Here is a 576,716-nt window from a genome sequence, read left to right as displayed (position 1 = left end):
CCTATCCATCACTACTAATCAATTCATCTCACCTTCATGACTGTGCACATTCCTAATTGCTTTACCTGTCTCTGATTTTGTTCCTCTCAAAACTATCTTCCACATAGTTGCTAGAGAAAACTGAAATCTATGCATAAATAATCTTTACCTCTATAATTATTACTATCTGTATACATTTGTGTCCATAATTATTACTATCTGTATACATTTGTATTTGTATAGCTAGAAAGGGAATGTTCAAGCTGTAAAATTTTGTTTTATTCACGTGAGTGTTATAAGCAGAGAACCATGCACATAACTGAAGAAACTGATAAAAATATGTTGAATGGAACAGAAAGCAATGTCATTTACCCATTGTTTTTCTCTGATTTGAGAGGAAGATTATAGTTGCAATAAATTCAACTTATTGCATTCATTCAGTAAATATTTATTAAATATTTTCTTAGCTTGTTCATGCTGCTAAAGCAAAATACCTTAGGCTGGGTCATTTATAAACAACAGAAATATATTGCTCACAGTTCTAGAGGCTGGGAAGTCCAAGATCAAGCCACCAGCAGGTTCAGTGTCTAATGAGGGCTTGTTCTGTGCTTCAAATACGGTGCCTTATTGCTGTATCCTCACATGATGGAAGAGGCAATGTAGCTCCATTCAACCTCTCTTATAAGAGCATTAATTCCATTCATGAGAGCTTCTGCCCATGACCTACTCACTACCCAAAGGCCCCACCTCTTAATACTGTCACATTGGGTATTATGTTCCAATATATGACTTGGGAAAGGTCACCATAGTAAGTACCTAGTTTGCAGCAGACCCTGGTTATACAACAGTGAAGAACATGATCCATGTATCTGAAGCTTAAATTCTTGATAGAAGATGCAGACAAAAACTATTGCCATTAGGAAAAAATGAGAAACCTGGAGTAGAAGAAATACAGTAAAGAGTGATGACAATTTTATATATTGTAGTCAGGGTAGCTTTCTTTGAAATTTGATTTAAAAATTAAGTTGATAGAGCAGGTCAAGCTAGGCAAATGTTCAAAAGCATGTTATCAAGGGAGAGAATAGAAAGTCCTAAGGCCCTGAGAATTGTGTGTTCCGGTGAGTTTGAAGAAATCTGATGAGACCATTGGGGTTGGAGAAAATTCATTGAGTGATCAATGTGTGGACAAACTGGTAATGACATTTTAATCAATGTTATAGACACTTAAGACCACGGAGAGATTACAGAATGAAACTGGCAGTGAGGAACAAAGAGGACACTTATGAAAAGGTGGGCCCAGTGTAAAACAAAACAGCTTCCAACCGAGTGCCTGCAGAGGCAATAGCATCATTAAAGGAGATTTAAGTTTCATTTAGAGTGAGTTGAAGGTAATTTTTAGAGAAGAGAGCATGAAGGTTTTATGTATGATGGACCATAAATTCCAGAGGGTTCACTAGAGAGGTTGTAGGGATTAAAGAGAATGGAAGAAAGGGACATAATAAAGGATATGCAATAATGTAGAGTGATTAACGTGTGTGCAGTGAGGGAACCTAGAATCCTGGGACTCCTTGTGGTGATTGACATAAACAGATAATGAGCTTAATGAGATTAGTTCTGGCTGGTCTCAAAGTTGACAGTGGAAGCTAGGCTGTGATTGTTTGAGAGTAGGTCCCATTTTGCCCTTGCTGAAATAGTTACGGAGACATCAAATAGAGGGTCTATCCTTCCTCAATGTGTTGGTCTTATCCCTTTGGACTCCTGATGATGATCTGTTTTTGTTTGATGATGACTTTCATACAGGAAATTATATTTATTCTAAGTATAAAGAGGGATAAAATATCCTTGTGCTCAGAATAAATTTTTTGAACAGAAAATTTTATATTTTAAAATGTGTAATTTTTTTAGAAATATGAAATACTCTTTTTAAATTTGTTATTCTTGTATTAAGTTTTGCATTATTTCAATGGGATTTAGCTTTTCTAAAATACATATTCTCAATTGTCAGCTAGAATGTCCACCTTTGATTTTTTTTTTTTTTTTTTTTAGTTTAAGTTATAGTCTCTAAAGAGAGAAGACCTCCATATTTACACATGTACAAGCAATATGACCAGGTCTCTCCAAGAAGAAGAGGTCAAAATGATTAGATGTGCAGCGTATTTTTGGGAAAAAATGCCTGCAAGGGTAAATGAGGGAGCCAGAGAAGGATGGGAAACTATCAGCCTAATGTGTATATCTGACCCCTGTGAAGGAGAAGGAAAGGAAGGAAGGTCTTAGACTGCAGTGTGATTCTACTAAGAGTTTGACAAGACTAATGGGGGGTCCCCATGCCAAAGTCTCCACCAGAGGAATCCTATTTCCTATAGGAAATAGTCTGCCTTAGTCCCTGTGCTGCACTCAGTCACTGGCTGGGAGCACTTAAGAGAATTTTCACTGTGGTGCAGATGCAGTGAAGGGTTTAGAGCACTGTGGCTGAAGCTGTTGGTCACTCGTGCTCCCTGAAATAGGAAATCTCAGAGCCATATTATCTCATCTGCCATAGTAAATTACCATGCTTTTTCACATAAGATCAGTTAAGTCTTATGTAACGTGGCCAAGGGCATGAGATAATACTGCAAAGAAAAGTGTTGAGATAGAGGAGGGTGGTAAGCTGTGGGAATCCGGAAAGCAGCAAGAAGCCTTTAGGCAAAGATAGGAGTTATGTACTAAACTGTGTAACCCAAAAGACAGATGTTGAAGTTCCAGAATGTGACTGCATTTGGAGATAGGTTTAAGAAACCTTTTCCCATTTTCCCTGAGAATACTCACCAGCGATGCTTCAGCAGCAATGTTTACCTCAAGATAACTTTGCCACGAAATACCTTGATGTTGTTATTATTTTCACATCACTCTAGTATATCGACTTTGGAAACAGAAGACATTATTCTGTTTATAGCACTCTGTTTTTAGTAGTGGTATTCCCATTTACAAAATATAGTAATTCTTGACCACTGAAAATGTCAAATCCTAGAAAACATGGCATTCCTATGTGTAATATTAACATCATTCTAGAACAGTTGTTGGCCGAAGATTCATTTGATGAATCTGATTTTTCTGAAATAGATGATTCTGATGATTCAGACAATTCTGATGTTAGTTCTGTTTAGAAACAACTCAGTTAACAGTTTTTATATCGTGTTTTCACGTTGAAAATCAGTCAGATTTTCTTCAGCCTCAAAGAGAGTGTTTGTAAAATTAATAAGCGCTGGCAGTGAGCTGCATTTTCTTTATCTTTTTTCCAAATGAGAAAGGGTTGAAGAGGTGATTAGGCTAAAATAAATCCCTCAAGGTGGGCCCTAAACGAATATGACATCCTCATAAGAAGAGGGGATTGGGTGGCCAGGCATGGTGGCTCATGCCTGTAATTCCAGCACTTTGGGAGGCCGAGGCAGGTGGATCATGAGGCCAAGAGATCGAGACCATCCTGGCAAACATGGTGAAACCCCATCTCTACTAAAAATACATACAATAGCTGGGTGTGGTGGTGCATGTCTGCAGTCCCAGCTACTCGGGAGGCTGAGGCAGGAGAACCTCTTGAACCCAGGAGGCAGAGGTTGCAATGAGTCGATATCATGCCATTGCACTCTGGCCTGGTGACAGAGAAAGATTCTGTCTCAAAAAGAAGAAGAAGAAGGAGGAGGAGGAGGAGAAGGAGAAGAAGAGATCGGGACACCCAGAGTGACATCAGGATGGGCACACATAGAGGAAAGACCTGTGAGAAAGCAGTGAGAAGGTGTCCGTCTGCAAGCCAAGGAGAGAGGTCTTAGGAGAAACCAAAGCTGCTGACACCTTGATGTAGAACTTCCAGCTTCCAAAACTATGAGAAAGTAAATTTTACTTTTTTTCAGCTTCATAGTCTGTAACATATTGTTATGGCAGTGCTAGCAAACATATAAATGGTCTTCTCTATAGTGAGTGTTTCAACAATTACAGCTGCCCAACAATGAGATGATGAACCCACGGGATAACATGCCATTGTCACTAGAGCTGCTTGAATTTTCTTTTACTCGTTCACTTATTAGGAAATTTCTCTGAGAAAATGATATTTGAGTGAAGACCTAAAGACAGATGAGACTCTACCCATACAAAGATCTAAGGTCATGATTGTTCTAAGAAAAGGGAAACAAGAAGAGACGCTCTGGGTGGCCAAAAAAGGCTGAATAAGCACCTGTCAGGGAGGTTGCAGGTGGAATTCTTACAGTACACAAGGTATTCACAAGACCTCTTAGTTCACAACCACAGGAGACACCATGAACAGCGTGATATTTGTGCCCCAGGGAACACCATTTTCTTAGACACTTCCACAATGGGTGCACCCTGGAGTTGTAAAACATGGCTGTTCATTATATGTGACTAGATGATCATCACAGACCTTTCCTGATTGTATTTTGTAGAGTTCAGTTAAAACGCAATGTAGCAGGATTACAATGGATTTTCAATTTAGATCACCCTCTTATTTGAAAATAAGATGTGAAAGATGTAATTTGTGACATACCTGGAAGCTATGGGACGTACTATAACATATTCTGGAAAAGAATCTGATTCTTTCTAAATTTGCTCAAGAAGTAATGTCATTAATCTTCTAAATTTATTAAAGCTGGTATACAAGATAATATACTTAAAAGGGTTTTTACACTTAATTTAATACAAGCAAAAGACATTTAGATTTTTTTTCTTTTTATAATATAAGCTCTGTATGAGTCTAATTAAGGACAAAGTTTTTTTTTCCTGTAACAAGCTGAGAATTATCAAAAGTAACACCGGTTTTGTTAAGTACAAAAGGTCAGAATAGCCAAAATAATAACTACAAATTTAGAAGTTAATTGAGTATGTTTATGTAAAATGAGTTGTGTAATTTCTCATTACATAGACCCTGAGAATAACCTCAATCTTATGTATGAATTAATGTATAATAACCATTCAGTCTAGATACGTATAACAGAAAACAAACAGACACACTTGGTCATCAGTGTCAGTCTGTCACTTACATTGGTCAATTCTATTTTAAAGCCAAAACTATGTGGCACAGATTATATCTCAATGAGTAACTGACTAATCACATGAGTTATCATGCGGTTTTAACTTGAGAAAAAAGCATATAGTCTTACTGAAATTGGAAATTAAAGACATTTGGAAGTCAGTGATTCTGAAGATAGAGCAAAATAAACTGTTTAAAATGTTTAAAAGCACTATACTAAGATGTTCCCACTTTTAAATTCCACTTGGATAATCCACTTCTTATCATGTTGGCATCAACACAATTTAAGAAAAAATGTTCTTTAGAAACATTAAAAAATATATCTTTGCGTAGCTTAGCTATACTTTTAGATTACGTTGTTTACACTTACTTCTCTTGAGCTACTTACGGTAGATTTAATTTAGCTAAGCACACTTCCTCGCTCGGGTATCTATGCAGCTTCCCTGAAGGTGGCATAATGCAATGGTGATATATCCTCAAGCTATGGGATGCTCTGTAAAATATTCTTGATCTAAGATGAAGTCTCTTGCTTAACTACCTGAGCTTCAGTCTCAACTCTATCTTCATTATCTGTGTGACTGTGGACCACTTAACTATTCTGTTTTGTTTATCACATCTGCAAAAGTTGAGTAGTAATAGAACTTTCTTTAAAGGGCTGTTATAAGGAATAAAGCAGTTGATGCATAGAAAGCATGTATAGCAGGGCTTGACTCTAATAAGGATTGGATACCTATTACCTATTCTTATTGCCTGAGCTACAGAAGACATCCCCAACAGAATTCAATGACAGGTGTGCTTGGAGGTTTGGAGTGTACTATAGCCCAGTCCAGGGAACCAGTCTCTGGTATCTGAAGCTAGCTCAGAGGATAATTTAGACCTAAGAATACCACAAATCTTGCAGAGACTCAGAGCTTCATTAGGAGTTTGGCCTCTTGGGAGTTGCAGGCAGCTAGACAGGTGAGTTCTGTTGAGCCTTTTGAATCTTTTTACATCACCTTCTAACACGTGACACCTGGAGAACCCTGACTGATCCATTATCTTGCTACAATATTTTTTTCATAAAATAACCCACACTTTTATGATTATATTTTGCCAAAAAGCTTTGAAACTTGCAGTTAACCTTATAACAGAAAAAAAATAATTTTTTTATGATTGTTGTTATTCCTGAAGAAAAATACGTGTGAGAAATTTGGAAACATGAATAGGCATTTAACAGCTGAAAATGAAATGGAAGAGAACCTAAACAAATCCAATCCAGTTAACAATATGGCTGGGTGATTTATTCCAGTGGTTTCAGACTATGTCGGAAGATCCCTAGGGTTTTCATGGAGCCTTCCTTGGGTCATTGAGGAGGAATGGGCAAAAGCAAAGCAAAGTCAGATCTTCCCCCATTCCCAACTTTATGTTCAACACACCAGCTGACTTTCCACTTGCGTTACATATCAGATCTCTATACACAATTTCATTTAAACATAGGCTCCCACTGCTAAAGTTAGAAAAACATTGCTTTGCCAAATAAGTTGCAGTCAGCTTAGGTAGAAGACATATGGATAATAGGCGAGAGGAAATGGATATTATATAAACACCTTTTCCTCTTTTAGAAGAAAATATCACAGGATTGGTAAAGCTGAATTTTTTCTGGGAAAAAAAAAACCTCTATTTTAAATGAAAAAGTTTTGCAAAGTCAGAATATTTCTTTAAAGTTGTTTTGTAATATAAAATATCTCAGGGAGAATTATCAAAATTAATTTTATAAAAAGAAAATATTATCCTTTTAGTAAGAGATCAACATGAATGAACATAAAATTATCCTTAATTAATTTTTTCTTCTCTTTGTTGTACTAATTACATAAGAACTGTATAGACCTGGTATTCATCATAGCCTTTGTAGCATTTGGCTTTTGTGGTTAAGATTCTGTAAGGTTTTTCACTATAATAAAATCTCTGCTTGCAGATTTATAATTTCAAGTCTTCCCTACAGAATGAATGTTGGTAGACAAACTTTGCCTGAGAAATAGTTTCTTCATTCTAAATTCAAAGGAACGTGGCAAGTTCCTTTGCATGTATAGTTCCTCTCCTCATTTAATAGAATATTATGTTTAGTTTTCATAATTCTTTACCTGATTTCATATTAAGGACTCTTTAGAGAATTTTATCTCAATAATGTAGCAAATCTAATTTGCAGTAATACTCAACCATCATCAAAACAATGCAGAAAAGCTGAGTTTTTTGATACACTCAAGCCTTAAGTTTGTAAGTAATTTACTGTAACCTTACATTCGTAGGCAATGAAGGAATTTCCTGAGACTAAGCCAGTTAAAGTTGCTTGGCATTTGTGCTATTTTTGGAGGTAATAAGGTGTTCCCTACTTGTTCAGTGTCACAGACCCCATGTTTACACTATATTGTCAAACCTGATGACAGACAGCATAGCACCAGCTGGCAATGTGACCTGTCTTTCCTTTAGTGATTCCATATAAAGCAGGCATTTTTTTTTTTCACTCCATATTCCTGCGTGTTCCTTTCTTTTAGTCCTGGTCTTTGCTCTTGCACAGTTAGTGAATTAAATGAGATTTTACAGATGAGACACTGTGAAGAGCAAATGAAAGGTATTTATATTACTAGATGTCTGCCTAAATAATTGCATTCCTCTCCTGATGCCTGAATTTTATTTATTTAATTTAACAGCAACAAAGTATAGTGAGAAGAATATAGGCTACGACAATAGGCATACTGAGATTCGAATTTGTGCCAAAACATTATCAGCAATGATTTGACCTCTGAGCTTCAGTTCTCTCATCTGTAAAACTGGGGATTATAAAACTCACTTCTGATTGTATTTTTATGAATTTATAAAGTGTTTGGCACCCAATAGGCACTCAATGAACTGTAGTAGTAGTAATTATAAGGTTTAATTTTTAAGAAAAATAAAATTGGTAAAGGCTAATATTTGAGCAACTCTATTGACACTTGATGAAGATTTTAATTTTGATAACTGCAATACTTGCTAAGAAAGTTAATGGTCTAAACTACATCATTAAACATATGCCACTGCTGTGGGATGGAGAGTAAGCAGTAACCAGAGATACCTGGAATACGGCCAAATGAAAGCTCTGGAGAGTTCACTCACTGGCAGGTACTCAGGGCTTTGTGTTACCTATACACTTTTCTGTCTGTTTGTGGATAATAACGCTGATGCCTGCATTCACCAGATACTAGTCAGAGGCAGAAAAAAATAAAATATATGTTTTTTAGCAATCCCAGGTTTTAAAAAATTCTAATAAAAATGAAAACTCCTGGAAGAAAAAAAGCTGTTTATATTTATAAATAAAGTTTTTAGTTTCTCTATTATAGTATCAAGCAGTAGAAGGATCCTATTTAGCATCAAAGATGCCTAAATTTAAATTTCAGCTCTACAATTCTTACTTTCCTTCCTTTATTTGCACAATTTCGTTGCAAGGAACTAACCTGACAAATATAAAAGGTGCCATGGTTTATGAAGATAATTGACAACAGGATAATATTTCCTCAAATGTTGAATCTTAAAATCTAATCCTAGTTGTATATACTTCTTGGATAAAGTATCTTCATATTTTACAACATCACTGTAGACATTACTTTTACCCACAGTTGCCAATACTCATCAACACTTGTGGAAGAGCAGGGCAAGCTATTTAAGGACAGGCTTAGAGTCCATTAAAAACAATCTTAGCTGGAAAAAAACTTGAAATAAAACTTTAAATGTTGATTGATTCTTTCCCATAGCTTATAAACTTCAGAGTAATGTAGCACAAATGTCTGCCTGCATCCTGCTTTTAAAACCCTTAGTGCTCAGCGGCTTGTCTGCTCTCTCACCTGCCTAGACTAAGGTAAGTGGGTCTTACCTTACAGACCTATATACCTATAGTGCCTAATAGACAATAAGCCACCTTAGCTTTACATCTCAGAATGAATCAATGTAGGGGCAGAAATTTCTCAGGATATTTTGTTCTCTGACACAAATACACCAGTCATTCAAAAAACTGTGTTTATCATATACCAAACATTTTCAAGTTACTAAAAGACGGTGAACTGAACAGTAATTAACATTACCTCCATAAATATTTCGGCCTAAAGTATTTCTTTATTTTTTATTGGTTATTTGCATTAAGGGCACCAGAAACTTATAGAAAACCAAAAAGATAAGCCGAAAGGTGATTAAAAATAGTTTCTTGCCCCTAGAATTCATCAGTTTTTAGCAAAATGAAGAGAAATAAGTCAATAATTATAAATTGAGTTTTTTAAATAGAAAGCATTATTCTATGTATGATTTTTTAAAAAGACATTATACTCTCTTAAGTCTTTACCAGCAAAAGATTTACAATCTAGCGATTACTTTTTTATTTGAAATGCCATTTTGAAAACTATTCCTTTATCTGGAATGAATGTAAACCATAATCTTAAAAGTGACACTAGTCACATTCCACACGGTTAAAATTATGTAAGGACAACTTTATTATATGCTTGAAGAAATTGTTTTTTCTTACCATTAAGTCTTCCAAATGATAATTTATTATAAATATTTAAAAAATAAAAAAAATCAAAACATGGAATAACATAAAGAATAACTTTTAACCCCAAACACCTAGAGATTTCATTATGTACTTTGTTCATATGCCTAACTTAATAAATTCTTCATACAGAAAAGTTTATTAAGAGCAAAAAAAAGCCTATTTCGTTAGCCAGTCACGGTCGTTCAGCATCTTTAGGAAATATCCAGAGACTGCATTGTTTTCTCCTATGCTGCACCAGAAAGGGTTTTGTGGGTTATCAAACATAACTCCATGCTCTCAAACCAATCACTCCTTCATTCATATTTAACATCAGTGTCAACTGCAGTGTTGTTTCTGAGTAATAAACCGTTCTACCGTGACTAGTATGGAATTGTGGGAACCAGAAATTGCTGATAATGGAAGTGCAGTGGGTTAGCTTTGTTTCCATTTGGTAGCAGTGATTGCTGTATATTTGTGAAAAGGAGGCAAGGGGAGAGAAATAAAGTAGTTGCTCTATTTGTAAATTGAAAAGTCAAAGTGCAGTAACACCCTTGATCAGAGTTGATGACTTAAAAAAATAAGAGGAAAGCAAAGAAAAAAATTGTTAGGAGAGGCTAAATAACTATTCTTGATTTTTAAAATACTATAAAGCTAAATGTATAGGAATAATTTTAACATGATGAAGAAAACTTATTTTAAAGTAACAGTTACTGTTAAACTCCCTGTAAAACATAAAGCAAGCTCATTAAAAAAAAAACAATTAAAGGGATGCCTTCTTCTATTACTTAACAATATTATGTAAATATAGTTTAATGCAATAAGATAAAGATACAGAAATCAAAGTTGCATGCTAGAAATGAGTAGATAAAATTATTTGTATATTCTGTGAGTATACATGAAATATCCCACAGACTCAAGTAAAACACTATTCAGATTCATTAAAAGTTACAGGAAATGAACAATGTAAATTAACATGAGTAAATGGATATAAGGAAATCCTAAACAGAACAAAGAGGGTTACTGGTTATTGATACCAGGTACTAGTCCTAGAGAAGGCACAGTATGTCAGTAATATATTTTTGTGTAACATCCAATATAATATCAATGTATATATGCCTAAATTATTAAAAAAATGAAAAGAGACTGATGAATCTTAATCATAATGGGAAATTTAAATACCTTTTCATTTCTGGATTTGGCTGCTTAAACAGATATCATAATATAATATATAGGGGAGATGTTTTTAACAGTGGCCAATGGACATAGGAATAAAGGAATTCATTATTTTCTTTCAGAGGGGCTTTCTGGGGAACTCTTTGAATTTATATGCAATATTTTGTGTGAATATTTTATATTCTTCTACAGAAGATAATTTACCACCTAATGTAGTATGAGATTCAAAAAGTGTGAATGGCATAAAACATCTAAATATTGTAATTAAAGTATTTAAGATACACACACATACTATATATATACCTATACACACATGTATACACACACATAAGTATGTTTGTATATATGTACATATATGTATATATTATATATGTATATGTACATATGTATATATTATATATGTATATATGTATATTATATATGTATATATGTCTATATAATATATACAACCTCTTTCACATGAAGAGAAGGTGAGGATGTGAAATGCTGTGTGTTATTTATAAAAATTAATAATACTTTACCATACACATACAAACACACATATTGAACTCGACGAAAATTGATTTTTAACATAAAAATTTTTAAGGCCGAACTCTCTGACCACAAGTCAACAATAGTAAAAATTACAAACAAAAGCACGACTTCTAAATCTAAACATATGAGAAATTTAGTATTTTCTTTTGAAAATTCCATTGCCAAAAATACACCATAGACTAAGAAATTATGAAAGGAAGGTTAATAAAATATATCTCAAAACTTATGCCACTGTCCTCAACTTAAAATTTAAGTATTTAAAGGCTTCTGTTGCTGAAGATAAATGAAAATAATGCATTTAAATCAAGAATTAAGAAATTTAAAAGAATAAAAGATGTGGATAATGATAAGCTGAGACTAGAAAACAAAATAAAGAAATTACATTGATAGAATAAAGGAATAACTGTTACTCAAATTGTTATTAACATAGTCGAAGCCCTAAAAATGTCTAAACAAGGATGTATACAAGAGAAATTACTAAATATAACAAAGTCAAGAAATGCAATATATTCAAGGATTTGGAGGAAACTTTTTAAAAAATAAAGGGAACCCTGTTGTAAAACATTATACTAGTAAATATCCACAAGCTAAAAAACTTTTTAAAATATATGAAAATATAAATTACCATTATTTTCAAAGAAAGTAAGAAAACAAAAGAGAGCTATAACTGATCAATTATCAAACAATTGCTTTCAAAGAACTCTAACCAAGAATTTTACTTGATGAAAGTCCTGCCCTAAAGAAAAGTGATTCTGGTGCTGTTTATATTGTTACAGAACGAAGAAAAATATTGCCATAGATGCAACATTTTTATATCAAATAAAATATTAGCATATGCAACCCATATGACTAATACAGCATGGCACCAAAGAGTTTATTAAAATTGCAGAGATTGCTTGAAATCAGCAAAGTGTTATCATCATTATGTTTTAAGATAACAAAATGAAAGGTAGATGATCTATTTCAATAGATGCTAAAAAGTAACAATAAAATTAATCATCCTTTAATAAGATGTATTAATATACTAGAAAAATATACCCCTTTTCTTAACATGACAAAGAGTATTTCTGTAAAACAGAAAGAAAACATGCTTTCTTAAGAAAAGAATAAGACAAGGCTATCTGCAGTCACAGCAGTTAGTCAACATTCTTCTCTAAGCCTAACTGGTACATTGAATAAATAAATATTACAGAGTAAAAATGATGATTATTTGCCAATTATATTTAATAAGGTAGTAGGTTATACACCAAAAATAAAATTAAAAATAAAAAGAAAGCCTTTTTCAAATGAAAGTAGTTACCATTTAAAAACAAAATGAAAAGTAAAATACACACTTGTAAATGCATGTACGTATGCTACTTTAAGAAAATGTAAAGCAAAATATGAGAAATAGATGACTAGAGAATACAACATCTCCCTGTAGAACATAAAAGACTATAATTAACAATAACATACCGTTTCAAATAGCTAGAACCAGAAAGAAATGATGTTTGTGAGGATGAATTTGCCAATTACCCCGATCTGAATACTATACATTTTATGTATCACAACATCACTATGTACTACAAAAATATGCACTATAATTATATGTTAATTTTAAAACTTTTAAAAACAAAAAAAGTTTCAGTAAATAAAGACATATATCATGATTCTGGGAAGGAAGATTCAGTTGACCCCAAATTATAAAAATCAATGAAATCTTCTTTCAACATAGTGGGTTTTTAAAAATCAAAATAATAAAGCAACATTTTAAAAATCAAAATAATAAAACAAAGTAATAATTCCTAAGATAATCAAGAAGAGGGCCAGGCTCTCTTACGGTGGCCCCCACTTGTAATCTCAGAACTTTGAGAGGCTGAGGCAAGTGGATCACTTGAGGTCAGGAGTTCGAGACCAGCCTGGCCAACATGGCAAAACCCAGTCTCTACTAAAAATACAAAAATTACCCGGGCATGGTGGCATGCGCCTGTAGTTCCAGCTACTCAGGAGGCTGAGGCACAAGACTTGCTTGAGTGTGGGAGGCCTCCAGAGGTTGCAGTGAGTCAAGATGGTGCCACTGTACTCCAGCCTGGGCAAAAAAGCGACACTCCATCTCAAAAAAAAAAAAAAAAAAAGGAAGAAGAAGAAGAGAAAAGCAGTGGAGCCTGTGCTTGCCCCACATATTAGGATATAAAACCAGCACAAAAATGGCAAATGTGTCTAAAGTAGCTTCAATCAGATATGTAAAGTATTTCTAATTGTTCTGCAGCAATAGCAACAATTTATTTGGTAACAAAATCGAATTATATGAACTCTCCTCACAAATGATCTGATGGTCTAATTATGACCATTATGAACAAAGTAATACTCACACTACCAGTTGGCTACTCCAGTCATGAACACGCGGTCCCAGTGGTAAAATGGTTAAAATAAATTAAAATTGAAAAAGGAAAAGATGCTGGTGAGGTTGTGGAGAAAAGGGAATCATTACACACTCTTGGTGGGATTATAACTCGGTTCAGCCATTATAAAAATAGCTTGGAGCTTTGTAAAACTGAAAATAGGACAATCATAGGTTTCAGGAATTCTACTTCCTGATATATATCCAAAAGAAATAAAATCAGGATCTTGAAAAAATATCTGCACTCTCACATTTATTGTAACACTATTCAAATAGCCAAGACATGGAAGCAACATAAATGTGTGCCAAAGGATGAATGGATTTTTAATATGTGGTGCATACATATGACAGAATATTACTCAGCCTTAAAAAGTAGGGACTCCTGCCATTTGAAGCAATATGAATGTACCTGGAGCACATTTTGCTAAGTGAAATAAACCAGACACAGAAGGACAAATCCTACATAATACCAATTATATGGTAAATATAGCCAAACTCATAAAATTATGGAGGTGATAGATAGGCTTATGGCATAAATTGAAGTAAGGACTTCACAAGTATATTTTTCTCCAAACTTGCCAAATTATATAGATATAACATATACAAGTTTTTGTATCTCAAAAAATTATATAAAAATTTTAAATTTGATAAATTATTTTAAGATTAGAAGCAATATCTGTCAAAAAGATTATGTATTAATATCTTCATGGTCATCATTTTGTAGTTGTATGATTTTGAGTGATTTTTGTCTGCAATGCTCTGCTTCTGAATTATAAAGACATCTATTTATTATATGAAGATTAAAAGCAATTCCTTTTGTAAAAATATTTAAAAAGTGCATAGTTAAATCATACTGAAACAAATATATTAGAAGTAATAAAAATGGAAAAATTTATAGACTTGAATTTGCACAAAATAAAAAATGATAAGGCAAATATAAAAATGGAAAAAATTGTAAGTACAGTGGAAATAATGTCTTTAAGATGCAGAAATGCAGAAACACAATATACATATGAAAAATTCTCCATTGCCACTAAAATGAAAGAAATGCAATTCAGACCATGTCATTTCTCTCCTTGAAATCTGCGTCATTCTTTTTTTTCAATAAAAATTGAAGTCCTTATGTATTAGTCCATTCTTGCACTGCTATGAAGAAATGCCTGAGACTGAGTACTTTCCGAAGAAAAGAGGTGTAGTTGGCTCATGGTTCCACAAACTGTACAGAAAGCATAGCTGGGAGGCCCCAAGAGACTTACAATCATGTCAGAAGGCAAAGGGGAAGCAGGCACATCTTACATGGCTGGAGCAGGGATGGGGGGCAGGGAGTGCACACAATTTTAAATACCCAGATCTCATGAGAGCTCTATCATGGAAACAACACTTGAGGATGGTGCTAAACCATTAGAAAATGCCCCTATGATCCAATTACCTCCCATCAGACCCCACTTCCAACATTGGGGATTACAATTTAACATGAGTTATGCGTGGGAACACAGATAGACAGATCCTATGAGCCTGTAAAATCAAAAACAAGTTAGTGAATTTCAAAATATGATGGAGGTATAGGCATTGAATAAATACTCCTCTTCTAAAACGGAGTAATTGGCCAAAAGAAAGGGGCTATAGGCCCCATGCAATCCCAAAATGTAGTAGGGCAGTGGTTAAATCTTAAAGCTCCAAAATAATCTCCTTTGACTTCATGTCTCACATCCAGGGCACACTGATGCAAGGGATAAGCTCCCAAAGCCTTGGGAAGCTCCACCCTGTGGCCTTGCAGGGGTCAGCCCCCATAGCTGCTCTCATGCACTGGCATTGAGTGCCTATGGCTCTTCCAGGTGCAGTGTCCAGGTTGCTGGTGGATCTACCCTTCTTGAAATTGTAGCACGGTAGCCCTCTTCTCACAGCAGCACTAACAAGTGCCCCAGTGGGGACTCTGTGTGGGGACTCCTACCTCACATTTCCCCTCTGCACTGCCCTAGTACAGGTTCTCATGAGAGTTCCTGCCCTGCAGCAGGCTTCTGCCTGGATATCCAGGCTTTTCCATAAATCTAAAATCTAGGCAGAGGCTCCGAAGCCTCAGCTCTTACACTCTGCACACACACAGGCTTAAAAGCATGTCAAAATCACCAAGGTTTATGGCGTTCACCCTCTGAAGTAGCTACCAGTGCTATACCTGGGGCCCTTTCAGCCATGAGGGCAAGCTGGAATGGCTGGAACATGGAAAGCAGTGACCTGAGGCTGCACAAGGCAACAAGGCCATGGTCCTTGCCCACAAAACCATTCTTCCCTATTAGGCCTCTGGGCCTGTGATGGGAGGGTCTGCCATAGAGATCTCTGAAATGCCTTTGAGGCCTCCCCATTGTCTTGGTTATCAGCATTTGTCTTTCTTTTAGTTATGCTAATTCCTGCAGACTTCTTTAATCCTTCCCCTGAAAATGTGCTTTTTTTTTTCCTATCACACGGCCAGGCTGCAAATTTTTCAAACTTTTACACTCTGCTTCCCTTTTAAATATAAGTTCCAATGTCAGGTAATTCTTTGCTCATGTGTATGAGAATAGCATTTTAGAAGCAGCCAGCCTACTTCTATAACGTTTTGCTGCTTAGAAATTTTTTCTACCAGATACCCTAAAACATCACTCACAAGTTCAAATTTCCAAGGATCCCTAAAGCAGTGGCACAATGCAGCCTACCACTTTGATAATGCATAACAAAAATGACCATTGCTTCAGTTCCTAATAAGTTTCTCATTTCCATCTAAGACCTCTTCAGCCTAGACTTCACTGCCCATATAACGGTCAGCATTTTGTTCATAACCATTCAACAAGGCTCTAGTAAGTTCCAACTTTTCCCTCATTTTCCTGTATGCTTCTGAGCCCTTCACATTCTTCCAACTTCTCCCAATACCCAGTTCCAAAGGCACTTTCACATTTTCAGGTATCTTTGTAGCAATGTCCCACTTCTCAATACCAATTTTCTGTATTAGTCTATATTCTTGCACTTACATAAAGAAAAGAGGTTTAGTTGGCTCATGGTTCTGCAGGCTATACAGGCTTCCGCTTCTGGGGACATCTAAGAAAACTTACAATTATAGTAGAAAAAGAAGGAAAAGCAGGCAGGTCTTACATGACCAGAGCAGGAGGAAGAGAGAAAGTGGGGAGGTGCTGCACACTTTTAAACCACCAGATCTCCTGAGAATCATATCGCAAGAACAACTGTACAGAGATGGTGCTAAACAATTACAAATCACCCTCATGATCCAATCACGTCCCATCAGGCCCAACCTCCAACACTGACGATTACAATTTAACATGAAATTTGTGTGGGGACACAGATCCAAACCATATCACCTTGTCAGAGCATATAGAGCCTTAAGTAATTTTCAGGGGCTCCCATCCAACCACACCACCTCCCTTGCCCAATGTGATGCCATCCCCTTACTAATACTGCTCTAATTGTCAATGCCTTCTCTTCCACTCAATTTTCAAGCATTTCACGTCTCTATTTGCACTTGTTGTTTATTCTGCCTGGAGAGATCAAACCCCAAATACCTGCATTCATACCTTCTTTACCTCATTCTCATTTTGGTCATTTTTCATATGTTACCTTATCAAAGAGTCTTTCTCTGATCAATCTACACAAAATAGCATGCCCCTTCTTCACTTTTCTCTGAACTTGGTGGATCGTATAATATTCTTAACCCATTGATTACATGTACTGTATTATTATACATAGGTGTGTATATGTATTTATGTATACATATACTATATGTATAGCTATATAGAGAGATAGCTACATTTAGTATTTTTGTTTGTTTGTTGTCATCACAACTAAACTGTGAGCTCATTAAAGCAAACAATTCATTTATTTCTATATCTTCAGTGACTAAAAGAGCGTCTGGCAATTAGTAAACCTCAGTAAACATGAGTTGAAGGAGATTAAATTAATGAGTCAACATTTTCTACCGACCAAATCTGCAAAGACATTTAACCTCTTATTATTAACGTTGACAAGATTGCACTGAATAGGTATTCTCACATAGTGCTGAATAACCATTCTGGAAGACTATTTATATTATTTCATCCAGATTCCTTATTGTCACATAAATTTGACCCAGAAATTACATATCTAGAAATTCAAGGAAAGTGCAAGGGTATTTCTGAAAATTTTCATCATGAGTTGTTTAAAATGGAAACAGTTGAAAGCAAATTATATGTCTAATAATATTACAGGATCTAAATATATTCTGTGATACCCATATCATAAAATTTGATTAAAATCACATTTCCATTTGCATTTAATGACATGGGCAATTAAAACCCATAAATTGTTAAATTAAAAATGGATATAAATTTTTTGTTTATAATGTGTGATCTTAATTTCAACCATACATATATGTAAGAAATGTATGTAGATATACATAAAGGAGAAAAGAAGTTGAAAGGGTTGCACCAAATCATATCATTAGAGATATTTACCAAATATTTCTGATTTTTTTAACACCTTATGGACTTGCACATCCTTATTCCATTGAAATTAGGTATCCCACATGACTCAGTTTAGCAAATCAAAGGCAAGCAGCCAACCTTCAAAGACATTCAACCTGATGGGTAATAAACCTCATTGTATTAAGTCGCTGATATTTGGGGATTGATTTATAAAGCATTCCAACCTATTTTGACAAAGATAGCCTAATTGTATTGCTTTCTACTCATTAAGAAATATGCTTTAAGAAGGATAAGGAGTAAAAGAAAAGATGGCAACCTTATGCTAAGAAATTACTATGTGTGTGAAGCCCCTCTTGAAGACAGTATTTTCAGCTCTCCATCCATTGTGGTTGGTTTTGTTGTTGTTGTTGTTGTTTACCTTGAGTTGGTAAATCATTTATTTTGAACTCAACTTTGTGTTTTCATCAATAATATTTTCAGTAATTCCCCTGATCAACAAAAAGAAATATCAGTGTTCGACAGTTATTGAGAACGTACTGCATATGAGGTGCTTTTTATCTATTATAAAATTTAATGCTCCCAAAGAAGTATAAGTTAGGTACTGTGATTACGTACACTTTACTGATATGTAAACACAGCTGCAGGTAAGACAAAATGACTTGTCAAAATAGAGTTACAATGAGGAAAATCTGGAATAACTACTACATGGGACAAGTTAGAGGGGTCTTATTTCTGCTTAGTGTTGTCCTTTTGTCCTATTTGATATGAGAATCAGCTATCTGGCTATTGATATGTATATTATAAGAGACAAAATGTAAGGAACCAATAAGTGTGCCATAGATCTGGAATGGCTTGATTTCCCAGGGTTATGAAATTATGTAAAATATACAATCAAGGATCAGGCCACTATTAATTATTTCCTTATTACTTATAAAATCCAGCTGATAGGAGTCAGATTCCTTTTCATCTTTTCATATGCCCATTAAAATAAAACGATGACTTCTTTAGAAAAGACTTACTAAAGGAATTGCCAGTAAATGTTTAAAAAAAAAAAAGTAATATGATCTTAATTAATGTGATTGTTTCCATTCTGCTACTGTGTAAGGAATTTTTGAGACATCAAGTTCCAAGACCCAGCTGGGGTTCAATAGAAATCTGGGAATCTCATTTCAATGGCTTAAAGAATAGTTGTAAAATCATTGGTTTTCTTTTTTAAAAAAAAATAATAATTTTTAATCATCTCTACTAATACATTATTGAAGGGCACTATTTAAACAAATAAAGTAGTTAGAGCCAGAAGTGACATGGATAATTGCATTCTCATACATAATATATACTCTTTCTAGATAATTATGTTTTCTTAAATAACATTTTTTATTTACAGTATTCACACACATTCATTTTTGAAGATATAGCCTCTACTAAAATACAATTTTCCTTAAGTGTTTTGTAAATAATGCTAACAAATAATATTTTAGAATTGCTTTAGATTTAGAGAAAATTGTAAAAATTAGACTTCCTTATACTCCATGCTCTGTTTTCCCTATTACCAAAAGCTTATATTAAAACAGCACATTTTCCACAATTAATGAACAAGCATTGACACCTTATTATCGACTAAAGTTCATACTTTATTTTGACCTTAGTTTTCACCAGGGCTTATCTAAGACAGCACATTACATTTGGTGATGATGTCCAGGCTCCTCTTCTGGTGTCATAGTTTCTCAGAAATTTCTTGCTTTTGATAAACTTGACAATTTTAAGGTATACTATAGAATCTCTCTCAGTTAGGGTCAGATGGTGTTTTTCTTATGATCAACCTGGGGTCATGGGTTTTTAGGAGGAAACCACAGTTATGTCATTTTCCTTGTATCATATCAAAGGAAGATAATATCAACATACCACTGTTACTAATACTCTTGATCTGAGATCGAATTTGTCCAGTTTCTTCACTTTAAAGCTATGCTTTTTATTCACCTTTTTGTATTGTACTATTTGGAAGAAATTATTTCTTCCTCAATATATTTCAGAAGTGAAACTACCTGAGATTGATGGTTTCTTTGAAGTTTATGATATAGTTTTAATTTCTTTAAGAGACATAAGACCCTACAGATGATCTCTTTCTCTTTATGTGAGATATGGTACTGTATGTTTTTCAGAACTGATTCAGCTCACCTGTTACCAAATTTGTGGGCATAATGTACGTGGGATTAGTAGAAATGACCCTTCCTATTCTGTATTTTTAAATTATGATTAATCTCATTTTTTTCTGTGTTACTCAGACTATAGATTCACTAATTTAGTTGATTTTTCTCAAAGAAACAGCTCTTGCTTGCTTACGTGCTCTCTCTATTGTTTTCCTGATTTCAGTTTTACTGATTTCTTTACTCTCTTTATATGGCTTATTTTCTTCTACTTGATTTATGCTTAAATTGTTCTTCCTTCTCTAGTTCCTGAAGATTGTTGCTTGCTTAGTTACTAATTTTATTATTTAATTTACTTTTCTAATATATACATTTAAGGCTATAGATTTTCCTCTAGACACTGCTTTCACTGCATTCCTCAAGTTTTTGTTTTATTTTTCACTTTTACTTAGCTCAAAATATTTTTCATTTCTCTTGATACTTCCTCATTTGGTCATCTGCCACTTAAAAGTGGATGGCTTAATTTCCCAATATCTGAAGACTTCCCAACTATCTTTCTGTTAATTTTTTGGTATAGTTTCATTGTGCTTTCAGAACAATCATGATGTAACTTTGACTCTTTTAAATTTATTAAGGTGTGTTTGATGGTTGAAAATTTGGTCAGTCTTCGTGAATGTTCCATGTGAGCTTCAAAAAAATGTGTATCTTATTTTTGTAGGATGAAAGTGTTTTAAATATCAATTAAATCAATTGGATCCATAGTGCTATTCACATCATTTATACCTTACTGATTTTCTGCCCTTGTTCTTTATATATTCCTAAGAAAGATGTGCTGAATTTCAACTATAACAGTGGTTTTTCTATTTGTCCTTTCAGTTCTGAGTTTTACCTCATATTTTATTTATTTATTTATTTATTTTCATTTTTGAGATGGAGTTTCGCTCAGTTGCCCAGGCTGAAGTGCAATTATAAAGATTAGAAGAATTGACAAGGTAACAAACACCAGAACAGTGTTGGGTTACAATAAGAACTACATAGGTTAGAGTTAATATTACTTAAAACTGATTGTAATTTATTATCCCAAGATCAATTTCTTTCATCTTTCTCATCTTCTTTGTAAGGGTTTAATTGCGGGAATGAAAGGTTTACAGTGAACGAAGAACAATATAGCCTTCAATATTTTTATTACACTTTGCATAAAAAAATCAGAGAATCCAAATGAGATTTTTAAAATAAAATATTCAGTCTCATTATTTCTACCACCAAAAGTCCTCTTTTTGAGAATTTAAACTCCTTAATGATAATGTGTTTAAGTAAAACAATAAATGTATTCCCAAAATATCACAGAGGTACAAATTATGGTATCTCTTCTGTTCTTTTGCTCTATTTAAGAGATTGAAACACACTCTGCAATTCTTATGTTCACATATATTGAAGGTGGCCCAGAGGAAGCAAGAAAAACAAGGTGTGAATAAGAAAGACCCATCGTATAGACTATAAATACTCCTTTAGCTTTTGAAGGCTCTTTTTGGGGTTTAGTCTCTTTTTGGTTTCACATGATTGCTTCCGTACCATTAGCAGTGAGTCTATTCGAATAAAAATAAAAAGTAGCACTTAAAAATGCTCTTTGGCACTTCAAAAGGCCATATATTAGAGAGCTAATTGGTATAGCTTTTACAACTTTCACATTGATTTTTTCTATTGATTTTTTTCTCCCTCCTTTGAGCTATCTTTTCATCCTGCTACTACTATGAATTCCGCTTCTCAGTTCTTGGGGAGTAGATTACATGAAAGAGAAGAGGGTCAGTTAAAGTGACAAGCGCCCCAAACAATTTTGTCCTCCTGTTCTGCCATATTTTAATTTCAGGCAAGTAGAACTAGTGGACAGTATACTGACACTAGACATTTTGAGTATGTCAGAAATCTCTTTTTCCCTTGTAGACTTGGATATTCTCCGTGAAAATAAGGTATTCTCACAATTCAGCGTGGGAGCACTAATTTCTGTATCGCAACAACGGTCTCCTATTTTTTTAAAAAAAATTGTTTGGGGAATGACATTTGCTTTTGAAAGTGAATTTTCATCTACATATAGAGTCGTGAGCTAAATAAGAAATATATTTTAATATTCAGAACTTGTTATTATATATTCTATTATCATTATAATCGGCAGAAAACAAAACAAATTGGATGTCTAATTATATGACTCATCTTATTGCAGTTAGTTCCAGTAAGTTAGAAACAATTTTAATAACATTGAATATTGCTTTGAGGACACACATTGAAGAAGGTACTGAAAACAACTTGAAGAATATTTGTAAGAATCTGTAAGAATCTGGAACACATAAAAACTTCAGACTTAATATGCAATTTGGTGTATTCTCCTCAATGGTGATTTCTATTTTTTTTTTTTTTTTCTGGAGATGGAGTCTTGCTCTGTCGCCCAGGCTGGAGTGCAGTGGCATGATCTCGGCTCACTGCAACCTCCGCCTCCCCGGTTCCAGCAATTCTCCTGCCTCAGTCTCCTGAGTAGCTGGGACTACAGGTGCACGCCACCACACCTGGCTAATTTTTAAATATTTTTAGTAGAGACAGGGTTTCACCGTGTTGCCCAGACTGGTTTTGAACTCCTCAGCTCAGGTAATCTGCACACTTCAGCCTCCCAAAGTGCTAGGATTACAGGCGTGAGCCAATGCGCCAGGCCTCAATGGTGATTTCAAGGCCTGCCCACTTTCCTTTAACTCCTAAATCACCTTCCTGTTCCACTGTTCTTATTCTAGTCAGTTTTGATTTCAAGTGAAACACTTAGCTTTTGTATTTATCTACACTTGAAATAAGGCAAGGCAAGTAGATATAGGGAAAAGATATCTATTTTTGATATCTATCTGGTATGATTTGGCTGTGTCCCCACCCAAATCTCATCTTGAATTGTAGCTCACATAATTCCCATGTGTTGTGGGAGGGACCTAGTAGGGGATAATTGAATTATGGGGACGGTTTCCGCCATACTGTTCTTGGGTAGTGAATAAGTCTCACAAGATATGATGGTTTCATAAGGGGTTTCTGCTTTCACTTCTCTCTCATTCTCTCTTGCCACCACCATGTAAGACGTGCCTTTCACCTTTCACCATAATTGTGAGGCCTCCCCAGCCACATGGAACTGTGAGTCTATTAAACCTCTTTTTCTTTATAAATTACCCAGCCTCGGGTATGTCTTTATCAGCAGCATGAAATAGACTAATACATCCACTGAAGAGATATTTCAAACGGAAAATCAACAGTGACAGATTCATTACAGAAAGAAAGGGAAAATTATTTCTCAAAGAAAATTCCCACTTTTTTGCTCGAAGTACGATGTGGTAGAGGCGGCATTCACCAAGAACTGAAACCTCTGAAGAAAACTTGGTGGTGGGCTAAATAGCATGAGTTCAGTTTTGGACATGACAGTAGTGAGGTACCTTAGATACATTCACATAAAGATGTCAAATAAACCTAGAAGAGAGGTCCGAACTGGAGATATCACTGGTCAGTTCACAGCATAGCTATTCCTTAATGTTCTAAGTGTCAATGTAGTGAGTTCAAAAAAGGGCTTGGAATGAAAAGAGAAAAGTTTTTAGGACCTAGCAGTCTTATTACTGGGTATCTACCCCCAAAAATAAATTGTTCTACCAAACAGACACCTTCACTTGCGTGATATGTTTATCACAGCACTGTTCACAATGGCCAAAACATGAAACCAACTTTTGTGCCCATCAGTAGTGGCTTAAAGAAAATGTGGTACATATACACCATACAATATTACGCAGCCATTAAAAAATGAAATCAAGTCCTTTGAAGCAACATGGATGCAGCTGGGGGCCATTATCCTAAGCAAATTAATGCAGAAACAGAAAAACAAATGCAGAAACAGAAAAACAAATATGTAGGAACTAAATATTGGCTACGGACAGACATAAAGATGGGAACGATAGAAACTAAAGACTTCCAAAGGGGGAAGGGAAATAGGGGATAAAGGGCTGAAAAACTTTTTCTTGGGAACTATGTTCACTATCCGGGTGAGAGGATTAATAGAAGCTCAAATCTCAGCATCATGTAATATACCTTTGTAACCAACTTGCCCACGAATCCCCTGAATGTAAAATTTAAAAAAAATAAAAATTTAAAAGTAAAAAAAGCATTTAGTACTAAAATGTGAGAGACTTTAGTATTAAAGTTCAGATGGAGAATAGCATAAAGAGCTGGAAAAGCACTTGAGAAAAGTGATACCATGAGAATGACATATCGTAGAAGTCAAAGCAGTGAGTGCTTCCACAGTAAAAGACTACAGAAGCTAAAATATAAATTGTGTACTGTCACCATCTTTTTTCAATGCTTTCAATAATGTCTCCTCTGCTACTGTAGGGGTTTCCAGATACTAAGCACACCCTTCTGTTTAGCTTTTTTTTTTAGTGTATATCCCTGCAATTCTTGAATCATGTAATTTATACTGAAAACATACATACATACATGAAAATAAAATTTGCTTATTTTATTGAAAGTTAACTTTGTTAGCTCTGGAGGTATATATTTTTAAAGCACTGAATGTATCATATAAAAAACAGTAGTTTTCTTTTCCATCCTCCTTAATCCCCAAGTCTGATACCCAGAGGCAGCAAATTCTTTTGTTTTTTTTTCTAAATAATATGCATATGCTGACATTTCTTTGTTTATGAAACTCAGATAGTATCTCCTAAGTTTCTTGTAGTTGAGAATTTATCTGTGTTAAATATAACCCCATACACTTCCTTGATTCTTTTTCTAATATTTTTATATCATAAATCTTTACTAAACTAAGTATGTTTTTATAATTTATGACTATGCAAATGGTGCCCATGCTGAATGAAGTTATTTATTTATTTATTAGTGTCTTAAGAGAAAGGGTCTCACTCTGTCACCCAGGCTGGAGTGCAGTGGTGTAATCTGATTATAGCTCACTGCAGCTTTAAACTGGGCTTAAGGGATCCTCCTGCCTCAGCCTCCTGATTAGCTGGGACTTTAGGCCTGCATCACCGTACCAGGTTAGTTTTTGGTGTTTGTTTGTTTTTTTGTAGAGACAAGTTCTCAGTGTGTTACCCAAGCTGGTCTCAAACTACTGGCCTCAAGCAATTGTTACCTGGGTGCTAGGATTACAGGCATGAGCCATTGTGCCCAGTCAAAATGAAGTAATTTTCCATGATCATATTCTTGCTATCCATATACAACTTCTGTTATTTTACCTGTAGTTAATAATAATTTTATCTGCTTTGCTTACTATCTATTCTTCTTCCAAAAAGTCCCACCCCTCTTTCAGAAAACAAACTATTTTTTCATGTTCCTTCTCTCACATAACTTTTTGTTTTTCAAGTTCATACCAATTATTTTATTATGTTTTGTTATGTTTAAATTGACAGATAAAAACGTATGCATTTATTGTGTACAACATGATGTTTTGAAATATATGTACGTGAACATACACACATTGTGGAATGGCTATATCTAGCTAATTAAGTTACGCATTCTCTCACAAGGTTATCATTTTGTGGTGCAAACACTTACAATCTACTCTTATACCAGTTATTTTTATTATGTTGTTTGTTTGTGTAGGTTGTTTCTTTTTTCTTAAAACCACCAACAGATGTGTCAGTCTTCAACAATGATTTTTTTCTGAAGATTGTTATTCACAAAATACCCCGTCTTCCTCTCTCACAGGAGACCACCCTGAGCTCCCTCCCTTAGCTCTCTGTCCACCTGGTTCCAACTAGCCTGTTTTCTATAAAAGCCTGTGGACAGCTTTCACTATGGGAATTTCTGCTCCCTCTCTTCCTTATTGAACTCTGTTTTTGCATCCTCTATTTTCCCCCCAACAGTAACACTCAATAATAGAAGATTGTGGGAACAAGCATTTAAAATTCTGAGGGAAATTATCTATGACCTAGACATCTAAACCTAAAATTTCATCAATCAACTGTGAGTATAGAAGAAAGACACTTTCTAACAAAAACAAGGACTTAACAATTACCTTTTATGTACCATTGAAGGATATGGTTCACAGAAGAGGGGATTAAACCAAGGCAAAACTTGTTTGTGGTTTTTTTAATTTATAATTCTTTCCCTTCTGCTTCTGCTGTATCAGTTTTTTCTAATTCCCATTAAGTAAACCGTAGATTTAGAAGACTTAAAGATTAAATAAGCCTTATATTTTTCATGCCTTCCCTCTGCTATTTTTCTTTTTTAAAAACATTATTTCTTTGTTTTAAAATATTGACTTCATTTTGTCTGTTAAACCTCTTGAGTCCTTGTCATTTAACATTTCTGATTTTTCCCATCTTGTTCTTTAATCGCTCTTTTTAATCCTTATTTTCAGGATATAATATCTTTGCCTATCTGAAGTTACCAATTATATTTTTAAATGTTCTTTCGTCTGCTCCCTGAAATAACTTTTTCTCGTCACAAACCTTGTTTCTGTTTGTGTTTGTTTGTACTTTACTATTCTCTTCCATTATAGAAGTTTTTTCCGAAAGTCTGATGATAGTTTTGCTGTTTATACATATATAGGAACAAGACCCCTAAAAACATGATTAGAAATTCTGTAGAAGGACCCGCCATGCAGACTTGTCATTCTCACCTTAAAGAAGTCTTTATATCACAGACTCAGAGAATAATATTTTAATCTCTGTGGGGGACTTGGCTAGCTGGAAGTATCAGAATTCAGTATGTGAAGTTTCTCTTAATCTTCCTATTTTATTCTTGGAGTTCAGCCCTGTCTTCAACTGTGCCTGGAGTCCTCAACGTGAAACTTTGCTGATTCTGGTTAACGTGCCCCTCTGCCGTGCTGTCTTCTGTTCTGCAGTTAATTCTCCTCTGACTCCTATCTGTCAAACATGTTCAGACGTTCTATCCACTATTGCCTTCAACCCCATTTTCTGTGTCCATTTCATTGATGTTCTGGTAGACAGAAGAGATAAATGCACATAGTCGATGCACCTTGTGTGTTCCTCTTTATTTGATAGTGAACTAACTCTTGTGTCTTCCAAACCAACATATTGTGTGGTATATAAAAGTCAACCAATAAGCATAACTTGAAATGAACAGAACTCATGGCAGTTTTGATAAAATAGGATCATTTTCTCTGACAAGAAAATATTATTCCCCATTGGAATGTATATTATAATTATGTCAACTTCGTATTTTAATTGTTCATGAATTTCCTGGCCTTTGAAATTATGGCACAAAAGCATACTTTTTTCATTAAGCAATATGACAACACATCAATCTTGTAGAAAAGATTTTGGCTCACTACGAGGTCCTTCCCAAACCCACATAGCACTGAGTGAGAAATAGTTTTATCCTGTGATAGTAAATCGAACTGAAGATCCATTTTGCCTCATGCTGCATGTTACAATGAATCTTTAAGGAAAGACAATCTAAAATGTATCCAGTATACAATTTTCAACACAGGGCGAATTTACTCCTGAGTTACATGTAGCAAAACAAAAGACAATGATTATTTTATGCAATTATATCATTACAAATGGAAAATAGCTCTAACCACTATTTCATAAGCAAGAAAAAATTAGTTCCAAAGGCAGCATTGCAGATATATATCATTAGTCCATCTCCCAATTTCTGCTCCAGCATTTTTTTTCCACAATATTATATCTAAAATTCATCTGAAGCTCTTTTAGATATTTGTCCTACAGTTTTGCACAACTGTTTTCTCCGCGACTCTGTCCTTCTCTCATCATTTCGATGAATAAATCTGACTCTGTGTAAAATTTTCTTTCTTATCACAATTTCATGTGATCCAGGATTAAAATAGTGATGTGAAAAAAATTCAAATTTCAGTTACATATTTTTCTTCACTTGGCATTATTAGAATTACTTGAAATATTTATTGTCCTACCTTTCTTTTTAATCTTATTTAATTCCTTTGAGATATGAATCTATCCTCTCAATCCTCAATGTTTCTTTTTTCTTAAGCTAGATTTGCTACTGGCTAGTAGCCGCTGCAAACATAATTTTCTATTTTCATTTATGCATGTTTCAAATATATATTTAAGAAATTATTGGAAGAGTATAACATTTCATAATTTAAATAAGCAAATTTTCTAGCCAACCCAAAGTCAAAAAAATCTCCTAACAATTATTGTTATGCCTAGTCTAGTATCATATTCTCAGAATAGACTTGCAAAGATAATAAAGATATGTACCTTAAGTCTTTGAAAAAGATTTCATCAAGCTTTCTGACAGAAGCTATTATGTTGATATTGTAGTTTCACTAATCAGCTTAAAACATCTCCCAAAGGGAAGAAAAACAAGATATCCTTGCAAGCTAAACTCACCATCTAATCTTAGGAAGAAATCAATTAATCTCTGTCCTTCCATTTGGACTGCTTAATAAATAGGTGAGCAGCATGGCTTACTTCAAAGAGTTTTCAAAGGAAGGTTATATTTATATATCTCAAAACATTTGGAGACTTATATCTAATATTATATAATGCAATTATGTTACCTAATATTAACTGGAAACTTTTAAATTCAAAAGCAAAGCAGTAATATTGCAACTTTATTTGAAGGTTGATTAATTGAAACATGATCATTTGGATGAGAATTACAATATATAAAAACTAACTTTCTTCTATACTTGATAAAATTATACCAGTAAAATTATATTTGTGGCTGGGTGCGGTGGCTCACGCCTCTAATCCCAGCACTTTGGGAGGCTGAGGCAGGCAGATCACAAGGTCAGGAGTTTGAGACCAGCCTCACCAACATGGTGAAACCCCATCTCTACTAAAAATACAAAAATTACCTGGGTGTGGTGGCACGTGCCTGTAATGCCAGCTACTCAGGAGGCTGAGACAGGAGAATCGCTTGAACCTGGGAGGTGGAGGTTGCAGTGAGCCGAGATCATGCCACTGCACTCCAGCCTGGGTGACAGAGCAAGACTCCATCTCAAAAAAAAAAAATACACACACACATATATATATATAATTTTATAATATATATAATATATATGGTATATATTATTATATATTATATATACATATATTATATTTGTAAGTAATATTTCAGTCTGTACTTTGCCTGCACTAGATTATTTTAAGGCACTCTTTTATATGATTGATTACAGTAGTAGTAGTAGCTACTAATTGTATGATGTTTATATACTACAAAAAAGCATGAAAACAAAATAGAAATTACCTGTAATCCCACCATGCCACAACAGGAACTTTTAACAGTTTGTTGTATTTTAAGTTGTCCCCCTTTATAAGTCTCTCTATAGTCCCAATGACAGAAATAATTATATAAATATGTGTACTGATGTTACATATTTAAGGCTCTATTTTATACATTAACTTGTACTCTCCTTCAATTAAGGGTATAAATCTTTTCCCAAGATATTAAATATTCTTTTACAACATTATTTTTTAGTATTTCGTTGCTTAAATATGCCACAATTTAATTTGCCAATATTTGGGGATACTTTAAAAGCTTTGTTTTACTTACAGGCAAATTACATGTTTATTACAAATAATTTTAATCTATTCAAAAATGGTTCCCTAAAGGATCCCAAGATAGAACGTTGTTTTAGTGTCATTTTTATATTTGAAGATTATTCAAATAGTAGTAAATAATTAAAATGAATCAAGCTGTTTTATTTTAATATTTGCTTGAATTGGAGACTAAGTCAACTTGGATATGGCTTTTTCTAAATTATTGATGTTTTATTGCTTTTACCATAGAAAATACCATGAGTGAAAATTTGATTTTATGAAAATTACATCAAGGAGGACATCTAGAAACTCACATTTTTTATCCTAATGCCTGTGATCTTACATCCTCATCTGAATATGGGGAAAGTAATTAGTCTTTTATTTCCATCAGAAAACAAATGCAGGAAAAGAGGAAATGGTTTTCTTGGATGTAAAGATAATGCTGCATCCATATCTCCGTTTTATATATATTTAATAGAAGATTTTGGAGTCTTCACCAAGCACATTATTTGAAAAAAATTCTGCACAAATCATTTATTTCTTCAAAAGGAAATTTTACTTCAAATCGCAAAAAGCCTGAAAGGAATCAGATCCTCTTTAGTCGACAACAGTACACGGGAGATATTCGGAAGGGCAGGGAGTCTTTGGTTATGCTCTATGGAGTAGAAATTGCTTTTCATTTAAAAAATAGATCTTTCTCAGGAAGCTCTGTTCTTTCTGCTAAATAAAACAGCTTGAATTTCTGATGAGCATCCTTTAGAGTACATTTCTCTTCTGTTGACACTGAGATTCATGGGAATGCTTGCCATTAACACAAATGGGAGCTAAACACATCAATCGCTTCATGTGAAGATTAAAATGCTCCTCTTCATTTGAACCCAATACATTATTGGTAACTACATTATGTGTCAATAATAATTACTCTTATTCTGTTTAACACTGCTGCTTAGAAACAAGCATCTTACTGCACCACAAGGGTCATAAAAAACAGCATGAAAAACATGGAGATGTTTTCTTTCAGAGCTTAGTACAGCTTAACCTAATGACAGAAAGTTTTATTAACGTCTTCTTTTGTTAATATTACTTGTATCTATTGCCAACAGATATGAAACAGATTAAAATATTTAGTGCATCTTTATAAAATGACATATTTACAAGTTTTATATTTTTCTCCAGATATAAATTTCTCCTAATATGCACAAAAATGATTTAAAGGAGATAAAAGGATATTTTTAGAGTATATTCAAATGCTGACTTTTGAAATAAGACCATTCAAATGTTTTTCTCTTGTTCTTATCTTTTCAATGAGTCATAAAATATACTTAATAATAAATGACTCTATAATATATTTTTCTAAAAATTATAAATTATTACTTTACATGTATATATGTACATTTATATAAATATTTTTATAATATCCCTCATCTTATCCATATCTTCTCTCTATATTGCATTTTAGGGTTGTGTGTTTTTTATGCCATACTTCATTGAAGACACAAATGCATCAGTTTTAAGATACATCACTGTATTTTGTACCATTAAGAAAACGTCACTACCTGTTAAACTGTTACAAAATGCTTTCATCGCTTATTTTAATGAAACATAATTTTAGACTTACTTAAACATTTTATTATGTAACATACCAGAATTTATGTAATATAAAAATGTATGTAAATAAATTTATTAAAGGTTTTCTAAAATACTTTTCATTCTAAATAAATGTATTCAGAATCTGTTTTTGACAGTCATTAAAGTTTGTTTTTGACCTTGAGAACATTGGTGATGTAGCATTTCTTAAAAGAATGTTCCACAGTTATCTCTGATATTTTCTTCCAAGCCATTGACACACGTTTTGAAGATTCTGATGCTGGCACTTTCTTGCTTTTATGTGAAGATCAATGGGAAGGGTGCAAAACAACTTCTAGCATACGTATTACTTCCTCACTTGCTCTAAAGTCATTTGTTATTTAAAATATCAAGTGGTTGCAATTATCTATAGACACCACCAAGAACAAATCTCTAGTTTCACCCATTTTAGACAATGTAAATTACGCCACTGAAAAAACACCGATTTTAAGATGCCACTTATTGTAAATCTCATTTTAATTGAGAAATCATAAAATATGAACAAGCATGATTTTAGAATCAATTATATATGGTATCATAATCAATGACTTGAGATTTTAGTACTTCTTTCTTCCTATTTGTTTTGAAAGCATTAACTTTTATATCAATAATGAATGTTCTCTGATGTTTCAAATTAGGTGATGTTGGTAATATAGCATATCATCTAATATTTTTCTCCATGGCTAAAAGTTGAATTATAAGCATTAAAATCATGTCCTCAAATAGAAAAAGAAATAACTGAGTCAGCTATTTATTCTGGGTCATTTTTTTCAATTTTAAAAATTGTGATGAAATACATATATTATAAACTTACTATCTTAACCATTTTTAAGTGCATCATCCAGTGATACTACATATACGCATATTGTTGTGCAACCGTCACCACCGTCTGTCTCCAGATCTCTATTCATCCCACAAAACCATTATTTCTTCAAATCATCTCTAAATTGAAATTGACTTATGCTACAATTTACCAGCCAAGCCATCCCAGGGGATTTGCAAGCTTTCAATGAACTCCAGAATTCCAAAATAGTTACACGGGAGAGAGTCTGTCAGTGAAATTGTTGTTTGGGTGAGGAGACTGATTTCTAGTGCTTCCCACTCTGCCATGTACCCAGAATCACCTGCCTAAAAGTCTGTGGAGTATTTTCCCCCTTATCTTACCAGAGAAGACAAAAAGCTGAAAGTTTCATCTAAAATGTCCACATTAAAAGATACACTGCATAGTGACCGTGTTTGCATTGTGTCTTTTTGAGTCTCTAACACCCCACACCATTTCTGATAAGTGGTGCACACTCAGAAAATGTAAATAAAAGGTTACAGTTTTTAGTTAAGAATGCTTGTTGTTGTTTTTCTAAGTACTTAGATTTAATTACAAGTGAATTATAAATTATAGTTCATATTCAATATTGATTTATTCTCCTTATTTCAGAATAGTAAAAGCAACATTCTCAATTCATAATCATGCAATTTCATTAGGTGCTTCATTCAAGTAAGAGTCTGTGATAATATGTATCATCTCACAGGACAGTAGTTCACCTTCCCTAGGCTCCCATTTTGCACAAATGGCCCTAAGCACATTGTTAGATGTAAATATAGTGATAAAAATAGAACATTTTAAAGTACTGATGTTTAACACAAAATTACATACAATTTCAAAACTAAAGACTCATTACAGACCTGTTATTATAAAAATCAGAGGACATTATTAACCACTCTGCTTATAAATTTGAACTTTAAATGAAATAAGCTAATTCCTATAAAAATACATATTTAAAAACACTTGAAAAAGAAAAAATGTTAAACCCAAGATATATTAAAAACATTTAATCTGTAATAAAATATTCCCCATGGAGAAATTATTAGCTCTGTATTGCTTCACCAGTAAATCCTTTTAAGTATTTAAAAAGGAATAATAATAATCGTACATAAATTCCTTCAGAAAAGAAACACAAAAACAATTTTCTTCTGTTATGAATTAAGCACAAACTTGGAAGCAAAATTGCCATGATATTACAAGAAAGATAAATTATAGGACAATCTGTCTCATGAGTACTCGCAAACTAAATGAAATATTTGGAAATAAAAAAATTGATATAGAAAAATATACATTACTATAAATTTGGACTTATATGAGGAATGCAAAGATGGCTTTATATTTCAATATTCTTAATTATAATTCACCACATTGTCAAAAATAGAGAGGAAAATCATATAATGAATTCTATAATGAAGAAAAGGCATTAAAAAAAATTCAGCATAAGTAAATGATGAGAACTCCTATCAAATTAGAAATGGAAGAAAATGTCCTTATTTATTGAAAAGCATCTATAAAACAATTACATAAAACAAACTGATGATAAAATACTTAAATAATTTGTCTCTGTGAGCAGTAAAAGCCTTTTTGTCACTTTTATTCAGCATTATTTTGGACACCTTAGTCTGTAAAATAAGGTAAAAACAAAAGTAGAATTTATAAGGATAGTGAAGCAAATAAAGCACTCCTTATCTACAGATTACATGTTTGTGTACCAAAAAATCCAAGATAACTTACTGATGTATTACCTGACAAGTGAATTTAGCACGGTGGTTAAATATAGGACAATATTTACAATCAAATGTATTCCTAATAAAATTAAAACAATCATATCAAAAGTAAAATTAAACATGGAAGTATCATTTGCATTGCAGCAATAACCATGAAATGTTTAGGAGTAAGTCTAGCAAGCGATCTGTAAGAAATCCATAATGAAACAAAGTTTTAAAATATTAAGAGAAATGAAAGAAGATATAAATCAAGGGAAAGACATTTTATGTGTATGAACATGATGACTCAAAATTTTCAAGATGTCAATTCTCCCCAATTAATATGCAGATTCAATTCAGTGACACTCAGAATTGTAGCAGTTTTTTTCTTATTGTAAATGTTGACAATTTAAATTGTAATGAAAGTTCTAATGACTAAGATTAGAAAAGCCAAGCATGAATAAAAAGAGGAGAACATACAATACCACATGTCCAAAATTATAATAAAACCACTGTAATTAAGACCATGTGATACTATTGAAAGTGTTGACAAATCGAATAATGGAAGAGTAGACAGGAAAAGGAAAACCTACATATATCTGAATAGTTTTTCAATGACAAAGGTGACCTTTTCACGTGGCTAGGAAAGGATGGTCTTTTTAATCATTGGTGCTAGGGTAACTGAATATCATATTGTTACCTACCTCACACTAAACCAAAGATCACTGGAATTTTAAAAGTATGAAAATGAAAAAGTCAAAAGATATTGGAAAAGAGTACTAAAAAGTGCCTGTGCTTAGAGAATGATTTATTAAACTAGATACAAAAAGCACTAATCATTAATTTAAAGAGATATAAGGTATAATGTATTAATACTAACAGACTCTCTCCATCAATGACACCACTGAAAGAATTTTAAAAGCAAGCCCCGAGGTGGAATAAGAGATTTACTGTAATTACAGACAACAAAGAATGTATATTCAGTATATATTAAAAACTCCAAATCAAAACCAAAAAATCAGACAACACAATTAATAGATTGCACTTCACAGAAACAGATATCCAAATGGTCAATAAATATATGAAAATGTGCTCAATTTCATTAGTAACCAGAAAAGTACAAATTAAAATCAAGTTAATTGCTACTGTGTTCCCACCAGAATAACTTAAATGACAAAGACAACCAATAGTAAATTTTGGCAAGAAAGTGGAATTAGAACTATTATACACTATTACACTATGGGGATATGGAAATTGGTCAATGATTTTGGATCAGACTTTGGTATTCACTACTCAAGCTGAACCTACGTAATATACCTGATAACACAGATTTTACTTCTGCACACATTTCCACACTCATTGTGTGTATCTATTAGCCATAAGATATAAAGAAGAATGTTTATAGATGCACTAACATAATATTGTGGTACATTTATACAGGGTCAATTGATGAAGATGTGTAAAATAACCTGGTTCCATAAACATTGTATTTTTTTCATAAATATAAATATGGTCTCACAAACACATTGTTGAGTGAAAGAAAGCAGACAAGCATGAATATATACCCTGTGATTCTATTTCTGTAAGGTTCAAAGACAGGAAAAACTATTTTATGATGTTACAAGTCAATGAAACTTTTTGCTTTAGGGAGGATGTAACAACTGGGAGAGAGCAGGTAGAAGCCTCTGTTTCTTGGTACAGGTGTTAGTTACAAGGATATGTTTGGTTTTGAAAAATCATTGATCTATACAATGATCATTTGTGTACTTTTCTATTAGTATATCACACTAATTGAATTTCTATTTATATATACACACTATTGAATTTTAGAAATGTAAAATACTCTTACCCTTTTTTTCCTATTGTACCCTCTTGTTCCAACACACATTAGTGATTATGACAAGAAAATATATACAATACATGTTCAATGGACTACAGAAAGATGCTGTGTAAGTCTAAGTCAAAAGCAAAGTCTAAATATGAAGGGTTTTTGTTTAATTATTTTTATTATTGTTATTATGATTTTGCTTCTCAGCAAATTACATTCAATCAATAGTAGAATTTGGAGGAAGGTTGTTTTACAAACCCACCTATAACAGCCAGGAAGGGAGCAATGGGGAGGCCAACTGGTAAGGTACTAGAAAATGATTGATTCAGTGTTGTTATGTCAAAATGGGTCTTGCTTTATCATTGCCAGTAAGGATTCTCTAATGATCTGAAGACAACTTCTGTACTAATCAGATCTCTTAAATTTTTGAAGTTGAAAGAAGAAAGTAAAACATAGTTGAGAAAGTAAAACATACTCATAATAACTGAGCCAAATAGACTTTCAATAAAATGAGAGAGAGAACCCAGTATTTGACACATTTAAATAATAGCTAACTCTTCTCTAGTGAACCAAGTATTCACATGTAACAATTTAAAGGAGAAGCTATTGCAATTAGCTATTATGCATATATAAGTACAATTTGTATCTTGGCCCTCTATTTATACTGAATCTTCTCTTCTAGGGCAGTCTTTTTTAACATTTTACTTCGTTTTAAAATGACAAGTAAAATTGTATATATTTATAATTCCCAATGTAATGTTTTGAGATATATAGATGCTATTAAATGATTAAATTGAGCTAATTAACATATGAGTTACCAAGTAGATATCATTTTTTCTGGTGAGATCACCTAAAATCTACTCTTATAGTATTTTTCAAAAGTAGAATATATTGTTATTAAAACAAGGATGCCTACTTACACCACTTCTATTCAACATAGTACAGAAAGTCCTCGCCAGAACAATCAGGCAAGAGAAAGAAATAAAGGGCATCCAAATTGGAAAATAGCAAGTCAATTGTCTCCACCAATGATATTATCTTATACTAGAAAGCTCTAAAGACTCTTCCAAAAATGAATTCAGTAAAGTCTCAGATTACAAACTCAATGTACACAATTTAGTAGCACTGCTATACACCAGCAACAAACAAGTTGAGAATCAAATTAAGAACTCAGTCATTCTTATTAGAAGAGCTACAAAAAAAAAAAAATCAAATACCTAGTAATCTACTTAACCAAGGAGGTGAAAGGTCTATAAAGAACTTCAAAACATTGCTGAAAGAAATCATAGATGACACAAACAAATGGAAATACATCCCATGCTCATGGATTGGAAGAATCAATATCGGGAAAATGACCATAGTGCCCAAAGCAATCTACAGATCCAATGAAATTCCTATCAACATCCCATAATTTTTATAGAATTAGCGAAAGCAAACCTAAAATTCATATAGAACCAAAAAAGAGCCTGAATGCCCAACACAATCCTAAGCAAAAGGAACAAATCCAGAGACATCACATTACCTGATTTCAAATTGTGCTGCAAGGCTGTAGTAACCAAACCATCATGGTACTGGTATAAAAATAGACACATAAGCCAATATTACAGAATAGAGAACCCAGAAATAAAGCCAAATGCTTATAACCAACTGATCTTCAACAAAGCATGCCAAAACCTAAACTGAGGAAAGGGCACCCTACTCAATAAATAGTGCTGGCAAAATTGGATAACCACATGTACCAGAAGGAAACTGGATCCCTATCTCTCACCATACACAAAAATTAACTCAAGATGAATTAAATACTTAAGTCCAAGACCTGAAACCATAAAAATTCTAGAAGGAAACATAGGAAAACCTCTTCTGGACATTTGCCTAGACAATGAATTTATTAATAAGACCCCAAGAGCAACTGCAACAAAAACAAAATGAAATAAATAGGACCTAATTAAACTAAAAGCTTCTGCACAACAAAATAAGTAATTATCACAGTAAACAGATAACCTACAGAATGGGTGACAATATTTGCAAGCTATGCATCTGACAAAGGACTATTATCCAGAATTTAAAAGGAACTCAAATTAGCAAGGAAAAACAAACAAATAATCTCCTTAAAGAGTCGGCAAAAGACATAAATAGACATTTCTCAAAAGAAGATATACAAATGGCCACCAAACATATGAAAACATGCTCAGCATCACTAATCATCACACAATGCACATTAAAACTATAATGAGATGCTATCTTACCCCAACCAAAATGGCCATTTTTAAAAAGTCAAAAAACAATACATGTTGTCATGGATGTGGTGAACAGGGATCACTTATACACTGCTAATGGGAATGTAAATTAGTACAGCCTCTATGAAAAACTGTACGGCAATTCCTCAGAGAAGTAAAATAGATCTACTTTTTGATCCAGCAACCTCACTACTGGGTATCCACCCAAAGGAAAAAAAATCATTATATCAAAAAGACACCTGCACCCATATGTTTATCGCAGGACTATTCACAGTTGCAAAGATACGGAGTCAACCTAAGTGTCCACCAACTGATAACTGATGAATGGATAAAGTAAATGCAACACACACACACACACACACACACACACACACACACACATCATGGAATACTACTCAGCCATAAAAAAGAATGAAATAATGTCTTTTGCAGCAACTTGGATGGAACTGAAGGCCAATTATTCTAAATGAAGTAACTCAGGAATCAAAAACCACACACTGCATGTTCTCACTTGTAAGTGGGAGCTAAGCTATGGGTATGCAAAGGCATACAGAGTAGTGTATGGACATTGGAGACTCAGAAAGGGGGACAGTGGAAGGGAATGAGGAATGAAAAAAAACTACCTATTTGGTACAATGTACACTGCTCGGGTGACAGGTGCACTGAAATCCCTGACTTTACTACTATGCAATTCATCTATATAACGAAAAAACACTTGTACCAGCACTAAAGCTATTGAAAAATAAAATAAATAAAGTATCTGTTACATACATCAAAGGATTTAAAGTTTAAGGGACAGAAGTAGGAATTAGCTGGGAGGAAGATGTTTTAGTGAGAGTAGCTGTCATGAATAATAAGATAGAGCAGAGATGAGTGATCTGAAAAATAAAACCAGAGGAAAAAAAGAAAGAGGTGACGCCCTTGAATACTTGGATTCCAGAAGGAGGGGGAGGGGTGAGATGCTTTAAAGGAGAAGGAAAAGAACAATGACAAATTTTAAAAATGAATAAGGACTCCTATTGACTGCACAATTCTTCCCAGGATTATCTCTGACTAATTGACCAGCAAAATTACCAAGTTAAAAAGCCCAATGACATCTAATTCCCTATTTGACTAAATTTTTCCCACCTTGGACTACTTTTCTGATGGAACTGACAAGTCGTCCTGGTGTTAAAATGTATGATGCCTTTCACTGTAGGCTGAGACCATTGCAGGGAGATCCCTGTACTGCTCACATATTATTGTATGATAGTGGGAATGTTTTGGCCATTTTGTTTTTTATTCAAGTAACACACACACATATTTTGAAACTACTAAATTAAACACAGTACAGAAGAATTCAAAACGGAAAGTGTCGGCTTCTGCTCTAACCTTCCTCACTCACAGTCCCACTGCCTGGAGTCTTCCCTATGTAGCTAGCTGCTCCTCTAGTTCCTGCTTGCGTCTCTCCATGTCAGGTCATCAACTGGAAATGACTCCATCACAGAAGATAATTAAGTATACTTCTATCCCCTTCTTTCCATTTTTTGTTATGTTTAATGTAGTAAACCTGACAGTGTCTGGTATTTTCAGACGATTAAGGAAACTACCTATGCCTGTGATATTTTTCCCTTTTTAAATTGAAGTAATTTCAAACTTACAGAAGTGTTGCAAGAATAGCAAAAAATATCTCCAGGTTATCCTTCAAACCAATTTACCAATTAATAACATTTTTACACATTTGCTTTCTCACTCTTACACACTACCATATAAGTGTATGTGTATATATGTACATATGCATTTGTCTGTATATATGAAGGACTTTTTTTTTTTTTTTTTGGAGACGGAGTCTCCCTCTGTCACCCAGGCTGCAATGCAGTGGCCCAATCTTGGCTCACTGCAACCTCCGCCTCTCGGGTTCACGCTATTCTCTTGCCTCAGCCTCCCGAGTAGCTGGGACTACAGGCGCCCACCACCATGCCTGGCTCAATTTTTTGTATTTTTAGTAGAGACAGGGTTTCACCGTGTTAGCCAGGATAGTCTCGCTCTCCTGACTTCGTGATCCACCCGTTTCGGCCTCCCAAAGTGCTGGGATTACAGGTGTGAGCCACAGCGCCCGGCCAGTTGCTTCTTCTTTAAAGGTTCAATAGAATGCAGTGGTAAAGGCATCTGGTACTGGATTTTTTGGGGGGAAGACTGAGTCAATCTTATTACTTGTTATTGCTCTGTTTAGGCTTTCTATTTCTTCTTGGTTCAATCTTAATAGGGTGTATGTGTCTAGGAATTTATCAATTTCCTCTAGGTTTTTTATTTTATTGGCATATAAATTGTTCATAGTAATCTCTAATTATACTTTTATTTTCTGTGGTACTCATTGTGATAACTCCTTTTTCATTTGTGATTTTGTTTTTGGGAAATTTTAAACAAGTGGGATCAAGATCCTCAAGAATTTCTTTGAAGAATTGTAACAGGAGATGGAATATGGTTCCATCTTGAAGTATAATCTTGAAGACAGCACACAGTCAATCCAATAGCTACCAAGAGGAGGAAGTGGCCCAGTCAAAGCAAAATGGACCATCAAGAGCAAAGGTCATGGCAACACTTTCTTGAGGGTCAAAGAAAAATGACATTTGCTTATTATGGGAGTGTCTTGAGAAAGTTTGCTGAAGCTTTAGCAGAGAAACACCCAGGAAAGTTTCATCAGACAGTTCAGCTCCTCCCACTGAGGCTGTTTCTGTTTATTCTGAGTCATTGCCTGTACTCCCTTTTATGCTTTTACAGGTATCCATCCACTTTCTGTGTTCTAGGTACCTGTTGAAATCTTCTGCGGGCTGGTGTCTTTTACACCACAGCCCCATTATTTTTGTTCTTATGAAGGCTTAGGAAAGAATGAAGAAAAATTTCACAAATTCACACTATTTTAAATTAGAAATTCAAAAAGCTTTGGAAGGTTGTACTTCTTATCAATATATACATACATATATACACATAGAACATAAAGAGTGATTCAATAAAATGTTGCCCTTAGAAATGATAGATTTTGGTAAATTGGAAAGATATGAATTGTTTTTAAGCAGATTAGTGTTCTGTATTTTTCATTATTATAAATTTGAGATCATGATGTGTTCAAATGGTTCACAGTAGCATAACAAAGCTAAGTTTGGGATCTATAGTTGCAATGTAGAAATTAAAGCTGATATTATAAAAATCGAATCTGATTCTTTGATTCCAAAGCAGGTAATGAACAGACGAAAATGTGAATCAAAGGAGTCACATATTGACATTGATTGTCTTATTGAAAATTAATGAATAAAAGTTGAGCTAATTTTACATGAAACTACCATTTTGTAAGATGAAAATTCATTATGTAAAAATATTACATAATGACAACATTTATATTTGCCAGTGAGTTGATTCATTTATACATTTTTCCAAAACACTCTTTGTGCATCTTTTTATTTTAGCAACTCAGTTCATCTGTTATGTAAAGTAAATCATATCTTTGGATCTAGATTAATATATAATTGAGTTTGTCAGAGAAAATCAGAGACAATATGACCATTCCTAATTACCATCGTATTAAGATAAAGACTTTGTCTAATTACAGAAAATACTGAGATCTGGAATATTAAGATTCAATCTCCCAAATGAAATTACTGTCATTTTAAATCTATAGTAGTTAAGTTAGCAAAATTTCGACTTCAGTGATGTAGTTTAAAGAGCAAAATCAGAAGGGAAAAATGTAATATTTGTGTGCAGGAGATGTAGCAATTATTATAAATATAACTTAGAATAACGTAACTGATTATTTCCAGTTTGACTATCTGACACAATATTGCTAAAGAAAATTACTGGAGGTTTCTTCTAGTCTGCAATTAGATACAATCATGTTTATTAGTGTTTGAAAATGAAAACTGTAATTTACCAGAAGCTCTTCTGAGAATTCCTTTGTACAAAAGGGTTTTTAACAGGCCCCTATGTATGAAACTTGTCATGTTATACTGGGGGGAATAGAGTTGCATCGTTTTTCTTTCTACCTTATAAAAACTTCCCAGTTCTGCAAAGTCTGCAACCTTTGTGATGTACCACTGAAAAATAAGGGCTGGCCAGGCATGGTGGCTCACGCCTGTAATCCCAGCACTTTGGGAGGCTGAGGTAGGTGGAGGTCAGGAGTTCCGAGACCAGCCTGGCCAACATAGTGAAACCCTGTCTCCACTAAGAAGACAAGAAATTAGCCAAGCATGGTGGCAGGCACCTGTAATCCCAGCTACTTGGAAGGCTGAGCCAGGAGAATCAGTTGAACCAGAGAGGCAAATGTTGGAGTGAGCCAAGATCGTGGCATTGCACTCCAGCCTGGGCAATAATGTGAGACTCCATCTCAAATAAATACATGAATAAGTAAATAAATAAAAGGGCTTAATCTTTTGCACAAGGCATGAAAGTAACAGGAATTGTTGCTATTTTTCTACCTTTGTCTTTTCCCTATAGCACTCAGGACCCACCAACTACTCTGTTAATCCAGTCAAGAATTAATCACAACTCAATGCTCCTGCCATCTACTAGCAATATCCTATACACAGATATGTGGTGCTTTTTACAGTCTTCACTTTTGTTTTATTCAGCAAGCTCATGAAAAGTATTTATTTTCTAAAAAGGAATTTAATGAATAAAGAAAAAAATAATTGTGTTGAATACCTGCTTTATGGCAATATTTCCACCTGCAGCAAACAATCCTGTGGAGAATTAGCTTGGTAATAAGAAAGGGCTTCAGAGCCAATTGCCTGGGTTTGAATCTACTTCCACTACTTATGAGCTGGGTATACATTGATATTATTTGAACTTTGGGTTATTCATTTGTAAATTGGGCATAATAGTCTAACACCTAACAGAATTGTTATGAGGATTTAATCAGTTAATATTCATAAAGTCCTTGGAACAATACCTGGTACATAATACAGCAAATGCTAAAAATTGTGCCACCTCAATATAGAAAATAGTGGTTAAAAACATGGGCTCTGGAGCCTGGCTGTCTGAAATCAAATCCCCATCCATGAGTTTCCAACTGTGCCTTTGTGTCCTAATTTATACAGTGGAAATGCAGCTGTGCTTACCTAATAGGCTGGCACAGCCACACTACTTCCTGATGAAATGAGACAGGGATGGCTTCCTTGACATGGCACCCGAGCAGTTGCTCACGGCCCCATTCTCGAAGGACTGCAAATATGGCTCAATACTTCTCTCTTGCCGTATTAAAATTCTTATAAATTTTACTTTTGAACTTGTTTTGTAAGCAAAGTGCAATGGGGTGATGATGGATACATGTGAGCAGAGGGACATACACATAACATGCATGGAGACTGTTCTGTGACACCTCATTCTCATATAGCGTTTGCAATGCCCCATGAGCACACACTTCTGGTGGACCTATGGTTCATGGGAGGCCAGGAAGACTCAAGGTGAGTACAGAGTAAGCATGTTACATCCATGACTAGGTGGGGAAAACGACAATCCAAAAAGCCACACCTTCCATTAGAAACAGAACTTATTTAAAACACAGAAATAAGTCAATGTGTTCCAAAAAGCCCCAACTGACCAAGGAACCTTATTATATCTCTCTGACTGGTGTTACTTAGGCTGAAAAAGAGAACATAAGGCGAAAGGGAAGAGCCACATACAGTTCTTATTACTTTCAGTACTTACTCACCAGTAACCAAAGACAGAGTATTGGCAGACTGTGCGCTTACTTTACCAAGGAGATGAAATAGAACAGGTGAGTTAGTTTCGTGTAGCATTTCTACTGTTATGATAAGAACAAAGGGCATATGCCTGCACAAGCTAAAAAAAAGTACATGTTGTGTAATTGCAGTAATTTTATAGATGAGTTAAATGGACATCACACAATACGAATATGAAAAGCAAAATTCACCAATAATTTAAAAGCTTAGTTTTTCTTTAGCTTACAATGACATTAAATAGCAAATTTTTGAAAACATCACTAAAAACCTAGACAGAGTCCAGAAGTTAGGAAAACCTTTTTTATTTTAGTATCTTTAATAGTGATCTTTCACTATTTTTTGACAAAGTGCTCCTCATTTTTATTTTGCATGGGGTCCCACAAATTATGCAGCTAGCTCTGAAATGAGATAAAAGATCTGTAAAATTTAGTATAGCAACTAAGTAGTATGCTCAAAATAATAAGCTATTGCAATTTTCATTTTCTATTGCAAATTTTACATTAATTTTGCAATTGAAGAAGACGCTATTCTCCTGCTAAACAGCCTTGAAATAGAGAAGAACACACACACACACACACACACACACACACACATACGCACAAATTTATCTTTCTTTTAAAACTGTGTGTATCCATCTTTACGGGTGTGCAACATGAGGGGCCTTAAACCCAGCACTATTTTTGTATTTGCTACCCATCTGAACACATTCAATCACATTATCTATAACTCTCAGACATATTGAATCTGTTGTACTACCTCATTTTTTTTTCTTGATATCTATTCTAATTCCTTCTTCTTAAGGCCAACTACAACATCCTGTCTCAGAAATGTATCTTACATAGCTTCCCTATTCAAGGCAACTGGTAGGTAGGTTTATGTCCTGAAATATTGAGCAAAGAAGCTGAAACTAGAAAATAAGATCCTCTTCTTCAACAGAGAATTCAAGATTCTCAGAGGAACCAGAACTCTGTGACTAACAATATATACTACTGGGATTTTATTCATACATTTTTCCATCTTATGTTCATGGATATCCTGTGATTTATCTGTTATGATTGGTGTTTTACAGGTAAGAAAATCAAGACTCAAAAAGGGTGGTTAATTTTCTCTGGCTAAAGTACTAGAATCAGAGTCTGATTGCTAATTAACTCAACAACTGTCTAATAAACCATGGTGCCTCACACTCCATTAGGTGTTAATGATTGCTAATGGGTTGTACTCCTTCTACCTCAATAATATGTCTCCTTGGTACATGTGTATATCAGTTGAGGTTTCTGGAGGAAAAGAATACTAATCTAAAAGAATAAAGCCTTATAATGAGTTTTTAATTGATTTTTCAACAAATTACTGTATTCAGTACTTCAGTTTTTCAAGGTGAAAAGACATTATCCCTGCATTCAAGTTTTTTACAATTTAGTGGAAAGACAGACACAGAAATTTGAAATTGCAATACATGAAAGTAGTATTTTTTTCAGGTTCTATTTTGCATCAGAATCACCATAGGGTTTGTAAAAATGTAGATTGCTGGACCCAAGCCCCAGTGTCTGATTTAGCAGGCCTAGGAAGCAGCCCAATAATTCACATCAAACCAGTTCCCACAAGATGCTGATGCTGCTGGTCTAAGGACTGCTCTCTGAAAACCACTGCCCTAAAGTAATTGTTATAATGGACATTTGCACATTGAAGTAGATAGAAAACAAGAGCTACCAAGTTTTAGGATGAAATCAGGAAAAGATTCACAGAGCAGGGAATATTTGTATACAAATTAAAGGGTCTGGAGAAGTCGACCAAGTGAAGAAACAGGAGAAATCTGTGAGCTGAGATGAAGTCATTCCAAGTAAAAGTTCCTTAAGAAAAGGAAAGAGGTTTATTGCATTTTTGCCAAACCTCCAATGTATGGCTCACAGAACACATTAACAAATGTATTATTTATTGAATAATTGAATAAATGAATGAATGAATGAGCTAATCTAAAATGCAGAATCAACAACTTATAAAACTTACCTGAGGATGAGATGAACTATGAACCTTTCCCTGTGGGCACAGGAATTCTTGAGAGAAGATTCTCTTCTCTCTATCCTTAACAATTGTTAAGAAATAATGAAGATATAAATCAATTTAATAATTCAAAATGTACTTTGGCACTCTAACAGCCTCTCTACTGTTAATGCAATCTAAGATACGAAAATATTTGGTGGAATTAGTAAAAAGGAACACAAACAGCTTGAGACTGAATTCAAGACAGCATGCTGGGTAATTACCAATCTACATCAAAAATGATGGCCTTGATGGAAGCGCCCTCAGAGTCAGACTGTTGCAATCTGTCTGCAGCAAACACAGCCACGTGCTTTAGAGTACACACATGGCCCCACTGTCTGCACGGCATGAAAGCACTCTTGGGCTTCTTCAAGTGCTTGAATTTTTTTTTAAGAACAATCTCGACTTTGGAATATTCGGATAGATTTATTCACAACTGCATTGATGGTAGAGAGGATAATCCACTCAATAACGATTCTAGAAATATATAATGATATTATTTTAGGACATGTGTTTTTTTACTTTGAAGCAATATTCCTGTTTCTTACATAAAATTTTGTGTCTTGCAGTGAGAATGACTAGAGGATTTTAAAATAACTTTAACTTGTCAAAATGAGGAAGTGAGGTGTTACGTATTGTTGTTTGTTTCTTTTTTTTTTATTTTAAGTGTTTTCTACTTTCTAGATCAGAGATCTGCTTTCAATTTAGAGGAAAAGCCAGGCTTTTCCCAGATAGTCAGCAGATAGCAGAGAGTAAGCAGAAAGTGTCGGTAACTCAGAGCAAAATAGAGTGAAGGCAGATTGCCAAGAGCCTCCTCTTAAAAGATCAGTAGCTTCGTTTTCCAGGCAAGTATCTCCCAGCCTGTGTAATTCATAAAATAAGCCATTCTTGCAAATGTAGCCATTTTAATCCCTGTAATCTCAATATCTGTGTTTTAAAAGTTAGAAAACCTTGAAATATGTTCTCTTTCATTCTTACCCCATTGGTTGAAAATGATGAGACTATTTCTGGATGATGAATCAAGACTGAAGAAGGAACGAGCATTAGGAAAGGAGCTAACAATTTGCTATCCATCTCTTCCACCAGACAGGTCGTATTACAGAAATGTATGTTACTATTCTAACTGTCCCACTTAGATATTGGATATTTTGTCTTCCACTCTCCTCAGGACATAGCACCATTTCACTAAAAATTATAGTATCCACTGTAGCTGTTATTGAGTTAAATTAGGATTCCATGGCTAAAGTTGATGCAGCAAAGTCCATTTCCTGGAGAGCTTGCTAGTATAAATAAACAGAAATGACTCAAAATAGAACACTTATAAGATCATCAAAAAGGAAAAGAAAAAAATAAACAAATATAAAGCCCCAATCAATTCTCATGGGAGGAATATTAATCTAATAAATAATAATAATGCTAGCGTTGCATTTTGGTTAACATCCAAGCACTCTGCTAATCACTAAACATGCTTTAGTTTAATACTTATACAAATATCCTAAAGTAGGCACTCATATACTCATTAAAACAACTTTTAATAACTGAGGCTTGGAGTTTTAAGCTTCAGTTAAAAACCTATTACAAAGCTAGTGAATACTTCATTCTCTATCCCTTATTTATCTGACCCTTACTTACATGCACGTAACCATAATTTTATGCACATTTTTAAACATGCAGATAATGTCAATATCAAAAAAAGTAAGCACCATGGACTAAAACCTCAGTGATTTCAGGTGTCTGCTTTGGTCTGAAACTGAGTACTGGAATTCTTAGATGTCCTGCTATTAAGAACAAAAACAAACAAACAAAAAAAAAACGGCACCGTGGCTCACGCTTATAATCCCAGCAACTTGGGAGGCTGAGGGAAGTCGATCATTTGAGGTCAGGAATTAGAGACTAGCCTGGCCATCATGATGAAACCCCACCTCTACTAAACAAAAAAAAAAAGAATTAGTTTCCATTTTAAAATTAAAAAAAAAGAAATACAAAAACTAGCCAAATGTAGTGGCACATGCCTATAGTCCTAGCTACTCGGGAGGCTGAGGCAGGAGAATTGCTTGAATCTGGGAGAGGGAGCTTGCAATGAATCAAGATCACAAGATCACACCACCACACTCCAGCCTGGGCAACAGAGAGAGCCTCCATCTCAAAACAAAAACAAATAACAACAACAACAACAACAACAACAACAAAAAACCCAAAACCTCTTTTCTAATTCTATAAGACTTGAAGAGAGCATTACTTTTTTATTACATAAGAAAAAGAATTCCTCAGTCCACTGTTCACACATTTCCAACACAAACAATGGTGGTAAAATTAAAACAACTTGAAAGAATTTGGGGGAGGGAGTTTCCACTGCCGGTGAAGAACAAAGGTTCAGAGCAAGAAGGCCTGAGTTCAACCTCCAGTTCTGCTTATTCTTCTTTAAACTTGAATAATTTACCTGAAGTTTCCCTCTCTGTGTTTCCTTAACGACAAAGTAAGGTTCACCATTGTGTCTGTCTCTTGACTGTATTTGAAGGATTTCATGAGTTAATACATACAAAGCACGTGAAGCCGTGCTGGGTACACAGCAAGTACTCAGTATCAATTAGAACACTTTGTAGTGTTCTTTGTTCTTTGTTACCATTTAATACCAAATGTAGTAAATGAAATCCATTGATTCAGAACAAAATATGAATTCTTATGTTCAGTCAAGAAAAATGACAGCAGCCTAGTTGCTATTAGGCCTCTCAGGTCATTGTCAATTGGCTAATAGTTAAGTATTGAATCTGATGTTTTGTCCTTAAGGATACATTCTTATAGAGGCTGTATTCTGTTTTTCTAACTGAGCAAGAGGGGAACATCACACACCTAAAGTGACTCCAGGTCATAGTTTTTTTTGAAAAAAAAAAAAAGCCTATAATGCTGTGATGATGGAATCCCTGTCCAAGTGGTTGGGACCTGTGGGCTGTTTTCTATGGGAGCTACGCTGTTTATGTTTCAGTAAAATTCATGATTTGTGGACAATGTTTATAATATTATTTACAGAACAGCAATATTACCTTCTCTCAATGAGCTATTTTTCTCATAAATGATTATAGCTCAAATCCCTGAAAACCAAGCCAAAACAAAATTTAAAAATATCACTAGTGATGGGAGATTACTCTAAGAAAGCTCCTTTTTGTGAAAAAATGAATTTTTCTCTTGGACTTATGTATAAATAATACATTCTATGCAACTAAGCAAGAACTGGAAAGTTACCGGGTTAAGACTGAGAGAATAAAAGGAAACCAAAGCAGAAAACCAAAGCCAAGTGACAGGTCAACCATCTGAGGGAAAGCAATGTGGATGGGAAGCAGTTAATGAAGCAGGATGGAGAATCATTGCCTAAATTCAGAGCTCATCATCTGGAAAACGTATGGCGATGTCTAGGACTGCCAGGCACCTGAAATCTACCATGAATTTAAATGTTGCAAGTGTTGGAATAAAGGATGCTTTAGAAGTAGCATTCATTGAGGTGGAGGGGAGTGTTGGATACATGAAAAGATGATGGCTAGAAAGTACTTGGTGGGCACTACAGATGCTTCCTGGTTTACAATGATTTAAATTACAAATTTTTGATGTTAGGATGGTGCAAAAATAATATGCATTTATTAGAAACTTATACTTGGATTTTTGAATTTTGAACTTTGGTCTTTTCCTAGGCCTGTGATGCTGGGCAGAGGCAGTGAGCTGCAGCTTCCAGTCAGCTGCATGATCATGAGGGTAAACATGCGTAAGACATTCAACTTAAAATAGGTTGGTGTTGGATGGTTTTGCCCAAGTGTAGGCTAATGTAAGTGTTCTGATCACATTTAAGGTAGGCTAGGCTAAGCTATGATGTTTGCTACACTGGATACATTAAACGCATTTTTGATTTCCGATGTTTTCAACTTCAGTGGGTTTACTGGAATATAATCCAATCATAAATTGAAGAGCATCTATGCTTTTGTTATTTTTCCTGTCTAACCAGTTTTAGGAGTTTTTTGTTTGTTTGTTTTCTTTAATGCCTAAATACCTATTCTCCTCCAAATTTCCCAAAAGGCAGAATGTCATTCTAATATTCTAATGTGGTGTGAATGTGTATATTCTTTCAAAATGTGCATTGTCTTTAGGTGGGCATATGCCTTTAATCATCATTAATATATTATCTTGAATATCTCCTTATTTTCTTTACTTTTTCTAATAAACACTATTTTTAAGGTCTATGCATGTTATTTTGTGTTTAGCCAATCCTCTGCCTCTTTGAATTTTTGCATATGGCTCCATGGTATACATACAATATATTTTTCCTTTCTCTTACCTTAACAAGGGTGAAATCCCCAATTGCTCCTAACTCCTGGCCATCAAAAGTGATACTGCAATGACATCCTTGCACATGCAAAGATTCTAAGCTTTACCCACAAACTTGGCATCTGATATTTTGCATCTGAAATGAGGATGCTGGTAAGCACACCTCTCTTAGTCTCAAATCTGTTCACAATTATTACGAGGCAAGTGCATACTGGTTGGAGCCAAGGTGAATCTACTGAGTTCAACATGTATTCTGACCTGCTCACATTCACAAATGCTCTGTCTCCTCTCGTGGATCTGAAGCAATTGCTTCTCTCAGTTGTGTAACATTTTTCTTGACTGCTGGTGCCTTGACACAATGAGTGTAAAGTGTCTTGTTGGCAACCATAACTTGATGTTCAATAAGACTTTTGATGTACCCTTTCTGAGTGGGGCTGCTTCTGTTCACATCTCTTGGTCCCTGAACCCTATTGAGAACATCACACTATATGGAAATGTTGGATTTAATATACAAATTGCTTCCTAAAAAAAAAATGAAACTTATTCTTTTGGAGTGCTGCCTCTGAGCTGGCAGTTCAGCTGAGTTGTTAGAAGATCATTTCAGCATTCTATGAGGCTGGGTACATCCAGATGGCATAATATGTGAAATGACCAGTGTATCCTGTGACCACTGGCCATGGTGCAGTGTTCCATATCTACTATGAGCCTACTCACACAGTTATTAGGCTGTGAAGTGGGTCCCCTTGTCAGATGCTATGCTATGTAGGATTTCATAACTGTGTATCGAATATTCTGAAAATTTCTGGACAGTGTGCTTCCTGAGGATCATTGGGCAGGAAAGGCAAACCTCTACCTGGAATAGTATCTATCTTGTAAGGACTAATGACTATTTTTTTTCTAAGATGAAAAATACTCTGTATAGGAACCTAAATAGCCATTGTTTTCTCTTTAGGGAGTCCTGCCCTGTTAGAGGATTAGTGTTGGTATCCATTGCGGAAAAATTGGAGTTGGGTCCATATGTAGCCTCTGTCTCTGCCAACACGATCATTTCACTTGCATGTTCATCACACCAATTCTGTAGGGGCCAGTGACAAAGGCCAGCTAATGACGACTGGGTTACTTTTGTCTGTTTAGTTTTTCAGGGCCTTTTCTGTGGTAGGTGTTTTCTGCTGAATGTTAGTGTGTAATATAAAAGGCTTCACACACTTCATATCATTCCCAAACACCTGTCCATGTGTCTCTATGCCAGACATTCTTTCTCTGCTCTTCTACTCATTTTTGTTCTCCTGAGCCCTTGAACAGACAGCTGAGCCAATGTCTAGGGATCTGTATATATCATCACCTCAGTCCTCTTCTCTTCCCACACACAGGGATGACCAGGTGCACTGCTCATAGCTCTACCTATAAGGACATTTTTTTTCTCTCCAATGTCTTTTTAGGGTCACCCCTGAGTGGTTGTAACTCAGACACTATTTGTTTTTGGTTCACACGCATGCACCAAGCTAACCCACTCACAATCCAAACTCGGATTTTTCCCTTCTTTTTCAGCTGGTTGTACAGGGCCCTCCTGCCATGGATGTGAGCCAGGGAAGGGGCACGAGGGCAACTATTAGGGTGATATGGAGCCTCTGGTCTACGTGCTCCAGCATTATGCTCTAACTTTCTGACATGCTCATGCTCAATCCCAGATCTAACATTTCAAATTATAATGAACTTCTACTAGTCCAGTCCAACTCTATGATTTTCAGGCCTAATAGAACTCAGATCCTAAGAGGTAGTTCTGAATAATACTTGCTGTCCCAAGGAAAATAATACTTGCTGCCCATCTCCACCTGGGCCCAGTAACATTCCAAAATGCATTTCCCAAGGATATATAATCTCTGTTATGAAAGTCATGGTCTTGCTCTAGAATATGAAGCAGTTGTGTTGTGGCTCTCTCACAGGCGCTTGACATAAACTTCACACAGCACCTTTTCACACCGATGACATCTTCAACAATATAGGGTCAGCTTGATTATATTGTCTATTTCAGGCCTGATGACACCATGACTGTCTTAGTCTATTTGGGTTTCTATAACATATTACCATAACCTGGGTGGTTTATAAAGAACACAGATTTATCTCTTACAGTTCTAGAGACCAGGAACTCCAAAATGAAATCACCAGTAGATCTGGTATCTGGTGAGGACGTGCTTTCTCACAGATGGCAACTTCGCCCTTCATCCTCACAAGATGAAAGGGTCAAACAAGCTCCCTCAGGCTTCTTTTATAAGGGCATTCATTCCATTCATGAGGTCTCCTGCCTGAAGACCAAAACGCCTTCCAAAGACTTCACCTCTTAATATCACCACATTGGGGATTAGGTTGCAACATTTGACATTTGGGGGCACAACATTCAGATCGTAGCAATGACCTACAAACACCTGATACAGAGTCTATGTCTGCTGGGTATCTTACAGAGTTGGTAGCCTTCTATATCACTGGGAAGATGGGCTGGAGTAGTGTATGGAATATGCTGTCTTAAGAGCCCAAAGATGCTGCATGCTTCTCTTCTTCCCTCTTTGCGGTGAGGATGGAATCTGCAGCGTTTTTTTCTTTTATTTGGATAGTATTTTTGGCATGGTCCTAATGACTGAATATCTTAACACTTCACTGTGCTGGTTCCTTAAACTTCATTTATCTTGCACCCTCTGTAGAGAAACTGTCTTAGCAATGCCTCCAGCATGCTTATCACCTCTTGCTTACCCTGTACAATCAGCATGATATTGTCAATGTAATGAATCTGTGTGATGTCCCGTGGGATGTACAAGTGCTACAGAGCTCTTTGGAAGGGGTGGAAAGTTAACATAGCCATGAGACAAAACTTTAAGTGAATATAGTTGGATGTCCCATTTAAATGCAAACTGTTTCTGATATTCTTTTTTGAAATCGGAATGCAAAAGAACATGTTCACCAAATGAGTGGCAACAAACTGTGTACCTGAGGCCTTATTACTCTCCCCTGGCAATGATACTCCATCTGGTAAAGCAGCTGTGATCAGGGCTTCTCCTTGGTTAAGTCTGTAGCAGTCTACAATTAAATGGAGATATGACAGGAACTAACACCCCTGCGCCATTTATGTTTTTAATGGATACAGTGTTGATTTTTGCTTACTGTCTTGGCTTGGCGGAGGATGGGAGGTGAAGGGAATTACGCAGTTTTAGAAATTTACACTTGATCTTTCAACTCCAATAACTTATCTGTCAAGTTAGGGAACCAACATGATGGGTACATCAAATGCCAAGTATATCACCTCCAGGGACTGGGGAGATGACCTCTAGTTGGGTTTGCAGATGTACTGGACCCACTGTCAGTGGACTTTAACCCACAGGCCTCCAATCTAACAGAAAGGGGTTCATGATGATGCTATGGAACTCCAGGTCCCCACCTTTCTAAACAAGTTTTATAATCAATAATCAATTTGTTAATGCCAAATGCCCCAAATGTCTGGTTAATCCTTTTTCTCTAGGATATAATTGCCAACATAAAAGTCTTAGGGCCCTTGAGGGATAACTGAGAGGAAAACATCACTCTTGAAGGTTTTTCCTCCTAGGGACCCAGTTGCCTCTTTTGGCAATGAATTCTAGATCTGAAAATTGATTCTGGTCTGAGGATAAAGAAGGAGTCATAAATTTTTAATTTTTTTCATTGGGATGACAAAGCTCAGCCTCATGCTTCTCTACTCTTGCTCTTCTTGAAAAATAAATAAATAAATATTAAGCAGTACCCTTGATGATTTTCTACTTATTTTATACCCGAGAACATCATGATCTATTAACCATCCCACAATACCATGCAGGTCTAATTCCCTGGCTACCCCTCTTGGTATTCCAGGTAACTAAGGCCTCTTGAATTCTGGTGGTTAAGAGCTTCCATCTTGTTTCAATCACTTTCTGGGGGAGGGCATCAAGCCCAACTCTATGATTGCCTCTTCAACTGCTGGCCCTGGCCTGCTGAAGGAAGCCACCACTGAACTTACAGAGGCTGCAATCCTCTGTGAACTATGCTCACTGAAATAAAAAATCCAAACGGCTCATTCTCAGGGCCACCACACTCCACAACTCTGAGCAGTAAGGACAGGATGAATCCTTCTCCTTATGTTCTTGGAATTAATAACTCCATATGCAGATGAAACATGAATGTGAAATCAGTAATGCATGTACTAAGGGAGAAGAGAAGGTTGACAAATGTATAGGTATTCTATCCATCTTCATCTTATATTATTTGTAAGATGACATCAGTAGATTCTAAAAATTGAGGAATTTGATGAATTAAACTGGATAAAACTACATATTTGGAAGACTAAACATTTGAGGAACAAAAAGGAACTTATAAAAAATTACTGGAAATGTAGACACGTATATTTAAGGGAGTGAGAAACAAACACAAAAGATAAATGGAAAGCAGAATAAATGGGAATAGAGTGAAAGAAAAATGGGTAGACAGACGACAGAGGCCTCCAAAGGTTATTAATAATTTTTAAAAGGCAGTTAGAAAGTGCAGTCGAATTTGAAGAGTAAGGTCAAAGTAATATAAAACTGAAGTCTATGCTGATGAAAAGGTAATGTTAGGTTAATTATGCCAGTTTGAGTTGGAAAGCAAAGATTCCAAAACCAAAATTTTAAACTAAAATGAATTCATACGTATTTCACACATGTGACATGTTCTAAAATAAAATTGATTAAAGTCACCAGTGGTTCAAAGCAGTGAGGCTTATCCAGTGCCTTAATAAATGCATGGTTTTTAGCCAGAGATTTTGGAGAACACTCATTAGTAAATTATTTTTCACAAAATGCCTTTCAAACTTCAAATCAAGCCCTTTTAATTTAAGAGTCATGCGTATTCAACCCGTAATGATTTATTCAACCCTGTTCTCCTATTAGTAATTTTCATTAATTTATTTAACCAATTTGTTTAAAGCTCACCATGTTCTGGGAACTATCCTAAGGTTTGGGACTGCAATGAACACAGCAGACATATTTCCAATCCTCATGGAGTTAAATAACAACACGTTAGGACCTGCGATCTTCCATGTATTGATCACTGCTGTGTTAGAGATGAAATGTTCAGATGGACTGCCATGTATAAAGATGTCTGTATATTGTATCTTTCAATGCATACGTAAAATCCTTGAGTCATCCTTACTCCTCTTTTTTTTCCACATTCCACATCAGATCCATTAGCTAAGCACTGTCATCTCTACATTCAAAGTAAATCCTGACATAACCACTTTCTATTTTCTACAACACTAATATTGTAATCCAATTAGCCCTTATCTTTCTCTTCCAATTTTCAGTAACTTTCAAATGAATTTTCCTCCTTTCAATCTTGCTAGTTTCCCTGCCACAGTCTGCTCTCCACAAAACAGCCAGGGTAGTGAATGAGATCATGTCACTTAGCTGATCACATTCCCTGTGGTTTCCTATCTCAATAAGAATGAACTCAAAATATCTATGATGAGATTTGTCAATTGTTAACAAATGTACCACTCTGGTAGAGGATGTTGATAATAGGAGAAGCTATGCATGTATGGAGGCAGGGAGTATATAGGAAATCTCTGTAGCTTCAGCTCAATTTTGCTGTGAACCTAAAACTGCTGTAAAAATAAAGCCTATTTTTTTAAAAGCCCTACTATGATTTTGAAGATGCATATATGTGATCGTGTTCCTGGGAATTTCTTTTATTGCATTTTGTACAAGTCTGCCCTCCCTCACTCCACTCCAGTCTTGCTGATCTTCTTGCTCTTCCCAAGACACAACGAGCTTGCCCTTATAAAGGGCCTTTGTACTTTTACTGGCTATCTGAAATACTCCTTCCTAGGTGTGGCTACTCCCCTTCCCTTCCCAAAACACCTTTCTGACAGTACTATTTTAAAAAGTCTCTCCCTCTGCACCATTATTTTGTGACTCCATCATCCTGCTTATTTTTTAAAGCACTATTTGATTATATACCTACACATGTTACTGTCTCTTCTCCTGGTTAAATGTAAGCTCTGCATAAGCTTTATCCACTTAGTCCGCAGCTCTGTCTCCAGAGCTTAGAACACGACCTGATACTTAGTAGGTGCTTAATCAATAACTGAAGGAATGAAATAGATGCTTTTGTTAGACATTCAGGCATAATTTAATTTTCTCAATAACTACATTTCAAGAAAGCAGTTCTACACTTAGGTCACTCTTACTCCTTTACCCAAACAATGAAGAACAAAGAGGAGCATAAAGCTTAGCAATTTGGAGAAAGAAAATTTAGTGCTATATCATGTCTCATCCAATCCAGGTAATTGTCACCTTCTTAATTCTTTATCATCTCAGGTTTATGGTGATTTTTTAGCTTTACTGTGCCTGTTTATGTCTTATTTATTACAACACTCCTACTAAAATTATTTTTCACATGATTATACTAGAAAGATCAAAACTATATCAATTAAAACAATGGTAAAAAAAATCATAAAGAATGCCTACTATTTTGCTGGAATGCTACACCACTAATATCTATACAACTTCCAACATGTGTAATATATAAGGAAAGGAGTATTAACCCATTTAACAGATGGGGTTAATAACACAATATATAACTATATATGGCTAGCAAGTAAAAAATATTGGCTTCTAGAGAGATGAAAAGCTGTCAGCCTATAAAGCCCAACACTTCAAACTCTTTATCTTTTTGTTGGGGAAATGGTTGCTTGGTGAAAATTAATTTCAAAACTCACTATACAATACCATAATATCTGACACCTCTTTATTTGTTCTCAAATATTGACAATTAGTCAATTAGTATATTGACTGGATACCATGAATAACAGCCAGTGAGCTTCATTCATGATGTTTATATATGTTTCATTCTACCCATTTTGATCTAGATCCAGTAATTTTGAGAATGGCTAAACTTTTAGAGGTCTCCAATATTTTAGCACTGTTTTCATGCACGTTAATTGAGAAAATATGTGATGATTGAGAGACCTAGTGTATATGCAGTGGCATTTATAAATGAGTTAATTAAATTAATTCATTCAATTTACTTCAGCCACTTTTACACATGGAAAAAAACACATAGTTCTGTGAAGTATTTTGCTGAGTCTACACAATGCTCATTCATGGTCTGCATAAAGATTTTAGGAGCCTCATTTCCCCAGGGTCTGCAATAACAGATAAAAGACTACTGTCTCAACCCTGGAAAAGAGGACTCAGTCTTTCACTTCCTTGACTCAGTCTCAGGGACCCCCAGCTCTTCATATCCGGTGTACAGGCCTCCCCAGGACTTATTGACTCACTCCGTTCACACCTCCAGCACAGTCACCATGGATGAAATTTACAGGTGAGCTGGGATAGACACTAGTAGGTTTCTGCAGTCAGACAGAGGAACTCAGTCATTCCACATTAGACTGGCAGGCTCACTCTTACTGTGCACCGTCACCCCTCCTGAGGTCACGCCCTATTCCAACTCCTCAAGCTTAATGGTGGAATCTGACTAAACTGGAATGGTATCCTGGTTGTGGCTCTTAAATCACAAAATCTAACCAACAGTCAGCATTTAACCAAGTACATCTGAAGATCCAGTTATGCAGGCATTAACAAAAATGAACAATTAAAGCTGGAAATGCTGAGTAATATCGAGTGTCACTGATTATGTGGGACTTCTTGGGGACCTTTTATGCTAACATATGCTGTGAATCTTCAAAAGGAAGATTCAAAATACAGAAGAAGGCAATTCCTCCTTAGCGAAACATGGAACCAGGGAGCTGCCGAACACATCAGGACATGCAGCTGATCTCGTCTACAGTCTCTCCTGTTTTCTACTGTCCTGTTTAAAGTGTTTAGACTATTAATGTTTTCAGTTTCTTTTAACAAACTTTTTATTTTAGTATAGTTTTAGACAGACAAAATATTATGAAGATAATACAGTTCCCACATACTCCATACCTAGTTTCTTATATAAATAAATAACTTACATTAACATGGTAAATTTGCCACAATTAATGGACCAATATCAACACATTACTATCAAATAACATTTATATTTCATTTCAATTTCCATTGCTTTACTTAATGTATTTTTTTCTGTTCCTGAATCCTATCCAGAATACAACATTACATTTCGTTGTTACAAATCCTCACGGACTGCTCTTGGTTTTGACAGTGTCTAAGATCTTCACTGCCTTTGGTGACCTTGCTAGTTTTTAGTAACACTATTCAAACATTTTGTAGAATGTCCCTCAGTTGGGTTTGTCTAATGTTTATCACACTATTACACTGCATTTGTGGGTTTGGAGGAGTATAATAATTCCTAGGACTGCTATAACAAAGTGCCACAAACTAGATGGCTTAAAACAACAGAAATGTACTGACATTCAATTCTAGAGTCTAGCAGTCCAAAATCAAGGTATCAGTGGGGCCATACTCCCTCTGAAACCAGTAGGAGAATCCTTCTTTGACTCTTCTAAGCTCTGACGGTTTGTTGGTAAGCTTTGGTAAACTTTGACTTATAAACGCGTTCTTACAATCCTCATCTCCACATGGCATTTCCCCTCCATCTATCTTTACAGGGCCATCTTCTTAGAAGGACACTAATTACACTGGATTACACACCCTACTTCAGCATGATGTAACATTTGCTAATTGCACCTGCAATTATCTGAATAATATCCCTTTCTGCGTTAGTGGGGTTAGGACTTCAACATTTCTTTTTGGGGAGGATATAATTCAATCTTTCACCCCACCTCCTTCAGTGAAGTCATTTTAAATGTTTCTTATACAATTAGATTGTTTCATTTTATCACACTCTGCATTTCATCCTGTGATCTTATTGTTTTTTAATTTTGCATACATTAAGGCGCACTCCTTATGCTGTAAAATTCTATAGCTACTGAGAAATGTATAGTAGCACACATCAACATAACAGTATCATACTGAATAGGTCCATCACCCTCAAAAATTCCCTGAGCTATATATATAGTCTTCCCCCAACCCCCACACTACTTGAAGCCTTGTCAACCTCTAATTCTTTAATCATTTTTATAGTGTTACTGTTTCCAGAAAGTATGATCATTGAAATCATAGAGTCTGTGGCTTTCTCAGGCACCTCCTTGAACTGACCAGCCAGTTTGTTTATCCGTTCATCTGTTGATGGATACCTTGGTTACAGCCAGTTTGGAGCAATTATGAATAAAGCTGCTATAACAATCCTGTGTAGTATTTTGTGTGAACATAAGTTTTTTAGTCAGTTGGGCAAATACCTAGGAGAGTGATTGCTGGATTGTTTAGTAAGATAAGCCTAGGTTTATTTGTTGTAAGGTACTGTTGAACTGTCCTCCCAGTGGCTGTACCACTTTGCATTCCCACCAGCAATAAAGGAGAGCTCCTTTATTCCACATCCTTGCCAGCAACTGCCATTGTCAGTTATTGAATTTTTACCCTTCTAATAAATGTGTATTTTGTTGCTGCTTTCATTTGCAATTATCTCATGATGTATGCTCATAAGCATGTTTTTGCGTGTTTATTGTCTTCTATATATCTTCTCTGGTACAGTGTCTGTTCAGATCTTAGGCTCATTTCGTAACTGGGTTTTTGTTTATAATATTGAGTTTAAAGTGGTCTTTGTACATTTTGGATAAAAGTTCTTTATCAGATATGTCTTTTGCAAACATTTTCTCCCAATGTGTCCCTTCTCTTTTCATTCTCTTTCAGTGAATTTTTCAGGCCAAAAATTTTTAATTTTAATAAAGTTCAACTTATACATATATTAAAATTAAAAATATATGTATTTTTTAATTTTATGGATTTTGGTTTTGTTATTATATATGAAAATATATCACCAAACTCAAGGTCACATATTTTCCTGTGTTTTATTCTAGAAGTTTATAATTTCTTTGTTTTAATTGAAGGCTATGATCAATTTTGAGTCAATTTTATGAAGTATGTAAGGTGTATGTTATTGATTCAAGTCATTCAATAATTATCGACCTATTTAGATAATCAATTTCTCCTTGTATGAGTTTCATGTTTTTCAGAGAATCTGTTCTGTTATCAAATTTGTGAACTTAGAGCTGTTAGTAACATGCTTTTTTATTATCTTTTAATGTCCATCGAATCAATAGCTATTACTCTGTTTTCATTTCTGTTATTAGTAATTGGTATCTTATCTCTTTATTTCATTAGCCTGACTAGAGATTTAGAATTATTTATCTGTTCAAACAGGCAACTTGATTTTATTGATTTTCTCTGTTTTCCTGTTTTCAATTTCACTAATTTTTGCTCGAAATAGTATTTGTTCTCTTCTGCTCATTTTATACTTAAATGTCTCATCTTTCTCCAGTTTCCCAAGGTAGAAGCTTAGATTATTATTTAGATCTTTATGCTTCTCCAATACATTCATATAATGCTATACATTTCTCTAAAAACTCTATTTTAACATCTCAAAAATTAAAAGTTGTATATTGATTTTTATTTGGTTTAAATTATTATTATTTTTAACTTGTATTTTAGATTCTAGGGGTACATGTGCAGGTGTGTTACAATGGTATATTGCATGATGCTGGTGTTTGGAGTACAATTAAATATATCACCAAGGAAGTGAGCATAGTATCCAATAGTTTTTCAACACTTGCCCCACTCTGTACCTTCCCACTCTTGTATTCCTCAGTGTCAATTATTCCCATCCCACTATCCATGTGTGTCCAAGGTTTAGCTCCTACTGATAAGTGAAAACATGAAATATTTGGTTGTTTCTGTGTTAGTTCACTTAGGATAATGGCCTCCAGTTGCACCCATGTTGTAGCAAAGAACATGATTTCATTCTTTTTTACGGGTGTGTAGTAACTCATGGTGTACATGTACATTTTCTTTATCCAATACGCCATTGATGGGTACCTAAGTTGGTTCAACGTCTTTGCTATTGTGCAATGCTGCATTGCACATACAGGTGTATGTGTCTTTTGGGTAGAATGATTTCTTTTCCTTTGAGTATATACCCAATAACAGGATTGCTGGGTCAAATGGTAGTTCAACTGTTAGTTCTTTGAGAAATCTCCAAACTTATCTCCACTACTGAAACTTCCCCTTTGATCTATGTGTTAGAAATTAAAAATGCATTGTATAATTTTCTGATATTTGGGGATTTTCTAATTAACTTTCTGTTATTGATTTCTAGTTTAGTTACATTGTGGTTTGAGGACATAAATTTTATAATTTTTATTCATAAATTTGCTATAATATGTTTTTATGGCTGAGAATGAAGCCTATCTTGGTGAATGTTTTGAGAAGAATGTATATTCTTCTACACATTAGTATTTTAAAAATGGTAATTCGATCAAAATGATTTTTAGTGCTGTTCAAATCAACTATATTCTTTCTAATTTTCTGCCTGCTTAATCTGTTCATTACTGAGAGAGGTAAGTTTCCAACTATAAGGGTGGATTTGTATATTCCTCCTTTCAGTTGTACTATTTTTTCACATATTTTGACACTGTTCCTTGTTCTACACACATTTAGTCAATTTGTCTGCTCATAAAATTGACACTTTATCATTATATGTGATACTTCTTTATCCTTTATAATTTTTCTTGTTCTGAAGTCTACTTTGTCTTAAATTAATATAGCTACTCTATCTTTCTTTTGATTTGTGTAAGCCCATTGTATATCTCTCTCCATATATTTACTTGTACCTATTTGAGCTTATGTTTAAAGTGGGTTTGGGCAGACAACATATTATCTACAACATATACTCGGGTCCTGTTTTTTTGTTTGTTTAATCCATTCTGATAATCTCTCATCTTTAAACTGGAGAATTTATTCCAATCACATTTAAAGTGATTATGGATGTAGTTGGATTAATATCAACTATATTCATAGCAGGTTTCTATTTGTTGCATTTGTTCTTTCTTTCCTCTTTTTCTGCTTACTCTGGTTTTAATTGAGTACTTTGTATGACTCCACTTTATTTCCTCTTTTGTCATACCATTTACACTTTTAAAAATATTTTTAGTTGTCACTGTAGAGTTCTCAGCGTACTTTTTTTTTACTTTAACAAATACTTGTGGGATACATGTTCTGGGATACATGTGCAGAACATGCAGGTTTGTTACATAGGTATACATGTGCTATGGTGTTTTGCAGCACCTATCAACCCATTATCTAAGCTTTAAGCCCTGCATGCATTAGATATTTGTCCTAATACTCTCCCTACCCTTTCCCCCCACCCCCGACAGGCCCCAGTGTGTGATGTTCCCCTCCCTGTGTCCAGGTGTTCTCATTGCTCAACTCCTACTTAAGAGTGAGAATATGCAGTGTTTGGTTTTCTGTTCCTGTGTTAGTTTGCTGAGAATGATGGCATCCAGCTTCATCCATGTCCCTGCAAAGGACATGAACTCATTCTTTTTTATGGCTGCCTAGTATGCCATGGTGTATATGTACCACATTTTCTTTATCCAGTCTATCATTGACAGACATTTGTGCTGGTTCCAAGTCTTTGCTATTGTAAATAGTGCTGTAATAAACATACATGTACATTAGTCTTTTTTCTTTTCGTTTATTCTAAGTTCTGGGATACATGTGCAGAACATGCAGGTTTGTTACATAGGTATACATGTGCCATGGTGGTTTGCTGTAACCAACCAACCTATCATTTAGGTTTTAGGCCCCACATACATTAGGTATTTGTCCTAATGCTCTCCCTCCCCTTTCCCCCCACCCCCAACAGGCCCCTATGTGTGATGTTCCCCTCTCTATATCCATGTGTTCTTATTGTTCAAGTGCACCTGTCAACCTGTCATCTAGGTTTTAGGCCCCTCATGCATTAGATATTTGTCCTGATACTCCCCCTCCCCTTTCCCCACACCACCTGACAGGCCCTGGTGTGTGATGTTCCCCTCCCTGTGTCCATGTGTTCTCATTGTTCAACTCCCACTTATGAGTGAGAACATGTGGTGTTTGGTTTTCTGTTCTTGTATTAGTTTGCTGAGGATGATGGTTTCCAGCTTCATCTATGTCCCTGAAAAGGACATGAACTCATTGTTTTTTTATGACTATGTGGTAATCCATGGTGTATATATGCCACATTTTCTTTATCCAGTCTATCATTGATGGTAATTTGGGTTGGTTCCAAGTCTTTGCTATTGTAAATAGTGCTGCAATAAGCATACATGTGCATGTGTCTTTACAGCAGCATGATTTATATGCCTTTGGGTATATACCCAGTAATGGGATTGCTGGGTCAAATCGTATTTCCAGTTGCTATTTTTTTTTTTTTTTTTTGAGATGGAGTCTCGCTCTTGTCGCCGAGGCTGGAGTGCAGTGGCGCGATCTCGGCTCACTGCAACCTCCGCCTCCTGGGTTCAAGCTATTCTCCTGCCTCAGCCTACTGAGTAGCTGGGATTACAGGTGCCCGCCACCAGGCCCAGCTAATTTTTCTACTTTTAGTAGAGATGGAGTTTCATGTTGTCCAGGCTGGTCTGGAACTCCTGACCTCAGGTGATCCGCCCACCTCAGCCTCCCAAAGTGCTGGGATTACAGGTGTGAGCCACTGCGCCTGCTGGTATTTCTGGTTCTAGATCCTCAAGGAATTGCCACACTGTCTTCCACAATGGTTGAACTAATTTCTACTCCCACCAACAGTGTAAAAGCATTCCTATTTCTCCACATCCTCGCCAGTATCTGTTGTTTCCAGACTTTTTAATGATCGCCATTCTAACTGGTGTGAGATGGTATCTCATTGTGGTTTTGATTTGCATTTCTCTAATGACCAGTGATGATAAGCTTTTTCTTTCATATGTTTGTTGGCCACATAAATGTCTTCTTTTGAGAAATGTCTGTTCATATCCTTTGCCCACTTTTTGATGGGGTTGTTTTTTTCTTGTAAATTTGTTTAAGTTCCTTGTAGATTCTGGATATTAGCCCTTTGTCAGATGGATAGATTGCAAAAATTTTCTCCCATTCTCTAGGTTGCCTGTTCACTCTGATGATATATTTTTTTTTTTTTTGCTGTGCAGAAGCTCTTTAATTTGATTATATATCATTTATCAATTTTGGCTTCTGTTGAAATTGCTTTTGGCATTTTAGTCATGAAGTCTTTGCCCATGCCTAGGTCCTGAATGGTATTGCCTAGGTTTTCTTCTAGGGTTTTTATAGCTTTATGTTTTATGTTTAAGTCTTTAATCCATCTTGAGTTAATTTTTGTATAAGGTGTAAGGAAGGGTTCCAGTTTCTATTTTCTGCATATGACTAGTCAGTTTTCCCAGCACCATTTATTAAATAGGAAATCCTTTCCCCATTGTTGTTTCTGTCAGGTTTTTCAAAGATCAGATGGTTGTAGATATGCAGTGTTATTTCTGATGCCATGGTTCTATTCCATTGGTCTATATATCTGTTTTGGAACCAGTACCATGCTGTTTTGGTTATGGTAGCCTTGTAGTATAGTTTGAAGTTAGGTAGCATGATGCTTCCTGCTTTGTTCTTTTTGCTTAGGATTGTCTTGGCTTTACAGACTTTTTTGGTTCCATATGAAATTTAAAGTAAATTTTTCTAGTTCTGTGAAGAAAGTCAATGGTAGCTTGATGGGAATAGCATTGATTCTATAACTTACTTTGGGCAGTATGATCATTTTTACAATACTGATTCTTCCTATCAATGAGCATCCATGGGACGCAAGGCTGGTTCAACATACACAAATTAATAAACGTAATCCATAACATAAACAGAACCAAAGACAAAAAACACATGATTATCTCAATAGATCCAGAAAACGCCTTCAACAAAATTCAACAGTGCTTCATGCTAAAAACTGTCAATAAACTAGTTGTTGATGGAATATATCTCAAAATAATAAGAGCTATTTATGACAAACCAATAGCCAATATCATACTGAATGGGCAAAAGCTGGAAGCATTCCCTTTGAAAACCAGCACAAGACAAGGATGCCCTCTGTCATCACTCCTATTCAACATAATATTGGAAGTTCTGGCCAGGGTAATCAGGCAAGAGAAAAAAATAAAGCGTATTCAAATAGGAAGAGAGGAATTCAAATTGTCTCTGTTTGCAGATGACATGATTGTATATTTAGAAAACCCCATCATCTCAGCCCAAAAACTCCTTTAGCTGATAAACAATTTCAGCAAAATCTCAGGATACAAAATCAATGTGCAAAAATCACAAGCATTTCTATACACCAATAATAGACAATCAGCCAAATCACGAGTGAACTCCCATTCACAATTTCTACAAAGAGAATAAAGTACCTAGGAATACAACTTATAAGGGATGTGAAGGACCTCTTCAAGGAGAACTGCAAACCACTGCTGAAGGAAGTAAGAGAGGATATGAACAAATGGAAAAATATTGCATGTGTCTTTATACTAGAATGATTTATAATTTTTGGTATTTCTGGTTCTAGATCCTTAAGGAATCACCACACTGTCTTCTGTTTTCTGAATATGGCTAGCTAGTTTTCACAGCACCATTTATTGAATAGAAGATCCTTTCCCCATTGCTTGTTTTTGTCAGGTTTGTCAAAGATTAGATGGTTGCAGATGTGTGGTGTTATTTCAGAGGTCTCTGTTCTGCTCCATTGATCTACACATCTGTTTGGTTACCAGTACCATGCTGTTTTGGTTACTGTAGCCTTGTAGTATAATTTGAAGTCAGGTAGCATGAGGCCTCCAGCTTTATTTGTTTTCCTTAGGATCGTCTTGACTATATGGTATCTTTTTTGGTTCCATATGAAACTTAAAGTAGATTTTTCTAATTCTGCAAGGAAAGTCAATGGCAGCTTGATGGGAATAGCATTGAATCTATACATTACTTTTGGTAGTATGGCCATTTTCACGATATTGATACCTCCTATCCATGAGCATGGAATTTTTTTTTTCCATTTGTTTATGTCCTCTCTGATTTCCTTGAACAGTGGTTTGTAGTTCTCCTCGAAGAGGTTTTTCACATCCATTGTAAGTTGTATTCCTTCAACATACATTTTTAACAAATCTATCTCTACTTTGAAATCATAGTATACTAATTCAAGAGTAGTATAGGAACCCCAAAGTAGAGTATTCCTGATTTTTCCTTCCTATTCCTTGAGACATTGCTCTCATTCATTTCACTTATCCATATGGTTTCATTGTCCAATATATTGTTGCTATTCTTATTGCAAGCAATTATTCTTTACATCAATTAAAAATACAAAATGAAATATTTTATTTTATTTATGCCTCATTTATCTCTTGTATGACACTTCATTTTGTTGATCTGAGTTTCTGTACTATATCTGTTTCCTTCTCTGAAAATTTTCTTTTAACATTTCTTACAAGGCGGACCTGCTAGTGATGAATTTTCTCAGATTTTGTTTTTCTGAGAGAGTATTTCTCAACTTTTGACAGACCATCTTGCTGTATATATAATTCTAGGTTGCTGTTTACTTTTTTTTCCCTTTATATCCTTTAAATATTTCACTCAACTGTCTTTGCTTGCATGATGGTAGAATGGTCTGAAAGTTGTTTCCCCCACCATTCACATGTTAATACCCAATGTTGTGGATTAAGAGATGGGGCCTTTGGGAAGTGTCTAGATATTAGGAAAAAGCCCTCGTGAGAAATTTATAGCACTAAATGCCCACAAGAGAAAGCAAGAAAGATCCAAAATTGACACCGTAACGTCACAATTAAAAGAACTAGAAAAGCATGAGCAAACACATTCAAAAGCTAACAAAAGGCAAGAAATAACTAAAATCAGAGCAAAACCGAAGGAAATAGAGACACAAAAAACCCTTCAAAAAATTAATGAATCCAGGAGCTGCTTTTTTGAAAAGATCAACAAAATTGATAGACCGCTAGCAAGACTGATAAAGAAGAAAAGAGAGAAGAATCAAATAGACGCAATAAAAAATGATAAAGGGGATATCACCACCGATCCCACAGAAATACAAACTACCGCCAGAGAATATTATAAACACCTCTATGCAAATAAACTAGAAAATCTAGAAGAAATGGATAAATTCCTCGACACATACACCCTCCCAAGACTAAACAAGGAAGAAGTTGAATCTCTGAATAGACCAATAACAGGCTCTGAAATTGTGGCAATAATCAACAGCTTACCAACTGAAAAAAGCCCAGGACCAGATGGATTCACAGCCGAATTCTACTAGAGGTACAAGGAGGAGTTGGTACCATTCCTTCTGAAACTATTCCAATCAATAGAAAAAGAGGGAATCTTCCCTAACTCATTTTATGGGGCCAGCATCATCCTGATACCAAAGCCTGGCAGAGACACAACCAAAAAAGAGAATTTTAGACCAATACCCTTGATGAACATTGATGCAAAAATCCTCAATAAAATACTGGCAAACTGAATCCAGCAGCACATTAAAAAGCTTATCCACCATGATCAAGTGGACTTCATCCCTGGGATGCAAGGCTGGTTCAACATATGCAAATCAATAAATGTAATCCAGCATATAAACAGAACCAAAGACAAAAACCACGATTATCTCAATAGATGCAGAAAAGTCCTTTGACAAAATTCAACAGCCCTTCATGCTAAAAACTCTCAATAAATTAGGTATTGATGGGATGTATCTCAAAATAATAAGAGCTACCTATGACAAACCCACAGCCAATATCATACTGAATGGGCAAAAACTGGAAGCATTCCCTTTGAAAACTGGCACAAGACAGGGATGCCCTCTCTCACCACTCCTATTCAACATAGTGTTGGAAGTTCTGGCCAGGGCAATTAGGCAGGAGAAGGAAATAAAAGGTATTCAATTAGGAAAAGAGGAAGTCAAATTGTCCCTGTTTGCAGATGACAGGATTGTATATCTAGAAAACCGCATCGTCTCAGCTCAAAATCTCCTTAAGCTGATAAGCAACTTCAGCAAAGTCTCAGGATACAAAATCAACGTGCAAAAATCACAAGCATTCTTATACACCAATAACAGACAAACAGAGAGCCAAATCATGAGTGAACTCCCATTCACAATTGCTTCAAAGAGAATAAAACACCTAGGAATCCAACTTACAAGGGATGTGAAGGATCTCTTCAAGGAGAACTACAAACAACTGCTCAATGAAATAAAAGAGGATACAAACAAATGGAAGAACATGCCATGCTCATGGGTAGGAAGAATCAATATCGTGAAAATGGCCATACTGCCCAAGGTAATTGATAGATTCAATGCCATCCCCATCAAGCTACCAATGACTTGCTTCACAGAATTGGAAAAAACTACTTTAAAGTTCATACAGAACCAAAAAAGAGCCTGCATCACCAAGTCAATCCTAAGCCAAAAGAACAAAGCCAGAGGCATCATGCTACCTGACTTCAAATTATACCACAAGGCTACAGTAACCAAAACAGCATGGTACTGGTACCAAAACAGAGATATAGATCAATGGAACAGAACAGAGCCCTCAGAAAGAATGCCACATATCTACAACCATCTGATCTTTGACAAACCTGACAAAAACAAGCAATGGGGAAAGGATTCCCTATTTAATAAATGGTGCTGGGAAAACTGGCTAGCCATATGTAGAAAGCTGAAACTGGATCCCTTCCTTACACCTTATACAAAAAATTAATTCAAGATGGATTAAAGACTGAAATGTTAGACCTAAAACCATAAAAACCCTAGAAGAAAACCTAGGCAATACCATTCAGGACATAGGCATGGGCAAGGACTTCATGTCTAAAACACCAAAAGCAATGGCAACAAAAGCCAAAATTGACAAATGGGATCTAATTAAACTAAAGAGCTTCTGCACAGCAAAAGAAACTACCATCACAGTGAACAGGCAACCTACAAAATGGGAGAAAATTTTTGCAACTTACTCATCTGACAAAGGGCTAATATCCAGAATCTACAATGAACTCAAACAAATTTACAAGAAAAAAACAAACAACCCCATCAAAAAGTGGGCAAAGGATATGAACAGACACTTCTCAAAAGACGACATTTATGCAGCCAAAAGACACATGAAAAAATGCTCATCATCACTGGCCATCAGAGGAATGCAAATCAAAACTACAATGAGATACCATCTCACACCAGTCAGAATGGCAATCATTAAAAAGTCAGGAAACAACAGGTGCTGGAGAGGATGTGGAGAAATAGGAACACTTTTACACTGTTGGTGTAATGGTAAACTATTTCAACCATTGTGGAAGTCAGTGTGGCGATTCCTCAGGGATCTAGAACTAGAAATACCATTTGACCCAGCCATCCCATTACTGGGTATATACCGAAAGGATTATAAATCATGCTGCTATAAAGACACATGCACATGTATGTTTCTTGAGGCACTATTCACAATAGCAAAGACTTGGAACCAACCCAAATGTCCGTCAATGATAGACTGGATTAAGAAAATGTGGCACATATACATCATGGAATACTATGCAGCCATAAAAAATGAAGAGTTCATGTCCTTTGTAGGGACATGGATGAAACTGGAAACCATCATTCTCAGCAAACTATCGCAAGGACAAAAAACCTAACACCGCATGTTCTCATTCAGGTGGGAATTGAACAATGAGAACACATGGACACAGGAAGGGGAACATCACACTCTGGGGACTGTTGTGGGGTGGGGGGAGGGGGGAAGGGGGAGGGATAGCATTAGGAGATATACCTAATGCTAAATGACGAGTTAATGGGTGCAGCACACCAACATGGCACATGTATTCATATGTAACAAACCTGCACATTGTGCACATGTACCCTAAAACTTAAAGTATAATAATAATAAAAAAGAAAAGAAAAGAAAAAGAAAAAGAAAAGAAAAAGGGTCACGAATAGGATTAGTGCCCTTATAAAGAAGGCCCAAGGGAGCTTATTTGTCCTTTTCCACCCTGTGAGGACACAATGAGAAGCCAAAATCTATGAGGAACAGGTCTCACTAGACACCAGATTTGTCTGCATCTTGATCTTGCACTTTCCAGACTCTAGAACTATGAGAAATAAGTAGTTGTTGCTTATAAGCCACTGTTTATGGTATTTGTGTTACAGCAGTGTGAACAGACACACACACATGGGTTTTGACAAGAAGTCCCTTGTAATTCTCATAATTGTTTCTCTACAATTTTATTCTAATGTTAACCAATTATCAAGAGGGAAAGATGATATTTTCATTGCATTTTTAAGTATTTGAACCAATTTTGATTAAAATCTATAATTTGGGGGGAATGGTATGATCTGTCCAATTTGTTTACCATCTGTTAAGAAGATTGCATATGACTTTGATTTATCAAAGCTTAAGGCAGTCACCTTTAATGAAATATTAAATATGATTTATCATTATAGGAAATAGTGTTTAAAAGTGTCAAAACAGATAAATTCAAATAATATGGCTCATAAAAAATCTTTTGAAATATTATATGGTAAATTTTGATCTATGGGAATTAATTTTTCTATTAGAGGGGTATATAAATATAAATATATATTTTCTATTAGAGGGATATATTTATATATTTATATTGCCCGCTAATGGAAAACTTAATGCCTGTAGATAAAAATTTACTATATAATATTTTAATATATAATACCTTCCCATGCATATGCCAGCTTCTTTCAAAATTTTCTCTTTTTGATTTTCTGTAGTTTGAATATGACATGCCTATGTGTAATGTGTGGAATTTAGCCTTCTTGATGTTTTTTGAGCTTCCTGGCTCTGTTGTTCAGTTTCATCCTTAATTTTAGAGTGTTCTCAGCTATTATTAAATAACTTTTATTCTCTCTTCTATTTTTCCTTTCCTTCTATAATAGAATCCTAATTAAACATATTTACAAATTTTGAAATTGTCACAATGTTTTTGAATATTTGATTCTTTTTTTTCCTTTTATTAATCTCTTATTTCTTTTTGTATTTTAATTGGGGAGTTTCTATTTCCGTATCTGTAATCTCTCCTTGGCCATGTTGTGTCTGACAGTGTACCCATTGAAGGCATTCTTCATTTCTATTGCAGTATGTTTTATTTCTAGAATTTTCCTTTGCTTATATTACACATGTATTCATGTTGTATACTTTTTCCAGTACAGCCCTTAACACATTAATCATAGTTATTTTTAAATCTCAACCTAATACTTCCAAAATGTATGTTATAGCTGAGTCTGTTTCTGATGCTTGTTTTATCTTTGCAGACTATTTTTTTTTCTTGTCTGTTGACATTCTTTCTAAATTTTTTGTTGAAATCTGGTCATTGTATTGAGTGTTGAGAACTGAAGTAAATAGGCCTTGAGTGTGAGGATTTATACCAACCTGACTAGGAGTTGGGCTGTCTTTAATGTTTGATGTAGCTGTGTCAGCAATTTCAACTTTCTGTATTATAAATATTTTGGTTTTTGTTTTACCTCTTGACTTTAGTCTTCCTTCATTACTTCTCCTCAAACAGAGTCTGTGTCTTTCTTTAATCCACACTTACCATACTTGAACCCTGTTTGGCGATACTGTGTGAGAGAGGGGAACTTTTCTGTAACCTTCTAATTAAATTTCACTTTTTAGTGAGCCTGTGTCTCAGACCTGCAACTTTCACAAGTGTTTGTCCAATGGGGTAGCTCGTTCTCTCTTTGGTGGGCAGGAAAGCTGGTGGGACCTAGAGTGAGTATGATACTCATTCCCAGTGGGGATGAAGCTTTAGCAAAGTGTTTCTCCCCTGCACATAGGCTTTGTTACAGAAAACACTTTGGGAATATTTTTCAATGATTTCTATTCTATGTCTCCCACAAGGTCCATGAGAGAATATTACTGCGATCTTTACTACTAGACCCTGGTGGTGTTCACATAAAAAGTCATAGAAGTGTGCGGTTTCCCTAAAACTTCAGCTCCCTGGGGTTTCTTATCCTCAAGCTTGTCTATATACAGCTACTAGTACTTTGTACAAATTATCATTTCAGTTTTCCTAAAAGTGTGCAGTTCCAGCAGAATCTGCTTCAGGAAAGAAGATCTTGGCTTTAATTTTCTGAATTCACCTGTTTCTTCAGATTTGGGAGCAGTGTCTTGTCTTAAAATCTCAGTTTTCTGATGGAATATAAAAGTCACCGATTTTTCAGTTTATTTAGCTTTTACTTGTTTTAAACATAGGAGTAGTGACTGTTAAGGTTTTTACATGTCAAAACTAAAGGTGGAGATCTGCAAGATTTTTGTATGTATTATTTCATTTTCCCTGTCAAACTTCCTGTGAACTATTGGGCAATTTACTTCATCTCAGAGGCAGGGCACTCTTTCTTGCAGATGTTAATCATTTAATTTCAAAGAACTTTGTGGCATATGATAACTTTACAACAAAGAAAATACCACAATATTGTTTCCCATATTCCATCCATGATATAATTTTATTACCTTCCTCTCTTTAGAGATAAAAGTAAATAGGTTTCCACAGCTTAATTTCAAGAAATTATTTATTCATTTATTTATAAGTATTTATGAAGGATCTAATTTGGGCTGGACATTGTGTAAGATTCTGCAAATACCATAATGAATAAGACATGATTGGTGTCCTGAAAGCCCCCAGATTTGAGTAGGAGGGGCAGGAACTTACATGAATAATTTAACTACTTTGAGATAAGTGGTAAAAGAGAGGTTTGTACAGGTTGCAATACAGTTTAAAGAGGGAAGAGGAAGTTTGGAAAAATTAAAGTTGCTTTCCCAGAAGAATTAATGTTTGTTTCTCCATCCCCCAAACATTGCCTTAGATTGTGTTCTTGGTATTTTCCTGTTTAGTAAACATTTTATCTGGCCCTGAAAACTCAAAAATAAAATTTTACATGATGTGGTGTTAGTGAAAGTTCCATTTTCACTGGAAATTTGTTGCCTAAACAGTAACAATTTTACTTCCTCGAACTCTAAGACCTATCTCATTTTAAAAACAGATTATTGTGTTATAAAGGGATTTTGGGAGGTATAGGTGCACTGACACAGATATTTTTAACAACTCTGCCAAAACATACATGCTCAAGTGACTTTTGCCTCTTTAGCACAAAGGTCACCTTCAGAAGCTATTCCGTCATTTTAGTAATGTCATCATTGACCAAAAAGTTACTGGGCTGCCTCTCCTGGAATTGCTTTCAGACTCTGTAGCATATTATCTTGAGTATGTACTTCTACCTAAATGGTAGAAAATCTTCTTCCTCTGAGATTGAATACAATTTATGAACATAACCAAAAGTCAAATTTAAGCTAGGGAATAGAGAATATAAATAAATACAGTAAAATTTAGGTCAAACCAAGTTTCACTTAAAAGTTATAATAAATTTAGGCCAGGTGCAGGGGCTCACGCCTGTAATCCCAGCACTTTGGGAGGATCACAAGGTCAGGAGATTGAGACCATGCTGGCTAACATGGTGAAACCCCATCTCTACTAAAAAATACAAAAAATTAGCCGGGCATGGTGGCGGGCACCTGTAGTCCCAGCTACCGGGGAGACTGAGGCAGGAGAATGGTGTGAACCCGGGAGGTGGAGCTTGCAGTGAGCTGAGATCATGCCACTGCACTCCAGCCTGGGTGACAGAGAGAGACTCTGTCTCAAAAAAAAAAAAAATTATAATAAATTTAACGTGGCTATAATACCACTAAAAATGTCCCTGTAATATAAAACTTAATGCCCATAGATCAAAATTTACCACAGAATATTTCAAAAAGATGTTTTATAGGCCATATTGTTTGAACGTATCTATTTTGAGACTTTTAAACACTATTTCCTAAAATCAAATTTAATATTGCATTAAATATGACTGCCTTAAGCTTTGATAAATCAAAGTCATATGCAACCTGTTTAACAGACTGTGAACAAATTGGACAAATCATACCATTCTCCCCAAATTATAGATTTTAATCAAAATTGGTTCAAATACTTTAAATGCAATGAAAATATCATCTTTCCCTCTTAATAAATGGTTAACACCAGAATAAAAAATCCTTCCTTTTTCTTCAAATACTTGCCACACTGCTTATGAATCTTGTCAGTGTTTATTGTGTTGGCAAAGCCACTTAAAGAGAAAAGAGAGAAGCAAAACATACATTAACATATTAGCAGATAAAAAGTATGTAACAGCCAAGGCAAGCGTGAAAATGAAGGTGAGAAGGATTAAAATATGTCCTGGTTCTCACAGCCATTTCTTTCCCCATGGAAAAAAATTGCACTGTGAAATACCTGACATCGTGCACATTGCTTCGAAATTGTATCTTGTGGGTGTCTCCATAGTCAAGGTAATAAAATGTGATGGATTTCTAGTCTCTATTGCTCCAGGTAAGATAAACTTAGGAAACAATCAGGATGTAATTGAGATCAATACGAGGTGCTGAAAAACTTTACGGTGGTTCTCACTGACAGATGGGCAATAAGGACAAGCCCACAAGTAACCTGCTTCTATACCAAAACTTATCTGTTTTCTTTCTTTCTTTCTTTCTTTCTTTCTTTTCTCACCTCTTCGTATTAGAAGGAACAGTGAAGGGAGGAACTGGTTTTCTCTTAGTTAACAAGAGTCATTGTGGTGTGTCAAGCAAACCTTGGTAACCAGAATGTCTATTAGATATAAAGCACTACTTGTATGTGATTTAGTGTGGAATTATAGTTGAAATTGTTTGTTCAGCTGAGTATCTTTGACGTAAATGTTGAACAGCCTTATGGGCACACTATTGAAAAATGAAAGTCAATCAAAAAAGAAAATCATCTTCCTATAGAGTGTAATGAATAATAACATCTAATATTTATTGAAAATTTGCAATAAGGCAGACACTTATATCACTTAGTCTTCACAGCAACCTCTCAAAATCAGCCCTAATTCTACTTACGTTATTTTATTAGCCATTGTTTTTGAAGTAAGTCAGCACAGAGAAGTTAAAGAATTTCCCAGGCTGGGTGCGGTGGCTCATGCCTGTAATTCCAGCATTTTGGGAGGCCGAGGCGGGAGGATCACTTGAGGTCAGGAGTTCCAGACCAGCCTGGCTAACGTGGTGAAACCCCGTCTCTACTAAAAATACAAAAATTAGCTGGGCATGGCGGCGGACACCTGTAATCCCAGCCACTCAGGAGGCTGAGGTAGGAGAATCACTTGAATCTGGCAGGCGGAGGTTGCAATGAGCTGAGATTGTGCCACTGCACTCCAGCCTGGGCGACAGAGCAAGACTCTGTCTCCAAAAAACAAAAGAATTTCCCTCAACTTTCACAGCCAGTATAGATATTAGAAGTGAGACACAGGCAAGTAGACTGCAGGGTTGAGCGTTTAATGATAATACTATGCCATTAAGACAGTATAAAGGCTAGAAGAACTCCTAGATGCTCCTCCAAAAGCTATCATTTTGACTCCATGAACACCAGAAAGTGTTTTAAGGGTGATTCAATGTATTTGCAAGTATAAACATAGGTGTCTGTATTAATCACGTTAAGAAATGTAGCCTGCCTTCTTGTTCATAAGGTTGGTACATATTGCTCAAGCTGTCTGGTTATTAGCTTCACAAATGCACGGAATTCAGTTCGTCCTCATGAAATAATTTGCTGAGTTCAAAGATCAGAAATGTAATGGCAGTGCCTTCAAAGAACATAGTGCCGTATATTCTGTTCTATCCTCTACTTCCCCTCCTTTCCCAAGTTTCTCTTTGATCAAACTAAACATCAGAATCCGGCTTTTAAAAAGACTCCAAGTGCCTTTCATTTTCTCTCAGTAGCCTGAGGAGTAACAACTTCGGCATCTTACATGAAAAAAATTATTTCTCCCTAAAAATAACTTCAGCTTCAGATGCCCCCTGCAAAGAGGTTCAAATAATTTATCTTGAACTCAGAGAAGACAAAAGAAGGTAATTGCATGGGTGAGCCATTACCTGCAGCAGGGGAGGCAGACACGGGAGTCATTATGGGTCTCGGGAAAGCAGCACAGAACATTTCCTGCTTATGGCTTTGTGGGGGAAGAGGTCAGGGAGCAGGCAGTCTCCTTTGGGCCATTCACATCCTTGTTTGGATTATGAACACTCACCACATCACCTGTATGCCTGGATGTGCTCTGGTGGTTTCGTTTTCCTGTGGTTCTCTCCTTCCTCCCATTAATGCTGTAAGTGTTAAGAGTAGCAAGAGCCTAAACAATTAATTTCTGTGTTCCTTAGCTAAAGATAAACTTGTTCAAGTGAAAATGAGTATGAAATTATAAATAATGGCTTAAATTAATAGAGCAAGACCTAAAAACTTAAAAATCAAGAAAAACTGAGTCTATGGTATAATCTACAACTCTAGGAGATTAGAATATGCCATCCTAAAATATGTCTCTTTCGAGACATAGACAAAGAAAAAGCTCTGAAAAGAAAAAGTCAAACTTTTACAAGGGAAGTTTACATCTATTAAAAAATATCTATTCATGAGAGTGTCTACTTTTCTGTACCAGAAAGAGAAGGATGACTCCCATTCACTAAAAACTCAATCAAGAGAGAATAGGTGCTGTATGAAATCTGCATGACAAACTTGACCCTTGTTTGCTTTTCCTGGTCACTTCCCCATTTCCAGCCCCACATCCTTCTTTCCTATTTCAACAAATGTATCAAAGAATCATATTTAACCCTGAGTTCAAAGCCACCTCTTTGAGATGTACTCATTTCTCCAGGTATCTCTCATATATAATGACGTATACATGCTACTAACATTCTTTGTTTTTCTCTCATTAATCTTTTGTCTCATATTTTGCAACAAGAGGTCCCAGCTAAGACTCACTAAGCAAGAGTAGAGAGAAAAACATTTTTCCTTCCTACACATCCAAATGCATTAGTACCTTATATATGGTAAAGCACTCACTATAAATCAAATTGTAAAATGAGTCAGTAAATTCATTTGGACTAATATTCTTTTTTGCTCCAAAAAGCCTAGAATATTCACAGGAATTTCATTTCTTTAAAAAAAATGTATGTTATATAGTTATCTATTTTTCTCCCAAGAGCAATGTCAAGTCCAGGCCATTTTTTTTTAATTCACATATTCAGTAATTGGAAAAAAAAACAAAAAACAAAAAAACAGTGTGCTTCACACTAGCTTTAGCACATAAGTTATTCTTGGTAATCATACATTTCCTTTCTCTCTCCAGGGGAGGCCCTCTTGAAGAATGAATCACATTCCTGAACTTCCCTGTTTATTTTCTATATACCACTACTCTATTCTTGCCTCATCTCCTCGGTTCTTATTTCATTCCTTTGGATGAGGTTGTAGTGGGTTTTTGTACTTACCATATACTTTCTTGCAAAAGCAATGATATAAACAGCAGTTGTATTCTCAAGCAAGCCCACAAAAACCTATAATAAACCTGAAATACTACATATTTGCAATAGCAATTCTTCTTGCTATTGTTCATTGCAAGTCATTTAGCAAGTCATTTAACCTCTGTGGGCCTCAATTTACTCTTCTATAAAATTAGGGGGCTGAACTACATGATATCCATGGCCCTTTCAGCCCTAACCATCTGTGATGACATTTCAACTCTATTATAATTTAGATGGTGGAATAAACTGAGAGCCCAAGCATCATCTCTAACATTATTTCAAGTTTCATTATTTGAAACTGTGATTCGCTTCATTTTGATAAATGAGGCATGAGCCAAATTAAAAATTTGGCACCTAACAGTCTGGTTTTTTCTTTGTTTGTTTGTTTTTAGTTGCCTCTGTCTATATAAAGCTTAGGTGAGTGAAGTATAGGTAGATCAAAAGGCTACTAATACTAAGTACCTTGGGCAGATTCAAATTTAAGTCCATAGTACGAAAAGCACAATGCTCATGTAAGCACAGACTTTGAGGCAAACCTGAGTTCAAGGTTCTGTGTCACCACTTATAAGCTCTGTGACCTTGGGCAAGTTTTTAATCTCATGCCTTGTCTATAAAAGGAGGATAATGACAGCACTTACTGAAGAGGGTTTTTATTAGAATTAAACAGGGAAGTAAATTTAAAGTAACTGATGAACGCTCAGTAAACTATAGCTATCATTATTATGAAAGATAATACTTAAGAATTTACCTTCTGGTTAAGTTAAAACACACAGATACACGCACACACACACACTAAGTCCACCATATTTTAACCTATTGACTTTTCCTTCAAACTTATGCACTACAACATGTTTAATACAAATGACTTATTTTGACATCTGTCTTAGATTCAAATTTTCTTAATAAGAGTGTTGCAGGTAGGTAGACAGGCACGAGCACACAGGAGAGAGCTCTCCCTGCACCCACTATGAGTGTCAGGTGATAGTTCGGCAATTAGCATTGCCGCTCTAAAAATAATAATTGGGCAGTCAGGGAGAGACAAATCTCCTGATGGTCCACACCTGTTAACATTCGTGTTAATTGAATGCAGACCCCAGGGAGGAGCAGCTTCTTGGGCATGCACGTTAAGAGGCAAAATGGGGAAGTATGAGGTTCTGGGGGCACACAGAAAAAGGAAAAAAGCCTCAGATGGGCAGGCATGTAACACTCCCTAAACACACTGCGCTGCTCATTTCCAAAGGGTAAGGAAAGCACTGCACAGCAGAAAGCACATCCTAGGGGAAGAATCATGGGAAAAGAGGCGAGCCTATGAAGTCCCAGGATCAAGATTGAATAAAAGGGCTTTTGGCCGTCTTTCCTTTTTCTCTCTTTGACCTTCAGGCACCCACTTGGATCTCTTCCAAGCAAATTTTCCTTTCTTTCCTATTCTAAAATCTTTTAAAATAAATCTCCTTTCCTGCTTGGGAACTTGCCTAGGTCTCGTTTCCTGCTTTATGCCCCTCTGTCGAATTCTTTCTTTTGGGGAGGCAAGGGCTGAAGTTGCTGTGGACTCATATGGATATGCTGCCAGTAACTTGGAGTAACTGAAATATATTCCACCACTAACAAGAGTAAAAGAATAAACAAAAATTACTTATCACTATTAGATTGCATGTGCATTTATTTTCATTCAGTACACTTGATGTGTACAAACCTATTTTTCTGTTTGAATTTAGGGTTGAAATAAATATTTCAGTGAAATAAATAGATACCTTGCCAAAAAAAAAATTAAGGAATAAAATCTCTTTTTTTTTTTTTTTTTTTGGAGATGTAGTCTCACTCCATTGCCCTGGCTGGAGTACAGGGGCATGATCTTGGCTCACTGCAACTTCTGCCTCCTGGGTTCAAGTGATTCTTCTGCCTCAGCCTCCCAAGTAACTGGGGCTTTAGGCATGCACCACCACGCCTGGCTAATTTTTGTATTTTTATTAGAGATGGGTTTTCACCATGTTGGCCAGGCTAGCCTTGAACTCCTGACCTCAGGTGATCCACCTGCCTCAGTCTCCCAAAGTGCTGGAATTACAGGCATAAGCCACTGCACCTGGCCTAGGAGTAAAATCTCAACCATTTTCAATACATTTTCTAAAAAACAAAAAATAAATAAGTGCCCAAACATGTTGCTAACAGGTTAATATTTTAAAATAAAAGTAATTTTCCTTAGTCTATTGCCTCATTCTCTTTCTTTCAAACCGAGTTCCAGGCTAGGAGTATAAACTCTGAGGTTAGGGTAGTGTAGGTGCTGGAGAGAGAACAAAGACACTGCCTCATGTACTCTTAATTGCTTCTGATCTGCCCAGGGAAAGTCAGCACATGATGTCATCTTCCAGGAGTGCTAATCAATCCTGAAAATGTTATTGATTTCTGGTGTATATGGAGTGCTAGTAAAATTTCTACAAAAATTTTAGAGTAATTCATGGAATATGCCTTTTATGGGACTAGAATCAAATTTTAAATGATCAAATATGAAGCATTGGAAAATAAAGACAGAAAATCTGAATTTCTGACTGAGAATAGTAGGGAAACTTCAAAAGGGAGAATCATAGAATAGTGATGTGGAATTGGACTTTGAATGAATGAGTCAGTGAAAGAAGAAAGTTAAGATCACAAAGCATCACATATCAGTCAGGTTCTGTAAAACAGGTCACTTTTGCCATCACATTTAATTCTCAGCACAACCAGATTTCTAGATATCAAGTAATGAAATCATCCCTCGAAGATGTCAAATAATGAAGGTGGAATTAAAATACACTTAAGCTCCATGTGGTTGCATGCACCTGTAGTCCCACCTACTCAGGAGGCTGAGCCAGGAGGATCAATTGAGTCTAGGAGTTGAGTCCAGTCTAGAAAACATAGTGAGATCCCAGCTCTTAAAATAATAATAATAAAGCCTATAATATCTCCCATTTGTGCTTCAAAGTGAGAAGCTAGGAAATGCAAAAAGTACTTATCACTATAAAAATGCTTTTATAGTTTAAAAAATTGTAAAAGATGACTGATTCCCAGGGTCAGGACTTCTAGATAAGTTAATGGTAAATACTGAGTATCAAGTATGTAATTTGACTCATGCTTATGTTCTTGGGAAACAAAATAAGAAAATTTTCATTCTTTTTAGACTTTGTAGAGCTTTAATTCTAAGTTTCGTAATAAAATGACAACAAAACATTGCTATAACTATGAAGAGTCTATGTGCAAATTTCTATAGAATCATGGTGGAGAAAAATTTGAATTCTACCTGGCAGATCAGGAAATGATTTAGTAAGAAGGTGATATTCGACATAAATTGGAGAATGATTGACAATTTCAACAAATGTAGAAAGAAAATGAACATCACAACAGAAAAGAAAATATGAGGCAAGTTATGCATTCATGGAAGGGCAAGATATTTTCTGGGAAAAGGCAAAGTTTGGTGTAGAAAGAGTAAGGTAGGTGGGGAATCCAGAGAAGGTCAAGAGAGAAAATGAGATCAAGAAGTTAGAGCTAGAGGTAAGCAGCAGAATGAGATCACATTTGTGAAATGTAGAAAATGGGCCAGAGGAATGAGTTTGGTGGTTCCTAAAATGATTTTCTAAATTATAATAAAACCCTTAGTTAATTAAATTATCGCCTGGGTGAGGTGGCTCACACCTGTAGGCCCAGCACTTTGGGAGGCCAGGGCAGATGGATCGCTTGAGCCTGGGAGTTCAAGACCAGCCTGGGCAACATGGCAAAACCCCATCTCTACTAAAAATACAAAAATTAGCCAGGTGTGGTGGTGCGTGCCTGTGGTCCCAGCGACTCAGGAGGCTGAGGTGGGAGGATGGCTTGAGCCTCAGAGGCAGAGTTTGCAGTAAGCCAAGGTTGTGCTACTGCACTTCAGCCTGGGAGACAGAGCCAGACCTTGCCTCAAAAAAGAAAATAATCATGGAAACTGAGAGACAAAGAGACATTTCAGAATTAAAATTATTTGGTGGAAAATAAAATAGTGCATCTATGAAGAAAAAAAGAACAAGATGACTCAAAGGTTTCTGATCACTGGGAAAAGTGATTTTAGCCATTTTAGGCCATAGGAGAAAAAATAAGCATGAATTGAATTTAAGACACTTAGCTGGAGATGATTGCAGAAAGTCTGAAATGAGGTGTGGATCAAATGAGGTGAGGATTTTCAATCTGTAAAATTCAGTACAGGTTTGAATTTTTCAAACTATAAAAGTCAATACTATTGAATTTTAAAAGAGTAATCAAACCAAGGTTATAATTGAGGACAGCACTCAAGTGTTGTCTTTCACATCCTCTTACTCAGCATGGAAGAATTAGATATGTCCGTTGTTAACATAACAGAAATGTATATTCATGTAGGAAACTAGAATGGCTTTTATTCTTAGAAAATAAGGTCCAAAAGCTGGCAAGGTGGTATAGGCAAAAGCAGAGGCAGAAGACTTAGTTTGAGAAATGAGGGGTATTTATTTTTGTAAGACAACATAAAGAAATTATAGATAGATGATAGATTAGATAGGTAGATACATACATACATACATACATAGAGGAAAGGAAAAAAGATTACAACTTATTCTTCTGAATTTCAAGATAAAGTGAAGTTTAAGTCAATCGCCGAGTGTGTGATTAGGAATGCAACTGAGGTTATAAAATTAAAGACATAAAAAGGTACAAAAGTATTAAATAACAACCTAAAATAAATGTGTAGCATAGCAGAGTGGAAAAAAATAAACTTTGAAATTCATACTTCTTGTGCTATAAATCTCAACTTTGCCTTTTAAGTAGCCAGCCATATGACTTTGGGAATGTGATTTAACCTTTCTGAATTGAATTTCAACATCTGTAAGATGGACATAATAGTATAATAATATCCATCTTACAAGGAGTAATTATGACAATGAACTAGACAATATGCATCTCAAAATGCCTGGGAAATGTTAATAATTAATAGACATTGTTATCACCATTATTGCAATGCCCTCACTATACAACATTCATATGGTCCAAATTAGTACTCTTGCAATACCTGTCTCCTACTCTGTTATGGCCTAGTGCTTTCCTAGACTCTGAAGGACAAGAACTCATGGAGAAGAAATCCTTTCTGCCATTTTGCTGTTATTACAGTTGCTGAGTTGCAATGAAGCTCTATTTAATTTAGAAAGTGTGACTATCACTCTAGAAATGTATCCTAGCCTCAGAAGAGGAGCATAGAAAGCAAGGTTCTGTAATACGGCATTGGGGCTGGAGACTCTGTCAAGCACATAAGGTGAAGCTGGAAAGAGGATCCAGGATGTTACAAAATAACCACAGAAATGGCTTAATCCTTGCTTTTTTACTCTAACCAATGGATCACATTGGCAAAACAAGAGAGGAAACCACTGTACAGCCTGGGACTCCCTAATGAAGCTTAGGCTTTCTTTTAAACACACGATAGCCAAATCTAATATTTTATGAATGTCTGATGATCTAAATTAAATTGAACACTTTCAATGTGCTCAGCATTGTTCTAGGTACCAGATAAAATACAAAACAGAGGGCTCTGCCTTAAAGTAGCCTGAAATGAAATGTAGCTCATTCTAAATAAAGAGAAAAAGGTTAAAACTCGAAGCATAAAATATTAACACAGAATATACTAGTAGTAATAGTAGCAATAATAACAATGAGTGATATTTGTTAGCAACTTCTGTGTTCAAGCACTGCTAGACGCTTTATATATGTGAAAATACTTAATGTTCACAACTACAAACAAGTTAGAAATCATCTTCTGGATTTTAATGGTGAATAATATGCATTAAAAACAGTATGCTTGGATCTTAGCTACACAGTATTCTTACCAAAACAACTGGCCATGGAAGAGTTTATAATCAAATCCAATGAAAAAAAAGAAATATTACCCTGAATAAACACATACAATTGTTTTCCAATGCAGTTCAAAACTATATAAGGATAGAATAATACTAGTTTTCATAAAGCCTGGTACAAGGAATTTACTTTTTTATGTGCCCATAAAAATGTGTTTATACCACCAGTAATTTAAAATAACTATGCAACATGCAACAGCTATTATAGTGATACATAATATCAGTCTACCAATAATTAAATAACACTTCAGTTATTTTAGCACTTCTGTCGTGTATTTCTAAAATGAATTGCCTTATATCATAAAAGCCTCAATTTTCTTCATTATTTGAAACATTTTCGGAGATGAGGATTTTCAACAAGCATGTTATAGTCAAAGCGCAGTGTATATTTCTCTAATTCTGTTTTTTATGTCCTGGGTATTAGGCAAACAATGGTCATATATAAAAGCAAGACTGTCTTCCCACAGTGCAATCAACTCAAGATCATGTTCCAGCATGATTAGGAAAGGCCTTTGTTCATCATGCTCAGTTGAAGAGGGAGTGAATATGGGTAATGTTTTTTACAGGGATCAAGTTTGTATATGGAAATGAATACAGTGTCAAGTCTGCCCACAGCATTATCATTCAAATTAAAGTTAATGCTTTAATGATCACCTTATAAATATTAATATATTCATTAGTTCACTTTGGCAATGGTTACTTTTCATACCTGTGTCATATCTTACCCCAATTAAAAAAAAAAAAAGTGTCAGTAGAGGAGTCTATGTTTGACAGTCTACTGCTCACTGAGAGGTCTTTCTTAACTAATTTTCCCTAAGTTTAGAGAATTTTTTTGGAATAAATAAATATAAAGGAAGCTGTTCAGCTACTAAATACAGGCTTCTCAAACCAATACAGCAGAGTGTGGTCATTTTGGTCTTTTTTTTTTTTTTTTTTTTTTTTTTTTTTCTGAGACGGAGTTTTGCTCTGTCCCCCAGGCTGGAGTGCAGTGGCGCGATTTCGGCTCACTGTAAGCTCCGCCTCCCGGGTTCACGCCATTCTCCTGCCTCAGCCTCCCAAGTAGCAGGGACTACAGGCGCCCGCCACCACGCCCAGCTAATTTTTTGTATTTTTAGTAGAGACGGGGTTTCACCATGTTGGCCAGGATGGTCTCAATCTCTTGACCTCGTGATCCACCCGCCTCGGCCTCCCAAAGTGCTGGGATTACAGGCGTGAGCCACCGCGCCTGGCCTCATTTGGTCTTTTGAATGTAGGTCCTGAGCAATTGGAAAAATGTAAAATTGTGTGATTTAGGTAATTTCTGTCGTTATAAAAGTTCAAGTAATATACTAAAAGATGACCTACAGGCAGAGTAAATGAAAAGTAAATAGAGGTAATAGGAAGGTAGGAGAGTGGAATGAAGGGAAAACAGAACAAGGAAATAGAATGAAGGAGTCAACCGAGACTAGATAGGCAATTAACTTCCTCAATTGTGTTCTGTGAGTAAATGGTGAAACTGTGCTCCCGTATCCTATCTGGTGTTACCTCCCTTAGATTAGGCCTCTAATGTTTTTCTTTGTAGATCCCAAGATAAGTGATCTCAATACAGAAGTCTGTATTTCTTCCTGCTTTTTCCTCCTGGCCCACAGTATAAGTGCCGCAACAGGAAGCACCTTTGGTCAAGATAGGAACAGTGATAGGTTCTGGAGTATGTTTTTTGAATAAAACACAGCATCAGCTGAGGATGAATGTAGGGTGTGAGAAAAAGACAGGGATGAAGGATTGATTTTATTTTTGAGAAACTAAGTGAATAGAATGGGAAAGGAAATGTTGGGAAATAAGAGAAATCATGATGTCTGTTTTGGAGACGTCAAGCAGACAGAACTGGCGATAAAGATCAGTGATGTATCTACATACAGATTTTTTAAAAAATAACAGATACACAGTTTAATCCATTACAAATATTCCAGATACTACGTAAAAACTAATATAGATTACTAAAATATAAATAATCCTTCAATCAAGAGCAAGAAATATTTAACTAAGGTGAATATGGTACTAAAAACATAAACCATTTGTTATTTATAACTATTAAGTACTTTACATTTATTATTGTATCTTTGAATTATCACTTGAAACACATGAGATAAGTAATATTATTGCAATTTTATAAATGAAGAAGTTAAGGCTAATTGAAATGAACTTTTTTCATCTTCAAAATTTATAACAGGTGTCCGAGCCAGAACTTAAAAGTCTTTCAGATTTCTAAGTTTGATTCTTAAGTATTATAATATGCTATACTAAATGCTCTGTATGAATAATTATATGCCTATAAAAATAATATAAGTCCATGTTTACGGAAAAAGAAAGACAAACAGATATAAAATAATTATGGAGTACAGAAAGGAGATGTGCAAAAAGGATGACTTTTTAAATAATGGTTCTCATTAGATTTTCTATATAATATTGAGGAAACTGAGGCTTAGTTTTCTTTAATGAAATAACCAAAGTAATCTTCAAACCTTTTTTCTTCCTATATGTAAGAGAAATTTTATCTAATGTTTGAAAAAATTAAAGAAGGAGGTAAGACTTTATCTGGATACCCAAAAATGGGTAAAATTTACATAGAGAGGAACACTTTTTACAATAAAATTAATATACCTACTGATAAAGAAGGACTTACTTATTTCTGCCATTTTGGTGTTTTCTATATGTCTTAGATCTTTGCTCCTCATTTCCTGACTTCTTTTGCATTATGTAAATATTTTCTACATAATACGTACATGTACTAGTTGTATTCACTTCTCATATATTAATTAATTATTTCCTTAGTGGCTACCCTGGGGATTACAATCAATCACATACATTTGTAAAAACTGAATTTGAATTGAAACTAATTTAGCTTCAATAACATAAGAAAAGCTCTGTCCCTATGCAGCTACACTTTCACATTTTATGTTGCTGTTATTGTCATAAATTGCATCTTTAAAGATTGCAAGTTCATTTACATAAATTTACAATTATTGTTTTATGCATTTTTCTTTTATATCACTTTCTAAACACAAAGAAGAGTTAAAAGTCAAAAATTTAGTAATGCTGGCTTTTTTACTGGCTTATGTTTTTCTTTGTAGAGCTTTGATTTACTGTCTTGTAGTTTGAGAACTACAAGCTTGAAGAACTTCTTTGAACATTTCTGATAAGACAAGTCTTCTTGCAACAAACCCCTTCAACTTTGTTTATCTAGGAATGTCTTAATTTCTCCTTCAGTTTTTAAGTATGGTTTTTCCTGATACAAGTCTTAGCAGTGTTATTCTTTCAGCCCTTTAAATATGACACTATCCCCCAATGTACCACGTTCTGGCCCCCATATTTCCTGTTACAAAATTAGCTGTTAATCTTGTGAAGGATCCATTGTATAAGGTGATTACCTTCTTTCTTGTTGCTTTTTCAGATTCTCTCCTTTTCTTTTCATTTTGAAATTTTGAGTATAATGAGTACTGGTTTGGGTCTCTTTGGGTTTATCCTACAAGCATTTCGTGAACTTCTTAGATGTGTAGACACATGTGTTTCTTCAAATTAGGGAAGTTTGGGGACATTCTTCCTTCAAGTCTTCCTGATCTTTTCTCTGTCTTCTCCTTATGGGACTCTGTTAGTGTGTATGTTGGTGTACCTGTTGGTATCCTTGGATCCCTTAAGCTCTTTTCATTATTTGCATTAATTTTTTCTTTCTGCTCAGCTGACTGGATTGTCCCTTCTTTGAGTCTCTTAATTCTTTCTTTTGCCTGCTCTACACCATTGCTGAAGCCCTCTAGTGTATTTGTTTTCTTTTTAGGTGTGGCACTTTTTAGCTCCAGAATTTCTATATGGTTCCTTTATACAACTTTACCTGTGTATTGATAGTCCCTATTTGTTTGTACACCATTCTTCTTATTTCCCTTAGTTCCTTGTCCATGGTTCTCATCATTCTTTGAGCATTTTAAGATAATGGATTTAGTCTTTGTCTAGTCAGTCCAATGTCTGGGCTTCTTCAGAGACAACTTCTGTCATTTTATTTCCTGTTAACAGGCCATATTTTCCTGTTTCTTTGAATATCTTACGTTTTTATTGAAGACTGGTCATTTTTAATATTATATCTGGAAAGCAGATCCTTCTTCCTCCCCATGGTTTGCTGCTGCTGTTTGTTGAGAGCTGCAGTGGCACTTCATAAAGTGACTTTCCCAAATTATTTTTGCAAATACTGTATTTCTTATCATGTGTGGTCACTAAAATCTGTCTTCTGTCATATCAGCAGCCAGCCAGTGACTTGACAGAGACTTTCTTAAATATCGGGTGCCAAAAAGAAAAGGAATAGTGAACTACCCTATTCTCTGAAAGTTGCCATTGAACTGGGACATGCCTTCAGTACTTACCTAGGTTGCCTGAAAGCTCCCATAGCCTTCATCTGCTTGTGTGTGGTCCAAAGAGTAGCTACACATGTTAATCTAAGGCTTCTCGGGCCTTTTCTGTGCCTGCATTAGACCTTAAGCATACACACTGCACTTGGTAGCCCTTCAAAGCTATTACTGCCCCGAGAATACTCCTCAGCAGCCTTTCTTTTTTTCCCTTTTCTTGTTGTTCTGCAATTCCTTGCCCACAGATAGTATGTTTTTAACTGCTGCTGACATACGCCCCCTAGAAAGCTGCTCAGGCTTGTGGGAGTGAAGGTTGGGCTGAAAGAAAGGGAAGCCTCTGTGCTGGCCCCTCAGGGAAGCAAGAAACAGATCAAAATTCACATCATTTTTTTACAAAAAGGTTTGTATTGCGTTACCCTAGCACCAGAAAGCTGCGTTACAAATACGGACTGATAACCCTGTAGTCAATGACAAACTGGAGGAAAATGGGCAATGGTAGGCAGGTGAGTGACAGTGCTACAACATTCTTTTATTATAGTTTTTGTTTGTTTGTTTTTGTTTTTTGGGGATGGAGTCGTGCCCTGTCACCCAGGCTGGAGTGCAATGGTGAGATGTTGGCTCACTGCAGCCTCTGCCTCCCATGTTCAAGCTATTCTTCTGCCTCAGCCTCCTTAGTAGCTGGGACTACAGGCACCCACCACCACACCTGACTAATTTTTGTATTTTTAATAGAGATGGCCTTGGCCTCCCAAAGTGCTAGGATTGCAGGCATGAGCCACTGCGCCTGGCCTATTATAGTTTTGCAGCCTCTTTATTAAGTGCTTTCCTGGTTACTATAAGTATTTGATTAGAATACAGAGTTTTAAAAAAAAAAAACTCGATTCTGTCATTTATGCTACCTTACTGATTGCTTCAGTGGAAGGGCCAATTCTTAGAGTGGAAGGGCCAATTCTTAGAGTATTGTATGTCACCATTTTCCATGAAATCCCAAAAACATTGACTTTAGTGAGAGACTTTAAAGTAGTATTTAGAGAAATCGTTTCATAAGCCAACCACTACCCTTTCAATACAAACTATTTAACACAAACATATGTGACAACCCCTAAAAGTTTTCCCAAATTGCAGCATCAAAGCATATTATGTTGAATAGAATAAGGAAGAAGGTAGTGTATATAGAAGTGAGATATGAGATATTGAATCTCATGTTTCTAAACATTCTTCCTAAAATAAAACAGAATAATTAGATGAAGGAGTAATCAAAGCCATAACTGGAAACCACCTGAATTTAAAAATGGACTAATTCAGCAAAAGATAAAATTGTATTTGAGACAAAATTAATAAAACAAAATCCCTCTCAAGACTTGGTCTTGACAATTTTTAAATTAAAAGTGTAACAACAAAAACCTACAAGCATTAAGTATAAAAATGAAACAAAAAGCAAGCTTGTTTTGGAGGACATAGATCTAACTGTTCTCATATTTGATGCCTCTTCAACAATAAATTTCAGAAATAAATTAACTTTACAAAATCTTAAGGAAATTAAAAAACATACAATCAGATACATTAGATTTTACACATGATATGTTTTATTTACTTATTTAGCCAGTAAATTTTACTGTAGCTTTTTTGATCCTGTTATTGGAAGTAGTCACAGAGATACTGTCTTAAATGGCAATTATAGCTGAGTGGGAAAGAGAAAAATCAAGTTAAAAAATAAAATAAATGCAAAATAATGTAACCACTGTGGAAGACAATATGGTGAAACACCATTTGTATGTCAATGTTCAAAGAAGCACTATTCATAATAAGCAAAGGTAGAAATAGCCCAGATGTCCATTGATGGATGAATGAATAAACAAAATGTGGCCTATATATACACAATGGAATAGTACTCAGCCTTAAAAAGAAAAGAAATTTTGGCACATGCTACACTATGGATGAAACTTGAAGACATTACATAAAGTGAAATAAGCCAGTCACAAAAGAACAAATACTGTATGGTCCAACTTCTAGCAGGTGGCTAGTATAATCAAACTCATAAAATCAGAAAGTAGAATGGTGGTTGCCAGGGAGAAGAAATGATGAGTTGTTTAATAGATTTAGAGTTTCGGTTTAAGAAGATGAAAACATTCTGGGCATGAATGATGATGATGGTTAGACAACAATGTGAATCTACTTAATGCCACTGTACTGTACAGTAATAAGAATATTGACATGAGATGTTTCTGTGAAAAATCTCAATGCCCAACCCCCTGTTGGAATGGGAAAAGCAGAAGCTCTGAAATATAACTTTAAATGGAGAGCAAAAATTAAATGTAGCAAAATTTATAGAAATGCTGAAAACATAATAAAAAATCTATTAGTAATACATTTGGTTAATAAGGTAAAAAACAATATTTTACTTTAATGGAAGCATCTGAGCTTGTGAACTGTTTTTGTAACCAAAGTACGGATGATTTCCTACTCTAGGGTGGCTCATTTAAAATTATATGTAATAAAAGTTCGCAAGCATTTTGATGGCTTTCAGCAGTACTATTCATTTATTATCTGCTTGTTGAACACCAACTATGGGACCAGCATAAATAAGAGAGATTTTACCCTGCATGTGATGGAGCATATGTTGTAAAGCAGTGATTTTCCCAGTGTAGTCTCTCAACAGCAGCATCAGCATCACCAGTGTATTAGTCCATTCTTACACTGCTAATAAAGACATACCTGAGACTGGCTAATTTATAAAGGAAAGAGCTTTAATTGACTCACAGTTTGGCTTGGCTGGGGAGGCCTCAGGAAACACATAATCATGGCAAAAAGGGAAGCAAACAAGTCCTTCTTCACATGGTATCAGGAAGGAGAAGAATGAGAGCCAGAGAAGGGAGAAGCCACTTATTTAACCATCAGATCTTTTGAGAACTTACTCTCATGAGAACAGCATGGGGAAATTCGCCCCCATGATTCAATTACCTCCCACCAGGTCCCTCCCATGACACACTAGCATTATAGGAACTATAATTCAAGATGAGACTTGGGTGGGGACACAGCCAAACCATTTCAATAAGTAACCTAATTAAAATTGAAATTCTCTTTTTTCTTTTTTCTTTTTAATTACACTTTAAGTTCTAGGGTACATGTGCACAATGTGCAGGTTTGTTACATATGTATATATGTGACATGTTGGTGTGCTGCACCCATTAATTCGTCATTTACATTAGGTATATCTCCTAACGCTATCCCTCCCCTGTCCCCCCACCCCACAACAGGCCCTGGTGTGTGGTGTACCTCACTCTCTGTCCAAGTGTTCTCACTGTTCAATTCCCACCTATGAGTGAGAACATGCGGTGTTTGGTTTTCTGTCCTTGTGATAGTTTGCTCAGAATGATGGTTTCCAGCTTCATCCATGTCCCTACAAAGGACATAAACTCATCCTTTTTTATGGCTGCGTAGTATTCCATGGTGCCACATTTTCTTAATCCAGTCTATCATTGTTGGGCATTTGGGTTAGTTCCAAGTCTTTGCTATTGTGAACAGTGCTGCAATAAACATACGTGTGCATGTGTCTTTATAGCAGCGTGATTTATAATCCTTTGGGTATACACCCAGTAATGGGATGACTGGGTCAAATAGTATTTCTAGTTCTAGATCCCTGAGCAATCGCCACACTGTCTTTCACAATGGTTGAACTAGTTTACACTCCCACCAACAGTGCAAAAGTGTTCCTATTTCTCCACATCCTCTCCAGGACCTGTTGTTTACTGACTTTTTAATGATTGCCATTCTAGCTGGTGTGAGATGGTATCTCATTGTGGTTTTGATTTGCATTTCTCTGATGGCCAGTGATGATGAGCATTTTTCCATGTGTCTGTTGGCTGCATAAATGTCCTCTTTAGAGAAGTGCCTGTTCATATCCTTTGTCCACTTTTTGATGGAGTTGTTTGATTTTTTCTTGCAAATTTGTTTAAGTTCTTTGTAGATTCTGGATATTAGTCCTTTGTCAGATGGGTAGATTGCAAAAATTTTCTCCCATTCTCTAGGTTGCCTGTTCACTATGATGGTAGTTTCTCTTTCTGTGCAGAAGTTCTTTAGTTTAATTACATCCCATTTGCCAATTTTGGCTTTTGTTGCCATTGCTTTTGGTGTTTTAGACATGAAGTCCTTGCCCATGCCTATGTCCTGAATGGTATTGCCTAGGTTTTCTTCTAGGGTTTTTATGGTTTTAGGTCTGACATTTAAGTCTTTAATCCATCTTGAATTATTTTTTGTATAAGGTGTAAGGAACAGATCCAGTTTCAGCTTTCTACATATGGCTAGCCAGTTTTCCCAGCACCATTTATTAAATAGGGAATCCTTTCCCCGTTTCTTGTTTTTGTCAGTTTTGTCAAAGATCAGATGGTTATAGATGTGTGGTATTATTTCTGAGGGCTCTGTTCTGTTCTATTGGTCTATATCTCTGTTTTGGTACAAGTACCACGCTGTTTTGGTACAAGTACCACGCTGTTTTGGTTACTGTAGCCTTGTAGTGTAGTTTGAAGTCAGGTAGCGTGATGCCTCCAGCTTTGTTCTTTTGGCTTAGGATTGTCTTAGCAATGCAGGCTCTTTTTGGTTCCATATGAACTTTAAAGTAGATTTTTCCAATTCTGTGAAGAAAGTCATTGGTAGCTTGATGGGGATGGCATTGAATCTATAAATTACTTTGGGCAGTATGGCCATTTTCACAATGTTGTTTCTTCCTATCCATGAGCATGGAAAGTTCTTCCATTTGTTTGTGTCCTCTTTTATTTCTTTGGCAGTGGTTTGTAGTTCTCCTTGAAGAGGTCCTTCACATCCCTTGTAAGTTGGATTCCTAGGTATTTTATCCTCTTTGAAGCAATTGTGAATGGAAGTTCTCTCATGATTTGGCTCTCTGTTTGTCTGTTATTGGTGTATAGGAATGCTTGTGATTTTTGCACATTGATTTTGTATCCCGAGACTTTGCTGAAGTTGCTTATCAGCTTAAGGAGATTTTGGGCTGAGACGATGGGGTTTTCTAAATATACAATCATGTCATCTGCAAACAGGGACAATTTGAATTCCTCTTTTCCTATGTGAATACCATTTATTCTTTCTCCTGCCTGATTGCCCTGGCCAGAACTTCCAATGTTATGTTGAATAGGAGTGGTGAGAGAGGGCATCCCTATCTTGTGCCAGTTTTCAAAGGGAATACTTCCAGTTTTGCCCATTCAGTATGATATTGGCTGTGGGTTTGTCATAAATAGCCTTCGTTATTTTGAGATACGTCCCATCAATACCTAGTTTATTGAGAGTTTTTAGCATGAAGGGCTGTTGAATTTTGTTGAAGGCCTTTTCTGCATCTATTGAGATAATCATGTGGTTTTTGTCTTCGGTTCTGTTTATATGCTGGATTACATTTATTGATTTGCATATGTTGAACCAGCCTTGCATCCCAGGGATGAAGCCCACTTGATCATGGTGGATAAGCTTTTTGATATGCTGCTGGATTCGGTTTGCCAGTATTTTATTGAGGATTTTTGCATCAATGTTCATCAAGGGTATTGGTCTAAAATTCTCTTTTTTTGTTGTGTCTCTGCCAGGCTTTGGTAACAGGATGATGCTGGCCTCATGAAATGAGTTAGGGAGGATTCCTCTTTTTCTATTGATTGGAATAGTTTCAGAAGGAATGGTACCAGCTCCTCTTTGTACCTCTGGTAGAATTTGACTATGAATCCGTCTGTTCCTGGACTTTTTTTGGTAGGCTCTTAATTATTGCCTAAATTTCAGTGCCTGTTATTGGTCTATTCAGGGATTCAACTTCTTCCTGGTTTAGTCTTGGGAAGGTGTATGTGTCGAGGTATTTATCCATTTCTTCTAGATTTTCTAGTTTATTTGCGTAGAGGTGTTTATAATATTCTCTGATGGTAGTTTGTATTTCTGTGGGATCGGTGGTGATATCCCCTTTATCATTTTTTATTGCATCTATTTGATTCTTCTCTCTTTTCTTCTTTATTAGTCTTGCTAGCGGTCTATCAATTTTGTTGATCTTTTCAAAAAAACAGCTCTGGATTTATTGATTTTTTGAAGAGTTTTTGAAGAGTCTCTATCTCCTTCAGTTCTGCTCTGATCTTATTTATTTCTTGCCTTCTGCTAGCTTTTGAATGTGTTTGCTCTTGCTTCTCTAGTTCTTTTAATTGTGATGTTAGAGTGTCAATTTCAGATCTTTCCTGTTTTCTCTTCTGGGCATTTAGTGCTCTAAATTTCCCTCTACACACTTCTTTAAATGTGTGCCAGAGATTCTGGTATGTTGAGTCTTTGTTCTCATTGGTTTGAAAGAACATCTTTATTTCTGCCTTCATTTCGTTATGTACCCAGTAGTCATTCAGGAGCAGGTTGTTCAGTTTCCATGTAGTTGAGTGGTTTTGAGTGAGTTTCTTAATCCTGAGTTCTAGTATGATTGCACTGTGGTCTGAGAGACAGTTTGTTATAATTTCTGTTTTTTACATCTGCTGAGGAGAGCTTTACTTCCAGCTATGTGGTGAATTTTGGAATAAGTGTGATGTGGTGCTGAGAAGAATATATATTCTGTTGATTTGGGGTGGAGAGTTTTGTAGATGTCTATTAGGTCCACTTGGTGCAGAGCTGAGTTCAATTCCTGGATATCCTTGTTAACTCTGTCTCATGGATCTGTGTAATGTTGACAGTGGGGTGTTAAATATTATTGTGTGGGAGTCTAAGTCTCTTTGTAGGTCTCTAAGGACTTGCTTTATGAATCTGGGTGCTCCTGTATTGGGTGCATATATATTTAGGATAGTTAGTTCTTCTTGTTGAATTGATCCCTTTACCATTATGTAACGGCCTTCTTTGTCTCTTTTGATATTTGTTGGTTTAAAGTCTGTTTCATCAGAGACTCGGATTGCAACCCCTGCTTTTTTTTGTTTTCCATTTGCTTGGTAGGTCTTCCTCCATCCCTTTATTTTGAACCTATGTGTGTCTCTGCATGGGAGATGGGTCTCCTGAATACAGTACACTAATGGGTCTTGACTCTTTATCCAATTTGCCACTCTGTGTCTTTTAATAGGAGCATTTAGCCCATTTACATCTAAGGTTAATATTGTTACGTGTGAATTTGATCCTGTCATTATGATGTTAGCTGGTTATTTTGCTCATTAGTTGATGCAGTTTCTTCCTAGCATCAATGGTCTTTACAATTTGGCATGTTTTTGCAGCGGCTGGTATCAGTTGTTCCTTTCCACGTTTAGTGCTTCCTTCAGGAGCTCTTTTGAGACAGGCCTGGTGGTGACAAAATCTCTCAGCATTTGCTTGTCTGTAAAGGATTTTATGTCTCCTTCACTTATGAAGCTTAGTTTGGCTGGATATGAAATTCTGGGTTGAAAATTCTTTTCTTTAAGAATGTTGAATATTGGCCCCCACTCTCTTCTGACTTGTAGAGTTTCTGCCAAGAGATCTGCTGTTAGTCTGATGGTCTTCCCTTTGTGGGTAACCCGACCTTTCTCTCTGGCTACCCTTAACATTTTTTCCTTCATTTCAACTTTGGTGAATCTGACAATTATGTGTCTTGGAGTTTCTCTTCTCGAGGAGTATCTTTGTGGTGTTCTCTGTATTTCCTAAATTTGAATGCTGGCCTGCCTTGCTAGGTTGGGGAAGTTCTCCCGGATACTATCCTGCAGAGTGTTTTCCAACTTGATTCCATTCTCCCCATCACTTTCAGGTACACCAGTCAGACGTAGATTTGGTCTTTTCACATAGTCCCATATTTCTTGAAGGCTTTGTTTATTTCTTTTTACTCTTTTTTCTCTAAACTTCTCTTCTCGCTGCATTTCATTCACTTGATCTTCAATCACTGATTCCCTTTCTTCCAGTTGATCGAATCGGCTAACTGAAGCTTCTGCATGCGTCACGTAGTTCTCATGCCATGGTTTTCAGCTCCATCAGGTCATTTAATGTCTTCTCTACGCTGTTCATTCTAGTTAGCCATTCATCCAATCTTTTTTTAAGGTTTTTAGCTTCTTTGCGATGGGTTTAAACATCCTCCTTTAGCTCGGAGAAGTCTGTTATTGCCAATCTTCTGAAGCCTTCTTCTCTCAACTCGTCAAAGTCATGCTCCGTCCAGCTTTATTCTGTTGCTGGCAAGAAGCTGTGTTCCTTTGGAGAAGAAGAGGTGCTCTGATTTTTAGAATTTTCAGCTTTTCTGCTCTGGTTTCTCCCCATCTTTGTGGTTTTATCTACCTTTGGCCTTTGATGATGGTGACGTACAGATGGGGTTTTGGTGTGGATGTCTTTTCTGTTTGTTAGTTTTCCTTCTAATAGTCAGGACCCTCACCTGCACGTCTGTTGGAGTTTGCTGGAGGTCCACTCCAGACCCTGTTTGCCTGTGTATCACCTGCAGAGGCTGCAGAACCGCAAATATTGCAGAATGGCAAATGTTGCTTCCTGGTCGTTCCTCTGGAAACTTCGTCTCAGAGGGGTACCCGGCCGTATGATGTATCAGTCAGCCCCTACTGGGAGGTGCCTCCCAGTCAGGCTACTCAGCGGTCAGGGACCCACTTGAGGAGGCAGTCTGTCCATTCTCAGATCTCAAACTCCATGCTGGGAGAACCAGTACTCTCTTCAAAGCTGTCAGACAGGGATGTTTAAGTCTGCAAAAGTTTCTGCTGCCTTTTGTTCAGCTATGCCCTGCCCCCAGAGGTGGAGTCTACAGAGGCAGGCAGGCCTCCTTGAGCTGCGGTGGGCTGCACCCAGTTCGAGCTTCCCAGCCACTTTGTTTACCTACTCAAGCCTCAGCAATGGCAGGTGCCCCTCCCCCAGCCCCACTGCCACCTTGCAGTTCGATCTCAGACTGCTGTGCTAGCAGTGAGCAAGGCTCTGTGGGCATGGGACCCTCTGAGCCAGGTGCGGGATATAACCTCCTGGTGTGCCCTTTGCTAAGACTCTTGGAAAAGTGCAGTATTAGGGTTGGAGTGACCCAATTTTCCAGGTGCCATCTGTCACAGCTTCCCTTAGCTAGGAAAGGGAATTCCCGGACCCCTTGCACTTCCCAGGTGAGGCGATGCCTCGCCCTGCTTCGGCTTATAGTCTGTGGGCTGCACCCACTGTCCTGCACCCACTGTCTGACAAGACCCAGTGAGATGAACCTGTTACCTCAGTTGGAAATGCAGAAATCACCCATCTTCCACATCACTCACCCTGGGAGCTGTAGACTGGAGCTGTTCCTATTTGGCCATCTTGGAACCTCCCCCCTAAAATTGAAATTCTCTATGCCACCCCAGACCTATTGAATCAGAAATTGTGGAGGTAGAACCCAAAGATTAGTGGTGCTTAAATAAGGGTTTCAGATTATTCTGATGCACACTACAGTTTGAGAGCCACTGAGGTGGAATATCAGTAAACACTGAGTTTCACTTTTTTGTATTTACCTATAAAGATGTTTTGTACATGTGAAATCTGTTGCAATGAATACCTAACAATAATTATGTAGAAGCTTTAGGTCAGATGACAAGTATCCAAGAGCCATTCAAAACCTCAAATATTCTTGTCTTTTTAAATTATATGTAGTATTTTCTATTTCCATTTCTGCTGTTATATATTTCCTAGATCCTAAAATATTAGTTTTCTTTGAGGACACTCAATCCAGTTATGCCAAACACAATCATTTATTAAATATTTATTATTTAGTTCACTGTGAAACAGCCCTGAAAGTTTAGATAGAGGCCAGGAAGGTGTATCCATTTTAGGTTGAGATCCCAGATTCAGGATCCTTTCTTCAGCAATGGAGATGTACTTCAAACATCTATCAATTCACTAATAAATGTTTCAGATTGTCAGTGTCACTCATTCTTCTAGCACCTGGAACAAACAGTGCCAAAGCATCTGATAATAAAAAATGTAGGACTGGAAGAATCATAAAAGGTTTTTTTTTCCTTTCTAATTTTAATTACATTTCTTTCTTTCCAGTAGTCTGACTTATATCAGACACTGAAATTACAAGATCTGGATTTACAGAATGAATAGTCCCTTATGTTCCATGATAAAAACACTTATAAATGAAAGTACATAAAGTTATATATTCCTGGGCAATGTGGCTACTCTGAATGACTGGAGCCCAAGCCTTTTGCTGCAATAGTATGTTTACAAATGTGGGTGAATGTGCATAAGTAAATGGTTCTGAGGAAAGATCCTATCTGGGTATCTTTGACTTTCTTGTAATCACTTTCACAGCCTTCATGATATGGCATATACTTAATAATCCAGGCATATAGGGAATGTGTAGAGATGCATGCATAATTAACTGATAAATGAAGTTCTGAAAATAAATTGTTAAAGCTCATGGTAGGAAATGCAGCCTTGTGGCATGATGATATTTGTGCTGCTTGTCTGATAATTGTGTACAATTCAGAAGAGCACAGTGATTTTGTAATTAACGCTTGATACACATTACCTTTAATTACTTAAGGCATCCTCACTGGAAGGCATCTGTGTGTGTGTGTATGTGCATATGTGCTTCTGTGCAGAATGATTTTCAGTCTCTAAAGAGAGTTTTCTTCCTACTGATAAAGGACTCAGCTGATCCAGTTCAAATTCCCAGCTTGAAGTGAGGGTAGCCAGAGTTAGAGAGAAAAGCAAGATACAAGAGAGACAAATTAAACCAAAAGGTATCTCTGGATACTCTTTAAAGAAAAATAGTTTTATCAACAATGGGCAGCAGAACTTACATCATATTGAACTCGTGCTAGAGAAGCATTCTCTTCACAAGAACACATAGAGGAGAACAGCAGACACAGGGGCTACTGGAGAGTGGAGGGTGGGAGGAAGGAGAGGATCAGGAAAAATAACTAGTGGGTACTAGGCTTAACACCTGGGTGACAAAACAATCTATACAACATAACCCATGACACAACTTTACATATACAACAACCCTACATATGCACCCCTAAACTTAAAAAAAAAGGAAAAGCATTCTCTTTATTGCTAGACAAATGCTCTGATAAAAGGAATGAAGGTGTTCATACCCAGTAAGTGATCACTCACCTTTACTCCCAGCTCAAAATTTGTTTTCTCCTTGAGCATTTAAGTGGCAGTGTAGATGCTTGGAAATGATTGACTTTCATGGTTTATTTAGTTTATTAATATAGTAATCTATAGCCATCTGGGCTAGATCTAAAGAAAATTATATAGGGGCAATGTTCAATTCCAATGCCTATTTATTCTCCTTCAAATACCCAGCCACATCTTGCCACTCTTTGGCTCTCTAGTTCTTCTCACTCAGCCTTACCTGGGCCTGGAGGATGCACGTGTGCTCGCTCTGATCGAGAGGGCAACCTGGATCCCCGGAAGCCAAGTGCAAATGACCGAAGAGTTATATGCTCTTCCCATGGGGCATATTTTTCATAGCTTTTTTTTTTTAACTGTTTTTTTTAATTTTCTCTCTCTTTTTTTAAAATTAAATCAGTTGACAACAACTAATAATTATTGATAAATCACATAAAAATCTGGATTTTTGGCTCAACTGAAAAGTTTAAATGGCTAGCCATGACAGGTTTTCTTTCCCGCAAGGGACCACTCTGTTGGAGAAGCTGCCCCTTTAGAAGGAGGAGGAGGGCTGTGCACTCCAGGGGGTCCTCAATACTAGCTACTACCACCTTCCTACTGAGGGTGAGGCCAGCATCCATTTATTATCAAGCTTCTGCTGTTGCTTTTTATAGACCTGATTCAGTTTATACACTTATATGGCCTGCTGGCCACTGCAGGCATTTGAGTTTTTTTTAACATCTGCTATAGGTATGTTTTTTACTTTTCTTGCCAAGTCACTGGCCCTATAATCTTTAGATAAAGCCAATGAGTGTCCAGCATCTTATTCCAGCCACGTCACCTCATAAACCAAATATCTATGACAACGGTTACAGGTTTCTGGCTTTATCCTTTTTAAATATGCAAATAATATTATTCACACCACCTTCTATGCTTACAGCAATAAATTCAGTCCTAACTGTAAAGTTTCTGGGAGTTAGCAAAGGCAATTTGGGTGCAAGGCTTACTGAGTGAATACTCTCATTTTTCTCTATCAAATTTGCTCAGAAGCTTCACCCCTTCTGATCACCTGGGGCTGGCTTGTCATGGACTCTTTTAGTTACTCCAGCTCCAGCTGATACCTGCTTTCTCAATAAATGATCTCAGTCCTTCCTTTATTGCTCTAGGTAGTTGACAGCATGAGGCTAACACTTTGTTATGGTGGTAGACATTTGCTGATTACCTTGGCGATAAATCAGGGAAATTAGAAGGTATAACTTACAACTGGACATCAGGCAGGCTAAGCCAAGTGAATCCTTACTCTTTGGCTCCTTAAGTGTTAACTTGTCACTTAAGTTATATGTACAAATTGTTTGCTATATACGAAGTGTTTGTCAAAGAAAGAGTAAGATATTTATATCAGAGAATCCTAAGGATGGTGTAAAATTGTGAATATATTGTATAAGACCCAGAACTCATAAAGAATCCCAGTTGGCATCAGTAATATGGTACTATTATTTTTAAACAAATATGAGGCCTGGCTGCAACAACAGAAGTACTGCTTTGAAAGAAAGTATTGGTCATTGGTCAGACAACTGATAAAGCACTGAGTTCAGTTTGGGTCTCTATAATGGTCAAGCTGAAGAATAATATGTATACAACCATTTTAAATAATATATAAATATACAAAATCATTATATATGTTATATATAATTATATAATTTAGCTCAACTACATATTATGTTTTTGACTAAATCATGTATATACATACATATGTATGTGTGTGTGTTTTGTGTGTGTATCTATCCAGCTACTTATCTATGATGTAGTTAAATAAACCACAGAGGATAAACCCCTATAAGGAACGACTATGTGTTCTTGATTTCCTGGTGTTGCCTACAAATGGCACTAAACGCTGGACAGTGATTCCTGGTGACCAACCCCAGCCCAGCAGTGCACGTGGCTCTCATAGCTCTTTTCAGAGCAACCATTCTCTACTGTCCAAACAGAGGACCCACTGGGCATTCGTACAGCCTCCACCAGCAGGGAAGGGAAGAAATAACTCATGAGTTCCTGAAGCACAGTCTTAAAGCAGCATTGCTGCTGGCTTTTTAGAAATGACCACCTGGGAGTGCAGCGGATCTTCACAGCAGTTCTTTTTTTGAAATGACTTCATATTAACTTTGAATTTGAGGCTAAAATCTTAAACAGCAGCAGCCCCTCTGGATGCAACTACAGCTATAAATATTCTGTTTTCCAGATTGAAGAGTTTTATTTTTGTATGTCCGGATACTAATGCAAGAAGACCAGAGTGACCATCAATTCTAGAGCACGTCTATATATATATTAAATTCAGTTGGACTATACTCCCACCTAGCATTTGTTCCTAACTTTGAAAACAACACACCAGCCAGGCACAGTGAGTGGTTCAGGCCTGTAATCCCAGCATTCTGAGAGGCCGAGGCAGGTAGATCACTTGAGGTCAGGAGTTCACCAGCCTAGCCAAGATAGTGAAACCCCCATCTCTACTAAAAATACAAAAATTAGCCAGGTGTGGGGGCGGGTGCCTGTAATCCCAGCTACTCGGGAGGCTGAGGCAGGAGAATCACTTGAACCTGGGAGGCGGAAGTGCAGTGAGCTGAGGAGCTGAGATTGTGCCACTATGCTCCAGCCTGGGTAACAGAGTGAGACGCCATCTCAAAAAACAAACAAAAAACACCTAAATGCCACACACACACACACACACACACACACACACACACACACACACACCAAATCTAAGTCCTAATTCTTGGCTTTTAGAAGAGAAATAAGTGTTCCTCTCACCAATATTTCTCAACAATTATAGTGAAATCACATTCATCTGTGAAGAATTCAGAAAATGTTGTTTTAAAATTGTTCAATTGCCAATGTTTTGAATGATATAATTTTTTAAAAATAATGTTAGTCCTGCTAATTTTTATTTTAAGTATCTTCTGAGACACAGAGGGGGTATATATAATCAATGTGCACCCACAAGCCTGCTATCAACATGTAATATATGGTATTTATGAAAATAATCTTTTATATGTGTTGGAGATAAGTGGTTCACCACATTTGACCCAAGATCTCTTGTCCCTTCTATCCATGTACAAGGCCACCATTGGAAACAGTTAACTATGGTGAAAGACCCCGTGGCAATATCCCCAAGCAGTCTTGCAACATCACCAACACCTCTAAGGAAAGATTCACACAATTACAGGTAGGCAAGGACGACATCTGCAATGCGACATGTTAGTCTCTCTGATATTAGAGACCTGATATGGGTTGGATCTGTGTCCCCACCCCAATCTCATGTTGAAATGTAATCCCCAATGCTGGAAGTGGGGCCTGGTGGGAGATGATTGGATCATGGGCGAGGCTTCTAATGGTTTAGTACCATCTCCCTAGTGCTGTTCTAGTGATAGAGTTCTTACAAGATCTCTTTGCTTAAAAGTATGCAGCATCTGCCTCCTCTTTCTTGGTCCTGCCCCTGTCATGCAAGGTACCTTCTCCCACTTTGCCTTCTGCCATGAGTGAAAGTTACCTGAGGCCTCTCCAGAAGCAGATGCCGCCATGCTCCCTGCACACCCTAAGGAACCGTAAGCCAATTAAACCTCTTTTCATTATAAATTACCCAGTCTCAGGTATTTCTTTGTAGCAATGAGAGAACAGACTAATACAAGACCTTTTACATATTTTGTCGCCTTAATGCCGCATCATGAGTGTTTCTCTTCTCCATCTAAGAAACTCTCTTAGAGGTGTAAAGACATTGCCCCTAATTTTAGTGGATTTAGAAGGCTTTCACTACAGGCCCTTACACCACCAGACAGCTACACAAAGAGTGCCTGTATTCCCCATATAATGTATGCGCCAGACAAGATAGGTCAATGTGTGTTGCAAGAAGAGATTCTTCACAGCAGCCTCAGAGGAACTTTCAAGAAAGCTTTTAAAGAACATTGCCCTTGGTCTGATGACCTCAAAGTTGTAGTTAAATAAGTCCTCAGTGATTGGTGCAAAGGCAAAAGCCAGATGCAGTTCTGAGACAAGGAAAAGGCCTAGTAGGAGATGCAACTGTTTAGGCCCAGTTTATTGAGAATTGAAAGTTATTTGGGTACCAACCACATGCCCCACTTTGGAAAGGAGAAGTCTAAAAGGAGTTTCAAGAGAGATGGGAGTCATTACAGCCTTCCTGCAGCAGGTCCAATTTGGAGTGCCTTTCCTTTTCCAAGATCATCTTCCTAAAGAGTGTGGGACTCCATGGTTGCAAAGGCCAACCAGCACAAATGGGTCCCGGGCATGGGAACCAGGCTAAGGTAGCCCAGGAATTCCTCTCATGATGAATTATTATATCTGGAAAGATTAGCCTATGTATATGTAGCCTATGCATATAGGGAGTTTCAAGAGAGATGGGAGTCATTATAGCCTTCCTGCAGCAGGTCCAACTTGGAATGCCCTTCCTTTTCCGAGATCATCTTCCTAAAAAAGTGTGGGACTCCACGTTTGCAAAGGCCAAAAAGCACGATTGGGTCCCAGGCATAGGAACTAGGCTAAGACAGCCCAGGAATCACATCTGCAAGAGAATTTCTCGGGACCCTAATCCAGATTGGGGTTCCCTTTTTCACAAGGGAGGACATTTTCTGATTTAGAGTTCTGTATAGCAGAGCTCTCCCTCCAGACTTCAGTAGAAAAGAGAGATGAAGCTGTTAACTTCCTCATTTTACCTTACCAGGCATGTCCCCACCAAGTTCCCATCACCAAATTTGCTACATTAGTGTTCTATGCACTTGAGCTTCCACAGCTTCAACTACACACAGAACATCTTCAAGTACTTATGTCCTTGAAGACTCATTAACCTCAGATTCTGTAAGGTGAAAAAAGCAGCAGCAGCCTTTACATCATTGCAGATAAATCAAACAAACTGATGTAAATCAGCAGAGCTAGGAAGCAAATATCCAGCTTTTCGGAATTAAATTGAGAATCTTCCTTGACATCTGAGGTTTGATATCTTTCAGCAAAGATGACAGTCCTGAAACTGCCTTTCCAGTGCCAAGTGGAATATAAAAAACAATTCAGGGCATCATTTACATATCACACAGGCACCTCAAGCTGGCAAGCTCCTTGCTTAGTAAAGAAAATACAAATAAAGTGAGGCTTTGGGGATTTGCCCTGGGAACTTAAGTTAGTAGGGTAGGTGCTAGTTGGTGAATTAAGCAGCGTTGGGCATTGAAGGGTTAGGGAAGAGCAAAGTTTAGAAAAGAGTTGTTTTTCTTCTCACTGTTCTCTATTTATCACCTCTCACCATGAGACAAAGCTCTGAGCAACCAGAAGCAATGATTGTGCAAATTATTTTCTTTCAAACATTGAAGTAGTGTTGAGTTGAGGGGAGGAGGTGGTAAGAATGGAAACAAGATCAAAATACACAGATGTGTTTTTGTGATGCAGGGAAAATCAGCTTTTATAACAATTACCTAAAACTTAGTAAGACTTTCCCTATAATAAGGGGCTTTTAACACTTTTAAATCTCATATATTTCTGGAATTCTTCTTACTTGATTTATTTTTCTTTCTTACACCCTATTGTTTAAGATATTCGCTTGCTTTTTCCTAGTCTACAAAGGCATTCCCTCTACTTAACATAGTGACTGGCACACAGTAGATACTCAACAAACATTTACTAAATAACATACCAATTAATTAACTCCACACGCAATAATTTGGATTTCAAAGTGAGCTTTATTATTTGTTAACCAGGAGAAGGAGCAATGAAATTCCAGAAAGAGCTTTCTCATTAGACTCATAAAAGCTTAATTCAAATCCTGGTTTTGTCAATCAATAACTACATGATCTTCACCAAACCATGTCATTTAGGCTTCAAGTTCTTCACTTGTACAAGAAAAAAAGCAAAAGAGAAAGGGAGAGAATTAGTGAGGGAAAGAGGAAGGAAGACAAGAAGGAAGGAAATCTCATAATAATAATGAATATCAATGAGTGCTTAGTATAGATACTGTTTTGAAATATTTACATGCATAAGCTGATTTAATACTCTAAACAGTTATCATTCCCATGAGAAAACTGAGACACAGAAGTTAAGTAATTTTCCTAAGTTCACACAGATGGTAAGTAGTGGAGATGAAATGGAAATCCAGGCAATGTGACTCAAGATACTATTTATCACTCCCCCAAAAAACACACGTGTGCACACACATACACAAACACACACACAAACTGCTTCCTCTCATAAGACTAACACACTACCTCTTAAAGTTTAGGTGGGGATTGAGTGAAATAAGACATCTTATGAAAAGTCCCATCAGTGGTGTTTCATGAAAGTTCTTTTCATGTTCTTTTTATGAAAATGCAAAATAAGCTTTTCTTTCCACGTGTGTCTAAGACTAACCTTGTTATTTGCACATCCATGTCCACAGCAGGGTTATCACAGTTGCCAAAAGGAAGAAGCAGTCTACGTGTCCATCAACAGACAAATGAATAGACCAAATGTGGTATATACATACAACGGAGTACTATTCAGCCTAAAGACGGAAAGAAATTCTGACACATGCAGCAACATGGATGAACCCTGAGGACATGACACCAAGGGAAACTAGTCAAAAAGGCAAATACTGTATGATTCCATGCATACGAAGTACTTAGAGTAGACAAATTCATAAAGACAAAAAATAGAGTGGTGCTTGCTAGGGCCTGGTCGGGGGTAGGAAATTAGGAGTTACTGTTTAATGCTTATAGAATATTCATTTTTCAAGATGGAAAAGAGTTCCGGAAATTGGTTACACAACTACGCAAATGTACTTAACAATATTGAGCTGTACACTTAAAAAATTTAAAGATGGTAAATTTTATGTTATGTTATGTAATACCACTACTAACAATCAAATAAAATTTTAATAAGGAAACTTTCACACCAAAGTGTCTTTTTGAACTAGCACATAATATCATAATAGGTGCTCAATAAATATGCCCAGTACTCCCTTTCAAATGTGAGTAGACTCACCTTAAAGTTAGTCCACAGCTAACTGTCCACCAACTTTCATCTATGGACAAATAATAGATTGCCTAAGAGTCCCAATGGACTTAGCTGGCTTTTATTGAACGAGGTCTACTCAGAATTCCACAGAGGGCCCTGGTGGCTGCTTCAAAACCAGTCTTCATTTTGCAATCACCATAAAGTGAACTGACCCTAAATGTGAGAAAACTCAACTGCCTGTTCTCCTTGCACTTTCTCAATCTAAATTACAGATTCCTGAACTTCCATAACCTTCTGAAATTTGAAAATCTCATCAAATTGCTGAAATAGCAGATTCTCTTTCAGCAAAGAGAAAAAAATAAAGGGCTACTAGGAGATAGGAAATAGCGTATAGAGACAACATTTACCAACGATTATATTTCAAAAGCTGAGATTTCTCAAGCACCATGACTAATTTAGATATTCTAATTAAATGTAACTGGGACAAAACAAAGGCTCACCTAAGCAAATTAGGCAAAGTTAGTTTTCAGCAACTTTTACCACCCCTCTCTAAGGAACGAAGGGCCTCCTTCTGATGGATACCTTCATCTTGGTTACTCTGTGTAGTAATCCCCCAGCTCCACTGAGCTCTCCCCAACTCTGGTTAAATCTGTTCTCCATTAAGACTCTGAGAGGATGTTACATTCAATCACACGCTGACACCAATCACTAAGAGACTTAACTGTTACCCCAGGTAGTGAGGATCTCAGCTTTAAAATCAAATAATATTGGGCTTGAAAGGAATCTCAAAATGTCATCTTACTAATCTATCCACCTAATTAAAAGAATTTTCTCTGTAGTTCCACTTCCCACAATCATAATAATGTCCCTACCTAAACCCTTCCAGCTATTGGCTACCCACTGTACTATAAAAACCATTTCCATGTATGATGGCTTTGCTTATTGAAAAGTTAGCCCCAAGGTTTAGCCATATTTATTCAATGTCTTTATTTCTGTCATTTTAGTTCATCAGTTTCTGAGCTCTTCACATTCTTATCAGTCTCCTACGAATACAGTAATTACAAATGAAAAATAAAATCCTAGGCTCTACAGCTGACTGACCAGATCTACTCCCAGCCAAGGGGACCCCAGAAAAACCTAAACAACTTAATTCTCAGCCATGACAGACAGGCAGGTCAGACACGCCTCATTATACTCTGTCTTTTGGAGTTTGAGCATAACTGACCAGCATTAATATTAAAACAGAGATTTTAAGACTCACAAAATAGACTCTTTGTGGCAGTCTTGATACTCCTACTAATAAATGTAAACACTGATGTTGAACACGCCTTAATGATCTGGGATACTTCTGGAAACTAAACTTATGTTCTAGTTTATGTCCATAAAATGATAGGTTATTAAAAAAAAAAAAAAGACTGATCAAAAAAATGCCTGAGGATTTTAGGGGCTCGATATGAGATACAAAATTGTAATCAAGACCCAAGACTATGCAAGGCAAGGGTTAAGCCAAACACTACAAACCATAAAAGCTTGTTAAACAAGGTTTTTAATATTACATGGTTTACTTTCCAACCTTACTCTGGCACAGCATCACATGACAGATAGCAGATCCTGAAGGAAAATCGGAATATTTTGCCTCAAATTGTATTTCTTCAACACATTTTGAAAAGGCCCTGCAAAGTCATTTTTATGGCGGAAATTTGCATCTGAAAACTCTCTCCATTAATGTAGAAGGCCAAGCCTTCCCTTTCTAGGCCTTTCCCAGACCTAGGAGAAATGAACTGAGAATCTGACATTTTTTTTTTTTTTTTTTTTTTCTGACGCAGAGCCTTGCTCTGTCGCCAGGCTGGTGTGCGGGTGGCGTGGGATGTCGGCTCACTGCAAGCTCCGCCTCTCGGGTTCAAGTGATTCTCCTGCCCCAGTCTCTCGAGCAGCTGGGATTACAGGTGCGCGCCCAGCTAATTTTTGCATTTTTAGTAGAGACTGAGGGGTTTCACAATGTTGGCCAGGATGGTCTCCATCTCTTGACCTCGTGATCCGCCCACCTAGGCCTCCCAAAGTGCTAGGATTACAGGCGTGAGCCACCGCGCCCGGCTGAGAATCTGGCATCTTTAAAGAGACATTTTACCATCTATTCTCTCTGAGGGCTGCCGCCTCTGAGGCTTCATCTGCATAGCGAGTCTTTTTCTCCATAACCCCCTTATCTTGATCCTTGCTACTGACTTTTAAGTCTTTAGTCAAAGCTTAACGCTTCCGACCTACTGCCAGTCAGAAAATCTTTGAATCCACCTATGATCTATAAGCTTCCTCTTCAAGATATACCACCTCTTTAGACTGGACCAATGTATACCTTCTACGGATTGATTTATAATTTTACCCACCGTTTTTGTCTTGCTAAAATGTATAAAACCAAACTCTAACCAGAACTCCTTAGGGGCACTCCCTCAGGACTGTTCCAGACTATCTTTGCTGGGCCGTGGTCACTCATATTGGCTCAGAATAAACCTCTTTAAAATGTTTTACAGAACTTGCTTTTTTTTCCCATTAACATAATTATTATTATGCATATACCAGGAACTAAGGTAGGGGCTTTAAATTAATTATTATATCAGTCCTCACCACAGCTCTATAATACTTTCTAATGATAAAAAGTAGTCCGTCACTAAAAAGATGGTTATTTCTAATGACAAAGGAAAACAGGCATACAGAGTTAACCAAATTGTCCAAAGTCATGTGTTCTTTAATTGACAGAATCATAATCTACTCTAAATCCTACCTTTTACATTAAATTACTTCTTACTCATTCTGATAGGAAAATGCTATCATGTATTTCTATTTTCTGTATTTCTTATTTGATATACTTAACATGTATATTATTATGAAATATATTTATATGCATATAATTTATTTCAACATATATAAATTTATATACATATATAAATTTATCCGTTTATATTTATACATATTTATATGTATATTTTATAATATACAAAATATTTATATTTATAAAATACATAAATATACACAAATATATTAAAATATGTTTGTGTACATTTTATTTATATTATATATAAACAAATGCATAAGAATGTCATACAATATATTTGACATTATATTATTTAATATTTAATAAAGCTCATCTTGAAAATGGCTTTTACCTATATCTCAACTCTGCTATCAGGAATCAAGTAAGTTTGCAGTCCATAAATGGGATGGGCACAGAATAATCTTGCAGGCCTAGAATAGAATTAGCAGGAGGAATCAAAGAGCAAAATGCCAATAGAGAGTTGAAACAGAAAAACCAACATCATAACCTAAATTTCTTGTGACTGAGTTCTTTCTCAGCCATGTGAAATGAATATGCAATTCCATTCTTAATACCCCTACTAATAAATGTAAGCATTGATGTTGAACACGCCTTAATGATCTGGGATACTTCCGGAAACTAAACTTATGTTCTAGTTTATGTCCATAAAATTATAGTAAAAAAAAAAAGACTCTAATCAAAAAATACCTGAGGACTTTAGGGGCTTGATATGAGTAGTTGGTGACCCAGAAACCTCCAAGGTGACACCTAATTACAGATACATATTAATACCGGTAGCATTACACAGTGGCTTTTATTAATAAACTCTGACAAATCAGAGAATGGGTTATTTGTAGGGGTGTAGGGCAGAAATAGATCTGGGGTTTTTTTCTGACAGAGATTTAAGAGAATCTAATTATGAATCAGAAAAATCTGGGCTTAATTCTATTTCTGCAATTCACTTCATATCTGGGAAAACCTCTTATCCTTATCTATAAAATAAAGATGGGTTTGTATTCCTACTCCAAAATTTATTGTGAAAATGACATCTTTTTAAATAATATGTTGAAGAGCCTTATAAATTGACAAAGAAAATGGGAATTCACGTATTTAATCAACAAATATTAATTAAACATCAGATATTCTGTGGGAGGCACAAAACACAGCAGACCTAGCTGCTTTGAACTAGGTAAGAGCTGCGCCACCTAAAACAGCTCTTCCGATAGCGCTTTCCATGGCAGGCCACCTAAGTCAGGGAAGGTCACTCAAAGTGAAACAACAGGAACAGAAAGACTAGTCCAAAGACTGTTGCAAAGATCAGACAGCAGCTTTTCAGGGAGCTCAAACAATAGCAAGGGAAACAGATTGAAGCATTATTATGGAGGCAATAGGTATAAAGCTTAGTAACTATCATTTGTGGTGAAGTAGAGAAGGGGAAATAACTGAACTGATCCCAGCTTGCACGATTCTTCAATGGGACTATTTCAGTCAAAATTGAGAATAAAAAAATTAGGTGTGGAGAAGTGTAGGGTGTGAATAGATGTGTGTTTTTGAGCAGCGAGCAGCCTAAGCTATTCAACTGTTAGCCCTAACAGTGAATTACATCTGAGGCTCAGAGAAGAATTCTGGGTGGAGATTTGAGAGTCAACAGTTTATAAGTGATAATTGAAACCGCAGGATGAGTGCATAAAGTTAAAAAAAAAAAAAGGTGAGAAGAGATAAGGTTAAATAAGAAAAGGGTCAAAAACAAAACCTTTAGAAAGAACACTTAAAAATTAGGCAGAGACTTATAAGAGTCAGCAAAACAAAGGAAGGCGACCTGAGGTCAAAGGAGAACAGAGTGTAGTCTCACAGACGTCAGGAAAGAAAAACAGTGTTCAGGAAGAGAATGCTCAATCGTGTCAAAAGCTAGAGAGTGTTATATCATAGCCATCAAGAGTTTCATAGTGAAATGAAACAGCCTTTGAATTCCAGCTTTGCCCGGTACGGAGAGCAACTTATGCAACCTCTCCAAGCTTCAGTTCCATCTTCTTTTAATTGAGGAAAGGATGCCGTCTCTTTTCCAAGGGCTGAAATGCTTAGTCTTGTCCTGATTATATAAAAAGCACCCAGCAAATATTACCTGCTATTACTAGTTTTCACTATTTTTAATAAAAAGAGGGCTGAAAAGCAACTACTGCATTTTGTAAGTGGGACATGACCTGTCCACCTTTCAAGAGTACATTCAGAGTGATAAAAGTAGGAAGCTGACTGCATTGGGTTGAAAAGCATTTGACTGAACCAGATAAGACTGCCATTCTATACATCAAAATCAGTCCACTATCAGCAATGTCATATGATTCAACCTAGTCCACAGTTGAATAGTTGGGGAGATATTAACTGTTCGTTGTTTTTTAATATAGTCTTGATATAAGGTGACAACTAGTGAGAGATTTGGGGGCTGGGAGAGTTGGTTTTTATTTCGTTTTAAAGAGAAACATGTACGCATATTCATAAAAGAATGAGCAGGTGCAAAGGAGGAGAATAAAATTAGATAAGAGGAAATTTTTTAAGTCATTCAAGAAAGCATAGAGTAGCCACCATAAGCACAAGCTCTCTGTCTAGCTATTGACATTGAAAAATTTACTTAACCCCTCTATTAATCATTTTTCTCATCAATAAAAATAATAGCAACCATCTCATAAGATTATTGTGAGGTCTCAGAATAATACCCAGCATGTATGATGACCTCCCTACTTAATAATACATTATATTTATCATTATTACTACTGCCATTATCAATGTTACCAAGGCCCCATAATCCAACGAGTCGACAGAGGAGACTTTCCAAGTGGGTGAAAACATCAGTTACCTCCATGTTCTATTCAGGGACCACATCCCTGAATAGAACCAAGTATAAAATCCTGCCCTAGACACATGTATACATATGTAACTAACCTGCACATTGTGCACATGTACCCTAAAACTTAAAGTATAATAAAAAAAAAAAAAAAAATCCTGCCCTAGAGAATCTCTTAAATTTCACCACCAGAGGGCCCCATCTTTGAACTCTAAAGGCTTTCCTTCAGCTGACAGAAGGCCTCAATTAGTTTCAAAGTAAGAGAAGGGGTATGCTAGTTCCATAAAGATGCCATGACAAATAACACAAACAGTGGCTTCAAACAGCAGAAATGTACCCTCTCTGAGTTCTGGAAGCCAGAAGTTCTAAATCAAGGTGCAGGCAGAGCCCTATTTCTGCCAGAGTCTTTGAGGGAAAATCCTTCTTTGCCTCTTCCAGCTTCTGGTAGCTCCAGATGTTCCTTCACTTGTGCTCACGTAACCTCAATATCTGTCTCTATTTTCACATGGTCTCTCTGTATCTATGTCTCCTCTTCTTTTCCTTATGAGGACACTTGTTACTGGATTTAGAGCCCACTCAGAGCTCATCTCAAGACCCTTAAAGTAGTTACATCTGCAACGATGCGTTTTGCAAATCTTACATGTTCACAGGTTCTGGAATTATGGACACTACTTTTCATGGGTCATCATTCAAACTACAGAGGATATTTCTTACATCTTTTTCACCTTCTCCACACGAGGGGCACAGGTTTTACTTATCCCTAGAGGTCATGAACTAACCAAATTTATCTCTGATTCTCAGCATTTTCACAATATTAAACCTATTTAGTTTAGTATTAAACTAAACTAGGCATAATTTAAATGGTAAATAAGGATATTTAAATATGCAATAAATTGTTCTACTTTGTCTAGAATAAGCCTTGCTATGTGTAGCATTTAATAGTAATTGAATCTTTTACTTTTATTCAATTATACTACAGACACCACCACAGTTTTGGGGGAACAGAAGAAAAGTGATATGAAAATTTTTACAATTTGGAGACGTCTTCTTCGAAAAAATAAAGTTTGGTAGTATTTAATATGCATGTATTGCCTAAAATATATTTTGTTTTGTTTACTCTACATAATACTATGTTCAATGAAAATATGAAACTGCAAATGCTTTAATATGTGTTTTAACATTGACATTGCAAAAGATTTGTGTTATATTACTATTATGACACACAATAATCACAAGGATTATGTGACATTATGGCTTTCCAAAAATAGGTTTCTATTACTTTCATAGACCCATCAAAGCAAGAACAGACCTAGCAATATATTTGTTGTAATGCTTCCTCAAAAATAGGAAACTTGAGCTATGTCCCAAATATTCCCATAGTTAAGCCAACTTGAAGCGGTTACCCTCCCAGAAACATCAGTGTCTGCAGGGTGAGTAGCACATTAGACTTAAAGATATGAGATCTATTACGTATCTATTATAACATTGCATCTGTGCAGCTGCATATTATAAGTTTTTTGTTTGTTTTTCCTTTCTTTCCTGAGACAGAGTCACATTTTGTCACCCAGGCTGGAGTGCAGTGGTACAATCCCAGCTCACTGCAACCTCCGATTCCTGGGTTCAAGTGATTCTCCTGCCTCAGCCTCCTGAGTAGCTGGAACTACAGGCGCACGCCACCACACCCAGCTAATTTTTATATTTTTAGTAAAGACGGAGTTTCACCATGGTGGCCAGGCTGGTATCTAACTCCTGGCCTCAAGTGATCTGCCCGCCTTGGCTTCCCATAGTGCTGGGATTATAGGCATGAGCCACTGTGTTCAGCATATTATGAACTGGTCTTCATTTTCAAAGATGATATCTCTGAGTGGGCTGGAAGAAACTGTCTGTAATTTCACTTCTGGCTTTCACATGCTACGTCCTCCAACCTACTACCAGCAGAAATGTCCTTGAGTTGTTTTTCCTATCAAGAAATTGTGCTGACCCAGACTGCTTCTGTCTCCAGATTTGTCCTGTGACACATGACAAACATTTACAAGGTAGAGATCATGACCAGGGGTGCAATGTGTGGCTTTCGAGTGGAATGAAGCTAATTGCCCTACACAAAAATAGATCAATGATCTTGTTAGCACAGCACTCTAAGCAAATGTTTTTATGCAACAGGTTCAAATTCTGTGTGCACACAAAGAGAGGTGCACACTGTAAAATGCAAGACTGGTGACATCCAAATCAATCTAAAACAAATCCAGTCCACTTTTCATGTGCTAGAACCACTAATTCCTTTAATCAAGGTAAAGTATCTTAATTAATACAAATAAGCATTTCTATGGTAACAGATGCATATCAAACTCAATATTTGTATTTGTGACATTTCTTTACTTGGATGAAAACAGTAGTCCAGAGAGTTTATGTATGCGTATGAATGTGTGTGTGTGTGTGTGTTTAATTGAATGTGAATATTCAGCAGGTTTATTATTATCCATATAAATCATACCATTAAACAAGAAAGTCGTGTGAGAAATAATATTCTCTTAAAGGTGGATTTTTGAGCTTCTAGTTCAGTAGAAAACAAATAAATGAGAGATAACCACATGTTCACTAATTTTATAATGCCCACCTTAGAGATGCAGCATGTTCTTCGATAAAGTTCAAAAATAACATTCCAATTTTCAAAAAGGCTGGCAAACATATTGCCTACTAAATCTCAATGGTCCAGCGGCTTCTCTGGCTCAGTAATCCAAACAACATGTCATTCCTAGAGGGCCAGAAATATTGCTATTTGAACACAATCTGGAAAAAGATGGCTTTCTGTTATGATATATAATAAACCACTGGAACTTTTGTTGACAATCTAAGGTATAGAGGAACTTTCACAATCCAGAGTTAAATCTTACAGCATCTACAGACTCTTGTGAACCTGGGCTCTTTTTTTTTAAATTTGAGTCATAGACAGTTCTATGGACATAGTTACACAATCTTGCAGACATCTATTGTATTTATTTGTATGTATTTTATTTTATTGTATTGTATTTATATCTCCATGAATAAGTCAGACTTGCTCTATCCAAACTGATTTTCACAGTGCATTATGAGTTTTCCTTCATATTTAGGATATTATACATTCTAGTTGCACAGAATTCTGTGTTACTTAATATATTTGCAGGCTTTTGAAACTACCTTTTGTTTCACATCATTTCTGTTTTGATTTGAATTAATTCCTAACCTTGATGCTGTATTTCTGTTAGCTCATTTAAAAAAAAAAAAAAAAAGCTGTCATCTAAGTGAGGTGAATTAAAGTAGGTTAAAAAGAGAGAGAACTTTTGTTAACTGAAGGCCCCAAGACAAGAAGCATGATCTGTTCTGTTAAATAATCTCTTTTCATAATAATTTTACCCTATTATTTCAATACTGACCCATCAGCCTTGTATGGGGCAAAGGAGGGTATTATTTGGCATGACCAATTAAGGGACTATCTAAAAATATATTTAGCACTGTCAAACTTTTTTTCTTTGCTTTCACTGAAATGTTGCATGACCTGACCTGCTGTCAGGGTAGAAAGCAAAATGCTGGCTTTATAGTTGCACTAAGTTTAGGGATGCAGCATTGGCTGATATGTAATATGGTGCCACCCAGACAGGACCACGCTATTTCACAGCATTCTGAGTCAGCTGAGCCTCATGACAGCCACACTGTCACCTGGCCCAACTGAGAAAATTTTCTTTCTTCTATCCTACCTTCATGACATCCTAAATCTAGAAATAACAGGTCGCTTCATTTGTACTATATTATGAAATCTGTAGTATATTACTGAGAGTTCAGGGGGTGTGTGTGTGTGTGTATGTGTGTGTGTGTAGACATGGTCATACACGTGTACTAAATATCAAAACTATTCAATTACTCAGAATTTTCATTTGTAGTTTGACTGTCATAGTTAAAATGCAACCATATGTGAAGTTTCAAGAGATGTTAATACCAATTACCTCAGGTTTGATTGTTTCAACAAGGTAGAGCAAACACTTTGTCACACCTTACAATTTGATAAGCACCTTCCTATGCACTATCTCAAATCCTCACACCAATGCAGTGAGCCAAAAATCCTACTTTCTTTAATGGCACAAGCTCAGAAACAGATATGAGCTGAAGCCCAGGCACAGAGGACTAGTCTAGTCTACACCACAGTAACTTCCACAGGGCAGAAAAGTGTGTGCAGAAATGAGAAGTGGATAGGATTTATCTTTGTTTCTTTTTTTTTTTTCATTTTCTGCCCACGATTTCTTCACAGTGCACTACTCAGTGATCTCTTGCTGCTTTGTAGGGTTCTCTCAGAGAAAAAAACGTAGGCATGAGGAACACAAACGAATGAGATTTTTAACACCCATTCACAGAAAATAACTTTAATAAGAAATATTTGGTAATTTTGCCATCTACGTGGGAGCCCCATAGAAACAGTATGTTGTTGATATGTTTAGAATTCTCCATAGGAAATGAGCCAGCATGAAAGTATGCGACAGGATATATGTTCAAGCAACATCTGTTCATTCCAAAGATGGAATTTCAGCTAAGGTTTCACTTACTCATCCATTTACATCATGTTTTACTGCTCTCATTGGCTGAGAGCTCTTCCTTGTTAGACTGAATTCCACTTAATTTGTTACTTCCATTCGTACCTGAGAATAAGAGAAAATGTGCTCAAATTTCACAAGTATCTGTCAATTATGTTGTACTCTTACTTTTTCCATCCAGGTTCTAAGATCCTGCCAATAAATTTTACAAAATTGACAGTTCTCATTCTGGCAGAGCATCTTATTGAGGCTAATAAACAATTATATATCACAATAATACTAAAGAACAGAAGCTTAATTAGTACGAGTGCTATTGACTATGCCCCATTTATTAAGTTGAAACTTGACATGGAATCATATTTATACAGTCAGAAAATCACTTGCATACTTTCCTATGGAGGCACGAGATGAATTTCAATAGTATTTATAAAATCTTTTGTGGGCCTCTCTGGAAGAGCTGTTTTGAGGATTAATTGTTGACTCTAATGTGCTTATGATAACACATAAATGCTAACAAGTGACTCAAACAGGCAGCATAGCCATAAAAATAATGACGAGTTGACATCCTTTAGCTCCACAGTTTAAGGACAGGAGAGTGTGTAACTTCAAAATCAATGAAATAAGAGATATAGATACTTGAAAATTAGAAGCTTTGTTGTTAGTGAAGAGATAACTGGGAAAGTAGTAGCTTTACATATGGCTAGGCAAGTGGCAGTAAAATGTATAGAAACAAAATGTCAGAACAGGGAGAGACCTAGAGGATTCCTATATAAATAACAATATTTTATGGAGAGGCCAAGTGTCTTAGGCAGAACCCACAGCAACTAAAAAACTGTCAATTCTTTTGACTTTTAGTTTAGTTCTCCTTCCAATAAAACACTGTATCACATCTGCCCCTAGACAAAGTATAAAAGGCACATATTTTTCTTTGCTATTCTTTCTTGCTTAATTTCACCCTCAGCCCAAAACTCCCAGGCACCACATGTGCTCAAATGCTGACTTAGGGGCCTTTTGTTCATTTCCTCTTTCATCTCAGCTCTTCTCATTCTCAGATCTTCTTGTTCCCAGATCTCACTTTATACTGTACATGCATGTTTCCACCCCATCAAACTTTTTTCTGCCACCTTGAGTTGCCTTTTAGGTATTAACTAATTTATTATTTGTCATTAATGGAAAAATCTGCATACTGAAGACATTTTTACTGGATGTTTGCATTTTAATCGATTTACTAACCCCAATAAATTGATTTCTGAGATGACAATGTAGTCCTTGAGATAGGTCAATAACATAGATGTCTTTGGCAAAAGAGTCATTTGGTGAGTCACCAAAAATGAATCTTGCAGCTGAAGGCTACTTGACTACTTCCTATATCCCTCCTAAAGGTGAACAAGATGAGATGAATAAAAAGGTCAGTTTTTCAGAAGGATGAACTGGAAATAGAGTGCCCCTATCAAATACAACACGTCATTCATGTAGAACATTTCAGAAGCATTGCAAACAGAACAAAATTAGACAATTTTGCTCTGCTTGGAATTTTCTATTTTGTTTAAATTTTCAAACTTATTGTCATAAATGTTTTACAGTGTTTTCTTACTATCTTCTTACTCTTTGTATATCTGTGGTTATGTGTCCCCATTTTCATTTCTAATATTTTCCATTCAAGTTTTCCATTTTTTTAGTTTTAATAAATTTTATCAATGCTTATATTAATATTGGTTCAAATACCAAACTTTAACATAATAAGCTTTTTGAATTTTATTAATTTATTTTCTACCTTAATACTTAATGTCTTTTTATTTCCTTTGGATGTATTCCTTTATTTAGCCTTTGCCTCTGAAGGTAGATATTTATCTGCTTTATCTGACCTCTTTAGTTTTCTAATATCAGTATCCTTAGCTTTTTTTCCCTCTAGGTTCTTCTTTAGCTTCATGCCACAATTTTGATATAATTTTTTATTATAAAGATATAAGCATTTTTTTCCTGTTATTGCTTTTCCTTTGACCCTTAAGTTAAATATAATATTAAAATAGCAACTAAGCATGGCCAGTAGGGAAATTATATTACAGTAAATAGCATAACTCAATATATTACCCATTCTTTTCATCAGCATCATTGATGTTTTAAAATTGTTTGTTTATCCATCCCTTCATTCATTCATATTTCCCCTACGGAACTATTTTATAATGAGGTCAAGATGTCATTGGTTACCATTTGGAAGAACAACATAAACTGAAAGAAGTTGAAAAACTTTGAATCTTAAACAAACTGTTTAGGCCAAAGAAGAAATAAGGACAAATATGTAATGGCAGAGTCTCATGTTGGCACCATTTTGCATCAGACTTCTTGGATTACTGATATTTACTTCATCTCTTTGACATTGCAACAGTCTGGTAGTGTTCATGAGAAATTTAAAAGCCTTTCTAGGTTAGTAGATTTATAGAACCAATGTGGAAACTCCTGTTAAATGCCAGACTTTTGGAAACTTAATCAATCTTTGCTGCAAATAGGTCCAAGTCCCTGAGTGCTAGCTCTAGGAATGTAGAAAAATATCCAAATCGTGCTTTAACTATAAAATTGTTTTGCTTGAAGGAAATTGAAACTTGAAACTACCCTTTGATATTGCCTGCCATGGAATTTAAATGTAAAATTAAAGCATGAGCAAATTGAGAGACACACAGAAAGAGAGAGAGAAAGGAATAGAGACAGAGATCAACTTCCATTTGCTCTATTTTGTCCTTAGATTGAATCTCACTTATGCATTCACTGCTTCATTCAACAAGCAAAGAATAAGTGCCCATTATCACCAGGTACTGTCTCAGGTATAGCAATGAGACAAGCAGGGAACCTGATCTCACAGAGCTTACCTTCTAGTGAGGGGGTGAGAAACAGTAAACAAATATAAAATGTAGTTGTAATTGTTATTTAAAAAAAAATGTAGGGCAAGATAATTCAGTGTCCGGGAGCCTACTCTGGAATGGTGATCACAAAACCCCTCAAAGGTGAAAACATTTAAACTGAAGTGTGACTATTAAAAAGAATCAAACTAAGTAAACACTCTATGAAAAAATCACTTCAGAGGGGGAAACAGCATGGGCAAATTCCACAAGGGAGGAATGAGACTGATGTGTTAAGGACATTAAGAAGGCAAGCATACCTGGAATATAGTAAAAAGGAAGAATCATACAAGATAAAGTCTGAGAGAGAGTGTAGGCCAGGATCCCTTAGGGCCTCGTGGGCCATGGTGAAGAGTCTGAATTAAATCCAAGATGATGGGAAGCTGCAGAAAGATTTCAAGCAGGGGACTGCCATTTAATCACATCCTCCTCATTATTCCTGCAGGCCCAAGGGCGTTGAAGATGCTTGGTCTGTAAATTGCCAAAACACTATCAACCTATCTTTAGTTTGGTACTACATAAAGTTTGGCTCCCAAGGTATAATTTGTAAACTAAATGATATTATTCTTATACTGTGACCTGGGGAAAAGAAAATATTCAGTGTATCAATTTCAAGTGCCTGGATATAAGAAGAAAATCTAATGTACTCTAGCTAGAAAGATTACAGTGCATCTTGTAAATATTTCTCCAGTGTATAATTCCCTACTTGGATGAGTTTTTACCTTGAATCAAACTTTAGTCTATTCTAGCCAAAGGAAAATAGAATACAAATTATGAATCCTTTCAAAAATAAAGGAAAAATGATATTCTACAATAAATGCAGAAGCCTGTGCTCTATTATCGTTCTTGCATCCGGAGATCATTGTAGAATGACAGCTTTGCTAACAGGGCATTTCTGGGTAAGGCCATGGTCTGCTGAAATAGAGCTATTAGGAAAACAAATGATTCTCTTTAGCATCTTTGCACTAGCATAAGTTTTATGCAGCTATATCATGCTGTAGCCTCCCATTGATATACAGTGATTCTTCTGAAGTGTTTTAAAGACAAAGCAGTGGCAGAAGTTATCATTCACTTGCAATATTAAAAACCAACTAGAGTCATAAAATATCACAGAAAATATCACCCACCCTGAATTCTCATTTACCAAGGGTCAATAACTGATATTTTGATGCATTTCCCCTTATTCATTAGATTCCTTTACCTGATTAAATGTATTCTGTCACTGTATTAAAATGCTTACCTTTCCACATGTCTATGAATTCTAATGTTTTAGATTATTCTTCCTTTAAAAAGCAAATTAAGGTACCTGCATGCTCTTTAATAAAGGCAAAAATCATCTCTTAAACTCTATTAAGATTTACTCTAAAATGATTACATGAACATGCTATTTTTAAATAACAGAAATAATTTAAATACTTTCACAATTGGGGAATTTTGGAGAAAGCAAGAGAGGGATGTTAGTTATGATAAAGGTCAGGGTTTATGGAATGGAACAGAAAGGAAAACCTAAATTAAAGCACACTAATTAGCTGTGACCAGCATACATTCTCTCTATTCACACCTCTAACCAAGGCAATGTTCCAGGCAGGCATAGGGATGGGGCAAGATGCTTATAGTGTTTAAGCCAAGTATGGTTTGCCTACACCTGAGAAGCTTCTCATGGGATATTAGCAAACATTACCTGGGCGTGGCAGCTGTTTATATTGGAAAACACCTATAAAAAGAAGAACAGACAAAAGACAGACTTTCTGATTCAGAACTTTTCAAGATGGAGTCCAGGCATCTATCTTTAAGAACATACTAAAGCCATCTTTTTCTAGTCATATCTGAACTTATCCCTCCTTTTTCGAAACATGCTTGTCAAGCAGATTTTTGTTCTTTCTTCTACTCCAGATATTTTATTGTCATAAATGCTTTGCACTATGCCTAGAAGACTCAGTTTTGGATTTTCTAAAAATGTTCTCCAAACAAATCTTTCTTTCAATCACAATGTTTCAATGATAATTCCCTTAGAACAGGAAGGAAATTTAGAAATAAGAAATATAATTGGAAATAAAAGCATATAGATTCTCATCTGTGAAATCTATTTTGTTGTTTTGTCTTACTTGCTGTTGTTTTGTTTAATCTTACTTAGAGTTTGCATCCAGAAGACTAAAACGTTATTTCCCAATCTAATGTTACCTCTTAGGTTGGTGCCAAAGTAATTGTGGTTTTTACTATTACTTTCAATGACAAAAACCACAATTACTTTGGCACCAACCTAATAAACGTCAACATTTTGCTTTCTAAGGGATCCCAAAACAATGCTGGACGCTATGTTCAGGCTCCAAGTTGCAGTGATCTTTTATAGATGATCTTGAAACAGCACTCCAGTTAACCCGCTGATGAGCAGGGTGGTACCAAGCTCCCTTGGCCCTCAACCTTCTGCGTGCTAAGCACTCAGACAGCTTCTAGTTGGGTTCACTCAAACACAGCAGCAGGATCAACTCTACCAAACCATTTCCACTCGTCAGCCAGAAATACATACAATCTTGCACACTTAATTTTAGAACGTAATACATGGGGCTCTTTCCCAAATCCCTCAGCACAGCATCTGTTCAGAGTTGGCCCATATGACATAGTCTGACAGTTTTTATTCCTTTCCCAAGAGAATCTCTTAAGGATATCAACTTCTCAGTCGTCTTTGAACAGTAAGTGCTGTCTCTGATGTCAAGCTTTGGAATTGCTGCATCTAAATATTGTTACCCAGCTCTTGATTATGGCTTATATTTTGTAAGACATTCATTCTCAAATGTTTATTGAGGGCCTACCATTTGCCTGACACCATACTTATAACTAGGAATAAAAAAAAATGTAAAACAAGCATGATCTCTGTCCCAAGAAACTCCAGATGGGAGGGTTGGGGAGAACCAGAGTCAAAAAAGTTTAGGGTGGGAAAGGGAAGGGAGGTCTACTTCTTATCACGGCTTCACACCAGATGTTCTTCCAGTTCATGTAGTTCTACCACTCTTCTAAAGGGATACAACAATCCAGGCACAGAAAGGAGATTAGGGTCTGTAAGCCCTAATTTCCACATCAGCGTGCTTTCTCCTACATAACTGAAACTGAAATTCATTTGACTAGCATTTAAATAAAAGTTTTCCTACTTTTGTTCTTATTGCAATTATCTTTCAAGGCCCAGAGACACAACATGTGCAAATTTTAAAAAACAACTGTAGGATAGGATAGGAGACTGCAGGATAGGAGACACTTTTTGTTTATGAGTCAGAAAGCTCAGTTACACAGAAGAAAACTACAGAGCACCTGTCCTCTGAGGAGGGTCCCATATTTCACAGATAGTGTTCAATTATTCCTTACAATATTCCTATGATGCATCATGATGAGATTACTTGTATTATGCACAGCACTTTTCCTCCTTGGACCTTGAAGGTGCCTTTTACAGAATCAGACATAAAAGAAGGTAATTCTCATAGTGCTCCAGGGAGATGGGAAAATATATTAAAAACCGTGGAAAGACCAAATCACTATTGGTGGCCAGGGAAATAAGAGTCACTGAGAGTTAAGGGACTACACAACAGCTCTCGAAAAAAAAATTTTGTCCCTACTTTTTAAAGCAACAGACCCTCTTACAACATGTTTATGTATGGCTGTGTTCAGGGAGCATAACTGGAACTGGAAGAGCAGAAGCAGTAAAGAGAAAAGAAAAACCTATATTGATTCAAAGTCTTCAGGAGTCAGGACAAGTGAAGAAAGTGGGACAATGCTCTGTTGCTCTCACTTTTGTTCATTTATAAGTTCAAGCATTTCACACATGTGTTTTGTGTACTGTGCTAGAAAAAGAGGATGACAGAAATGAGTGCAACAGTTCCAGGTCTTCCTGTCTTCAAGTCCGTATCCTTCATAGCAAGGGAAACAAAGAGAAAGTATATGAAATCTACAAAGGCAGTGATGTTCACATCTATGTCCACCATGCCAGGCACATTGTGGGCCACTCAGTATTTATTGAATACATGGATGACTTCACAAACGGGTTTCAAAGCATAGAGAGGTGAAGCTAGGTTACTGTATGCCCTTGAACTTTTCCATTTCTACCATGAGTTCAAACAGGTTTCTGTCTATGGTGGTTTCCTGTAACCTGATTGAAACATACACACATACACACATACATGCACACACACACACACACACACACACACACACACACCATTTTATGAGTGGGGGAAACTGATGTTAACAGACTTCCCTAGATTCACACAAGAAGCAGAGGGGACTTCACAACATGTCATTGTCACTCCCAGTTTAGAGATTTCTATATTAAATAAGATGACTGCAAATTAAATGTTCTACTGTCCTAATTAAGCATACACTGCCCCTCTCCAAATCTTCAACAGCGTGATGTTCCTTAGTTATCAGAGACCACATGATACCGCAGCCTGCGGCTGTTGATCAGCGTAGCCCCACTCTTCCCTGAGACCTTTGGGTCTCCTATTCCTGCAGTGACAGAATGGACCGTCACATCCATCTTCTACTGAACCAACCTAATTAATGTGTGATGAATCTCAGCGACAGCTTATGCATTTAGACACCAAGAATTTTCATTGATCTCCAATTCTTCAATCTCTTTAATATATATTGGCAAGAAGCTATTTTCCTCTCATTGTGTTTTCTTTCAGATATTTTAATAACATGTACCTTCTTGCAGTTACCATTGGGATTTACATAGTAAATGTAAGGTGTTTTTTTGTTTACTTATATGAAGATGAATATTAACTTTTTTATTTCTGAAGAAACATCATGTGACCATTCTATCTGAATTCCAGGAAAAATACTATCAGTAGATATTACCATTCCTAAATATAAGGGAAAATATCCCTAGTCTCAAGAACAGAAACAAGTGTCCAAGGATTTGTCAAAAAAACTTGTTCAAAAAGGACTTCATGGCTTAAGAACGTCTCCAGAATTTATGGTTTGCATTACTGGGCCCATTCATTCTTTTAATTTTTAAGTGAAAATAAAAAGCAGAGGGAAAACAAATAGCAAACAGCCATGAAACCAGTCAAAACTGATGTATTACCAGGATCAACTTAAAGGCTAAGGCAGCAAATATACATGTTGGACTTCATTTTTTGAAAATTATAGTGATAAATTTTGTGGAGAGAACTTGGGGAGGCATTTTTATAATGATCTGTATATACAGGATAAATAATACGACTCAAGCTACAAGAATAAATGTTTATTATTTCTTTTAAAAAAAGTCTATTTGGGGAAAAACATAAGCTGCTATCTAACCTTGCAGTAATAACTCAAAATAAGAAAAAAATGCATATATATCAGAAATAAGAAATTAGAAATGGACAATGACATCCTTCAATTCCATATGTCAATAAAGAAGATACAGAATGCTGGGTATGATGGGATAACTGAAATATAAAGTGACTATGGCAGGGGAATTTTAAAATAAACTGTCCAACCAAAACCCCAGCATATTTGACAAAAGCAGCAGCACCCACTTGTAGCTTAGTTATCTCTACTTCACAAGAGTGTATATATGAAGCATATATGTACTCTGTGTTAGTCTGTTTTCATGCTGCTGACAAGTAAATACCTGAGACTGGGAAGAAAAAGAGGTTTAATTGTACTTACAGTTCCACATGACTGAAGAGGCCTCAGAATCATGGCGGGAGGCAAAAGGCATGTCTTACATGACAGTGTCAAGAGCAAATGAGAAAGAAGCAAAAGTGGAAACCCCTGATAAAACCATCAGATTTTTTGAGACTTGTTAACTATCTCGAGAGTAACATGGGAAAGACTGGTCCCCATGATTCAATTACCTACCCCCTGGGTCAACATGTGGGAATTCTGGGATATACAAGTCAAGTCGAGATTGGGTGGGGACACAGCCAAACCATATCGTGCTCAAAAGTATTTTTTAACCACAGAGATGATATTTTTCAGCAGGGGGTAAAATTAAAAAGGGACCATTTTTAGGCATCAATTCTGAAGAGAGTGCTGATATGAAAAAAAAATACACACATAAGACACACCTGGGTAATGACAAATTGATGTTTTCAAATATTATTTTTGAAAAAAGCTTTTTGAAGAGCTAACAATAAAAATAGAAAGCTATAGCCAAATTGAAATAAATAAGAGGGTATATAGGTATATTCTATAGAAAAAAAGGAAGTAGAAATTTAAGGCAGGGAAAGGGGCACAGAGAAGAAAAGAAGGGGTCAAGGGAGGAAGAGAATAAAACAGTGGAAACTAACAATAAATCCTCCTCCATAAGTAAAAGGCAAAGTAGTAGGACAAGGTAAAACAACTGTCTAGAAAACAAACTGGTAGAAACATTTCAGCCAAAATTAAAAGAAATGAAATTAATCTGATCAGTAAACCATTTTCACAGTTTGGGGAAAAGAAGTTTTCAGGTGAAGGGTGAATATAAAAGCCACCCTAAAGAGATCAGGACCTGAGCCTGCAGAAGTTCAACTCTTTGCCAGGGAGATTCTATAACAAAGAATGAATGTGGTAACAGAAGCTATACAGGACTGCCCATCATTTTCTGAAATCCAACTAAATCCTCTCTCCCGACTTAGAAAAGAAAATCAGGACTAAAAAGTCACATATTTCATATTATCAGGTATATTGAGGTGTCACTGGCATACATACAATAAAATCCACGTATATTTACGCCTATAGAACCATCATAGCAATAAGATCCATCATCACCCCACAAATGTCTTCTTGGACCATTGTGAGTCCTCCCTCCCTGCCCACTGCCTTGCATCCCTTTACCCGTGTTTGCTAACTATTGATTAGTCTGTATATTCTACTAGAATTTTATAGATGAAATTGTACAATCTGCACTCTTTTTGATCTTGCTTTATTTTCTTGAATTGATATAATGTGTTCATCCACCAATCTGTCAATGAACACTTGGTTAATTTCCAGTGGTTATTTCAAATAAACCTGCTGTAAGTATGCATGGACAGTCTTTGTGTGTACCTAGCACGTTCATTTCTCTAAGCTAAAGGCCATAGAGTAAAATGCCCAAATCACATAACCAGTGTCTCCTGATATTGGTAGTTTGTGTCTTTTATCTTTTTTTTCTGATCACCCTAGCTAGAGGTTTATTAATTTTATTGACTTTCTCACAGAACTGGCTTTGGTTTCACCATTTTTTCTCCATTTTCTACTTTTGTTGTTGTTGTTTATTGTTTCCTTTCTTTTGCTTACTTTGGGTGTCATTTGCTCTTCCATATTTAATATCGTAGGGTAGAATCTGAATTGACTGGCATATCTTTGTCCTAGTATAAGTGTTTAGTACTGGACATTTTTCTCTAAATAATGTTTTAGTTGCAATTGAAGCTTCAGAAGCCTGTGGTCATACATTTTTCTTTAGTTGCATTCAATGAGTTTTAAAATATTAAATATCCATTTTCATTTATTTCACAATACTTCTTAATTTATCTTGGAGTTCTTAATTGACTCATAAGTTATGGATAAGTATCCTATTTAGTTCTCAAATGTATGGATATAATCCAAATATTTTTCTATATTTGATCTTGAAGTTAATAACATTGTGATAAGACAATATATCTTATAGGAACTGAATTTTTAAAAATCACTTGAGACTGTGTTCAAGAATGTGGCCTACATTGGTAAATTATCAGCGCACATTTGAAAAAAAAAGTGTTTTATTGTGGTTAGTGGAGTAGTATATAAATATTGAGTTGGTAAGTTGGTAAATAGTATTGTTCAAGCCCTTTATATACTTGCTGAAGTCCTTTTTCCTGGAACTTTTTGAAAGAGAGCAGCTTAATCTACTCTTATTGTTGATATGTCTATTTGTCCTGAAAATTGTCAGTTTTTGCTTCACAATTTTTGACACTCTTACTAAATACATACATTTTATGATTTTTATCTTATTTTGAGGAACTGACCTGCTTATCAATAACTAATGACTCCCTTTTTCCTTTGAGATATCCTTCACCCCGAAATCTACTTTATCTACTATTAAAATAGCCACTCCAACTTTCTTCTCTTCAGTGTATATTTTGTGTGTAGTCGCTCATTTTTCATCGTTTTACTTTTAAACTTTTCTGTCTTTATATTTAAAGCGGGTTTCTTCGAAACAGTATATAGTTGGGTCTTACTTTTTTATGTAATCTGACCAATTCTGCAACTCAGTTGGGATATTTAGATCATTTACATTTGGTATAATTATTGATCCATTTGAACTTATATGTACTATCTCTAATATCTTATTTGTTTTTAATTTGTTCTATAGTTCCTTTTTCCCTTTTACTTTTTGTCCTTCTTTGGTTCAATCATATATTTCTTTATAATTTTATCTTTTTTGTTCATTTAGCATAATTCTTTATTGTATTATTTTAGTCATTACCTTTGGGCTTATAGTATACATCTTAATTGATCCCAGCTAACCTCCAAATTATATTATACTATTTTATTTATAGTATAAGAAATTTATAGTAGTATAGTTCCTTTTCTCATCTTTTGGCTTTTGTACTATTGTGGTTATACATTTTTCTTTTATATATGGCATAAACCACAAAATGCATTGTTATGATTTTTACTTTAAACAGACCATTGCTTTTTATTGAGTTTAAATAATTTTAAAAGTTTTAATATTTATCAGTATAGTTATAGATAATATAGACCTAGATCTATAAAAAAAATATTTATTCTTTTTTATAGATCTAGATTTGCATGCTGTATCATTTTATTTTTGTTAGAAGAAATTTCTTTAAAAACTCATATAGTGTGATGTTAAACAAAATATTTTCCAGTGACACTTGTGAAAGCATAGTAAGAAAGACTTTACTTGAGACCACTGTGATGGGTATAGAGACCACTGCAACAAGGTCTTGCAAGAAGAGAGAGACTGTGATCATCTCCAAATACAACATGGGAAAGCAGCAATTTACAGTCAAGGAGCAGGGTGAGGACCAATGGCTAGCAAATTACTAAGAGGAAACATCAGGCGTCAGGAGAATTCTGGCTAACAGGATTGACCTAACAGGATTCTTGCTAAAGACAGGCTAGGGTTATTTCATACATTCCTCGGGAGATGGTGGAGGATCAGAAACTTGATCAGATATTGACTGTGATCAGATATCAAAGGTGGGAGTTCTTGTCAAACTTAATTAGACAGGTTCTTTGCTAAAACTGTATTTTACAAGGAAGTTCACAGATGTGCCTAGGAGAAGGTTCAGAAGTCTGTCTAAAGTTTGGCCAAGCAGAGAATCTTTATCAGTGAAAACTTCTTTCAGATTTTGGATATCTGAAAAAAAAAAAGTTTTTATTTCACTTCGTGTTTCAAAGATATTTTCACAAAGATTTATTATAGAATTTCAATAATAAATTCTAGATTAAAAGAGAAGGTTTTTTTTTCCTTTCATTACTTTAAGGATGTTGCTACACTCTCTTCTCACTTGCATTGTTCCCAATGAGAAATTTGCTTGTCATTCTTATTTTTGCTGCTTGGTATTTAACGTGCTCTCTCTGCCCTGCAGCTGCTGTAAAGATTTTCTCTCTTTCACTGTTTTAAGCAATTTCATTATAACGGGCACTGATCTGTGGGTTTAGTTTTAATTATACATTGAACATTTTCAGACATTGTTTAGCTTTTTTTTTCTTTCCCTCCCACTTTGGAGAGTCCAATTACACATATATTGGCTTCTTCAGTTGTTTCTTTGTTCATTGATGCTTTGGTAGTTATTTTTAGTCTTCTTTTTTTTTTGCTATGTTTTCATTTTGAAAAGCATCTGCTGCTATTTCTTAAATTTCATTTATTTTTCTTCTGATGTTGATCCACTGTTAATGCTATCAATGTATTTTTTTATCCTTGACATTACAGCTTTCATCTCTGAAAATTGCATTTAGATCTTCTTAAAATTCCACATTTGCAGTTAACATGTTCAATCTTTCCTCTAGCTTCTGGAACATATGGAATACATTCATAATCACTGTTTAAATGTTGTTGTCTACTAATTTTATCGTGGGTCATTTCTGGGCCCATTGTGATTGATGGATTTTTCTCTTCATTATGAATAGTGTTTTTCTGCATCTTTGCATGTCCAACAGTTTGTGCTTGTTTACCAGACTTCGTGAATTTTATCTTGTTGGGAAGGTGCTGCATATTTTTGTATTACTAAAAATCTTGTGCTTTCTTTTGAGACATGATTAAGTTACTTAAAAACAAGTTGACCCTTTCAGGTCTCGCTCTTAAGTTTTGCTAGATGGGGTCTAAGCAGAATTTGTTCTGGGGTTAAATTACCCTTTACAAAGGCATGACACTCCTGAGTACCTTACCTAATGTCCCATGAATTATGAGGTTTCAGGTCTGGCTGCTGAGAACGGATCTAACCTGGGTGCCCCTCCCTACGGCACAGCCTAGAAACTCCCCAGGCAGTGAGCTGGGGCAGTACAGAAATTGCCTTTCTTGCCCCTCTCACCTGTTCTCTCAGGGATAATGGTGCCTTTTTGCCTGATGTCCAGTTTCTTGAAAGCCTTCATTTCACACATTTTGTCCTGCTTGTTAGTTGTTTCAGATAATAGAGTAAATCTGTTTTTTTTCTTATTCCACCTTGATCATAATGGAAGAGTCACACAAATTTGGTTTTATCTCACTGATTTTATTAAAAAAATATATATGTAATCCTTGGTATTTTTGCTGTTATTTATAACATGTCATTCATAATAAACTGTGTCCCATGACTGGTGTGTGTCATTGTGTACCTAGGAGACATAAAGCATATATTGAATTAAACACATCCTCCTAGAAGAAAACACCTAGGGAGGCAAAGGTTGTCTCAACATAAGTACATTTCCGCATGGGCATTAGCACTCTAAGACTGAAAACACAGTTCTGGAAGACTAGGATTGAATTTTTTTTTGCAGGACTAGGTATCTTAAAAGGAAGAAGCGGGTACCTTATTACCTAGGGAGGGGTTCATGTAGACATTACCGTGGATACATCTGGCATTTGCCAACATATGTCACATTCTACAGACTTTGATTCCTGTGGTCAAGTTCACAAGGTATTATTGGTAAACTCGTGGGGTTGAAGAGGACATAGACTAGAGACTGCGGAGAGAAGATGTTTAAATCAGTATTTCTAGAATTTATCCCACAAATCAAATATTCATGTAGAGTGAAGAACCACTAATACCTAGGGGGTCCTGGAATATTCTCAGCTTATCTTCAGCAGTAGAACCTGTCTCAGAGAAAAAAAGTGTTCTGGATGTCCTTCTTACTGGTTTGAGGACCAGGGGTTACTTAGTACAGAGCATTCCAAAAAAGCAAGAGGGCAGTGATGAGGATGAGGCTCAGAAGTTGCATATGTGTCATCTGCAAGCCTGCCAATTTCAGGACAGCAGTCTCCAAATCAAGGCAGGAAACAGTGAGCAGAGCCTTTCATATGCATGCATGACTCAATGAAGACTGCTCAGCTCCATTTACAAAATAGAACTTAACAGAGGAGTTCTTGACGATCAGATGGACATAGGCCTAAAACCTGTAGAGTTCATACCCCTCAGATTGGTCTAAAATTATATCATCCCTGTTAATATAAGATACTTAGGAGTTATTTTGTGAAGTTATTAAAATGAAATGGAACAAAATTGAGGGCTTTGGTCTTAAAAAGAAAAATGAGGACAGCGAAAAGTCTGCCACATAAACTAAAGACTTTTGAAGGAAACAAAACAATATTTCAGAAGGGATTAGTTGCTGAAGAAAGGCCTTTGTGACACTCACTTTAGTCTCAAGAGGGAAGTAAATTCATGTAGTCTGTTTCTCACATTGGCAGCGGAGGGTGGATGCAAGACAATTTCCACTGTGCAAGCCCAAGTTGGGTCTGCTCCTCTTCTCATTTCCTTTGTTAGTAAAAAAAATTTTAATCATTTCAGTCCTTCACTGAGCCCCATTCCTTTACTTCCCTGTGGCATAATCGGTCAGCCCTGAACTGAAAATGGGTTAGAGAATTCTTCTTGCCATCTATTATTTAATCTCCCCTTTCTCTCCTTAGGGAAGACCTACAACCACAAGACATCCCAACTTTCTAGAAGAAATGTATGTGGATGTGACAGAACTTCAGGCAGGCTGCTGAAAAAAGATTAACTCAGCTGCCAGGAGTACTTTTTGCCTCTCTACTGCTTTGTACCTGTTTCCTGGAATGGCTGATGAGATGACTGAACTTCAAGCAGCCCTCTTGGAATATGTGGCAACACTGTGGACATGCCGAGGATGGCAGAGCAGAAACTAAAATGAGTAGCTCTGAAAACTCCATAAGGTTCCCATACCAACCCTAGATTTCTTATTCTCAGATTTCATATAAGAAATAAGCCCTTCAGTGTTTATTTTTGTTTATTTGTTTTTTTTTTCTTTTTGGACAACTGAAGCTATTCATGAATAATCCAAAGTCCAGTCTAAGAAAATGCCAAGGATCAACCAGGTGTGGTGGCTCATGCCTGTAATTCCAGCACTTTGGGAGGCCAAGACGAGCAGATCATTTGAGGTCATGAGTTCGAAACCAGCCTGGCCAGCATAGTGAAACCCCATCTCTACTAAAGACACAAAAATGTGCTGGGCATGGTGGTGCTTGCCTGTGATCTCAGCTACCTTGGGAGGCTGAGGAAGGAGAATTGCTTGAACTCGGAAGGTGCAGGTTGCAGTGAGCCAAGACCTCCAGCCTGGGCCAATAGAGTGAGACTCTGTCTCAAAAGAAAAAAAAAAGAAAAGAAAAGAAAAGGAAAGAAAGAAAATGTCAAGGATCAAATGCTGGAAAAGTGCACACAAGATACCAGAACCCCATCGGTGACATCAAAGCGGAGCCAGGGTGTCGCTAGGGTTCCAGAGTTTGGTGAAGAGATGCCAAAATTTAGCCAGGTCGGGATCTGAGCCTCTGTCCATGGAATAGTCTAGAATCAAAGTGCAAAGCAAAGGATAAGGAAAAGGAAACAGAAAAAAATATTTTTGTGACTGGACATTAAAGAGAAATGTTCATGAACATTAGTCATGGCCCTGTACTCCATTTACATACTTGCATTTCTGCGTTTTTGGCACAATTTAGTGTGCTTTGAAAATCTTTACTTTCTAAATTTAATATCTGAAATTCTGCAATTTTTTTTTTTTTTTTTTTTGAGATGGAGTCTCACTCTATCACCCAGGCTGGAGTGCGCTGGTGCAATCTCTGCTCTGCTCACTGCAACCTCCCGGGTTCAAGTGATTCTCCTGCCTCAGCCTCCCAAGTAGCTGGGACTACAGGCACACGTCACCACACCCGGCTAATTTTTTGTATTCTTTTTAGTAGAGACAGGATTTCACCACATTGGCCAGGCTGGTCTCAAACTCCTGACCTCAAGTGATCCGTCCACCTAATCCTCCCAAAGTGCTGGGATTACAGGCGTGAGCCACCATGCCTGGCCCTGAAACTCTGCATTTTAAATAAAGGAAAAAAATGAAATATATATTCCTTAAAGCTGGAATCTTCACAGTGAATAGCAAATGAACGAGGGAAATGGAAAGTTATTTAAATAAAGTAAATCCATGATTATACTCCTAGACTGTAAATAAAAGTGTGTGTGTGCACACCCACATGTGTGTTCACATGTGCGTGCATTTCACAAAGTGAGGTCAAAGGCATTAAGGAAGGGTAAAAGTGGTCAGAAAATAGAAATGGAAAATCAGCAACACTCCTATAAATACAGCAGAGCAGTGAGTACTAAGAAGGTATCGCCTTAACTTATTTGAAGCAAAGGAGGAGAATTTTGATGTAGGAGGGAATAAAAACAACCGTCAGGGAGAATGGTAAGCAGAAAGCATAACCATGAAGACAGTCATGATGGGAATAATGCCCTCATTTATTGTGCTGTTATTTAGACGATTTCTTTCAAAGTATAGCACACTCTTATTTCAAGGTCACCTTTTCTCTCCGGTAGCAGGTGAGCAGCCGCTGGAGAAAGCAGCAGTGACTCTTCCTCCGCCCTCCCCGTGGGCCTGGCTAGAGGAGAGAGCACAGCACAAAGGGCACGAGATGCTGCTTTGACCTCAGAGGGCAGGTCTTGTACCCTCCAGAGCTCAGATCTTTCATAAAGACACACCTCATGATTTATGCTTTGCTCTTTTCTCGTGTCACTTAGAAAATGGATTCAAAGTAAATAAGTGGCAAGGACATGTTATTTAAAAAAAATAAAAGAAGGTACAGATCTTTGTGTTTCTTTAGCGAGAGTTCTTCAGCACCATCCCTCTAATTCAATCGCCACTTAGTATTTAACAGCTGAAGAAAAGACATGGAGGCAAAACTAACTGGGTTGAGAAAGGAAGCAAATGAAATATACTGACTACAGTGACCACGGTCCAATTTGAATATTTTCTGAAGCAAATGGAACATCTTTAACCTGAAAAATTGGCTACTAAATATGCTGGAGAAAGAGAAGGAAAATGAGAACATACAAGTGAGAATGAGAGAATGTAATGGAGCAAAAGGAACACACAGCCACCCCATCAGGAACGCACCCAGGAAATTCAATTCTTTTGAATGAAAAGAAAAAGGAAAAGACAGTCCAGGCATTCGATGTTCTTTGGCATATTCTTGACATAGTTGTACTTTTAGACAATCAAGAGGATGAGGAGGAATAAAGAAACCACAGAAATATTATAATTTAGAATGCAAGCTCCAAATTATTGTTGAAGAGTGAAAGTAGAAATAAATTTATAGACTCATATTCTGAAAAATGGAACATTTGCCTGATATGAAATGGCAGTAGCTCATGGTAAATAACTGTCTAAATTATAATCAGAATATACAGAAACTTTAAGAGTACAGTAAAGGAACATGAACTCCTGATGCTATAAACTTTCCTGGGTCTATGGAAGTTGAGAAAAAGGGAAAAAAAATCAATGTTAATCCACAGTTAGAGCTTCTATAGTAGATAAAAATTATTGCTCTGGGTCATAAAAGCTAGGTTTTGGATAACAGATGAGATTAGCTATGGAAACGCAAGAAACCATTATATTTTTTCCATATGATTAATTCTGCTTTTTATTGAAATGGTGGAAGACAGGATTCAGGAAACCAAAAACCATATAATTACAGTAAATTATTAACCATATGCTTTTCTCCTAAATTAATTAAAACCTCCATGTTTATCTTCTAAGAACCACTTTTTACTCCTAACATATATAAATTCTTTTTTTTAACCATCTACAGGAATAAAAGAGTTTAATTTAGAATTATATTTAAAGAATGTTCACCTTAATAAAATATATTGCTTTGTAGACTAAATGGTAAATTGGAGAAAAATTTGCCTAACATAAAAATACCATAAAATCACTTCTGCTAATGCTCTTTTTCTATATTTCTTAATAAAAACAGGGGCAGTATTCTATGGTCTTTCTGTACCAAGCTCTTCCTTTGGAGTTCTGATGAAGCATTAAGTTATTTTAACTTATTCTGAAGGATTTCTTTTATGTGAATTACCACTCTCTACCTCCCCAAGATTACACGTAAATAGTAAATGACAACCAGGTGCTGAGGAGGAGAAAAGAAAAAAAACAAAACTTCATGCTTGCAAATGCTCCTACATTAAAGTATTATTAACAGCAATCTATGGGATATAACCAGTGCAAGGAAAAATGGTGCTATATCATGTTTCTGTTTTTTTCTAATGAAAATGAGAATTTTATGAGTTCTGTGCTCGTCTACATATGATGTAGAGGTCTGTGTGATATCAGCAAGATCAGTATTGTTCTCTGCTGGAATAGAGAATTTCATAGCTGGATAAGAAACTAGAATCTGGGGCATGAGGGAAAGAGGCACTTGAAACGCCTGGAGGGTGCCATGTAGAGAGAAAATGTCGGTATAGGAAATAATCCCATGTTGCAAATTTTCTGTGCAGAACTGATTTTACAAGACTTGACATCTGCACCCATGTCACCATCTCCCCATTCCATTTCCCATGAGGCCTGGCTGTGCCTGAACTGGTCATCCTTCAAAGGATGAAGAACAACTTCCAACATACTTCCAGGGTGAGGTATCTCCCTCCTCTCACCTGGAACCAGAAAGCAGTCACATACATTCACACCACCATTGCTCTTTTCTCTGAACTTGCAGACAATAGAAGATGGAATTATATTTGTGTTTGTTACTAGAGGGTTTTGCTTGGAGAGCAGAGTTTTCAAGATGTAGTACTAAGTAACTGGAGTGTTTGGAGAGTCTGATCTCTGAGCACGTTTTTATTGTTTCCCAGTCTTTGCTCTTAGCCATTGTTTTTCTCTCCTTAATTTGACTGCATACCACACCCACTCTTTATGAAGGTAAGAGGTAAGTTAGACAGCAGGCTCTTGTTTTACACTCTTGCAAAGGACATCTGTAAATTCGAATGGCACCCTGTTTAGCCTAGCTCACTGAGTATTTCCTGACTTTCAGTGCCATAACCTTTGAGACAAAACTATCACGAGTAAGCAAAAGTAATTCCACTACGTCCTGTCTTCCTTTCACAGTTACCAGCTTCTCATTATCAAAAACCTATTCCCATCAACTAAAACCATCGTTTTTTAAACCATATAATTAGATTTCCATAAATTTTAATATGCATAATTGTTCCTTTGTGTGCCTAAATCATTGTATTTGCAAACATATCATGTCAGATACAAACAACAACTATCTGTGACCTGAATGACCTTATGGTCCAGCAAGAGAAAGATGACATGTGCATAAACAATTCTAATACAGTGTCATAGAAATACCACAGAAAAGATTTGTCTGCAAAATGTGATTATCACAGAGGGGAAGCTAAGTTATGTCAGCATGAAGTCTGAAGGAGTGAGCAAAAAAAGTGGGGGCAAAAAGAAGAAAATGTTATTTGAGCTACATCAATGGTTCTGAATCCTGGTTGATTAGCTGTCAGAGGATATTAATGTTCAGACCCCAACCCAGAGACTCTGATTGAATTGGGTTTAATATGCACAAAATCACTAATGGATAAGAGGTATGAATTATGGCTATTCTCCTTTTTTATTTTCAAATAACATGCAATAGTTCCTCTTCTCAAGATACAGAATGGCATTTCAGTATTTTTGGCTACTCCAAAGTAAAAGAATCTGTTCTATTCCTTGAACTCCTAGCTAAAACTAACCATACTACCATGTCCTATGTTTAAGAAGACATTAAATAATTTTATTTAACCAAATCATATGAATTTAATGTGCATTTACTATCAAACTAAATTTGAATATTTGGGTATTTTTGTTTGGCTGCAAGAAGATACTATTAGAATGTACAATCTACTGCTTTTCAATAATAGATGTCAATGCCACTGCAATATAAACTAATTCACCACTTTACCATGAAGCACCAGCATATATTCTTACAAATAAACAATAATACATGATAGAAGAAATACTTAAAGGCTCCTAAATTCAAGGAATTTGAAGTATGATGTGTTTTAAAAAGGATTAGTGTTGTGCGAATAAAAGGCATGGCTCTGACCACTTAAGCTGTTGATGAGTAGTTTTCTTACATTTTCTGTTATTCCTTCAGATATAGTTCTGCAGATATTTACTATCATATTGAGAAGCCTGTTAATCTTCTGACCTGTTCATTCTTTGTTGGAGAATAACAAGAGGGTCAAAATTATTTTCATATTTCCTCAAAAAGAAACATCTGTCCATGAGGATCGTGATACATCAAACCACATCATTTTCAGACCCGGGTCATATTTGAAGGGGTGTGTGGGCACAGTAGAGCATCAACAAAAATAGGCTGAAGTCCCCCTAAATCCCAGTCACTGTAACTCTCAGTGACAGATTCATGCTGCTCCTAATCAATTTCACACCAGGGAGACACACACAGTAGAAACATGCAGATTGGGAGCTGCACAGAAGTTGCTTGGAAAATGTCTGAAAGCCAGAGCTTTCCAGCATCACCTTTCTGTGCCAAAAATGCAAAAACATATGCTTACCCTCTCCCCTTTAAGTAGAGAAATTAGCTCATGTTAGTCTTACGTCTTCTCATAGATCTAGGTCACTAGGTAATGATACAGTGATGTAGACTTTGGCATTTCTAAGGATAGCTAGAGAAGAAACATCAGTCAATGATTCACACTTCTAAAACAAATTAGAAATAGTTTTCTTCCTAGTTTATTTTATTCTTTTTAAAAAATATAGTTTTCAGAATTAAAAATCAGCTTTCTAAATAATTGTCATTATTGGCCTAAGCTTATTTTTCTAATATTCAGCTTCTAGTAAAGAGATGCAGGGAAGAGGTAAAATCTGATACCTTACAGCCAGTTAGAAAACTGAATGTGCAGAATCAGAGGATTTATTTGGTAGAAATTTTATATAACATGGAAAAGTGAATTTCTTTGTTAGCTCCCTTTACATAGGCATTCACTAAGAATCTTCCAAATCTTTTAGTCATAATTAGAATATAGTATTTGGTATGAGTTTACTATTTTAGATAATTGCTAAAATGGGAAGTCTAGAGACATGAGACAATATTTTTCAGGTGATTTTTTAGTGGTATTGCTGAGAGTATTGGATCAGATTCGTTTCCATGCATAACATCTGTTTGAAGATTCATTTTGCAGGGTAAGGGAAAGGGAAATGATTGTCTAGCAGGTGAATCTGAAATTAATACCAAATGCAGTCTGTACAGCACAAGGAAAAAGACTGAAATAGCCAACATGATCCAATATTTATATCTGGATGTAAAACAGGAAATGTGTTCTCCAGTATAAATTATGATCAAAATCATCTGGCAAATTGTCTCCCTTTAAAAAATAATGAAATTAAAGCAAATTTCAATTGTTGGCTTCTTCTGGTTTGATTTTATTGGACTACTATCTCCATCAAATAACAACAAAAGTTAAATTATCCAATCTAGAAAAACATAACAAGTGTGCACAGAGTGCTGAAAGTAGTAGGGTTAAGAAGTAACTCCATATATTTGTGTAGGAAATTCCAGAGAGTTACTTCATTAACTGACAAAGGAGCAACAAATTTCTCTCCACTCTATGTCAAACTCTACATATGAGACATACCCTTGACCAAACACATACTACAACTAAGTGGTAAGTTTTGGTATAAGGTAGTAGGAGACAGTAGAAACACAACTGCCTTTCTTTTTTTCCATGCAACTTTACCTGAAGTTACAGTCTACATTTATGCCATAAAGATTACATCAACTGTTTGTAAAAGCAATCCAAAAAAAATTGGAAATATACCCTCTTTCCTAGTATCCCCAGAAACTAATCTTCCTTTTATTAGCATATAAAGTCATGTTTTTCTAATGCCTCCCTCTGCTTCTCTTTTTAGAATCCATCAGGTGCTCCAACTATGCAAATTCCTAATTTTTTTCAATATATTTTAAGACTTGTCAGTGGATTTTTACTCTTCATTCCATTGCCTTACTTTACCCATTTGGTGAGTGGAGTGATCTCCAGACCCATATCTCACAGCTTCTATAAATGAGTTCCTACTGCTGAAGGTGGGAACATGTTGGAAACTTCGAAAATGTTTTTTCTTGACATCAAAATATTCCATATATTTCATGGGAGTGTCTTAGGTTGGATATTCCTAGGTAGTCTTTCTATAATATTAGTAACCACTGGTCTTAATAATCCTTGAAGTTTGACTTAAAATTACTGTCAGTTACTTTGTTTTATATCAGCTAAAATAAAGAGAATCAGTGAAATCAAAATTTATCTTGGCATACATATTACTCAAGCAATTAAGCAAAAATTAAGGTATATCCTAAATTCTATAAAAACAAAACTTTGAGACAATTAATTCAAAAACCAGTATCACCCTATCACTAATTTCTTGTACTTACCACAAAACCAGTTGCATTTCATCCTAACAATTTCACAAGTAAATAAGGAATGTCCATTATATGCCAAAATCTGTCCCAGACTCATTTGAGGACTACTACTCATTTACAATCTATTCACAGAAATATTAATTTCAAAATTAAAGGAATTATTTTTATTCAGTGAATGAGAGTTATTGAAGAGCTATGTCAGAAGACAAAATTTTAAAACGAAGTCATAATTCTGGCTTAGTTTTTTTTTACTTGAAAGAGTGGTGAGTGAGAAGAGGGATTAGACTGGTAGACTAAGTGTCTGAGAATGGTTCAACTGAACAAGTTGAAGCAGCCCGTTGTCTGGGGTAAATACCCGGGTTTCGTTGTCTCTCACCAGGAAAATTTAGGACAAGGGCACACAGGAGGAGTTTAGGAGTGGAGGTTTAATAGGCAAAGAAAAGAGAAAGAAATAGAAAGGAAAACAACTTTCTCTCTAGTGAGAGAGATGGGACTTCCCAGAGGAAAACACTGGCGGGTGACTAACGCGCCAGATTTTATAGTCCAGCTTGAGGAGGCGGTGTCTGATTTATGTAGGGCTCACAGATTGGTTCCATCAGGTGTGACATTTACATAGTGCACAGGGAAGGCTGGTCAACCCACCCTAATCTTATTATCCAAATGAAATTTCCCTTAGCCAGGCCATCTTGTCTGTGCCTTACCGTACACATGGTGACAAAGAGAAGGGAAGATGGAGCCTCCATCTTGAACATGATTGGTACTACTGCCAGCACCTATGTCTGCAGCTCAATTTTACAGGCTGCCTTTGTTAGACAGAAAAATAATTTGGGGCTGCTTTTCATTAAAAAGAAAACCTTACCAAGGACTTCCATACCCTCACTATCTGCCTAAGTAATTTCTTCTTAACTCCTGTATCAAAGTCACTTCTTTAAGCCAAGAGTGGATTCCATAAACACCAGGTGGGAGCTAGGGTAGCTGCATAACTGCACAGAGCACCCTTTGCGTAGAGCACCCTTTAAAGACCTTTACTGTATTTATTTCATTTTATAATTTTATTCAGTGGAGGGTGAGGGCATCTTCCGCTATTTGCTGGAGGTTTACAATATATGATCTCAACATTATTTAAATAACTTTCATCCCAAATTGTATTACAGGCAGTTTGGGCAAGAAAACAGTTTGTGGCTCTAAAGCGTTAAAACACACAATAAACTCTTGATTTGGGAATGGTAGTTTAGGGACATTGATCTTAAGTACTGTTAATGGAAGTGTTATCTAAATCTCATTCACGTAATGAAAATTTCTCCAGCTGTTAAACCACTGAATCTTTTGTCACTTTGATATAGAGGTTAGACAACAAAATGGATTGCCTTGTCCATCAAAATGTGCTAGAAGAGAATATCCTAGTTGCATTTGAGAGAGGAATGACACTGAAATATGGGGTAAAGGTCACAAGGAATTTGATGAATGCAGGAAAACACTAATCGCTCCTGGCGGAGAGAGAATAAAGGGGATTTGATACTACAGGTGCTGTTAGAATTTTAATGGAAAAGTGAAGCAATGCTGAGCCTTAAAATTCTCCCTTTGGTAAATCTGGTGAACAAGAGATGGTAACTATGAATTTTGAGGGGTTCCCTTTATTCAACATTCAGTTAAAAATACCTGACGGTTGCCTAGATTAAAAAGCCGATCTGTTTGATTTCTGGGATGAGGGCCTGTGAGCTTTATTGTTTGTCCTTTGTTGTTGTTTTGAATTTCAACTTTGCCATTTAACTGTTGTTAGAGTTCTGTTCCTACGACAGCAAAATAATTGACAAAACAGATTTAAAGGATGGTCTTTTTTATACACATTTTATGTCAGTGTTTCAGGGAATTCAAGGCAGAATTGGGGAAGATTTATTTGTTTATTCCTAATTTTTACAGAAATAAAAAAATGTCCATTTTCTCACCCTACAGGAGACTAAAATCATATATGAATATTATTAGCAGAATTTTTAAAGAGCTACAGACATTAAAACATTGAAAAGAATTCAGGAGTTCTACTTCAACTACTTCTGTTTTTTTGTGGTTTGGTTTTATTTTGGCACAGAAACTGTAGTTCTGAAAAGATAAAGGGACTTACCCAAAGGTATACCAATATAAAGTAATCAAATGGAAACTGAAACACGGTATCTTCTCTGAAGAAGATGAAGAATCACCCTTTAACTATACTTTTCATCCTCCTTTAAATATGTAATTGCTGTGATCTACTTCACAGTCTATTGTATAAATATGGATACACTTCTTTAATTTATCCAATTTATAGTTTGAATACCAACTTCCCTTAGTAGCAAAAGTTATATTTCCTTCCCTGATGACCTCTTCACACACACACTTTAATTGCCCAGAAAATCTCAGGGGTTTGCTCAGTCCAAAAGGATCTATCCCTCTTTCCAATTCTAGGAACAGAAAGAGAAGTGTTGGCTGAGTTACCTTTTACTGCTTTTGCTATACTCAGACAAACCACACTGATGTTAAAGCCTTGTCCTCTCCCCTGGATACTCATTCACTGCAGGGCACTGGTCCAGGTCCTTGTACATGCAGTCATAGGCCACTACCATTGTTCTCCAAGGTCTTAAGTTCATTCATAAAATACAGAGCTACTGCTTCCAAAGTTGGAATATGTAGGGTTGACACTTGAACAATATAGGTTTGAACTGTATGGATCCACTTATATGCAGATTTTCATCTGCCTCTGCTATGCCTAAGACAGAAAGACCAAGACCTCCTCTTCCTACTCCTTCTCAGTCTATTCAACATGACCACCATGAAGATGAAGACCATTACAATGATCCACTTCTATGTATTGAGTAGTAAACATATTTTCTCTTATGACTTTCATAAAAACATTGTTTTCTTGTTTACTTTATTGTAAGAATACACGTAACTATAAAATATGTGTTAATCCCCTATTTTTATTCTTGGTAAAGCTTCTGGCCAACAGTAGGCTATTAGTTGTTAAGTTTGGGGGTAGTCAAAAGTTATGTACAGATATTCAACTGTTCAGGGGTCAGTGCCTCTAACCCTGCATTGTTCAAGGGTCAACTGTACTTTCATTTATTATGCTGTGAGTAATTCAATGACACCGATAGTGTCACTGCACTTTGTCACACAATGCCTGGCAGAATTTGCACTATTACAATAGGTTTAGCATAGAAAAGGAAAAGTAAATATGATTATTTAGTATGGATGCTAAATATGACTATTATAATATAAAAATTATATTATTATATTTCTAAATATTTCAATATTAGGAAAAGTTGATGCTAAAATGCATTTATTTTAAACATGAGACAAATTAAAATCAGGAAAACAATAGTATAAAGAATAGTTGGGAGTTGATTGTGTTTAAAAACTTTATGTGCCAATAAGTGTAACCAGAAACAGTTCTCCTTTACCAAAAACAAAACCCCAGCCTATCTGTAATAACCTTGGTCCCACAGCCCAGAGTCTCCCTTATTTCTTTGTGTTTTCCTCTGGGGTCCTGGCCATCCTTTCCATAACAAAACCCTAATTATTACAAGAATAATAATTTGGGGTCTGCTCAACAATGTCCACTAGGTCAGGATTTACAATTCACAAATTACAGGTGATACTATTTGATATTTTTGTGGCAAACATGGAAATGCAAAGACAGATCCCCTTTTGAGGAGGGACTTGCTTGCCCACTACAGGAGTGCAGTCAGAAGCCAGCCAGCAGCTTTGGCACCTTCAGAATCTTCCTTAGCTGCAGACAGCCACCTTGCCCAAAGTCACACTTTCCCGTCGCAGTCCATATTTGGTAATTGAATGAAGCAAAAGGTCAGGACATTTCTGATAACACAAATGTGAAATTTCAGGTTGGCATAGAAGTTCACATTCTTCCTCTTCCCATTCCTTTTCTTCCCTTTCCTGTTAGAAGTATTCATCCCTAGTAAATATCTTGGAACCTAACTCTACGTTCACGTGTGATTTTGTAGACTCTAACTCATGCTGGTTTTGCATTCTTCTGTTTCAAAAAAGAACATCTTATGCAAATCGGTCCATCTCTTCTCTAGAACTGTACATGGAAATAATTATTGTCTGAGAACTTCCTTATCACTTCACAAAGGTCGCATTTTAGTCTTCTCTCTGGAAACCTACAAGCCATACTTAATGTAGTGACCTTAGTTAATAATACTGTATTTCTTAGTTAAAATTTGCTAACAGAGCAAATCTTAAGTGTTCACAACACACACACACACAAGATAGTGGCTGTGTGCTAAAGGAAGTTTTAATTAATTTGATTGTGGTAATCATTACACAATGTATGTGTATAGCAAATCAACACCTTGTACATCTTGAATATAAGCAGTTTTAACCTGTCAATTTTACTTCAGTAAAGCTGGGAGGGAAAAGAGCCTGTATATAAGGAAAATAAAAACACTGCAAAAAATAATATTATGGGTAATGGAGAATTATTCATATTCTTTAAACACAAACACACTTTATGTCTCAGAGTAAAGGTTACTAGATATTTCCTTTTCAGATTCTTCTTTTGTCCTATCTAGATTTTTTTTTCTCAAATGTCCTAAAATACTCTCTTGAACTATGGAAGAACTCTGAAAAATGTTGTTAATCTAGTGTACTTCAGAGAAAGACTTCCTTAAAGACAAGTTGTTTGGCTTGAATTAGAGAGTGTCACGGTGGCCAGATGGAAAGCTCAATTTACATTTAATTTTGTTTTCACTGATTTATCAACTATTCCATTGACAAAGAGAGGTGTGACTTCACTGAGTGAGAAAATGCTATTTTCTGCTCATAGTTGCATTAAAAAAAAATCAAACCACAGCATGTTCAAAGTTAGTGTTTGACAAATCTTTTAAATCATGGCTGCCTATCTTCTGAGCATCTCCAACCCCCAGTTCTGGCAGTTCACAGAAGTTGAATTGTTTGTAATTCGTTATACGGCGATCTGCATAAGGAGAAAACAAAAAAAGAAAATCCATTTTCCGGGTTTGCCCTGGTCTGTACAAAGGGACAGTTCTGTGAAGCACACTTAAATTTACGCAATAGCTTTTCAAATTTTGCATTAATTTTCTTCCTTTCTTATATTTTCCTAAATTGAGAAAGTGGGGACAAATCAAAACTGATACCAGGGAAAAAAAGGAAAAATAACCCAACTAAAAAACAAAAAGTAAAGCAAATAATTCTTTAAAAACAAAATGTTCAATCTGCTAAAGCTTCAATCTTTACATAGCATTGGAGAGTAAAGGGTTTGGGGAAAGAAACAAAAATTTATTCAAAATGTGCTACGTGTAGGTGTCTGCATTTCACAAGTAAGAAAATTCATCCATTTAAAGCTTAAATATCTTGCCAGTAATTTTACAGGTATTAAATAACAGATTAAGAATTAAACTTCAGGCCGGGTGCAGTGGCTCACACCTGTAATCCCAGCGCTTTGGGAGGCCAACGTGGGTGGATCTCTTGAGGTCAGGAGTTCAAGACCAGCCTGGCCCACATGGTGAAACCCTGTCTCTACTAAAAATAAAATAAATTAGCCCAACATGGTGGTGTGTGCCTGTAATCCCAGCTACCTGGGAGGCTGAAGCAGGGAAATCTCTTGAACCCGAGAGGCAGAGGTTGCCGTGAGCCAAAATTGTACCACAGTACTCCAGCCTGGGTGATCAAGTGAGACTCCATCTCAAAATAATAATAACAAATAATAATCATAATAAATAATTAAACTTCAGTCTCTCTGGCTTCAAAATCATACACTTTCCACTGTACCACCTCACCCAGTGAAGAAGTTCTTTCCTTAGCTAGCAAAAATGGGTGTGGATCATCAGGGGCATCAAGGTGATTATAACTTACTTCGTTTTGTCATTTCCTAAATTTATTTTTCACATTCCAATTCAGTTACACATACAATAAATATCTGAGCTGTGATTTTTATTTCGTTTATATAAGAAGGTAACATTTTGACTGTAAAAGCGCAAGTTTTAGAAAATTGAATTCTAAGAATATGGAGGCAGCAGTAAAAATGCAGACTCTGGCTCCTCCTAAAACCCTATATATAAAATGAAAGAGGGACTAGGTACCAAAGTCACACCCAGGACCAACATTTTCATTGAAACTAAATGCGAAGATATCCACCGAAACCCCAAAATGCAAGTGGGTAGGGATAAACCATCAAAGCCCAGCATGTTAGCAGGATCTCAATGAAGGAAAACAGAGAAGTAGCAGGATCCCAGATAGACCATGGAAAAAGAGAATCCTTGAATGACCGATAAATATCATTGGGAAGCAAAAGCAGGCCAATCTGAGAACAGCAGCAAAAAAAGAAAAAGAAAAAAGAAAAAAAAAAAAAAGGTAGGGGGAGAGAGATTTCCTTTTCCAAGGACAGGTAAACGAAAGAGTCCTAGAGTAAAGTCTTAAGGGGCAGAGACCAAGTATATTCTTGAAAACATGCTGGCAGGGTTTCCCAGGACAGGACAGGAATCCATAGTGAAGAGAAACTGTAGGAAGTGAATTCAGATTGAAACAGAATAAGGAAAACAGAAGTTAATAAAAAGAAATGTCAGAAGTAAAGTTTGACAGGGTCTAGAAACATCAGAAGAAAAAATTGCATATTTTTAAACACTATCTTAAAAAAACTAAAGAAGAAGATCAGTGAAATTATAAAACTTATTTGAACTTTGACGTCAGCATCCCACTAAAAAAAAGTTAAGAAAAACTAAGTTCACATTAAAAAGTTAAATAAAAACATTTAGATAAAACTCCAAAAGAAGTTGCTTAGAAAAAGATGACTAAGAGCAGAATATTCTCCTTATAAACAATAAAAACAAACCAAGAAAAGTTACTCAAAAGCTAATCAAAACTGTAATGCATAATTAAAAATTAGATTAAAATAGTTAATAAAATGATACATGACATGGAAGAACGATATACATCAGAATTAGAAATAATACATATTAGAAAGACTAAAATTAGAAACATGAAATATATTTTAGAAGTGAGGACTAGGAGGAACACAAAAATTAAAATAAATATATCAGAAAATGTACTAAGAGGAGAAGATAAAGACAAAGGAAATTTTTTAAAAAAAGAGTCTAGATAGAGTGGCAAATATTGAAGACAGGTAAAGAAGATCCAACCTACAGATAATAAAAGTCTCTGGGAAAAAAGTAGAAAAGCTGTCTGAAATTAAAGATAAAATTTAAAAATTCTTTTGGAATCCAGACAAAAAGAGCAGTGATTTATAAGTGACAAATAATTATATCCTCATCAGCCTTTTCTTTTTTACAACAATATGTTATTCCAGAGAAAAGTGAGGTAAAATAATTCAGATACTCAAGAAAGGAAAACATGAACCACTTATTTTATATCCATAAGACATTGCCCTTTATTTTAAGTGGCACATACAACTTGTAGTAATTCAAAAGTATTTTTCCCCATGAGCAGTTTCTAAGAAATCTACTAGAAAACAAGTTTTAGGCAACCGCACTTGTAAAGAAAACACCAACACAAGGACTGGTGGTCTACATAATTACTTATATAATCAATACAGAATGAGGTTAAAACTGAAGGATTATAGATTACAGTGAAACTATGATATTATGATGTAGATATAGTATAACCATTAAATATGGTTGGGGGATAATGAAATAGCATATAAAATATATAAATCTATTTTGAGTAGTCATTATCAGTGATAATTTAATAATAGCATTGTTCTGAAACTTGTATGTATATAATGTGAGTAAATAAGCAGTCATAGCACATTATAATTTTGTCCTCTTATGACCTGAAAAATTAAGATTTTCAGTGTGAAAAATAAGGAATAGAGATGTAAAACAGAGGAAATTAAGCACCAGCCCTGTGCATTTGAATTAGATGTATCATTATTGAATCACAGGTTATTTTAACTATGTCCAATTTCTGTACACTAAAAACACTTAGAAACAATAATCTATCCAGCAGTAATTCATATCTCTAGGCCCAAGCTGCAGTCTTGAAATACCATGTCCCACTAAAAGAAATAGAACTTCTTTGAGAAATTGCAGATTCCAGATATTGAGAAACACACAGGAAGAGTGTGTAACATCTCGTCAAACCAGATACAACAAGATTGCAGAATAGGCAATTTGAGCTTCAATGGGAACAAGAATTACAACTGATTGAAACATTAAATATATTTTAAAACTAGATAAATGAAAGAAAAAGTCAAGCATTCATTGTTCCTTTTCTATATAAACTATAATACTGAATAACCACATACAAAGCAGGGGTCTCCTTTTAAAATTATTTTGGGGAATAAGTGAAAAAGAATGATAAAATATCACCGTGTGTAACCTCCAGTGAATTAATAACATAGGCATTGAGCATCAATAGATGTGGAAATAAAAGTAATACCCAGATACGACAAGCATCCTGATGAAAAAATACACTCTCCTAACGCCTTGCCCAAGGGATCCAATCCGAGTCTGATCAAGCCTCTGGATTCAGTGGCCAATTGACAGAAAAGAAAGGTCAGAGCAGCGGTCTGAAGGCACCGTAAGTATGCAAAAAGAAAATCCAGACTGATGGAAACACGACAGATAAACAGCCTAGGTGGATCAGCAGGTAAATGCTAAAGAAAGGAAAAGGGATTCTGCATATTAAATGAGACCTTAAAGACATGGAGCTTAAAAATTAAAAGAAAAAAACTGAACAATTCTTTAGGGATGTTCGTTTGGCTAATTAAGTCATACAGAAATCTACTCAGGAGGCTGAGGCACGAGAACCACTTGAACCAGGGAGGCAGAGTTTGCAGTGAGCCGAGATTGAATGGTACCACTGTACTCCAGCCTGGGTAACAGAGACAGACTCTGTCTCAGAAAAAAAAGAAAAAAAAAGGCAGGAAGGAAGGGTGGGAGGGATGGAGGGAGGAAGGGAGATGCAAAGAGTGATTACTATCAATGTCAGGATAGTGCTTACTTTTGAAGATGGAGGGCTTCTAGAGCACAGGGCAAACTTCTATTTCTTAACCTGAGTGGTGGGTGCAAAAGTATTCACCTTATAAAATTTTAAGCAGCGTTGAATTCTTTATGTATCATTTTCTCTGTGTTTTATCTTGTAATAATAAGGTTTATACAACACACAAAGAATAGATGTTTTAGAGTCAAATGAATCTGAATTCAAATCCCAACCTACCACTTATTATCTGTGAGACTGGCAAGTTTCCATCTGAGTATTAGTTTTCTCCTTGAAGAAATGTGAATAAAAATAACAGCACTCACTCCCTCACATTGTCCAAGGATGAAAGGCAGTGATCTCCAAAGTCCAGCCCCGACTGGCCATTCTGCTGACATGACATTCTTCCCCTCCTCTTCCCATGCAGTTCTTAGTTTGCTTTGACACTGTATTGTTTCTATCACTTATTAGTGATAGTTGTGTATAATCAGATACTAATTTCAGATATTTAAATAAATTGCATGTTTCTGAAGACCTATTCTAAATAACCTGAATGATTCCATTGAAACCACAGCTGAATCCTGATAGCAGCAAATAGTGTCCTTGCCCGAGGGGCTGACTTCTACCCACACCTCAAATCCCAGAGCACTTCATTACAGAACAGTGCCTCTTAGTTCTGGTTAAAAATAACAATGATGATTAATATTTTGTGGAGAAATAGGTAATAATTAAGTTTTTAATGATGGCACGTCATTTATCATAAAAAGCATATTCCTTTCATTGAGTAGGTACTCAATATATTTGTTTAAATGATTGATTACGTAGCGTTGACTTTAATAGCCTGTTTTAGCAGTGATGGAAACAATTTGATACACAGACTGATGTCAACATAAATGTCAAAATTGATGGAAGTCTTCTGGAATAGGTATTAGGTTGGTGCAAATGTAACTGCAGTTTTTGCCATTACTTTTAATACTTGAATACTTTAAAGTGGGAATATAAGAGGAGAGGGCATGGCTCTGTGGAGGGGGACTCAGTCCGCATTCAGGAGACCTGAATCACAGCATTCATCTTACTTCTAATAACAGCTGTTGTATGCTGAGTGTTTGCTATGTACTGGGCTAAGCACCTTGCAACCATTAATTTATTTAAGTATTGCCATGATTCTGTGAGCTGGGTGTGTCTCCATCTGTAACATGGAGAAACTTCTCACCAAAATGACTGCTAGTGAAATAAAGGCCACACATCTAGTACAAGAAGGAGCTGTGAATTGAAACCCACTTCGGCTCGACTCTAAAACTCATACACTTAACTAAGTGATCTTTAAACCTCTTCCAGTGCTAACAGTCTAATATTTATGAAATTTCTTCTCCAAATGAATTTCTAGTGATCTATTAACCTGGTGGTCCCCAACATGTCTTCATTGTTTAATTTATATCCTCCACTTGTGTCAGTATCTGAAAACCTCACTCATTCTAGGACCTGGGACAAGGTCTTCACTCACAATGACCGCATGCCACCATAGATGGAAAATGACAATTTGAAGATCAAATTTGCTTTATAGCTAGAAACATTTCTCAAGCCCTTTTTCTGTTTCTAGGAATCAGGCTCCTAATATTGAACTTGACTGTAATTGTTCATATTGTTTACTTAAAGGATCGAAACTCAAACTGTGTTGCAGAAAGACAGAACAACAATTATATTTTAAATTAGTCACAGGCTTATCAGCTACTGTAACTTCTTGTAATGGAAAATAACCCAGAGGACACTGTCATGTAATATTAGGATAACAGGCTTTGAGCGAATGACATGTTTACATCGCATGACAGAACAGTTTAAATTTCTTCATTATTTTCTGCATAGCATTTTTGAATTTACCTGGAATTATTCAATCCAGTTTACCAGGAAGTCTCATGTCCCTGCCTCCTTCTTTCTAACGAAACCCTTATTCTCTGAGGTCAGGTCCTCATTACCACTTGCATGAACTTTTGCAGTCTCCCAGCTGATGGCCCTATTTCCAACCTATTTTCTCCCTGTTCCATCCAACTCATTACTGCCAGATTTATCTTCCTGAGGATCTGCTCTAATTATGTCATCTAGCCAATGTAAAAATGTAGAATATATTTTCTGCTTATGAAACAAAAAATCAAAATTGTTAATAGGGACTTTATATTAACCTCATCTGGCTTTAAACTCTCTTTTTAGCCTTGTTTGCTACTTACTGATCATCCTCACACAACACAGCCCAAGTTGACCAAATCTCTTGTGAAACCTAACTCAGAGTTGCTGCCACCCTCCCTGGATGGCTATTTCTCCACATCTCCAAGAGCCCAAACTCTAAGCATCTCTCAAAACCTTGTTCAGTGGGTCCAACTTAGCTGCATGTAAGAAACCCCTGAAGACCTTCAAAAAAGTGTTGATTCCTTTGGGAGGCTGAGGTGGGCTGATGGCTTGAACCCAGGAGTTTGAGACCAGCCTGGGCAAGATGGTGAAACTCTCTTTCCACAAGAAATACAAAATTAGCTGGGGATAGGGGCACACGCCCATAGTCTCAGCTACTCAGGAAGCTAATGTGAGAGAATCAATTGAGCCTGGGAGGTTGAGGCTGCAGTGAGCCGTGATCGAGCCACTGCACTCCAGCCTGAGAAACAGGAGACCCTGTCTCAAAATATGTAAGTAAATGAATAAGTAAAAATAAATAAATAAAATGAAATTAAAATAACATACCTTTAATTTTGGACCCTAAAAAAAGAGAATATGGCTTTTTCAAGCGTGCCAGCAAAAGAGTCGCAGGATAATAGTAATAATATTCAACCTGTTAGGTCCAGAACATTGTATAAACTGATTCTTCTGAATATAATTTTAAGAAAAACAACTATTTTCTCAACTCCTGTGGTTCATTTTTTATAGTTTTCCCCAAACTTCCTAGAAAATATATAAGAACTTTATGAAAGAAAAATACCCACTTCCAAAGCATTAGGTAGGTCTGGTTGCTTACAAAGGAAGTTGTTGGGAATAATACAGAAGCACCTAATATGCCCTTGGAACTGTTTGATCATTTTTAGAAATAGAAGGTAAAATAACACTGCTGTGAAGCCAAGCTCACTGCATCTTGAGCGTGACATGGCTTTAATAATATATTACAAAACCATGGTGTCAGCCTTGGAAGAGCAATGGGGGGCATTTTATTAAGTGAGAAAAGAAGATTTATAGATAAATCACTAAAAAAGAGTTCTAGTGAATCATGTGTTTTCTAACAAAAGGTGTGGAGAACAATATTTTTTTCTCCGCTTTGTCAACATCAAATGCCCATTTATCTCTGTTACACTACTCATACATAGTCACAATCACTCTATAAATTCATCACTGTGGATTGTAAAGCTTAAGACAAGGTCAGAAAGCTTATGAAAAGAGTCAGTAATCTATCCAACGGAGGGTTGAGAAATGTTAATGGGGCTAAGCCAGTGCACAGGGGACCCAGTTTCCATTACAAAAGTGACTGGCCATCAGTCATCATCACAGTGGGCCATCCTGAAACTTTCCATGAGCTTAAAAATGGTTAGAAAAAAACACTGCACGGATCATATCTGCCAGGCCAGAAAATAGCCGCTTCTGAAATGTTGTGCTGGAACTTTGGCTAGAGTGAGTTCCTGTGAGAATCCTAAGACCCCAAGAGGACACAGACACCAGAGTGGCTTTATGTCAGCTGCCTGGCTGCTGTGTGTACCATGACAGTTAAGAGTGAGCAATATTTGCCTGGCAGGGGAGATACCATGGTTTTCCCAGGACGAGGATTAGCCCTCTGATTGTGCTGACCCCTGCCATTTTCCCAAATATAGGAAGCTCCACTGCAAATTTGTGGTGGTGGGAGAAAAGAAAGAAAGAAAGGATGGGGGGTAGGCCACGCATCATGGGGAAGTGGCTTAGGGGTTGCCAATGGCCAAGGGCCCCCAGGAGCAGCTGCACAGTTGGACATGAGCCCTAGTGGTCCCTGGCCCCAGGCCCTGGCAGGTCATGAGAACTTCTGGGCCTAAAACCCCATGTGGAGCCCTTCTCTTATCTGTCTGCACTCTTCCGGGGCCAGCCCATCTTGGTCCTTGGGTGAACCCACTTCTGTCCATTCTCTCCCCCAGGGCGAACCCATCTCTGTTCATACCTCTCCCACCCAGCCATTGCAATCAAGTTCTCTGAAAAGCAGCAGGTATCTCATCACCTGTGTGAGAGCACATAGAGTTCTAGAAGGCACCAAATCTACCTGGCCTCAGAAGCACACCCCTTTTGTAATCATGGTACCCCCATACTTTACAGTGAGCCAGGCCTAGGAAGGGACCTGTGGGCTCCAGGACGAGGGTTTCCATGGCCCCTTCCACATCCTTAGTGGTGAGATGGAAGCAGCTAATGGAGCCACAGAGGAAAGTGTCAAGAGGGCTGCCTCTCTCGTGGCAGGAAATTGTGACACATGTTCATATTAAAAAAATAAATAAATAAAAGAAGGAGCAGGATAAGTGTAAGGATGAGTAGCACCTGTCTCTGTTGCGTATATTTGGTATTATAACCTTGAGCCATAGTGCTATGATCTGTGTCTTCAATGTGTTGTCAAAAAGCGTAGTACAGATCTTCCTTATTAGACCCTTTTGCAACTTCAGGCAAACTACTGTAATGTAAGTCAGGAGATTTGGGTTCTGTTTTAGCTTTAATTTCCAAATAAAATAATGTCAAAACCCATTCTACATTGATTTTCAGAAACATTCTTTTCTGTGATTTTTCTTTGGATTTGGGTGTTTGGGAGTAGTGGATAATCACAGAAATAATCTGATCATCCCCAGTCAATCTTCAACTCCTGCTCCAGGTTTTTCCTCGGTAATTTATCAGTCTATCACACAAACTCCTCCTACTCTCTCTTGTCCTACTCTGCTTCAAACTATGATCATGTCCCTTCTGTCTTTATTCTTGGCAGAGTTAAGACAGGGCTTGCTCTAGTTTGTAATGGTTAAAAGAGCCTTACTAAAGACTGAGACTGAGAAGGTGGTGGGGAGGAAGGAAGAAGTCACAAAAGAGAATTCAATTCGATATCAGGATAGGACATCAACCGTCACTGTCTCCAAACTCATCATTCATCCATATTTCAAAGTCCCTTTGTCCCCTTCCTCTGTGCTCTGTAGCCTGTCTCCTTTTTACCATATGCAGTCACTCTCAGCAAAGCTAATTTCTTCATCTCCACTATCCCCATCTACTTCAAGGGCACCGAATACCAGTTCCCAAGCCTCACTCAATTAAAAAACAAATTAACACCAAAATACTTTTTACATTAATTTATAGAATAATTTTAGTACTGCCTTGTCCAGAACCTCATTTTTCTTTTTCTTACTTCTATCTAAGGCCCATTTTGTAACTTACCCCAAATCAAAATCTACTCAGAAAGGTGAATTCACATTTTCAAGTATCAGAAGAAAAAGAAACAGCAGTCTTTGGAACAGATTTCATTTACTTGCTTCATAGAGAAGTTCAAGAATTAGGCAGGAGTCTGACAAGGTCACTGTGCTGCTCTCATGATCAGCAGTTCTCCAAGTGGAAGGAGGATGATTTAAAAATAATGTAGAAAAATAATGTTCTCTTTTCCATAGCAAATCTTTCCAGGGTGGCTTATTTTTCTCTCCCATTATTTAAGTATGCTCCAGCTTTGAAAATAAGTCTTGCAGAAGACATTTATTTCTTCATTCATTCAGCATATTTATTGTACATCTATTATATGTCAAGCACTCTGCTTAGCAGGGGAAGATAGTAAAGTCATAGAGAAAGACAGGAGCAATATCATTAAGGGCTTTGTAGGACATGTTATAGATTTTTATCTTTATCCCTAAAGACATATAAATTCATTGAACGATTGTCATCGGAGAGTAGAGAGAACACAGGCCTCTGAATTGTGCACTTTTTTATGGCATGAGAATTGTATCTTAATAAAGCCATTATTAAAATAATTTGTAGGCAATATTTTAAAAACTACATGTGTATTAAATGAATTTCTAATCTACTATATTAAAGAAATAAAAGGGCTAGGCGCATTGGTGCACACCTGTAATCACAGCACTTTGGGAGGCCAAGGCGGGTGGATCACGTGAGGTCAGGAGATCCATAACAGCCTGAGCAATATGGTGAAACTCCGTTTCTACTAAAAGTACAAAAATTAGCCTGGCTTGGTGGCACCTGCCTGCAGTCTCAGCTACTAGGGAGGCTGAGACAGGAGAATTGCTTGAACCTAGGAGGCAGAGGTTGCAGTGAGCTGAGGTCACACCACTGCACTCCAGCCTGGGTGACAGAGCAAGACTCTGTCTCAAAAAAAAAAAAGAGAAAGAAAAGAAAAGAAAGGAACAGAAAAAAAAGAGAAAATGCTCTCACTATCTCTGCAAGCATAGCAAGAAAAACTCATCTCCATTGACATCATATTTCTTGTATTTCATTCTGTAAGACCAGACATGATACAGTGTGGTTGATGCAGACCGAAAGCAAAAGAGAAAATTAAAACACTCTGCTTAATAAATGTAAAGGATAGGTAAGAGGATAATACCAAAATCAACAAATTTGTGAACATCACGCTACTGGAAATTTGGCAAGAATCCATTAGTTATTTCAGAAGAAAAATTGTTAATGTGTGGAAGAGTATAACTGGGCCTGATTCCTCTTGAAAATGCATCATAATCCACACTTGTTCAGCAGGTGAGGCACCATCTGTACAGTGTTCATGGATCATTAACTGTCACGCTGTAATAAATTACACAATTAAACAGTTTTGCTCAATGTAATTTTGTTAAAAATGAATACCATTGATGACGCCTAAAAGTGCCACAGGATTGGTTTTGGCAACTGTCATAAAACTGCCTGCAATCCCCACACTATGGACATGTGGGTGTGAGGAAAATAAGAACAAAGGCCCAGCCATCCCTGTTAACATGAGAAGATGATCAGGAGGTTCCAGAGGTCCCTGTGGACACAAGCATGCAAACTCAGAGCTTCTTTATTTTCTTGTATCAGTGCAACCTAGCACACAGGACTGGATTCCAATATTGGCAAGTCAAAAGCAACAGCACCAAGAACTCCACATTGCCCACCCATTCAATCTCATTTTGTCATTATTGAACTTAAATGTGGTCAAGTGTGAATTTCAGCTCCATTGTACCACCATTCTTGCTTTACCTGCAATCTCTTCTTGCCCACAGTGCTAATTTCCATACTGGTGAATTAGAGGAGTACTTACTGAGTATTATGACATTGTGAGAGAGCGGGGTTTCTGGTCTCAGCGCCATTCTTATGTCCTCACAGCCTTCATGGAGGTGTCACTTTTCCCACCTAATCTGGAGTATCAGCCTCTGCCTCTACTGTGGATATTCCAAGTTGTCTATCTTGTGGTCTACCCTCTAAGCACAAGCAATTTGTTGTTGCTCTGTCATCCTTCTACCCTCCCCACCTCCACCTCCATACACACTGACTTGTTGGCTCTCCCTGGTAGTACCAGTCCTCTGAGAACCATCTATGCACTACCACTGGTTCCACACAGGTGCTCTCCTGTCTACAACCTCTGCCACAGGGCTCCCTTGTTCCTTCTCCCTCACAACAATGACACCCTAAAACAACATGCCATCACCCACTTTCTCATCCATACTCTTTGTTTCTGTTGTGCGTGGATCTGGAATGGCATGGGAAGGCAAAGAATCCAGAGAGCACGAGACAATTTTGTACATCTTCCCCTTTTTGCAGAAACCAAGAAACTCATGATGGGGAGTGGGCTGTTTGAAGCCCTCTCTGCCTACATATGGCCCAGGCCATTTCTGTTCTACTACAGCTGTCACAGACTGCATGGAAAAGAGTTTTCAGAAAGTTATCTCCTCCTAGAGAATCCTATTGAAATCACCTAATTGACTTAGTTTTAGAATTATTCTGCCCTGTCTGATAGAGTACAGCATGCAGGAGCTCACCATGCTGCCAGATGATGGGAAAAGAATCACAGATAAAAGGAATTAAAATATATCTGAGTTTAACGTAAAATCATGATATATAACATGCTGCTGTTATTACTGTCATCATTGTTGTTATTACTGATTATTCTAGCCACTTCCTTCCCAGCATGGTAGTTGTCAGGATGTTTCAGAGACTCACTAACGATGCCATCATTTCCTAGTATCACAAGAGGAGGAAGGACTGGGGTTCACTTTCTACCCTTTGCTCTGCGAGAACTCAGGTAGAAAGAACCATAACATTAAGTCCCACACAAACAGGAAAAAAAAAAAAAAAAAAAAAAACCTCCATTTAGGGGCAGGCCAAAATAGTAACAGTTGACTTAACCTAAAAGTCACATTTTGAACCTAGATATAATAGAAAAAATATCTACATATGAAAAAAGAGCTATAATGGAGCCTATAAATTTGCTCACAAGATCAACAGAAATTCACCCCAGATGAGGATTTTTAAAATTTTTTATTGGCACATTACAATTTTACATATTTATAAAGCACAATTTAATATACTAATACATATATATGTTGTATAATGATCAAATCAGGGTACTTAGCATATTCATCACTTCATGCATGTATCATTTCTTGGTGGTGAGAACATTCAAAGGCCTCCCCTTGGGCTATTCTGTAATGTACAATGCCTTACTGTTAACCACACTCACCCTACTTTACAATGGAGCCCCTCTCCCCATCATCGCTTCCTTCCCTACTCACTACTCGCTGCTTCTGTGGTCTCTTGTTTTTGTTTTTTGTTTGCTTGTTTAATTCCACATGTGAGTGAAATCATGTAGTATTTGGGTATTTGTCTTCTGTGTCTAGCTTTTCAAATTTAACATCATAAAGGGGATTTTAAGTTACAACATAATATATCTTGCCTCATAATTTGCTGAGGGTTACAGAGGATAGCGAAATATAGGATTTCTTATTTTTCCAGCAATCTCAGCCTTTAACCCAGCAACTAGGATATATAGGGTAATTATTAAATGTCTGTTGTTTTGGCTTTAGTTGAAATGAATTAAAATTTACTTGACAGAAACTAGCAGATTACAAGTAAACACAAAAAGAGATAGAAGTCCAATGACATTTTTCAAAACATTTTTTTAGAGATGGGGTCTCGCCCTGTTATCCAGGCTGGAGTGCAGTGGCATGATCATAGCTCACTGCAACCTCAAACCCCTAGATGTAAGCAATCCTCCAGCCTCAGCCTCTGGAGTAGCTAGAACTACAGGTGCATGCCACTATAACTGGCTAAGTTTTAAAAACATTTTGTACAGATGAGATCTCACTTTTTTACCCGGACTGGTCTGAAGCTCCTGGCCTCAAGCAATACTCCTGCCTTGGCCTCTCAAAGGGCTGGGATTACAGGCATGAGCCACTGCCTAATTCAGAGACTTTTAATCTGGGGGGAAACAGAACTTCATAGATGACAACGACTATATTTGAGGACTGCACAATAATTTATATCAATAATACTGAGTCACAAAGGAAAGGCAAAATTATGATCAAACTCTAAAAAGGCAACATACCATATGATATATTTTTGAAAAGTTGTTTTGTTGTTTTTTAAATATAGAATTGTTGAAAATAAAATCATTCAGTTTTCATAAGACATGCTTTGGCTTTCTGGAAACTTCATTGATGTGCAACAGTTCTTTCTCTGATTTTCTAGGTATGGAATCACGTCATCTTTGTAGATGACATGATACCTATTTTATTTATTTCCATGGTTCCTATTCTAGATTACATCATTCCTCTCTTCCTATTTGTGTGTGTTTGTGTGAATATATATATATAATACTATATATATACATAATACTATATATAAACTATATATACACACACACACACACACACACACACACACACACACATACATAGAGAGAGAGAGATAGACAGACAGAGACAGACAGACACAGGGCTTCACCATGTTGCCCAGTCTTGAACTCCTCAGCTCAAGCCATCTGCCTGCCTTGGACTCCCAAAGTGCTAGGATTACAGGCATGAGCCACTGCGCCCAGCCCCTCTCTTCCTATTTGGATACCTTTTAATTCTTTCACTTGCCTGATTGTTTCGGCTGAGATTTCCAGTACTATGTTGGATAGGAATTGTGATAGTGGGAATCCTTGTCTTGTTCTGGGTCTCAAGGTGAATTCTTCTAGTTTTTGCTCATTTAGTATGTTATCTGTGAGTTTGTCATAGATGGCTCTTATTTTTTTGAGTTATGCTCCTTTGCTGCCTAATTTGTTGAGAATTTTAAGATGAAGGGATGTTGAATTTTCTCAAAAGCTTTTTCTGCATCTATTGAGATGGGCGTGTAGTTTTGGTTTTAGTTCTGTTTATATGATAAATCCCATTTATTGATTTGTGAATGTTGAACTAAATTTGCATCCCAGCAATAAAGCTTACATGACCATGGTGGATTAGTTTTTTGATGTGATGCTGGATTCAAATTACTAGTACTTTGTTTAGGATTTTTGCAACTATGTTCATCAGGGACATTGGTCTGAAGTTTTCTTTTTTTCTTGTGTCCTTACCAAGTTTTGGTATCAGAATGATGCTGGCCTAATAGAATGAATTTGAGAGTAGTCCCTCGTCAATTTTTTGGAATAATTTCAGTAGGATTGGTACTAGCTCTTCTATGTCTGGTAGAATTCAGCTGTGAATCAGTATGATCCAGGGCTTTTTTTAGTTGGTAGGTGTTTTGTTTGTTTTGTTCATTTTGTTTTGTTTTTTACTAATTCAATTTTGGAACTAATTATTGGTCTTTTCAGGATTTAAATTTCTTCCTGGGTCAATCTTGGAAAGTTTTATGTTTCCTGGATTTTGTCCAGTCTCCTAATTATTCAAGTTTGCATGCATAGAGGTATGCATAATAGTCTCTGATATGGTTTGGCTGTGGCCCCACCCAAATCTCATCTTGAATTGTAGTTCCCATAATCCCCACGTCATGGGAGTGACCCAGTGGGAAGTAATTGAATCATGGGGGTAGTTATCCCCATGCTGTTCTTGTGATAGTGAGATCTCATGAGATCTGATGGTTTTATAAGGGGCTTTTCCCTCTTTGCTCAGCACTTCTCCTTCCTGCCACCATGTGAAGAAGGATCTGTTTGCTTCCCCTTCCACCATGATTGTAAGTTTCCTGACGCTTCCCAAGCCCTGTGGAACTGTGAGCCAATTAAATCTCTTTTCTTTATAAATTACAGTCTTGGACAGCTCTTCGTAGCAGCGTGAGAATGGACTAATGCAGTAAATTGATACTGAGGTAGTGGGGCACTGCTGTAAAGATACCTAAAAATGTGAAAGCAACTTTGGAAATGGGTAACAGGCAGAACAGTTTGGAGGGCTCAGAAGAAGACAAGAAGATGTGGGAAAGTTTGGAACTTCCTGGAGACTTGTTGAATGGCTTTGACCAAAATGCTGATAGTGATATGGACAATAAAGTCCAGGATGAGGTGGTCTCAGATGGAGATGAGGAACTTGTTGAGAACTGGAGTAAAGGTCACTCTTGCTATGCAGAGAGACTGGTGGCATTTTTCCCTGCCTCAGAGATCTGTGGAACTTTGAACTTGAGAGAGATGATTGGGGGTATCTGGCAGAAGAAATATCTAACTGGCAAAGCATTCCAGAAGCAGATCATAAAAGTTTGGAAAATTTGCAGCCTCATGATCCAATAGAAAAGGAAAAAAAAATATTTTCTGGGGATAAATTCAAGCTGCTGCTGCAGGAATTTGCATAAGTAATGAGGAGCCAAATGTTAATCACCAAGACAATGGGGAAAATGTCTCCAGGGCATGTCAGAGATTTGGGGGACAGCCCCTTTCATCACAGGCCTGGAGGCCTAGGAGAGAAAAATGGTTTCCTGGGCTGGGATCAGGGGCCCCCTGCTCTATGCAGCCTCAGGACAGGGTGCCTTGCATCCCAGCTGCTTCAGCTCCAGTCGTGGCTAAAAGGGGCCAAGGTACAGCTCAGGCCATTGCTCCAGAAGTTGCAAGCCCAAAGTCTTGACAGCTTCCACATGGTGTTGATCCTGTGGCAGCACAGAAGTCAAGAATTGAGGTTTGGGGACCTACATCTAGATTTCAGAGGATGTATGGAAAACACCTGGATGTCCAGGCAGAAGTTTGATTCATGGGTAGAACCCTCATGGAGAACCTCTGCTAGAGCAGCATGGAAGGGAAATGTGGGGTCAGAGCCCCCACACAGAGTCCCCACTGGGGCAATGCCTAGTAGAGTGGTGAGAAGAGGGCCACTGTCTTGCAGGCTCCAGAATGGTACAGCTTACACTGTGCACAGGCACATCTTACACTGTGCACCTGGAAAGCCAGAGACACTCAACACCAGCCTGTGAAAGCTGTCGGAAGGGGAGCTGTACCCTGCAAAGCCACAGGGGTGGAGCTGCCCAAGGCCATGGGTGCCCACCTCTTGCATCAGTGTGACCTGGATGTGAGACATGGAATCAAAGGAGATCATTTTGGAACTTTAAGATTTAATGACTTTCCTATTGGATTTCAGACTTGCTTGGAACCAGTGTCCCCTTTGTTTTGGCCAATTTCTCCCACTTAGAATGGGTGTATTTGCCCAATGCCTGTACCCCCATTGTATCTAAAAAGTAACTTGCTTTTGATTTTACAGGCTCATAGGAAGAAAGGACTTACCTTATCTCAGATGAGACCTTGGACTTGAACTTTTGAGTTAATGCTGGAATGAGCTAAGACTTTGGAGGACTGTTGGAAAGGTATAATTGCTTTTGAAATGTGAGGACCTGAGATTTGGGAGGTGCCATGGAGGAATGATACAGTTTGGCTATGTCCCCACCCAAATCTCATCTTGAATTGTAGTTTCCATAATCCCCATGCATCATGGGAAAGACTGGTGGGAGATAATTGAATCATGGTGTTTGGTTACCCCCATGTTGTTCTCATGATAGTGAGTTCTCACAAGATCTGATGGTTTTATATGAGGCTTTTTCTGCTTTGTTCAGCACTTTTCCTTCCCATCACCATGTGAAGAAAGATGTGTTTGCTTACCCTTCCTCCATGATTTTTAAATTTCTTAAGGCCTCCCCAGACCTGCACAACTGTGAGTCAATTAAATATCTTTTTTTATAAATTACCCAGCCTCAGGCAGTTCTTTACAGCTGATTGAGAATGGACTAATACAATGTCTGAGGGCTTTTTTGTATTTCTTTGGAGTTGGTGGATATGTTACCTTCGATATTTCAAATTGTGTTTACCTGGATCTTCTTTTTTTCTATATTAATCTAGCTAGTGGTCTGTCAATCTTATTTATTTTTTCAAATAACCAACTATTGGTTTCATTGATCTTTTATGTGGATTTTTGGTCTCCATTTGTTTCAGCTCAGCTCTGATTTTGGTTATTTCTTTTCTTCTGCTATCTTTGGGGTCGGTTTTCTCCTGTTTTTTTCCCTGGTTCCTCTAAGTGTGATGTTAGGTTGTTAATTTGAAGTCATTCTAACTTCTTGGTGTAGGAATTTGGCACTATAAATTTTTCCCTTAACACTGCTTTAGTTGTGTTCCAAAGATTCTGGCATGCTGTTTCTTTGTTTTCATTAGTTTCACATAATTCTTTTAAATTTCTGCCTTAATTTCATTGTTTACCCAAGAGTCATTCAGGAGCAGGTTAATTTCCATGTAATTGCACTGTTTTCATAGATCTTCTCAGGTTGATTTCTATTTTTATAGTCCTGTATTCTGAGGGTGTGGTTGGTATAATTTCAGGTTTTTTGAAGTTTGTTGAGAATTGCTTTTTGCCAAGTAAGTGGTCAGTTTTAGATGTGCTATGTGCATATGAAAGGATTGTGTATTTTGTTGTTTAGAGTATTCTGTAGATGTCTGTTAGGTTCATTTTGTCAAGCATCCAAGTTTACGTCTCAAATATCTTTGTTAGTTTTCTGCCTCAATAATCTATCTAACACTGCCAGTGGGTTGTTGATGTCTTCCACTATTATTGTGTGCCCAAAGGCTCCTAGAACTGATAAACAACTTCAGTAAAGTTCCACAATGCATAATAAATGTACAAAAATCAGCAGCATTTCTATACACCAATGACATCCAAGCTGAGAAACAGATGAAGAGTGCAATCCTATTTACAATAGCCACAAAAAGAATAAATCACCTAGGAATACAGCTAATCAGGGAGATGAAAGAGCTCCACAATGAGAATTATGAAACACTGCTGAAAAACATCAGAGGAAACACAAACAAATGGTAAAATATTCCATGCTCATGGATTAGAAGAATCAATATTGTTATAATTGCTATACTATCCAAAGCAATTTAAATATCCAATGCTATTCCTATCAAACTACCAATAATATTCTTCACAGAACTAGAAAAGACTATTTTAAAATTCATATTTAAAAAAGAGCCTAAATAGCCAAGGCAATCCTAAGCAAAAAGAATAAAGCTAGAGAGATTACATTACTTGACTTCAAACTATACTACAAGGCTACAGTAACCAAAACAGCATAGTACTGCTACAAAAACTGAGATTTACACCAACTGAATAGGTTAGAAAGCCCAGGAATAAAGCTGCATACCTATAGCCATCTGATTTTTGACAAAGCTGACAATAACAAACAATGGAGAAGGGACACTCTATTAAATAAATGGTGCTGGGATAACTGGCTAGCCATATGCAGAAGGTTAAAACAGGAACCCTTCTTTATATAATATACAAAAATCAACTCAATATGGATTAAATACTTAATGTAGGACATAAAACTACAAAAATCCTAGAAGAAACCTAGGGAATACCCTTCTCAACACAGGCCTTGGCAATGATTTCATGACAAAGTCCTCAAAAGCAATTGCATCAAAAACAGACACATGGGACCTAATTAAAGAGCTTCTGCATAGCGAAAGAAACTATCAACAGAGTAAACAGACAATCTACACAGTGGGGGAATATTTGCCAACTATGTGTCTGACAAAGGTCTAATATCCCGAATCTATCATTAATCTAAACAAATTAACAAGCAAAAAACAACCCCATTAAAAAATGGGCAAAGGACATTAACAGACACTTCTCAGAAGAAAAAAAATACACGCAGCCAACAAGCACATAAAAAAAATTCAGTATCACTACTCATTAGAGAAATGCAAGTCAAAACCACAATGAGATACCATCTCACACCAATCAAAATGGCTATTATAAAAAGTCCAAAAATAAGTGATGTTGGTGAGGTTGCAGAGAAAAGGGAATGCCTATACACTGCGAGTGGGAAGATAAATTAATTTAGACATTGTGGAAAGCAGTTTGGAAATTTCTAAAAGACCCTTATACAGAATCACCATTTGATCCAGCAATCCCATCACTGGGTATATATCCAAAGGGATATAAATAATTCTACCAAAGAAACACACATGCCCTTGGTTGTTCATTATAACACTATACACAGTAGCAAAAACATGGACACCTTAGATGTCCTTAGATGTCCATTAGCAGTGAATTGGATGAAGAAAGTGCTGTACATACATACCACAGAATACTACATAGCCATTAAAAAGGATGAAATCTTACCTTTTGCAACAACCTGGTTACAGCTGGAGGCCATTATCCCAAAGTTAATTAATGCAGAAACAGAAAATCAAATACCACATGTACTCAATTATAAGTGGGAGCTAAACATTGAGTATACATGAACACAAAGACAGACACAATAACTGAGGCTTACTTGAGGGGGAGGGGTGGGAGGAGGACGAGAGTCAAAAAGCTACCAATTGAGTACTATGCTCACTCCCTTGGTGGTCAAATCGTTTGTACTTAAAACCCCAGCAACACAAAATCTATACATGTAACTAACCTGCACATGTAGACCCTGAACCTACAATAAACTTTGAAATTTTTAAAAAAGTTCTTTCTCTGAATATTCTAGATATAATTAATACTATTCTGGTTAATTATCTGGAAAATAATGCTAAATGAAGTGAGACATATTTTTTAAAAAAACTTCCATTTATAAGAACTCTAATTACAATAGTTTCCATGGTATAAGAGTCCAAATGGGTGTGAACCCCCAAAATTCCTATGTTGAAATCCTATCTCCCAATGTGATGATATTATGAAATGATATCTTTGGGAAGTAATTAGGTCATGCATGAAGCACCCACATGAATGAAATTAGGACCCTTATAATAGGGACTCCAAAGAACTCTCTTGCCCTCTTTCTGCCATGGGAAGACACAATGAGAAGTTGGCAGTCTGCAGCCTGTGAGAGCACCCCGCTAGAAACCAACCAATGTTGTCATCTTGATCTTGGATTTCTAGCCTGCAGAACTGTGAGAAATAAATTTCTTTTGTTTATAAGCCATCCAGTCTATGCTACTTCATTTTAGCAGTCTGAACTGACTAAGACTCGGGGCATTTACAAATCAACTACTTTCAACAAGCAACGTGTCATCATTTGTTCCTAATGAAGTGCAATTCTGGAACAGGGAACAACATATATTCCTCCCACATGACCACATTTTGCAAATAATCCTGGACCTCTCTGATGCAAAGAAGGGAAGACATTGTAGGATTAAGTTGTGCTTTTAACAGACTGGAATATATGGATGGTCAGTTCCAATATGAAATACAAAGGATATATCACACACAAACTATCCAAAAATGTTTTAAAATTTGGGTATATTGATCAGTAGAATTAGAAACCAACAAGAATTTAACTGTGACCAACTGGAATATACAACAAATGATGGAAAAAGAAAATAGGAGTTTTTCACAAAGTTATTTGGGAATTTAGCTTTATTTGCATACTAATTATTTTAATAAATGTTCACTTTTCACTATTCTGTAACAGGAATTGGGTGGAGAGTACATATAAAATAGTTAATGACAGACATGGCTGTTGACTACACAAAAATATAGAAAGTCCAGCTGCTCCAAGGACTCTACTTCTACAAGTGACTTCAAGCCCAAAGTAAAAGGGATTCCCCAAGAGAGGTTTTGGATTTTTCTCAACCAGTCTGTAGTGACTTGAATTGTGATCCAAATCAAAGGAAATGAAGGATCCTGCAAACCAATCCATGCGCCAACCCTCTAATCATCCCATTAGGCCTCCTGAATTTGTCATTATTTCTTCTTACACAGCTCTGTCCCTTCTTTTCTACCTGGCCAAAGCAACTACTTCTTCAAAGAGTAAATCAATTGCCACTTTTTCTCTGAAGCCCTTCTTGAAATTCTATTAACTAGAATTAATCATATCATAATATGCCTCTTTATAGTGTTCCATATGTGCTTTTAGTAAAGCACTTAAGAGGTTGCAGTTATGGTTTATTATTTTGCACTCTATATGCATTCATAGAAGTTAGAGATACTGTCTTAATCATTCTCACATAATCAACTCCCAGAACTATTCCTGTTTATAAAAGGCTTTCAACAATATTGACTCAATTTATGAGAATGCACAATGAACCAGAGGAGCATAAGGATTTACTTACCTAAGGCAGTTCAAATTTCTTTCCCAAGGGTGCACTTTAAAAGAGTGGATTAGCACCAAGGTCTCACCAAAGGAATGAGCAGAGCTGCAACAGTTAAACGTCCTTTGACAGGCACTCAAGGGCTAAAGCAAGGCTGTTTCAGCCATGGTGTGCTCATAAAAGTAAGAACCACAGAAAACCTCAATGTATTATGGATGTGATTCTGAATACAGGGAGGATATTCTAGGTACTATCTGAGCTGAGTAAGAGAGAAGTCCTCAGCCTTTAGAATTGAGAAATGGCCAAGGACACTAAACAGGAAAGGAAATCTGGTTGAGATGAGGCTCTTTGGCCTAAGTTCCATTATGCCATATTTCAGTAAGTAGTATAGAGAAACAAACGCCACAATTGTAATCAATTTTTTAAAAACTTTCATGTTCTTAATTTGCCATTTATTTTGTAATTTTCTTCTCAAAGATTCATTTTCTGACTTAAAAGTGTTAATTTTCAGATGATTTTTGAATGATTACATTATGTAATATACATAAATGTTCTTGGCTCATGCACACAGTAGGAATGCAATAAATTTTGGTTGGATCTGAATAAATTGGCAAGCACAATTTTCTTAATGCCACTGTCTGGATACTTGTTGATGGGTGAGCCAGAAACCTAGATAAGAATTCAATATGGCTTCAGAAACTGAAACAGGCTCTTTTCATTCATAGACTGGGGCGATGAAGTCTTCCAAAATCAGGTAACAACACATGGAATGAAAAGACAGAGCTAGAAGCAATCTTGTGTCCCAAGATTACCTGTGTCCCAATTAACTCACACTAACCAATGTTTTATTTTAAATATGGCGTAACTAAAACATTTCCTGAGAGCTTTGCATTTCTCTGCAATGAACTGTGCTCACCACTTTACAACAAGGAGACCACCCAGCCATGTACCTTTTCTTTCTCTAATGCTGTTGGAAATATTCCTAAAACACATTATTCCCCCTTTATGCCTTAGCAGATGCTGTCCAGCAAACATAATTGAATCTCTATGATGAGTGAACATCTTGCTGTGCCTTGTAGGAATCATTTGGAATCTTCAGAATTGAGGTACACTGTTATAGTTGTAAATATAAAGAATAAAGAAGATTGGTCTCTATTTGACCCCAGGACATACCTTGAAAAGTTATTCTTTTGAAAAAAAAATCCTTTTTTACAGCTAATTGTATTGGAATTTTCTCTACTAAAATTAAGCACAGAAGAAACACAATCTCAGTTAATTGAGGCTTTATTGGATTCCCAATGATAGGGTTAAAATGTACCTTATTTTGGGATAGCAGCTTTGGAATCAGAATGTGGAAAATGGTCTTGCAAATATACCCCTGGATTCTTTATCACAGGGAGAGATTTTATATAATATCTTCTATTAACTGTTAAAGAATTGGAAATAAGGAATTACTGGAGAGTTTTGATAAGCCTCTTTCTCAAATGTATTGACAATTGTCTATATCTTTTATAAGGTGCAAGCATCTTTTTTCTTATTCTCTTGAAAATATTTGATTCAGAATATGAAACTGCCAAGTCATGCTTCATTTATCTCAGTCTATTGTCTACTAAGTGTGACTGGATAATTGGAAATCCCTTGATCTTTAATGATTACTCTAATGCCTCCATGTGCTTCACACAGCCCCTCTGAGCTACACAGCAGTCTAGAAAGCATTAAACACAAGCACCAGGACTATTTTTAATAGAAATGTCTTGCTACAGTGGTTTTGTAATGTGAACACATTTTTACTTTAAAAACTAGGCATTTCAAAATCATTGCATTCGCCTCTAAATAAATCCGGCATGTACAATGTCTATATAGTGGCAAGTGACCAGGGATACGGGCTACACTTAGTAAATGAAGTGTAGAGTCTCTGCCACAGTGCTAGGTGACCACATTTCTTTCTGTGTTTACTTACTTACTTTTCCTATTTATTGACTTCACAAAAAAAAGTATAGATAGGCAGGTTTAAAAATCACATTAATTTTAGGTGCTGTACCCTACGTCACTCCCCTCATGAATGATTTAGTTTTCTGATGGATACACACTTGACAAAATTATTCACTTAATTAAATGATGTTCTCTAAGTCTGAAAATTTTAATATGAAAGTGTCTAACTTGCTTGAACACAGCTTACCTAAACAAAAATAATGTTCTTATCTTAGCCATCGTTCCAGCTGTACATTTTATAATACATGTTATTTCTATGTCTTTTACTGACATTCAAATGGATACTTCTACAGAAAGATAAATATCATATATTCTCACTCATATGTCGGAGCTAGAAAATAATTGAGCACATAGAAATGGAGAGTAGAACTGTGGTTGTGAGAAGCTGGAAAGACAGGAGGGAAGGATAAGGAGAGATTGGTTAACAGTAAGTTACAGCCAAATGGGAGGAATGAGTTATAGTGTTCTGTAGCATTTTAGTTATATAAATATAATTTAGTTATGTAAATATAGTTAACAAAAATGTATATTTTCAAAAAGCTAGAAGAGAGAATTTTGAACGTTCATAACACAAAGAAATAAATATTTAAAGTTGTAGACATGTTAATTACAATCATTACACATTATAATCATTATACATTGTATACAATCATTACGCATTGTATACATGTATTGAAATATCACTTTGTGTCCCATATAGATGTACAATTATGGTCAACTAAAAATAAAATGAAAAAATTTCATTTTCCAAATTTTTAAAAGCACATTTGTTGTACAAAAAGAAAATATACCTTTATACTTAGAATTGTACTGGACATGATTGCACTCTCTCTACCTACACTTCACTCAAGCCTCATAAGAGGAATGCTTTTAACTCCCATTCCTGGCATAAGGGATATTCTAATGGAATCTTGATTTCCCCCAAGGTAGATGTGGCCTAAATTTCTTCCCCAGTAGGCTCAGAACGAACTTACACAGGAGGCAGATAATGTCCGCACTGATACACCTTCCTTCACAAGCGTTAGACAGTGGGATAACGTCCCAGTTAGAGAGGTGGAAATCTGTTCCACTTTTCAACCACTTCTTTATGACTCGATGCATTACCATACCCTAGTGAGCTGAAAAGATCTGTTATATCATACAGTGGCCCCAAATCCCCTTTCTACCCTGCTCGCTCACAAGAGGAATGTTATGGTGGGTGACTTCTCACGTTTCCAGAGCAATCAAAAGTAAATTAGTAGCTCTTTTGTGCTATTGAAATTCCTGATGTTTCTACTATTCCCCACCTCATAAAATAGGCACAGTAGGGAAAAGTGGCATTCTTTAGGGTTTTTAGGCCACAAACTATTTGAAGTGTACAGGATAGTCAACATTTATATGAGAAAACTTCTTGCCTCAGTTTGTAGTAGGTTACCCCAAAGGGAGCAGGCTTACCTTTCAGAATCAATGTTAAGGTTATCAGAACAGGAAAGGACACTGTTCTTTTGGTCAGGTTTTACTCACTATTCTAGATCCTGAGTTGGGAAAGGGCCCTGTGAGCTTTTTCTAAGGAATCCTAATTCACAAGGAAATGAAAAGGAAATTAATTTCTAGTCTAAAAGTTACAATGCAAACTTGGCCTTCAGGGTAGCCTAGGGCTGTGGTTCTCAAAGTAAGGCCATCAACCAGGAGCACACAGGGCATGACTTGGATCTATTGTCTACTCTATTCAGGCTGCTATAACAAAAATATCATAGGCTGGATGGCTTGTAAACAAAAAGTTTATTTCTCATACTTCTGGAGGCTGTGAAGTCCAATATCAAGGAGCCAGTAGATTCACTGGGTCGTTCATAGACAGCTTCTCCATGTGTCTTCACATGAGGGAAAGGGAAAGTGACCTTTCTCAGGTCTCTTTTCTAAGGGCACTAATCTCCTTCTGTCAGACACGGTGGCTCAGGCCTGTAATCCCAGCACTCTGGGAGGCCGAGGTGGGAGGATCACCTGAGGTGAGGAGTTTGAGACCAGCCTGGCCAATATGGTGAAACCTCGTCTCTACTAGAAATACAAAAAAAAAAAAAAATTAGCCAGGCACAGTGGGGGGTGCCTGTAATCCCAGCTACTCGGGAGGCTGAGACAGCAGGAGAATCGCTTGAACCTGGGAGACGGAGGTTGCAGTGAGCCGAGATAGTGCCACTGCACTCCAGCCTGGGTGACAGAGCCAGACTCCATCTCATGAAAAAAAAAAAATCCATAAACAAATAAACAAAAAACAAATAAGGGCACTAATCTCCTTCATGAAGCCTCTGCCCTCATGATCTAATCACCTCCCAAAGGCTGCACTGCCTAATATCTTCACCCTGGGAGCTAGAATTTTAACACACAGAGGACACAAACCTTTTAGATTTGAGAGGACACGAACCTTTTAGATTGTAGCACCTATAGAATTTAAAATTCTGCAGGTGGGGTCTGCCAATCTGTCCTTAGCAAGCCCTCCAGGTGATTCTGAAGAGTCTTTGAATGTACAGAACCAGTCTTTGTGAAAATGTTTTGTAACTTTGTAGCAAAGTTGTATATTTGGCTCCAGGTAGAGTTATCTGGGACCCTTAGCTTCCTTAAGTGTACCTGAGGGAGGAGTTAGACAGGCATCCTCTCACAGGTAAATTGCTTACAAGCTGTTGCCTTAAAAGGGATGAGGTGGGCAGGGGAAATTAAGTTCATTATTTGCAAGTAGGAGTAACTTAAATTTTAGAGATGTATTCTTTTTCTATAAAGTAAATAAAGATACCACGTGCTTAGAATGAAATTAAGTACATTGTTTGACATTCCTGTTAACTGTAAGTATACAGTATTTCTTCCAGTAGAGAAAGTTAGAAAAATAATGAGGAAAGTGAGAAAATAAGTATTTCTCTTTGAAATGCCCTTAAGAAGAATTTCACCCTTTAGAGTGATTCAGAAATGCCTTCAGTGTAGGAGCAATTTAATCTAGCTTAGGAGTCTGTTCACTGAGAATGCACTGGCTTTAGTCAAAACTCATAGAGCAACATTTCTAAGAAATTATTGTATCTTAGAACCTGTTATTAGTTGAATTCCTTTCATCTGGTGAAAAGCACGTTCTATAGCTATCATTTTAAAATGTCAGATAATAACCACACATCTAAATACTGTGAAACTTTGTGGAAAGAACCAATTACTATTAAATCAACAAACTGACTTAAAATTAAAATTTAAATTTTAGGGATTAGAACTTAAGTGGAAAGTTTGGAATCTTTGTTTACTGGAAGAAAAAATATACACAGCCTGAGTGTTCAAATTATTCATGCATCATTAAAGAGATATTAATTAAAGTTGCTTTTGTCCTGAAAGCACAGTAATAAAAAAATAATTTCCCTGACCTCATGGAAGCTAATTCTAATAAAGGAGACAGAGAAAACAAGTAAATACATAATATGGTGTCAGAAATATGAAATAGGGGCTGGGCACGGTGGCTCATGCCTGTAATCCCAGCACTTTGGGAGACCGAGGCAGGCAGATCACCTGAGGTCGGGAGTTTGAGACCAGCCTGACCAACATGGAGAAACCTCCTCTCTATTAAAAACACAAAATTAGACAGGCGTGGTGGCACATGCTTGTAATCCCAGCTACTAGGGAGGGTGAGGCAGAAGAATCGCTTGAACCTGGTAGGCGGAAGTTGCAGTGAGCTGAGATCGTGCCATTGCACTCCAGCCTGGGCAATAAGAGCGAAACTCTGTCTCAAAAAAAAAAAAAAAAAAAAAAAAGAAATAGGAAATAGGGTAAAGTGTTCAAGAGGGAAGAAGGCTGGGCACTCCATTAAGGAGGTCAGTGAGTATCTCTCTGACAAGATGGCAAAGGGGAGTGAGCCAGCTAAAGATCTAGAGAAGGAACATTCTAGCAAGTGCCAAGACCCTGGCATGCAAGTGAAATTGGCCTATTTCTGGAAGATCATAAGGCTGAATCAAATTGAGAAATGAGGATTGATGGGAAATGAGATTGAGAACCAAATGAGGTCTTACAAGTCATGATAAATAAACCAGGTTTATTCTGTTCGCGAAGGAAAGCCATGGAGAGTTTTATCGTGTTTTGTTGTTATGTTTTGCTTTGTGTTTTATAGGGAAGTGGTATGCTATGACTCACAGTTTTTATCAATCACTTTTGCTGCTTTAGGGAGAGTTGACCGTAAAGTGAGAAGAGTGAATCAATGATTCCAGCTAGGGGGCCACTTTCATGGAGAGACATGGTAGCCCATCGAGGATAGTGGCTGTGCTGGTGGTGATACATGGTCAGCTTCAGCATAGATGTTGATAAAAGATTAACACAGTTTGCCAATGGATTAGATGTGGAGTATGAGGGAAATGAAGGAGGAAAAAAATGACTCTTACCTTTTTACTTCAGGGAATTTTGGGAAAGATGAAAGAAGGAGCATGCTTGAGGACTATGTAGGAATCCAAAGCTTGACTGGACGTTGAGTTCAATATTCTATTATTTATTCTAGTGCAGATGTTGAGTAGATAGTTACATAGAGGAGTTTGGAACTCACAGAACAAATCAGGGCCAGAGATACCTATTCAAAAGGCAGCAGTGGGTAGAATGCTATTTAAATAGATTGGACAAAAAAAAAATGGCTAGGAGGAAAAATAAATAATACATAAATAGATAGGGCTAGATAAGCACTCAAAGACAAGATGCCAGCAAATAATACTAAAAAGAGTAGTCAGTGAGAAAGGAATCCGCAAGCACTTAGTGTTGCATAAAACATCTTGCTTTAGGCTGAAAGACCACCTTATAGATAAGCACAAACACACGAAGTGGCCCAGGATCTCAGGACTCAATCATGGGTTAAACTATTTTTTTGTTGTTCTTTTAACCTGGTAACAGTGAAGAAAATCAGCCTCCATAGTAGACAGAAGTACATGTCGCATAGATAGCCTGCGAAAGAAAATATTAGTCTCCACAAAATGATGATGTATTATATTTTAATCCTCTTGGCCAAATATCATGATTGCATTAAAAGGGAGTGATATGGTTTGGCTGTGTCCCCACCCAAATCCCCCTCTTGAATTATAATAATCCCCACGTGTCAAGGGTGGGGCCAGGTGGAGATAATTGAATCATGAAGGTGATTTCACCCATACTGTTTTCATGGTAGTGAATAAGTCTCACCAGAGCTGATGGTTTTTTAAATGAGTTCCCCTGCACAAGCTTTTTTTGCCTGCCGCCATGTAAGACATGACTTTGCTCCTCATTCACCTTCCGCCATGATTGTGAGACCTCCCCAGCCATGTGGAACTGAGTCAATTAAACTTCTTTCCTTTATAAATTATCCAGTCTCAGGTATGTCTTTATTAGCAGCATGAGGACAGACTAATACAGGGGGTTATCATCAGTCTAAAAATTGTTTAAAAATTGTTCTTATCAACAATTCAATGTTAACACCACAGATGATTCCATAATGTTTTAGCATTTTGCCATGATCAGCTTATCTCATGATTTAATGTATATAAGAAAATCTAATACTTCATTTCTCTGTTAGGGGACCTTAAGCTGTAGCTCTAGCAAGGCAAATCAAGGAAATGAAAGGTGGTAATTGCCCATCTTCCATTTATGTTCACCTGATTTCATTCTTTTTTGCATGCAATTTTGTTAAACAGTAATTCTTACTCTAAAACTTGAGTCTGTGATACAACCTCTGAAAAAAATCACTTTTCACATATTTCTAGGCATGAATACATCTAAGTCTACATCAATTTCTACCAATATGTAGACAGACAGTCCTATTCCTCTACATAGAAAAACTGGCCTCACTGAACCCTTAGTGTCATATTTGTTTTCCTTTTCTCCAAGTACCTGGTAAGGTACCAGGTAGCAGAAATCAGAGTACACAGCAGTTTCCTTACTTGAGTGGAAAGACCTAAATTAAGCCTCTACATAGCACTAGAAGGAATGGAGCCCATCCACTGACCTACTGGGTATTAGGAACTGAGTAAAGTGGCTATTAATATTATTGCAGAACACAGTGATTGTGGAGAAGGGTACTGCCCTTAGACCCAGACAACAGGTGTCCCTACACAAGCCCCAGGTCCTTCAAAGGGCCCTACTCTGGTTGCCCTCCTGTTGCGCCTATCTCTCTCTGTGGGCAAAGAGCCCACAGAATCCATCCCACTTATAACCATGCTGCAAACTCTGTGGGCCCTACAATTCTCTTCTCAAGCTGCCCCAGCTTAGCCCTAAGGCTGGTATAGACAAGTCTTCCCTCTTAGAGTGGGCTGTGTTGTTTATGAATGTGTTATATTTTTGTTTAATCAAAAACATTGACAAATAGTAGCCATTTGGATGGGTATTGGGCATGCAGGCTAGGGTGTCCACACATAAGAGCCTGAGGCACATCAATAGGTCAGAAAGGAGCTGAGGGCAGGAGGAGATGGTGGCAGCACCATCCATCTGGGGGGAGCAGAGGCCAGAGGCTGACGCTCCTTCACTACTGTTTCAGCAAAGAACTTCAAATACTTGAGGGATTTTCTATTTGAATCCTCCTTCAACGTATTATGATAGTTTGCTTGTCAATGTAAAGAGTGAAAAATATTTTATTGAACATTTTGTTGGCTTAATTTATAGTTTCTGAATATTTATACATACAGTATTTGAATTTCCATTTGTATTAGCTTGGTGCAAAAGTAATTGTGGCTTTTACCATTATTTTACACCAACTTAATACTTTTACCCTTGCCCCTGCTTCCCTCCTCAATGTTAGAAGCAAACCTAAGAATTTCTACTTCCTGTTTCTTGTTCTATGGATAAGGTTCACCAATTTTGTGTTATTTATTTTTCTAAACTGAGAATTAGGTGATAAGCAAGAGAGTGGCAAAGTTAAAGGAAATATAAAAGCTTTGGATTATCTAAAATTTTCTTTTTCCATATACAATATGCACATATACCATCTGCTATACTTTTATGTTAATTAGACATTTTACTACAACTTGATAATGAGACAATTTACCAGTAGCTTGAGTGGTTCTGGCTGAAAAGAACATATATATTTTATGTTATTTTTCTAAGATAACCTGTGAGTGAGCTAAAGTTATGTTTCTACTGGGTCTTAGTTTCTTGAAAGGTTGCATTATACACATTAATCCTGATACTGACAGCACGTCAAAAGAGCATAGATATTAAAAATATATACTCCTATACATTGAAAACTTTAAAAAGTCCCTCTCTTTGGGTGCACCAATGCACTATGCTGTAAACCAGACAGAGCCCTGCAAACATTGGTCTTTTGCCATCAGAAATAAGAGAAGAGCTCTGTACTTCCACTCTTGTAACAAAGATAATATTCGTCATGTCTGCTTTCCCCTTTGGAATTAAGCCACCCTGTTTGGAAATATATTATGAGCTTTTCCTTACTCAGGGATGGCCAGTAATTGGGTCAGGAATGGCCATCAGATCCAAAGATGATGTTCCATGGCTAATAGGCGGGAATAGTATCCTCTAGGATGAAAATCACCTAGGGCAATGAGATAACTTCTCATTCTGTGTTTCATATTAAAATTATGAAAAGAATTTGGCAAAATGGAGTTTAAGAGACAGGGAGAGGACAGGCACCAAAAAAAGAGGCCCATTCTATTCACTGCTATTCCTAGGAACCAGCAGAGCCTCAGAAAACATATAGAGGCCTTGAGACTAGTTCTGGCCAATCAGCACTTTCACGGAGTAAATCCTTCATGGGACAAAGCACCATGGGAAGTTCACTCACATACCCTCCCCTGGGCCAGGAAGTGTCTCTCAGACATGGAAGCAGGGTGAAAAGTCCTAGATCATTCCACTCAAGCACACAGAAGGGGATTCTTAACCCCATATCATCTTAGGCTAAAGGTGGACCATTGCAGATAGAGGAAAGAATTCTTCATACGATTCAGTTGGTTTCAAAACTGAATGGAAACAAACCACAAACTTGTATTCTTCTGTAAATATGTTGCCAAATATGTACTACTTAAGAGCACCGGGAAGCCAAGCTCCATCCCCTGGTGTATGAACACAACAGCAAATGAATCCATTCCCAGACCTGTGATGGTATCCCTTACCCCTTAGAATATAGGTTAAATTCCTCTCTTCTGTGTTCTCATAGCTCCTAACACTCTCTGCAATTTAACATGCATCACATCAGAATTGGTTGTTCCATCTGTATTCTCCCCCACACCAATGTAAGCTTCAGGCAGTCAGGTGCCTTGTTCTGTCTTGTCAATATTCATATTCCCTGTACCAGGGCAATACCTAGAAGACATTAGATGCTCAATAAATGTGAGTTGAAGTATATTAAAATAAATTGAATTAACTGTGAGGTTTATTGTTGTTATTTTGATAAAAAAAGGATCTTAACTTTTTTTTTTTTTACTTTTGTTCTCTCTCAAAATAGAAAATTGGAAGCACTGGATTTGAATGCAGTGGCATGTTTAAGGTAGGTACTCTAAATATGAAGTGTGGCTGGAATAAAAAAATTGTTTTGTGCTGCTGATTGCAAATTGCTCCTTAGCTTTTATAGTTCTATTTCTTCATTTCCTCTATCTTTTTTATTTACCTGCACATATTTTAAAGGCACTTGCATTTCTCAAAAGATGGGCTCAGGTATTTATGCAGTAGACGTGTTAAAATTAGATTTAGAGACATTTTTTCAACATGGGAGTAGAGTAGGTGCCAGTGTATAAAGAGCAGAAGTGAGAGCCCAAGCAAAAGATACTATCCAACGGCCATCCAATTTAGCGACCACAGAGTAGGGAACAGGGGTTTGGTGTTACGAGAAGATACTTTAACCTTTCTCAGAAGGGGAATAACCTCCTGGGTTCACACCTTTGTTTAAATTTCAGAACAAATGCAGAGTAGCCTTCCCTCATATTTTTCCAACAAATTATATATAGAGAAAAGCAATCTGGTTACAATATGACATTCCTTCTAAGAGTCAATGGGCTTTAGAAAATGTAAAATAACAGAGGTGAGTGTTTTTCGTGACTACCTCTAGATATTTAGGTTATAAGTTGTTGGCAATATTTAACATGCATCCCACACAATGCACATGTGTCAAGAGCAGGAAGCCAGAGTGCTGAGTCCCACAATTTCTGATATGAGCTGGTACAAGGACAGAAAGCTCACAGAATGGCAAATGCAAGACCTGCATTTAACCTGCTTGTGGGATTTGGGTTCATCCACAAGGCACAGGGATTTCAATAAGCTCTAGTAGGTGATGGTACATTAATATATTTTTCAACTGAATAAGAAATATAATTCACAATAGGGGATTTCACAGTATTACCATTTAAAAGTAACAGATTTACCCATGCCTCTCTAAAAATAGCCTGCAGATAGTTCACACTATTAGCCTTTCTTAAGGGTTATGTCTTGCAGACATGCAATTTAAGTACGTCAAATCTACCTTCCCATATGTGGCATTCCTTTTATGTGATGGAGATCCTAAGGATGTAGAAATCTGTCAGTCAGAAACTGGAGAGCTATTGATACAAAGATCTGATCATACTCTACATGACTACTTGATTAAGTTCTTGTTTAAGGTGAGTGATTTTAAAAGGCAAGAATAGAAAGATAGAGTCCATGTTGGGGTGAGTGGTAGCAATAAATGTTGAGATGCTTGTTTCCATCTGAACACCCCTTCGCCAATTTCTGCTCCAGAGGTACATCAGAGCAAGAACTGCATTAAAAAGTGAGTCCTACAAGAAAGCTGCCAAATTATGTTCCTGAGAAGTGAGAGTTACAGCTACAGTCACCAGTCAACCAGACCGTGCATGAACTCTTTGTATCCTTTATGGACTAAATTGTATCACCCAAAATGTATAGATTGAAGCCATGTGATAGTTAAGTGTCAACGTGATTGAATCAAAGAATACAAAGTGTTGGTCCTAGGTGTGTCTGTGAGGATGTTGGCAAAGGAGATTAACATTTGAGTCAGGGCTGAGAAAGGCAGCTGGGTGGGCACAACCTAATCAGCTTCCAGCAAATATAAAGCAGGCAGGAAAACATAAAAAAGAGAGACTTGTCTAGCCTCCCAGCCTACATCTTCCTCCCATGCTGGATGCTTCCTGCCCCTTGAACACCAGACTCCAAGTTCTTGAGTTCTGGGACTCTGGCTGGCTCTCCTTGCTCCTCAGCTTACAGACTACCTATTGTGGGACTTCGTGATCATGTAAGTTAATACTTAATAAACTCTCCAATATATGTGTGTGTGTGTGTGTGTGTGTGTGTGTGTGTGTGTGTGTGTGTGTGTGATAAGTTTTGTCCCTCTAGAGAACCCTAATACAGCCATCACCTCCAATACCTAACGGCAGGGCTTTTAAAGAGATAATTAAAGATAAATAAAGTCATAAATACGGGGCCCTATTCCAATAGGATTGGTGCACTTAGAAGAAGGTATCAGAGTACACATTCACAGAGAAAAGGGAATGTGAGGACACAGAGAGAAGACAGCCATATGCAAGCCAAGGAGAGGATCCTCAGGAGAAACCAAACCTGCCAACAGCTTGATTTGGACTCCAGGCTCCAGAACTGTGAACAATAAAGATGTGAACTTAGGAGGTTATTCCACTCCTGAGGAAAAAATTTCTATTGTTTAAGCCACCCAGTCTGTGGTATTTTCTTATGGCAGCTCCAGCAGACTAATGCATACTCATGTCTATGCCAAATTGGTGCTTTGGTTGCTCCAGAAACTACCCAAATTCCTGGCTCTTCTTTCCACTTCCACTTACTTGGCCCATTTTCTTCCCTTCTAATTGCCTGCCAACTCTTCCCACTGTCTCTCCTCCACCTAAGCAGCCCTCACTCCATGCCTACCTTCCCAACTCAGTGCTTATCTTGTCTCTAAGTTTGATCTGTAGATGAAGATCAGCAAGGCTTTGAGAGGAACTCAGAGACCCAGTGGTTATTTCCTAGTGCCCCAGCCTTCCTCAACTGGGGATGACTTTCATATTCAGTGACCACAAATCCTGGTGAAATGGATGAGTCCTCACCATATCTGTCCATGTAGGTCAGATCGTCTTCAAACAATAATAGCTAATATTTATTAAGTTATTTCGCTGTGTACCAAATTATTTTCAGAACTTTACATGTATTATCTTAGTAAATCGTTATAATCACTCCACAAGGTAAGTGTTCGATAAATGCGAAAAATAAGGCAAAAAGAAGATAAGTAACTTGCCCGAGGTCATACAGGTAGAAAACTATCTGACCTTCCAGCATATTGTTTCCAGAATATGAACCTAGTCTGGAAAGGTCTCACTCGAGTCAAAATCTAGATTGTAACCACCACTCTTTACTTGGTGTAGAAAGACGTCTGTGATAAACAGAAATGGAAATAAATTTTGGAGTTAAAAGGCTTAACTTAGAGTATCAGTCGTCTTTATTCTTTGTCAAACCTTTGGGAAACCCTTAACTGTTAGTTACGTCATTTTTATCATGGAAATTGCTATCTGAGAAGGCATGCATGAGTATTAAGTGAAATAACATGTGGGAAACACTTTGTAAAGACTAAAACACAAATCTGATCAGATTATTAGAAAGTATTGTGCTAAAGTTAAAGCAATATGCAATTTGGAATTCTAAGACCAGGTTTTGAGTTTGTTCTTTTTTCTAAATTTCATTGTTCATAAAATTTTCACTAATGTTCTTGTTATCTAATGCCGTGTACCAAACTATATAGTACGACTTAGTGTCTTAACCGTTTTAATTTACTAGTGATTTTTAGGGGTTGAGGTTTAGGAAAATTTCAGCTAGGAAATTGGTCTTGGATCCATGTGGTGTCATCTAGAGCATCTGGGGCTGAAGGACAGACTTCCAAAACAGGTTCTTTGTGATGGTTGATATTGAGTGTCAACTTGATTGGATTGAAGGATGCAAAGTATTGTTCCTGGGTGTGTCTGTGAGGGTGTTGCCAAAGGATATTAACACTTGGGTCAGTGGACTGAGAGAGGCAGACCCACCCTCAATCTGGGTGGAAACCATCTAATCAGCTGCCAGTGCAGGTAGAATAGAGCAGGCAGAAGAACATGGAAAGACTAGACTTGCTGAGTCTTCTGGCCTTCATCTTTCTCCTTTGCTGGATGCTTCCTGCCCTCAAACATCAGACTCCAAGTTCTTCAGCTTTTGGACTCTTGTACTTACACCACTGATTTGCCAGTTAGTCTCAGGCCTTCAGCCACAGACTGAATGCTGCCCTGTTGGCTTCCCTACTTTTGAGGTTTTGGGACTCGGACTGACTTCCTTGCTCCTCAGCTTGCAAACAGCCTATTGTGGGACTTCACCTTGTGATCTTGTGAGTCAATATTCCATAATAAACTCCCTTTTATATATATACATCTATCCTATTTGTCCTGTCCCTCTAAAGAACCCTAATACATTCTTTACTCATACTCTAATGTGTCAGTATCCCTTTGCCTGGCTCTCCATCTAATGCTTCCTTTTCTAGAGCTTCTTCATGCAGCTTAAACATCTCACAGTGAAGTAGTCTCTGGATACTACTTTGGATACTACTCTGGATAGTTTTACTATGGGTACAACAGCAAGCTTCCAAGAGGCAGAAGGCAGAAGCTCCCAGGCCAGGTAAGAGTTACTCCAGAATGGTCATAGTATCAATTCACTGTACATGGTGAAAGCTGTCATAAGGCCTGCCCAGATCCAGGGAGTGAAGAAGCAAACTCAACCATGTGCTGGGGGCATGGCAAGGTCACATTAGAGAAGAGTATGTGAGACAGGAGTTCTTGTTGAGGACATCTTTGGAAAATAGTCTGCCATGACTATGATAAAGAGTTTAATTGAAAGAAACAACTTAAATTGCATTATTCTACACAGATCACTCCTTTGAAGCATGTGATTATTGACTTGTTTACTATATAAATGGACTACTTTAGTTTAAAATTATGAATACTGATATGGTTTGGCTGTGTCCCCACCCAAAATCTCATCTTGAATTGCAATAATTCCTATGTGTCAAGGGCGGGACCAGATGGAGATAATTTAATCACAGGGCCAGTTACCCTCATGCTGCTCAAGCTGTTCCCAGGATAGTGAGTTGTCACAAGATTTGATGGTTTTATAAGTGGCTTCCCCCTCCAGTGCGCTCTCATTCCTTTTCTTTCTGCTGCCATGTGAAGAGGGATGTATTTGCTTCCCTTCTGCCATGATTGTTTCCTGAGGCTTCCCTATCCCTGTGGAACTGTGAGTCAATTAAACCTCTTTCCTATATAAATTACCCAATTTTGAATGTGCCTTTATTAGCAGCATGAGAATGGACTAATGCAAATATAAAATAAAAAGCAATGTATTTAATATTCACTCATGCATTTTTCATCAAATATTTATTATATTCTTACTGTGTGACCATCACTGAACCAGCACCTTGGGATAGAAATAAGACTGAATTTCTGCCTGAAGCAGCTCACAGTCCAGTGGTATCATTGACCTACTCAAATGATGGATAACGCATATGTATAAATAGATTTATGTAAAACTTCCCTGGTAGTTACTAAGAAATAAATAATAACAGAGTTCAAGAGTGAAAATAGGCCCTTCTCCCCCACAAAGTCTAATTTCTACCCATACTTTTCTTTCTTTTTAGGTTATTCTTGGAAATTAAAATCAGTGTGGTATAGTTAAATTTAACTGCTTTCTAATTATTTTATGTATTTTGGCTCTATCTAATAAATACAAATGCCTGGAAGTCAAACACTGAGGTCCTGAATAACCCTAGAATAATTACGGGCACACAAGTTATAACGAACAAATTCGATTCCTCAAAATCTGAACTGTTATTTAATACTCAGACATGTAGGCACCTGTTGACTCAAACCTTGGTGAAAAATCTGGTATCTATAAAATCTTTATTTATTTTTTTTTACTTCAACAAACTATAGTAAAGGTCACAGCAGTGACAGGCTAGCACAGGAAATTTTTACCAAATCACACACAAAAAAGAAAAAGTTTCAAGGCTATTTCTAGCACTAAAAATACCCTCAAGGGAAACAGAACCCTATTTGAGCAAATACTCAAAGACAAAACAAAATACACATAAAACGCTTTTAAATAATTACATATACAACTTAAAAGTATTCTAAAAGCAACTGAATAGCAACTTTTCCAGAAGAAAAATCATATTTTCAGGCAAATCCTATTTGTAGCTACTGGTGGTTAATATTCTGATCATGATTACAGTGAACAGTTGACAGAAACGAGGGTAAGTGAGCAAAGGTTGTGAGTTACAGCCATTCGTCATTTTCACATATACAAGCACTTCTCGTGTCAGCAAGATAACGGGTTTAATTGCATATTAGTATGTTTATCGTAAATGTATTCCCTTCTCTTTTGTAAACTCACAAAACAATGCACTTCTTGTCCAGATGGTAAGGTTACTATTATAGCATGGTTGTGAGTGGCGGTTTTCTCCATGGCTTTGGTTTTTAATTTTCTCTGGAACAACTTTATGTAAATTTACATTAAAATTATTTTATAAAATGTCATACGTGCACTTCTACCCAATAGAACTATGGACATCAACTTATTTCAAGCATGCCTGATAGTTTTATCACATGTCTACTGGTGTACATACCTTTTTCCTCTGGAACAGAGTGCTGGGAGGCTGAGATGTCCCATCCAAATCATCCCAAAGATTTATATTTTTATTTCTTTCTTTTGCAATAGAACATTAAAAAACACTATTGAAAATCATTTTCTTATTAAAAAGCATCAGAGTTTGGTGTTTAAAACTTATCTGCCTAACATTCAAGATTGCTTCCAACTTTGTCTTGTAGTTAATTTCACTAGTGATGACTGGTCCTAATGTCAAATCAGAATAAAAGGGGCCTCCTCAAATTATCTGTGTATAGTTATGGAGAGAATACCTCATATTTGTTATGGAGAGATTTGTTTCTGCTGATAACAAAAGGTGCCCTTCCTATTTGAAATTTAATCAATAATCATGCTCAGGGAATGAACCAGAATCTCTCTTCATTCCCAGCCAGCTTCTTCTCTGCTGGCATCCAACATCCTCCCAGGCAGATCCCTTAAACAATGCTGACTTCACAGCAATTCTAAATTCAACTCCCAACCCAAAATAGGACAAAGTGAAGAACTGTTTAGAATTGGTGCAATTTAAAATGGTTTATTTATCTCAAATATCGTGGTAATTAAATGTGACTATATTTTGAGAAACAATAGAGCTTAGGAAACTTTGTGCAGGGATAGAAGGACAGTGGAAATGTGAATGTAGATTTGTGAGTTGTACCTTGCCTATCTATGCGTAAATTTACCAGCATGTATATACATCTGTAAACAAATTGATACCCACTCACTGAATCTGTACGTTAGATTTAATCTAGCCTTTATGTCCACACCAGTGACTACCTCAGAATGTCTTTACAGCAGGGTTCCATGTGGTTGGAACAATGAGTTTGGAGACTTGACTTAGAGCTATATTTGCTTACCAAGCACAGTGTGTATTTATTCTGCATGTCTCTTTGGAGTAGCTACTGGGGATCCAACATAGACAGTGGTGGCAAGCACCTCTGGGCAGTTCTCATAATCCCTTGGTGATGCACCACTGATTAAGGTAAAGCAAACACCCTTTCAGCAGCTGGACTTTGGGAATTAGCTGCCCTCTCTTTCTTTCTCCTCCCCAAGCTTTTCTGGACTATTGATCAAATGCTTGTTCCTGTTACTCCTCTCACACAAATATTGGCAGCATTAACAAGGCAGAGAGGGTCATGTTCCCACACTCCCCCCCATAGGCTTCTGTATTTCCTTCGTAGCCTCATTTTCAGCACTTTGGCTTCAAGAAACCAGCTCTTTGGAAGCACTCACGTCACCCCAACAAAATTCCATAGGGCACCCACAGAGACTTCATTCCAAACCACCAGAGAAACTGAATGGGTGGGTCTGAGCAGGCCAGTAGATGAATGAAGCTTTAGCCTTACATAAAACAAGCCCACTTGTGGGTTGCTTTGTCTTTCTGGGCAGACAGTACTAATATCCTCACCTTCCAGTGCATGGCCCCAAGCGCTCACCTTCTGGTGCTCTGTGCCGAGATCAGTTGCACAGTTCCAAGGGTTGCTCAAGCTACTGGGGTCGGGGACAGGGAATTAGAAAACTGAGACTGGGTGTGCACTTGCCTCAGAAAATAGAGTCAATAATATAGCTGTTAGATTCTGTTCTTTCTTCATGGGCAAAATATAGAATGTCTATTAAGTAACAATAGGCGGTGCCTTAAAAAACATACGGATTGAGGGCTGGGCGTGGTAGCTCACGCCTGTAATCCAAGCACTTTTGGAGGCCAAGGAGGGCTGATCACAAGGTCAAGAGATCGAGACCATCCTGGCCAACATGGTGAAACCCCATCTCTACTAAAAATACAAAAATCAGCTGGGCATGGTGGCACACACCTGTAGTCCCAGCTACTCAGGAGGCTGAGGCAGGAGAATCGCTTGAACCCGAAGGCAGAGGTTGCAGTGAGCCAAGATCATGCCACTGCACTCCCGCCAGGGTGACAGAGCAAGACTTTGTCTCAGGAAAAAAAAAAAAAGGGAATGGGACAGAGCATTTCCTGTGACCCTCTGATAACAATGAAGGGGCTGACTAGGAGTTTAGGAAGGACCACAGAAAATATGCAGTTGATGGCAGGTCACCTCCTAACTTCCTCACTCTTGTCGTTCCTGTCCTGTTCTCCTCTTCTGGGACTTTTTGTTACCACTTCCTCTTCATTCTTATTTTTTTCTCAACAGCCACTGTCCAGTTGTGACAGCAACCCTTTTGGAGACCTAACCCTGCTAGATATGGGCACTCTGGTCAACACTGCATGAGAGCAAGGTCCTGATTCCATTTCGATGGCTAGAGCTGTTTTCTGTCTGGCTGAGATGAACCATTGACAAGTGGAAAGCACCGTGCAAATAATACTGACTTGGGGTTTAAGAGATTCCAGTTAAAAATCCTAGCTGCCACTTGCACACTGTTATCACTTTAACAATGTGCTTGAATTTTTTTGAAGGTTTTATTCATTTGCAAAATAAGGGCAATAATCCCAGTTTTAACTTGTTCTAAGAAGTATAATACTGCATATAACACTCCATGTATTACAAGGGCTCAGTCAATGACAGCTGCTATCATTATTTTAATATGATTCTAATCGCTCTCACATTACCTTCTGTTCTTTCTATTCTTCAACCCATCACTACTATTGTCTGAAGGAAATGAAAAAAAAAGTCAACAACAAAATTCTGTTATTTATGCTTTAGAATAGCAAAATACACTATTCAAGAAGATTGATCAGAAGGATTTTCACTTTTGCCAGGAAAGACAAAGATTAAGTTATTGGGGAATGAGATCTTTTCACTAACTTCCATAGTGAAAAAGAACTTCTCTGACCCCACCCCAGCCCCGACCCCTGAAAGCTGTTTTCTTCTCTCTTCTTTCAGGGAAAGAGACCACACTCCTTAATTTCCACAACGTGCCAGGTGCTTTACTAGGGGCCATTCACACGATCTTCTCTCGTTCTCACAAAGATTCTCTGTCCCCCCTCAATCTGCCCCTTCCAGGTTTCCTTTCTAGGTAGAGCATGTTCTCAAATATACTTGCAACCCCTTTATGGAACCAAGTGCTATCGATACGTTTTTTTCCTTTCCTGTGAGTAAGCTTCAAATGTAAAAAGGAAAAGCTAAATGTGAAATGATTTGCAAATTTCCATCTTCATCACTATAAAACCATTTCCTTTTCCATTCACCTCCACCTTCATGAAAATACATGATGCTCTGCTCTATTTTATTTAAAGTTAAATGATTGAAAAAAGAAATGTTAGAAAATATAGAGTTCTCTTTTGCTCTGGCACTATTTTTCTTGTCACTGTTTTATTTTTCATGTTGTTGATCAACAGAAATAAGAACCTCAAACATTAATAAAAATCCAAGCCCTGAATCTTTAATAGATACTCTAGCATTGCCCTAATTTTGAATAAGAGTCATGAAGGAAACATTAGACTCATAGACTCCTGTGTATGTGGAGTTAGTGCTTAGATAACCAAAAAGAGAGTTTTATATTCAAGACTCAATTTTTGGAATGAAATATCTGTCTCTAAAAGTCTTACTATGATGGTGTCTGGCCTAACTTCATCCTGTTTATTTTTAGCCTTCACAAGGACACTTGTTTGTATCAGAAGGTAATTAAATAATAATAAAAGGATAAAAATTATAAACACACCATTCTTTCCAGGAGTATCTGTTGCCCTGGAGAAGTGACATCAAGCCAGCCTCAATGCCCTCCAGGGGCTGATTCAGGAGGCTGAGGCGTGCCCAACACAGAGGGACAAAGGAAAGTCTACTGTGCTTGAGGCTGAGCTTTTTTTTTTTTTGGGGGGGGGGGGTGTTGGTGATTTTCTTACAGATGGGATAATTCTGAATTTCTTGACATGTTTCATCACTTAAGATAGACTCAAAACATATTCCTTTCCATAGAAATTAAAGCCCCTGACAGAGTAAAGGCAAATAAAATGTATACATTATTATTTATGCAGTTTTCACCAATGCAGGAAAGATTTTTTTCCTTATAACAAATTCCTAAGAGGGATGGCATTTGCCATTGTTAAATGTGGAGGTGTCTCCTTTCTTAACATTCTTATTTGGGAAGTCCTTGGTGGGCTGTCTGCCTACTCCTAACCATTAAATTTGCTAATAGGGGAGAGATGGGATGATTTGGAAACTAGGAGAGATGGCATAGTTTAAATCCACCCTAAGTTATTATAGAATGAAAAGTTTAATCATCTGACAACTGTTAAAAAGTCTAAAAAGAGCTAGTGGCTGCTTTCCAAGTAAAATATTAGTGAAAATATATCCAGAGAAATGTTGATCTAATGGAATTTCTTAATATAATATTGATACCAAATGGTTCCAGGCCAAGAATGAATGTCCCTGATGATGGAATAATGGGCGCCTGTACATCTGATCCCAGTGAGTGGTGCTAATCTCACAGCTAGCCCATGTCCGTCTTCTAACCACTTCAGATAAGAAAGAAGAGATGGGTGCTGGTGCTGGTGTGGTGACAGAATTCTCAGCTGGCCCCATATGGTACTGGGATGAACTTCCCATTGGAGAAAGAACACACAGACTTCAGAATCAGTGGATTCTCAGATGATTTCTAAATCCATGCTTGATTCTAAAGGCTTGGCCAGATGCCTCTAAAAACCTGGCTTCAGATGACCATGAACCCTGCAGTTCTCTTTGGTCGGTTTCCCATAGCTTTCTTGGGTTCCGAGCTGATGAAGAGCAGTGCACCTGCCACTGCAGCCTCCTCTATCCCTGGGGGAAAATGCCCAGTAGAGTATGTTGAAAGAGGTTTCCTCTCTGCAGATTGTTAGAATCTATGGTCTATGGAAAGTGATTTTCTGTTGCTTAAAAAGAATTCTCAAATTCTAGAAGATAGAGATGTTATGTTGTACAGTTTTGAACATTCTTAATTCCTGCCAGCTTTTAGTAGAATGTTCTGAAAAAGCAGATGTTGGACATGAATCCACACTATGCATACCTATTTAACCCAATATCCAAGTTTTGGCAAACTCCAGGGAAATTTACCAAAACCAACCTGAAGTGAAATTAAGTAATAATAATATGGAGAAGACAGATTGCTCTTCTAGATAATTTGAGAAAACAGATGAACTCTCTCAAGAAAAATTACCGGTCTTCTGAAAATGTAAGAGAGCTATTGTTTACAATGCAGACATGACTTGTACTTTCAGAACAATCACAGTATGGGATTTCATCACCTAAACATAAGTGAGGGGCCCCTTAAAGGGTTCATCATCAATGCCAAAATTATGAGCCAAACTTCATACATCCCTCCAAATTGTACAATTTTTACCCCAGCATTATTTGAGAGGAGTATTAATGTTTCTGTCCTCTATATTGTCTGATTAGCTCCCAAAGTGGCTCCAACCAAGCCATCAGTTTTAATCAAAGACTTTTGCTTTAAAACAAATAAGAGCTCCATCATTTTCACATTTGACACCAAGACAAGAGGAGACAAGAAGGGGTGGTGTGACTGCACAGCAAATTGTATGTCTTAAATGCTTTCTGTCCATGTAACAAGGAAAACAGAGCATAAAATAGTCATGAGTCACTGATGATATAAAACCCGGAAACACCCATTTCCTAGGAAAAAAGAAGCAATGAATTGCACATTATCTTGAATGTCTTTTTTGTTCATCCGCATAGGAAAATGCTTTTGAATGCGTCATTGTCAGTGATTGGCAGAGAATAATTATATTGTTCCTGTATAGTTTTGAAAGATTAAAAGGTAGATTAAAAAATAATTTAAAGGTAATAGTGTACATAGCTATTTCTCTTCAATTTGTGTAAATAATCAGTCACCAAAATGGAAAAAATAAAAAAGCTCTTTGATAATACACACTGTTAGGCAGAGTGTCTGTCATTTCAGCATAATCAGATGAACTTTTGTTTGCAAATTATAAATTATTCAGAAAGCTTCTTATTACAGTTATGTCGTTGTTTACTGTGGGAGGGAGGGGGAGCTCACTTCATTTTCCTGATGTAATCTCTAAAAATGGAGACAAAAATAAAGCATTTGGCACATTTAGTGGGAGTGCCTGTTCCAAGCTAAATACAAAAGGAAGACAAATGCAATAATTGGGCTGCATTTATGAAACCAAAATATAATTGCACTCAGGGATTTTGCGGCTATTTCTTCACGTGTGACTGTCTGTATAACAGACTCCTATATAGTATGCCCATAGACTCTGCACTAGGAGGCAGGGTCATCGTTCTTACTGAAGGTCACAATTCGGCTCTGACAAGAACAAGTCCAGTGTCCAAAAGCAAACTGCCACTTCGAGAAGCAATCAAGCAGCTTCCACAGGGCTGATTGCCTCCAACTCCACCTCCAGGCATTTAACAAAGTGGCAGCCAGGTCTTGATTAATCAGCAGAGGCACTAATGAACCAGCCTTGCCGGAGGTTTCCTGCTCTCTCTGATTCCTAACTGCCTCTTTAGTGAATGATTTGGGGCCTCAAGTGAGCCTTACACAGACAGCCCCATTTCTGCCTGGGCACAGACTTTTGATGACAGAGGAGAAAGTCCTGCTAACTGGTGCATTCATGTTGCTTGTTGTTGTTCAAAATACACCTCATATAAATATTTAATATTGGCAAGTGAAATGCAAGTAGATTGGCTAAGGATGTGTGCTGAGAACCTGACTCGTGAGTTTCATCGTAGAGTACTTCTGAGGGTCAGAAACACTCTACGTGCAGCTCCTAACACAGTCGAGGCACACAGCAGGCTCCCAGGACACACTACCGGGTGTTGCTTCCATTCGTAGTTAACTAGCTTTAGGAACCTGGCAAGGGAAAAGGGAAAATACGTCTGCGACTGGGCTCCCCAGAAGCACAGTCCGAGATGAGCATTTAAGTGCAAGTTGTTTACGTCAGGAGGTAATTTCACAGAGCTCTGAGAAAGGAGCAGGGAAGGGAGATGGGGGGAAGAAGAACAACAACAAAGTTTGTAATATCAGCTAAATAACCACTGTGGGCAAGGGAAGCTCAATCCCACTGGAGAGCTCAAAGAACCGGTAAGGACAAGCATCTGGAAGTTATCCCCAAGGCAGGATTACAGAGTGTTCATCTCCCAGCTCCTGTCATGTCACTGGTTGAGAGCTGCCAGGGTGAAGGTACTGGATCTACATCCTCGCTTGTTGACCTGCCATGTGCATGGGGCATGCAGGCATGAGAGCAAGGTCCCAGGCCAAGAGTCGTGAGTGCTGCGAGTTGGGTGGTTCCTGGGAATATGGCCAGGCACTCAAAGCATCTGCTTCAACCCCAAAACCAACGCATGCTTGGGGTTCAGAAAACATATATCATCCCAATTTTGCTCTACCCTTTGGATTAATCCATTGGATTGTAAACCCTAAACACTCTCTGAGCAGTTGCCGAATCTGCAGCTCAAAAGTCTGAGTAGCAGGAACATGTTGCTTGAGATTTTTTAAATTTTCCATACATAAGCTGTAAAGCAGAATCATAACCCTTCAGTATGTGAGGTGTTACATGCCAATTGCTGAAAGTACATGTTCCGTGTCTCTAATGATGTTGGTGCTATAGACAGATTTTCTGGTACCAAAACCCTGGTCAAGTCTACACAAACAAATAGGTTATGAGAGCTGGGCCAGGACCTCTTAGTTTCTGCTTAGACCCAAGAGGGTCTGAACACATAGACAAATGTTCATGGTGGAGAGTCCTGAACCACTGACAGCCCTCCATGTTTGGCTGAACACATGCAACTCTCAACATGACTTCACTATGCAAATGAACACTTCAGATTTCAGTGAAAAAGAGCTTTCACAAATTCTCTGCCAGCATCTTGTTGCTCACCAATTATGTTCTTTTTTATTCAAGTAAATTATTTCTACTTAATTCTGTCAATGTTTCATAGGAAACTACAACTTACTGATTATAAACTAGTCATCCATATTATTTTCTACCGCATAAAACTTTACAATCTTGATCCTACATATTTGGTGTATCAACACTATGCATTGACATAAATAATGAAATGCACAGTGAATATCCAATCTACGAATGTTAGTCATCAGAACCGAAAGAAATTACAATAATCAGCAGCGCCCCTTGCTTCTCATTAATTATTGCCTTTGGAGTTTGAATTGGACTCAGTGCCTTTCACTTCCTGTTCTTAATTGTTGTTTAGAGATACTGTAGGCGATTAAACAGCTCTTGCTTTTCATCCTAGAGGGGCTAGATGTGGTGGCAGTTAAAATGTTAGGATCCCTTAAACAAATAGCTTCCTGTTTTGTGTCCCATCAGGATGCAAGTGCAAGTCTGAATCTATAAAGATCTTGGTGGTCGGTATCCTAGCTGCCTAATTGACTCTCTCTCTCCATATGCCGCAAGCAAATAATTAGAACAAACAAAATATGTAACGTTTCTACCTCCAAACCACCTGCTTCCTGAGCTTCCCCAAGTCTTTCTTGAGCAGTTGCATAAAAGAAACACTGAGAAACTGAATGACTTCCAGGATGAAACATGTCAAAAAATTTCCTGCCACAAAGCTTAAAAGGAGAAATAAGGCTATTATCCAAACAATTCAGGCACCCCTTACCCCTGCCTAAAGTGTCCGTGTAAATTATTTGCCGAATGTGATCATTTTAAATTTCCCTTGCAGTTGTTTAGATAAAAGGTGGATTTACCCAAAACATTTATACCTTAAAGATTCTTCATTTCACATTCTAAATAGTTGAGGAGTATAAATATAGTCATATATTTTGCAACTCCCCTAATCTTGATAGTCTGAAATCTCATCTGCCTCCCTCACAAAAACTTCAGTCTTTTGCAACATTTTCTCTTCCCAAATGTCGCTGCAGATTCCCAGGGAGGGGACACAGCAAGGGTGGGGTCCAGAGAAGTAAGTGAATGTTCTGAAGACATACATGCTACATGTGATGGCAAAGAACGTAGGCCACTTACCTCTAAGAGAACCATTCCATGTGTAGACCGCCTAGATCTGTCCACTTTCCTGCAGATGGCAGTAGTATCATGATGGAGGGCATTCTCTCACCAAGAAGCCCTTTGGGCTAATAGTGGGTTGCTTATGCTGTGGGCTCTGGGTATATTGAAATGCCTGTTTGCCCAGTGTTTTAGCTGGATTCTAGGTCCCAGTTCTGGCCATAATACACTGAAGTGAGTTAAATAGTGTCTCCTCAAAATTCATGTCAACTCAGAAACTCAAATGTGACCTTATTTGGAAATAGGATCTTTGCACATGTAATTAATTAGGGATCAAGATGAGACACTGAATTAGGGTAAACCCTGAAACCAATAGCGTGTGTCCTTACATGAAACAGAAGGGACACACAGAGGGAAGAAGAGCATGTGAAGATGGAGGAAGAGATTCGAGTGAGACATCTACAAGCCAAGGAGTGCCAATGATTGCCAGGAGCACCACCACTAAAGGGGCAAGGAGGGATTTTTTTCTAGAGCTTTCAGAGGGAGCATAGTCTTGCCACATGTTGATTTTGAAATTCCAAAACTGTGACAGAAATGCATTTCTGTAGTTTTAAGACATGTATTTATGGTGATTTCTCGCAACAGTTGCAGGAAACTAATATAGACTCTATCAAGACCAACACATAGAGCTGCCCAGTGAAGACCAATACATCTCTGGATCAACACATCATGTTGCATAAACATAAGCCTATCACCATAGGGTGAGAGTGAGTCAGCATGTGCACTAGCAAAAGTAGTACGAGCACATTAGGGTCCATCAAGAATAAAAACCCTGAGTTTTTAATAGTTTGAAGACAGTTGTCTCAATTATAGGCCACATGCTGTACATCTACCTTTCCAACAAGAAAAAGTCAGCCCTCTGGCCAGGACCTGAACCTCACCTACACCAAAGCCCTCCTATGGGATCCAATCTCCAGTGAAAACCCAGGCAGTCTGCAGCAAGAGAAAGGATACATATCACATCTACTAAGCAAACATTCACTGGAGGTTAAGGTAGGGTCTTCTAGCCCCACCCCAAAGTATGTGCCTGTGATCATTGTATGCAGAAGAAGACTTGGTTGAGATAGATTGATAATATTTCATTGGATAAAGTTTTGCTCTGCTGAGTGATTCTCTGATAAATAAACTGAATTGTAGCAGTTAACCTCTTACAGTTTCCATGTTGGGGAGTGAGTGTAGTGTGGTTCTAGTTTTGACACAGTGCATCCCTATATCCCCTAATCTAATATTATCTTACATCTAACCTTCCCAGTCTTGTGTTTATAGAAGCCCCAATTAGAGGATGGGTGTCTTATGCTTAATAATAACCCACTCTGTGCTCTGGTGCTGGGCTACTGAAATCAGAATCATCATTCCCTTCCTCTGCTTGTCTTCAGGTTTCTGGCACTTTAATGCCACTGTTAAGCTCTGTCTTCTGGTCCTTCTCACAAATCCCTAGCCATGTTTTTTTGTTTGTTTGTTTTCTTTCACATCCTCAGGAGATGCAATAATAAAATAAAAAGAATTTGCCATAAACTATATTGTTATTTACTATTTTTATCAGTCATGTTGGAAAACAGTACAATAAATTCAAAATAGACAACTGCTAAATTTTAAAATTCCTTTGCAGTGGGAGTTAAATATCCATATTTATTATGGATTATTAGTAGAAAATGATTATCTGGTGAATGTGTTTTCACGTTCTTATTTTAGGGGTACTTATTTAGGTACTATTGCTTTGACCCCCTCATATGGTCTATCGAATGACCTTTCTGATTCCAAATTCCGTGCCTCTGTTGCCTTTTCATTAGAAGAAATTAGCAGGCCTTTCACATTTTTTGAAGGAAGCATCAGCTAGGGTCCATAGAAAAAGTAATGGCTTAGAAATCTTGATGAATGCCAGTTCTCGCAGGGGACATCAACTCTAAGTGTGCCTGTGTATGCATAGAGAAAACGGCAGATTTGAATAAACATCCTGAAACATTTTGATGTAGTTCCAGGATCTGCTGGCTATCTGAATTTGTTGTAGGCTTTATTTGTGCTCCTTCAACAATGAAGTTAACCCTATATTGGCTGCATGGGGAGAAAAGTTTCTATGTTACAAATGGCCCAATTATATTCATTCAAAAATGACTTATCTAGCCCCTAGTTTGAGCAACACATGACACAAAGAATGCTTGGTGGATGCCAAAACTATGCCCTGCTCTCAAAGACCTTTTGTAATAACAAGCAGAAAGACACATACACCATAAATCAGAATAGAATAATAAAATGGGTCATAAAGTAACCTCATACAGGTAGCACCCCAATATGCATGTATGTTTGGGTATAACAAAGACTAGAGAGGAAGTCTACTGGGAATCTAGCTGCATGTGTGACTGAAAATCATTAAGCAAAATAACTGAAATCTCAGGAAAAAAAAAGGGTTACAACATACCAGATTGATCTGAAAACAAAGCCTGAGGATCAAATTATTTTGAGCACAGATCAAGGATGATCATTCAGATGATCATACAACCCATTTCTTATGAATGTGTGCCCAATCGTAGGACCAGAGGAACTGTTACAAAAACTGAAAGAGCTAGAGTACCAAATTCTTGATGAGGTACCTGAATTTTCAAGAGTCAGAGGTGAGAAGTTTAGGTAGTATTGCTTTCAGAAAGAGTGTACAACAAAGGTGGACAGGCTTTGCCAATGAAGGATATTGAAAAATTTTATTACAGTAGCAAAAAAAAAAAAAAAAAAAAAAAAAAAAGGAGAGGATACCTAGAGGAGCATTGACAGGGGATTTGGTATATTGCTTTGGAATATCCATAGGTCCTTTGCACCATCTTCAGAAATCTCAATACAAGCGATCTGAAGAGCTAATGTGAGAAAGAAAATGGTAGATTCTACATGGATGGTAGACACTGTTTAAATGAACAGATATTAGACAGCCTTATAGGTTTTCCAGAAATACAGGGGAGAAGTTTTCAAAGGGCTTGCAGATGCTGAAATTGCAATAGGAAGAGAACCATATGAACAGTCTTGTGGCTGTCTTACTGAAAGGTAAAGGTAGGATTTTTTTCCCCAAGGCAATAGTGGCCCAGGAAACACATATTATGCCAAGGAGAATGAAATAAGTGTAGGAATAGAGTGGGAAAAGACTTGTGTCATGCTGAGGAGTGAGTGATTCTTTTCAGCTTGAGTCAACAGAAAAGGTTTCTTTAGAAAGGGAAATGTTGAGCCATATATGTTGGTGGGGCCAGGGGGAGAGGGATAAATTCTGGCCTCAGGAAACAATATCAGCAAGAGTTTGGTAGCTGGTGTTGAGAGAACAGCATGCAGGCTAATATAGGTAGAAGAAAAGCTGGAAATCGTGGGTGGGAAAATCAAGAGTTGAGTTAGGAAAGAATGGATAGACTGAATCACGGAAGGTCTCAAATATTATGCTAAAATGTTTTGAGGTTTATATGCAGATGCTACATAGCCATTTGTGTGTGTGTGTGTGTGTGTGTGTAATTTTGAAAATGGAAAAGGATGACATCTGACTTGAACTTTAGGAGGAAGAGAAAAGGAGAACTGTGGCTGGCCCCCAAAGTAGTTAGTCACACCCTAATTGCCAAAACCTGTGACTATGTTCCCGTACATGGCAAAAAGTAAAATACACACACACATATATATGTATATGGAGATTTTGTATATGCGATTAAATTAAGGATCTTGAGATGTAGGTTGAGTTATATGAGCGAACCAGTGTAATCACAAGGGTCCTTATAGGGAAAAAAGAGACACAAAGAGGCTGAGCAGGAGATGCTTTGATGAAAGCAGAACTTGAGTAATGTCATTGCAGAAAGAGCCCGCAAGCCCAGGAAAAATCAGGCTGGAAAAATCAAGGAACAGACAGCCCTCTACAGCCTCCAGAAGGAACAGAGCTTACCGATGAGACAGCCAGGTGGGAGGGGGTCCCCAGAAAAACTCTAACCAGCCTGCCCACTGGGGTAGAGCCCTGGGAAGTTCGTGCCCTTTGCAGAGGTGAGCCTGGCCCCTTCTCTTCCTGTGTGGAATCTGGGATTCAAGCTGCGGGTGGGAAGCACTCGAGCACGGGACTCTAGCCTTGCAGAGGATCCCTGTTTCTCCCCCTTTTTTTCCCTTTTCACCCAATAAAACCCGACTTTACTCACCCTTTAAACCATCTACGAGCCGAAATTTTCGTGTTTGTGGGACAGACAAGCACCCCGTCTTTAGCTGAGCTAAGGAAAAGTTCTGCAACACCAACATCTTGATTTTATCTCCTATGAAATCCACATTGGTCTTCCGACCTCCAGAAAGGTAAGGTTTTCATTTCTGTTGTTTTAAAGCACTAAGTTTGTGATAATTTGTTACAGCAACAGAAGGAAACTATGGCAGTACTCAACAAGTGTGTGTCAAGTCTGTGTGAGGTGCTTTATATGAGTCCTTTCTTATTTAGTCTTCAGAAATGTAAGCTATGAAAGTAGTAGAGTAGGAATTTGAGGGTGAAAATTATTAAGCAAGTACTACTAAATAGTGGAGCCTCACTTGATCTGTGTATCCCCAGAACAATGTTTATATGCTATATTATGATGTCTTAGCTGCATAAAAAGTTGAGATAATGGATGAAATATGGGAAAGAGGTAAAATAAGCATGAGCTAGATTCACCATCTATAGCACACTACATTGAGACACATGGCTTCCCCAAAAGATGACATAATAGCCAGAAAAAGCATTTCCAATAAGATGTTTTGGGAGTCAGTATAGAGAGCCTTGTGAAAAAGCCTGGGGCCATGTAGAACTAAAGACCTCAGTTTTAATTCCTCTGTCATTTACCATCTGACCTTTGGAAAGTCTATCCTATCCATTTTCTAATCAGCAAAATGGTACAGACAATACCCAGACCAGGTAATCATTGCACAGATTATGTCAGCTATTGTTGTAAAACCATTAGCCCAGTCCTTTGAATTTAATAAGTACCATACTAAATGGTGATTTATTAGTAGTAGTATTAGTATACTACTATTTGTTCACAGAACCTTATGATAGTCATAAGTGAATATATTATTCTCATCAGCAAAATTGTATAGATAACACCTAAATAACTATTGTAGAGATTATGTCAGGTGTTGTTGTAAAACCGTAAGTCCAGTATTTTGCATTTAGTAAATACCCTACTAAATGATTATTAGTATTAGTATTAGTATAGTATTATTTGTTTACAGAACTTTATGGTAGTCATAGGTAAGTGAAAATATTATAAAATAAAACAATACAGAGAAAAGACCTTAAGGAATCAATTGCAAAAGGGGAAACAAAAAAAATAATTTAATGACACTCATAATGAATTGAAAATAAATACACCTAGTCCTTGTTCTTTTAACTAGTGTAAATGTTGGCCCACTATAAGATATTTTTAATATGTTAAATATTGAAAGAGCCAACATTAAAATCAAAATATTGAACCATAAGCATTGATTTTTGATATTCATAATTTATGGTATTAAATAGAATATTAAACTGATCAAAATGATTAAATATTTTAGTCACTTAAAAAATATCTTGCTACCTTATTTTACTTTTTTTTAACTTAAATTGATTTTAACTATTGTGTTTTGTACTTTTTTAAGACGGAAAATTGTGAAACATCTAAACTTTCAACAAAATCTATTATTTGGAGAAAACTCAATATCCAAAAATCTGTGGATCACTCACACAAAAAATGAAATGCTACAAAACAATATTGTTGAAACCAGTATATTCTCATTCTGTCTATTCCTTTCTTCTGCCACTACATCAGCTTGTCTGTCTCTTAAATATCACACAAACAGAGAAAAGCGTGGGTTGAATTTGGGGCATTCTTTACGTTCTACTTTTACATGTCTGTGTTAATGTTTTTGGTAGATATTATGCATCTGATTAAAAACCAAAACTTAAAGAAGCCATTAAATATTTTTAAACAAAAATGTTAACGATTGTTCAATAGCTCATTATATGTATTTTTCATAATTTACGTAAATATTCCTCCATTGAAAGCATTTAGACTGTGCCTTGTTCTACAAGCCAACCCTATTTATCTTGATCAATTCTTTAATTTGGAGTCCTTCTGTATCACCTTCACTGTTATGATTTTAGCTCCCCCCATCATAAATTGCTAGGCCAAGTTCAACTTAAGCCAGGAACACTCAGATGGTCTGCTAGTAAAGAAATTAATAGCTAATGAATAAGAATTCTTAGTACAGACCCCGAGGGCACTATTAAGAGACAGGGCTTAAATAAGAACTTTGTAAGTATTTGTTACACAAATATCAAGTTGGACTGATATACATAAACAGAAAAGAGCATTAATTTGTGGCTCATTTGTACTTCCCACAAAAAACAACCACTTATCAGCTAAAGCATAGGATTCTTTGACTTGCCAACTACTTTCTCTGTGTGAACACATTAAATGGAACAGGTCCTTGAAAATAGCTACAAAAATGAGTTTAACATAAAATTGAAAATATTCATTTAGTATTTATTTACACTAAGCACTGAGCTTAAGGCTAAGGAGATAAGGGAACAAATAAACAAGACATAGTCTCCAGTTTAAAGAGGCTTCTTGTCAAGCAAGAGAGACAACTGAATAATGTGTTATTAGGTTGGTGCAAAATACATCACTGGATACTTAATACCTTTCAGGCATTGCTCTGCCTGCTAAGGAGATACAAATATGGTTAATTTAACATACGGACCTGTCCTCAATGAAAATAAAAAACATGCAGATGCATAGCAACAAATTAATGTGGTACCCCAGATATGATGTAATAAGACTCTTCACATCTGCAATATTCTTTTCAAGGAAAACAAACAAAGACAAAAGACAAGCACAAAGCACGGGCCAGTTTACAAAATACCTGACAATTCTTCCTCACAACCATCGAGGTCATGAAAAACAAGGAAAATCTTGAGAAACTATCATAGACTGGAGGAGATTAAGGAACATAATAACGAAATAAAATGTGAAATTCTGGCACAGGAAAAAAATACATTATTGGGTAAAACTGGTGAAATCAGGAATAAAACCTGGAGTTTAGTTAATAGTAAAGAATTAATGTTGGTTTCTTAGTTTTGATAAATGTACCACATTCATGCAAGATAATAATAGTAGGGGGAACTGAAACTGGGTGATAGGTATGTGGGAACTCTGTACTATCTTTGCAACTTTACTGTAAATCAAAAAGTATTCCAAAATAAAAAATCTATTGAAAAACAGACATGGAAGTCTTTTGGTTGCTGGTCTAGCATGTGAGGGGCTTGGAAGTCATCACTTTGTCCTAACAAGTAAAAAGCTGAACAAACATTACAAAATCAACAATTCTTAGATCTGTCAGAGAACTGAAATCACAGTGCAAATCACTGCCCTCAAATTTGGAAGACAGACACGTGAATATCAAAAATTATAACTTACTGAAACAGACACTCACAGGCAGAAGTCTCCTTGGGAGCCAGTACTGGTGTGGGAAATCTTGGGCTGCAATTGATGAACTGCTACAGGTTCGTTATAGACAAGACTGAGAGTTAAAAACTCCAGGAGGACAGTGCTGTGTTAACCTGGGTTCTCCAGAGAAACAGAACTGACAGGATGTACACATATAAATACATTTAATATAAGAATGGACACGCAAGATTATGGAGACTGAGAAGTCCCGAGATCTGCAGTCTGCAAACCGGAGACTCAGGAGAGCAAATGGTGTAGTTCTAGTCTGAGTCTGAAAGCTTGAGAACCAGGAAAGCCAATGGGGTAAGTTGCAGTTTGAGCCCACAGGTATGAGGGCCAAGAAGAGCCAAGCTTTCAGTTCAAGACTAAAGGCAGAAGAAGACTGATGTTCCAGCTCAAGGAGTCAGGAAGGAGAATTTCCCTCTTAATCAGTGTTTTTGTTCTATTCAGGTCTTCAGCTGATTAGGTGAGGGCCACTCACAGTAGGGAGTCGGGGAGGCAATTTGCTCTGCATAGTCTGCTCATTCAAATGTTAATTTTATCCAGAAACACTCTCACAGACACACCCCAAACAATATGCAACCAAATATTTGGGCACCCAATGGCCCAGTCAATTTGGCACATAAAATTAGCCATCACAGGGGCCCTCACACTTCTGTGAGTTTTACTTCCTGGAGCACTACCAGGTCCTCACAGTGAATATCAGAGAGAAATTCCTTCGTAGTTCTGACAGAGAAGAGAAAAAGTATACATTCAGCAACACACTAAAGCATTCTATTATTTTTAACAAGGCCTACCAAAAAAAAGAAAGAAAGAAATTATTTTATGAAAGTCCAGCTCATTGGGGTTTTATCAGAGCCTAATTGACCTAGGGGAAGGGACATAACCAATACTAGCCATCTCCAGCTATCCTGTCATACCAAAAGCACAGGGGCACAGGCTTACTACCAGACTGACACCTAGTCATTGGACTACAGAATATTCCCCTTCCCCCTTCACATTACTACCATATCACCAAAGACCTATTTACAGGAGTACATCATTTCCAACTTTCAAGAAAACATCACAAGAGATACTAAAAGCACAACACCTAGTTTGAAGGGATAGAGCAAACATCAGAACCAGACTCAGATATGTCAGGGATATTGAAATTATCAGACTGGAAATTTAAAACAACTGCCAGAGGCATTCTAAACAGAGAGACTCGATCTTGAATGGGGCTGGGTAAAATAAGGCTGAGACTTATGGGCTGCATTCCCAATGGGTTAGGCATTTTTAGTCACAGGATGAGACAGGAGGTCGGCACGAGATACAGGTCACAAAGACCTTGATGCTAAAACAGGTCGCGGTAAAGAAGCCGACCAAAACCCACCAAAATCAAGATGGTGATAAAAGTGACCTCTGGTCATCCTCACTGCTTATTATTTGCCAGTCATAATGCATTAGGATGCTAAAAGACTGTCCTGCCAGTTTCATGACAATTTACAAATGCCATGGCAACATCAGGAAGTTACTCTATATGGTCTAAATGGGGGTGAAACCCTCAGTTCCACAAATTGCCTACCCCTTTCCTGGAAAACTCATGAATAATCTACCCCTCATTTAGCATATAATCAAGAAATAAGTATAATTACTCAAACAGCCCACATTGCTGTTCTGCCTATGGAATAGCCATTATTTTATTCCTTTATTTTCTTATTAAACTTGCTTTCACTTTATGGACTCAGCCTGAATTCTTTCTTGTGTGAGGTCCAAGAGACCCCTCTTGGGTTCTGGATCAGGACCCTTTTCCGGTAACACAATTATGATTAATATGCTAAGGGCTTAAATGAAAAAAGCAGACAATGTGTAAAAACATATGGGTAATGTAAGAAGAAAGATTAAGTTCTAAGAAAGAATCAAAAAGAAAATGAGTAATTAAAAAAAGACATTGTAACATAAGTGAAGAATGCCTTTGATGAGCTTATTAGTAAATTGGACACAGCTGATAAAAGAATCTGAGCTTGAGAATGTGTCTATATGTAAAGAATATGTCTATATATACAGCATTTCTGAGCTTGAGAATATATCTATATGTAGATTTATAGATATATCAGTAGAAACTTCCAAAACTGAAAAGCAAAGATAAAAGAAAAGCTGAAAAAAATGGAACCCCAAAATAAGTGTTGGACAAAAAAAGGCATAACATAGGTATAATGTGTATAAAATCAAGGAAGGAAGGAGGAGAAGGAGAGAGAGAAAGAAAGGAAAAGAGAAATGAGAGGGAAAAAAAAGAAAGAAGGAAAGAGAGAATATTTGAAACAATAATGACTGAGAATTTCCTCAAATTAATGCCAGACACCAAACCACAGATCCAAGAAGTCTGGAGAACACCAAGCAGGATGAATGTGTATACATAGGCATATTATATACAAATTATAGAAAAATCAAAAATTAAAAGAAAATTCTTGAAAGAAACCAGAGGAAAAAATATCTTACCTATAGAGGAATAAAGATAAGAATTACATCTGACTTCTTAGAAATCATGCAAGTGAAAATAAAGTGGAGTGAAATATTTAAAGTACTGAGAGAAAAAAAAATACCAATCTAGAATTTTATGTCCTGTGAAAATATCTTTTAAAAATAAAGAAGATATAAAGACTTTCTCAGTCAAACAAAAACTAAGGGAATTTGTTGCCAGTAGACATACCAGCAAAAAGTGTTAAAAGAAGTTTTTCAGAGAGAAGGAAAATTATATATGTCATAAATAGGCATTTATGTTAAAAAAAAGTAATAGAAAAAGAATAAAGGAAAGAAAACCCTTTCTTAAAATTTTAAATTGATATAACAAATAATAGTTTGTTCAATATAATAAGAGTAACAATGTATTCAGTGATTATAGCATATGTATAAATTGAAATAAATTATAGCAATGATACAAAGAGTGGGAGGGAGGAATTAAAATATTTGGTTATTATAAGGTATTTGTACTATTATACTATTATAAGGTACCTGTGAAGTGGTATAGTGTTATTTGAAAGTGGACTTTAATTAGTTGTGAACGTACATTGCAAACTCCAGGGCAGCTATTAAGAAGGCCAAAAAGGGCCAGGCACGGTGGCTCACGCCTGTAATCCCAGCACTTTGGGAGGCCGAGGTGGGCAGATCACAAGGTCAGGAGTTTGAGATCAGCCTGGCCAATATGATGAAACCCCGTCTCTACTAAAAATACAAAAATTAGCTGGGCTTGGGGGCAGGTGCCTATAGTCCCAGCTACTTTGGAGGCTGAGGCAGGAGAATCACTTGAACCTGAGGGGCGGAGGTTGCAGTGAGCTAAGATCATGCTGCTGCACTCCAGCCTGGGTGACGGAGCAAGACTCCATTAAAAAAAAAAAAAAAAAAGCCAAAAAGACATGATTAATAATACACTAAGAAAGAAAAGAAAATGGAGTCATTTAAAATGCTCAATGAAAACAAAAAATGGCAAAAAAAAAAAAAAAAGAGTGGAAAACGAACAAAGGAACAAAGGAGCAAAGGACAAAGGAAATAAACAGAAAACAGTAAGAAATACAATGGATAATAATCCAATATCAATAACCTCTGTAAATGTTAAAAGTCTAAAAACACTAATTAAAAGACGTTGATTGTCAGAGTGGGTCAAGGAACAAGACCCAACTATATGTTGTCTATAAATATAAAGACATGTATAAATTAAAGGTGATGGATGGAGAAAAATAACACTATGCTAACACTAATCAAAAGAAAGCAGATTGGGCATAGTGGCACATGTAGTTCCAGCTACTCAGGAGGCTGAGGAGGGTGGCTTAAGCCTGGGAGTTCAAGGCTAACTTGGCAGCATAGCAACTCTGTCACCAAAGTATGACAGAAAGAGAGAGAGAAAGGGAGGAAAGAAAGAAAGAAAGAAAGAAAGAAAGAAAGAAAGAAAGAAAGAAAGAAAGAAAGAAAGAAAGAAAGAAAGAAAGGAGGGAGGGAGGGAGGGAGGCAGGGAGGCAGGGAGGGAGGAAGAAAAGAAAAGAAAGAGAGAGAGAGAAAGAAAGGAAGGAAGGAAGAAAGAAAAAGAAAAGAAAGAAAGGAAAGAGAAGGAAAGAAAAAGAGAGAGAAAGAAAGAAAAAAGAAAAGAAAGAAAGGGGGAGGGAGGGAGAGAGGGAGGGAAAGAGAAAGAGAAAGCAAAGAAAAAAGAGAATGAGAACGAAAGAAAAAGAGAGAAAGGAAAAAAGAAAGAGAAAGAAAGGAAAGGAAGAAAGAAAGAGTGAGAGAGAGGGAGGAGAAAGAGAGAGAGGGAGGAGAAAGAGGGAGGAGAAGGAGAGATAGGGAGGAGAAAGAAAAGATAGGGAGGGAAGGAGAGAGAGAGGAAGGGAGGGAGGAAGGGAGGGAGGAAGGGAGGGAGGGAGGGAGGAAGGAAGGAAGAAAAGAAAAGAGAGAGAAAGAGAAAGAAAGGAAGGAAGGAAAGAGAAAGAAAAAGAAAGAAAGAAAGGGGGAGGGAGAGAGAGAGAGAGGGAAAGAAAGAAAGAAAAAGAGAAAGAAAGAAAGAAAGAAAAGAAAAAAGAAAGAGAAAGAACGAAAGAAAGAGAGAGAGAAAGAAAAAGAGAAAGAAAAGGAAAGGAAGAAAGAAAGAGTGAGAGAGGGAGGAGAGAGAGAGGGAGAAAGAGGGAGGAGAAGGAGAGATAGGGAGGAGAAAGAAAAGAGGGAAGGAGGGAGAGAGGAAGGGAGGGAGGGAGGGAGGGGGGAAAGAAAAGGAAGATAGAGAAAGAGAAAGAGAGGAGAGGGGAACAAAAGAAGACTAGGTATATTAATTTCAGACAGAGTAGACTGAAGGGGAAGGAAAATTATCCGGGATAAACAGCAGCATCACATAATGATAAAGGGGTCAATTCTCCAAGAAGGCATAACAGTCTTCAACATGTATGTACCTAATAATGAAATGCCAAAATGCATAAGGTAAAAAGTGACAGAACTTCATGGAGAAATGGATAAATTCACATTATAGAAGGTTTAACACGCCCCTATGAAAAATGGAGAGATCCAACAGATAGAAAATCAGTATGGACATGGCTCAACAGAACACTACCATCAATCCACTATGTATAACTGACATTTGTAGACTACCCAATAACAGCAGAATACACATTCTTCTCAAAAACCCATGGAATATACACCAAAAGAGACCATATTTTTGGCCATGAAACACATCTTAAACATGTAAAAGACTGGAAATTTTACAATCTTTGATCACAGACCACAATGGAATTAAACTATAAGTCAATAACAGAAAAATAGCTGAAAAATATATAAAGTACTTGAAGATTAAACAATACAATTCTCAATAACACATGGACTCAGAGGAAATCTCAAAAGAAATAGAAACTATATTTTGAACTAACTGAAAATGAAAATGTAGCTTGTCAAAATTTGTGGAATGTAGTGAAAGCTGTGCTTAAAAAAATGTGTAGCATTGAATGCATGTATTACATCACTGATCATTAGAAAAATGCACATCAAAACCCATGATATACCATCTCATGCCAGTCAGTATGGCAATTACTAAAAATTCAAGCAACAACAGATCCTGATGAGGCTGTGGAGAAATATGAAGGTTTTCATACTGTTGGTGGAAATGTTAATTAGTTCAACCATGGTGGAAGACAGTGTGGCGACATCTCAAAGGTCTAGAATCAGAAATACCATTTGACCCAGCATTCCCATTACTCTTTTCATGGAGGAGTGTTACCTAAAGGAATATAAATCATTCTATTATAAACATAGATGCACATATATATATGTTCATTGCAGCACTATTCACAATAGCAAAGACATGAAATCAACCCAAATGCCATCAGTGACAGACTGGATAAAGAAAATGTGGTACATATTCACCAAGGAATACTATGCAGCCATAAAAAACAATGAGATCATGTTCTTTCCAGGGATATGGTTGAAGCTGGAAGCCATTATCCTCAGCAAACTAACACAGGAACAGAAAATCAAACACTGCATGTTCTCACTTGTAAGCAGGAGCTGAACAATGAGAACACATGGACACAGGGAGGGGAACAACACATACTGGGGCCTGTTGTCAGGGGAGGGGGAGGGAGAACATCAGGATAAATAGCTAATGCATGCAGGACTTACTATCTAGGTGATAGGTGCAGCAAAACACCATGGCACAAGTCCTGCACATGTATCCAGGAACTTAAAATGAAATAAAAAATAGAAAAGAACAAAGATCTAAAGTCAATCATGTAAGCATCCACTTCAGGAAACTAGAAAAAGAAGAGAAATTAAATCCAAAGTAAGCAGAATAAAAAAAAATCATAAAATTAGAGCAGAAATCAATGAAACTGAAAACAGAAAAGTAATGAAAAATTGAACAAAATCGAAAGCTAGTTCTTTGAAAAGATCAGTGAAATATATAAGCCCCTATCATGTAAGAAAACAAAGAGAGAAACACAAATTAATATCAGAAATGGAAGACGGGAAATCACTACAGATCCCATAGATAGTAAAAGCCTAATAAAATAATACTATAAACAACTCCAAGTACATAAATTGGATAACTGGGTAAAATAAGTCAATTATTTAAAGACACAAACTTCCAGAACTCACACAAGAAGATAGACAATTTCACTAAGACTACATCTATTAGAGTTAGTGAATGAATAATGAATAATGTTCCAAAGCAGAAAGTAGCAAACTCAGATGGGCTTACTGGTAAATTCCACCAAACGTTTAAAGAAAAAAATTATACCAATTCACTACAATATTTTTCAGAAGACAGAAGCAGAGGAAAACTCCCTAAGTCATTTTATGAAGCCAGCATTATCCTAATATGAAAACCAGATAAAGACACAAAAGAAAGAAAAACTACAGACCAATCTTTCTCATAAACATGCCAAAATACTCAAAATATTAGCAAATCAAATTCCACAATGTATAAAAAGGATTATTATGCAACATGAGTAAGAGACATTTATTCTACGTTTGCAAGGCTCGTTCAACATTCAAAAATCAATTAATGTAATCTGTCACATCAACAATAAATAAAATTGACATGATCATATCAATAGGTATAGAAAAAGCACTTGACAAAATATAACACACCTTATGACAAAAACTCTGTCAAACTATGAATAAAGGAAAATTTCCCTTACTCTCTAGAGAACTTTTACCAAATAACCTGGAGTTAGCATTATACTTAATGGTGAGAAACCAAAAGCTTTCCCTCCAAGATCAGGAACAAGGCAAGGACATCCCGTCTCATAAGTGCTTTTCAACATTATATTGGAAGTCCTAGCTAATGCAATAAGAAAATGAAATAAATATGTACAGGTTTGGAAGGAGGAACTAAAACTCTGTTTGTTCATAGACAACATGATTGTCTATGTAGAAAGTCTAAAAGAATCATCATCAACAACAACAGAACACTCCTGGAAAAAAACATTATAAGGTTTTCGGATATAAGACTAATAGGTTAATATGCAAAATTCAATTGCTTTCCTATATATCACCAAAGAATATTTGAAATTAGAAACAAAATGCCATTTATATTAGCACCCAAATAAACATTTAGGTATAAATCTAACAAAATATATACAAAATCTATATGCAAAAAGCTATAAAGTCTAATGAAATAAATTTAAAAAGGACTAAATAAATGGGTGACACTTCTGTCAGACTTAGAATATTTTGTGTTCATGGACAGGACTCAATATTATCAAGATGTCATCTTTTCCCAAATTTATCTATAACTACAGATTTAATGTAATCCCATCATTTTTGTTATAATGCCAAACTGATTCTAAAGTTTACATGTGGTTGAAAAAGATAAGCCAACACAACTTTAACAGAAAAGAAGAAAGTTGAGGATTCTTACCACTTGACTTTATTTTAAGACTTACCTTAAACTATAGTAATCAAGACAGTGTGCTATTGGCAAAAGAATAGACAAATAGATCAATGAAACAGAACAGAGAGCCAAGAAATAGACAAAGATTATATAAATATATTCTACTTATCATGGACAAAGAGGCAAAAGCAATACAATGAAGCAAAAATAATATTTTCAACAAAATGTGTTGGAAGAACTGGATATCTACATGCAAATAATAATAATAATCTAGACATGGACCTTACAACCTTTCCCAAAATTAAGTAAAAATGGATCATAGATCTAAATATAAAACTCATAACTGTAAAACCTCTAGAAGATAACATAGGAGAAAACCTAGATGTCCTTGGATATTGTGATAGCTTTTTAGATACAACATCAAAGGCATAATTCATTACAAAATTAATTGATAAGCTGGAGTTCATTAAAATGTAAAACTTTTGTACCCCTAAGGGCAATGTCAAAAGAAGAAAAAGACAAGTCACAGACTGGAAGAAAATATTTGCGAAAACAAATTCTGATAAAGAAATTGTAACCAAAATATGCAAAGAACACTTAAAATTCAACTATAAGAAAACAAACAACACAATTTAAAAGATAAGCCAAAGACCTAGCAGGAAACTCACCAAAGATGATATACAAATTGTAAACATGCATATGAAAAGATGTTCCATATCATTTGTCATTAGAGAAATGCAAATCAAAACAATAATGAGATACAACTACACAGCTATTAGAATGGCCAAAATCCTCAACACTGACAACACTAAATGCTGGTAGGATGTGCAACAACAGAAAGTCACTTATTGTGGAAATGCAAAATGCTATAGCTACTTTGGAAGACAGTCTGGTAGTTTCTTACAAAACTTACATACTCTTATCATATCATACAGCAATCACACTCCTTGGTATTTGCTTAAAGGGGTTGAAAATGTGTCCAAAGAAAAACCTGCACACAAATCTTCATAGCAGCTTTAGCTGCCAAAATTTGAAAGCAACCAAGAGTTCTTCTGTAGATAAAAGAATCCAGAGAATGAAATATCATTCAGCCCTAAAAAGAAATGAGCTATCAGGACATCAAAAGACATAGAACATTAAACACATATTACTAAGTGAAAGAAGTCCATCTGAAAGGGCCACATACTGTATCATTCCAACTATATGACATCCTTGAAAAGGTAAAACCATAAAGTCACTGAAAAGCTCAGTGATGCTTACGGGGTGAGGGAACAGCAGAGCACAGAGGATTTCTAGGGCAGTGAAACTGTTTACGATACTATAATGGTAGATATATGTCATTATACATTTGCCCAAACCCATAGAATATATAACATTAAGACTAGAACCTAATGTCTACTATGGACTTTGGGTAATAATGATGTTACTGTAGGTTCATCCATTGTAACAAATATACCACTCTGGTTCAAAATTGTGAGGTGGAGGAAGGCTGTGCTTGTGTGAGGCAAGGGTCTATATGGAAAATCTCTTTGCCTTTTGCTCAATTTTTCTGTAAATTTCTTTGAAAAATAAGACTATCTAACAAGGGGGAAATATGGTAAGCAATATTATAAGAGTGTTTACAATGATAAGATAATGTTTACCTTCAATTCTAGAAAGTTATGTACAAACTGCCAAGGAAACATCTTGGTGTGACTAATTCTGCTTCACCAAGAAGATACTTTTTGAGGCAAGTCTCCATAGCTGAGTGGAATCTGCCACCCATTGAGGAGGATAGAAGACATTAAAAGGCCCCAAAACTGATTATTGAAATACCATTCCATGTTTAAGAGATCTGAAAAAAAATCACAGTGGCTGTGCCGGATTGTTAAGAGTTTTCAGGGAAAACTGACCCATTAGGCCCAGAATCACAGTGCCAAGGGCCCACAATACTTTTAGGGACCCACAAAATGCCTGATTTTTCTTTAACATTTGAAGAAAAGAAAGAGCTCTTAGGTCTATCAAAAAATTTTAATATATAATAACAATTTTATTTATAACAATGTAGTAGGATATTTTTAAACTATTTCTCTAGTCTTCATTTCATTTATTCTATTTCTAATCCATCACTGCCTAAAAACAGTGAGGTGGTGAAGGATTTAAAGTGATATAAATGTGTGAGCAATTTTCCTGATTAAAACTAACTTGTATCTAATTTATTAATCAGTAAACACCAACATGCTAACTGTGCCTAAGAGTTAAGATAAAAATCTAAATCAGTTTACATAAATATTTCACTTTACTTAACATGCAGAAAGCTGATAAAAGCCCAAGTTTATGTAACTTTCTTCTCTAATGAAAGCAAAGATTATACATTTTTCTGTCAATCACACATGCCCTTAAGTTGTGGTTTGAAAATACTTACAGATTCAAAATGTAAGTGTGAAGTAAAGAATTTGCCATGTTGTTACAGGTTTCTGGGCTACCTTATGTATCTCAGTGTTCATTGTTTCTAAATAACTTTCCACACTTCCATCAGACATAGAATCTATAGTAGAATCTCTACTTATCCTTACCTTTCAATAGCAAAACCAACATACTACCTCAGAAACTTTCTTTCTCTCTCTCTCCTCTGAGCATTAGGGCTGCAGAGCTTCACTGCTTTTGGCTAAGATATTGTCTCTAAAGAAAATGAAAATACTACTCTAAGGGGAAAATACTTAGCCTCAAATTTTGTACTCCTTACAGTGAGGAAAGAATGTGGAGAGATTGAAGGCATTGGCTGGGGTGGTGGCTCATGCCTGTTAATACCAGCAGGCAGGCAGATCACCTGAGGTCAGGAGTTTGAGAGCAGCCTGCCCAACATGGTGAAACACCATCTCTATTAAAAATACAAAAATTAGTCGAGTTTGGTGGCACGCGTTTGTAATCCCTGTTACTTAAAAGGCTGAGGCAGGAGGATTGCTTGAACCCAGGAGGCAGAGGTTGCATTGAGCTGAGATTGCACCACTGCATTCCAGCCTGGGTGACAGAGTGAGACTCCATCTCAAACAAATAAACGAGAGAGAGAAATTGAAAGCATCAGATAATGGACGTATTTAATGTAAAAAACACTGAAAAATATAAAAGCAGAGTAAGAGGCTTTAATCTTGTTCAAAGTTTCTTTCATTGACCCTATGACAATGTTAAACAACGTCTTAATCCATTCAGACCGCTGGAAAAAAATACGATAAATGGAGTAGCTTATAAACAAAAGAAATGTATTTCTTTTATTTCTGGAGAGCGGGAAATTCAAGATCAAACTGCTGGCAGATTTGCTGGCTGGCGAGGACATGTCTCCTGGTTGATAGATAAAGCCTTCTTACTGTATCCTCCTCACACAGTGAGAGTGACAAACATGCTCCCTCAGGCTTATTTTAAAAGAGCCTCAGGCTTCTTTTGTTAGCCCTCATGACCTTCTCACCTCCCAAAGGCGCCATTTCTTAATACTATCAAACTGGGGATTAGGTTTCAACAGGCAAATTTTGGGTGGACTTAAAAATTCACACCATAGCATTTATAAACATGTATATACATACGTACATACATGTATGCCATGAACATATGTATATAAATATGCATATATTACATGCATTTTATCATGCATTATGTATATATACAACAGAACCAAGTCTAATCACACAAACAATTGCTGTCTGGAATGCGACTGCGCTTCCAATGCTCTGCCATATTATTAAGTAGAAAGCAGTAAGTAACACAAAAGAAAAGATCTTAGAGCCAGCAGAGGTTTGTGTTCTGCCCAGACCCCTCCTGATTCTCCACTTTGCATGGTGGTTGTTCTTTTTATTGTTCTTTTTACCACTCATGAACACTCCTATCTAAAGCAAGTACAGATCGTGTCCAAGGCTTGCATTAACCTCAACATCTCCCAATTTTTTGTGTCCTTTCCTATCTTGATAACAATTCAAAATCTCATTTGTCTCTGAAAATCTGTTGGGCAAATCATGCCTGTATCTCAGAGTCTCATTTTTAAAACTGGACCATCAGCATTACACCTTCCATTGCAGTGGAGGAGGGGAGATTTGATTTCTGGGGAAAGCCTCATGTAGACTAGCAGAAAAGAGACACTATTCAGGCTTTACACTTTCCCACATCAGAGACATCCTTCATATTCCCTAAACAACTGTGTGCATTATTAAGCATTGATCCTATGCAATGATTACTGTACTTTATTTATCTTCATTCATAGGATTTGAAGTCATTTATGCAAGTCTTAATATCTTTAATGAATAAGTAATGAATTCACATTTATCTAGGGTTGAAATTGAGTTTCTGCAATCTTTTACCATTTGACAATCATTTATTCTCTGGTGGCTCACTTTTAAAATTTTCTTGGCCCACTCAGCCTCCAGATAGAAAAAAGAAGTCTGAAAAAAGGATGACTTTTCCACTCTCCTGATAGTGTAAGTGTATGAGAACATTAGAGGAGCAAGCAAAATGACATCATTCCCATTTTCTTATCTAGAACATCTCAAATGTGGCTGATCATTTGAATCATCTATTGCTATTGCTATTAGGGCTGACCCCCAGAATCCCCAAAACAAGTACCACCAAAGCTAATGAATTATAACCTCTAGGGGATGAGCCCAGACTTCCTGCATTTTGTTCTGTTTTGATTTTTAACAAGTATTTCCGGTGATTATTTAATCAGGCAAAACTGGGAAACTGATCTAGTCCAAAGGAGGGAAGACTACTTAAACTTCTCACATGTCATAGACCTTGTGAATGTATTGTATACATGTTTTTAACTAATCCAGTGCTAACAAATTCAGTTCTAATTGCATTTCTAACTTTTTAGGGAGTTAGCTATATCTAGGACTATTGATGAAATTCAAGTACCTGAACCCCATGAGCAAACACATGGGGAAAAAGTGAGCTCTTCTCTTGAAGCCCAAGTTTAGACAGTGCCAGAAAGCAGTGATGGACTCCATATATCATGTTCTGTAAGGAGCTCCTTCAGAGAACAAGAGATCACCCTGCACCAAAATTGGACGGAAGACTCATAAGGAATGTGGCATGTGTTGTGCTCCTAGACTCATTGCTTAATCTATAGCACTTTGGGGAAATTAAAGAATTTTCGTGAAAGGCAAATATTTGAAAATAGCCTGTCTTTGAAAAAGCTGGAGCTGCCTTTGTGAGACACTGAACTGTGCTGATTTAATGTGGCCAGAAGCTTTATGAGGAGAGAAGCAATCCTGGATGGACACCAGGATCACCATACGTTTTTTACTAGGAATTTCTTGGAGCTGTCACCATTATCAGCACAGGATATTCCAAGAAACTACTACCAATAGAAGTGAGATAAACTGCTGAGAGGAGCCCCCTGGGATGCTGGGCAACCACCAACTGCCAAGGGGTGGTATCTAGAAGCTTCCAATGTGTTACACCTCTGAGCCGTTGGCGGTAACCTCTGTAGAACGGAGCAGCTATTGGAAGGTGTACAAAAAAATCAGACCATAAGCGTATTCACTTCGTCATATTATCTAGTCTCACCCGTATCATCCCAAGTAATTCTTTTTTTGTTTTGTTTTTTGAGACAAAGTCTCTCTCTGTCATCCAGGCTGGAGTGCAGTGGCACAGCCTCAGCTCACTGCAGCTTCTGTCGCCCAGGTTAAAGAGAATCTTCTGCCTCAGCCTCCCGAGCAGCTGGGACTACAGGCACGCACCACCACACCAAGCTAATTTTTGTATTTTTAGTAGAGACAGGGTTTCACCATGTTGGCCAGGCTGGTCTGGAACTCCTGACCTCAGGTAATCTGCCTGCCTCATTCTCCCAAAGTGCATTATAGATGTGAGCCACCATGCCCAGCCCCAAGTAGTTCTTGATATCCTGGAGAAAATTAGATTCAAGATAAACCTTACATACTACATACATTCAACCATACATCCATTTTCATTCATCAAATATGTATAGATCCCTTAGTAGATATTGCTAGATCATTTTCTGGGTGCTGGAAAGAGTGGCATGAAGTAAGTGGATGGCTGCCTTTATTTATTTATTTTTTTAACCAAAGTTGGGCTTCCTCCAGACAAGTGTAGCAGGTTGGAGGGTGATTGTAAGTATGGACTATGTACCCTGAGTGGACAAGGAAAAAAGGTATGAACCGTGGGTGTAAAACATGACTAGAGAAAAAAAAACAGTTTTAGGAGCAATAACTCGAAGGCCTTGCAGAACTAGATAGAGATGAATGGGGGAAGGTGGTGGTCAGTGAGTGCGATCCTTGAAATCAAGGTCTGGAAGTTATGAATTATTGTGATGACCACGGATATGACCACAGTTGAGGGAGGTGGAATGTAGAATGAAGAATTTACAGAAACTAAGGAAGTCAAGGAATAAAAACACCAAGTCCTGGATATATTGTTCATGTGGGTACTACATAGGCTTTAATTAAGCAACTTGAGTAGGTCTGAAGTTACTGGAACTCTTGTTTACAGTCCTGAACTGGGTCTCAAATACCTGAATTCCTAATAATGGATATGGAAACAAGCACACATCTAGAAACCATAAGCAACAATCTAGAAAGTCTTATAAGGTTAGTAAATATACCTGTTAGAAATGTACAAATCCCTGCCTATTTCAACGTCTTTCACCTATCTAAAGAAGCACCTGCAATTCTGACCATTGAGTTTCTTCTTCAGATAAAGACATTGTCTCCCACAGGCTTGCTTTTTAGATTGGTGCAAAAGTAACTGTGGTTTTCCCATTACCTTTAGTAGTAAAACCCCAATTACTTTTGCACCAACCTATGCAAAGTAAATATATCTAGCATAAGAAGCAAATGGTAGGATAACAACATTTACAGAACAGCAACCCATGGCAGTTTAAGTAACTAACTGGTTGTCACCACCTAGTCTGGAGCAAAACTCTAGAAAATGAGGCAACTGGAAAACAATGAGGAGAAGGCAAGGAAGGCTATCTAGGAATGACAGCTTAGCCAGGGAGTCCTCATTTCCCTAATACAGAATAGCAGAAAGCTCTGGGAAACAGCAAAGTGTAATTGGGAGTACATGGCTCAGGTGTAAAATGGAGATAATATTTCTTTTGGGGTATGAAGTTTAAATAAAATAGCACACGTTAAATATCTGGCACTCATTAGATGGTCCATATATATCAGCCTTCTTCCTCACCTGCTCTTCTTAAATAGAATATATATTTGTATTTCAAGATGATTTTACCTACAGCAATACACACACAAATATTACTCTGAAACCTACAGACAAAAGAAATCATATCTTCCTATTTCTGTGCACCTTTTCTCGAACCATTTATTTGACTGGGTATTTAGAGTTAAATTAATCAGTCTTTAGGCTTCCCTATGAAAGCTATCCTGTCTTCAAATAAGATGTTTTTCAACAGCATATTGAAGGAAAGAAGTCTTACCTGAATGAGAAAATAGTGCAGGATTCCGTTTATACAAAGTTCTAAAACAGGCTAAACTTATTTTTGATGAAAAATATCAGAACAGAGTCTACTTTTGGAATAGGAGTGGAGGATGTGTGGAAAAGAGCACAAGAGAACTATCCAGATGATGGTAAGGTGACAGCAACGTTCTATAGCTTGACAGAGGTTAGTGTTGCAAAACTCAGTCAATACACATTTCAGATTTGTCCATTTCACATATAAATCAAAAGAAAAACTATAAACAAATATTGACCTGTAATTAGTCATATACATACTAAAGTATTTGGGAGAAAACTGATGTAGGTAAATTACTTTTTTGTGCTTTCAAAAAACAAGATAAACTGATGAATGTGTAGAAGGATGTATAAGTATGTAATAAAACACTTAAAATAAAAATCCATTGTTAAAATCTAGGTGGTGGCTATACAGGTTTCTACTGGAAAATTCTTTCAATTTTCAATGTTTAACTGAAACATTTTCATAATAAAATACTAGAAAAAATGAGATATTTTCTCCCTCATCTTTTCCCGGTTCATATTCCAATTCTTGATGAAAATGTTGACATTCTTTATAGTTCTTACCAATGAACATTTAAAAAATGGCTACATCCAAGGGTGAAACAAATGCGTTTTCATCAATAGAGATACATATGTTCAGCCCTTAGGTAGTGCCTGTGGAAAACATTTAATATTGCGGGGCTTCTTGTCATTTCTCAATAGTTGTCAGATTGTCAACTGCACATCCCAGGTGCTCAGCAAACTGTAATTTCCAGAGCTCTCTGGCAGAGGGCATATAGATCTATCCAGCTGACCTCACATAAATATTGTAGAAACCTGTCTTCCATGAAAAGGGAGAAAAAACTAAAAGGATCTGAAATTGCCAATATTTTAGTTGCTCAGGTGTTCAGGTTTCATGGCTCCCTCAAATGCAATACATTTTTACAAATATAGAAACTCTTTCTCCCTGACCTAGCTTATGGACTAAGGAGCCTTGGGTTTCAAATATTCAAAATATTTCGGGTGATAATCTCAGTTCCCAAAAGATATTTTTAATAGAGCCACTCTAACTTGTAAAGATCAAAGAGGAAGGAAATGACATGTGACACCATCAAGGAATTTATCACTCCTTTCTCCTTGCAACAATATTCACGCTACCTTTCTTATTTCTCATCCTTATTCCTCCTTGTCTCTTATTTCTGGGGTGCTCCTAGTCTCAGTTTAGGGGCCTCTTCCTTTTCCTATTTGCATTCACACTTAAGCTGATCATAGTTACGTAGTTTCATAACATTTTAAATATCATCTATGTGCTCATGATCAACATATATCATTTAATCCCAAACCTCTTCTCTGATTTCCAGTCACGTATGCTCAACTGTCTACTCAGTATGTCCAATTGCATGTCTATTAGGCACTGCCAACTTAATATGTTGAAAACTAAGCTCTTGAGCTTCCCCCAAGATCTGATTCTCCTAAAGTTTCCTCCTTATTTACGTAACAGCAATTCCAACCTTGCATGTGCTCTGACAACAGCTTTTGGAGTCATCTTTAGCTCCTTTCACTCTTGCACAGACCACATCTAATCTGTCAACCCATCCTCACAACTTCGCCCTCTAAATATACATAGTGTCCAACCTTCTCTCACACCCTCCATTGCTCCTTGGTCTGGGCCACCATGATCATGATTTTCCAGGTGAACCACTACAGGCTCCTAGACTAATCTCCCTGCTTCTGCCCTTACCCCTCTTCCATCTGTTTATTCGTAATCTAACAACCAGAATGCCTTTGTTAAATATGAATGGAAATAGCTCACTCCTCTGCTCAAAATAATCTAGTAGGTTCCCTTTTCATGCAAAATAAAATCCAAAATCATCAAAAGCTTCTACAAGTTTCCACACAATTTGGTCCCCCATCTCCACCTAATCTCCTATGACCCTTCCCCTCTCACTCAGCTCCAGCTATACAGGACTTGCTACTGAGATTCCTCATCTGTGCCTTCACTGCACACAAGCTATTTCTTCTTGGAACGCCCCTCATTCACAAAGCTTGTTCTCTCACGTTCATCAGACCTCTGCTCAAATGTCAGTGTAGCAGTTAGCTCTTCCCTGACTATACTGCTTAAAACTACGTGCAGCTACCCCTTCCCACAACACTCCCTACCTTCTCTCTTTGCTTTATTTTTCTCTGTAACACCTATCACCATCTAACATATTAGGTATGCATGTACATAAGTATGTATGTATGTTTTGCCTTCATAGCCATATTAAAGTACATGGTCAATGAGGTCAGGGATTTTTGTCTGTTTTATTAATTTCTGATCCCTAGACCTTAGAAAAGTATACAACATATATTTTTAAATACATGAATGAATTGAGAACTTAACTTCACAAATATATCATTTAAATTAATCAAGAATAATTAAGACATTAAGAATAACATAGAAGGCCACAATATCTCTATTTCAGCCTGCTCAGATCTATTACAACAACCTCATTGGGTCCCACCCTACCCTGAATGAGTCAGGAAAAAGGATACTCACATTAATTCTTTAATGTATATCTTTCTTTATGTTCTTTTTATATCATTGACAGCGGCTTATCTTATTTATCTACCCAAGGAAAGATCTAGCTTCTATTTCCCTTGATTCTAATCTCAAGTGGTCATATGCGACTCTGAATTCTCCAGGTAATGTATTTGATTTTGTCACTGTCTTAAACTGACTTAACCCAATTTGATGGTCAGAACCTTCGGTAAATATTATTAGCCTTCAGTGGCTGTACTTCACAGCAATGTGCCTCACTCTCATATCATTGCTGTAAGATGGTGTTTGACAATGAAAGCAAGTCTTGTGCAAAATAATCACACTAAATTAGTAACAGCACTAATCTAAAGCCCTTTATTAGCAAATAGCCACAGTGCTGCAGCCTATTTGCAGTTCAGAAAAGGTCTTCTTCATTGTTCTCTGATGTAACTAACACCTTCTATGAAGGCTGGTTCAAAATGGGCACCACCAAGTTCTTTAGGCAAGCTGAGCAAGCCGTTTAGTTAAGTGGGAAAGGAAATAGGGTCCTTCCAGAAGCGGAAACGTACAGCACCACACACCACACCAAATGTACATCATGCCACCTGTCTTTAATGTTTAAAGAAAGTTGGCATGATCTTTTAGGAGTGAAACAACAAATCAACTGCTCTCAGATGAATACTGTGCAAAACAAGTTCTTGACCTCAAGGACTGAACTAACAGAATAGAGTAAGGACTGTTGAACTTGGTGGGTTTTGCACAGCATTCATTCGAGGGCGGTAGATCTGTTGTTTAACTCCTAAAAGATCATGCCACCTGTCTTTAAACATAATTCTATAAATCAACAAAATAGGCTACATTTTTAATACAGATTATGGCTAATTTTTCCATATATTTACACATCATATTACTTACCTAGAATATTTTAAATGAGTCAGCACAACACAAACACAAACTCAGAACAGATGTATTTCAGGGTTTAATCAAGCTTGATAAAATGTCACCATTTAAATTATTTCTTCTAAATTTTTAACTCTCACAACTTGGTTTATACCAAAGGCACCCAAAAGTGTACTTGTCACCATAAAGTGAATTTTGATTAAGGATGAAGATTAAGGTAAAAGCATGGACATAGAGACATTTTAGAATCAAAGAAAATCTAAAGACTATCCTCTTCAGACCATTTTAATTATAGCTGAGGAAATAGACCAAAGATGTTAAGAAATTTGTCTTAACTCACAAAATGACTCAAAGAAGAATAAGGTCCACAATCCAGTGCAGTGATTCTAAGTCTCCAATTAACTTTCTCTAAAATCCTATTAGAACTCTTGATATGTTTTCAGAGGTACTGGGAAAACCCCTCAGTCAGTCACTCCAAAAATAAATCTATTCATTCTGCTTCTCATTAATTTCTTTTTGAACAGTCACACATCCATTCCACCTTTGAAGACTTGAAAAATGCCTGCCTCTGTGTTATACAGTTGATCAAGCATATTAAAATAAAGAAGGAGCCCCTCATTACTAAAGAAGAGACAATAAGTACTCCCTGGAAAGTGAACGTTCCATATCACTTACTCAGTGCTAACATTTTCTTTCCTTTATTTTCCACACTTATGGAAAGTGTGGGCCTTAGGGGCCAAGAAATGGAGGAAAACCAACCATTCCATTAGTATGCAAACACCAGCCTAGCCAGGGTGTAAATTTACCTTCAGATACTTGGATGTGCAGGGACTGCAAATAAGCTGCAGACTAAATTTGGCCTCAGAAATTTCTTTGCCGGACCAGCACAATATCAAAAAATGTAAAAAGTGAATGCACCCATTTTCTATTGACTTGTACTGGCTGTTTCAGTTATTTGTCTTACCAACAGGCCCTTGCAGGCATTTGAGTATGTGGCTTCTGTGTGCCGCATAGTAATGATAAAGATGTACCTAGAATGATGGATTAGAATCTAAACCCCTCCAAGGGCTATTGTTGTTACCTTGAGCAAGTTCTTAACCTCTCGCTGGCCTGATTTCCTCACTGATAATATGGGGAGGATGACAATAGTACCTAACTCACTGTATTGCTGAGGATACATGAGATAAAGCACTTAGAGTGTTCTTGGCTACCCTAATATCTCTTGGGCTTTTACTTTGTGCCCAGCATGGTATGAAGCAATTTATATGCATTGTCTCATTTATGAGGTATATATTATTATCTCCATTATGCACATAAGGAAACTGAGTCTTAAAATTCATATTACAGTAGTTTCCCCCTTATCTGAGGGGAATATGCACCAAGATCCCCAGTGGATGCATGAAACAACAGATAGGACTAAACCCTATATATGTCTTTTCCTATACATACATATCTATGTTAAAGTTTAATTTATAAATTAGGCACAGCAAGAGGTTATTAACAATAAATAATATAATGGAACAATTATAACAATGTACTATAATAAAAGTTACATGAATGTGTTCTGCTTCTCTCTTACTCTCTCTTTCTCTCTTAAAATATCTTATTGTACTACCCCCATCCTTCTTCTTAGGATGATTTAAGGTGATATATTGCCTATGTGACGAGAGGAAGTGAAGTGAATGACAGGCATTGTGACATAGCATTAGGCTACTATTGACCTTCTGTATTCCTGAATCAGTGTAACCATCCTTTGCTTGCAGTAAATGGCTTGGCGTCACTTGTTTCAGGGGATCCTTTGCTAAAGTTTCCATAAAGGCTCGATGCTTTCTGGTGCAACACATTGCCATCAATTGAGATTTTTGTCTGTTCATGTCTTCTACCCACAAATAGAATCCCTTTTTCATCTTAACTACTTATTGCTTACTTTGGCCACAAGTTTTGCAGTTTGAGGTGTGACAGCAAAACTAGCACAAATTTCTTTTCGTTCTTCACAATATTATTGATAGACGATTTGTTCTTATTATAGATCTTAGCAACTTCAGCATATAACTTTTTTTTCTTTATTGAGAACTCACCTTTGTACTTAAAGGAACACTTTACGGCTTCTCCTTGGCATATCCGATTTGCCAGCATCACCACTCTTGCACTTTGGAACCATTATGAAGTAAAATAAGAGTTACTTTAACACAAGCACTGTGATACTCTACAAGTCAATCTGATAACCCAGAGGACTACCAAGTGACTGACAGGAGGGGTACATCTATGGTGTGGATATACTGGATGAAGGAGTGATTTGCGTCCTGGGTAAGACAGAGCAAGATAGTATGAGATTTCATCATAATACTCAGAATGGAATGGAATTTAAAACTTAGAAAATGTTTCTTTATAGAATTTTCTAGTTAATATTTTAGGACCACGCTGATTGCAGGTAACTGAAACCATGGAAAGCTAAACCTCAGATAAAAGGATGACTGCACTATTTTACCAAAGATTCTATAATTAATAAATAGTGGAATAAGGATTTGAGTGAACGCAATCTGACATCACAGCCCAATTCTTAGGCAGCACTGTGTGCGGAACACTCAGTTAATTTCACTTAGCAACACACTTCCATGCCACTATATCTCTTCTATATTTACCAAACATTTGGATTTGAGTTTGTAATATTTTCTCTCTGATATGCAATAGCTGCATTCTTATATGAGTCAAATGGCAAATCTATTATTTTTCTCTCACCCTTTGCTCCATTTACAACAGCTGATGACCAATAACCATTCATTTCACTCTCAAAAGTCATCTTTTTTTTTTTTCTGCACGATTTCTCTCTTCAAGAACTACTTGCGGCTGGGCACGGTGGCTCACACCTGTAATTCCAGCACTTTGGGAGGCCAAAGCATGAGGAACACCTGAGGTCAGGAGTTCCAGACCAGCCTGACCAACATGGTGAAAACTCGTCTCTACCAAAAATATAAAAATTAGCTGGGCGTGGTGGCATGTGCCTGTAATCCCAGCTACTCGAAAGGCTGAGGCAGGAGAATTGCTTCAACCTGGGAGGCAGAGGCTGCAGTGAACTGAGATAGTGCCACTGCACTCCAGCCTGGGCAACAGAGCAAGACTCTGTCTCAAAAAAAAGAAAACAAAACTGCTTGGATAATGGGAAAATATGTGGATTTTCTTGCATTCAGGTGTAAGGAACACATGAAGGCACACTATTTTCATTAATTTTCATTATGGTCTTCTGATTTATAAAGGTTTGGTCCACAGAACATATCAACTAGTTCTTTTGCAAGTCACCTAAATAAAGATACAAGGAACTAATCATACTGGATCATACAGAATTTGAGCCCAATGGCAGAACAAAAATCTTGCTAAGAAAAAATGTTATTAGGCAAAAGTCTGAAATTTTATTCAATAGCAGCAACACTGAGGGTGTGCAGGAAATTTTGAAATAAGATGAATATTACAACCTGAACAAGCTCTAAAATTTATCAATTTGTACTTCATAATGCTTTATGAAGTTTTTTCTAGCTCATAGATTCTATTATCTAATTATTAAAGGAATTTAAAGTTATCTTTGTCATCTTCAAATTTTTAAAAGAATCTTATATTAAATAAATTAAATGTTTACCAAGGCTTATAGCTGTGTAATAACTATTTGAAAGGACAAAAATTATATATTTTATTCATAAACTTGATCATTTATAAATCTGAGCTTCTCACATTGTAGTTCTAAGACTGGAGAAGAGTGGTTGCCATCTAATTTATAATTGTGGAACTTGCCTCATAATGTATCTTTTGCTTTCCAATGGCAACTTCAGAGTTTTCTTGGTAGAATCCATCTGTAAGGCTTATTTCATCATCTTCGCTGCTTGTAGATTATGGACTGGCATGTCATAAACCCAACTTGAAGTAGAAATTCTTACTGTATTGCAAAATAGCTTTTCATGTGATTTTTGTTTTTTCCAGCACCTGGGTTCCTAGGCATTTTCTGGGAACCAAAAAGATGGCATAGAGATCTCTCTTCCACATATAAAATACGTTGGACTTGGTTGCTCACAGACATGAAGGATAACCCAAAGACAAAACAAAGGAAGGTGTACAGCAGATGTTCCATGCTTTCTAAGTTAGGAAATGTCTAATCTTTCAGACTAGAAAAATGAGAGCAAAACGATAGAATCACAGAGCAAAACAGCAAAGGCACCTCAAGGGATTATCTGGGGGGTTGCCTTTCAGGTAACCAAAACAGTTCCCTTGAAATCTTAACCGTCCTGCTTAAGGTTATACGGGCAGTACGGCCAAGGAAAATTTGACCCTGCATCCCAGGCTATTAACATAGAATTCTTTTCACTCTCCACACTGTGCCCAGTTGACAGATTTAATGTAGCTTTAGCACATGGTCTTTTCAAAGTGATATAAATTAATCTCTTGTAGTAGTACCTATGTGAGTAACATCATCATATCCTTGACTCAGGCACTTTTTCTGTCTTTAATTGGCAATAAGTTCCAACTGTTTATGGACGCTTATAAGAAAAATCATCCAATTGCTGCTTCACAAAATAGCATATACTTAAAGTATATTTTGTTAATAAAACATTTGTGAAGTTGCCAACATTTAAAAAATAATTTTAGGCATTTGGGAGACAAAACACCATGATTCATGTGGAAAGGCTTTCAAAGCTCATGAAGTTCCTTAAATAGCTATGAGACCTCCTACTGTTTATGTTTTATTTGTGATCTTGTAGACAGATTTGTTGCTTCACTTCAGTCTTGTTGTTATTTGTGTTGACAACAATGCACAGGCTATATAAACTTAAATCTACCTCCCCAGCAAAATATATATTGGAGGTATGTACTTATAAAATTTTTCAATGTATACTTTAATTTTCATCAAGGGTTTTTATTATTGTTATTATCATTGTTTGGGGGGGACTTTGTAACTAGTAACAGATTACTCATAAAAACCCAAAGAAACCAAGAATTTAAAAAATGAGAGAGATTTTTATATTTTCTAAAATGAAGTCTTTTACTGTTAGACAAAGTACTTTGGGCCAGGTTTGTACATTTTTTGCTTTGTTCTTTTCTTTTATGTGTATTATTTATTTTTTAGATGTAACCTAAGTTGCTTCTTTATTTTTAAAATCTGTAGGCTATAAAAGATTTCCATTTAGGTTTACTTTTTTATTGAGCATGTAAAATTTATGCCATCTACTTTAATTTTCTATATAGAAGCATATTCATGAAAGAATTTCCTGTATATTATTTGTTGCTTTAAATATTTCTATTTATCTTAGCTTTTGATATATTGTTAATATTTGACTCAAAATATTTGGTATTCTGCTTTGACCTTGCTCTTTATGAGTTCAAATATGTGATTATTCTATTTTTATAAGTATGTTTTACACTATCCAGAATAAAATGCAATTATAATGATAAAAGTATTGAACTTTCACTTCAATTTGATAGTCAAAATCTCTCTTGTGACATCTGAACACATTTGAACAAATAAAGGTTAAAAATACCAGCCTATACCCAACAATAACCTCCCATACTTTATAGGAAAATGAAGCATTCGAGCCTTGGAGTCAAGAAACCTGTGCTCCAGTAATTGTTGGGGTTTTATATTATTATAACATTTTTTCTGAAATCTCAAAACCACTCGTGATTTCCATTTCTTTAAATCTATTAGATGTTGATGCTAATACCTCTGCTATCCCCTTACCGAATTTGTAAATGTAATTATTAAGTACCTCTTATATTCTTATATTCCTAATATATACCTGATGCTGCCTTTTTTTTTTCTTTTTTTTTTTTTTTGAGACAGAGTCTCACTTTGTCGCCCAGGCTGGAGTGCAGTGGTGCAATCTCGGCTCACTGCAAGCTCTGCCTCCCAGGTTCACGCCATTCTCCTGCCTCAGCCTCCCGAGTAGCTGGGACTACAGGTGCACGCCACCACGCCCGGCTAATTTTTTGTATTTTTAGTAGAGACGGGGTTTCATCGTGTTAGCCAGGATGGTCTCAATCTCCTGACCTCGTGATCTGCCCACCTTTTAATCTTCATCTGAATGTATATTAATCACAAGCAGGTTTTCTTATCTCTAGATCATAGAGGAAGAAACAAAGGTTCAGAGAAGTTAAATAGTCTTATTTTTAAGTGGCAGAATTGGAGTTTACCTCAACTACCTAATGACATGCCCTCATCTAGTGTATAAGTTGGAGGAATAGAAAACACAAGTGGTTTTCAGTTTTATTTCATTTTTTTAATTTAATCTATATGTTATCAAAAAATAAAGTCTCCTGAATATTGATAAGAATTTTCCAAAAGTATTCCTCATACGTTGAAATACATTGGCCCATATTTTGACATCAGTATGCATTTCTTATACAGTTTGATGTTCTTGCACTTCAAAGTACAAGATTATGATCTTTTGATTTCGAAAGATGAAATTCTGCCATGCATTCTGTTGATTATTTCCTTTGCCATGCAGAAACTTTCTAGTATGATGTAGTCCTGCTTGCTTACTTTGGTTGTGTTGTCTGTGCTTTTGGTGTCATATCTATGACATTATTGCCAAGACCAATGTCACAGAGCGTTCCTCTGGTTTTTCTTGTAGAGGTTTTACATTTAAGTCTTCAATCCATTTTCAGTTAGTTTTTGTGTATGGTGTAAGATAAGAATCAAATTTCATTCTTCTGCATGTGGATATCCAGTTTTCCTAACACCATTTGTTGAAGAGACTGTTCTTTCTCCATTGTGTATTCTTGGCATCCTTGTTGAAGATCAGTTCACCATATATATGTGGGTTTATTTCTGCACTCTTTATCCTGTTCCATTGGTCTATATGTCCATCTCTATGCCAGTATCACAATGTTTTGATTACTACAGATTTCTATTATAGTTTGAAATCAGGAAGTGTAATTCCTTCAGGTTTGTCCTTGCTTCTCAAGCTTGATTTAGCTATTTGCAAAATAATCAAGAGATTGAAAAAGCAACCTACAGAATGGGAGAAAATATTTGAAAACTATGTATCTGATAAGGGGTTAATCTTTGAAATATATAAGAAATTCCCATAATATCAATAATAAAGTTAATAACTCAATTAAAATGGGCTAAAGACATATATAGACATTTTTCTAAAGACATACTAATGGCCAAGAGACAAATGAAAAACACCATTAGTCATCATGGAAACGCAAATTGAAAACACAATGAGATATTACTTCACACATGTCAGAATAGCTATTATCAAAAAAAGAGAAAAAAAGTGTTGACAAGAATGTACAAAAATTAGAATCCTTGGACACCATTTGGTGGGAATACAAAATAGTGCAGCCACTGTGGAAAATAATATGGATGTTTCTCAAAAAAATTAAAAATAGAACTACCATATGATCCGGCAATCTTACTTATTTGCATCTATCTAAAAGTATTAAAACCAAGATCTTAATTGATCTTGCAGCAGTATTTATTGCAGCAGTATTTACCATAGCAAAGATATATAAACAACCATACATGGATAAATTGATAAAGAAAATGTTGTATATAAACATAAGGAAATACTATTTAGTCTTTCAAAAAGAGTTCTGAAATAATAACAGCATGATGAACCTTGAGGACATGCTAAGTGAAATAAGCTTGCTACAGAAGGACAAACACTGCATGATTCCACTTACGGGAATTATCATATATAGTCAAATTCATAGAATCAAAGTGTGGAATGGTAATTGCCAAGGGCTACAGGGGGAAATGAGGACTTATTAATTAATGGGCACAAAGTTTTAGTTAAGCAAGATAAATAAGCTCTAGAAATCTGCTGTAGATCATTGTACCTATTGTCAACAATAGTGTATCGTGAACTTAACTTCTTGGAGAGTAGATCTTATGTTAAATGTTCTTACCACAATGAAATAAAATTTTAAAAGAAAGAGAAAATACAATGTAATCTCTCTCTGCCCTAAAAGAAAATAATTCTATGCAACAATCTAGTGGGCAGAGCAAAACACAGGTCTTCCCAAAGAAGAACTTCTCCTCAATATCTATTCATTATTTACTAAACATCTACTTAATACCTACAATTTGCAATGCATTCTGGAGCTACATAAAATATGGTCATAAAATATAAATTTGGAAATTGAAATGTTCTGTAGGGATCATTTAGCACAATTGTTTCATTCAACAAATGAAAAATTTTATTTTATTTTATTTTTGAGATGGAGTTTTGCTCTTGTTGCCCAGGCTGGAGTGCAGTGGTGCATCTCGGCTCAAAGCAATCTCTGCCTCCCAGGTTCAAGTGATTCTCCTGTCTCAGCCTCCTGAGTAGCTGGGATTACAGGCACCTGCCACTATGCCCAACTAATTTTTTGGTATTTTTTGTAGAGACGGGGTTTCACCATGTTGGCCAGGCTGGTCTCGAACTCCTGACCTCAAGTGATTCACCCGCCTCGGCCTCCCAAAGTGCTGGGATTGCAGGCATGAGCCACCACGCCTGGCCAAAAAACTTATTTGAAAAAACAGGCATTCAAAATTACCTATGCTCTAAGTCTCTTACATCTAGATCCATAGTGCTGCCACAGCAGTTTTCAAAACATTTCTTGCTTAATACTTCTTTATAACATATAATGCCAGCAGGCCATCACACCACACATTCAATTTAGAGATAAAAAATCCTATCCCAGCCAGATGATTTTTCATGCATGAATGTAACAGAGAGGTATTTTCAGACACTCAAGAATAGAATGAACATTTTTATTCTTTTTTTTTTTTTTTTTTTTGAGACAGAGTCTTGCTCTGTTGCCCAGGCTCAAGTGCAGTGGCGCGATCTCGGCTCACTGCAAGCTCCATCTCCCAGGTTCACGCCATTCTCCTGCCTCAGCCTCCCGAGTAGCTGGGACTACAGGTGCCCGCCACCATGCCCGGCTAATTTTTTGTAATTTTAGTAGAGGCTAATTTTTTGTATTTTTAGTAGCGATGGGGTTTCACCGTGTTAGCCAGGATGGTCTCGATCTCCTGACCTCGTGGATCCACCCGCCTCGGCCTCCCAAAGTGCTGGGACTACAGGTGTGAGCCACCGCACCCGGCCTGAACATTTTTCTTGAAACATAACTTGCTTGACGCAAGTACGTTATAATACTAGTAAATATAAGAATATGCAAATGACCACTCTACTTTTATATTTTTTAAAAGACTAACGGTAATCAAATAATAAAAGCAGAAATAAAAATTTAAAAGTAGAGTGGTTTTATATATAAATCACTTGTGATTTATATCTTTAAAAGACTAATAGTAATAAAATAATAAAGGCAGAAATAAAAATTTAAATCATGGGTGCTTTCAATTCCCCGTGCTTCACAAGGAGACATGCTGTTTATTGAAACACACTAATCACACATTGCTGAGCTGATCTCATACACTAGCCCTGTGCATCAGGAATTCACCCCGTGGGCTATGCATCCGGATGGAAACTACCTTAAATGTTCACCAAGCCTAGTGTCATGTTCTTATCAAACGTCACAAAACACACGACATAATGTCCACAAATCATGAGGTGTCCTCTTATTGCCAAAGATACATAGGAAATAAAATTAATTTTCGGTCAAATAGAAAAGCTTCTTTCACAGACTTATTGCTGCAATATCAAACTTCTGTTAAAAAGATAAACTATTATCTGGGAAAAGTTTTCATGTTATTTGAAAGTTAAATTAAAATCTTTAAAAATGGAAGATAACTATCACAATTTACTTTTGTTTTCCCTTTGAGTTTGTTTTTGTATCTTAAGCATTTAAAGACGGCATCCAACAGATTAGAACTCACTTTGAAAAACACACTTTCATTCCTTTATTTTTAGCATTTTACTTACTGCCCATCAAGTTCCGCTTCCACTATGCTTTATATTTACATATATATTCCTCTATTTGAGCAAGGCAATTTCATTCCTTGAAATGCAGAACTCCATGTATTAGATAGCTTCCTTTTTAAAGAAATGAGAAATTCTGGAATAATTAAATTACTTCTTAAAACTTAAAAAAATTGCTACTGACAATGCTCAGATCAGACCAAATTCTCTTGCTTACATATTAATACTCTACCTGTTCATGGACTGATCTAAAATTTCCACTCAATTTTAAATCTTCTTTTTTGCAGAAAATTTTATTTGGATCATTATCTTTGTCTTATCTTTATTATCAAGGATTCTGACTGTCTTGGGGAATTGGAAAGTTTAATTTTCAGGAAAAAAAATCATATCTCTCACACAAATACAAAATGATCACATGTAAAAAAATTTATTTAACTCATCATTGATGGAGAGCAGTAAGATGTTATGACTGGTTCAAAGTGTGTTTTAGAAGCTTGAGTATTTATGGAGTGGTGAGATTCCTGGGTTAGATACAAAATTAGCACATACCCCACAAAGCCATAAATGTTTGGGCTGACTTTCTAGACAATCCTTCACTCCCACGTGACATTTAATTACATGCCACTCACCCTTTTGTTTAGGTTCATCTTTGACATAATTTTTCTGCCAGACGTAATTTAAAAACTATGCAACTATCGTCAAAATTCAAGAACAGATATTTTTTCATATGGTCAAAAATATGTAGTTTTCTCACTGAAATCAATGCTATGCATATGTAGCTCAGAGTCCCCATCCTTTTCAGCAATTCCTCTCAGAATCTATACAAATATGAAGAGCAAATGGAAAAAAGGTAGTTATTAGATTTCACAGGAATGTTATTGAAATTAACTTTGAAATACATGCAACTGATAAATCACATATTCCCTTTAAAATATTAAGAAGAACAGACAAGTAGTGAAAGGGTTTGTGTCTGTGAAGAGGGAGGAATAGTTCCTTCAGGAAGTCCACAGGAAGAGTAGCAGTCAGAACTAAATATGAATACTTCAGACGGGGATTAAGTTTCCTTAAAGGCCATGAGATAGTTGAAGCCTATATATAATCATCTGTACTTCTCTGATAAAACTCAATTCCAAGAAAACTTAGACATAATTGCTCCCACATTTGAAATTTGTGTAATGAATTGCTGATTGAAATTCAATGACTTTCAAAAGTCTGATTTTTTCCCATGTCAGTTTCTTTGAAGATGTATTGATGCTGAGAAAATGATTCAACGCTTTGAATGCAATTCAACATAGTATATGCAATTTTCAGTTCATTGAAGCAGAATTGAGCTCAAATATGTGGATTGGTATTTATATCTATAGGGAGGGGAATGTCTTTCCTTCTCTTTTAGGTTTTGATGTACAAAGCATTTTGATGACTTAGATACATTTCTTTTAATCAACTTTGAAGACAAATCAGAAATATTTGCTAAAATTATTGGAACCTTTTTTTTAACCTACTTCTGAAAAAGAACTTGACTTTTGAATGGACATTCCCATAGTAGTAAAGAATAGCAGTATTACTTGGCGAAAATGTGGAAACTAGATTTTCATACAACCACTCCTAATCATTTTAAATATATACAAAAATATGTATCTGGAAATATAAGAAAGAGTTGTATTACTAGGAACAGCAGTCTAGAAGAAAATTCTATTTTTTTTTTGTAATCTTACAAAAACATTCTAATGAGTAGTTGGACAGGGGAGACATGAATAATATACCATAAAACCTCATTGAAAATCCCAGCCCCATGGCTGCCCTTGCCACATGGAGGGCGGTTATTCCCCAGAACTCTAATTATCTCACAGCCACATCCCACCTCTGAAACTCTCGAAAGCCCTCATCTACACCAGCTGCTTTCCTGTTTGTTACTTCTCCAAGCTTCCTGGATCTTGATTTCACTCTCTTACCAGTTCTCACCACCTTGGTTACTGCCCTCTGTTACATAATGAGGGTAGAACCAGGAGAAAGGGGGAATTTCAAGTGGGGAATGTCAGGATACTCCTCAGAGAGAGGAGAAGGGGTAAGGCTGTTTTATTATTTTTATTGTCGTATATTATGATATATTTTTCTCCCTGTTACCCATGGAACCATTTCAGGTTGGGTGGTTTTGTGGATTTTTTTTGTTTTCTTTCTTCATGGCCATCAAGACGGAGGAAACAGAACATTGTAACCAATTTATTTTCTGATTCATGTTTTAGTGATCATGAATTATCTTTCATTCCTGCCATGCTGCAGATTATTCCATGGCCATCTTCTTTACTCACAGTTTCTTGTGCCTAGAAAATCTTTTCACTTTTTATTTTCACCTTGCTAGCTCAAACTCCTTAAAGTCTCTACAAAGTCGCTTCCCAAAGGCTGCTCTGTTCCCAACCCGTGCTGAGCGCCCATCTGGATGTTCCCATTGCACCCCACATGCTCTCTGATTATAACAGTGGCTGCATTATATTACCATGACCCGTCGAGGCATATTAGAGGGAAGCTTCTGAGTTTGTTTTTGTGTGTTGTATTCCCAGTGCTCCCTGCAGAGTGGGCTGGGGTGCATAGTAGGGGCTCAATGCAATTACGTTGATCAGAATTGAACTGAACTGAAATGAAAAGGAATAAAAGAATAGAAGGTAGAAAATGGTCTGGTCATCCAGGACTGAAGACAGAACAGGAACAGTCTCCCACATGAGCACTGAGACTCGGGTGGGGAACACTATAGACTGTTTCTGTGGCTTGCTTTGGCCAATAAAAAAAGGCAGAAGTGACAATATGTTATTGGGGCATTGATCGCAGTGGCCTTGTTTGGTTTCTTCTCTTCTATTTTGCTTCTGTTACTGCCATGAGTAGACCATGCCTTGGTGTATAGAGAGAAATAACAGTTTCCCCTCCTATATGTTCAACATTCGCTGCAGAATACTTCTGTGGCCATATGTGTGGGGATTTTTCTCCACATCAAATAATTTTGAGATACCAACTGGGTGTTCCAGTTTGATTCAATTCGAACACTAATCTGAGTTGTGCAGACACCCACAGGTTAAAGGCTCAATCTCATATGACTGCCTCTCTGCCACAATTTCAACTACAAATCACAAGAAGTAGGTTCCCCGCTTACCCACAACTCTGCCTCACTTGTATAACAAATCAGAGGTTTCCGTGACCCCATTCTTGGGTTCAGTTAATTTGTTAGAGCAGCTCACAGAACTCACTTGTTTTTTTTTGTTTTTGTTTTTGTTTTTGTTTTTACCAGTTTTTTATCTTAGTAAAGGACATGATAAAGGATACAATTTGCTATGGTTCGAATATTTGACACATCCATATCTCATGTTAAAATTTGATTCCTGGCCAGGCGCAGTGGCTCATCTCTCTGATCCCAGTGCTTTGGGAGGCAAAGGTGGACGGGTCACTTGAGGCCAGGAGTTTGAGACCAGCCTGGGAAACATGCAAAACCCCGTTTCTACAAAAAAACTATAAAACAGCAAGGTATGGTAGCATGCACCTGTAGTTCCAGCTAATTGGGGGGCTGAGGCAGGAAGATCACTCGAGCCCAGGAGGTCAGGGCTACAATGAGCTGTGTTCACACCAGTGCACTCCAGCCTGGGTGACAGTGTGAGACTCTGTCTCTAAGAAGAATAATAAAAATAAATAAATTAGCTGGGCATGGGGGTGTGCTTCTGTAGTCCTAGCTGCTCTGGAGGCTGAAGTGGGAGGATTGTTTGAGCCTAGCAGTTTGAGGTTACAGTGAGCTGTCATCCCACCACTGCACTCCAGCCTGAGAGACAAAGCAAGATGCTCTCTGTAAAAATAAATTTAAGGGAAAAAAAATCCTAATGTTAGAAATGGTGCCTAATAGGTAGGAAGAATCAATATGGTGAAAATGGTCATACTGCCCAAGGTAATTTATAGATTCAATGCCTTCCCCATCAAGCTACCAATGACTTTCTTCACAGAACTGGAAAAAACTACTTTAAAGTTCATATGGAACCAAAAAAGAGCCTGCACCGCCAAGTCGATCCTAAGCAAAAAGAACAAAGCTGGGGGCATCACACTACCTGACTTCAAACTATACTACAAGGCTACAGTAACCAAAACAGCATAGTACTGGTACCAAAACAGAGATATAGACCAATGGAACAGAACAGAGGCCTCAGAAATAATGCCGCATATCTACAACTATCTGATTTTTGACAAACCTGACAAAAACAAGAAATGGGGAAAGGATTCCCTATTTAATAAATGGTGCTGGGAAAACTGGTTAGCCATATGTAGAAAGCTGAAACTGGATCCCTTCCTTACACCTTACACAAAAATTAATTCAAGGTGGATTAAAGACTTAAATATTAGACCTAAAACCATAAAAACCCTAGAAGAAAACCTAGGCAATACCATTCAGGACATAGGCATGGGAAAGGACTTCATGTTTAAAACACCAAAAGCAATGGCAACAAAAGCCAAAATTGACAAATGGGATCTAATTAAAGAGCTTCTGCACAGCAAAAGAAACTACCATCAGAGTGAACAGGCAACCTACAAAATGGGAGAAAATTTTTGCAACCTACTCATCTGACAAAGGGCTAATATCCAGAATCTACAATGAACTCAAACAAATTTACAAGAAAAAAACAAACAACCCCATAAAAAAAGTGGGTGAAAGATATGAACAGACACTTCTCAAAAGAAGACATTTATGCAGCCAAAAAACACATGAAAAAATGCTCATCATCACTGGCCATCAGAGAAATGCAAATCAAAACCACAATGAGATACCATCTCACATCAGTTAGAATGGCCATCATTAAAACTCAGGAAACAACAGGTGCTGGAGAGGATGTGGAGAAATAGGAACACTTTTACACTGTTGGTAGGACTGTAAACTAGTTCAACCATTGTGGAAATCAGTGTGGTGATTCCTCAGGGATCTAGAACTAGAAATACCATTTGACCCAGCAATCCCATTACTGGGTATATACCCAAAGGAATATAAATCATGCTGCTATAAAGACACATGCACACATATGTTTATTGAGGCACTATTCACAATAGCAAAGACTTGGAACCAACCCAAATGTCCAACAATGATAGACTGGATTAAGAAAATGTGGCACATATACACCATGGAATACTATGCAGCCATAAAAAAGGATGAGTTCATGTCCTTTGTAGGGACATGGAGGAAGCTGGAAACCATCATTCTCAGCAAACTGTCACAAGGACAAAAAACCAAACACCACATGTTCTCACTCATAGGTGGGAATTGAACAATGAGAACACATGGACACAGGAAGGGGAAGGAACATCACACACCAGGGACTGTTTTGGGGTAGGGGGAGGGGGGAGGGATAGAATTAGGAGGTATACCTAATGCTAAATGACAAGTTGCTGGGTGCAGCACACCAACATGTCACATGTATACATATGTAACAAACCTACACGTTGTGCACATGTACCCTAAAACTTAAAGTATAATAATAATAAAATTTAAAAAAAGAGATATCTAGTTCTATTGATTAAAAAAAACAAAAAAAAAAAGAAAAAGAAATGGTGCCCAATAAGGTGTGTGAATGATGGTGGGGGGCCAGATCCCTCATGAACAGATTAATGCCCTCCCTTGGTGGGGTAGGGAGGCAGTGAGTGAGTTCTTGCTCTATAAGTTTCCCCAAAAGCTGGTTGTTAATAAGACTTTGGCACCACCCTCCTCTCTCTTTTGCTTTCTCTCTCTTCTGCCATGTGACCTCTGCACATGCTGGCTCTGCTTCGCCTTTCACCATGAGTGGAAGCTTCTTGAGGCCCTCATCAGAAGCAAATATTGGGGCTGTGTTTTTTGTACAGCCTACAGAACTGTAAGCCAAATAAACCTCTTTTCTTTATACATTATCCAGCTCATGTATTCCTTTACAGTACCATAAATGTTCTAAGACATGGATAAACATTCAGATAAAGAGATATGTTAGGGTGAGGTCTGGAAGGGTCCTGAGTGCAGGAGCTTCTGTCTCCATGGAATTGGGGTGCATCACCCTCCCAGCATAGGGATGTGTTTGCCACATGGATGTGCTCTGAACCTTGTACCTTTGAGATTTTTATGGCGTTTCATCACATAGATATGATTGATTATTAACTCAGTCGCCAGTCCTCTCCTGTCTCTAGAGAATGGGGGCTGGGGCTGAAAGTTCTAAGCCTCCAGTCTTGGCTTGGTCTTTCTGGCAACCAGCTCCCATCCAGGAGCCCACCAAGAGTCACCTCATTAGAACATAAGACACTCGCATCACCCAGGAAATACCAAGGGATTTAGTGGTTGTGTGTCAGGAATTGGGATCAAAGACCAAATATTAGAAGAAAAGATTCTCCTTCCATCTCTATAGCCCAGGAAATTACAAGGGCTTTAGAAGCTCTGTGCCAGGATCTGGGGGAAGAGACCAATATAAAAAATACTTCTTATTTCACACCTATCCAGTTCCCCAGGCTGAGGAGGATGAGACACATGAGACATATTTACCGGACCCAGTGCCACCAACCCACCGTCCTGCAGAGGGGAAGCAGGAGTGTTCCATGGCCATGGTCCAAAACAAAGCACACAACCAGGTCCAGCCTAGACACACTCAACCCCAGCCAACCCACAGATTCATGAGCAATAAGAAAAGCCTGTGGTTTTAAGCTGCTGAGATTTGGGGCCATTTTTTACACAGGAAAAAAAAGGATGCAGATATCAACAAGCAAGTTATTAAGGGGGAATGATAAATGGTCAACAGGGTTTTTTTTAAACATAAAAATATATTCCACTTTGTTAGTTACAAAAACTGTGAAAATCAATGCAATCTAAACAGGCTAAACTTACTCTGAGCACATGGAGACAGACGAACCCCAGCTCTGCCACCTGCTAATTTCAAGATCTTGAACATGTTACCTGCCAACACTGAGCCTCAATTTCCTTATCTGTAAAATGAGAAAATAAGAGCATTTACCTGAAAGGTTATTGCAAATAATACACAGAATACATGTAAAGAGCTTAAAACAATGCTTATCAAGCATTATCCAGGAAATACATATGAATCATTATTTATAAACATGTAAGATGACAAAGGTAGTTAATGCCATTGTTGGCTAAGAGTATGCTGAGTGGTTTTTTTAAATAATAGCCTTTTAAAAAATAATGACAATGAGAATACCACATACCTGTAATTAAAAGTTATGACCAAAGTTTTTTTAAAAGTACATACATTCTGAACATTATACAAAGTAAAAACCAAAAGAAATAAGATGGAGAAGAGAACAGGGACCATATAGGTGTGAGAACAGGGACTAAGTGTCAACTTGATTGGATTGAAGGATGCAAAGTGTTGTTCCTGGGTGTGTCTGTGAGGGTGTTGCCAAAGGAGATTAACACTGGAGTCAGTGGGCTGGGAAAGGCAAACCCACCCTTAATCTGGGTGGACTCCATCTAATCAGCTGCCAGCATGGCTAGAATTTAAAGCAGACAGGAAAATTGTGAAAAGACCAGACTGGCCTAGCCTCCCAGCCTACATCTATCTCCCGTGCTGGATGCTTCCTGCCCTCAAACATCGAACTCCAAGTTCTTCAATTCTGGGACTCGAACTGGCTCTCCTTGCTTCTCGTCTTGCAGACAGCCTATTGTGGGACCTTGTGATTGTGTAAGTTAACCCTATATATATATAGGGTTTCATCACATAGCTATGATTATTAACTCAGTTGCCAGTCCTCTCCTGTCTGTATATGTATCCTATTAGTTCTGTCCCTCTAGAGAACCTTGACTAATACAATGGGCTTTAGGTTTAGTCCTGACTTCCTTTCTCAGTTCCACAGCTCCATTACTTGCAAACTACATGATGTTAAACAGCATATTAGATATCACTCCAGTTTTTTCAACTTTTAAATAGGGAAAATAGCACACATCTTATATAGTTGCCATAAAGAGTAAATGTGATGCTGCCTATAAAGCAACTGGCTCATTTCCTCACACATGCTGGGTGTAAAATAAATGATTGCCTCCTCCCTGATACTCTGAGTGTAGGAGACCATTTTCCTTTTGGTCTTTTATTTCTTCTATGGTTGCATATATTGTACTAAAGTAATGGTTCCATTAGGCAAATAATTTCCCAATTAAGATTTTTAAAAACCACATCCGTGATTTGTCATTGTTTAGAGAAAAGCCTCGTTGTCATACAAAATGTTTTCCTTTTCCAGCCATGTGTACATTATTATGTGGCCATCTTTACTGTGAAACTAAGGTGGTTATTATTGACCACAGTTATACATATACGTCTTCTACAAGATGCTAAAATAACAAAAGCAAAAATAGTATTGTTTTCTGAGGGACTCATTTTCCATAAAAATATGGATTGGGTTTTCTATCTGCATCCTGTCATCTGCAATTGCCTTTATTGCTGCCCAGAGTGCCCTCAGCAGTCCCCATGGTGCCATACCATTTCCTCGCTGGCCCACACAAGGGAACTTTATTTCTGAATCACTCATTGAGGAGTTAACTAAATAAAAACCAATCTGCTTGTGACACTTCGAGGTAAATGTTTATTCTGTTATATGCCAGCTGTCCAAGCAGATATTTGACTCAAATTGATTTCAATGACAATGTTAGGTTTGGATTTATGTTATTTTTACTGCAATTTACTTATGTAATTCAATATTTATTAGCATGCAAAGTAAGTAGAGTGAACAAATTGTTTCTCTTTCTTACGGAACTTTGTCTCCTTCAAAAATAAAACATGTTCTCACTTATTTTTCTGTAAATATTTTAATTTAAATTTTTATTGGCAAGAATATTTTCCAAGCATTTTTTTTGGTTAATGCATTAATAAACATCCTTCTGACAGATGGAGCTTTTCTTGGAATTGATGTTATTTTTGCCTAAAAATAAGATCAAGTCTTCTCTATTTTCAAAACAACACTGTTATTGTTGCTGATTCAGGCTAAAATCCCTTGACTTTTATCCCCAGATTTCTTACATGAGTAGCCTCCAACCCCTGCTTTGGCCTTGGGTCTGATCTTAAGGCTGCAGATGTTTTACCTTTAATCGAGTTAGCTGTTTTGTGGCCCCAGAAGAATTTGAGCATTAAGAAAACAAAAACTTTTAATTGCTTTACAAATAAAACTCTACAACAATAATATATTTCAAGTAGAGATAAGTGTATGGCTCTACTGTCTACTATAGAAAATCCCTGCCCTGAGTTAGTACTTCACACCATACTTTGTACAAATGTAACACAGAAGGGCTTCTGGAAGGCTCTCACAGCAGCAGTAAGTACCAAATCAATGAGGATAAATGTACTCTTTTCTTACAGCATTCTATTTTTCATTATGAAGTATTCCAAGCATACAGAAAATATAGACAAAATAAGCACCCGAGTGCTTACAATCAAGATTTATTAAATCAACATTTTTTATACTTTTTTCCTCTTTTGTAAGGAAATAGTGCATGTCAGATATACATGAAGCTCAGTAATGTGTAAAGACAAAAAAATACAAATTTAATATTCCCATTCTCTTGTTGCTGGAGATTTTAATAACTTCAGATTTGTTATACTAACAATTCTTTACACATGTTTCCATGTATATAGTGTGTGAGAATTTCTCTGGGTTATATTCCTAGGAAAGAAAGTATTCCCATACATTACCAGATTTCACTCCACTTCCTTACCCTTCTAGAGGTGATCTGGTTCCTAAATTTGGCTAGTATCTTTGCTTTCCTGTTTTGTGTGTATATAAACATAAACATACATATTTAAGCCTTATATAAGGTTTAAAACCTAATATAAATTGTTTGATTTTATAGGTATTCTCTCGCAACTTGATGGATTTTTTTTCTTTTCTTAGCATTAGATATGTTTTTTTAAATTTTTCCACATAGCTCATATTAAACACTATAAGAGTTTGTAGCATGAATACACAAATTTAGTATTCCCATTCTCTTGTTGCTGGAGATTTTAGTAACTTCAGATTTCTGTCATATTAAAAATTCTGTATCCATGTTTCCATTGTACAGTATGTGAAAATTTCTCTGGGTTATAGTCCTAGAAAAAAAGGTGTTACCATAAATTATGCACAACTACAGGTTCCAACTACTAGAGAATTATTTAAAGCAGTTGTGTAAATCTCCCTGCTCCCAGCAGTGTTTGATTTCTTCTTCAATCACGTGTATGATTGTCAGATTTCTTCTAAGTTTTTCACTTTTACACTTATGATCTGGTAGTTAATTGTATTTGTAATGATCACTTCCCTGATTTGTAATGATGTTTGGCATTTTATAATTAACTGATTTGGATTTCTTTTCTTTTCTTTTTTTTTTTTTTTGAGACAGAGTTTCACTCTTGTTGCCCAGGCTGGAGTGCAATGGCCCGATCTCAGCTCACCACCACCACTGCCTCCCAGGTCAAGTGATTCTCTTGCCTCAGCCTCCTGAGTAGCTGGGATTACAGGCATGTGCCACCAGGCCCAGCTAATTTTGTATTTTTAGTAGAGACAGGGTTTCTCCATATTGGTCAGGCTGGTCTCGAACTCCTGACCTCAGGTGATGTGCCTGCCTCGGCCTCCCAAAGTGCTGGGATTACAGGCGTGAACCCCTGCACCCAGCCCTGGATTTCAATTCCTTATTACACCTTTATCTACTTTTCTGTAAGATTTTTAAAATTCGATTTCAGGAATTCTTGATATGTTCTGCATGCTGATTTTAGTCTAAGTCCTGACTCTTTTTTTTTTTTTTTTTCCTTTTACCTTTGGGGAAGCTACCACTATTGGGAATGTCAACAGAAATAGTACATTTTGTCCTATTTCCCCTGTTCCTCTTTACTTTTTCTGCTATGTGCTTTTTAAAGAGAAGTGGGCAGATATAGGACAGAAGATGATTAGAATTAAGTCATTGATATGTATTTGCTACCTTTCCTTCCTTTTGACTCATGAAAATTAAGAATACTTCCAAGGCCCATGTACCAGCCTTTTGGCTGAAGGTAATGATTAAAAATTACTGAGATATAAGCCTGGCAGAGAAAGCAAATACTTTATGGTCTCACTTATACGTGGGAAATCTAAAAGTCAAACTTAAAGAAGTAGAAAGTAGAATGGTGATTATCAGAGGCTGGAAGAAGGGGAGGCAGGGAATAGGAAGATGTTGATCAAAGGGTACAAAGTTTAGTTAGACAAGACGAATAAGTTTCAGAGATCTGTTACACAGCATGGTGACTACAGTTAATATTAATGTATTATATATTTCAGAATTGTTAAACACGTAGATTTTAAATGATTTCATGACAAAAAAATGATAAGCATGAAGTGATGGATAAGTTAAGTAAGCTGATATAATTATTCCACAATGTATACATATATTGAAACATCTCATTGTATCCCTTAAATATATACACTTATTATTTTTCACATAAAAATAAGGTAAGTTATCCTAGTTAAAAGAAAATGACTAAGAATCTTCCAGAAGCACAAATTCTATTTCCCCCACTACTTCACAGAATCAGGAAATAATATTGCAAGGAAGGACCTCTGAGTTCATTTAGGCTGAACATTCCATTTTATAAGTGACCTCCAAAGTTTTAGACGAGTTTGTTTCAATAAGACAGATTTTTTATCTGCCTCCATCCTTTACTCTTCACCACTTTTCTATGTTTTCTTTTGTAATACTTACAGCTGTAATTATCTAATATTTACTAATTATTTTAATATTTGTTAAATTACATATTGAGCTACTGTCTGCCTCCCATGACGTCAAGTAAGCTTCAGGAGGACAAGGACACTGTCTCCCTTTGTGCCGAATTCCCCATCACCAAGAATATTAGAAAGTGCTCATTACATAATTATATAATATCCTGAGTGCCTACTGTGTGACAGCTACTACGTTAGAATTTGAGAATAAATAAATTCATAAGAAAAAGTTCCCACCTGTATTAATCCATTTTCATGCTGCTGATAAAGACATGACTGAGACTGGGTAATTTATAAAGAAAAAGAGGTTTAATGGACTCACAGTTCCATGTGGCTGGGGAGTCCTCACAATCATGGCAGAAGACAAAAGGCACATCTTACATGGTGGCAGACAAGAGAATGACAGCCAAGCAAAAGGAGTTTCCCCTTATAAATCCATCAGATCTTGTGAGACTTATACACTACCACAAGAACCGTATGGGGGAAACCACCCCCATCATTCAATTATCTTCCACCAGTTCTCTCCCACAACAGATGGGAATTATGGGAGCTACAATTCAAGATGAGATTTGGGTGGGGACACAGCCAAACCATGTCATTCCACTACTGGCCCCTCCCAAATATCCTCACATTTGAAATATGTCCTCACATTTCAAAACCTATCATGCCATCCCAACAGTCCCCCAAAGTCTTAACTCATTTTGGCATTAACTCAAAAGTCCACATTCCAAAGTCTCATTTGAGACAAGGCAAGTCCCTTCTGTCAATAAACCTGTAAAACAAAAGCAAGTTAGTTACTTCCTAGATACGATGGGGTTACAGGCATTCGATACATACACCCATTCCAAATAGGAAAAATTGGCCAAAACAAAGGAGGTAAAGGCTCCATGCAAGTCCAGTGGGGCAGTTAAAGCTTTTCTAAGCACACAGTACAAGCTGTCGCTGGATCTACCATTCTGGAGTCTGGAGGACAGTGGCCCTCTTCTCCCAGCTCCACTAGGCAGTGCCCCAGTAGGGACTCTGTGTGAGAGTTCTAACCCAACACCCAACCATTTCCCTTCCACACTGCCCTAGCAGAGGTTCTCTGTGATGCCCGCCCCCGCCCCCCACCCACCTGCAGCAAACCTCTGCCTAGACATCCAGGCATTTCCATACATCCTCTGAAATCTAGGCAGAGGTTCTCAAAGCTCAGTTCTTGATTTCTGTGTACTGTTAGGCTCAACACCATGTGGGAGCTGCCAAGGCCTGGGGCTTGTACCTTCTGAAGTCATGGCGCAAGCCATACCTTGGCCACATTTTACCCATGGCTAGAGCAGCTGGGACATAGGGCACCAAGTCTTTAGGCTGCACAGAGCAGGGAGGCCCTGGGCCCAGCCCACAAAACCACTTTTTCCTCCTAGGCCTCTGGGCCTGTGATGGGAGGGGCTGCCTCAAAGGTCTCTGACATGCCCTGGAGACATTTTCCCCGTTGTCTTGGCAATTAACATTTGGCTCCTTGTTACTTATGCAAATTTCTATAGCCAGCTTGAATTTCTCCTCAGAAAATGGGGTTTTCTTTTCTATCACATTGTCAGGCTATGAATTTTCTGAACTTTTATGCTCTGTTTCCCTTTTAAAACTGAAGGCTTTTAACAGCACCCACATCACATCTTGAGTGCTTTGCTGCTCAGTAATTTCTTCTGCCAAATACCTGAAATTATCTCCTTCAAGTTCAAAGTTTCACAAATCTCTAGGGCAGGGGCAAAATGCCGCCAGTCTCTTTGCTAAAACATAGCAAGAGTCACCTTTACTCCAGTTCCCAACAAGTTTCTCATCTCCATCTGAGAACACCTCAGCCAGGATTTCATTGTCCGTATCATTATCAATATTTTGGTTAAAGCCGTTCAACAAGTCTCTGGGAAGTTCCAAGCTTTCTCACATTTTTCTGTCTTTTTCTGAGACCTCCGAATTGTTCCAACTTCTGCCTGTTACCCAGTTCCAGTTTTTGGGTTTCTTTACAGTAGCACCTCACTACCCAGTACCAATTTACTGTATTAGTCTGTTTTCACACTGCCAATAAAGACATACCTGAGACTGGGCAATTTATAAAGAAAAGTTTAATTGACTCAAAATTCCATGTGGCTGGGGAGGCCTCACCATCATGGTGGAAGAAAAAAGGCATGTCTTATATGGTGGCGGACAAGAGAATGAGAGCCAAGGGAAAGTGGTTTCCCCTTATAAAACCATCAAATCTCGTGAGACTTATTCACTATTGTGAGAACAGTATGGGGGAAACTGTCCCCCATGATTCAATTATCTCTCACCAGGTCCCTCCCACAACACATGGGAATTATGGGAGACACAATTCAAGATGAGATTTGGGTGGGGACACAGCCAAACTGATCACCAACTTAGAAACTGTTGGTAACTTGTCAAATTTCACACAGTTAACTAGTTTAGGGACAGTAGTTGTGTTTTCCTACCTCCAGGTCAGGTGCACATATCCAAATTTAAGAGAACTGCCAGAATAGAGAAGCAAAGCCAAGGATTTATAAACAGCTGGGATCTAGGGCAGTAGGTGATAGTTTGTAAGTTTATTTAGAAAATAAATTTGAGACATTCTAGATCAAAATTTATGGATTGGATTAGTCAAGATAATGTAGGAGGAGATTTACATGTAGCTCATGGAGCTTAAGCTCTGAAGCCCCTCACCTACATGTTTACCTACCAAAGCCCCCAGGGGAAAGCCCAAATGATGAATTTACATGGTCATTTGTTAATCTTCCAAAGTCATCAGTTTATACCAATGCCTCTTCCCACACTAATTTCATCTCTGTCACACATTTTGTCATGTTGAGTAAATTGGTAATAGCCACAGGAATTTTTGGAATCTACTATGAGATTATTGAGTTCTGGATTTTTTATTTTGGAATATATGCAATATTTTCATATGGTTTGCAGCCACTTTTGGTTATGTTTAGATGATTGCTAGTTGCTTCAGGATAATAGGAAAAACTTCCAAGAACACAGCTACCTGTGTAGACTCTGCTGGCATCATGACCTGATGTGCGGCACCCACAATGGAACTTGTCACATGCCCTACAATCAGAATGTCCTGGAGTCTCATCATTTCAACTTATTTAAAATTGGTCCTCGAACAAGAGAGCCTGAAATGCCTTGAAATCTTCCTGCTTATATCTGAAAAAACATGGTAGATATTTTCCTAAATGTAATATCAATTCTAAAAATTTATGTGTCAATACCAATGTGAAACTAAAACATTTTCATGCTATCAAAAATAAAGTGTTTTTAAAAAATCAATTATTCTACAAAAAAAAATCTTAAGGACCTTTCCATTCTCTCTATAGAAAATGATACCAGAACAGCACTGTCACATGAAGTCACAAATACCTCTAAGCCTAAAAAATATAGAAAAAAAATGCTTTGAGTGTTTAAGAGATATAAATAGAAATAATATATAATGCTGATTTTCTGGTTTTATGAAGTTTGTTACACTCAGGGTTTTTTTCTTAATATCTTGATATATGGACGTCTAATAGTTAGACAGAGGCAGAGGTAAGGAAAATAATGACTCTGAGTGGCTGTTTTATAAAAATTTTTCAACTACTGTCCCTAAAACACAAAGGATATTATGAAACTGTCTCCACATTCTGACTTCACCATGTTACCTGCTCTGGCATATACCGTCAATGCTCTATTTATATCTGCATGCATCCACAAGGAAAGAGAACTCCTGAACAGCACTGTGGACCACTTAGACCTAATGAATGCCTGTGACACACTCCATCCAACACACAATTTTTGTAAGTGGGCATGGGACATTCTCTAGGAAAAAACACATACTAGGCCATAACACAAGTCTCAATACATGTGTTAAAATCTTACAAAGGGGGTGTGGAGCAAGATGGCTAAATAGAAGCCCATACTACTGTTTGTCCCCCTGCACGTCCCATCACAGGGACACCACATTTTAACAACGAACTCTACACCAAAAGTACCATCCCAAGAACCAAAAACCAGGTAAGCAATCACAGTACATGGTTTTAAATTCCTGTCACTTAAAGAGACATTGAGGAGGGTAGGATGCTTCCCTGTCACAATGGAAAGCAGAACCTTGCTATACTCAGCTGACGTTCACCCACAGAGGGATCATTTGGACCAATTCTAGCCAGAGGGACTCTTTTGTCTAGGCCACAAGGACTGCAATTCTTAGTGAAGTCCTAGTGTGAGTTGGGCACAGAGCCAGTAGACTGTTGAGGGGTAGGGACACGACCTACTAAGACACCAGTCAGGGTGGCTAAGGGTGTGCTTATGCATCCCCTCACCTACTCACTGGCAGCAGCTACATAGCTTGGGAGAAATCTGTGTGCTTGGGAGAGGAAGACCACAGTGACTGGTGTACATTGTGCTGTACTCTGATAGGATGCCCTATCGCAGTGGATGCCTGGCAGGATTCATCACCTGCTGACTTAAGTGTCCCTGGGACATGAATAACCCAACAGTGATACCGAGGGAATATGCTGTGGACCTTGGACTCTGAGACATGCTAGCTTCAGGTGCTACCCAGTACATTCACAGCTGTGGTGGCTACAATGAAAGTCTCCTTCTGTTGTAGAAAAGCAGGGGGAAAAGTGAAAGAGATTCTATCTTGTACCTTAGGTACCATCTTGGCCATAGTGGGTAGAGCACCAAGCAGGGACTGAGGGGTGGGGATGGGGGGCATTCTTGAGTCCAGACCTGAGCTCTTGGTCAGCTCTTCTGGACCCACCCTGGGCCAGAGAAGAGACCACTGCCCTGTAGGGTAAGCCAGTCACAAAAAGACTAATATAATATAATTCCACTTATAAGAAGTATCCAGAGTAGTCAAATTCAGAGAGAAAGGAAGTAGAACGGTTGTTGCCATGAGCTGGGAATAGGTAGAAATGGGCAGTTGTTGTTTAATGGGTATGGAGGTTAAATTTTACAAGATGAAAAAGTACTGGAGATTGGTTACACAGTAGCATGAATGTACTTGACACTATTAACTGTACACATAAAAATGGTCAAGATGCTGACGCGGGCGGATCACGAGGTGAGGAGATCAAGACCATCCTGGCTAACACCATAAAACCCCGTCTCTACTAAAAATACAAAAAAAGTTAGCCGAGTGTGGTGGCGGGCACTTGTAGTCCCAGCTACTCGGGAGGCTGAGGCAGGAGAATGGCGTAAACCCGGGAGGCGGAGCTTGCAGTGAGCTGAGATCGCGCCACTGCACTCCAGCCTGGGCAACGAGCAAGACTCCATCTCAAAAATAAAAAAAAATAAAAAAAAAAGAAGGTCAAGATGGTAAATGTTATGTGTATTTTACCACAATTCAAAACAACATGTATTGAAGTTAAATAATATGTTAATAATAAAAGAGAAATGTGTTAGGCCCACAGGCAGCGAAGTCATAAGATGTCAGATTCCTTAGAGCACTTCTCAACCACTATGAATATGATCCAATTGATCACAGGGACAAACAGTTCAGCCAATCATTTATGAAGTAGATAAGGAACCCAAAGGGTTGTGTCTAGCCTTGTCATAGGTAAACAAAGGAGGTATCTTGATTCTATCTAAGTCCTATGGGAGTGTGGTTTCTTGCACTAAGTGGGTTCCTGAACAACAGGAATTGTTAAATAAATAACAGCTTCCTTTCCTTTGTGTGGACCAAATCAGAGGCATGTTCACGCTGTCCCCCAGCAACCTCCAGGACTGTGAATCCCTGGTTTCTTCTGTGTAAGTTGCTCACTAATGCAGCCTAGATTGGCTTCCTTCCCATAGCTTCCCCTCACACTCCCCCACTTCCTTCCTGGTGCTCCCTTGAATACCTCCCAAATAAATGAGTTGCACATAATCTTTGTCTCAGAGTCGGCTTCTGAGGGGACCTAACTAACCTAAGACATCTTTAGTACCACATTTCCTGTTTTCTCTTTTGTCAAGCTTGACTTTTCCTTTGTAACAACCACACCGCATTCAGTTTAGAGAGATAAAACTGTGGGAGTGAAGAAACCCTAAACTGGATTTGAGGCCACAAATTCAAATCTTTTAGCAAGTCAGTTTGAATGTGTACATGTCATTGTCATATTAAAAAAAAAAAAAAGCAAATCTAAATTTAAGTAAGGAGAGATTTTATCTTACAGGATGACTGAGAGAGGGAAGGGACTATTGCAATAGTGGGAGGGAAACTGTTGCAATGAGGAGGGTGCCTCAACCATGTGATCTGCATGTGTCTCAAAGGTTAGGCAGAAAAGAGCTTTTCTTTTATAAGGAGAAGGAACCAAAGCTAAAAAGAACCAGTGAGAGGAAATGGAATACACCAGATGAAAAGTGGATCAAGCTGACAGTAGAACAGAGAATGTTTTACCCCAGAGTCAGCCTCCTCCTTATATGGGCCCTGCAGGAGGGGCTGCCCATGCCCACTCGGGGAAAGCTCAGGAACCTGGGGGGAAGAAAGAAGATTTGCCAAAAATTAATTAGCAAACTTTTGCTCCAGTGGATCAGAAGAACAAAACAGTTCAGCCAATCATGTATAAAGTAAATAAGGAATCTAGAAGGTTTGTGTCTAGCCTTGTCATAGGTAAACAAGGAAGGCATCTTGAGTCTTATCTAAATCACATGGGGAGTGGTGGTTTCTTGCATGAAGTAGGTTCTTGAACACAAAAGGCTAAGATTTCTTAACCTTCAGTTTTCCATGATCACAGGGCTAAAGTTCAACATTGTCTTCATTTAATCTGCTCTCGGCTTTAGTTTAGTTGCTTGCAAAAAAAAAAAAAAAAAAAAAAAGGAGCTAACTGGCAGTTTCCAAACTTTTTTTTTTTCTGGAAGGAAAACTCCTTTTAAAAGAAAGCTTACAGGAAATTGAGTATGCAAAACAGTTACAATTGGAAACCTGTTCTGCTGGAAGAAGCTTACTGGCTGGCTAGCACTATGCTTCCTGGCCCCCAGTGTCAGGCTTCTGAGCCCAAGCTAAGCCATCATATCCCCTGTGACCTGCATGTATACATCCAGATGGCCTGAAGCAACTGAAGAACCACAGAAGAAGTGAAAATAGCCAATTCCTGCCTTAACTGATGACATTCCACCACTGTGATTTGTTCCTGCCCCACCCTAATTGATCAATTGACCTTGTGATATTCCTTCTCCTGGACAATGAGTCTCAGGAGCTCCCCACAGAGTACCTTGTGACCCCTGCCCCTGCCCGCAAGAGAACAACCCCCTTTAACTGTAATTTTCTATTACCTACCCACATCCTATAAAACTGCCCCACCCCTATCTCCCTTTGCTGACTCCTTTTTCAGACTCAGTCCACCTGCACCCAGGTGATTAAAAAGCTTTATGGCTCACACAAAGCCTGTTTTGTGGTCTCTTCACACGGACGTGCATTAACACCCAGCACCCGCATCCTTGTAAGGACCTGGAGCTCCTACAGCATATCTAGCAACTGATGAGGCAGACTTAAAGTTCCTTTCAGCTTCCCTGAACTTTAGAAAGGCTTCTTCCTGATTCTAGGCCTTGATTTCCCTTTCCTTAGAGCATTTACCTTAGAAAACTTGGAATTGCAAGTTCTTTCTCTGCCTCTTTAAAATATTCTCAAAGTCTCTTGGCAGTTTTGCAATCTGGAAATATCTTTCTCAAGGACCTGGGAGTTATCCCTTTGAAACGTAATCACTGAAGGAGATAGCTTCCCTGTCTCCCAGTCTCTGTGGCGGGATAAGACTCTAAATTTGTTGTCAATAAGCACCAACTAGCAAGTTCAGTTAGCCTAATCTTTTTGATCAACCAACCCCCTATTGTCCTCAAGTACTTTTCCAAAAGTTCCCTTCACCTCTTAAAACCCTTCTTGCGTTTTGTTTCGGCAGAGTTAAGGTCAGTCTCCCTCCCCTACTGCAATAGACTTGAATAAAGTCTTCCTTGCCTGCTTTAACTCTGTCCAGGGCAATTTTTCTTTGATACAACTTCTAGGCTAAATTATTTGCATGTTCCCTTGTTACTCCAACATTCTACAAAACTTAAGAAATCAGTGATGAGGTATAAGCTTTGAATTCAAACAAACTTGGCAATAAAGACTCTAAATTAGTCGTGCTCATTATTAAAAAAACAAAAACAAAAGATGACTAGAATTGAATGAAGAGGTGTTAACATAACCAGATATTCTCCTCCCTTGTTTTACTTCTGAAATTCCTAGAATCTTGTCAATTTATTGTGGTTTCTCTCACAATTTCTGCTTATGAAGTCTCTTGGTTCTGTTTGTGTCTTGCTACCCTAAATTGAAACTAGAAGGCTGAGGTGGTCACTGTTACGTTCTGTCCCCATGTTTAAGGTAAAGTTTAGAAAATTCTTCTTGGAAATTGCTTTTAAAATAGGAGCATTCACTAAGCAGGTACTCTTTTCATTTATCCTCAGAAAAGTATGTTCACTAGGATATTAACACCAAAAAAAAAAAAAAAAAAATTCCTCTTTTAACAGCCTAGTGTGGCAAATCTGGTCTCTGAAACCAAAAGTGAATGAAAAAATGAATAAATAAATAAAAAAAAGAAATAAACAGATCCAATCAACTAGCAGCTGCAGAAAAATGCCCACTGAATTTCCAGAAGAAAAAAAAAAGGCCTTTTAAAGTCTATCTAAAATAATGCTCTTTCTTTATTATTCATTCCTTTTTGCCCAGTGCCTCCCTAGTCCCCTTCATCACCTTTCAGCAGATTTGCATATAAATGGCATTCTTTTTATTTCTTCTGAGTTCATCAGCCCCTTGTTGCTTATTCCCCACCTGAAGTCTAATCCTTGCTTTGCAACTTCACAATTGGTTGCTGTGGAAATGATTATGTTGTCACAAACAGAGGATTAGAACTTCAGGTGGAGAATAAACAGCAGGAGCAGATGAACTCTTAATAATAAGGATGCCGGTATCATGCAAATGCACCTAAACAGAAGAAAGAGAATTGTCACGGGAGGGGAAGGGGAGAAAAACGAGAAAAGTCAAAACATGATTGCTACACAGGTCTGAAGTGGAAAATTACTAGAATTTAAAAGTGAAAAGCCATTCTGCCATGAAAGTACAACTCAGGGGTTAAAACAAAAACACTCTATGCATTAGTAGGATGAGAGGAAAGTTTTTTTGGATTCAAGGACTTTATAAATGGAAGAGGTAGCAAAAAAAAAAAGAAATCGAGACTAATACACAGGAATATTAGCAATCTTGATCCCCAAAATAATTTACAATAGCAAAGAAAATGGCATAAGCTTCAAATTTGTCACTGTCACTTAAAAATATTATCTGGAAAGGTCACTGCCAAGGTCAAGGAGCAACTCATCACAAAATAATTGCAGTGCATTTATACAGCTTTAGAGTTGCACTTCTACTAGTGAAAATATAGAAAGTGAGAGTTTATTAACCAGATCAACCAACCAGAGAAACTTGAGGGGAAGGCACTGCGGAGCTTGATTGGCTGGTGAATGGGATAAGGTCAACCAAAGGAGTCCGCTTGAGAATTGTCAACCTATACTTGCCCTCAATCTCTACAGGAGGTCACAGCGAAGTTCTTGAAGAGACTGAAGGCAGCATATAGCATTTGGAGTTTGCTTTTCTTTTCTCTATTACTTTCCTAAACAGTGATGCCTTCTCTTATTTTCCGCTAAGTTTATAAAGAGGATAAATACCTGCATTGTATAATTGCTTTTGTACCTTTATGTGGGAGTCCTTCTGAGGGAATGGTGCTATTTGCACTTGATTCCTCAGTGGGTACAATCATCCCTCCTGTGCACATTTCCCCATAACTGTTTGCCTGGAATATTCATGTCTTTCTATAAAGCCAGTGTAAAATGACTCTTGTTTTCTCCCATTTAAATAAAACTATAACACTGTCATCCATTCAAAGATAAATTGTCAATACTTATTAGAATGTTCAAAAGCATCAGTGAAGCTCTATCTAAAGCTATAAAATGATATTTGAAGCCATCTGAAGATATTGGCAATCAGAGATCCAAGGAATAGAAAATTACTGTAATTATTAGCCCTTGTGCTTGAAAACATCAATTTTTTTTCTTATCTAAAATTGTGTGATCTCTTTAGTTTTGAGATTTGTAGGATGCATTAAAGAGAAGATTCTTTGTTCATAATCAGATAATAGTATTTTTTTAAAGGGTGGGAGAGGGGATGAGAGAATGAAGAAACATACCTTTGCTCTTTGCAATGCCACTGGTGTACTTTGTGCCTTCCAAGCGGGCACCTTAGCAAAACTGGGAGCTGGACAGCGAGAAAGCTATGTGCTTTGACCTTTGATTCTGGCACCAGAAGCTAATGTTTTCAGGCTTGGGCTTCTGGCACCTTCTCCAGGGCCAGGTCTGAGCGTGAGGGAGAGAAAGCTGTCAGTCACACTGCTACATGCTGGGCTGGAACAAGAGAAGGACGGAGAGCTGAGGGTACAAAGGACCCTACCTAATATCCACTCCTGCCCCTGGAATGGTGATCTGCTTCAGAAGATGCCTTGCCTTCATAGAGGTGTTCCCATGTGGTTTCCCAACAATCCGAATATGTTATTGCCCTTTTCAACCAGATAACCTTTCCCAAGAACCCTGAGGGTAGTTATGTCCTGGGCAAATAGACAAAAGCAGTTGGAAAGCAGGCTCGGCCTTTCCATTTCTCAAAAAAAATTAAAGGGTTTTTAAAGAGAAGACAAGGACCTTGGCAATGAGCTAAAGGTAAAGTGAGGAAGAAGGACCTGGGTTTGGTTCCATCACTGTGGTGTGTTTCTAAGGAAACGGAGAAGTCTTTCCTGAAGTTGTATGAAATCAGGGGCAAAAAAACAATGGAGCTGCCTGACACAGAAGATGAAGAGCTACTCAAGGCAGCATAGATGACAGAAAACTGACAGTTTCCATCCATGTGAAAAAGCCAGTTCAACTCATTTACAAGGGTCAGTCTGCTCCTTTTCAAACCCATTTAGGAACTGTACCAAGGACTCAAGTTACTCAGCTGGCTGGTTAGCATTTTTAGCAGGGAACGTCAGTCAAATCAGGAGTGGGGCTTTTTGTCTTCATGCTTTTCTCTTTGTGTCCTTTCTGCCAAACATGAGCTTGAAACCTAGGGCCCTGTCAATAAGAAACTTCAAAAGCATCAGTTTAAAGTGTAGCTCCAAAATTAGTTTCTTCTTTAGATGTTTAGAATACAAAACACTTCACTGGGGAAGTTGAACAATCAGCAATAGGTACTGATGCCCTTCATTCCTTCAGCAAACACTGTGAGAGAGCTCACCGGCAGCTGGGCACTGTGCCGGGTGCTGGGGGAATAGAAGCGAAGAAAACAGAAAGCCTTCCTTTGTGGATCTTCATTTGTTCAGAACGCAGATGACAACAAGCAGACACATATGTAGTCAGTAAATGTTGAGCCATAGGAAAGCCTCATGCATTAACTGGGGACTAGCAATTGGCATCATTCAAGTCCCAGGTCCTCCTAAAGACTAGAGCACACCCAACTAGAATGCAGATCTGGAAATATCACCCACTGTCCTGAGCCCCATGGTCCTGATTGCTACAATCCATCAGCATAGCCTATGGGTAAGAGCTCAGACCTCAGATCCAGACTCCAGAATTCAAAGGCTGATTTTGCTACTTAGTATCTCTGTGATGTTGAACAAGATGTTTAGATCCCTAGGCCTCTTTTTTCATCTGTGAAATAGGTACAATAAACTCTCCTTCTCCCATACAAAATTGAAGGAGTTATGATAAGAACTTCACTCAGCACATGGTAGCTTCTACACATGTTCATTATTGTGACAATGGACCACTAAGTTCAAGGTGCAAATCCAGTGTCCCAAGGGATCAAGATACAATTCTTCTATTTCTTATGCTTTCTATCACCTCACCCTTCCACCCCACTTCTCCATAATCACCCCACTTCTTCAGGCCATTATTTGTCTCAAGAACTACCTCACTTCTCCTTTTCTTAGCTCTATGTAGTTTATTTAACACTTGGTGCTTTTCTGCAAGATAAAGAAAAATTTTTTAACTAAATTAATTTGACTTTACAATTCCACTGAAGCTCTGAAATAGTTTAGGATGCTTGCGTGATTAATGGGAACTGCTGTAGACTTCAATCCCATAAAGTCCTATGCACTCCAGAAAATGAAAGTGATCGCATATCACCCTGTGTTCCTGAAGGTCTCTCCAAATGAATTATAATCCAAGGACAGGTGTGATTGCATTCTTTGGGAACAGAAGGTGGGAGGAAACCTTCCAGAGAAAAATAAAGCATATCTCAAATGGTTTCATACTGTTTTGCTTCATTGAACGCTTGTCAGTGACGGTTAACTGTGTCTTCCTGTCACTTGTCACCCATATTATGATGAAGCTGTCCCCCAGATGTAATCATATGCCACCACTTGTGTTAAAGGAGATGAACATTTCTGGTGGTAGAGTACCCTATCCTGCACCCACAGATAAGCAGCTAGGAGCTTGGCAGCTTTTCCTGCAGAGCCCCAGGTGACTCTTGAGCTGAGACGTCCACCACCATCTGCACCATTCATACATTTCTGCAGATTAATCTGCTCATATTAGGCATGTATTTGTCAGTCCCTGTTTCCCTCTTCAGACCAAAAAGAAAGATTGTTTTTGGGACATGCCCTTTACTCTCCTGATTCAAAAAATTGATGATGCCCCATCATTTCTATGATGTTATTGTCCCTCCTTAAAACAAGGCGGGATGTTATTGTGCTGCAGGATAGTGTTGAAGGCACCAGTGTGTGTTTAAAATATGTGTTTGTTTGGTTGAGTAATCTCCTTACACATTCACACCAGGATAGATTTCATTTGTAATCATCTCTTTACAAAGAACTCAAGAAACGAGGACAAGAGATACCCAGAAAAAAAAAAAATCCACTTGGGAAAAAAAAATTTACAACACTATTTCTCTTCTTTTGTTCTTTATAATTGAAGGCATTAACATGAAAACTGGATCTTTCTTTCTCTGTTCATCTGCTCTAACTTTGTTCTGTACATGGACTAACTATTGTCTATTTGCCACTTTGCCTTCCCAACTGAAATCTGTGTGGACTGGCTCTTTGTCTTTGCATTTTGCAATGCTCCTTTCAGCATGATGACCCAAAGGGCACCAGCCCTTAAGGGTTCTGCAAATTTCAGGGACACGCCAAGTAGTCAGAAGAAGCTCAATGAGTAGGCTCGCTCACCCTGAGTTACCACAAAATTCTGCAAGTCTCCCAGCAAATCCACACTGGGAATAAATTTTCTTAGCTATTGCTCCATCTTGACAGGGCAGGTACCAGCTCACTTCTGAAATGCAAAGGAGTTGGCTTCAGTGACATCAGTCACTGCGTGACCCTGGGGTGCCATTCACATAGACTAGCATGTATACCACAGTCTGTGGGAGCTCTGCCAGCCCAGTCTCTCCTTTTCCACTCTGAGCTCCATAAAATGTGTCACATAGCCCACACTCCTGGCTGCTCTCTCTCCTTCCCTTTCGATGACATTTGTTTTTGAGAAAGGATCTGATATTAGCAATTTTACTACAGTGAAAATGTAAACTGATGTTAAATTATTCAGAGACATTTTTAAAGCCCTCTAATCATAGACTGTGAGCTGTCATTTGCTCAATAAACATTATTGCATTCCTCTTAAGTGTCAGGTACTATGCCCTATTCTAGAATTAGGAAAACTATATTTGTAGAGTGCTTTGCAATTTACCAAAACCTTTTCATGGTTGAGTTCAGAACTCTGAGTTGCAACCTAATAGAAATGAAGTCTTTGCTTTTTTTTTCTTTCATAATTTGAGCACAATGATTCCTCCATATTTCACAAGAGACTTTAAAATCACAATGTTGCCTCAACCAGATTTCCAGTGCAAGTAAACTTTAAATGGACAAAAATAAATATTACAACTTAACAGTAACTCTTTGAACTAAAAACCATAATCAAATCAACAGTCCTCTAATAAGTAAAGTGAGTAAGAAATTGGTGTTATCCAGCAGAATAAAAAGTGCTGAATTTTATGTGAAAGGTCCTTTGCAAATGGCAATCTTACATAAAATCTTATATTAAATGTGGTCCTTCAAGAAAAAATTTTTATCTACTATTTTCCAAGCACTGAGATTAGTATGAAGAATGACAACTTAAGAAAGTCATTATCCTAGGCCAGGCACAGTGGCTCATGCCTGTAATCCTAGCACTTTGAAAGACTAAGGCTGTGGCAGAGACACAACAAAAAGAAAGATAATTTAAGACCAATATCCCTGATGAACATCGATGCAAAAATCCTCAATAAAATACTGGCAAACCGAATCCAGCAGCACATCAAAAAGCTTATCCACCATGATCAAGTGGGCTTCATCCCTGGGATGCAAGGCTGGTTCAACATACGCAAGTCAATAAATGTAATCCAGCATATAAACAGAACCAACGACAAAAACCATATATTACCTCAATAGATGCAGAAAAGGCCTTTGACAAAATTCAACAACACTTTATGCTAAAAACTCTCAATAAATTAGGTATTGATGAGACGTATCTCAAAATAATAACAGCGATCTATGACAAACCCACAGCCAATATCATACTGAATGGGCAAAACATGGAAGCATTCCCTTTGAAAACTGGCACAAGACAGGGATGCCCTCTCTCACCACTCCTATTCACCATAGTGTTGGAAGTTCTGGCCAGGGCAATCAGGCAGGAGAAGGAAATAAAAGGTATTCAATTAGGAAAAGAAGTCAAATTGTCCCTGTTTGCAGATGACATGATTGTATATCAAGAAAACCCCATCGTCTCAGCCCAAAATCTCCTTAAGCTGATAGGCAAATTCAGCAAAGTCTCAGGATACAAAATCAACGTGCAAAAATCACAAGCATTCCTATACAGCAATAACAGACAAACAGAGAGCCAAATCATGAGTGAACTCCCATTCACAATTGCTTCAAAGAGAATAAAATACCTAGGAATCCAACTTACACGGGATGTGAAGGAACTCTTCAAGGAGAACTACAAACCACTACTCAATGAAATAAAAGAGGATACAAACAAATGGAAGAACATTCCATGCTCATGGGTAGGAAGAATCAATATCGCAAAAATGGCCATACTGCCCAAGGTAATTTACAGATTCAATGCCATCCCCATCAAGCTACCAATGACTTTCTTCACAGAATTGGAAAAAAACACTTTAAAGTTCATGTGGAACCAAAAAAGAGCCTGCATTGCCAAGTCAATCCTAAGGCAAAGAACAAAGCTGGAGGCATCACGCTACCTGACTTCAAAGTATGCTACAAGGCTACAGTAACCAAAACAGCATAGTACTGGTACCAAAACAGAGATATAGACCAATGGAACAGAACAGAGGCCTCAGAAATAATGCCGCATATCTACAACTATCTGATCTTTGACAAACCTGACAAAAACAAGAAATGGGGAAACGATTCCCTATTTAATAAACGGTGCTGGGAAAACTGGCTAGCCATATGTAGAAAGCTGAAACTGGATCCCTTCCTTACACCTTATACAAAAATTAATTCAAGATGGATTAAAGACTTAAATGTTAGACCTAAAACCATAAAAACCCTAGAAGAAAACCTAGGCAATACCATTCAGGACATAGGCATGGGCAAGGACTTCATGTCTAAAACACCAAAAGCAAGGGCAACAAAAGCCAAAATTGACAAATGGGATCTAATTAAACTAAAGAGCTTCTGCACAGCAAAAGAAACTACCATCAGAGTGAAAAGGCAACCTACAAAATGGGAGAAAATTTTTGCAACCTACTCATCTGACAAAGGGCTAATATCCAGAATCTACAATGAACTCAAACAAATTTACAAGAAAAAAACAAACAACCCCATAAAAAAGTGGGTGAAAGATATGAACAGACACTTCTCAAAAGAAGACATTTATGCAGCCAAAAGACATGAAAAAATGCTCATCATCACTGGCCGTCAGAGAAATGCAAATCAAAACCACGATGAGATACCATCTCACACCAGTTAGAATGGCAATCATTAAAAAGTCAGGAAACAGCAGGTGCTGGAGAGGATGTGGAGAAACAGGAACACTTTTACACTGTTGGTGGGACTGTAAACTAATTCAACCATTGTGAAAGTCAGTGGTGATTCCTCAGGGACCTTGAACTAGAAATACCATTTGACCCAGCCATCCCATTACTGGGTATATACCCAAAGGATTATAAATCATGCTGCTATAAAGACACATGCACACGTATGTTTATTGCGGCACTATTCACAATAGCAAAGACTTGGAACCAAGCCAAATGTCCAACAATGATAGACTGGATTAAGAAAATGTGGCACATATACACCATGGAATACTATGCAGCCATAAAAAATGATGAGTTCATGTCCTTTGTAGGGACATGGATGACGCTGGAAACCATCATTCTCAGCAAACTATCTCAAGGACAAAAAACCAAACACCACATGTTCTCATTCATAGGTGGGAATTGAACAATGAGAACACATGGACCCAGGAAGGGGAACATCACACACTGGGGCCTGTTGTGGGGGAGGGGGAGGGGGGAGGGATAGCATTAGGAGATATACCTAATATTAAATGACGAGTTAATGGGTGCAGCACACCAGCATGGCACATGTATACATATGTAACTAACCTGCACATTGTGCATATGTACCCTAGAACTTAAATTAAAAAAAAAAAAAAAGAAGACTAAGGCTAGAGGATCACTTGAGTCCAGAAGTTCAAGACCAGCCTGGGCAACATAGTGAGACCCCTGTTTCTGCAAAAAACACCAAAATTAGCTGGGCATGGTGGTGCATGCCTGTAGTCCCAGCTACTCGGGAGGCTGAGATGGGAGGATCGCTTAAGCCCAGGAGTTCAAGGTAGCAGTGAGTTGGGTCATTCCACTGCACTCCAGCCTGGGAGACAAAGCAAGACCTTGTGAAACAAAAGCAAAGCAAAGCAAGGAGAGGAGAGGAAAGGGAAAGGGAAAGGGAATAATAAAGAAAAGAAGAGAGAGAGAGAGAAATAAATTATCCTAGGTTTTGAGAGAAATGGCATGTGATTTTTATTTGGTTTTGCAATAACACACAATGTTAAGCCCCAAAATATCACCAGACAGCCTTAATTTAGGAGTGAGGAGGAACACCATTGACAGGGTCTCAGGGGTGTCTTACAAGGGAAAAGTCCAACTGGGATTGTTATGGGGCTTTGAAATCTGTGCTCGGGTCATTTCAAGGCTGGTTTTTCAAAGCAAGGAACTGTTTGGGTGGGCAAAATTTGTGATATAATAATTTAAGATAAGTGGATGCAACAAGAACAAGGAAGCCAGTGTTGACAAGTAAACTGTCGGATAAGCAAGCTGTTTGCCCAGGTGGAGAGTACTGTCTCCACTAAATTGATCTGTAGGAATTTCCCAAAGTGAATAATGAAGATATTTGCTGGTGTATTCTTATCTTTCCTAGGCAAAAGTTCCCTAGAGTAAAGAAGAAGTCATATTGATCAAGGTGTTTTACAATTTCATCTACTTTATGTTGACACAGGTGTTCTCAGTTCATAGGTGTCTTTTGCTTTCCAAGATAAAGCTGTTAAAGTAGCAGGCATTCTTTTTTGTAACATATTTACTAATACCTTCGAAAGTCATTATCTTCTCTCTGTGAAACTCACTGTGGTCTGTAATTTAGGGAATGCGAAGGTGAATAATAAAAAGGCCCTAGCAATGAGAAGCTTAAGAGAATAAATATCAATTAGATAAAATGTTCATAAAAATGTAGTACCACGAAAGGAAAGAAATGAATTCCTAAGGGCAGAAGTTTCTGAAGAGAGAGGATATTATTGAGAGATCGGGAGATAGTTTTGTAAAAGGGTTAATGACTTTTGAAAGGGTTAATGACTTTTGAAAGCTGTAAGATTGGATCATGTAGAGATGAAGAGATGGGCATCCCCAGTGAATCAATGAGACTGAGCAAAGAAATGGACATTTGTGAAAAATGCAAAAAAATTTGCTTAGTGCAAAAAATGAGTAGAAAATAAAGTCATAGACAGATATGGGAATTATAATGGAGGAATTAGAAAGCTAGGTAAATTTTAAAATACTTTTTGTTAGCAATTACAAAACAAATGATAGTTTAATACATGATTTTATACAGGCCTATGTTCCAGAAAGATTAATCTGGGAGCTGTATGAAAGATGAAACTGTCTTCAGTTTCTGGAAATATTGCATATTAATCTGCAAACTTTTCTACTGCAAAATACCTAACCATGTTGAATAAAATATAACAAACTTTCTCTCAAGTACCCAGCTTGCAGAAAAGTAAGGGAAATCTACAGAGGCCAAAAATTGATGAAGCTGAATCAGCACCTACTACCAAGGACGTCTGATCCACCACAGCTGTGCAGGGGCCCAGACGAAGCATTGCAATCCCTGAAAGATAACAAGTTAGATCTAAGACACCTTCTACACACATCTATGCAGAGAATGCTTGGAAATCTGTGGGCTAATCTTCCAGCGCAAGGGCAGAGCAGTAAAGAAAATCTAACAGCAAAGGAAGAAAATGACAAACAGAACTGAGAACTGATAAAGCATAACTGTACCTACATAAAACCTTGTCATTTAATTGAACTGGAATTGCATGTCTTAAGATCTTCACTTATATTTGTAAAATTTATATTTTAAACTAGATTTTTATATATACACAGCTATATATATGATCATTAAATTAGCATTTTTACCTGTTTGTATGTGTAAGTTTTAATTACAAAAAAGTAAACATATTAAAAGTAGAGGGCATAATACGAAAAACTCTCATAGAGCAGTCAACAAATTTTAACAATAATCAACAAGTGGTAAATCTTGCTTCTAAAATCACACTCACTGTCTCCTAACCCAGATTATTTTGAGACAAATCTCAGATACCTTTTAATTTTATTCCACAAACGATTCAGTGTGTATCTCTAAAGGGCAAAGACTTTAAAAATGTCCACATTGTCATTATAACACACACAAATAATGATTTTTTGATATTATCAAATATCCAATCAATGTTCAAAATTCAACTTTTTTTTTTTTTTTTTTTTTGCTTAGAGTTTGATCGACACAGAATGCATTTGGTTGAGATGCCTCTTAAATTTTAAATCTATGGTTTCTGCTACTCTTTTTTCTCTTTCTCTTTCCTTGAAATTTGCCTGCTGAGAAAAGCAGACGTTTTTCCTCTTAAGTTTCTCATTTTAAATTTTGCTGATCACATTGCTGTCATGTCATTTCAGGTGTGCTTGTTTGCTTTAGAAGGAATATTCCATAAGTAGTATTGTTTACTTCCTTGAATCACATCTGGAGGTACATACATAACCAAACACATGGCTGTCTTTTGTTAAGATTAATCAGTTGGTTGAGGAATTGTCAGCTTGATTTATGTACTAAGAAAATCCCCACTGGCTTTTTACTTTGTTAATCATTGCTTGGTCTCATTTTTCCATTAATATTCTAATAGCCAGCCTTTCTATCTTTAAAAAAATAACTTTTTCAGAAAAATTTTTTATTATTCTGAGATACAGTACATACAGGAGGATTGAATTATTGCTTGATTTTTTCCCTTTATTTACAAGTTTTCAGAATAAGGAGTTGGTTTTCTAGGACCTTCCAAAGATTACCAAAAAGATTTTTTGAAGTATCATGTGTCTCATTTGAGTATATGATTACAACAGTTTTTATTGTGCTTCAATCCATTCTCTTTGGAGTCCTTCTGATTTTGTCTTTGACAACATTCTTATTTGTTGGTACAGTAAAATATGCTAGGCTCATCTGGTACATTTCATGTCTAAGATCTGAAGTCAGTAACTTTTCTAGGGAGTCGAGAGACCACATTCTGGATAGTAGCAATGACTGTGGCTCCTGGACCTGTCATTGTTTTTTGGCTTGCTCAGTGGGCAGAGTTCGCAAATACAAACATTTTTAAAACAGAAAATATAAGTTCATACTGATATTTTCAATTCAAATTTACAGTTCCAGCGGTTTTACACCACTTCTTTCTTTTGCGTTGCATTTTTTCTGATGCTAAAACTCCTAGTTACTAATAAATGTTTGGAATTGTATATAAACAAGTACACACAAATATACAGAAAGGTGAATAAAGGAGAAAGTCCATAGACTGAAAAACCATTGAGAATACTGTTCCTTAAATGTTTCCCAGAGAATTGTATGGCCCATGCCTCAGTTTGACAAGGATAAACATTTCCTGTTTTTCTTTTACTATATTAAGATTTTTGAAATAAATTCTTTATTTTGGTCAAAAAATTCAAGATATTATTTAATAAACAATTATTTTAAATGTAACACAGTATATGTTTTAATTTAATTATGTGTACTAACCTAAGCAATGAATTTGCTTACCTGGGGAAGTTTTCCTGTCTCTGTTGGTGAAGGATCCTTGCCTCCAGACTTTTTTTTTTTTTATCATGCATACTTTCAGCAGAAAGTATAAAGTATGCCTTTAATATATTTACTTAATTTATACTATACTATTTAAGCATAGGATTTAAAGATGAAATTAAAATGAACAGTATTTCAAACATGTATTTATTACGTTTTTGATGGTACAATAAACTTTTCTGCTTTCAGTGTGCATACACACACACATAATTAATCCTGTAATTTAGACTCAGTTTTTATATGTTTTACTAATTATGACAGCTACATGCTATCTTTAGCTAATACCTCAAGGCACAATATACACTTAGGGCAAATTTCGTCTTCACTGAAAATGGAAACATAGCCATATTTCAAATAGTCTTCTCGTTAATTTAGATGTTTGAGGTTTATTCCTTGTCAGATCTGGTTAAATTATCATTATGTCCGGTTGCAACGTGAGTGACAAAAAACTTATACTAGAAATAGAAGTATCAGTTCTGCCATTTCTTTTGTTTCCTTGTGCTTATTTATATTGCCTTCTAATTTTACTAGAATGTGTTAACATTTTATTTTTTGATTTTTTTAAAGCTTGATAAATAATCTGTAAATTCATTTATGTGTTTCCCTAACCTGAAACATAACATACTACGTGGCTAACACGGGAGCAAGCAGTGGTGCTGCTGTCCATCCCCCGGGTTTGAGGAGCTCCACACTTCCTATTCATTGTCTGGGAACATAGGAGCAGGGCAGAGGGCTGGTGTCAAGACCTACATTAGATATTAATAAAGCTGATATTCTTTTTCTATTTTGTTTCTGAAAACAGGATAAGTATAAAGGAAAAACAAAATCTAAAATGTTCTTTCTCCGTGTGGATCATCTCCCTGGGTTGTGTGTATCCCTAGATTCTGTAGGAAAACAACGCATGAGTCATTTTCATGGCCAAGCCTCATAAAGCACCTTGTCTGCACATTACAAATACCTCCATTCCCTGCCAATATCTTGATAGGACTTCCTAATGGGACATGCTTTGCCCACCACACTCTCCCGCCTCACCTTCTGCTGAAGCTCACACTTGAAAATCACTGAATGGGAGGCTGGTGGCAAAAATCCAGGAGGCAAATAAAAAAAATGAAAGCATTGAAAAGAGAGTAGAATAAGAGGAATGTATATGGCAGACTAATGGACTTAGCCTGGCAACTGATCCCATATGTGGAATAAAGGGGGAAAATGTTGAAGTTTCACAACCAGGTGCCTAGAAAATTGGGGTGGGATGGTAACCTAGACAGAAATAGAGGAAATTAAGTAGGAGTGATTTAGGAGTGGAAAATCAATTCATTTTTTGGCACCAAGTCTTATATCTGGAGGTTCACCTGAGTATTTGTTTGGGGAAGTGAAACTGGAATTTGGTGGGTGGCTAGGCCTGCAGATAAATATTTTAGGATTGGTTGACAGATTTGCAATAATGGAGGCATATGATAACCAAAATAAATGATGTAGACATTGAAGAAAATAATGAAAACAAAGAAAAATAAGTCCTATAGGGAATTATATTTAAAGGTTGAAAGAAGGATGATAATACACAGAGTTATTATTATTTTTTTAATCAGGAAGATAGAACGTCATCAAGGCAAAACAAGGAGAGTTCCCATGACAGGGTACTCATTAACGTGCAATGTAGAAGGGAAGTTGCAAAAGGGTGAGAACTAATGATCCATTATATTTGGTAAGTTTAATATTATTGCTTTATTTATTTTTCTTCTTTGAGAGAAAAAGAAATTCCCAGATAGCTGTATGAGTTTCAAGGTAATAAGCAGGAACGGAAAGAGCGGATGCAGATTTCTCTTTAAAGCAGTTTGGTGGTGATAGGAAGAAAGGAAAGGCAGACAGGTTTGATTTTCACTTGATAACAGATGCAACAGGATGAGGCTTCAGTCAGATTTTAGACTTAAGAAAGACCTTGCAGGATACATAAATTAAAGACACAAAAAATGTAGAAAGTATTATTGATAGAGCACTGATATCCTCTACATACGTGTCAAATCTGCATTCATATTTTCACATGAGATTCCGTCTGAGAATGAAAAATACTGCTAATACTCAGAGTTTTAACACACCCTAAGGGCTTTACAATGACGACAGCTATATGTTTACATTCGACTTCATCTTTAAGTGCTAGAAATAGTAGACAAGCTGAGAAAGTGGTTTCTTCAAGTTCCAGGGAAAGCAAGCAGGTCTTTAGTTCCTTGTCACTTATGTACTCCTCCTCTGTCTGGTAATCAGCAGCATGCATCAAGGCAAGCATGTAGCCACCCTCTGGGGCCTTGAGACCTAGGTTAGGCAAGGGATGCCCTGCAGGCCTGGACTGATCCACCAGGAGAACTTCAGTGCATCATGGGTCCTGCTATTGCTCATCCTCTTCCCTGGAAATGTGCGGTTTCACAGGATGGCAAACATCTTTCCCTGGAACAGACCCTTGAGGAAGGTAAGCATCTTTCCCTGGAACAGAGCCTTGAGTGGCATGGTTTATTCCTCGCAAAATCGGTGCTTGAATGACTGCTGGTGTATTGTGTACCCTGCAGCTTATTTACATGGAATTGCTATAAGGCTTTTAAAATGATTAAAGAAAATAGACGTTCCAGGTATTTGTTAACAAAATTTACTATCTTTTCTTGTTTTTGCTTTCCGGTGTTTAAAAACTAAACATTTATATCAGCCCAGAAAAAGCACATAAAAAAAAAATCTTAAATGCAAGTCCTAACAAAAGAGGCCCCAAAGATAGAGGCTTGGAAATTTGAATAGCAAAAGAGAGACATTAATTAAACCATTGGCATTATGGACCCAAAGTTAGAATCAAATCTTAATCATAAAAGTTATTCCTGTACAGAAAATATTAATGGAATGTGGGCTGAAGAAAATGATGCAAAGAATTATGAATAGGAGTTGATATTTTTATATGAGATATAGAGAAACAAGCAAATACAGGTATTTAGAAAATGGAATATATAACAACCTGGTGATAAGACGACTTAATTGGGAATAAATTAAATCTAGATGTAATAAACCATACACAGGCATATTTTAAAAAGGTTAGTAATTTTGTGTGCTAGGAGTCTGCCTTTTCTCCCTAACTATAGTAATTTTAACTGTTTTCCCAGAGCTCCATACTCAGGCAGCATGCATCTGCAACAGGCCTTTCCAGGGTGCAAGCATCAAACCTTGCAAAAATAAAAATCCTGCAAGTACATGTTCTATTGATTGTAAGAGCTAGAAAGCCAGTCCACTTTAAATAAAAGGGTACTTTATTAAGGAATTTAGCATGATATGCTGAGAAGGTCTTCTTAGAAACTCACAGAGCATTATCAGTTCCCTCTTACTCCCTTCTCTCTCACTCTCTGTTGTTCTCTTCATCTCTCGCTTTCTCTCTGCTTTTGATTCTGTTCCCCTCCATATGTTGAACTCATTCAGTTCCCACTAAGAAGCATCTCTTTTCCTCCTTGTTGGAGGCAAGGTAAGAGACACAGATGTAGCCCACTCTATGTGTATATAAACCTGTCCTGTAGAAGCCAGATAAACTGTGATCATCCTGATGTATCATGACCACCTGTGGACCAATCAATCACTGAGATCAGGTGGATGGCATCTATATTGACCGGAAGATTAAAAAATAAAGATGTCCACTGAATATATTTTAATTTTTTTCTGATACTTTAAGCTCCAATTAGTTAGCAATTTAGGAAGAAGTAGCTCACTCATCACTTCTGAGTAGTGGCATTTGCTATTGTGTTTTGGTAGCCTGGTAAGGTTGAGAGTGCTGGTATATTTTAAGGAATTATCTACTGTACAAGTAGTAGAAATTTGCCTTCTTGTCCTCTTGCAGCTATGGTGCAGTATGATGACCACCATCCCAGTCTGCCAAGGAATGAGTAACTTCCTGCAATTTAGGACTTTCAGCCCTAAAACCAGTACAGTCCTGGACACACTAAGATGGTTGGTCACCCTAGGAGAATGGAGATCTGGCGGCTACCACTCACATATACTCGTAGAACATTGATTGCAAGGTCACTTACTGGCTGAAGCAGGTGATGCATTGCTTCCGTGGGGCTGATGTCGAAAACCTTCAGCTTCCCGAGACAACACTGATCAGGCCTCCAGGAGCCTTTCTCCTGCTCAGTGTCACAGGCATGAGACATGAGTCGTCTTCTCTGGAGTGGTTCTTCAATGTAATTTGGAAAATGTTCTGGCTACCTAGTTATAAAGCTTAAATCTACAGCCACCCCAGGTAGTTCATGAACTATAAAATGTCCTTACATTTATTTCCTTCCTAATAATGAAATGAGTTATGATTTTTGCAACAAAGAATCATGATTGATACACTGTGAAAGTTGGAAAATCAGTTTATCTGAGCCTCAATTTCATCATCTGCAAGATGAGAATAATCATGCCCTCCCCAGCTACCTTGGAAAGTTGCTATGAATCTCAAAAGGGATGATATATGTGAAAATACAATACCTATACAATTCTGTAAATATGTTAGATAATTATTAAATAATCCACTAGACATGATGGAAAGGTCTTTAGCCTGAAAAATAAACTTTCTAACTTTTCACAAAATTGATCTTGAAAATAGTCTCAGGTTGCCTAGGTAACACATTTTATCCTGATAAATAGGTTTTGGTATTTTTATTGCATCATCTCTTATAAACTTTTCCCCAAATAACATATACTGAGGGAACAAAAGGGAAAAGTATGTTGCCTTTTATCAAAGCATCTGAAATAATCCCTATCTATGATTAAAAAAAAAGCAGTGTGTGTCATCATTTTATTATGAGATGATGATGTAAGGACTGCCAATTATCATGGTATTAAAAAATTAACTGGTTTTTTATCTGTTGCTTATATAAGATAATGTTGTGAAGTAGCAAAATCAAAACAAGAATTTCATTGCAGTGCAGAAATCCATTTTAATTAATATCAGTACGACTTATACCGGCAAGCCCTTTTATAAAGCCAGACCCTTAAGAAATGTTTATGGCCATATCTGTGATTCAGACTCTATTGACCACTCTATCTGCCTTCTCCCTTCCATTTTTATGGGTAGTCCTGTGATTCGTCTGGAAGCTCTGTCCCAAAGGGTTTTTTAATGGAAGGACAATATATGTAGTGACTACCAATAGAATGGTTTGCCCCATGCACCCCCTCTTTTGGTAGAAACTAGCCTTGTTTCCATCTACATATTTATTTGAAGAAGACTCCTTATTAACTAGGGGTGACCAAAGTGTTCATCTCATATCGTAGCATACTCTCTTGCTTAGAGTTCATTGGTCTGGAGATGAATATTACATCTAGGTTATGTGATTATCATTCTTTCTACACAAGATTTCCTCTTCCCTAATACCAGAACAGTTTTAGTGACATAGAGTTTTTTTAAAAAAAAAAAAAAAGATTTTTTGAAAGATGTTATCTGTTAAATTTCTCTAATGGATGACAAAGTTAGATGTGAAAATTTTGGTGTTCCTGGTAGCTATGATTACTGACTATTTAAGAAAGTTGGTCTTCAATGCAAAAAAAAATGGCTCTGACATGTAGAAAGCAGTAAAAGCAACCTGGTAGTGCCCCAGGCATTGGTCCTTAATGTTCCAGAAGTCCCTAACACTCCACTCACACCTGGTTCTTCCTACGGATTGGCTGCAGCATCAGGCCACTGGCAATCAAGTCTTCCTTAACCCAGTGGTCTTTAGAGTCAGAGAGCCTGAGATTCCGGCATTGTGTTTGTTCCTCCTGACCGTCTGACCATTCAGTCTCCAAGACCTAGTCTCCTCATCTGTACAACTGAGTCAATATGTTGTCATTAGATTATTGCTAGGACTAAAAATGTGATGTGACTAAAATATCTAGTGTAGTGCTGTTCCCTAACAGGTACTTAACAAATGTTTGTTTTCTTTTCATCAGAATTATTTCAACTGCTTCTTAACTTGGCTTCTTACCATTGGCATTTCCTCTCTCCCTTCTACCTTTTACACCTCAACCAGATCAGTCCTCTTAAACCAGCTCTGAGCATGCCATTCACTGGATGAAATATACATAGCATTCCTCTGTATTCCAAATAAAATAAAAAAGATGGCACAATTTTCCTTTCCAGCCTGCTCACCAGGTACCCCCAACATCATACGCTGTGTTCCAACTAAAACCAATGACTGGATAATAAACATATATCATTCTTCATGCCATAATTTGCACTTCATTTCCCTAAAATCTTATCCCCCTGTCAAAATTTGCCATTTTCTCAAAGGAAGTCTAAAGACCAGCAAACATGCAAAGATCACTGGGCAGTCTACCAAGTAGGGGTCAACTCTCCTCTGCAGTCTCACAGACCTTAGTTTATTTTTCTTTTTATCTATAGTTACGTGTGCATGTGGCTTCATTCTCTAACTAGTGTGTGAGCACCATCCAATTAAACTTTAGGCCGTATAATGTATTGATCAATATTAGTAGCTTTGGAATCAGATGCTCCAAGGTATAAGTCATGATTTTGCTAATTTCTACCTAAGTCACCTTGGAAAAAATTTCAATTATTCTGAGACTCTCTTTTCTTAAGTTTACAATGGGGTAATTATTTTTATTTCATAAACTTCATATGAGAGGTACATTCGATAAAATGTTAGTGTAATTGCTGAAGGTAAACTGTTTCACGTTAAAAAGAATAACTTTATTTTTGGCAGGGGATGGTGGCTCATGCCTGTAATCCCAGCATACTGGGAGGCCGAGATGGGAGAATTACTTGAGCCCAGGAGCTCGAGGCCAGCCTGGGCAACATGGGGAGATCCTGTTTCTGTAAAAAAATAACAACAAAAAAAAATTAGCCAGGTATGGTGGCATGTGCCTGTAGTCCCAGCTACTCAGGAGGCTGAGGTGGGAGGATCATTTGAACCCAGGTCAAGGCTGCCGTGAACCATGTTCATACCACTGCACTCCAGCCTGGGCAACAAAGCTAAGACGCTGTCTCAAAAAAAAAAGAATAGATTTATTTTTAAAAAGGTGCTTTAATCAAATAATTAGGTCATATCCATCTTACTAGAGCATGGCAGCTTTTGGAAGGTTTTTCATAATGGCCAGCTACAGACAGAGCCAGATGCTGGAAGAACATTTGCATAGCTAGCATTTGTTCATTCATTCCTTTACTCCTGCATTCTTTAAACAGCCACTTGTTTGTGGAAACCAGCGGTCAGCCAGGCATAATATTAGAAGTTAATCAAAACTGCACTTTAAAAAATAGAAAATTTTCTGCCAGAAATGAGGAGTGCAACTCAGAATCTGGTTATTCCTCAGTGTGGACTGTCTCCCTGGGTTTAGAAAGAATGAGTAGACAGAGAAAGGAAATGTGGTAAAAGTTATCAACAGGTATAATAGAATTGCTTTGTATATATTATCTTCGTTTATTGCTACAACAAGTCTGAAGGTCAGTATAAATATCTTTATTTTACAAATGATGAAATTGGGGATTGGAATTTCAATAACCTGTGCAATGTTACTGAGTTAACCAGTAAGCTGAGATTTGATGATGAAACTCTTGGCTCTAAGGAAGGGCTCCTTCCTCTGTTCTGTGTGGGTTTTCAATGTGTGTCACAGTTTCACAAAAAAAGATCCCAGGAATTTAAAGATTTCACCTCATTTTATATAATGAGAAAAATAAGTTCCAATAAAACCAATAGAGTTGCCCGACATCTCTAGCTGGCCATTAAAATTCCATAATGACGCTGCCATTCTGTGTAGAATAATTGCGTTGGCATATGATATCTGAAGAATAGTTTTGATCTTTAGATTGGGTTATACTCTCTCTAATTAATAAGCTGATTGTTGACCTCATTGTTTATATGTGCACGTAAGCCATTGTCAGCAGTCTTCATGCACGAAGGAAGAAGCAAAGGAGCTTCCTCTTGTATAAAACCCATGAGCCTCTCAGCCTCAGTCTGCACTAAAGACATCACACCTGCAAGCCTTTCTGAAAGGCAAGGGCAGGATCTGTCTGCACCTGACAAAGCTTTAAGTGGCCTGACCTTTATAAAGTAGAGCTTAACTTTCTCTTTCAACCTTTCCCTAAGAGGCCTTTTCTCTGGACTGGGAAGAATTATTCATTTGAAGGCTTAAGACTCCTATGGCCTCAACAGTAGTTAGGTTTTGAAATGTTTAAATATGAGCAAGAGGGACAGAGTGCTACTGGAATAGTCAGTCATTTGATGTTTGAAAAGGATACTGGAAGTTGTTTCTGGTCATGCTCCCCAGCTGCTAGTGTAACACTAGGCCAGCTCATCAGAGTATCTCTCCACTTAACTGGGCAATGACAGGGAGCCACTTTATCCGTAGGGATCAAGTAGTGCTGTGTTCCTCCCTTCCGCCCCGACTGGAGAATTGCAACCCAGAAACTGGTTCTCCTGCAATGCAGACCATTTCGCTGGGTCTAAAGGGATGATTAGATAGCAAATATCCTATAATTTTGGAGTTACTGGCAAATTTCTTATTTGGAGAGTGTGATCAGAGTTAAGGACACCTAGCAAAGCAGCTGACACAGTTTCCCAAACTAGAATACTCATGAACAGATACTTCAACCAAAGACAGTGAACTCTACTGAAGCCTACCCACGCGTTTATTTCCTTTCAAAAAGGAAATTTAGCCACTCAGTTGCAAAAGGTTGTCTTAGGTATCTCGTTTTGACTTGTTAGATACTTGCAGTGGTTTTTCAAGAAAAAAAGAAATGGTCTTTCTCAGAGATGAACAGCTGCTCAGAGCTCTGAAATAGCCATTTTCTTAGTTTCTACCCATAAAGGTTTAAAAAAATAATTAGACATAAGGCACCCTATTAGAATTGAATGAAAGCTAACTGTCTGACTAGTGAGTAATTGGTAGAAACGGGTTGGGGCAGCAACCATAAACCTTACTGCAAGATTTTGATTCTGTTTCCATTGTTTTTAAAATGCAATTTAAAACAATATATTGAGAAGGAGTGATTTTACATATGCCCATGAACTGTAGAGCAATATTATACATCAAGGTACTAATTCACTTAACCAGCAAATGTTTTGCAGTATCCTACATAGCATGGCATCACGAGCATGGATTCTGGAGCCAAGCCCCCTATGATGGGTTCTTGGTCCTGCCACTGTAACCCTGGGCATGTTGCTTTGCATTGTTGCCACTTGGCCTCCTTCCCTGCTATATGGGAAAGGAACAGGACCATAATCACATGGGCTATAATAAGGATTAACTGGGTGTCCTAAGTCTCCTAGAGCTGCTGTAAAAAGGTGCCACAGACTGGGTGGCTTAGAACAACACAAATGTATTCTCTCACAGTTATGAGGGTAGAAATCAGAAATCAAGTGGTTGGCAAGGCCATGCTCCCTCCAAGCCCTCCGGGGGAGGATCATACCCTGCCTCTTCCAGCTTCAGTGGTCCCAGGCATTGCTTGGCTTAGGAACGCATCACTCCAGTCTCTGCCTCCATCTTCCCTCGGTGTTTGCCCCTGCGTCTGTGTCTTCTCTTGGTCATTCACTCTGAGTCTCTGTCTTATAAAGACACTAATCATTTTGAATTAAGGGCATAGCTTATTCCAATATGACCCCGTCTTAAGTGATTACATTCACAACAACCATGTTTTCAAATAAGATTGCATCCTGAAGTTTAGGGGTTAAAACTCTAACAGACCTAATAGATCTTTTTAGGGGATATAATTCAACTCCTAACTGTTTGTTAATATATGTACCTAATTACCAGCATGGTAAGCAGTCAATGACTGCTAGATACAACTGCTATGGTTATGCCTTGGGTCCTTAGTTTAGGCAGTGCAAGTGTAGAAAGAGATGGTATGCAACTCTCAACCTAAGAAGTTTACATCACAGGACACACAATTAGGCTTTGTCTGCTAATTTCACAAAGGAGAGGGAAAAATCTATAAAATGAAGAAAAAGAGTAAATTATCATCTCTTAGCTCTTATCAGTATCAGGCATTACAAAAACATACACTTGTATTTTTGGATACTAATTAGAAGTGTTCTGAATTCCTTTCTCTTTGATTTCAGCCCCAGCGCTTCTTGGACTGCTTTTGATCTGGGGCAGATCCTGTCTATATATGAGCCTGGTCCTCATTTCTGGGGCCCTCTTCAATTCCTTCCAATGTTCTATGCACTAGTATAACTTGTAGTGTGCATATATATGTGTGTGTGTGTGTGTGTGTGTGTGTGTGTGTGTGTGGTATATTTCCAAGCTTTCTACGACTTGTGAATGCTTTTGCCTGATCTTGTTTTCCTTACTATTTCTGTTCAAAACTTCCTTAAACTGCATTTGAGCAATTATAACCTACCCATATTTTCAATCTCGGTAAAAGTATGCCTGTACTAATGTTTGTTTCTTGATGACTTCTATGAAAACAAATACCCTTTGAAAATAATTGCTTTTCTCTATTTACTACATAAATCCTAGCAGAGCAATTACAAGGCTGTTTTCAGTAAAAAAAGAAAAAATAGGTATAAAACTGGAAACCTCTAGTGTGATTTTTTCCTACATTCTTATAAGACAGATGCTATCTAAAGAACTGTGATTTCTACTTATGTGAATAAAATAATGCATTTTCTTTGAGATATATGCTTGCATTTTATATCTCTTAGCTCAAAGAATACAATATTTCTATTTGAAAATCCTTAGGATGAAAACATAAATTGAGGAATCCAGCAAGATTGTTCTAAAGGCAAAATCAAAATGATGTGACTAAATTATTGCAGAAATAGGAAGTTTCTATAATTCTCTATGTGGCAATTTAAAATTTTTGTTACTTGGTTTTTCATCCAGGCACTTGCTTCTACCTTTTCCCCCCTTTTTATTTCCTTTTAAAAATATGCTAGAAAAAAGCAATATGTTTGGAATGTCATTCCCTTTCTAAGAACTTATCAAGTGTTATTTTGTATTATTTAAACAACTCTGGAAGTTCACCTTCTCCAAAAAAGTGTCCTTAATTGAGTTAAATTTAATTGGTATTATTAACTACTTGCTATATTCCAAGCAGCAAGCTGGGACACTGAAGATACAAAAAAGTGTAATATATGTCATAGTCTGTCCAGGCTGAAAGGAAAAAAAAAACAAAAAACAAAGAGAAATAACAATAACAGCTTTACTGACCTACTGCCCTGCTACCTTGTGTTATATGTAAAACTTCTCTGCATTGTCCAATGCCTTAGACTCTTACTTAGTGTCTTTTAAGTGTTAGGATCCAGAGAAACCAAGAAGTAAATGATACTTCCACAGTTATTAAGGATGAGCTATTTCTATACATAGACAATGAATGACAAAATAAGAGGCCACTTTTCAAGTCCCTGAGAGGCACTACACACAGAAAATATGGCAGAATTTCAGAGATGAGAGGTGTCAGAGTGAGAGCCATTAAGAGAGCAGAGCCTCGAAGGTCAAATTCTAGTTGGGGTACCATAGAAATTAGGAACTGGATACGTCTTGGAACAAGAGTATTTAGTAAGGGGAAAAGGGTAGCACAGGTGCAACGTGGGAGAAACCCACAGGGAGCAATGGAGATTCTAGTTTGGCTCAGGCTGGAAGTTCATAACCAGGAGACAAGGTTTGAACTCCTGTGGGAGAAAACATAGATTAGGTATTGAACAGAAAAGAAGATCTGGTGATTTCTCACAATTCGTGATCTCTTTATATCAGTAAGAATGAGTTCAATGACATCTATCTGTTAAATATTTACTAAGCACTACATATATATAATACATATATAATTATATATATTTGTGTATAAATACACAGCTAATGTAAAACTGCACTTTCTTAAAACATTTCTAAACAGAGAATATGGTCAGTGAAAATAAATGGACTTTTAGGATTGACAAGAATCGGTTCTAATCCTGGTTCAACCACTTTCTAGGTGTGTGATATTTGTGAAATTATCTAATGTTTCAAATACTACTTTCATTTTCTGTTAAACGGGGAAGAGTTACTTCTCAATGAGTTACTGCCATTTGTGTAACTACTGGATCAGAGGGATGAGACATTACCCAAATACCCCCCCAACAGTGAAACCCATGACTGCTATAAAAAATTCCATTGAGGAAAAAATATTTTAAAAGATTTGCAAGAAAAAAAAAAGTTATAATCACACACAATCACATTTAGAAGCCAACACTGTAATACTTTGTCCACATTTTTTCCTAACTCTATAATAAAATATGTTTTAAATGCTGCAGTGGAAGTTCATGGGTTGATGGAACATCCAGAGGTAAACTGTAAATTCCTGAGAGGGTAGGTGATAAAAGAGGTCTGTGTGTCTGCATCAGCAAAATAAGTGGCAGCCAGAGGCCAGATAATACAAGGAAGGCTGAAAGAAGAAACCAATAAGAAGAACACAAAGAAAGCAGAATCCACATGTAGAATAGAGTTTGTGTAAAACACCAGAGGAAGAATCGTGGCACAGAAATGAGGAAAACAGGCAATAGTTGGGGTGATAACAGAGGCGGCTTCATTAACCATATTCAGTTGTTGTTTGAATCAGAAACCTAGCTTGTATTACTGAGACCTAAGCAGAAGACAGCTTGATTTGGGGGCCTAGAAGGTAGAAAAATATGGAGTAGCAGGAAGAATAATCATTCAGAAAGAGCAGTTGTAGTGGTGTGTACCTGCAATCCCAGCGACTCAGAAGCTGAGGTGGGAAGATCACTTGAGCCCAGAAGATCAAGGCCAGTTTGGGCAACATAGTGAGACCCCTGTCTCTAAAAAATAAAAATAATAATAAAATAAAAAATACGCCAGAGAGAAGGGCCCATGAACAAAAGTAAGGGTGATGGAGTGAGTAGAAACAGTGTACAGTGTTTTCAGCCACACTGCATAATATAGATTAAGCATTTGGAACATCTCAACCCCTCATCATTAACCCTTTTTACTACTTAGGAAAAAAAAAAAGTGCAGCTCGATGCCAACATTTATTTTTACACAAACAACTCAAACTCTTTGGGGTTAAAGCACATCTGACTGATTTTCAACGTGAAAATAAGATATAAAAACTGTTCTTGGAGCTATTTCTAAACAGAATTAACATCAGAATCGTTTGAATCATCAGAATCATCTATTCTGGAAAAATTGGATTCATCAAGTGAATCTTCGGCCAACAACTCTTCCAGAACGATGTTAACATCATGCGTAGGAATGGTGTTTTCTAGAATACGACATTTTCAGCAATTGAGAATTACTATATTTTGTAAGTGGAAATACCACTACTAAAAACAGAATCGTATAAATAGAATGATGTCTTTTGTTTACAACGTTGATATACTACAGCAATGCGAAAATGATAATAAAAGTGAGATATTTCTGGCAAAGTTGTCTTGGGGTAAACGCTGCAGCCACAAGTGCCATCAGAGAGTATTCTTGGGGCAAATGAGAAAATGGTTAATATTCCCGAATTTCCTCACACTGTACAACTGCATAGTCACATACTTGCAGTGGACAGAGAGAGAGGGAGAGAGTGTTTCAGGCAGATAGTAATACTTATTGAGTAATTGTTATGTTCTAGGCACCTGACATAGTATACAGCAGTGCCTGGGTTGAATTATGTGCCTCCAAGAGATATGTTCAATTCCTAAACCCTTGATGAAGTTAAGATGAAGTCATGTTGGGTTGGGGTGAGTCCCAAATCCAATGACTGATGTTACTATAAGGAGCAAGAGATTTGGAGACCAACAGACAGGGAAGGCCATGGGAAGACAGAAGCAGAGACTGGGGTGGTGAAGCTGCAAGCCACGGGGTGCCAAGGATCCCCAGATGCTAGAAAGAGGCAAGAAAGCATTCTTCCTTGGAGCCTTCTGAGGGAGCATGGTTTGCTGACACCCGGATTTCTGACTTCAAGCCTCCAGAACTATGAAAGAATAAATTTCTGTTGTTTTAAGCCACCCAGTTTGTGGTCCTTTGTAATGGTAACTCTAGTAGAGCTTGGATTAAATTGGTGGAGAAAGGGGCTTATTATTCCTAATAAGCCTATAAATTCTAAATACGCTATATAACTTACTTCTAGCAGTGGTGAATGTTTTGAAGAATAGTGTCACAAAGGTCTACCTGTATGCTTTGATAGATCGTCCTGGGATAGCATGTCTGACAGGCAAGCAACTGTCAGATGAAAAAGTTTTCTAAAGGAAAGAATAAGTTCAAAGATGGAGAGCCTTGGAAAAGAAAGAGAAAGAATGAGGTTGGTGCATCTGTGGATCAAAAGATCAGTGTAGCTGGAGTGTGGTAAGGGAAGGTAGATGGAGATGGAGTTAGAAAGGAAATCTGGACCAGGCCACCGAGATCATGAAAAGGAGTTTGGAATCTGTATTAATTGCAATAGAATGGCATGGAAATGAGGAAGCAGAGAGATTTATGCCCTAGCAGATCATTTGGACTGTAATGTGGACAGTGTAATCAGGAGAACAAAAGAAAAACAGGAGGTCCGTGCAGAGCTATTGCAGTGGTGTAGGTGAGAAATTGTGGTGCTTGGTCTGGGACCGGTTTAGATGTGCCAATTGTGTTAGGCCATCCAGTGGGGATGTCTGTGGGTACTTACCTATATATGCCTAAGCTTGAGAAAGAAGGGGAAGAATTGGAGAAAAAAAAATTGAGAGTCAGTGATGTAGGGGTTATATTTAAGCCATGAGACCAGATGAGATTGTCAACTTCAGAACTTTCTTGTCTTTTAATTAGCAATTTACACATTCGTGCTAATAGCATGCAGGGAGAAGAGAAGAAGAGTATGAATAGAATCAGGGCTTTCCCACCATGGCCTAGTAAATCAAGAAGAGTTAGAAAATGTGGCTGAGAAAGAGCCGGTAAGAACACAAGGAAAACAAACAAGGAGAGTGTAGGGGCAGGAATGGAAAGGAGTACTCCATATAGGAGGCAGTGGTAATCACATAAAATGCTGCTGAAAAGTTGGGTGCTATTTCTGACCTTGGGAAGAGCAATTTACATAGTCTGGGGTTGTGAGTGCCTGACTGAAGGGACTGGAGAAAAGGAAGGGAGGTAAAGAAGGGGGAACCAGTGGAAAGGCCTAAACTCAGGGACCTCATTCTAAAAACAGACTTTGGGAAGCTTTTGGAGAGGATAAATAACTGGTCAGAATTGCAAGATCAATTCTGGTGTGTCACTGGTTACACAGCTAGGGCCTGAGATGGGAACTGCTCTGTTGACTAATTTTTCCCCTTGTCTCTCAGTATTTGAGTAGTAACATGACAAGTCTGCTTGTTCTTATTGACTAAGGAAAGCCACTCAAGAATAACCTAACCTTTTACTTTATATTTCCCTACTTGATATAAGATTTATGTAACTGTAGATTTTGTTGATTCTATTAATACTGGCTACAGGGACAAACCCCTTTATGCAATGAGTACCTGGATCAGTGGTCTTGGGCAAATGCCGTGATTCAAAAATGCCACCAGCTCATGAAAAAGATGAAGATTCTCACAAATACAAAATTATTTGAATTAGGAACAAAGTTTGCAGTGATGACAACCTCTCACACCTCTCCTTATCCTCCCCCTGCTATTGTCAAGGAGGTGGTATCCTCTCATGACTGTACGGAGCAAAGCAGGGGAGGATGATGAAATATTGCAGAAGAAGAGAAGATTTTCATAATTCACGTGACCCTCCATGACATGGACATCTTTGTGATGTTGTGTTGCTTCTTCCCAAGTTTCCCTTAGGTTTGCTAGGGATAAGAAGGCTCAAATCACTGCAAACTAGTTTGGCCATCAGAACTTCAGTAACCATGGCCGTGCAGAAAGGTCCAATCTGGACACCAACAACATTTACTTTCTGATTATAAAAGGATTAAATCTTCCTTACAGAATACCAATAGAAAACACAAAACATGTATTGCTATTTCCATGGACAAGTCACTGTTCTGACTGCTCTGTGTCTAATAATTTCAACAGCTCTGTGAGATGGGCGCTATGATAATCACCATTTACAGGTACAAGAAGGGAGACATAGGAGTTAAGTAATTTACCTGCAATGGTTAATTCTGTGGATCAACTTGGCTGGGCTAAGGTTCCCAGATATGAGGTCAAACTTTATTTCTCTGAGTGTGCTTTTAGATGAGATTAACATTTAAATGGGCGAAATTTAAGTAAAGCAAATTGTGCTCCATAATATGAGTGGGCCTCATCCAATCAGTTGAGGCTTGAAAAAAAAAAAAAAATCCCTGGAGGAGGAAAGAATTCTGCCAGCACATTGCTTTCAGACTCGAACTGCATCATTGGCTCCTACCTGTGTCTCCAGCCTACTGGTCCACCCTGCAAATTGTGGACTTGGCAGCCTCCATAATTGTATGAGCCAAGTTCCTAAAATAAATCTTTCTATATATATACACAGACATCCTATTGGCTCTGTTCCTCTGGAGAACAGTGACTCAAGGTCATTGCTCAAGGTCACACAGCTAGAAAGGTAGTCTCTCTCTCTCCTCCCCACCGTCCCCTCTCTGTCTCTATCTCTATCTCTCTGTCACACACACACGCACACACACTACCCCAATTTTCCTTTGGGGGTCTACCCTTCCTCTTGTGTGCAGCTTTAGAGATTCTTGCCCTACTCTAGCTGAGAGTTTTCTTAGGATGCAATTTAAGCAAAAAAAGCCTTCTTCCTGGAATGAATAAGGATGCAAATTGGTTGGAAGTGATTCATTCTGACAGTGCCAGACTTAAGACATCCATTGCCTCCTCCTCTTGAGACCTCTTCAGTGGTTCTGTTCCTGCTGTCCCTGAAGTTTTCCTTAAATTACATAAGCTGCTCTATATTTCACCAATAAATTTATTTTTGCTTAAGTTTTATCAGAATATTCTACTCTTTTGTTGTTGTTACAACTAGGGAGCCATACATGACACAGGAATATGTTAAGATTATTCTACATAATAAAGGATTCCCTGCAAACACGATTTGATAGCTTATTTAGCCAGTTTCCTAGCACTGGTTATTTATGTTTCCACATTTTCCAACCTTATACACCCCTCTCCAAACATCACTAAGCATACAAATGACACATGAGGAGGATTACATTAATTTCCAGCAGTTTTTTTTCTCCCGCCCATTTATGCTTATGCAAGTTAACCCACTCCCTGAAATCCACCTCCTTCTTAATCCTGTGTTGTTACATGTGTTTTCAAAGCAGTCTGTCCTGGTCACATGCAGCATCTCCTGTGTCCCTCTCTCTACACTCTGGCTCCACCATGAGGAGGATCTCCTCTTAGGAAGCCCTGCTATCCCCACTGTAGACGGTGCCTACTCTCAAAGCACCATTGTATACCACAAGTGTGTTAAATCTTCATGATCTCAAAGCCATCAGTTTGTGACCAATCTGTCAGAGCAATCATGGTGTCCAAGCTGGAGTGAACACGCGGCACAAGTCTTGAAATGAAGATGCCCCGTTTGCAATGCTTGGGTTCAGAGTCTCCTGAAGTTGAGCATGAACAGGATTCTTTTGTTTTTTGCCTGTGACTCAGTTATTCTCAAGCTGAGGAGGGCATAATCTTAATAGAAAAGCTGCTTAAAATCTGCAGTGGAAGTTTGAGCTATTTGCTTTATGAAAAGTTGGTGTTGCATCACTCCAAAGCCATCTCCATCCAACTCAACTCCAACTAAGGGAAATGCCAGCCAACATATGCCATGCCATGTCATCTGCTCCCCCAGAACCAATCCCTTTCTCTTCCTCAAAATAAAGTTTATATTCCTATCAACACATTCAAAGAGATGCCAAAAGGTCAGACTTACAAGACTAGGAAAGAGCTAAACTTTGAGAAAATAAGAAGAGCAGTAAATTTTAAAATTTGTTTTATTATATCCCAAAACTACCTGTACATAATTTAAATAGCCAAAGAGTGCAAATACAATTATAAAACAATAAGTGAAAATCACCTTTCACTTATTCATCACCTAGAAAGACAGCCAATTTTAACAGCTTTTTTGGTATTTTTCTAGAGTTTCTTCATGCAAATACAAGTAAAATTATGTCTTTTCTCCACTTTTTTAATACAAAAAAGAGGACATTCCACATGGCACTTACCTCTTTGATTTTTAACTTAATAATCTATCTTGAAGATCTTGCATATCAGTACGTATTTTTATAGCTACATATCATTCCACTAAATGTATTAACTTTGTCACTGTTTATATGTGTATTTCCTTTGTCATTTTTTTGTGGTTTCAAATCTTGTACCAGTATGCAAGTATATCTGAAACATACATTGCCATTGAATCAATAAGTAATAGGTTACAGTGTATTTTTAAATCTAACTTTGATACAATAGTCCATATATAATGGTTGTGCCGATTATAATTATATGCTAATCAAATTTATATGAGGATCTGTTTCCCAATGACTTTGCCAAATTGAGTTATCAATGTTTTATATTTTTGCCAATCTTTCTATACATATATCTAATTATATATGTATATGTCATAAATCTTACATATGTATATATATATACACAAACATATATACATATAATTTAAATCTTAATTTGCATCTCATGAATGAGGCTGAAACTTTTTTCATATTTTAAGTACTATTTATATTTCCTCTTCTGTAACCTAACTGCTGAGACACTTTGGTTTATTAGATGTGGGCTTCTGCTTTTGTATTTCTAAGAGTTCTTCACTTATTAAGAATGTAAGTTCTTTGTGATGGTAACTGCAAATAGTATTTTCCAGTTTGTCTTTACCTTTAACTTGGCCTATAGTATTTTTATTTTACTTAAATCCTTTTGTTTGTTTGTGTGTTTGCTTTTACTGTTATTGTTTTTAATGGCCATTGATTATTTTCACATATTTTGAAATTTTGTGATTATAAATATTGCTATGTATCCTTTAAAATTTATTTTACTAGCATTTGGAACGCCCCTTCTATCAGAAATAAACGTCCTTCAGTCTCAAACATTTTGCTTGTATAATGTGTTAAAAATTTTTCATTTCTCCTATTTTCTTTCTAGAACTACTGTAATTCAAAAGAATATTTGCTGGGGAGATGACAGAAGAGATCCCCTAAATGCAGTGAGGGTGGGCTCCCAGGAGACAAAATACTTAGACTAACATCTAAACCAACTCCTCGTTTTCAGCCCCTACCTGCCTCCCTGCATTTTATGGTGTGTGGCACCTCTAATTCCTGAGCCTTCTCAGGATTCTGCAGGTTAAAGAGACTTGCAGTCCACCAGTATCACCCTGTATAGTCATTTAGGTTTCATCTTCCTAACATCTCACTAAGTCATTTACTGTTTCATCATCATCAACTTTCTCTCTTCACATACTATGTGTATCTGTAACATACATGAATTGGGGTTGCAGGTATCTCTAGGATTCATAGAATATGGGGTCTTTGTTTCAATTTCTTGATTTCTTCATTGTTTCTCAGTGAGTTTTAGGAGGAGAAGGAAAAAGAAAGAGATCTCATTCCATGACGGTTGTTTTCTGCATGTCTGTTTAAGATATTCTTCCACTCTCAGAGAGAATTACATCAACTCTGGGGCAGTTTCCTTTTATGATGAACTGGTTTTAAACTTAGCTGTTAATATCCAAAGCTCTTAAGAAAGCTTGTGTTTAAAATGCTAGCAGTAGATTTTAGTCAAAAAACTAATTTCCTCAAAGGAAAGTAGTCTCAATCATGTTACATTCTTTTACAACTGAATGTGGAAATATAGCCAATGTTCCCAAACAGGCATAGTAAAATAAGTTCCATGTACACAACAGCACTGAGGTGAGAAATTAAGTTGCATATGCATGATGGAAACTTATCTCTCCTGTTGCCACTGAAGAAGAAATGAAAAAAGATTTTTGTCTTAGAGTTTAAAAATCTTGGTCATAATTTTCTTTTTGGAATCAAGTAGTTTATTCCCAAGGAAATTATGTCTACCTTGTAATAAGTATCATGCAAAGTAACTTATATGAATGTCTAATGTACTTCATTGGATAGCATATAAAAATTAAAACTAAGCCCCATAAACCACAAAATTAGCAGCAATAGTCACTAATGTGTGGCTCATTGTTGCTGCTTATACAAACTGCTTTCAGTTGTAAAATTAATACTGCAAATCTAAATTTGGCCTTTTTTCCAGTTTTATATTGTTCAGTTCTATTAATAAAGAGAATTTTATCAGTCCTATTTAGAATTGTTTTGAAGATGACAACAGAGACACTTTTGAGGTTGAACAGAATATTTTACGTCAATTCCCAAATACCACTAATAAGTAATTTGCTTGTCGAGGGTGCATACACTGAGACTGAATTATTCATTTGCACAAAGCGTAAAATAAGTAGCCCATTAAGGGGTTTGACTCAGGTAAATTCAGAGCCTAATACGTACATTAACCAATTCACTCTTCCCTAATAGACGTTACATTACTTAACAAACTGTAAGGTTTATTCACCCATTAACATTGATGGACCATACATGCGTAATTCCCTGTAGCATTTATAGAAGCTGTTCAGGATAATCCCCCACACCAGCAGTGAGAATAACAGACTTTGAAATATGCTAAACTAAAAGTTCACATGAGTATTTCATCTGTAATCCTCCTCCTAGCTCATCACATTTTCCTGCCCACTTTCAGGTAAGAGATCTTGTGACTGAAGTAGGTGGGTATAATAAAGTAAAGAGAAGTTAGAAAATGTACAAGAATGGGGTTTCAAAGCAACATTTCCCAGTTTAAATAAGGCAGGGATTAAGACGGCAACAACTTGTTTTGTGCAATTTGAATACTACTCGACCTCATACATCTACTTTGGGGGAAGATTTGAAGGTGACGGACTAAGGACAGACAATGTTTTTCTGTGTGAGTTTAAAGAATGCTTGATGGCTGCTAACTGCAGCTGTGTTTAAGCTCAGAATTGGTCTATTTGGGGGCTGGAATCAAACTGGAATGAAAAGCCAGGCAGCTTAGTGTAGTCATCAAAACTGACCAGACAGTTTCAGAATTGTGAACGATAGGGTCTTGATCTGATGACACAGATCACATGAGAAAGGAGTCAGATGGATGTCTAAGGGTTATTTTGTTGTTGTTGTTGTTTTTGTTTTGGAATAGGAAGGCAACGGTCGAGGACTATGAGCTAAATGGTATCCAGTGGAACGTCTGAATTCTAATTTATAATTTTTAGTCATTTTCTGGCAGTTCTTATAACAATGGTAATAATCACATTCTAAGGATTAAATTTGATTAGATTTTGGAGAGGACAGGTATTTTTCAATCTAGTACAACTTTTTGCTCTTAACAATGATAAAGCTCCCTGAGTGTAAGGCAGACAGGAAGGTAATAAGAAAGGTAGAAACTTTACTAGAAATAGTCTGATAAGAATGTAGACAGGCAGCAGCATCCAGTAATTGTCCTAGTGGTCAAGACCTTATCAAAACTTGTAACAGTGCGCAAGAGAAGGTTTAAAAATAACATTTATGGGCAGAGAAAGGGCTGTCAGCTCTGTGAGAAGAAAGGGCAGCTACATCTGGAAAGACGTCTGGATCTGGAAAGGACAGTGCTTGAGGGAAAATGAGAGAGGAAGAGAGAGGGGTGGGGGGGTTTCAAGTTTCAGTTCTCTCACGGAACATTGTCAGCCCACAGTGAAAGCCACTGCAAATAACATTAATTATTGTGAAGGGTTGCAAGCCTCCTCAAATATGGATATAAGATAGTCTAGAATGTAAACTAACTTTGTGAAAATAGTGTACATGCTACAGCATTCCACAGAACAGTCAAACAAACTTAAGAAAGTCACCTCAAGTCTAAACAAATATATTTGGAAATCAAATCATCTAATATACTCATAACACCTCCTCAATCTTCAGTAGCATAACCTTACTTATAAAATTTAGAATTCATATACATGTATGTTCATGTATTCTAGTTTATATCTATTATAAGATACAGATAGGTAGGTAGATTCTATCCTACATCTGACTATCTCTGTATTCTATTGTGTGTATGTGTATGTGTGTGCTCTTGTTCTAGCCTCAGAAAAAGAGATGACTTTTCCTCGTAAAATAACATTTAAGGCAGTTTGTTAATACAGTTATTAAAATATAATGTGTGTAGGACTTTTTTCAGGACAAATAAGTTTATTTTATCAAATTGCTTCTATGTTTTATTTGTTAAGTATCTTCCTAGTTTTCTATCTTCATACATTCTCTCAAATTTTCCTAAGGCCTGCCTATGCTACTCTATCACTGGAAAGTAATTACAAAATAATAAATAGATTAATTATTGTATGAATAATACATATAATAAATTATAAAAATAAACTGAAAGAATATTCTAAAATTTAAAATACCACTTTTTGCCTGGGAATACATACTTTAAAATACAGAAATAAATATAAATCCCTAATAAACAAGAGTTCTTCCACAGGGACAAGTAACTATTAATTAATGGGTCAGTATTTGAACTCCACATCAGACATAAGTAAGAACATTCCAGTCTCATGTCTAAATGTCTCTAATGAAATATGTATTTATAATATACATTTACATACCTCAATATATTTTTGAAAAGTTTTCAAATATTTCACCATCTTTAATCTTCAGAACAACCCCATTATGCAGGAAGGAAAATCATTACTGTCTCAAATTTTACGGGTGATAAATCAGAGGTCAGAGAGGTTAAATGATTTGCTAAAGGTTACAAAGTGAGTCTGTGGAAAGAACGGGTATAATAATTAGTGTCTCCTGAGTCCCTGCTTTCTAAATGTGAATGTCACTCTCTCATTAATAAAGAAAGCTTGTGTTCCAAAATTGCTATATTCACGCAGAATACATTTAATTTTCTGTGAGGCTAATTTACATTCATCTAGCCATTTTACTTGTGTATCCTACTTGATTTATAGTTGTGCAGAAGGCATTATTTTCATTTTATAATTTCAGAGACTGAGGTCCATGTTTCATGAAACATGAGGTCATGTTTCATGAATGTTTCATGAAAATCTTGCAAATAGAGCATATAGCACATAATATTTACTTTCTTTTTTGTTAGAAAGAAATAAAAACACCATATAGGCAGAGATATATAATTGCTAAAATTGAGCTATTGTTCCCAAAGTTAATAATAGATTCTTCGCATCCTCCTGTTCTATCATCTTTGGTATTTCCTTTATTCCTTACACTTGTTCCTCATGATCTGACAGTGGTGGCTGCTGCTCCAAGCATCATGGCAGAATTTGAAGGCAGGAAATGGAGAAGGGGGTTGGTGAAGAAGGCTGGCAGGGGCGTCGAAAATCAGAGCTCCCTCATGTTGCTCAGGAAGAAAGTAAATATTTTCTAGAAACTTCCATAAGACATCTACTAAGATCTGTTTGGCCAGAAAATCATCTCGAGACCACTTCCTACTGCAATGGAGGTGTGAAAGGTGAACATCTTAGTCTGTTTGTGCTACTATAACAGACTCTCCAAGATTAGGTATTTTTTTAGGTTGGTACAAAAATGATTGCAGTTTTTGCCATTAAAAGTAATGGCAAAAAAAAAACTTTTAATGGCAAAAACTGTGATTACTTTTGCACAAACCTAATATAAAAAAGAGAAATTTATTTTCTCACAGTTCTGGAAGGTAGGAAGTCAAAGAGCAAGGCATTAGCAGGTTCCATTGTCTGATGGGGTTGCAGTCTCTGTTTCCAAGATGCCACTTTGAAAGCTACATCCTCCAGAGGAGAGGAACACTATCCCTCACATGGCAGAAGGCAGAAGGACAAACATGAATGAACTCCCTTGTCAAGCCCTTTTATAAGGGAGTTAATTCATTCATGAGGTCATGACTTAAATATTTCTCATTAGAGTCCATCTCTCAACAATTTTGCATTGAAGATTAAGTTCCCAACACATGAATTTTTGGCACACATCAGACCCTAAAAGTGTCCCATTTTTGTCCCCAATTTCATATTAGCAGATAAGCAAGGAAAATGAGGTTGGGAATGGTGTCTGGGTTCGGCATTCACTCTCCCTTTTCTCATCCCTCACATTTGTCCTGAGTGATTTCCTAGCAAGACGTGCCTCGGTTCTTTAGAAAATATTTCCTTCCTTTACACAGTCTCAGACTTCATTGGCTAAAACTCTTCTCCATTTGACAGACGGCAGTACTCCCTGTCAGTGAGATACCACCAGGCCACCAAGGACAAGAGGCCCCCAAGTTTTCCTCCCAGACACTTTACAGAGGGCACAGAGATTCTCATCCAAATTAAATTCCCACAGTATGCAATATGGACCATTAATGGAGATGCCTAAAGGGATTATGAAAAAGGCCCTTGAGCTCCATAAGGATTCAAATGCTGCCACCATCTACTGTAGCTGTCATGGACCTAGTGCATTGAGGCACAAACATCACAGCAGTGCCAAAGAGCAAAGCTGAAGTCAGCAGGGTGCTCTAACACTCTAAAATAGAAAATACTAGTCAATAATGTCTTCCCAGTTGGGGACACCCTTTCTCCCTGAACTGAATTTATTCTGAGAGTTAGCTCTTTCAGTCTTATAGTAGACTATAAATGTCCCTTCACCACCCCACCACGGATCATTGCCTGTGCAAGAGAGACTGAGAAAGCGAGAGATTAGTGAGAGCTACAGCAGACCATATAAAAGAAGACATTTCCAGAATAATAAGCAGTGGATATTTGCCAAAGTACTTAGAAGTGAAATAGACCTCTTTGATCTCATTATTCAATTAACAATTATTTAGTGCTTTCTATCTGCCAGGGAGTGATTCATAATTGAATTATACATAATCTCTGCACTTAAAAAGGTTAGTCTGATAGGAAAGATACATACATACATAAAAAATACTCTTATTTGATCCTCACAATGATCTTCAACCCTGAGATCTGAGAAGGTGATGTTTGGGTAGACTGAGTAAAAGCTGAGAATACAAAACCAACCCTTGGGCTTCCCTTGCCAGTGGAGCAGGCTGAACTGGTAAGTCTTCCAAACACCAGCTTCCCCTTATTTGAAGACACTGTAATAACCTCTTTTGGGCCATCATCTTGCAGGTGGATGCTTAATCTTCTTAAGACACACATGTCCACCCCATTTTGGAACCATATTTGGGATTAAATTTCAGAATGCTTCAGCAGAGGAAGTTCAAATACTTATCTGGGAAAAATAGAATGGAAATAGCAAGAGAATTGCAAACTTTCATTAATTTACATTATTTTATTAATATTGGTATAAGCTCAGGATATATGGATGGAAATGAATCCCAGGGGCAATTAGAAACAGGAGGACAGAATATTTACTGGTCAAATTTGTTTGACTTATCAGACCACTTATCAGAGTTTCTGGATTTAACGTTTTGGCAGATGGAGCTGTTTGTGGCAGATCGATTAGTTGGTTGAATAAAACTTTGACTTATCAGTGGGTTAAATTTAATGGGGTTGAGATGCCAGATCATTCCTGGCATAGTACAGATAGAGGAGGAAATCTAAAGGTTTAGGGAGAGAGGAATGTAGGAGTAGATATATTATGCCAATTCACCCCTGCTTACATACACACATACAATTCCTAGAGGGCCCAGAGTACACTCCCTTCATCAATGAATTGGGAAACATATTAGTAAAGGAACACAAGCATTTCTGGGATGCCTGTTCTCTGCAGGCCAGGTGTGATGGTGACAGCTAAGCTAAGAGCAATTTTGCTAGTGAGATTGCTCTCTGAATAGCAGAGAACAAGAAACAGAGCTTATCCAAAGATAAGATGGATATACCGGGGACAAAATGGTGTTTATAATGATTTAACATGTAAGAATTGTTGATGCCAGCTAACTGATCAGAAGCCCTAGAAATAAAGTGGATGAAGAACCTACTAAATGTTGATATATAAATCAAGCCTGGTAGCCATAAAACTGAATGTGTAAATACTTACTGAATAACAAGCAGACCTGTTTTCATTTCAGCTCTGCCATCTGTTGTTGGTGGTAGTATCTCTGGTGGCAGAGCGAAAATGAAAACTCAGGTCTGATTGTCAGTGGTATTACCCTGGACAAGTCATTTAGCTTGAAAGTTGGGAGTTTAACTAGATACTACCCAGCTCGAAATTCTCTGCTTCATGTGTCTCTATGTGAAATAAAATGCCTTTCATTCCTGTGCTTTATGCCCACATATTCAGTTACTCCTTAGAAGGCACTTACCCATTAATGTTTGTTAGTTTAGTTGTTTTTACGCCAATCACTAGCAATCTTCCCTCCCACTCCAGTCCTGTGCTTGATAGGCATGTTTACAACCATGTTTTTTACTGTCTTAACCTCAGGTAGGTGATAGAGTTTGAATATTTGTCCCCTTCATATTTCATATTGAAATTTGATCCCCAGTGTTAGGCGTGCGGCCTGGTGGGAGGTGTTTGGGTCATGAGGGTGGGTTCCTCACAAACAGTTTTGTGCTGATCTTGTGGTAATGGATGAGTTCTCCCTCTATTAATTCCCAAGAGAGAGTGATAGTTAAAAACAGCCTTGGGTGGGGTGCGGTGGCTCATGCCTGTAATCCCAGAGCTTTGAGAAGCTGAGGCAGGTGGATCACGAGGTCAGGAGATCGAGACCATCCTGGCTAACACAGTGAAACCCTGTCTCTACTAAAAATACAAAAAAGTAGCCGGGCGTGGTGGCGGGCACCTGTAGTCCCAGCTACTCGGAAGGCTGAGGCAGGAGAATGGCGTGAACCCGGGAGGCAGAGCTTGCATTGAGCCGAGATTGGGCCACTGTACTCCAGCCTGGGTGACAGAGCGAGACTCCATCTCAAAAAAAAAAAAAAATAATAAACAAACAGCCTTGGCACCTCCTCCCTGGCCTTCCTCCCTCATCATATAATATACCAGCTCCTCTTTGAATTCCACCACGAATGGAAAACAGAAGCTTCCTGAGCCCCTCACAGAGCAGATGCTGAAACCATACTTCTTGTACAGCCTGCAGACCTGCAAGGCAAATAAACCTCTTTTCTTTGTAAATTACCCAGCCTCAGGTATTCCTTTATAGCAACAGATAACAGACTAAGACAGTAGTTATGCATGGTGGTTTGTTCTTTTTGTCAATCTCATCATGACCCCTGTGATCACATTCTTGGCTGACTTTTCCTGAGTGCAAATTTGCTTCGGGAATGACTCAGGGTCATGGTGGCTGCACCTCCTCAACCAGTTCTCCTTCCCAGTTCCCCTTGAAACTGCAATGACTTGTGGTTTCTCTGACTAGAATTTCCATTCAGTGTCTAAATCTTTGCTCCTAACACTATAAAAGTATGTTCTACTAGCGTTGCATGGGTTAGTATTATAATAATTCACAATTTTGCCCTGCTTTCAAATGATGTATGGAGGATTTCCTGAATGAACAGTGACTGTAATTGCTGAGGATATTGAGCTTTATCAGCCAATTACTGAGCACAGATGATTGCTTTCAAGTATTCCTCACAGCATACTTGAAATAAAAAGCAACTGGCCCAGTTATGTCAGTGAATTTCACTGCTTCCTCCCATGGGCTTGAGGGGAGAGGCGGCAAAAAGCCTTTGCACTGGAGAAGATAAATTCAGCACGAACAGCCTCTGCCTTCCAATTCCTATTCCCTATGACCAGCATTTTCACAGAACCTCCGGGGCTGGTGCTTTCTGCTCTGTTATAATCCATTTCTTTAATGGCAATGTCAGGCAAAGGTCTTAGTAAGGAAGCCTTTAGCTTGAGCTCTTTAAAAGGGCAAAAACAACAAAACAGTTTTCAGAAAAAGAAGAAAATAATCTCATTTTCGTTCTTTTTTGTTGTTGTTGTTCTCAGTTTTATTTCCTTCTCTTTATTTCTATAGTAAGAATAATTTGAAAGTGGCTTTTTCCCCCTTTAATACCAGGTCTTGACAGTTGAGTAATTCCTCATGTTTGCTGTAGAGCTTTCTCTTGTGCTGTTGATGTAGTTAATCATTCATCTATAGTCTGGTTGTAACTCCTATAAGCATAGCAACTGAAATCAGTAGATCTTGTATTTTATTACTGTCTAGACATGTATCATGCTCAGTCAGCTTATCCTTTGATCTTAGAACATCCTGGAAAATATGAAACTAGAGGAGGCAATAGGAGAGATGAATGAGGAAATATGTCCTTAAAAAGGAGTTCATTAATCAAAATCCAATCATCTAAAGGCTGGATATTGTAAGTAAACCTCATCTTTGGGGAGGAAACAGCAGATATCAACCCAAATTAGATGCTCAGATGTCTAGAAGGCCTGTCTATAAGCGGGGGCTAAAATTCACAGTAAGTGTAATTAGATGAGAATAATATATTTACCAGGGACTCTCAAGAAGATGACTCTGGGTTGTTGGAAAGAATGTTCTAGAGGCACTTGAGATGGAGGTAAGATCCTCAAGATACGTGCTGAAGTTATTTTCAAAACCTCAATTACTTTTGCACCAATCTAATAACAGTTGAGGTTTAGCAAACTGTTTTGAAGAGAGTATCATCAGCAATTCCCTCCCTCCAAGTGGGCATGCAAAATTTGGGGCCAGAGACAAACTGCTGATAAAATAGAAGAAAGCACTGTCACCAGAAGACTTCCTTTTCTCTAGCTTCCCTTCAACTCTGTCAGAGATCTTCATAAAACATATATTGAAAAATACAGAAAGATGGTACCTATTGGAAGGTGGAGGCTGGGAAGAGAGGATCAAGAAAAATAACTAATGGGTACTGGGCTTAATACCTGGGTGACAAAGTAATCTGTACAACAAACCCCCATGACACAAGTTTATCTATGTAACAAACCTGCACATGTACCCCTGAACTTAAAAGTTTAAACAAAATAAAAAACAATATAGAAAAATACAGAAAGAATATAAACTTGAAGAGAACCAAACTGCCAGCCTACCAGTAGCTCTGCTGGTTTAGCCTTCAATCATTTTCACTGATTGAAGGAAAATCTATATTTCAACACAGGGCCAATAAGAACGGTTCCATTTTAAAAGAATAGTTTAAAGGAAAATAAGAAGTCTATTTCTGATGTGTAAACCTTTTGATTATGTGTGTTTACATCATCACAGCCTTGCATGTTCCATCAATGCACAGATCTCCCATTTTCCCTTTGAAGTCAAGCTTTTTTAAAGAGCTGTGTCTGGTAGCTATTCCTGCATCCGCTCCTCCTATTTACTCCTTAGTTAATCCAGGTAAGAGGCTTTCATCCCATTAATCTTTTGAAACTCTCTGGAAAGAGTCATCAGTCATCTTCAGATTGCCAAATGCAAAGGATATTTTCCTAATCACGTGCAGCCCCCATAGCAGTAGCTTAATGTTTATCAGATTATTAAAGAACACATAGAAGATCACAAATTCCAGCAATGTAAGTTTATTCAAGAATCCACTATTGGCCGGGTGCGGTGGCTCACGCCTGTAATCCCAGCACTTTGGGAGGCCGAGGCGGGCGGATCACGAGGTCAGGAGATCGAGACCATCCTGGCTAACACGGTGAAACCCCGTCTCTACTAAAAATACAAAAAATTAGCCGGGCGTGGTAGTGGGCGCCTGTAGTCCCAGCTACTCGGGAGGCTGAGGCGGGAGAATGGCGTGAACCCGGGAGGTGGAGCTTGCGGTGAGCCGAGATCGCGCCACTGCACTCCAGCCTGGGCGACAAAGCAAGATTCCGTCTCAAAAAAAAAAAAAAAAAAAAAAAAAAAAAGAATCCACTATTGCCAATAAAATGAACTTTGTCCTGAATTGGACAACAGGGTTCATCTTTTCATCAAGACATGGCCTTTACTCAACTTCAGGATGTCAACAAGTACATAGCACCTCACCTTGAATATGACAGGGGGAGTCATTTCTCCTGCCAACAAGAAGAGAATCAATTTCAAATCTGGCATTAGAAATTCAAATAACAGGAATAGGAGCCAAGATGGCCAAATAGGAACAGCTCCAGTCTACAGCTCCCAGCGTGAGCAACGCAGAAGACGGGTGATTTCTGCATTTCCAACTGAGGTACCAGGTTCATCTCACTGGGGAGTGTCGGACAGTGGGTGCAGGACAGTGGGTGCAGCGCACCAAGCTTTAGCCGAAGCAGGGCGAGGCATTGCCTCACCTGGGTAGCACAAGGGGTCAGGGAATTCCCTTTCCTAGTCAAAGAAAGGGGTGACAGATGGCACCTGGAAAATCGGGTCACTCCCATCCTAATACCGTGCTTTTCCAACGGTCTTAGCACACGGCACACCAGGAGATTATATTCTGTGCCTGGTTTGGAGGATCCTATGCCCACAGAGCCTCACTCATTGCTAGCACAGCAGTCTGAGATCAAACTGCAAGGTGGCAGCAAGGCTGGGGGAGGGGTGCCCACCATTGCTGAGGCTTCAGTAGGTAAACAAAGCAGCCGGGAAGCTCGAACTGGGTGGAGCCCACCACAGCTCAAGGAGGCCTGCCTGCCTCTGTAGACTCCACCTCTGGGGGCAGGGCATTGCCAAACAAAAGGCAGCAGAATCCTCTGCAGACTTAAATGTCCCTGTCTGACAGCTTTGAAGAGAGTAGTGGTTCTCCCAGCATGCAGCTGAAGACCTGAGAATGGACAGACTGCCTCCTCAAGTGGGTACCTGAAGCCCGAGTAGCCTAACTGGGAGGCAACCCCCAGTAGGGGCAGACTGACACCTCGCACTGCTGGGTACTCCTCTTAGGCAAAACTTCCAGAGGAACGATAGGCAGCAACATTTGCTGTTCACCAATATCCACTGTTCTGCAGCCTCCGCTGCTGATACCCAGGTAAACAGGGTCTGGAGTGGACCCCCAGCAAACTCCAACAGACCTGCAGCTGAGGGTCCTGACTCTTAGAAGGAAACTAACAAACAGAAAGGACATCCACACCAAAACCCCATCTGTACATCACCATCATCAAAGACCAAAGGTAGATAAAACAACAAAGATGGGGGAAAAAAAGAGCAGAAAAACTGGAAACTCTAAAATTCAGAGTGCCTCTCCTCCTCCAAAGGAATGCAGCTCCTCACCAGCAATGGAACAAAGCTGGATGGAGAATGACTTTGACAAGTTGAGAGAAGAAGGCTTCAGATGATCAGATTACTCTGAGCTAAAGGAGGAAGTTCGAACCTATGGCAAAGAAGTTAAAAACCTTGAAAAAAAATTAAACAAATGGCTAACTAGAATAACCAATGCAGAGAAGTCCTTAAAGGACCTGATGGAGCTGAAAACCAAGGCACGAGACTACGTGACGAATACACAAGCCTCAGTAGCCGATTTGATCAACTGGAAGAAAGGTATCAGTGATAGAAGACAAATGAATGAAATGAAGTGAGAAGAGAAGTTTAGAGAAAAAAGAATAAAAAGAAATGAACAAAGCCTCCAAGAAATATGGGACAATGTGAAAAGACCAAATCTACGTCTGATTGGTATACCTGAAAGTGACAGGGAAAATGGAACCAAGTTAGTCCTGGATATTATCCAGGAGAACTTCCCCAATCTAGCAAGGCAGGCCAACATTCAGATTCAGGAAATACAGAGAACACCACAAAGATACTCCTCGAGAAGAGCAACTCCAAGACACATAATTGTCAGATTCACCAAAGTTGAAATGAAGGAAAAAATGTTAAGGGCAGCCAGAGAGAAAGGTCGGGTTACCCACAAAGGGAAGCCCATCAGACTAACAGCGGATCTCTTGGCAGAAACTCTACAAGCCAGAATAGAGTGGGGGCCAATATTCAACACTCTTAAAGAAAAGAATTTTCAACCCAGAATTTCATATCCAGCCAAACTAAGCTTCATAAGTGAGGGAGAAATAAAATACCTTACAGACAAGCAAATGCTGAGAGATTTTATCACCACCAGGTCTGCCCTAAAAGAGCTCCTGAAGGAAGCACTAAACATGGAAAGGTACACTGCAAAAACATGCCAAATCGTAAAGACCTTCGAGGCTAGGAAGAAATTGCATCAACTAATGAGCAAAATTACCAGCTAACATCATAATGACAGGATCAAATTCACACATAACAATATTAACCTTAAATGTAAATGGGCTAAATGTTCCAATTAAAAGACACAGACTGGCAAATTGGATAAGGAGTCAAGACCCATCAGTGTGCTGTATTCAGGAATCCCATCGCACATGCAGAGACACACATAGGCTCAAAATAAAGGGATGGAGGAAGATCTACCAAGCAAATGGAAAACAAGAAAAGGCAGGGGTTGCAATCCTAGTCTCTGATAAAACAGACTTTAAACCAACAAAGATCAAAAGAGACAAAAGAAGGTCATATATAACGGTAAAGGGATCAATTCAACAAGAAGAGCTAACTATCCTAAATATAAATGCACCCAATACAGGAGCACACAGATTCATACTGCAAGTCCTTAGAGACCTAGAAAGAGACTTACACTCCCACACAATAATAATGGGAGAATTTAACACTCCAGTGTCAACATTAGACAGATCAATGAGACAGAAAGTTAACAAGGATATCCAGGAATTAACTCAGCTCTGCACCAAGCAGACCTAATAGACATGTACAGAACTCTCCACCCCAAATCAACAGAATATACATTCTTCTCAGCACCACACCACACTTATCCAAAACTGACCACATAGTTGGAAGTAAAGCACTCCTCAGCAAATGTAAAAGAACAGAAATTATAACAAACTGTCTCTCAGACCACAGTGCAATCAAACTAGAACTCAGGATTAAGAATCTCACTCAAAACTGCCCAACTGCATGGAAACTGAACAACCTGCTCCTGAATGACTACTGGGTACATAACGAAATGAAGGCAGCAATAAAGATGTTCTTTCAAACCAATGAGAACAAAGACACAACATACCAGAATCTTTGGGACACATTCAAAGCAGTGTGTAGAGGGAAATTTATAGCACTAAATGCCCACAAGAGAAAGCAGGAAAGATCTAAAATTGACACCCTAACATCACAATTAAAAGAACTAGAGAAGCAAGAGCAAACACATTCAAAAGCTAGCAGAAGGCAAGAAATAACTAAGATCAGAGCAGAACTGAAGGAAATAGAGACACAAAAAACTCTTCAAAAAAATCAATGAATCCAGGAGCTGGTTTTTTGAAAGGATCAACAAAATTGATAGACCGCTAGCAAGACTAATAAAGAAGAAAAGAGAGAAGAATCAAATAGATGCAATAAAAAATGATAAAGGGGATATCACCACCGATCCCACAGAAATACAAACTACCATCAGAGAATACTATAAACACCTCTACACAAATAAACTAGAAAATCTAGAAGAAATGGATAAATTCCTCGACACATACACCCTCCCAAGACTAAACCAGGAAGAAGTTGAATCTCTGAATAGACCAATAACAGGCTCTGAAATTGAGGCAATAATTAATAGCTTACCAACCCAAAAAAGTCCAGGACCAGATGGATTCACAGCTGAATTCTACCAGAGGTACAAGGAAGAGCTGGTACCATTCCTTCTGAAACTATTCTAATCAATAGAAAAAGAGGGACTCCTCCCTAACTCATTTTATGAGGCCAGCATCATCCTGACACCAAAGCCTGGCAGAGACACAACAAAAAAAGAGAACTTTAGACCGATATCCCTGATGAACATCGATGCAAAAATCCTCAATAAAATACTGGCAAACTGAATCCAGCAGCACATTAAAAAGCTTATCCACCATGATCAAGTGGGCTTCATCCCTGGGATGCAAGGCTGGTTCAACATATGCAAATCAATAAACATAATCCAGCACATAAACAGAACCAATGACAAAAACCATATGATTATCTCAATAGATGCAGAAAAGGCCTTTGACAAAATTCAACAACTCTTCATGCTAAAACCTCTAAATAAATTAGGTATTGATGGGACGTATCTCAAAATAATAAGAGCTATCTATGACAAACCCACAGCCAATATCATACTGAATGGGCAAAAACTGGAAGCATTCCCTTTGAAAACTGGCACAAGACAGGGATGCCCTCTCTCACCACTCCTATTCCACATAGTGTTGGAAGTTCTGGCCAGGGCAATCAGGCAGGAGAAAGAAATAAAGGGCATTCAATTAGGAAAAGAGGAAGTCAAACTGTCCCTGTTTGCAGATGACATGATTGTATATCGAGAAAACCCCATCGTCTCAGCCCATAATCTCCTTAAGCTGATAGGCAACTTCAGCAAAGTCTCAGGATACAAAATCAATGTGCAAAAATCACAAGCATTCTTATACACCAATAACAGACAAACAGAGAGCCAAATTATGAGTGAACTCCCATTCACAATTGCTTCAAAGAGAATAAAGTACCTAGGAATCCAACTTACAAGGGACGGGAAGGACCTCTTCAAGAAGAACTACAAACCACTGCTCAATGAAATAAAAGAGGATACAAACAAATGGAAGAACATTCCATGCTCATGGGTAAGAAGAATCAATATCATGAAAATGGCCATACTGCCCAAGGTAATTTATAGATTCAATGCCATCCCCATCGAGCTACCAATGACTTTCTTCACAGAATTGGAAAAAATTAAAGTTCATATGGAACCAAAAAGGAGCTCGCATTGCCAAGTCCTTCCTAAGCAAAAAGAACAAAGCTGGAGCCATCACACTACCTGACTTCAAAGTATGCTACAAGGCTACAGTAACCAAAACAGCATGGTACTGGTACCAAAACAGAGATATAGACTAATGGAACAGAACAGAACCCTCAGAAATAATGCCGCATATCTACAACCATCTGATCTTTGACAGACCTGACAAAAACAAGAAATAGGGAGACGATTCCCTATTTAATAAATGGTGCTGGGAAAACTGGCTAGCCATATGTAGAAAGCTGAAACTGGATCCCTTCCTTACACCTTACACAAAAACTAATTCAAAAATGGATTAAAGACTTAAATGTTAGACCTAAAACCATAAAAACCCTAGAAGAAAACCTAGACAATACCATTCAGGACACAGGCATGGGCAAGGACTTCATGTCTAAAACACCAAAAGCAAGGGCAACAAAAGCTAGAACTGACAAATGGGATCTCATTAAACTAAAGAGCTTCTGCACAGCAAAAGAAACTACCATCACAGTGAACAGGCAACCTACAAAATGGGAGAACATTTTTGCAATCTACCCATCTGACAAAGGGCTAATATCCAGAATCTACAATGAACTCAAACAAATTTACAAGAAAAAAACAAACAACCTCATCAAAAAGTGGGTGAAGGATATGAACAGACACTTCTCAAAAGAAGACATTTATGCAGCCAAAAGACATGAAAAAATGCTCATCATCACTGGCCATCAGAGAAATGCACATCAAAACCACGATGAGATACCATCTCACACCAGTTAGAATGGCAATCATTAAAAAGTCAGGAAACAGCAGGTGCTGGAGAGGATGTGGAGAAACAGGAACACGTTTACACTGTTGGTGGGACTGTAAACTAATTCAACCATTGTGGAAGTCAGTGTGGCAATTCCTCAGGGATCTAGAACTAGAAATACCATTTGACCCAGCCATCCCATTACTGGGTATATACCCAAAGGATTATAAATCATGCTGCTATAAAGACACATGCACATGTATGTTTATTGCGGCACTATTCACAATAGCAAAGACTTGGAACCAAGCCAAATGTCCAATAATGATAGACTGGATTAAGAAAATGTGGCACATATACACCATGGAATACTATGCAGCCATAAAAAAGGATGAGTTCATGTCCTTTGTAGGGACATGGATGACGCTGGAAACCATCATTCTCAGCAAACTATCACAAGGACAAAAAACCAAACACCACATGTTCTCACTCATAGGTGGGAATTGAACAATGAGAACACATGGACACAGGAAGGGAAACATCACACACCGCGGACTGTTGTGGGGTGGGGGAGGGGGGAGGGATAGCATTTGGAAATATACCTAATGTTAAATGACGAGTTGCTGGGTGCAGCACACCAACATGGCACATGTATACATATGTAACTAACCTGCACGTTGTGCACAAGTACCCTAAAAGTATAATAAAAAAAATAAAAATTCAAAAAACATTTACATCCCCCTCTGCATATACAAATATCATCCTAAGACCAATTCACTTTCCACACTGCTTACATAGGTTTGTTCTTAAATATATAGTGCTTCATAGGATAGCACATCTCTCTTAAGGCCAGCAGCATGCATATATATTTGCTCCTTAGCAATACTGAGATTATATCAATTCCTGGCTTTCCTTGCAGTGTAGAATAACAGCTCAGCATGTTTGAGCTTCTGTAAAGTATTTTCTGCCCATCTCTGCAGCCCCATTTTTGTAACCACCGTTTTCTTTCTATTTCTACTTCTTCACTTCAGTGAACAATTTCTTTGCATTTGTCATGATACACCTTCCCCAGGAGGCAAGCCACACCTGGCTGAGGCCCCCAAATCTCTCTCTCAAGTTTGTTTTATTCCTTCCCTCACCCTCCCTTATTGAGCTAGGGATTCTTCCGAAAATCAATTTCTTTTCCATGAAATTTTTTTTACCAATGGCTTTCACATTTCCCTCTCTGGTAAATCTTCTCCATCTTGTTTGTCCATTCTATTTCAATTCCCTCCATGCCTCTCTCTTCCTCATCCCTTTCCTTAAGTCCTAACTTGCACAGAAGGCTGCCACACTCAAACCCAAATAACATTTGTTTTCAGTTATAGAATCAAAAATTGACATTTTTCCAATTACAAAAATAATTCATTATAACAAATGAATTATTAGTTCATTATAACAAATAGAAAATATAGAAAAAGACAAAGCATGAATTCAAACAGTTTTCTATTGTCTAAGGGTGATGCCCATAAATATAGAACCACACACCATCTTTCGTATAAATATAGCATCACCTATACTCTGATATAGCAGTATATCATGTGCTCATTGAATATCCATAATCCTCCCTCATTTTTCAACTTCCTTGCCGATATGTGAGACGATATGATTATTCATATAATGTATGTCACCTGTCGGCTGAAGCATAAGATGCAGGTCATGACTCTCCAGTTTTTTATTCATTTGCAGATAGTGCAGCTTCCATCAGCCTGGGTTTCTGAGTAACTATGTGAAGCAAAGGTGCTCCACTCCATCCCTTCCACCACTGACCTAGATGAGGTTGGAGTTCAGTAAGATGTTTTGCTGGGGCATAAACTTTGGAGACTTGTCAGAATATAGATGTTGTCTTGGATGAAATTAGGGATAGTAAGCATAAAGAGTGAAAAGAAGAGGACCAAGGACCCTGGAGGATACAAACATTAGAAGTCAGGAAAAGGCTACAGGAACCAGAAAAGATGAATTAGACACAGTGATGGTTGAGTAGGAAGAAAATCAAGAAATCACAGTGTCCTGAAATCCAAATGAGGAAGATGTATCAGGAAAGAAGGAATGAATGCTGGTGTGAAATGCAGCTGATGCATCAGGAAAGATGAAAGACAGGAAGAGTCCATTAGAGTCAGCAATGTGGAAGTCATTCATTCCTTTGTCAAGAGCAGTTTCTTGTGGGTTGGTGGTTCAAAAGCCTGACTGGAGGGCAGTCAAAAGAGAAAAAGGGGCAAGGCTTTAGAGAAAAAAAAAATACAAAATGGGCTCTTTTTGTTAAGTTTTACTGCAAAAAGAAGCAATAACTTTTTTTCTTTCAAGATGGAAGAAACAGTAACATGATTTCATGCTGGTATGAATCACCCATTAAAGAGTAAAAAATATATGATGGAGAAACACAGAAGAAAATTGTTAGAATGCCATCTATGAGTGGGCAAGAGAAGATGGGGACTATTGGATAAACAAGGAATTCACTGAAGATATGGCCAGATTGGGAATCTGGAGTAATTGGCAGTAAGACAGCAGATATGGGAACCCATAGGAGCTTATGGGTTCAAAAAGCAAGGGGAAAGAAGGAACATGTTAAATAGTGACATGGATAATACTAAAATAATCTAAATCAAACCTCTAGCGATGCAAACTATAATGTCTGAGATGAAAAATACACTGGGATTAAAGGCGCTGCAGAAAAAAAGATTAATGAATTTGAAGGCATAGCAATGGAAATGGTCTAAGATAAAACACAGAGAAAACTGGGAAAAAAAAGAACGACATGAGTAAGCTGTGGCACAACTTTAAGAGGCTTCATAAAAATGTATTTGAAATCAAACAGGATGGAGGAAGGGATGGGAGAAAAAATATTTGAAAATGTAATTGCTAAAATATTTCCAAATTTGCTGAAAACTATAAATTCACATATCTGTGAAGGCCAAGCATAAAAACATGAAGCAAAGTGCACCAAGGCACAGCATAATCAAAATACTGAAACAGGCCAGGTCTGGGCTGACACCTGTAATCCCAGCACTTTGGGAGGCCAAGACCTGGAGGAGTACTTGAGTCCAAGAGTTCCAGACCAGCCTAGGCAATATGGTGAAACCCCATCTCTAAAATAAAATAAAATAAAATAAAGCTGAAACATAAGGATAAAATCTCACAAGCAACCATTTAAAAAAACAAGTCTTTGGTACAGAAGAGCTGATATAAGAATGAGAGCAATTTTATCAGAAACAATGCAAATCCAGTAAAAACATCTCTCAAAAATAAAGGCAAATTAAAATTTTTAAAAATTTGCAGAAGCTGAAAGAATTCATCACTACCTTATACGCATTCTAAGAAAAGTTAAGAGGTCATTTGAAAAGGAAAATGAAACTCTATGGAAATTTGGATCTACAAAAAGAAATAAGGAACATTGACTACAAGAACAGATAAAGATTTCCTTTAAAAGATAATTGATTACTAAAGGCATAAATAATAATGCATATTATTTTATAATATGGTTTCTAATATGTAGAAATAAAACATATGGCACCAGTAACATCAAATCCATGAGCGAAGAGATGAACATACACTGCTGGAAGGGTCTTTTACTATGCATTATGTGGTATAATACCTTTCGAAGGCATACTTTATAAATACAAGATGCATACCATAAACTTTCTTTTAAACTCTAAAAAATGCAACAAAAATATGATTATTAAGCCAATAAAGAAAATAAATTGGAATTATGTTATATATTGAAATCATTCAAAAGAAAGCCAAAAAAAGAGAAAATAAAAATGGGTGAAAAAATAGCAAATAAAAAGATCGTAGACTTACAACCATGTAAAAATCACATTCAATATTAATCATTTATAAATCTCAATCAAAAGCAGAGGTTTTCAGATTAGATAAACAAGCAAGACCCACTTACACAATGCCTAAAAACTCAATTTAAATATAAAGGCCCAAAACGGTCTTTACATTCATATAGATATTTATGTTTATATAGGCACTTAACACATTTTTCCTCTAAGTACTCCTTTAGACTTCTTCACACATTTTGATATGTTTTCATTTTCATTAAGTTTAAAATACTTTCTAATTTCCCTTTGGATTTCGTCTTCTAGCCCAAAAAGTTTACAAGTCAAACACAGAAAAAAAAAATATATATATATAATGCTATCATTAATCAAAAAAGGCTACAATACATGTATTAAGATCAGAAAAGTCAATTGCATAGCAAAAGTTCATACCGGAGCTAAAGCTGGTCTTTTCAAATGGATAAAGGAGTCAAATCATCAAGAACATGTAAAAGTCATTAACTTTATATACCTAATAACAGAGCTTCAAAATACATGAAGCAAAAACTGATAGAACTGCAAGAATGAATAGAAAAATTAATTATAATCAAAGACTTCAGCACCTCTCTTTCAAACATTGATAGAACAAGTGAATAGCAAATCGGTAAAAATATGGAAGACTTAACGTCATGACCTAATTGACACTAACCGACCATTCCGCTAAGCAACAATAGAATATACATTCTTTTAAAGAGCTTAGAGAATATTTACCAAGATAAACCATGTTTTTTTTTTTTTTTTTTTTTTTTGAGAGGCCCAATCTCAATGCAGTGGCCCAATCTCAGCTCACTGCAAGCTCCGCCTCTTGGGTTCACACCATTCTCCTGCCTCAGCCTCCTGAGTAGCTGGGACTACAGGCGCCCACCACCATGACCAGCTGATTTTTTGTATTTTTAGTAGAGACGAGGTTTCACCGTGTTAGCCAGGATGATCTCGATCTCCTGACCTCGTGATCCACCTGCCTCAGCCTCCCAAAGTGCTGGGATTACAGGCATGAGCCACCGCGCCCGGCCTAAAATAACTTTTTTATTTATTTTTTGTTGTTGTTGAGACAGAGTTTCACTCTTGTTGCTCAGGCTGGAGTGCAGTGGCACCATCTCGGCTCACCACAACTTCCAGCTCCCTGGTTCACGCCATTCTCCTGCCTCAGCCTCCCAAGTAGCTAGGATTACAGGCATGCGCCACCACACCTGGCTAATTTTGTATTTTCAGTAGAGATGGGGTGTCTCCATGTTGGTCAGGCTGGTCTCGAACTCCCAACCTCAGGTGATCCACCCGCCTCAGCCTCCCAAAGTGCTGGGATTACAGGCATCAGCCATAGTGCCCAGCCCATAAAATAACTTTTAATAAATTTAGAAGGATTCAACTCATACAAAGTATGTTCTTTGACACTAATGGAATTAAATTAGAAATTCAATTGGATATGCATAATATAAAAACATCTGGTAAATTCCCAGATATTTTGAAACAAAATAACCTGTGGGTCAAAGTGAAAAGCTGAAAAGAAACTAGAAAGTGCTTCGAGCCTAATAAAAATGAAAACATAGCTTATCAAAATGTGTAGAACAACACTAAAGCAGGACTTAGAGGGAAATTCATTAGGTTCTTATATTAGAAGAAAAGAAAAGATCTCAAATCAAAGACCACCTTAAGAAACCAGAATAAGAAGAAGAAATAAAACCCAAAGCATACAACTGGATTTAGCCCAGGAATGCAATGCTGATTTAACATCCAAAAATCAATCAGTGTAACTCATCATATTTAACAAAACTAAAAAAGGAAATCTCATGATCTATATAGATGTAGCAAAAGAATTTAACAGAAATCCAACATCTGTACTTTACAAAACTCTCAGTAAACTAGGAATAGAAGGGAACTTTCTCAACTTGATAAAGAACATTTACAAAAGTTTGTCAGCTAACATAACACTTAATGGCAGAAGACTGAATGCTTTCCTCCTAAGATCAGTAACAAGGCAAGGATGCCCAGGTGGCCCTTCCATCCAACATTTTACAGAGCTAGGGAGAGAGGCTGAGGATTAAGTAAAGCACCTCTGTCTCATTTCAGAGCAATGTCTTTCCCACAGAGCAAAAGTAGAGTGTGTGGTTTGACGTAAAAAGTAGACATTCTTTTCTCAACCCAGTTCCTTATAAGAACAGAAAATTCCTTTCAGAATTTAGCACTTGGTTTGTATCTATCTCGGCTTTAGGCTGAGTTTGCATCCTTTTCTGTGTCCTTGCAGACCTTTTACTGAAAAGCTGGGGTTGGCTGCCTCTGGGCCAGCTGAACAGACAACATTTTGACTCACAGTTCACTCATCACTAATTCTAAATAATCTGATCAAATTTCTGTTTCATCCCAAAAAGATTGTAACAATGTCGAGACAGGAACTATGTGTTATTCGTCTATTGATGTCATTAGCACCCAGCACACTGCCTGGCACATAGTAGGTACTTAAGTTTTTGTGGGGTTTTTCATGTAGTTTTTGTTTTGTTTTGTTTTATGAGACGGAGTCTCGCTCTGTCGCCCAGGCTGGAGTGCAGCGGCCCAATCTCGGCTCCCTGCAAGCTCTGCCTCCCGGGTTCACGCCATTCTCCTGCCTCAGCCTCCCTAGTAGCTGGGACTACAGGTGCCCGCCACCACGCCCAGCTAATTTTTTGTACTTTTAGTAGAGACGGGGTTTCACCATTGTAGCCAGGATGATCTCGATTTCCTGACCTCGTGATCCACCTGCCTCAGCCTCCCAAAGTGCTGGGATTACAGGCGTGAGCCACCGTGCCTGGCCTGTGATTTTTTTTTTTTTTTAAAGGAACTGGATTATTTTGTCCATGTCAGGCAACAGTATAGTAAGGCATATAAACAAGTTGAAACACTAGAGCCAATTGAAGCTGAAAAGTCCAACCAAAAAACAAAATAAAAAGCATGACTTCTCTAAAGTTTGGCAGAAAGCAAAAAACTTATCTACTTCTCATAGCTTGAAATAAAACCAAGAACCTGCTTGCGATATTTGACCAGGAGCAAATGTGACCCTTTGGTAGGAGAAAACTAAGAGCCCCCAAGAGCCATTTTTGAACATATTTCTGTGGCCTTACTCACTAGATTGGTGACAGATTGACCACACAGCTCAGTAACTCGACCACGGATTGGCCATTTGAGCGATCATTTAGCCAATAATCGAAACGCATGGGGGAAGGAGCCCCATGACATTCTCTGTTGCATAAGAAGTGAGGCCACAGCTAATTAGAAGAGACAATACCCAGGCTGCCTGACTCTTGAGTACTAGCCTGGGGCAGACAAGAGAGAAATGAGTTTATTCCTTAATGCAGCTAAGTCTTACCTTTACGGGCATAAACCAAAGAGGAATAGAAAATAAATAGCACATAATTTTGCATTTTTATAATAAGTTTGAAACTAAACACTAGGAAACCTTGTCAGCCCCTGCTAAGCTGATTCCAATTAAGGCTCTGGCAGTGTTCCAGCTGTTTTACTCCTCAAATAGCACAGAGCATAACAAGGTTTATGAAGCATTCAAAAGTCAAATACCCTATTAACATAAACATGTAGCGAAATCAACTCTTCTACCAATTTTAAGCTTGCTTGCTTTCTTTCATTTAGGGTGGGCTGATAGAAGATGATATCTATTTCCTTGGTGAAGGCTTCCATATGTTTGCTACAATGCAAAGAAAACGTTCCCTTTTGAACAGTAACTCGATGCACCTACTCACAGGGAACTTTTATTATAAAAAATTCCTTTCAATACTAATTTCGATACCAAGGGCTTGGGTTTTTATTTTCTGTAACAGTGTTGAATCTAAAAACAAGAAAAATAAAAGTCAGTGGTTCAGCCTCACACGTTTATTATTTTGATTCATGTCCCCCTCCTGATCTGCTTGGAAATGGATTTGTTAACTTGGATTGCTATGGCCAAGATTTAATGTAAGAAAGGGTCATTTCCTTGGCCATGGAAGTCAAATAAACCCCAAATTGAAGGATATAAGCAGGTAAAATGTGTAACGTGAAAGAAAAAAAAAAACAAGCAAAATATTGAAGCAGTAAATTGTTATACAGGTTGAATTTAAGAAATAAGGAAAAAGGCTATTTTGTCAAAAGCCAGCACCCTCTTTGGCAACCCCCTTAAAACATGGTAAGTTAAAAGGAACTAGGTCTCCCTCGGACAGCATACCAGATATTTCTTCTTACCATCAACACAATTCAATAATTTAGAAGAGGAACTAACTTGGTAAACTGTTTTTGGAGTTTTTTTGTTTTGTTTTGTTTTTTACAGTGATCTATAGGTAATTCTTTCCTATAGAATGTGAAAATGGCTTTGCTAATGACAATAAAAGATACAGGTATGTCTTTATAAAATGAACAGAAATGAATACATGTATGTGAGTGTGTAATATGTATTATGAATGATTATAAATATCAAAATATTATGATTAAATATTAATCCCTTTGATTAAGAAAAATAAAATGAAAGCACTATTCTAGATCTTTAATTCACTACTGTAATGTCTACATTGACATATATTTCCCTGAAAAATACTCAAATAAATACACAGGAATAGCTTATATACTTTTGCTTCATCATTTATCATTCTTATTGAAATATGAATAAAACAAAGGAATTTAAAGGGCTTTTTTTCCTCCTCCCAGTGTTTCTATTCTGAAATTTCCTATACATTAGTTTTTTAGACCTAAGTATACATCCTAATAAAATCTACATTCTATAGTCTCATAAGTAATTTATTAAATGTTTTTAACTCCTATTCTATACTGGGTCTTTGCTAGGAAATACGGATTCTATAGGACCTCAAAAACATTGCTTGGAGAAGGAGACATCCATCAATCCACAAATGCAACAATGAAGTTACATACAAGGCACAGTAAAAGCACAATCCTGAAGGAGAGGAGAGCCACGGAGCAGCAAACCTTCTTGTTAGACACACAGACTGTGGTTCTACAGCCAGGTCCCATCCTCCATTCTTCATTTACTAATTGTGTGACCCTGGCTAAATGTCTTTACTTCTAGGTACCTGAGTTCCCTCATTGATAAGATGAGGATCATACTTACGTCATTGGGTATCATGAGAGTTCAAGTACTTAGTGCTTGGGAAACCTTTAGAATGCTCTGTGGCATCAATAAACACTAGTAGTTGCTATTGGGTTAGTGGTAGTGGAACACTTCACAGAGACGGTTGTGTTTATGAGTCTTAAAGTAGCAGCAGGAGTCACGGTCAACAAAAGGTGGATCATGGAATGAAAACAAAAAGCAATACTCACCCAAAGGGCAAAAAAGAATAAGACATATTTGCAAAATGTGGAATAATCTGGATTTGTGTAACGCTGTGGGAAATTGCTAAGCCTCGATTACCACCCGGATAAGGAAACAACGTCCAGATTGTTCCCCATCTCTAAAAACAAAATATCATGAAAAACGCTCTGGCATTGTTTTCATTAATAAAATTTAGTCTTTGATAGGGTGGACTATTTCCAGGCCAAAGCCACATGCATTTTGTAGCTATTTTTTTTATCATTTGTAAAAATTCCTTTATTAATTTATCTTAACTGTCTTTTAGAGGAATCTGTATGAAGTGATACTCCCCTAGTATATTGACTTTTTATATTTTTATGCAATTAGGATAAAAGTGTCCAAAGAATTACATAATGGACACTTATTTACCCACCCATCCCAGTATAAGAAATAAATTGCATTCTACATTGAAGTCCTCTTTGTTCTTTTTGCCATTCCCAGCCTCCTTCTAGCCTCTCCAGCTTATGCAGGAAAAGATTAACTGGACAGGCCTGAATTCAAACCCTGTACACTCTCAAGAAAGACTTGTCTTCAGGTCTGGCCCTTAGTAAGCTCCTTGGAAGGTAAGGTCTGAGCCCTTGGCATATTCTTCCTCATAAGAGTGTTTTTTTTATTCCTGAAGCCTTGAGCCAGATGTACCAGTAAGATCAGATAGTTGATGCTAACAATATGACTTATAGTAAGAACTTGTTTTTCACCTGGGGAGCTGGAATCTGAGTAGCTGAGGTCATCACTGCAGTGGCTCATGCACTTACTAAGGCTCAAGTGAACTTCCCTGTTGACAGCACTCCACATGTGTTGTCGTACATTACAGCCGGGAAAATTAAGCACATCTACATGACTCCACTGGAAGAGGACACCTGGGGGCCTGTGCCTAGTTTCTCCTGGACATCTCCTCATAGGCCTTTACTCTTTGCTCATTTTTATCTGTATCCTTTCTGTGTAATAAACCATAAGTGTAAAAACTGAATTCTAGCAAATCGTCAAGTTTGAGGATGATCTCAGGGTCCTCTCACATAAGCAGTAACCAATCTCCTGATTTGAGGTTTGTCATGCATTTATAATAAATATGTTGGTGTTCATATAAAATATAGTACAATAAGCATATTTTAAATATGCATGTAAATATTATTCTTTACATATTCTTGATTTGCTTTTATCACTTGGAGTTATTCTGTGGGATTTACCTTCAATAATGCATATACCTCTAGTTCATTCATTTTAACTTCTGCATAGTATTCCTAGGCTTGATGTTCCATTGTTTAATTATTCATTCTCCTATCGATAGGCCTTTAGGTTGTTTCCCACATTTTGCTTTTATGATGAAATAAAAGTTTTTTATAGGTCTACATACAGATATAAGCAAGAGTATCTCTAGCATTACATTTGGCCAAATTTCTTCCCAAATGGGCCGTCTGTACGATTTATCTTTATACCAGCAATGTATGAGAGTTCACATATACCACATTTTAAGCAATATCTCTATGGTCAAACTGGCTTTACCAAACTAATAGTTATGAAATGCCATCTAACTGTAGTTTTAGCTTGCATTTGCCCAATAATGAGTGAAGTTGAGAATGCTTTATGTATTTGTTGGCATTTTTGTGAGTTTATTTTCTGTAAATCACCTGTTCATCTTTTTTCTCCTTTTTTTATAGAAAGGTTTTTGTTATTGTTGCTACTGTTATAAGTTGAAGAAATCTTTATATATTTTGCATTTTAATGCTAGCTAGTGCAATACGTATTAGTCAGCTCAGGTTGCTATAACAAAATATCATAGATTGTAGGGCTTAAAAAACAGGCATTTATTTCTCACAGTTCTGAAGTCTAAAATCAAGGTACTAGCAGATTTGGTTCTTGTGAGGACCCACTTCCTGACTTGCAGAGGACCACCTTTTCCCTGTTTCCTCACATGGCAGAGAGGGAAAAGTTCTGGAGTCTCCTTTTCTTATAAGGGCACTAATCCCATCAAGGGGCCCCAAACCTCATCAAAACCCAGTTACTCCTCAAAGACCCCGCCTCCAAATACCATTATATTTGGGGTTAGGGCTTCGACATATGAATTTTGTAGGAGGGGACAAAACTGTTTTATTCGGTGGACATGTTTGTCCTTTCTTTTTGCATTTTATCAATTGATATACTCAAGTTTGTTTATTTATGTGTTTTAATTTGAAGGCTGCTCATTTTTTCTACTTCCGGTTTAGGATGTGTCTTTTCATGTGTTAAGAAATCTTCTGCAACTCAGTTCACTCATATACTTTTCTTTATTCCCTCTAACTTAGAGTGCTGATTTTTTTTTTCATTTTGCAAGTTCTAATATCATGAGAGTTAATTTTTATGTGTGGGATAAAGTAAGGACAAATTCATTTTTTTCCATATGCATAACAGGTTGTCCCAATACAGTTTATTAAAGAGTCCATCTTTCCCCACACTTTATAATTTCACTTTTTTATTTCTTATAAAAGTTTTGTTTTATTTGTGTGTGTGTCTGTTTTTGTGTGGGAAGTGGGTGTGCTGAGACCTGATATAAAACATATTTCTCACTATGGGCCTGTGGGGCCTATTAAAAAAATAGTTGAGAGCCATCACACCACATTATACGGCTAAAATACAGACTTGCAAAAAATATGTAGTCATATTTATTATTTCTCTAATGGACTCATTTGAAAGACATTACCATATAAAATACATTTTTATTAATTTTTATTTTACTGAAACTATGTTCTAAGAATAAACTACATTTTATATGTATGCAGTGAAAGATGAATGCAGTCATGAAAAGCTTTATCAGAATCATATTCTTAATAGTTTTACAGGAGTAAAGAACTATCTTCTGTTTACCATTGCAGTGCCACTGCAGAGCGCAATTCCTGGGGCACGTCGGACATTCAGTAAATATGTTTATTGAATGAATAAAACATAACACAGTAAGTAATTCATCTTAAAGTCAACTATTTACATTACTTTTTATGCCTGAATACCCTTCCTCTACCTGTCCATTCAGCAGTCCAAGAGAAAAACCAGCTTGGTCAACATTAAATTCGGAGATCCCACATCATACATTTTCATAGAACTAAACTAAGACATAGTTTAAAGAGAAAATGTTTCACTCCTCATGTGACCATGTTCTCTTTGAACTGGCTTTTCCCCTTCCATTCCATATTTCTAAGTCCAGTTTATCCTTTGAGTCCTGACTGACTCAAGCTTCTTCTCCCCACTTCCTTCCTTGACCACTTGTTAAGTGTTTGCACCAGTGGTCTAGAAGTATAAAGGCATACACCTCATTATCACTACACACTGTTTCATAGGTAAGTCTTAATTTCAAATTAGTTCCTAACTCCCTGTTGACAATGACTATGACCAAGACTTCAGTCCTCCTTCAGGGTCTAAAACAGTACTGTGCATGTCAGAGGCATTCATTACATGCTTGTGAATTGACCAGAATAAATGATCGAATTGAAGTCTGATTTTGGTCAATTCACCAGACAAAGGGCCACAGAAGCATTGCATCCTTTCATGACAGAATTAGGGCATGATTCCATTTCTATATGAAATACTAGCTGTGTGTTGTTATTAAAATTATTTTCTGGCCCCACTGAGAGTTGAAAGAAAAGTTGAAATTTAAAGGATTCCTTCTATTCATCGTTTTTAAGAAATTTCATTTTTAGTTATGAGGCAGTGTAAGGCATATTACCATTTTATTTGGACACTTATTTAGACCAGATTGCAAATTTTCTGTTAATTGAGTGCTGAATTGGCCAACACACCATTGTAGATGTACTCCATAGCTTCTGCACGTGGAATTTATTACAAACTTTTCATCCACATCTGCTCCTTTACTTTGCTTAATATACTATAGTATTTCTCTTAGATACAGGGGAAGACAAAGAATATCAAATGACAAGTGAAGAAAAATTAACTTAGAAATATTCACAGTTAAATTGTATCTATACTTAGGTTATCTAACAAAATATTAAATAAACTATGTATCTTTTTTGTTGTCCTGTTATATACTTTCCATGTTTCTCATTACACAAATACACATTTAGAAAGCTGAAAATATGTAGATAAGCAAATACGAGGTTACCTAAAATCCTATCATCCAGAGATGATAACTATTGACATTCTGCTATATATACTTCTAAACATTTTCTTGTAAAACATAATTTTTAAATAGATTATATTCATATTTTTGAGGAAAATATTTTTCAGTTAACAAGTTACTATTTCAAAATTAACATCGTAAATTCCTTTTTATGACAGTAAATACACATGTATATTTCATGTGAAATAGTTGTAGCAACTTTTACTGTATAAACCCATGTAACATATTTAGCAAATCAATACATATTGTAGGAAACTTAGTTTCCAATTTTCAATATGTTAAAGATTTTGACAAGAATATTTTTGTGTAAACATTTTTATAAGTATATAATGCTTCCTGAGGATAAATTCTAAAAAGAGGTCTAAGTCAATATATATTTTTTCCTATACTTTTGACATGATTTACGAATTTGCCCTTCAAAAAACTTATACCCATTTATACTCTGTTTCACCCTTCCTAAAAAGTACTAGTTATCATCCTTCACTTTTCATGTTTAGAATCCATTAGGTGAAAAATAGCATTTCCATTTACTATTTTTTTATTATTTTCAACTACTGTTGAGGTTAAATATCTTTCTATGTGGTTTTGGGCCAATTTTATTTTTCTACTAGAATGATAATCTTTTATTGGTTTCTCAGACTATTACCTTTATTCCTGAGTCTGACATATCAAAGTTTTTAATCCAATAAATAAAATATCATTTTAATAAAGTTGTTTATTTCTTGACTTTAGTACCACCCCAAAAAAATGTTTGCTGAAAGGTTCCAATTAGACACCCTTGACTGAACTCCCTTCTTTCCTCACCTCACTTTCTGTTGTATTCTTTAAGGGCATAGAATGAGAACCATGTAACTCGTGTTAGTCTCAAGATTAATAGACTCAAGGTGCAAGAGATGCAATATTCCGAGCATGAAGAATTATTAACTAGCAACAACGTTTTGAGAAATGTTCTTGTATTTCAAATGCTTCATTGCTTCAATGAATAGTGAACACAGGAAGTCACCTGGAGACAGATGCTGCACTTGCACATATTACAAATGCAAACAGCCCAAAGTGAACAGGGAAGAATAAAAAGAAAACCAAAAATTCTCTGATGAAGAGAAAAAAAATCATTGCCCTGAATTTGAAAAATAATCTCTGACTAAAAGGTATCCTCTCAATCTAAGGCCATTGTGCAGTAAACATGTCTTATATGATGAAATGAGGACTTAAAGCAAAATAATTTTGTCCATTTCTGATGGTAGTCAGTACTAGAGTCTGACTACTATTAGAAGACTAATTTAATATGCACTATGTTATTCCAATAGAACTGGTAAATCTCACTTAATACTATGATGCCCATTAAATTATATATTAAATTTTGATTCAGAAGTAGATAAGTGCATTTTTCTGGGGAGAGGTCTCTGTTTTTAATCAGATTCTTAAAATGGACAATGAACTCCCAAAATAGGATATAGCCCAAACATGCTATTTCCTGCCATCCTCCTAATATTTGCAAATATTCCACTTTCTCTCTGGAATGACCTTTCTTTTCTGTCTTTCTTCCTATTACAAAATAATATTCTTCCTCAAATTTCAAGTCAAAGATTACCTTGTTAATAAGTCATTTTCAACTCAATCAGAATCCCTTTTCTGGCTATAAACAACACTCTTTCTGCCTCTGTTAAAACAGCAATAAAGTTACAGTATAGCTGATCATTTTGCTTGTTGGTCTCACTGGCAAAGTGAGGACAGAGGCATATTTTATTCTTCACTGTCTCTTCCACACCCCCATAACTTTGTTTGGGGACAAAGTGCTGGTACTGAGAGCAAATACTATCTTTATGCATGGATGACTAAAAGATCATATAGACAGGTGATTTTGCATATGACTGAAACTTCAGTTCATAATGCCTTTTACTTTTTGAGAATCTGTACCCTCACTCAAAACACATTGCCTAAGGCTGCACTCTGGGTTTTAAATTTGCTAGCATATTTTCTCCCCAGACTCCATGTTATCTCAGTGTTGGGGCCTCTGCAACATTTCCATATAAGGTTCTTTATGTTTTTCTTTATCATTGTCTTATGCCTCCTTGAGCTGACTGTGTGACCAATTGAGTCTATTCTCTTCACTAGTGCACACCAGGGACCCTGAGTAGCTATGAGAGAATACCTTGCATTTGAGGTACAAGCATTGTCACATTTGAAAATATATATTCTGATTTTTTCCCCTCAAACTGGCATTTAACCCAAGTTGTCCTTTCCCTGGAAAACTGAATGTTGCTTTTCAAGAATGTGTAGATCATCAAATGAATTATTATCACTCCTGTGATCAGAAAGAAACTGTGGGTGTTCTATTGGCTTATTATTAAATTGGGATTACAATGTAAACAAGGCAAAGGCTCCACTTCAGGGATTTAAATCCAAACCTTGCAAATTATCTCAAATATATATATGTTTAAATCCTGTGTCAATGGCTGGATGATACTGTTGTGTCTCATCTATTTTTTAGTTTCACCTGTGATGTGTAAGGAAAATGCATGAGTAAAGGATAAACTTGACATTTCATTGTATTATTCTTTATAGTAGAGAAATATTGCAGGGCACCTTTTATTTTCCGTGTTTAATGATGATATTATTTGGTAGCAAGCAGGGCAAAAGAGTCAGGGCTAAACCTGTTATCAGCCTTTTCTAATTATCTTAATGATCTCAGGAAAGTTGTCCAAAGTTCCTAATTCTCAGTTTCCTTGTCTGTACAACAGGGTTATTCCATCACCTCAAGGTATCTTTTATGAGGATAAAATGTGAACATGTTATATAATTTAAAAGAATAGAAGAGTGTTTGCAGTTGCCAATTAGGACTAATATAATCAGCTGTCTGTCTGCAAATACTCACTGGGCTTTTTCTCTTTAGGGTGATGGCGTCTACCTGAACCCTAAATATTTGAGAAGTCTAGGAATATAGAGTTCATGAGGTAAGACATTAGACAGCAGTTGCTTCCCTAGTGTTCTGACAAGCCCAGCCAATAACTATCACTTGCTGTGTAGAGGGACTCAGTCTGTGGCAGATTAACCTTTGACTTCACACCTCTGTGCCGCTTCTGAAATCAAATTTGCCACACTAAATGGAATCATCACAGTGGTGATAGCCTTTTTTTTTATTTCCCAGGCTGTTTAATTTATTCTGCATAACTAGCCACTTTATCCCTCAGGGGAAATTCATGAAAGAGCTGAAGCCTCTGGTCTTCCCTGTGAAAGGGGACAGAGCTGATAAGTCACAGCCAGGGCGCTCAACAGGGCTACATGCACGGGACCTACAGAAAACCTGATTTAAGGATTAACAGAACACAGCATCTACACTTCACATTCCTGAATTCTAATGAAAATAATACATCATGCATTCGTTTAAAATTTTATTTTGGTGTGAAATCTTGGTCTTTGTCTTATTTCTGTCTTATTTGTGACCCTGTACTGCCCTGGGTCACATCATGCTTTAAGTACATAAAAAGGCTTCGTTAGACAGTATCCGTAACAGATGCCAGTTCAAACTGAGCACCCTAAAGAGAAGCAAACTACACCCTTGGCAGCCAGAAATGAATACATCCTGAATCCAACAAGACAAACATGTCCAAAGGGCTATTCTAACAGATTTGACTTCACATTGTAAAGTGCTTGAGTGGATGTGGCAATAAAGGGTAGATGTATATTTCAACACCCTAGGAGTTCATTTCTGTCAATCAATGGCTGGAATTTACTTTGAGGATATTACCTAAAGGTGTTTTTGAATCACTGGACATTTGGAAGCCTGGTTTGAAGCATGCATTTAAATGGAAGAGGAATGTTTTAAAAGCTTTCTAACCATTTGAAACTGTTATTCTGAAAATAACATTTCAGAGCAATATAGCAATGCATTCGATTTTCAGAGGGGGAGCTTAAACTTAGCGAGGTTGAGTGAATTGTTCCATAAATGTGTATAAGCAGGGAAGTAACAGAACACAAGTCAGAATTCTCTAACCCTGGCTATTTTGTGTTCTGCAAGTATGTGATACTTGAGAGTGAAGGAATGGCACTTTCAAGTTTAGAAAGGTATCAAAAAAGTCTGAAAGAAAAGAATGAAAACACTAAGGAAACTTTTGTTTGTTTAGGATATAGGCATGAAGTTGAGAGCAGAAAGGAAAATTGAAACTATTTTCTTTTTCTTTGAATTTTTGCCGTCTCAAAAAAAGTGGGGTACAGATGAAAAGGAAGCTATCAGCCAGGCTTTAGCCACAAGTAGGAACAACAGAAATGTGAGGCTTACAACAAAATATAGTGGGGGGAAAAAATCCTGAATTGAGAACACTGGGATCAGATTCCAGCACTTACTTCATGACTGCAGGAGGTCAAAATCTCTGAAATCCATGGTTCCTCCGTGTGTGCAATAGGGAATTTTATTAGACTTCTATGCTGAACTTAATAATTCTATTTTTACAGTTCTAATTTACATAATTTCCACAGAAAGCTTATGATATTCTAATTCAGTAATGCCCATGAAGTAGCATTATTTATAAACTATAAAATACTATGCACATGTTAATGCTATTATTACTTTTGGAAATGTACCTATTACATTCAGACCAGGGAGCTCTATTATCAGGCTCAGGTGTGCACAGGAAATATGATGCTATTCTGGAACATCTACTACATGCTTAACATACACTACCTCTCATTTTCCCCACAAACTTCAAGTTACGCATTATGGTATTAGCTTCCTGTTACTGCTACAAATTATTGTAACAAATTATTGTTAGCCGCTGAACGTACCTGAGTCACACAGCACCAAAACATGTTAGCGGTGGAAAATCCATATCAGGTCTGCAGCAACCTCAATTCTTGCCTCCTCAGAAGAAGGAGGCATTTGCTTGAGGGGTATCAGGCAGGAAAGACTGAGGCAAGTTTTACAGCAGGAATGAAAGGAAGGTACACTTGGAAGACAGCAAAGCAGAAAACTTGAAAGACAAATGCACAGCTTGACCTTTTGACTTGGGGTTTTATACGTTGGCCTTCTTCCAGGGTCTTGCGTCACTTCTCCCAACACCTGAGATCTTATCCAGAAGCGGCTGATCACCTGTTTCAGGTGTTTTCTATCTATTAGGGGCGGGCCTTTCCCTGGTACCAGCTGTGACTAATTATTACTTTAGAGAGACAGTTAACAACCTCCTGACCATCACCTGATGGTCTCCCGACACTCCCGGTGTGTGGGGGTGGGGGATGGGGGTGGTGCCCTTTCCTGCTGCTCATAAAGGACTAGCTACCCACTGTAACATTATCATAAACTCAGTGGTGCACAACACAAATGTGTTATATCTATGGAGGTCAGGAGTCCCAATTCACCGTATCAACTGGGCTACGTTCATTTCTGGAGGCTCTGGGGGGAGAATCTGTTTCCTTGCCTTTCCTGGCTTCTAGAGGCTGCCTGCACTCCTGGGCTCACGGCCTCTTCCTTGTATCCCTGAGACCTCTGCTCCTGTCATCCCATCTCCTCCTCTCACTCCCACTCTTCTGTCTTTCCTTTTCTTTATAAAAACCCTTGTGATTACAGCGGGCTCCACAAGCAAAACCAGGTTGATCTCCTTATCTCAAGATCCTCAATTTAACTACATCGGGAAAGTCTCTTTTTCCATATAAGATAACATACTCATAGGTGCTAGGGATTAGAATGGGGAGATCTTTGGGGTTGGGCATTATTCTATCTACCGCAGCATTATTTATTCCATTTTGAGATAAGGAAACTGAAAGTGAAAGTAGTGAAATAATTTGACTATGAATAGTTCGTAAAGAACACCACCTCATGCAATTTGGTGTTAAATCTCAATGCAGAGGCAAACGGTGCTTACGGTAGAAACCTCCTCGTCTGTCAACCATCTGCCTGCCTCAGTGTTGTGCCTTTAGCTATGAAGTGAATTAGGGAAGGGACAATTGTGAATAAATCTGAATCTAAGCTCACTTCTGGAAAAATAACTTTCAAGACTACATACTTCACCCAGTGAGAAAATAGACATTTCTGGACAAAACATCCAAAAAGGAAAAGGCTTCTATGCCCAAATTAAAATAGCTCAAGTGGCAAGGACATTCACTTTTTATTCTGTGCATGCCCAAAAGTCTGCAAGTGACAGGGTGCACATCTGGCCTCACCGAAGTGATGTAAAAATCTGTATCCCTAGCTTCTCCACGTCTATGTCCATGCCTATAAACATTGAGATGTGGCATCCACGGTTCAAGCGTAATGCTTGTTTCCCAAAAGGTCTGCTGGACTTGGTTTTCACTCGTTCACTTCAGCCTGTGAGGTGGAAGCAGCAGTGATTACAGGAACACACTAAGCTGGACCATGGAGAAATATAACTACATGTAATATGGAAAGAGAAATAAAACAGTTATGATTTATTCCACGGTCTGAGTGTGCCGGGAACTGTATTAGGTACTTTATGTGCACAGACTCATCAAATCTTAGATCAAAGGAATTCCTTCCTTTGAAATAAGAAGGAATATTATAAGCACGTTACAAATGAAGAACCTGGGGCTCAGGCCAAGGTCACACAGCCAGTTGGGCCAAGAGTGGGACCTCACAGGCAGGCGGTCTGCCCCCACAGCCTACCTGCTGGCTATGCCAAGTGGCCCTCACCTCGTATGAAAGAGCATGATGGTAGGAGAGGGGCTGGGAGTCTCTAGTGGCCAGGGTCCCACACTTTTGTGTAATGTTGTGTGAGGGTGAGAGGTACTGAGAATAGGCTCTGTGGGGTAAGGAGAGCTTGACCTACAGGGTCAGCAGGAATAAAAGGCTTGGAGCTGTTAAACCTGTTCCTGTGTTTGGTTGCTCCAGATACAGCCTCCAAGGCACTGTGGGAGAGGGACTGAACTGTGGGTGGGCTGGTCTAAGGCCAGCTACTCTTAGGGTCTGAGCTACTGGGACAGCATAACCCTGAGCCCCACTCAACAGACACAGAGCCATGTTAAGCCCAGGGAGCAAAACCCCCTCCTAACCCACCAGGACAAAATGAGGATATGGCCAGTAGCTGAGCCAATCCAAACTTGCTGAACCAAGCGGACTCAAGAAATCAACCCCAGTTATCCTCAAATACATATCTGAAAGAGATAAAATTATTAATTGTATTTATGACATTTGTGAGTAAATAAAATGCGTTAATATTTCGTTAGCACTATTAAGATCAGCTAGAAGAGTATATGTTATGCCAGTTACAATTAGGTTACTGGAAGATTTTTAACTTGCAACTTGGAAATGATGTTTGCCTGCAAATAATTGAGACCTACACAAGGAAACAAAGCACAGGTGCTGGTGAGGTTGGGGTACAAAATGTAGAAGTAAGCTAGATGGATTGAGTGGGTGAGATATGGAATAAGTGGTGGGAAGTCAAATGCAAAATCAATTCAGTTTGTCAATATTGATTCTCTATTCTAGCCTGGCGTGGTTGTTCCTCGTCACACACACACACACACACACACACACACACACACACACACACACAGAGCATAAGATTACTCAGAAGCTGCTACTGGTATGAAAATGTTATGTTATTAAGTTAGTAAACCCCATTATTCGCCAGATTTCATATTTCAGAGTCTCTGTAACAGAACATTGTATCAAAAAACAGAAAACAAGTCTCACTTAAGAAAATATTTGATTTTTCTATGCTTTTGTGCTCTACTCTTTTCATGAATAACAAAGAATAATGATACTGTAATATTAAGAAGAGATTTGTTCACTTAAAACTCAGACATTTCCCATGAGTGAGTTCATTGAATTTGTTGGCTATCTACTCTAAAGTACTAGACACTCCAGTACCTCCAGAAGGAAAAAGCAATGAGAGATTGAACGTTCCCCACAAGGAGACTGAATTATTGTTGGATATTCGAAATACATACAAGAGAGAAAAAAGGTCTTAAGAATGTTTACAGAGCAGTTTTCATTTTAGTATAAATTATTATAATGCAAATTGCATTTTAATATTGTCTAACTTAAATCTTAAGAGAGAAATAGATTAGGTACACACTGCCCATTTCATAACTGAGACGAGTAAAATTCTGAGTGAGAAATTGGTAGAGTCAAGAGTGAAACTCAGATCCTTTGTATCTAAATCCTATGGTCCTTCTACAACACCCCATGGCATCCTTATTTACATTTTTTATTGATAATCAGGGAACAGATCACCATTGAACAGATATAATTTAACCTGAGTTTTGAAAAAAGAAAATGAAGAAGGTACTCAGTGTTAGCAAGTGGTATGTGCAAAGCTGTAAAGTGGAGTAGTCTTCTGAGAACAAAACAATCCTGGGCTCATCTTAAAGTTTAACAAAAAGCCCTGGGAGAATTGAGCTGATCTGCCGTAAATGAAGGACCTGCCAGAGCGCAAAACAAAACTCTTTAAAAGAAGAAACAAAATCCAGACTAGGCTCCAGTGTGCAGCAGACAATCAAAAATTACAAATGAGCGAAGAAGCAAAACAATATGATACACAGGAGATGGGTTAATGGTGGGAAACTCTCAACAGAGTCAAAAAAACAAACCAGACAGGATAGAGGTGTTGGCATTAGCAGACAAGGACTTTAATACAGTTCAATAAGATGGTTTTTAGAGACTTCCAGGTCTAATACTCTATGGAAAATGTACACAGTCCTTCTTTAATTTGGGAAGAGCAGTTGCTTCATTGTGATTCAGCAAATTATCAAGCACTTCAAAATGTGCGAGGCACTGTGAATAACAAAATAAACAAGAATAAAATGACCCTGTACCTTTGTGTAACCTGGAGTCTGGTAGGGGGATGGGAATTAAACATGTAATGTTCACTCAGTACTATGAGTGCTAGGTTGGAGAGAGTACAGCACTAAGGCAGAAGGAATCTGACTTGCTGGAAGGTAAAAGCAAATTGGAAGTGGTGAAGTAACTAAAACTTTCTGGAAAGCTACTGACAAATTTCTGTACCCCATGTTTTAACGCTGCTTGGCGCAGTCTTTGAGTTTGTGCTCCAAAATTCCTCAGAGAGGCTAGGTGCAGTGGCTCACGCCTGTAATTCCAGTACTTTCGGAGGCTGAGGCAGGTGGATCACCTGCGGTCAGGAGTTCGAGACCAGCCTGGCCAACATGATGAAACCCTGTCTCTACTAAAAACACACACTCTGGGACTGTTGTGGGGTGGGGGGAGGGGGGAGGGATAGCATTGGGAGATATACCTAATGCTAGATGACGAGTTAGTGGGTGCAGCGCACCAGCATGGCACATGTATACATATGTAACTAACCTGCACAATGTGCACACATACCCTAAAACTTAAAGTATAATAAAAAATAAAAAATAAATAAAAAAAAAACAAAAAAAACAAAAAAAACACAAAAAATTAGGCGGACGTGGTGGCAGGTGCCTGTAGTCCCAGCTACTCAGGAGGCTGAGGCAGGAGAATTGCTTGAACCTGGGAGACAGAGGTTGCAGTGAGCTGAAATCGTGCCACTGCACTTCAGCCTAGGCAACAAGAGCAAAACTCCATCTCAAAAAGAATATATATTTTTAAAAAATTCCTTCAGAGAGGTAAACCAATTCCTTATACTCTAAGTGGATATTTGTTTTGTTTTGTTTAAATTTTTGTGGGTAAATGATAGGTGTATATATTTATGGGGTACATGAGATGTTTTGATATAGGCATGCAATGTGAAATGAGCACATCGTGGAGAATGGGTTATCCATTCACTCAACCCTTTATCCTTTAAGTTACAAACAATCCAGTTACGTTAAGTGGATATTGAGATGTACTGTTTCTTAATGCAGAAATGGAAGTGAAAGATAATGAAAAGGATAGTGCTGCATTCTGAAATTGTCACCTGAGGAAGCAAGCCCTGAGTTCTGAAAAGAATGTGATGTAGGCAGAATTGGTAATACGGAAATAGAATAGTGTAAGCCACCTCTTTGAGGGGGGAAATCAGAAATCAGAAACATAGGTCTCCTCTTAAGAAGAAAATTATCTTTAATTGAAAAGAAACTATGAAAGAATAACTGGGATATAATATACTTGGTTCATTCAGGAAATGCTTTGTAAATTGCCTTCTCTGTGCTGATGAGAAAGCCGAAAGATATCAAATATTTATCTAACTAAACAATTTGCCTAGTCCCTGACTAATCAACGTGAGGTAAAGACAACAAATACGATTAAGTTTAACTGTGTTCTGTCGTCTATCGCAAGTTACAAATCTCTGTTGAGTTTTCTGAATTTGATGGAAGGAAGTAAAGACCCTTGTTCCAAGTTATTTGACTGCAGCATTTCTCTTTTTCTTTTTGTAACATAGCTCTTTAAACACTCTGTTTGTATAGACTTAAAATGTTATGAAAGTTTTAAAAAAACTTTTTTACTCAAGCATAGCATCCATAAGGAAATTCTGAAACTTTTGGTAATTTCCAGTCATAAAACACATTGTAGGAGGTAGTGATGATTTTCACCTGCACCTGTTGTTAATCAGTTCCAGAGTAAATTAACACAGTCCGTTGGTTTTTCGCTTCCTTTTGCTTTTATACCTAGAACCAGCTGCTTTGTTTCACATCCAATATATACTTCATGGAACCTCTGGTATATGAAATTGCAGCTTTTTTGTTTTTGCTCTGCATGGGTTAAGTGGAGTTATGCTCCAAAGCCAATGTTTTTGATTCCGTGAAAAGAATCCTGTGACCTTGTGGAATTCTATCCTCCAAAGTCCTGGGCTGATTTACAAACCATCATTGCTTAACGGGATAAGGGGCCACATCTAGACCTTTCTTAGCACAGATGAATTTTTCTATTCTCTTCTCCCCAGTACTTCCTGAAACACCTCTGCTCCACAAAAATTTCCATTCTTCTTTGCCTTGCGCAATGCTGTGTGGGCTGCTTGGGTGGTTCGTCATCACAGAAATCTTTTTTTTTTTTCCGTCACAAGAAAGAGAACAACCTTTCAGGGGCTCATTTTGTTTCCTGCTCGCTTCTCTGACAAGCGAAGTACAGATATGCATGTGGCAGAGTGAAAGAAGTCTGCCCGGGGAAGCCTCAAGACCTGGTCTGCACTTGTGCCTTTTTCAGGAATTATAATTACAAACAGCTCTATAGTGCTCATGGCTGAGCTCCTGTAAGCAGAAGAGGTTTGGAAACAGGCAGGACCCAGAGAACTCTGAATTGTTTCTATTATTTAGGGTCTCCACTACTTTGTTTGCCAGCAATGGCTAAAAACCAAACCTCTGAAGGGCTCAAATTTTCAGGAAAAACACCCTCAGTACATTAATAGTACATTTTCATCTTCTTCAGTGTCTGTCTCATGCACACTTCTTAGGAGAGATAAAAATATTACCTAGTGTAAGGTGTCCACCCACCTTTTGCCCTCAGACTTCTGTACTTAGAACAAGGTTTGCAGAAAAGTTAGCAGGAATATCATCCGTCTCTGAAGCCTCCCTAACAAACTCAAAGAAAGGCACCTTAGGGCCTCAACGTAGAAATTATTTTAAAGCATGTTGAAACCACAAATGGCATGCAAATAGATGCTACAGAAAAACAAAGCACTGTGAGAACTAATGACCTCAGAGCTTGCAGTTCTCAAGTAACCTCTGTAAAAGGTCAATACAAGAGGCAAGATTAAGAAACAGAAGCGGAAGCAGACTCTTCACAGACCAGCAGGAGGAAAGAGGCTAACGGGCCTCACTTTTTCATGGCACCCATGCAAGCTCATTCATGATGCAAACCAGGCAGCTAGTGCCAGAATTCGTGTCTTTGTAAACATCTCTGCTTTCTACAAGAGAACATAATTCTCCTCCCCTGGTGTGTTTCTTCACTTATAGCTGTCTGAATTGAAAAGGCAGATGTTTTATTTAGGGATGACTGCAAAGGTGATTGCTTTCAGGTGAAACAGTTAATAAATTAAAATTTAGGGAACAAATAAGTCTACTTAGGGAATAGAACTCTACCAGCTAAATGTGGAGAGAAAAGAGCTCAGCCTAGTTGTTCTTGGAATAGCTCTGTGGATAATTACATAATTAGGAGAGCAGGGTGGGGGGGCACAGTCGTATTGATTAGCTGTCTAGAAATTGCCCTATTGCTAAACCTGGAGGCAGACATTTTGTTACCGAAATAAAACCTGTTGTACAAGACTCAAGTCTCATACAAATGCAAGTGTTATAAGCAATGCAGTGTACTTTACAGTGCCCCAAACCCTTGGGATCTCAGCTTCTTTTGAACAAAGTCAAACCTACCCCCTGTTAAAAACTTTCTGCCTTAATCCCAACTCCCATTCCAGCCACTTCAGTATCTTCCTGTAAACCTTCACTGAAAAAATCCTCAAGAGTAAACTCTACCCACCAGTTCCAGGCCCTCATTCACCATTGCTCACTTTTTAATTCACTCCAACCTCATTTCTGTCTGTGCCATTTCTTGGGACCTCTCCTGCCAGAGACCTAATCATTTCCCTCCTCTGAGCCACTGAGGACACTTCAATCTGCATATTCTGAGACTGCATGACAATGTCTCTGCTGACCACTTTGTCCTTCTGAAAGCCCATCTTCCCCTGTTTACCAGGAGCCCACAACCTCGCAGTGTTCCTCCTATATCTCATATTTTTATATATATTTTTTGCCATGCCATCTCATAAGCTCACAGAACGGTTTTGAATAAATATTTGTTCCATAAATAAGAAATGTAAAAGAAAAGTGAAAGAATAAATTCGACTTCTGAAGAAACATGAGGAGAGGTGTGGTGCTCCACAGTCATTGTTTCCTTAAATTAAGCTTCTTCAGGTGCAGTGTCTTGATCATGCTCATTCCTAACATTTGCACCTGGGACAAGGGTGCAAACAAAAGCCTGGGATCCATAGAACTTCCATCTTCTCTTCTCGCTGTCAACTCTGGCCTGAACCAAGAGGGGCCAGGTATGTGGGCCAGTGGACAATGCACTGTAACTTGCAAGCTTCTTCCACCACCATCTAGTAGCTGCCACAGTAGCCACCCTTTGGCTATTCCTCAGAACAAAAGATAAGCAAACAGCAGCTCAGCCCGCTCTCTGAATGACAGGCAGGGGAGAGGCCTCTGCAAGCTATGGAAAGCAGCTTGGAGACTTTGCATCCAGAATTTGGAGGTCTGGACTGTAGTCTAACAGAGGAGAATGGAGTAGGTTCTGGGAAGGCATATCCCCTTGACCTGCAGGAAAAGCACAGTAGGAAGAGAGCCAGAAAGGCCCCTTCTACAAAATACCTGGCCCAGGGCAGGGGCCTGGGCAGGCATTTGCTTGTGAGACTGGTCTCCATCATCTTTTGGCATTTTAGTTGAGAAGCCTGAGGCTCTCCTTTGGTTGTCCTTAAGAAGAATCAGAGTCAGGTTCAGAAACCCAGAAAAGCTTCTCATTCATTCTTGGGGCATGTGTCTTAACCTGGGGTGCTCTAGAAGGGTCCATGTCACTATCATCACAGTTTCTATACATTCTATGTACTCTACACATCCTATACTTATTTTATGGAATTGCACTTGTGATATTTTTTACATTATATTTTTGGCAAAAGGTAATAGAAGATATGCACAAGAAAGATATCGGGGATAATCAAACAATACTGCTTTTCACCCTTCTTGGAGGCTGCTAAGGACCAAATGAAAAAAATTATAAGCAAAAGGTTGTAGAAAAGAGATGGATAACTTAATCAGACAGAGGCTTAATTAAAAACTAATGAAGTGAAGACGCTGGGCTTACCCAGGATGCAAATTATTTCATTGTATGTTACCCTGTTCGCTTATTTTCTAAGCTAGTATTTTCAACTTACTCATATGCATCTAGAGAAAAATAATACTTTATTTACCAAAATTCATCATGTATACTACCAATCCGTATCTGTTTATACCCATGCATTCAATCATTTCACATGACAGAAGAGCAAAATTTGGGGAAACTGTATGTGTTGCATGTGATTGATGTTGCTAAATATGAGTATTTATAGAGGAAATGCAAAGAAAGAAAAAATACCAATATGTTAAACTTGAAATGATCCATAGACTAAAAAATCACATCATTTCTGGTCTGGACAGAAACACTTGAAACTGCAAAAACCCTTTCCCTCTTTTTTTCTGTCTCCAACCACACAACTATGGAGCTGTAAGTTCTCCTTTGAATACATCAGGCACTTCTACATATCTGTGCTTCTGCTCATACTGGTCTGCACAACCTTAAAAAGTCTTTCTCCCTTTATCATTGGATAAGACTGTCATCATTCTTCAAAGCATAGATCAAATACTCCTCACTTGTGAAACCTCCCTCCTCCCCTATGCTACTAGTCAGAATCAACCATTTCCCGTTGTTGCTACAGAGTGTGATGAGACTTAAGACTCTGGGTTCAGGTATTGGTTCTGCCACTGACTAGCTGTGTGATTTTGGCTAATTTTTGTCACTCACCTTCTTTATCTTCTTTATCTATAAAATAGGGACAATAATAGTATATACCTCATGAGGTTCTTCTGAGTTTTAAATGAGCTAAGAAAAAAATACAGATTAAGGATTCAGAAAGACGGCCTGAGACACTGTAAGTACCTAAGAATGTTTGCTATTATTATAGCATGCCTTCATTATTATACATCATATGAATGGTGACATGACCCATTTGCCTATTCAGTTTGCCTATTCAGTAGCTTATCAGAACTTTGAATTTTTGTTATTATACTTCAAGTTTTGGGATACATGGGCAGAACCGTGCAGGTTTGTTACAGAGGTATGCATGTGCCATGATGGTTTGCTGCACCCATCAACCCGTCATCTACATTAGGTATTTCTCCACATGCTATCCCTCCCCTAGTCCCCCACCCCCCGACAGGCCCCAGTGTGTGATGTTCCCCTCCCTGTGTCCATGTGTTCTCATTGATCAACTCCCACTTATGAGTGAGAACATGCAGTGTTTGGTTTTCTGTTCCTGTATCAGTTTGCTGAGAATGATGGTTTCCAGAGGAACTTAAACAAATGTACAAGAAAAAAACAAACAACCCATCAAAAAGTGGGTGAAGGATATGAATAGACACTTCTGAAAGAAGACATTTATGCAGCCAACAAACATGAAAAAAAGCTGATCATCACTGGTCATTAGAGAAATACAAATCAAAACTACAATGAGATACCACCTCACACCAGTTAGAATGATGATCATTAAGAAGCCAGGAAACAACAGATGCTGGAGAGGATGTGGAGAAATACAAATGCTTTTAAACTGTTGGTGGGAGTGTAAATTAGTTCAACCATTGTAGAAGACAGGGTGGCAATTCCTCAAGGATCTAGAACCAGAACTTTGAGTTTTTATTCCCAATTCCACAGTATTTATACATAATAAGTTTTGGATAACCCTTTGTTGAAGTGGACTACAGTGTCCCTAAAGTTATTTATTTATTTATTTATTTATTGAGAGAGGGTCTGGCTCTGTCGCCCAGGCTAGAGTGCAATGGCACAATCTCAGCTCATTGCAACCTCCACCTCCCAGGTTCAAGCAATTCTCCTGCCTCAGCCTCCTGAGTAGTTGGGATTACAGCCACATGCCACCACACTCAGCTAATTTTTGTATTTTTAGTAGAGATGGGGTTTCACCATTTTGGCCAGGCTGATTTCAAACTCCTGACCTCAAGTGATCCGCCTACCTTAGCCTCCCAAAGTGCTGGGATTACAGGCATGAGCCACCACGCCCTGCCCAGTGTCCCTAAACTTTTTTAAAAATATCTAAACTGTTACAGTGAAATGAATTATCTCTTTATATGAATTGTTTCTTTGACAAAGAAATCACAAATAGATAACTTTACCAAAATTTAAAAATAAGTATTCACAACTCAAGGGCTTGGAGAAATGGCCTTAACTAATAGTTTCCATTGTACAATTGTTTTGTTAAAGAATAATAATGTATCCATTCAACAAGCTATTATCAGCAGTTCAGTGAATTATGTACTATATTGGATAAACCAAAACTGTTCATTTTTCACAAATGTTTTCTGTTGTTATCATTTATATTGGTCATACCTTACAACATTTTATTTTTTATCATTATTTATTTTATTTTATTTTGTTTTATTTATTTATTTTGCAACATGGTCTCACTCTGTTGCCCAGGCTGGAGTGCAGTGGCCTGATCATAGCTTACTACAGCCTCAACTTCCTGGATTCAAGCAGTCTTCCAATCTCAGCCTCCCAAGTAGCTGGGTTCACATGCCACTACGCCAGACTCATTTTTTTATTTTTCTGTAGAGACGGGGTCTCGCTGTGTTGCTCAGGCTGGTCTCAAACTCCTGGGCTCAAGCGATCCTCCCACTTTGGCCTTGGGAAGTGTTGGGATCAGAACAGGAACAGGCCACGGCCCCCAGCCCTTACAACATTTTTAAAGAAATTATTTCAACCAAATTATCCTTGAACATATACATTATGAAAGTTTTCTCTTTTTTTTTTTTTTTTTTTTTTTTTTGAGACGGATTCTCACTCTGTCGCCCAGGCTGGAGTGCAGTGGCGCGATCTCAGCTCACTGCAAGCTCCTCCTCCCAGGTTCACGCCATTCTCCTGCCTTAGCCTCCCGAGTAGCTGGGACTACAGGCACCCACCACCACGCCCGGCTAATTTTTTGTATTTTCAGTAGAGACGGGGTTTCACCATGTTAGCCAGGATGGTCTCAATCTCCTGACCTCCTGATCCGCCCGCCTGAGCTTCCCAAAGTGCTGGGATTACAGAAAGTTTTCTCATTTTCATAATACAATAAAAGATCTGGCAGTGAGATCCTCCAAATTAACAAACTAACAAGTCACAAAGGCACAGCATCGTTTGTTGGTGGAAGTTTGTTATTTTGTAAAAATAGACTGATAGTGTGAATGACTTATTTAGAAATTTTCTAGGTAATTTAGCAATAAGTAATTTCGACACTACAAATCCTGTTTATATTGAAACTTCTGGTACATAGATAGAGCCAAGTAGGACAAAAACATTTATTTATTTATACATGTAACACATAAATAGAAAAACATTCACTATCTTCATATAGCAGAATGAATGGCAAGGGTGTCCCAGTGTTTTAGTAGAGAGAAAGAAGACACTATCCAGAGTTATCACTAATGAGTAGGAGTGATACAGGAATTTAAAATTAAGCCCACATCATGCAACAATATTTGGCGTCATAAGCACAATTCTGCTACTCTCTGAGATGCTTCCATGTCATGCCTGGTCCAAAATGTGCTCCTAATGACGGAGCCACCTAAAGAGGATCATGTTACCTACTGCCTCCTCTCCACCCAGTAACCACTGCTGTACTTCAAAGACGAGGAGGGCTATGTATTTTGCATTCATTGTGAAGTCACTCACTCAAATCTCCATCTGCTGAAATGATGGCAACTTCCTCAGTCAGGGCAGAACCCCAGTTTGACAACAAGGCGTGTGGATCCATAGATCTCTCTCTCTGTGCTACCGAATGAGGGTTCTACACTGAGGCCATCAATTTGTTGTCCAAACATTCCCAGAGGTAGGTGAGGAAATGAATAGTGTTTTACTCTGCCTGAAATCATATTTGTAAAAACTTTTGAAATGTAAAGAAATGGAGAAAGTTGGTCTCTCAGTAGCAGGTAAGTGACTTCTTACAGTGAGGGGAACGCCTTAGTTGGGGGAGATCTTGAAAAAACTGCTGAGATGCACGCTCTGTCAACACATTTTTGGAGAAGGACTCAGATAATCCTGCGTAAAAGTGGAATTTCTTAATTCCTTTCTTTTCTTTCTTTCCTTTCTTTCTTATTTATTCATTTAACTCATCTTATTTGTTTTTGTCTTTTTTTTTTTTAGGAGACAGTTTCGCTCTGTTGCCCAGGCTGGAGGGCAGTGGCATAATCATAACTATCTTTTTTTCTTTTCTTTTCTTCTATCTTCCTTCCTTCCTTCCTTCTTTCCTTCCTTTCCTTCCTTCCTTTCCTTCTTTCTCTTTCTTTCCTTTCTTTCTTTCTCTCTCTCCCCCTACCCCGGCTTTCTTTCTTTTCTTTACCTTTCATTCTTTCTTTTCTTTCTTTCTTTTGGAAAGAAGTGGAAAGAGATAGAGAAAGGGAGTTAAAGATGGAAGATGGAGAGGGAAAAGTCAAAAACATAAATGATGTGAATCCCACTAATCCTCAGGGAAGCATAAAACCCAGAAATGATTGGGATAAGATAGTTTTTAGCAGAGGTGCGGAAACCAGTGACGAGGCTGTCACCTTCTGGGGACATGGAAAAAACATAAATAGTATGTTCAGTCTCAAGATGTGGCAACAGAGATGTTCCTAAGAAAGTAGCTTCTCAAGAATTTGCAAAAACTGGGGGGGTGACTTGGGGCTGTCACAAACGTGGACCTGGCCTCTCACTCCACATAATTTAAGTCTCTGAAGTCCGGGGAGTTCCCATCTGACATCAGAGCCAATGTGTGCTGTTGAAGGGGAGGCCAGGTCTGAATTTCAGGAAGCAGTGCCTTCTCAGGAAACTTAACTAACATGGTCATAATAGGACATTGTTTAAATTAAAGGCTAGGCTTAATGCTCATTAAAGTGTTAGTTTAAAATTCTAGGCTTAAAACGATGCAACTTCTGAATTTATTGAAGGGCAGAGCTAGTGATTCCTGAATGGTTTGGCTTGTATTTTTCTTGTCTCCTAAGTTTTCTACACATATATGATATGATTTAAGTTCTCTGTGCAAACATCCTTTTTCATGAAATCCACTTTTATAACTGCCTATCTGTAAAACTACTACAAAGAAAATTGGCTTTCCACCATATTCATTCCTTAATGGTCTTAAAACAATTATGTACTGCTATTAAAATGCATGTCAACATGAAGGATTTTATACTTTGGTACATAGTTCCTATTAAAAGCTATCACTATAAGCAAAGAATTCATTACTTTGTGATATTGAACTTGACATTTCTCTTAGCAACATTAAAAAGATGCAGTTCATTGAAGGAAATGCCTAGGTTTCAAATCAACAGGAGGCTATAAGAAAGCTTTACATTAAACTCCAACTCAATATAGAGCATCAGAACTTTCATTGCCTCATTCCATTTACGGTCTGGTACAAATCAGATTCAGAAAGGCATAGACTATTTCAGGACATTAAATGGTAGCAAGTCCACTGCTCATTGTGTTTTAACAGGTTATCAATTGCATCAGAATAAGCAGTTCAAAGTCCCCAGTAATCCCAGTGTTGATGAATCAGTCTAAAATAATGGCTTATTTCTATGCTTCTTTTATTTGCGCTAAGGGAAGACCATGTTCTCAAGGAGGGCACCCCATGCTCCCTGGCAGATGTTTTGCAACAAGGATGGCTAGCAAAGTGGTCCCTGGACAGAGGCCTGCACAAGAAGATGTCGTCCAATCAACTGTGGAGAAGCTGCAGAGTGTGAATCTGTTTTATCTAAAATAAAACCCAGCCTTCAGGGCCTTCCTCAGTGTGAGGTGTTTCTGGGTGCCCTATGTTTGTTCTGAATTAATCAGGCCTTCCAGGCTCCTCCAGGCTACTATTCCCACATCAGTGGAATCCGTCCTGGTTTCTCACCATGATCTTAGTCTTCACTATGCCACACATACTTAACTGTTTGTTTTTATAATTATACTCTGCCTTGATCCGAGGAGGAACGGTAAATAAAAGATGTTTTAATTAAGATAATTGTAAAAATAAATAAAACAATTAACAATAAGTCAAACAAAGCAGAGGAAAGAAAACACCATGTAAGCAAAGCAGGGCCTCTTAGGAGTCCCAGAATGACTAAATTAGCAGCAAACTGTAGGCATTCACTTTTTCAACTGTATTTACATGCTGTTTTGCATTTTTTTCTGCACCGACGAACAGCATATTTTAGTAGACTCCCCATTAGAATTTATCAGATTCTTTCTCCAAACAATGTTGTTATTTCTTATGCAAACTGTATCTGTTTAAAAAGTTATTTGCCTTCTTCTATTAGAAACTATCAACTCAAAATGTCTTTATAACCTTGACAATGGTAAATTGCTCTTTTCTTCTCAAACTGGAAACAGATATGTCATTTTAGAGGTTATGGTTTTATTCATTTAACTCATCTCATTTGTTTTTGACTTTTCTTTTTTTTAAGAGACAGGGTCTTACTCTGTCACCCAGTCAGGAATACAGTGAAAAAATCATAACTCATTGCTGATTCAAACTCCTGGGCTCAAGAGATCTTCCTGCTTCAGCCTCCCAAGTAGTTGGGACTGCAGGCACACACCACCATACCTGGCTCATTTTAAAATTTTTTGTGGAGACAGGGTCTTGCTATGTTGCCCAGGCTGGTTTCAAACTCCTGGCCTTAAGGGATCCTCCCATCTCAGCCTCCCAAGGTGTGGGGATTACTGGCATGAGTCACCGTGCCCAGCCCCACATTTGGAACTGTTGAACATGCTTTTCCTCACTGAAACTCTTTTCCTTGGCCTACGTCATTATTTTCCTTGCCCTTTTCTCCTACTTTCTGACCGCTCCAGTTGGACTGAAGGAAATATGTGTGTGAAAGAGTCTTGAAGACAAAGCAACCAGCCAGAGGGTGTGGCATGCAACAGACCTGCAATAACTGTTTTAGAAGCCGGGCACAGTGGCTCATGCCTGTAATCCCAGCACTTTGGGAGGTGAGGCGGGCAGATCATTTGACGTCAGGAGTTCAAGACCAGCCTGGCCGACATGGTGAAACCCCGTCTCTACTACAAATACAAAAATTAGCTGGATATGGTGACAGGCACCTGTAATCCCAGCTACTCGGGAGGCTGAAGCATGATAATTGCTTGAACCCAGGAGGCAGAGGTTGCAGTGAGCCAAGGTCACACCACTGCACTCTAGCCTGGACAATAGAGCAAGACTCAGTCTCAAAATAATAATAGTAATAATAATAATCACTGTTTTAGAAAGAATGAATGAATGAATGCATTGGGGCACTCACCTATTTCAGAAGCTAGAAGGCACTTATATAAATTCAGCTTATAAAGGATCCAAGGGAGTTGAATCTGGATTTGTGAGAATTGGACAGATTTATTTGGCCTCGTCTTTTATTTACTATTTTGTGAGATGTGCTAGTTATTGAGTTATTACTCCTGGGCTCTGAACCCTTCCTTCTGCACTTTGCTTTTTGATGCTTTGATTGGGAATTCTCCAACCCCATTTCTCCTTTGCCATTGGTTCCCAACAGGTGGCACAAAGATGGACTGAAAGGCTAGAGTAGGAAGAAGGGGCATTGCTTCTTCCAGTTTGCTCACTGTTCTTCCAGAATTACTGTAGCTACGGTGGTTTGTGCCAGAAGCACAGTTGGCCCATGTTCAGGTTTTTTTTCCCCACATTCTCAGAAGCAGCCTCAGAGACACCAGCCATGGCCCATCAGCACCCTCCTCAGAGACCTGAGTTCAGCATTGTGGGAGCCCCTCCAAGCTCCTGAGACACCAGCATCATCTGGCAAACACTCCATTTCAGATGTCTGGGTCTTACCTCTCAGGTAGGTTTTAAAACTCCCACTTCTTTCATTTTCCTCTCTGCCAGAGGGGAGGTAGCACATTCTACAGTTATTCACTCTGTGTTAATTCCATATTCCCCTTTGCTTTTTCAGGTTCGCATTACATATTTAACCAAGCCCTTAGGGTAAACTCTCAGCTAAAATAGTTGGTGTGTATTCTGCCCTCTATCACAACGCAGTGGAAAGTGAGCTTGACTGCCTCTGTATCTTGCAGTGCAGTTCACTGCATTGTTGACATCATGTTAATGAAGCAAAGTGAGCAAACTCTCTGGGTCTCTGCGTTTGCCAGAAGATACACCAGAGGATAAAAGACAGACCTTTAAAGAATCCTGGGCCTGCTACATTAATGAGAATTTTAGGGGTTCAGTGATTGGGGGCATGTCCAAGGATAAGGGAAATTAATTACAGTATACCTATTACCGTTAAGAGTCACATTGTTTGGTAACTATCTTTAGATTTTGAAGACAAGATACATTACTTAGGCATAGAGCTCTGACTCATGTGTTGGAGGACTCAGAAGGCTGCAAATTTTGAGCAGGATCCAGACCAAGAAAGGATTCCTAATAGGTTCATACTGTGGCACCAGCATGGCCACCTGTGGCCCTCCAGCATGAGTTATGGGATGTGGCAGAGTCAATGGTTCAAGAAGAATCTATGATAGACAAGGACACTAGGTGGGGTTTTTTGTCAAGACCCACAACAAAAGTTGTAATGTAGAACTCCAGGGTTCCAGGGCAAGCTCACGCCTTCTGCAGCACAGAACTATTCACTATGCACAAATGTCTCCACAGCATGTGCCACCAGGTTCTGACAGACTCAGGTGGAAACATGGGGCACTATGAGACTGTAGACTAGGAAATGCTTGTCATGAGATAGGACCTGTTGTAGCCACAGAATCACAAGACAAAGCAGGTGTACCAGTATGTAACAGACAATAGAAATTTCTAAATTTGGGCCATGCAGGTTCACAGAGTAAAAACATTAAACCAGTGTCCCAAATCAAATATTATCTACTTCTTTTAAACTGACATTTCTCTCTTAGTTTACTTCAATGACCTCAGGTGGAAAAAAAAAAAAAGCAGGAAGAAGGGGGAGGGGAGGGTGTCCTACAGCTATCTGATAGAAAGAGGAAAAGCACTCTGAACCTAACAGAAGGGTGAGCTTGAAATACTGTATCAGACCAATAATGGAGAGTTGTGAAACTACAAGTCCACTGGTAACTCTGAACCACACTGGCGAGGGGAAACTGGCCCTGTGGGCAGAGTCTGGAGGAGTACTCTTAGCATCAACTTTGGATAGATGAAGAAATGGTCTGAGGTAAGGATATATACAAACTCCTGGCCAAAAGCAAACATTTTGGAAAGTGAGAGGCATCATCAAAGGAGGCATATTGTAAGAGCAAGGACAAGGATGCCTGTGGAAGAGGCCATTGAATGGACCCATGGGGTTTGGTGCAAAGTGTGTAGATCTAAGGTCTCACATCAATGTCCAGAGAACACTTACCACAAATGAAAACTGAACAATCAGAAAACACAAAGTTATCCATCCAGTGACATCAGCTGACCTCTATGCTCAGTCACTCCAGGACCCAGGGATGGAATCGTCACAGGGGCAGTGTGGAGGCTATGTATGGCTTGATGGAGATGAGCTGTCTGTCTCCAAAGCCTCTGCCACTGATGAACATTTGACCTGTAGTCAGCAGAGACTAATTTTGAGTCCTCAAGGAGACCAATCAGCCACTTGGTAGCAAATTGATTACAAGAGCCCCTTCCACCCTGGAGGGGATGCTAATGCACTCTTGCTAGGGTTTTTTTCCTCCTGCCCCCCTAAGTCTGCAGTGTCTCTGCAAGGGCTCAAAAACTATGTGATTTCTTGATATCAGATACTGCAAATTATACCCTAAGACCAAGAGCCCACTTTATATCAAAGAAGTGATAATGGCCACATGAACATGTGATCCTTTAGTTTTCTTATGCACTGTGATATGGTTTGGCTGTGTCCCCACCCAAATCTCATCTTGAATTGTAGCTCCCATAATCCCCAAGTGTTGTGGGAGGAACCTGGTGGGTGGTAACGGAATCATGGGTAGGTCCTTCCCGTGCTATTCTCATGATAGTGAATAAGTCTCACAAGATCTGATGGTTTTATAAAGGGCAATTCCCCTTCACAAGCTCTCTTGCCTGCCACCAGGTAAGATGTGCCTTTGCCCCTCCTTTGCCTCCTGCCATGATTGTGAGGCATCCCCAGCCATGTGGAACTGTGAGTCCATTAAACCTCTTTCCGTTATAAATTACCCAGTCTCGGGTATGTCCTTATAGCAGCGTGAGAATGGACTAATACACACTGTATCATGCCGAAGCTGCTGGTCTCTAAAAACATTGGAATGGCCTCTCACAGCTCAGCTCAAGAGTTAATACCCTGAGGGGTTGAGATGCTACAGTTTAAGACATAGTATACATTAAATAAACCATATTATACTGACTCCATATCCCTCAAAAGTTAAAATATAGAGGATCAACAAACAAGGAGAAAAATTATGAGGGGGGCCCTCTCATCATCATTTTTATTGACTCACTTGGAGGGATTTGTGCTTCCTGCACCCACAATTAGATGCCAGTCTTTGTATTCCACAATCCACTGCTAGAAACAGGGAACAAGAAGCAGGATAAACCTAGGATCGTTTTCAAAGCAAAATGAATGTGTGTTCTTCTTTTATTAACCTTATTTAATGCTTTAGTACAAATGTGTGGTTGTTTGCATATAACCCATGAGCATATGTCTGCACATGCGTATGTAAAATATAAGGAATATCCTAGATTTTAGGCTCTGTAGATAATGCCTGCAGCTCAGTAAACTGTCTCTTAGCCACATAAAAACTATAACTGTGTTTTTACAGGGCAGCCCCTTAGTAAATGTTTGTTGAAGTAAATTTCCCTTTTCCTAAACTGAACACTGGGCTTCCAGGTGAGGGAGAAAGAAGAAAGCAAAGAGAAGCTAGGCCTCTTAGAGCTCAGTAGTGGCTGCACATGACACATGGGCCCCTCTCTAGGGTTCTCGATTTTCCACTATTTTCCTCAGTGATTCTTTCCAACAAACAGTACACTCTTCTTAGTGGTGCTTCCTCAATTGAGCTGCCTATCTGTCACAAGTAAGATAAAAAAAAAAAAAGGTATCATTTGACTTACCATAAAATAGAATAGAAATCATTGAAATAATGTTCAACAATTCATGTGCAATTTAAGCAAAATAACCTCACCCTGGAAAAGAAACAATACCTAAGACACTTGTGCCTACATTATTTCACAATTTTTTAAAATTATTTCACCAAAAGAAAGAAGTCTGTATATAAAATGATACTTACTCCATATGAATTGTGGGATTTCTATGCATCTAAGTCTCCAGCAGTCTCAGCCCATCATATTGTTTTGATATCTTAAATTCACAAAGAGATTATTAGTGCATTTACCCAAAATCATCCGGGCTACATAGATTTTTAAAAACACACACGACCTTGTGATCTCCTTCCTTACAGCATTTTTTCCTGTCTCTTAGATACTCCTTGCTGATTTTGACAACTTGATTTGGAAATAAAAGCACCACTAGTTATTGCACATCACAGTTAATTCCCAGAATTTTCAAATACACTGTCAGACCAGGTACAATATGGCAGAAAATGTTGCCGTTTATTGTGCTAAACTTAGGATGTTGCAAAAGTTGGATTCTTGCCCCCCTTTTTGGCCACCAAAGAAAGGGTGATGACAATCACTTAAAATATCTAAAAATGATAGGGGAGTCTGAAAGAGAAGCACAGATATAATCTGTTACCAGTGTGAAATAGGTCCTTCTTAGACAGACATCATGCTAAATAGAGTAGCTTGACAAGCAGAAAGTAGGACACACTGAACAATGAAATCACTCGGTCAGGAAATGTCAGGTGGTATGTGGGAAAGTTTATATGCTACAGTGAGCAGGTGATGGTGTGTCTAACACATTTAAAATATATATTTAAGATTGAGGAACACTTTGATCATACACTGAAATGTCAGCTGTGTACAGTTCTTCCTAACCTTTTAAAAATGTAGGTATAGAGGTCTTAAATTCTCCCTAGTGCAATAGAAATCGGAGTTGTAATTTTGCCTTGTCTGGAAATAATAAAAGTTTAATACACTAGGGGTTCCTTGCTCTAGCCTCTTTTATCTTTAATACAAAAAAAAAAGAACTTGGGGTATAAAGTTACAATTTTAGGGAAAGTAATCTAGCTTAGTTCTTTCATTAGGTATACATGATTCTAAACTATTAAATGGTGAAGAAATGGTCATTTCTTCTTAATATTCAGCTTTCCTTCTATTAAGGAAATAACATTGGCAGAATGAAACACACACACACACACACACACACACACAAGAAAGAGAAGTAGAAAAAAAGGAAAGAAAAGAACAATGGAGCACTATTCAGCCATGTGAGTTTTTTTTTTGTTTGTTTGTTTTTTTGAAGCAAATGTAATCACATTTCCATGTTGGGCTGACATAAATGCATCTTAGCTTGCCAGAGAGAAAGTAGGTAGTTGTATTAAGATATTAAAAATACAATGTTAAAACTTTCTATTAACTCAGTAGAAGACTATTAATGACCCTTTTTTAAATTACCAAAACTAGGTAAGGCTACCAAAAAATAATTTGATCTGTAAGTTATAAGTTCTCTTTACTCATATTCACATATCAAAGATGTTGTCCTTTCAAACCCTATTTTAATCTTTCAACTCATACCTCCCCTTCATATACTCAGCCTGCTTCTCCACTACAGTCTCCAATAGGTCCCATTCTTTTCTCTGTCTGCTCTCCATACATTAAACATGCATTGCCCGTAACGCTACCTGTGAAAAAGGCCAGCAGACGGGCTGCCTACGACTAGTATCTCTTCTTTGGGAAAGGATGATTAGGATATATCACTCAATGAGTTAGGAAGGGGTGTGGGCAGCGAGGTGCTGTGGAAGTTTCAGGTAGTTTCGGTCCCAGGCAGCACTTTCTACCTAAAGGGGAAGAAATGCTGGTCTTACTGCAGGACAGCCTCTTCACAGGGTCTTCAGACTTCACATGCTCCATTGCTTTCTCCTTGTGTGCCCTTCTGCCTCTTTCTATTCCCTTTCCCTCCCCTCCCATGCAATTTTCCCTTTTTCCTTCCGTGGCTCTGGAGCGACGAGGGAGCCGTCGGCCTTCCAGCCCTCTGCCATTCTCCCTGAGTTTCCACAGGGTTTAGAAGCTGCCTGAGGCCTCTGGGCACAATATTAGGTCACAGGGGAATTCAGATGTTTACTTTTATCCCCCACTGATATCAAATATAAAGGAAAAGTCAAAGAGCTGCAGCAATAGACTGTGAGCTAAAACTGCAAATAAATAAATAAAATAAAAATAAAAAGTAAGTTTGCACCACAGGAGGAAAGATTTGCATTAGATATCAGAAAAAAATGCTCGAGTGAACCAACACCAAAGAAGGTTGTGGGGGCTCCATTATAGAGGGATTTCAAAGAAGACGGAGAAGTTTAGACTGCAATCAGTCTCAATTTAAGCACTTAAAAGCAGGGGGCTAGTCTGGATGACTTCTGACATCTCCTCTCCTTAGTATTCTATTTTTAGGAGCCATCAATCAATGCCTCACAGAAAAACATGAAACACTCGTATCTAGAGTCCTCAAAGTTCACTGTGAAATTTGTCTAAGTTGTCAAAAATACATCATGGAGTGTGTAGAAACTAATACTTTAAACCAGCAAAATAGTAGTTTGTATTTACAGCAACAATGCTTCTATCAATATAAAATTCTTACACTCTAGCCCCTACATATACCAGCTATAATCATGGAAACATAGATTGCCTTTAAAGTAAAAATAGTAAATATATTTCTGTATATTATATATACACATATGTATACTTTCCACATTCTCATATATATACACATTATAAAAATATATACATATATAGTATATATTATAAAATATATACTATATAGTATATATTATAAAATATATACTATATAGTATATATTATAAAATATATACTATATAGTATATATTATAAAATATATACTATATAGTATATATTATAAAATATATACATATATTATTTAAAAATATATACAAATATATACTTTCCATATATTATAAGATATATTTCCATTAATTGTCAACCAGAGACCACAGGTGAGAATAAAAGGAGGTATGGTTGCAAAACATCTCTCATTCCATAATCTTCACAACAGTTCCTGAAGGTGCCATTTTAGCAAAGCAGCTGTTACAGTCCTGTTGCTCCAGCCGTCTGAATATCCACCACTGGGTCCTATTACAGAGTCTTGGGGTGATTCCAAGAGTTTGTATTTTGAGTGAATATTAGAGTTTATGGAACACCAAATAGGAGTATTTCTCCCTCTCCTTGTAGATGAACGGGTGCCCAAACTATTCCCACTGTGTAAGCAACAGATCATTTGTTTCTTGCCTGAAAATTGTGAGTCACAGAACCGGCAGAGCAAATGCTCCAATCTAGATGCATCAGGGAGTGAGGGCAGGGTCTGGGAAGATGGAGAGTAGAGAGCAAATGCTAAGAGAGTGCTTAATTTAGGTAAAGAAAACCTAGAAAAGGCAGAGAGGCTCAAAGTCCTCAAAAGTAGCTCCCAAGAGAGCTGAATAATATAAGACCCCAGAAGCAAGGGCTTGGCCTCTCAGTGTTAGAAAAGTAAGCCCCACCCAGGAGAGAGGGGACAAATGTCTCATCACCAGCGAAGTAGGGCTGCTCACACAGAGGAAGAGCAAATGTAGCCAGCCCAGAAGAGAACAGGCACTCACTGTACTGAGGCACAAATACATTTATTTTTGTTTTTCTCTCCTCTTCATCCCAATCAAATGGCTGTGACAGAGAAGAGAATTCCACATTACCACCTTCCAACAGCTGTCAGCAAGATCCACAAATCTGACCTCTGCAGAGAAAGGACAAAAGCTTTGAGTTTAAAGTTTTTAAAGGAATGGATGTAAATATTCATGGCCAAGATACACTGTAATTATTTATTTATTTTTACTTTTTTTTTGAGACGTAGTTCACTCTGTCGCCAGGTTGGAGTGCAGTGGTGCAATCTTGGCTCATTGCAACCTTTGCCTCCCAGGTTCAAGTGATTCTCATGCCTCAGCCTCTCGAGTAGCTGGGATTACAGGTGCCCACCACCATGCCTGGCTAATTTTTGTATTTTCAGTAGAGACGAGATTTCGCCATGTTGGCCAGCCTGGTTTCGAACTCCCAACCTGAGGGGATCCGCCCACCTTAGCCTCCCAAAATGCTGGGATTACAGATGTGAGCCACTGTGCTGGGCCGATACACTGTTTTTATAATTAAGAGTCACTGAAAAGTCAAGAAACTACACAGGGATATCTGAGAAACACATTATCAAAGGCAAAAAGGGTTTCAACATAATGTGAGCAGATGTGATGACCTGAACTGAGCAACCCCCAACTCTCTCCCCACCCATGATGAACAAGAAGGAAGCGTCATTAAACAATGACTGTTTCCACCACCATTTATTCCTGACAGCAAGAGAATGCCTGGGCCCCGGCCACCTAATTCAATAGATAGCCTATTGTGCTTACTTTAACAGGTGGTATGGACTGAATGTGTGTGTCTTTCCAAAAGACCTGTGTTGAAGCTCTCCCCTCAATGTGATTTGGAAGTGGTGCCTTCGGAAAGGAATTCATTTCGGATGAGCTCATGAGGTTGGGGCCGCCACGATGGGATTAATGTTCATGTAAGGAGAAGAAAAAACTAGAGTTTGCTCTCTCTCCCTCATATGAGGACACACTGAGAACGTGGCTGGCCGTCTAAAGCCACGAAGAGTGCCCTCACCAAAAACTGACCATGTTGGTGCCTTGATCTCTGACTTCTCAGCCTCTAAGACTTGTGAGAAATAAATTTCTGTGGGTTAAGCCACCCAGCCTATGGCTATTTTGTTAAAACAGCCTGAACTCACTAAGACAACAGGTCAACAGTTATTCTATTTTTGCAAAGCACATGCACTATAAATCAACAATTTGTTCCTCCCATTAACGCAGCCATTGAACTCCTACCTGAGAACTCAAGGTTCCTGCTAAATAAGATAAACGGAGTCTAGTGCTGCAAGCGTACTTTTTCTGCTTTCCTTTCCTCAGTACTAGCTAAAGTTTTTGTTAGTAGACTTCCTCCATGAGCTTCTGTCAATTGTTTTTCCTTTTTTTCTCCTCACGATTAGGCAAGTAACTCCTCCTTAGAATCACAAAGCACTACAGATTTACAGCTTCCTCTATGATGAAGGTCACAAGGATCTCTGGGTCTGAGACCTATTCAGTTGAACTAAACTTTATTTCTGCACAGGCTTCGATCTTTGGCCACTGCAAGATCCTTTTCTACAGGTTCTTTAGACGTTGTTCTCAGTTTGGTTTATGTTTATAGGAACTTGCCTTGTCTTTGTTTATACATTTAACACTTTTACTTTCCTCAAACTTCAAGTCTTCCAGAGTCTCCTCACCTCAATAAGTTACCTTCCCCATTGTTTCCTGTAGATTCCAACACTTGCTTTTTTGTTTTCTTTGGAGCTGAAATTTTGAGTGAATTATACTTGACATTTAACACATGCACACACTGAATATTCAGATTTCAAAGAATGCCTAGGAACAGACTGCTCTGCCATCTATTGTTTAGACAGGCACATACTCCCCATTATCTTCATTTCTCATTGTCAGCTGACTTGTCACTGAGTCAGGGAATGAGTGCTTCTTTGCTGGGGCAAAGGGAGGCTCACCAACCCATTTATCTATTCAAATCAGTGCTCAATCACAACATGGTCTTTGTTTTCTAGGAAACAATAAGCTAAATTCAGACTCTCTAAAGGCTGGAAGTAATGAGATTGGGCTGCTTCACATTATTTTACAAAGAAAGTCAGGTGAGGGATGAACTGATAAATCCATGGACCCTTTGAGATGAGCTTGGCAGGATGTAGAGTGCGTTCCTAAGGGAAACTGAAGGTGCACTAAGCGAGAAGGGCAGGAGGATGGTAAGCAGAGAGGAAAGCACAACCACTCCCAGGGAAAGGAGAAACTAAAGATATATTCCTTCCTCACAAAACCAACAGGCATTTAAGGAAGCAGATCAAGAACTCAAATTAAATGGATGACTATTGACCAATACAGCCTTAATAGTCCTTCACCTTGAATAAATTTTAGACAGGTTTGTTCCTGACTATAGGACCCTGACCCTTCTTTTCTTATATAATTTACTTTAGGAAACGTATAATTGCAAATTCTTTCTCTGTCTCTGAAATCTTCTCCCAGTCTCTTGTCAGAATGTCTTTCTCAAAGACCTGGGAAACAGCTTTTTGAAATGTAAACATCAAGAAAGATAGCTTCTCTATCTCTACTACTAGCTACTCTAGTTTTAGTTCAATGGCATGGCATGAAATCAATCAGAAAGAGAGTAAAAGCAGAAGAAGGAAAAGAGAGGGAAAAGCAGGTTCCATGAGGACTGGATCTTTGTCTTATGACCAATGACAACGTGATCATTGACAAAGGCTAGAAAGATACTTGGTACACCCAATAATGAAAGAAATAAAGTGAAGAAGAAAGGAAAAGAAAGAAAGCAGCAGAGAGGAGGAGGGAGGAAGAGTGAAAGGGAGAGAGAAGGAGGGAGAGGCAGAGGGAGGGAGGGAGGAGGGAGGGATAGAGGTTACTGAGAAAATAAAGGAAGAACAAAAAGAATCAGAGACTCTGTTTAGATACCAGAGTTTCCCAAAGCTGGGGATCACACTCTGTATTTCTTGAAAGGCTTTTGAACAGGTTATGACATTTACCCTATAAGCATGCTTCAGGTTTTCTAGCATCTCTACCACTTTATTCCAAGAGGTGAGAATGAAAAACCATGTTTACATTGAATTTGTATTGCAAACACCATTGCCTTTGCTTCCTCTTAGCACATTAAATTATTTATCTTTAAAGCTTAACAATTGTTACTTCTTCATGCTAAAGATAGAGTGCTGGTCTTTCTGTTGAATTGCTTTTGACAGTTCAGCCCAGGCTAAATCCAAGTAGCATAAACAAGGATGTGCATGGAAATACTTATAAAGTCAAGAAAATGCGAGATAAAATTTCCTGTGCAAGTACTGAGCATCTGAATAAACATGAGTCTTGACTATCCTTCTGAGATGTATGCAAGGATCATTTTAGATGTTGCTACTTGACTGGCCACCAAAGCGGTGATTCATAGTGTGATACGAGTCCATAAGCCTTAAGGCACCTTTCTCTTAGTGCAGTGGAGAAAAGATGGTTCTAGAATTCAGGATGATTTCAAAGGCCTGAGAGCAAGTTTGCATGATATCCATAAAGCAGATCGGAAGGTTCCCCAGGGAGTATCAGTTGGTACGACTTTTCAGACTCGGTGCACAACTGAATTCTGCACAGAGGCATGTTGCTGTGAGCACAGAATCTGATGGATGTTAATGTGAATTGCAAAGTGTCAGCTCACCCACCAAAAGACCTAGTTACCACCCCACTTCTTCAGCACAGTTGTAGCTTATCCAAAAATCTTACAAAGTCATCCAAGCATGTTTACCCACCAAAATAGGCCTGACAGCAAAGTCAAAGGTTAAAATGATGGGAAGGATGTGGATTTCAACACACTGAGAGAATATAATTTTTTAAAAAATGACTTTTGCACAGGAGTAGACATACTTTTTAGGTGGCACTCAACTATGGAAGTAGTACTTAACTTGGAAGTAGTTTCCCTTAGGCAGACACAATGTGATCTACATAATTCTACCTATTCTTTTTTCAGAAAACAGAGTGACCTCAGGGCAAGGGACCATGAGAAATGAAGACATTCCCTAGGTATCTGAGAGCTGGCAATCAAAAGCTGATGGAGGATGCTTCAGTATTTCAACTATATGCAAGAACTGATCAAGACGCCATAAAGTGCAACTTGGAGCAACTGCAGACCATGAAATCGAATATTTTCTACAAATAACAATAAAGAAATGAAATATAGCATGCGGAAGGGTGTAGGAACATAAAACTGCATGGACAAAGAAGAGAATCCGTGGATCACGCAGAAACAATATAAGAGACAAAAGTGGAACTTCTGCAGTCCCAGCTACTCAGAAGGCTGACGCAGGAGGATCGCTTGAGCCCAGGAGTTTGAGCCTGCAGCGAGCTATGTTCATACCACTGCACCCCAGCCTGGGTGACAGAGTAAAACCCTATCTCTAAAAAAGAAAAAAAAAAGTAGAACCCATAGGAAGCAGGTCAAAGGAATAAAGGAATTCCCATATTATTATTTGTTGTTGTTGTTAAAAACATATTGAGTGAATGAAAGCAGACACACATAACCATATACTGATTGATTCTATTTATATGAAGTTCATAAATCAACAAAGCAAATCTATAGTTATAGAACTGAGAAAGGGTTTAGGTATGGGAAGTGGGAGGAAGTGGCAGGAAAAGGGCATAAGACAACTTATATGGTGATAAATACTCTCCCAGTCTTCACTGGGTGTGGTTACTCAGGTGCATATATGCATGTAAAAGCCACAGAGCTGTACACTTAAGATCTATGCCTTTATAAAGAAATGGGGATACCTGATTTTGGTGGATGCTATGACTACTATCAGCCTTTGGTTAGGCTCAGTCAAATGTCCTTATAGAATAATGTCTGCTGAGACATGTTCCTAACCAGTGACGCATACATTTCACTCCTGCTTCCTGGGAATTAAACAAAATGAAGTCATCCTTGAACATTTACTCTTATCAGCCCCATTTGGTACTTAACACAATGTGAGTCTCCATAAATATTAAACAGGCACTCCCAGCTATAGCACTAAGTTAGATTCAAAAGCACATCAGGGAATGAAGAGTGTTCACTAGGCACTGGTATTAGAATACCACTGGTATGTTAAACAAAGCTTATATTTAAGACATGTTTTGCAAAGTACTTTGGAAAATACAGAGTCAGTTTTCTGATCAGCTGTTTAAACACATCAAACTACACACAAACACACAGGAAGAGCCACCATTTCTAAAGCTTATTAGTACACGATCATCTCTCAATAACTCTGGTCTCTGGGTACTGTTCATAAATCTCAGGGGATAGAAAGAAAGAATTCCAGCTTTCCAGTTTCATAGGCTTTAATTCTCCATCTGTTGCTTGATTAATGGAGTAGGTTTGGCACCACTCTGCCCTGCAGTCAATGGTAAAGCACACTAATGATGACCAATAGGTAGAGGAGGAAAATTCAGAAGAGGAGAGTTCATGATACTTAGGTGAAGAGCTGAACATCATCCATCTCTTTTAACTCAAAGTAAGACTGCAGAGAGAAAAAAGATTTTGATTTCTCTCTTTGTTCACAGCTGAGAACTCATAGAAAATTTCTGGCTTTGATCCTTTATCTCATACATTTGAGGAAAGAAAAATGAGACTTTGGAACGCGTATACCATGTAGGGATGTGGGGCATGTTTATACATGTGTGTATGCAAGCTGGCATGTGTGTGGGTCTAGGGGAGCTGGGGAAATACTCCCCTGTGTGTGTGGCTGGCTCTGAGCTATCCAGGGACTTTCACTGCCACTCTCCTTCCCTGCTTCATTCATTCTTAGTTGCTTGCTTTTGAGCTAACATCCTCAGTGACTACAATAAAAATAACCCAAAGTGACAGCTCGAGACCAGCAAGAAAGCTGGTCTGTGCCCATAAAAACAATTTATATTTCAGGCAAACTTGTCCCAGGGTACTTTTTGTCAGTTTTCTTTGTTCAAATCCCTGTTATTTTTGCTGCAACCACTCATGTCGTAACCATATTTTAAAAATGAAATCTAAGATGAAATGGGTTTGATGGGGGTGGGAAGAAGGAAAAGGATGTCAGAAGTAAAAGGAGCCTGACAAATGAGGCTTGAATTTTTTTTCCAGTCTGTCAGAGCTTGCCCCTGCTGCTGAGGGGGAGTATAATGTGTTGGCTGGTGGCTCTGTCTATTTTACCTGCGTAAGTCTCTTAGATTGAATATCCGATGACCAAGACATGATGAGCAAGCTGAGTCTACACTGGGTTGTAGCTTTTCTTGCTGTGGCTGTAGCCAGGAAAATTTTATCTCCATGATATAGAGAACCTGCTACCCTTTTTCTAGGGTTGTTCCAAGAAAGATGGCCAGTAAGCAGCAATCCTACTGATATATTTAGAATTAGTGCACCCTTAAGGAGACGCACCTTTATTAAGCTTGGGGCAAGACCATTTCCAGGGCCGCCACATCCTAATTCACGTGTAGTGTAACTGCCCAGTGGGTTCACCTTGCCTGCTGCCTAGGCAGAGGTAATTTCTCAAGATAGGGGAATTGCAATAGAGAAAGAATAATTCACACAGAGCTGACTGTGTGGGAGACCAAAGTTTTATTATTACTCGAATTATTTGAGTAATTATTATATTATTACTCGAATTATTTGAGTAATTATTATATTATTACTCGAATTATTTGAGTGATTATTTTATTATTACTCGAATTATTTGAGTGATTATTTTATTATTACTCGAATTATTTGAGTGATTATTTTATTATTACTCGAATTATTTGAGTGATTTTATTATTACTCAAATTATTTGAGTGATTATTTTATTATTGCTTATTTAATTAATAATTATTTGATTATTATTCAAATTATTTGAGTAATTATTTTATTATTACTCGAATTATTTGAGTAATATTTTATTATTACTCGAATTATTTGAGTAATATTTTATTATTACTCGAATTATTTGAGTAATATTTTATTATTACTCGAATTATTTGAGTAATTATTTTATTATTTATTTATTTTATTATTACTTATTTAATTAATAATTATTTGAGTAATTATTATTCAAATTATTTGAGTAATTATTTTATTATTACTTGAATTATTACCCAAGCATTTGGGGATCACAGCTTTTAAGGACAACTTGGTGTGTAGGGGGAAGCCAGTGAGCCTGGTATGCTGATTGGTCAGGTCAGAGATGAAATTGTAGAAAGCTGAAGCTGTCTTCTTGTGCTGAGTCAGTTCCTGGGTGGGAGCTATAAGATCTGATGAGCCAGTTTATCAGTCTGGGCAGTGCCAGCTGATCCATCAAATGCAGTGTCTGCAAAACATCTCAAGCACTGATTTTAGGAGCAGTTTCAGGAGGGTCAGAATCTTGTAGCCTCCAGCTACATGACTCCTAAACCATAATTTCTAATGTTGTGGCTAATTTGTTAATCTTACAAAGGCACTCTAGTCTCAAGGCAAGGTTTGTTTTGGCAAAGGGCTATCTTTTTTTTAAACTATAAACTGAGTTCCTCCCAAAGTTAATTCACCCTATGCCAAGGAATGAACAAGAACAGTTTGGAGGTTATAAGCAAGATGGCCGGGTGCAATGGCTCACACCTGTAATCCCAACACTTTGGGAGGCCAAGGCGGGTGGATCACCTGAGGTCAGGAGTTCAAGACCAGCCTGGCCAACATGGTGAAACCCCCCCTCTACTAATAATACACAAATTAGCTGGACGTGGTGTCGCGTGCCTGTAATCCCAGCTACTCAGTAGGCTGAGGCAAGAGAATCGCTGGAACCTGGGAGGCGGAGGTTGCAGTGAGCCGAGATTGAGCCACTGCACTCCATCCCGGGCGACAGAGCGAGACTCTGTCTAAAATAAATAAATAAATAAAATAAAACAGAAGCAAGATGGAGTTGGTTAGATCAGATCTCTTTGACTGTCTCAGTTATAATTTGCAATGGTGGTTTCAGTAGCTTGATGACAAAGAAGATGAAGAAGGGAAATTATGTTTGTTTAGGTGCCAACTGGAGACGTGAAGCCAACCCAATGGACACTGGTGTATTTATCTTTAGAAAATGAAGGGCAACAAGGCACTAAGGGGATGAAATCCCAGCAAGCCATCCTGCTTCCAGTGAAATAAGTGTTTGTTTTTCCCCTTTGCCCTGGAGCAAAATGTGTATGTGTTCAGTTTGAACGGGCTCTTTAACATCCACCTGTTTCTTCATGACAAATGTTAAGGACAGTATGTGAAAAGGGAATGGGAAGAGAAAGCAGTGGCATCCAGATATATTTAAACCTACATAAAATCAGTTTTCTTATCAGTAGAAGAGGATTCTTCAAATTATCTATAATTGGGAAAGTTATTCCTTGCAGATCTTTTTTTTATTGGTACAAATATGCTATGGATTAAAAAATATTTCCCAAGATCTAACTCCATACACAAAAAAAGATAAATATGAAGTTATTAACTTATATTAGCTTGATCAGCATTTTCCTTTTCCCGCAAAATGGAATTTTAAAAAAAACTTCATAGTTTAGCTTGTGTGTGGGGGCTCACGCCTGTAATCCCAGCACTTTGGGAGGCTGAGGTGGGCAGATCACTTAAGGTCACGAGTTCCAGACCAGCCTGGGCAATGTGGTGAAACCCTGTCTCTACTAAAAATACAAAACTTAGCCTGGCATGGTGGCGGGCACCTGTAATCCCAGATAGGAGGCTGAGGCAGGAGAATACCTGGAGCCCCAGAGGCAGAGGTTGTAGTGAGCTGAGATTGAGCCACACTGCACTCCAGCCTGGGTGACAGAGTGAAATTCCATCTCAAAAAATAAAATAAAATAATAAATAAATATATAAATAAAACTTAATGGCTTCAAATACTTTTACCTTCAAAAGTAATCCCCTAACTTACTTAGGCAAGCTCTGTGCTAAGAGCTGTGTAAAGAAAACTTGATAGATCCACCTCTTTAGGAACATGTAATTTTACAAAGACACATTGAGTCCGATATAAAAACGATAAAAATAAAAGCACAAACTTTAAAGGTATAGGTGTATATGATCATTTAGTGAACAGGCAATAGGCCTACACAACTAAACAGAAGGCATCAACATATTGTACAATAGGCCAGGCGCAGTAGCTCATGCCTGTAATCCCAGCACTTTGGGAGGCCGAGACTGGTGGATCACAAGGTCAGGAGATCGAGACCATCCTGGCTAACACAGTGAAACCCCGTCTCTACTAAAAATACAAAAAATTAGCCGGGCTTGGTGGTGGGCGCCTGTAATCCCAGCTACTCCAGAGGCTGAGGCAGGAGAATGGCATGATCCCAGCAGGTGGAGCTTGCAGTGAGCCGAGATCGCACCACTGCACTCCAGCCTGGGCAACAGAGCGAGACTCCATCTCAAAAAAAAAAAAAAAAAAATTGTACAATAATAAAATAACTGATATCCAAAATGTCAATTTTGACTCTTCAAGGAAATATTGAATTATTATGTTCAGGATGTTTCGTTTAAGAAAGTAGAGACGTGTATCATTTACAATAGAAAAATTTCATTACTGCAGAAAATGCTTCACCTAAGACTTTAATTTTTCAATGTTATAATACACACGTAAAAAACTGATTATATGGGGGGAAAATTTACATATATATTTAATTGCTTCAGTTTGGTGGGCCAGTGAGATGATTATAGCCATTAGGTATATCTCAAATCCATTGCTGACACCCTATAGGCCTATCAAGTAAACGATCACCTGATTCTAATGCTTTGATGACTCCCTGCAGAGGAGGACAACTACACAGATATAATAGTTAAGTTTTGATTTGCAAGTCTGAGAACTAAACAGATGTCATTATCAACTGCTTTGAGTAAGAGCAGTTGATAAGATTAATAGAGGCAAACAGAATATATTTAATAAGACACAGTCAGTATTTGGAAATAGGGGATGAGGGGGAGGGGAGAGGGGTCTCCTAGGCTCCTCTCTGGAGCAATCACGTGCATTTACTGGTAAGTAGCACCTTAAGGGAGAGCAGATTCCTGGCCAGGGCATGCTGGGGCACACAGTGGTGGGAGGGCATATGTTTCTTTTTAGATTTACTCAGTTTGTAATGTTATAGGAGTTATTAAGAAATTATTTTAGGCAGATAAAAAGGAAAAGGAGTCCTTGGGACGTTTTTGTTGTTTTTAAAGCAGCCCAAGAAACGTTTCTTGTCTAGCAGGAAAGCCTGGGCTCTTAGAGCAGGGCAGGCAAACTTTGATATGCAAATACAAGCCATTAGAAAGTGGCTCCACCCAAACATGGCGATTCCAGCTTTCTTCTTCCTTGCCCACGCACGTGCCTGGCAACATGGCTTCCCCCACATATCCCACCTGTGTATAACATCATGGCACCCTGTATTTGCATATTAAAAAGCTAGGGTGGGAGGGCCAGTTTTTTCGTGGGCTACGTGAATGACATTCTTGGTCAACCAATCCCCTGAGCCCTATGCAATCAGACACCATCTCCTCCAGCCTCCTCATATAAGCAGCCACTTTTCTTCTGAACACCAGGTTTCATCTCTAGGGTTTAGAGCCCCCTCCCTCTGTCTCTATATGGGGCGCTTCCTCCTTCTTTCTCACCTATTAAACTCTCTGCTCCTTAAAAACACTCCACATGTGCCCATGTCATTGTACCCAATTCGACACAAGACTACGGACCCTAGTGTTCCTTCACTCATTAGAGCCGTGTCATTTATGCAGACTTCAAACATCCAGGGTGAGGTGTAAAGTCAGGGGCATCAGTAACTCAGAAGATAGATCTTGGCTGAAGATATACATTTAAGGATAATTATCACAGTATTGGCAGGGTAAGAGTAGAGAGAAAGAGAGAGGGAGTCCAGAAAGAAGACAGAGCATCATCATTTAAAGGTCCAACAGAGGATGCCAGTTATTTTCCCAAATAGTAAGAGGGAAGAGTAGAAAATAAATTTAGTATTTTGTCTCTGCTAATAAGATTTATACTATTCAATAACTAAAAAACACTCCCACTCTACCACTTTAGAAGGAAATGCAATGTAATAAAAATTTGAGTACAAAATACTAGAAAACATGAAGATACAGTAATCTGAGAAGATTTGGGAGAAAGCTGAAATTTGTAGTATATGACGCAAGTGATTTAATGGAGGAAAAGTGGAGGAAAATCTAGAAAAGCAGGATGCCGTGGCAAAGATCCAGTTCAACATCTTCATTTTAAAAACTTTTCTAACTCCCTGTATTTTTCACCACAGCACTCTATAAACTTCCCTAAAATACTTATCACATTTATTAAACTTGTTGATATGTCTGTCTCTCTTACTTTATGTGAGTTCCCGTAGGCCATGGGTCTTATCTTATACAACTCCAGGTCCCTCATTTAAAAGACAGCAAATCACAGATGGTCAAGGCTCACATACAGCCAGTATTCTGTAAATGTCAGCAGAGCAAAGATTGTGTAAGTTAGCCTACATACTGGTTTAATTACAGCTGAGCATCTGACAAAGAAATAATTGCTATGAGAAGGTGGTAGATCAGCTGAGGGGTTTAAATGAGAGTGCTTTTATGTGTATTGGCATACACAAACACAAGTTTCAGTGTTAGGCAGGGCAAGAATTACTCCTAGTTTATAGATAAAGAAACAGATGTGGATGTGGATGCTACCAAAAGCCACAAGTGAGTAAGTAGTAGAATCAGGCAGAACTTTATCCAAGGTCTTCTGACTGAATTGGATCAAACTAAGGATAGCAGGCTTTGTGAATATTGATAAGAGGTCTCAAAACTGGAAACATTCACAGTTATCAATGCATGAAAAAAAGACAGAAAAAAACTGCTACAATATTAGCTATGAGAAAAAGGGCGTACACTGAAAAAATGTACAGTGTGCATTGCTTGGTATGGACAAAGAGAGAATAGCTGAAACTCTCTTCTGGACTATGTAATCCCCAAGAAAATACAACCTATTCATTTGCTTCCCTAATTATTATACCGAGATATCCCCATGCAGCCCAACTTCACTTAAGAAGTACCTGCGGGCATACCTCATTTTAATGTGCTTCACTTCACTGCACTTCTCAGACATTGTGCTTTTTACAATTAAATTGAATTGAAAGTTTGTGGCAACACTGTGTTGGGCAAGTCCATCAGCACCATTTTTCCAACAACATGCTCACCTTGTGTCTGTGTGTCACACTTCGTTAATTCTCATGATATTTCAGACTTTGTCATTATTGTTATGTCTGTGACCAACGACCTTTGATGTTACTATTATAATTGTTTTGGAATGTCACAAACCTTGTCCGTACAAGATGGCAAACTTAATAAGTGTGTGTGTTCTGACTGCTCTGCCAACCAGCCATTTCCTCATTTCTCTCCTCCTCCTTGGGCCTCCCTATTCCCTGAGACACAATAATATTAAAATTAGGCCAATTACTAGCCCTACAATGGCCTCTAAGTGTTCAAGGGAAAGGAAGAGTGTCACATCTCTCACTTTAAATCAAAATCTAGAGTGATTAAACTTAGTAAGGAAAGCATGTCAAAAGCTAAGACAGGCCAAAAGCTAGGCCTCTTGTGCCAAACAGTTAGCCAAGTTGTGAATGCAAAGGAAAAGGTCTTGAAAAACAATTGAAAGTGCCACTCCAGTAAATGCACAGAAAAAGCAAAACAGCCTGATTGCCATATGGAGAACCTTTTAGTGGTCTGAATAGACAATAAAGCAAGCCACAACATCCTCTTAAGTTGAAGCCCAATCTAGGGCAAGGTTCTCAATATCTTCAGTTCTATAAAGGCTGAAAGGGGCGAGGAAGTTGCAAGAAAAAAATGGGAAGCTAACAAAGGTTGTTTCATGAGGTTGAAGGAGAGAAGTCATCTTTATAACATAAAAATACAATGTGAAGCAGCAAGGGCTGATGTAAAAGATGCAGCAAGTTATCCCCAGAAGATCTAGCTAAGATCACTGATGAAGGTGGCTACACTTAACAACAGATTTTCAGTGTAGGCAAAACAGCCTTATATTGGAAGAAGATGCCATCTCGAACTTTCATAGCTAGAGAGAAGTCAATGCCTGGTTTCTAAATTTCAAAGGACAGGCTGACTAGTTAGGGGATAATGTGGCTGGTGACTTTAATTTGAAGCCAGTGCTCACTTACCATTTCAAAAATCCTAAGGTCCTTAAGAATGATGTTAAATCTACTTTGCCTATGCTTTCTAAAGGGAACAACTAAGTCTAGATGACAACACATCGGTTTACACAATGATTTACTGAAAATTTTATGCCCACTTTTGAGATCTACTGTTTAGAAGAAAAGATTCCTTTCAAAACATTACTACTCATTAACAATGTAACTGACCAAGAGCTCTGATGGAGATGTACAAGGAGATTAATGTCATATTCATGCCTGCTAACACAACATCTATTCTTCAGCCATTGGATCGAGGAGTGATTTCAACTTTCAAGTTTTATTGATTAAGAAATACATTTTGTAAGGCTATAGCTGCCGTAGGGAGTAATTCCTCTGATGGATGTCGGCAAAGTAAACTGAAAACCATCTGGAGAGGATTTACCATTTTATATTCCATTAAGAACATTCACGATTCATGGGAGGAGGTAGCAGTGTCTTAAGATGGAATATACACCTCCTAATGAAGATGCTATGAACATTGTTAAGACGATAACAAATGATTTTAGAATATTGCATAAATTAAGTTAATAAAGGAGTGGCAGGGTTGAGAGTATTGACTCCAATTTTGAAAGAGGTTCTATGGATAAGATGCTATCAAACAGCATCACATGCTGTTTTCTGTAGAAGATTTTCTATGGAAGAAAAGAGTCAAGTGATGTGGCAAACTTCATTGTTGTCTTATTTTAAGAAATTGCCACAGCAACTCCAAACTTTAGCAACCACCGCCACAGTCAGCAGCCATCAACATCTTGCCATCGAGGTGGCAAGATCTTCCACCAACAGAAAGATTACAACTAGCTGAAGGCTCAGATGATTATTAGCATCTTTTAGCAATAAAATATTTTTAAATTGAGGTACATATATTGCTTGTGTACACTTCATAAAGTATCATGTAAACATAACTTTTATATGTACTAGGAAACCAAAAATGTGCGACTCACTTTATTGCAATATTCACTTTATTGCAATGGTCTGGAACTGAATGTGCAATGTCTCCAAAGTACATCTACATTGAGGTCTTACTGTGAATATGATGCTATGATTCTTACCACAAAAATGAGAGGACACAGCTCTGATGAACAATAGTTATATCGAAACATGTACACATAACTATGTTGCAAAGTAAAATAAATTCTTAAATTAAAAAAATAGAAAAGTACCATAGAGTTTTGAAGAAAAGAGAGCATACCAAGTGCAGAGGATGAAAAATGGTTTCATATAGGTAGGTGACAGTTAAAAGAAACTTTTAGAAATTATCTCTTAACTGTATATGATGTGTGATATATTTTCTAAGGTACTTTTTTTTCACTTAGTTTGTCTGTTAACTAATAAAGAATTTAGTATTAATGGGATAAGAATAAGTTAACTCATGAAAGGAGAAAGCACAGGCATGCTTATGCAAGTCCAGCTTCTTGGAATGCAGAGGGCATATAGAGCAGTATTGGTAACTAAGACTATAACATTAAAGCACAATCCATAGTATAATAAGCTTTGACTATCAATGTGAAGAATTGGTAGGTGACTGTGAATTATGGAAGTCATTCAAGTAGGAGAATGATGTTTTCAATTTTTTTGTTGCATTGAATTGACTGCAGGATTTTTCAACTTAAAGAAACTGGAAGTTCAATGATAGCAAATCAAATGTTCTTTGAATTTGGAAATTAAGTTTAGCATATAGGGAAAATGATATAAATGTAGACTATACATGGGGGTACCAATGACAATTTCCAGATAGGCAACTGGAGATGATTCGCTAGGCATCCACCATAAGTAGATAGTAAAACTGAGCAAATCCATCCCTATGGAGTAAAGGTGGAAGCAGGAAGTGTGTAAATAATCACAAGACGCATGTTTCCACTGAGTTTTATAATTTACAAAATATCTCATATATTTTATAGTGTTGGACCCTCACGATTGTGAGGCAGGCAGGAAAAACAGTCTTATTCCTATTTTAGAGATGAGAAATAGGATAAATATAGGTGGCCTCTTCAAAGTAACAAAAATAAATGCAATATAGTTAGATTAATTTTAAAAAGTTCATCTGAATTCAAATTCAAGATAAAACAAAAATAAATGCAATATAGTTAGATTAATTTAAAAGGTCATCTAGATTCAAATTCAAGATACCCAGTAGAAAAATATAATGTTCATTTAATAGATGCCAAGTATATACTCAATAAATATTTTTGAATGAATGAAGGAAGGAATAATAAGAGTTATAATGAAATAAAGAAAGCCAGATTAAAAGGAATTAGGGAGGGAATAATGATCACTACTATTAATAGATAACATCATTGAGTGCTTATTCTGTGCTAAACCCTGTTTTAGAAGCTTTACATGTAGTTTTTTTTTTGTTTTTTTTTTTTACCTTCACAACAACCATATGAGCTGAGCTATGGTTATTCCCTTTTTACAGGTAAAGAGACTGAGGTACACAGAGTAATTTATGGAAGTTGTCCTGCTAGTAAGTGGTGGTGCTGTTACACAGGCACCCTGTCCACAAAACTTAATAGCCCTGCAGCTGGCTTTTATTTGCATGAAAACATTTATAGATAGATAAAAAATATATTAAAGATAGAGAAATACATAGATAAATGGGTGGATGATGCGACGGTTAATTTCTTGTGTCAATAGACTGTGCTACAGAGTGCCCAGATTAAACATCATTTCTGGGTGTGTCTGTGAGGGTGTTTCTGGTTGAGATCAGCATTTTAATTGGTGACCTTCTCAATATAGGTGGTCATCATCCAATTCATTGAGAACCTGAATAGAACAAAAAACTGAAGAAGGACGGATTTGTGTTCTTTCTGCCTGACTGCCTGAGTTGGGACATCTATTTCTCCTGCCCTTGAACTGAGATTTACACCATCAGCTCTCCTGGTTCTCAGGCCTTCAGATTCTGACTGAAACAACACCACCAGCTTTCCTAGGTCTCCAGCTTGCAGAGGACAGGTCATGAGACTTCTCAGCCTCTATAATCATGTGAATAAATTCCTCATAATAAATTAATATCTCTCTCTGTCTCTGTCTCTGTCTCTCTCTTTCTCTCTCTTATTGGTTCTGTTTCTCTAAAGAACCTTGCCTAATACTGATGGGTAGGTGGATGAATGGATGAATAGATGGATGGATGGATGGATGGATGGATGGATTGGTGGATAAATGACAGATGAGTGAATAGATGTACAGATTGATAGATGTATGGAAGAATGGATGGATGGACAGAGGAATAAGTGAATGGATAAATAGTAGACGGGTGGATGAATAGATGGGTAGATCAATGGATGGAAGGATTGATAAAAGAAGAAACAGAGGGATTATGAGACAGCAAGAGAGAGGGGTAGATAGTCGAGCGCACTGGTACTGGAAACTGATGCAGTGCTCTTGTCTGTTGCACAGAATCCTTCATATGTATTTTTCAAAGCACAGTACCATAGGCACTTGAATTAATTCTAAGTCTTCATTACATACCATTTAATTTGTTTCTGATTCATACAAATACTCCCCACATCCTGTTTCTCATTTAAAATGTAGGTTTTTTGTTTGAGGAATATTAAATTTCTTTCAGAAAGAGAAATTTTATTTTAAAAGAAAGGGAAAAATTTATGAGGTTTTATGAAACATCAATTCAGGCTTTTATTTCTAAAGTGTCTATAGCTTTAGTAAAATCTTGACTAAAAGCTATTACATGTAATCTTGTCAAAGGCTACTAAAATGACTTTATGTCTCACTTTATAACTTTTTTTTTTCTAATAGAGATGTGGTACAAAACATTTAGCTTCATAGATCAAGATCTGAGAGTTATAATCACATCCCTTTAAGTATAACCAAAATAGTTCAGAATGGAAACATGTTCATCTAAGATAGTGAATTCAAATGACATTTCAAACACACACACACACACACACACACACATACATTCCAGTTTCCAAAGCATCTTAATGTTATATTGCTATTTCTCTCAGGGTGAATTTGATCAATCATTTGCATCTATTCTGGGTGAAAAGGGACAGTTAGGAGGCAACATAACACATTGGGTTAAAAATAATCAAATTCCCTTGTATTTACATAACCTACTGATTCCAAGGAGCTTTAAGTACCTTACGGATATTATCTCATTAATCCCTACAACATCAGTATGAGATGGATGGCAAATAGTATGCTCTACTAGGTGCAGAATAGATAGAGACAATGATTATAATAATACATTGTGTTTGTAGAACATCTTGTGCTGAGGTGTTCAGAACATTTCAGATGCTATCGAAGGAATTGCTTGATCTTCCTAAGGGATTGATACTGGGCAAATATCAGCTTCTTTCAGATTAATGTGGAAAACTAAAGCATACACAGTGACATATTCAATTTTACTGGTTGTGACATTGTTCAAAGGACATTTTTTCTTCTAACTATATACTTGGTGTTCTGAAAACTTGACCATTATTGTTTTTGCTTGATATTAAAAGTAGACAGTTGATTGATAGACAAAAGATAGGTGGTAGGTAGGTAAGTAGGGAAAGAGAGAGAGAGAGAGATGATAGACAGATAGCAAACCTCAAATTTCAGTCCTGGCCTAAACATGGTGGTAGTTATCATATCATGGTGCCGTGCCTACAGACCCACAGCTGCTAATGAAAGAAAAGATAAAGTCTCTACATTTAACACATTTTCTGAAATTCTAATGGACTTAATTTATAAAATCTAATCCAAAACCTTTTTGAAGTAGGCATAGGAGATGATAGAAATAGCAATGAATTTAAACTTTCAAATAATGTTCCTATCATAAAATAAATTTTTGAATGCTAAAAAGGCATAAAACTCAAATGACTGCAATGATTTTATTTAAGGGGACAAAATAATTTTTTGAATGACTGCATGGGCTTCCTGGTACAATAATTAAAGTTGGATTAAAAGCAACCTTTTACGTAACCTGGTGGATTTTGCTGTTACTCTACACTGCTTTCACCAAATGAAGCTGACAAAAAGTAGCTGTTGTCCTATAGCACAAAGAGACCTGGATAAGTAAGAGTTTGGTGCTTTGATGAAACATTCAGCTGACCCTGTGACTGAGTAGAGAGGCGTAAAATCAGATGAGAGTAGTGGGACATCTCAGGAACCAGGTTATAAAGGGCTTTGGAGGTCTTGAAAGGAAATGTATATATTTTTAAGTACAATGGAAGCAATTGGAGGGCTTGGAGCAGAACTTTGATGTGATCTGATTTGCATTTAAATATCACTCCTAATGCTTTGAGGACAATGAATTGTGGGAACTCAAGACTGGCAAGAGGGAGACCAGTCCGGAGGCTGCTGCAGTAGTCAGAGATGACAGAACCTCTAGAAGATTTTAACCTGGAGATTAAAAAGAATTTAAAATTTTATGTCAACTGTGTGAGTTTATTAACCTGGAGATCTCATTCTCTAACTATGGTAGACCCCAGTGGTCATAAATTAAATGACATAACATTTATTTTGCTACAATTGCAAATATTTTTAAGAAGCCACAATAAAAATTAATAAACATCAACTTTGTTATAATGGTTAGAGAAATAAAAAAAGTTGAGTTTCTTCCTTTCTTATTATTTCTGTTCTTTGCTGAAACAGTTGAAACCTGATTTAGTGTGATTTGCTTCATACACAACACAAAATCAATCATAACAAAAACCTTACAACAATAGCTGATTTATCTTAACTTCCCTGGACCATAACAAAAGCAAAAACACATAAAAAATAGATAAATGACGAGAAAGAAATAGGCAGTACCCTATTATAAGCTATTTCCTTGCTTTATCAAATAAAGATAGAACCATTGAGCCTGTTGTTTTGGTGTTCACATCATTTATCGTGCTTTTCTCATTAGCAATTGGTTAATTTTAGCCATTTGAAAGCGAGAATGAAAAGCATTTCTGCTTTAAGCTCAATATTCTTTACAAATAGAGGTATGCACAAGAAATCAGAAAGCTATTGTTATATTTTTGACACTGAGGCTGGCTTTCTCGCCTAGACCAAGTTATCTGTTAGCCTGTACTTGGTTCATACCACACCCCCAACCCTCAACTTAACTAACCTTTAAAGCAGCTAAGTTATCTCCAGTAGAACATGGTGTACATAAGTGTGTTGAAATGCATGTAATTAATGTCATTATTTCATTATAGTATTATTTTCAATTTTATTACAAACAGTAGTTAATATATTTAAAGCAAAATTAAGAAGAATGTCTTAGTCTTCTTAGAAGTTAGAAATTCTAATGATCTAAAGTTAGAAAATTTAAACGTGACTAAATAAAATAGAAAAGTTCTGTTATAGTACAAGTGTAAAAGTAAAGTTTGCTAAAATAAATAAATAACATGGTTTAAAATCTGTAGTATCAATTGCAACATCCCACATAGCATCAGATTTGCAAAGTACAAGTTTAATATTTAAAGTATCATATATTAAAATGAAGCCAAATCTATTTAATTATCAAAAAGTATCCAAATTATTTTAATTCAAAGAAAGGAGTGCTCTTATTTTCAAACACACTTCTGTGCACCATTAATTTTCTAACTGTGTAACCCTAGTGTATCACAGACATAATCCCTCAAGACAGAGCAGGTCCTTTCCTAGGACTGCAGAGGAAGAGTTTACAATGCTCTGTATTAAAAGCTACAGAATAAAGCAAGGGAAGAGGGAGGGCTTTTTAAAAAATACGTGAACATCACCCTTCTGTCCTTAATGTATTTTCCCATGCTGCTGAACCATCTATTACTCAGCATTAGTAAGGCCTTGCCTGAGCAGGAGGTGTCGAGTGGTTTATGGATTTGAATGTCGAGGCAATCTGTAAGCAGTTAGGGGAAAAAAACCTACAATTCTAGATTGGTTAATGCTTTCTCTTTGGCTTGCCAAATATGCATTTTATTTACAATCTAATGAATTACTTACTTTGGTTGAAATAATCCATTCTTATTAAGGCACATCTGGTGATAATTATGAAATGTGTAAACAATGAAAACATGTATTTTCCAACCAGTAAACAGAAATTCATCAATATTGGTAACAGCCAAGTTGAAACTGCGTCCCCTTTCTTTATCCATAACTGGAATACCTAAAACACATCTTATTATCTTGACACATAATTAATATACAGAATAAAGGGTCTCTTAATAGTCATATTTAACTCACCATTCTTATTAAAATCTAATTAAAGCTCCCCCAGTGGAGAACAGTCTGGATTTAGTGAGTAGGTTTATATAACCATTGAAATCTCATTATTACTAATGGGCTAAACAAAATATTTTGGAGATATCAAATGATTTAAATTTATATCTAGACACCAATTATATATTACATATAAAATTTCTTTAAAAGGAAAAAGTGACAGTTTTACAGAGAAAATTATAATTATTTCTTACACAAAGCTTTTATTATTTTGGTAATATATTTATTTTTTCCATTGGTCTTGAGTATAATTTTTAAGCTACGAGAGACTAGCACTGAAACATTGAAGGAATAGCAGGAATAAAACAGCTATTTTCCCCTAAAGAGTAAAATAAAAAAATTAAGTGGATCTTATATTTTTTCTTATAGCCTGATGTTGATTTTTACCAGAAAAAAATTTATTTTAAGTTTTTGAATCAACCACCACAGCATAATTCAGTTGTCCTTTATATGTTCCCATGGGACCTACACTTTTTAATGCCGGCAGCAAATGTTAACACTGAGTGCTTACCATGTGCCTTGCCCTGTGCCAGAAGCTTAAGACCCAAAACAGCAAAACCAGATGAGGGTGCTGTCCTGCTGCAACTGAGGGTCTAGAGGCATTGCTGTTACTAATCCCTAGTAGGTATTCCGAGGGTTTCGGCTACCTGCTTACAACAGTATGGGGATTACCTCACATCAGAAGACTTTGCTGGGTAGTCGGTATGATTGTGTCCCCTCCTTGGCACACCTTGCTTTATTCATCCTTGTTTCTGAAGCTCAAACAAAATGCAGAGCTTGTCGTGGAGGAATGAACCTAGTTGGGTTCAAACGTGGTCTTCACTTTGTCCGTTTCCTCAGTGCAGGAGCCAGTGCTTACCACCTCTTACCCCTTGGTGTGCTCAAGCCCTCTGCTCAGAGTTCTATTAGAGCACTGGTCCAACTGCGCTGCAATCATCAGTTAATATCAATGTTTGATTCTTAAGGAGGGCCACGGTCACATGCCCCTAGAGTGATAAACCAGAAACCCTTGGGTCCTGCATTGTGAGAGATTTGTGTTAGTTTAGCTTGTTTTCAAAAGAAGGTATGATTTTCAAGGGTGGAAAATCATTAACATATATAGAGAGAAGAATATATACAGAGGAACATATATATATATAGAGAGAGAGAGAGAGGAATATATAGAGAAAGAAAAAAATATATATGGAATTACATGTAGGAATATATACCTATAGGAATATATATATATTCTTTTTATATATATAAAATATAATATATATGTATATGTATATATGTATATGTGTGTGTGTGTATGTGTGTGTATATATATATATATTATTTTCTCCTTTCACTAGTTGGTCTATGAACACCTCTCAGCCCCCTGGCCATCATCTTCTTCAACTCCTCTTCTCCAGACCTAGCATTTTGCCTCACACATCAGCTGGCTCTGTACAGCCATCCGTCTGCCTCTCTGCCTATCTTTACTCCTCTAAGTCATAAAGTTTCACAGGAATGTGGCAGGAACCCCACCGCTAACTGTTCAGACACCTTGTCTCTCATCTCAGTGGAGATCATAAGGCTTATTTCAATGTATCTCCAGCAATTGTCTACCCAACAGCAATTTCTCTGCATTTCTGAAGTGTAAAAGTTGTCCTTCCTGCTACTGCTGATGTAGTATTCCAGGAGAATGTGGACTTTTGCAGACATAAGATACCCTTACTATCTACCATATATTTGATTATTTTTTCCTTTATCCTGGGAAAAAAGGATTGAAATTATATTGTCCTCAAGGAAGTGACACTACGATGTTTATAAATCTTTGCAGAACAACAAATTTCATTCTATCATGACATCATACCAAATATGGAAATTTGAGAAGTTCCCCCAAAAAAGTCTGATAAAGTTTTTCAATCTTTTTTTTTTTTTTTTTTTTTTTTTGAGACAAGGTCTTGCTCTGTCATCCAGGCTGGAGTACAGTGGCCCAATCTCGCTGCCTCACTGTAACCTCTGCCTCGTGAGGTCCAGCTATTCTCAGGCCTCCCCCCATCCCAAGTATCTGGAATTAAAGGTGCACACAACCACGCCCGGATAATTTTTTGTATTTTTAGTAGAGACAGGGTTTCGCCACGTTGGCCAGACTTTGTATCAACATTTTGTTTAATGTTATAACCAGCAAACAAGGACCCATAAGCCTGGTGGCAATGAAGAGATGGAGTTATGATTTGATATCATCAAGCTAATCATTTCAGTCCTGAGACTGCATAATAAATGGGTTGAAATTCCTTTATTCTTTGGAACAGATGCTAGTTACTTTTTTAAATCCCATATTTATCACTGAAAAAGCTGTGAGGTGAGGGTCTCCAAAAATTTTGTTTTACAAAGCAAGGGCTAAAACTATGTAAACAAAAAGCTGAGGCCACCATGGTGCTATCTGCTTTTTATGCACAATACTGCTTTTAAGCAGAGATGAAGGCAGTAATGTAACCTTTGACTTGTCTTCAGGGCCTGGTTATGCTGAAATTTCTGCATTGTTTTTATTTTAACATAATTTAAAATTAGGCCTGACTCGGGGAAAGAAGTCCCTCTAATTTGAGCAAGCATTTTTCCATAAGTTTCTTTGGTCAAATTTCAAGAATCCTAAATAGTGGGAAGAGAATTAAATGCCTGTAAACTTAATATTTTTCCTACTTGTCCTATTCCTTGGGTTCATTAATTATTTCAATCATTTAACAAATATTTAGGCATTAACTAATCCTGTGTGTATCTAGAGATTCAAGAATCAATAGGATACACACTCTTCCTGCCTCATGGAACTTAGAGTCCAGTGGAGGAAACAGAAAAAGGGGCAAGAAATAACAAAAAGAGGTTGAGAAATGTCATACTTAGTGCAACTTCAGTTCTTAATTCAGAAAAGTAAACCAGGATTTTTAACAAGTCTTCATTTTCGCCAGTTTAGTTGACTGGGTCATTTTCTCCCAGGAATACAATATCCTATTAATTCTTCAAAAATACCTTCACTGATGTTTTAAAAAAGAGGACTGAGAAATGCAAAAACTTTGAGAAGTCATTTATGAGTTATATTGTGGGGAGTGGAGATTGAGGGGAGCAGTGGTAAGGAGAAAATCTCTGGAGAGCTCTTGAAACGGTTGCAGTTAATGTGAAACTATAAAGACACCTCTAATAGGATTCCAAACCCCAAGGACTGACAGGGTAGCTCACCTGAATACTCAGGGCTCTCTTTTCTTCTATTTTAATGCAAGATAATTCAGGGTGAGCACATTTCTGAGGGAAGAATGGAGATTAGTTATTCTGTAACCTCCCCAGCAATTTTCCTTCTAGCCAAGTAAGTTTCTAGCTAAAGGGAAGAATCCTGCATTTGGTTTCCCAAAAGCCTTTTGTGACAAATGACAGCTATATTAACCTGGTGGATAGGTGTGCTGAAATAGAGAATTATTGCATCTACATTGCATTGGATTCTGATTTCATTCACCCTCAGTAACTCCAGGGCTGCTTCCTTTGAAATTTTTGTGAGCAAATTGCAACAGGAGAAGACTTTTTTTCCCCCTGATTAAGTAGTCTATGGCTCGGTCATGATTAACTGCTATGGTAGCTGCCTTCTTTCCAAATTATAGGGAGAGAATGAGCTAAAGTGTGTTTCAAGCTAAAGAAGACATATTAAAAATAAGCCTTCCCTACAGAAGATACAGCATTGATCATAGGAATCCTTCCAACAAAGAAGCATTTGCCTAAAAAACTTTCAGGTCATGCCTATTTTCTCCAGTAGTGTCTATAATGATATTCAATCTAGCACATTCACAGATTTCTGAGAATCTTTGCTTTCAGTATCCATGTGATTATGTATAAATTAATTGATGGAATTGCTTTGTTATAAGCTGTCAGTCTTTATCAAATATAGTATGCCTGATCAATATTATATTTCTATTGACAGAATGATGTTAACTTTAGGAAGGTGTATCCTCTACCTCTCCTCCAGGAGTTTTCAAAGTTATTTTGACTGCTTCAAAGTCATTAGATATCTAGTTCAGTGTAACACCACGGCTTAAGACTGATGTGCCTTTCTTCATACTCAGATCTGCAAATGCACCACGCTACAAATGGCAGCGTGGGACAAACATGTTTATATCATACTATTGTATTTTGGTCCAATTGTAAAATAAATATAAATATTGTCAAATATTTATGAAAATAATCCAGCCAATTTCAATGTTTTTAGTTAACTCTATAATCTTCAGATGTCAAAATAGAATATTTGTGCTGTCTATCCCAAATAATTGTTCCAACCTTTTATTTTCTCTGTAAAACCATAGCCAGAAGAACATGGCTCAACTATTAAGTGGAAAGGGAAAGAGGGAAAGAACACGGACATGGTTTGGCATACTTGATGGACTGAGATATGTATTCTTACAGGCCAGTGGTTTATGGACAAAAATACTTTTGAAACAATTTTGGAGTAGGATGGGAAATTTGCATTCTTCTGGCAGCAAGATCTTAGGTAACTTTGGCTGTTCATCCGGAGTTAAGCATGTGAAATACCTTGTAGAGATGCATTAAGTGAAACCTAGAGATTTCATTCAGGTTGTCTATAAATAGGCTGGTCAGAGCTAGCACAAGGTTTCTTTTTCATGAAAAAAGAAACGTACCTTTTTCATGAAACCTCAGCACTTGACTCCGAAAAATATTAAAAGCTCATCTAATTATATAATACTTGTGCATCTGGTATCACATATATATTTTTATAGTTCCATTTGGAAACAACTGGAATGTGATTTCTCATTCATAAGAAATTCTATACGGGTGAATTGCAGGCTGTTCCTTAACTGCACACTTCAGAAGGGGCCAACAATACTGCCTACCTAAGGAGTAACTCCAACACTATTCTTCATTATTGATATTGTTAGGCTTTGTGTCCCCACCCAAATCTCATCATGAATTATTATCCCCATAATCCCCACATGTCTAGGGAGAGACCTGGTGGGAGGTGATTGAATCATGGGGTGGTGTCCTCGATGCTGTTCTTGTGATAGTGAGTGAGTTCTCATGAGATCTGATGGTTTTATAAGAGGCTCTTGCCCCTTCGCTCCTCACTCTTCTCTCTCCTGCCACCATATGAAGAAGGTTCTTGTGTCCCCTTTGCCTTCAGCCATGATTGTAAGTTTCCTGCGGCCTCCCCCAGCCATGTGGAACTGTGAGTCAATTAAAGCTCTTTCCTTTATAAATGACCCAGTCTCAGGTATTTCTTTATAGCAGTGTGCACAGACTAATACAATTATAAAGAAACAAAGCCGTAGTTCTTCAGTTTCTTATATTCTAAACAAAATATATTTTTAAAATTTATCATGTTATGATAAAGCATGTGTATTTCCTCACTTTAACTTTTGAAATCAAAACATTAGTGCTATGTAGGAGAAAAGTAACTTGTAAAGCTGCAAAATGATGCAAAAATGTTTTGTTACTAGCCTGATTTATATACAATTTAGGCAATTTACCCAAGTGATTAAAATGATTGTTTTTAACTCTAGGGGAAATACTGGTATCTTAAATCAAAATATAGAAACTTTATCATTAAATTATCAGTTTCATATCAGGATTGCATTTAATTTAAAATTAGTGATCAACAGTATTCAGATCATCTTTGCAACAAATTTTCTAGCACCTAATCTATATTTGATTTATTCTATTTCTTTTAGTTCTATTTCCTTTCAAAAGCCCATCCAATTCACCTCTTCACAAAATACCTAAAATTAACCACCAAGGGAAGCTCTCTTTCTGTAATATTTTTAATTCCCTCTTCGCTCCTGAAAAACAAACAGTATGGGAGATAAAAACTGAACCAAATCATATAACAAAACTATAAATGCTTGTTTCTTAAAGGCACTACCTCGGCACCTGATTCTCAAAAAATAAAAAATAAATAAATACTTATGCAGCCGTGGTGGGAGTTTCCAGCGTATCTTTTATGCATGAGAAGAAATGTTCAGTGTACTAGGCTCCAAAACAAAAGAAAAATTGAGGATTCATAGGAAAGTATAACCATTTAAAATCTAGGACAGGGAGTGAGAGGAGAGATGGGGGCTGCACGAAAGAGGAGTGAAGATTACACCTGGCAGTCAAAAACGCATTATCCTGAAACAGAGCGCATGAACTCTGTGCTGTAATGTCCTGTGTCCCTCTCTGCCCTGCTGGCACCTACATCTCTGGCATGTGGACACAGTAAGCTACATTTATTACCCAGGAGAGCAAAAGGCAGGGGCCTTGACTCTTCATCCATCAGACCCAGAACAGAGTGCATATTGGGAGATGGGTCAGGTCTCTCACAAATAAGCCAATGAAATCAAGATTTCTGGTGCTACCATAAAAGAAGTATTGGAAGTGCGGCAGGAGATCTTTATTTCTTCTAAAGGCACCATAACGGGAGCTGTAGCAAATCTCTTTCAAGTAATGAGTTCCACGGCCAACAAATGGCTTGTCAAGGCCAGAGATGAACTGTGGCCACTTCAGATCAGAGCCTTAAGTTCTGAGTTTTCAGTTTGGAAGCCATACGCAGGATTGTTCATTCCATCATCCAGAAATGTGAGGAACTTTTAGGATTGATTACAAGCCAGGTGGAACAGGACAAATATTGAAACACTGAGTGTGAGAACTGAAGGGACCATTAAAGTACTGCTTTACTTTTCAAAGTGAACAACTCCGTCGAAACCCAGATGAGTACTGATGTGTTGTGCATCCATTCAGCACCAGAAATGTGGCGTAGCCAGTGGGGGTCATCAGAAAGCAGTGAGGTCACTTGAACAGGAGCTGTCAGTAAAGAGAATGGGGTCCTTTTGATCAGTTGTCCAAATATGCAGTAGGAATATTTAGACCATAAATTCCTACAAATGGGGATAAAACTATAACATTATACTGGAAGAGACTGGTATTCACATATGTATCTTTTTGACCATATTCATACATAACAGCAGAAACACTATTATTAATGTCAATCCTCTTGAATTTCCAAATTGGAGCTGCCTACTACATAGTTCAACTTTAAGGACATTAACAGATACATGTGCCAAAAATATCTGCTCCATCTGGTAGCCAAGTGACTCTAGTGTCAGCATGAGATCCACTCTTTCACATTAACAAATGATCTAAGGAATTTCTCTATTAAAATTCAGTTGTATTATCTCAGAGGAATAGCAGATAATCTGATTAGCACCCAATATCACCTTCACTTGGATTCATTTATAAAGCTAGCAAGCTGTCACCCAGCAGAACCAGGGCACTCAGGGAATGGTTTTTAGACAGATGTTTAAAAACAAAAAAAAATGACAATAACGAAAGCCGTCAGAAAAGTTTCTAGACACAGGGCATGCCACGCAGTGCCTGTGGGGGGCACCGAGTCACTCCCGATCTGAGTCTCAGCTCCCATTTAGCCATCTAGCAGCCATCTAACTCCACACTGACTTACTGAGATTCACTTTTCTGTTAGTTAAAGTCAATAAGTTACAACTCACAGTATTTATGAGAGAATTTAATACAACAAGAAGTAGCTGATCCAAAGTCACAAGAGAATTAGTGGAAATTTCAAGGTACATTAACTAATATCTATTTGCCTATTGGGTCATAATTTGGTACTAAGAAGAACTCAAAGCAAAAACAAAAGCAAAATGAGCTCTGCTTCCATTTCCTTCTCAATTTCTCCAGCGTGGCTCAATGTGGTTTACATTAGAACTTTGCCACTGGAAAACGACCTGTGCTTTATCAAAGATAAATCTAAGAACAGCTGACCACCTCCCACCCTCCCTCTTTCCCAAAACCTGGACAAAGAGTTTTCCTTCAGTAAATGAAGACAACTTTTTAATGACTATTTAAAATGTGAACTTGAGCTGGAGAAGCCCCTCTTCCCAAAGATTTTCCAAAAGAAAAGCAGTTTCAAAAATATCCAGAAGTATAGTCAGTTTTCACTGTTTTTTGAATATCCTAAAATGTAGAGCATGTTTCTTTGTGGGTTGATCAGGGAATCTTTGAGAATGGTTTGAGAGGCCCCAGTCTGCCCTCTAGGTTTTGACCTTTCCTTCCCCACAATTATTAATAATCCAAAAGTGCAGGAGATGATGGAGACATTTTGTGTCATTTCACAGAAAAACAATGTGAGAAGCAGAGCACAAGAAAAGTTAACTGACTTGACAGAATATGGAAGAGGAATGCAGGGATATTTGATCACAAAGAAACAGCCCAATTTAACTCTGAAGTCACTTAAAGTATAAGCATTCTGGATTCTCTGGGAATAGGTGTTGTCACTTGTTCTGTATACATGATCAATAGAGTCACTTCAATGAACTAGCTGATAGTCAGGTTTCTAGAAGCAGTCTGGTTGTGAGAACAATCATAGCAGGTCATGCTTCGTTCATACGTGTTAAGGCATCTTTGCTATTAATCCTAGATAGACAAGGTTTTATTATAGAAACAACACGTACACAGTCTGATAGACATAATTACTCACATGCAAAGTTTTAGCAAAATGAGGTACAGAACAACTTTTTCTAACTCTTGAATAGGAAGATGACTGTGGAAGAAGGTAGATTATTCGTTCTTTAAGAAAATGTGTAGGCATGAATGATTTGCCAAGTATTCCACTTCATTGTATTTAAATAGTATTCAGTTCTTTCAAAATGTAATTTTGAATATTTACCGAGACTAAGAATGCTCAGAACTTTGAATTCTAGAATATAGCTAGCCCCATCCCCACCAGATGTTAAGAGCTGACAATTTTAAGTCTCCGTTTATTTTCAATGTTTCCTTACATTTGAGAAACATTTATTAATGTAGTTAATAAAGACAACACCAGGTAGGTGACAATATCTATCTTACGGGCTCAATCTCTCAAACCATATTTTCAGCTGTTTTATTTTAAAAGGGTGTTTGTATTTAGAGAAACTTTTCTGAAAGTTCAGTCTAGAATCAACTGGTGTGATTTCAGAACCCAAAGAAGAAAAAGAAAAAGAAAAAAAACCTCTCAGTACAGTGTACAAAAATAGTAATTCCTATTTAAATGACACCTTCTACTTAATAAATTATCTGAACAGAGGTTTGAAAATAAATGTAATCTGTAATCATTCAGAAATATTTAACTCTTCTAAAGAAATGCAGTTATAATTGTAATAGTTTGAGCATTCATTTAAATTCACAATTGGTCCTATTTTCCTTCTTTGCAATTTGACTTGTTTTAAGGAAAAAAATCCATTTTTTAATCTGTCCCTTATGGGAAATGAGATTATTCATTTTAGTTATTTATGAATTCACATTCTGGACCTTTTCTCCATAGAGTAGACAATCTTTCACAAGTAATATTTTCCAATTTTAATAAACTATAACTTCTAACAATGTTCTGAGGAACTGTGTCTGTACCTTATTTTTTATTCAGCCTTCCACTTTTTGTATTCTGTGCAACCTGGAAAATGGAAATAGGAAAGTCAGAAGAGTTCCACACTCGGACGCCTAAAAGGCAGAGCAGAGCAGCAAATCTGAGATGCACCGAAACCAGGATGGAGAGAAGAGGATGAGATAGGCTGGAAGGAAGACAGCCAGGCCTGTTCACAAGATAAATATTGGTGGCAAGTGTCCCTAATACTATAGACTAATCTGACTAACACAAATACTTGTCCAACTACCATGTGGGTTACAGGAGGTAAAAGTACCCATGATGATTTTTACAAATGAATTCATTGCATCCATTTAGAAATAGAAAACCTCGGGCTGGGCACAGTGGCTCATGCCTGTAATCCCAGCACTTTGGGAGGCCAAAGTGGGTGGAACACCTGAGGTCAGGAGTTCAAGACTAGCCTGGCCAACATGGTGAAACCCCATCTCTACTAAAAAAATACAAAAATTAGCCAGGCATGGTGGCGCATGGCTGTAATCCCAACTGCTCGGGAGGCTTAGGCAGGAGAATCACTTGAACCTGGGAGGGGGAGGTTGCAGTGAGCTGAGATTGTGTCATTGCACTCCACCCTGGGTGACAAGAGCAAAACTCCATCTCAGGAAAAAAAAAAAAAAAATAGAAAACCTAGTATTTTCTTGAGAATGAAAGAAAGATAAAGCAGAATTTCATTCCCTGTTGTTTAAATCTCCTTCTTTCTTTCATGAAAAACACATGGCAAAGCACCTTATACTTCGAGTTATTTTCTTTTTCTCTCCCCTCTTTGTTCAACTGGCATTTAATGAACATTTAGCATGTGCTCAGCACTGAGCCTGATGAATATAAAAATGAATAAGACATAGTCCTTGCTCTTGAGAGGTTTTGCCTATAAAGAAAGATGGGCATTTCAATAGATGATTTGCATGTACCACGAAGTCCTGGTGTGGACTTACCCAGATATGTGAAAAGTCTTCAAAGAGAGATAATATGTTGTATGGGAAAGCAATGTAGAGAAAGCATTCCAGGAAGATAGAAGAGAAAAATTCTAGACATCCCAAAGATACAACATGATATGTGCAAAAAACACAAGCTGATTGGCACGTCTTAAACAGGGTATTCAAAAATACAGGTAACACATCAACTTTAACCCCCACATAACACCCAGCCCCCAGGGATATTGACCAGTACTGTCCGTCCTTAATATTACATCGCACATTCAGTCGCTCATTGGACATAGCACATTTCAATCAAATCCGCCCTCGTCACCACGGATACCCTCCTCCATACTTGGTCTCTTATCCACCATCCTCCAAGAAATAAATATCCTGCACAAGTGCCCTACCCCCCTCACTCCGGTCCCATAACACTTGGGTTGAGAGTCATGAAGATAGAGGGGAAGGAAGGGGGTGAAAATGACTAGAGGGTTTTCTGGAGAGTAGAGGCCAGTGAGGCCAGGGCTGCCTGTTCAGGTAATGTGAACCCACTCTGTCCAACACCAGAGTCTCTATTCTCAACCACTAAACTCTTTGGGATAGATATAATTAGAATACCAAGTGTTAATTTCTGAGATAGAAGAAACAAAGTTCTTTGTGCTCACTTACGGAAGAAGTATTCGGCACAGCATTGGCTTGTCAGTGGTGAGTTTCTGAAGGAGGTGCCCGCTCTGGTGAGATTTGAAGTGCATTTAGAACTAGATAGGTGAGAAGGAAGAGTGGAGAGAAGAGATGCATTCTCTGCTCCAGATTCAAGAGAGAACACTTTTCTAGGAACCAGGAAAGGTCAAAGATCAAGGTAGGGAGAGAGAAGGATTAAGCAGGGATTGGATCATGGACCCCTTGGAAATCATACAAAGGAGTTCAGATTTTATCCTGAAAGCAATGGTAAGCCAATGAAATAGTTTAAGCTACACAAAAACATCAATAAGTTTTCATTATAGAGAGATTACTCTGGTTAAGTTTTAAGGAATTGGCTGGAGAAAGTATAACTGTGGGCAAGAAAAATAAGGTTATTTCAGCAGTATAGAGGAGAGATGATGGAGACCTAAACTATGTTAGGAACAGTGAGGCTGGAGAGGTGAGCCACTGTCAGAAATACATAAGAGATGTAAAAACAGGATTTAATGAAATGCACATTAGATTTGAAAGAGAAAGAAAATGAAGTTGTAAACTTTTAAATTTATTCAACAAGTATTTAATGAGAATCTGCTACATGCTCTCCAAGCTTCTAGAGCCTAAAAATAAAATGGTGAAGAAGTTAGGCAAAATTCCTGTTATTACGTAGTTTATGTACTAGTGGAAGATGGGCTTGGTGAGAAGCAGATACTAACTGCATAAACAAATCAGTGAATTAGATTATTTCAGAAGGTAGCCAGGGCTAGGAATAAAATGAGCAGTATAATGATGTAATAAATAGCTGGAAAGGATTGCAAAGCCTCCTTAGATTGATAGGTCAGGCATATGTTTCTGAAACCGGACATTTGAGTAAAGATTTGAATGGTGTGAAAGGGTCATGCAAGTCTCTAGAAAAGAGTGTTCTGGGATCAGTAAAAGCTTATGCCAAGTCCCTGAGGTCAGAAAAAGCATAACCTATTCAAGAGTGAGAACAAAGGTAAATGAGAAGAGTAAACAAGTGGGAAGGGAGAGTGAGTAGGCAGAAGCCAGAGCCATAGATTTTTAGGTCCTGGTAATGAATTTGTATTGTAATCCAATTTTAATGAGCAGCAATTTGAGGATTTTAAGCAATAAAATGATAGAAGTTGATATTTTCTTTTCAAAAAATCTCTTTAGCCTCTCTGTGCATTTTATTGGCGGAATTGGGAATAAAAGTAGAATCAGGAGGTCAAATCAAGGGATCACTACAGTAATCCAGGTAAAAACAAATGACTTAGAGTAGAAGCAGGAGACATGATAAGAAGTGGTTTGGTTTAGAATTCAGGCTATGCAACGCTGATATGATGGGCTGATGGAATGAGTATGAGAAGTAAGAACAAGAGGTATCAAGTTGGACTCCTCTGTTTTGAGCCAGAGACATGGGAGGATGGTACCATTAACCAAGATGGGAAGGAGTAATGGCGGAGTAGTATTAAAGAATACCAAAATGGTAAGTATGATTTGCCCACCAAGTAGAGGTGTTAAGCAGAGAGTTATGTATGAAAGAGTTCCAGGCTAGAGGTAGGGGTTTTGGAGCTATCAGCACTTAGATAATATTTAGAACCATAGGGACAAGAGGTGATTGCCCAGGGAATTACTGTAGCTAAAGTAAAAAGAAGACTGGGTATGGGTCTGCGTATGTTGACCTGGGCAAGTGGGTGGTTGATAATACTAACTCTACCACAGGAAATACTTGAACAGAAAGAAAAGTGGGATTGGGGACAAAGCGGGGAGCTCAATTTGGGCCATGTTGTATTTGGAATTCCAGTCATAGGCACAGCTGCATTTCAGCAAAGACATTTGTACTAAAGATAATTCAGATCCATGAGCGTGTAAATGGCAGCTGCACAAAAGCCTGCATGTGCAGTCTGAGAAGGCATTCAGGCCATCAGCCTACATAGATTTACAGGTGGGCTGCAATGAGGACCAATCACTTGAAGGAGAGGGGCGTGGACTAGGGACCAAGAAAGAATGAGAAACTGCTACTAGTTTTATGAGGAGGAAATCAGACTATGCTGTCCTAATTAATGAGACACAGTAACATCTTAAAAAGGAACACAGTACAGTGGAAGGGAGATTATACTATGGAAAAGAAGAAGTAACCAAATTTGGTGACTTCTGCAGTGTGCAGCTGTGGAGAGGACACTCTGTGTAGTGTGTGGAGGAGATTATGTAAGAGTGACTTTGAAGGTATGGAGACCTAAGAGATTTTTACAATATCCAGGAATGAGTCCACGTGGCCCAAGCTAAAACCATGGTAATAGTGTGGAGATGGGAAATGCCTCCAAGAAACCGTCAGGAAGTAAAAGCAGCAAGTCCTATTCATTGCCTGGATGTGGGACAGTGAGAGATTAGCAGTCTGGAAAGATAAGTTGTTATTTTCTTAACATGGAGAACTGGGTAAATGTCAGCACCACTGATTGGGAGCACAGAGGCTATGAGAAGAGCAGGAGGCAAGTAAAGATCCCAGAATAGGGACAAGGAAATATTGACTGCAGTTGTGGACATGTGAGTCTGAGGTTTGCTTATTCAAATATATCAACCTGGTAGCGAGATGGACATGTGAATATATACAGCATAGTAGAGAGTCAGGGTCAGAGACATAATATAGAGAATCATCTGCATATACTGAGTAATTAAATCATGAGGATACTGGAAATGCTTAGAGAGGCTCCTTTTATAGCAGAGAAAGGTTTCGAAAATGTTTTTGTAAAATATAATGAATGAATTAAATTTTTGTACCCAAATAAGTCAGTCTTCTTGTTTCCTGTGGACTTGTAAGAGGCTTAGAAGTCATCACTCTATCCCAACAAGCAAAATGCTGAACAAACTAAACAATTAACAACCTTCTTAGATCTGTCAGAAAAGTGAGGTCACAAGGCAAGCCACAGTCCCCAAAATTTCAGACTGACAAGCAGATATACAGAATCATAGCTTACCAGAGCAGAAACCCATGCACGAAACCACCATAGACACCAAACCCAAATTGTAACTGACAAACTGCTGGAGGCTTGGTGTGGACAAGTCTGAGAGTCAAAAACTCCAGGGGAGCCCAAATATAGAAGCGGCGGGGTGGGGGGGGGGGGTGGCGGGGGCGGTTCACAGTTTTATAAATTTTACCTCTGGGAGCTCCTCTAGGTCCTTACAATGAAAATCCAAGAAAATCCTACTCATGCTTCTGGCAGGGAGAGGGGAAAGATAATCATTTTAAAATATTCCAGAGCATTCTCTTCTTCTTAACAAGGCCTGCCCACAAGAGAAACTATTTCACCAGACCTTAAACTATTGAAGTTTTAACCAGACCCTAACTGACCTGGGAAATGGGAAGTACCCAATTCTACCTCCCGCTGTTGGGAAAGGGGAAAAAACAATACCAGCCCACTCAAGCCATCCTGTCCCACCTAAAGTGGTAGGAGTGGAGGAGAGGGACTGAGAAGCACTTGTGAAGTTCACAGCCCAGGGCACAAGTGGAGATGTAATTATAAGACTATAGAATGTCCCACCCCCAACACACACCCACAGGCACCTTCCTACCACATCGTGAAAGGCTTATTTGGTTCTTTTACCCCATCCATCATGTTGGCTTTCAACACAGCAACAAAAAGTCACAAGGTATACTAAAAAGCAAACAAACAAACCCTGAAGCTGGAAACCATCATTCTCAGCAAACTAACATAGGAACAGAAAACTAAACACCACGTGTTCTCACTCATAAGTGGGAGATGAACAATGAGAACACATGGACACAGGGAGGGGAACATCACACACCAGGGCGTATCGGGGGGTGGGGGGCTAGGGGAGGGATAACATCAGGAGAAATACCTAATGTCGATGACTGGTTGATGGGGGCAGCAAACCACCATAGCATGTATACACCTATGTAACAAACCTGCACATTCTGCACATGTATCCCAGAACTTAAAGTATAATAATAATAATAATAAACCATCCTAAAGAGACAGTGCGAGCATCAGGACTAGAATCCCATAAGGCAGGGATGTTGGAATTATGAGATTGTGAATTTAAAACAATTAGGATTAATATGCTAGAGATTCTAATGGAAAAGTAGACAACTTGCAGGAACAGATGGGGACAATTAAACAGAGAGATGGAAATTCCAAAAAAAAAAAAATCAAGAAGGAATGCTAGAAATCAAAAATGCTGTAAGAGAGAGACGGAAAAGCCTCTTTTTTTTTCAAAACCTCTTCAGGATTAATTGAGTTGCATCAGTTGGGGTGGTAGATGAAGGGATCCGTAGCAGGCCTGTTAAGCAAAGTCTGGTCCTTCTGACCAGGACAGAAAGCTCCGCACCGGAGATCCTCCGGTCCCTGCACCACCTGCTGTGTGCCTTCATTAGGCTCTGCTACCTGGAAAACTGATGGGAGGGAGGCATTGAGTACAAGAGCTCTGCTCGGTGAAGCATTTCAGAACTGCTGCTTGCACACTGTCCAGGCATATTACACCATCAATTGTGCAAGCTCCCACTTATTGCCACTAATTGCTGCAGAGAGAACGATGCTGACCACGGCAGAGCAGCTACTAAACCAAGGAAGGTAAGGCCAGGAGCGCTTAATGGCTTATTGGGACCGTCGGGAAATTCTGTGAAGAGAATCAATTTCCCTGTAAGTATCAGCCTGCTAACAGCAAAAGGCACTCAGGTTTTTAATAGTAAATAAAGGCCTCCTGAGGATGAATCGTTAATTCCTCACTGAAACTTGCCCTTTACAGTAAGTTATTTATCATAAGCCATGCTCATCCTCACGCACACACTTCTTGGCTCACAAATGAATTTCCAAAGCTGGACACCCTATAAGGAATGTCAGTGATTTAAAGATATTCTCCATTCTTTGCTTATCGGTAGTAAATGTCCTTATGAGAGTGTTCACAAAACACCCAAGACAAGACTTTGTTCTCTCTTGTTGTTGTTGGTTATTGTTGTTCTCTTTTAAGTGGACATTTTTATATGAGTTTTATCACAAAAGGGATTCCTGAAAATAGAGATGAACTTTGTGATCACTGACATTGCTCTGTTTGACTGGAATTTCTGGGAAAGAGAAAAGGGTTATGCATCAAGCTTTATGTTACTTGTTACTACAACATTTCCATTCATCTAATGGCCCTTGATATTTTGCAGTGAGGGACTCTTTTGAGAATCGGCTGAAAGCCCCAGAATCTCTCCTGAGAAAATGCACAGAGGCACACGCACACATGGTTGCGTGAGAAATCACCCTGGCTGCCATCGATGGTTTCCCCAGAAGTTCAATGACTTCAGATAAAGGCTCCCTGCTCTAAGGCGTGAATTGGGTGCTCGCTTTTTCACAAGTGGTGTCTTTAGTGGATGGCTCTTTCCATCCCATGGTGAGAAATTCATTCCTGCCACTCCCCAAGAGATTATGGAAACATTTTACAAGGCACTCAACTCATGGATTCCTTCCACCAGTGGCCATGAAGGGGAGTATGGTTGATATATTTTGTTAGCTGATGTAGCTATCTGCACTATGTTCCTTTAACTTCTCAGAACATTCCTGCCCCTTCAGTTCAACAGCCATCTGAAGCCCACCTGCAAGCTGGTCCAGGAAATGATGGACTCTGATTTCCACACCTCTTTCCTGTGAACTTGTCTCCAATTTAGTCTGTCAAGGTCCCTTTCTTGTGAGTTAATTTCTCCCTAGTGCTACTTCTGAGATTGGCCAGTGACTCACAGAGTGGCACAAGTACAAATCCAGCCTGCCTTGCATCCAACTCAGATTCCAGGACCACTGAAACCAGCTGAGGCATCCTGAAAGCCTAAGATTGACCCCACCAGAGGAACCAGACTGCCCTTCACAAGGTACTTGTAAAAAGACTCTCTCCCTACTAATAACTTTGAAGAAAAAGAAAGTAAAACACATCAACCAACAGCCACCTTATGGCCACTGTATGTAGAAAACCTCAAGTGTGGCTCTAAGAAAAAGAATAGCCAAGAAAGATAAAGATATTTTTCCTTCCAACTTTTTAGAAAAAGCCTAAATCTGGAGATAACCCCCCATCTTGCTTTCCTTCCCCACTTCTTTGGAGACAGCCTAGAGAAAGGGAACCTTGTTCCAATTTGGAGGCCTCATTAGACATCATTAAATTCCCTTATAAGACAGTGAGTTGCAAGCCTGGCTTGCTTAAGGGTATGTGGGATGATTATATAACAAGCAAAAAAAAAATGCATTTTTCTTATTAGGAGCAAAGCTTACACATCCGAACATAGTTTTACGGTTAGTCCTAGTGAAAAGACATAAAGATATCTGAGATAAGGGAAGTTTGCACCCCAGAGGAAGAAATTTCTTCTGGTCACTATAGGTTCAGATGCTGAGGCACGAAAGAGAGAGAGAGAGAGACATGAGGTTAGACTTTACACTCCTCTCTCCCCTCTGAACTGAATCTCAGAAGAGAGACTGCAATAAAGACTTCCAGAAACATTTGAGGTTGGGTGGAGATCCTAGATAGGAAGCTTCTTTCTTACTTCCCTGGACACAAACTGGAAGATCCCTTGTCCCTTGAAAGACCTGGAAAACCCATGTCCCCTAGGGGCCCCATGGTCAGCACAGCATCTAAGAACGTACATCCGAGATGGTTCCCTATGATGTTACCAGATGTCCCAGAAAGAATGTGTACTATCGTGAATGGTGTTCACTGGTCACCAAGTGTAGGGACAAAAGGGCTTCACTGTAAAAGGCCAAAACCAGCTGCACCAACCTGGGCAAGATGCAGGCTGAATTCACACAGGAGACTTGGTCCTTGACCAATATGAGAAAACCAATTATGAATTATGACAGCTGTAGTCACTTAAGCAGCTCCCTCCCCCAGACTCCCTCTACCTATCAATCCACGTCATCATATTCTGTAGATTTCCCTTTGCATCCCAGTGCAATGTGGGAGAAAGGGCGAGAACAACTAAAATACTGAGTAATTAACTCAAGCTGACACATTTTAATTCAAGAGAGGCTGAGATGGACTTTGTCCATCCTTGGTGGACAAAGCCAGACACTTTCAGCCAGAATAGGGATGAACAAGATGAAATGAGTTACAAGAAATATAGTTAGGTATTTGTATATCAGTTGTACAAATCCGTAAATTTCGAGTCCAATTTACTCACAATGTTAAAAACAGAAGATAGAGCAGATATAGCATTGTGGAGTTTCTTAGAGAAAGTGTTACATACATGCAAATTTATGTAAATATCTTCAATACTTTAACTCACATAAACTCATTCAATATACTTCATCCACCTTCAACATTACTGTAGAATAGTGCTAGTTTGATGGCTAAAATTCTTATGTTGCCACATAAAAATACCACACCCATTTGCTATAATCTTTATAAGGTATCCAATTAGTTTAAAGATATCTATGAGTTTTCATTTTCTGAAGGGAATGAATAAGGCTGAGATTGTACTACCATGGCAACCACACAATGCTTAAATATTCCAAAATTTTCATGTGGCATTGGGGAAGGTGTTCAAAATTACTGGACCTCAAGTAAATTCTATGATTCTTTTACACTAAATACACAGCTTTCCATTATGCAATTTGTATGTGTACTTTTTGAAGAAGAAAAAGTTGGGAAAGTAGTGTGAGAAAACAATTCTGTTAAAAAAAGAAACATTCTGAAAAACATACAAATTGACTTGCTAATATGTGAAGCTGAACTAAAAGCATCCCCTTTAGTTTTCAGCAGGAGATCCACTACTTATTAACAGTGGTTCAATATAATAAACACACACACACACTTAAACCTCCCCTCTTACCCTACGTCCTAGTCTGCTAGAGAAATTCTCAGCATTTCCATTACTCCAGTCCCCCACAGCATGTGTTAAAACATGTCTCCGCTGAAATACAGCATTCTACTTTCTAGTGTCTGGAAAGATGTAGGCATCTTAATGCTTTCCAATTCTTCTCCATTAGTGGATACTTTAACAGAAACTTAAGAAAGGTCAATTAAATCTTTCTTTGCCCACAGAAGCCCCGCTGGTGGGAGCTGGTCAGGTGTTCTGTGATGTATGCCGGTTACGTCTGGCTGTCTCACTTGGGGATGACTGTTGGGGCACCAGGTCGATCAAATCTCTCACATCTCTATTTTTCTGGTTGCCACAACATCCTGGTATTCAACCTAGAAGGAATGCTGGTCACTTAAGCTACTTCTTACAACCACATTCACTGGTCATAAGCTTTCATTGCATATTTACACACACACATACAAAGTCCAACTACATAAAATACGGTTACAGTTTTAAAAATTCATAATGGGAGCTGTTTCTTGGGATGGTCACACTGTCATCTTTGGACATTCCATTCTCTAAACAAATTAGCTTTCTTTCTAAACAATCTGTGCTATGATGGACATATTTGTCTAATACTACTATTCTAAAAAAGCTTTCTTAATCCAGGCACCAACCATAACTTATTTTGACCACTAGATAATCTTGAAAAAAATTAACTCAGTGCTGAATAAAACTTTGAAATTAAAATAAAAAGTTAATTGTCTTTCAGAGTTTTTTTTAATTACTAAGATAGCCTGTGGTTTGTTCTTTCCATAAAATATTAATATTTCACTTTTTTCTTCTTTTTGGAATGACTAATAAGTACCCCACATTTTTCTAACAGCTTTGTCTGCAATCTATCTTGTGAGTCCAAAAATTAATGATTTTCAAAAACAAGTGGACCCTACAAAAAGAGAAATGTTGTCAATAGGTACTGCTAACCTAACTTTGAGGGTATATCATTATATAGGCATATGATTATGCCTGTATAACAACAAAAACCCAGAGACTTCATTAATTTTCTTCCAATGCTGTAAGTTACCACAAACTTAGTGGCTTAGAGCAACACAGTTTTGATAATGTACAGTTCTGGCCAGATGCGGTGGCTCATGCCTGTAATCCCAGCACTTTGGGAGGCCAAGGCAGGTGGATCACCTGAGGTCAGGAGCTTGAGACCAGCCTGGCCAACATGTTGAAATCCTGTCTCCACTAAAACTACAAAAAAATATTATCTGGGTTATTGTGGGATCTGGCCAGCAGCCCGCAATGCAATGGGGCTCTCTCTTTGTTCCCAGGTGGATCAGCAGGTTGAGAAATAATAGACACACACAAGATAGTGAAAGCTGGGTCCAGGGGGGTCACCGCCTTCTGGTCCCATGGTGCCAACAATGCACTGGATATACCAGCATTTATTATTAAGTTTAGTCACGGCGGGGGTAGGTTAGTGAGGGATTTAGGGTCATTTGATTATGAGGTGAGATGGTCACATGGGGATGAAGTAATTCTTTAACATAACATTTGTATGTAGAAGTACAGTACATTTGTAGGTAGAAGTACAGTATACAGAGATAAGAATTTACAATATAGTGTGTGCATCAGTAATTTCTAACAGAGCCTTAAAACGGAAACACAGTCTTTCCATAATCTATGATGAGCAAGATATGAATCAGCAGTAACAATTGCAACAAAAGCTGGTTACAAACAATCCATGGAAGCAGGACGTGAAGCTAGACAACAGGTTAGACCAGAAATTCTCAGAAGGGAGTATGCCTTAACCCTAAAGAGGCCTAGAAGAGCCGTGGCAAGATGAGGGCGTTTATAGCCCTATCTTATCCATATGGACAGGCGACCCCCATTGTGTCCGTTTATAGGCTCTCCACGAGGGTCACATTCCATTCCCAGAGCTATGAACATCTGCTTTTCTGGGATAGGAATCCTGGTGATGTGAAACCTCCCTGACTACACGTCCATTCATAGGCTCTCTGCATGGGGAAGCACATCACGCGCTGCTGGCTCGTTCTGGCAGTCCAACCTGGCATTGTCTTTACACAATCCTGCATGCAATTTTGTATTTCCAATAATCAGGAGCATTTCATCTTTTATTCCATAGCAGTAGTTTCAGGGGGTCTCCCTACACTGTGTGTGGTGGCAGGCACCTGTAATCCCTCCTGAGGCAGGAGAATCACTTGAACCTTGGAGGCAGAGGTTGCGATGAGCTGAGATCAGACCATTGCACTCCAGCCTGGGCAACAAAAGCAAAATTCCGTCTCAAAAAAAAAATTAATCATTAATAATGTACAGTTCTGTAAATTACATGTCTGATACAGGTCTCACTGGGCAAAAAATAAGGTTTCAGTAACACTGCATTCTCTTGTGGAGGTTCCAGGGGAAAGTGCGTTTTCCTGCTTTTTCCAGCTTCTAGAGGCTGCCCACATTCCTTGGCTCATGGCCCCATTTTATCAGCTTCTATGTCAGTTCTCTCATAGCCTCAATCTCCCTCTAATTCTGAACTCTCTCTCTTCCATTGTTAAAAACACTTGTGATTATGTTGGACCCACCTGGTTAAGCTGGGATAATCTTCCTATTTCAAATGTCCCTAATTAGCAACCTTAATTCCATCTTCTTAATGCCCCTACTCTCCTTTGGCATGTAAACTAGCATATTCACAGGTTCCAGAGATTAGGATGTGAACATCTTTAAGGGCCATTATTCTGCCTACCTCAGAAAGTAACACAAATAAGGCGATTGGCAACAAAACCTAATTCTATAGAGCATAAATAATTCACCAACTCCAGTCAACTTCCTTTGCAAGAATCTCTTTATGGGACAGAAAAAAAAATAAGCAAGGTAGATAGTAATAGAAGGCCAGTTTCTTCTTTTCCAATCAGTGCTGGCCTCAAGAAGCCAAACAGGGCATAAAAAGAATTTGATAAAGACGCAAATCTTCCTTCTATAATTAGCAAGCACTGTATGTAATTCACAAAGAGGAGAAATCTGTGGTGTTTCAGGAAACAGAATACTTCTTACCTTTTAAATTCACCTGTATTTGTAAAAATTCTCCAAATTTCTGGCATGTTTGAATTAAGAATTATCTCTGTGTGTGTGTGTATATACATGCATACATATATGTATGTGTATACATGTATACATGTGTGTATGTATGTATGTATACATGTATGTATACATGTATACATATATGTATGTGTGTATACATGTATACATATATGTATGTGTGCGTATACATGTATACATATATGTATGTATACATGTATACATACGCATGTATGTATACATGTATACATACGCATGTATGTATACATGTATACATACGCATGTATGTATACATATATAAGAATTATCTCTGTGTGTATATATGTATATATACACATAATATGTATGCATATATGTACACATAATATGTATGCATATATGTACACATAATATGTATATTAATGGTATACATATATATACACACACACACACACCATCAATGCTTTTCAGATACTAGGCCATCTACTACTATATAATATGTATATTGGTGGTATACATATATATATACACACACACCATCAATGCTTTTCAGATACTAGGCCATCTACTACTATATAAGGAAATCAAGACTGCCAGGTAGATATCAACAGGTATTTAGTGTCATCTTGGTGCTTTATTAATCTTATGTTTACCTCTTACAATCCATCCAGATTTGGCAAGCAAATGGAGGGAATCATAATTAGACAAAATAAGGACAAGTAGATCATTTTTAAATAAAGGACTAAATTATATTATAACCACATAACCCAAGGCCAGATACATTTCTTCAGCTCCAATTTTACTGGTTGGTTTCATAATGCTGACGTCACTGTTTACTCTTACAGCTTTAACTCCCACTCTCTTCCCCTTCCCCTCATGGCACCCACTTTGCTTGATGTGCTTTGGTATGTTTGATCCTTTAAAATATGCAATGATTTTATTTCCATTAGTGATAATGAATTGTAGTTTCTATTCTGTTTCTAACTTTTCAAATTGAACACTATTTTAAAAGTTCATCTATGTTGCAGTATGTTCATATAACCCATTGTTTCTGAGTGATTGGCATTATTCTATAGCATGCATCCATCTCGTTTTACTTATTCATTCTCCTAGTTTTCAACACTAAGTTGCTTTCAACTACTCTCTACTACATGGAGAAGGTTCCTGGGGTTATATACAAGGTTCCTGGGGTATATACAAGGAGTGGAATAGGGCCCGGGTGGCCATGGTGTAAGACGCAGATTTTGTTTCACCAAGTCTTGTGTATCACGCTCCATGAGGGCTGCTCTGAGATGTGCTCCCACCAGCAGTGCCTGGGGATCCCTGCAGCACTAATTCATGCTTATATTTGGTCTCCAGAGACTCATCAACACCAGAGTCCCATTTAGAAGTGGTGGGGATGACTGCCTCTTTGACTTTGTATCACTTTGTTACTTGCTTGTGCCAAGAGGCTCACAATCCTCTGGTAAATACAATTCCACCAGCATTGGACCCTCATTCCTCACTTACCCTGGATCCACCAGGCCAGGCAGGAAGGAGATGCTAGCCAGCCATTCCACTGCATCCATCTATCCCTCTCCAGGTAAAAGAGAATCTACATTCTTTTTCAACAACTTTTTTAAAAGCCTATTCAATTTCATAACATTTTGTAACCTAGTCTCCATACCCAGACAGACTACATTCTCTTCTTCCAGTTATGAAATGAAAGCCCCATGCTGATTAAAACACGTATCCACATTGTTGGGGAAAATGTGGAGCCACCCCAACTCGCCACTCACCAGTGCACATAGACAGCAGCGTCTGAGCTGCAGCTCAGCCAGCAAAATGCCATTTCTTATGCTAGTTCCTATACAACTATGAATATAGGAGAAAATTTCATTCCAAGACCTTTATAGCTCAATAATGTACATCCCATTTTAGCTTAGAAACTGTGAAATGATCATGTTTTCAAGATCGTAAGATTAATCAGCCTTAAACATGCCATAAATATTTTGAGCTAGCTTCTCATTTTCACATAATCATGAAGTGAGAATATTCTCATTTAAAGTATGCATATAATGCTAAAGTACATTGTTTCATATGCGTGAGTATCATACCAAAGCGTTTTGAGAAAAGTTGCACTTCCGAAAAATCAACATCTCAGAATTATCAGAATTGAATCGAAGAACTCTTCTAAGGACAATAGTTCCAGTACATACAAGAGAGTTGAGTTATCATATTTAGTAACTTATAGTTTATGACTTTTTTACCACATACACAGTCTTTTTGTTTCTTTACCATTCTTGGGAGGTAGATACTATCATTATCTCAACTTTGGGTGACTTGCATATGGTCACTGGGCCTGCGAATGATGGAATTGAGACTTAAACATTAACCAACAACTTTTTCCCCCTTTTTTATTTTCACTTTTTTCTACAACGATTATCTTTTAAGTAAAAGAGAATTCATGCTCTTTTTCAACAGCAATCTTTTTTAAAAACCTGTTCAATTTCACAGCTTTTGAGTGTATGTCTTATGTACATACACCCTTACTTTGTACTTCTCCATCTAATAGCAGATAGCTTAAGAAATCATTTGGTTCTTCCTGGATATCAAATCTCAAAACCCAAAATATACCTTAGGTGATTTATTTTATGCTTTATTATTTTTTTCTTTATTCGTCCATACTCAAAACAACATAAACTTATTATCTCACAGTTTTTATAGGTTAAAGATGTGGTGGGCTCAGTTGAGTCGCTGCTTAAAGTTTCACAGGCCAAAAATCAGAGTGTCCACAGGCTGCACTCTTCTTCAGGCTCCAGGGAAGAATCTTTTTTTGTTGTTGTTGTTGTTTTTATCATTCAGGCTGATTATCGGCAGAATTTGGTTCCTTGAGGCGCTAGGTCTGAGGTTCCCATCGCCTTGCTAGCTGACAGCTGAGGGCCACTCTCCGCTTCCAAAGTACACCCAGCTCATGCCTCTCCTTCCTCCCCTGCAAAGCCAGCAACACTGCATCTCTCCGTGTCTTTCTTCCCTGGTCACATCTCTCTCCATGAACTCTCCTACCTCCCTTTTCTATTTTTGAGAAAATGAAGCCCATTTGATTATATCAGGCACACCCAGATAATAAAAAATAATCTCCCCAAGGTCAGATGATTAGCAACCTTAATGCCGTCTGCAAAGTCTCTCTTGCCATATCACATAACATAACCACGGCAGTAACACCAAAATCCTGTTGACCACGTGGATGTCTCAGGCTCTGCTCTAAGCAGTAGGATCAAGAAGTCAACAAAACAAAGCTCTTGTCCTCAAGGAGGGTTCATTTTAGTTGGGGAGATGGAGAGGAAACTACTTAGACGGTCTCTACCACGTAGGGAAAAGTACTCTAAAGAAAATCAGGCTGGGTGCGGTGGCTCACACCTGTAATCCCAGCACTTCGGGAGGCCAATGCTGGTGGATCACCTGAGGTCACATGTTCGAGACCAGCCTGGCCAACATGGTGAAACCCTGTCTCAACTAAAAACACAAAAATTAGCCAGGCGTGGTGGCAGGTGCCTGTAATCCCAGCTACTTGGGAGGCTGAGGCAGAAGAATCACTTGAACCAGGGAGGCAGAGGTTGCAGTGAGCTGACATCACACTACTGCACTCCAGCCTGGGTGACAGAGTGAGACTCTGTCTCAAAAAAAAAGAAAGAAAGAAAATCAAAGCAGAGAGTAAAGAGGAGGAGGAATGCAAGGTAATTCCGATTGGATAGTCAGAGAAGGCCTCTCTGATACATGAGCAGAGTCACAGAAAGTGGGAATTGGGAAAAGGGGCAGCGTGCTTGTCTGTGGGCCACACATCCTGAGTCGAGGCAACAGCAGATACAAGGTCTCCGAGGTGGGAGCAGTCTTTGTGTGTTTAAAGAAAAACAAGGTCAGTGTCATTGGAACAGCATGAAAGAGGGCAAGAGGGAGGATGGAGGCTTTGGGTCATGATGTGAGGGTCATCCTAAGGCCTTTAGCTATATTCTGAGTAAGACGGGTTGCTATTGGAAGGTTGGGAAGAAAGGATCCACATGCTATAACATGTTCAAAAGGATTGCCTCAAGATTCTTGGAAGTTGTTTCTAGGAAGTTAAAAGGACAGCTTCTAGACCTGCGACCGCTTCCTGCCATCCTGCACCCATCCATCCTGATAGAGAAGGGACTGGTCATAAACAGCAGATCTACTCTGGATGCCTGTGCCTTACCTATTGCTTGCTTTATTGGTTTTTGTCTTCATTTACCATTTAATATTTATTTGACAGTGATTTTTCAAGATTAAAATACACACACATGTACATTGTTTTTTTCCAGGGGAAGACTCCTGAACTTGCCTGACCCAAAGATATGATGTACGCTTCAGACAATGCTGGACTGATGTGTTCAATTAAACAAATGCACCACTAAAATGCTGCATGTAAAAAGAGTAAACCGCCAGGGTTGCTCTGCTGTATCTAACCACAAACCAGGAGCACCAAAGTGGCTCTCCTAGGGATTTTATCAGGCCATACCTAGTACCCGTTTCCTACAGATTACAGGCATGACTTCATTTGAATGTATCCTCACCTAGCATCACTTTGTCCTTAATTATGTGAATAGGCACAGCAGTGTGATTTGAGGAAAGAAAGTAAAGATAACCTTGTTTAGAGGCTGCTGCTGTGAATGTATTTTCACTAAAGATCTGGTTCCTTGATTTTCAGGAGATTAAGAATTGAGCCGTTTGCTAAAAAGTATTTCAGACTTGATTTGGAATTTCAGTTTTTGATTGGAGGTGGAGTGCACACAGAGGAAGAATGTTTGGAGGCTGTTAAAAGCAGTGTCATTGGAAAGAAACTGTTCCCTGCAAAAGTTCCATTATGAGGAGTTGCCTGTGGCAGTTCTGGGTGTTTTTACTGGGGAGCTGACAGTTTTTACTGATACCGTCTCCATGCACTGGTTATCGGCTGTGCCCCGCACATACTCTTTGATTCATTTGGATAGGGTCATTTATTGCAAGTTTATTCAAGTCGTTCCAGGCGCGCAACCAACATTATCTTCAAAAAACAATAAGTGGTGGTTGAGTTTTACATACTAAGAAAACACAGAGAGTAAAATAGAAGCTGACAAGCATCAGAAAAGATTCTGCCCGAAATTAAGTACTAAGTATGCCATGGCCAAGGGTTAGAAAATAACCACAAAGCACCAAACCCGCTGCTGAATAAAAAATAGGCCCCCCAAAATGAGAAAAACGGTGAAGGAAAACAACCCGGAGTAGAACTAAAGCTGCTCTGCATTTTCACATGCCAAAAAAAATCTCATCAGAAAAGAAATTGCAAACCAACAGTCAGATTGTTATGGACTGTGAAGAAATACACAGAAACTTGAGAAAGGGCTGTCAACTATTCTATAAGCTGTAACACAGCAAAACCAGGGTGTGATGTAAATAACATTTCCATAATAAGGTGCTTGACTTTTTACTTCTCACTTGTGTCCACTGACCTGAACTCAGGATTTATCATCAACTTTAAAACATTTTAAACAAAGACAATATTATTCTTTGGTGAATCAAATTCAAATAATAGTAGGCAGACAGAAAGACTACAGCACAATTCTGGACTTTTTTATTTTTTTCCTTTTTGGTGGGGAAAAAAAGAGGTAATGAGAAAGCAGCCCAGATCTTTCTTACTGATCAATTTTCCATTTCTTTCCTCGTTCCCAGAATGCAACCATTTCCCTCACTTATGTAACCTGCAAACTGACTGCCTTCTCCATAGCTAATAATAGCATCCTGGATTCTGTTATCTACTTGATCTGCTGATCTGCAAACTGCTTCTCTGACAGCAATCTTGTTTTGTTTTCCCAGGGAAAGCCCAATAGCATTGACATTTGGAGAGGCAATCTGCAGAATTTCAGCTGAGGAAATTAATATTTCTCATCCAAATCAGGCAATACTCTAAAACAAAGAAAACTTTAAGGAGTTTAGTTCCTAAAAAGGGTGGGGGGTGGTTGATAGAAGGAAAACTAGTGATTTATATTGTGTGTGTGTGTGTGTGTGTGTGTGTGTGTGTGTATTATTTAATGGCTTGTGTTTAACTCTCAGATAAATTCCTTTTTAGTAAATTCATATAGGTGTTCCTCTCTAAACGTTGTATAACTGATCTTAACAGTGAAAGTTTAGGATTTCTGACAACTCATAGATATAAAATAGGAATTCTCTGAGTGTGACATAGCAGGACTCCAAAAACAGCTTTGCAAAGGAGAATCACTCCTCACCAATCCCAACTTCGGAATTTTAATTATGGATTTGAGTTGTTTAAAAGTGGTGCAACACTTTACTTTTGAAACAAGTCGTGAGCCTCTGACATATGATATCTGTGTCCACATATGTGCTCATAATTTAAAACATTTTGAAGAAAATATTATTCGTTGGTGAATCAAATTCAAATAATAGTAGACAGACAGAAAGACTATAGCTCATAACTGAAGTGCCACATCTGTTGCAATTTCCCAGGGTTGTCCTAACAAAGTGCCACAAACTGGGCGGCTTAAAATAACAGAAATGTGTTCTCTCACAGTTCTGGAGGCTAGAAGTCAAAAACGAAGGTGCTGGCAGGGACATGCTCCATCCAAAGGCTCTAGCGAAAGATGCCTCTTTGCCTCTTCCAGCTTCTGGTGGTTGCCAGCAGTGCTTGCTGTCCCCTGGACTGTGGCTGCCTCACTCCAGTTTCCTCCTCAGCATCACATGGGGCTCTTGTTGTGTCTGTGTGTCCAGATTCCCCTATCCTCTCCCTTAGAAAGACACCAGTCACTAATTAAGACTCATGAGAATCCAATAGGATTGCATTTTAACTTGATTACATCTATAAAGACCCTATCTCCAAATAAGTCACATTATAGGTTCCACGTAGACATGGATTTGGGGAGGGGTGCAGGTGGACGCTATGCAACCCAATGCAATGACAAATCAAGTGAGCACCAAACAGCACCACTATCCTTCATCCTCATGTCTTACGTAAGCTTTGATCAAGCCAGCATGTCCTTCAGTCCAGCGTGCCCTACACCTGTGTCCTGGACCACCTCTCAGGCTGCGTTACTTCCCTTCCTGAGGCACAACAGGGCCTAGAATCTAAGGACTTGCGCCACACACAAGCCAGGCTCCTAAGCTCCCACCTTGTAATTTCCTTCTTCGTATTGTCTCTTCTGACAGCCCCACCATCTACTCTGTGTTCCACAGACTATTACTTAATTTCCACTCATTTCAGCCTTTGCAGCTGATAGGGTTTAGCTCTGTGTCCCCACCCAAATCTCACCTTGAATTGTAATAATCCGCAGGTGTCAAGGGTGGGACCAGGTGGAGATAATTGAATTATGGGGGTGGTTTGCCCCATGCTGTTCTCACGATAGTGAGTGAGTTCTCATGAGATCTGATGGTCTTATCAGGGTCTTCTCCCTTCTCTCCACTCTCATTCTCTCTTCTGCCGCCCTGTGAAGAGATGGCTTCTGCCATGATTATAAGTTTCCTGAGGCCTCCCCAGCCATATGGAACTGTGAGTCCATTAAACCTCTTTCCTTTATAAACTACCCAGTTTCAAGTTTTCTTCATGGCAGCATGAGAACAGAGTAATACAACAAGCCAAGATTTTTCCAGTGTGGAAAACCCTCATCTGTACTTGGAAGGCAGACACCTAAACAAGTCCTGTATCATACACGCACAATCAGTAATGACGAAAACACATTTTTAACTAGTGTTACTACAGTTAAAGCCTATGGAACTGCCTACCTCCTAAAACACCATCCTCCTGGGAAAGAGCAGGTGGAGGCACAACTGCCACATTCTTCCCTGAGGCCCCTCCAGAAGGGGTAGTCTGGGTAAGCACCTGGTCGGAGCTGGGCCATTAGATGCAAGCCCTGCTGATTATTCAAACTTGAATGAAGTCCTCCACGTCCGTCCCTCCCCATGCCCACCCTCAGAAGAATTGTAAGATGCCAGCAGTCTTTTGTTACGTGGGAAACCAATCTATAATGAAAGAAAATAGGCCAGGCACAGTGGCTCATGCCTTTAATCTCAGCACTTTGGGAAGCCGAGGCAGGCCTGGAGGTCAGGAGTGCCAGAACTACATGGCCAACATGGTGAAACCTGTCTTTACTAAAAATATAAAAAATTGCCAGTCATGGCGGTGGCAGCCTGTAATCCCAGCTACTCGGGAGGCTGAGGCAGGAGAATCACTAGAACCCAGGAGGTGGAGGCTGCAGTGAGCTGAGATCCTACCACGGCACTCCAGCCTGGGCAACAGAGCGAGACTCTGTCTCAAAATAAAAAAGAAAATAAAGCTGAAACAAAGCAAAGTGGAACAAATGGAGAAAGCACGCTGCCAACATTGAAGGGCCTGAGCTGCATCTCTGTCATTCCCTGTTCCTGGATTGTGCCAACAAATTCCTCCCTTTATGCCAAAACCATGTACATTTGTGTTTCCGTCCCTAAAAACCTCAGGGTTACTGACTGGCACATATATAGCCTTAACAAAATGTTCAAGCTGAAAAGAAAGAAGTCAGATGTCATTATGAGTTAAACTGTGCACGCCTCCCAAAAGCATATGCTGGAGTCCTAATGTCGGGAGCCTTAGGATGTTACCTTATTTTGGAGACAGGGTTTTCACAAAGCTGTTCATGTTAAAATGAGGTCATTAGGGTGGGCCCTAATCCAATATGACCGGTGTCCTTATAAAAAGGGGTAATTTGGACAAAGACACAGACACACAAAGAGAACACGTTGTGAAAAGACACAAGGACAAGACAGCCACAGACGAACCAGAGACAGGCCTGGAACACGGTTCCCCACAGTGGTCAAAAGGAACGGATACTGCTGATGCCTTGATTTCGGACTTCCAGTTTCCAGAACCATGAGACAATAAACTTTGGTTGTTCAAGTTCCCCAACTTGTGGTACTTTATTACAGCAGCTCAAGCAAACGAATGCAGACATTATCTGCTAACTCCTTCATGACAAGTAAGGAAACAGGCCCAGAGAGCTTAGCCTGATTGTTTCAATTCCTGTTGTAAGAGCTAGAATCAGAATGTAGACCTCATAATTTATAACTCGATGCTGATTTTCATAATTTTACCTTAATTCATAGTCCAAAAGTTTTCCTGAAAACTTCACATGTACACTTTTGTTTTGGGAAAATATTACAATGATAATAATAAATCTGACAAGTAAATAAATTGTGAGAAAGAAAATGACATAACTTGGACCCCCCTATTTTATAACAGCTGTCATAATATCCAGATCAGATCTTTTGGTTAAACATTCTCATTTAAAACCAATTTAGATAAATAATGATGAGTCATTTCACAAAGAAACAGCTTGGGGCGAAATAAACAAGATTGACTAAAAGGTAGGTATGCAGAGCATGTCAGACCTCATGCTGAGCTTGAGCGTTTTCCTACCATTGCTCCAGAAAAAAACAAAAGCATTTTCTTCTCCAGCTAGGGAAGCAGAGAAGTCATATTTTCTCAATAAAGAAAAACAAATCTTGATCAGTTCAAGAAAATTTGTTTATATAAATACTGGACATAATTATGAAACTGTGATTTGCCTGCTGTTTTCCTGCTAATAAGAACTTTTTTCCCTCCCCAAATAACATTCACAAGCTGTAGACAACTTCCTTGTTTTCCTGCTATTCTTGTTTGCCAGGGTTTCCATATATGAATGCCCTAAAAGTGACGAATTTCCTTGGTGATTTTGAGTGATATTTTTCTTACAGTATCACAGGATGCTTGATATATTTATATTGAAATAATCTTCCATAATTTAAGAGTCTAGCATGGTACAAAAGAAATTAAAAATCTTTTTGTCTGAAGCCCCTCCGATGTTTAATACCTTAAAAACTATATTTCTCAAATATTTATTATGCATGTATACTTCTTAAAAAACACTATAATAAATGTTATGTTATTCAAGTATTTACTATTTTATATGAAGCTGGTTTCATCTAGGGTAAAGTTCTACTTTGACATTTAGGAAAAGGGAAAACTGAATGTTTTCAGCCAGAAAAGAACGATAATAGATTTGGATTTTGAAAGATTAAGTTATAAACCGTGAAAATGACATGTTGAAAGACCTTTTTTGTTGTTGTATGAAATGGGAAAATCAGGAAGAGTTTCCAAGGCAGGTGTGATTTAAGCTGCTCCTGAAGAAGTAAGTAGGATTTTTACCATGGAGTATGTAAGGAAAAAAACATCACTGGCTCTAGAAATAGGCCTGTACAAGACAAACAAAGTAAAGGCAACATGCTCACTTAGGACACTCCATGTCTGTGGTTGGAGGTCAGAGTAGAAAGATAGAAAGGAATTCGTTTCTGGAAGCCTATCTGTGGCCTCCTCACTGCTGGGGTTTTATTCTGTAGGTGACTTTAATGAGGAGTCACTTATGACTTACATTTTAAAAACATCGTTCTGGCCTCAGGGTGGAAGATGGATTAGAGAGGAGTAAGTCGGGAGGTAGAGTCTTTCTCTCAGCTCTTAAAACTCAAAATGTATTTAGGACTCTAAACTCCCACCCAAATCTGACTGCTCTTCTCCATCCACCTCTGGTCTGGGTACTTGTTGTAATTCACTTAGAGTCAATTAATGCAATAGATTCCTCCCCAGACTATATGTCCTCTCTTCTCTGTCCCTTACATTGGCCAGTGTAGCACACAGCCAGAAATGTTAGCAGATGGCTTAAAATCCTCCACTGGCACCTCATCTCCTATGCAACCAGTGCCAACCTCTGAGACTGCTCTGAGACTTCCCTCTGAGGCTTCTCAGGTAATGAGCAAAGGGATGTAAACAACCCAAAATTGGCAACAGTGACAACAGGAGGCTCTTCTGGCTGAGCTTCTGCCATATCATGTCTGAAGTCCCAGCTGTTCCCCTGGAACCATGTGGAGGAATCACTAATTCTCTTGACTTTGCTTGTCAGCACAGCTGGCCACACAGCCAGGCCCTCCATCTTTCCTGACTTTATCCTGGTTGTGAAGTCATGCTGGGATGGTGTCAACCTCAAAAGACTAAGGCAGAAGCCACTGAGAGAGTCCTCAGCACTTCCTGGGCATGACACCTCAGCCATTTTTCCAGCACTGCTATGCCCACAGCAAACACCCCTTGTCCTCTGGTAGGAACCAAGACCTTCTCTTCTCTGCTCTTCCCAGCTCCAGAGAGGTCAGGTTGGGCCCAGGAGAATCATGGAGCTGTGGCTAAACTCATACACTATGGAGCCAGGCTACACTGCATACTAATTCAGAATCTGCCACTCAGTGGGAATGTGGTCTAAAGTTAACTTTACTAAGCTCTGTATTTTGTGTTTTGTTTTTCTTATAAAGGGTGAATACAATTATGGTATCCATGAGTTACTCAGGGGGGAGTGGAAATTATCTAAGGTTTATACAAGGTGACGTATGTATGGAATTCGGCAGAGCGCTTGAAACAGATCATTATTGAATATGTGCAAATAATTAATATAATGAGGCACCCCTTTTTATCATCACACACATATAGATATAAGGAACCAAGAGAAAATAAAGTAATTCTCAAGCGTTTAAAATTAATTATCTCTTAATCTATTTAACAATAGAGCTACTGCTAATTGCTTTGCTCATGCAAATGCCCTAGAATAATTCTGCCTGTCTGTCTTTTGGAGAAATCACTTAAAATGATGTTTTTCTTTCCTAAGGCTTTCATTGATTCCTACCAAATATAGGTAAATTATAAGGCAGTCTCCCAACTTCCTTCAATTTTTATGTAAATAAATGCAACAATTATTTACATTGAGCTAAAAATTTACATTTTACTTAAAATTGGCATTATTCTTTTATTATAAAACAAAATAAAAATACTTTCTATTGCAACTACATCAAGTAATGGAAAAATAAAAAACACCTTTGAATCCAGGGGACAAAGAAGCAGGCTACAAAAATTAGAGACTTTTTTCAATTTGGGGAAGATAATTTACTTCTTCCATGTTTATTTCAAATAGTTCAAGAATGTGAGCCATCTTGGCATTATCCAGTCCCCATTTCTGATGACACTTCTGGAGCTATCTTCACATAGCACATTGCCTTCCACAATTCAACCACCTACAGGAGACTTGTTCTCGGGTTTGCCTGCTTGTTGCACCAAATCCCTAACGAGTGATGCTACAACATTTCTAGTACTTTGCTAGAAATCACCGCCATCTCCTCATCTATAAATTACCATCATAGGCTATCCCTTATTCCACTGAAATATTGTGAGAAACCATTATATAAATGCTGTCTGAGCCCTTCATGGACAGATGCTATATATAAGAAAAAAATTGTTGGCTTTGTATTTCAAATCTGAACTACATGACATACCAACAATACAGAAGCAGGCACTTTCCTCTGACATAAATGGATGATTTATCATTTCTCTCCTGCAGCTGCCCAATTCACTTCCTTTCAATTTTCCTACGTAGATTTAGCTTTTCCTGTCTGAATTATCTCTGTCAATGGGTAATTTAAATTTCTCAACAGATGTCACATAAGCCAAGCGTGAATACTTTTTAGGTACAAGTCAAATTTGCAGCATAGTGTATAGAAGTCAAGGTTTCCATTATAATCTAAAATGATAAAGAAATGAATACCGCATTTTTAAAATAAATGGTAGCATGTAGTTCCAACGTTTAGTCATGAATATTATTCAAGTTGTTTAAAAAGAAACTCTTTTAGTAACACATATCAATTGATGAACGTATTATTTCTATCTTTTAACCTGTAAGATCTCACATTTTTGTAGCAGGGCTTCTACATAATAGCACAACACAGGAGTCTGAGTTAGGTAAGCTGCAAAGAAAGATCTAAGTGAGATGCCTCCCCCTTTTCATTGGTCTGTGAATATCAACACAAGTTGACAGTTGAAATTTAAATCCATGGCCAACCACCTCTGTTAGCTGTCCTTTACCTATAGACTAAAGCTCCATTTCACAGGATGGTATGAAAGGTCTTTCACAATAGCATCTCCCCTACCTCTCCAAGTTTATCTACCATATCTCCTTCCTATGCAACATGAACATCTCAATCTTTCTTAAACAAGCAATTATTGAATAAGGTGGTTCAATAATCTGGAATGCCATTGCCCTTTCCACTTCTGTCTACCAGGAAACTCATATTAATATTTTCAACTGAATTCATCAATTACAGCACAAATATCAACCCCTCTGTGAAGACTGTACTGAATTTCTTAGTACAGAGGTGATGAATCCCTCCTCTCTCTTTCCATAGACCTTTTTCAAACTTTTATTTCAATTAGTCCATTATGTAAAAAAATATTTACTTATCGATCTTTTAATGCATAAGGTAAGTAAAATTTATTGGGAAAAAAGTGTTTTCTTTTGCTATGTATTTTTTTGGAAATGTGTTTGGCACACAGTAAGTAATATATTATTGATTGATTGGGTAACTGAAAAGGTAGAACAGATGGATGATAATGATTATTCTTTTCATTGGCAGAATGGCAGAACTTTAAATAAGAGATTTAAAACACACAGAAATTGTAAGAAAAAGGGACCTAATTATTCTCCAATGTGCTAAGCACATAATACATAAAATTGAGTAAACAATCACTGAGCACATATTATGTATAAAGCCTTGAACTAAGAATGAGAAGCACAAAAATAAAAGCATAGTATCTCCAAATTTATGAAATGCACAAACTACTGAAGGTACATAGAATGCATTAAAGTAAGTTTTGTATTTATTTTGGCTTATCATCCATGGTATATAGGGTAAAAGAGAGTGTTGTAGGAGATATACCTAATGTAAATGATGAGTTAATGGGTGCAGCACACCAACATGGCACATGTATACATATGTAACAAACCTGCACATTGTGCACATGTACCCTAGAACTTAAAGTATAACTAAAAAAAAAAAAGAAAATGACATGCACAGACAATTGAAAACTGGCATATACTCCAAGCAGTCTTCTCAACATTTAACTTTAAGCCACTTTTTCTTTTTCTAGTTAATTTGTTTTGCAAAATGAGTGTTTTGAATTTAACCTCTTTCTGCCTTTACCAATTCTACAAAATAAACATGTTCATGTGAAATGGCTACAAGGAAGCTAGGAAAAAGAAGCAATTGGAAAGACTGCAATTGTCCATGAACTAAGTAAATATTACATAAGGCAAAATGTAAAATAAGAATAATATTATAATGGATATTTTCAGATTTCCTTTTCTCATATCTAACAAGGTCAACTTTAAAGGTTTGCAAACCTCAGCAGAAGATTCCTGAATAGGAAACATGGACAATTAAATGGATTTTTAATATTTATTCAAATCTATTTTTATTTTAATAATAAGAAATGTCAGTTCTAACTTCAGAGGAATAACAGCAAAAGTATGGAAGTTGTTCAGTAGAACACTGTGAAGCGTTGGGGCATCCCTGCAGCTCTTGGTACCCAAGGCCCTTAGCACAGCCAAGAACAGAACATGCTCCATTTAGGTATGATTTTTTAAAAACCTATCCCCATACCCCCAATTTTTTAATGCAACTTCTAACATTAAATCATATTAAAAAGAATACAATTTTAAAATTAGCAAATCAGTCATTTAAGAGGAAAGACAGACACATCAAATAGCTTGCATAATTTTATTGTTCAACTAGGTGTTAATTTTAGTACTAGAATTCCAGAAAGACAAAGTAAAAAGAAAACTACATTGCAATGTATTCCTTCTACCTAATTAAAAGAAACAAGAGCCTTTTAGTTTTTGTCTTCCTTGGAAAGTAAATTACATTCCCAGAATAAGGCACTCTTGAAGAAATTTAAAAATGTATCGCATGAATTCTGTAATAAGAGACAATGGACTCATAATAGACAATATCTTCCACTGAAGTTTTATAAAAGATCCAAAGCAACCAATAAAAAAAGTATTTTTACAATTGATCATGTGTAAAAGCCAGCCCACTCAGGTTCTCCACTCCTCATTTCAGGGGCATTATTTAAAATATTTAACAACAGAATGGCAGAAGCCTCAATATTGGTGCAGAGTTCCAGAAGAATCTTGCTGTGTCAGGGTTATTTCTTTTATTTGCTGGATTGTGGGAATCTCCTGGGATCCTGAGGGAGGGTCTTTGACCGGAAGGGAGTTACTTAGGAGGCTGAATGCAGTGACTATTTATCAACTGGCATACAAGTATTTTAATATTTTAACAATTGGTATGGCCATGCCCATACACGCAGCTGTGTATGTAAGTCTAGAGTGGGATATGAAATACTACCTGTGACCAGAAGAGCAAATAAATCATAAATTCAGAGAATTTCTCCCAGCACTCCACCCCAATAATTTTAAGGTGATGGCTGGCTGTGATTTTCATTTCAGTGCTCCCAGGTAAATCAAAGGCAGCTGCCAGTCATGTTGAACATGCCCACCAAGACTGTAGTTGTGAAGCTTTAAATAAAATAACATCTTGCAGTAGGTAAAGGTTTTTCAACTTCCTTTTCAGTTTATGTTAAGATCAGTTCAAGATTCTGACCTGGAGGTGACAGGTGACAGGTGGCAGGTGATGGTGTCACAGACTAAGAATTTATATCTTTTCCATTCACCTCATTTGGGTCAAATAAGCCAAGCTGATGAATAGCTAGGCTCTTTCTACATTGCACAAGTAGCTCAGGAATCTTGCAAAGATCACTCTTCCAGAGAATCACCTTTTCTATTTAAATCTTTAGAAAGTCAAGCTACATTGAATGTAAGTGACTTGGGTTGTTCATTTTGCAAAACAGTTAGACAGACACCATTATTTGATTTAATCTGACACTTTACATTAGTCTCATGCAGTGACATTGGATGTCATTGATAGCAACCTTAAAAAAGAAAAAAACCCAAAAGAAGGAAAAGATTTCTTACTGGAGTAACCTAGTTCTACCTTGAGAGCTCAGCATGTAAAACTGAAATCAACCTCCCTCCTCCCAAAATTAGCTCAGTTACAAAAACCCAAACTTCCTCATTCCTAGCACGTTCGGGGCCCTCTACATGAGAATAAAATTTAGAAAAGAGAGTAATCCACGAGAGAAATTCAGCCCTATTATTTAAGGATGTTGGATGAGAATAGCAATGCAGAAACACACATGGGAAAACATGGGTTACTAATGACAACCATCCCACATAGCAGGTAGAAGTTCGAACAGAGATTGGGTCCATTGGGCTGGCTTCCGGGGACTTGATAAAGGGGTTGCTTCCTTGGTTATCTTACCATGACCTGAGGCTGATTCCAGGCATACTGTGTGAAAATAGGCACTCTCTGTTCACACACATCTCTGGACAGAACACATATAAACCAGGTTTTTCAGGATGAAACCAGGCTGATGGTTCATTAAGCTACAAGGAGGCATGAGACCATTTGGACTGAGACATGGGCATTGGCAAGGACTTGGCCATTGAGATTTTAGCCTTCAGTGTCAATTTCACTTACCAGTGGTGTGGCCTTGGCACCGTACCTCACGTCCCTGAAAGCCTCAGAGTTTCATCTGCAAGATAAGGATAATGAAATTACCTCATGTTACTATTGTGAGAAGTTAATAAGTGATACATGTAAAACGTTTACCACAGGGCTAAGCCACAAAGCACACGTTCAGAACCTGAGAAAGCAAGTATTAAAGAAAGCAGAACTATAAAAAGTATATTATAATACCTGTAATATAGCAGTGACAAGGGACCCTAAATATTGAGATGAGGGAGCAAAAATTAAGGATAAATTATTGTTTATTTCTGATGTTATTTTGGATACCTAACATGTTATTTGGTTTCAAAATTGGTTACTTGGCAGGGGGCGAGGAGGAAGGTTACCCTTCCATTGATCTGTAACTGGGATATATGTAGTTAAGATTTAAAAAATTTTCTAGACCATGTAACAAACATGCACATGTACCTCCAAATCTAAAATAAAAGTTGGAAAAAAATTTTCCTGAAATCAAAAGTGCTTAATGTCTGAAATATTTTCCTTACCTGATTAGAGACAATGAGGTTTAAGTAATTCTATGAATATTATAATTTTTGGCAATTTAATACAGTGGACTGATAAAAATCCTAAATCAAGAGTAGTTATTTGGAGAGATCTCCTGAGTGCTTAACACTACACTTGGGGCTGAGAGATGTAAAGATGAAAAGTCTGTAAGCAACATGAAACTACAGCTGGACATGCTTTGATCACCACTCAATCACTCAATCTCAAGCATTAATTTGATCATTAAGATGCATCTCATAAACATTTGTGGAATGAATGAGCCAGTCTCAGAATTCCCATACTAAGAAGGGAAGGAGATGAATGAATAAATTATTAAGGGCAGCTCTGAGCAATCCTATATCTCAGTGAACAGCTCCTTGTTCATAGAGGCTGAGTGAGAGTCTATGTTGGTCAGCATGTCTAACTGAATGGCCGAGAAGGGGCCTAATAATGCATATTTCGATTTTAGAGAAAAAAATAGTAGTCCCTTAGCGTATCTTATAAAATAGCTGCTATTGTTCTTTTTCTTGTGAAAAAAAAATATAATTACTGTAATTTTTTTAAGAAAGTATGTTCATTGCAGAAAATTTTTAAAATATAGAAAATAATAAAGGAATTGAAATCACTTATAATGCTATTATCTAGAAATGATCCTTATGAAGAAGGTTTTAGTATAATTACTTCAACTGTATGAATGATAATTGGAACAGGGGAAGATTCAAGAAGGAGAGGCCATATGAGAAGCTATCATCACCATCTAATTGCAAGGTAGCTCAGTCTACTTGTGCTGCGGTAACAAGATATCACAGACTGGGTAAATTATAATGAACCAAAATTTATTTGTTCATGGTTCTGGAGGCTGAGAAGCCCAAGATCAAGGAAATAGTGTCCAGGAAGGATTTTCTTTCTGTGTGATCTCACAGTTCTGGAGGCTGAGAAGCCCAAGATCAAGGAAATAGTGTCCAGGAAGGATTTTCTTTCTGTGTGATCTCACAGTAGAGGGACAAAAGAGAGTGAGACAGAGAAAAGAACCAACCTCTGCCTTTTATAATTACTGCAATAACAAACCCACTCCCCCTGATAATGGCATTAATCCATTCATGCCTAATCACCTTCCATTAGGCCCCAGCTCCCAACACTGTTGCATCGGGCATTAAGTTTTCAGTGCATGGTTTTGGGGCAACACATTCAAACCATAGCACAAGGTAATAGGTATCAGACTCACTGTAAAAGGATTGAGGAAAGGAGGATAACAGGACAAATTTAAGAGACAGAAAGATAGACAGATTTAAGACATATATGGATGGATTTAAGATACACATGTATGTATATATTTTCCTTTTTAAGTAAAAAAAAATTGCGATATACTTAATGTATCTCATTAAACATATTGCAATGATAATTAGTTCAAAAGATTAGCCATGTAATGCTACTGGTATAATTAAGGGATAAATATTTGAGAATATGAATTAAGATAAGAGTAATAATCTTCAGGGATTTTTTTTTATTTAATTGTGAAAGAAAGGCCAGTATCTATTTTAGAGACTTGGAACTGAAATGTGGGTGAGAAATTAAGATGAGGGGAAAAGATACTGGGAGCACTGGGGTATGAGTGGTAGCAGATGCCCAGGGAATCACTGAGTCACTGAGAAGCTGAGCGCTGAAGGCAGGGTGAAGGGGGAACAGAGTTTTACAAGTTGTCCTCAGCTAGAAAACCACGACAAGGCAAATGAAAAACTAGAAGCAGGAAATAAATAGTTTAAGTGTGGAGGCAACAATTTCATGTCTTAGCAAGAAGATTTCAAGGATGAATGTTGGTGGTAAGACAGTTATTTACATGCATGCTTTTGATTGAAAATATTCTACAACTCACTGTGAGCAGTGTCAGAGTACTAGTAATTAATGGAAAGGATAGATGGTTAGGAAAAGAAAACAATGAATATATACCATAGGTTCATCAGATCAAAAAGTGCTTTCATTGAAATTAATTCAGAGCAAAAAGGTATTGAATTTAGTGTTAGACTTCCTAGGTTAGAAGCCTGGTCATTCCACTGATGAGATGCAGGATTCTAGACAGTTTATTTAATCTCTCTGTGCTTCTGTTTTCTTCTAAAAATCAGGAAAAATAAGACAACCACCTCACAAAGGTAGATGTGAGGATTAAATAAGCACCTATAAAGCACTTAATTCAGTGCCTGATACATAGTGACTGCTAGGTAATTGTTTGGCAGTATCATCATCATCATTATTATTAAATGATTAATAAGATTTTATTAGAGATCAAGAGCTCAAATTTAATACAACAAACATTTTCTTAGCATTTTATAAATGCAATTACTAGGAAGAGCGATTGGGACATATTAAGACTTGTGTTTGGCCTCAATTCATTTTTTAAAAAATTTAATCAGTTTGGCAACAAGCTTTTACTGAGTGTCTAGATATGCCAGGTGTTCTACCTGGCAGAGCATGGAGACAATAACATGGTGTGATTTTAGCACAGGGTGGTTAGTGCCATGACAGAGGCACACAAGTGCTATGGGACCACAGAGTAGTGATCTTTTAGTCAGGAAGATGTCTGTGAACTCTTCCTTAAGGACATAGGGAAAACCAGTTGAGAGAGACACAGAACTGCAGGCTGGCCAGTCAGCCATTACATTCAACCAGCTAGGTTCTGATCCGTGGACGACCATGCCATGCAGAGCTTAAATACTGTGACTGTCATTCCTGGAGAAGTACAAGACTAATCTGAGGTGTGTGGATAAGTGAGGAGCAAGGGGAATATCTCAGAAGGCTTTTGGGAAGAGGTAGTTCTTAGAGTTGCTATAACAGAGTGCCTGAGACTGGGTAGTTTATAAGGAAAATAAGTTTATTTAACTCATGATTCTGGTGACCGGAAAGTTCAAGACTGGGTACCTGCATCTGGTAAGGGCCTCACCTCCAAAAGCAGAAGGGAGCCAGTGTGTGCCAAGAGATTACGTGGTGAGAGATGGGTGGGTTCCTATGGGGACAGAGGAAGTGGAGGAGGGTGCTGTCAGGATCTTTTTAACAGCCAGCTCTCAAGTAACAAATACAGCAAGAACTCCCTCACTCTTGACAGAGGGCATTAATCTTTTCATAATTAATCCACCCACGTGACCCAAATACCTCCTACCAGGCCCTGCCTTCCAACATCGCCACCTTGGGAATCAAATTGGAACATGAGGTTTAAAGAGGACAAACATCCAAATCATAGCACATGGACCCTGAATGATAATGCATTAACGTATAGAAACGTGAAAGGAAAGAGCATTCTTAAAAAAAAATAAAATAGGATAAGCCAAAGGAGAAGGTTGGGGTAAGTGAGAAGAAAAGCATGTAGAATATGTATTGAGGTACTGCTGCTATGTGAATTTATTAGCAGAGAAAGGGGTACAGTGTGATTTTTCTAAAAAAAGACTGGGCATTTTCAGAGGGCCTGGTGGTATAGGAAGGCCATTTTTGGATTAAGTAGTCTGATTTGATTCTGAAATTTATGAGTCTTAAATATTCCTAAAAAAGAAGTGCATTATCAGAAGATAATTCCAAGTTCATTATGAAGGAGCTAGTGGAAGTAGAGTGGCATATTTGGCTATGACTACAATCCAGATGAAAAAAGAAGAGATAAACTAGGGAAGTTGCTTAGGAAGACCAAGAAGAGGTAACCGCTCTCACCACTTCTATTCAACATAGTACTAAAAATCCTAGCCAGATAAACCAGGCAAGGAAAAGAAATTAAAGGCATCCAAACTGGAAAAAAGGAAGTCAAGTTATTCCTGTTCACTGATTATATAATCTTACATCTAGAAAAACTAAAGACTCCACCAAAAATCTCTAGATTTGATAAATGAATTCAGCAGGATGCAAAATCAGTGTACAAAAATCAGTATTAATTCTATATACCAATTACAATCTGAGAACCAAATCAAGAAGACAATCCCATTTACAATAGCTACAAAAAATAATGAAATATCTAGGTATATATTTAACTAAGAAGGTAAAATATTTCTACAAGGCAAAATAGAAAATGCTGATGAAAGAAATCATAGATAAAACAAACAAATGGAAAACATCTCCTGCTCATGGATTGGAAGAATTAATATTGATATCATTAAAATGACAATCCTGCTCAAGGCAATCTACAGAGTTAATGTAATCTCTATCAAAATACCAACATCATTTTTCACAGAATTAGAAAAACAATCATAATATTCATATGGAACAAGAAAAGAGCCCAAATTGCCAAACCAATCCTAAGCAAAAAGAACAAAGCTGAAGACATCATAGTACCTGATTTCATATTTTACTACAAGTCAATAGTAACCAAAACAGTATGGTACTGGTATAAAAATAGACACATAGATTGGTGGAACAAAATAAACATCCCAGGAATAAAGCCACATTTTTATAGCCAACTGATATTTGACAAAATAGACAAGAACATACACTAGAGAAAGGATAACCTTTTCAATAAATAGTCTGGGAAAATTGGATCATCATATGCAGAAAAGTGAAACTGAACCCCTATCTTTCACTGTATGCAAAAATCAACTTAAGATGAATCAAAGACATAAACATAAGACCTAAAACTATATAAAAAACACTAGAAGAAAACCTAGGAAAAACTCTTCTGGACATTGGTCTAGGTAAAGAATTCATGACTAAGACCCCCAAAGCACCAGCAACAAAAACAGACAAATGAGACTTAAACTAAAAAGCTTCTGCACAACAAAAGAAATAATCAGTAGAGTGAACAGACAGTCTACAGAATGGGAGAAAATATTTGCGAACTATTCATCTGACAGAGGATTCATATCTAGAAACTACAAGAAGCTCAAACAACTCAACAAAAAATCAAAGAAATAATCCCATTAAAAAGTGGGCAAAAGACATTAATAGACATTTCTCAAAAGAAGACATAAAAATGGCCAACAGACATGAAAAATGCTCAACATCACTAATTATTAAAGAAGTTCAAAGCAAAACTACAATATCGTCTTAACACTAGTCAGAATGGCTATTATTGAAAAGATAAAGTATAACAAATATTGGTGAGTTTGTGGAGAAAACGGAACTCTTATACACTCTTCCTGGGAACGTAAATTAGTACAACCTCTATGGAAAACAGCATGGTGATTTCCCAAAAACTAAAAACAGAACTAGTGTTCTATCCAGCAATCCCGTTATTGGGTGTCCATGCACAGGAAAATAAATCATTGTATCAAAAAATACCTGTGCCCGTATGTTTATTGTAGCACTAGTCACAATAGCAAAGATACAGAATCAACCTTAGTGTTTATCAACAAATGACTGGATAAAGAAAATGTGGCATATATACCCAATGGGATACTATTCAGCCATAAAAAGAATGAAATCATGTTTTTTGCAGCACAATGGATGGAATTAGAGGCCATTATCTTAAGTGAAGCAAGTCAGACACAGAAAGACAAATACCATATATTCTTACTTATAAGTGGGAGCTAAATAGTGAGTACACAAAGGTGTAGAGTGACAAATGATGGACAATGAAGACTCAAAAAGGTAAGGGGGCAGAGGGGGGTGGATGATGGAGGTTTTGGGGTACAGCGTACGTTATTTGGGTGATGGATACTCTAAAAGCCCTGACTTCACTACTACGCAAGCTATGCATGTAACAAAATTACACATATGTCCCATAAATTTATACAAATTTAAAAAAGAAGAGGTGATCAGCAATGTCATGCCTAATGTTTAGTGATTTGCTTTGTTTAAATGATCACACACAGCTATTCAAAGTAATTTTTGTGTATAACGTAAATGTTCCATGTACCATTTTTAAACTGGAGGGGAATAGATGATTCATTGCCTTAGAGAATATTGCTTTCTTTATAATATACTTTTAAAGTAAAATAAAAAAATTTTAAAGTTTACCAAATTTTTGAGCACATGCCTATGAGTAATCTTAAAGTCTAACACACTCCTAGCAATTTAGAAGAAAGTTTCTGTGGAAACACATTTTCCAGTAGTCTATAATCATCTACAGTCTGCTTTGTACCGTGCACAGAAATATTTAAGTGTGTTGATGATATTCATTTTCACTTGCAATCTGGTTTAACTGGCAACTGGCAAAACCAGTTAAAATTAAGAAGATGGATATTTTGAGCTAAACTACAAACAATTCTGCTGGAAATAGAACGTGATAACTAAATTGCTATCATTCATGCCTTGCTCTCTAGAATCTGGCTAATGGAGGATTGAAGAGGCTACAACTTTCCTACGCTGAACATAACAAAACAGACCAATAAACTGGCTCTCCTTGAGCATCTGAAATTTCCTCCAGACATCTCACAAATGCAAAGAGAAAGTTAGTGCCAAAACAAATATTATACTCAACAATTTCGACGACTAATATGTTAAGCAGGAATTTCTCTCTAAACGCTATAGAACTAAAAAAAAAAATACCCTAGTTTAAGGGCAGGTCTAATCCACCACTGTGTGCATACCACACAGGGATAAGGAGATCATTAATCTGAACCAGCTTTAGCAGTTAATTAAAATATGTGCTGTGTCACTCAGAGTGTTTCTCTAAACTTAACTATTATTGAGATTTAGAATCTCTTTAAACTAACAAAAAAAGAAGAGCCATCTTAGAGAGAGGATGGAAGAAGAGCATCTGTTCTGCAAAACATCCCACAGCAATTGGCTTGCTTTCTTGCTAATTATGCTCCACATCAGGCTGGGAAATTTAACAGGTAAGCTTTTATTATTTACTCTGGTCTCTTTGTTGGAAGATGCCCCCTCTGGTGGCCATAAATCTATTTTTAAAGAAAAATAATTAGTTACAAGTGCTTCTCAAAAATTGATGGTGAGGGAAGGAAATCAAAATACTTTAGACCCAAAGCTTATTTTGTTTTTTTTTGTGGCATTGGCTGTTCGTTCTCTCCAAACTTTTAGTTACTTCATACACATGGACAAGAAGCATCACTGTCAACTTTAATATCTATCTAACAGACTGCATGAGAATACCCAAAAGCAAAAGCAAAATTGTGTCCCAAGACTCTCATAAGAGAAAGATGCCACAGAGAAAAGAAGATCTGAGCAGATCAGTCTTTGAGGTAGAACAATCCGGATTTTCGGTTTCTTGCCAACCGCCAAAGAATCTCAAGAAAACCCATCTCACCACTGCAAGAGGAGACCATAGAGGTCTTTGGAAAAACACATGGGAGAGGTACTTCTCCTCCCATTCCTTCACTATAAGGAATCATATAATAGTAATTTTCAATCAAAATAAAATGTGAAAAAGCATTGTTGACAAATTTTATGTCACTATGGCAGAAAGTCTATAATAACTGAAGTTCTAGCAGTTATGAGACCTTCTTTAGTAAAAACACCAGTGTCTATTTCATCTCATTGTTCTAGTCCTATAACAGTAAGCCTAGTGAAACCCAATATGCAATTAATCAGATATAACTTTAATTGCAGTGAATCAATACATTATTTAACAAATATGCTAAGTTAAAAATCAATCTAGTCTCCAACCTAAACTTCACAAAGCTCTCAGAATTTCTATTTAATCACTTGTAAATGATTCTCCACCAGAATCAGCCAGCTTCAGCCTTTACTCAGTCAGTCCATCAGCTTGGAATGACCTCCTTCCTTCTGTTCTTCCTCTAAGTTCCAATCAGTGCTCACTGAAAATCCCATCTCCCCTAAGAATTCTGTACCCGCAGGAGTCTACATCTTTCCCTGAATTCTACTGGAGTCACATGTATTGTCTTTTTTCATTTACCTATTTGTAAGTGATTCGTAGCTCTTCAGCTAAACTGTGTAGTCTTGAAAATCAGGATATATGATTCTTTTTTTTTGTATACTTGTATATGATTCTTTTTTTGTATACTTGCACAAAAGTAGTATTCATTAAATATTGCTGTACAAGTCAGTGAGTTAAGTATATTTAAAGAAAAACAAATCAATCATCAAACAACACATATTTATCAAGACCCTACTTTGTATGAAGTGTAATCCTATGGACAAAGGATGACATATGTACACACACACACACACACACACACACACACACACACACACAGACCCCCAGGGTCTTGATCAAGTAGGCTTATTTTATACTTAGGAAAATAAGACCTAAAGTGGTGCAAGATAGCCAATGATGCATAGATAATAAGTATAAAATGGGCAATTAAAACTTATGAGCATAATTTTTAATTTCTATATGTATATAATTTATGTACATTTGAGTATAAATGGAATGTTGAAAGCAGATGGAGCCAGCATTCCACGCAGAATGTGTCACCACGTAAAGCTTTATCCCACCACAAACACAGTGTCAGGGGTAATCCAAGTGTTTGGAGTTATGTCCTATTAAAGTCTTGGTTGATTTTATCAGCACTCATACAAAAAAGTTATAATGATTTTATATCCATATAATGTATATATTTTTAAGTTAGAGACATTAAAAATAATTAAAATTAATCTCTTCATAGCACTTCTTTGGGAAAATAGACACAACCTTATTATAAAACAAAAGAGTAGGTACTACCTCAAGCAAGTTAAATACTGGTTGCCTTCGTAGACTGTATGTATATCTACATTACAGAACATTTATTATTGAGGATTTTGAGAAAGACTCTTAGCCTAACTGAACTCAGTTTCATAATATTACATAATTGTGCATGTTCTTCATCTATAAAATAAGAGCATTAAACAAAGTGATAGCCGAGCTTCCTTTAAGCTTGCTTTATTTGTCCAAAACAAATACCAGAGACACCCCCTGACTAGAATGAAATGCCTCCTAGCTGTTCACACTAAGTAATTACTTTTATATAATGCATTCAGCCTGGAGAACTCAAGGATCTCTGAGATTCTCTCTATCTTATTATTAGAAAATCTCCATAAGATGGGTGTTATTGTCACCACTCTTTAAGAAGTTAAATGAAGCCTTAGAGAAATGAAGTTGCTTGTTTACGGAAGGTCAAAGAAAAGAAAAGCAGGCAGAGCTAGGAATACACCTGACATCATGGATCGTTTCCTTTGCCATACCCTAGAAGCATCTCAAGAACAGATTGATGGTAAATATCACTTTTCTGGGTTTAGAAAACAAATGTGTGGAAACATGGAGGCAAAGGCTGGATCTGCTCACTGGAGAGGCGGAGAGTTGTTCTCTAGTTGGACCAAGTGATCTGTACCGTTACATGCACTTGAGTGAACCAGTGGGGTAAAAGGTTTTAAGTGTCTCAAAAAAGAGAACTGTTTCTACTGCCTTCATTGAAAAGTCTGGATTCTGCACACTTCTCTGGGTCCAAGACACTCTCTTTCAGGACTACATCTCTGAGAATTCCAAGCTTGAAATGTAACTTACACATCAATTATCATTCTTTCAATTTTACAGGTAAGAAAATAGCACAAGACATATAAAATTCACGGATTTTGAAGCCACCTGAAATGAATTTTGAAATAGAGATCTGCCAACTTTTTTACTTGTGAAATCTGGAGTATGATGGGTAACCTCTCTACCCTATCTTATCTGCAAAGCAGAGATAACAATACATTACTCCTATGAGTGTTTCAGGCATTAGATTATTATGCAAAGAAGCTATCATGGTGGGGTCACTTAGTTGCTGTCTAATTATTGCTAACCTGGAAGGCTTTGGGGATGGTAATTTAACTAAGTCACAAAGTTCCATAAGGAAAGTGTTCAGGGCTTTGTCTAGTTGTCTCATTTCCCTATAAAACAGGGCCTCTACAGAAGAACCACAGTTAGCATTTTGTTACTAACTCTAAAAAAGCACTAAGCTTTGTCTTTAGCCACTGGATTTATTAGAGTGAGCAAGGACTAGGGGCCTGAGGCGAATCACTATGGGGAATAAATTAGGCAGAGTGAAGAATGAAACTCATTGTTATGCAAACACAGGTTAAAAATGCAGTTGTGTGAATTTTGTTTGGCTTTGTTTTAATGAAGGAGTGAGGTTTGTGGTTTTAGCACGCTCCCTCAGAAGGGGACCATTTCCACCCCAGGACTCATTTCCATGGAAGGCCCGTGGTAAACCTAAGGCAGCTGGTAAGTTTAGCAATTTTTGTTGTCCAAGAAAGTGTGTAAGAAACAAGGGCCAGCATTTTCATTGGATTGTCAAAGCAAAGATTGCAATAATTTTGTAAAATTTTGCAAAAAAATGACAACTCTGTGAAGTGAAGGCAATGTTAATTAGCTTGATCATGGCAATCCTCTCACAATGTCTGCATGTGTCAAAGCATCATCACATAGTACACGATAAATATATACAATGTTTGTCAATTATACCAAAATAAAGCCGGAAAAAAGGAAAAGAAAAGAAACATGAAAAGAAAGTGACAATTGATATATATGTTGTGTAACATCAAATAAAACTGCATGTGAACTAACATCATGTTTGCAGAAACAGAGGAACTCAACGGTTAATGTCAATCTTATGAAATAAATATTCTTAAGATGTTTATATAGGAGTATAGTTTATGCAATTAATATGTTCTTAAAACATTAGGAGCAAACATAACAATTTTTACAAATTAAAACTTTTTGTCATGCTAGGAGGAAAAACATTTGAAAGGACATTCTCTGGTCAATATTTCTATAAAAGTTACTTATCTCATTTTAATGTTAATTCTGTATGTTGTAAACTGATTCATCCTGAGACCCACTTTTTGTTACTGAATTCTTATCAAAAAGCAAATTCCTTTGGGGCTTAAAAAAATTGCAGCACACATAATCACATAGGCAAGGAAGACTTTAAGGCTGTGGCAATAATGGAAAGGGCACCAGAACTCAGTCTTAACTCCACTGGTAAAAAATGGCTGGAGAGCTTTTAAGAGCTAAGACTGGGGATGGAGGAGGGATTTTAGGGCATCTGTTGGCTTATTGGCCTTACCCAGTGGAAAAGTACATTTTCTCCTATCTTCAGGACAGGAGGCAGTTTTACAACTTGAAAAATGTTAGGCTCCTATCCTCCCGTAGAAACTGGGAGATAGGGATGCTATCTTTTTTGATTATTTCTTTTCAAAGAGATGACTCCCAGATCCTTGAGAAAGACAGTTCTGAGTTGCAAAACTGGCAAGAAGCTTTTAATGAGATTTTCAACTCAAAGACGTAAAGGAAGAATTTAAAATTGCAATTTTTTAAAAGTAAATACTTATTTAAAAAAAGGAAGGCAAGGATCCTAGAGGCATGAAGAACCGTCTAAAGTTTAGAAAAGCTGAGAGGAACATTGAGGCCTCCTTGAACAGACTCATCATAAAGAAGTTTTAAAGAGAGAACCTGGGCTCCCTCACACTTCAAAATGTTCTATAATATCTTAGTAGATAAAATGTGTCTTTGGGTTCTCATTCCACTGTCCCATCTGACACCCTCACGTTCCCCCTCCTACCTTACCCCCATAGGCAGCCTCCCCACACACAAATGCACCTGCAAATCATTCCTACCTCATTTTCCTCCTTCTTTGCAAAGTCCTCAGGCTGGAAAACCTAATTTTGTTCCTCAGTGAGGCTTCCTTGCCTCATGAACCTCACCTGTGTTCTCAGTCGGTTGCCTGATGCCATAAACTCTGTGTTCATGCCCTAATGGAAGGCTCGTGGTAGATTACTGTGTCATCCTTCTAAGGATGCCTGCGTATGTACAGTCGACATTTGGGAACACAATATCTAACTCACTAGACAGGCCCTCTAGAAATTAGTGCTAATGAAATGTGAATAAGGCAGACAATTTGGGTTGAAGATAAGGTGGAGATGAGTGTAGTCTTCAGAGCCTCCCCTAAATTTCAGCACACGGCTTTCCCTTTCCCTGGTGTGTTCTTTCAAAACCAATGGTGGCAGTAAAGCATCCCAGAGGGCTGACGACAAATGGGTGTATCACCCCAGCCCTGCATGGAGGAGGGTGGGAGGAGAAGGGAGAAGGGTGTGTAGAAGCTCTCAGAAAGTTTTCAGGCTTTTTACCTCTTTATGTATATTTTCGTTTATGATCATCACAACACTCACTATCTTTACGCACAAGCTCATTTTCAAAAAAACATAAAATAGGCCAGGAGCAATGGCTCATGCCTGTAATCCCAGCACTTTGGGAGGCCGAGGCAGGTGGATCATCTGAGGTCAGGAGTTCGAGACCAGCCTGGCCAAAATGGCAAAATTCCATCTCTACTAAAAATACAAAAATTAGCTGGGTGTGGTGGCATGCACCTGTAATCTCAGCTACTCTGGAGGCTAAGGCAGGAGAATCACTTGAACCCAGGAGGCAGAGGTTGAAGTGAGCCAAGACCGTGGCCTTGCACTCTAGCCTGGGTGATAGAGGGAGACTCCATCTCAAACAAACAAACAAACAAAACCCATAAAATAAATGAATATTTTTATGAATAAGTACCAAAGGAGATATCAGAAAGTTCCAGTATAGACGTAGAGTGTAAATGTCATCAATCAAACCAGAATCCTCCTGACTCACAGCACACCCGGAATGTCCATTTAGTCCTATTCAGCAATCCTCTGGTTAAGGGCTTGGAAAAAGGAATTGAGGCACCCGTCTCCTCCCCCAAAGTAGAATTCAGAAGACATTCCTAAATATACAGGCAGGGAGAACCTCTTTGGAAAGTTTGCACTTTAGAACCCTGAACGTTATATTTTCTGTCGCCCAGGCTGGAGTGCAGTGGCGCAATCTCGGCTCACTGCAAGCTCCGCCTCCCTGGTTCATGCCATTCTCCTGCCTCAGCCTCCAGAGTAGCTGGGACTGCAGGCGCCCGCCACCAGGCCCGGCTAATTTTTTTGTATTTTCAGTAGAGACGGAGTTTCACCGGGTTAGCCAGGATCGTCTCGATCTCCTGACCTTGTGATCTGCCCGCCTCGGTCTCCCAAAGTGCTGGGATTACAGGCGTGAGCCACCGCGCCCAGCCATTTTCTTTCATTTTTATGTGCTTCCCATAAATTTCATGAAACTCTGCTTAAGATTTTATAAATAATTATTTGTGAATATACCAGTAGAAATGGATATTTGAGAGAATTACAAGTTTCAGTGTGCTTTAGAAAGTCTACAGAGTCAGCCTCCAAAGAAACATTATGGAAAAGAGCAGCCTCTTCGTTTCCATGACTGGGTGGTCGCCCAGCAGCAAAGATCAAGGTTATTGATCTCTTCTCTATACATCTGCCCTACACATTTGGGTCTACTGCTGAGGTTGAGTATTACTGGCCATCCTTTCCCTGCAGGTGAAACAAGGTCTTTCGGGTAATATAGCCCAAATACAGCACTTACACCTTTCCCTGAAACTGGGAAGACAGCAGAAAGCGTGTCTCCTCACTCTCATGGGCAGTGTAACTAACTTACAGGTCTAAGCCTGTGGGTCTCCTAAGTCTTCTAAGTGCTTCCCTTCCATTATGTGCAAGCCACCTGGGGAAAGGTGCAAGGGGCAGGAACTTGGAGGGCAGAAATTTTGAACTTGAAAGAAATAGTCAAATCAAGGAAAATAATTAAATAATTTATAGCTCTTTTCCAGGATAAATATGCAACTACTCGTCTTGGGGTAATAATGATAATAATCTCTTTTTCTGCTTTTTACTCAGACGTTAGCATTGTGCTACATTATCTGCTAGGTTTTTTTTTTTAAATTGGAAAGCTAAGTATCATTTTCACTAGAAAACTAAGTAAATTGCTAAGGCAGTAAGTGGCAGAGTGAAATGTAGTTCCCTGGTCCCTCTGACTGTAGCCCACGCTTGTGATGTCTCTGCCTAGTGTAGGGAGTAGTTAATTCTAGAATACCGTGCAAGAACGGAAAGACCAGGAGTTTGAGTGTCAGAATAACATGGCTTTCTTTGAATGCAAACTCTGCAATATACTCAATGTATAACCTTAGAAAAGTTGTTTAACACCTCTTACTGTCAGTTTCCAACCTATAAAATATAAGAAATTGTCATGATAGCTCTCAGTAGAAGGCTCAGGATATAGGAATAGGTTCACAGTAACTATTACTTCTTTTCCTCCCTGGAGTATGGGGGGTGGGGAGAACTATTGTTTTCTTAACCAGGAATTGAGAAAAACCCAGAAAAGTTGCTGGCATCTCAGTAGGGGGAATAATGTGCCCAAATGAAAAACCAAAAGTCATTGATTATGAAGTAAAATAGAAAAGATTCTTTCTGGAAAGAGAGATCAATGATTAGAGAAAGACACCCAGGTAAGAGCAGGTTGAAGATAGGCAAGATTTGTAATAAATATTTATAAAACAATGAAGAAAGAGGGGAAATGAAAGAATTAATAGCCAGTCTGATAAAATGCTGGCCAATCCATAAGTATAGAATCTTGCTTATCGAGATCAACAAAATCATACCACTAAATTGTATTACATTATTGTCCTCTGTTCTCAATAAAAATAAACAGCAGAAATAGTGTTTATCTTTGAGGAAAATGCATATGCTAATCTTAAATCAAGTCCATATATTTTATTCCAATGGAAATATGAATATTTTCCTGGTAAATCTGCCTTAACCTCCTATGATGGATGTTCCCAGTGTTCTTCAGGAACAAACAAGGTAGGATTTTTTTTTTTTTTGAGCAATGTGCAAAATGGAAACGTTTGAAAAATAGTTTCTTAAATCGCAGTGTGTAGTCGCTAATGGGCTATGACAAGCTATTTTTCCAGTCTTCCATTTTCAATCCATATTTCTGAATAGCTTTGTGAGATTTTGCATTAGTTTCACAGATTTCCCCAAATGATTATGCCGCAGTAATAGAATAAGGAGCATCTGCGGCAGGCTGATTGTATCACACAGTGTTTACTGAGAATGAAGGACTGTCACATGCATGCTGATCCGAGAAATAAGCTTGAAGATTACTATTATTAAACAACCAACTGTTAAAAGATCCACACGACATGTTAAGGGGAAATATAGAATAAACTGGTTTTGTTGCTTAAGCCAAATATTTTGGAATTCATCCACATTAAGCTCTCACTTTTTCTCACCATGGTCCTTGATTTTGTGATAAGTTTGCATACATTACTGTTCCCGGAGGTACATTTAGTTTAATTAAATTTTACTATTAAAAAGTATTAAAGCCAGCTTCTCATAATCCTTAGGAAACCTGGCGTGGAAACACATTGCTCCCCTAACACTTTCCTGAAGGAGCTTGGACGACTTGACTCAGGCAGTTTGAGAGACCAGAAAGCCATCCAGAGAGGGCAGGGACCCAGCCATCCACCACCTGGTTCTACTCCCACCCTAAGGTTCGCCTCCTCCAGGCAGCATCACATGGTAACAGGGCTAGAGGTTAAGACACTTGTGTTCTACTTTGGAATCTGCCAGCTGACTTAGTCTTTTCATATTCTGTTTTAAAATATTATGATTATGTATTTTCCTTACTATTCTATAAACAAGAATTCACATTTGAAACACCAAAAATGACAGGGTATCAGGGAGCTTATTTTCCATTTGAGCTGCATTCAGAAGCTTCTGCTGTCCTCATGCTCTCCCCCATTGTTGGCTGAGAACCTACTGTATGCCACGTATTAGGCTGGAATCTGGGCGTACAGAGGTGAGGAAGGTCAAATCCTCTCCACCAAGAGATTTACAATCTCATCATGAAAATGCCCTGCCTTAATCCCTATCTCACACTGACAGCTGGTCTTGAAGGAGGAAGAGCTGCAAGTTCTGTTAGTCATTCTGAAGGGAGAAAATGGAAAAACATGGTATGTCACAATAAGGCAACCATCCTGATGAAGTAAATGTTAAAGTATGCCAACTATATATTTGAAGGTAGTTTGTCATCTACTTTTTCTCACAGTCTTTCCTCTGATGGATTACTGAGTGCTTATTTGATCCATGATTGTCAATCATCCATCCTTGCAACATTTAACAAAATACAGACCCACTCTGTTCTCAGAAAGCACCACACAGAGATTCTGAAGCACTAATCAGGATGTAGAAAAACACCCCAGTCACCCTGCAATGGAAATGGAGAAGTGCTTTCGGAGCCATACTTCCTGCTGCGAGGTCATTAGCAGTGCGTCCATCCACAGCAAAGTGTTTTGCCACAGGTAATAACGGCTTAGTTTTTCCTAATGTTTTCCAAGTGTAGCATGAATGAACCAGCCAGTGTTTCTGTCAGGCCAAAGCAAAGGCTCTTTTGTTGTTTATTTTATTCTGCATTTCTGACTTAGCAGCAGAGATCTTTTTAAACTTCTAAATAACTCATGCAAAAAAAAATTATCTAAAATATGGGCACAGATACAGGTAAATATATAGACAAGGCTAAGTCACTTCCAAAAAGAAGGTCCCCAAGTCCTCTGTGCCAGTATCTTTGTAGGTCACCATAAAAAAATCTCAAGCATTTCTTCTTCAAAAAATGTCCCATTTATACCCCCAAAGTCTTTCCAATTTACCTTTCTATGCTACTATTCCTGTATAGTACTGTCAGTCTAGTAGAACCCAGTAAGCTGGTTACATTGTTCAAACTGTTTTACTATCATCCGGTTGTAGAGACAGAAACAGATAGGCTTATACTCCAGCTGAACTGAATGTGCAATACCAGCTTAAGGTATGTTACTGTTCCAAGCCTCAGTTTTCTCAGTAAAATGCAACTAATAAGCAGATATTCTTTGCAGAGTGAGGAGAAGTAAGGTTATGCTACGATAACAAACAATCCTTCACTCAGTGGCTTTACACAATAAAATTTTATTTCTTATTCATACAAAGTCTTCTGTGGGACCAGAAGGCCTCTCAGGGATCCAAGCTACCGAATAATTTTGACTCTACTATCTCAATACAAAGCTTCCTTTTAGATGTCCAGAAGAAGATGGAGTAGAACAGGGGTTCCAATCTTTTGGCTTCCATGGGCCACATTGGAAGAAGAAGAATTGTCTTGGGCCACACATAAAATACACTAACGATAGCTGATGAGCTTAAAAAAAAATTGCAGAAAAAAACTCATAATGATTTAAGAAAGTTTACCATTTTGTGTTGGGCTGCATTCAAAGCTATCCTGGGCCACGTGCGGCCCACAGGCCACAGGTTGGACAAGCTCGGAGTGGAGAGTCTTGCACTGGCAATTAATTGAGTGCTTTAGCCTGAAGGTGGTGCACATCAATCCTCTTCCATGTCCAACGGCCGGAACAAAGTAAATGGCTACATCCAACCACAGGGAGTCTAGGAATTGCAGTCTTCCATGTGACAGGAAAAAAAAAACCAAGATATTTCTGAGCATTAGTTATGTCTACCAGAGTTGTTGTTAAGATTAACGAAGTAATACATAAAAATCTTCCCAGCATACCCAGTATACTTTCAAAACTGGTAGACGCTGAATACATAGAAGGCATGATCATGATGAAGATGATGAGGCCGATGATGACAATGAATAAATGGCTCAATATGTAAATAAGTAAATTAGAAGTGTTTCATTTATTTACTCAAATATTCACATGCTTTATCACATGAAACACAAATTTGTTGTTAGTTCCAGTTGTAATTCCTGTTTCTACTACTAATGAGACAGGTGCCTTCTGACCAAAGCTGTCCTGATCAGTAAGAATCATGGTCTTTTGCACTTAATTTCTCCAACCTTTCACACCATCTTGCATTACAGGCAGTTCCTAACATGACAAGCTATCATACTCTTTCACTAATGGGAACCCTCTTGAGGTCTGTTTCCTGTGCACTGACCCCAATTAAACAACTTTGTATTGGTGTCCCTGTTTCAAGACCCTGTTAGCCTACTCGCTAATGTTAGTCTCTTAAATTACTCATCAGAGTACCTCCAATAGGATCAAATACATTTTTCTCAAATCCTAAATGAAATATTACTGTTCTACAAATCCATTTCACACATCTACAGCAGTGATTTTTCAAATGTGGGGGTAAGGGAGATTGATGTGATGCAACATATTCTAGATGAGCTTTAGGCAGAACTTTCTCCCCCTCCACATAAATGGGAAAAGAAATAAAAGTTAGTTTTTAATCCCCTGAATGGGGAAAATAGCCCTAGATGTATTACGTTTCTTTCTTTTTCTCCAGGTTCCATCCTCCATTGTATAACTATTTTGTAGTCTTTGCCAAGGCTCTACCCTATATATTTTTACACAGATGGATAGGTGAAAAAATATATAATCAAAGTATGTATTGGGGCCAACTGTACACTTGTTCAGGGCTGGTTCCTCAGTGACAGTGTCTACTACACACCTAACACTATCAGATTGTGGGTGTGACTTTCTTGACCTCCACCCTAGGGGCTGTATATGTAAGCACAGATAAGGAGTTGTTTCTCAATTCCTGTTTGTTTCACCCTTTATTTTCTTATCACCTCACATTTGTTCATCTGGTTCTAATTTATTAGTCCTGGGAGACAACTCTAAGAGGCCTACTGTGACCAAGGAATGGGAATATACTGTCCTTGGCTCCAAAACAGCAGTAGCAGTTGTGGTTAGATTGAACTAGCATAGTTACCTACTTCTCTGACCTGAGTTTTCATCTTTCCTTCTCTCTGTGCACCCACCTGAGGAGGGTGAATGGACCACAGTCAACTTATCATGCTAACCCATAATACTCATGTGTTGCATTTCTTTCTTTTATGATTCCCCTTCTCTCTCATTTTCCAAGCACCCCAAGCCATCCTTAGCTTCCTTTATAGATTTAAGCAAGTTCTTAGCATGCTGGCAATTTTCCAGGAAAATCTTACCCTTCCTTCGACTGTAACAAAGAGGGTATGTTGCTTCTTCAATTTGTAGAGTTGGATTATTATCCAGAAATCAGCAACCCCATTTTTTTTCTTAAGGCCAGTGGTCTCTCAACCTGGGTCTGAGGCTCTGCTATAAGTAATAGAAACCTGGATGTATAATTCTGTGCCTTTATCTTAATCAGTAGCACACCAATCACCAATTGTAGATTTTTAGAGGTTGTTTGCCTGCCTTGTCTCAGCTCCCCTGCTTGTGCTCATTCTTTCCATAGTTACAGCAGAATAATTGGTAAAGCCACCTTCAATGGCCTGAGCCTGTTCTGGAGAACCCTGCTCATGGAGATGTAGAACCAGCCTATTGTCATTCCCATGGCCTTGGATATTATGGACAGGTCTCAGGTGGTAGGGCCTCACCGACCTTTAATCCTCCCTCCGGAAGGTGGATTTCAATCCTCTGGCTCTACCCTATAAGATACATTGACCACATGCCTCTTCTTCTGGCCAAATTAACACAAACATGAGAAGCCAAAGTTCTTTTGTATCTCCGATGTCACGAAGAATGAGTATATTTCTGTACTTGGGCAAGCCTGGTTTCTATTCTCTAGACCCTCCACCACCATGTCTCCTGGAACACATGTGCAGAGGACTTTTGTCCATTCATTTTCGTCAGTCAGAAATGCAGTAGGCAAAAGCCAATGCTTCCTCCGTGCGCATCTATCCCAATGCCTTCTGTACGCGGCCATCATCACTCCAGCATCTGAAGCTTGCAGGATTTCAGAGAGTTCCCTTCAGTTTTTCTCTTTCCTCGACACTTTGCTGATTCACCAGTATTTATCACCTTTATGGGAAACACACATCATAGGTCACAGTCCTCCCCCTTACTCCTTCACATTCTGTCTCCTGCAGATGTCCCCAGTGTTTCGTAGCACATGGCCTCTACCAAGCATTCTATTACTTGTCTATTTCTCTGACCCAGAATATGAGCCCAGAACAGTTAAGGTTAGTCACTTCTAATCCAGGTCCATTTGCAATGAATCTGTCTTCACCTCCACCAAAGACTATTATTTTCAGTGATGATTCAGGGATGAGCTCTTTTCTCCACGGGGCTCCACCATTTTGAATGTCTTCTCTTTCTGCCATGCAGAGATGAGAAAATGAGATTGAGAAGAGGATTTTGAAAAATATTTTATGGGCCAGGCCCGGAATTGGTGCACATCAATTATACCCTATTTCTTAGCCAAAATGTCACTATCTGTAAACAGCAATTTGCTCACTAGCTTTCAAGATTTTTTCTTCATGTATCATCCTCCAAGGTAACCAGGAGCCTTCGTTTCTTCTGTGAGTACATAAACAATGCAGTTGGCAAGTTTGCCACCTGAGCCACAATCAGGAACACAAAGAATGAAACAAAGTTGTGTTTCATTTTTCTTTTCTTATTCTGCTTGCTGATCTAATCCCAGTTGTTCCTGCGTCATTTTTCTGCTCCTTGACTCACTGGAAGCATCATGATCATACTTGGGTCCATGTGTTCTCATTCCAGAGACACACACGTGGGATGCCAGCCCATGGGTTAATTATCACAACACTGACAAGGCAGCATTGATTCAAATGACAAATTAGTGTTATTTATATATTGGGGCAGCAGAGGCATTTTGCAAGTGTCATGATAGAACCCAGAAACTCCAGATGACAATGGAGGATGGGGGTATAAATGACAGAAAGAGGAATGGGCAGAGGGAGAGGGCATCTTCAAACATTTGTTATTGGAACCAGAAGCTTCTAGGTGGTGACAAAATAGATCTAAGTTTGTAAAGGTGGAAATGAGTGAAACAGCCAAGAGCAGGTGTGGAGTAAAGACATCATTGCCAGGAAAGCCAGAGCGTAGGCACGGTCTCAGCCAACCTATGTCCAGGCTTCCAGGCATAGCACACATGCCCAGGTTTACAGAAACATGCTGGGAGATGCTAACCTCAAGAGCAAGGGGATTCGGAGGCTAAGCAGAGGTGAGCAATGGATCACTGGAGAAAATATACACAACACTTCTGAATTAAAGGGTAACCTGAAAATGCTGAGGTTCTGTAGCATTAAATAAACCTTCTAAAGTTCAGGTGCCAATCAGGGCTTCAGTTTGTAGAAGTAGAAATCTCAAAGGCTAACTCTGTTGACAAATTGCTAGTATTCCCTTCCTTCCCTTAAGCCAGAATGTCATTGGAAACAGTGTTACATGCATTCCTGCAAAGGGTAGCACCCAGGTATGGCCAATTGCAGGACATGAGAAAGCACAGGGATAAAAGCCTTTCTAATTATATCTCTTCATTTTCACTCATAACTGCTATTTCTCCTTAATTTGGTTGATGTAAAAGTAACTGTGAGTTACTGGAAATCGTGATGCTTCTCTCACCTACTAACCAGGTTCTCCCTGTGTCATTTCAGAGATATTTATCATAGTATTGATATTATTGGATCAGGTGTGGCCTCTTTAAGAAAATGAATTGAGCAACCGCATGGATCAAAATTTCATTTTAATGCAAATGTTGGGGGATAAGTACACCATTGCCACCCTATCCCATACCATTACCATAGTGTAAATGTAAGGCATCATTTCTTTGAACACATGTACTCTACACACACGTACACACACGTGTGCATACACACATACACACCACCCAAAGAAATAATATATAATGTTTATACAATTTGAGGGGTTTTTAAATTTTTAATGATCAATTTCACTAGATAACTTTTTTTTGTTTGTTTGTTTTTCTGAGACACAATCTCACTCTGTCACCCAGGCTGGAGTGCAGTGGTACAATCAGTTCACTGTAACCTCTGTCTCCCAGGTTCAAGAGATCCTCCCACCTCAGCCTCCCTAGTAGCTGGGACTACAGGTGTGTGTCACCAAGTCCGGCTAATTTTTGTATTTTTGGTAGAGACGAGGTTTCACCATGTTAGCCAGGCTGGTCTCAAACTCCTGATCTCAGGTGATCCGCCCACCTCAGCCTCCCTAAGTGCTGGGATTACAGCCGTGAGACACCACACCCGGCCTAGAAAACATTTTTTATATGCACTGTGATACCTCAGGGAAGCTACATGGCAGGTGGAAGCAGAAAAATAAAAAACTGTCCTTCTTTTTCTGACTCTTTTGCTCTGAGGTCTTAGAGCACCCAAAGGGTTTGTGGAGGAGGTAAAGAGAGGGGAGCTGGGGGGTGGGTGCTGAAGTAGTAAAGAAGGAGACCAAGAACAGCATGCTGGAGAAGCAGGGGGAGAGTGAGTGGTGTTACACCCTCCAGCCCCCACCACCGAGAATAGAACAATTCCACAGGGCCTGGAGGAGGAAGGGTAGAGAGGCCTCCGGGTCCCAGGAGGCAGCCTGGGCCAGATTTCCTGGCAGATTTCAGGAGAAACGGACATAAGGTGAGTGTCCAGACCGGTCCCTGGGCAGCCTCAAAGAAAATTTTGTTTGTCCCGGGGAAGTGAAGAAGCAGCAGAGAACTGCCACTCCTGAAGGAGGCTCCCAAGCGTAACACTTCCTAATTTCCCCAAGAGGATTTGCCCCTTCAAGGTAGGTAGAGTCCTAGCTACTTCTCTCCCAGCAAAATAAAACAAAATCTGCTGTACAATAAATCCCAGTCAGGGAACACAATCACACCTCTTCTATGACATCCCCTGTCATTGTCAAAATCTGAACCAAAGCTGCTGAAGTGCCAGCACGTGAAGGCAAGAATGGTAATTGATTAAGGTGCAGGTTGGGTTCTCAGGAAGAGGAGTCTTCTTTCTATGGATGCTTACAGTTCAGACACATAAATGAACACTCCCTTTTCTCTGCCTCAAAATTATGCTGAAGTCTGCCTTCCTCTGTAATATACAATATGTCTACATTTCTTTATACAACTTTCTAGAGGAAATAGAAAGCAGAGAAGATGCAGACTTCAGAAACCCACTTATTTTCCAAGGAGGATGAGGAAGACTCCAAGTGGTTATCCCATACCTGCTCCCCACAATATGCATCTAGAAGGTTCTTTCTCAGAAGAGCCCGCCACCTGCCACTCACAGTGGAAATTTCACTATGAACTTTGCTACCCATTCTGGGTGGTATTAGGCAATGTGTTCCCATGTAGGTACCACCTATATCCATAGGTCCTTGCAAAAGACTCAACACTATGAGGATAGAATCTTTCTTTCTGTCAAGAAATAAAACCTACACCAGATTCCATTGTGACACACGCAAGTCATGGATTGACATAAGAAATACATTTTTAAATAACCATATACATATGTAAATATTTGCCTATTTGAAAGCTTCACAATGCTTTCTGTGCCTGTAACTGTGACCCTGTCCATGTCCACAGATCATTCTACATTTTTTGAGGCTAAAATTAACATCACCACTGACTCTAGTATCTAAGCAACACCAAAAGAGTAGTTATAGATAAACACAGCATGGACAATAACTCAAAAAGAACAAATTAGGAATCTCCCCTTGGTGTAGGGTAGGCATATTTGTCTTAAAACATACAATGCTGGTTATCAGCCATGGAGGTTAGAATTAAAAATTCAAACACATTTGGCAGGAGTTCCTGAGCTGAGAAGAGAGAAAGTAGGGTAAGTATAATATTCTACAAGAAAATGACTAAGATAAAGACATGCATTTTTAAGAAATGTATGAAAGAAACCAAGCCCTTGGACAGAATATGAAATCAAAATCAAACACGTTTTAGACCCAGTTTAGTGAAACTGGAGAGTGCTGAAGACAACGAGAAAACAACCAGGACGAGAAGTGCCGCAAAAAGAAGATAATTAAGAGGCTTTTCGTTAGTAACAAGAGAGACTGTGAATAAGAAATGCTATCCTCAGGCTGCTTAGGAAAAAATAATTGTCTACCCACACTCATTTGAACTTTCAGTTCAACAGTGGAATCAAGAAATCTACACACGAATGAAGACTGAGAGACTACTATTTGAGAAAGACAGGAATTGATGAGGACAGAGGAGATTAGTAGCAACATGGAGCAGGGAAAATGGCAGACACATGTGGACAAATGTACATACTACAATTTTAAGTTTCTGTTTGTGTTTTATATCTTCTGATTCAGGAAGCTAGAAATAGAATGTGACCAAGAAGGTATGTCAATAAGAAAAAACAATCAAATAAGAAGGAATTAAGAGCTGCTTCAGGTGTTAGGAATCATGAGAACTAATCCACTACAGAGCATGCTCATCCTGCCTGCCAAACATAAGTTGATCACTGGCTCACTGATATGGGGTGGATCTGTGTCCCCATCCAAATCTCACGTTCAGTTGCAATCTCCAATGTTGGAGGTGGGGCCTAATGGGAGGTGACTGGATCATGGGGTCAGAGTTTTCATAAATGGCTTAGCAACGTCCCTCCTTGATACTGTATTGTGAGTGAGTTCTTGTGAGATCTGGTAGTTAAAATATGTGTGGTATCTCCCCACTCTCTCTCTTTCTCCTGCTCTGACCATGTAAGACAAGCCTGCTTCCCGTTTGCCCTCCGTCATGATTCTAAGTTTCCTGAGGTCTCCCTAGAAGCAGAAGCTACTATACTTCCTATTTAGCCTGCAGAACCATGAGCCAATTAAATCTCTTTCTTTATAAGTTACCCAGTCTCAGATATTTCTTTATGGCAATGAAAGAATGGCCTAATATACCCACCTATCCTGATTTTTAGCATTTTGGTCATTTCTGGCATTTGGGTATGTCTCTTCAGTTCTTTATTTAAAATGCCATTATATTTTACCCTTTATACTTATGTTCCCAATATAAAACAGGGGACTTGTAACCACAGAGTACGTATTGCTGGAAGCTGGCATTCTAAATGTCTACTTATAATGAATCCAAAAGTTGCTATGAAACTCTAGGGAAAGGTAGGAGATTAAAATGCTAAGTTCCATTATTGTTTTTTAGCCCTTGAGTATCAGTTAATATGTCTTACCTCACTAGATCATGGGAAGCAATGCTGAATGAGCATAGCAAAGGGAGAATAACTGACAGACCTTCAGGCTTCTCTCATGAAAGCATTTTGTCCAGCTGCTGCTGAGGGCTTTGTGCTTGTGTATGTTTATGGGACAAGTGAGGATAAATTTCAAATGTTACTGATATGAACAGCGGTCACTGGGGGCATCGGAACACAGGACGATGTTGTCGGTTTGTGAAATTGACTTAGTTGTCAGGACTTGGGAAGGCACATGTTCTAGTGTGGAGTTACACTGAGCACTTCAGGAAATGTCTGGGGAATCTATTTTGCACTATAAAAATATGACTGGAAAAATTTTAAGTAGTAGCCCAAAAGAGTCAGCCACATTCAAGCAGCCATATTCATTTGTAGGCTACAACCTACCATGTGGAAAACTCTGGCTATGCAGTCACATCATACTGAAGATGGATTTCCGTTTGAGTAACTGATCCTGTAAATTTGGTTTTGCTTTTCTGTGAGGCTGCTGCAAGGAAATGAAGATGCCATAGAAAAATGTAGTGAGTTAAACAGTGTTCCCCAAAAACTTCTTCCAGAAGAAGCTTTCCACCCACAGCCTCAGAATGTGACCTGATTTTAAAAAGGTCTTATTAAATGTAATCTGTTAAGATGAAGTCATCGTGGATTAGGGTGGGACATAATCCAATGACTGGTGTCTTATAAGAAGGAAACTTGGACACACACACATACATAGAGGGAAGACAATGTGAAGACAGAGACACAGAGAAAATACCATGTGACAATGGGGGCAGAGATTGGAGTGATGTGGCTACAAACCAAAGAAAGCTAAAAATTGCCAGCAACCACCAGAAGCTAGCAACATTTTTTCCCAAAAGCCCTCAGAGCATGCGCCTCTCAACAACTCAATTTTCTGCTGTTTTAAGCCACCCAGCTTCTGGAACTCTGTGACATCAACTCAAGGAAACCAATACAGAGGACATTGTTCCTATACGAGCACTGTTATCTTTACCCTAAGGTGGGTGTCACATTCTTGTTCCTCGATGCCGAGTTAATGATTATTGCTCAGGTTCATTTCATTCTGAAAACACAGCTTCTCAATCCCCTGTCCTGAACTGAGGTGATCATAAAAAGGGGTTATCAAATACAAACCCACCATGAGACTCAAATTCTAATGGAGATAAACAGCACTTAGCAGTGGTAGAGACGGGGTTGCTCAGATCATCTGCAAAGATGTCCAGCTTTGTGCTCCTGAGGATCCAAGGGTCTTTCAAACCATTTGGAATTTTCACAGGAGGTTTTCACAGAGGAATCCTAGAAAGGTCTCTGGAAAGCAAGCACCCTGTTTTCTCCATAAAATAAATGAGGATACAAACACACTCTATTGCAAACAGAAAAGTCACGACACTCTTCACCAGCAGCCTTCCATGGGACATTCATTCATGGCTCTCCCTCTCAAAAAGCCTGAATCTGAACATAGCAGGCAACTGCCTCATGTGACAAAACAGGAAGCCATATATGGACACACAGGTGCACGAGTCTCTCAAGTGCTGATTTTCAAATGCTGTAAATCCCAGGAGAAATACACAGCTATAACTGCATAGGAGGCAATTTGCCAGAGAAAAAAAGAGAACATTTATTTTTGATTTCAAGTAAAAAGAGAAAATCAATTCATTCAAAGACTTTATGAGTCATTTCAGTTATTTGCACTCACTTGCCTAGGGATGTGGGTAAAAGTAGGGTAAATTGGGCTTCCACAAATAACCAGTGAAGAAGATGGACTGATTTCACAATCCTGGCCCTGACTGCTTCGAGTTGTACTGGGAAGCCCCTTGAGGAAAAGAAAGGCCCAGCACCGGGACAGTCCTGAGGTTGTGGTGAACACACAAGCCCTCCTGTGACGTTCTTTCTTCATACTTTCAAGAAGTTTCATGTAGCGGAGAGCTCCAATTGACTTTTCGTGTATTTAATTAAATGAAATATCATGCTTGAGTAGCTTTGAGGGGGTGTTAAAGAATCACACAGAGCAAACTACTTTGGTCTACAGCTAATTACTTTATCTGTTACACGAGGCTTTTTATAAGGCAAAAGAATCCTGTCATAACAACCATCTCCCCTGAAGAAGAAAAAAAAAACAATATTTAACGGAAAACTTAAACTTCTTGGAGTTAGCCAGCCAGCTTTCTTGTAAAAATAACTGGATATTAAGTCTTTCTTTAAAAATATATGTGCTATGTCGAAGTAGGGTTGCATTATAAATAGAGACTGCTACTAATTCAGTTGCAAACTGTAACTAGCTTTCACTTTATATTAATGCCCAGGGCAACAAGGAACACCTAACAGCTTTGCACAACTTTGAACTTATTTGTGTTCTGAAAAGCTGTATGTATGTTAACAAGGAACCTCAGAACACACCATTTTTTGTGCCGTTTGACTGGCAGACTTTGCCATGTAGAACATATCAAGTATTCAGGAAAGGGCAACTCACAACTTGAAGGATGTAAACATTACAAAATCCACCATCTGCAATGAGAAACGAGGATCCCAGTACCTAATAAAACCAAGGGGCTGGATTTTATTCTCCCTGATGGTCAAAACCAACTGTTTGCACTCAGTTCCAAGTTCTTACCATTACACGTTAAATCCTCTGTGAAATCCTACTACAGGAAAAAGACAAGGTAAACTAAATGAATTCAGGTGACCAGCTAGCAAAAAAGATTTTTATTTTCAGGAGTGAGATCATTTCAAAGCTTAAGACCAACTATATCACTGTCGGTGCCTCTTCCATCTCTGGGTCCAACCCTGCCTCAGCAGCACCTTGCATCTTAACCACTGAAACCTGTACTTAGTTCTCAGCAGGTTTTAAACATCTGCTGACCTCTCTGATTCCCCTATGAGGCTATGAGTTTCTACGACTGTGCCTCATTCATCTTTTCACCCATCACCACCTCACCCAATGTTTGGCACAAGATCAGTGATTAGTAAATAGGGCTTTTAAATAAATGTTTAAAATCACAAATTTAGAAAGTACACATGTATGAAATGTGACCATATTTAGGGACCATAGAATACACAAACAAAACATTAAAATAATGTTTCCAGGTATATAGCATTTAATATATTATTATAAGGAATATCTGCTTTTTAAATTACAATATTTGCACCTCTTCAGACAGTAAAAGTAAATGAATGATTGGTGATAAGAAGGAGAAGGTGAACAGGAATAGAGACAGGATATCTTCTCCTCTTACTGATTTGAATAATATCCCTCTATATTCTCTCTGCTCAAACACCCCACTTTCCTTCTATTCATGGGATGACTGAGGTTCCTTCTCCCTCAGGTCTTTCTCCTTCCTTACGTTGTATGAAACTTCAATGCTCCTTGTCACTTGGCTTAGTGCCTTGACCCTACCCAATATTTTTGTCAAATTTCAGCCAACAGCAAACATAACTTCAGAAAGAGGCTTGGGGTCATCTAAACCAGGCTGGGTGCAAATAGAGGACACGTCCAAAGCTGTTCAGGTCCAGGCTTTAGATGAGCACTGATTCACACAGAAGAATGAGGGGACTTTTACACTCCCAGGGTTACTCACTTTCATTGTGTTTTGCAGCATTCACTGAAAATAACAATTTATTTTCTTTTTTCACTTGCAGGATGGAAATTATCTGGTCCCACCCCTGGATATGATCAACATTCATATACTGTGCATTATACATGGTGAGTAACCATTTCAAATTCTTTCTTTAAAGTAACAAACCTAAGGAAAAAATTAACCCTATTTATAGTTTGTCATAATTTGTTTCCCAAATTAGAATGTTACTTATGAGTACATGAACTCACTTCAAATTTTCTACTTCTGTTTCAAGATGTAAAGTCACTAATTGAATGCGGAACTGGTGCGTGATCCATGCCAATTAAAAAAGAATTATCCTCCTTATTGTTGCATTCTGCACTCTAGGTTACACTTCTAACTGCCATGATTTTTATAATAACAGAACTCACTCCTGGGTCTTCATTTTCTGCCGTACCTATGAACACGGTCAGGTTTATGAATCGCTTACAAAGGCACTAGGAACTGAAATACTAGTTTTTAAAATCTGAATATTGACATAGAAAAAGGCTTCAGATTAGATGGATAGTTTCAACTTTTATATTTCCAGTATTATCTTTAATGGACAATGTTTGTCAGAGAACTTTGCCTCTGTACCTTTATTCAATAATAGGTAATAAATCTTTAATTTTGTTGTTGGTTAGTTGTTGCCACCTTGCTCTCCACTCTCCTGTCCCTTATCTCAGTAGCCATCTCTGCGACCTGCAAAGATGAAAAGGGAAAGCAGGAGATGGAAACTGGTCAGCAGCCTTCTGGTTTATCAGCCACACTTACAAAGGTCAAATGTGCAAAGCATCAGAAGACAGTGGTTAGAGTGAGATTCTACATGCTCTCAATGAAGAATAAAGGTAAGTTCAATATTTCATGAAACAAAAAGTTTTTTAAGTTATTATAAAGGAATGTTTCCATGGCTACTTTTTTATTAGTATTCAATATGAGGACTTGAAATAATATTACTTCTGATAATAGAGTGCATAAAATTTTACTTTTTTTGCAATCTAAAAGCTCCCTCTTCTGACCACGTGGAGTAATTCTTTATAGGCTCTTTTTAAAAATGTTCTTTATATTTTTTCTTTATTTTATATATATTCTACCTTAAAAACTTTCATAAGTCTTAATAATAAGAACAAGCAAATCTGAAATTATATAAAAGACAGCTCGTGCTCCAACCTTGGACTGGAAACATAGCAATTACAAGTTTTACATTATTGTTTCCCTCCAAAGTTACAGTAAGTTGTATTTCTAAGACAATAAGAATCCATTGTCTTGAGTAGTAATTATAAGCTGCTTTTTGTGGCAAATATTGTGTCACTGAATCACCAGTGGTGGGGCAGACTCTTTGGTTTTTACAAAATAACATAATTGTATATAATATAAATCAAATACGGAAAATCTTGAAAATATACAAATAGATTTAATTCATAGCAATTAACTCAGCTATTAGCATCTTTAAAAATACATCTTTCATGGCTGCATAATATTCTATGATAAACACATATTACAACTTTCTTAAATAATCACATATAGATACTTATATCCAGTTATAATGATGGAAATATCATTACACTAACATAACTTTATAAAGTCCTTTCCAGAAGCTTTATGCAAACTTACAATTCTGTAGACTGTACATGAGTTCTCACCATGTCCTCCAGAATTCTTAGCATTTTAAATATTTACTAAATTTATTAATTTTAAAAATGCTATTTAAAAATTAAAGTTTTATTATAGTCATATAAAAATATTATTCCTCTAGTTATTTTGGCCATTATTATTATTATCGTACTTCTCTGTAAACTAACTTTGCATTCATTAAACATTTTTCTAAGAGAGCATTCAAGATTTACTTGGGAATTTCAGTAGTTCCTCATATGTTCATTAAATATTTTATTATTGTGTTCTTTAACTTACTACGTTTTATAATACTAAGAAGATTTTAATATGTCATATAGTCAAATCCACATTCCTGAATGGAAATATTTATTCCCATATTATATTCATTAATTTTTGGTATGATTGTTTATAGTTGGTGGTGTAATTCATCTAGAATTAACTTTGTTGTATACTGTAAAGATATAAATAGCATTACATTTTCCTGATAGTTAACGCTCGACATTTAATAAATAATTCATATTTATTCAATGGATTTTAATACCAACAGGATTATACACTATAAACTTCTGTGTATGTACCTATTTCTGGTTTTACTATTTTCATTAATTGATTCCTCTATCTAGTCAGCTATGTTAAGCATTTTAACAGTCTAGTTAAGTCACTTGTTATTATCCCTGTTTTTCAAAATATTTTTGCTGTTTCGGACATTGATAATTTTACATTTTAGAACCATTTTGCCAAGTTTTTAAAAACTTCTAAGATTTTTAAGATTTTTGTTGGCATTGCATTAAATTTGGGAAAAATGGATATGCATACAATCCTGAGTCTTTGTATCTAAGAGTAAGGACTAAATCTTCATTTCTTCATATCACTTTATCAAGTTTTATGTTATTATGCATAAAGATTTTCATGTACATAGGCACTTGCTTCTCAAGTCTATTTGAGTCATCTTATATTATCTATGAACTCTATCCTTAATAAACTCTTTTAAGTAGCATATAGGAAAGTTTTATTCAGTTTTTAATTTTTTTTTTATCAGGACCATTACAGAACTCTGTGGGAATTCTTCTAGCATTTTTCCCATTTTATTGTTGAAATTCCAAATGTTCATGGGGAAAATTGAAATTTTTGTTTCTTTTCATAACATTTCCCATGTTTCATAAATTTTTCCAGATACTCATTGATCTCTTTTATATGAAGCTTGTGTATTTCTTCAGCTCATAAAATTCCTTATTTCATATCTTCAAATAGTTCCATTTGCTTTAGTCTTTTATTCAGAAACATTGATTATGTATATATCGAAACTCCAAATGTATTCTATCTGCTATTTCTCTCTGATCTGTTTCTTTTCTCCACCCACTTTCTTTGTGTTCTGTTAGGATCCTCAAGTGAGTTTTCTAGCCAGTAAGTAAAAATTCTGCAGTGTTGGTTCTGTTCTTTAATGATGAAATGCAGTTGTAAATTCCAAAATTGCATTTTTAATTTTCTTAAATTATTTCACTTCTTTTAGATTCCTTTTGGTGTGTTTTTAGTTTTCAGATAGCTCCTGTTTCACCTCAGTCTCATAGGATTCCATGTCATCTTTCACTTCTTCTATTAAAAAACAAAAACTCCTCTTGTCTTATATTTTAGTGAGATCATAAAGCAGGTATTGCCCAAATATAATTTATCTTCTGCAATAAATCTCTTCAAAACTAGCTCCTTTCCTGGATGTTGAGTACTATGTCCCTCTCCTTATTTTGAGCTGCAAAATCTTTTCACAGGCCTCCTGTTGGCTGTTTTCTATTTACACATCCTTGAGAGAGGAGAGTTCTCTCCTAGCCTCATGCTTGCCTGTAAATAGAGTAGGAGGATTGTCCTTGTGTCTCCTCACTATCCATCTGCTTGCTGTTAGAAATCGCCTCTCAAATTTTAAGCTCAAAAGGGGTATTTTTTGTCATCCTTGCTGTTTTAATTTAAAATTGCTTTGCCCTTTTAGTAAAGCCAGCAGCCTAAAAGAAATGGGGAAGAATCATAACCATGATCAGTCAAGGCTAATTCTGTTCAATCTCTTCTCTGTATGGCTCAGAGGTCAGTTTTCTGTATCCAAATTTGTTTGTCCTGGTCTCTATGATAGGTACACAGATTGAGGCTTCTTGGGAGTCTGCTTGCCCAGAAAGAAATTATTTTATTTTATTTTATTATTTATTTATTTATTTATTTATTTTTGAGATGAAGTCTTGCTCTGTCCCCTAGGCTGGAGTACAGTGCAGCTCACTGCAAGCTCCACCTCCTGGGTTCCAGCGATTCTCCTGCCTCAGCCTCCCAAGTAGCTGGGATTACAGGCACCCGCCAACACACCTGCTTTATTTTCGTATTTTTAGTAGAGATGGGATTTTGGCATGTTGCCCAGGGTGGTCTTAAACTCCTGACTTCAGGTGATCTGCCCCCCTCAGCCTCCCAAAGTGCTGGGATTACAGGTGTGAGCTTGGCCCAGGAAGAAATTCTGCTTTACCAAGGGAAGGCTCACTGCTTAGGGGGATGCCTGGCTCACCACCAGCTCTCTGCCTGGTTCAGCCATGCTGGAAGCTCCAGACATCCTGGAGGATCTTCCCTGGGCTGGTTCTTACTCTCCAGCAGCAGAAGTGCTTCTGAGGGTGTTGTGCTCTCTACCCACAGTCGACCCTCACCCCTCCCTTCACCACTTCAAATAAGGGAATATCCATGGGGTGCTGCCAGGACTTGCTTTCCTTAATTTCCATGTTTGTATCATCTTCTCAGAAGGGGACCTTGTGAAACAGTCTTCAGTGTTTTCCTTCAATTGTCCTCCAATTGCTCTCTTCCAGCAGAAATTATTTGCACTTTCTCTCAGATGACTGACTCTTTTCCCTAGTTTTTAGTAATAACGTTCTTTTAGTTTGCTATCATTTTGGCCATTTCACAGGAGATCTAGGAGGAGACAAATGAAATGCCTGGACTCCATCAAGTTTCATCTTACCAAAATGCCGTTCATTCAACTCTTCTCCCACAGACCCCAGGTATAGCAAGGGATTTGCATTCCCCGATCCAGAATCCCTTCAGCGGAAAACTATTTCCCCTTTTTTTCGCAATTTCGCAATACTTTTCTATTTCTCATATTTTGTGTGCACCTCTTTCCAATTAAACTGTAAGTTCTTTGAGTAAAGGTGGGGTGACCAATGCCTCCTGGTTTTCCTAGAACCTCTCATGTTTTGAAACTGAAAATCTCCTGTACCAGAAATCTTATAAACAGGGATGGGTGGCTATGCTGCTCAAGGTCAACATATGCTCTATCTTTAAGTCCCTTCCCAGCTCTCATCATTTAAAACTCTCTTGCCTATAGCAGAAGTTGATGACACATATATTAAATGAGTCACTTTTCCCCATGGCTACAACCCCTGTGACTACAAGCACATATTGATAGGGTAGGATTGGCTGGGCGCAGTGGCTCATGCCTGTGATCCCAGCACTTTGGGAGGCCGAGGCAGGTGGATCATTTGCGGTCAGGAATTCGAGACCAACCTGGCCAACATGGTGAAACCCCATCTCTATAAAAACACAAAAATTAGCCGGGCTTGGTGGTACACGCCTGTAATCCCAGCTACTCGGGAGGCTGAGGCAGGAGAATTTCTTGAACCCGGGAGGTAGAGCTTGCAGTGAGCCAAGATCGCACCACTGTACTCCAGCCTGGTGACAGAGCGAGACTCCATCTCAAAAAAATAAATAAAATAAAAATAAAAATAGGGTAGGATTAGCCTACAACTGCTAACCAGAGCAGCTAAGTGAACTAACTGGCTGTCAGGTATATTCATGTGGGGAAGTTGTGAACTTTTTGTAATAAAGTAGCCTGGTTGATTATCTCTAGATATTTACACATTTTTAAAAAGTCCTCATCGCTGGAGTGGTTTCAGGCATAATTGCTGAGAGTAAAGTATGGGTGGAATGATTCCTTTAAGGCTAATTTTTTATAGACTCGCTATGATGCCACTCAGTGGACATGCAAAATATATTTTCCAAAAGCACTGGTGCCTCGGGCTGTCCTCCACGGCCATTTACAACATTATAATGAATTGCTTACTGGATGTGTGATAATACACTAAATGTGCTTTGAGATATGTTCTCTGTCCTAAAGAAGATTTTGTTCAGAAGGAGTGGTTAAGAGCTGTGACTGTTTACTGCTTCCCCACAGCCAACTCAAAATCACCCCCAAGTACATCCTTAATGAAATGTATTCTGAGCAGCTTCTCATTTCTTAAATATTTTAAATGACTTTCCCTCTTTAAATAGGGAGAACAAGTCTTGCTCTCGGCATAATCACTATACTCAAGCCACAGAGAGTTCACTTGAGAGAAGAAAATTTACTGGGCCCTTGGGGAAGATCACCCCAGTATCATTCACACCTCACCTTTGTTGGAGGCGTCAAAGACCGGGGGAAAGGAAAACATCCCATCATCCTTAATTTGAAGAATCAGATTAGTCAGCAAATGTTTTTTGTTTGTTTGTTTGAGACAGAGTCTCACTCTGTCACTCAGACTAGAGTGCAGTGGTGCGATCTCAGCTCAATGCAAACTCTGCCTCCCGGGTTCAAGCGATTCTCCTGCCTCAGCCTCCTGAGTAGCTGGGACTACAGGCGCCTGCCACCACACCAGGCTAATTTTTTGTATTTTTAGTAGAGACGGGGTTTCACCACGTTGGCCAGGATGGTCTCGATCTTCTGACCTTGTGATCTGTGCACCTCAGCCTCCCAGAGTGCTGGGATTACAGGCGTGAGCCGCCATGCCTGGCCTAGTCAGCAAATGTTTTACAAACCATAACAATATGCGGGAGAAAAAGTAATGAAAGCAGCCATGCAGTTGCTGTTGAAAAGAACACGAAACTAGAAAAGGCACCCAGTAAGCACCAAGGAGAAATGAGGAGAAACAAAACCTGTGAGAAAAGCCAAAGGAGGTGACATAGGTGAAATTAACCTAAGGGAAATGTTGGTTTTTCAAACATATTTAAGTTTCCTAAGGGCAGAAATTGTGCCTTAGGAACTAATCCATTTTTATTCTCATACCTCAGTGCACCCAGTGCATAGGAGTGGTTTTGTGTGGAAATAAGAGATCAAGTTAAATAAATATCACTATCAGGGCAGATAGTCTCTACTTAAATAATTTAAAAAGCCCTTTCAATATAGCACAGATGATGCAAGCTTTTTTTCTGGAAAACTGTGTAGGTGTGTGTTTCCATCCTTAACAGGACTTGGAAATTAATCACGTATTGATTATGAGTGACTAATTAATCACTGAACCAAACTATCCACAACTATGTCATCTGCTTTCAGATATGTCTAAATATAGCAACAGGGGGGCTGAGTGTGGTGAAATGAAGAAGCAGATTTTATGTTAGCACCCGAGCTTTGCAGACCAATGGTCTGATTCAAATTCCAGGTCTGTCACTTTCCAGGTGAGTGGCCTTGAACATGACTTGACCTCTCTAAACCTCAGTTTCCTGATTTGCAAAATGAGGATAATAATAACTCCCTGGCCCAAGGATAGCTTTATGGACATGGGACCTGTGCCATCACACAGAAGGGCCCACACGTAATCTGAAGTTCTGCTGTACTCCTCCTGAAATTTTAAATAATGATTGTCTTTGAACTTGTGTTTTGCACATGAAGTCCAACGAAACAATGGAGCATCATCCGTGTGACCAGAGAGAGACCCTTGCTGCCCCATTTGCATACTGTGTGGGCAATGCTCCATGAGCACAGAGCTCAGGTGAACACATGATGTTTGGGAGTTTAGAGAGATCCAAAGGAAAGTAAAGGAAAGCATATATTATGTCTATCAGTAAGCAGGGGACAGACAGCCCAGAGAGGTCGCACCTTCTATTTGAACCAGAACTTGCTTTCAATCCAGAAAGAGGTAATGATGTTCTAAGAAACATGAAAAACCAGGGAACACTAGCATGTTATTTCTTACTCATTTATTTCCCTGTATTAGTCACCCACTTAGTTGACAATGACCACATAGTAGAAAAGGGAAAGACAGAGCAGCACATACCTCCTTTTCTTGTCAGTCCTGCTTCATTCATAAGTAAGTCAATGGCAGAAAGTGTTGGTAAATGCTAATCAAGAGGTGAATTAAAGACAGTTGAGTTAGTTTTGTGCAGCACTTCCACTGGTCTGGTAGGAAAGAAATACATACACGTGTGTAAGCTATGAAACATAAATGGTGTCATGTCAGTGATTCCACACACAAGCTAAATGCTCTAATATTTGCATTTAAAACTGGCATTGTACAATATAAAGATGAATGATACAATTCAGGCAGATAATTTACATTTTTATTTTTTACTTATAACATCGAAAAGCAAATAAAAAATACCATGACACATAAAGAGAGACTGCAGAGGAAAGGAAGAAGCTTCATATTTCAGTACCATTATCACATCACTTTCTGAAAACTTGAGCAAGGGGCCCCACATTTTCATTCTGCACCAAGTCCTGCAAGTGATCGCTAGTGGCACATACTGATCAATTGAAAAAAGCAGGTATTTTTCTCACATAAACCCTTTCGGGTAACATTTCCTCAATTTGCCTGATCATAAAAATCACCATTAGCACTATTGATAGTAGCACAGATTACAGAAACTCTTTTCTGGAGGACTGATATTGTAGGTGTGTGTCTGCATGCTTAACAGGAACACCAGGAGAATTTTATTATCAAGTAAGTTCAGAAAATGCCTCTTTAGAAGAATGAGGTTGTGAGAGATTATATCACAACTTTCTATTATTTGATCCTTAGAATTTTATTCTGTGCTTGGCAACTATTCTAATTTGCCTCTAGTGTCTATTGTAGCCATGATATTTTCATATTCTACTAAAAAGCTTACTTAATGCTTTCTGTTTCCAAACACTTAGTTATATTGGCTATAAACTTTTCCACCTAGGTTTAAAGATAGCTCCAAAACTGGCCCCTCCCTGCCTATTGAAACATATGCCTCCATTCTCCCAAATGCACGTTTCCATCCATGTCTTTGAGCCCACTATTTGCCCCTTAAGTATTTTCCCCTCTGCCTATTGTGTGCCTGTCTGGAAACAGGCACTGATATGGTTTGGCTGTGTCCCCACCCAAATCTCGTCTTGAATTACCACAAATTGTAAGAGGGACCTGGTGGGAGATAATTGAAACATGAGGGCAGGTCTTTCCCATGCTGTTCTTGTAATAGTGAATAAGTCTCATGAGATCTGATGGTTTTATAAGGTGGAGTTTCCCTGCACAAGCTCTCTCTTTTTCCCTGCTGTCATCCATATAAGACGCGACTTGCTCCTCCTTGCCTTCCACAGTAATTGTGAGGCCTCCCCAGCCACATGGAACTGTAAGTCCCCTAAACCTCTCTTTCTTTTGTAAATCATCCAGTCTTGGGTATGTCTTTATCAGCAATGTGAAAATGGACTAATACAGGCACAATCCAGGACAATTCATTTCCTGCCTTTTCCCCACTCCTTACTTCTGCAAATGACATTTCTCAGGCTACTTTGACAAGTGGCTTTCCCTTGGGTTTAGCCAACAGAGAGCCTAGAGAGCAGTGGAAGAAAGAAAAAACCAGCATGTGTGTTTGCACTGTCTCTGTATTAGTCCATTTTCACACTGCTATATACTACCTGAGACTGGATAGTTTATAAAGGAAAGAGGCTTAATTGACTCACAGTTCAGCATGGCTGGGGAGGCCTCAGGAAACTTACGATCATGGCAGAAGGCAAAGTAGAAGCAAGCACCTTCTTCACAAGGTGGCAGCAGACAGAGAGGAGTGAGCATGGAAAACTGCCCTTTGTAAAACCATCAGATCTAATGAGACTTACCCACTATCATGAGAACAGCATGGGGAAAACCGCCCCCATGATCTAATCACCTCCCACCAGGTCCCTCTCTCTACCTCTGGGGATTAAAATTCAGATTATGATTCAAGATGAGATTTGAGTGGGGACACAGAATCAAACCATATCAGTCTCTATCTCTGGAATTACCTGTATCTTCATGTCTCCTGCTTCTTCCTGACAGTCTATCCTTCTGTGATCATAGCTCACCACAGGTAGCTCTGTCTCCTTGGCTCTGGTAACCCCATATTCCCCTTGTGCCCCAGCCCTAAGGTTGGTCCTGTTTTCTATTGATGCTGACTTTTGGTCACCTTCCTGTCCCTTTTTTTATCTGTTTAGCTTTTTCAAGACTTCTGCAGCTAATCCTCCCTATTAAATATCACCTCTCATTATACCTGGCACAGGCTCTGTTCTCCTGATGAGGTCTTCCACCATTGCAATCTTCAAAATGCAAGTTTTCCAAAAATTATGTAACATGTAGTTTCTGAGTATCTTAGGAGGGCATGACACTGAAGATAGAAAATGAGTAAGACATAGTTCAGTTGTCCTCAAGGAACTTACAGTCTCATGGGAGGCAGACAAATCCATGTATGATTACAATATGGTATTTTAGACAAACACATATGCTTTGGAAGCAAACCACATGGACATGAGTCCCGGCTCTACCACTTACTGACTCTGTGAACATGGACAAGGAAGGCACCCCTCAACAAGGATTTTGTGCATTGCACTAAAGAGCTAGACTGAGAGGTGCTCTTTGTACACGTGGGAAATATTTAGGAAGACTGCCCAAGCAAGAGCACTGAGATGCATGAAGAATTCCTGATCATTTTCAGGGCCATTCTTTGGAACTGTACTTCCATGTTTCAGGATGGTGGGAGAAGAAATAAGGAGATGGAAACAGAAGAATTATTTGGCCAGCAAGATCATCTGAAATTATTGGTCAACTGGTGAGGGAAAAGAAAGAGTTGAGAAAAATCACAGATTTCTGGTTATTTAGCAAGTCTTCCATGACTGTTCCAGAGCTGCCTGATCTTGCTTCTCTCTGACTTTCTTTCTTTTTTTTTTTTTCTGATACGGAGCCTCGCTCTGTTGCCCAGGCTGGAGTGCAGTGGTGCGATCTCGGCTCACTGCAAGCTCCGCCTCCTGGGTTTACGCCATTCTCTCACCTCAGCCTCCCGGGTAGCTGGGACTACAGGTGCCCGCCACCACGCCTGGCTAATATTTGTTTTTGGTTTTTTCTCTCTTTTTTTGTAGTTTTGGTAGAGACGGGGTTTCACTGTGTTAGCCAGCATGGTCTTGATCTCCTGACCTTGTGATCCACCCGCCTCGGCCTCCCAAAGTGCTGGGATTACAGGCGTGAGCCAACACGCCTGGCTGCTTCTCTCTGAATTTCTATTGAGTAATGGTTAGCACCAGACAATAACTCATTTCCTTATCTCTAATTCTTTTATGTATTCATCAGTGACCTCCCTCCACCCACATCCAGAGATAGGTCCTTAAAGACAAAAGCAATAGTATATTTTTCTATACCCCAGAATGTTCCCTATATATTTTATATATAAAGGTTTTTAACAGATTTCTTTGAGGAATCTAGGTTTTTAAAATATATTTCAAAAATGTTATATCACTATAAGCAAGATTAAGTAACAATGTCAAGAATTCAATAAGGTAACTCTAAATTTTTAGCTTTCCAAAATATCAACTTACTAAATATTAATTATCAAATGGAATAAAAATGCGATCTTACTTTCAAGTTTGAGCTTCTCTGGTTTCAGTTTAATTTTACTAACCATCTTTAGTAATAAAGAGCTGCTAATGGCTTGATGATTCCAATTCAGAGAACCAATTTGATTGGATTTTCTGATTAAGTGGACTAATGTTAACTATGCAATATGATGCATAATAATCTATCAAACCCCATTTTTTAGCTCTTTTTTAATGGAGGGCTAACTGCATGATTAGAAAATGAAAAATACAGTTTTTCAGGATTCATTTACTGTAAGTTGACTGAAATTGAGTGGAATAAAACCCAAGTGTATTTGCCTTACGGATGCTATTTCCATGTGTATAATAATTATTTCCTAATATTGATTTGAGAAACTGTAATTTGCTTTCACATTTAATCAATGGAGAACAATATTTGGATCAGAATTCTTTTCGAGTAATATCATAATTGCCACATTATAGACCCTCTCTTTCCCTTCTCTTGCTAGCAATATTAGGTTTCTGCTTCCTACTAAACTGTTTAGCCTGTTTGGAATTCATGCGACATTTTACATGGAAAGAAGTGTGAAATGCCACTTGCCATACTGCTACCTTATAAATTATTCATCCCTGCTGTTTATCAGGCAGCTTCTGCTTATAGATAAGAAGTCACCTCTCGTTTGCTGCACACATCACATGGGCCTAAACAATCAAAAATGGTGTGTAGCCTCCTAACAGAGCAAGGGGAAAATCCAAGCAAGAATAGTTCGGAATGAGACTCTTCCATCCTGAAACAAGCCCCACCAATCTTCTTTGACACGCAATGATAATATTTAGCTTGCTAAAGTGCATAGTTGAAAGAAAGATGCACACTCTCAATAGAGGACAGACAACAGAAGGTAAACTTTCCCAATCCTGATGGGTAGCTTTAGTGAATCAAAGGTCAAATGAGCAGCTATTGTTACCCTTTCAAGCAACCTTAGAAATTTCCAAAGCTACAACTATCAAGAAATTCTCTATTCGTTTTTCCAATTTTTGGAAAATATGACAGTGTTCCTATCCACATTATCTAATTATCCATATTGTTTTTCCTGTAACTTTGTAGTGTCCCCCACTGTGGTCAGATTTTGATATGACATATATTTTGATCTAGAATATCCATTTTTTTTACCAACTTAACATAAATCTGTTGGCAAAAATGCAATAGCATCTTTATGCACTTCAAAGCTTAATGGATTATAATCAAGCCTATGAAAGGAATGGTTATATTTATTATGACTTTAAGTGATTATTAGTAATAAAAATATCACTGAACTAACTAGAACATTTTTGGGCCAGCTCAGTCTTCCCCATAGACAAACTTTCTGCACTTTATTCAATCCTAACTTTGCGTGCATTATAGGATTCGAGTTTATAAATCTCATTCCACATTTTACCAATCAACAAAAAGCATATATTAAGAACATATTCTGTATGTAACAGTATGCTAAATGAAATGCCATGGACAACTGCAAAGAAATGTAAGATATACAGCGGAGTGCCTTCTTAACCCGGAGTGCCTTCTTAACCCCCTCAGTTTAAGAAAGGCAATTCCCATTTATAGATTAAAACAGCTTCCTCATTAGCTAATGGCAGAGTCAGCACCAAAAGTCAAATTTCCAGTCTTTAAAGCTAGAGTTGTCCCCATGTCTTCTTTTATGAGCCCGCATGCTGCCTGGGCAGATAAAAATGACACATACAACTGGGCGTGGTGGCTCACGCCTGTAATCCCAGCACTTTGGGAGGCAGATGCGGGTGGATCACTTGAGGTCGGGAGTTCAAAACCAGCCTGGCCAACATAGCGAAACCCCGTCTCTACTAAAAATACAAAAATTATCTGGGCACAGTTGTGCACCTGTAGTCCCAGCTACTTGGGAGGCTGAGGCAGGAGAATCTCTTGAACCCGGGAGGCAGAGGTTGCCGTGAGCCGAGATTGTGCCACTGCACTCCAGCCTGGGCAACAGAGCGAGACTCAGTCTCAAAAAAAAAAAAAAAAGTGACAAATACATAGAGATTAGAGTAACACAACATAAGTTTATATGGAAATAGTATGCTGGAGATCCAAAGGGAAGTGGGACATTAACAAATCCATGGAAACATTTTAGCATGAAGTTCAAAGCAGACTTCCTATGGAAAATAGGTCTTGATCTGTGCCTTGAAGAATGGAGAAGAATGAGTAGGATTCAAGCAGGTACATAAGAATAGGAATAGGAATAGGAATAGGAATAGGAATAGGAATAGGAATAGGAATAGGAATAGGAATAGGAATAGGAATAGGAATAGGAATAGGAAATGCAATCTGTATGTGTTTGGCTTAATGAATAAGCAATGTAATGAAAGGGATGAAAGGGGCCTTCTTGATTGGGGAAGCTTAAGGAGTCAGTTTAACCAAGAGTCAGTGAAGTTGTTGTCAGTGGGCACAATATTAGAAGGCATTATGTGATCACAGTCAACTCTCCTTGAATGCACATCCACAGTTTTTTCGTAGAGCACTAGTCACTTATATGCCACACTATGTGTGGTTGATGACATCATTTGGCGCTGATTCCTCACACCTCCCTATTCTCATACTCTTTTCCAAACAACTGCTCAGCCACATACCTGCTTTGATGGTCGTGATGTTCAGAGAGATGAAGCTTTGAAGAGTAGTGCTTGGGGATTATTCTCTTGCACATCTACAAGCATCATGAGAAGGCTGGCTTCTATCAGATGAAAGATATATGGGGCTGAGTTTCATCAGCCCAGTTTAGCCTAGACCATCTAAGCCTCAGCTGCCTAAGTGAACACAGCCAAAATGAGCAGAGCCCTCCAGGCAAGCCCAGTTTGGATGCACAAACCCTGCAGATGCATGAGAAATGCATGTTTACTGTAGTATGCCACTGACATTTTGTGGTTGTTTATTACAGAGCAAAGATTTATTGATAAACCATGAAAGATACTCAAATGATACTATTCACTGACTTTTATAATATGGAGTAAAATATCTAAAAATATGAAGGCTAAAGAAAGGAGGTCAGCAACATTGTTTTTAAACTTTTTAAACTATTATTTCAAGTTCAGGGGTACATGTGCGGTTTGTTACCTAGGTAAACTTGTGTCACGGGGTTTTGTTGTACAAACTATTTTGTCACCCAGGTATGAGGCCTACATTTTATGTACTCACTGCATACAGCTTAATGAATTGGATTCTTATGGGGTTAGAAAGGATAAAAAACATCACCCCTGTTCTCAGGAAGCTTAAAACTGAGTTGATACTATATGCCGTATACATGAGAAAAGAGACAAGAAAATTCAGTCAGCTATTTAAATGTAGAAATTGCCTTTCTTGGATCACTGCATATGAGACACTGCCAGGCAGATTAAAAAAAAGGGAACTAGCTTCAAGGTGTGAGAACACAAGACATCTGGACGAGGAGAGTGTGTTTTCTGTGGGTGCTTCCACTAACAGCCTGCATGCAAACCATGGAGCTTCAGGGACTCTGGCCACCCCAGATTCCCATTTCTTTAGAGGTAAGAGGAGCCCAGCATGGGGATCCTCCCTATAGGAACTTTCCCTGGGGAACAAAGTGCATGTCTAAGAAAATGGGCTTTTCTTCTTAGGTAATGACATTCGAGTCAGATTCAAATTGCTAAATACAAATCCTAACAAATCAAGGTTACCATCAAGCAGGTTTATAATTGTCACTTTTAAAAAGCTGCTCTAAATAGATTCCCTTTGAGCATTATAATGAGAACCAGGAATTTAGGAAGAGCTCTAAGAGGTGCTAAAAATTAGGATCCACTCATGCTCTACTAGAAGAGAAATGACAGTAACTTGGAGATAAGGGCATTAAAAGGGGCCCGTGCTCCTTTTCTCTGAGTTCCCATGTGCAGGTCAGCACCACTTGGTTCTTTACCAAGGGCAAGACTTGCCAGACAGGGCTAGTACATAAAGTTTCTGGTGTGATTATTAGTGCTGTCACATACTTTTTCTCTTGGCTGTTTGTCTCAAAGTTAATAGCACGTACAGTATATTGAAGACTATAGAGTTTAAATGCGTATTGCCTAGGTAAAGACCACACGGTATGAGAACTTAGGAAGAAACACTATTCCCGGAAATCAGAAGTGTCAGGCACACTAATAGAATTATAGTCAGTGGGAACAATGGGGTATCACGGTGAGGTTTTTGAAGAGCCAGCCTTAAGTGGACCAGGAAATCCATTAGGGGAAAGCAAGGGGAAGCTGCAAAGACAGTGGTGGGAGAGCTCCTCCATAGCTCCTGTCTGGGGTGAGGAGTGTCTGCATTTTTACCACTTCTTTGGCTAAACATTCTAAAGGTCATTTTAAAAATATTTATTAAAGGGGAGGGGAGTAAAAAATACAAAAAGAAAATCAAAGTAGGATGATTAAAGGAAGGTGAATGGCTAAAGAGACTAAATATAAGTTTAAGGACAAGGTAAGGGACAATTTAATGGAGTAAAATTTTTAATACAATTTAAAACCCAATAATATTAAAAAGTTAAACTTTAAGAATCAAATCAAGCATGAATTAGAAAGTTCTAAATGTTTTATCTGGAGTTAAAATGGAATTTTTTTCAAATATTTTAGAAACAAGAATTTTAAAAGAAGGAAGATTAAAATGAAAGAAAAGAAAAGCAAGAAGTCTATAGAATGAACTGGTGAAGTTAACTGAAATGGAAACAGAAAATAAAGTAAAATAATCAGCATTTAGAAAGAGAACAGAAAGTTCTAAAACTGTGTTGAGAAACTAAAGAAACAGAGCATTAAAGAAACAAGATAATATAGTTAGTGTGCAGGTGAAAGAGGGAACAAGACTGGAAAGGGGACTAGGCTGAGGATAGATACAGAATTCACACTGTCAGCAAGCCAGTGATGTGAATTCCTGGTTAAGCTTTGTGCAATCCATTTCTGTCTCTGCCACTGTAGCTGCCCAAAGGATTCTCCTTGCCCGCTGCCCAGATAGAGCCTATTTATCTAGACACGGGAATTGCAACAGAGAAAGAATGCATTTCACGCAGGGCCAGCTAAATGAGAAACTGGAGTTTTGTTACTCAAATCAGTCTCCCCCCGAAAATGTGGAGACAGAGGATTTTTAAGGATAATTTGGCAGGAGTGGGGAGTGCTGATTGGTTGGGCCATGGATGAAATCACTGGGGCTTTTGGTGGGTTATCTCTGTTGTCTTCTGTCCCTGTTCTGTTGTCTTCTGTTCCTGATTGGGCCAGATTACCAGTCTAGGTGGTGCCATCTGGTGCTTCAGAATGGCAGGATCTGAAAAAAAAGTCTCGAGCACCAATCTTAGGTTTTACAATAGTGATGTTATCCCTAGGAGCAATTGGAGAAGTTTTATCTTGAGACCTTTGGCTGTATGACTCCTAAACCATAGTTTGTAATCTTGTGGCCAATTTGTTAGTCTTACAAAGGCAATCTGGTCCCCAGGCAAAAAGGGGTTCTGTTTCAGGAAAGGGCTTTTATCACATTTGTTTCAAAGGACCAAATGTGATTTGGTTTAAAGGACCAAGATTAAAAGAGGCCCCTTTTCCCTCCACCTTCATCATAGCCATGCTGTTTTTTCATTTGTTTGTTTTTGGGTTTTTCCCCAACTTGCCCAGAGAACAGGCTTGCCAAACCATGTGGTCATGTCCACCTGGAGGATGCAACTTTCTCCACTGTGTACAAGGGCGTTATATGGGCTAGCTGTCACCCCAGATGTTTTTTTAAATTGTTCACATCATCTCACATAATATTTTCACAGCTTGGGCTTTTCAAAATTGAACTTCTTAAGTACTTAACTACTCAAATTCTTTTAACTACTTAACTACTCAAATTCTTTTAACCCAATATTTATATGAATACCTGAAATAATCAAGAAATGAAATCAAACAAGTATGTTAAACAAAAGCCATTTAAGTTTAACAATAAATAGTTATTTTTATGTGCAACACATAAATCCAGGGAATTACTAATGTTGGTATCTTTTGAGAACATTTTTTCCTTGTGACTTTGGTTTATGCAAATAGCTATATCTTATGAGCTCATACCCTGAAGTTACAACTTGATGCCTGAGGATTGATTCTTGTATTCCCTTTAATCTTCCTCCAGTCTGACCTGGTACTTATATAGTTTAATCCTTGCATTAATATTTTAATATAGATTTGATTTGGATTGAAATGAGCAAGAAGATTCACTGGAATCTATCTAAAGAGATTACTTGTGTGATTTCATTTTGCCGCATTAGTAGTCTGTGATAGATATACTCTATTTGCAGAGTACATCTACCTTCAAATCAAGTGTCTTGCCAAAAGGCAATGTGACAGCTAAGCTTGAAGTTTATTAAAAAAATAGCTATTTGGTTCAGGAAAAAATAAAACAACTCACAACTTTTCACTAAAACCAAGCCTGCTCTTCTTTTCCAGATGGATTATATTGGATAAATGTGTTTATCCCTATTTTCAATACTTAAACACACAGACACACACAGATAATTTGTATCTTGAGACCAATTTCTTTTATCTGTACAATAAAAAAATTGGACTAGATACTGTTGTTTTTAAAAAATAAAAATAGTTTTCTTTTTCTTTTATTAATAATTCATGGTTATGACAGAAAAGAAAAAGATTTAAAATAAGTGAAGGTGATTCTAGACTTACCAATAAAAAATATTGTTAATATCTTCATATACAGTCTTACAGACATGTTTTGCATATGTGTAAATATGCAATTATATATTTTAAATAATTTTGCACTACATATTGTTTGATAACATCTTTCACTTATCATTGTATTGTTTCTGTCAGATATTATCTTTCAATTTTATACACCATAAATTACAAACCTAGCTCCAATTAATGTACTTAAAATTATTTTCTAGTTTCTGCTTTATGAGTAATTCTATGATAAAATCCTGGTATAGATAAATGAACATTTATTCAATTATTTTTAGAATCACTGCCTGCAAGTAGAATTTGTTTTTTAAAGTATGCATATTCTAAATTTAGGTATGTATGAATTTGGAATCATTTGATCAAGTTTAAACTTTCTCTACTGCAATAATGTGGATTACTTTTGTTTGTACAGCATGCAGGAAGAACCTTTCAAAAGGTTACAACCAGAGACCTGAAGGAAGCAAGGAAGAAAGCCACATGGTTGTCAAAGAGAAGAGGAAAGGAGATCACTAAGCTGGATGACGTTTTCTGTTTCTTTGAAAACAGAGAAGATGACAAGTTAGGGAGAGATCAGAGGTCCTACTGTGAAGCACCTTTGGATAAACGGCAGGGACTTTGGATTTTCCTTTTGAATATAAGCATAATCCATTGAAAGGTCTCATGCAGGGAAGTGGCAAAACACTTTTAAAATTTTTCATCTTTTCTTTCTGAAGTAGAGTTCACTCTCCATTTATTTGTCTTCTTTGATATCTCTCAATAGAATGTTGCAGTTTTAGTATTCTCCTATTAAACATTTGTTTAACTTTCTTGTTCTTCTAAATAATAATTTATTTTCCTTATTTTCATCATTAGTGTCCCTGATATGCCAGAGTTTCAGACTAGGTCTACTACTCACCACACAAAAAGCCAATCACTGAGACACAAGTATTGACAAGTAAGAAGGCTTTAATCAGGTGCTGCAGCCTAGTTGATGAGAGAGTAGTCTCAAATCCGCCTCCCTGATGGACTAAAATCAGGGGATTATGTAGTAGAGAAGAAATGTAACTACATGTGAGGAAATAGGAATCAGGGAGGGATAAGCAAGAGGAGTTGGTCAAAAAGACACGGGTGGTCAGTTAGGCCACCATGATGGGTGAGGGGTCTGGCATCCTATTGTCTAGATGCAATGATCTGGTGAGTTTCAGCTCCTTGAAACTATCTGGGAAGCCTGAGGGTTGGTTTCCTAAGAAACGACCTCAGATAAGAGAGAAATGTCACTTTCTTAAGTTTCATGACTAGGAAGGTCAATTTCTATGTTTATTCAAAAAAACCCATAAACATCAGTTCTATGGGAAAACTGCACCAGTTTCATCAGCATTTTAGCAAAAAACATCTTATTGGTTCCTTCAGTAGTTAATTCTCAGGTTCTATGAACACAGTGCTGTACCAATGATTCATAAGTAAGTCTTTGCAGATCCATTCAAGAACATAAACTTCTAGGGAGCTAGGGAGAATGGTTTGGGATTACCTTTACGTCTGGTCCGCTCTAGTCACCTCAGAAGAGACAGGGGGACAGATTCAAGCACATTAAAATCAGATGAGCTGTACCTTCCTCTTAATTTTGCTATGAATCTAAAACTGCTCTAAAATAAATAGTCTTTTAAAAAATCAGATGAGTGCTTTCTAGGAAAACTGCGACCTCATCCGACAAACTCTTACAGTTCTCTGGCTCTGGTGGACTTTGGTTTCCAGGCCCTTAGATCTTTCCTAAATTAAATGCCTTAGATCAGCATCCCCCAAAATATATGTGGAGGCTCAGATCCTAAAGGTCTGGATTCTAATGCGCAACAAAATTTGGGAATAACTATTCAAGACTAACCTTTGATCTCCTACTTTTTTTTGGAAGATCCAGGATTCCCCATCACTGTACTAGCAGTAATCAGGCCAGGCCTTGGAAAGCAAGTAATCTGATTGGAGTTGCTCAACATGAAATTGCCATGAAGTCAAGTGTCCGATTCAGAGAAAAACAGATGAAGAGAAATTCAATATCAAATTTGATTTAGGCCTTCATTTATGTGAAAAAAATGTATGTATTTGTGGTCTAACAATTTTCTTTGTATCCTTACAGTTTTCTAGGAAACGCTCTGGGTAAAATTTAGAAAATGGTACAGATAGACCCAGAGCATATTGGAAAGACTATACCATGAGGTGATGCCTGGAAGGATAAGACCTTCTCAAGATGTAGATAATAGCTCGCTTTAGTGAAACGAGAATGAGTTAGTATGTGAGAAGGCCTAGGTTCAAATCTCTAGCCACTTAACTTGATAAACCCTTAGTTTACTCAGCTGTAAAATGGAGAAATAGCAAATATGTCTTTTATAAGATTTTTGTGAAAATCAAATATGAAAATGCATGTTAAAGTAATCAATCAAAGGCTAAAAACATACAAACTACCAATCCACTTAAATTTCTAGAAAGTATACATCATTGGTTCATGTGTTAGGAGAGAGCACTCCTTCTCCATATACATCCCTGGGATGAAGTTTGCCAGACACTCAGTCCTTGGGTGAAAGAAACTTTAGGTTGAAATTGTTCCAAGTAATTTATTACCATAAAGCAAACATCTGCAAAGACTGAAATCTGTTTGAAATGTAGGCTAGATTTATTTTTTCACATACTACTATTGTCATATAAAAATAACATAAAAATAGTAAAAATTAAAATTAAAAACTCATTGGGAAATACCCAATTGCCCTTTTCATACTTGAAGTATAGGACTCCTAGGATGTTCACAATCTACAATATGAAGCTACTAGTCTTGTAACTCTTGCAAAAGACCACAGAGAAGGTACAGAGACTAGATGAAATAGGAAACCCAGCATTTTTATTGTATTTAACTTGTAGTTATCATCAAGCTGATCACATACTATGTGTAACATACTATGTTAGGCACAGCAAGGAATACAGGGAAGCATTAACCATCAAAGAGCTTACAATGAGGGTGGGAAAACAAAACACACACCTGTGAATATTTAACTAAAAATATGACAGATGAAACAGCAGCAATATCAGAAGATATGAAAATAAAAGCAACAATTAATATGATTCAATATGTAACAACTACAGAAAAATACCACTCTGGTTTCTTAAAAGGATGACATTTAAGTGTCATTTATTAAAGGATAATTTTCAAGAATCAGGTAAAATCATGAGTCTCACATACATATAAAATGAATACGTGTTAAAGATTGTTTTAAACTCATTATTAATGAGGAAAACAGTAAGCTGTCACGATCACTTTTAAAAATAAGTTAAAGGAGCAGAAAGTTATGTGTAGTAAAGGAATGTTGAAATGCATTTACAAATAGAGAGAGACCTGCTTTTTTCCCTGGAGGGAGGGAATTCAATTGAATCACCAAACAAAATTATTTTGCATGTCTATAGACAAGAGTTATCGCATCTTGCTATCAGTTATCTATAACTTACACAGTTGTAAAATGGATCAAAGGCAATGCCAAGAGTCCCCATAGAATCAGAATCAGATAACCCAGAAGGGTATGCTCAAAGCACTTAGTTTTCCATTGAAGCACACAATTTTCCCTGTGAGGTTCAATCTAAATCTAAACTATCATTTCCCCACAAGTAGTTTCCAAAAGTCACATTTGTTATGAAGATATTACTGATGTGAGAAGATTTATCAACACTTATTATACATTTTCACCATGCAAAGTATTTTAAATGACTTTAATTAAAAATTAAAAAGTAAAGCAATATGATACAGTATAATATGAACTATATTAATTGAAATCACATATTACCATAACTGCCCAGTGGGTTCACCTTGACTGCTGCCTAGACAGAGCTGATTTATCAAGACAGGGGAATTGCAATAGAGAAAGTGTAATTCACACAGAGCCAGTTGTGTGGGAGACTGAAGTTTTATTATTACTCAAATCAGTCTCGCGAAGCATTTGGGCATCAGAGGATTTAAGGATAATTTGGTGAGTGAGGGAAAGCCAGTGAGTTGAAAGTGCTGGGTGGTTGGGTGAGAGATGAAATCACAGGGAATTGAAGTTGTCCTCTTGTGCTGAGTCAGTTCTTGAGTGGGGGCCACAAGATCAGATGAGCCAGTTTATGATCTGGGTGGTGCCAGCTGATCCATCAACAGCAGGGTCTCCAAAATATCTCAAGCATTGATCTTAGGAGCAGTTTAGGGAGCATCAGAATCTTGTAGCCTCCAGCTGCAATGACTCCTAAGTCGTAGTTTCTAATCTTGTGGCTAATTTGTTAGTCCTACAAAGGCAATCTAGTCCCCAGGCAAGTAGGAGGTTTGTTTTGGGAAAGGGTTGTTATCGTTTTTGTTTTAAACTATAAACTAAGTTCCTCCCAAAGTTAGTTCAGCCTACACCCAGGAATAAACAGGACAATTTGGAAGTTAGAAGCAAGATGAAGTTGGTTAGGTCAGCTCTTTTTCAATGTCTCAGTTACAATTTTGCAATGGTGGCTTCAATATGAAATTGAATATAAAACACTAACTTGTCAAGTAAAAAATTTGAGACACCTGTAAAATGATGTTCTCACACCCATCAATGGCTCCCCCACCAAAAAAATCAAAATGTTGGTTTCAGCAAAGTGTCAGTCAGTAAAATGTCATGATCAATTAAATTACTTGGGTTATATTATTTTGAAATTAACACAAGAGAAAATACATTCTTTCAGAAAATTCCCTTTTGGCTGCTTTAAGGAGCTTCTCTTTAAATTGTGTTTTCTGGCAAAATATACTACACCATTGATTTTATGCTCATTCCTTAAAATAAGTATGACTTCATCCAATGTTGGGGACCTTATAGTCATTCAAATCATTTTTTCCTCCCAAAATAACCATGGTGTGACATTCCTGAAGTAGAGATTGTATGTCCTACTGAGTCATATTTCTAGCTAGTCACCTTGTCTCCTGCTTCTCTTTTTGTTATTTAATTGCAAGACTAGGATCTACTAAATATAGTGTTTGGCTGTTTTTACCTCCTCTAGGGGTAATAGATGATTTATAGGATGACATTGATATGGGTTGGCTGATTCACAGGTACCCAGCATTCAGATTAATGCATTGGACTTTTCTCTGGGCTGTGAGTCCTAAAATTTGGTAGGATTGATTGCTTTAAGTGCAACTCTTGTGAGTTTCAGAATACTTTTTCCTCTTAATTTCCCCTAGATTTGAAACCATGTTCTAAGAAGGCATTAAATTCCAAATTTAATTATAAACTCAAGAATTGCAGAAGTGCTTCTGTATTAGAAGGTTAAGTAATAAAATAGTTAAGATCTAAAATTACATCATGCCAAAAAAATAGATGTTTTGCCTTCATTCTTTCCTCCACAGGTCTAACCAACTCTATCTCTACAGAAAAGGGTAGCCACAGTCAAACCAGAAACACAATGGGCAGACCCTTCATTTGCTTTGAAAGCTTGACAAGTACAGAGCTTGTTCCTATCTACAAAATACCAGGAGCATGCATTACTGGAAAAGCATCAGTGCCCCTCCATATAAATAACAAAAGAAGTGGGAAAGGTGACATGCATAATAACTTCTGTTTCATGAATTATCTATGTACAGTGATAAGATAAAGCAGTGTGGTATAGCAGACAGATGTGAGCATGGGAGTCAAGCTCACCTTCATTTTGATTTCAGCTCTACTGATCACCCACTCTCCAATCCTTTGAGCCTCACTTTGTTCACGTGTAAAACTAAATATAATCATGGCTACCTTATAATGCATTGCAATAAAAAAACATATAGGCATTTAGTAAGTTTTAATAATTGAAATATGAGCACAAAGACATAGGTGGAGTTTTTCTCCAATGGTTTTTTTTTTTTTTTTTTTTTTTTTCTGGAGTCTCCCTCTGTCGCCCAAGCTGGAGTGCAGTGGCATGATCTCACTTGTGCAACCTCTGCCTCTCAGGTTCAAGTGATTCTCCTGCCTCAGCCTCCCGAATAGCTGGGAATACAGGCGCCCACCACCACAACCAGCTGATTTTTCATACTTTTAATAGAGAAGGGGTTTTGCCATGTTGCCCAGGCTGGTTTTGAACTCCTGAGCTCAGGCAATCTGCCCACCTTGGCCTCCCAAAGTGCTGGGATTATAGGCGTGAGCCACCACACCCGGCCTCCAGTGGTTCTTTAATTCTTCATCTAAAGTAGATTTAGGAGTCAGAGAGAAAATAGAGCTCATCGTATCCAGCTCAAGCACTGCCCATACTGACCCATGGGCTTGGATTGACCTTCAGGCTGACCTAGACTCTTTTCCCTTCTCATCATTCTCAGAAGCAGTGGCTGCTCCTTGCACTGAATATTCACCCATGATGAGGAAGAGCAATAATAACCCAGAGTGACATCTGGTACAGAGAAAACAGCATTCACTTTGGAGTCAGCAAGACCCAAATTTAAATTCTGTCTCCTTTACTGTCTCTATGATCATGTTGAGACTTTGCTTTTTTATCCTATATAAAAAAAAAAGCTTCCTTTAAAAACTCTTGTAAAAGTTAAATTCCATACGTGCTGTAAGCATTCTAGGCTTGGGGTATATTTTCATAACCCTTTCGCTTCCTGCCAGACGCTGCCAATTGTTTCCTAACAGCTGCCAACTATTACTTTAAAAACATGCCTATTTTGACAAAATAAAGTTCTATCAAGAAATAATGAGGCAGAGGGACAACAGGCTGAAAGAAGAGAAGCAGGAAATCTGGCCTTTGCCTTTGGCTACTGGAAGGTGATCTTCAGGCCCCTCGAGTGCCCTGCCTGATGAGAATGTATTTTCTGGGAGCTTTGTCCTTCAGGAAGTCTAGTTCATGTCCTTTGTAGGGACATGGATGAAATTGGAAATCATCATCCTCAGTAAACTATCGCAAGAACAAAAAACCAAACACCGCATATTCTCACTCACAGGTGGGAATTGAACAATGAGATCACATGGACACAGGAAGGGGAATATCACACTCTGGGGACTGTTGTGGGGTGGGGGGAGGGGGGAGGGATAGCACTGGGAGATATACCTAATGCTAGATGATGAGTTAGTGGGTGCAGTGCACCAGCATGGCACATGTATACATACGTAACTAACCTGCACAATGTGCACATGTACCCTAAAACTTAAAGTGTAATATTAAAAAAAAAGAAAAAAACAAAGGAAGTCTAACAATGTGATTTATAATGAAAACTTAGAGCAAGGCCATATCAATTCTGACCTCCAAAGAACCTGATAATTAAAGATATTAGCTCAAACTCCAGGAAAGCTAGGGACTGAAGTTTAGCCACACAGGTAGTATGTTATTGACCTGAATAAAATTCTGGATACCAAAGGCTTGGGTGAGTTTTCACGGTTGGTAATTATCTGTGTATATCATCACACACTGTGGCCAGGAGGAGGGAAGGCCACTCTTGAAGCCACAGGGAGAGGGCAACTAGAGCTCTATATTGAGCCCATCCTGGACTCTGTCCTATGCCCCTCTTTCCTTGGCTGATTTTAATTTGTATCTGAGCTATAATAAACTTTAACCATGAGTATAGGAGCTGTCAGTGAGTTATATGAGTCTTTCTAGAAAATTATCAAACCTGAGATGTTTACGGGAAACCCTTCAAACTTCCATTTGATGTCAGCAGTGAGAGTAGTCTCATGGGAACTGTTTCCTCTAATTTTGTAGTTGTTCTCAATTTCTCACTCTTCCAAAGAGAGGAAAAACGTCAAAAGGGCAAGGAAATTTTAAAGGGACGCATAGAGATAGAAAAAAAAAAGATAGAAAAAGGAAAGGACAAATAAACTAATAGAAAAGACAGGTAGAAAAAGGAGAAATGAATTTTTCTGAAAAGTTATGTGAGGACTAATAATGGATAGCAAGACAGCAGAACTGAAGAGGTAATTTAGGACAGTAAGCTGGGTTAGATACATAAGAATGTATTAGCAAGCTGCTAAAAAATATAGTCTCTAGGATCACACCTCCAGAGATTTTGATTCAGTAGGTTCAGAATTGAGCTCAAATAATCTGTAATTGTTTTAAAGCACCATGGGCGATTCTGCCATGTTTGGGAATGACTAGTATATGGGAAAATCATAGAGGACTTTAAATGTCAAGCTGAAGTGAATAAACTTTTGGTGGTTGAAATATTTTAATTTGTTCTCTTACCTAACTGGGAATTTCACCGCAGCACCGTTGATGTCATCTGTGATATCATGAGGGTGGAAGCATCAACTCTGCAGCCGACACACCACAGACTGGGCAGTCCCCAGGATCTCCTTATTGGTTCCACAGCGTTCTCTGCCAAAGATCAGTAGTGACCTGTCAGGAAATGTTGACAATCTCATCAAAAGTGATATTCCCACAGTGTTTAGTGATTTTCTACTTTCTTCTGTCTCTCGGCAGATCGTTGAGGGCTTTGATAATCAGGGCAGAGGCAGAAGTTACCCATTCCCTCTGTTTCTGTCTGTTTTGAATGGTCAGTTTCACTATAATCTTTAGACCCTTCCAGTCTCCAGTTACTCTGATGATGTCATCAGCAACTTTTTTTGGAGACAGATCCAGAAGACTAATTTTGGGACCTCAGCAGATGTGGCATGAGTTTTCCACCAGTACACCTCAGGTATACATCTCTGATCTTCTTGGGGTTGAACTGAGGCAGAATAATAGAGGATGCTGGTGTGGGATGAACTTGGATGTGAGACAAATAAAGAAAGTTTCACCTTGGCTTTCTTCAAGCCAAAAACTGGAAGCTGAACAAGTTTTTCTAAGTGCTTGTCCCATAGATTATTTCTTCTAAGTTCTTTCATTTTATACACAAGAAACAGAATTGTTTATTAAAAGTTAACTTATGATGTCTAAGTATGCCACATTTAGCAATGCAGAAAGAGTGTCCTTCAATTTAGGACCACTTGAGGAGGCACAAAAGGTATGCTTCAAGCTCTGAATACTTGTTTTAGCATTGTTCTCATTCTTCCTAGAGAGGGCATCTCTATCAATACAAATTTAGTTGATCTAAAGTAGAAACCAGGGCAGCCCTACATGACATAGCAAAGCTCTTAAGTTTAGAGTGATCAATTTTCCCATTTCAATGGGATCTCAACTGTAGGATCTTCCAATAGCTAAGTATCCACAGTCTGGCAGTCCCATCTTGTCAATGAATGACTCAAAGTGTCACAGTGTTATAATACCTGCCTCAGTCTTCAAAATTACATTTTACAGCCTAGTGGCAGTTGCAATTTTGAAAAGAAATGTATTAAATTTTATCACACTAAACTTGTATGACTTCAGAAAGTATTGTAAGGATTAATGGATTTTAGGCATTACTTTATAAGACTTCGTAAAGTATACCAACTACTCCTATTTATATAAGCTATGGGAAGGAGGAGTAACAGCCTTAGAGCAGAGCTTGGCAAACTTTGCTGGAAAGGGAAAAATAGTAAAATTTTAGACTTTTTTGGGCCACTCACCATCTCTGTCACAACTACTAAACTCTGCCATCATGGGGCAAAAGCAGCTACAGGCAACATGTGAACTTTATTTACAAAAACAGTTGTCAGGATGGATTTGGTACTAAAGCCAGAGCTGCCTGACCCCTGGCTTATAGAAATGAGGAAAATAGAAAAGTGTGAGAGAATCAATGGACAAATTATTAGAATTGATAAGAGATTTTAGTAAGCCTGCCAGATATTGAATCAATTACAAGAATAATAGTATTTCTACACAATAGCAATAAGAGACTGCAACTAAAAATAAGATACTATTTACATTAGTAACAAAAATTATAGAGAATCTGGGAATTAACGAAGAATGCACAATACTACTCTGGGGAAAAGTATGAAACTGTCATACAGGATACAGCGATTGATCTCTCTAAAAAGAGAAGTAGGCCACCTTAAATTTTCCCTAAATTTTTCTGTAAATGCAAAGCAATTCTGGGATAGTCCAAATAATGGATTCTCAAAGATGCCCACATGATAATCCCCACAACCTGTGAATATGTCACCTTCCATGACAAAAAAAAAGATCTGCAAATGTGATTAGGATTATCAACTTTGAGATAAGGAGATTATACTGGATTATCCAAGTGGGTAGATTTAATCACGAGGACACTTAAAAGCAGACGGCCTTTCCCAGCTGTGGTCAGAGGGACATATGACAATGTCGCTGGCTCTGAAGATGGAAGAAGAAGGTCATGAGCTTAAGATATACTCTAAAAGCTGAAAAAGGCAAGGAAATAGATTCACCCTTAAATCTTCCAGAAGAGAACGCAGCCCTGCAGGTGACTTATTTTTTATGCAAGTGAAATCATGTGGGATTTCTAACCTACAGAACTGTAAAACAATACATTTGTGTTAAGTTTGTGGTAATTTACTATGGCAACAATAGAAAACTAATACAGAATTTTTTTTTTTGAGACGAAGTCTCACTCTGTCACCCAGGCTGGAGTGCAGTGGCACAATCTCGGCTCACTGAAAGCTCCGCCTCCCAGGTTCACACCATTCTCCTGCCTCAGCCTCCCAAGTAGCTGGCATTACAGGTGCCCGCCACCACATCTGGCTAATTTTTTGTATTTTTAGTAGAGACAGGGTTTCACCATGTTAACCAGGATGGTCTCGCTCTCCTGAGCTCATGATCCACCCACCTAGGCCTCCCAAAGTGCTGGGATTACAGGCGTGAGTCACCACCCCCTGCCACTAATACAGATTTTTATCAAAGTCCCAGTTGAAATTTTTTGAGGATTTTGTAGTCTTAGTCTAAAATCTATAATGGCTACAAAAAATTAATTCAGCATTGAAAAAGAAGAGTGAAGAGAAGGAATCATTCATTACCTGTATTAACATAGAATAAAGCCATAGTAATAACTGTATGAAATGCATGTAAAAACAGACAAATAGACCAATAAGATAGAGTGCTCAGAAATATACTCATTTATTTATACATGTAGGTAATATTTGATAAAGGTGTTCCACAAATCATCAGGAAAGCACAAGTTTTTTAAAATATATATATTTGCACCCTGTACCTGCCTACCACAACCAGTGACTGCATGCGCCATCAGGAGGCCTGAGAACAGGTCCTCCCAGCCCAGCTCTGGCCCTCCCAGTACCTAAGCATGCCATCCAGGTTCCCGGGGATTGCCCAGCTCAGTCCACAACCATTGGCACCTGAGCACTCCTACTAGGATCTGAAGTTGGGCCCAACCAACCTACCACTACCTACACAGCTGGAAGGCACCCACATGCAGGCCTGGGGATTCACCCAGCCCACCCATCACAGCCACTGCCAACACCAGCGTGAACCACTTGGGTCCCAGAAGGTTGGCCAACTACTGCTACCACCATTGCCCATACCACACACACTACCCAAGGGCCAAGAACCCAACCACTCATCCAGCCCACCACTGTCATTTCCAGCACCCAAGCAAGCTACATGAAGGCCCAAGAATTGGCTTGCCTGAACCCACTAACACCAGTGCCAGCATATGCCACTCTGAAGCCCAAGGACAGGAACACTCAGCCCACTGTTGCCATGACTAGAGCTTGAAGACTGGCCCATGTAGCATCTCAGGGCTCAGCAAAACTTCACCAAGGAAATCACAGACATTACTGATGCTATTTACCATCAAAGAAATCATACAGAGACTACACTACTGCATATACCGAGAAACAAAGCCAATGCACCCTACACAACCAATACTATAGATACAGCTTCAGGAAGAAGTCCTCCCCCTGTGAAAGCAAATTTAAAAAGTTGGAAGAAGAGACTGTTATACCACATGTGCAGATATCAACATAAAGACACAGGAAACATGAAAAAACAAGGAACTATGATATCTCCAAAGGAATATAATAATTTTCCAGCAATATATCTTCATTTTAAAATGAAATTTAAGAAATTATAGAAAAAAAAGGAATTTAAAATATTGATACTAAAGAAGATCAGTGAGATACAAAAGAATTATGAAAAACAATAAAAAGAATTCAGAGAAAGAGAACAATGAATGAGAAATTTACCAAAGAGATAGATATCATAAAAAAGAACCAAACAGAAATTCTGGAACTGAAGAATTCATTGAATGCATACAAAATATGTTCAAAAGCTTCAATAATAGACTAGATCAAGCAGAAGAAAGAATCTCAGAACTTGAAGACAGGTGTTTTAATGTAAGCCAGTTAGACAAAAATAAAGAATAAAGAGGCCGGGCATGGTGGCTCACACCTGTAATCTCAACACTTTGGGAGGCCAAGGCATGTGGATCACCTGAGGTCGGGAGTTCAAGACCAGCCTGACCAACATGGAGAAACCCTATCTCTACTAAAAATAAAAAATCAGCTGGGTGTAGTGGAGCATGCCTGTAATCCCAGCTACTTGTGAGGCTGAGGCAGGAGAATCACTTGAACCTGGGAGGCAGAGGTTGCGGTGAGCTGAGATTGAACCATCGCATTCCAGCCTGGGCAAAAAGAGCAAAACTCCATCTCAAAAAAGAAAAAAGAAAAAGAAAAAAGAATTTTTTTTTTTTAGTGAGCAAAGTCTACCTGACAGATGGGACACCATAAAATGACTGAATATTCAAATATCTGGTGTCCCAGAAGGTAAAGAAAAAATGAATTGATAGTAAAACCTACTTAATGATATAATAGATGAAAACTTTCTGTATAGTAAGAGATTTACACATCCACAAATAGGAGGCTCAGAAATCCCCAAGCAGATGCAGTTAAAAAGCTCCTCACAACACATTATAGTCATATTGTCAGAAGTCAAAGACAAAGAAAGAATTCTAAAAACAGCAATAGAAAAGTGTCTAGTCACTTATAAGAGAACCCTCATCAGACTAAGAGTGGATTTCTCAGCAGAAACCTTACAGGCCAGAGAGAATGGGATAATACATTTAAAGTCCTGAAAGAAAAAACCTGCTAGCCAAGGATATTATACCAACAACGTTATTCTTCATACATGAAGGAGAACTGACGTCTTTCCCAAACAAACAAGCTGAGGGAATTCATCGCCACTAAATTGGCACTACAGAAACTCTTTAGTCCTATGCCCTATAGCAAAAGAGTAATATCTACCATCATTTAAATATATATATATATAAAAACCACTGGTCAAGCAAACACACAAGAGATAAAACACAAATATTACCAAGACAAAAAAACCACCAAACAACGACAAACAATGAGAGAAAGAAACAAAAGATAAGTATAGAACCAGAAATCAATTAATAAAATGAGAGGAATATGCCCTCACTTATCAATAATAACCTTGAATGTAAATAAATTAAACCTGCCACTTAAAAGATACAGTCTGGCTGAATGAATTTTAAAAATGACCCAACAATATGCTACCTACAAGAATCTCATCTCACCTGTAAAGACACATATAGACAGAAAGTAAGGGAATGTAAAATAATATTCCATGCAAACAGAAACCAAAAGTGAGCAGGAGTATCTATACCTATATCAGATAAAACAGACTTAGACCAAATGGACCTAACAGACATTTAAAGAACATTTCATACTACCACTACAGAATACACATTCTTCTCATCAGCACACAGAACATTGTCCAGAAGAGATCATATGTTAGGACGCAAAACAAGTCTCAACAAATATTTAAAAATATAAATCATATCAATTATCTTCTCAGACCACAATCAATAAAACTGGAAGTCACTAACAAAAGAAACTTTGGAAAGTGTACAAATACATGGAAATTAAATAACATGTCCTGGGAGAAATTCAGGATGAAATTTAAAAATTAAATAACCTGCTCAAGGAAGAAATTAAGAAGGAAATCAAAAAATTTATTGAAACAAATGAAAATAAAACCACAACATACCAAAACCTATGGGATACAGCAAAAAACAGTGCTAAGAGGAAGGTTAAAGCAATAAACACCTACATCCAAAAAGTAGAAATATTTCTTAAAAAATCTAACCATGCACCTAAAGAAACTAGAAAAGCAAGAACAAACCAAAACCAAAATTAGTAGACGGAATAAAATAAAGATCAGAGCAGAATTAAACAAAATAGAGACAAATAAAATAATACGAAGGGTGAACAAAAAAGTTTGTGTTTTGAAAAGATAAACAACATCAATAAGCCACTTGCTGAAGTAATCAAGAACTCTTACACACTATTAGTGAAAATGTAAATTAGTATAGCCACTATGGAAAACAATGTGGAATTTCTCAAAAATCTAAAAATAAAACTACCATACATTCCAGCCATTTCACTGCTGGGTATTTATCCTAAAGAAAAGAAATCAGTATAACAAAGAGATACAAGCACTCCAATGTTTACTGCAGCACTATTCACAATAACATATATATGAAACCAAACTAAATGTTCAGCAATGGATGGATGAAGAAAATGTGTATATTGTATATATATATATATACACAATATGTGTGTGTGTATATATATATGTATATATGTATATATGTATATATGTGTGTGTATATATATATATACACACACACACAATGGAATACTATTCAGACATAAGAAGAATAAAATCATGTGATCTGCAGCAACATGGATGGAACTGGAAGTCATTATGTTAAGTATTAAGTTTAAAAAGCCAGGCATAGAAAGACAAATACTCATGTTCTCACTCACATGTGGGAGCTAAAAAAGTTGATTTCACGGAGGTAGTGAGTAGAATGATAGATACCAGAGGCCGGGAAGAGTATGTGAGTGGGAAGGAGGATGAAGAGAGGTTGGTTAATGGGCACAAACATACAGTTAGATAGAAGATATAACTTCTAATGTTTGATAGTGAACTAGAATGACTAGAAATGACAATGACATATGGCATATAACAAAGTAGCTACAAGAGAGGACCTGAAATGTTCCCAAGTGATAGAAATGATAAATATTCAAGATGATGGATATCCCAAATACCCTGACTTGATCATTACACATTTTATGCATGAAACAAAATATCACATTACTCCATAAATATGTAAAATATTATGGATCAATAAAAAATAATGTATTTGAAAAACTAACTTCTTTAAAAAATAAAACTGAATCCCTACATTACACATAAAAAAATGATTAAAACTAAATGTGTAAGAGGAAAAAAGCTTTATATTAAAGTTAATAGAAATACAGGATTTATATGCATATATATATTTATAAACCATGACTTGGTAAAACTTCAAAAGTAAAAATAATAAGGCATATGCATGATAAATTTGGTTGTATCAAAATTAAAGATTTCTGTTCAAAGACATATACTATGGATGGTTCTCACAGATGAAAAAAATGAGAGAAGATTCTTATATGTCTTGGCAAAAAAGTGAATAATATTCAGAAAATACAATGTCTAAATGTCTAGACATTGTTAATTGATAGGAAAATGACAGTAACTGCAATAGAACAATGGTCAAAGGGTCCGAATAAGAAACTGCAAACTTAGGAAGTATGGTCAGCTCTCTGTACCTATGGGTTCTATATCAGTGATTCAACCAACTGAGGATGGAAAATATTCACATACAAAAATGAATGGTTGTGTCTGTACTAAACATGCACAGACTTTTTTTCTTGTCATTATTCCCTAAACAATACAGTATAATCAATATTTACTTAGAGTTTACATTGTATTAGGTATTATATGTAATCTAGGGATAATTTAAATCATATGGGAGCATATGCATATGTTATATGCAAATACTACATCATTTTATATCAGGGACTTGAGCATCTGCATATTTTGGTATTTGCGGAAGGTTCTGGATCCAATCTCCCATGGACACCAAAAGACTAACTGTATATGAATACATAAAGAGACACTCAAACTTACTAGAAATCAGAGACATGCAAATCAAAGCAAAGCAACATCACTTGACACCTATTGGATTAACAAAAATTGGAAAGATGGATAACCGATGGGGTGTGGAGACATAGGGGCCCTCAAGCACTGCTAGTGGGATTGTAAACTGCAGCAGCCCCTGTGGAGAGCATCTGGTGCATCTGACTAAACTTGGTATAATCCCACCTGCAGTGTGATTCAGCAATTCCACTACTAGTTAGATATGCCAATAAGTTTGTCATGCAGACTTCTAAGACGACATGTGTAATATTTATTACAGCATTATTTGGGGAAGTCTGGTGTTGGAGGTGAGATTTGGCAAGTTCATTGCAAGGAGAATGGATAGATAAAGGTTGATGGATGCCCTTCATAGGGTACTACAGAGTAAAAGGAAGCAATGGACTAGATGTACATGTAGCAACATGGATGAATCTTATAAACAGAATGGATGAATCTTATAAACATAATGCCAAGTAACAATATTTTTAAAAACATAATATCTTATATGTAAACTAATAGCATTTACATAAGTTGAAAATGTACACACATAAAAAATAATATGCATTTTCCAAAAGCCCTTATAAACAAAAAGACATGAGAATAGATGCTTATGTTGAGAAGGAAGAATACAAAATGGGTACTGGTGATTAAATGGAATGAATTAAAAGTATTGATTGAATGAATGAAGAGCGGGGATTTTACTGGATGAATGATGATTCAGGTATCATTACTGTACCTTCTGCATTTGAGCATAGAAAATAGGAACAGAAAATTTGAATGGAAAGCAAGGAATTATATGAGCTCTTCCTCCAAAATTCACATCATATAAGTTGAAAACTGGGTGAAGCATAAGCAGGGAGTATTTTTGCAATGTTTAAAGTCCTAATTCATAATTTTGAATTGTATTTTTCTTAAATGGCTCCTTAAATATAAGACTATATTTTAGTGAAGCCAATAATGTTTTTTCATATTCCTATTGATGTGATCTACAAAGGCAAAAAACAATTTTAAAGATTAACTTCTAATCTTACTTTAATTCCTAAACTAGATTTTCAATGGATACTGTCTTTCCATGACATTAATTGCTACAAAAGAATACAGAAATTTCCCCATAAATAAATAAATCAAAAATTATTTTTGACCTTAGCTATTTTTACAGACTTTTGTCCAGTTTGTTCTATTTCATATAAATTCACTTCTTACACAAATTTGTACATAAAAGAAAAAATAAGAAAATCTCCATATTTGACACTGATCCCTTCTGGTTGATTTTTTAATTTCTTGATGCAACTAGCAATGGTGCAGTGCAATCATACCTCACTGCAGCCTCAAATTCCTGGGTTCAAGCCATCCTCCTACTTCAGCATCTTAAATATCTGGGACTACAGGTGCGTACCACCATACCTGACATATATATATGTATACATATATATATAATATATATAGGTATACATATATATATAATATATATAGTATATATATAGTATATATTGCATTATATATAGTATATATAATGTATTATATATTATATACAGCATTATATATAATGTATTATATATTATATACAGCATTATATATAATGTATTATATATTATATATATAGCATTATATATAATGTATTATATATTATATACAGCATTATATATAATGTATTATATATTATATACAGCATTATATATAATGTATTATATATTATATACAGCATTATATATAATGTATTATATATTATATACAGCATTATATATAATGTATTATATATTATATACAGCATTATATATAATGTATTATATATTATATACAGCATTATATATAATGTATTATATATTATATACAGCATTATATATAATGTATTATATATTATATACAGCATTATATATAATGTATTATATATTATATACAGCATTATATATAATGTATTATATATTATATATATAGCATTATATATAATGTATTATATATTATATATATAGCATTATATATAATGTATTATATATTATATATATAGCATTATATATAATGTATTATATATTATATATATAGCATTATATATAATGTATTATATATTATATATATAGCATTATATATAATGTATTATATATTATATATATAGCATTATATATAATGTATTATATATTATATATATAGCATTATATATAATGTATTATATATTATATATATAGCATTATATATAATGTATTATATATTATATATATAGCATTATATATAATGTATTATATATTATATATATAGCATTATATATAATGTATTATATATTATATATATAGCATTATATATAATGTATTATATATTATATATATAGCATTATATATAATGTATTATATATTATATATATAGCATTATATATAATGTATTATATATTATATATATAGCATTATATATAATGTATTATATATTATATATATAGCATTATATATAATGTATTATATATTATATATATAGCATTATATATAATGTATTATATATTATATATATAGCATTATATATAATGTATTATATATTATATATATAGCATTATATATAATGTATTATATATTATATATATAGCATTATATATAATGTATTATATATTATATATATAGCATTATATATAATGTATTATATATTATATATATAGCATTATATATAATGTATTATATATTATATATATAGCATTATATATAATGTATTATATATAATGTATTATATATAATATATATAGCATTATATATAATGTATTATATATTATATATATAGCATTATATATAATGTATTATATATTATATATAGCATTATATATAATGTATTATATATTATATATATAGCATTATATATAATGTATTATATATTATATATATAGCATTATATATAATGTATTATATATTATATATATAGCATTATATATAATGTATTATATATAATATTATATGTATGTGTGTATATATATATTTGTACAGACAAGATTTGGCTATGTTGTCTGGGCTCATCTCAAATTCCTGGCATCAAGCAAACCCCCCACCTCAGTTTCCCAAATTGCTGAGATTAGAGGTACCAGCCACAATACTTGGCTTTGAGCACATTTCTTTATTTGAGGTAAATCTTTCCCTTGAAAATATTTGATTTCAAACAAGTCAATTTCCTGATGATTTTTTTCCAGGAATTTATTTTTCACTGTTTCATTTGTGTTTAATGCTGTTTTAAAAAATTCTAGTTATTTTCAGCCATTCTTACGAAAGATGAATTGCCACAGGGGTTCACCAAAAAGAAATGGAATGACATTTATCAAAGATAATCACATTCATTAAAATTGGAGATACTAATTTTACAAAGGATGATGACTTTAGTCCTTAAACATGACTATTTTTAATACTGACATATAGGCATTAGACTATAGGGAAAAAACATTTGTCAAAGAGTTTTGAAACTGCAATAATTCTGCTTTCTTCAATGAATATCTTGGCAGAATCCTCTGGGAACAAAATGTCTAAGAGTACAGATTCTATGACAAGGACAAATTCTCACACATACTCTGATTATTCTAACAAAATAATCAGAGAGAGAAGAAAAAGAAAGAAATATCTATTTCTTCCAAGCTTCAGTTCAGATCTATATTCCATGATTCTGACTAACGTTGCGGGGTAGGGGCCAGAGTGAGGGTGTTTAATCAAGTTTGATAATGAAGCAGTTGTCACTACATAAAGTGTAAAATAATATATAAAATATTAGAATTCAGATTCTAAAGGTAAATCAAATATGCATTGCCTGATTATATAATGAGACCTTTTCCCTCCCTCTTTCTCTCCCTACCTGCCCCTTTTCCCGTCTTCCTTTTCTTCATAACACTTGCAGAATGATATTGTAGGAAAAGACCAAAATATTATCCTTAGATGAACCTGAACATATTGCGTGACTGTGAGGAAGTCACCAACCTTCATGGATTTAAATAACACAGTTTTGGTATATAGTGACATGACAAAATTAGACTAAAATTTCTTCTAAATAGGCAATGGGTACTTTTGTCACCCTTTGGAATCTGAAATACAAAATAAAAAGAAGGAAGACTTAGCCAGAGCAGTCAGGCAAGAGAAAGAAATAAAAGGCATTCAAATAGAAAAAAAAAAAAAAGGAAGTCAAATTATCTCTATTCAAGGATGATATTATTCTATCCCCAGAAAACCCCAAAGACACTGCCAAAAGTCTCCTGTAACTAAACTTTAGTAAAGTTTCAGGATACAAAAATCAATGAACAAAAATCAGTAGTATTTCTATACACCAATAACATTCAAGCTGAGAATAAAATCAAGAATGCAATACCTTTAAAAGAGCTGCAAAAAAAAAAAAAAAAGACATACCTAGAAATACATCTAACCAAGGAGGTGAAACATCTCTATAGGAACCACAAAACACTGCTGAAAGAAATCATAGATGATACAAATAAAAAAAAAATTTCATGCTCATGGTTTAGAAGAATCAATATTGTAAAAATGGCCAATACTGCCCAAAGCAATCTGAAGATTCAATGTTATTCCAATCACACTACCCATGTCACTTTTCACAGAACTGGAAGAAGCTATTGTAAAATTCATATGAAACCAAAAAAGAACCCCAAAATGCAAAGCAATGCTAAACAAAAAGAACAAAGCTGAAGGCATCATATTACCCATCTTCAAACTGTACTATAAGGCTACAGTAACCAAAACAGCATGGTACTGGTACAAAAAACAGGCACATAGGACAATGGAACAGAACAGAGAACCCAGAAATAAAGGTGCACACCTACAGCCATCTGATCTTTGACAAAGTCAACAACAACAAGCAATGGAGAAAGGACTCCCTAATCAATAAATGGTGCTGGGACAGCTAGCTGGCCTATGCAGAAGAATGAAATGACTCCTACCTCACACCATACAGAAAAATTAACTCAAGATGGATTAAATATTTAAACATGAAATCTCAAACTATCGCGCCACTGCACTCCAGACTGGGAGACAGAGCGATACTCCGTCCCAAAAAAAAAAAAAAAAAAAAAAAAAAAATTCCCAGAAGAAAACGTAGTAAACACCCTTCTGGACATTGGCTTTGGGAATTAATTTATGACTAAGTCCTCAAAAGCAACTGAAACAAAAACAAATATTAACAAGTGAAACCTAATTAACTAAAGAGCTTCTTCACCACAAAAGAAACTATCAACAGAGAAAAGAGACAACGTACAGAATGGCAGAAAATATTCACAAAGTATTCATCCAGCAAAGGCCTAATATCCAGAATTTATCAGGAACTTAAACAATTCAACAAGGAAAACCAATGCCATTAAAAAGTCAGCAAAAAACCTGAACAGATGCTTCTCAACAGAAGACACACAAGGGGCCAAAAAACTATGAAAAAATGTTCAACATCTCTAGTCATCAGAGAAAAGCAAATCAAAACTATAATGAGATTACATCTCACAGCAGTCAGAATGGCTATTATTAAAAAGTCAAAAAACAATAGATGCTGGTGAGACTGCAGAGAAAAGGGGAAAAGGAAGGCTTATACACTGTTGATGAGAATGTAAATTAGTTTAGCCATTGTGGAAAGCAGTTTAGAGATTCCTCACAGGAGTTAGAACTATTATTCAAACCAGAAATCCAATTACTGGGTATATATTTAAAAGAAAATAAATTTTCTACCATAAAGACAAACATGCACTTGTATGTTCACTGCAGCACTATTCACAATAGCAAAGACATGGAATCAACCTAGGTGCCCGTCAGTGGTGGATTGGCTAAAGAAAATGTTGTGTGTATATATCATGGAATACTACGCACCCATAAAAAAGAATGAGATCATATCCTTTGCAGTAACATGGATGCAGCTGGAGGCCATTATCCTAAGCAAATTAACAGAGGAACAGAAAACCAAATACCACATGTTCTTACTTATAAGTGGGAGCTAAACATTGGGTACTCATAGACATAAAGATGGCAACAATAGACACTGGAACTACTAGATGGGGAAGAGAGGGCTGAAAAACAATCTATTGAGTACTATGCTCAGTACCTGGGTGATAAAATCAATTGTACTCCAAGTCTCAGCATCACACAATATACTCATGTAATGACCCTGCACATGTACACCTAAAATCTAAAATAAAAGTTGAAATTATTTTTAAAAATTAAAATTAAAATAATAAAATTAAATTAAAATAATTATTTTCACTTCTAGTTCCTCCATTAACTTTTTGTATTTAAGAACTGGTTGTTTATGGTTGGGCATGGTGGCTCACAGCCATGATCCCAGCACTTTGGGAGGCCAAGGTGGGTGGATCACCTAAGGTCAAGAATTCGAGACCAGCCTGGCCAACATGGTGAAACGCTGTCTCTACTAAAAATACAAAAATTACTCAGGCATAGTGGCACATGCCTGTGATTCCAGCTACTCAGGAGGCTGAGGCAGGAGAATCACTTGAACCTGGGAGGCGGAGTTTGCAGTGAGCTGAGATTGCATCACCGTACTCCATCCTGGGCAAGAGAGAGAGACTCCATCTCAAACAAACAAACAAACAAAAAAGAACTGGTTGTTTCTTATCTTTAGTGTGATCGGAAAGTTAAGAGGGAAATTCCGGATCACCATTCCTGAAACAAAAGAATAACTCTCTAGAAATAAAGTTCTAGTCATTCGGCTGATGTCAGTTGGTGACATTTTACAGCAAGAAGATTTTACTGGCACTCTTTAACACTTATTGCATACTCTATACTCTAAGAAATTAAAACTAGGGAAACTGAGATCATTTATCTGGACAAAGGGAAAAAAAAGTCCAAGTTATTCGACTTAGAGAGAACAGGATGAATCCTGATATTAAAAACTTCATTAACAACTCACACTATCACACGCTTGTGTGTACTGAGACATACAACACTAAGGCAAATCAATTGGAACGGGGATATGTAAACAGGGGTATGGCCACTTGGGTCTCTGAGGACAAAACAGCATCATGTTATAAGAGTGCTCATGGCTTACGCCTGTAGTCCCAGCACTTTGGGAGGCCGAGGCGGGCGGATCACGAGGTCAGGAGATCGAGACCATCCTGGCTAGCATGGGGAAACCCCGTCTCTATTAAAAATACAAAAAAAAAAAAATAGCCGGGTATGGTAGCAGGGGCCTGTAGTCCCAGCTACTCAGGAGGCTGAAGCAGGAGAATGGCGTGAACCTGGAGGCAGAGCTTGCAGTGAGCCGAGATCGCGCCACTGCACTCCAGCCTGGGGCGACAGAGCGAGACTCCGTCTCAAAAAAAAAAAAAAAAAAAAAGAGTTCTCTTGTTGGAAAAGAGCTGCTTGACCTGTGTGGGGACTGAATACTTACAGTGTATGAGGGTTCACAGACCTCTCCCTATAGCCACCTATGATTGAACAAGCAATGGTTGGTGTTAGGCATCTTCCAGACATTTATATTGACTTCCCTTTACAAAAAATATACGAAAGGTACATGCACAGATTTTTAAAGGAAAAGCAATCAAAGAGATTGTGTGAAGGGGAAATGGGCTTTGTTGATATGTGGGATGTACAAGAGGGCATGGAGGGAGAGGTGCTCAAGGAACCAAGATGGTGAAGGCTGTAGATGAGAGACATTGTGTATAAGGCAGGAGAATAAAAGGCCCCTGGATGTTTGAAGGTACCAGAGGATAAGAAGGATCCAGCCTGGTTAGTACAATTGGCTGTGAGCTAAGCAATTGAAGTCTCTTACATGTTGTGAGTAAAAGTCTTAATTTTGGTTTCAACTATGCCTCTCCCAATATTATAGCTCCAAAACTAGACCATATACATTCCAGTTTGTAGGTATTACACATGGCATGAATTATTTGATAAGGGATAATGTATTTAAAATGGTGACATCAAAGCAAAGGACTTTCAGAGAGTGGCTTTAAGTAGCACCTTCTCTCCCAACAACCCCATATACTTGCTCATCTGGTCCCACCCTACTCCAACAATTAAATGCCAAACAAAGGTATATGATCCCAAAGTGTCTTCCAAACTCCCCAACTCAGTACTATGGCACTTCAATGCTTTATATACATGGTGGGGAAATTTTAAAGCTTTAGAACTCCCACTGCAGAGAGGAGAGGAAAGACACCTTACTCTGCATTTGGTTAAAGGTAGCTCTTTTATAACACTGAGCTTCAACATTTGATCATGGGCTTACGTATTAGTCCATTCTCACGCTGCTATAAAGAACTGTCTGAGACTGTGTAATTTATAAAGGAAAGAGGTTTAATTGACTCACAGTTTCACAGGGATGGAGAGGCCTCAGGAAACTTACAATCATGGTGGAAGGGGAAGAAAACACGTCCTATTTCACATGACGGCGGGAAGGAGAAGTGCCGAGTAAAGTGGAGAAAGCCCCTTATAAAACCATCAGATCTCATGAGAACTCACTATTATGAGAACAGCATGAGGGTAACCGCCCCCATGATTCAACCACCTCCCACCAGGTCTCTCTCACAACATGTGGGGATTATCAATTCAAGATGAGATTTGGGTGGGGACACAGTCAAACCATATCGGCCTATATTATTTGGTTTCCTGTGTTTTCTCTTTACCCTTTTCTCACTTGTGTGAATTTTTGGTTCTTCCCCACCAGGACTAAAACTGTGCTCTATAAACTGTAAATACTCAGCCTTATAAACATTAATGACGACACAGAAAAAAGACGTGTCGAGTGAATAATTGGATGCTGAAGGTTAACCATTTAGTGAGTTGAAAACATCGACCATTGGCCACTCCATAAGAAAGTATTTCCTTAAAGCTTATTTTATTAGCGAGGGAGGCTATATGCATTATGTTATTTTCTTTTCTCAAGGTCTGTATTTATCCCAAAACATTCAGTGTTAAAACTATATCAATGCTAGAGTTCAAATCTCAGCTCTACAAGATGTTGACTTTGGGGAAATCACTTAATTGGCTCCTCAGCTGTCAAAGGAGATAAGGACAGTCACCTCCTTGACGTATTATTGCAAGAATTTTGTGAGATGATATTTCTCTAGCAGTGTTCTTAACTAGGTCAAACTTGAAATTTGAATAAATCTGGCATGTACAGTTAAGTACTTATTATGGGCAAGGATTTACTCCAGAGAGAGAAGAGCTGAAGAATACCATGGGAAATAAATTTGAATTGTTTCATGATGGTAGTGCCCAGATTTCACCATAATGTATGAGAACAGACAGAGACATAGGACAAATTTGAAGTTTTTCTGCAGGACAACAGGGAAGGAAATTTGGCACCAGAAATCTGGGGGAATGGGTGCTAAAAATGTGTAAACTAGAAGAGTTGTCTCAGAACTTTTGGGATCCATCAGTTCTGCTGCAATGACACTTTCAATAAATGAAAGTGCAACAGAGGGGTGGATTCTTTCCTCACCAGTGCAACCAAAGTGGGCAGCTATGAGAACGGGATCATGAGAGCCTGGGAAACAACCCCTAAGAATTCTCATAGATAATAGAATAGAAGAAACCTTGAAAATGAGCCTGTGTTCCCATAGGCACATGAGATAGAAAAGGCATATACAGTAAGGTAACTTCATTTGTATGTTCACAGTCAGTGAAGGACTGGATGAATACAGGTCTCAAGTGAAATACACTAAGCACAAAGCCTGGTGTATAGTAGGTCCTCAATAATAAATGTTTGTTCTCTTTCCCTTGGAAGACAGACCCCTTAATGAAGACATCCTCGAAAGAGATTTCTCAACTTTTTCATTAGCATCCTCTGGATACCTTCACTCTCATTACCTTCAGCACTATGATTAGCTTCAAAAAGAATTCTTCATGTAAAGAGTCTGTAATTAGGATACCAGGGAGAGCTCAGCATCTGAAAAGGACTGCAGCACCTGCCTATTGTCTCAGTTGCTTTTTATCTCTCTAGGCCTGCAATATCAAAAGCACCCAGTACAAATTAAAGATGCAAAAACCTGGCTGGTCTCAAAGTTGGTTCATTTCCCGTTAGAAATACTGGCTGTGCATTTTTCTTGAAATTAGAACTTCAGAACAGCACATCCAGTAATTAGTGCATGATTTTCTTTTCACTTGAATGTTTTCTGCTTCTTTTTTACTATTGCAGCAATTGGGTATTTGAGAGAGAAAAATAATGTCTCAAGACATGCTTCATTTCCCAAAGCAGGGGGCAGAGTCCAGATTCCTGATGAAAGCTTCAACCTTTTAATTCAGATGAAGTGAAGCTCAATTTATTTTGTTGGAAAGTTTGAACTGGTCTGTGAGGCAGTTCAACAGTTCAGGCTTACTGTAATTAACTGTCAAATAAGAGTCCGGGACTAAGCAGAGAAACGCAAGTGGGTCAGCATCAGAAGGGTTTAAATTCTGATGAAATTTTACAAGAAGGATGGCCTTTCGTGGAAACATTCATCCCAGTCAATAGTTCACTGTAGAAGCAGCAGCAAGTATAGGTGGTTATCAAAAACACAGCTTGAACTCCCATTAGGCTTCCAGTGCCCTCCCTTTCTGGTTATCACTGATGCTCCTTTACTAGAAACATTAATTCAGGGTTTCTGGTAACCTTGCCTCTGATAAACTCTTCTACTGGAGCTTGTCTGCCTAAAGAGAGCGAGCCTTTGAGGCTGCGGAAGTTTGAGGTGAATACCTAGAACACTCCTATTGCTATTGTGCTACCCCACAGACTGCACTGAATGGCAAAACGCGTAAGAAAAATCTCCTTGGCCGAATGCAGTGGCTGACACCTGTAATCCCAGCACTTTGGGAGGCCTAGATAGACAGATCACTTGAGGACAGGAGTTCGAGACCAGCCTGGCCAACATGGTGAAACCCATCTCTACTAAAAATACAAAAAATTATCCAGGCTTGGTGGCACATGCCTGCAATGCTAGCTACTCAGGAGGCTGAGGCACAAGAATTGCTTGAACCAGCAGGGGTGGAGGTTGCATTGAGCCAAGATTGCACCACTGCACTCCAGCCTGGATGAAGGAGTGAGACTCTATCTCAAAAAAAAAAAAAAAACGGAAAAGAAAAAGAAAAATGTCCTATATTGTTACCTATGTGGTTACCTTCCAGTGTCTTCATGTAAGTCCAGATTCCATTTAATATTGCTTTCCTCCTGCTTGGAGGCCTTCCTTTCACATTTCTTGTACTGTAGGTCAGCTGGTGATAAATATTTTCAGTTTTTGTATGTCTGAAAAACTTTAAACACAACATGGAAATGACAGACCACCAACACTGAGCAGAAAATATTAGAATTTAATGTAGGTAAATTTAATCTGCAACGCTTTCCAAGACCAAAGCCTTTCATTTAGAACCTTCATATTAAAGGAAAGCCATTTTGGGAGAAAGTAAATGGCATGACCTTTGTGACAATTTTCATAAAAATCAATTTTTAAGGTCTCCATTGAGCTAACATAAAACAAATCTGCTTTTGACCCATATACTGCATTAATAACATCCAAAAAAGGCTCTATATCTGAAGTAGTTTTCTGGGGTAAAAGAATGTATAAACAAAAAGAGACAACCTTTCAAAGAAGAACTCTAGATATGAAACAGGAAAAAACTGATGTATTTATCTGAAGCAGGCTTGTAATACTATGGCCCCAAGTCCACAGATATCAACTCGGCCTCATGTCACCTTCCCAGTGAACCTGCAGGACTGAGCTTTCAGTTTTCTTAAACACACTCACATGCACATGTACATATGTGTGCGCACATGCTCACACACACACCCCACACAGGCAGAATAATGTTAATAGAGCTTTGCTTACAGACCCCCAGAAGAGAAAAATCAATTTCTATCTTATTTCTTACTTTTAAAAAGCTGACCTACATGGCTTTAACATTCCCCTCAGCTTGGCTAAACTTTAGACAGATTTGTTCCTAACTATAGGTCCCTGACCTCCTTTTTTTTCATAGAACATTTGCTTTAGAAAACATGCATTGTAAGTCCTTTCTCTGCCCGTTTGAGAAATAAATCTGATGTGGGAGCCATCCCTTTGAAATGTGATCATAAAGATAGTACCCCTATCTCCCAGTCTCTGTGGAAAGGTCAGAACCTAACTTCAATCAGTGACAATCAGCAAACACAGATGGCCTAATCACACTGACCAGCCTCTGCCTTACTATCCTGCAGTACTTTCTCACTAGCTCACCTCAGGGATTACAAGCTCTCCTGCCTTTTGTTTCAGTGCAGTTGAGTTCCATCTCTCTCCTTCATTGCAATAGTCCTGAATAAGTCGAATAAGTCTTCCTTGCCATTTTTCACAAGTATCCGGTGCAATTTCTCTTTGGCAAAGCCCATACATGTATTTTCCAGTAAAAAGATAATGTGAACCCAAGTACCTGACAGTTTCTATAATTTCCATCCTATTTCTTAGAAATCACTGAATTAAATGAAAAAAATGTGGAAACAATTAAAGTTCTTTGCAAATCTATCAGGTACTTTATCTAGATTCTGCTTGTCTTGCAAACTCTGACTACTTCTGTAAGTACATAAGAAAGACTTAAATCACACACTAGTTCCCTAGAGTGAAGGGTATAATTTTATGGAGTGTATAGAAGCTAGAAGGGACCTAGGTGTTCATTTAATCCAGAATTCAAGAGCCAAAGTCATCTCAGAGATATTTTGTTTGCTCATTACAATGTTAGAAGATGAAAGAAGAAGAGGATTGAAATGCTTCTGGTGGGACACGCCGTCCAGTTTATCCCAGAAAATGCCCTATTTTCTTATACTTGGCTGCTCCCCAGACCATATTTACCGTCTTTCCTTATCCATGAAAGCCTTTGGGGTTGTTATGCTTAAACCCTCATTTTACTTTTTAAATGAAGTTATATGCTCACGGAAGTAAAATAATTTTGCTCCCAGTCTTAATAAGTAGAAACTGAATTCAGTATTCCAGAAGTACCAGTGCAATACTTCTCAACCTTGATCGGATATCAGAATCACCTGAAGAGCCTCTTAAAAATATCTACACCTGAGACTTACCCACAGCATTCTAAGTACACCGGTCTTGGATGGGGCCTTCGAATTGGCCATTTCTGGTGTGCAGCTAAGATGAAAACCCATTGATACAATATATTACCGGACTGTCTTGGAGATTCTGTTTCAGAATGTAGACTGGGAGAAAGTTGCTCTCAATAAATAAATTTTTCATTATTTTGATAAATTTTTCATTATTTTGATAAATTTTTCATTACTATAGGTACTAAAGAGATTAAAACATTCAATGATTTTATTAAGAATTCTATGCCAATAAGTTCAGTTAGATAAAATTGACAAATTCCTCCAAAAAACAATATAAAAACATCACACAAAATTGTGAATATGAATAATCCTCTCATTAATAAAGAAATGAAATTTTTCATTAAAGCCTTTATGTGTGTGTGCACAGACCATAAACACCCTACATACTATAAAACTATACAATCTTGGAAAAATAATAAAATCCAATATTATTGATGGTTTTAAAAAATGATCTCCACTAACAATAGAAGGGAAGTACCTAAACCTGATAAAAAGTATCCTTAAAAAATATTGAAAGCTTTTTCTCTGTTACTGGGTGCAAAAAAAACAAAATGTTTACCTACATGCATCACTCAGGTTCAATAAGCACTGGAGATTCTATTCGGTTGGTACAAAACTAATTGCAGTTTTTGCCTTTTTATTTTATGGCAAAAATCACAATTATTTTGCACCAACCTAGTAAGTAACCCAGTAAGGCAAAATAAAACTGCATCAATAGCTATATATAAAACAAAAGTTTTAAAGATTTTTTTTTTTTTTGAGACAGAGTCTCGCTCTGTCGCCCAGGCTGGAGTGCAGTGGCACAATCTCAGCTTACTGCAAGCTCCGTCTCCCAGGTTCACGCCATTCTCCTGCCTCAGCCTCCTGAGTAGCTGGGACTACAGGCGCCCACCACCACGCCCGGCTAATTTTTTGTATTTTTAGTAGATACGGGGTTTCACCGTGTTAGCCAGGATGGTCTGGATCTCCTGACCTCGTGATCCGCCCACCTCGGCCTCCCAAAGGGCTGGGATTACAGACGTGAGCCACCGCGCCCGGCCCAAAAGCTATAAAGATTTTCAAAGAAAATATTGAAATGAATTGTAGTTGTATATACCAGCAAGAAACAAAATGAAATTTTAGAACCACTTTCAAAAGTATTAAAAATACTAAATATAGAGGAATAAACCTAAAAAAAATGCAAGGCCTTTATGTAGGAACCTATGAAATGTTGCTAAGATAAATGAAAGAATATTTGAATAGAGATATTTATCAAGCCCATGCATTAAAAACTCAATATGTAATATGTCAATTGTAATATGTCAGTTCTCTACAAACTGAGCTATAGGGTCAAGGAATTCTAACCACAATCTCAATTAGAGAGTGAATTTGACAAGTGGATTATACAATTTATATGAATATTCAAAGGGCCAAGAATATTCATGACATCCTTGAAAAGGACAAGATGCCAAGATTTTATCTAGGTTATTACATCTTATAATAAAACTACAGTAATGAAGATATTGCAATATTAGCATAAGGATAGAGAATATGCCCATGGAGGAAGATAAGAGTGTAAAAAATATGATGCATATATAAACATTTAATTTTTTAATAGGTGGCATTGCACACGCACGGGATAATAGTGGTCTTTATTAATAGTTCTGGGACATTTTTGGTATGCATCAGAAAAAAATAATGAAGCTAAACTCCTATATCACACTATTCATAAAAACTCCAATTAGATTATGGAAATATATGTGAAAAGCAAATCAAAATGTTTTCTTAGAAAATAATGCCAGAGAATATTCTCATGAATTTAGGATAAGGGCAGTTTATTTATAATTGAAATGCACATAGCAATCATCATGAGCACATTAAAATTAAGAAATCATGCTTATCAAATAAATAGCATCAAGAACGTGAAAAGGCAAGCCATACAAAGATAAAAGATGTTTGCTAAATATATGACCAGCAAAAGATTAGTGGGTGCCAGAGGTCAGAAAACCTTTTCTGTAAAAGGCCAGATAGTAAATAATTCAGACTTTGCAAGCCATACAGCTTCTGTCTCAACTACTAAACTCTGCCCTTGTAGCATGAAAGTAAGTGTGGCTGAGTTTTAATAACACTGCATTCACCAAAATATGGCAAATCAGATTTGGCCCATAGTCCAGAGTTTACCCATTGTTGGTGTATAGAATATATAAAAGGTTTCTTCAAAACAATTAAAAAACAATTAAAAGACTGGCGACCCAAAATAAAGAAGAAAGAAAGGAAGGAAGGCTCTTAAACAGTGTTAATCACCAGATAAATGTTAACTAAAATCATAGGAATTATTATTTTATACCCTCCCCATAACTAAAATTAGAATGAAAATACCAAGTGTTGCCAAGGATTTAGAGTAAGCAAGCAGAACTGATGAGTAATGTACTGATGTTGAGAGTGTAAATTAGTACCACTACTTTAGAAAGTTCGTTGGCATTATTGACTAAGATACATAAACCTCACGACCCTTCAAATCCACACCTAGATATACCACAAAGAAATGAATGCATGCATGTTCCCCAGACATGGGTTCACAGCATCCTTGTTCATAGGAGCCCAAAGCAAAAGCAGCCCAAATGTCCATCAGTCGTGTAGATAAACAAACACTGGCTTATCATTCAATGGAATGCTTCATCGTAATTAACACATTACAGCTATTTTGCAACAATGTATATTGATCTCACAAACATGATATTGGATAAAAGAAGCCAGTCGAAAATAATATTTGCTTTATGTTTCCATTTCAAAACTAAATCAAATTTCAATCGTGTTTGGGCAGGCATACTTAGTAAAGGTAGGAAGAAAACGTATGAAGACAAGCAAGGAAATGATTAGCATGGGAAGTCAAGATAATGGTTAACTTTGAAGGGAAGGGAGGAATTTGGATTGGAAAGGGTGCACAGGGGGTTCTGGACATTGTCAACTCTATACTTCCTCATCTGCATGATACATACATGAGTGTCAGCTTTATAAGTCATTTATCTGTGACCTTACATTTTACACAGTTTCCTGTATACACTAAAAAGACAGTTTAGAATAAAGTTCATGTAGTATAATTTCTAATCGTGTAAATATATAAAGATAGAATGGTATTTATGGAGCATTAAAATGTCTATTAAAAACAGGTGCCAAAATATATTAACAGGGAGATTATTCATCAATAATAGGATTTTATGTAACTAAAAATAACTTATATTTGCTTATGTTTTTATGTTTTCTACTCTGATCTTGGATTGCTTAGATTACGTAAAACAATAATAATGAGAAAAATATTTCCCCAAGTGAAATGCACATATCTACCTTCTGCTTGAATAAAAGCTAGATGGTATTGTAATTAACAGCATTTAAATATAATTTCACCCAAAGGAGTCTTAAGTTCTGATCTTGTTTGCTTAGAAATCAAAATGTGAGGAAATGTGGGTAACCGTACTTATCCTTCCTCTACCTTCTCTAGGTCTTTCTTTTCTCTACAACAAGCATAAAAATGCATATGTGGGTTGAACAAAATAAACTGGGTTTTCCCAGAGTGTGGCGCACTGTATGTGAATATTTTAAGTCCTGTGCATATCACACACACCCATGCGTGCGTGCACGCACACACACACACATACAGAGTATGGTGCTTCAAAGAGTTAATGCACACATATTTCATGTAGAATTTGCAGACATGTGATCTGAAGTGCACCCTCATGAATCCAATGCCCTCCTGAGGACTAATTTGAACAGAGGAAGAGTTTCTCTATACAGTAACGTACTTGGACTTCCTATGAATTCAAATACACTGAGGTTGAAGTGACTTTGTAAAAAGTATCTGAGGCAACTCTTAGTGCCTCTGGGAAAACTCAGTCTAATAATACGTGTTGAATATTTTTACATCTTTATACAGTTTATAATATCTTTGTTTTCTCCAGCCTTTATTATTACTTAGTATACTTCTCTATTCAATACTTACCAAACCCTGAGGCTACCCAATAATAGTGTAATGTTCTTCACTTCAGTCAATGAATTTTAACAGAAACCAATGCATTTTAACTGAATTTTTGTTTATCTCAAGGAGCACATTTTAATGAAATCAATACATTCTTGCTGAAAGCCACATGAATCCATTGGAAACAATACATTGTTACCGAAACCAATATACACTTTTATAATGTCTGTATGTTTTAGCGTAAGCATAGCCATACATTTTAGCTGTAACCAATATATTTCTGCAGGACTGATACCGAGAAAGCCTTATGTCATAGTGAAGTCAATTCAGTCTTACAGAAACTAATACTGTATTCCGTATTCCTGAGCCAGCAGTGTCAGGCTAAATGAAGACTATGATTTATATTGCTGAAAAATGTAAATATTTCCAGAAATGACTTTAAAATAAAAGTAGTTTTGAAAGTATATAAAGTATTTTAGTATCTTGATTAGAGTTACAAAAGCAGATGGAGAAAAGTTTTTGAATGGAAAAGTTAAGAGCCTTGTGTATAATGTGTGTTTCAGTTAAATATGCATAAATATATACACTAAAATATATTTATTTTTATATTTAGGTGTTAGTTGCTGAATTTTCAAAAACTCCTGTTTATTTCATTGAATGCCCAGAAAAAGGATATCCTTCAAGAAAAATCAGATGTTAAAATATTTAGAGATTTCCTGTCCTAGAAATACCACGTCTTCATCCAACCTAAAAATGACACAAACTCTTAATAGTCTTCCTCTAATTCCCCTCATCCTTCAAAAATGTGAATAAGAATAGAATTATTACTAGTCAAAAACTAATAGAGGAACACCGAAGGAAAAACATTCAAGCGATGACTCAACAATAAAATGGTCAAAGAAAAATGTTTAAAACAAGTCATACAGATTTGTGTATATGTGTGCATGTACGTATGCATGTTTGGTGAATTTGTACTTACCATTGCAAAAGTCTCTTGGCCTGAATTATGTAATACCATTTTCTACACTGAGATTGGCCTGCTACACTTTGTACTTAGCCCAGACAGAAATTCTAAAAGCATTACCTGTTAGAAAACTAACATTTTAAAATTCAAATGTGCTTGTATTTAGAAGTGACTGGTTATATCCCAAGACATTATCTAATTGGGAGAGTAACCTTGTTGTATAATTTATCCAGAGTTGGAAAAGCGAGGGCAGTCTGCTTCCCTAGACATCTTTATTTGCCTTTTTAGTTTGCTCTACTAATGACATTTCCAGAGGATGAAGAAAATGAAGAAAAAAGTCATACAAGAGAAAGTATAATAAACCCAAAAATATTTTTAAAAGCATCTCTCAGGAAAGCATGAATCCTAGTTAAAATTAAAACATTTCTAATATATTTACTTGACATTCATATAAGCAATATAAAACACACAAGCCATCTGCTTGACATTTTTGATTAGGAAAAGTAGATAAAACACCAAAATTTAAAAGTAACAACATTATTCTTGCTAAATAAATAAATTAGTAAAGGAAAGGAAAAAATATTACACAGAGCAGATACTAAAGCAAAAAAAAAAAATAGGACAGGAAACTTTTTTCTCTTACAAAAGCAATTCTTTAAATCACTCAAAGTTCCTTGGCTTCAAGGCTTCTGTGTAAACTTGCACCCTCTAGCTGTGCCTCTGTCACTGCAAAGATCCCAACTCCTAAGTAGCTCTTACTTTTCCCCGGGGTTCATTTTTCTTAAAGGGATACAATTCAAATGCAGCATTCTTTTTTAAAGATCAGCCTTGACAATAAATACTTATAACTTTCTAAATTGGGCGTGTGGACTCCAGAAATGAAGGCAGGCAGTGAGTCTCAAAAGCACTCCTAATACAAGAAACATCACAAAAATAAGTGCTATATTCTCTTACTTCCTTTTTACAGATCCCTAGTTTTTGTTCAACTGAACAATATTCTGGCTGGGCATGATGGCTCACGCCTGTAATCCTGGCACTTTGGGAGGCTAAGGCGAGTGGATCACTTGAGGTCAGGAGTTCGAGACCAGCCTGACCAACATGGTGAAGCCCTGTCTATACTAAATACAAAAAATTAGCTTGGCATGGTGGCACATGACTGTAATCCCAACTACTTGGGAGGCTGAGGCAGGAGAATTGCTTGAACCCAGAAGGTGGAGGTTGCAGTGAGCTGAGACTGCACCATTGCACTCCAGCCTGGGCAACAAGAGTGAAACTCTATGTCAAAAAAAAATAATATTCTGAAGTTTAATCATTTTAGCCTTTGATTCATGCACTTCGCTGTCAAGCTTGTCTGCTACTTGGATGCTGGCCTCACTGAAGCCATTTCTAGCATCATTTCATCGGGCCTCATAACTGTTAAACTAGGCAACTCTGCCCTCTCCATGTGCCCCGAGCTATTCCACTCAAGCTTGGTCTCTTACCTTCTAGCTTTCAACTTCTGCATCTTCTGTTTATTCACCCACATTGAAGAAACTCCCATCATTCTTAATCATTGAGCACCACAACATTCCAATCATCAAAGAATGGCTTGAAATAGAACCTCCTTCACAAACCCTTCCCAAGGCATGTTACCTTTTTGGGGGGAATAAGCTGTAGGCACTTATTATATCCTGTCTTGCACTCACACATTGCTCTTCACATCCATCAAAGTCTCCTTTCTTTTCATTTCACACCCACTCTGTAATTGGCCTCCTCTGTCCTCACTTCACTGTGTCAAGCAGTCAAGCAGTCCTTAAGCAGTAGCAACAAACTGCTATAGCTGGTAGGTTGGTGCCCACACTTTCATAAGTTCAAGCAGAAAGGATGTAATGATTCCAAATGAATTTCAACAGTTTACCGCTCACAGCACAGAAGGCCTGGGTTTCTTGTTCACATGAGTTCCCGTAACAAGCTTTGCAAGTACCACAGGGGTGAGGTCAGTGCTGCACACCCATGGATCTGTGTCACAGCTGAGGGCTCCAAAATAAGGAGACCTGGATCTTATCTATGGGTCACTGGCCAACCTGCTAGTCCTCCCCTCCAGGGAGAAACAATTACCTTTATTATCTAGAATGCTCTAGTGATGGGAAGGAGACATTATTACGCTGGAATGATTCCAGGAAGAAAAAGATCTGCATCTCTCTGGAGGGAAACATTGTCTACAACTTCCCAGGGTTGTCCAATATGCAAATAACCTTGAGCAAAGCCCTCAACATCCTTTGCTCAGAAGACATGCGCAAATGCCAGACCATGGCGAATAACCTCCCTGCATACTTCCATACCCAGCCCAGATCTCACGGCTTATCATGTCAACACATTTCTTGCCAATAGCTGCAGCTCCCCCTACACCCTGCCCTGCCACACACACCTTGCCAACACTGATTATCTAGCAGTTTTCCTATTCACTTTTTCATGGATTTCCTGAGGCAAGGTTAGGAGAAAAAACTTCCCATAGCAAAGATTGATGGCATCTCAATTTAGTTATCTCCAAGTTCAGATAGGCCCTCAAAACTTCTCCACAAGCCTTTTCTGGTCTTTGATCAGGTTGTTTTTCCCTCCCCACATTGGCTATTTCAAACCCTCATATCTCCTACAGGCCTTCACAACTCCCTCTAAATTGATGTGCCTCCAACCAAACAGAATTATCTACACCATAGACCCAACCTAAATGCTCAAGCCCTATATTATCAGGCAGACTTGCTTCTTGTTTTGCCCTAGGTTTATGCTTTAATCTCCTATGTCCTATTGTGTCCGGAATTGGTGGGTTCTTGGTCTCACTGACTTCAAGAATTAAGCCATGGACCCTCACAGTGAGTGTTACAGTTCTTAAAGGCAGCGTGTCCAGAGTTTGTTCCTTCTGATCTTTGGACGTGTTCCGAGCTTCTTCCTTCTGGTGGGTTCATGGTCTCACTGGCCTCAGGAGTGAAGCTGCAGACCTTTGAGGTGAGTGTTACAGTTCATAAAGGCAGTAGGGACCCAAAGAGTGAGCAGCAGCAAGATTTATTCCAAACAGTGAAAGAACAAACCTTCCACAGTGCGGAATGTGACCCGGTTGCCACTGCCGCTTCGGGCAGCCTGCTTTTATTCCCTTATCTGGCCCCACCCACATCCTGCTGATTGGCCCACTTTACAGAGAGCTGATTGGTCTGTTTTACAGAGAGCTGATTGGTCCGTTTTGACAGGGTGCTGACTGGTGCATTTACGATCCCTGAGCTAGACACAAAAGTTCTCTAAGTCCCCACTAGATTAGCTAGACACAGAGCAGATTGGTGCGTTTACAAACCTTGAGCTAGACACAAGGTGCTGATTGGTGTGTTTACAATCCTTTAGCTAGACATAAAGGTTGTCCAAGTCCCCACCAGATTAGCCAGATACAGAGTGCTGATTGGTGTGTTTACAAACCTTGAGCTAGACACAGAGTGCTGATTGGTGTATTTACAATCCCTTAGCTATACGTAAAGGTTCTCCAAGTCCCCACCCGATTAGCCAGATACAGAGTGCTGATTGGTGCATTCACAAACATTAAGCTAGACACAGAGGGCTGATTGGTGCATTTACAAACCTTGAGCTAGACACAGAGTGCTGATTGGTGTATCTACAATCCCTTAGCTAGACATAAAGTTTCTCCAAGTCCCCACCCCATTAGCCAGATACAGAGTGCTGATTGGTGCATTCACAAACATTAAGCTAGACACAGAGGGCCGATTGGTGCATTTACAAACCTTGAGCTAGACACAGAGTGCTGATTGGTGTATCTACACTCCCTTAGCTAGACATAAAGTTTCTCCAAGTCCCCACTAGACTCAGGATCGCAGCTGGCTTCACCTAGTGGATCCTGCACTGGGCTGCAGGTGCAGGCAGAGCTGCCTGCCAGTCCCGCGCCGTGCGCCCGCACTCCTCAGCCCTTGGGCAGTCTATGGGACCAGGCGCTGCCAAGCATGCTCCACAGCACTCGTGGGGGAGGCTCTGGCCATGCAGTAGCCCACGGGGAGGGGAGGGGGTAGGGGAGGCTCGGGCATGGCGAGCTGCAGGTCCTGAGCCCTGCCCCACGGGGAGGCAGCTGAGGCCCGGCGAGAATTTGAGTGCAGTGCCAGCACTGCTGGGGGACCCGGCGCACCCTCCGCAGCTGCTGGCCCAGGTGCTAAGCCCCTCACTGCCCCAGGCCGGCAGCTCCAGCTGGCAGCTCCAAGTGCAGGGCCTGCCGAGCCCATGCCCACAGTGCCCACGAGCCTGTGCAGCCCCAGTTACCACCCGCGCCTCTCTCTCCACACCTCCCCACAAGCAGAGGGAGCTGGCTCTGGCCTCGGCCAGCCCAGAGAGGGGCTCCCACAGTGCAGCGGTGGGCTGAAGGGCTCTTCAAGCTCGGCCAGAGTGGGCGCCGAGGCTGAGGAGGCACCGAGAGTGAGTAAGGGCTGCCAGCACGCCGTCACCTCTCACTATGGCTGTGTCTCCACCCAAATCTCATCTTGAAGTATAGCTCCCATCATCCCCACATGTGGTGGGAGGGACCCAATGGGAGGTAATTGAATCATGGGGTCAGGTTTTTCTTATGTTCTTCTCATGATAGTAAATAAGTCCCATAAGATCTGGTGGTTTTATGAAGGGCAGCTCCCCTGCACGTGCTGTTTTGCCTGCTGTCATGTAAGAAGTGGCTTTGCTTCTCCTTTGCCTTCCACCATGACTGTGAGGTCTCCCCAGCCATGTGGAATTATGAATTCACTAAAACTCTTTTCTTTATAAATTACCCAGTCTCAGGTATGTCTTTATTAGCAGCATGAGAATAGACTAATACAATATCATTCCTTTCCAAGACTTGCTCCATCAAATTTTCCTCTCCATCCTGCCTCTCCATCTTCTTTATTTCATATTTTCCCTGAAATTCAAGCTGGCTAAATTTCTTTTTATCTTAAAAATAATCAGTCTTAATTATGTCTCCTGTGCTCTTTATTGATCATCCCACCATCTGTCTTTCTTTCATAGCTAAATTCCTTGGCAAAAATAATATAAACTAACACTTACCTCTCTGCCCGCTGCTTTCACACCATACCAACCTGCTTTCCTACAGAAAAATGGCCATCCACTTAGTGGCTGCGATGGACAAAATGTTTTTGTCCCCCCACCAATTTCACATGTTAAAACCTTAATCCTAAGTGATGATTTTAGGACATGGGGCATTTGGGAGGTAATTCGTTTATGAAAACTGAACCCTCATGAATGGGATTAGTGTTCTTATAAGAGGCCTGGCCAGATCCAGTAGCTCACGCCTGTAGTCCCAGCACTTTGGGAGGCTGAGGCAGGTGGATCACTTGAGGTCAGGAGTTCGAGGCCAACCTGGCCAACATGGGGAAATCCCATCTCTACTAAAAATACAAAAATTAGTTGGGCGTAGTGGTGAGCTCCTGTAATCCTAGCTACTCAGGAGGCTGAGGAAGAAGAATGACTTGAACCCAGGAGGCAGAGCTTGCAGTGAGCTAAGATTGCACCACTGCACTTCAACCTGGGCAACAGAGTGAGATTCCATCTCGAAAAGAAGAGGCCAGAGGACCAGCTAGTGCTCTTTTTACTGTGTGAGGATACAGGGAGGAGCCAGCATTCTGCAAACTGGAAGAAAGCTCCCACCAGAACCCAACTATACTGGCATCCTAATCTCAGGCTTCCAGCTTCAAGAACCATGAGAAATAAATGTCTGTTTCTAAGCAACCCAGTCCGTAGTAATTTGTTATAGAATTCTGAGCTAAGACAATGGCCAAATCAAACATACTTTTCAGTCCATTTCCTACATTTCCCTTCTGTGGTATGACATGCTGTTGATCTCCACGTCTTTGAAATCACTTCTCCACCACTACACTATAAGCTCCTTAAGAGAGAAACCATGTCTTCTTCATCTTTATGTACTCAGTCCCCCACAGAGTCAACGCACATAAAAATGGCTAAATAAATGATTTTTTTTGCACTGATTATCTCCCTTCGTATTGGTGCTTTCTCTTTTACTCCATTAGTTTACCATCCTTTACCTTCCCTTTAAAAGCTGGAGTTCACCCATGACCTCTCCCCTTCCTTGCTCTGAAGCCAGAAGACTGACTCCCTAACTAAATTGCTTATTATGCCACAAAACTTTTTCTCTTTTGCAGGCATCCATGGATTTCTGATCATTACTGGACTTACCAATCTATATGTAACATAACCCCTGACATTCAACATGTTTAAAATTCAACTCATTATTCCTACCCACCTTAAAACCTCCTCAATTCTTAGTGTTCCCAAACGTAGTAGTACCACCCTATGCTCAGTCTTTCGAGCCAGAATTATGAGACACATGCACCATATATGTACTTTCAGGGGGTCTCTTTTGATTTAATCTAGCCAGCATCCCTCCAGCCAGTCCCATTTCTACTGCACGTGACTCTCTTAGTTGAATCCCTTGTCATTTCTCGCCTAAAATATTGCAACTGCTCTTCCTGTTCTTACCTGTTCTCCACACGGCTACTAAAGTGATTATTTGGCAAGTCAAACCTAACTGGGTCAACACTCAGCTTTAACTTCTCCCCATTGCTTAGAGAATAAAGTGTAAGCTCCTTAGCAAGGCATACCCAGTCCTCCTCATGGCCTCAGTCTGCCTATTCTTCTAGCATTGTTCCCTGTTCATTCTACAAAGTCATTCTGTGCAAAGGCTCATTAAAGCATGTGCTTGTTCTCTCATGCAAGGAACTTTTGCTCTCCTATTCTCTTCATTTGCAAGTCTCCCTACCCTTGACTGTACAGTGAACTCCTACTCATATGCCACCTCAAAATGAGCATCATCCTCTCCTCTGTGAATGGACCACAAGGCATTTAGAAGCTCCCTTCACCCTGATGGATATTATGGTGTAGATATCCCTGCATCACAGCAATCATTACATTGTTTTATAGCTATTAATATTTCTTCACATCCTTCATGATCTATGATCTTTGAAGGAAAGTGTATTTGTCTTTTATATCTTTGTATGAGAAGTAGTACCATACAGTGTAACATCTTTTGAGCCAAACACATCAGACATTGGCTGAGTGTTCTGCAAATATACCTGAACGTTTGTATTAGAGATTTAATTTCTCTAGTCCTTTGTTTTTTAACTTAAAATGGAGGTAAAACAAAATGGAGAACGCTTGATACAGTACCAGGCACATAAAGGCTCTCAATAAATGATAGATGCTGTCATTAGTGGCATCACCATTACTATTATTATCATTATTATTATTACTAATGATTTCCACTGTTCTTCTCAAAGCCTGGTACTCCTCAGGTAATCATTAAGTGTTTTATGAATAAATAATTTATAATTATTAAATATATATATATGATTACCTTAAGTGGTTATCTTGTTGACATTGACTCAGTTATTTGCTATTGTTCCTCCAATAACTTCTAAAGTGATCTTTTCAAGTAGATATTTATTAAATATTTATTGACTGAATTTCTCAGTGATCTTTTGCTTCTGTGGACAAAGAAAGAATAATTATTTCATTTCTTTTTTGTGTGTATATATATATATGCCATATGTACTACTGTCATTTACAATTTTATAGAAAATAATGAATGTATAAGTCTATATTTGGATTCAACTAAAATTTGCTTGCTATTTAAAAGACTGTCAATAGAAATTAAAGTTAGGGCTTTTGAAAATTAGCCTGATTTAATATACTTAAGCCTCATGACCAGTTTTTAAAACTCTTGAGAAACAACTTGGAAATATCATATATTATGCACAGCCTAAGATTAAAGCACCCATGTTTCTCTCTCGAACTCTTCTGGAATATAAAGCATTCAAGATTTACTGATAAAAAAGTAAGTGGGGCCAGGTGTGGTGGCTCACACCTGTAATCCCAGTACTTTGGGAGAACGAGGAGGCTGGATCACTTGAGGTCAGGTGTTCGAGACCAACTGGCCAACATGGTGAAACCCCATCTCCACTAAAAATACAAAAACTTGGCCGGGTGTGGTGGTACACAACTGTAATCCCAGTTACTTGGGAGACTGAGGCAGGAAAATCACTTAATCCCGGGAAGCAGAGGTTGCACTAAGCTGAGATTGCATCACTGCACTCCAACCTAGGTAACACAGCGAGACACCATCTCAAAAAAAAAAAAACAAAAAAAGGAAGTGGCATGTTTTTAGATTTAGTTAATTAATGTTAATTAAGCAAAAGATTGTAAGAAACCCTAGTGTGGTAACATAGCTTTGCTTTTTGTAGATATCCTGATGTGACTATAATGCTGTCTAGGACACTGGAGAAACATCCTCCAAGTCAACATCCTCCTGTGGTCCTGTTGGCACCCTCCAGTGATGCTGGATAGCCAGTGTTGTGTTGGCACTTGGTATGGCTGCTCTGGGTAATGATGATGATGACTTCATATATGAGTGTCAATTGCCTCATACTCCATATTGTCAGACATTTTGCAAAATGTTCTTTGTTAAACACATTACAAATGCCTATTTTGACCACAGGGTTTCTGAGTAAAGCCAATCAAAAAACTACCAAAAGACTCCTAACTTCAACAAAACTATTACAAACTTCAATGGCTGGAAAGACATTGAGACCAACAGTTTCAATCCCACCCTTGCCAAGGGAAACTTTTAAAGCCTTCATGTCCTTCTAACTCACGAGACATCATCCCAGTAATGAACAAGAGTTAGAAACACAAACTTGACTGACTGCCTTTCACCAGAAAGAATATTCAAAAATTAGAGGAATATGACTATCAAAAACATTTACAAAGTATATAGGTATTACTTGAAAGCTATATCTATATATTTTTTTTCCTTATTTTACTATACATAAGAAAAAGACCCTTTATCTCTGTGGCTACTTTCTGACATATTTCTCACCGAACTATAACCTAAAAGACTCTTGAAAAGGAGATTTTTGCATGTGGCAGTAACACCAGCCCTGTGATAGGGAAAGAGCAACCCAGGCTTCTATTCCCTTGTCAGTCATCAGACCACTGTCCATTTCCATACCACACGGCCCATACTCTCATCTTTTCACCAAAATGAGCAGCATTCATAATTTCTAAATTTCAAAGATGTATTTTGTGAACTTTTACTGGTGTTGAGTGCTTTAGAAATAAGGCAAAAGAGTGCTATCGTCGGGGAATTCATCTCACCCTATTGATAAAGCTCAGATCCCACCTGTAGTGGGGGTTCTTGAGTTTAAACCATGGTGAAAATGTGTACACTGCTGACCTCTGGTGGAGATTTTTATTTTACTCTTTTTTGGTTAACTTGTCTTTGTGAAACAAGGGAATTTTACACCAATTATCTTCATAATAGCAAACACAAAAAATATTTTTGAAGTCAATTTAAATACTGTGTGGGACCTGTCAGATGCACAGATGAAATTGGGACAGATAACCTATCAATTTGCTCGTTGCTTACCTGCTAGTCACTCATTAACTTAAAAGTACTTTTACAGTCTCTTAACTCTGCTACAAAAAAGATTGGAAGATTGGATATTGATGTATGTCCAGTGTGGCCCATTTAAAACATCTGCCATAACCATTTAAAAGCTGTTAATTCATGTCCATTTACCTATCCACACGTCAATTACAGCTAGTGAAATGCATTTGTCAGTTTTTTCCCCCCTTCCCTTCATCCCTGAAACATTCTAACACAAAACTGTGCTTGCTGGAAAAATCTGGTGACTACTAAATTAATGTTTTATTTTTGTCTTAGCATGTCTTTTGGAAAAAACACAGTCCTGATTGTCATATTCTTCTTATGCTTAAGTGCAACAATTGGAACTCAAGAATAGCCCCATGCTTTGCAGGATATGAAAAACAGTTTGAAGTCCAAAGTTCCACCCTCCATATCTAATGATGATCAGTGACTCCGTTACAGAAAGTTTTCCCTCAGTAAACCTGGAAGAAGTGGGTACTTCTTATACTACAAAGATACAATGGCAATCTGTCTGTATGTGATTTTTTTAAAAAAACATGGGACCTCTGGATTCTAATTTCTAAAGTTTGAGTAACTTTGGACAAGTCACTAAATGTCTGCAAATCTTAGCATAAGAGACACAAAGTTCTTGGAAGTAAAGAGAGGTATTGTGTAGACAGGGACTATCTCTCTGATATATGGCCAGAGACAAAAAAATGATGAAAAGCCCAGCCCTGGGAAGGTCTGAGGGAAAAACCAAGCAGAAAGAACAATACAGAACAAGCTCATTTCTTGGAAGATCAGCAGGTTAGTGGGCCCCAGAGCAGAGGGATGGAAATGATCAGATGGGACACTGAAGAAGTAAGCAGCTCAGACCACACAGTTCTTATAGACCATACAAAGAATTGGGATTTGATTCTAAGTTTAAAATGGGAGCCATTGGAAGGTTGGAAGCAGGAGAATCATGTGATTTGATTTCAACTTTTAAATTTTCACTCTGGAGGCAGGGAAGCTGGTCAGGAGACTATTGCAGTAGGACAATATTGCAGAACATGAAAGTGGCTTGGTCTTAGCTGCCGTGGCATAATGAATAACCAAGTATGAGGTGCACAGTTAAAAACAAATTTGAAATGTGTTTTGAATTAAGTTGCATGCTATGACAAATATTATCATTTAATTCTCATTTTTTAGATTACAGAAGCTTAGCTTTTTTTTTTTTTTTTTTTTCTTAGACGGAGTCTCGCTCTGTCACCCAAGCTGGAGTGCAGTGGTGTGATCTCGGGTCACTGCAACCTCTGTCTTCCAGGTTCAAGTGATTCTCCTGCCTCAGCCTCTCAAGTAGCTGAGACTACAGGTGCGAGCCCCCACACGTGGCTAATTTTTGTATTTTTATTAGAGACGGGGTTTCATCATGTTGGCCAGGCTGGTCTTGAACTCCTGACCTCAGGTGATCTGCTTGCCTCAGTCTCCCAAAGTGTTGGGATTACAGGCGTGAGCCACTGCACCCAGCCTGAAGCTTAGATATTAAGTGATTTGTCCAATGTCACACGACCATTTGGTTGCAGATTTAGAATACAAACCTAGTTGCCGTGGCTTCATATCTGTTATACCTGTTACTCTAGAATAACACTTAATAGCACCAACTTAACATTATTATGAGGCCATGGGACACTTTTAAGAGTTACAGAATTTTTGAGTTGGTAGAAACTTAGAAGATTATCTCCTTCCACACTCTCGCTTTACAGATAAGGAAACCAAGGGAAGTTTTGTATGTTTGTTTTTTGTTTTGTTTTTGTTTTTTCCAAGTTAACTGACCTTCTAAAGCTTGCTCAACAAGTAATGGACAGGGATGGCAACAAGTTCAAGTATCTTGATTCTTAGAGGGGTGTTATTTCCACAACAGCATAGCAAGTCCATTATTTGGTGCTTTCTATGACAGGAAATAAAGACATATTTTGAAAGTATGAAGAGAATTTTGCCTACTTCACAGTTATATCCAAATTTATCTTGTTCTTCAAAATAATGGCATTTGCAGCAACCTGGATGGAATTGGAGACTATCATTCTAAGTGAAGTAACTCAGTAATGGAAATCCAAACATATGTTCTCACTCATAAGCAGGTGCTAATCCATAAAGATGCAAAGACATAAAAATGATACAATGGGCTTTGGGGACTCGGGGGAAAGGGTGAGATGGGGGCAAGGGATAAAAGGCTACAAATTGGGTTACAGTGTATCCTGCTCAGGTGATGACTGCACCAAAATCTCACAAATTACCACTGAAGAACTTACTCATGTAACCAAACACCACCTGTTCCCCAAAAACCTGTGGAAATAAATGATAAAATAAAATAAAATAAAATAGAGAAGTTGATTTGGCTCACAGAAAAAAATGGATATTTTACATGGTTTCTATGTATATAATTAGACATTTGTTCCTTAAAAAATAAAATAAAGATATTTAAGACACTAAAATAAATAAATAAATTTATCTGGTTCTTTATTAAATATCTATTGAACATCTATTTTCAGGCACTATAATAGATTATAAAGATTTCAAAATTAATGTTATAGCCCTCTAGGAGATTATAATCAAGTGGGAAAGACAAAAATAATGCAAAAATATATTTCAATATAACATGGTAAAAGCCAAAACACAGAAATAAAGAGAGTCATGAAAACAGAGAATGGAGCGATAACTAATCGTATCTAGAAGAGTGAGGAAAGATCAAAAAGTGAAATTTTTTCCAAACGTTGGCCAATAAGCTAGGTGATGATTGGCTTTGATTTTACCCCACGAGTAATGGATGCTAGGCAGACAAGAATGAGATTTTTCCTCTTCTTGATATTTTCAAGATATAAAAAAGGGAGAAAGTATTTCCCAAAAATTAAGGAAGTAGAAGAACTGAGCTTGTCCATGAAGGCTGTCCTCTCTGATCATATTGGAAGAAGGTCATAACAACATTCTCAGGTTATGTGATGGTAGCTCATTCTAAATCTTTATCAAAAAATGCATTACATTTGTGGTTCGCATCTCCAAAGCTGTGTCATTTCACAGCCGCTACATGCTTTCATGCTATGCATGGAAAAGAAACTCAAGGGTATCCATGGAGCAGCGCTACTATTACTGTTTACTACTGTTTGGTTTCTTTTCTCCATCTACCTCCTCTCCCAGGATAAGCTCACCCTCCTCTCATTACTCCAACCACTATCTACATGGCTAAATCTCAAATTCATGTCTTCAGGCTAGACCTACCAGAACAAGAAGGACAATTTCCATGTGGATGGTGTTGAGGGATGTCTCTTTTTCTTTTTTTTTTTTTTTTTTTTTTTTTTTTTTGAGACGGAGTCTTGCTTTGTCGCCCAGGCTGGAGTGCAGTGGCGCGATCTCGGCTCACTGAAAGCTCTGCCTCCCGGGTTCACGCCATTCTCCTGCCTCAGCCTCCTGAGTAGCTGGGACTACAGGCGCCCACTACCACGCCCAGCTAATTTTTTGTATTTTTAGTAGAGACGGGGTTTCACCGTGTTAGCCAGGATGGTCTCGATCTCCTGACCTCGTGATCCGCCCGCCTCGGCCTCCCAAAGTGCTGGGATTACAGGCGTGAGCCACCGCGCCCGGCCGGGATGTCTCTTTTTCTTAATTGCAATTTGCAAAGCAGATATCCAGAGCTGGTTCAGAAGAAAAACCTAGCGGCTGAGTCAGAATGTTCAAAATTAAGAGATTAGATCAAAATAACAAAAAAAAAGTACTAAATGTAAAATAAAGAGCACTGATGACCTCTGCTTTGTGGATCCCATTATACCACATACAGTCTTCTAATATAACACCAGCCACATTTTATTGGGTTTTCTATTTCACATATGTCTCTTTCTTGTTAGAAAATTAGCTCATTAAGAGGAAAGAATATCTCTTGCTCATTTTACATTTCTGGTGCTTAGACCAGGGCCTGGTACAGAAGCACTCAACAACAACAAAAAAAACTAAATGAATGAGTAAATAAATTAAAAACCATCCTGAGGTATTTGGAGCCTTCATGGTATCTATTACATCTTAGCAGAATAATAGAATCTCTGAAGCATAGCAAGAGAGAGTTGTTAAAGCCCTCCAGGTGTAACCCCACTCATCAAACAACCCTCTTCTTATCTGTGTCATCTGAAGACTTAGGGTGATAGAAGACTCACTGTCTTCTAAGGCCATTTACTAATCTTTGAAAGGCTTAAATGAGAAAGTTGTTTGTTTTAACAAGCTGACATCTCTGGCTTCCTCCCACACATTCTAGCTGCATCCTTAGGGCTTTCAGTGAGTAAATACAATCCCTCAGAAGATGCTTTGCTATCGATTTGAGAGCCTTGTCTAGGCCATATTTGATTTCAGACTGAACTGGTTACAAGCTTTAAGTCTTTTCATTCACAAATCCTAATAAAAGATTATTAAAAAACCAATTGAAATTGCTCAGCACAGCAATATCGAAGTGATGGGTTCTTTCTTGAGGTCTTACCTTCTTTTAATCAAGAAGAAAGAAAAGAACTATAGACTGTTGACAGTAACCATGTGTTATCTACTTTCCGCACACTTTTTTTCTTCATCTAATTTAATTCTTCTAATCAAATCATGGTATTATCATTTTCCTTTTACAGGAAAGCTAATAGGCATTGTTTAAAAAGCCAACTGTTCCTGGTTCAAAGATATAATGACCTACATTTGATGTTATGTTGATTCGACTGAAGGACTGTCATAAATTAATGTATGAATTTTAAAAATAAATACATTCTTTAAATTGCAGAGAAATTACCTCCCTCTAGGTAGGTACCATAGATTCTGGAATTAAAGGAATCATGGCTTTATTTCCTGGCTTTACTCCTTCATAGCTAAAGCAGGCCTCGTAACTTCTCTGGGATTCAGTGTTCTAATTTGTGAAATTATAGTAGTAACATAGACTATGTAAGGCTAAAGTGAGGATAAAATGGAATCACATATGTCAAGGTGGCAGCACTATGCCCAGCACATGACAATGGTGATGATGATGAAGAGAACATTGAGATTCAATTAAATTGAAAATATTGTTGCTGGGAGGACCTTTAACAGTTCCCTAATCAAACTCAAACTGACATCAGATCCAGAGGGAGCAAGGGTTTTATTCAAGGTCATAGAGCAAGTTAGCTTCCTGCCACCATTCCTAGGTCTACTCTCCTCTCTGCAGTCCAGACAAAGCCCTCCAGGTCTAGCATTTCCTCGACAGGATAGGACAGAAATGAGCAGCCTAGGCATCCTTGGTGTTCAGCGTTCCTCTAGCCCATGTGAGGGGTGCAGGAGAGAGAGAGAGCACAGTCTAGTTCTCTGCACAGGCTCTTTCTCTGGGGTTTCTTCCCTTCACATTTAATTGCTAAGGACAGTCACATAAAAAATAAATAAATCTTCATTTCTGTGGGGTCCATCTGCTCCCACCGCTCACCTGCACATGAAAGATGCCTGCTCGTGAATGCATCTCAATTTCAAATGAACAGTCAAAAAAAAAATGCTCCCGTCAAGGCTGCCTCACAGAGGGTACAAGCCTCTGCAACAGCCCTCCTCCTGAGGCAGCAAGTTCATCCTGTCCATTAGTGAGGAGGATAAGAAGGGCCTGTCAGGGCTGCCTCCCCAGGACACAGGGCCCTCGGGCAGACAGATGCGCTGAGTGTGAAAAGAAATTTTCAAAAGCCTTCCTGGCTCCCAGCCTGGGGCAGAGCAAACAGGGCTGGGACCATCAAAGCCAGCTGCTTGCCTCCAGGCTGACACCCCAGCTACTGGGGTTTAATTTCACATTCTTACTCTCTCCCGCTCCAGTTAGTTTTGGTGATTATTTTTATCGTGGTATATTTGTAAAATTATTTTTCTTGGATCTTCCCTCTAACACCCATGTGCTGTGGTGATACAGGATCAAAAAGATAGGTTCCTATCTAATCAGGAAAGAGTAAGGAATTATTAAAATTGTCAGGGGAGGGCTAGGGACACTGAATTCTATTTCTTAGATGTTTCCACTTTTCATGATCCCTCTGTCCAATTTTTCCAATCTAAAGAGCAGAGTGATGGGTGCAAATCATTTTTCTATCCTCCCCTCTTTCTTCCCTCACAAGCGGAGGACAATAATAAGAGGTGGAGAGGGTGATGTAATTTTAGATTCAAAAGAGGGTGGTTTTTAAGTCTTCATAGCCAGTACTACACAGATTGCTGCCATATAATGGAATTCTCCCAAGTATTTTGGGAGGAATCAGCCTTCTGTTCACACATCAACACATATTTGATATTATCAAATTATTTTATAACTTTCAATGTGCTTCCATGTTTATCTCATTTTAAATCTTACAATGACAGCATCAGATGGGTGTAATTATTCGTCACTTGTTAACAACAGATAAGCCACAGTATTCAGGGAAAAGGAAGGAGAACAGTTTGCATCGCTCCATTAAGCCTTGGGACATTGTCAGAATAATTGTCAAATAATTCTTTTCAACTAGATTCTCTGTCAAACTGCCTGATACCTGAGCCCAAGGGTGGGAGTGAGGGAGGGGAGTGCAGAGAAGGGAGGAGGAACGAGAACCTGCTAGTGGCCCCCAGCTCACAAAAATGAACTCAACTCCAGAGGAAGCTAAATGGCTAAATGTGATCCTTCTTAGAGCAATTATCACTCAGACCAAGGAGAGACCAGAAATGGGGAACTGGGGCTTCCAGAGAGTTGATGTCCCCAAGATCATGGCATAAACACTTATGTCGCCATCAAGATCTGATCTCATCAGCAACCCTAGCAGGTCTCCCTGTGAGCCAAATCTCCTCAACCTTTCTAGGAATCAGTTTTCTCATCTATAATATGAGATGCTTAGACCTCACTGTCTTTCAAATCCTTTTTGACACTAATGTTAAGTGGTTCTAGGACAAATCACAGCATCTACTCAGAATGTATTATTTTAGAGATTTAAATGGACACATAAGCCGTAAAGGGAGTTCTTCATGTTGCTTTTCACTAGTCACATTTTTGACTAGCACTGGGGTTAATATCTCAGTTTTAACCTTTTTTGCACTCCAAGCAGAAAATGCCTTAGATTGGAGGAATGGGTATTATGAGGGGGACTGTCACTTTCCACCATCAGCAGCAGATCTGGGGAAGGAGTCACGCATTATTTGCAGAATAATGGACCTTTCTTATTCACACACCCTCTAGTCAGCTGGTCTGCTCACCAGGGAAAGCCAATCAATGCAGATTTGGGAAATCAAGGAAAAACAAGATGGTGAAACTGGAAAGAAAATGAATAAATGACAAGTAAAAAGAGAAAAGAAAGGATATTCCAATATTGGCACCATGCTTCTCCGCATATGTAATGCCTTCAGTGCACCCTCCAAGAAAGGTATGGATATCTCTCCTTTACACATAAAAGAACTAAAGTTCAGAGAGTTTATGTCACCTGCCTAAGGCCATTCAGTGAGTAAATGGGGGAAGTAGAACTTAAAACCAATCTGTCTGACTAAATGCAAAACATCACACTTTGTTCCTGTCAGTCATAGTCAGCTCTGTAAATTTGTGTTGTGTTGGATAAAATATATGTTAATGGTTATGCTTTGTTTTACACTGTAATTCATTAAAATACTTTGCAATTGAAATAAGCTAAAGACCTTGAAGTTTCAAAGCCTACTAAGTAACATCATTAACATGGAGGTAGGTGATAAAAATCTTTCCCAAGTTCCATTATAAAATAGACTTCCCTTCTAATCACAGGTAGCAAAAATGATCTTAAATCATGTTATACTTTATATTTGGGAGAGTTTTATTATTTTGTATTGAATATTTATGGGGTTTTTTAAATTTTCACTTGGGGAGGTGGGCAGTTCCCAGCATCCATTTCTCTTTATTTTTGTTATTACACCTATGCCATTTCCAATCTTCAGTGTTACGGTGGACATGTGACCCATGTCCCACCTATCAGGACAGACGATTCACCCGTCTATATAGATAGGTTTAGGGATTGGTGTTTGATTCAGTCACGAACAATTGGCTGCATACGGCTTTTTCTGAGACTATTGGAAAAGAAGCATGTTCTCCAATCTGTAGACTTTAACCTGTAAATACATGAGCCCAGAACGGTTAGGGGCCACCAGATAATATCTGAGAATAAAGCTACTCAATGTAAGGCAGAGCGAAAAAATGGAGAAGCACCCAACTCTGACAAAATCAATAGCAATGACTGAAACTATCAATTTTCCTTTTTGCCAGAGTCTGTTTTCTGTTATTAGTGAGTAAAAGAGAACTCACTGGTCCAATTTCACTGTATAGTCTAGATTAATAAAGATTTTTAGCAAAGCAGATTTAGTGTGAAGATAAATGAATGTTTTAGCACAAAACATCACAATTAAAACCTCATGGATTTTACTTCATCACATAGTTTCGTCTCTTTGGTAAGCACCACGCAAGAAAGAAAATGTCAGGAACAACATTATTTTCATTATTTTGCCACTGATATGTCTTAAGTAATACCAAGGTAGGAGACTGGCAGGACTTGTTTTCTGGTCACAACCCTGCTGACCAAAACAGGATCTGGTCCACCCAGGATGATGTGAAGAAACTGGCAGGAACCAGCAGATCGTGACAAAAGCCATCCCAAGCTGCCCTCACAGCTCATTAGTGTAAGATACTCTCACCAGCACCATAAGAGTTTACAAATGCCATGACAATGCCCCAAAAGTTACCGCCCCTTTCCATGGCAATGGCCCAGAAGTTACTGACTGCTTTCCCAGAAAGTTCTACATAACCCACCCCTCAATTTGCATTAACCCACTCCTTAATTTGCATGTAATTATAAGAGGGTATAAATGAGTATAAACACAGTTGCCAAGAGCCCATACATTGCCAACTCTGGGTGCACTGACTTTGAGTTAGCCCTGCCCTGCAAGAAGCAGTACCATTCCAAAGAAGATTAGGCTTGCCCTTGAATTCTTTCCTGGGTGAAAACAAGAACCCTTCCAGGGTAATCCCCAATTTTGGGGCTCACCTGTCTTACACCAGTACCACAAAGTGCCAACCTTTTTTACCAATCAGATTAAATTTTTCCTCAATTCCCTCTTTGTGAGAATGCCTTTCTTCACTAGGAAATGGGGACCTTCTCTACATTTCCTCAAATCCAAAGCATCAGTTTGGCTGGTATCCGTCCAAGAAGGGAAAATGAAAAGCGTGTTCAGTGCCTAAGGATGCTGTGCTCATTGAAGCACATGCTGCTAGCAGTTTTTTCAGGTGTTAGAGTGACTGAAGACCTCACTATAATTTCTGGACTGGAAATGGTTTCTCTAGATGCTAGAGAGAAAGAGTGGCCTTTCTTCCTCAGTATGATGCTCAAATATTGTCACTACATGCCCAAATAGGCAGAGTTTCAAATGCCAAAGCATTCTAGAAGCTCAGTGTCCTTCACTTAGGCACACACAGCCATTCCTTGAGGCATGCCCAAGCTGCCAGGGTGACTGGGCTAGGGGGAATCTGACCATGAGCCACAGATTGTGTCCAGAGCCAAGCCTTCCCTATGACCATGGAAAGCCAGAGAGTGCAAGAGAGAGACAAGGAGTTATTAAGGTGAAGAGGTCAGTTCCAGTTACCATCATTGATCAAAGACACAGCTGGGATTTTCCAGCGACCTGAGGCTGTGAGTGTGTGGGTGGGGGAAGGCTCAGAGGTGCTGAACAATCAAAAGACCCTCCTTCCCAGCAGTCCCTGATAGACTACCACACATTCTCATACTAGTCTAACATATATATTTTTCTAAAGTAATAGGTATTAGGACTAATTCAAGTTTTTCTTATAACATCCAGAGCAGGATCTATTTTCTGCGTAGAGTTTGCTTTCTATTTCATTCTACTTTGGTTCTCCCCAGCATTAACCTCTGCATCTTGTACTACTTTGTTCTTGTCACCAATCACACTTCCCTGTTTTAGAACAGCATTAACATTTTGTGTGTGCACAGTGCATAAAAGAGTACCTAACCCACTTTCTGCCCTGTGGTATCTCTGGAAATACTACATCTGCCAACCACTCTAAGATATTAATAGCACTCAAAAATGTTTCCCTGTATGCAACTCCAGCCTTGCTATTTATTGTCAGATAGGTATTCAAAATTTCACAGGCCACACAGTCTTTCCTCTCTGTCAGGGAAGGACTGGCCCGCCATGAATTGCTCTGATTCTGAATGAGAAGCAGTGAGACCCAAAGCACCAAGCCCCAGGAACAGGTGACCTTGATCAGAATAATAGCAAATCCACATGCTGTAGAATAGGGCAGGGAAAGCAACTCCTCCACACCAAGGTTCTATTGGGCCCCCAGACAAATGCCTCTGCTGTGACATAAACAGTTGTAAAGTATCATGCAGAACTTCTAGTTCCACATTTTGGGAGCACACTGAGAAAGGAGGACATGACAGCCGGGTAGTACCCCCCAGTCAGAGGCAATCAGACACTCCGGAGCGTCAGAGGAACTGTAGGGCACTGAAAACAGGAAGAAAATGAAAACTTGGGAGGGCTGGGCACACACACGAGAAAGCGAGGAAGGAAAATGAGTTTCACAAGGAAACCTAGGAGGAGAACTGGCTATCACCCTGGACCCCATTTCTCCAGCTGCTGCACAGAAGTGACAGAATGGCAAGAGTGACCTGGGTGACATGCAGGGATGGGTGCAAAAACCACCCTCGGTTCAGATGAATGGATCTCGGGTCCCACATGCTGTCAGGACTCTGTGACTCAGTGACGAGTGCCCTCAGGATGATGCCTCCCCAAGCAGCTGGCACTGAGGGGTGACTGTGGTGACATGAAAAGGGGGAGAGAAGGGGGCATGTTTAAGTCACATCAAAAGTTGATCCTGGGGCTGGGCGCGTGGCTCACGCCTGTAATCCCAGAATTTCGGGAGGCGGAGGTGGGCGGATCACTCGAGGTCAGGAGTTCAAAACCAGTCTGGCCAACATAGTGAGACGCCCCCATCTCCACTAAAAAAAAAAAAAAAAAAAATAGCTGTGTGTGTGTGTGGTGGTGCAGGCCTGTAATCTTAGCTACTCGGGAGGCTAAGTGGGGCAGGAGACTCGCTTGAACCCAGGAGGCGGAGGTTGCAGTAAGCCGAGATCGCGCCATTGCACTCCAGCCTGGGTGACTCTGTCAAAAAAAAAAAAAAAAAAAAGTTGGGCCTGGAAGAGCTGTTGAGCGAATGTGTTGGGAGAATGAGAAGGAATTGAGGTGTGGCAGGCCTGGCTAACGCCAGGTGGTGGGACACGCCAGTGCCTCCCGTGCTGCCTGAGGGAGAAGCGCTAGGCCCGGCTGGGATGTCTGGGGCTGTCCCTGAAAGGAGATAGTAACTGTTTGGTTTGTTTGTTTGTTTTGCTTTTAGTGTGGGGCGTTTTTTGTTTGTTTTTAGTGAAACTGTCAATTCTGAGAGAAGCTGTGAGGGAAGCGGAATCTGCTCCTCCAGATGGAAGCGGAGCCGGAGGGACCGCGCGGTGGGAAGCCAGGGTGGGCACCGCGGGCAGAGGCGGGCGTGAGCTGAACCACCGCAAAAGCAGGCGGAGACCCGGGCACCTCGTCTGCCGGCCGGGGCACCGGGGCTCTGCCTTTGACTTGAAGCCTAAAAGGGGGTGAATTTGGGACCCCAAGAGGGGAGATATTTTGTCCAGTCTTGCAGGGCGGTCAGCTTAGGCTTGAAATTGGAAGACTGGGGCAGGAGGGAGAGTGGCCCCAAACTCCTTACTCATAAGGGATGAGAGTTAAAAATGGACACGGCGTCAGGATCCCCGTGGCTTAATGCTCATATCCTAGTGAGCCGTCTGTAATGACATTTTTGACGTGGATTATGGCAGTGTTACAACCCTGCTCAGAGGCGGCTTACTGAGTACACCTGGGCTTAACGGGCTCTTCCGGAGACGTTGATTCAGACGTGAGAATTAGACTCACGTGTTCATCGCTTCCCCGCTTTTCCGCTAACATCAAATGCAGACTCATGTATTCAGACCCTGCCTTCTACAGCACACAGAAGAGAAAGTAAACGCATACTTCTGCAGATATATAACAATTTAAAATACCTTATTTTACATTTTTTATATTAAAATTCATTTGGATGCAAACAAAATTAACAAATAGAGACAGAAGTGAGATGGAACAGCTTAAAATACAAAGATATAAACACTTTTCATCAAGATAAACATTGCCTTAGTGAAACTGACCCGATTGTCCATCAGAACTAATGTTTATCGGGGGTTTTTTTTTTTGAATAAACATAAAAATTAACTGTCCCATTCTTAAAACTTGAGAAAGCTATATCTCCATCTGTCTTACCTAAGTTCCTTTCTCGGGAAAACAACCATCAGGCCTCCCAGATAGTATCGAAGAGCTGAAACTCACCAGATCTCTGAACAATGAGAAGCCAGACCCTTCACCCACCATGACTCTGAAACAGACCACCTGTTTCCTGTTGAGCAGCTCCTCTTCTTTAACCCTTCCTAATTCCTTTTCCTACACATAGGTACATTTCTTCCCTACTATATAAAACCCTGATTTTCGTTGGTCAGGTGGTTGGATTTAAGACTGATCTTCTATCCTCTAGGTCGCAGCACCCAATCAAAGCCTTTTTCCCTGACAATACTCATTGTCTCAGTGATTGGCTTTCGGTGCAGAAAGCAATGAGACCTCTACCAACGGGATCTGTACTGAGCCCCTAGCGTCTGGGTAATATATAATAAGTAACTTCCAAGGAATTAAAATGTCATTGCTTAGTACCTGATTTTGGAGGGCTGGGGGTCAGTGGCAAGGGAGATTTCTAGTGAGGATACCAGAGTAAACCATGTTGGTTTGATTGGTAGTAACACACGTTTAAAATGAGAGCTGAGTGAGCTACAAGCTTCAGCAGCATGTTTAACGCATTCTTTATTTACATGTTGTAAATGAAAAGTTACTGCATAACACTTTTTAAAAAGAAAAAAAAACTTTTATTCTTGAAATGCCCAATTTTAGTTATGGATCATACTAAGTACAAGCAAAGGCTATTTTAGCTGTTCTTAAAACCAAATGCAAAATATACTGGAATAATTTAAATCCTGTTATAAACAAAGGAGATAAGATATAATGACAACTCTAAAATAGCAGGAAAAATTAACTCATTTTAAAATTAGTTGTTAGCAGGTATAATGAAAGAAGATGAATTTAAACAATTAGGAACTGATGAAGACTGTAAAAATTGCTATTTAGAAAGAATAAGTGAGAAAATCCTTGGGAAACATGGACATATATCAAGCAATAGATCTGAATGACAAATACCCTAGTCTATTAAGGAAATTAGTCAAGCAACTTAATTAACTTACAATGATTTTTTCAAAGCTCATGGTAGTTTGGATACTGGCAACATGGTACCCACCTTCAGTAAAAGGTTAGGAGAAATTAACTCAAATATTACCAGTGGTAATTTTCCCACTAATCATAGTCATCATTAGTAAAATTATAAGGTTAGAAACTCAGCACATGATAAAAAGATTATGGCACCAGAGCCATAATAACCCTGAGCATGTTAAAATGAAATAAAGCACTCAGTGTGGCGATTCCTCAGGGATCTAGAACTAGAAATACCATTTGACCCAGCCGTCCCGTTACTGGGTATATACCCAAAGGACTATAAATCATGCTGCTATAAAGACACATGCACACGTATGTTTATTGCGGCACTATTCACAATAGCAAAGACTTGGAACCAACCCAAATGTCCAACAATGATAGAATGGATTAAGAAAATGTGGCACATATACACCATGGAATACTATGCAGCCATAAAAAATGATGAGTTCATGTCCTTTGTAGGGACATGGATGAAATTGGAAATCATCATTCTCAGTAAACTATCGCAAGGACAAAAAACCAAACACCGCATGTTCTCACTCATAGGTGGGAATTGAACAATGAGATCACATGGACACAGGAAGGGGAACATCACACTCTGAGGGCTGTTGTGGGGTGGGGGGAGTGGGGAGGGATAGCATTAGGATATATATCTAATGCTAAATGACGAGTTAATGGGTGTAGCACACCAGCATGGCACATGTATACATATGTAACTAACCTGCACATTGTGCACATGTACCCTAAAACTTAAAGTATAATAATAATAAAATTTTAAAAAAGCACACATAACAAAACAATATTCAATATTCCCTCAACATCATTAAGATAGAGGGAAGGAAAATAAAATTTACACTGGCTAGTGAATATGTATTTTTTATAATTTTAGAATGTAAGCACTCAAACATTTACTCACCAAATCACTCTTAATTTGTTTAGAAGTTCAGCTATGTAAATCGAAATGTGTCCTTGGCAAGGGAAGACTAATCATTACCTTCATGTAAAAGAAGTCTCTAGTGAAGGGTCACAATAGTTGACCAGAGAGCTAATTTCCATTAGCGTATACCCTTCACTAATGATGTCAAGACTGAACACTGTGACATTTGGTTATACCTCAATAGTGAGAGCAATTTTAGGATTTAAAGTTTCATTGCACTGGGAATTTGTGGTTAACATTGGTATGAGTATAAAAAGGGTGTATCTAAAACCTCACAGCCAGGGAAAAAGAGCTTTAAATAGGAAAATTGGAAACAAGTATTTGAAAGGAAATAAAATCTTTAATGAAGATAAATGGGTGGATAAAAGCAAGTAATCAGTGGAAGAAGGATATTCCTGAGCGATGCTAATGAATTATTCACTAGAATGGAGCCCAGGGGCTGCTGGGATCTGTCCTCTCCCCACTCCATGGTTCCTGGCAAAGGCAATGACTATACCAGAACTGTCTTCATGCACACTGGGCCAGGCCTTGAGGGGAGTCTGACTGTGGCAGATTTGGGATAACTACCTTAATATTGTTGAAAACAGACAGCAGCCTGTATTAACATTCTTGGGCAGAATATAAAATAGACACAGACGCCATGGAGGAATAAAGACAGAGCCACCTTGTATAATAGTAAAGGTTTTTGTCAGATTCAAGACTAAGAGTAGCTTTCTTCTCACTTCCAAACAATTAAAGGAAAAAGACCATTTCTCTATCAAAAAAAAATCTAAATGTATCGATACCTCTAATATCAGACAAACATTTTAGTTTCATTGAGTTTCTGTTTTGTTTTTCAGTTGTAAAATACAGACGGTTTCCTAAAAGATCTACTTATCAAGATGAGTGTAAAGGTTAAATTACCTGAGCTATCCCATGGTAAAGTTGTTCACAGACTTTGAAGTTATATGCACCAGTTATCATCCCCATCATTCTCATTAGATCATGTTTGTACAACTCTCCCCCAAAGTATTAACATATACATGGACCATTTAAGAAACATTTACCTCCCAATAGTGTACTACTGTAGTGAGTCAGGAATACGTTGATAAATAAAACAGTTCTCTGCCCTGAGAATTTATACTCTTGGGTAGAAGGTGATATTTTAGTGCAATGTGACAATGATTCTGATTTTTTTAAAATATGGTTGTACATGGGAAATACACTTATTCCATTCTTGGGTCAAAGAAGTCTTCCTGGAGGAGGTGATATCTAGGACAAGAACTAAAGGATATGTAAAACTTAGGAAAGTAAGAGAAGGTTTTGATGGGTGAGGACAACTAGACAGAATAAATGACATGTTCAAACACCTGGAAGAGACATTTATACCAGATTTTTGGAACTCAGCACAGTTCAGTTTAGGTAAAATTTTAAAATGTCATCCTGTGTTCACAGAGAGATGAAACTGGAGGGCTTGATAGAAACCACGTTTTCAATGACTTTATACAACCTGCAACAGAATTTGGACTTTTGCTGGTGGTCAACAGCAGCTGTTAAGGATTTTAAGCAGACCATACTATGATCATATTAGCATTATTAAGGGTTGTATTGAGGATTTAGAATAAGATTATTGATTACTATAGTAATCAATATTGACTACTGCAGCAATCCAGATGAAATATACTAGTAAAATGATCTAAGGGAGAAGGAGTCTGCAAACTTTCACGCCCATAAAGTTTTACTATAACACAGACACATTCATTTCTGTATTATCTGTGGCTGTTTTAGTGAGACAATGACAGAGCCAAGGAGTCACAGCAGAGACTGGCCTGCAAAGCCTTAAATATTTACTATATGGCACTGACCAGAAACATTGCCACCCCTTGATCTAAAAAAAAATAAAAATTACAGAGAAGGAAAAAGTATTTCAGAAATATCAAGCAGTTAAAATGAACCATTTGTGGCTGGTTAAATGTGGAGTAGGAAGAAAGATAAGTCTAAGATGTCTACTATGGATTGAATGAACAGGTGATTAATAAGCTAGATCTGATATGCTTTCTTTAAAAAATGCTCAACTAATATGAAATAATCATGCTATTTGTGATCGCAGCTTAGTGGAATACAAGTAACAACATACTGCAATGTATTAAACCTACAAAATTGTCAGTCTATATGGTTCAACACGTAGACAAAATAGGCCACATTTTATCTGGAATCAAAATTGAAATGAAGTTTATCTTCCAAGTAAAGTTAAACTTGCCCCTTCAAATCTGATTTTGTTTTCTTGAATGACTTTCATACTTGTTTCTCTGTGCCATTAACCATGCATGTTGGACAAACTCAAGTCTCACTTTTCTCATTTGCAAAATAACTGCTTTTATTATATCTAATATCTAAAAGTTCAAACATTAATAAATCCAGATAGTATGATTTTCAATTAATTTACAACAAAGGAAAAATATAGTTGAGGTGGCTGTAAATTTGAGTAATAAAACGTCAAGAGACAGAACCCTCTTGTTAGGGAATTATTACTGGGCTTAAAAGGAAGGTTCCAGACTAGATGCTTGGGAGGCATGTATCCAGTCAAGTCCAAAACTGGACTAGATACACACTATGTTTAGTTAGTTATAACTTTTAAAAGTCAACAAGGTAAAAATCTCCTTAATGGCCAACTTTCTGTAATTTCTAATACTTCTGATGCCGTGATGATTCACCTCTATTGAGAAACTCAGTGCAATTACTGATTTGTCTTTCTTTAATATATAGAACCAATCAGTCTGGTTGGCCTGTCAGTTGACTAATGAGTATATTGGAAAGATTGAGATGGGTCAACTGAAATATATGCCTAGGTCAGCTGCTTTGATTTTTGGTGTCTAGAGATACAGCTTTCTGAAAGTTCCTTTTGTCCTGCCTTTTTCTTCTCATATCCTGGTATAATGAGGGGGAAAGAGAGGACCTTTTGTGGTATCACACATTTGGTTGATTATAAGAACACTATACGTCATGTAAAAGAAGAAATCGGGAGAACGAAAGTTGTATATATAGTATGTAGTATCAGTGTTGCATTGTCTATTACTTCAGTATTTAGGCATTTGTATTTAAGATCCAAAGTATAAATATTGTGAGTCACGATCAATTTTGCTTTAAATCATTTGGGCAGGTCCAGGGCCCAGGCACATTGGCAGCTAAGGCACCTGTTAAGGGAGATGATAAATTGAGTCCTTAAGTCCTTGGCAGAGGAGCTGACTTACAGATAAGAGATAAGAAAATTAGTTTGCAATAGAATCTCTAATGATTAGTTGGGATGGAAATCAGAAGGTCTTCTCACAGTCTGATTACATTGTTTTTTATTATCTTGGCAACTTATTTGGAACAGCAGCATATTTTGCAACTTTCTTCCCTCAGTCCCTTCAGTAACATATTTTGGTTGAGTGAACAGTAAATAACAAGGAGAACTAGGGACAATTAACTATTATTGTAGCCCTATGACTAATGAAAATCCGTACATTGCACTTTGGGGAAGAATGTACTTATTAACATGCCTGTGGGGGGTAGGTTAATGTTGCTATTTTAACTTTGCTTGAAAGAAACTAGAGTAACTTACCCAAGGTTATCCAGCTGTCAGAATTACAAAAGCAGAGTTCTTCCCAGCAAAGGCCCCAAGCCACCTTGTGAAGCAAGTCAGGAATACCTGCAGCATCCTCTGGCCACGCCCCAGATTCTAAACACAGAATCCATCTCTGCACAATGAAGATCCTTAGTTAGCTAACTGTTGTACATAGTTACTAGGAAAGCTGAATACTCCCAAAGCTTTTCACGTTTTCTTTCTTTCTTTCTTTCTCTTTCTTTCTTTCTTTCTTTCTTTCTTTCTTTCTTTCTTTCTTTTTCCTTCCTTCCTTCCTTCCTTTCTTTTCTTTCCTTTCTTTCTTTCTTTCTTTCTTTCTTTCTTTCTTTCTTTCTTTCTTTCTTTCTTTCTTTCTTTCTTTCTTTCTTTCTTTCTTACTTTTTTAGGAATTTTGAACCCAATAAAACCTTCAGGACTGGAAGGAGATAGTTTTAATGGTGAGGTGACAATTGGTGAGGTTGATACGGGAGTTCATGGGCCATCAAATCACACTGTCACTTATCTTTATTAATTCAACTAAAATGTACTGACCACTTACTGGGTAGATCAGTGTTGCTGTGGCATAAATCTTAACAGCGTAGTGTAGTATTAAACATGGGGTAGATACTGAAGGCTTTTCTTATATAACGTGAAAGAGAGTGGTTTATCCTATAGCTACTGGTTAGCTACTTACTGGAAAGTTGTGAACAGATGTATGGTTCAATTAGATTTCTGTGATTGGTTCTGGCAATAATCTGGAGGATGGAGTCGAGGAGAAGTGGGAGCAAGAATTAAGAAGTAACAGCCTTTTTCCAGGAGAGAAATGATGAGGACTTGAATTAGAGCACTGGCCCTAGGTACAGAGAGATGAAGACAGATTATGAGATGTATCAGTACACACAGTACAAGTAGGCAAGGAAGACAGAAGTGACTGGATGCAGGAGGCAAGAGTAAGGAGAAGTCTAAGATGACTGCTGGGCTTCTGGCTTGGAGAACTGACTGGATGATGGTGCTGTTCAGACAGACTGGAATCACAGGAGGTAAATCAGATGAAGGCTGTATGGGGTGCAGCAGATGCAGGAACGGAAAATGTCTTTATTTTGAAATAAAGTTAAGTGTGAAATGCCTGCAGACATCTGAAGGACAATTTCCAGTAGGCAGTTTTCTATACAGCTCCAGACCTGAAGATGAAATCTGTACCAGCATAAAGATTGTGACAGTCATGATGTAGTTGGCACTCATGCATCTGGGCCGCCCTTGATCTTCACCCAGCTGGTGTTTGATCCTAAATGGAGGTTTGAATCCTTAGAACTAAAAAAAATGAGAGACATTCATTTTCTCTTTGACTTTGTTTGTTTTTAATATTTTTCTTAAAGCCCTGAAGTATTCTGATGTTCTTAGCAAGAACCAGGAAAATATGCACTTCAATATCAAGGTGTGTCTAATAAACGTTGGAACGCTTTCATAAAACCAGAAAAATAGGAAGTGTAATTCATAGATGTTTTCCCTGTATTCCCTTTGTTTCCAATGGTTTCCCTGAGTATTTTTAATATTTGCCCTCTGCCTCATAAGAGTTGTTAAAATTTATCTGCAAAACAGTAAACAAAAGTAAAGAATTAAAATGGTCATAATGATGATGAGACTTTATATGTGTAAATCACTAAACACAATGTCTTTAGCTCATAATTATTCAATAAATATTTTTTCTACTCACTTTAATAGATCTACATGTTTACAAAATCTTCTGCAGAATAAAACTAGATGAGTAATATTAATCAAATTACTAGTTGTAAAAAATCAATTCTAAGCATTCCAATTCACTTTGCATTGATTTGCTCTTGATAACACTTTTAAGGGTTTCCTTCTGGTTCTTTTGTTTCCATTCAAAGCACCAAGAGACTTGCATGCAACAACTGAGGCTTTTTATTTTTAATTACAGAAGATTTATTTGTTCAGGGATGTGTCTTCTGAAATAAACCTAAAGTTGATCACTGTTACATTGTGAAAAAATAAAATTAAAAACCAAGAATGTTAGTTGAATTCTGATAGATCCATTCCAAGTTAGCCTGAAAGTACTTCTTTAAAATAAAAAAGTTGTCATTTGTCTAGAATATATGAGAAGGAAAGCGCACTCATTCAATTCATACAGGCTAATGGCGACACCAAGTGGTATCATATTGGAAATGTTTTTAGTCTGTTTTTGAACTTCTGAAAGAAATTCTAACCTGGACAATTGTGATTCTCACCAGCATGGTTTGTAATGTAGCTCTAAATAGGGTGGAGTTTTAAAATTATTATTATAACTAGTATTTCTCTAATAAAATTTTTGTCTCCAGCCAAAATGAGTCAAATAAATTCCATATGCACAATCATGATTAGTAGATAAATGAGCAAAAGTCATTTTACTTATCCTTTTTGGAAAGAAGGTAGGAGGCTGATGGTGTGCAATGTGATTCAGCACTCTGCAGAGGCTGCTGCTATCTCTAATGATCAGGGTTTCCATAGGGACGTTCAATCCAGTGAGTTCAAATCTTTCTTTGCTCCTTATTAGGTGTTTGATTTGGGGTCCATTATCTCAAATCTCTCAGTAATAAGTTTTTTCCATATATAAAATGGAGGGTGATATTAACACATTGGGGCTTTGTGAAGATTCAACTAGTTCATGTACAGGAAGTATTAATACAGTGCCTAGCATTGTAGAACATACTGAAAAATTGTGCTTCTTTTTGTTAACTTCATCATCATCATCATCAAGTCAATCAGATTGACCTATGGATCTCTATACACAAAGTTTGTCTCTCTTCCTTGATGGAATACAATAAAAGTTATACCTGATTCCTACCCTCATATGAAAAGCTTGTTTTAGAATCAGTATTTTTGTACCTGAGTATTTTTAAAGCAGTTTTAAAATTACACTAGAATTCATATAGAAAGAAATCATCCTTGGCCTAATCCTGACTCTATTCCTGGAGGTCTATTTGTAACCAAGTCAAGAGAAGAGCAGGAGAACAGGAAGCTTCTGCTCAAATGTCCTCACGTCACCGAAAAATGGAGTGTGATATAACTGTATTTACTTTGTAAAATGATGAGCCTAATATCAATTTAAAGAATAGATTCAGGAAGGGACAGTCTAGTCTTCAGACTAAAGCAGTAGAGCTAGTTAGGCCTTGGGAAGAGGGAAAATGTGTGTGGAGCTGTGAACAGACAGGTTTTTTATTGGCTACAGGGGCACCAGAGAGGTGGAAATCAAGGATGACGCCGCGATTTCTCTTTTCATACCTTGGCAGAAGAAGATCTACAAATCTAGAAGGAAGTGCAAAAACAATTCTCTGTTACTACTTCTAATAATGCAAATCTTAGGGCTTAGAGCAAGGTTTAGAACACATCACGGAAAACGAGGGATTTGAAACTTCAGCAGCTCTTCAACAGTGGTCTCACAGTTCCCATTTGTTTTCCATACCCATAATTCAGGACTTCCACCAACAAGATGCATGCTCCTGGATGAAATCTGAAAATATTAACTGCTGTCATGTTTAAGGACCCGTGCTTAGTGCTGAGCAAGCCATATAAACTCTCTGGGTTTCAATTCCGTAAAATAAGGGAGACATTTAGCATATTCCTAAACTGTCTCCCTATTCAAATATTGAATCTCTGCGACTTTCCCATAAACCCCTTTTTAATCGCTGGCTTCCCTTAGAATAAAAAAGTTTATCTCTTCCTCCCATGTTGATTTTTCTCTCTACCTAAACAAAAACAAAAATAAATAAAAAACAAACAAAAAACAAAAACAAAAAACCTTACTGCAATCTACCCTGCATTGAAGAATTACATCATAGGTAGGTCCTGGGTTTTATGGAATAAACATAATTTTAAACCTGTTGTCTCCCAAAACACACTTGTGTTGTGCCTTAATTTGGGATTTGGGAAAAACGGTCTCAGTAGAGATAGCTAGAAAGCTTTCTTTCTGCACCTGCTGAAAACCATGTGAACCATTGGATAAGCAAAGCCTTTCCCAGATGAAGGACTTGACTGAGCACTTCGGTCACCAGTGTGCTTCTCAGAAAGGGATACTGGGTCAGCTCTTCCCTCAGCCCTCAGGCCCAGACTCCTAGCCCTCTTTCTGGGAAGGAATTGTCAGGTCATGGACACTTTCCGGGGGGAAAAGTGTCTAGGGTCTGTCTAGTATAAATAAGCTTTCTAACATACAGTAGCACCAAAGCAACCTGAGCCACTGAGCCCTGTGGCAGGCTTTTCCTCCAAGCCTTGGTTCTCTAATTGAATGTCACTCATTTTATTAGGAGGAGAAGGAGATTGCCTAGAGACATTGCTTAACACTTAAGTAGGCTTGCCTAAACCCCTTTCTCTGACACAAGCAGCAGCCCCGGAGAACTGTTAGCAAAGGCCTTCATTCTAATGAGAGAAACTTCAAAGGCCCCAAATGAGGAAAGAGGTGTCGCTGGAAAATGTTGAAATGACAAATAGCAGTATTTCCACTGACAAAAGATGAAGATGAAACAAATGTTAGAACAGAAAACATGATTTTATTTTGCCATGCTCTCACTGGAAACTATCATCAAAGCCCTTCACTGAAATGAAAAAGGTATCGACATAACAAGCACACCAGAGTGAAGTTAGATTTCTAACAACGAAAGTCATCTTTGAAATAAGAAAAGCTTACAAAGTAATGAAAAATCTCAATGCAGAAAGGAAACCATATGGCCCAAAATAGTGTTGTGCTGCGGATTTGTTAAGAACGTCAAGCTGGAAGCCACTTAGGGATCATCTAGGCAAACCCTTTTATGTTTCAAAGGAGAATTTGAGCCCAAAGGATTTTAAGTAACTTGCTCAAGGTCATATAACTAGTTAGTGACTTCGGAATTGTTAGCAACTGCCTTCCCTACCTCCATGGAGCCAGTTCCTGAAGTCTATCTACAAATCCACCCTTGCCTGGTTACTGAGACAGCCCTGGTCAGGGCTGAAGTTGAAGTTCACCAAATGCTGGACCCTGGTATTTGTCCACCCCCACAACTGGGCAGGCCAATGCCCTCTGAAGTTAGGTCTGTCTGACACATGACAACAGCCACAGGGACAAAAACTTTTTGCCCATTATGCTTCTAGAATATGGTATGTTCTTGAAGAATAATGGGCAAAAAGAATGGAGGGCTGGCAAAGGCATGGTGCATCCTAAAACCTGGAGCCTACAGAATTAAACATTATAGATAGGAGAAAAGATAAAAAGGCCCAAAAGGTAAAATATATTATTTTTTTAAAATGTGCTTAATAGGAGAGGGCCTGAGGCTGACTCAAGAGGCGAGATATTCAGATTGCTAGCCTTTCAGAAACTGGCTAAAGGATTTGAATCTGGGTAGCTCAATCTGCCTTCCAGATATACAGGTCTCACATTTTTTCAAGAATAAGTAGGAATTTTTAAAAACGGCATGGAGCCTGAAGAGGTGAACAATCTTCGATTAAAGGAAAAGCAGCAGCATGCAAAATACTCAGAAAAAAGATAATCTGAAAATGATGTCCCGTAGAATCCAAAGATAATGTGTGGAAACCGTTTGGAATATGCAACAAAAACAAGATATATTATTTATGAAACAGGATGATCACAGTGAAAGGAGTCTGGCATGAAAAGACTGAGAGAGTTGGCATGAGGAAGGATTGCTGATAGGATGCTCAGCCCACACTCTCTCTTCTGAGGTCTTCAGCGTTCCCAGCCATTCCCAGGGCCCTTTCGTCCATCCAGAATTCTCTCCCAAGCTTCATACCCAGCTATGAGGCTACCTTTGTGAAATTTAAACGTATACATTGCAGGAACCTCAATTGTAACAGGTTCAAAATGGAACCCTTGGTCCCCATCTCACCCAAAGCCTTCAGCAAGAAAGGCACCTCTTTTCAGTCCTTTGCTTATCCCGAATCCTTGTATAATTTATCTGCCCTCACTATTCCCATACCTATCCTGGTACATTCTGTCCAACATGAGAACCTATGATTCCTCCTTGAAATATGTCTCCAACAATTTCCTTTTCTGCATACACTACTCCACTACTTTCAATTAATATCCCTCATCTCTTGCCAAGAACTATTAGAATGATATTCTCACTGGGCTTCTTGTTTCTATTTTTGCCTCCTTTTATTTTATTCTCCATATAGTAGTCCAAATTACCTTTAGACACTGCAAATTTAAGTGTTTCTCTCCTGAACTCAAAACTCTTTAAAATGTGCCAATAGCATGAATTATGAATATAAGTCTTTTTCCTGGCCTAACTTAACAACTTTGATGTCCCAAATCTACCGGCCTCATTAGTTTCTTTTGCTACCATTCCCCTTCTGGTTCATAACTCTACTTCCACATAGACACTGTTTCTGTTCTCGTTCAATAAGCGTCATCTTTCACCAACAGGATTTTGCACATGCTCTTCCCTCTTTCCGGAACACCTTTCCCCATTAACATAGCCTTACCCAAAATTTAGATCTTAAATGGTACTTTCTCAAAGAGGGTTTCCCTCACTGCCAATCTAAATATGTCTCCCAGGTTACCTTTTCATGGCATTCTTTGCTTCCTTTCTTAACACTTAGTTAGGACAGTTAATAATTATATTGTTTTGCATGTCTTTTGCTTATTATTATAACCTACACTACTACAATAGGAAATGGCACAAGGAGACAATCCATAAATAGCAATCTGTTGGCATGTGAGATTAGATAAAGAACATACGCTTGCCTCCTTTACCTCTAAATATCCTATTATAATGACTGTAAGAATGGAAAAGGAAACATGCCAAAGAAAATTGGAGAGATAGGAGGGTATTCCATGGTAGCTGGAAGGTTTGGAGATAGGAGGGTATTCCATGGTAGCTGGAAGGTTTGGGGATAGGAGGGTATTCCATGGTAGCTGGAAGGTTTGGGGATAGGAGGGTATTCCATGGTAGCTGGTTTGGGTTGATTTCCGGAAGTAATAATGTATGTGGCTATTGATGGATAAATCAGGGTGGAGGAACTTGCTCAGTATACATAAAGAAGAATGCCAGGCACTGGGGGGAATCAGAATTCTCAGACAGGCTCATGAGCCAGTGGACACTGACTGGAGCGGGGGAAGAAAGAGACAGAACCACAATGGATCCATGGCTCCCATCTTTCTGTTGGCAGAGTAATCGGCAACCCAGAATTACTCCCTAAGGAAAAAAAAAGTTGTGAACTTCTTTGGAAAGTAATTCTTAAAAGCTGCCCTGAGAGAAAGGGAGATATTAATGTGGCTGATAGAGCCCAATAGTAGAACTCTTCTAATTCTGAAATTCAAGGGAGCGAAGGCAGAGGAAGGGGAGTGGAAGTAGCTAGAAGGTGCCACCCCTCCGGGTTTCTTTGCCTGCGCAGAATGCAGGTCGACATATTTGTCCATAAAAAGCAGGCTGCCCAATTCGTCACACTTTCTGAGACACCCGTCCCATGTATTCAGCAGTAGAGATTATGTAAACCAGCTACCTACCTCAATAATCAAAATTATCATTATTAGATATGAATGGACAATCAAAATTTACAAGGAGCTGTGGAGAACATCATTAGTTTGCAATGCAAGAACCAAGATTGACACTCAGAAGAGCTGACTCCGAAAGAAACATTTCAGACAGGAATATTAAAAATTTTGATTAGCATTTTTAGCTAACTCAAGAAGTCATTACACACACGCGCGCACACACACACACACACATACATACACAGATATTAAAAAGGAATAACCAAAAGGCAAGATAGTGTTCATGAAGTTTAGAACATTGCTGAAAAAAATAAACCAGAAGAGCTACGAGAAAAAGTTCAGAAAATCTCTCAGGATTTAAGAATGGAAAACAGAAAAGTTGAGCTGTAAAAGATCAATTCAGAGGGCCCAGCATTTGATGTGTATACTTTCTAGACAGTAAGATGGGAAGGAAATAAATAATTAAATAAATTGTACCATATTTCATAAATGCTAAAATGACCTCATCTCTAAAATGCATTATTATTTCACATATTACTAAGGAAATAAAAGCTCTGGCAATTGAATTATGATGCCACATTTTCATCCACTTGAGTTGTTATTTTAAAATATGTAAAGAGTTCTTTTAGATATGTTCAGACATATATTTATTATATATTAGTCTTGATCATATATAAAATTAAATATTTGTAAAATAATTTCAAAACATATTCAGTCTGACTCTTTTAAATAGTTACGGGTCTTAAGGTCATACATGCTCATTTTTCACCCCAATATTGCTTATTGTACCATCAGGAACTTTAGGACATGGGCATCATGAAACACTTCTAACTGTCACCAAACATAATACTATTAACTCAGATTTTCTTCCAAGCTTCTGAAACCATTTCTGCAAGTTTTGATGTTGGCATTATTTCATATGGTATGTGATAGTTAATACAATAGCCCAGGTTCCACTTGTAAGGAGGGTGGCTGCCTTTCTTAGTCCCTGTAAAGCATGGGTATTGCTTTGCAAGAAAACAGTAAATTTCACTCATTCATCCAAATATAAGTATTTGCTTCCCTAATATCAACTATTGCATCACCATTCCATTTCAATAATTTTCAGCATTCACAATAAATTTTCGACTTCAAATAACAATACATTGTTTCAAAATTAATGGCAGCTCTACTCAACAAATACAGCACCAACATGAACTTGCGGTGACAACAATATAGGCACCAATGATGAAATACACACTTGTATGGACACTGATAATTACATCAAGATCTTAATTTCAGAAGCATGAAGATATACAAAAATAGGTCTTAATATGGGCCTTAAGCACAGTGGAATATTCAGCTTTTTATTAAATTTCTATTTTTTATGTTCATCTGTCCAACATTGAAAGAGGCACATTAAAGTTTGAATTTTATCTTCACTATGAATCATACTCTTTTCTATACCAAATGACAGCATTTCTGCTTTTTTATTTATTTCATTGAAGTCCATTTTTTTATATTAATAGCTTGACACCTGATGTCTTTTTGTTTAAGTTTACTTGATACATCTTTGCCTATCATTTCACATTTATATTTCTTGTCACTTTATTTGAGATAAGCTAACTGAAAACCACATTTGGCAAAACACTGCTGTTCGTTTCCAATCTAAAAGATTTTTGTCTTTTAGTAGGGAAATTACACTTAGTTTGATTATAAAATTTACATAATTTAGATTCATCTCCCTTAGCTGATTTTAGTTCTTGTCACATCATTTTATACCATGATTTCTTCATTCTTTTGTTAAATTTCTTTTTATTGTGAAATATATCATGCTCATAAAACAATGTGTGTGTATATATATATATATATATATATATATATGTTAATAGTAAGTGGAATAAACATCTAATACCCACTACCCAGCTTAAGAAACAGAAGATCATAAATGACTTTGAAGTTCTTACTGATCTAATGGATCACATTCATTCCTTCCCCCAGATTTAATACTATCTTGTATTTTGTGTTAATAATTATTTTTTATGCCTTTGCCATATATATGCACCTTAAAAAAACATAATGATCAGTTTACCTATTCCTGGATTTTATACAAAGGGAATTGACACCTGCTATTTTTGCTCTGCATGATGTTTTGTGTTGGTAACTGTTATTGATTAATTTTCCATAATGTGTGGTATTCCATCCAAAGCTGTACAACCTCCCAACAGTATTAGTAACATTGTGTTCTATATGAATAGTGCTGACCATGGGAACAGCGCACCAGAACTGAGCAAGATGATGACTGTGATTCTACTGTATGAGTGCAATATCATTTGTTCTTTTGAATAATTCATTATTTATTATTTATATTTATTTTTCTTGCTATGAGTATGGCTTTGCATGTCTTCTGAACATATATGCAAGAGCTTCTTTAGGGTATCTAACTAGGTGTAGAATATCTTAGCTTTACTAAGTAATGCGAGATCATTTTCCTAAGTGGTTTTACCAATGCCTGTTCCCACCAGCCATGTGCAAGGACTGTTATTGATGTTTGCCAAGATTTGGTATCAACAGACTTTTAAAATTTAGAATCTATTCTCTAATTTCTATTTTAGTTTGTTTTCTCTTATTAATGAGATTGAGCATCTTTTCATATGTTTATTGGCCTTTTATTATTTTCTCTTGTGAAGTAGCTGTTCAGATCTTTGTCTATTTTTCAATGTGGTTGTTTGCCTTTTTCTCACAGATTCTTTCATGGAAATACTTCATATTTAAGATAATTATCTTTTTATGGTTAAATGTGTTAAACTATCATCTCTTAGTTTCTGTTTGTATTTTTATAATTTTTATGATATATTTTTAAAGTAATTTAAATACATGTATTTTAATGTTGATTTTTTCAATTGTTTCCTCTTATTGTTTTGTCACAAATATATGACAAAAATCCTTCACTTCACTAAGGTTATAAATTATTTTGCCATACTTTCTGGTAGAACTTTAATTTTTTCAACATTTAACTTATTAGCCCATTTATGCCTAGTGTCCCATTATCGGAATGCTACGCTTGTGGCCATTATTGATATCCAACTGCTCAAGGTCATCATCAAGGTCTGATTCTTCACAAAAAAACTTTCGCAGCTTCCGGCATAAATGGGTTGTCAGCAATTCTTTTGTTTTCATCTTTTACATAAGAAAAATCAGTTTTCCCAGCACACTACACTGGGCGATCATTTCCCTGCGGATCTCTAATGCCAGTTCTTTATCATCTCACATTTCCACATATGAAGAGAACTATGCTTCTGAGCTCAGCTCTCTATTCTGTGCCATTGATCTGTTTGTCTATCCCTGTGTACACACCATGCTACATCACTAGAGTTTTATAATAAGTTTTAATGTCTGCTAAAGCAAATCTTCTCAACTTGATCTTTTTCTTTAGAAGTGTCTTGGTTATTTTGGCCCTTTGCTTATTTATATAAATTTTTAAATACATTTTTCAAGTTCCACAGAACACATTGCTAGGATTTGGACTAGAATTACATTGCATCAATAAGACAAGTGAGGGAGAACTGACAACTTTTCAACTCAAGGTCTTTCTATGAATGACATGAAATAGCTCCATTTATTTTGGTCATCTTTAATGATATTCTATAGCATTTGATAATTTTCAACATAACAATCTTGCTTATTTTTTGTTCATTATTATTCCTAAGAATCTTACGGTTTTTGAGCTAGTGCAAATTTAATGACATTCTCTAACTATTGCTATTTAGATGCATAAAAATGCAAATTGCTCTTGTATAATAATGATAGTTACTAACTGTATGCTGCGTTCTACTGTACCAGGTCCTGAGCTAACCTCTTTATATACTGATTAAATCCTCTCGACAACTCTATGAGCTAGGTCCTGTTATTATAACCACGTCTCAGTTTAGGAGACTGAAGCACTGAGAGGGTTCATTAATTCACCCTTCTACAAGCTCTAGCAAGTGCAAGACTGGAGTTTGAACCCCAGAATCTGACCAGTGTTTAGGCTCTAGTGTATGGCCTATAGTGATTTGCATCTGCTATGCTCAAATTGTTTTTGAATTATATTTGAATAATTTAAATTTTAAATAATTATATTTGAATAATTTGAATAATTATATCTGAATAATAGAGAATTTAATAATTCTCTATTATTTGTGATGCAGTCCTATAATCATATAATCTAGGAATGCGGTTTTGTTTTGTTATTCAAATTATTATGCTTTTGTATATTGTTCTGGCCAAAACCTAGGGTTCACTACTGAATAAGAGTACTGGGCCAGGTATGGTGGCTCACGTCTGTAATCCTAGCACTTTGGGAGGCCAAGGCAGACAGATCACCTGAGCTCAGGAGTTCGAGACAAGCCTGGCCAACATAGTAAAACCCTGTCTCTAGTAAAAATTAAAAAAAAAAAAAAAAAATTAGCCCGCGTGGTGGCAGGGGCCTGTAATCCCAGCTACTCAAGAGGTTGAGGCAGGAGAATCACTTGAATCTGGGAGGTGGAAGTTGCAGTGAGCCGAGATCATGCCATTGCACTCCAGCCTGAGTGACAGAGCGAGACTCTGTGTCAAAAAAATAAAAAAGTACTGGAAATCCCCTCTCTCCTTTGTTTATTAAGAATTTTTCTCCTGAATATGTGTTAAAGCTTAATGAATGTTTTTTCCGCACCTCTTGAAGTGATTGAGCAATTCTTTCATTTTGTTTAACCTGTCAACTTGGTAAAGCATAAAAATTCATTTTTAAATGTTGCACCAACCTTACATTTTATGATACAAAATACTTTTCATATAATAGTCTTATAATAACTTTGGGTTTGATTTGTCACAATTAATTAATTAATTAAAAATTAAGTAATAAAATATTAAGAACATACCTATTATCCATCAGTTTAGACTGGCTTTTGATGTTCTGTTCTTGTACAGTTCATATCTGATTTTGGTATTGATATGGGTTGGGTCTGTGTTCCCGCCCAAATCTCATGTCAACTTGTAATCCCCAGTGTTGGAGGTGGGGCCTGGTGGGAGGTGATTGGATCACAGGGACAGATTTCCCTCTTGGTGCTGTTCTCATGAGAGTGAGTGACTTACCATGAGATCTGATTGTATAAAAGGGCATAGCACCTCTCCCTTTCTCTCTTCCTCCTGCTCCAACCATGTAAGACATGCCTGCTTCCTCTTCACCTTTTGCCATGATTTTAAGTTTCTGGAAGCCTCCCCAGAAGCAGAATCCTGTACAACCTGTAGAACCATGAGCCAATTAAGCCTCTTTTCTTTATAAATTGCCAGTCTCAGGTATTTATAATACCAGTGAGAGAACGGACTAATACAGGTATCAAAGTTATATTAGCTTTATAAAATTAGTTGAAGAGTATGCTTTTATTTTTAAAATAATGGCAAGATATTCTTTTTGTAAATGTAGATCATCTCTTTCTTTTCGTTTGCTGAAATTTACTTGTAAAATCATCTGAAACTGGTGTTTTCTCTATGGGAGAACATTAAATTTTTGATTTAATTTTTTAAATGTTTATAGGTTCATTCAGGTTGTTTTTTTCCTTACAAATTTGGTTTTGTAAATTATACACCTTCTTGAAGACTTTTCTGTTTCTCCTAGGTTTTCAAATATATTGACATAAAGTTGTTTATGGTATTATTTTATTATATTGTAATCTCTGCTGCATCTATAATTATGTCTCCTTTTTCATTTTTACTCTTTTTTATCTGTGCCATCTTGTATTTTTTTCATCACAGTTAATCTTTCTGGAGGTTATTTTACTTTTTCAAAGAATCAAATTTTCATTTTTTAGATCCTCTCCATTATATTGTTTGTCTGCTGTTTCGTAAGTATCTTCTTTTATTTTTAGTATTTTCTTTCCTCTGAGTCATTGGGGTTTATTCTACTTACACATTTCTAATTAAGTTGGATGCATAGGTTTTTTTCAGCCTTGTTTTTTCTAATACAGACATCAAAATCTACAAATTCCCATGAAGTTCCATTTTAGCTGTACCCCAAAAGTTTTTATTTTACTTTATTTTGTCATTGAATTAGAACTTATACAAAGTACTCTAGTCATAAGTATATACCTAGTGATTTTCAAAATAATAGCTAATAATTTTAATCCATGTAACTATCACCAGATCAAGACATAGAGTATTTCCAGACTCCTAGTCAATTACCCCACGCTACTTCCATCGTCTCTGACTGCCATAATACAATACCACAGACTGGGTGGCTTAAATAAGAGAAATTTGGTTTGCACTCTTGAGGCTGGCAGTTTCAATTAGGGTGCCAGCATGTCTGGGTTCTAGAGAGGACCCTCTTCCTGGGTTGTGGACAGCTGCCATCTCTGTGTCCTCATGTGGCATTTCCTCGGTGTGTTAGTCTCTCTTCTTTTAAGGGCATTAATCCCACATGAGGGTTCCCATTCTCAAGACCTCATATAACTCAAATTACCTCCCAAAGGCCCCATCTCTGAAAAACATCAAATTGGGGGTTAGAGCTTCAACATATGAATTTGAAACAAAAACATTCAATCCATAACACTTGGCCACAGAATATACCTGTGTACTAAGGCAGCCTTAACTTTCCCTCAGCTTGACTATCTTTAAATAGGTTTCTTCTTGCCTCTAGGTGCCTGATCTCCCTCTCATCCCAGCACTCACGGAATCCATATGACATAACCACATGGCCATTTTATCAGAGCACTGACTTTAGAAAACTTGTCATTGTCAATGATTTCTCTGTTCCTTGGACATGTAAATCTTTTTAAAAGCCTCTTGACAATTTTTCAATGCAGGACTCTTTCCTAAGGACCTGGGAGCTGTTTCAAAAATCATCAAGAAGATAGCATCTTATTTCCCTGTTTCTGTGGGAGGGTGGGAGAATAATATCAGCAGGCACCTTGCTTGAAGTTGTAAAATTACCTCCTGCCATGAAGATATGAGAAAATTTATTTTTCCTTTAGGTAAGGCCAAGTAGAAAACCCACATGTCCTAATATCTCTCCCCATCCCAGTTCTCAAAAACTCTCCAGCCCTTTGTTTTAGTGAAGTTGAGCACAGACTGAGGTCTGATCTCTCTCCCCTACAGTAATAGCATTGAATAAACACTTCCTTACAGGCTATCTTAGTCTTTTCAGGCTGCTAAACAAAAGACCATAAATTTGGTGGCTTATAAACAACATAAATTTATTTCATACAATTTTAGAGGCTGGGAAGTCCAAAAGCAAAGTACTATTATATTTGATGTCTGGTAAGGGCTTATTCTCTGCTTTATAGATGGCACCTTCTCACTGTGTTCTCACATGGCAGACGGGCAAGGTAGTTCTCTGGGGCCCCTTTTATGAGGACATCAATCCCATTTATGAGGGCTTTTTCCTCAGGACCTAGCCACCTCCCAAAGGTCCTACCTCTTAATACTGACACATTGGACGTTGGGTTTCAACATATAAATTTTGGTGGAAGATGGCATTCAGACTATAGGACATGCTTAACTTTGCTTAGTGCAACGTTTGCTTCAACACTATTAGGCTTTTGTAGATATGGCCAATTTTTTGAGTGTCTTTATTAATTTATTCCCAACAAAAATGTAGGAGAATTCCAGTTGTTCTACATCGTTGCCCACTCTTGATGTTGTCAGTGGTTTTAATTTTACCTACTTTGGTAGAGTTGCGGTGGTATTTCACTGTGCATTTCATATGAATGTCTTGATAACTACCATAACCAAATCCTTTTATGTTTCCTTCTTGGACATTTGGATGTCTTCTGTTGTATTTATTCAGGTCTTTTGTGGGACCCAAAGAAGCTCGCAGGTTGCAATTAGTTATCACACATCCTCCTGTGGCACCTCCACGGTGCTTGTCTTTTATGACATTGCCTCTTTTAGAGAGTTTCAGCCAATTACTTGGTAGAATATCCCTCAATTCAATGCTGTCTGATGTTTCTGTACTTACATTCAGGTGCTGATAATGTTGGCAAGAATGTCACAGAAGAAGCTTGTGCTTCTCAGTGTATCCTGTTAGGAGGCACAAGATGAGAGTTTGTTACATTCTTGGAGATAATGACACTAAACAACAGAAGCATTCCTTAAAAGTTTCTGTAGAGAAAAATGTTCAGTGTGGCACCATTGCTAGATAAAATGAATGTAAATAAATAAGTGAAGTAAAAATAAATAAAAATCAGCAAGCTTTCAAATTTCCAAATATTCTGAAATATTAAAATATACTTTTTATTTAAAATAATATACATAGCTCTTAAAAGTGATCTTATCATAATTTTTTAAATGTTAAAATATCACAGTTTATAAATAGGTATATGCCAAACCATGAATAACCACAGATTAGTAAGTGAATTTTAGAAGTAGTCAATTTGGAAATAATTCAAAATATAGTCATTATAATTATTTAATTGCCATAAATTTCTAAAGTTCTCTAGGGCTTTTTTCCTCTTCTCTATACCACTTTTATTTTCTATCAATTCAACTTACTGAGAGGAATTTTCAAGGCTTTTTTTTTTCAGCAAGCCTGTTAGCCATGCTAAGCAAATACTGAGTGCTAGGTTTTTTAACTTAATGACAAGTGGCTGGAAACTCTGGTGAATGTCTTCCTCTATATTTAAGAAAATTTATCTGTCGAGAAAAATACTTTCAAATTACCAGTATTGTCTTCTGGTCTCCAAAAAGATATAGGCAAAATAGTTTTCTCAAATACTCGATAAAATTTTTCCTTTAAAAAGAGATTATTTTATTTTAAACAAGAAATCAATATCCACTAGGAAAGCAATACCATGTCAGAGTGAGAAAGAGAGTGTGTATATCCTCCAGAGGCCAAATAGAATGTAATTTTAAAATGTGCTATGGTTAATTTTGTTTATCAATTTTTCTGGGCCACAAGATGCCCAGACGTTTGGAACATCATTATGCTAGGTATGTCTGTGAGGGTGTTTCTGGGTGAGATTGACATTTTGCAATGGTACACCAAGTAAAGCTGACGGCCCTCCTTAATGTGGGTGGCCCCCCTCCAGTCAACCAAAGGCCTGCATACAACAAAATGTCTGAGTAACAGGGAATTTCACCTGCCTGACACTGGAATTGGAGCATCAGTCTCCTCCTGCCCTCTGACTGGAACTTACACCACCAGCTCTCCACGTTCTCAGGACTTCACATTCGGGCTGGAACTACTCCACCAGCTTTCTTGAATCTCCAGCTTGCTTACTGCAGATCTTAGCACTTCTCAGTTTCCATAATCGCATGAGCCAATTTCTCATAACAAATACACACACACACACACACACACACACACATGCACACATTTGTCCCTCAGTATCCAATGGAGTTTGGTTCTAGGACCTCCCACAGATACTAATACCCACCGGTGCTCAAGTCTCTGATATAAAATGCCATGGAATTTGCACATAATCTATGCCTTTACTTCAACATCACTGCCTCAGCGGCTTCACCAGTCCCTACCCTGGAGATGGTCCCCACTCCACTCTTTCCCACCTGCACTTCCTCAGACTAACCCATCAATCACTGCATTGTCATTACTCCTGTGATTGGCAGCTCCTCTACCAGGCAAACTCTTTAAAATCAGTCCCGGTGGCCCCACCCCAGCATCAGGAACAGTGCTGGGTAAAAGAGGGCTCGACAACGTGGAACTGAATAAAAGAATTAGGAGGGACAAGAAGTGCTTGCACTTAGAAGTGGATTTGGAGCGCTGGTTTTAGCAGGACCTTTCCTGAGAAGACCCAGGCCAGGTGTCAGCAGGCAGGTGCCTGAGAAGAGAATGCGAGGAGAGGACATGGAAATGCGGGCAGACGGCCAAGAACGCAGGACTCCCGGGCACTGGTGGCTGAGCGTGCCGGGGGCTTCCATTCGGGCCTGCAGACACCCACAGACCTTATTATCCCGGCCCCGCCGGCGTGGGGGCCTTCTGCCTTCCTTCTCAAAGGGCACGACCGCAGGCGGCGGCGACCACAGACGGCGGCGACTGCAGGCGGCGGTGGGGCACGAGTTGGCACCGAGGGCGGACCCGCGGTCGGGGTGAGTCCCTACCTCCTGGGAGAGGCTGGGGCCGCGTGGGGGACCCGGGGCGGGGTCGGTTGACGCCCCTTCCCCAGCCCCCGCCCTCCCCGGCTTCTCCAAGGCCTCACCCCGCCGCGGGAAGAGCAGGTGACCGCACGCGAGGGCCCCGCGGGGGACCCAGGGCTGGCTTGAGCGCACTGGCCTCCTGCTCTTGCAAGGAGGACTCCAAAACGATTCTGAAAGGGAAAGTGTCTTGAAATTAACTGGAGGCCGAAACCCAGGGGAAGCTGGTGGTGCAAAGGACTCATCCACGCCTTGGGCTGTTACATAGAGAGGATTTTGGAGGAGAGGCAAGAGAAGTTCGGACCCTGGGCTTTTCTGTTTCAAGCAAGCAAAGGGAGGGTGGCGGACTCCTATTTCAGAGTAGGGAGGAGCCTTGGGTCTTTATTTCTTACATGAGTCCCTTTATTTCAGGGACTCACCTAAAAGGAAAATGATGTGTGCCACAAGTAATTAGTAGCATTCCTGACCCCATATACAGAGCCAGGCATCCTAACTCCTGACACCTAAGCTCTTTTCCACCCCTGGCGCTGGAGCCGTGGTGCTAAGTGTGAGTGGTTCTGTCCCTGGGCTGCACATGACAGAAACACGTGCAGACTGCGTGGCTCAGACACAGAGTGGCTGGGGACACTGCTACGTCCTCTATCGGGGGGTTCAGAGGCAGGGAGGGCTTCAGGCTGACTCAGCAGCCCGTGATGTCATCAGAAACTCACATTCTCCCTCACTCACTGCCCCAACTTCATCCTCAGGTTGGTCACAAGGGGCCTCCGCAACTGGAAGCATTTCACCTCCAGGCCAAGATGTCCAGAGGAAGAGAACAGAACAAATGCCTTACTGAAGTAGAAAGCGTTTCCCAGACCTGTCCCCCAGTAGATGCCCTTCAAAGTAGCCAGAATCCGTGCATTCTAACTTGAGCCTGGATTAGGGTGGGGCAAGCAGGTGTCTAGGGTACAAAAGTTGAGAAAGCACGGGTCGGGCGCCGTGGCTTACGCCTGTAACCCCAGCACTTTCGGAGGCTGAGGCAGGCAGATCACCTGAGGTCAGGGGTTCGAGACCAGCCTGGACAACGTGATTAAACCCTGTCTCTACTAAAAATACAAAAATTAGCGACTGTGGTGGGCGCCTATAATCGCAGCTACTTGGGAGGCTGAGGCATGAGAATTGCTTGAACCCAGGAGGCGGAGGTTGCAGTGAGCAGAGATTGCTCCATTGCACTCCAGCCTGGGCAACAAGAGCAGAACTCTGTCTCTAAACAAACAAACAAACAAACAAACAGAAAAGAAAGCAGAATCCTTAAATCGAGTGCCTCCTTACAGTAGTGCCTTAGGTCCCCACTCTCGTTTTTTAAATGATGGTTTCATTGAGATATAATTCACATACTAAAAAGCACCCTTTTAATATGTGCAATGCAGTGATTTTTAGTATATTCACAGAGTCGTGACACTATCACCACTAATTCTAGGACATTGTAAAAAAATTCACTTCCTTAGTACTCATTCTTGATTCCATTAAAAAACAGAGATTGTCAGACTGGTTAAAAGTAAGACCCAAACATATACTGTCTACAAGAAATTCACCTTGCATTTACACAAATAGGTTAAAAGTAAATGAAGGTAAAATGTGCAACATACTATTCTAATCAAAAGAAAGCTGGGGTGACTATAATAACATCTAACAAAGTATATCTCAGAGTGAAGAATATTACTGGAGATGAAGAAGGTTATTTCATCGTGATAAAGGAGGTCAAATCCTACATGGCAATCCTACGTTTTTATTCCTCTGCTAGTAAGAGAGATTCGAAATACATGAAGTAAAACCAAATGTAACCATGAAGATAAAAAATCCACAATTGTTAGAGAGAGCTGCCAGGTGTTGAGGTGGCCCATTAAGACACTGAGCCAAATGGGAGAGTGACAGTCAGGCTTTTATTCATTTGTGGGGGCAGGGGAGAGAGGGAGATTGGAGCTGGAGTCTGGAGGAAGGGGAAGAGCTAGTAATGGAAAAGTACCGAGTACTGAGTCAGAGTGGAGAGAAGTATCTCCAGGCCCCCTAATAAGGAGGTCTTGGCAGTGTCCCAAAAGAGCCCCTGCCCCATAAAGGAGGCCTCTGAATGGAGGGGCCAGAGCTAGAAATGCAGGTAGGCACAGGGCATGGCTGGCCCAGGGGGTCCTAAGCCTTTGATGGTGCCTTCCTCCCGAGATCACAAAGCACTAGCTATGAAGTCTGGTGGGAGAAGGGCAGATTTCACCCAAGAGTAGAATATCTGTAATATAGTTGGGCCTGAAAGATTCCGTTTAGGATTTTGTCCTGAAGTTGTACTCTTCAACTTCACCTCTTAATTTTTCAGGATCCTTGAAAGAAGCAAAGACTACCCTATCATGGTCCTAAATAAATGGAATTTGCGGGATTATGACAATAACCCGGTAATTAGTCTGAGCCAGCAATGGACCAGGTTCATAATTGAAATATTTCCAAATAGGATGATGAGGACTTCTTGGAAGATTAAACATAGCCATGAGCCCCCAACATTGCCAATCCAGGATAAGATGTTTCAAAGGTCAGCAGAGTCTGCTTTAGAGAGCCGGACTCTTCTACTTTGTCAGGTTCATTGATCCAGGTGCACCATGAGGTGTTGACAGTGGCACAGACTCTCCTTGGCTGGCCAGCTGGAAGTCCAGGGCTATGCAGCTGCTCAAATACTCAAACCAAAGAGCTGAGGCTGATCTGTTGTGTCTCCAAAACTAAGGTAGTGTTGTTAATGACCTCAGTGATGGTAAGAGACAGGTGCACAATCTTTTCTCACTGAGGGACCTGAGCAGTGGGAAAAACCACCCAGAGCATACACATGAGCAAAGAGGGTCAGCAGTGCCTCTCACCCGGTAAGCCCTCCAAGTAACCAGGGTAGGCTTGGTTCTGGAGCTCATGCCTTACTCAGCCTGGTGCAACATGCTCCTTGGGAGAGGTTGCTTGGAATATTTGAAAAATTCTTATTAATGCCCCATTCGTGCAGATTACAAGGCTATCAAAAAGGAAGGTAAAGGCCTGGTGTTTAGAAAAGAAATAATACTCTAAAGGTATACACCGGGTTGGGAGTGTAAGAGTCATTGACTACCATAAGGTTCAACCCCCTAGAAGTCCTTCTTGGTAGGCAGTAGGCAGAGTCCCTGAGTGGAACTGAAGAGTCTGTACAAGGAGGGGACAAGTGGAGGAGAGGAGAAGGTCACCACCATCAAGGCCAAAATAGCCCAGTAACAGACCCAGGCTCCTCTTCCCAGTTGCTCCCATGTGGAACAGCATTGAGTTGACAACAGGAAGTCATTTCATTCCTACAGTACCAGGGTCCACATATCAGGTAACACATCAGGTCCGGGTGTGTTAGGGCACCTGAGATGCCAGAAAGCTCCATAGTTGAAGAAATGTCCACTCATGCTATTCAGTGCCATGGCAGCCAAAGATTTACATATGGGGTCGAGGAGTGAGTGGCATATCCAACTACTAGTCAAGTTCAGCATGATGGCAGCTGCCTGAGTCAGGCCTATGAATGAATTTTGTAAGGCCAGAGTCACACAGACTACCCATGAGAGAGAGGAGAGAGGTTAGATCCCACTTCTTGCCCCATATCTGAGTTCACAGGACCAAAGGTGCTCATGTCTTATTAGTTCAGGAGACTCCTCATTGACTGTGACATGGGCAGTCTGTCCCGTGCCATGAGCAAGAATAGTGCCCTTAATTCATTCTTAGAATGGTGAACCTAAATATTCTGGCTTGGCTTCTCCTGTGGTTCCATCAAAGTTTCTATTTGATATTTAATACGTATCCCATGGGGCTACACAGAGTAAAGCAGCAGGGCCATCTTAGGGAAAATGTTGAGACATTGAATTGATGGTTATTATCTTTGAAGTCCTTGTAGGCAAAATTCAGGCACTGCAACCAGGGAGTAAATGGAGAAGCAAGTTCATGCCTCCCAATCTGTGCTGTTTAGTAGCCTTCCTGATCTCCCACTGATTTCGGTCTTCAGGAAGGGCTCAAAAAGGATGGAGGGAACTTGCATGATCCACCATGGAAACTGATTTGCCAATAATTTTAAAAGAGGGGTGTGCAACTGAGGGAAAGAGACAGATAGCCCAATCAATCACACAGCACAAATGAGAAGTGCACTTAGAGAATTGTCGCAGTGAGACCCCAAATTGCACACCTGAGACATGTAGCCAGGCTGGGATTATATTGTCCATTTCCATCAGCCACTTCAACCTGTTCTTTTCCTGTTAAAATATGCGATCACTGCTGTGGCTTGTAGATGATGCAGAGCATGGAGAATCCATCATGCCTCATGATTTGACCCATGTATAGTTTGGGCTGCAAATGTATCGTTTGGGCCATTATTAGATACAATGTATTCAGGAAGCCAGAGAAATAAACAAATATGGTTTTGGAGAGACTGAAGAGTGTTGCCTGAGTCAGGGAAACACATGGGGATGACTAGTCCAAACACAGAGAACTCATCAACTACATTTAGGATCCAGCAGAATGCTCTGGATGGGATGAGGGGACTAGTGTGATCAACCTGCAAAGAACATCCTGGCCTTTTTGACCAGAAGGATCTGTCCCTGAGCAGAATGTTTAGCCTTGGCCAGGGTCTGGCGGGTGGACTATCTCTTTCATGCTGTGTTGGCATCTTTTGAAGATAATAGTTCATGCATACAGATCCAGGCTAGGATGGCATCTTGATTCCCAGGGCCCTTCCTCTCATGGATCGGAGGCAATGAGTTGAATATCTGTTATCTCTGGGGCAGATGACAAATCATTCTCCATGTTTAGCTGACATGTACGGTCTGCTCATTGCCTTGATTGGCTCATTGCCTTTGTCAGCATAGGGAGCTCTCTGGTGAGCACCCACAAGGATAACAAAGAGCTTATTAGGAGTAGAATTGAATTTTATCCGAATGTCTCATCCCAAGAGAGGGATGTGTTTTACATGTCAGCACAGTTTTGCCAGTAGCTCAATCAAATGTTCAGAACATTAACTACAGCCCATGAGTCAGTGAAAATATAGCAGGGCTCCTTTGTTGAGGGAGCCTGGGTAGCCAACCATACTTTATAAAGCTTTGCACATTTATGCTGAACTTGCCAAGGGATAGATCTATCTCAGGTTGTATGACAGCTGCACCTCATTCCAGCATAGTAAATGTTAATCAAGAGACACTGTCAGTGAACCAGGCTTATGTGTGGCCCAGAAGGTCCTTGTATCTGAGTTCCCATTGGCCAAGTGAAGGCAGTGGCTCATTGGACGATATGCCTGGGAGGGGGACGACACTCCTGAGTCCTTGCCATTGAGTTGAAGGCCCCAGCTGGGCTGGGTTTTACCTGCTTCTGTGTAGAACATTTTCATTCACTAGAGAATACTCTTAAGCCACACCCACCTGGAGATTTGAGGCCTCTGCTCACTCATAACATGATTGGAATTTGGGATCATAAAACTATATCACAGCCGTGAATCATGTACTCATGCATATCTACCTAGGCCCAATAACAGGACAATAATTGTTTCTCAAAGTGTATGTGCCTTTCAGCTGACTCCCTTTCAGCTGACTCCAGGATCTTATAAGTTGAAAAACCCAACAAGTGTCTGATATATTTTTCTACTATGAGCAATAGTAAAGGAACTGAAATGTTGTTGAGACCTGTAAGTCGAATGGCAAACGTGGATCCATGGGGTCCAGGGGAAGGGAGGGTACTTGGATGGCTGTGGTAGCCTGTTGAATGGGCCCCATTGAAACATAGCAGCCTTTTCTAGTAACCTCTTAGTTGGGTCCCATCAAAATCCCCACAAGGGAAATGTGACAGTAATAGTAGATGAATAAGCCCACAAATCACTGGGCATCCTTTTTATTTGCTGGGGCAGAGACAGCCAAAAGCTTGGCAGTCATCTCCTCTAAACGAGATGTTGTGCCACTTGCCCAGATTACAACCAGGAACTTCACTTGGGGTCTCTGTCTGTTAATGGTGTAGTTGGGTTGCTGCGTGAAAGTCATCAGTCCTCAAGCACCTAGTCCTTATTTGGCAATGTCTTTGTTTGGGTTCACAAGGAGGATGTCATCAATAGAGTGCAAGGCTAGTGCTTCCTCCAGGCATGCAACACTCCCCAGAGCATAACCTATTCATTGATGGCAGCTATGTGGGGAATTTAGGTCACTTTGTGAAAGGACATTAAAGGTGGATTGCAACCCATTCCACATAAAGGCAAGTTGATCCTGGACTTCTCCGTGTGGGAGGATGCTGAAAAACGCATTGATGATATCAACTGTCCCATACCAAGTTCCCTCCAGTAGCCTCTGTAAGAATCAAAATGTCAGCTACTGCCAATGCAAAGAACGGCACCACAGTCTTGAGCCACCTGTAATAGACAGAGGATCACCAGGTACCTGAGGCCATGTGCACAGGCCAGACAGAGCTACTGTATGGAGGAACAGTTTCTCAGGAACTTTGCCTCAAGCTTAGCAATTGAAACCAGCCCAATTGTCCCATAAAACTAATATTTATGGTTTATTTTGAAAAAGCATATAAATTAACCCTCATAGTCTTAAAACTCAAGAAAATTACAGTTATCTGAGTTCCTTTCTCAGGAAGCCAACCATCAGTGCTCCCAGATATTATCAAGCAGCTAAAACCCACCAGGTCTACACATCTGGACAATGAGAAACCCGACCCCTCACCCATCATGATGGCCTACCCAACCACCTGCTTCCTGTTGACCAATTCCTCTTCCTTACTTCTCCCTAATTCCTGTTTCCCCACACGGTTACATTTCTTCTCTGCTATATAAATTCCTAATTTTAGTTGGTCAGGGAGATGAATTTGAGACTGATCTCCCATCTCCTCAGCTGTAGCACCCAATTAAAGTTTTCATTCGTCTTTGCAATACTCATTGTCTCACTGATTGGCTTTCTGTGCAGTGAACAGAAGGACCTAGATGGAATTCCTGATGTTTTAGTGATATAATGACAGCAGTTATTTTTTTTCCTCTCTAAAGCAGGTGGGGATACAATGGCCTAGGCGACAGTAGTTGGGTACACTCACAGCCTTTCCCATGTCCCACTAAGATGACCCTAAGTGCAGCAATTTCCATCAGGGATTGAGGGTGAAGGCCAGTAGGGGCACATATAGACAATACATCTATACCAAGAACACATGCAGTCGTGGGAGCCATAACATAAAGGCCTCTAGGGGCCCAAAGGTCCCTTCCCAGAGACAGAGCAGGGGGTGGTGGTCTCAGACCCTAAACCAGAGAACATTATCTGTTTCCCCCTTATCCTGGTGCCAGGGATTGTGGGGATCAGAGGTAGCAGTGCACAGATGTTCAGCATGGCCAAGAAGGACATTTTCTCCCACCTCCTCACTGAAATCTGACATTGGCTAGGGCTTCTAGTCATCCCTGGGGACAGAGGGACCTCAGCCTAACCCCTAGTCTTGTTAATTTGTAAAAGTCTAGCCGTCTGGGGAGAGGATCGTGAGGCTCTTCAAGTCATCTCCAGAGCCACTGGGAGGGATGACAACAAGCATAACGCTTGAATCAGTCATAGGGGCTATCACCATGCAAACCCTCGTGAGCTGCCTGCTGGGCCCCCCATGGTCTGGTATCTTCGTGAGGAACTCTTCAGTCTCCTCCTTTGAGAGCCCCTTTATTGAATCATCAGGCTGAGAGAGCTCTTTGGGAATGTCATTGCCTAGATCGTCCAGTAGAGGGCGCCTGATAGTCATCTTTGCCTCCCCGCTTCTGCAATCTGTTTTCTTGGAAGCAGCCACTCTTTCCATGCCTTAGGCATTTGTTAAAATAGCTGGATTGTGTCTGGGACGGACTGAGCTGGCCTTATGAGGTTTACCTGGGCTTGATAACCAGCAGTAGTGGCATAAGAATTCTTGAAATCTGAGTCTGGTGAACAGTCTCATCCTCTGCTTCCCCCAGCCCCTCATTGTAGACCCAGAGGACCCCCCAGGGTGACTTGCGGGGCTGCTATAGCCTCTGCGAGGGGCGTCCAGAAGGGTTTTTCAATGGCATGGGTCTTGTCACAGTGTACCAAACCTGCCAGATCTGTCGGAGCCCAAGTAGTACCCAGCTGAGGACCAATGATCCCCTTCAGAACCGAAAAGCTTCTGTAAACAACACATTAGCACACTCCAAGGGTGCCCTGCGAGGTCCACTGGCACCTCCCAGACACCCCGTGGCATGGCTGGCAAGTGTTCTGCGGTACCCTCAGACTCTTGCAGACGAACCACCAGCACCTCTAGTGTGCCCTGAAGGACTTTTAGGCTTTTTGTTTTTCCAAAAACGCATTGTGCTTAATTGACCACTCAGCTCCTTTGTCAAATTGAGAGAGAGAGAGAGAGAGAAAGAGAGAGGGTGCACGTATGTGAGTACTTTCAGGTGTTAAGGTGTTGAATTAGGACAACTAGCCCCACTGAAAGTGACAGTCAAGCTTTTATTTGCTTACTGTGATAAGAAGAGGCTACCCAGGACATGGTGCCATTATTTTCCCCATAGAACAGCACCAGGAAGGGTCAGATGACCAGCAACAGAGGTGGGAGAATTGTCTCATTGCCTAGAAGTCCCAAATGCAAGGTTCCTGCCATTTTGTGGACCCAGGAGCCAAGGGGAGGGACAGGAGGGATGGGATGGGGGAAGGATGGACTAGAAGTGGAAAAGTACTGAGTGCTGAGCTTGAGTGCAAGAAAGTGTCTTCAAGGCTCCTGATAAGAAAGTCTCTTCAGAGGCTCCTGAACAGTCTCAGTGAAGGCCTCTGCTTCCCTTATAAGGAGGGCTCTGAGTGAAGCTGTCTGAGCTCGGAATGTAGAGATGCATAAAAGCATGGCCTGGCTCAGGTGCCTGAGTCCTTGACTGCAGCTCCCACTGGACACTTCAATGCCCTGGCTGTGCACCAAATTTGTGAGCAGGGCAGCTTCCCCCCACCTCCCCCATGCAGCCTGCCTTGTAGTTGCCTATGGTCAGGCCTATGGGATCACACATGGGATTTTGACCTAGAGCTGGACTGCTCAACAATTATAGTTGGACATGTCAACACTCATCTCTCAACAATTGCTAGAACAGGCAGACACAACATTGGTAATTATATAGAAGACCTGAACAACACTATCACCAACTTCATGGAATTCACATTTACAGAGCACTACACCCCAAAACAGCAGAATATACATTCTTTTCAAGTGATCATGGAGCATTTCCTGAGATAGACCATATTTAGGGGCATAAAATAAATCTCAATATCTTAAAAAAATACAAGTCATTAAAAACATGTTATCTGACTATGGTGAGATTCAATTAGAAGTCAATAACATAAAATCTTTGGAAATCATCAAAACTGGAAACTAAAAATTACACTTTCAAATAATTCATGAGTCAAAAAAGAAATCAAAAGGAAAATCAGAATGCATTTTGAACTGAATAAAAATGCAAAGGATATCAAAATTTATTGATGCCACTAAATCAATACTTAGGGAAATTTTTATGGTGGTAAACACCTATATTTAAAACCAAGAAAAGTTTCAAGTCAATTACCTCAGTTTCACCTTAAAAAAACTAAAAAAATACCCAAAATGTAGAGAGCCAGCAAAGGGATCATGACCAACTCAGCATTCCGCTGGAGGCTATATGATCAAACAGCAAACTGTTTATCATGAATGCAGGATGTGGGTAAACTCACACTGCACCTGCCGCCAAAAGGTTTGCTGAGGGCCATCACTCCCTGGCACCAGGCTCCTTGAAGTTATCTACTGGGAAATCTAGCGCCTATTGTTCAAAGGATGCAGTGTCACAAGCCTGCTGTGAACCAAACGGCCGACTGACAATTACCCGACAATCACCCCCACTTTTTTTGCTATCTCTTTTACCTAATAAATACGGAGGACTGAAAAAGTTTAGGGCCCTTGCCTACTAGAGGCAAGGTGCCCCCGACCCCTTCTTCCAAATATACTCTTTTGTCTTTGTCTTTTATTCCCGCGTTCGTCCTACTTTGTTCAGTGCATCAGGGATCGTGGTCGGTTACATCAAAAAGTGAAAAAATTAAATGTGAAGTAATCAGAAAAAGGAAATTATAAAGATCAGAGCAGAGATCAATGTTGTGGACAGAAAAACAATAGTGAAAATCAATGAAACCAAAAGCTGGTTCTGAGAAACAGCAATAAAATTTATCAACATCTAGTCATACTGATCAGGAAAGAAAAAAAGGCACAAGCTACTAATCTCAGAAATGAGAGCGATGGTATTACTACAGATTTTACAGCTATTAAAAGAAAAATAAGAGACTATTATAAACAACTTTACAACAGTAAATTTGATGACTAGAAAATGAACAAATTCCTTGAAAGACACAAGCTACCAAAGCTAACTCAAGAAGAAATATGTAATTTGAATAGTTCACTATCTATTAATGAAAATAGAGTTGCAATATAAAGCCACTCCAGTCTCGGATGGTTTCACCAAACATTAAAGGAAGAAATAATACCAATTATACAACATCTGTTCCAGAAAATTGCAAAGGTAGGTATGTTTCTCAACTCATTCTTTGAGACCAGAATTATCTAAAACCAAAGTGAGACAAAGATATTTCAAAATAGGAATAGTACAGACTAATGTCTCTCATGAATGGAGATGAGCAATTCTAAAAATATTTTAACAAATTGCATCCAATACTAGACACAATAGGAAATACATCATGACCAAGTGGAGTTTCTCCCAGTAACGCAAGATTGTTTCAACATTCAAAAATTAATCCCAATATTAATACAACCATATGATCATCTAAAAGAAACAAAAAAGCATTTGACAGAATCCAACATCTATTCCTGATATAAACACAACAAACTGCGAATAAAAGAGACCTTCTTCACCTGTTAAAGGGCACCTATGAAAAGCCTACAGCTAATATCACGTTTAATGATGGGAGCATTTGTGCTCTCCCCTAAGATCAGGAACCAGACAAGGATGTCTGTTTTCACTACTTCTAATCAAGTCAGTGCAATAAGGCAAAGAAAAAAAAAAGCTATCTAAATGTGAAAGAAAGAGGAAATTTTGTCTTTATTAGCAGACATGGAACTAGAAACACAGCTACTAGAACTAAGTGATTTTAGCAAGTTTGCAAGATATAAGGCTGAGATACAAAAAAAAAACCTGTATTATATTTCCATATACTAGCAACAATTAATCAGAAATTGAAATTACAAAGCAACACCACTTATAATAGCACAAAATAGAATATACTTAAGGATAAATCTGACAAAATTTGTGCCAGACTTGTATACTGAAAACTACAAAACTATGCTGAGATTAATCAATAAAAACCTAAAAGAATGAGAAACATGCCTTGTTCATGGGTTGGAAGACTCAATATTGCTAGTATGTCTATTCTCTCCAAATTGATATTTAGAATTCACACAGTCCTAATCAAAATTGCAGCAGGCTTTGTACAAGTCAACAAGCAAATTATAAAATTCACAGGGAAAGATAGAGGACTGAAAGCAGATAAAACAACTTTGAAAAATAAAGTTGGAAAACTTATGTCACTTAAGTATTTTCAAAACTTATTATTAACCTACAGTAATTCAGACAATGTGGAATTGACATCAAGATAGACAAGCAGATCAATGGAATCCAATAGAATCCAGAAATAGAACCACATATCCATGATCAACTGATTTTTGACAAAGATGCAAAGGCAATTCAGTGGAAAATGGATAGCATTTTCATCATATGCAAAACATGAACTCAGAATTGATCATAGGCCAAAAAGGAAAATTAAATCCGGTAACACTTCTGGAAGAAACATAGGAGATCCTTGTGACTTTGGATTAGGCAAAGCATTCCTTCAATATGACAACAAAAGCATTAAGCATAAACAAAGAAACAAAATGATAAAATGGACTTCATCAAAATTAAGAACTGCTTTTTAAAGGCACTGTTATAGAAATGGTGGGAATTGAACAATGAGAACACATGGACACAGGAAGGGGAACATCACACACTGGGGCCTGTTGTGGGGTGGGGGGAGGGGTGAGGGATAGCATTAGGAGATACACCTAATGTTAAATGACGAGTTAATGGGTGCAGCACACCAACATGGCACATGTATACATATGTAACAAACCTGCACATTGTGCACATGTACCCTAAAACTTAAAGTATAATAAAAAAATAAAGTGTGCAAAATAAAGATTGAAAAAAAAAAGAAATGAAAATTGAAGCCATGAGCTGGGAGAAAAATGTTTTCAGATCACATATATGATAAAAGATTTGGTAGCCATATCACGAGATTTCTCAAAATACAATAAGAAAATAAAAGGCCAGGTGCGGTGGCTCATACCTGTAATCCCAGAACTTTGGGAGGCCAAGGAGGGCAGATGACCTGAGGTCAGGAGTTCAAAACCAGCCTGGCCAACATGGGGAAACCCTGTATCTACTAAAAATAAAAAAATTAGCCGGCTGTGGTGGCACACGCCTGTAGTTCCAGCTACTCAGGGGTCTGAGGCACGAGAATTGCTTGAACCCAGGAGGCGGAGGTTGCAGTGAGCCAAGATCGTGCCCCTGCCCTGCAGCCTGGCAACAGAGCAATATACTCTGTCTCAAAAAGAAAAAAAAAAAACCACGAAAACAAAATAAAGCAAGAAGCAATAAAATATCGATGAGACATTTAAAAAGACATTTCATCAAAGAACATATATGGATAGCAAATAAGCACATTTTTAAAAATGCTGAACATAATTAGGCATTAGGGAAATGCAACCTAAAGCCGGTACACGCTGAAAGTAACAATAGTGGTAGTACCAAGTATTGGTGAGAAGGGAGAAAAACCAGAACTCTCCTAGGCTTTACTGGGAATGTTAAATGATACAACCACTTTCAAAGGCAATCTGGCAGATCCTTAAAAAGTTAAACTTACACCTTCCATATGACCCAGCCATTCTACTTCTATGTATCTATATACAAAAGAAATGAAGACATATGTCCATACAAAGATGTATATACATAAATATTCATAAAAACTTTATTTTCAATAGCAAAAATCTTGGTAACAACCTAAATGTTTATCAACAGGTAAATTTGTTCATCAACAAATCATGGTATATCTATACAAAAAAATGTTACTTACCAATAAAAGGGATGAACTATTGATATATACAATAACATAAATGAATCTCAAAATAATTGTACTGAGTGACAGGAGTCATACTACAAAGCATAGATGATGTATGGTTCCATGTATGTAAATTTCTTTAAAAATGCAAATTAATCTATAGTGACAGAAAGAAGATTGGTAGTTGCCTGAGCAGATCAGTGGTTGGGATGGGATGGGGAGAGGGAGAAGGAAGAGTGAGAAATTACAAAGATGCAAGAAGGAATTTGGGAGTATGATAGATAGGTTCATTATCTTGAATATAGCGATGGTTTGTTTCATGGAAAACGTGTCAGAACTTATTGTACAGGTTAAATATGTGAAATGTATTCTGTGTCAATTAATGTATAAAGTATTCTTCAAATTAGAGGTGGAAGTGAGAACAAAACTCACAGATGTATACCTTTCAGTCCTGTGGATTAATTTTGCCCAAACCTGCTTTGGAAAACATGATCCCTAAATGAATGTGGCCTAACAGATATATCCTGGCTTGGTCAAATTTAAGTAAGAGCTGTAATATGAAGGGTTCATGTAACTGTTAACTGTCAGTCAAAAACAGAGTCAGGATTAACCACTGTTCAGTCCAACTCATTAAAGAAATAATAAAGCAGGCAGCAGTCAGTGGTGGTATAAATGGTGACATAAGTGAGAGTACAAACCAGTGTAACTTTCTAGGGACCAATTTGGAAGAAGTCTCAAAATGTGCTCAACTTTTATCTCAACAGTACTATTGTTAGGAATTTTAAAAAATCTATTAAGGTTGTGAGCAAATATTTAGTATATCCGAAACAGCATAATATATATTTATTATTAGCAATCTATTATTTGTTAATAGAAATAATTTTAATTACTCAAACTGTCTAAAATTAGATTCAATTATAGAAATCCAGCCACACAGTGGAATACTATGCACATCAAACTGATGACCTGGAAGATCTTAAGGGAGGTTTTTCATAAGGGAAGAAATAAGCTACTGAAGGATATGATTAACTTGTAGTAAAATGCTTATAAATTTCTATTTGCATACACAAATAGGGAAGGATGTATATCACTATTAACAGCAGTGATTGCTGTGTGTTGGAATTGTGGGTGACTTCAATTTTTTTGGAGACTTTGCTGTAGTTTCCAAATTGCTGCCACAATGCAATTTTATTTTTAGGCAGAAAAAAATTAATGTATGGAGGTTCTTTCTTAACTAAGGGGTGTGCTTGAGCTGTGTCTGAGCACATATGATTAGTTAGAGGACTCAGTGGTGTGTTGTGTAAGTTCCTTTGGTATTTTGTGTGTTTCAGAGGGAAAAGGAATGGAAAGAATGGCATAGCAAGCTTCAGATATTTGCCTCCTAGCTCAGTCTTGAAGTGCATTGCTGAGTCCCTGAACTTGTATCTCAGGCTTATGGAAAGATGAGAAGGAGCTGTCTTCATTACAAACTGTGTGAGACAGGGGGCATGCAGGGCTGTCTATGTGACAGTGACAGAAGCAGATCACTATTTCAGCTGCACATGAGACACAGGGTGGCTGCAGCTTTACTCTGTAGGGTTTGCCCTTGGCTTTATGTGCAGTGTCGCCTGGGCACTAGTTCCCTGTTCAGCCTGGCAGTGGTGGTGGGCAGAGCCGGGCGGATGGAAGAGCACATAGAGGGCTGGCTCCTGAAGCCTTGAGATGCTCCTTAAGATCCCCTGAAACAATGGGCACAGACTTAGGTGAAGGCAGAGGCAATGGCAGGCACCCCAAACACTCCAAAACCAGCATAGCCTTCCCAGGCCCAAATTTCATGCATCTGTGGCCTCAGTTATTCTCAATGGCTCTGGAACTTTCAGCAAAGACTTTCACACACTATCCAGTGCACACGCTTTATTTCGGCATTCAAGCCCCTGCACCAACTAGGTCACATGGAATGTTAATTAAGGCAAGGTAGGTAGAAGGAAAGGAGGGTATGTACAGCAATTGCTCCTCTTTACGGAGAAGAGAACCTGCCACAGAACAAGATGCAGTTGGTTTTGTGGTGCCTGATGAAGAAAAGAAAAGGGTGGTCTGCACAGAATCTTGGCTCCATTCTGCTGCACCGGGAATTCCTGACCACAGCAGTGGCTGCGGCAGCCTCTGTGCCTTCCTCATTGACCTCCACGAAGCACTTGTGGGCGACCTTGGACAGAGGCACATTCTTCTTAGTTGACATTCCAGAAAAGTCTGCCTTGGCTTCGTCAAAAGCATCGATCATTCCTAATCTTCGAAGGAAAGGCTCCAAGTCATAACTCTCCTCCAGCTTTAATCTGGGAAGGAAAACTTGAACCTTACTTTTTGTCAACTTTTCTGAATTTGTCCAGGCTTTGAATTTCTCATATGTAAGTGCTTTTTCCACCTAGGATAAGAAAGACTCAAACCTTAAAATTTAGATGACAATAGCCTGATACCCACACACCCATTTATTACCCCTCCCCCAATGACATGCAATTAGATGGTGAGTTCTGGTCCAAGAAAATCCACAGATATTTTCTTTTATAAACACACCAAGATTTTCTCCCAAATTTTCATCTTTTCACAGTTTTATGGAGACAAGTGTTAAAGAGCTAGTAAACACCTGAAACAGGCAGAAATTTTTAATAAAAACAATTTGTACCTAACTCCTTTCAAATGTTAAAAACATTTTTTAACAGTTTAGAAAATTCTAACCAATTCATTACGTTAATCTTCATGCAATACATACTACTGTGAGTGGGAGAGATAGTTTGACAACAGACAAAGCATGGCTCAGAACTCTGCTTCTGAGTCTAATGAGGGGACTATTCAGGGTTAAATCAGAGGGCAACTCAGAGTAAAAGAGAGGGAATTGTGTTTCATCTGAAGATGAAGGGAGGCATGAGAAGGGAGCACGAGACGAGAAATGGGGAATGCAACAAGACTTCATCAGCATCCTTGTTTGTCCTCTGCCTGTCCTGGAGTTAGCTTCAAATTCTTCAAGATCCATCACTCTTTCTATTTATCAATAAGGTAGAAAGAAAAAAGGGAGAAAGGCCTTCCACTAGCATCTCCCCTTCCCTTTAACAACTGGAGCCCAGGTGGGTACTCCTCTCCAACGAGCATTGTTTTGATTTTGACTCTATTTCTAGACTCTCCTAATTTTCTCATAAGTGGCCACAACAGATGTCATCCCTGACTTAGGGCAGTAGCTTTCTGATTCCAAAGGGAAGCCAGGAAAATCAAGCAGCCCACCCTCAACATGCCGTGCATTGGTGTGCCCAGAGCTGGCCCCTATCAATTGTTAAACCCTCAGTAGCCTAAAGTCGGCCATGGTGGGAGTATTTACCATGTCATGAGAATCAGCAAACTTTATAAATGAAGGCTTCTCCCACCTCCCAGAGCTGGTTTACAAGTGCACTATTAGTCTTGCACCTCCTACCTTGCAAGTTTACCATTTCCCTTCCTGGACTCTGTTCCTTTTCTGTCACAGTAAGACTTTTCTCTCCTCTTGTATAAGGTAAATTTCCCACCTGTACTTTAGACTTTTGCTATTCATAGTGTGGTTCCAAGCATCTGTATCACTTGGAATCCTGTTACAAATGCAAGATCTCAGGCCACACTCCATTGAATCAAAATCTGCACTTTAACAAGATCACTAGAATCATATATGTGCATTAATGTTTGAGAATCACTGCCAAGATTGATCCCTACCCTTCTTCCAGGACTTTTGTGCGATAATCATTGGGCTTTCAAATAGACCTTCCATGCAGAATAAAGAATAATATTCCAAATAATAATATATTTAGAACTCTCTCTTCTCAGCTTCATCAAAACTTGTCCACTCATATATGTATACACTCAACAGAAATGCATGAACATGTTCACCAAAAGACACACAATGATGTTCACCCAGCACTGCTTGTAATAACCCCAATTGGAAACTCCTCAAATGCCAATTGGTAGATGAACATAAAGAAATGAGCTCAGCTGGACTCCACAGATACTCAGGCTCATTGCCTGGAGCTTACCACGGCGAGGTCCGTGTTGTCATCGGGAAGCAGAATGACCATGCTCAGCTCCTCTTCCACATAGGGCAGCTCCAGGACCTGGGTGTGCACCTCATCCGCATACCCCATTTTAAATTTAGCTTCCTTAAACATCATCTGCACTGTCTTTTTTTCCTAACGGAAACAAAAAATTAAAGTTAGATTACTGAAAAGTGGGTATAATTTACTAAAAATAGGATATATCTAACTCACAGAAACTCTAGGTGTGCATAATTACTGTTTCTGCACATTTATACTGATAGATATAAAATCTTCATTAGTACATCTTAGTATTGAATAGAACAAGCTATTGTTCCAGCAGATCAAATATTACCAGGTGAGAAAAAAAACAGTTTGGTAAATGGAGAAGGACACAAAAATTTACATTATTCTTGGAAGAAGTTGTGTGTGCTTTTTTGAGAACATTCATAGAGAAGCTTTCTCATGGAAGCTTCCAACTAAAAATTCTTTATCGAAGTTAAGATAAATATTCAGGCCCTTGGGCTGAAGGATCTGGTTAGAAAAGATGTACGGTCCAAACTCTGGAAAGTTGCCTTGTTGTAGAATTGGTTTTATGGCCTTGGCTTTCTTAGGAAGGGGACCTTGAAGAGATGTGTAAGGTCTGCTGTTTTTAAAGCCTGCATCAAATATATTTTTAACTTTCATATCTTTGTGCAATATGAAAGTATCATATTTGATGGATGTCAAATCCCAAGCTAACAACTATTGATACCAGCCATTTTCATATTCAAAAGGGAACGTAAAGTTAGGCTTTACATCTGCTAACGTTTTTTTTCTTGTGCTCAGGATTGTATAACTTTGATTTTTAAGGCAATAAATAGGCATAGTTGCCACTGATACTGCAAAAAGGTATCTAACTAAATACAGACAGCAATAGCATCATGCAAACGTAATTCCAAGGCTTAGAAGAAACTCTCCTCCAATCCAAATCATATGACCGGAGATGGAAGGTAGATTTGATCAAAGATGGAAAAACAAAACTATCGATACCAAAATTATTTTTGTTTCTCTCCTCCTTCCGCCATTAAAGATATACAGGAGGCATTAAATTCATTCAGAAAAGAAGCCAGGCACAGTGGCTCCTGCCTGTAATTCCAGAACTTTGGGAGGATAAGGCAGGTGTATCACTTGAGGCCAGGAGTTTGAGACCAACCTGGGCAATATGACAAAACCTTATCTCTACAAAAAATACAAAAATTAGCCAGGCCTGGTTGTGTGCACCTGTAGTCACAGCTACTTGGGAAGCTAAGGTTGGGGAATCATTTGAGCCTGGGAGGTCGAGGCTGCAGTGAGCTGAGATTGCACCACTGCACACCAGCCTGGGTGACAAAAAGAGACCCTGTCTCAAAGAAAATAAAATAATATAATTCAGAAACAGATTAAAATCAAGATCATGTCAAATAAATTATTCATTTTTCCGAGAGAATATTTCCTGTAATATTACTTTAAGAAATTAGCAGTATATCTGAAAAATCTTTCCCTACCTCGTTGGTTTTAAAGATCATTTCCCTTGTGTACTTTCTGTCAAATTGCTCATTCCACTTTCCCTTGAAATAAATGGCATTCACAAGGACCAGCTTTGTCAGGGGATCGACTGTCCCAGCATCCAGTACCTCTGAAATCTTACCTATAAAGAATATGAGAGTTTATTGCAATTTGTGGGGAAATAAGCATTCTTTTACAAAAATCCCTTTGACACATAAGGCAGAGGCTTGGTTGAGAGACAGGCTGGAGTTCTGTCTTTCTGGGCCCCTGATGAATTAGGCGATGGTGTTTAGCAGTGTGGCATACACAGTGTAACATTTGTGCTTAAGAAAAAAATCTTAAAGTAGGAAGGGCAACTATCATTTTGCCCTCAATTTATGGATGTAGAAATTCAGGATCAGAGCATTTGCCAGACTTTTGCTGAGTACACACAGGTGACAAGTGGCTGAGTTGAGAACATCACCCCAGAGTCTTGATTCTGACTATGGGGCAGTCAACCTTGGCACTATCATATCCAAGCCTCACCGCTATTGTCATTTTAAGCCAGATAATTCTTTGTTATGGGGGCTGTCTTGTGCATTGTAGGATGTTTAGCCAGCAGCATTTCTTCCCATTTTGACAACCAAGACTGTCTTCAGCCATTATCCAATGGCACCTGGAGGGCAAAGCTACCCCTGGTTGAGGATCATTGCTCTATGCATATATTCAAACCTCATCAGACAAGGAAAGCTTTCCAAAGGATGAGAGAACACAGATCTGTCAATGGGAGAAGGCAGCCTCTCTGAAAGGGGTGAATGGGGCAAAGGAATTAGGGGGGTAGAATAGAGGGGCCCAAATTGAGCTGTCCAATGAGAGGGTAACAAGGTCATCTCCAAGGTCCCCTTCAGCTCTAATATTCTGGGGGAAATGTGGGTGGTCAGCCTAAGGGAAGGAAGGGCATACGCAGCCCTGGAAGAGCAGTGACAGGTATAGGGCAGTTGGGGGAAGGTGTGGAGAAACTTCTAGGTTCCTCAGGTGACAGTACTGTTGAACAACTCGAAAGACCACTGGGCAGATGATGTATGAAAACACGAAAGGCTCTTCCCTTCCCATGGTAATTATTTTATTGGCTTTCAGTAGAATCAGGGGCATTACTTCTGCTGGACACACAGTGGTTGTGACATAGGATGGAATGGATGCAATAATGAGTGCTAGGTTGGCCCTTGAAATAAGTGACTTAATTCCTCCACTGTTTACAAGTATCGAAATTACTTGTTAGGTATTTAGGATGCTTTAAAGTATGACTCCCCCTTTTTCCTACTGAAGTAAAGAACTGGCAGAAATATTTCTGGTGGGATGGAATGTGGTCTGGGCAGGGAACACTGCAGGCTCCACGTCGCTGCACCTCCAGAATAGGGAACAAATTCAGAAAAGGCCACACTCTGAGAGCAAATGTAGCCATGGCCAAGTTAAAAAGGAAGGAGAAGGCTGCAGATCAAACTACTGAGCTGTCCCATTACCACGCGGAGGAGATAACATGAGAGCATGAAATGTTGCCCTCTCTAAGCCGCAACTTAATTGAATGCCATTCTGTCTCCGAGCATGGAAGGGCCTCTCAGATAGAAGATTAACAGAATTCCAAGGAGGAGCCATATTCCAGGGATTTTCCAGCATGGTCCACAGGGGAGAAGGTCAGAGATTCAACATTAGTTTTAGAAATCAGTACTTCATGATCTGATAAGAAATGACAGAGTTGCATTGTTGGCCTGTAAACTCAGCAAACACATACAAACAGGCCTGTGGTACGCAGGTCACAGTGGCAACACCCTGGAGAAGTCCCATCCCAGTCAATCTCAGCCTTGTTGTATAGTAATTCCAAATCAACAGAAGTGAAACTGTCTCACCTTCAGTCTTCTCTGCCACCCAGTCATTTATATGCTTCCTGCACTCTTCAGTGTCTTCAGCAAAGGACAACTCCTCCAGCTCTGCCTGATAGAACTTCTGACAGGATTCTTTGAAGTCCTGCAAACACAAAACACTGAGTTTGGTCTCATTTGGTAAAGGTTCCCACAAATGCAAAAGCATTTTGTTTTCTCTTACTGCATTTCTACAATAAGTGCTTGGATAGGTCACACTCCACTTAAAGGTGCATGCATGCAATTAACAAAAATGTATGGGCCACCTATTCTTGTCTGGTACTGGGCAAGGTGCTTGGCTTGAGGAGGTCCACAGCCTGAGAAGAGGCAGCTGAGATACCCAGACACTTACAGGACATCATGAGCTGCCACTATCCACAAAACATCCCAGGAGCATCCTTGTCAAACGCTCTCCACTGACTTTAATATTGCTTCCCTCACTAGGCAGTCTAACACACTTTTACTCACTTTGCATCACCAGCACCAACTACAGTACTGTGGTTTTGGTTAAACAAGAGGCTTTATAAGGGAACTAGATTGTTAAGAAATCGTGTTGAACTGCAAAGAAGGAAATAGCATTTTAGATCTGGGTCATATGGTTGGTTGGAAGAATACAGAGCAAGGAAGGCCCCATGGGAATGGAGCGTGATAGGCCTGGATCATAGGGTGTGTGTGCAGCTGGGTTCATACGTGTGCGTGCGTGTGAACATCTGTGTGCATGAGTGCACATGTGTACATGTGAGTGCTTGGGCACCTGCATGTGTGTGGATTGCATGCATGTTTGTGTGTGTGTGTGTACACATGTATGTGTGTTTGTGTGTATCAGGGACGGGATTAAGGGAAACAGTGGCAGGGGAAGAGCCTTGAAATGTAAGTTGGGGTCCAATCAGAAAAGTCCTGTACCCAACACATTAAAACCCAGATAACTTACCTCACAAAAACCTGGCTTTGGATATAATAGGCCTGGAAACTGGCTCCCAGCCTCTGTCCATCCCCTGTTCTCAAATATTTTAATTTCAGCCAAAGAAAGAGGATATACAGGGAAGGAGGAGCCAAGCCACCAGGAAAAGTAGAGGTTGGCTCCCTGTGTCCCAAGTATTACAACAGTAGTAGATCAGGCTGATGTTCAAAAATGAAATGGATTCACCAGGAGATTCCTGGGATCCAGAGTCACCTTCTGAGGTAGATAAACCCAGAGCAGGCAAATTCCGGGAATAGCACCCAGCAGCTACCAGGACAGGGATGTATTTGAGCCTTAGAGGAGTCCTCTCAGAACCTCCAGCCAATAGGATGGCCAAGCTTGCTGCAACTGGTTCACTAATTTTAAGACAACATCGCCCTGCATATCACGTGGCATGATTTTTGAACCTCACTGATTGCATTATGCCAGGCTGGACTAGGGAACCTTGGAATTATATGCCGAAGTAAATAGAAACTGCTTAGATTTAAAACCTCAATTTTATGAACAGATTTTCATTTTAGAAAGACGATTGTGTCAGTTGTAGGTGCAATTCAGAAGAGGGGGGCAAATTTAAGAGAATTTGAGAGGCTACCTCAGCAGGAGGCAGCCGAATAACCACACATGGGACTGGGGAGGAGCTCTGTACAGCGTGTTGAATGATGTGGTCGCTCAGGGATAGGGAATTAAGGGGGAGAAGCAGGGCTGCGTGCAGGAGAATTGACATATTGGGATTGATAACAGGGATGGGTGTATCAGTAACAATTTACAAAGGACATAATTCAGAAGTCATCATAAAATCTAAAATTGTAATTTCAGAAGTGTGATTCCAAGCACGTTTTAAGTCAGTACAGTTATACTTTATTATCTGCTCTTCTGTAGTCTAACTTACTTTCAATTTCTTTTTCATCAATATGTGAATACTACTTACTGGAAGGAAATCACACGTCTTTTCTCCAAAGAGTCTGTTGGCAGTTCTAAGCAAGTACTGAGTGCCAGTTCTGTTAACTTCACTGAGAAGCGACTGGAAACCTTGGTGAATATCTCCGTCTTTGTATAAACAAAGGGCCTGGGAACAGAAACCAACACTGACTTTTAACGCTGCCATTATACTCTCCCAAAGAGCTTTCTCCAAACAAACCTCTGTACTAAAAAAAACCACACAGGATCCTACTTTAAAAAGGTTTGGCCTAATTGTCTAGCACAGGGTTTCTCAACGTGGGCAATGCAGCATTGACATTTGGGGCCAGGACACGTCCTTGTCTCATATAAGCATTGTAGGATTTTTGCAGCACTTCTGGCTTCTATCCACTAGATGTCAGTAGCACCTCTCAGTTATGGGATCTAAAACTCCAGGTCTTCGCAAGGGTCCCCAGGAAGGAAAAATTCACCCACCGACCCCTACCTCCCACCCCCCAGGTGAGAACCACTAGTCTAGCAAATTTATTCATGCCAGCAAGGCAGTGTGCGATAATTCAGGGGGAAGGCAGAACGGAAAAAAGTAAGTAACTGGGATGAATTACAACTCAGGTAATACAAACAAAAGCAGCAATAAAACTAAAAATGTTTCATCTGCAATTTTACAGAAGTTCTCCAGACCATATTATAAATTAAATGTCAAGTCAGAGTGAGAATTAAGGTTGTTCCTATATCTCTCGATCACCCCCAGTCCAAAGCCTCACTCCTCCAATCAGTTGAAAGAAACAACCACAGAAGGATGTCAACTGGGGTCCCTGGGTGCATTTTAGGAGATTGTCTATACACTCCTGATATTGGTGGCAAAATGATATCCATTTGGCAATTATCTGGGACATCTTCACCAATAGTCAGAGAACTGTTCCTAAAGCATTATCCCCCACCTCGTTTGTAGATAAGGTCATACATCACCATTTTGAATCAAACAGATTATACATTCCTCAAATCACTCCAGAAGATATAAGTCCACACTTGTGTTACATTCCTTTTCTAGGATGCATAATCATGCACTAAAAATAACCCACTTAACAAAAAGTTAATCTACACACCCTCATGTCTATTAAAAATATAATGTTAGCAAAAGTTTAAAATGTAACAAAGTTGGAATATTTTGCCTTCTTGTGGGACAGAATTATACTTTATCCTACTTATCAAAGATGTGAATTTGCCAGACTGTATTGATGATCTGATCTAGAGAAAATAACTCTATGGCTTGATTTCTCCCATAAACGTCAGAGGAGATGATCTGTCCAACACATTTCACCTTTCTACCCCTTTCTGCTCTTCTCCACTGCCGAGCTGCTCCTCCTTCTACCTCCAGCTCCACAGGCCTCAGCTAGAGCAAAAGTACAGAAAGACAGCTGTATGGAAGCACAAGGGAAACACACCGTTCTCCTTCCTTTGTGACAAGCACACATACCTGGGACATCTGGGCTGCAGTGCTTCCCTTTGCCCCCATGAAGACCATGGCCAGGGCAGAGGAGATGCTCATGGGAGAGAAGAATATGTTTCTTGAGTTGTCCTCTTCCCCCAATATTTTAAATAAGCTGATGGCAAAAGTGCCATTTGCTTCACAGAGGTCATCCATCAGAGAAGGTCTGCATCAAAGGCACAGTAGGGAAAAGCACATAAGCCAATGACTCCAGTAGCCACGCAGTCATTCATCCCCCAGTCAGTGGACACTGAGGTGGTAGGTGGAAGAACCACCCTCCAAAGACTTCCACTCCTAATTCCCAAAACCTGTGACTACATGATCTGCCCTGGCAATAAGGACTTTGCAAATGGTATTCAATTAAGTATTTTGAGATGTGAGATTATCCTGAGTTATCCCAGTGGACTTAATGGAATCACGAGGGTCCTTAAAAGAGAGAGGCAGGAGGGGCAGAGTCGGAGACAGAGACGTGAGGACGGAAGCAGAGGTCAGAGGGATAGGGGCCACTGATGAAGGAATGCAACCTCCTCGAGAAGCCAGAAAAGGCAAGGAACAGATTTTCTTCTAGAGACTCCAGAAAATAACATTGCTATGCTGTACCATTTTGGACTTAGGACTTCCAGAACCATAAGATAATAAATGTGTGTCATTTTTCAGCCACTAAATTTGTGGTAAAGTGTTATCACACCAATAGGAAACAAAAACACTGGTTTATTCATAAAATAGCCAATCTCAGGGCCTATGACTTGTATCCCTCTTAGCAACAAGGGCACAGACACCCTGCAACACCTGCTTAATTCCTCCCTTGGTATAGCAGCAGCCAAAAGGTCTTTGTGCGGATGGGTGTGGTGCCTCACACCTGTAATCCCAGCACTTTGGAAAGCCAAGGCAGGCAGATCACTTGAGGTCAGCAGTTGGAGACCAGCCTGGCCAACAAGGTGAAACCCCATCTCTATTGAAAATTCAAAAATTATCCAGGCATGGTGGCGGGCACCTGTAATCCCAGCTACTTGGAAGGCTGAGGCAGGAGAATCACTTGAGCCCCAGGAGGTGGAGGCTGCAGAGAGCCGAGATCACGCCACTGCACTCCAGCCTGGGCAACACAGTGAGACTCCATCTCGGGAAAAAAAAAAAAAAAGATCTTGGTGCCAGGCACTGTTTTCAGCACTTTCCATTATCACCCAATAACGCATTGAGGTCAGTATAGTTATTGCCCCACTTTAGAGATGAGAAGACTGAGTGAGGTTTAGTAACTCATTCCAGAACCCTCAGGTAGTCATAAACGCCTGGCACCCACAGTTTGATTCCAGAGCCTGAATTCTTAATCATTACACAAAATCCCCCTATTGCTGCTAATTATCTTTCAGTTTAATGTATCCAATATAATCTAAAAAGAATGTTCTAAAACTTATATATGTAATTCTTTATCAATAAAAACTGTATTTCTGTCATCACTTTCTGTGAAAACAGCTAGATACATTTCACCAAATTTGGAGGGTTTGTTTGAGATAGGCTGGCCTAAAATACGAGGCTACTGGAAAGACAAAAAAAAAAAAATAATAACTTTTTAAAGTGACTCCAAAAAGATTGAAACTGGGTTACGGAGTTGCAAAGAAAGTCCATAGGCATGGATATAAAATATGAAGCCCTAATCTTGTCATCGAGTGAGCACTTTTAATTAGATGCATTGATTTTTGGATCCTCCTGGCTAAGAGGGTCTTAACATTCCCCTCAGCTTGAATTAACTTTAGACAACCTAAACTTGACTAAATAAACAAACTAAACAGGCTTCCTCCTGCCTCTAGGCCCTTTCTTCCTTTTTCTTAAAGCATTTCATTTAGAGAACTTGTCATTGCAAATTCTTTATCAGCCCCTTTGAGATGTAAATCTTTTAAAAAAGCTTCTTGCTAGTTTTACATCCCAGGACAGTCTCTCAAAGACCTGGAAGCCATCCTTTTGAAATGTAATCATCAAGAAAGATAGCATCCCTATCAACCAGTTCTGTGGAAGGTAGGAGCCTAATCTAGGGGGGCACCTTGCTTAAAGTGCTAAAAAGCTATTACAGTTTACTATTATTATAATTTTAGTGCATTATAACCCTATAAAAACTTGGGCTATTATTTCATAAAATATTACAGTTCACTAACTCATCTCAATTTCCCTGAGCCTTTTTGTTCTTACAGTTGAGAACATTTGGGAAAATAAAAGGACAAATCATTATCTATAATCTCATGATCCTACAAGATATTTTTTCTATTTATTATCCTTTTTTTCATAAACATGTATAATTTTAACTGAAAAATGTAGTCAAACAAGAAAAATATGCTCCAGTTTGGAAAATTAGCAAATGAGCAAAATGAAAATCCTGGAAACTCTATCTAGAGATATAAATTATCGTGCATGTGTTCATTTCTATAAACAGATGGAGCCTCATCCAGTTTCCCAGCGGCCTACAAAGTGCCTGTTGCAGCAGCTCTGAAACTGTGTGCCCTTAGTGGGGGTCTTGGACAGGTCTTCTGGGTCTCTTAGAGCACAGGAGGAAAGGGGAATTGAGTGGCTGAGACAAGGAAGTGGGGAACAACTGTATTAACCAAAGTATCTTCACTGTTGGATGTTTTGCTTCCTCCTAAGATATTTCGCTTCCTAAGATATTTTTCAACAGAAGGGTGTCTCTTACTTAAACAAAAAAGTGAGCTTATATATTTTTTTAAAGTGTAAAGGCAACACTCTAAATATAGAACAACAGTCTAAAGCAGTGCAAATTCTTTAAAGTTTAAAATAAATGTTAGTGCAGTTCAGAAAAAAACAAGTAGGGTTAGGGTTATGGTTAGGGTTCAGAAAACTAAGTAAAATAAATGTGAACCAAGAAAACACAATCATGACATAATTTGCACAACAGTACTCTATACTTAAGAGGTTGTTTATTATGGAAAAATATATTCCAGTTTCTCACTATCCTCACATCATAAGACCTCTCCAGAGCTTATACTAGGGTCTGCAGATGTTGGAAGGCAGAGTAGTATGTGCAGGAAAGTCCCGGGGTCCTCCACGACCTCATCTTTCACTCAAGGACATTTCAGAGACTGGGAGGCAGGAAGGAATATTCAAACTTCATAGAACTGGGCCAACCAGAAGGTGGCACCAAAGAAACTTAAAGATGGAGAGAATTAGGTAAACTGGGTAAGACAGAGACACAAATAAATTTGGATTTGATCCAACCTTAGCATAAGAGCTTTGGACTCAGGGTGAAGCAAGCATGAACTTAGGTTGGGGTGTGTGTGTGTGTGTAGGTGTGTTTAATCATCCTGTCTGAACTATTGAATCAATAGTTTCAACAGTTCTGAATGAACTGAACTATTGCATCAATCTCATCTTTGCATTTTAACTGCTCTTAGTTGCAAACTGCTACTTCTGATTTCTTCCATCTTTCCTCTTCCTTCATCTCATGTCCCCACTTCCATTCCTTTTCAACACTCAGGTGCTGGTCAGTATGTGGTATTTCCCATCAATATCTACCCTGCAGCCACAATACATGTGCACACACTCACACACAAGTGCACCCCCTTGGCCTCTGCTCAGGTCAGAAGTCAGGCAAGGGAGAAAACCAGGTAACAGAATGACTCTTCCCCCTGTCTTCCTGGTGCTCCAATCTCCTTTGGACATTATAGCTTTTGAAAGGGTTGGAACTTTAAACAAAATGGACTTTACCCAATATTTCTAAAAAGCAATTAATTTTAATACAAAATAATACTTTAGGTGCCAATGCCACAATTAGATTGTGTTATAAAAACACAGGAATCAGAAGTGTTTATTTCCAGCCAACCAAATAAATTGGCATTAAACTAGTTTTTCCTTTTCAGGCAAACAAACAAAGACAGAGGCAATTAAATACTGTCCACAGGACTCACAGAAAAAGTGAGAGTCAGCCTCAAAAGCAAGCCTTACGTTTCCAAGTATATGATATCGTCCTCCTCCTGGGAGCCCCAAATACCTATGAACTCCCTCCTCCACTCCCCCATCCCCATACAACATCCAAAAGTGAGTTTATTCAAAGAACATTTATGTAGAATGTTCACTACCTGTTTTGGGAGGAGAAAATGAAAAATAAATGCGTTAATCCCTGCCCAGAAGCTTACACCCTAAAGACACACACATGGAAATGCGTAGTTTCAAGCCAGTCAGGTGCTCCATAACAGGATAATTTTGAAAGTGCTAAGGAAATCCTCAGAAAAAAACAAATAAATAAATAAATAAGAAGAAGAAAACCTCTACAGAATCCTGAAAAGACTTTCCAGAGAAGCTGGCTTTAAAAGCTGGGCAGGCCAAGGTAATTTATAGATTCAATGCCATCCCCATCAAGCTACAAATGACTTTCTTCACAGAATTGGAAAAAACTACTTTAAAGTTCATATGGAACCAAAAAAGAGCCCACATTGCCAAGACAATCCTAAGCAAAAAGAACAAAGCTGGAGGCATCACATTACCTGACTTCAAACTACACTACAAGGCTTCAGTAACCAAAACAGCATGGTACTGGTACCAAAACAGAGATATAGACCAATGGAGCAGAACAGAGGCCTCAGAAATAATACCACACATCTACAATCATCTGATCTTTGACAAACCGGACAAAAACAAGAAATGGAGAAAGGATTCCCTATTTAATAAATGGTGCTGGGAAAACTGGCATATGTAGAAAGCTGAAACTGGATCCCTTCCTTACACCTTATACAAAAATTAATTCAAGATGGATTGAAGACTTAAATGTTAGACCTAAAACCATAAAAACCCTAGAAGAAAACCTAGGCAATACCATTCAGGACATAGCCATGGGCAAGGACTTCATGACTAAAACACCAAAAGCAATGGCAACAAAAGCCAAAGTAGACAAATGGGATCTAATTAAACTAAAGAGCTTCTGCACAGCAAAAGAAACTACCATCAGAGTAAACAGGCAACCTACAGAATGGGAGAAAATTTTTGCAATCTACCCATCTGACAAAGGGCTAATATCCAGAATCTACAAAGAACTCAAACAAATTTACAAGAAAAAAACAAACAACCCCATCAAAAAGTGGGCAGTGGATATGAACAGACACTTCTCAAAGGAAGACATTTATGCAGGCAACAGACACATGAAAAAACGTTCATCATCACTGGTCATCAGAGAAATGCAAATCAAAACCACAATGAGATACCATCTCACACCAATTAGAATGGTGATCATTAAAAAGTCAGGAAACAACAGGTGCTGGAGAGGATGTGGAGAAACAGGAACACTTTTAAACTCTTGGTAGGACTGTAAACTAGTTCAACCATTGTGGAATACAGTGTGGCAATTCCTCAAGGATCTAGAACTAGAAATACCATTTGACCCAGCCACCCCATTACTGGGTATACACCCAAAGGATTATAAATCATGCTACTACAAAGACATATGCACATGTATGTTTATTGCGGCACTATTCACAATAGTAAAGACTTGGAACCAACCCAAATGTCCATCAATGATAGACTGGATTAAGAAAATGTGGCATATATACACCATGGAATACTATGCAGCCATAAAAAACGAGGAGTTCATGTCCTTTGTAGGGACATGGATGAAGCTGGAAACCATCATTCTCAGCAAACTACCACAAAGAAAGAAACCCAAACACCACATGTTCTCACTCATAGGTGGGAACTGAACAATGAAAACACTTGGACATAGGGTGGGGAAAATCACACACCGGGGCCTGTGGCGTGGGCGGGGGGGATGTGAGAGGAATAGCATTAGGAGAAATACCTAATGTAAATGACTAGTTGATGGGTGCAGCAAACCAACATGGCTCATGTATACCTATGTATCAAATTTGCATATTGTGCACTTGTACCCTAGAACTTAAAGTATAATAATAAAAAAGAAACAACCCAAATGTCCATCAAAAACAGAATGGATAAATGGATTGTAGTATATTAGTATAATGGAATACAGAACAACAAAAACTGAAAGAACCATATCTATAAGTTCTTTAGTTTTTGACATGGACAATTCCCACAAATAATGTATTAAAGGATTAAGCCACAGAGTAATTCAGTATTATTCCATATACGTAAAGTTCAAAACCAGGCTAAACTAAATCATTCTGGATGCATGTGTAGATAGTAAAACTGTCAAGAAAAGTAATGTCGTTATTATCATGAAACTCAGGAAGGTGGTGATACAGAGGGGAGGGAAGCGGATGTGATGAGGGAGGAGGGTGTGATCAGTAGGGAAACACTCATGGCCTCCAGCGATGACAATATTCCAGTTATTAAACTGGGTGATGGGTTGTACTGCTGTTCTTTATAATTTAATACACATTTTAAATGTTCTTTTGTATGTATTCAATAGGTAATGAAACTTATTAAAACCACTTATCAAAAAAAAAAGAAAAAAGAAAAGCTGGGCAGGCATTCCGTAGGTGGTGAAATGGGGGATGCAAATAATAGGCTGAGGAATTAGCAGGTGCCAAGAATGTGGCAGGAAGACAAAGGGCATGGTTTGTGTGGTGCCCCTGCGGTGGGTTTCTATGGTTTCCTGTGAGCCACGTGGTAGTGAGATAGGATGGACCCTTATGCCACATTTAGGAGTTTGAACTTGAGATTATGGTCTGGAAAGCCATGCATGGTTTTTAAACAAACGTCTCATATGAGTGCATTGGGGCTTTAGAAAGATAACCCGGCTCAGTATTTGGTATGAAAAGAGGCTGGGGAGCTGGCGCGTAGGCCACCACCATGGGCCAGGGACTGCTGAAAGCAGAGGGATTGTCTGCAATAGAGAATGGGGGCTGGAATTGCCAGGCAGAGTGACTGCTCACATAGGGATAGAGCACAGGAGGGCCCAGTCCCGAGGCGCCTAGCTGTTATAAATTCATACTCAGGGTGGGTCGTGAACCATTGGAATTTTATATGAGGAGTCAGGCTGGAATGGGGAATATGACTTGTTCCATTTGAGATGCGTGGAACACACCATACCAGGTGAACCTCTAACAAAGACAGCCAAGGATGTTTGTAAACAGTTAGGGACGGGGATGAGTAGACTGTCTAGAGCCAGAGACCTGGAGCCATCAGCATCCCGATCCCGAGAGGTTCCATGAAAATGGATGAAACTACACAGAACATCTAGTGGAGGCACAAGGGAAGAAATCCACCTATTTCTGTGGAATTTCCAATATCTGGAGGTAGTAAAAGGAAGAGACAGAGGAGGACGAGGGGAGAGCGCGCGCGCGAAACGGAGACTGCGACCCAGCCATCAGGGTGTGCTGGAAGAACTGGGGAGACGAGTCTGCCCCTCGGAGTGGACCCAGCGAAGAGGGCGCGGTCTACGCAGAGCCCGAGTCAGGGAAGCGGGAGGGGCCCGGAGAGCAGCCCTGGGTGAGGCCCTTTGGAATGGAGAGGTGTCAGGAGTGAAGCAGCAGCCAGAGGACTGAGAGTGTCTGGAAAGTGAGGAATTGGTTAAAGTAACGCCGGTGGCTGCGACAGAGAGAGGCGTAGGTGAAGAAGCACCCCCAACCCCATCCCATTTGAGAGGAAGCAGACAATGAAGAAGAGAATATGAAAGATACAGAAAGATGAAGGCAGGGATGGAAAGAACGGGGGGGGGGGGGACAGGAAGGGAAGGAGAAGGTGCAACCAATAGGCTGTAAGCACAGGGGCAGGCTTGGGCGCCAGGGGAGCAGGGACTCGGCGCCTCCCCGATCTGCCCCAGGCGCCACGGAAATTCCAGGCCCCGCCACCCGCACTCCCGGAGCCTCCTCCGCAGCGGCGGCTCCTCCCACTCGCCCTCCCTGGGCTCCTGCCCAAGCTTCCGGCGCTTCCAAACCCACTGCTCGCGTCACCCCGCGCTCCCACCCGGCAGCAAATCACAGCGCAGCAAATCGCAAGCCTAGAAACAGACGCTCCCTCTCCAGGGGCAGCTTCCTATTCAGGGCGGGTCTGGGCGCTCCTGTTCTCGGGGCTCGGCCCTCGGCCTTCGCCGGGTCTCGCGGTGGGGCTTGGGACCCCGGCTGGTGCCAGGGTGACCCCCACAGCCCCGCGACTCTCTTTCCCGGCCGCCTCCCGCCGTCATTTTCCTAGTTCCTGCCCGCCTTTGCCTCGCTCTGATTCCTGCTCTGGCCTTCCTCCCTTCCCCTCTCTCACGCGCTCCAGGGAAGAGGTGACCGCCGCGGGAACCTGGGCACCTGCGTGCCTGCCCCGCCCGGTACCTGGCAGAGGCCCCCACCTCCTGCTGCTGCTGCTGCCGCTGCCGCTGCCGCCGCCGCCGCTTCGACTATTCCTCCTTTGTAGATGCTTCACGTCCGCCTTGATTGAGGGCAAGGCTTCCGGCAGATGACTCAGAACAGTTCGATTGGTCTGGCTTGTGCAATCCCTGATTCTTTGGGCCTGTGTGGATGTCTGCGGGCACCGGAGAGAGGGCCAGTGCCTGGTCCTTGGAGGGTGGTTTTTATAAAAAGTGTACACATTGGCTGTTGTCCTTTTTTCACCATTGATTCACGTTTGACTCCACTGTAGTTAGACGTCCACCCAAACATTCTCTGAAATTGCTCCTGATAAGGATACTAATCATTTTCTAATTGCCTTGGCCAAAAAATACATCCCAGGTCTTATTTCATTTTGTTTGTTGGCGACATTTAGCCCTTTCTTCTTTGACCTTCCCAGGATTTCCAGAGCACCCTTCCCTTCTTTCCTGACTCCTTTGCTTGGTATCCTGATTCCTTTCCTACCATTCTAAGCCCTCTTCTTTTCATTATAATATGATCTTCTTGTATGACCTCCACTATATCCATAGGTTCATGTTTCAACTTTTAACTTATTTCTTCAAAATCTCTAACCTGTCTCGAGCCGTAGATGTTACCTGTGTACTACTGGACATCTCTCAGAAACCTGGGTGTGTCCCTCCCCAGTTCTTTTAACTAAATGATCAACAGTCCTGTTACTTCTATCACTTTTGTGTTCCTCCTGTCCATACTCTGTCACCTCTATCATGTCTCATGTCTCTCTTAAACAATTAATTTTCCTACCTGCAGTTCTGATCCATGCCAACCTATTGCCTACTCTGAAGTTCAGGTAAACATTCCAATTCTAATTATTTTATACCTCAGTTTAAAATCCTTTATAACATCCTCTTATCCAAAAAGATAAATTAGAAACTATTGAGCAAGGAGTGTAAGCCTCTTCACGTCTTGATTTCTCCCTTCTTTTCTTTAGAGCCATAGCAAATTATTTACATTCCTTCATATCCTCTGTTCATATACATGGGGTTCCTGGCATGCAAGCTTGTCTTTCAAAATTCAGTTCAAATAATGTCTCCTGCAGGAAGCTCTCACAGAGCTCTCCAGTTTGGGAATTCTGCTTTTAAAGATGCACATTCCCACTCTGCACCGCAAACCAATTAAGTAAAGACCCAGCAGCAGTATTTTGTAAAACTCGCTCAGTGATTTCCCTGTGGAATCCTAAAAGTAACTGTTCCCAAGAACTCTCCTCAATAAGTCTTGGTGCAGGATTCACCCCCATCTTTTCTCCATGACTTTGAAACCCCTCTCTCTAGTGGCTACAGACTCACATTTGAACTGTGCCCAAACTTACCGGCTCTGCCAGTTGAAAATGCCAAGGTCACTTCCCCATTGTGCATCAATTTCTCCTTGTTGGTCAGAACTAGATCCAGACTTTGGGCCCCACTTTGTCCATCCACTCCTTTTCCTCTTTGACCAGCAAAACAGATTAAAAGATGAAAAATGCTTGTTTTCCTCCGTGAAACTTCCAGCAAATGCCTGGTGGTTTGAAGTCCTTTACAAAGGATATAATTTGGCCCCTGGGAGTTTGGTTGTAAACACAGATATCCCATATAGGAAACACAGTGCGTGCAGGCGCAAAGAGGCACAAGATAGCACCATGAAAACCGTGACGTATCCAGGCCTGCAGTGGTACAGATAGTGTGGATGAGGCACTGCAAGACAACGTCTGATGTGTCCACAGGGCCATGTCGTGAAGGCCATGTGGACGCTGTTGGTGGTGTTTCTTCGTTCCCTTGTGGACTATGGGGAAACACAAAAGGATTTTAAGCTGGGGAGAAACATAATCATATTTGTATTTACGAAGGTCCCTCTGGCTGCATCATGGAGTATATTGTAGGAGGGTACCATTGCCTGCAGTGAGGCGTTAGGGACACAGCATGGATGAGAGATGAGGAAAGCTGAAATGAAACAGAGGCAGGAGAAATGGAGAGGAGGACATGGCCTTGAGGAATTTCCAGGACATAAATTTGGCATCACTTCTTGGACCATGAGAGGAATAGGGAGCAGGAAGAGTCAAAGATGAATCCGAGAATGAACAAATCTAATTTTTGAAATAATGCAATGAAAAGAAGAACTGGTCTGTTTTCCTAGGTAAGGAATTTGTCTGCAAGTCGATATTCATGAGGATTAATTGTATTTATTTTCTGAGTATGGACAATTTAAATGCTGGGCCCTGAAGGGAAACCCATCTCTCAGAATAACTAAAGCCCAATTTCAGAGTGAGCCTGAACAGGCTCCCCACTCATGAAGCCTTCACCCTGGCCCACTGGGGAGGCAACAGGTAACTGATAAGGTTCCAGAGTATATAATTCAGTGCCTCAGAAACTGTCCTCAGCCTCATCTTCTGTCTTCTTGCCTCATACCTAATTTCACATCTCTTCAGTCAGTACTGGGGAGTATCTGCTGGTTCTCAACTCCCGACTCAACCTTGACCTAGTTTTGTCTGACTCCCTCGGCTCCTGACTTTGTGGACCTCAGGAAGGGCACACTCCTAGGCTAGTCTCAGGTTGAGCTACCACCGTCTCCAAATTAGACTTCCACTTGTCAAGAAGGAAGTAGAGTCCAGGCCTAATTGGAGCTTCCTAGGGTGGTTTGAGATCTCTGTACCCCTTGCTGTAAAATTCACAAATACTCCACCTTAAAGAGTCTCACGGGGCAGGGCACAGTGGCTCATGCCTGTAATCCCAGCACTTTTGGAGGCCGAGGTGGGCGGATCACCTGAGGTCAGGAGTTCCAGACCAGCCTGGCAAACATGGTGAAACCCCGTCTCTGCTAAAAATACAAAAATGAGCCAGGCGTAGTGGCAGGTGCCTGTAATCCCAGCTACTAGGGGGCACTGAAGCAGGAGAACTGCTTGAACCTCGGGAGGTTGCAGTGAGTTGAGATTGTGCCACTGCACTCCAGCCTGGGCAACAGAGCGAGACTCTGTCTCAAACAAACAAACAAAAAACAAAGAGTCTCACCGGAATTCCAAAATACCCTTCAGTGACTGACCATATACTCTAGCAACAGTTACTTCATATATGCCCGGCCACACCTCTCAATCTCCCATGAGATTCCCAGCAATCTTCCCTGGCTTTGAGAAAGTGTGAGGTTAAAAAAAAACACAAAAAGCAAAAACAAAACACACTTGCTTCAGCTAATTAATGCTAGAGAAACAAACATAGCATCATAAAATGTAAGCATTTGGAAGAACCATATTGTTGACGCTGTTCCTTATATTTTGCAGGGGAGGATGGTGAAATAGAGGTAGTTTGTGTAATTTGCCCAGAGTCCCATGAAGAATTCACAGAAGAATTGAGACTACAGTCGGTATGGCCACATTCCCAGAGAACTGCTTTTTCTGCCACACCCTGTAGTAATAATATTGTCACAAGACAATTGGACAGTGTTTCACATATTCAGTGATGGAAGAAGAGTTTAACTGAAATAAATAAATGTCAGGAAAAATTAATTCGAGTGTGATAACACTTAAGGAATGGAGTGTTCACTCTCTAGAAGTTGGGCTAAATGATGAAATGGAGTGTCCGTATATGTGATCTGTGGTGCTGTTTTGCTGTAGTTCATTCCTGTTTTTAACTTGAAATGTGTTCTGACTGCGTTAGTGCCAATTTTTTTGAGACCGGTGTACCTGTCCTATCAGGTACATTCGATTTACACGAGTACATTCTCTTTTCAGTTCTCCCACCACTTCTCTTTATTCAAACAATTAAAACCTTCTTGAATATTATTTCGTTAGTCCTTTGAGTTAATGAATCAATTTTACAGGATCTGCTTCTGTCATTTTTCATTAACATTCCCCAGACAAATTTGTACTGCTTACTAACAGCACAATCCTAAATTCAAAAGATTACTGAGTTATAAAGTGGATGTCTGGACCATCCAAAACATAATGGCTGTGGTTTGGGTGTGGATTTTTGTCTCCACCAAAACCCACACTGCGATTCAGTCCCTGCTGTGCCAGTGTTCCACTTAGGGAGAGGTGTCTGCGTCATGTGGGTGGATCCCTTGTGAAAGCCTTGGTCCTGTTCTCCTGGTAGTCAGTGAAGTACAATTAGCTCTCATGGAATGGATTAATTCCTCCAAGAGTGGGTTGTTATAAAGTAAGGTTTCTCCCCGTGTTTGGTCCCTCTTCGCACGTGCCTGCATCCCCTTTGACCTTTCCCTCATTGAACCTGCAGGTTCAATGAAGGTTCACTGCAACCTCCGCCTCCTGAGGTTCAATGTCTTTTGACATAGCACAAAAGCCCTCTCCAGAAGCCTGGGGATGCCAGTGCCATACCTCTTGTATATTCTGCAGAATATGAGCCAAATAAGCCTTCTTTCTTTATAAACTACCCAGCCTCAGGTATTCCTGTATAGCAACACAAAACAGACTAAGACAATGCTTATATGAAAATGTCTAGATTGTTACCAAGACAAATGTAAGCAATGAAACATACATGTTGTAGAGCCTCTGCTGATCAAGGGTATGGAGAACCCAGTGGACCTTAATGTGAAAAGCATTACATTAATATGCCTGGTATTGTATTTCAAGGAACTTATAAAAGAAAAAAAGGCTCCTGATATGGCATTGCCTGGAAACTGCCATTAGTCCCTCATTAGTGAATTGTCAGTCTCTCCATTAATTTGAAGGGGGTTAAGGGGACGTATTAAGTGACAAGGAATTTGGAGGGAATTAGAAAGATCTCTCTGGTTTCTAAACGTATCTTTTCGTGCTTTGATTGAATGTGTTGCAGATAGGAAAGTTGAATAGGAGATCCCTGATAGCCTCTCAGATTTTAGCTTATCAATAGAGTTACCATTGATTGTTGAAACAGTGTGAGTTCATGCCACTTGTTCTAGTGTCCTGTCTGGTTCGGCATTAATCTCAGAATTTTCAGTTTTTAGTGGAGTAGTTTTTCTAATATCTGCATATCCTCAAGCCAGAACGTGTTTGCTAGACCCACACTGTGGACTTCAATCTTCTGCCACACTCTTTCATAATAGTGTGAGAGATGCTTATTCAGTTATATCAGGCAGTGTTCACTTTGCAAACAGAAACTACATCAGAGATTTAAAGAGAAGAGAATTAATATAAAGAATTATTCAGTAATAGATTTTTAAAAAATACTGTAATGGCAGCAGGTGTAGAAGGTACAAGAGAGAAATTGTCACTTCATGTCTTGGGGTAAGTGGAAAAAAAAGAACTAAGGACTTAGGAAAAGACATATGTCATAGACTGTATTATGTCCTCACAAAATTTTTATGTAAAAGCCCTAACCCCTAAGATGATAGTTTCTGGAGACAGGGCCTTTGGGAGTTGATTGGGGTAAAATAAAGTCAGGAGGGTTGGGCCCTCTTGAAGAAATTAGTGGCATTAAAAGAAGAAGAAGAGATAAATTGCTCTCCCTGCCATGTGAACATAGCTAAAAGGTGGCCTTCTGCAAACCAGGAATAGAGCCCTCTTCAGAAACCAAATCTCCTGGCAGCCTGATCTTGGACTTCCCAGCCTCTAAAACTCTGAGAAATGTCAGCTGCTTAAACTGCCCAGTCTATGGTATTTTATTTTTATTTTTTGAATCAGTGTCTCACTCTGTTGCCCAAGCTGAAGTGCAGTGGCATGATCTTGGTTCACTGCAACCTCTGCCTCCTGGGTTCAAGCGATTCTCCTGGCTCAGCCTCCTGAGTAGCTGGGACTATAGGCAGGTGCCACCATGCCCAGTTAATTTTTTTGTTTTTGTTTTCAGTTTTGTATTTTCAGTAGAGATGGGGTTTCACCATGTTGGCCAGGATGGTCTCTAACTCCTGACCTCAGGTGATCTGCCCACCTCGGCTTCCCAAAGTGCTGGGATTACAGGCATGAGCCACCACACCCAGCCTATGGTATTTTATTATACCCACCTGAGCAAACTAACATGACTGAATGTCCCAAGGCTGATATTCAGAGCTCTTTGAAGGTGTAGCTGTCACAGGAACATGCAGTCTGCAGTGGCTATGAAACTTGCCAGATGGCCAAAGCTGGCTTACGAGAAGCCGTATGTCCTTGCTGGAGGGTGTGGGCAGGCTGGGGCTGGTCCATAGAAGCAAATGCCCTGGTAGGGATATAGTTGCCAGAGGTTGCATCTTGACCAAATGCAGAAATGGCCATTGTGTGGAGAAAGCATTCCCTGAGAATGTGGCTACAGATGACCAAGTGAGCTGCTGGGTGCCTACACTGAATAATCCTAAGAAGATCAGAATCCAGAAAGTGCATTTCTACTTCTATCTTCTTACAGTGTCTCTCCAGCTCCCTCTATTGGCAAAGCCAAACACTGGGCCAGTCAGTCAAGTTCTTGTTACAGGATCCAGGTTTACTATCACAAAGTCCACAAAGGTAGATTTAGAGCTGATAGACAATAAATTGATATCTGGCACAGCAATGAATGGAGTTCTCAGGCAAGCCTGTCATTAAATCTGGATGATAACTAGTGAATCTGTCTCTTTTCCTGATCCTCTCCAGAATCCTTCATCTCAAGGACAATATGTAAGGAATTCACTGGTAAAACATTGTATGCTTGGTCACAAGCAGCTAGAGAAAGCAAACTACTTCCAGCCTGGCGCGGTGGCTCATGTCTGTAATCTCAGCACTTTGGGAGGCCGAGGTGGTGGATCACGAGGACAGGAGTCCAAGACCAGCCTGGCCAACATGGTGAAACCCCGTCTCTACTAAAAATACAAAAATTAGTCGGGAGGCTGGAGCAGGAGACATGCTTGAACCCAGCAGGCGGAGGTTGCAATGAGCTGAGATTGCGCCACTGCACTCCAGCCTGGGTGACAGAGCGATACTCTGTCTTGGAAGGAAGGAAGCAAGGAAAGAAGGAAGGAAGGAAGCAAGGAAGGAAGGAAGCAAGGAAGGAAGCAATGAAGGAAGGAAGGGAGAGAGAGAGAAAGAAAGAAGAGAGAGAGAGAAGAAAGAAAAGAAAGAAAGAAAGAAAGAAAGAAAGAAAGAAAGAAAGAAAGAAAGAAAGAAAGAAAGAAAGAAAGGAAAGAAAACTACATCTGAAGTCAACACTAGTATTGGTGGGAGAGGAATTTTATGCTGCATTCCCCAACAGCCACTAGATATGCCAATCAGGTGTGCATGGTCCATGCTATGATCTGTGAGTATCAGATCAACATCAGCTTGTTCAGCAAGCCCTCAGGACTGGAAACCTCCCTCAAGTCCTCTGCCCCCTCCATCTCCTTCAACACAGAAGCTTCAGCTCAGGAAAGGAAAGGCCACCTTTCACATGCAGAAGCGCATCAGCTTCTGGAGGGGTACTTCATGAAGGTACTGCCTCCATCTTCTCAGTCTCCAAACCATCCCTTGCTTTGGACCTCTCCTTTTCAACTGTGGCCCTGCAGCCCTCTTTGAGAAGAGGGATGCAAGAGCCTTAGAGTTCCCACTTATTGAAGCATAGGAGGAGTGAAGGCTCTCAGAACCTCCATTCAGGACTCCTGGAGTGGGTAGCAATGCTTGCAGAGTTCATAGCGCCCAGATGCACCTGACCTTAGCTCCATATCCCAGGATGCTCATCCCTGGATCCAGAATGATGTGCTTTTGGTGCCGGAAGTTTCTGAGTTCCACTTTTCAGATGGGATAACACAGCCAAAGAAATCAGACTTCATCTTAAAGGGAGACAGGTTTCTGGTCCCTACTCTTCCTGCACTGTGCTGACAGCTGCCCTTCTGGTAGGAGCTGATATAGGTAAGTTTCACAATAACAAGAGGAAGAGATTACCCATGGCTTTTCTGGATGTACCAGGCTTGTTTGAGTAATTTTCCAGTTTTTGGCATTACCAGACATTGGATCCACATTCTACCTCGTTGCTAGCTACAAGAACTTGTTCAAGCTACTTAACTTCTGAGTCTCAGATTCCTCATGGGCTTATTATCCCTGAGGATTAAATAATCTATGCAAAATGTCCAATGCAAAGAAGGTATTCAGTAAACATATCTGAGGAGGTCAGATCAACTTTTTTTCCTAGAATTCAATTCTAAATGGAACTCACTTTGTGGATACTTACAAGAAACACTACATAGTGTAAAGGAAATGTCTTAGTGCAATTTCACAAAACACATGGAATTATTATTTGGGAGGCTGGACCTTTCACGGAATTGTAGCTGTTTTGATTATCTCATATTCACCTTGTTGGTGAAGGAGGGATCTCCCCCACTAAATAGTAGGAGATAACTATACACATGGCATGACACACTGGACAGATGAAATTGGCAGCAGTTTATTAGTCACAACTGCTCACAGGGAGGGAGGTCACCACATGCCATGCGGGGTCACAGGAGAGTTGCATTTGGGAATAGAGTGAACCAGTAGGGGCTGTGGAAGGCAGGCTTTGCAGTAACAAGAGGAAGAGGCGATTCCTGGCTCCTCCAGATGTGACAGGCTTGTTTGAATAATTTTCCAGGCTGGAGGGAAGTGAGCCACGTTGAGACCCAGGGAGGGTACAGCTGACTGCCTGGTAGGGGAACTTAGAAGGGGGAAGAGCCTTCCTGCTCAGTGGGTGAATAGGGTGCACATATCTGACAAGAGCAGGGGACTTCATGGCCAGGCCTCTGAGGCTCTGAGAAGCCCATAGATGTCAAGGCAGCACATGAGCTTTCAGGCTTTACAAGACAGAAATAAAATAGTGAATGATAACTCTTCAAAGAGAATATGACAAACAAAATTTCACAAGACCCTCTAGGAACAATATGCATATTGTTATCTCCATGTTTTATGATTTACATGGCTAAAGTCTGATTATATTATATTTCTATAACAGATAAAACCATTATCATTCATTTTCATAATTCATATTGAAATGATTTGATTATCCTCATTCCAGGAAAGAGAGAAAAAAAAAACCACCCTCCTGCTTGGATACTTAGAGGTTACTCCATTTACACTCCCCACTCCCACCTTTTACTCCACTTGACTGGACTATCCACAAGGCAGTGCAAAGAGGTGTGTGTTTCCCTGAGGAAGAGGGTGCCACCCTGTTGCTCCTGGCTGTAACACTCAGAGGCTCTCTCTGCAGTGGAAGAATCATATGGGCTGATTATTCCCCACCTTTCAGACTTCTTTCCAAGTCCAAGTGTTGGGAAGAGGAGGAAGAGGAATGAGAGTAGCAAACCCGGCAACCTCTGATACTCCCTCTTTCCTCTCTCAGCCCACATATAATGTGGATGTCTCCTTGTAATCTTCAGTCTCATTCTCTCCCTGAAGCTAAGTAGCTGGCTTTGGTACAAAGGGAAAAGTTGGCCAGTTATGGAAAGAAAACACGGGTTGTGTCAGTGAAGTTCTGAGGGCTCAGGGTCTTTCTGGCTGCAAGGGGGTTGATGGAATGTCTTTTTAGCTGTGCCCTAGAAAACAATATAACTCTCCCTATTCAATCTAAATCATCAGTGTGTTCCCTTATCACTGATCACAGCAGTTGCATTTCAAGCCTGTAAACCATACAGTATGGCAATACCAGTGAGGGAGACAGCTAGAAATTTTTAAATTCAAATTTTAACGCTATTTGTGAAAAGAAAAACTACCTAATATTAACAAGCAAAAAAACCTGGAAGAGATTATTTCATCTAGAGAGACATCACAGATACTTGATAAGGGAAAAGCTAAAGCTAGAGAAAAGGTCTACGAGTTGGCAATATTTCCAAAGAAAGGTTTTAATGTTTGCATAGTTGTTTAGAGAAAAAAGGACTCCTTTTTATATTTGACAGTTTTGTAAAGAACTGACTATAAAACTGTTTAAAATATTATCGAAATAGAATAACAATATATTTTCACCTTTAGTCTTATCAGCAACCCAGGAGTTTACACGTGTTGTGGACTTCTCTGTATCATTCACAAAGTCTAGCTGTTTTATTGTTGCTTGGTAGAATTCGCCACAGGAATCTGTAAAACCCTAGGAAAAACCAAAAAACATAATTTCACAGCTATAGAAACAACTAATATCACTGGCTTACTTCTTCATTGTGCCACATCAGAAAATCAATAATTTTATGATTTACCATATATAATTTGCAAATAAAGATGAGGAATTAACCTAAAGTCCAAATTCTTTTCAGCTATTCCTAATCTTAGCTTATAAACTAAGCAACGCAGTGGGCTGCATATCAAGTGATTTTCATCAACTGCTGGATCCTTCATGAGAGTGGCAGTACACCCACCAATGAGATAATTTAAAACACTGAGAAATCTCCAAGAAGACATAGAAATCCTTAATAGGTAAGCACCTAATAGTGGACCATCAAGACACATAAGGCAACAACTAATAGAACTGAAAGGAGAAATAGATGAATCCACTATTATAACTGGAGACTTCAATATCCCTCTATCAGGAATGAACAGATCCAGCAAGCAGAAAATTAGTAAAGAACATAGTTGAACACAAAAACAACATGAAGTAACTAGATATAATTGATATCTATTGACTACTTCATCCAACAAGAGTAGAATCTATATTCTTCTCAAGCTTACATGAAACATTTACCAAAAGAGACCACATTCTGGGCCACAAAGCACAACTTAGCATATTTAAAATAATAGAAATCATGCAACGTCTGCTCTCAGACAATAACGAATTCAACTAGAAATCAATAAGAGAAAGATGGCTGAAAATTTCAAAAGTACTCGGAGATTCAATAACACACGAATCACAGAAGAAATCTCAAGTGATATTAAAAACAGTTTGAACTAAATGAAAGTGAAAACACACTGACAACACTAAATGCTGGTGAAAACGTGGAGCAACAGGAACTCTCATTCATTGCTGGTGGGAATACAATATTGTATAGTCACTTTGGAAGACAGTGTGGAAGTTTTTTATAAAACTAAAAATATGATCCAGCAATCATGACCTTTACCATTTACCCAAAGGAGCTGATAAAACCTGCACACAAATATTCATAACAGCTTTATTCCTAACCGGCCAAGGTAGAAACAAGAAAGCTGTCCCCCATGACTGTACTAGGGGATGTTAATCACAGGAGGGACTATGCATGTACCTTTTGCTCAATTTTTCTGTGAACCTAAAATTGCTTTAGAAAATAAATTCTTTTTTACAAATGGTGACTATAGAAGCTGTCACTCCTGTAAACTATTAAATTTGTTGAGTGAGGATTAACACAGCAAGTGCTACATTTGCCTCCACATTTTAGAACAACAGAATATAAATATGAGTCTGTTGTTCCATAAATTACATGGGAAACATATACAATCCTAGACCAGCAGTGTCCATCGGAACTTTCTGGGAGGATGAAAATGTTGTAAATCTGCAATGTCCAGAGTGGTGCCACATAGGCTATTGAGCACTTGAAATATATTAATAGCTAGTTGGACTGAGGAACTGAATAATTAATTTCATGGAAACCTTATACTCATGTACATAGTGCATAGCATTATGGATGTTTCAAACTATGATCAACTTTCCAAAAAAGTTCAAACTATATTTAGTTAATATATTCTGTAGAATTATAATGATCTTAACAGAAACCTACACTATGCCATATAAAAGCAGAACATTTGGTGGAAATTAAATGAACTGAAACAACTAATTTATGGACCATGCATTATAGAATTGTTTCCCAATCTTTCTCTCAAACTGCTCACAGCTAAATATTTAATTTCCCTTTCCATAATTTTGCTTTTACTATGGAATTTTATACTTCTGTATCAGTATGGCATGGAGAGGAAATGTGACAGTAGTTAGGAACACAAGTTCTGCAACGTACTAGTTGTGTGAGCTTCAAATATTTGCTTCCTCTGTTTATGCCTCCATGTTCTCTCCTGTAGAACAAGGAAGCAGTAATAGCTACACCTCACAAGATAACTGTGAAGTCCTGATGAAATATCACCTTTTAATGTAACGTTTTTGAATTCTCAGTACCACATAACTGATCGATGTACACTATTTCACTTAATCCTCCCATAATTCATGCTTTTCCAAAATTGCTGCCTCTGCCTATTTTTCAGTGGTTTGGAAATTATTTAAATCTCTCAGTGTAAGAAAATAATCTGAAGGCAAACTGATGAATCACATATTGATGACTTCTTGCACGCCTAGGTGATCTTTCCGTCTCTTAAACGTGTTTTTAAATAACTGCTATTTTAAGTTACTATTTGACAAAGTGTGGCAAATCAAACAAAAAGAACATGTAATTATATATTGCTATTGGTATGGGATTCTTGAAAATAAGAATAAATAATAAATTAATCTGAAATGGTTTACAAATATTTCTCATCTTTTTAATTTATATTCCAATATCAAAATAACATTTTAAATATCAATGCTTTTCTTTCAAAATATCCACCACGAATTGATATTTGGTTGTTAACATTTTGGTTGTCTTTATATAGAAAACTAGTAAACTAGTAAAAAGATGGCAATAAACTAAATAGTGCTAAGACTAGTAAAATAAGTGAAGTTGTAAAATCACAATATCATATACAAATCTTATAAATATTTCACTTTTATGTCTTACCACCTTCACTTTATACCAATCTGTTTGCAAACAATTAACTTAGAGTCAAAAACAAGTTTGAAAAAATACATATCACAGTGAGAGATATCCTCTACAAAAATAATTCTTATAAGTCAATAAGAAAAAAGACATACAACCCAATAGAAAAATGTGTAAGAGGATATATAAATAGACAATTCACAGAAGAGATAGAAATTCTCAATACACATAAAAGTGTTTAATCCCATTTATAATCAAAAGTTTTTATTTTTTTTGTTGCTTCTCTTGTTTTGTATTAACCCTTCCCTATCACATATGTTGTAAATATTCTATCTCAGATTCTTTTTTAAAAACTTTATTTTAGGTTCACGGATACCTAAGCAAGTTTGTTATATAGGTAAATTTCATGTGTCAGGGGTTTAGTATACAGACTATTTCATCAACCATGTAATAAGCCTAGTACCCGATAGGTAGTTTTTCAATCCTCACCCTCCCCACACCCTTCTCCCTCAAGTAAGCCCCCATATCTGTTATTCCTTTCCTTGTGACCATATATGTACTGGATGTTTACCTCCAACTTATAAGTGAGAACATGTGGTATTTGGTTTCCTACTCCCGTGTTAGTTTGCTTATGATTAATAGCCTCCAGTTCCATCTCTGTGGCTGCAAAGGACATGATCTTATTCCGTTTTATGGCTGCATCGTATTTCGTGGTGTATATGTACCACATTTTTTAAATCCAGTCTACTATTGATGGGCATTTAGGTTGATTCCATGTTTTTGCCATTGTGAATAGTGCTGCAATGAACATATGTGTCTTTATGGTAGAATGATTTCTATTCCTTCAGGTATGTACTCAATAATGGGATTGCTGGGTCAAATGGCAATTCTCTTTTAATTTTCTTGAGAAATCACTAAAGTCCTTTCCACAGTGGCTGAACTAATTTACATTTCCACCAGCCGCATGGAAGTGTTCTCTTTTCTGTGCAGCTTCACCAGCATCTGTTTTTTGACATTTTAATAACAGCCATTCTGAATGGTGTGAGATGGTATCTCATCATGGTTTTGATTTGAATTTCTCTAATGATTAGTGATGTTGGCAATGTTTTCCTAGGCTTGTTGGCCACGCATATGTCATCTTTTGAAAAGTGTCTGTTCATGTCCTTTGGCCACTTTTTGATGGAGTTGTTTGGTTTTTGCTTGTAAATTTGTGTAAGTTTTTTTTAATAGATTCTGGATATTAGACCTCTATCAGAGGCATAGTTTGCAAATATTTTCTCCATTTCTATAGATTGTCTGTTTACACTGTTGATAGTTTCTTTTGCCCTGCAGAACTTTTCAGTTTACTTATGTCCCATATCTCAATTTTTGTTTCCGTTGCAATTGCTTTTGGCATCTTTGTCATAAAATATTTGCCAAATCCTGTGTCCAGAATGTTATTTCCTAGGAGGGGGTAGAGCAATCTTACTTCTCCCAGGAACCACAACTGTGGCCTCTATTGGGGCTATGGCTTTGGTGCTGGTCTGCTACGGGGCCCAAGGCTTGTAGAAGTCCCCCTGGACTCCAGAATTACCCCTGGAAAACGTCCAGGTGGCACTCTGCCCCAGTCTAAAAGCACAGTGGGAAAATGCGGTGGGGACAGGAGGATTCTCCCATTCCCAGTCTTGCATAGGTCCCTGTGGACAGTGTGAATCCCATTGGGAACTCTCATTCACTCATCCTTCCCCATTTTGTACGGGTCCTCCTGACTGCACTGATCCCAGACAGGCTGGTGCCCAGATTCACTCCTGTCTGCTCTGTGTGTTCCCCTGCTGCCTAGATGGATCTCGACATGGTTTCTCAGATGATCGGCTTTCAGGGTCAGTGTTCACTACCCCTTTTGTTTCCTCTCGGTGACGCCAGCATCAGGAGCTCCTTTTAGTCGGCCATCTTGGCCCCACCCTTCCAAAAGTTTTAAAGGTTAACATTATGCAGTTCTGCTGATGGTGGGTGGAACTGAGGATCCTATAAATACCCCCTGTAGAATGTAAATGGCTACGAAACTGTGGAGAGCAATTTGGCAATATTTATGAAAACCTCAAAGCTTCATTCCCTTCCTCCCTTCTACAAATCCATTTTAGAGAGTAACTCATACACGTATGCACAAAACTGTGTAAAGAAATACTCCTGTCTGTAATGGGCCAGAGTAAATAAGCTTAAGTACTCGTCAATGCAAGAAAGGTCTATTATACCATGGTACAGCCATACTTAGGAATACCAGACAAGGGTTAAAAAGAGTAATACAGATCCACGTATACTGAGATGGAAGGAATTTAGGACATATTTTTAAGGAAAAGCTAACAAAGTATAAAACAATATGCATAGTACAATAACATTACATAGGAGAAAAACTCATGAAGCAAAGTTTTTGTATGTGAAGGAGGAAACATCAAATCTATGAAAGCTCTAACATTAAAAAGGGGAGTTGTGGCATAAGAAAGAAGCTGATGACATCTCTTGGTTTATATGTGTTGTTTGTGTTTTTATATAACAAGAAATTACTTCAGTACTTGTCAAAAACTAGAAAAGTCATGAAAGCATTGTCAGCAAATGCAACCAGTGTAATTAGCCAAAATTAGTTTTAAAAGATTTTCATTGCTGAAAAATCTAGTCAAACTATTTAATGCATACATTATAGTGTCATCATGCATAGAAAATTAAAAATATCTGCAAAGCAATTACTAGAAACAGTCATTTTCACCACATCTTTGTTTTGGCTGATTCATTTTCAACTGTGTTACGCTCTGTGTCTGTTCTTTTATGAAGATTATCTCATTAAAGCTTCACAAAATTCTGAACGGTATTTGCTATATAGCCTGTGCTACAGATGATCAAACTGAATCACAAGATGTGTGTGAGATTCGTGTGTGGAGTTCTGAGTTCAGGACCACCTGCAGGAATTCATAGCCCACATTCATTCTCCTACTTCCCACCACATTGCTATCTTTATTTTCCTAATAAACAAGTATGACTTACTGTGAGGAAATCATAAGACTTTTCTCCAAAGAGCCCATTGGCAGTTCTAAGCACATATTCAGTGTCAGTTCTGTTAATTGCAACAAGAAGTGACTGAAAACCTCGGTGAATATCTCCATCTTCACCTCCGATTTTACTAAAACAAAGTGCCTGAAAATAAAATAATAATAAACATACACATTCTCAGTATTCTGTGACTTCAAAATATAGGCACAACAGTAAACTCAGCAATATGAGATTTACAGATGCTTACTACAGCTTAAAAGATGATCAATCTAATAAAAGATAGAGAGTGTCTCAAAAGCAACCCTGTCTGCCTACCTATACCTCTTCTCAGGCCTCCCTATAAGCACATCCTAAAAGAAACGAATGTTATCTAAGTATTGGTATAAGTGGATATGCCTTTTGCAAACCCTAACAAAATGACTCGGATTTCTTGTGCTATTTATGATACTTGGTCTAAAAACGCAGCTGCCCAACCATGTGTCCTGTCTCTGCATACACATGGTGCTCCTGACACTAAAAGATGGAGTCTCTCTCCCCTTCTTTAGAATCTGGGCTGGCCATGTGACTTGCTCTAAACAGCAGAATGCAGAACTGGCTCTGTTCCAGGCTTAGCCCTTAAAAAGTCTGGCAGCTTCCACTTTCCCTCTCTTGTAACCCAGCTACCATGGTCAAGAAGCCCAAGCTATCCTGAGGAAAGACCACATAAAAGGAGAAATGGAAAGACTTGCTTTTAGGGAACTGAGGGCCCATCCACTAGCCATCACCAAGGCCCAGACATGGGAGTGGTATCTTCTTGGACCTTCTAGCCCAGTTGCCTGCAGAAGCACCCACATGAGTGACCCCAGGTCACCAAGAAGGTCAGGCCTTGAAAACATGCTCCATCCTGCCAATTCTCCATCCACATCCTGTGAGACTACCAGAGTTGTCTGTTAAAGGAGGAATTTCTTCGAGACTTGAAATGCAGAAGTCCAGCTCAACTGATAAATTGATAGCATTTATTGTTGTCTTGAAGTAGCTTTACGTACCTGAGACATCTGAGCTGCGGTGTTTCCCTTTGCCCCCATGAAAACCATGGCCAAGGCTGATGATATGCTCACGGGGGAAAAAAATAAGTTGTTTGAGTTGTTTTCCCCTAGCTTTTTCAAAAGGTTTAATGCAAATGTGCCATTTGCTTCTGATAGAGCATCCATGACGGTGAGTCTGAAACAATGGATTTTTAAACAATATTACATTAATATAGGCTTACATGTGTATTTACTTTTCACTCTATTTATTACTAGTTAAATGGATACTTGTTTTCATTGAACAAATAGGTACACACACAAAAACTACACTAGGGCTTTTCTTACAAGATGTCATTTAATCCATACAAGCTGATGAGGTAGGTGCTGTGAGTGAATGTCGGCACTTTACAAGCAAAGAAATGGAGCCTTCACTGTTTAAGTCTGTTGTGCCTGAGATCACTCAACTACAAACAGAAAAGCAGGCATTAGAAACCAGGTCTTTGTGGTTCCAGGGCTCCTCTTAATCACCACGGTATAAGGACTTCCAACAAAAGAAGCAGCAGAAAGCAAGAAAGATACTTGCTTAAAACATGAAATTTGTAAGGAGAAAAACTATTGATTTCCAATACTGGTAAAATAGGTATTCCCTCCTATATTCCATATGTGATTATGTAAATTGGGACACCAGTATTTTCAGAATGTAACTTAGAATTATGTTTTTATAAACGAAGGAAGGAACACAGGGAGGGTGGAAGGGTAGGAAAAAGAAAATGCCATGAAAATATTTATACCTTTAGGATGAAAAATTCCATTTCAAAGAATTTCACTAAAGATAAAGCTCACAAGTACTGATAAAAACAGTATGCAGAAAGATGACTACTGAAGCACTTTATATGCTACAGAGAAAACATTTAAATACCCAGCAACAGAGAACCAGTTAGATTCTGTCAAATCCATGATTGAATATAAATGGAGATATTAAAAATCACAGTCATGCCATGAGAAAATACAATATTAAGTATAAATTGAGTATAATTCATAGATAAAAAGACTACATGGAAACACTGAACATCACATATTTCTGGATAATGGGTAATTCTAATTTTATTTATATCCTTTGCTATTTTCCCTACAATGTGCCTATATTTGTTTCAGTGTCATTTGGTCGTTGTGCTTTTATGAAATTAATGGACTTGCATGTAGTTGAAAAGTGAGATAACACTAGGCGAGATCTTACACAAATCAACCAGTGTCTTCCCACTACTCCCAGCTCCCCAGAAATGATCAAACCTCAGTGCACCCTTTCTCTTGGTATTTACTTTCACATTTAGAAATAATTGTGTATACGACTATTTTTAACCCCACAATTTTTGACATTATAAATTGCCTTCCTAATTTAGGGCTGATGATTAATTTTCTTTTATCACTTACCGTACTTCACTTCCTCTCTCCAAGTGTTTGCCTTATTGCAACTAAATAGTATTCACCGCTAAGCCAATTAATGAATAATGGATGCATTGCTTTTTTTACATGTCTGTTTTTCCTTATGTCACTATTGCCTTCCCCTCTTTTCTTGTTTTCACTTTTTAAAAATCTACGGCAAATTCCCCTCCCACCAAATATTCTACAGATCTCTCAAGCTCTTTCAGTAATTTCTTCATATGCTCAACCACATATGAGTAATCTATCACTCCCATTTCTCATCTCCCACAGTTTCCCCCCTGCTGGTGAGTGCAGGTTTATTTAGTCTGTAAGATTTTCATTCCCGAAGCAGAATTTTCATAAACAGAGAACAACTTTTTCTATTATTATACCTTATTTAGTCAATGATCAATTAATTTCTTGTTAATTTGGTAAACAAATTGTTTTCCTTAAACTGTAAAGCACACTGCTAACACAGCAAATACGTTATTTTAAACATTTAAGCATTGATGATAAAGCTTAATGTATCAGATGTTTTAAAGATGTAATCACTTTAAAGAACAAACTTACAAAGTTAACAACTATATCATTAATATAAGCATTTGTACAATAATAAACTGAATAAATCAACACTTATAAATCTGGTAAACTAGATTCTCCTAAGACTTTCAAACATGTTTTAAAATACAACTGTACAACAGTGATTATAAAACTTATTTCTAGCACACCACTAGTAATACTGTGGGTTTTATACACTTTATCTTCACTCTATCTTTTTATATTTCCTAGGGTGATGGTAATGCTTATTTTAATACTTTTCTGGGGTTAAATTAATAACAGACCATCTCCTATTCACAAAAACAATAGAATGGGGCTGCCAGATTGATGGTTGGGACATGGGGTCTGACTGACCTGACACTGCTACTTTTCAGGTCATACTGCTTTTTAAAGCCAAACAAACGTAAGGACCATTTTGCAGTTTGGTCCTACATTGGGATTTTGCAAAGACAACTATTACATTTGCTTTTGTTTTTTTGCCAAATGCCTTTCCTTGAAATGAAATACTATTTGAGGTTCTCGTGCATCTGATTTGTGTAACACAGAGTTCTATCCACAAGTTGGCTTTCAAAGTCTCCTGGTTTAATATTTAGGCCTTCAGGTTGGTTTTTGTAACCACTGTGCCTGTCAACCTAGGTGCCTATAGTCACAATTCCTACACAGCAGTCGTATATGAATCATCACACAGCATTTCTTGTAAACATTATTGAAATTATTTCCTGCCTCCTTTAAACTCAACTTACTTTTTTTTTTTTTTTTTTTGAGAGAGAGAGTCTCGCTTTGTCCCTCAGGCTGGAGTGCAGTGGTGCAATCTCGGCTCACTGCAACCTCTGCCTCCCAGGTTCAAGCGATTCTTCTGCCTCAGCCTCCTGAGTAGCTGGGACTACAGGCCCATGTCACCACACCCGGCTAATTTTTGTATTTTTAGTAGAGACTGGGTTTCACCATATTGGCCAGGCTGGGTCTCGAACTTCTGACCTCGTGATCCGCCCCCCCTCAGCCTCCCAAAGTGCTGGGATTACAAGCGTGAGCCACCGCGCCTGGCCCATTTTACTTGTTTTATCTGAATTTACTAAAGGACTCTTTCTTGGCTTTGTTGTAACATGTATTTCAATTAACACATACTGGTTTTTGTTCTTGAGCAAATTCTCACAACTTGTCTACTGGGAATCTCTGTAAATTGGTTACTTTCTTTTTACACTATCCCAACATTTTTGCTTTCTGGCAACAGTATCGTCCTCATTTTGATTTTTTTCCAGTCCAAAAACATACTATCAACGCCTCTCCTGGTTTCTTTTAAAGGAGGAGGAATGTCAAGTACAAATTCTGAATACTGAGAGCATACGAGTTTCGGTACCGACAAATAAATACTGCTGCTGTTGTTTTTCCTGGAGGTCCCAGGCCTCACAGCCCCTTCCAGCGCCCAACATAAACTTCACCAGGGTGGGAGGCCTCATTGTCTGTACCTACTTCCAGCTCCTGCAGGATGAGTGGAGCCCAGGCAGGACTTTCACCCCCCAGCTCCGCGCCCATTCGCCCTGGCCTCCCCTCCCCGCGCCTGGACCCATAGGGCACACAGCCAAGTGCAGCCAAGTCCCTGCCCTTAGGGAGCCCCCGCCAGAGACCGAGTAAAGAAGGACAGCCCCAGGGAAAGGTCTGGAGCAACAGGTGCGCTGAGCACTTCACTGGGCTTCCCTTTTGTAGGTTCCCGCCCTTTTCCTGGGCTCAGGAGCAGGTAACGAGAATCCAGCGTGTGGGAACCACTCCCAAAGTCAAACACCTACCCCAGTTCTCCGCGCAGCTACCCAGGAGCGAGGTGAGACCTGGTCGGAGAGGCGGGAATAGAGATGTCTGAGAGGCGCCGGGTGTTAGTTCCCAGTGAGTGGGGAGGCGGGCGGAGTCGGGCCCAGCCAGGCACCACCTAGCGGGCGCCTGGGCAGGAGGGCGGGGCGGGTCCCGCAGGCCGCGGGGATTTCCTGATGTGCAGGAAGTGGCCAATCTCTGTGCAGGTAAAAGCCCCAACTGTCTGGGAGTTTTCAGTCAAGAAGCGATAATGCGCTTTGGCTATTTGGGGTTTCTCGTGCTTCCATACAAATTATAGGGTTTTTTTTTTCTATTGCTGTGAAGAATGACATTGGTATTTTGACAGGGATTGCATTGAATCTGTAAATTGTTTGGGTAGCATTGTACTTTTAACATTAATTATTCCAACCTATGAGCATGAATATGTGTCCATTTTCTGTGTGTGTTCTTCACGTTTTTCTCATCAGTGTTTTATAGTTGTCCTTGTAGAAGTCTTTCACTTTTTTAATTAAATTGATTACTAGGTATTTTATACATCATATTTCTTATAGCTATTGTAAGTGGGATTTCTTTCTTGATTTCTTTTTCAGACTGTTCACTGTCGATGTATAGACATCTTACGGATTTTTTATATCCATTTTGTATTCTGCAACTTTACTGATTCATTTATTAGTTCCAGTAGTTTTTGAGGGGAGTCTTTTGGTTTTTCCGATTATAAGATTATACCATTGGTGAGCAAAGCTAATTTTACTTCTTTCTTTCCAGTTTGGGTGTCCTTTGTTTCTTTTTCTTGCCTAATTGCCCTGGCCAGGACTTCCAGTCAGATACTGAATAAAGGGGGTGAAACTGGGCATCCTTGTCTTGTTGCAGATCTTATAGGAAAGGTTTTCAGTTTTTCCCTGTTCAGTATGATATTAGCAGTGGGTTTTTCATTTTGGTTTTTATTGTTTTGAGGTATATTCCTTCTATACCCAATGTGTTAAGGATTTTTATCATAAAGAGATGTAGGATTTTACTGAATACTTTTTCGGCATCTACTGAAAAGATCGTGCAGTTTTTGTTGTTGGTTCTGTTAATGCAATGTATCGCATTTATTGATTTGTGTATATTGAATCATACTTGCATACCCGGGTGAATCTCACTTGACCGTGGTGAGTGATCTGTTTAATATGTTGTTGAATTGGAGTTGCTAGCAATTTTTTTGAGGATTTTTTCTGTTTTTTACATGTTGATATGATGGATTCCTTTGATTTTCAAATGTTGAATTAGCCTTGTACACCTGCAATCAATCTTACTTAGTCACAATGTATAATCCAACTATTTTACACATAGTTTGATTTCACTTGTGAATATGTTGTTCAGGGTTTTGCATCTATACTAATCAAAGATATTGGTCTTTAAGTTTCTTTTCTTCTAATGTCTTTGTCTGGTTTTGTTATCAGAGTAATTCCAGCCCTATAGAATGAATTAGAAAGTAGTTCTTCTGCTTCTATCTTCTGAAAGAGATTTAGAGAATTGGAGTAAACGTTTTCTTAATTTTTTTTTAGAATTTACCAGTGAGCCCATCTGGGTCTGGTAATTATTTTAGATGGCTATTAATTATTGATTAATTTTTTTAGTAGATATAGGCCTATTCAAATGTTCTATTTCCTGTTGTGTGACTTTTGGCGGATTGTGTCTTTCAAGAAATTGATCCATGTCATGTAGTTTATCAAATTTGTGGGCACAGAGCTGTCCCGAGTATTCCTTTATGATTTTTTACTGTACATGGGATTTTTAGCATGTCACCACTTTCATTTCTGATATTAGTAATTTAGGCTTTTCTTTTTGCTTAGCCTGGCTACAGTCTCATCAATTCATTGGTCTTTTAAAAGAACTAGTTTTTGTTTTCATTGATTTTCTCTCTGGATTTCATTCATTTCTGCCGCCATTTTTATTATTTATTTTGTTTTGCTTAGTTGGGTTTAATTTACTCTTTTTTTCTGATATTCTAAAGTAGAAGCTGTGGTGATTGATTTTAGAGTTTTTAAAACAAAATTTCTACTTTTTTAATGTATCTATTCAATGCCATGAATTTTTCTGGAGAGGTGACTCACATTGCCCAGTAAGCCAAGAAATGTTAAGTGTCTAAATAGTAAACTCTAACCTTGGGTGAGTAAAATATGGAAACTAGTGGATTAAATCATCTGTGATTGAATCCATTATTTAACTCACTAAATTAGTTAAGCAAATATTTAACTTCACTCCTTCATCTTTAACCTCTTCACTTTTTTGAAGTCTTATCTCATAATTATACTCAATATCTTATATATTTTTAAAAACACTCTTTACTTTTGTATATGATTTTATTTACATAAATTTCAAGAAAATGCAAACTGATCTATAGTGACATAAGTTAGATCAATAGTTGCATGGAACATGGAACTGAGGAGAGGGCAGAGAGAGGTGAGTGAGAGGCAGTATAAAGGAGAAGGGGATACTTTGGTGTGATGGATATGTTCACTATCTAGATTGTTGTTACAGGTGTGTACATGTATATATACATATATCCAAATGTATCAGATTATATATTTTATTTTTAATTAATTAATTAATTTTTTATTAATGTTAATTATTATACTTTAAGTTCTGTGGTACATGTGCAGAACATGCAGGTTTGTTACATAGGTATACACATGCCATGGTGGTTTACTGCACCCATCAATCTGCCATCTACATTAGGTATTTCTCCTAATGCTACCCTCCCCTAGCCCCCACCCCCATGACAGGCCCCAGTGTGTGATGTTCCCCTCCCTGTGTCCATGTGTTCTCATTGTTCAACTCCCACTTATGAGTGAGAACATGCGGTGTTTGGTTTTCTGTTCTTGTGTTAGTTTCCTGAGAAAGAGGGTTTCCAGCTTCATCCATGTCCCTGCAAAGGACATGAACTGCATAGTATTCCATGGTGTATATGTGCCACATTTTCTTTATCCAGTCTATCATTGATGGGCATTTGAGTTGGTTCCAAGTCTTTGCTATTGTGAACAGTGCCACAATAATCATATGTGTGCATGTGTCTTTATAGTAGAATGATTTATAATCCTTTGGGTATATACCCAGTAATGGGATTGCTGGATCATATGGTATTTCTGGTTCTAGATCCTTGAGAAATTACCACACCGTCTTCCACAATGGTTGAACTAATTTACACTCCCACCAACAGTGTAAAAGTGTTCCTATTTCTCCACATCCTCTCTAGCACCTGTTGTTTCCTGACTTTTTAATGATCGTCATTCCAACTGGCATGAGATGGTATCTCATTGTGGTTTTGATTTGGATTTCTCTAATGACCAGTGATGATGAGCTTTTTTCATACGTTTGTCGGCTGCATAAATGTCTTCTTTTGAGAAGTGTCTGTTCATATCCTTCGCCCACTTTTTTTTATGGTGTTGTTTGTTTTTTTTTTCTTGTAAATTTGTTTAAGTTCTTCTTAGAGTCTGGATATTAGCCCTTTGTCAGATGGATAGATTGCCAAAATTTTTCTCCCATTCTGTAGGTTGCCTGTTCATTCTGATGATAGTTTCTTTTGCTGTGCTGAAGCTGGATCCCATTTGTCAATTTTGGCTTTTGTTGCCATTGCTTTTGGTGTTTTATTCATGACGTCTTTGCCCATGCCTATGTCCTGAATGGTATTGCCTAGGTTTTCTTCTAGGATTTTTACGGTGTTAGGTCTTACATTTAATACTTTATTACATCTTGAGTTAATTTTTGTATAAGATGTAAGGAAGGGGTCCGGTTTCTGTTTTCTGCATATGGCTAGCCAGTTTTCCCAACACCATTTATTAAATAGGGAATCCTTCCCCCATTGCTTGTTTTTGTCAGGTTTGTCAAAAATCAGATGGTTGTAGATGTGTGGTGTTATTTCTGAGGCTTCTGTTCTGTTCCATTGGTCTATATACCTGTTTTGGCGCCAGTACCATGCTGTTTTGGTTACTGTAGCCTTGTAGTATAGTTTGAGTCAGGTAGCGTAATGCCTCCAGCTTTGTTCTTTTTGCTTAGGATTCTCTTGGCTATGTGGGGTCTTTTTTGGTTCCATATGAAATTTAAAGTAGTTTTTTTTTTCTAATTCTGTGAAGAAAGTCGCTGGTAGCTTGATAGGGATAGCATTGAATCTATAAATTACTCTGGGCAGAATGGCCACTTTCACCATATTGATTCTTCCTATCCATAAGCATGGAATGTTTTTCCATTTGTTTGTGTCCTCTCTTATTTCCTTGAGCAGTGGTTTGTAGTTCTCCTTGAAGAGGTCCTTCACATTCCTTGTAAGTTGTATTCCTAGGTATTTTATTCTCTTTGTAGCAATTGTGAATGGCAGTTCACTCATGATTTGGCTCCCTGTTTGTCTATTATTGGTGTATAGGAATGCTTGTGATTTTTGCACATTGATGTTGTATCCTGAGACTTTGCTGAAGTTGCTTATCAGCTTAAGGAGATTTGGGGCTGAGACAATGGGGTTTTCTAGATATACAATCATGTCATCTGCAAACAGGGACAATTTGACTTCCTCTCCTCCTATTTGAATATGCTTTATTTCTTTCTCTTGCCTGATTGCCCTGGCCAGAACTTCCAATAATATGTTGAATAGGAGTGGTGAGAGAGGGCGTCCTTATCTTGTGCCAGTTTTCAAAGGGAATGCATCCAGCTTTTGCCCATTCAGTATGATATTGGCTGTGGGTTTGTCATAAATAGCTCTTATTATTTTGAGATATGTTCCATCAATACCTAGTTTATTGGGAGTCTTTATTTTTTACATCTTGGAAATAAAACTCCGCCTTTTCATTTTTCCATTCTCCATCAAGTTTTTTTATTAAAAGTGTATACACAGAGTGTTGTCTTTTTTTCACGTTT

General features: G+C 38.0%; 1 protein-coding gene, 1 long non-coding RNA gene and 1 other non-coding gene across 3 annotated transcripts; 1 reads left to right on the top strand and 2 right to left on the bottom strand.

Annotated features, from left to right (window-relative positions):
* Positions 1-97,400: 97,400 nt before the first annotated feature.
* On the bottom strand, positions 97,401-417,349 carry LOC109023965 (uncharacterized). Its single transcript, XR_002003437.3, has 10 exons — positions 417,205-417,349; positions 394,010-394,064; positions 271,149-271,241; positions 233,238-233,335; positions 227,008-227,196; positions 113,759-113,896; positions 108,658-108,736; positions 104,915-105,094; positions 98,203-98,277; positions 97,401-98,075 (listed from the first exon to the last, which is right to left on the bottom strand). It is a non-coding gene; the product is annotated as an uncharacterized lncRNA (long non-coding RNA).
* On the top strand, positions 372,255-441,463 carry LOC101143472 (uncharacterized). The gene is made up of 6 exons (XR_010131293.1): positions 372,255-372,568; positions 409,630-409,776; positions 410,334-410,586; positions 422,820-422,883; positions 423,463-423,624; positions 441,070-441,463. It is a non-coding gene; the product is annotated as an uncharacterized protein (transcript).
* A 90,850-nt stretch (positions 441,464-532,313) lies between these two features.
* LOC101142502 (uncharacterized) lies at positions 532,314-571,947 on the bottom strand. Its single transcript, XM_063699339.1, has 13 exons — positions 571,811-571,947; positions 568,068-568,242; positions 567,037-567,186; positions 561,347-561,464; positions 559,836-559,983; positions 552,851-553,299; positions 551,487-551,757; positions 543,230-543,407; positions 541,766-541,903; positions 539,865-539,982; positions 537,981-538,123; positions 536,458-536,610; positions 532,314-534,830 (listed from the first exon to the last, which is right to left on the bottom strand). Exons 2-13 carry the CDS (start codon positions 568,230-568,232, stop codon positions 534,426-534,428), a joined length of 2,436 nt encoding a protein of 811 aa, XP_063555409.1. The 5' UTR covers positions 568,233-568,242; positions 571,811-571,947; the 3' UTR covers positions 532,314-534,425.
* Positions 571,948-576,716: the final 4,769 nt, after the last annotated feature.

Source organism: Gorilla gorilla, chromosome 17 (assembly GCF_029281585.2).
Source record: "Gorilla gorilla gorilla isolate KB3781 chromosome 17, NHGRI_mGorGor1-v2.1_pri, whole genome shotgun sequence".
In the NCBI taxonomy this organism is placed as follows: Eukaryota; Metazoa; Chordata; class Mammalia; order Primates; family Hominidae; genus Gorilla; species Gorilla gorilla.
The sequence above is the reverse complement of the archived record's forward strand: the minus strand, read 5'-3'. Positions and strand labels throughout refer to the sequence as shown.

Coding starts and splice junctions, on each gene's coding strand:
- LOC101142502 (XM_063699339.1), bottom strand. CDS start 568,232: ATGGATGCTCTATCAGAAGCAAATGGCACATTTGCATTAAACCTTTTG. Junction 567,187..568,067: donor CCGCAGCTCAGATGTCTCAG/GTACGTAAAGCT, acceptor TTTTATTTTCAG/GCACTTTGTTTTAGTAAAAT. Junction 539,983..541,765: donor AGACGTGTGATTTCCTTCCA/GTAAGTAGTATT, acceptor TTGTGTTTGCAG/GACTTCAAAGAATCCTGTCA.